Source organism: Nipponia nippon, unplaced genomic scaffold (genome assembly GCF_047370975.1).
Source record: "Nipponia nippon isolate SJK-2023a ecotype South Korea unplaced genomic scaffold, ASM4737097v1 scaffold_11, whole genome shotgun sequence".
NCBI classification, from domain to species: Eukaryota; Metazoa; Chordata; class Aves; order Pelecaniformes; family Threskiornithidae; genus Nipponia; species Nipponia nippon.
In genome coordinates this window covers 30,750,709-31,323,276 of record NW_028262302.1, presented here as the reverse complement: position 1 = coordinate 31,323,276, position 572,568 = coordinate 30,750,709, and the positions used below count along the sequence as shown (strand labels likewise).

Below are 572,568 nucleotides of genomic sequence, written 5' to 3'. Positions count from 1 at the left end.
AGCTGTGATATCAGCAAGCTCAAAACGTTCATTGAACAAAATCAATGTAAAAAAAGAAATGTTTTATTTCTCTTTTGCTAGAACCTTCTGATCTATAGAATTGCCCAGGGATTTTCAATGTTTGGACATCCCAGCTTTCCACTGGCACATGTAAAGCACCAGTGCAACAAGTTAGGAGAAACTAAATGTATTTGCAACCAAATGCCCACCAGGGACATGGCCGAGGAGAGCAGCCGCAAGAGACCCTGGTGGAAGCCACACTGCAAGGTGCACAGAGGGGCTCCAAGCACTGCCATCCGCATGGGGTGGTAGCCATGGAAAGAAGATGCAGGAGAGCTTTGGGAGCCTCCTGCCCTGCTGATACCAGGCTGGTCCCCACACCCAGACCCTCTGAGCTCGGGGAGCTGGCTGCCCCAGTTTGCACAGGTATTTCTACCCACAGTAAGAACAACTGCTGCAGTAACAATTATCCCAACGTTACCCAAGAGAAGGCTGCGTTGCAGCATGCCCCCCACCTGGAGCGGTCCTTTCTCCAGAGGCCAGCAGCAGCATTGTCACGGGCAGAAGGCACAGCCCCTCCAGGGCGAGCACACAGCCTGTCTTCAGGGTTTGCATATTGCATTGCAATGAAGAAACGTCTTGGGGGAAAGCAAAAGCCTTCTTTACAGCCTTTGGGAAAAAAGATCAGGAAGAAACAGCTGTTCAGCAATTGCTTTTGCCCTTCTGCAGAGCCCAGGGCTTCTCATGGGACTAAACTTTGGTGGTAAGAGGCTCCCAGACCTCATGCAGAGCGCCCACTCCTCCTGCCTTGCTCACTGCTGGGGTGTGCTCCCTGCAGAGCACTCTGCCCAAGCACATGCCTCTGGTGACACCTCCATGTGCATGAAAATGAACATATTTAGGGACATTTGTGAGCCACCAAAGGTCTGTGGCTCCCACCCAGGGGAGCAAAACCCATGCAGATACCATCGCCTGCTCACAGGGCTGCCAAAGTGTCGGGGGCAGGAAGACCTGCTCTCCAGGGACATGGTGGGAGGACAAGGCGAGAAGAGCCACACGGACATCCCCACTGTCCGAGCGAAGCCACACCGAGGAGAGCCTCAGTGGGGAGCCAGGACCTGTCCCTGCCCATCCCGCATGGGCAAACCACAGCCACCCAGCCTGCCCCTTCCACCATGCCACCGTGGCCGATGCTGCCACACCTTTGCTTTGCTAATTGCTGTTTTTCCTCAAACAGTCCATTTTGAACCCTCTCTGCATAGCTCTAAATATCTCAGACTATCTCTCCTCTTGTGTTTTCTCTGGAATTTGCTTTAATTACATTTTGTGTGGATCCCTGACAATAACTTTTCCCTAATGATTTTCTTATTTTATTCTTGAGATTAAAAATCCAAACATCCTTCATCATTACCACTTGTCTCCTTTTTCTCTTTCAAAGCAAGCAAAATTAAGCTCAAGAAGCAATTATTTCTGAGGCATCCACGTTTCTGCTTTAAAGCCCAGGTACACTCTGCCAGGATATGCACTCCCAAGGGCCTTTTCTGTTTCTGTTTGCATTCATACAGAGCAGCGATGGGCCTATTCAGCACCTCCCACTTCTTTAGGGAGGGGAAAGAAAAAACTTAAGGCTTGTAATATTAATTTTAAAACCTTCTTCAACAGTCAGTGACCTAAATAAAGCTGAGTTTCCTGGATTTATCCTGCTGCTATTGCTCCCAAGAGATGCACGAGCAGAGATTCAGGTCTCACTTGTCCTTGCAATAACAGAAGTATTCTGCCCGGCAGTTCAAAAGCAATGACTAAAAAGATGCACAAACAAAATTGTATTTTAGGACTCTCTAAAAAATTAATTACCGCTCTTCCATTAGCCAACATATTTGAAAAGTATTTCTGAAACACTGATGAGCCATTTCTTGCTGCTACTCCAAGTACAGCTTAAAAACAGGTCTGTTGAGACACTGCAACTTCGTACCATCACTTATGCTGCACTGCTCTATCCCCTGGGAGCGGGGCTGGGACCACTCCTTTGAAGCAAATGGAGCCCAGATTCACCTCCAGCTGATTTCTTTTGGAAGGGAAAAGTCAGGGAAAATAAAGACTGCAGCTGGTGCCAGCTCTCCGAGGTGCAGCTGATGAAATGAACTCTGACTGCTGCCACCCGAGCAGAGTGCTGCCGCCCCGGTGAGGCTCCCCACGGCCCAAACGTGGCTGAGACCCCCAGGAAGGGAGCAGGCAGCAGCCCCTGCTCATCCCTCCCTTCGCCTTCCCGTGATAACAGAGCCCTGTCCCTACCACCCTCAGAGCTCAGCTGGCTTTAACAGCACCGTTTCCCTTGATTTTGGGAAACTATTTTGGTTGTAAAACTGAGAAAGTTTGGAAATACCTAAAGCATTGCATGCTGACATTTTTGCTGGACAGAAAAAAGGTGATTTTTTTTTTTTTTGGAAATGGCATAAAATTCCAGAAAACCCTTTTTTAAAAAAATAAATAGATCCAAAAAAATAAAAGATATGAAAGTTGGAAACAAAACTCAGTACTTTATCTGACCCACAATTACCTCTCACCTTCCAACAATGTTTCACTATTTTACATTTTTAGAACTGGTTATAGAAAAATAAAATATTTATACTGTGAATTCAGTATTGATTGTGTAAATTATGATCATAAACGGAATATTTTTCTAAAATTAGTTTTCTTGTGCACATAGAGAAAATATTTCTGCTGTCATTACTCACGCAAATAATCTTATTGGCTTTAGTAGAGCTACTTAGCAGAGCCAGGTAACCGGGTTTTGGATCTGAATATACTGTCAGAAAAACACTTATGGTGGTTTAATTAAGAATCACTCATCAGCACCTTTCATAAACCATTTCCTTAAGACGTTTTAAGAACTTGTTTTAATGTAGCATTTAGTGGTGTACTTGAAATAAAGCTGGTTCTTGTTGTCTGCCAACACTCATTTTCAGCTCAGCAGCAAGGAAACAGTTCATGTGTGCTATAACAGCAGGTCCAGTATAAAGCTACACTAATTCATGGAAATCCTGCCATCAGCTCATTTTGTGAAAATGAATTTAATTCATTACCGATACATCAGTTACTTCCTCATCTACTCAGAACTGCGTTTGTATTGACTTTTGACAAGGTCAGCCTTCCTGTTAAGTCCAAAGATTACATGAAGATAGCAATTAACTGATGTGCAAAATCACTTTCTTTCATTTAATTGTTGGTATGGCAGATAACAGTAACTAGATCAGGAAATATTCCTAAATCACCAGCCACTCCCCCATCCACCCCAAAAAGGATAAAAGTAACCAAACCGCTTCTCACCTTTATCCCCCTTCTCACATGGAGAAATATGCAGTAGTTAATTGCATGACAACAACTGCAAGATAACATGGGCTATTTCGTCTGAGTGCCACGTCCAGCATGCTGCAGTTTATTAGGAGGAAAGTCATGCAATAATCCCATCACTGGGAAAGCAGCAGGAGATCAACAACTCCCAAGGGAGAGTTGGACACATTTCACCTGGAGAATAGATTCTTGGGAGCTTTTCTTTTCAAAATAGACAGATTCACTAAAGTTATTAAAAATATTAATTTCTTGGATTAAAGCATGTCTGGTCTAGCCTGAATCCTCCCTCGGAGGTGCAAAGGGGCAAGGGGAGAATTACTTAAAAAGAATAAATAGAGATAATACACTGAAACTCACGTAGACTCCTCTGTTGGGCAGATGCCATGTTTGAATGCCATCCCCCTGGTCCCAGCACCTCAATTCAGTCAGGCAGGATCATCACTAATGATGCCACAGGCACAAATCCTGGCAGTGACTCTGCTTGGGAGGTCAGAGCCGCAGGTCTGATCCTGCCGTGGTGCTGGGGCAGAGGGTGCAGCAGGGCCACAACTCGTGTACAGAAGAGCTCAGGGCACTGGGAAAAAACTGCTTCCAGCAGCTCTGATGAAAAGTGTGTGTAGTCTCCTAAATCTTAATAGAAAAGACCAAATTGCCAGGTCTTTGAGAACCAGTCAAAAGGGTCGATTTAGTGCCCTGAAGGAATAAAAATCTTCTCATTGCTGCATCTATCCCAAGAAGAAAAATAAATGGGAATCCACACAAAAACATCCCCAAAGTGTTCATACATCCCAGCTCCTCTGGGTGAACAGAAACACAAGTGATGGTTACAGCAGCACACTGCCTCACCGTGCACACTGCTGGAGGAGGCACCTACGTGACCACCACACTGGGAGTGGTCCCTGCAATGGGTTCCCTCCTCTCGCCATCATCCCAAACAAACCAGTTTTGGCTGCAGTTCAGAACCTGCTAGTGTACACCATCGTGTTTGTTCCTAACAAAGCTTAACCCAGGAAAGCATGTTTGATATTCCTCCATAGTCCAGTTTGAAGCATAGAAAAATCTTACCTCTTTAACAACCACCCAGTGAATCCCTCCTCTGAGGACTTACCTGCTCTGCCCCTGAGCATACATGCAATTCTGGGTGCTGGCTGCCCCTTCTCTTTTCTGCAGAGGTCAGGGAGCTGAATTGAGACCCTGGCTTGTGCCTGGGAGAAGCAAGCTGTGGTCAGGGGATGCCCAGGGCTGCCAGTGCGACCGCCCGGGTGCGCAGGAGACAGAGGGGCACGCGTGAAGGCCATTTCTCATTTTATATCTCACTGCAAAACAAGGCTGTGCCAAGCCCTACCGTCAGGCTTTGGTAGCTGTGCTTCTCTTGAATGGTGCTGTTTGCAGCCCTTACCCTTCTAAACCAGCCAAGTGAAAAAGAAGCCAAAGGAAAAAACCTCCTTCGACAGTTTCCCAGCCATGATCACAGAAGAGCCAGACCTTTAGAAGAAGCAGTTAAAGACCCAACGTTCTTGTTCAATCTATACTCGGGAGAAAACTATGGGCAAATCTGCAGTAGAAGACAGTGGTCACATCAAAGTGAGACAAGGCTATGTGCTTCACAGGTAGAAGGGAAATAAGGACAAGTGCAACATCTTATCCCTTCCCTCTTATAATTTTCCAGTAGGGAAACTTTACTGTAGGAATCATCTCAGCCAAAAAAAAGAAATTGTTTTGTACAATCCTACTGCAATTACCAAGATAATTACCATCAACACTGCTTACCAAGAGGCCCAGCTGACTGACTGCTACTTAAAACCTTTGAACAGAAACCAGATTTAAGTCTTAAGACATGCTTTCACTTCATCCTCCAGTGAGCTGAAAGCATGTACATCTCTTCCCTGCTCTGTCATGAAAGGGCTCAAAGAACAGGATCAGAGTCAATACACCCTGCCTTAAAATCAGCAGGTCAGAGTCTGTAGTCCCTCAGCTGACCAAACCTCTGGCTGCTATCGCTCTCATCTCTGGTGTTCCCTGACCCTTGGCTTTGGCTTTCCCTCTTGGAGGATCTCATGCAAACCAAGGGTTAATGTATATTCATACCTGCTTATGCTATTTTGTGTGTCACAAAAACCTGAGATTTAGAAGATATTTTAAAAGTTGAGTATAATAGTGCCTTGTTACAGCATTATTGAATGTCCTATTATGTGTAAGACAGCAATGTGACATGTAGCAGCATCTAAAGCTCTGGGAGGAAAGAAAAAGAAGAGTTCCCATGTTGATGGCAATTCCAGATATAATTGATACCTTTACACAGATTTTGACTGTTCATAATGGAGGCAGATGATGTTAGAACAAGGCTGTGGAACAGTAATTTAAAGATAAAGCTTCTGCAAGTTGTGTTTCCTTTAAAAAAGAATAATAGTCCAGTCCACTATATTTGGTATAGAAAATCTCATCCTGGCTTGAAATTTTCTATGTTTAACTGCCATGAGTGAGTTGTTTTAGGAAAAAAATTGGGTTTTCCTACTCTCACCTCTGTAAGTTTTCAATGTAGTCCCTTGAAATCTATTAATTCGCTGCTAGGGGGCTAAATTTAAAAAAAAAAAAATATAAAGAGGTCTTGAAAGTCCAAATGGAAACTGTTACCATAACTCACTCAGGCAGTTTGAGCACCCTTAGTCACTAGGAGAAAAGTTTCCCCAAGAACTTAAGTCCTGGAGGGGTCCCATCTTCCTCAAAGCCGCTGGGAGCTGATGCTGCAGTCCCTGAGGGACGCCCCGGGAGCCTGGTGTCACCCGTGCCGCATCACAGAGCTCGGTCCGAGCATCGCTGCCTTGCTGAGCCACAGCTTTCTCCAAATTCCCCTACAGCAGGATACCATAAAATAGGAGCAATCCCAACACCTTTAAAGCCTGCTCAGCCACACATTAAGGCAGCATCTCTCCAAGTGAATGGCTACAAGGTGGGGACCTCCTCCCCAGATGTCACCTGCAGTCCCCCCACATCTGCAGCCCCAGCTGAGGATGTCAGGGACAGCTGCCATGGCAGGACACCTTTGGAAAGGTGTCCTGGCTCAATGTATGCTTGCAATCTGAGATGGCTGCAGCTTTGAAACAACATCCACAGCCTTTCCTGCACTCTTCATGCGGAGATTATCTTTGTACGTGCATGAGGAATGCTGAACTGCACCTCTGTGTACAGAGCGGCCTTCCCTGCCCCTCCAAACTTCCCTTCTGATGCTCCACTCTAGTCTTAGAGCAGTGCACTGCGAGGGCATGGCAGGAATACGTGCTGGGTCATCTCCTAAAACTGTGCATTACCAAAATCAGCTGCTGCTTGGGCAGTACACAGTAGTATCTGAGACAGCTACAGTTTTCCCTGCATTTAAGTTCAGAGGTGGAAAAAGGTGGCAAGTGTTACATTTGCAGTGTCTCCTACACTATAACAGGATGAGAAGCAAAGGATAAGTAAAAATAAAAACAAATTAAAGTCTTCTTGCTAATATAGCTGAAATAAATTGAAAAGAAAATGTTTCCACATCTGGTTACAACCCACCCAAGGGACTAATTTCACAGTCACTGTGTGGAAGAGGAGGTAAGGAGCCGTCTCTTACATCTGCTCCAGCTAATACTCCTAATGCCTTGAAAGTTTTTACCTTCTGCTCATATATAACCCAGAGCAAGGACACAACAGAAGCAGTCCCTTCTGGCTCATATACCATGGACAAATATGTGCTTTTTCCTTTACAACAGCATTTTGATTCAGCACGCGTTTCCACTGCTTTGAGAGAGAAGCAAGCCAGCCATGCACACTTGCTGGCCCTCTCCCCTCTCTGTAGGATATGCTGTTAGACAGCCTGGCTCTGGCCCTGCCTCCACATTAAAACCATAAATGCTTCGTCACTGCCCTTCTATGTATTGCCCACCGATTCACAAAGTCTGAGCTTTGCCCTTAGTTTTCTTTCCAGTGAGAAAATGGTAAATGGAAAAAGTCTTCACCAGGTAGGATGTTCTACTGAGTTCAATAATGGGTATGACAAAAGCTGGAACTGGTATAAATACAAGGAAGCATTTTCCAGCAAGGAGCAGTGCCACTATGCCAGCCCCAGATCTTCTGCCCCAGCTGGGACCACCGCCCTCCGTCACCCACATACATGCCAGAGCAAAGCACCACCCTGGACAACACCGAGGGCTTCCATGTCTCCAACCACAGAGAGCAAAAGGCATCTGGAGAAGTGAGCCAACAGGAATCTGGTGGAGTTCAAAGGGAACTGCAAAGTGCTGTCCTTGGGCAGGAATAACCCCATGCACCAGTACACACTGGGGGCCAACTGACTGGAAAGCAGGTCTGCAGAGACGGACCTGAGGGTCCTGGTGGACACCAAGCTGACCATGACCAGCAGTGCATCCTTGCAGCAAAGATGGTCACCAACCTCCCGGGCTGCATCAGGCAGAGAGTGGCCAGCAGGTTGAGGGGAGGGATTCTGCCCCTAAAATTTAGCTTTTTTGATTATATATGATTTCTAAGATGCATACACGTGTTTCAGTGTAAAAGTCCTGATGGTCCAATAAACAGTGTCCAACATGAATTGTAGTTTACATATCCTTTCTTCTGAAGAAACAATTCTTGTGAAATATAGCAAAAGCGGTATAGGGTACTTGATCTACATCTTCTACAGAGAGAGACATCCATCAGTGGGGTCAGTAGCTAAAATCTATGAAGTAATAATAGAAGTGTCCAGAAAAGGAGAACTGTCATTGCTCTTCTACAAAGAATGAGCTACAAAACAATTAAATAGTCATATGAGCTCTTACAGAAGTTTGCAGCAGAACTGGCAAGTGAATTTTAAGTTTCCAAAACTGTTCCACTATCTAAACTCCTAATTTACTAGTTTATTATGTTTACTACTTAAAATGCTTAATATATTATTAAGAGCTCTATGGGGTTCTAGAAAATATGGAAATATGAGTGCCCAGGGAAGTTCTTAAGTCCATGCTGTGCCCATTTTCAGTGAAACAATGAAATCCTAAATGTAACAATCATTCCCCTGGCACTTACCCAGCAGCTGCAAAACACAAACTAAATGTAAAAACAGCTTCAGTCTCAGCAAAATATATCACAGAACATTTACTGGTATTTTCTAATGCCTTATTGGTATTTCCATGCACGAGTCACTGTTGAGGATGCCCACGCTAGAGCCAGTGTCCCCACTACCACCAGCCTTCCAGGTGGGCCAGCGTGACGCTCACCTGCACCAGTCCCCGGCCTCCATGAGCACGCAGGGCACACCAGCAGTGTGTGGGGTGAGAGCCCATCTCCCTGGGGACATACAATGCATCCAAGACTGGGCTGGCCAAGCCACAGAGCTGACCCTCTGCAAGGTGCCCAGCAAACCGGTACAGCCCCAGGTAACACTTGGTCTCCAGTGCCAGCCTCCAGCATCTGCTAGCTTCATACAGCACCAACCACAGAGCCCAAAATACTCCTCTCCCACCCTGGCTGCCTCTCCTCCCCTGCAGGGCTCTCTGCCAACCCACTCCAGCTCTGGCTGATGTTGCTTGACCCACAGTTGGACAAGTCCATCAGCGGTTACGCACACCTTCGCCTGCTCCAGCCACTTGCCCAGGGCTTTGCAGCCTGCAGGGAAGCCCCCCAAGCCACACACCTGGAAAAGAGCCCAAGTGACACATAGGGCAGCATGGAAACCTCACTGCTCAAAACCATCTCATAAAGCTCAGATTTTTGTAAGTGTTGTGGCCTGCTCGTTCCCCTCCACCTCCACTAAAGCCCCCTGCAGCCCGGTGAGAACCAGAGCAATGATTAATTTGTTAGAGGTCATCAGCGCTTTGATAATGAAGCTACAATCCTTTTAAAAATAGATTTTAAACAATTCACCCTAACCTTGCTGATAAACTCTGAACTGAGAGTTGAAGTTAATTATTCTTTTAAAAGCATATTTTTATTTTTCTGCATGAGTTTAAATTATCTCTGCCATCCCTACACAAATCGTTGATAATATTAATGAACTTCAGAATCAGGCCGCAGAATCGGTTTTCCATGTCAAACTACAAGCAGTGGGAAAAACTATTTGAAAGTGATAAAGGAAGAAACATGGTAGATATCTTACTGTCAATATCAAAGGCATTAAATCGAGTTCAAAGGAGATCATTAAAACTTATGCAGCCTAAAATGCAAATCAGTGTACATGTAGCTACTAAACTATAAACTCTTATAATGGTTGAAGGTAAATTCCATAAAAATCTATGCTTGTATAATGTATGTATCCTTTCTGCTTTTGTTGGATGCTTCCTCATTTAATAATCCTGAGTATTTCCTCTTGTATTAGAGGGACAATAATTTTAACTAATATATCCTTCAAGAGTTCTAGCTTAAAAATAGAGTTTCAGGAAGACCTAAGGTGAAAAAAGCTTTCAACAGAAATTTCATAAAGAAAGTAAACATTTTTTCCTTAGTTAGTTTGCAACTTTCACTTTGCCTTTGGAGAACTGAAACATCAGTGAAGTTTAAGATCTCACCCTTCCCTCCTCCTTTCTTTCTTACTATTGAACACCATCTTCTCTTCAACCTTTGAAAATAAAATTCTGGGTTTCGTTCCATTGCTGCATGGCATATCCCCCCCATTCCCATAATTCAGAAGCTATGCCCTGGCCAAATGCCTGCAACATCTCAGGACTGCCACCTTCTGCAACCACAATCCCGTGCTCTAAAAACCTTTGAAGAAGAAAACTCTGCAAGGTTCCTCAGGTGCATGCCATATATGCCACCACTCCAGAAATTCACCAGGAAAAATTATTCTGACCTTTCCTGGTCTGTAATACTTTCTAAGCCTCCTATTATTACTGCTGTTTTATAATTCTTCCATATCCTTATATATTTTTTTACAGTCTAGTTCCCAAAATTAGATGCAGAATGCTAAGATTAACTACATCAGAGCCACCTAATGATATTCAAATCCTCAGAGAACTCTTCTATTAATAGCTCCCAGAATAGGATTTTTTTTGAGGGGGTGGGGGTGTCATATTTGCTGGGATCTATAATTCTCCAACTGTTTCTATCACCCTGCTAAGGTGAGTTAAAGACAGACTGGACCACCTACGGCAAGGTATGAAACTTCTGCCCTTGCATCAGGTAGGAACTTAGGATGGGAAATGTCCTAAATCATTTAATACAGTGGTATGACCCTTCCCATAAAAACTGGGAAAACTCCACCTTTCTTTTTTTCTTCATAAACCCACACAGAATATCCATAGCTTCCCATGAGATCCCCATAAACACAGGGGAAGAATTCAGATCTTCCCAGGTCAGACTAAGCCTGGTGACACTCCAGGTCAGCCCTTCTTTTTACCATCAATGGTCTCCATCCTCTTTCTGAATACTGAGGTTATGACCACCAACTGGAGAATACTGTTGGGCGCAAACACAATAACTAAGTCCCACATTGAGTGAATAGCCTGGCACACGTGAAGTCCCTTGCCCCAGGATGTAAATATGCCACTTCTTGTGACACGACGCTGACAGCGCTGCCTCTGTAGGGTTGATTACAGCCCATGGGAGCCGGCAGATGTTCCCTTCCCTATAGGAGGGCTCTGCCATTGTGCTTTCAATGCTGAACCATATGTTCCTCTCAGATGCAGGAAGGCATCTATATGACAATTACCAGGAAGGAAGGCATAAGCTCCAAGCACAGATTTAAAAAAGAGAAAGAAAAAAATTAAGGGAAGCAGTCAGGAGAAGCTGAGCGAGATCCCCACGTACTGCCGGGAAGGAGGCAGCGTTCAAAGCCATCTATAAGCAGTCAGCAATACGGCATCCTCCAGCAGCACAGATTAGCATTCAAGAACACCAGCTGGACAATTTTTCTAGCAAACAGTCTCATTTGTTAATTTTTCTTCAACAACTTAATGAGCAAAATATGAGGAAAAAATGCTTTTTGAAATGAAACATATTTCCCCAAAATATCTTCTTGTGAAAGATTGCCATAGTCTAAGCAGAAGTGACCCAGGAACATTGAAGCTTTCCCTCCCACTCGCCATTAAATGGCAACGCTTCATTTGCAGTTTAGCACAATGCCTCAGTAAATCTCTGCGTAATCAAGGAGCAGTTTAAGGTTTTTCTGCTGAGGCCTGGGAGCCTCAGATGGTTGATCTTGTGCACGGGTCCAGGTAGACGACTCACACTGGGCAGCAGCGAGCCCGAGGGACAGGACTGGGACAGCCGAGGGCTGTACAAAGTAGTGACTTATTCTTGGAATAAGTCTCCTTCCACACAGGTCTTTTAGTCTTTTTCTTACAAAAATGAGATCCAGTGGATCTACTACACTCCATTATAGCAGTGGATAAAGCGAGGGGGTTTTTTTCCTTACTTTTTTTTCTTATTTTATCCAATTGCTCATCAAATTTTCCGTGAAGGGAGTACTCTGTAGTTGAGTGAGAGAGAGTACACAGCAGTAGTCCCATCTAATTAAGGCCCATTTATTTCATGTGAAACCAGGGCACAAAGGAGCGCGGTCTGCCATATTTTATTTTCACCTGGAGACAGAGTGGCAAAGACCATACCTGCATGCCAGCACTCACTGCATTTTTTTGTATGGGTGACCAGAGCTATGAAAACCTCAGGAATATCAGGGAAGAGGTCTGAAGGCTTTTAATTCAGTTTTAGAGATTTCCTACGCAATGTAATCTCTTCAGGCAACTATACAGTGGGACATCTTCCCACTTGGCCTGGGGAACTATTATCCCTCTCAGATTAAATTTGACATTACTTAGCTCTCCAAAAACTAGGGAAATACAAGTGTTGTGAAGTTGTGGGAAAGCACTCAGCACTCCTGACATTTAAGAGCAGCAAAACACATCTTGAACATCATAACCCCAGTGACCCAGGTGTAAGTGCTAAAGACACAGTGCCCCTTCCCAAAGGAGCTCCACTACAACCCAGTCACTATTTATTAAACGCTCTTTTTTGTACCCTTGGTTTTTGTTTTCACGAAACAGAACTCAAAAAAAGACCATATAGTAACATACTCATAAATTTGTCTTCTGGAACTAGCAAGCTAGACAAAACATATTTGAATATATGAAATATGTTAAAGCAGCTCAGAAGGCTGAGGTTTCCCTTACTTTTGTGTAGCCAGAGTCCTATCATTGATATTACCATTGCTGCAATATTGAAGTGATCATCAGAAGCCACACGGCTTTCTATCCATAACAGATTAATCACAGCTGCATCAGTATATCACTAGATCAACGTTGAGTATATGATAGAGATTTATAGTAACTTTGAAAGTTTTTATCCGGTAAAGCCTGGAGCAGCCCAATGTTGTGAACTGAATGCACCTGAGTTAAACCTTGTGGCAGGTTCTACAAAGTCTCCTGGTCCAGCTTGTACAGTGGAAAAGTGCAGGTAGACCTTATCACTCCAGCACTTCAGCTCTTGATGTACTCTATAAGAAAAAAGCATCACCCGTCCTCAGCTGGTGGGTTTCACGGAGAGCTGCCAGGTCTGCAGGGGCAGTCACTGCCCCTCGCGCAGGGGCTCAGGCAGGGCAGGCACAAGGACAGGCTCAGAGGTATTTATGTGCTGCGAGGAATGTGATTCCCAGGCAGCGACTGAAGCAGAATTTCTCTTTATTGAAGCATTTCTACTCTGTGCTCTGACTTGCAACCAAAGCAGATGTTAACGCCCTGGAAGGCTCTGCGGGACAGAAAGCCCAATCGATGCTGGGCCATAAGCCCCCCAGGCAATACCAGTGAGCTGCTACTGGTGAGCATGGGTCCCCAAAGGCACCAAGCAAGCACCGTTACTGCACCCATTGGTTCTTCATGAGAGTGGGGACAGCTTGCTAATTCCTGGGTTTTGCAGTGTGGGACAAGCTGACCTGCCTCCAGCTTACACATCAGCCAAGATGAGAGGGCTATAACAAGAGGAGCGTGGCATGCTTTGTGGCTGTTTCTAGGACCAGCAGCATCACGACCATGTCCTGCCTGCACAGAAGAAGCCTGGATCTCTGTCAGTTTGGCTCAGAGTGAGTTTCACACACCCACCACTTCGGGCAGGAGCAGAGAAGTAAAACAGAGCAGATAAAGCTGCCAGAGTCAATCTGAGGAATGCCCTGGGAGCAGATATCTACGGATTGGTGCCAAGGTCTCCATCACAAGGAGGGTATCTCAGCACACCATACTGATGTTCACCAGTCTGCATGAGGACAGTAACAGCATTATACAGGTACATGCGTCCTGCCTGTGTCAGGCTCTGGTATATGAATAACCAAACAGGTATCAGCTCTGCTTAACCAGTTTAAAGCAGAGTCATTTAAAGCCCAAAGTGCAGTAAGTGTTGAGGGTTATGCAGGAGATCAAGCTCCCTTGGTACAGTAGCTCTTGCTGTGCTTCTAATCTGCAAAGCTAATATGGGAATTGAAATCTATGCAGTGTCAACTTCTAAAAAAAAAAAAAAGAAAGAGAGCATTAAATTTAAAAGCAAAATAAAATTCCCTGACTCTCTCTGCTTGGCACGACAGCTAACCTGTCCTCAAAACTCATGCATACATCCAAACTGGCTTAATCTCTGAAAATACTATATACAGAAGTCATTTGATCCTCTGAAGTGTTATGTGACTGTAGTGCTTCAGTTTCAAAAACATTGTGCAAAAGCAGGTTTTACCTTCAAAAAATTTCTCCATATGCACACATCCTTCTCTTTGTGCATCTGTATATACACACCACCCCCATCACAGTAGGTACTTGTATATTTCTATAACCAGACTACAGAAAATAGTTAAGTATCTTTTAATTGAACATGTTAGACAAAACCATGAGCAATGTGCAAACTGTATTCGCTTATAGCCAACAAAAAGAAGCGTCCTGCTTTCTTTCTGAGTGTATAATGGAAAGATTAAGTACATTCAATTCAAATTCTTAACCTGTTTTGTAGCTTTTTTAAAAAAATCCATCTATGCCCATTGGCAGCCTGCAACTAAACCCTTGCAAAAATGCTTTAATAACAGCATTTAAAAGATATTTTTCATGATACCCGTATTCCATTTTTTCATTCCTTTTCTAACCTCATCTGCTGAGATTTAAGCAGTTCCTTAATGAACTTGAAAATTAATGCACAGATCCAGTCACCAGTTTGGCTGGAGCTTTGCAGTAATTATACTGATTTAATGTCTACAATTCTATGTAATAAATGCCAGAGAGACCTGCAAGGGAAACTATTTTCAGACAGCTTCTGCAGTCTCTACTGAGCTGCAGGAGTGGTTCATTCTGCCTGTCCAGGCGAAGCATTTCAAATTGACAGCAAATAACCAAAGTGACCAAGGAAAGAAAGAGGAGCTGAACACATCGATTTCTTCTCTAAACTTCTGTTGTATAGAGACACAAAGAGTCTTTAATCTTTGAGACCAGAAAATAGCCCCATAGATCCTTACATCTAAAAGAGACTACGGTGAGATGCTCCTGCACAGTCACCTGGTGGTAACCCCACTGCCATCCCAACAATTCGCTTGTACATTATATGGGCCACAGTGTGTAACTGGAAGGTTTAACTCTCATAAAAGTAACAGCATTTAATGGATGCTTTGGAGTTTTGTTAATTGATATGAAAAAAACTCCAACGGCAGTTGCGTATCCCAGCCTACATGCAAAAGGAAAACATGGAAATTTACCCTTTTCCTCCCAGGTGGGCCGAGCCCCTGGGCTCCCCGGGAGCCGTGATCCAGGCAAACAAAGAGATGAACCCACAGGCTTCCAAAACACCTCATCCCCCAGTGTGTTTGGGAAAGGCTGAGCGGGCAGTATTTTCCCTGTTATATACCATTCATTTCACCTATTTTTTTGTGTGACATTATGGATATTATTGCTGCCTGGAAATGGGAAAATATTGAGAAGGTGAAATGCTGCTTGAGCTGAAGAACAACAGCAGCATAGTAACAAGTGTAAAACTGAAAAAGAAAATTTGCTCAGCTCTAGTCTAAAAACCATAGATCAGGTAGAAGCTGTCCGAGGGGAAGATTTAAAGGCGTGATGTTTCAAACTATAAAGCAACAGTTCTTGGAAGAGCACAGAGCCGCCACCACCACCAAACAAGAGCTGAGCTCACCTGTATCAGCCAAGTGCTGCCAGGCACCTGAGAGCTGGGGCTGCCCATCACAGGGCACCTCAGCAAATAAACAAAAAAAGCTGTAGGAAAGGGCCCTACTGCAAGTACGATGCTGCTCCCACACACACCAGGTTGCTGCCTCCCTGCGTGAAGCACAAACTGCCTAGCTCCAGGGGCTGCCTATGCTCCCCAGAGGAAAGTAAATAGCCCCGGCAATTGGACACAGCTGTGTGAAGTGCAAGGAGAGCTGCTTTCACCCCAGCCTCTGGGCTGCTTGAGTGCATTGGAGCTTGCAACCAAAGTTTGGGTTGGGTCAGTTTGCTTTACAATGTGCTGCTTCGTACATATTAGGGTCTGCGAGCATGCATGCATGCATGCACACACACACCCCCCCCATGCCCATATTGCCTTTGCAGTGTTGTAACTTCCCCCTGTCTGTCTTTCTCTCACCTCCTTCTTCTCACAGCTGCCAGCCCATCAACTGCCACTGAGTTCATGGCATTTTTTCCTGAAGATAACTGAACTATCCTATTAACTTTATTTGTCCTTTCTCTTCTTCCCTGCCCTAAAAAGGGAGGTTATTTCTCTTGGTATTCTTCCCAAATCAATAAATTTATTCAGCCCATCTGCTCTGACTTCAGCATGCACTCCTTTAATTTGCAACTATTTGTTAAAATACCAGAAATGTAATTATTCCAAAAATGCCACAGGTGTAAGAGATACTTAACATAAAAAAATAAAAATCAATCAAGGCGATGTTTGAATAGTTTAAAATCAAAGTTTACCTTGTTAACCTAGAAAAAGGCATGGAGAAGAGCACTGGCAAGGTTAAGTGAAGGTCTGACAGATGGTGGTGGCACAGAGGGACTCATACACAGATGCTCGGGATTGCAGCGAGGAGGCAGAAGGCAGGTGAGATCTTCAAGGCGAACTTGGGGAAGCAAGCTCAGCCAAGAAGAATAAATTTCGATTAAAGTTGCAAGGATACAGTGGCAATACCTGTGTGTGGAGTCGCCACCATTTAGGGAACAAACACCCAAAGGACTGGAGGTGTGCAGGGCGGCTGTGCAGCTCCCTGCAGGGAAAGCACAGATCCTGGAGGGCTGGCAAGGGACGAGGTCTCCAGGGACAGCCACGCTGGTGTGGGCAGGACACAGCCCCTCCGCGGGCCAGCGGTGCCACTCAGGGGAGCAGGAGAGTCCCCTTTTGGGTAGGCAGGACAGCCTGGCAGTGCTTTGACAGCCCCAAGCTGGTTCTAAGCTTTCACCTGGTCCATGCTTGGTGCCGGAGATGAGGTGGGGGAGATCATGTCTGCACAGACCGTCCCAAAGTCAGCTCACCAATGGGCCAGAAAGAGCTTCTCCAAATCCCTCTCGGGATACTGAACTGAACATTTTTCTCACTGAAATGCTAAAGCACCATGAAATACAAAAAAGTTTCTTAAAATTGTGCATTACCTTTCAAAGAACTTTAATTTTCCATGGCCAGAGGACTGCTGTTTTATTACTATCTCCTTTGATGTTTCTGATCATACAGGCACTGTAAATAAGCATTTACATCTCTTTGCATATGAAAAGGAGCATGCACTAACATGTTGATAAGAGCTTTGGGGCTCATCTTCTTTCCCACACCCATTCCATGAACATTCATCTTTTCCAGTGCTGATGACTGATTTCGTGTCTCTGGAAACCACGCAGTCGTGGCTGCTGCTCCGTGTTTCAGCTCTCAAGCCTGTGGTGGCAGGCCATCTGAAAACTGGTGCCCGTGAAGTTTGCACCAGCCCAGAAAGCTGAAGAGGAGTTACACATGGGCACTGGCACAGAGGGAAATTCCTTATCGCGGTATTTTGTAGTTTTGCACTTTCTCAGCTGTTAGCCCAGAGCAGTATAACCAATTTGTTGCCCTTCTTCCTTTAGTCCTGAGCTCTGCCTGTTTCTCAAAGGACTCTTGATTCACATTGATGCAGACGTTATTTTTACAGACACACTTCTGGCATTACAAGCAAACATTGTATGGAGTGCAGATTGATTTTAATGTTGATTTTTCTGTTTCATTCAGTTTGCTTTCCTTTTTCTCTGAGCTAAGTTGCTATCTCTTCTCCTGTCTAAAACAACTGGATTAATTCAGACTTAGTTTCTCTTTCAACATACATATTTTTATGAACAGAGGTTTCATTCCCCAGGCACTTCTGCTGAGAAGACTTCAAATTCCCTAGGAAATACACTTTTAAAATCAATACTTAAAGATTCCTACCCAAATATGTAGGAGGAAGGCATAAAAGGTACCCCTAGTCATCTGCCAGAAACTTAATATGGATTAGAAAGAGAAAAACCTGAAGCAGAAAGAGAAGTTCAGCTCCCTGCTCCCACCATGACAGAAAGCCACGGGGCAGGGATGTTCAGCATGAGCTGCCCCCGGGAGCAGAGGACGCAGGGGAGCATCCCGGGATGCTCCTGCAGCCAGAGCCAGGCCCGGTCATCGCATCCCCCCCTTGCTGCTGCCTTGTGCCGTGGGCTGGGGGAGAGCCAGAGCAGGCGTCCAGGCAGCCCCCGTCAGGGTTCATCAGATCCCGTTCGTACGTCAGTGTGCTGGGTTACCGGCATAACTGCACACAGTTATATATGCAACATAAAAAAAAAATAAGTTTGATTCATTCCAATTCTTTTCATGGCTTAAAAAGATTGTGTATCGTATTTCAGAGATAGAAAACAACAGTTCTCTAATTAAAATATTTTTATTTATGAGAAGGAGTTTCACTTTGCTTTCATCTCCATGCTGAAGAAACCTGCACAACGACTTAGTCTGCTCCTGAGGAATTATCTGAACAGGGTAGAAATGGTAAAGTATGCACACAGCAGCTCTGGGCAGGGGCCGAGAGAGACCAAGTCTGCCAAAGGTTTGAACCCCCTGTGAGGAGAAATGGGGAGCAGACACCAGGGTTTTCACGCGGACGTGCTGCGGTGCAGAGCCCCGGGGCACAGCGGTCGAACAGGTGATGCTCATCACAGCAGACCGGTCTCACCAGTACCCCAGGTGTGCGGGGTGACGTCCACACTGCGGCTGGTCCCACCACCGAAAGCTGGGCTGGGAAGCGCTCAGGCGCGGGAGCGCAGGGGGATGCGGGCGGCGAGGGGCTGCGATGGTTCCCTGCTGGGAAAGCACTGCTGGGGGGCGGCCGCGGAGCCAGGGGTCCCCGTGTGGGACTATGCCACGGAAAGCGGGGATGGTAGGCACCTGACAGGTGCCTCGGCATCACATTCCTGCAGTATTAACACCTCATGGCAGGAGCAAAATTAGTAGGTGTTTGCCCACCCCAAGGAATAGGAAATCTCGGAGTTTATATCGGAGAGCGTTCGAATTGTGCCCTTCACTGCAGCTCTCATTGGGATCGATTTCCCAGATTTGCTTCCTAGTTTTCTTGACAACCTTCCATGTTTATTCGTGAGTACAGTATCTGCATGTTTATTTTAAAGGGATTGCTGCAGCTAACCACAAACAGGCATTTAGCAGCATTTAGCCCTTTTATACAAGAGGCTAAATTACACATTAAGTATAGAAGTATAAATGAAAACTGCAAACTAATTTCAGCATAGCACTGGGGCTGGGGCTCATGTATAATTAAATTCCCGAATTCCAATGTTAAAATGATCCTAATGCAAAATTAAAGGTCCCATTTTAATAATGCCATCAATATTTTGAAGCTTTGGGGCTTGGCATTTCAATGCCATTCAGCGAGAGAAATAGCTGTTTGTCTCAAAGAGAGTTTCAATTCACTGGCTTTTTCCCTTTGATAGATTCACATCAATATTTATGTTCTACTGTTGTGTGTTAATGTAAATGGCCCGGCTCTCTCGTATACAGGCATAAACAAGGGGCTTGCTAGCCTGCCTCTGTGCTTTAATCCCCGGTATCAAAGTGGTGCCTCTCCGTTTGAACTCCTGCTCGGGAGGGAGGGATGAGCCTGCCGAGACAGCAGCGTCCCGGCACGGGGAGGTAATTCCCGCGCCAGCCCGGCGGGATGCGGGGGCTCAGCATCCCGCGGGCGCAGCACCCGGCCCGGCAGGACAGGAGGGAGCGGTAGCCTGACCCAGCACCATACACCACCGACGGCCACACTGTACTGATCAATCCCTGTCTGCATGGCGGTCATTTTAATCCCAATTTCATCCCGTTTCTAACAACATTTACCAAAATTTGTTATTTTTTAAATAAATATCAACAACCGCATATTGCTGCCCTCCCCTTTTCTTTGCTGAAAATGTTTAAAACTGGTTATCTCCTCTAGTGTTGTTTCCATGGTTTTGCAACATTATGCAGCTTTTACATTAAAAAAGATAATGGTTTGATATGCTGCTCATTACACTCTTGATATCTATTTTTTGCAGAAGATCTGAAAGCCTTTTCTTTGCCTCCTTCTGCTCTTTGCTATTATCATTCTTTATTTCAGTGCTCAGTTAATTTTACTCACGCGGTTTAACACCACCCCAGCTTCTGGGGAAACGATAAAAAGGGACAAGAGGGAAGCTAAACACACCCTGGATTTTCTTTTAGCCCTGTTTCCAGTTTTTGCTGCTGGAGCCCGGCACTCCGTCATGAAATGCCAGTCAGACTTACCGTTATGTATTAACTCTTATTCACCATTAAAGCTCCCAAATCTTCTCACGTTATGGAAGTTGCAGTGGAAGATGAACTTCAGAAACCTATTTCAAAACTTGTGAGGGATTTGAAAGGCTTAGCGGAGCGGCTGTCCCCGGGCTGAAGGCCTGGGGAGAGTGGTGTTATCTCCCGCAAGGGCTGGCTGGGGCAGGTCCCAGCGCCGTCCCGTCCCGCACCCACCCTGGGCCCCCTGCAAATGGGGGCAACGGCGGGGCTGGGGCCAGGGCCTCTCCCGAGAGAACCAGTGCGTGGCACTGATCCGGTTTTTAAACGATGAATAAGAATAGAAAGTTATCTATAAACTACATATAAATGTTATAAAATAAATAGTGTAAATAATATAGAATGAGATTATATAAGGTACATATAAATGAGGTGTACAAATTATAAACATACAGAGTAGCTATCAATATTATATACATTATATTACTTTATCCATAATACATACATATATACACTTTTTTTCTTGAAAATGTATAACCTAACATGTTTCTTTTTCTTCATATATATATAACTTTTTACCAAGAAATAGAAATCTATTTCTATTTCTTTATATTTAAATATAAGTATATAATATATAAATATATTAAAGATACAATGCATAATATGCACAATAATGAAAAGCCATTATTAATATATTACTATATTTATATATAACTTGTGGTTTCTATTTTATATATATTATATAAAACTGATAGATACAATATATATATAATTATATATATATATATATAAAAATGATGCAGACTTAGTTTTGGGTTATCTATATTAAATATATATATTTATATTGCTGAAAGTATTTTGTTTGCTCCTGAAAAAATGACTTGTACTCATTCCATTCAGAAAACTCCATTTTTAAAAAATTGACATATATAAAATATTTTCACTTTGAAACATTAAACAGCATTTCACTATCAATGTGGTGATTCAATGCACCATTACTTCCGCACTCAGATGAACCTTGAACAGACATTTTATTGGATTTATTCAATAGCTTGAAACACTTTGAAGACTTTGCTGTTAAAAAAATAAAAACATTTTATTGTGATCAAAGGGAAACTTTCTGATATTGCCAATGTGGGGTTTTTTTCAGTTTTTGCATTCCATGCAAATTTGAGAAATTTCAACTTTACTGCCAGTTCAACAGGGGAAAACAGTGTCTTACCTATATCTGGAGATATAGGTATGTATCTTATCAATATATCTATAATCTATGTAGATATAAATTAGAGAGATAGAGATGGAGATAGAAATAGAGCTAGAAATAGACATAGATATAGATTAGATATAGATAAAATACATACATTATTTAAATATAGACATAGATACATACATATAGATATGCACGTACATATATACACCTTGGAACATCTCCTGGGGTGCACATTCTTGACCAGGAACAAAATCCGAGGATTCTTAGGAACACCCCAGAACAGAGCCCCCCCGCCCCGGCGGCCTCCCCCTCCCCAGCGGGGTGGCCGGGGCTCGGGGCCGTGGCCACCGCAGCCTGCCCGTCTGCCAGCTTCTGCATTGCCCAGCGACACCAAAACACATGGGCTTTACATGAACCAAACAGAAACCATCTTATCCGTGTTCCTCCAGTCAGGCACGGATCCAGCTTGAACCGGCGGCAGCGTGGACCAGTATTTTTGAGCTAACTGCCAACGAACACAACTTCAACTCCAGCCAATTTGTTTTCGATGTATTTTGCCCCAGGTCCACAGGCGTTGTGCTGGCTGTTGCATTTGGCACCGGCTGTGCTCAGGTTTGCCGATGAGCCTGCTCCATGGTGTTCCTGCTGCGAGTTCTCTTTTTTTAAGAAAGAACCACAGAAAACAATTGGAGAAGTTATTTTTATCGCTGTGCTGAGAACGTGAATTACTTCCAAGCTGAGTTAAAACTCACACCACCTAAAGTTTTATATTATATAAATAGATATCTAAGTATCTGCTAACATGAATAGATGATTACACAGCAGAATACATGTATTACTCCTTGCAATTCACACCAAAAAAAAATAGCCTTTATTTTTCATGACGACGACTGCAGTGTGATGCCAGCTCTCCTCTCAGCTCACCGAGGTGCTTTCGACTTCTCCCAATTTAAATAATCCATTAGCCAAGTTGTACTGCTTGTGCCCTTTGCTGGCAGCTGGATTTTTACGGGCTTCTTAAAGCAGCCTGTGTTTGTTGTCTAATTGGACTTGGTCCCCAAGGACACTCGACATACACTGCGGTAGGAACAACACGCGTTGAGACTGCTCACGGGGACACAGGAGTGGGCAAGCGGCAAGATGGTACTGCAATTTGTCAATTTAATCATTGAAAGGTCCGTGTGAGCATAAGCTATTCCTGCTACAGCTTAATGGGTTTGACTGCATTTCTGCAAGACCGTACGCTTCCAAACAGTATTTTACCGTCATTAGACCTTTCCCTGTTAAAACACCCCGCTGTTGCGGTGGGAACAGGCAGCGGGGCGGCAGAGGAGGATGGGTGGTGTAAAGGAGGATGGATGGGGCAGAGGAGGATGGATGGGGACAGAGGAGGACCAGGGCACTGGGGTTTGGGCAGCTCCAGAGGGGTGAATGCACAAAGATCTCATTCATATGGGAAAATGAAAGTAATCAGCATCTCTTTCCCGGTTTTTGGGGGGTCTAAAGAACAAAAACAATGGAAATGCCTGGATTCGTGATGAAGATGTTAGGTGACTATTGCAACTGCGGATGAAGTAAAACTAGAGAGACACGGCGCTGTTGCTGGATTTGCATCTTTGCAACGCAAATCAAAGGGCAGAAAGGAAAAAGGAGATATTCATATCACTTTGGCAGCATTGCAGACACCATAATTAGGACAAATCATTCCTGGGACATGGGAGTCGTGACCCATAGAGCACATCAAGTCAGTATTATAGAAAATTTGCCGATCACTCGTAAAAAGCTCTAGCAAAGCACTAGTGAAGATGGGCTGCTGGAGGCTGAGGAGTGTTACAAACTGCGGGTGTTTGTGGATTCAAGGAAGACACTCTGCTCTGCAAAGGCCAAGCAGAAGGAAAGGTGCCGGGACACAATCAGGAATGAACAAGGCTGATGTCTATGGGGCAATTATAAAAAGTAGCCTGGATAAAGCAGAATCAACTTGGGTAAGGGTCTTGATGTGGAATAGCTATAAAAGCATTTTAATGAGGAGCTTGTTGCTGCTGGAGACTGCTCCCAGCTCCCAGGGTCAGGGCGGGATACCTGGAGGAATCTGTACAGTGTTGTTAGAGCAACAAACACCTCAAAAAATCACATAATGATGGAAAATCTGCAATTTCAAAAGGCAAACTGGCAAACTAAGGGAATCAGTGGGAATCAGGAGTTTAGGGACTAGAAAAAGGACAAGAAATAGAACTGCAAAACTGCCCACACTGCCATCTCTCACCTGGAGAAAGGACTGGCAAGCAAGGCTCTGGATTTCCCTGCTGACACAGGGGTAGATGGAGCTGGGGTCCACTGCAGTGCTACCCCAAAGGGAGAGCTTCCCTTGGCAAATGCTTTGGTTGTGCAGGCAAGGAAAATGAGGTAGATCCCACTGATCCAGGCATCAATAAAACACACGATACAGTACCAGACTCAAAATTATTATGTATAGAAGATGGGATTAATAAAAAATTTGTTTGGGGATAACAGGTGTTTGCATGAAACATAATAGCAGGTGATGTTGGGAGAGGGCGAGCGTGCTGAAGAATTGCCTTAAAATCAGCAGCGTTACCAGCTTTATTCCATGTTTTGAATAACAGATCTGACAGAAAGAGCAGGAAAGCACTGATGGTATTTGATGTCAGGGTTGGAAAGTGTTGTGGTGGGGAAGACAGTCTGACCCTCCTCTAAAATTAATGTGGAGACTGGACCATCTGTACTAACTTTCCTCTAAATCAGACCATTTTATCTATCTATCTATCTATCTGTCTACTTTACTAGGAATTGGTTTACTGTGCCATAGGGCAGATTGTTTGGTTTGGGTTTTTTTTTTTGTTGTTGATCATAGATTGCATTCAAAGGCTCACATTTTACAATGATGCAGAGAAACACCATGAAACAAAGCGCCCGTCTGCTTCCACGATGACCAGCCACGTCCTTCCATGACAGCTCGTCGGACCCACGCCCAGGCTTTGCCCAGCTGGGCAACCGCATCTACCAGCAAAATACACAAGCGTTGGTACCACTGGTCTTCGCCTCTTGCTTGCTTCTACTTTATATTTGAGCAGACAATGAAAAGGATATTAGAATATGCACTTTGATTGCCATAACTATATTATAAAACTGCAGACATGCATTTTGATTAATACAAACCTCTGGTCTTTGGCTAAAGACACTGTATCTCTAATTCATGCTGGTGGAAAGGGGAGAATCTCTACACAAACAAATGTTTATACATATTTGCCCCTTGAACCTGAGTCGCTGAACCTCATGAGTAACCTGAACAGGAGTCGGCCCCCTGAACACACACTTAATTTTCCCCGAGTTCACCGTGTTTGTTCAACACTGTTTCCAGGAGCTAACCACCTGTGCTTGCACAGACGCTGCTCTGAGACGGGTCCCATCTCTACAAGCAGAATGAGCTTTTCCTGCCTTCTTGTCAGGGGCTCAGCTGTTCAGCTACCAAAAAGGAAGAAAAAAAAATGGAGGGGAATTATGAAAGGAATTGCCTATAAATGGTATTTTCCTCCCAGCTGCTCATCAAATTATGGACAACTTATACTTTGAAGCAAAAGCACCTGCATCATTTTTTATTCTATCTAATATTACTGAGGATGGCCTCTTCACCCACAGAGACTTCAATCCCAATATCTTAAATCCTAACAAACTCTCAGCTTCAACAGTATCTCGTTGCAATGAGGCCCATCAATAAAACCACAGATGGTAATGATGCACTGTGCAATGCATTCTTTCATCTATTTTACACATTTCATTGCACAGCTGCTTTTTGTCTCTTTGCATTTCATTGCAGACAGTGCCTTCATCACAGGTTTCTGAGCTGGGGAAACCCAGAGATCTCTGTTCAGACACAGCTGGGATTAATGATACACGAAGCAGCATGGTGAGAAAACAAAAAATGCATTGACAAAAGAAAGACTATTTTAAAATATGCAACAAAATAACTATGCAGGTACAATCTTTAACAAGCCTTTAAGTCTGGCAAACACTCCTCCTGCTCCCCTCATGGCTCCTTCCTTGCTTTCTCCAAATAAGCAGAATTTTGCCTTGCTTATTTTATCCTCTCTTTTCCAGAGAGAAAAATATGTGTGAAAAATCTTTGAATTAGGCTGTAGGAGAATAAACTGTGCGTCTCAGATAGGGTATACAGTAAAAGGCCACAGCCTATTTCACCCGTACCCCAGCATTACTGACACACAAAGCAGCCTAGGAAGATTTTCCCCATTGTCTCTGCACAGATGTCAAAGCTGCGTCCCCTGGTGATACGTCACCTGCACAGGCTGACCAGGGGCTGTCTTCTGCTGTCTAATAGGAGCTGGAAGTGTTGATCTGAGCCATTGGCTTTTCTTTTCTCTTTTTTTTTTTCTTTTCTTCAATATTCATGAATTTTGCAGTGAGACTCCAGATAAATTTCTGAGTGTCAGCTCAGCAGCAGGCAGGACAGTGACCGGTCCTATTAAAAGGCCAGAGACTGACAGACAAGCACCCAAAGTCCTGAGCAAGATGCATTTAACCAATAATGATAGAAACGCATGAGAAAGAAATCATGAGGGTGCAACTTTTTCCTCCATGCAGTCAGTTGGCTGGTGTATACGTGAAAATGAATTCAGTGTGCTTGCTGTCACCTCGCTTGTCACCTCATCTGCTGCAAGACGACGTTGGCTTGCCCTCTGTGCACGCACACTCCTGCAGTCCCACGGCCCTTTGCCTCCCGAGGACCCGGGCCGCTACAGCTGTTCCCCTGCGCTGCCCTTTCCCTGGCAGCTTGCTGCGTGCGTGAGAAAAAAGCACAGAACAGCAACATGCGAGCTTCCTTCTCTGAAGCTGTCAAAAATATTTATTTATTTATTTAATTGATAAGAACAGCTGTCTGTTTGTGGAAATAACAATATATGCTTCAAAATAAGCACATTTTATTTATCCAATGTTGTATATTATTTTCAGACAAATAATACCATTCAAAAGGCTGTCTAAATATGTACTTGGAAGAGTCGTTGTTCCAGGCACCTGGATGAAGCAATCCACATTTTTAAAGAAACTTTCACAAAGGATATTTTTTTAGACAAATACTAATAAAAAGAAGTACCGCCAAAGTGTGTTCAGCTTAATAAGAATTTAGCAACAAACCCGAACAGCACCAGCCAGAGGTAGAGGGGAATATCATTATCGTGTCACATCTATCTTCACGTTTTTTTTTTAAAAATTACTGATTTTAGCATCCTGAGATAACGTTTTGTGGACCTGAGACCGGTGCTTTCATGTCAAGACGTGGCTAGCATCCCCCCACACCCCAAGGGCTCCCCGGGGGGGCCATGGGACAGGGGAGCGCCCTGGGGGCATCATGGGCACATCTTCCCCTTGCTGCCAATGTGATTTTGGGTGCTTTTGGGTGAAGAGCTGTACCAGACCGATCTCCTCACTCACCTGCACCGAAAGGTGCTCAGGGAGTTCAGGGTTGTGTCTGGCACAGCTCTGCCACAGCCACTTTGATTTTGTCCTGCACTCTGCTCGGCAGTGAGCTGGGGACAGCCCTGCTCAGCCCCAGCCCTGCTGGGACGCGTTTAGCCAGGCAGCTCTCATTGCAATTTTAATTTTAAACGTGACAAGGAGTGGAATACCATTCCCCTTTCAACAGTCTCCAAATTATTCCCAAGGCTGAATCTCAAAACTATTAATGTAGCAGCCTGCCATTATCTAACAGGTTTTCCAGCATAATTACTGTTTCTTTAGCAACACATTCCCCAGCAGAGATGCATGATCAGAAAACAAGATAACGCATTCATCAGTAAGAAAATAATTTCTGGGGGAGTTCAAAGAAGGTGTTTCTGGTGAGGATGAAAATATACACTAACCCCCAAAAATGTAGGCTTTAGCACCCTCTTACAAAAGCCCCTGGTAATTAGCCCACACTTCTGCATTTCTAGTTGATAAAGCTACCGTTTGGAATGGAATGGAATGGAAGAGAGAAGAGAGAAGAGAGGAAAGAGGAAAGAGGAAAGAGGAAAGAGGAAAGAGGAAGAGGAAGAGGAAGAGGAAGAGGAAGAGGAAGAGGAAGAGGAAGAGGAAGAGGAAGAGGAAGAGGAAGAGGAAGAGGAAGAGGAAGAGGAAGAGGAAGAGGAAGAGGAAGAGGAAGAGGAAGAGGAAGAGGAAGAGGAAGAGGAGACGAGAGAAGAGGAGACGAGACAAGAGGAGATGAGGGATGAGAGACGATGAGAAGAGAAGAGAAGAGAAGAGAAGAGAAGAGAAGAGAAGAGAAGAGAAGAGAAGAGAAGAGAAGAGAAGAGAAGAGAAGAGAAGAGAAGAGAAGAGAAGAGGAGAAGAGAAGGAGAAGAGAAGGAGAAGAGAAGGAGAAGAGAAGAGAAGAGAAGAGAAGAGAAGAGAAGAGAAGAGAAGAGAAGAGAAGAGAAGAGAAGAGAAGAGAAGAGAAGAGAAGAGAAGAGAAGAGAAGAGAAGAGAAGAGAAGAGAAGATTTTGCTATGGCACAAGGAGGAAGAGCTGGGTCCCCAGGCAGGCACCACCGCACGTCCCAGAGCTGCCCACAAAGTGGGATTACCGACCCTGAAGCCCAACTCCTTCCCCTTCCAAGCTGGCTGTGGTTAGCCTGTCCACCCTTGCAAGCAGCCAGAGCAGCTTTCATCAAAAATCCTGCATCCCCCCAGTGTTCTTACGACTCAAAAGCTCTTCATACAGAAAAAGCTGTAAAGTATATACCATTGAATAAATTTTTCAGTGGCTGCTATTCATCGAATGACAGGGCTCGTAAAACACTCACTATGTCTCCGGCTGCTCAGCTTTACCATTATTTCTATTAAGGGGAAGGAAAAGTGAAGATGGATTAAAGACACATGGGGGACATAGAGAAAAACCATCCCTGTGCTCTGCCTGTTAGAGCAGGTCACATTCCCAGCGTGCTTACAGCCACTCATAGCCTTCAGCGGTTTGAAAACCCCATAAATCCACAGTAATCGATCACTCTCATTGGGATGTTTAACAACCTTAAAGAAAGAGCAAAAAAGAGAGACTAGATTTGATCCTCCAACCAACAGGGTACTTGCATGTGTCAAGTCAATCTTAAATGACTGAAAAGAAATCAAAGCCCTGGTCTATAGCTGATGATGTTTTTCCACTCCGAGGTTGAGTGATGCTCTGAAAGAGAGCTCCCAAAGGAACAGGCCTGAGTACTGAAGGACAGGACAGCTTGTGTGCAGTCACATACCCTTCTCTGGGCACAAGCGTGAGCAAATTTCTGGCACTTAAAAGTGCCTATTTGGAGAGAAAACTGCTGTGACTCCAGCTGCCATTCCACCTGCGTGCAAGTTTCTCCCTGCTCAATCCCATCCCATCCCATCCCTGCAGCTACCTGTGCCCTCCCGCAACCCCAGCAGCAGGCAGGCAGGTTTCAGGTGAGGAAGGTTCAGTGCCTCCATGATGCCTGGTCTCCAAGTGTCCAACGTGTTGTTCCCAAGCTCCACCAGCGCTGCAGGAAGGTGATACTGAGAGCTGCCGCAGGAAAGCCTCGCTCAAGCCCGCTTTCTTGCAAGAATAGGTCCCCACCTCTCTGGACGGCTGGCTTATCTGGTGTGTAGCTTGCTAGAAAGCACTTAGGGGGCAAAATCTCCTGTGCCTGTTGTGGTGCTTGACTGTGCTTTGCTTTGCTCCAGCTTCTTTTTCTCCCTAATTATCTATTTGACTTGAAGCTGGTGTATCTGCAAGGAAACTTCTGGAAGCGTGCTCTTCCTCCAGGGGGTGTCATGAGAAACAAGGCGACGCGCAGCTCACCGAGCCTGCCTGGGGGTCTGGGGTCCCCAGCCAGCCCTGTCCGGCAGGAGGAGGGACCACGGCAGGGGACAGCAGTAGCTTTGCTCCACAGGACAAAAGCAAAGACGTTCCTGCCTCCCATTGCCCCTCCTCTGCCACTCAGCCCCAGCAGTGCAACCGCTGCTCTGAGACGAGGCAGGGAAGGTCGGGGCATGAACTTCAGAGGGACCCCGAGGGGCCATGAGGTTTCTTATTTTGCTGATTGAATTGAATATTCACTTCAAGAAAAAAATTACTATCACCAACAAGTCCTAAAGCACCTGAAGATGAGCGTTGGTCGTTAACCAACGTGCAGCTCGCAGACGCAATCAGCACGAAGATCGGTGTGTTCCTCATCTGTACCCACCCTCACCGCTTACGTCTGCCACCATAGATTTTATGATGGCATAAAAATCCTGAATTTCCAACTGGAGTGTTTCCCCCTGGGATTAAACTATCCAACTGGTGCAATGTAAATTTGAGACCATAAAAATCTGCTGCAAGTTTACAACAGTTAAGAAATAAGAGGCCATAAAACCACATTATGTTTGAATAAATGGATAGGTGAAACATACCTCTGTGGTAGGAAGAGTCCCAAAACCAGGGAGAAGCTGTGCCGTTCTCAGCGGAGAGGAGCGGAGCTGCATGCCAGGCGAGATGAAGGTGGCTTTGCCATTTTGCTGTGCCTGCTGCAGCGCTGGCATGGGGTGATGTGCAAGTCACGGTGAATCTGCTCCTGGCCCTGCAGATAATTTCTAAACCTAAATACCTCTTGGTGATTAAGTACACTGGAATTTTCTTAAGAGATCAGTGTTTATGGCAAGCCAATAAGTCTTGACTTCATTGCTACACATATCTGCAAGTAACAGGAGTAGTTAATAAGGAAGAAACAAAGTGCTGCAGCCATCACTGCGATAAAGCCTGTTTGCAGTTGTACTTTGTGCCTGTGACTTTTTCCAACACTCGTTCTTTATAGAATCATAGAATCATTAAGGTTGGAAAAGACCTCTGAGATCATTGAGTCCAGCCGTTAACCTAACTGCCAGGTCCACCTCTAAACCATGTCCCTTATGTACCTGTTTTCTAAACAGACCTGTTTAAAAGGTACAAAGCTTTAAATGTCCAGATAACAAACTATTCACTAGCACCTGCAGAAAGCTGCTGTTTTCCTTTATGACAGGGTGCAGGAACAAGGACAGATGAGCCAGAGCCAGCTCACCATAACCACCCGAGCAAGGCACAGGCATGTAACTGAGTGCCCCACGTTGCGCAGCTCAGCCAAACCTTTATCAGGCTTCTCCCGTGCTTTTTAATTAATGAATTTCCTTATCTGTTTGTTAAGCACACAAGCACCAACCCGAGTCTTGCGCTACGTGAGTTCATGAGCCGCCCGTGGCTATTCCCTCGTGGCAGCACGCCGTCTCGCCCTGCCCATACTGGCGGCCCTCGGAGCCCCCTAACCAGCACCACAGCCCCCAGCCCGTGGCTGCACGGCCCATCCCGCCCTCCAGGACAGGGTAGCACCAGCAGAGCAGCAGGTCAAAGCAACCTCCTGGTCCCTGTTCGATCAAACCTGCCACCTCTGCCAACAGATTTCCATGGAGAGGAGTGACAACCACCTCAAATTCAACTTCTGAGGCTTCCTTGTGTCTGAGTAAAACAAAACACAAGCAAAAAGAACACCTCCAGAAACACCCCCACAACCGCAAACGTTTAACAAAACTGTGTGACAGGGATCAATAGCAGGTAATTAATGCCCAGCATAAGAACGGAGGTTTGGGAGGTCCTGGAAAGTGGGATGACATCTCTAGCCCCAGAAGGCAGAGGTCTGTGGAGATTTCGGGAGCCAGAGGCTGTACCCAGACCTCCAGGTCTGATGCTCACCGATCCACCTGCTGCCCAGGAATTCATCCCTTCCCTCACTTCCTTTAAAGCATTGGTCTTCACAACATCTCATGCAGCTGTGCATAGTTCAGCACAGTGTGAGAAATACCCCATGAGGGAATAATAGTTTACTGTTGTTTCCTTTCAGTCGGCTCCTCGGTCGCCGTCCTAGGCACTGCCACAGCCTCCAGCAACAAGCAGGGATGAGCTTTTCCCTGCTGAGCTGCTCTGGAGGGATTTCAGACCAGCCCTGTCTTCCCTCTCCCTATTCTCCTTTCCAACAGGAGCAGCGCTGGACTGCTCTGCCCCTGTTCAAAGCTCAGCCCACAGCCAAGGTTGGCTTTTCTGTCCTTCACTGCCCAGGTTTTACTTCTCCTGGAGATGTGGTGACCAGAATCGTTCCCAGTGTTACAGAAGTGCCAGCACTGCTGGCTCACAGGGAAATGGTTTATTTCTCTATGCAGGAAAGATCACTTTTCTGTGTAATATTAGCCAGAGCCCATCATTGTAGATGTACAATGAAGGTTATTTTTCTCTCCTGGGCAACACTGTTCATTGTTAAATGAAATTTCATCAGCCATTTTATTTCACAGTTATTCAGTATCATAAGAGCCTTCTGCAACACTTAACACTCAGCTGTAATTTTGATTAACCTGAATAATTTTGCATTTGATCTGTGCAACATCACAAAAAGCAGTTATGTTTTCATTGCAATAAAAAAATAATCAGTAGATTATTGACCATTAGGATGAAGATTTTATAAGTATGTATGGCCTGTATATATATATATATATATATATATATGTAAGTATGCACACACACATATATATATAAAATTATTAACTAAATATGTGTGGTTTATATTAACTGAACATGCATGATTTATTTGTGTATTACACAAACATCTCGAAAAGATGCAATCATTTGAGTTTCCACATTTAATGGGTTGCACAGTTAAGGCGTTTGCCCCACATGCTCCTACCACTGCTCGTGCTCTCGGGGGGCTGCAGCCGCTGAGAAGTGCAGTAGCTGGTTTCCCTTGTCACCTCGTGGCAATGCTGTCGTCTCCTGCTGAGCCGGGCTCTCCCTTCCTTCCCTCTCCTAGGGCAGAACAGGAGTTATTTTAGGCAGGAGGAGCCAGGAGAAGAGGACAGGCGCCATCTCACACTGCTCCTGTGTGCCACAGCAATGTCCCGCTCCCCCAGCGATGCTCTGGTTTGCTGCAGATAGTGGTGCACAGAGGAATAAAGGAGGCAGCACAAAGCATGATTAATGCACCTACTCTCCAATAATTAAGAATAATTAGTCATGGGAAAAACCTACCTCAATTGGCTGGATCTCCTGTTTGTAATCTTCAGGCTGGACCCCTACCTGCAGGGTTACACTCTGGCTGAGCGAGAGGTTGGGTGCCTGGCGTGGGGCGTGGGCTGAGCTGCTGCTGGCTGTGCCGAGCGCGGTGCTGCCCTGGCACAAAGCCCTCCCAGCCCCAGGCATGTGCTGGGTGCCTGGCACCGCACTGTGAGCTGGACATCTCAGTGCCATTGACCTCGCCATGGACTAACACCCCACTGGGCTGTTTGGTATGCCAGAAAGGCTGAGGAGGGTTTGCTGGGAGAAGCGGAGCAGCTTCCACAGCTGCAGAGAGGAGAACAGATGAATTAACAATGCAGGAGAAAAGGTAGATGTAAGAAAAATCACTGAGCAGTCTCATAAATTAGATATGCCATAGCCATGGGGGGGAGTCCAAAGAGAAACGTGCCGGGAGAAAACATTGGCAGAAGAGGTTAAAAAAGAGGTCATTTCTGATCAACCCTAGCCAGGGAGAAGGAATGAGAAAGATGAAACTTCATGGCCACCAAGGAGGCTCACATGGCCAGTGCTGTGCCCCACAGCAGCACTATCTGGCCACACCACGTACATGAACTAACACCTTTCCTAGCATACCCAAAGGCTGAGCGTCTACAGCAGCAATATTAACACAACTCCTTGGGAGCATATCCCAAACATTGCATTTCAGCAGAGGATGCTATTTCTCCGTGAAGCTTGCTCAGACTTTTAGGGCACTTTGCTACAAAGCAGCTGCATGAAAGCAAGCTGGTGTGTGGGCTCAGGGTATGGGACTCGATGTCAGACCACAAAGCACTTCGGGAAGCGAACTGTTCATTAGAAAGAGGGTAGCTGAGAGCCAGTGGTCCAGGCATTGCTCCGGGGCATGAGCGTCTTCGCCTCTGCCCTCCTACCCCATCCTTCCTGCTGCCGCACATGAACCAAGGCACAGGCAGGCTGAATTACTTCATCCTTATGCCCACCCCAGGTAAGCAGAGAAACATGAAATAAAGCTTGCTGTGAGCACACAGGACATACATGCCTGGTTTTTCTTCCTATTAGAAATACACTGAATTGTAACTGTGATACCTTACACTTTTACGGGGAATTGAGTAGAGACCACAGAGAGTATTCCAGCCTTACAGAAGACAGCATGCCCAGGGGTTCGCTTCAGATGCTCGAGAGACTCCGGTATTATTACTTATGCTCATTATAGTTCATGCTCAGTGAGTAACATGGAAGACAGATGAAATTGGCCTTCCTCAGCCAGTGATGAAAGGCTTTTTGTTTTAGCCAGTCTGACTCATGGCCTTGTAGCAGCTCTTGCCCATGGTGATTTTATGATGCAGGATGAGGGAATTTCACAAAAACCAGAAGCAGAGCTGGGAAGAGGTAGAATAGGCTAATAAATTTATTTCAAATTAGTTTTCATTTTCCTGGTTTTCAGATTAACATCATCATTTATTCTTCCTTTTCCACAAAATAAAATAGCAGACTTAAATAACAAGATACAATTTCAACTTCCACTTTCTCCCCTTCTTCCATTTGAGTACTAAGAGATGTCTGAGATAGAGAAGGGGAACAAAAGATAGGAAAGTGATGACTGCAGTGATAAAAAATGGAGCACAAGAAACCATTTTAATATGGTTTCATATTAAAAGTTCCAATAAAAGGATAATGTCTTTCTTTAGGTAAGGAAGAACCTGAGAGAGCATGGGATTAGTTTAAGGCCTATACTAGTCTTTAAATTTGCACTAGCCCAACCTTTTAACCTGGAAGGTAGGTTATAGAGGGTCTCAAAATAATAAATAGGTATACAGGTGGGTCATATAGGGTCTCTTTCTGTAATTTTAGTAATTTTTTTTTTAAAATGTACCGAATCCAGCATGAAAGACAAGCAATAGTAGCTATCCTATGCAAGACAGAAGAGCCATGGTTATGAAGTAAACTACATTTTAAGTGACTTCTCTTTAAAAAGAGTTTATAATACTATAAACTTGAAGCCCAGGTTCAATCATATATTGCAGCTAAACAAGGGCAATGGTTTCCAAACCTGGTTACAACAAATGAAGTGGCAGTGAACCAGAAGACCTCTTGCCCTGATGTTGAAAGATGTGTGTGTGCAAGTCCACCGAAATAGTTACCTGCATTAATTTGTTCAGTTAAAGCCAAAGGGATGCTGTATCCCCAGCATGGAGAATAAACCTGGGCTGTGATAATTGCATTCATTGGTTCACTCCAATTTATAATAATGTCTCATATTTGGAAATTACCCAAAATTTCTCCTTCCCCTTTATTGATAGCAGTGACTGCAGAACCAGAGGAGTCCCAAGAGGCCATTGTACACTACCTCATTCAAAAATGATAGATAGTTTCACCGTGTCTTTTTCTCTGTTGAAATTAAAATTAATACACTGAAAAATGATGTAACAAACTGCTTGGCATAATTGATTTCCCCAGCAGAGTTATCGTTTCATTGCAAATTCACAAGAGGCTGCCATAAACAATACTAGAGAGATTTAAAATGCCATTAATAGCTCCTTGGATCTCTAGAATATATTCTGAAGGGTATTTAAAAAGCCATTACAATAACGTTACCGTGATATAGAGAAAAGGAAACGGACTCTGCCACCATTTGGACGGCTGTGAGTGGGGGTCAGATCTGCCACAGTGCCTGGTGTGGGGGACACACAGCTCAGCCTCCCTCCTCGATGCAGAGAGGGAAACACGAGCCAACATCCAAGTGGGATGCCCTCGCTCCGCAGGGGACCGTGTCGCCCTCCAATTAAGTGGCAAAATTGTGTGGCATGGCTCCAGGACACGTTGCACCTGAGCAGCATTTTGCATGGCACCCCCGTTCCTCGTGAGCCAAAGCTGCCAGTTAGCACCGAGCTCCTTGTGCCAGCCCATCCGATGAGTTTGCAAAGATTGTCACGAGCAAGAAGTTTCTATTGCTTTACCTTTTGGGAAGGATGCCAATGTTTCATCATTAAGGTGCCTCACATCATTACACCGTGAAAAACAACATATGGCACAATGTGCCTAAAAGTCGAAAAACAGGCGTTCTACTGAAAGGAAAAAAAAGAGGAAGACAGACTCCTTTAAACAATGTGTACAATCCTCATCTGTGGCTGCAAAAGCCTCCAGGAGCTGCTGCCTGTGCTGAGTTTTCACATTCCTGTGCCATGTACCACAGGCTCAGGACACGCTGCGCCCGGACCCCACAGACGGGTGATGTCCATGGGCTTCCCAGGGAGCAGGGCAGGATCTGGCCGTCCTCAGGCAGAAAGCACCAAACCCTTCTCCTTCCATCAAGCCACAGGGAAGTGCATCCCCCGCTTCATGTGCCAGAGCTGAGAGTGCACTTTAATGCTTTTATATCCCACCTCGTCTGTATTCTGGTATCACACTTGGGTCTTTTTACCTCTTTCCAAAGGCAACGTTACCTGAAACGCAGTGAGCTCGCAGTGGAGGTGCTGCCGGTGCATCGCAGGAAAACTGCATACGCCTCCCTCCAGGGACAATTTCCTATTTTGCCTGGAAAATGTGGCCGGATGAGCGATAGATCACAGCCCTTGAGCATACTGATTTTTCAGTTGCACCTGGAGATGCACTCTTGGGAATCTTTTTGTGCTTTTGGTATATTTCAATCTAGTTTGTTCACCACTCCCAGCAACACAAGGGAATGGTCTTTTCATGGCTTGCACATGCCAGTCTAGCAAAATGCTTTCTTTTACAGAGAAATTACAGTCTTGCTTGGAAGATATTATGTGTTGTAAGAGAGCTCTGTAAAAATACCAACACAAAAGCTAAAGTAGTATTTAAAAAAGCTAGGAAAGGAATGGAAAAAAAAAAAGCCAGAAAACATTATTAGTCCACTGCACAAAGCTGTGGTGCCTGTATGCACTGAATATGGCATTAGAGCCTTGTCACTGTCCCTCAACTGCAAAAGGGTGCAGTAGAGCTGAGAAGCCAGGGGATGGCCAGACGTACGGGACACCTTTTACACCCGGCAGTAAACAGACTGTGCCTAAGCCCTGAGCTCTGGTTCCAGACATGCTCCTGCAGGCTGGATGCCCTGTGCCCAGCCCTAGGAGAGCAGGGGAGGCTCTGGGGTCACTGGAACCCATCAGTGTCCTCTCCCTGTCTTCACTCAGGGTCTGGAAATGTCAGTTGACATCCATGACCTGATGTCCTTGATTCAGTCAAATCTCGTGAGTTTTGCTGTTGACTTTAGCGGTACCATGACAATAAGGAAAGTTTGATCTATTTTCTGGAGGCTGAATCTAAGCCTTTTCCTTAAAGAAGAAATATCAAGCCAAAGGGATGATTTATAATACTAAATGCACTGATATTATCCTGCCCAAAGCAATATCCTACGGAGAAAGAGGACAACTGATGGCAATCGTTTGTTCATGTGTCACTGGGCATTAGAACAAGTCAGCATTAAAAATAAATCCAATTCATTTGCTCTGGGCTTATCTTTGAAAAATATGGTCATTCATCCATGGTTTAAGTGCATTTGAGATCAGCCAGAGGAAGTCAGCGACTTTGTAGTCTGTAATATAATGTATAGTAAAACTTCAAATTACTAGTTGCCAAGAAAGCAGTAGCTGAAGTTGTATATTGCATATGCTTATCCGTGACACGCAGCAGTAAAATTAACCAAGGAAATCAATTCTGCACGTAAAAGACAAGACATTGCTAACAGCAAGCACCTACAAGGCACGTGGGAAGTGCCTGGAAAGCAGGCAGGAGGCAGGCAGGAGTGGGAGCCATGCTGGGCTGCAGAACGGTGAACCCAGCCAAGAGGCACAGACCCCGTCGCACCACGAGGGACTGCAGGCCTGGGCCACTGCTCCAAGGGATGCAAAAAAATTTAAAAAAAAACAACCACCAAAAAAACCCCTAAAGATGGGGACAAGCAGTCCAACTGCGGAGAAACTATGGCTTGAGTGCTCTGGCTGCATTGCCTCATCTCTCCAAGGCTTGGTTAGCTATAGTACGAATGTAAACAGGTTAATAGAAATCTTACAGAACTTACAAAAGTCGCAGCCTGCAAAAAGAGGTCAGCAGAGCTGAAGGAACCAGACACCATTTCCAATGACAGCCTCTGCAAGGAAGAGCCCACGAGCCAGCTATGACCAGCTGGGTGTGCAAGGAAAGATGTGCACAGCAAACTGGAGACCACTTTGTTGACCCCAAAGACCTGGATAACTCCTCCCTGTGGGCAGTGCACTGAGGGGATTGCTGGCAAAAAGCAGATATTTTTGTGCTGTGTACAACTATTTCCAGAAGGATTTAATTGTAGTGAAACAGATTTTGTATAATGTTAGATCCCCAGTCCTTGGCGGAGAGCAAACTGCTGACAAGTAACGGGAAACCAGAGATGATAATATAGTGCATACGTCAGTGTTGGAAGGAGTGTCCCTATAAATCACCTCTTCATTTCACGTGGTTAATTTATTATTTAGTTTTGCACTGCAAAGAAGTAGTACACCTTACTACACGAAGCATTTGCACTGGAAAGAAGCATTGCATGTTACCAACCTGACTGTGCCATGCCATCACCAGCACTGCTTCAAAGACATGGGGTGGGGGAGGAGTGGGAAAAAATAAAAAAATAATACTTTTCTGTGGATTTGAGGTTTTCTTTTGAAAAGGAATCAGCAAAAATGCCTCTGTCTCCAGTTCTGTCCGTTTTATTCATACCTACACCTTCTACAGAGCCCCAGGTGTGCCCAGGTGGGAACATGGCCAAGCCCGACACCACAGACTACCAGCCCACTGAGGCAGGTCACCCAGCGGCTCTCAGAGAGCACGTTTTGCTGTAAAAGAGGTCTGCAAACAGGCAAAAGTTCAGGGTTTCCTCCTGCAGCTCTCCATGATCCTTGCTGACATTACCCAGCCTTGTCCTGCTCTGCAACTGGGAATGTTGAAGGGATACACTGGAGCACTCAGCAGACAGCTCTCATGGCCAGGGCTCATTACAGCAACCAATCTAGGACTTTCTAAAGAAAAAATGAAGCACCCTTGATTACAGTCTAATCACACACCAGTTCCTCTCCAGCCAGCTCTTGAAAATGCTTTCCCCTGGAGCTGATCAATGAGCAACAGATTTTGTAGTCCAGCTGTAGCAACTCAGATATAAGAGAGGAGATGCTGAAGATAAATAAATCAAGTTCTCCAAAGCACATTATAAAAGAACGGGGAAGCCATGGCACCAGATCTCAGTCCGAGAAGCATGCTGACTAATGAAGTTATATTGATTAATCTGATTAAATATTTCATTAGGGTAGTAATGGTAAATTACCAGCTTCTTATAGCAATTCCACCTTGAGTATAACGTGGCCAGAAGGCCAGTTCCCGGCACAGCCAGATTGTGATGAGATTTTAACCCCCATTTATTTGTGGGATGCTGAGTGGGATGCCTACCAGGAGAGCTGGAATAAATGGAAGCAGGAAAACAATAAATTCTTTTCTGATCCATTCTTTTTTCAAATAAATACCATTTATGTTACCAAAAAAACATTATGAATTAAAAGAAAACAGAATTCGGGGCCAGTTCAGGCAGGGCTATAGAGTCCTTATGTCATGAGAGGCTACCGAGTGAAAGACAAAGCAAAAGAGATAGGTAAGAGGCATAGCTTTTACACCATCTTTGTGAAGGATGAAGAAGGTTTACGTGTCAAACTGCCGACGCGGCAGATCGAAGCCCTTTTTGAACCATCAATACATCATCCTCTCTGCAGATTTCTTGATAGCAGCCATGAAGACAGCAGAGCGCCGTCGCTTCTCCTGTCCATCAGCTCCACTCTTAGAGCTGGGAATTTGAACGGACATCGCTCCCGGGGAGATGCCTCCATCTCCTGCTGCGCATGGCCCTTCCCTCCCAGCAAGCCACAGTGAGGGATGCAGAAACACTGCTCTGATGCCCTCTCACATCAAGCACTGGGGGATGCGAGACACTTTTTTCAAGGCATTGAAGCCAATCTTCACCTTCTTCTGAAGGGGCACAGGCACAGCCGTTAAGGTGTGTTAGTATTGACTCTCCAGATGCTTGGAGGCATCATTCTGTAACTGCATTTATCCCAGTTGCATTCATCTTAATTTGGATAATCGGTTTATTGGTCTCAGAGCACCACAGCTCTTTTCCTTTCTTGCAAGCATTCAAACAAGAAGCAGAACACATACAAGACAGAGCTCAGTCTATAAATGCCAAAAATACCAAAATAACCTGGCAAGTTACATACATTTTTCGGACATTTTGCTGCACAGATGTGCAAATGCAGCTGCCTAGGAGGAAGAGTTGGATGCCTGGGCACCCAAAGCAGTTGATTCCTGTCATGTCTGGTCTTACTCAAGAGGCAACTATAAGTTGTATATAGTGGGACTGATGGGAGGTTTGCATCATGCCTCTTATGCATGGGCTGGCAGAAAACATGAGGTCCAGAGGAAGATGCATTCTTTCTGGAGAACACCTCCTGACGACCTAAATGAGGGGAGATGGTTGTAAATCTCATGGACAGGAAATAATTCTTTGCTTCAACTCAATGTTTTAAATGATTCCTTGTATACCAGAAACGTATAAATGTCTCCACATACAATGGTGGAGGGTAGCCAAGGTGTCTCCTACACACGGACAGAATAGGACTTTCAAGGTGAAAGAATAAATTAGACTAGAGACCCCCAGAAGACAAGAGGGGATGGCTAGACACCTCAGTCAGGCACAGAAAGAGGGTCTCCCCTACATGTATCTCCAGCTGTTTTGAGGGAGTTTGGCCCTTTTTGGACCATTGGGTAAGGCACATCAGAACCAGCTGACTCCAGCAGCCCCCAGATTTTCTCCTTTGCTTCTCCAGGTGTCTTCCCAGAGGCTTTCCCACCACAGCCCAATGCCTCTGCCTCTCTCTGTCCTCTCTGTTCATCAATATTTTACAGTGATTTTTCCCCAGAATGACACATAAGTGAAACTTTCCCAAAAAGCGTGCAGCATGAAAGCTCATTAGAACAAGTCTCATTCAAAGAAGACAGAAAACGAATGGAAATTAAAAGAAGAAACACTTAAACCTAGAGTAAGAGAGGGACCAAAGTGCTCATGTGCCCACTACAGGTCTCCTTGCACTCATCTCTCAGACTATCCTGATAGCAAGCCTGTCCCACAGAGCACTTCTGCCATGCACTGCTCTGCAGAGGTGCCAAGATTTGCTCATTAAGCCCTGGCCTGGGAATCAGGTCAACCTGGTCACATCAGCCAGGGGCTCCCCCCAGTCCTGCATACTGGTTTTACTTCCAGGACTTGGTCTCACATTCTGTTTGCAACAAATTTAGCTTGCTTTAACTGAAAGACCAACAACTGAACAAGAAGGGGCAGCACACCAGGCACGGCAGAAGAGGAAACAGAAGCAAGATTACCCTATGGCTTTTGGTTGTCCTGCTTTCAGTTCAATACTGGAAATATCCATATAGCTCCTCTTTCTCTGTGTAGTACCATGTGCTATAGATAGCACTGCATCATGCAAACACACACCCCTCATTGAATCTAGACCCCCTCTTCCCAAAACCTTCTTTCACTGATATATCTATCAGGGTGGGAGCAGTCCTAGACCGGCTGCCCGCATTCCACCAATATTCTTTTCATTTTTACTTTGACCAATAGTATAATTGAAAATTTTTTCTAACACATTTTAATGGAATTAATCCTGTTGCAGATTCCTTGTTTCAAGTGTGCATTAAATGCTAATCAAAATGGGAACCAACATGAACATAAACAGGAGTAAAATTATTTAAAGTTGAGTTACTCATTATTCAATAACAATTATTCCCTTAAAGTTTGGTGTGATAAGAAGGCTGGAGAGAAAGGAAATTTTAGTGACTTTTGTTTCCATCTAGAAAGGTCAGAGTGAGCTGGCCTTTGGGAAAGGTCAGCGTGGGCCCAGGAGCTACCCGAAGCATTTGGATGCAAGCAGGCAGGCAGCTTTTGAATGCTGTGACTAGTAGCAGCGTGATTTATGGCCCCTTGCTTCCCGCAGCATCACACATCAAGAGAGTTGGCCCTGATGGAAAATAACCTGACCTAAAGGACTTTTCCCCACAGCGAGCTCCATCCCCAGCAGTCCCCAGCACAGCAGGGGAGCGGCAGGCTGGGCAAAAAGGAGAGAATGCCCCTGCAGTGGGACATTGCCCTGCCCTAGACCAACTTGCAGCCCTTGTCCCGCTGCTTTTAAACACCAGAGACTGACATGTCCCTACCAAAGAAACTGTGAGCTGAGATGATGCTATAGTGCCAGGAGAGTCACAAAACCCAACATACCAGGAGTGGTGCACAGGAGAAGACAGCGATGCTGTGCAGAGAAGGAGTGCTGTCAGCATCACCCCGCGTCACGACAGATTGGGTCTGCTCAGGAGACAGCGGCCACTCAGTCAATACAGCCAAGGAAATAAAACACTTCCCTTCAAGCTTCCCAGCATTTTGCCAAGGTCCGATGCCATACGTTGGGTCTTTTGCTCTTCTGGTGTCTCTGCGGTCTGACACCATCAATCAGCTACAGCCCGTCCAGCACGGTTTTACCTTGGTTTCATTCCTGCCCTCCAAAGCGGACCATAATGGCCTGTGTGATGAGGTAATAGGCACTTCTGGGACATCCTAATAGATGCTACAGGCACATTGCCAAGTTAGCATAAAATGCAAGTCCTCATTTCTTTTGACTGGGTGTTAAACTGACCGGGAAAGGTCAATTGGAGATAAGAGATGGCTAATAACGCGTAGCTCTAATCTGGTACTTATTATTTCATATGTAGAGCTCAAATGGCTTTGCAAAGGTGACCAAGCATTATTTCTTAACCTTTCCATGGGCTAGAGAGCCCATTTTCCTTCTGTAGGTTACTGAAGATGATCTGAGCACAGTGATTAAGGTAGCCGTATCGTGAAAAAGCATTTCAATATTACTGATGCTTGGAGAATCAGACAGGAGTTAGTATTAGAAAAGGTAAAGAAATGAAAACCATTATTGTTCCATTATAGACATCAGAAAATGGAGCTTCAGACACACATGAAAGTCCAAATTTTCAAAGCTATCCATAGTGCAGGAGTTAAGAGCTCAGAGTCTGACCCTGCTGCACTCATGCATGCAGATACCTGTGTATTGCTGTAAGCACTGAGGGCAAGCAATGCCACAAGAAAAGTGATGAAGGTGGAGCCAAGATAGCTCTTCTGGACTTTTCCAAGTACAAAGACACAAATCCAGTAGGCTTTTGGAAACGTGGGTCCCCGTAACTTGCTCTGAGCATACATCAGTATCAGAGAATTATTGCTTCAGGGCCCTATCACAAACCAGGCAACCAGCCTGGTGACACCGGCTCTGCCAGCTGCAATTGTGAGCCATGAAATGCCTGTGCTTGCAGATCTGTTTCTTGGGCATAGGTGAGAGGAGGTTAAATGGCAGTGGGAGTAGGGGGGACCACAAACAAGAAATATTCACAGCATCACTCTGCTGGGAGAGGGGATGATGGGAGGAGCAAGAATTGGTTTCAGGGGCTGGAGAAGATGCACCTCAAGCTCCTGAGGGCACAGAAGGAAGAAGATGAACAGAGGTCACTGAAGGCCTAGATCATGGCTTAAATTTACATACCCATCCCTCAAGCAAGTAACATCCATATGCATTACAATTCCTGGAGATATTCAGACACAGAGCTGTTCTGCTGTCACTTCTCACCATCACAGACTTCATTCAGGGAATGCGCAGCTTGACCTTGTCCTACCCTCAGCACCCTCCTCCTGCCAGTGGGTGGAGTGGCATTACTATATGCACCTGCCATATAAATTACCTGGCATTTAACAGCAGCTGAATCATATCAGCCAAAGTAGGAAAGACATCATCATGTATGTGATGCAATTCAAACCATCTCTGGCACTATTTGCCAGCCCGTGTGTCAATGCTGCCTCCGCAGCAGACAAACCTGCCACGGCTCTGGCGGTGCTGGTCCCCATGGCAAGTGTGGCTCGGGGTTCTTGCAGAGCCAGGGATGTCCTGCATTTTGGTGCAAACTTTGGTAAATGAGAAGTTTCCTGAGACAGAAAGCAGGCTGCGCTGCTTAAAGATTCATGAGCGACCCAGCTGCAGCACCTGACCTCCCCACAGCCTGTGAAAAACATCCCCTTTACCCGTCTCACTCGGGAGGGTCCCTCAGGGACCAATAAGACAAAGAAGCCAGAGAGATGCGGAGTTACCTCCCAGCCCTGACAGCCACTCCTGCACTCGCCGGCTTGCCTGCACTCACTGCTTTAATTGCACTGCCCAGCACTGCCTGCAAACCGCTCTGTCATGGCTGAAGCCAAATTAGTCACATTTTCAAAAGGAAGCATACTTTTGCTGGTTTTTTCCCCCTGCCTTCCTCAAACCCACTCTCCTTTCATTTTGGTTGTTTTCCCTGCTTTGTTTCTTCCCACTTGACTCCCTATATGACTCTCCCTCTGCCCTGCTCTAGCTCTAATCACAACATGAGCCATTTCAACTCACCAACCCAGCAGCCAAACGTTGGGGTTTTGCCAGGTGAGTTTTCTGCAGCTGTTGAAACCCAGAGAGCTTCAAAGCAACCGTCCAAGAAGCGGCAGCCTGCGCCCAGCAGCACGCTCATGTCTGTGCCCTTCACTACACATCATTTACACAGTTTGGGTTTTCCTAGGGGGGTTCACCTCTTTTATTTGTACTTTGAAGACAAAGCCTGATTCTGTTTTCTTAAAAGTATGAATTTTTCCACCCCCCACTATCAACTCAGACCACAATCTTTTGTGTAAAGCTACAGCAGCCAAAGGGAAGGGGAACAGAGAAAGCCCATGAAGCATGAGTACGTGGTGTGAGAGGCACAAAGGAGACAGGCACCAGCCCTGAGAGGTACAACCTTGTGTACCCCATTCGCACGTTTCTGGCCGTGTGGAGCACAGTGATACCCACCAGAGGCGAGGATGTGCCAAGCCTCTCCCCAGCTGCACCCTGCTTTGGGGACATGGTCCCTTGGACCTGCTACCAGCCCTCTTGCTGGAGTGACAGCTGGTATCACTGGCACCTGGGGCAGGGGCTGCCATCTGCCTTTGTCCCTGGGGAGACTGTCCCTCCATTTGCTGGCCACAGAAGAGGCCACCGCATGGACCATGCAAAGGTCTGCAAAGGTACTGCACTCATACCAGAGTATGGAAAACACGGGTACCACCAAAGCTCCATGAGACTCAGCCTGGAGAACAGCAGTGGAAATAGGCTCCCCCTAACACCAGCATAGCCAGCTGCAAGGGGGATCCTCTTTTAGGTGCTACAACGTCCAAAGCCCTGGGCTCCAGCAGAAGAGAGCCAGGTCACTGCAGAAAACCAGCACTGCTAACCTCTTCCTAGTAAATCAGAGGTGCCTTCAGAGCAGGTACAGACACCGGTAAAAGAAGAGCTGCAAAACACATGAAGCTCAGCAAAAAGAGCCGTCATCTGCAAAAGGAAATAATTTTGAGGCAGCACTGGAAAACCAGTCTGTATGTGCAGGACTCAGGTGCTAGTAGCAATTGCAGCATCTTTGTAAGCAGTTTTGTTAACACGGAGACAGTTTAGCTTTAGAAATGTGGAGTCTTTTCACCTAACGCACTGAATAGGAAAATAATTTGTCACAGAAATTAGATTTTCACATGCAGCAGTACAGCCAGCTATTAGAATATACTTAAATGCAAAACAATCACTTCAAAGATTTAAATAAAGATGACAGTCATGAGCAAAATACATTTTATATAGGCCCTTATTATGCTCTGAGTAGCCTGCAATTGCTTTGTTTTCAAGTCTGTTACACAAACAAGGGGCTGTTTTTTCCCTTGGAAAATGTTCCTAAGGTGTAGTTGCTGGAGCTACCCTTCATCAGATGAATCAAAGCACCAGGTTAAACTAGAAAGTACAAAAATTCAAGTTCTTAGAGTATCAAACCCATGCAAAATGTGAAGCAAATAATTCTCTCAGACCTACTTTTTCCTGCTCCAAAGTTTTATGCTGAAGGGTTATTCAGCTATGTGAATCTGCAGCTTTCCCTTAAAATTAATCTCATGCTGAGGTATGAGCACTATAAGCTTCTTTACAGGGTGTTAAGCTTTCAAACAGAAGCACTCAACATGAGGCAATGCCAATATCAGTCTGCAAAAATTGCCGTGGGTTCCCCATGGTGATTGCTCAGGACAGGGCAGAGCTGGGTGGTCCCCAAGGGCTGTGGGACCCCCTGCCCCGCGGGAGGGCAGGGGACACTCCCGGGCTCCCCATGTGGGCAGGACCAGCAATGACAGGTGAAAACCAAACACAAGTTATGGATCCTCCAAAAATTCAAATTTCGTGGCATCAAGCCATAAAATTTGGAACAGGGTTTTTAATTGCCAGAGGAATGAGTTTCTGGAACAGCCTTCCCAGCAGGCAGAGCAAGCAAAGCCCCGGGTGAAGCTGCGTGGGGTGAGGGACAGGCACATTCAGCATCACCAGCTGCAACGGGTGGACACTGGGACCATTTTCCAGTCCAAGGGTCCCAGGAGATGCAATTTTAACTTGTGAACAACCAGTCCCGTGCTAATTATTTCGAAGTGCATATGAACATGCCAGACCCCTATTAGGAGTGGGTTGTGCGGGCTCACACAAGCAACCTGCTCCAGGAGGCGAGTCCCTGGGATACTCCTGTGCCGTACGCGAGGCCACGCTCTCCTCCAGCAGGAAGGCTGCAGCTAATTTGCCATCAGGATCAGTTTTGTACTGCAGAAGCACTACTTTTTACTGCCATGAAAACTGAGCTGGCAGCATGAGGAAAAAAAAAAACCCAAACAAACACCACACTAGCTGCTGGAAAGGCTTTTGCATTCCTTATTTTCTGTCAATCTTTTTTATTATGAATAATCCGTAGAGGGCCACAGAGCCAGTCATATAACAGAAATATATTCATAAATCATCAATTCATCAGCTGACAGGGAGAAAAAAAATGTCCATCTATTTGTGAACATTATTCAAACCAGCTTAAGCACGGACACGGGATGTCTCAGCTGCCAGAGCGGCTGTCAGCAGCCGTGCCAGCAGATGAGTCGTGCCGCACTCCCCAGCCCCGGCCCCGTGGCCCCCTTTTCCTTCCTGCAGCGGAGCCTCACCACTGGTACCAGGGGGTTTGCACTGCTGCAAACAAGCAAAGCAAAATGAGCACTTTGGCTTTTGCTAATTAAAGTTTAGCATGGTCATACCCAGCCCATCCAGCCTATTTTTCTGCTAATTCCCAGTTCTGCCCCTGCCTTCCTTGCCATGTACCGGGAACAGGATCCTGCAAGTCAGGACTCCTAGATGTCTCAACAGAGTGTGTTATCCCATGGAGAAGCTCCAAACCAAGTGCAATCCCTGCGATTGAACATTCCTGATCAAAGAGGCAGCACTGCAGACAAAGGCTGGCCCCTGACCTGGAAGACAGGGATGGGGAGCAGAATGAAGCCCCCATAATCCAAGGGGAAATGGTCAGTGACCTGCTACACCACGTAGACATGCACAAGTCTATGGGGACAGATGGGATCCAGCCAAGGGCACTGAAGGAGCTGGCGGAGGTGCTCACCAAGCCACTCTCCATCATCTATCAGCAGTCCTGGCCAACCAGGGAGGTCCCAGTTGACTGGAAGTTAGCAAATGTCTGGCCCATCTACAAGAAGGGCCAGAAGGAGGATCCTGGGAACTATAGGCCTGTCAGCCTGACCTTGGGGCTGGGGAAGGTCATGGAGCAGATCATCCTGAGTGCCATCACACGGCACATATGGGACAATCAGCAGATCAAGCTCAGTCTGCATGGGTTTATGAAAGGCAGGTCCTGCTTGACTGACCTGATTTCCTTCTATGACAAGGTGACCCACTTAGTGGATGAGGGGAAGGCTGTGCATGTTGTCTACCTGGGCTTTAGTAAAGCCTTTGACACCGTTTCCCACAGCATTCTCCTGGAGAAACCCGCTGCTCATGGCTTGGACGGGTGTATGCTTCGCTGGGTAAAAAACTGGCTGGATGGCCGGGCCCAAAGAGTTGTGGTGGATGGAGTTCAATCCAGTTGGCAGCCGGTCACAAGTGGTGTTCCCCAGGGCTCATTGCTGGGGCCAGTCCTGCTTAATATCTTCATCAATGATCTGGATGAGGGGATCGAGGGCACCCTCAGTAAGTTTGCAGATGACACCAAGCTGGGTGGGAGTGTTGATCTGCTGGAGGGTAGGAAGGCCCTGCAGAGGGACCTGGACAGGCTGGGGCGATGGGCCGGGGCCAACTGTATGAGGTTCAACAAGGCCCAGTGCCAGGTCCTGCACTTGGGTCACAACAACCCCAGGCAATGCTACAGGCGTGGGGAGGAGTGGCTGGAGAGCTGCCTGGTGGAAAAGGACCCGGGGGTGTTGGTCAACAGCTGCCTGAACATGAGCCAGCAGTGTGCCTAGGTGGCCAAGAAGGCCAATGGCATCCTGGCTTGTATCAGGAATAGTGTGGCCAGCAGGACCAGGGAGGTGATGGTGCCCCTGTGCTGGGCACTGGTGAGGCCGCCCCTCGAATGCTGTGCTCAGCGCTGGGCCCCTCACCCCAAGGCGGCCATGGAGGGGCTGGAGCGTGGCCAGAGCAGGGCAGCGAGGCTGGGGCAGGGGCTGGAGCCCAAGGCTGGGGAGGAGCGGCTGGGGGAGCTGGGGGGGCTCAGCCTGGAGAAGAGGAGGCTGAGGGGAGCCCTCATCGCTCTCTGCAACTGCCTGAAAGGAGGATGGAGCCGGGGGGGGTCGGTCTCTTCTCCCCAGTAACAAGCGATGGGATGAGAGGTAACGGCCTCAAGCTGCGCCAGGGCAGGTTTAGGTTGGATATTAGGAAAAATTTCTTCCCCCAAAGGGCTGTCAGGCCCTGGCCCAGGCTGCCCAGGGCAGTGGTTGAGTCCTCATCCCTGGAGGGATTTAAAAGCAGTGTAGATGTGGTGCTTGAAGACATGGTTTAGTGGTGGCCTTGGCAGTGATAGGTTAACGGTTGGACTTGATGATCTTAAAGGTCTTTTCCAACCTTAATGATTCTATGATTCTATCAGTCAATGATCATGCGCCAAAATAGCTGATAGCAGCTGCTATGGGAAAGAGGATCAGGGGCCCATCAGCAGGCTGTACAGCACACAGACACCTGAAGGGCGCCTCGCTTCTCCCAGCAAAGCACAGACTCCTCCTAAACATTACATATGTTTAGTTGTTAAAAAAGGCCAAATGCAAAGAAACAGAGAACCAGGCTCACTGTTTTTGAAACGGGGAAATCGCAGGTTTGAATAGTGTTTTAAATGAATAATACACACAGTGATTGCATTTCCATGAATGCTGCATGTTTAAATTGGAAGACAGCCACAGCTTTTATGGGGGTCTGGGACTGTTTCTAGCTCTCAGTCACTATTGCTGTGATCTTATAATTCACTGTGCCTCTTTGCAATGCCACTGCTAGTTCTGGCCTTGCTGCTTCAGAAGACGTGTGCCATCTGCCTCTTGCTTTATTTTCACCATAAAATTCCAGGAGTTTAGGCAACTGCTACGAACCCCCCCCCCCCCCAACTCCAGCATTGCCACATCCAAAGCAGTTGGAGCAGATGCCTTGTCAAGGTTGAATTCTCCAAAAGCAGCTGCTTACAGTCTGAGACATCACTTTGGAAGAAAAGCTGTCATTAGCAAGACACTCGCAAAGCCCTCCCTTCTTTCATTTTGTGCATGTAGGCGTTGAGGAAGGTGGGGGCAAAGGGTTTGGAGGAGACCTTCCTTTTCCAGAGTCACATATTTGTTTTGCTTTCTCAAAAGAAGAATAAAAAGAACTGCACTTCCAAAAAAGCCTGCCAAAAGCTCATTACAGTAATTACACTACTCTTGACAGAGACTGAAGCTGGCTGCTTCCAAGAAAGCCAAGTATCATACATTTTGCAACAGTAATCTGTTAAGAGGTTTATTTTGCATCCTAGATAATGATTTCTAATACACAGCATTAAAACAGGTAGCCCTTGTAATTATAAAGCCATCATAAAGTCTGCAGTATCCAACTTACCCTGGCTACACGCTGATATGCACCGATACGAGGCTGCCGTAGTTTTTGGCTTTCTTACACGATGTCTCCCTGGTGACCTCTGTAAGCTGATGGCACCGAGCACAGACATGGCAGCTTTTCTCCAGTATGAATATCCCCCTTCCCTTGCAACACAGAGCAGCACGAGGAGACGTGGCCTTTTCTCCCCCCTGCCACAGCCTTTGGGAGGCTGCGCCAGACCCCATTACTCATCCACAGCACCTGAAGGGGAAAAAAAGCCCTGTCTTAGAAGCCAATTAGAAAATCTGCTATGGCTAGAGTGATGGAGAGCATCCATGGGGCAGGCCTCCATCGCTGTGACCTCAGGGTGACATTCAGCATCTGCCAGGTGACGGGCGGGAGGGCAGCCCTAAAAGGTGTGGGGGAAGAGACATGGACAATTTTAGCCCCACCTCATACCTCTGTCCCCTAGAGCCTTCCAAATATTTCCAGCCAGCTCTCAAAGGCATTAAAGAGTTATTATCATCATAATCTTTGGCTTCACCACTCATTTTAAAGCAGAATGATGATTTTCCTGAAGGAGAGCGCCCTTCTCAGGACAGGGGAGAAGCAGGACACCCAGCACCCACGCCAGGGCTGGTCCTTACGGGCTGCAGCAGTCCAGGACAGTGGACATGGCTGCAGGAGCAGCCAAAGAAAGTGAGTGTCAATCTGCCTGCACATGTCTAAGCAGAACCATTTCAGAGAGAAGAACCTGCCAGCAGTGCCCGGCAGCCGCACCCCTCTGCAGAAAGCTGTCAGTGCCTGGTTTGACCAGGATGCGTGCTAAGTTCTCCACTGTTTTCCTTTCCCATTCCATCTCTGGGTAAAACACAGACGTAAGAGTCAGAGAAGGTGTTTTCGAAGCGTGGCACAACCCACAACAAATGCTGTCACCACAATCCAGGTTGCCAATGTACTTGAGTTATTAGGAGATGAAAAAGTTTCCTTTCCTTTTCCATTTCACAATTCAGCCAGCCCCTATGGCAATCAATTCTTTAGAAAAGAATAAGAGTTTTTAACTTGCAAACCAATTTACTATGTTTTAATAACCATGAGTTCCCAGTGATTGGAAGCCTGCTGCTGTTAGGAGAGAGAACAGCAGTAAATGCCATTCAGATAAGCTATTTATAAATGGCACACTTAAATTAAAAAAAAAAAAAAATTAATATTACAATAATTTCATTTACAGCAGGTGGTGCTGCAATTTTTCTCTGCAGAAAATGAGATGTACCTGTGCAGCACAGAAACAGAAGCAAATGCCTCGCCACAACAGACCTCACCACGTTTAATTGGAGTTTTGCTCAGATCACAAAAGGTTAATGACAGCCAAAAGTAGTAAGAGCAAAATAAGTACAGCCCATTATCAAGGTGGAGCATTTATGTAGATTTTTAATAGCTAGAATAAAAAATAAAGCCAACAGTGACATCATCTCTTGCTGTCTTGATCTGAACAAGCTACACCATCCGCAGAGAACCTTGCCTGTGCACAGCACTGCCTCGGCTGGTCACAGGTTTCCTCCTGCAGCATCGCCTTCGCTTCTCTCCGTGGGAAAAATCCTCTCCCTATTCTGCTCGTCTGTGTGGAAATCAATCCCCAAGCAGCAGCGTTTGTCTCTTTGGTGACAAGGCAGACCCCAGCACAGCCCTCCTCCAGCAGCAGGTACTGATGCCACCAGAGCCATGCCCAAGACGGGGCTGGGAGGGCACCGCTGCAGGCACGAGGCTTTCCAAGCACCCGTGGTGCTCCTGCAAGAGTTACCTTGCACTGGACTGTGGATGCTTCTCTCTCCCGCCTCATAGGCGAATTGCTCACCAAAAATGTTATGGCATTGCTCTTAGCTCCAAGTCCTTCACCCTAACACCTTTTGGCAGGAGAGAAGGAATAGGAAAGAAATTGCTGAGGCAGGACATGGGGATGCTTTCACCTGCTGAGACTGCACCTGCCTGGAGAGGACCACCAGGAAGCCTTGACACCGTGTTCCCCTTAACCTGGATCAGATCTTAGACTAGTTTCAGGACAAACAGAGTGCTGGCCCTCCACTGTCGCCTCCCTCCAGAGTCAGGTCTATGCAGGGCATCAAGCCCACCTGAGGACAAGGCAAAGCTGGTCATGGGGTAGCATTTTCAAGTTTTTAAGGTTTTTTCTTCTTCTTTCCACATTAGAATCAAGTGTTTTGAATGCCAGAAAACCCAGTCCAGGAAGGATCTGAACGTCAAACTTCACTGCATCGCAGAGGAAAAGTACATGCTCAATGCAACTTCAATCATATATTTAGTAGGGAACTGCCTCCTTGCTCGCATCCACAGCTACTCAAAACACTGGAATAGAGGAGGGAAGACAGAGAAAATGCTACCACCAAGTGGAGGTAAGCATGCAGGTGAAGCTATGACAGCAGGGGAAGGCAGAGCAACACAGACAGTTCTTGTAAATCCCTGTAGCTGCTTCCCGTGATTTATTCAGGAAGAAGAGCACCACATTATATTTTCTGGTTATCCTCAATATGGAAGAAAAAGGTTCTTTTCAGGGGATTTTCCCCTCTGACTTGCTGATATTCATACATTCTGTAGCACTATACTGAAGCTCAGGATTACACACACAGAGGCACTATGCATGCATGTACACACACAGAGGATGGATGGATTTATGAAACAGTTGGTATGGAGAAGCATTTGTCTGCCGCAAGGTATTTTCCTTAGTTAGTGTGCCAGATGTCAACTTGCTGCTTCAGTGTTCTGGCTCCTCTGCCCGGACATTTCCAATGCAAGAAGTAATACATATTATTTTGCAAGGAGATAGCAAGCTTTCCCATTGCAGACTGGGCGAGTGAGCAGAAACGTCCTGCGGCAGTGGAAACACAGCACAGAGGAGCACAGCCCTGGGGTCCTGCTGGAGCCCCCAAGCCCACAGTGGAGGTTCCTAACTCGTACTCAGAAGATTAATTTGTTTTCCAAAGCTCACCTATAATTTGAGCACTCACATGATTAATAACAGATTCTTTCAAATATTTTTTATTTCCTAGATTGCCAAGTACAGTTGGAGTCAATAGGATGTGATTGAAAAATGGCATTATTCTTCTTCAAATAAAAGGTTACAGGAACCTGGACTATTTGGATGATCGAACTAACAATGCTCAGAGTTTTTTTTTCCTTGTGACTTTTCTTCCACCCCTAGCATTTCATGCAGTCCTAAGAACTAAGAGTAATATTGGCTGTCGCAGCAATATTTGAGAGTCCACCTCACCCAGGGTGGTGGATCCTGATAGCCCAACAGCTGAACTAGAGGAGCAGAGAAGCAGAGTGCCCCAAAAGGTTCGATAAATTGATTGGAGAGTGCATTGCTGAACTGCCACTGTGAAGCAGCACCGATTCTGAACAAAAAATAGGTTGCATGCTAGATATTGCAAGCCAGAGTTTTCAAAGACCTCACCTACCACTTAGGCAATTAAATGAGCTGCTGAGATTTTTCAAAACACACCTATTCTGCATCACTAACGATTGTACCAGACAAACACTTTTTTCCAGCCTGTTTTATTAGACATTGTTCTAAAAACTAGGAAGGCTGACGTGTGACCAAAGACCCAGATGTAAAAGGAGAAACCATTAGAGAATGCAGAGAAGAAAGGCATCGAAGGCTGCCGGACTAGAAGAGTTGCAAAGCCAAGCCAGATGACAGGCGGCCATTAGCAGTGGACAGGTGATGTGCTCGAGTTTGGAGATGGAGAGGATGGGGATGGGGCAGTAGCTGAGGGGGCTGTTGGGCTGTTTGCATTCAAGCCAACTGACACTCGCTGGGACCTGGGGGACCCATTTGCAGTGGGGCAGGAGGAGATGGGAGGAGAGGAGTGGCTGGGAGGGAGGCTGGGCTCCCTGCGGGGCTCCTTCTGCAACTCCTTCTCTGCAAAGGTCTCAGGATTTCTCTCTACCTAAATAATTCTGACAAAATGTCTGTCACTATGGCAACAAGGGAAAACAAATTGATTTGAGGGGTGTCCGATATTAGTAATGCATAGAAATTATTGTTGCTATAGCAATGTGATTTACAAATGAATTAGAATATTTAGGAAACAATTAGTGGAAGCGAGGTGAGTCTCAGCTGGCCCCGAGCATTGCCAGCCCTGCAGAGGCCTCTCACTTGCCCAGCTTCAAAGTACCTGGGCACTGAGCTCCAAGAGTTTTAAACTCAGTGGACTTCTCAGAATGGGTGACTCAGGAATTTGTCATGGACTTTAGAGGAAAACACCAAACAATGCAGACCACAGTGACACACCGCCTGTGGGAACTCTGCCGCTCAGGCATGATCCCCTGGGGAGTTACCCCCCACTGAGATGTTTCCAGCCCTACTGGTTTGAGGCTTGAGCAAAACCTACTTTCTTCTTCAGCTTGATCAGCAAAACATCATGGCTGGTAGGGACCAAAGAAATGATGTGAAACGCATACCCCAGCCATCCCTCCCCTGGGGACATGGGCAAGCGGTGCAGAAGAACCTGTTGGGGCAGCGATGCAGCACCTCCATCTCTTGCAAGAACAGGGTGAACTGCTGTCCAAAAGCTTTCACAGAGGGAGCAAACAGCACCATCCAGGACCTGGCATGTTGTGCACCCTGGAGCAAGCTGTGCCAGCGTGCACCCAGCCCTGGGTGAGGACCTCTGGCCAGTGTGCCCCAAGCAAAGTGCTCAGAATCACAGAATCGTTAAGGTTGGAAAAGACTCCTAAGATCATCGAGTCCAACCATTAACCTATCACTGCCAAGCCCACCACTAAACCATGTCCTTAAGCACCACGTCTACCTGTCTTTGAAATACCTCCAGAGATGGAGACTCAACCACTTCCCTGGGCAGCCTGTTCCAGTGCCTAACTACCCTTTCGGTGAAGAAATTTTTCCTAATATCCAACCTAAACCTCCCCTGTTTGTAACCTTGCATTCTGAAGGTCAGCACTTGGTCTGTCCCTACCCATGCTCAGATAAATGCAATGACCTTTTTGCTCATCCTCTCCTTTGGGAGCCACTTCTGCTCATCCAGAAGTTAGCATCCCCTCAGCTCAGCACAAGTGTCATCTCCTAAAGGATGGCTTGTTCAAAAGCATATGTGACTTACATAGAGGGGACAGCGCCAATTTCAACTGATCTGGTTTGCCTCGATGTTGGAGAATCCTGTAGATGCGAAGAAACACATCTCACTGGGGAGATTAATCTTTCGTATCTGTGTTTGTCTGTATCCATATAGGAGGTGCATGTCAGAGCAGAATGTAGTCGGAGAGGAGTTGGAAGATGAACACTTACTTTTGTTAAAAAGTCAATTAGGTTCAAAACAAAATTAGGTAAATTCACTGAAGAGTAACCCATCAAGAAGTTTTAAAGACAAGAATATCACCTCACTCTGGAAGCCCTTGAGCTATAGATACATGGATGCTGGGACTGTCTACCAGCAAAGCATCACTGTTCTCCATCTCTGTCCTCCATCTCTGTCCTCATACTCTTCCTTCAGCATCTGCTGTGGGCTGCTGCCAAAGCAGGGTTTAGCCCAGGTGGGTCTTTGGTCTGATCTGGTGTGAACCCTGCTCTCCTGATGCTGATGAAGACCTACAGCAAACTCCGCCATATTAGAATTGCAGATCTGCAGTACAGCAACAGCTATGCAACAAAATCTCTCCCCAGACCCTGGCTGTTGTTGAGCAGCTGGTGTGTGGAAGATGCAGCTACAAGGATTTGCACTGCAGTTTGTTTCCTTTCATTTCACCTTTACCTCCTATCTCCTCTCAACAAGGCAGGTCAGCTGGCAAATAACATCTTTTTCACACTATTCCTGCAACAGCCTAATGAAAAGCTTCAGCTGCTAAAAGTAGGGGCCTTTACCAACAAGCAAAACACAGCAAAATGACCAGTGTTGTTCTTGCTTTTATAGAAGGCAGCCAGAAGAGCACTTAGCAGAATTGACGACGGTAAATGCCTTTAAATGCATTTCTAAACACTGCCTCGGAAAGCACTTTGGGGATTTAGGAATCTAATAATTGGAGGGAATCCACATAGCAATTAGTCAGTGCTGCTGACACTGAGTGACAGGACATTGCCCTCACCCAAGGAGTAGGTAACAATTTTGTAAAAAAAATCCAGTTTCTGACTGTCCGGGTTTTCAATCAACCCAATTCATTCAGTACTTCGTAGGTGTAATTACAAGGAGCGGAGGCTCTCCTGGTTCCCCCGGAGGGGCTCCTCCTACGTGGAGGACACTGCAGAAGCCCTCTCCACCAGTGCCTTTCCCGGGGAGACCTGGAGGTCCTGCCCCCGTGCTGGGGACATGCCAGGGTGGCTCAGAAAGCTCTGCTTCACCAAAGTCATTTTGGTCAATATGACATGGTTGGAAAAAAGGATTAACCAACTATTAGCTAAATCTGCAAGAGAGATGTTGATATAAGCCAGAAATTACCATTACTCCCAATTTGTGATACTGGTGTGGGAAAGACCTGACCCGCAGAAGATTTCCGTGGATATACAGATCAGCAGTGTTACACCATTATATCAGGTTAAATTACAAGTAGAGAATCTTTTTAAGATTATTAATTTGGTTTTATAGACAGTGATATCTGAAAACAGGGGACCCAATGCCACACAGAAAAACTGAAAGCAATTTTTGTAGAAGAACATGATATAAAATAAAACTAAACTGGCATGACTAAGATATAAGTCCCCAATATGAACTTCTTATGCATCAGTAAGCAAACAGGACTCTCCTTCACATAATTAAGATTTCTGCATTTATAATCTTCTACACTATCTTTTGCTTAACAGTATGAAATTTAAAAGAAAGCTTCAGGCTTATAAAGCACAAACATACAGGTTTTTATTCACAGGAACAGCAGAAGAGCTGATAATCCCACTTTAATTTCCAATACATCATATCCCTAAAACTCCCTTCCAAGTTCAGTTTCTCTTCCCAGACCTTGAGAAGACCTTCCACAGCCACACAATTTTTCATCTGAAAGTTAAATTTCTTCCTTTTCAAGAAAAATAAAGCTTCATTTTAACATTCAAAACTTACAGCTATCAATGACCCGAAGAAATCCTCTGGCAATATTTAAACAGAAAATTGCCATTCAATCACAGCACAAACATTTCAGTCCTATTATCAAATTGTGCATATATACATACATAATCACACCTATTAGAGCAACCAGTTTATATCAAGCAACTCAGTGACTCTGTCTTCTTGCTGAATATCTGTGATCATGGCAAAATGTATTTTTAACAACAACTTACCAATTGTTATGCTGTAGATGAGTGTTTGAAATGTATGCTTTGCTATCTAGCTGAAGATAAGTTATGTGGTACTTGCTGGAATGATTGGACAGACTGATAAACTCTTTTGACATAAGTAGTTGTGCATACGCATTTAGAAACCTATTTTAACAATTTTTTCACATAGTTGTATCATTTGTTTTCTGACTGAAATTTATCATTGCATGCAAAACCTATCGCTGAAGCAGTTAGAGATGGCTTGGGGTGAATTTAAATATCAGAGTGAGTAGATAAGAAACTTTCGCATTTACAAAAATTGGTAAGCCCAGAGTAATCACAGATTGTATTATCCAGGAAGATGGATTAAAATATTCTAATGCAGTTACAGCTTGGCATTCATTTAATAGAAATTAATAACAGTTTCTGCTCATCAACAGACATAAGGACAATGCTTCTTTATCAAACTGGTTAAGTGAAACAGCAGATGACTTCACGTGCAATGAGGTTCACCCAAAATAGCACAGATCCAGGAATTTCCATAGCTGTTGCATCAGAGAGATGAATGTGTGTATATGTAGAAGAAATGTAACAGAAATTCAGAGAAGTGGGAGGTACCATTACACACGGTAATGCAGTCCCAAGGAAAGCCCAGACACCTAGAGACCCCGACGGCTCGGGCCAGGAGGACCCTGCACTATGAGCAGACGTCCATGCCTGGAGGGCAGGCGAGCTCACCCCACGCAGCCTCACTGTGCTCCGCAGAGACAGCCGCAGCCCAGAGCTACCTGAGCAGATAGCAGCATCGGGAGTACATGACTGCAGGTGGAAGGCACTATTCGACTCCCATCCATAAACGACTGGGCTGCAAGAAAAAATCCCCAATTCAATGTGAATATATAAGCTCCAGGCTATATAATTAAATATTAATGTCTCCTTTGTATTTGGTGCACTGCAGCAGGATAGCATTCCCCTTCAAAACATCCACCCTTGGGATGTTTTGCATTGGGGCATCTCCTCCAACAGAAGAATGCTGCAGATGAGTTAAGAGATTAAAAAGTGAAAAAGAGTATCTCTTGGTGGTGAAGAGTAGTCCACTTAACCCTGAGGACAACACAAGCATCATAATATGAGGAATGTTGAGCAGAAATATAGTACTAAAATCAAAACATGGGATGTCTGATCTAAGACGAGGTGCCAATCCTGAAACCACCCTGCCCTTGATCCTTGCAGGCAATTAAACCTCTGATAAATTTCCTTGGGTAAATTCTGACTTACCTTCTGCAACACTCTTGCAATGAAAGGGGCAAGGCAAAAAGATCTGTGGATCTTCCCAGACACATCTGAAGGGGTGACTAGGTCCTCCATCCTGAAGCCAGTGTGACCTCCTTGGTTCTCTGGGCTGTAAAGAAATCAATATTAAATTAACACAAATTGCAAGAGTCAGCTCAGTGCAACTTATCTACCTAAAATAGTTCAACTTGTCTGCTAAGGCATTTAATACTTTTGAAATGCAACCAGGCAGCAAATGGATCTGCTGTAGGTTACACCATTTGTCGGCTTTTTTTATGTAGAGGACCATATTGGCAGTGTCAGTCACCACCTGAATATAAAGCTGCTGACACAAAGCTCACTTCCCAGCCGGCTTGCATTTCCAAGACGTTTGCATGTTAACAAGCCTTCTTAGCAGATGAAGCGCCTGGAGGCACGGAAGATCTGAGCGTGTGCCCATCTCACTGTGCCGGCACCTGCCATTGCTGCTGTCCTGACAGGAGGCACGACTTGGAAGGGAATTTTGCTGCAGATGTTTGCTGGATCTGAAACACCGCTGGGGGTAAATAAGACTGTGGTCTGTCCCAAAACCAGCATAAGTTGCCTGCATTTCTCAGAAAACGGTGAGGGCTTCAGGTGCAGTGTTTTCTTACCTATCCACAATGAAGTCTTGAGAGCTTTCTGCTACTAAAAGACAAATTCCCTGTATGCAGAGCAGTGAGAGCTGTAGCAGATTCTCCTGAGATGGTTTCTAGGAAAGGGTTGCAAAGACAGCAGACAGAGAGGCTGGGGCAGTTGCAGTGCCAGGACTGTAAAGCACATGTTATAGCTTGGCATGGCTGCGCAATGAAAAAATCTGCTGAAATGGCTGCTGAGAGGGGAATTAAAGCATTGGAGGGTGGACTGACATCTCCCAGTGCTGTTTGGAGCTCATCAAAATGACAGACTGAATTATAAGAAGCAATAGACACCATTGCAGGCAATGAGCCACACATCTGGAGACTGTGCATCGACAGGCCACGTCATCAGGGTTTCCTACTGCCAAATTATCTAAGGGTGCTTTTGCAGTTTTCCTGGCCAAATCAGAGATGCACACATCAAACTAAAAAGCTATAAATATATGCTGAAAGAGTACAATTGTTTCTTCCTCTGAGCATCCTCCTTGTGTATTCCTTGCTAATCCTATTACAACATGAATAAGCTATCTGAAGGTGCTTTAAGTATTAACTAATCCATGCGTGAGAGGAGAAAACCTGTCCCTGACACCAGGATCTGGCAGAGTCACTTGCTGAGCAGCAGCCCAGCAGGGCTGCACCAGGGAAACCCACCTGGTTACAGGTGGCTGGGTTTGAAGAGAGGCAAGTCAAGATGGAGATGCAGAGTCTGTCACCAAGAGGAGGACTTGGCACAGACTGTAGTGGAGCTCACTTGCCACTTCCTTGCAGAGGCTGGTGGAGGCCCGAAAATTGTCTGAGAATGAGACTTCCCAGAGAGTCTTCATCCTTGGACAAAGAAGAAAGTAGTCTCTGACAGCTCCTTAAGGCAGAAAGATGTGAAGGTGAAAAAAAGGACTCTTGAGTCAGGTTTCAGGAGCACCTGTTGGGCTTGGATCTCTGCCTGGAGCGAGTCTCAGGACACTGAAGGAGACGACATCTTCCTGTCAGAGAGTGCACTGATCCCATTGCCAAAAGGGCAAGATCAAAGTGGGAGAAAAGGGGACACCCTTTGGCCGTGCCGCTGCACTGGAGAGTAGCTGTGACTTGTACCAGTGCATGTTATACTTCGTGGTGCAGGCAGGCTAAGAGGTGTGAGAAGACCAATCTCAAGTTGAGGCAAACCTTGAGGAAGAAGTCCAACTCCCTTCAGTCAAGACGACATGGAGGAAGGTGATACATGAATTTTGCTTTCATGACTGGATCCTCTCATAACAGGATGCTCCAGACTACTTTGGGCTGGGGGATCACACAGCAGGAGGAAACAGATGCAGAAGCTACTTTCTTCTGCTGCCCCAAAGAAAACTCCTCTGATATTGCAGTCATGACCAAAAGACTCTTACCTCCTTCCAGAAAGAGTTTGGGTTGAACACATAGACGGATCCCTGAAATTCAAGATTTCCCAGATCTAAGGCAGAAAAATGGGACGGCCTCGCAAACAATAGCAAATATAGTCTCTCCTTCTTGCTGCAGGCTTGAGGATGAAAGCCTCTGCAAAGTGTGCATTTTCTCGGTATATATGTTCCTCCCCAAGGCAATAAAGTCTTCTTGTACACTCTTCAAATGAGAGAAATATGTCTCTTTTAGATGAGAGAATACGTCTCTTGAAAGAGACATAGTTTGAAGACCATCTGCTTTGAGGAATTCATTAAAGGAGAAAAGGAGCAGGAAGACCAAAATACAAACAGAAAGAGGAACTGAAACATCTAAAAGGGTTTCAGAGCAACTCAGGGCTAGAAGCAAGGCTTGAGAAGGGATTCGAGCTGCAGGTGAAAGCACCCATTGAGCTAGATGCAGAAAAACTGAAAAAGGGAGACTTGACCTGTGGACTACACCCAGAAAGGTGGGAGATAGGTGCTTCTTAAGGGGTATTAGTGGGGCTAAGGGTGCCTGGGCTTAGCAGTAGACTGCAGCCCACATGAACATGCAGGACAGTCACTTACAGAGGATGCCATCTCAAATGATCCTCATCCTTATAGGTGAGCTTCACAGGGTCATCACTGTGCTTTGGACATCCTAATTCAGGACTTCAGTGCACCCCAGCGCCCTTGTTTTGTTACAGCAGGGTCTGCTCTGAGCAGAAAGTTGTTGCATCAATGGCACCGTTCTGGGAACATCCACCAGCCCTTTGCAGATGCCCAGTTATGGTTTAGCTGATGATGTGCAAACAACGGAACTTCCAACCTGAATAAGTGATCCTCTGTGCTTTGCAGAGGTTACATACCCTTTTATCAAACTGAATTTCTTGTAAATCACTAAAGCTTAAGTAAAGCTTATTCTGTCGGCATAAGTTTCAGTCATGATCTAATGTTTTCCTTTGGTCTTTCTGATTATATTCAGAATTACCTTCCCAGCCTGCTTGTTGAAATGCTTCAACTTTTCTATCAGTTCCTGTCAATTCCATGACAAAACACCACATAAAGGTCCCTGGTGACCAGGGGTCTTTTCAGGTGCTGCGCTGAGCACCCAGTAGATATCTCACAGGCAGGGATGAGGCTGTTTTCTGAGAGATCTTGAGGTTTGTTTTCATCCTTAATTAGAATGAAACATGAAAAGATATAAATTCCTTAAAGAATAATATTCAGAAAAAGTGTTAATTTGGGGCTAGGGAGAGACAAATCGGAACTTGTTGTTTCAGTAAAATGTGTATATTATAAAAACCACAAGAAATGTTTATAAAAAACATGTTCCAAAGATGTCAAAAGAGAAAACCAATCTTGATTCAATTTGTCTATTAGTTTTCTTTCAAAATGAAATCTACTTAGTTTTACATGTTTCTGGTTTCTTAGAAATGTATATTCAAATTTAATATCATTCTGTTGTTTTTTCCAGAAGAATTGTTGACCATCAGATTATCCTACAATCAGATGGACACCCAATGATTCCTCTTTCCTTTTGTTAGGTTCACAGCTGACCAATCACACTGAAATTATTTCCAAAAAGTCACAAAGTTATTGTGACCAAAACCAAGAAGCAAGGTTTACTTTTGATACTGAAATCAAAGAAGTATTTTGTTTAAAAACCTACTTTTTGTGTAAAAACCTCCTACCAGTTTGTTACATTGATGATCCTTTGATCTTGCAAAACACTAGGATGAACCCTTGGTACAAGTGTTGCTTCAGAGGAAGCTCTGAATTGTTCTTCTGTATCTCAAATCATTTTCTTTCTGCGTTCATTTAAATCCTTATGTGGTCACATATCCATGTAGGATACTTAATTCCATTTATCCACTTTTCATCTCTCTCCTATTAAGAAGAAGTCATTATGAGCAGGCTCTCAGGGATTTTACAAGTATCTGAGAAAAATGATGGGTGTTATTACAACTGTAATTCCCCTGACTAATGTCAAAAAATCTGCAACATTCAGTCCATATGCATCCAAGTCCAACGATGAACACATACCTTTACTGCCTTATCATATCACATACTTTTACTGCCTTTACCCAATTAACAAAAACAAAAGCTCCTTCCTTGTGAAAGATACCTCGTTCTGGTTAGTTCAGCTACACAAAGTCAGTTAAGTCCCCAACTCCAGCCCCAACCTTTCCTCCTCACATCATTATAAAATACCTGTTCAGCGAGCTGCAATACTAATGTGTTTTCCACAGCACTGCTTCTTCTATCCGAATAGCTCCATGAATCTATCAGACATTCATTTCATTAAGAAAAGGACCACAAGGTTATATTAATCCTTGTTTTTTCTCCTGTAAATAATAACAATATATTGTATTCTAACAGCACAATGATGTAACATTAGAAACAGTTATGAAATGCAGTTGAAAAACAGCTTAAGAAGAACCTTTAATTCACTGATTCCCTTCTTTACTCACTCTATAAAAACTGGGTTGTTTGGGTTTTTTTTAAAAAGAAGGGTACGTAGATGCATAAAGGCTTTGACAATTTTACAAGGTGTATTACTGACTGCATCACAACTTCCTTGGGGCCACCAGGAAACATCCAAATTTGATTTACAAGACCTACACAGCACTGAGGACTGAGATTGGCTTTGTGGATGCCGGGATGCGGCTTCTTTGCTCTTGACAGGAGGATCCTACACGTGGACCAACAGCCCTTCTTATAGTCCGTAGCCGACCTTGCCAAAGGTTTATTTACAAAAATTTAACTGATTAATTTTATGATTCATCAAACACAAATGACTCCAGAGGCACAGTTGTCTTCCCCACATGAAGCAACAGATATGCATCCACGCAAAACACATGTTTAAAACCTGTGGACATCATGTTTGTCCCAGCGAAGGATCCCCGGTGCTGACACACACCGTGACACCCAGGGCCAGCCCCAGACTAAGACCTAGAGCAGCTGGGAGCAAAACATAATAATTTAACTGCACTATTTTGGTTTTTTTCTGTAACAATTAGATGTAAATTAATAATTATTATAGTCCTAAGATTTTAATTATACTAACATTACATTCTTAGTTTTAATTATATAGGTGTGCATCCTCTTTGCCCAAAACCAAGACTTTCTTATGCATCTGCATGGAAATAAAAATACAGACTTGTCTTCCAAAGGACCTATCTGTTTCTCATTGAGACTAGAGGACAGAATTGAATCCCTTCACTGACTTCAGAGAGATGCCTGAAATCTGGAAATCATATTCTGGGAAACACTTTCCTGCCTTTACGTTTCTGATAGACCTTGTTACCAGATACATGTATTTGCTGCTGCCATTTCACAGCAAACCGTTTAAAAGACAGGCTGGAAAAGAAAGCAAGAGAAGCAGGTAATGGAATACACCCTGGATGTTTTTCTACCCTCTTAAAGGTTCAAAATCAATCAGATTCAGAGGAGATTTTTCCACTTAATATTACCTGAACTGGCTCATTTTCCCCTGCTTTACTTTAGGGGTTTCCATTTTATCCTCACTAAACAGTTGATCTCAAAAGTAACTGTATTTGTGCCACAAGGACAAGTCAAAATACCCATGGAAGAACAAGTCCCACTTTTTTCTAATGCTGGGCACCTGCCCATATCCAGAAGTGGATTACTAGATCTAGCATGGAGGTTTTCATAGCAATCATGCATTTAATCTTAATGATATTATATAATCCTGTTCATAAATTAATTTATACTGAAGATATTTATAGTAAATAATTATGAAATATTACATTTTTTAATTTCTATTCCCCAACTATGACTTTCATAAGGTTTTTGAATACAACTCAGGGACCACTTTGCAAATAGCTGCACATAAGTCTACCTGACAGTGTCTAAATGTTTAATATAGAGAAGAAGAGAAGTTAGTATCGTCAATACAGGCTACAGGAAAGCAGGTTAAAGCTCCTCCCTGCTTTAGTCGCCCCTTCCCATGCCAGACTCAAGCACAGCCATTTGTTTACGGACTCCATCCGTTCCCCATCAGGGTCCGTGTGCTGAGCAGAGGGACGGGAGCCACCAGTCTCTCTGTTGTCTGGGGAATCTTCTGCAATGCAAAAAGCCTTCAAGCTCCTGGTTCATGGAAAAGGTTAGATTTCCACCTCTCTAAGTTTCGAGCCCAAAAGCATAGGCAAGAAAATCCTTAGATTAGAAAAAACCCTCAACAATTCAAATATTTCTACGTGCAACAGAACTCCAACTTTTAAATGTTGGTCACATCCCTGGAGGTTGTTTTTGTACTGAAGTGTTTGAATAGATACTGAACACTAATAGCTCATAACTGTTCAAGCCAGTAATGTAACCATTTTTCTGATCCCAATTAGGCAACCTTTAGTGCAAGGGAAAAAGGAACAAATTATAAAAAGATAAAAGAAACCCTCAAGATTTTTCAAGACTAGTTATCTGTAGCTCAATAGGTTTTAGCAAATATACAGTGAAATTCTTTGTGATTGTGATACGCCCCAGCAGCCAGCACAAGCAGAGAGCGTCCTTACAAGCTGCAGAAAGTTAAGCTCTGCGCCTATCGCTCATGCAGTCACTGCAGTCCCACGGAGCTGTGAACTCTCATCCCTAATCCTATGGGATGGAAACCCAGAACTGCTCCTGGTGTCCATCCCAGCAGCTCAGGGACTGGCATTGCTCCCACCAGGGTCAGATGAGCCATGGCCTGGGTGGCTCTGCTGGCTGCTTTTCAAAGGGAAAGGACAGCTCCCATTTCTGAGGTTTAATTGTGGGAAACCAGCCCTGAGGTCCCATCACCCGCAGTAAAGCTGTAAGAGAGGCCGCCCCTTCTTCTATCCAGAGCTGTCTTTCTGCCACAACATGCCACTGAATCACCCCGTGAGGATATGGATGCCAGACGTGCTCTTACCTTGCCAGAGTTTCTACATTTTAAGTTAAAGGAAACGATTTGTGTTTTAGACATACGGTATTTTTGAATATTTTGGACTGAGCATAGAGTATGGCATCAGGGAGCCAGCATAATGTTTTATCTGTGAAACAATTAGGGTATGAAAGCACACACTGCACAAAGGAGATGTGCTCTTGTCTCATCCATTTTTATTTTTTTTAAATTTTCAGTTCAGAAAAGGCTTTGAAAAAGAATTCCTAGTGAAGCAAAACACCCAAGGGGCATGCAAATCTGAACTGAGATACAGCTGCCACTGGATTTCACTCCACAGCTATCCCAATTCTGATTTATTACAAAACTGGATGTATAAAGATTATGACAGAGAAGGCACTGCAGATGAAGATTTAAAATTCACTTGCTAAATACATGTTTAGCTATAGTGAAAATTGATTTAGTCTTGCTAGGATAGTTACAGTCCTGAACTAACATTGACTACTAATTAGAAAAGCACTGCAGGACATTATTATAATGAGTAGTTTTCCAAATCTGAAGTGTTCTGGATTGTTTCTATTATGAGAAAAATTGAAGGCATCAAATGTATCTTTGAAAATGTCCTTAAACAAACCAGATTCCACCAAAGAGTAAAAATTAAATGAAAAAAACCTATTTGCCTTCAATTCCAAGTCACACTCAACTAGTCAGCTTCTAGATTTCCCTTCAGTTTTTTCCCCTTGCTCACGATGTCCCTGATGCTTACCCACAGCTCATCCTGCATCGTTGCCCGAGGAGCCGAGGGGTGGGTGTCCCAGTATCTCCAAGCCAAACGCCCTCCCTCCCCTGCCAGGATGAGGGGCTGCCTGAGCTCTGGGTGCCGAGGGGGGGACACGGCAGGGACCCCCACATCACACCCCACGCTCCAGCAAAGCTCCAACTCCAGAGGTTTCATTTCTGCACAGCCCCAGTGTCATTTTCATCTCTCCCATCCTTTTGCTGTGATAAAACTTCTCCTCCCACAGTTTCCACCCAGACCTGCTGCTGCTGTTACTGTTGGACAAGGGAACCAGGAGTGGAAAACTAGTTTTATGGAGTACTCAAACAGGTAAGCCTATCCTCCCTATTGAGCTACAAAAATATCCAGAGCTATCACCTGCTCACGTACATCCAAATCTTTGTGAAACACAACTCATTGCATAAGGTTTTTTGACAGCCAGAGGTAATTCCTCTGCTGTTTGAGCAGCTGACCCAATATTCATAACTAACACCAACTTTCCCTGGGCTGTAGGCACCAATTTCTCTAAACATTACTGTCTGATGGTATTAAAACAGGTGATTATTATTGGATAGCTATAGAGAGAGTGCTGGGTCACTGTGCACACCACGCTCTGCAGGCACCACCAGTTCCCCATGCCCAGGGGAGCCCATCTGGCTCCTCCAGCCCCAACCTGCCCCCCCAGACCTGGACCCCCACCTCCTGCTGTGATGCTCCTCCTTGGGCAACACCACTGGTTTCCAGACCATTTGGAGACCGCGGTTCCCATCTGTCTCCCTTTGTGGTGCGTACATGGGACACCAGGTGCTGAGACAGGTCCTTGGCTCCTGGGGGTGATGGGCAGCAGAAAAGCACATGGGCATCACAGGTGTCCCCCAAGGATGGTACTGACAGCAGTGCTCTGCAGCCTGGCTTACCATTCTGGGGGCACTTACAGAGGTAGGAGGCTATCAGCTGCTTCCCCTTGCTTCTGTTGATCAACAAGTTAGAAACTACAGAGCAAAGAGACAGGAAAGGGGACAGATAGATAATGCAAGTGTATGGCAAAATGTTTACAAAAAATATAATAAAAAAAAAAAAAAACCAACCAACCCCAGACATGTGCCTAGAAGCATGAACCTCATGAATACTGTCCTCTTCAGAATTTGGAAATGCCCTAATCAATCTGTATTGGCAGAAGACCTTTTTTTTAAATGCGTTAGGGTTTGGAGAGCCTATGGGCACCTGCAAATCGTGCATCAGTGTCAGGATTTTCATTCGATGGTCAGGAGACCATGCAATGAGCAGCACAGCTCCTGCCTCTGCCTCCTGCCCAGGGCATCTCTGAGCGCCTCGGGAAAGCCCAGGGGAGTGGGGGCCGGGGGTCCCCCCCAGCGCCTGGCTGGGCATCATGTCACCATCCCTCGTACCTGCAAGATAAACGAGCAGAGCCCAGAGGGCATTGTCCTACCTCCTTTTATTATCTCTGCAGCTCCAATTTGCAAACATTTCCCACAAATTACATTTAAGAAGTATGAAACGTCACCGCTCATGCATTTAACTGTCTCAGAGTGACTCGGTGACAGATGGGATGCGTAAGACTGAATTAGATGTGTTGACCAAAAGCATTAATCTCTTTTTTCTGCTAATAAATAGGGCCTGTATTCACACGTGGAAGTTATTTAAAGTTCATAGATTTCCAGCAACATTTGCTAAGCTTGGTCTGACAATTTTCTGTGAGTAAAATATTTATGCACCAGACTCTGTTTTGATTAGAAGCAGCGCTCACTGTTATATACCAGACAATTACGCCATTAAGACAACCCATGCAGATAACGAGTATTACTCCAAAATGGCAGCAACAGGCTGCCGGTGGGAGCGGTGGCCGGGGACAGTCCTTGGCTGGAGCGTGCTCTACCACCGTGCCCAGCAGCCGGTGCAGTTTAAGAGGGGAAACCACATCGTCCTCTGCAAGCCCAACAGCCATTTTCCTCTTGCTTCATTACTCCAGAACAAATATTCTCAGTGCTACAAAGCTACATCTTTTATGGTGGAAATCATCCCATGCATCCAAGACCTGGTTTTCCTGGGCAAAGAAAATAGAAATACTTGGCGGACCTTCCCACGTGCGACAGAAAGCTGTCACAAGCGTAAGAGAAAATACGGCCCCACCTCAGCTGTGTCTGAGCCAGAAAAGCATGAGAAACACATTGCAGCCCACTGCAAGAATAGCGCTTTTTCCTGTCCAAGATGTTTATCTCCATTTCCACACCACAATCTGAGTTCCTCATGACCGGTGTGTTTATGGGAGGCTGAGAGGGGCCAGTTTTATGGATGAAGAAAGGAGGCAGTAAGCGAGACCATCTCACTCAGTGGTGCACAGGAGTGCTGTAAGAAATGGCCTCAGGTTTCCCATGTCCCAAAATAGGGTCCTGGCTCCCACACTGTTCTTTTTGTTTGAATAAGGGTGCAAGCACATGAAGGCACACAGTTAGCTTGGCACTTGTCCTCTGAGCTCTTCATGGCCATTTGAGCTAATGGCTCTCCTGTGCTTGGCGTTGAGGCAGGATCCCGCTCTGGGAACGGGCAGTAACTCACCCATCACTTCAACGAGGCGGCTGGCAACTGCACGAACGACCCATTGCTAATGTGGTCAGATTGCCCCTCAGTCCTGATCATTTTTAAGTACTTAATTCACTCGCTTTCCACAAGAAGTTATTAGCAGCATGTAGAGTCAATTTATCCTCCATGGTTGTGTTTGATGAGTATTTAATCGCACGCAATTTTGGCATGGCAGCGTTTAGCATCATGCTGCACTGCACAGCTCTGCACAACCCATTGCCCATAGTCATCCATTTTCAAGCTACAAAAAAATCATCTCATCTTGACTTATTTCCACCCATTTCACTAACAATGAGAAGTTATTACTGAAATAAAACATTAACATTAACATTAAACTATTTTGCCTACAGTATCTCTCCCCATTGAGTCTATTTTCCAGTTTTTAATTGAATGAAAACTATTAAAGTTGCTGTTCTTCAGTTTGAAACTGAAATTACTTTAATAAAACCAGTAAGTTGGTGACCTAAGGCTGATAATTCAAGTGATGAGCAGTCACTTGAAGGGGAGGGAGGCACGTCATTAGATGCAGGTAAGTTCAACATTCTCCACTTCCACCCCAAACCATGGCCCTGCCAGGTGGAAGGCACGTATTCACTGGAAGGGCTTGTCACTACTGCTTGAACAAAGCAGCAGAAGCAGCTCACCATTCTGCTTAACAAACTTGGGTACGACGGTCAAAAACTGTTTTTTCTTGCAGGAGCAGCCCATCCCACCCGCAGCACTGTGGCTCGCCAGCACCGGAGCCTCATGGACACCAGCAGCTGTGGGGACTTCCTTGCAACAGAAGCATGGTGTCTTTGCAGGCCCCTGCTTCTTTGCCTGAGAGCACATATTTCCCCATGCTGAGAAACGGGGAAGACAGAGTTGTCTACAAGGCCTTAGAGACTGCTTCATGGGTTTGTGCTTAACACCTTCAGGGAGCAGAAAACTTTGTTTTTCTAAAAGAGGTTATTTTCTATGAGCACAGAAGACATTGTGACCAGGCAGCTGGACAGAGCAGCTGCTCGCACTGAGCTCGGCAGCACACGCCTGCAGCCGGGAGGTTTTGAGGACTAAGGACTGACTGCGATTCAAACGCGAAACATGGGAGCAGCCTGCAGTCTTCCCGCTGTCTCTCCCCAGATGCAGTGAGAGTTCACAAAATCAGTATTTTGAAACCACCCTTCTTGCAAATCAGGCTTTTTCTTTTGGATTTAAAACTGCGAATATTTACTTTGCAAGTCACAGTCCCCTGGCTGCTCTGGCAGTTTTTATTCTCCCTTAGGAATTTCCTCTGTGATCAAGTGAGACAAATCAAATCTGCGTGTATCACGCAGGGAGCAAAAGACTCGGAGAGGCATAGCCATGCAATTTGCATTACCTTTTCACTTACGTAAGAGATTGACAGCCTGAACTAGGCCAGCGTTTCATCCGCAAGCGCAGGGGGTGCTCCCGGGAGGAAGGTGCCCCGAGGAGGAGCGGGGTACATCTCGCCGCGCCGCCCACGCGATGCTGCGGGGAGGCATCGCCCTTGCGCCGCCCCATGCTCCTTACAGCATCACAGCGCATGAGGAGCGATGAGCAGCACCAAGCCAGGAAGAGAGTGTGTTGCACGCAAAAATATGAAGCCTGGCATAACACAGCTTCCATTAAATAAAACCTCTGCATCATATGGGTGCTTTAACTGGCTGCTTGCTATAACAATGGCCTTGCACTGCAGCCAGCTCCCTCTTGCTCACCTGTATCCATCAGAGCCTTGAGACGGAGCTGAGAACAGAAATTTCTCGATGACAGCAGCACCGCCAGCCCCTCTTCAGGAACAGCTTCCTAGCAGATGTCCTCAAAATAACAACATTGTCAGGAGGTATCACCACACAGAGGAGAAAAGTGCTTTGGAAATGGAGAGAGAGCAGCTCAGCAAGATTAACTGAGGCGCTCGCTGCCATCCCCAACCCCAAGTCTTGGAGGAAGCCCCAGCATCCTACATACAAAACCAGCTCTGCAGATCAGACACGACAAATCGGACATGCTGCTTTTACCCACGTGCAGCTGGGCAGACAGGTCATTGCACACCACTGTCCTGTCCCCACAGCCCTCGGTGCCACCTCCGCACCCCTTGAACCCATGCCAGCCTGGAGTGGGTGTGACAGCAGGATTTAACACCCTGGTTTGGCTTTCTGAGAGGGCTTGTCCCCAAGGAAACCATCGTGGAGGTGCTAAGGACATCCTGGGACACTTGCCAGTCTGCACAAAGGGGGAATCACTGAAAGAACTGTCAGGGTCCCTCATCCGTGTGTAGCACACCCATAGACATCGGCTGGCCCAGCAGGACCTGCTGAAGAGTCCCTGAAGAGAAAACCTTCAGTGCAACCTTGCTGACATTGCTTTGTTTTTTTGGTTTTGAGGTTTTTTTATTAATCAAAATTCTTGCAATCGTTTTGAAAACTGATCTCCACAAATGAGGCTGCTGTTGGTACAGGTGTTGTCCAAAGATTTAAACCTCAAAGGTGTATGCTTTGAGTGAAAAAGTTCACATACATAAATTTCTCTTCCTCTACACACAGTTAATGGGAATGATTATAGAAAGGCATTTTTTTCCCAGTAATGATCTGCACAAAAACTTTTTAGCAACAACTTGAAATGTTTTAGCAACACCTCATTCACACCTAGATGCTGATGCAGTTACTGTACAGATTCACATGCAGACTCACATTCCCGATCGGGCTCTTTGCTGGTTCCCTGCTGAAGACCAAATTGTCTTTTCCAGAATGAACTGGGATTCTGAACTTCCAGTGATACCAGGCATTGTTTACACTTACACAGTAATCAAAAAATACTTCAAAATATTTCAAACTGCTTAACAGACAAATAACCCACATGCTACTTGTGGCTACAAATTACCTCTCCATTATTTTTGTATTTCTAATACAGCTTTCTGAAATCTATGTCCATTCTTAAAATCTCTTTTTGACATTTATTATTTTCCATTATTTTTTTTCTGCTAAAAAATCTTTCATACTTCATTTTACATGACCCCTTGTATGACAGTATTTGCTGGATAATTTTTGCAGATGTGACTGTAAGAGTTTTCACTGGATGATGATAGAACAAAGCAACATGTTTAAACCAAAGGTATAGGCTAGTCTAGGTGGGCAAGGACATTTGGAGAACATCTAGGCCAACCCTGCTCAAAGTAGAGCTAACTTTCCACTACGCTTCAGGCATCTTTACAGCTCCTAAGGCACCTTCTGACTTGCAGAGCCAATGCTGTTGATTGCACTGCAGAAAAGCCACCTCCTCTGCAAGTAACAGAGCAAGGATGGGACCACCTTGGTCCGTAGTTCCTGTATGTCAGCCACTGGTATACCCCAGCATCTCCAGTGGTGTCATCTGCCTTCCAGTTGATGGCTTTAACTCCATTAGAAAATATGACTCTCTTTTTGCCTTGTTTCTTGAAAGTAGGACATTGTCTTAAAAAGGCACTTTCAGTAAACAAATCTATTATTACTCAAAGAACGAAGTGTCTTTAATAAGAACTCAATTCATACAGCATATATATGCCCTGATTGCCAGGTGTGGCAAAATTACACTGCACAGATGTCTGAAGAAATGTATAACCTGTTGCTGACTCGGCCACTCAAGCAGAATCATTTCAGCAGGAGGTTTTGTACAAATGCAAACAAGAACGACTCAGGTCCAGGCTGCCACCAGCAACCTGCAGCTCAGCCTTCTCCTGGCCAGGGGCAGAGCAAGCCAGGAGAGGAGCTCGCTGCGCACCCCCAGCAGCAGCCAGGGACCTGCTTTGCAGGATTAGGCACTTACCACACCCGCCAGTTCACTTTCCAAACTCTTCTCTGAGGACCAGAGCTCATCAGCCCCAGCCAGGCTGGCAGGGGAGCAGGATGCTGTAACTGCAGCTTCTCCTGAGGGACTCCCTGTACAGCAGCCACCTTGGGCGATGTCTCAGAGATGTACTGCCCAAACCTACGTGGACTGCACGAATTACTTGGAGGCAGACAGAATAATATCTCCCTTTCCAGTTGTCTGATGAATATGCTAACCCTGCACTACAGATGAGGAAACCTGCCAGCCTGAGTTGGTAACTCCATCCTATTACCTGCCCAGAGCCATCCAAGCAACCTCTCACGACTCATACATGCAGAGCTGTAGGGTCAAAACAAGCCCAGCCTTTAAGAGGAGGTGCACAAACATGCAAAAAGTCTCTGCCTTGCTCTGTTACATGTAACAGGGACTGCCAGAACCTCAGTGTGGTTAATGCAGAAGTCAGCCTGAGGCTGTGCTTCCCGCACACGTGGGTACCCATTACAGAGGCAATGCAACTCAGAGACAGCTCCAGAGAGGCTTTGCAGTTTCAAGTAAAAATTGTTTACAAAACACTATAGTCAATAATTAAAGGGTTTGCACAATTCTGAGGTGCTCAGAACTGTTTCTTCAGTACTCCACATGCTCTGATGTAAGGTGAGGACATATGACCTGCTGCCTATGTGTCCCTGCCCCAGCCAAGCTGCTCCCTTCTCAACCTCCATCTCCCTTGGATCTGCAGATACATGGGATGGTTTGAAGTAAACTGAAAGTACCAAAAAAGTTCCACACACTATCAAATTACTAGAAGAATGTGCTTCACCAGATAGACTAAGGGCAGCAAATCAGAAATACTGCACCTTTGGGAAGCAGCAGAAACGTGTTCAAATGGACTCATTGTTATCAACAATACACGGGGAATTGTCTCTCTTAACGTAGAAGCACATGCATATCTGTCCATAATTATAAAGGCTGAAATATAGCAGTAATCTATAGCCATAAGGTGAGATTTCCATCTTTATATGACATGAAAAATGTGCCAGACACAGGTTTTCCCATAAACAAAATTGCTTTTTTCAGCTTTCCCTTTAATGTGAAATATCAATCTTTTTGTGGCTTTTATTACACAGAATTTAGCTTTTGTTTTTGACAGATGGCTCACATTCAGTCTGAAGTACAACTGTATATCATCCCCATTATATACACATCTGAATTTCAGAACATATATTTTAAAAAGTCAGTAATAAATGGCAAAAAACACCTGGTGAAGTGAGGTCAGTCAGAGAGAGCCCACTTGACTGTGGATTTAAAAGTGAAAAGGTTTGTCAACCCACAGCCTTTTACTGTGCTTTGTGTCCGTATTACAACGTCCACTCCTTTGGCAACCAGATGCTACCCCATTACTGCACAATGAAACTGAAGAGAAACATTATTTAAAGCCAGGTTGCAAGTACTGGGGTTGGGTGGGGGGAAATTTCTTCAATCTTTGCCACTTTGGCTGAAGTTTTCCAAATGCCACCTACATTTCTGATGAGGAAGCACTCTGCAGGGGGCAGGCGGGGGCAGAGAGCATGGTGGTCCTGCCTCTGTTTCACAGATTTCTGGGGACCTGGAGGAAAGGGGCCAGTACAGCCTGACCGCCCCATCACATCAGCCTCCAACCAGTAACTCCTACAGCACGCCTCTGTGCCCCGGGTCGGCACTCCATCATCCTGTGAGCCCAACCTGCCTTCCCTTTCCTGTATTAATCCCCACCCTCCCCATAATTTTATATTTAGTGCATTTGAAATTACTTAATGAAATTACTTACTGAAACACAGCTCTAATCTATTGTGCTTTCAAAACCAGTAACAAATTATTTCATTAAAAGATACATGTTTATCTGATTTTCCATCCCATTTAATTTATCTGCCTCTTTAGTTACTCTTCCCTTCGTACACCACCCACTACAGAGGTCAAATATTCTACTCAGCAGCTGCCTGGATCTTGCTTTCCTGCCAGGACCTGCAGGTGATGCGTGTCCTGCACCTGGTCATACTCCTTTGGACCATTTATCCCATTTCAGATCTTCAACATCTGTCAAAGGCAGTAGTGGATGATGTGCTTTGCCATCTGCAGATGTGCTCAGGTCAGTCCACATGAGAGACACGGGCAGACATGCAGATCTGCCTTAATTCTATGGCAGTAGAGGTGTCACGTCATTTCCATGCATGACAAAATTAGTAACTAACCTCCATTTGAAAGATTTTACTAATGCCCTACCCTCCAACAGCAAAGAAATGCTGTCATTTAAGAAATACCATTTAAGAAACGCTGTGCAAGAGCACTTTGTCAACACCAAAGCGGCTACGCCACGCGAGAGGAGCCAGCAGGCTGTGCGGAAAGGCGGCTGCGCAGGGGCACCCGCGGTCCTTAGCGCTGTGCACCGGGGCCAACATAAATCATTGTCCTGACATTTATTGTTCTGAGGACAGACAAAATAAGGAATGTAAATTTGCCAAGCTCAGTCAATAAAATTATCGATTCAAGAGGATAGACAGAAATCAGAGATGCAACTGCCAGATCTACTCTTGTCATGTTTGTTTAGTAATGCGCAGTGAAAACCCTTCCTCATGCATTGCAACACTACAGAAATCCCTTTTCTGACACTATTCTCTGCTGCTGCAATAAGACATAATCAACTTCTATTACCAAATCAGGGCAACCTCTATAATCAGTCACAGAATTTATGAATTCCCAGGTAACTGCACAAAAATAGTAAGTACATCTAAGGCTGTATTTAAAATAACAAAACAAATAGCTCTAAAAAAATTAATGTTTAAAACCTTTACATTCCTCATGCAACCTGAGGCAGCTATGGTGGAGAAAGAAAGTATTTAGAACATAAATGGCTATGATGAATCCATCAAGAATGATTCATCCCTTTTTCTATTCAGAACTAAGTTTCAGTTCTCTAAATTAAAATAAAATAACACCCATTTCATATGTTACAAGTTGCTTGACTTTTTGCACTAGCACAGTCGTATGTGCATGTCACTTTTACATTTTTAACTTGCCTGCTTTGTGTTAATTATCTGGCCAGAATACTTGACGTCATGTGCAACCAGCAAGGTCTTCTACCTTTCAGTAAGCATTTCCCACAGCAAATAGCCAGCTAGTGTCTCTCAGAACACACAGAAGGTGTCCAGAGCACAAAACAAGATGGTTATTCTGGATGCCAACTTGTGCACTGACAGACGAGGCACTGCTGGCCCACGTGAGAGCCCCCATGAAGGGCGATGTGAGGCAGGGTACCACGTCCCTGCCTGCCAGAGTTACATAGCCAAGATGAGACAGGACTCTCCATAATTTACAATTTGCGAAGAAAAATTAAGAACTTGAAGCCCAGGTGAAGGAAAAAAAAAAAATTATTTATGCTGGCACAATGAGCAGAACTTGAGAAATTCACTCTCCAAACAAGTTGCCCAAATGCCCATATAGGAGCCAGCACCCAAATCCTACCCCGTGAAGAGCCCTGTGCCTCACCCCATCAAGGTAACATCTGTAATAACAAAAACCACTCCTTTAGCTGTTTCTTTGGCCACTACTTTTAAGCATTTTCGTGATCCTTGAGGACAAAGGAATATTCTTTGGCAAAAGAGGTATGTAAAGAAAAGTACGTACCCAATGCACATAGGGGAAACCTGCAGGGCAGCAGGTAGCACCGACCACCGAGCTGACCCGCTGGGGAGAAGGCTACGTGCCGGCACAATCAGAAGTAGCGCAGGTGCCAGCACAGAGCCCTTCCCAGCAGTGCGGACATGCCTCCAGGCTGGGATGGGGCCTTCAACCAGTCTCCTCGAAACTGCTCTAAAGTGAGTAAAACACAGGTGAGCCTCAGCCCCAGCAGTGACTCTTCCCAGGTACCTGCACAAAGGATGGGGCATGGATAAATGCATTAAAGACCATTACATAAAAAATCCGAGGTTTCCTAGGACAAGGAAAGTTGTGTTTTCTGGAAGAGCTCTGGTGTGGTTAGGTGTGAGCAGCAGCATCAGCCCGGGGCTCTTCCTCACCTCTGCACATCTGATATCCGCAGGTGCTGCTGGATACCACGGGCTGATGCCCCATGCAGCACCCACGGGCAGGGACCACCGCCCCTCCTGCAGGGTCATCTTCCCTCTTGCCATCGTCCCAGCCCACCAGCACTGACCTCAGCCAGCGGGAACCTCAGCAGCCCGTTCTTTGGGGTGGGACAGGCTGGCCGTGTTACAGATCTCTGACACATCCCCCAGCCTGCAGCGCTTGCAGGATCCGTTCTCCAGATACATCAAAATAACACCAATGACTTCAACAGCTTTTCTCTAACTCATGTCGTTAGAAGGAAGTCCCTACAAATCCACTTAGTACTGCTGCAGCTTTTGTAGCACAGGCTTAGTGTGCATGCAGGGATATTTATCTTCCCATATATAATTTACATTCTTCTCTAACCTGTTTAATTTTTTAAGCAGTTGTCTGAAATTTAATGCAGATAGCAATTTCCACACTATCCCATTCTTCATTTTCTGAATGCACACACCATGGTTGCTCTGTCTTTGCCCTTTGGCACACATGGAGGTTTTAATAAAAAAGTGGAAATTATAACAATACTCTAAAAGTAATCCTCCTTAATATCCTGAGACTCTGCTATCACTTCCTTTCCCATGCCCTTAGCACTTAGCCTAAAATTAAGGACCTCAGATTTTAGCACGTGCGTCACAGCTATTTGGTTAAGCCATGGAAAAGTTATTTGGTTAATCCCTGGAAATCAGCCAATGATGTACTTTTTGTGAATGCCTTGGTGATGTGGGTATAGAAACGCAGGGGCTCAGGGACCAGCACAGGCAGCTCCGGGTGTGCAGCAGGCATGGGGAGACCTGCAAAGCCCTCGGGGCAACAGCGCCAGTTTAAGGCAAACCCTGGCAGAGCGGGAAGCGCTGCAAAACCAGTCACAGACCAAGACTCCTCCTGAATGAAGTCCTATACCTGGCAGCGAGCACATTTCTTCGGTCTGATTTCAGGTTAAATGGGATATACCCAGTGAGCCCTGCAAAGGGAACTGCAGATCCGCATTTCTGCCTATAAGCCTCAATTTTGAGAAACATCCCTGCCTATAGAAGAACTGGAATTTGTGCTCCACTTGTGATCTTACAGCATTTGGTATATCTTGTCTTCATTTTACCTGAAGGTTATGTCATTATTATAGGCAGCTTCTTAAGCATCTTCCTGCTGGCAGACAGCTTCCAGCGCTGCCATCTTCTGCATCTGCCTCAGAGAGAAACAGGACCAGAAACCTAGTCCTGCAACTGGCTTTTGGCACAGATTTCATCCATGGGCTTCAAGACTCCTCTCCCACCCCACGTCCCAAGGTGTGCAGCCTTCCCAGGTACCTGGCTTTCTCCCCTCTGCTCCCACAGTGCTGGCTGGTAAACAGCTATCACGCTCTTTCAAACCCTGAACCTTCAGGGCTTCATTTGCAATACCTAGCAGTTATTTAAATTAATGCCACTTGTAAGATGTGCCTATCCTGAGCTCCACACTTTTTAAGTTTCATACAATGATAATTTAACAAAGCAGAAACCCGGCTGTGACAGGAAGGTGTCTCTTCCTTCAGCAGAAGAGGCGGCAGGATACTGCCCCATGGGGCAGAGGTGGCCCCGAGGACACCGTGGTCAGCTTGGCGGGGGGAATCCCCTGGCCCCATGCTTGATTCATTCATTAGAAATTATTCACTTCGTTAGTCAGATTTGTGTGCACCATTTCACATGTAAAAAATAATAAATACATTCCCAGGAAATCTGTTTGATATACTAAAGTGTTTCACTAATTCAAGTTATCAGAAAAGTTAGTCTGGATTAAAACCTCCCATCCTCCGCAAGGTCTTACATTCAGGCTGTGTTCAGTGGAATAGCCGTCCCACCTCCTTGTTAGGACACTGAAGGATGCAAATCAGTCTCTTCCTAGACAGCTGACTAGTCAGGTTTCAAAATACTTAAAGTTTTACAGGGAACAACAAGAAGGAAGAATGTGCATTTGTCTGCATTAATAAGCAGCTTTCCTCCTGGTGGATTTGAAGCACGGTGGGTTTATTATTATATAGCACAGGATTATTACAGAGAAACAGATGTCAGTGTGCCACTGCTTGACTGAATCTGTCTTTGTTTTTCTGTAAGCGTAGGGAGGATACAGGAGCAGTCCTCTTCCAGACTGAAACAATTCCTCTGGTCCCAAACCCCTCAGTTGTGTTTGCCCTGGTGCTTTGAGGGCTGGCTCAGGGGACCACGGTGTCCCAGAAGGTAGGAGGAACCCACAGGGGACACGAGAAAGGCCTGCCATTGTCCATACCACTGCCTTGGTTCCAGGGGAAAAGATGTCCAGAAAATGGTTCATTCCTGGTCTTTTCTTTGGACGCTGCCATTGCAAGAATTTGTGGGCAGGGTGGTTCCCTCACACCTTCACATGGAAAGGGCTTGAACCTCAGTGCTGGCAATGGGAGGATGGGAGAACTGCAGATGTCCCCCAGCACCAGCCACCGAGCGCCAGCAGAGACCCTGGTGAGCCGGCACGCTCCAGGCCAAGAGCAGCCAGCCATTTCCTAACTTCCCCAGATTGAGTGGATCTCCCTCCATCACTCACACATGCAGCCTTCCATTCCGAATTCAGCCTCTGAGCGCAAACGCAGAGACCAGAAACAGGAGAACGGATCTGCCTCTTTTGAACACTTGAGATTTCAGCCAGGAAGGAAAATCTGAACCTACAGAATGATAGAGCCGAAAACCACAAATTGAGAGCTCCAAGAAGGCAGGGCTTCACCAAGAACACCTCAGTGCTTTCCATTTACTGACCTACGATTTATTGATATCTTGGCTGAAAGCAGCCTACATCAACTAAGATATAAGTCTTTTCATACAGAGATTGATTTAGTTCCATAATAAATTTGAACAAAATGCTTCCTCTGGCTCTTTGCAGCCCTCATCTCCCCAGCTGCTAGGGAGAGGTAATTGAATTTCAGATCTACATAGTGGACATTCAGCAAAGGCTTTAGCAGAGAGAGGAAATCATTTCTGGATAAAAATTTAAATTATGTGGTGTGATCTTGGGTTTAATGAGTGGAAAGGCCAACATGCATTATGCAGAAAAAAGCAGCTCTAGATTATTGTTAACTTCAAGGGAACAATATAGAATTGAAAAATCTATATTCAGAAATTATTTGAACAGAGTTAATTAAGCGGGCTGGTGCCCTAAATCTCTCTGCAGCACCCAGCCCTGATCACTCACCCAGATTTGCACTTTCAGGCAGGAAATAACACTTTGCCATGTATAATTTTACCCAAAGCTTTCCCGTCAGTTTAGCAGTTGCTTCCTCTCAATTGTTATTTAAATTCATTACCCACCTTTGAATCATTTCTTTCCTTAAGGAGATGCATCTGCTTCCTTCTCAAATGTTCAAACTCAATTTTTCTGTTGCACTTACCAAATCTGTAATTTCAGCAGCTGTGGCAGCTCTCCAACCTACAAACAAAATCAAACAGAAATTAAGAGGCATCTCCAAGAGCAGGAGGGTTACTGCGAGACAGTGAGGCTGGACTCAGTGAGGGCTTTGTCTAAGGACTTCAGGACTGATCGGTGTAAATCAGATTATCTGCTGCCCCAGCCTAATGAAAGAAAACATTAGGTGCTTTTCCCTCTCAGTGAGACATCAAGAGCTGAGGCTCCTCTTTGAGCAGTTCAAGCTTTTGAAGCTACCAAACCAATCCTGTCTCGTCTCAGTACCGCTGGCTGCAGCACCTCTGCTCGGCTCAGCAGCATCGAGCCTTGGGGCGAGTGTTGGGGGACCGTCCCCCTCCAGCACCCCTCTCCCCACGCAGGAACGCGGTGCCTGACCCCACTGCACGAGGGCAGAGCTGCTGAGAGCCATCTGCCTCTGAAGAATGCGACAGCTGAGCACACGTGGCATTAGCAGCTGGAGCCAGCAGTGTCATCCTGGTGCATCACCTACTCTCTTAAAAATAAGCCAAATTTAATGTCATATAGAAAGTTTGATCAAAAAAAGCAATGCGTGAGCTGTGCTGCAGTGACATGTGGTAAACAAAGAGAAAGTGAGACCGAAAACCTCTGCAGAGAGCTGAGATGTCAAAAATTTTAATTTAATTGGTAGAGGACAAAAGCAACAGGATGCACTGCTCTATCCAAGCTCTCACGGTTATTAGCAGGTAGTAACACCAGGAGAAAGATGGCTGGAGAGGATTTATTTTAGCATCATAGTTTCTTGTCCTATTACAGTTTGAAATCTCAAAACCTAATATGACATTAGTTGGGTCTTCATCAAACCAAGGAGGAGAGGCTCCAATGACATTGCCCGTCCTGTGGTGTCACTACCTTCAGTGCTGCAGGTAAGATGTGCCTCACTCTCTGTTTTCATATTCCCCTTTATGTTTCTTTTCCCAACTCAAATTTTTTTTCTCTATTTTTTTCCCATTTACAAAGTTTTGTCTATAAGGCAATGAAATGCAAATTCATTCCCACAAATCTGTGGTGCTAAAAGCAGACAAGTGTCTCACTATTTGTAGAGCAAACCTGGAATATATCTTCTAATTCTGAATGGTCAGCATGATTACTTATTGCAATCATCCTTCTGCTTCAGGAGGAAGCCAAATATCAGCTGGCTGTTATTTGAGAAATAAAGATACAGATATTTTAGTGGAAAACGCAGCCGCTGATCTTGCCAGCGCTCACCTTCGCCATAGCAGTCTGAGTTCAGCTTTGAGAAACAGGAGTGGACTTCAACACCAGCACAGAGGTCAGGCTGCCAACCTGTCTCAATTACATTGTTTTCATCTTCAAAAGGCAGAGATACCCATTTTTGAAACTTCCTCCATCGACAGAGAAAGAGAATGTGGGATTTTTAGAATGAAAGTTTTATTTAACCCTTTGCATTTCCAATGCTTTAACTGTTCATCTGTATTTAATAAAAGGGGTTTTTTTTGGTCTTTTCCACAGAATTAATGACTCTGAGGGTCTGAATCCTTACATACCTGTCTGTCCTTGTACGTGAGGATGCTGGCCTCTACTGTGAACACCTTTCATTTTGTGGGTCAAGCTCTTTCCCAGAATTAAGACAACATAGCTCAACAGGGCTGTCAAAACAAAGACACAACAAGAAGGGAGAAGCAACAAACGTGAAAAAGGCAATTTTATTCTCCATAGGGCACTACACACAACATTTATCTCCCCAGTGCCCTCATTTCAAAGGCATGAGGGCAACCTGCAGAAGGCGCAGAAAATAGCTGGAGAAGAGTTTACTGGAGAAAGTGCTGTAAATGCAAGAAAGTAGAGTGTGTGTAAGAGAAAACCCTGGGGATTAACTGTTCTTCACTCCAAGAGCGAAGGCAGAACAGGGAAATGGGAAATTTCAAGAGGGAACTTGGGTATAGTTTTTACCAGTGAGGACTATTAACCCCTAGAACAACGTGTTGCTGCTGTTCCCATGTGCCAGGCTGGACTCCCACGAGTTGGCAAGGCATGGAGAGGACACCACGCATGAGCTGTCACCAACTCTCCTCCCCGAGAGCCAGGCACTGCCCTGCTCTGATGCTTTTCACCCAGGTTCAGGTCCCTGCATCGTCCCCATCCCTTGGCATTCTCCAGTCAAGCCTGGGAATCTCACTGGGGTACACGTCAGCCAAATACAGATGCCCAAACTCCACATAGGAATAAACCAAATGAAATATGGCAGATGCCTCCAAAAATTTCTGCCTGAATGCCATTGTCATCATATGAACATCCTGTAAACCCTTATGTATACACATGAATACATACAGACAGGATTTGGCGCTTAAGACTTATTAGAAAGATAATATGTTTGGTTTGGTATGCAAAAAGTTTGGTAATTCTGATTATAATAATGTTATTTGCACTGCTTAGTTGTTATAGATCTTTTCCCAGTTCTATATTAGCCTGAAGCCACAGTTTGTCAGTTTATGCTAATTTATCTTGAAATTACCTTGACACAATATGCGTGTGTGTATATCTATCTATCCAAAGATCAGATGGGGACATAACAGTGTACAAACCCAGTCAAGAGTGAGGGCTAACATGATAAAAACTTGAGGTATAAACTTCATATTTTACCTGCCTACTTGTACTGCAACTTGTTTAGGTTTAACTCTGCTGATCTCTCAGTCTTTTATACTGCATGTAAAATTTCTCCCATGGGTGTCTCACATAAGGATACATAAAGTTATGTGATATACACACACATTGGCTATTCCTGGCTCTGACAACTTCTGATTCAATAAAACATCTACATTGCAAAAGGGAAAATGGAGTCTTTATCCTTAAAAGGAGGAGGAGAAGGAAGGAAAACACCGAGTCTGGGTTTCAGCAAGGCTGTCTCTGACCAGACACATGGATCTGAACACAGATCCTTGACCAAGGAGAACAGACGACTCAGAAGAAAACTTCAACAAAAATATACAGGACAAATAAATAAGGAACTCGGAGAAGGATTAATCTCTCTTCTGCATCTGAACATCTACAACCCATCTTGCGTTTCATCCATGCCTTTGTCTCAGTCATGTTACCTTCAAGACTGACGTAATTAAAACAAAACTGAAAACACACCAAGAGCAAAGGTGTGGGACTGCATTGGAGGAGCCATACAGTGCAGCATCCCCCTGCCCACTGCTGACCATGGTCTCTCCTAAGGGCTGGAGGAAATTGGGCATTTCCCATCCATTTTGTACCCCCAGACACTGCATTCCCACATCCTCTTGAGGCAGAGCAGAGCGGGCACTCCCCATGAGTTTTCTCATGCTGCATTGCAATGCTCTTGGCACCTGCCTCCACGCCAACACAGACACTTTCTCCCCGTACCTCAGCAGGCAGATTTTCACGCCCTGCATATCCATGGGTCAGCCTATCCGTGGGTGACCACTGGTGCCTCTGCCCAATCTGGGCAGAACCACCCAAAGTCACATTAGCCACCATCATCCACCACCGCCGCTGCCACAGCTCTTCTCAGCTGCTGTCCTGACTGTGCCAACTGGAGATGATGGGTTTTTCTACAGCAGGTGGATGGAAAGGATGAGATTACGGGAAGAAATAGGAGCAGGAAAATAAAACCTTTGTGCCTAGAAATCACCTGGGTGACTTCAACAGTGAAAGAAAATGACTTGTAGACCCAAATAACAGCTGCTCCGTGTCTCCTCGTGCACAGCAGCCAGTCTACATGGCAATTAACTCAGCTGGAGATGCCCCAAAGTGGCCATTAGCCTGGAGAGAAGTGCTGTGGGGGACAGCACAGCGACAACACCAGCTGCCACCAGGAAAAACACACCATGGCTACTTGGTGGAAAACACAGGTATTTCCATGTCACCAGGAGCATTATACACGCTTTTTGACAAACCGCTTCTCTTTGGCACCAGTGACCCGAATTTCTGCCTTTCAGCATGCAGCACAGTGCATGAGCACTGCAGCAGGACTTCAAACCAGACACCTTACATCAAATGTTCTTAGTCAATTTCTTGCTATACTTAAAAATTCAGTGCTATGAAGTTCCCATGATTGGTGGTGTGGGAAGCAGGAGCCCATAGCGGCTAGCCTGCTGGGAACCTCCATGCATGGACACCCAGGAAGAGGTTTCTCCCATGGCCTTCAGGGATGCTGAGGTCCCTCCACCCAGGAAGACACCAACAGGTCTGTAGGAGACCACGTGCCACGGCTCGGTGCACAGCATCCTCTCCATAGCAGCCCAGGTGCCCTCATGCACCACGGATTGCAGGTCTGCACACCACTGACAGGAGGTACATTTTCTTCTTTTTCTCTGGCTTTGGGGTCACTGAGCCTGCACGTATTTTGGACTGGTATGAGAATTTACTGATGTATTTTTACTTTGTCTTTCATCTTAAGCCCTTTCCTTTTTTCAGTTTGGCCAAAAAATACCATTTGACAATTCCTTAAATCAAGTACCTGATCATTCCCCCCATGCATTTCTTCTACCTCATATTCCTACTTCTACCTAAACAAGACTCTGGCTTCGCTGACCAGACCAGCACAAGCCCAGCATCCAGTAGCCTAAATTCCCAAACATCTTTTATTTTTGAGGCATTCCCTGCAGGTCAGACCACACACTCGTGTCTTCACTAATTGCCTTATCGCTAAGGCAAGCGCCCAGGGAAGCTCCCCAGCAGCATGCCATTCTCAGGTATTGCTTTTTGCCCTTAAGGCTGTGTTTCAGCTCTCCCTGGTTTATGTACCTCCTGTGCTCAGTGTCAGCCCTTCAGTAGGCTACGGACCCTGTTTGCAAGACCATTTGGCTCCCATCAGTCTCACTCTTGAGTCTCTCACTACTTTATTTGCAGCTTTTCTGTTTTCTAATCTGCACAGCATTTCTTTCACTTATGAAAACAACCCTTGCATAGGAGCATGCATTGCGCTGGCTGAGGCTAGCAGGAAAAAAGTAATGGCATTTTCATCTCCCCATAAGCAAACAGCCCAGCGGGAGCAGGAGACCCTGGCTGGGGCAGATCTCCAGCAGGAGTTCATCCTTTTGGTGTTTATGAAAAGACTGGTAAGACTCCACATTTGGGGCATAGCCTTGCCCTTATGTTGGTTCTTTTAAGGCACCCATCAGCCAGGGCAGTGGCAATAGCAGAATAACCTCCTGCCATAAATGCAGACTGAGGACTGAGCGATGGGCCGTGTACCCTCCCACCGCAGCAACACCAGCGCCTGCTGCTGCTTTTAACTGATGTGGCTGAGAATGCAGGAGGGCATGGTTCTCAGTGCATTTTCACAGCACATTATTAAATCTGCCAAAAAAAAGAGAGGTATGTAAACAGCTAAATCAAAAATATATGTACTTAAAAATGATTAAGCTGGAGTGATGAGAACTGGGATGTTTTTAATTTTTTCAAAGTTATGTAAATATATTTATATACACCATTGCCCTTTCTCCTTCCCCCACCAGACTTTGCAGTTTCAAGTGATTTTTTTTAATAATATGACTTAATACTTTAGCTCAGTAGTTTGGGTTTTTTTAAAGTCATGTAATCCTCTCAGCTTAGCTTTTTAATTAAAAAAAAAATTAAAGCAAATATCTGAACTCAAATAGGTTAGCGACTACAGTGACTCTCTGTAGAAATGGTGTTACCTTTGAAGAAGGCAGGGAATTCTTCATACTACTCAGGTTCTGATTTGAAACATTTCACCTCCTGCCATGTGCCCCCTTTCCACCCCTCTCTAATGGAAAAGGATTTTAGGTAAAATTTTCAGAACAGCTGAAAAATTAATGCACCTAAAATGTCTCAAACGCCAGCTGCAAAAGACAGCTGGGTGCTTCAGGGTCTCCGAGTGGGGCCAAACCAGAGATTTACGGCCTCGCACGCCCCGGCTGATGGCACCGCAGCTGCGGGGGGAGCAGGGGCCCTGGGCACGTGTCCAGCTGCCGAACCCCGCAGCACCACGGCTGCTGCATCCAGAGTAATACTCCCTCGGGCTAGTTTAAAGCTTGCTCATGTATAATTGAGGTGCCATTGCACCTCTAAACTGCAGATTGTCTTAACCTATTTTTGACTAAAAAACCAAGAGCATTTTAGTGAAAATATGTCAAATACAAGCTAATATGAGGAAACGTGATATAACTTGGCTCAGGGATGGCAAACCTGCTGCTGGAAACCATGGCTCCTCAGGCACGTGGGGGTCCTTGCTGTCTTCAAAGCCCTATATATTGTATACTGAAAATAAAATTAAAATGAACAGCTTCTAAAATATGGGTTTGCTTTGCTTGAGCACCTTCATAACTCCAACCAACTCACAATTAAATGATCTCAGGTCAGGACTGCCTGTTTGTTGTTCCTACCCCAGATGCCAAGGGGAACAGCCAGGCCAGCTTAAGCTATTTAGTGCTATTAGGGCACTGACCAAACTCAACCAGGGATGGACACCTGTGAGGCCAGGACCAGTGACCTTGCGTAAACCCCCAGCATTCAGCACACTGACCATTAGCTCCCAGTAGCTCCCAGTTTTACATAGCACCGGCTAGCGTTTCAGGGGGAAAGAGAAAGGTGGGGAGGACAAGGAAAGACATACAATCTCCTTCCTTCTCCCCCCATAAACCAGAAATCCAATGGGCAGGATGTCAGGTCACTCACTGGGTACAAGAAATACAGATTTATGCCCTTGTTCAACAAGACCATGCAATACCAACAGCGAGGACCTTTAATGTTAAGGACCTTTTCTTCAGCCCACCTGAAAACCTTGTGCCTGTTTTGTTCTCTCTTTCATGGCATATTATTACAGCTCTTGGTTTCAAATGCTATGAAACAAAAAGTGTTGAAGTCTAGAAAACGGTTCAGAGACAACACATCAAGCTCAAATCAGAGATTTAATTATAAACATTTTGTATTGCTGTACTTTGGATGCACTTTAACTGTTTTTAAAGCTCCAATACCAGGCAGCATGTTCCTGTGCCATCTGCTGCAGGGTCACTCCTATCCTCACTGTCTAAAATAAAACCTTGGTTCCCTGGAATGCGTCTTTTCTAAAGAGAAAGAATACCCTAGAGGTCTTCTGGGGAAATTCATCCACTAGCACTCTCTCACATGTGCAGCTTCATCCAGGACCTGAGTTATAAAATACTTGCCATTAAGGAAAGTAATACTTAAAACCAAACACTCTTAATACAGTGAAATTTGAAATGTTGCTGTTAGATGAATATAATATTAAGGCTGTAAAGTGCATTTAGACTTTTATAACAGCTATTATCTATATAGACTTGAGGTCAGCAGTGACCACACAGCATATAGGTAATGTCATGATACAAGTTATTCCATCTAGTCTTTAGCAGTTATAAAACCCAAAATGCATAAAACCAGCAATTTATTTTCTCATTTCCATTACAACTAAAATCTCTTTGAACAAGACTGCTGGAATTGTATTACCTAGCAAGCTGCAAGGATAAGTTTTCTATGCCTAAAAACAAGGCTGAAGAAAGTATTTCCAAATACAAGTTCTCAGCTTGCAAAGCAAAGCTGCTCTAGCAGCCTTGGGGGGTTCTCCATGGGAGTCTTCAAGCTCTGTCAAACCAAGACCCTACTTTTTTTTCCCCCCCTTAAATCCTTCCCATACTTTTGGGGATCACATTTGGGTTAGAAACTCTAAGAACGGAAATCCTGGCATGAGAAATTAAGCCAGGAGTGCTTGGTCTGACACTGCTCGAGAAGAGGAAGGTCCTGAGGCTCAGCTGGCCCAGAGGCCCAAAAGTTTGCATCAAAGAAAATAGGACTGGCGTACCTACAAGGGAGAAGGTGGTCAGTTAATACAGATACATACTTTTCCAGTATCAGTCTTCCAGTTACCTGTGTTTTATCTTCATAAGGTATATGATGTTCCATTTGCAATTGTCTGATTAAAGGCAGAGTATTTCAGTTTTCTGCTCCCTAATTTTGGGTAAGACCTAGCACCTTCAGACAGCACTGCCTTCCTGGGGCATGTCAGCAAGTCCCAGGCTTCCCACTCCAGAACGGTATAAAATACACATGGTATCACTTCTCCTATTTTTCTCTTCCCACCATAGGCTGAGAATTCTAAACCTGATCCTCAGGCAGCTCTGCTTAAATAATGAAGAATTTATCCTCGAGTTCAGCTGCACAGCTGAAACTCTCATCTCTGCTTCAGAGATGACAGAAGCCTCATATGAACGATCCGGAGCTGCTGCTGCACGGGTCTGGGTCCCTGCCTCCCGCCTGCACAGCACAGCCGCATTCCCAAGCCTTCCCACGGATGCTGCTCGGCCGTGGCCACACTCTCACTCTCGCTACCCCACAGACACCCCACGGCAGAGCTGAGCTGCAGCGCCCAGAGCAGAGGACACACAACTCTATTACAGCAAGACAAAAGGCTGTCATGCCTAGGAGACAAGTAGAGCCAAGTAAATTACAAGCTATGGGCCATGTGCAGCGTCATTATATGAGCTATGTCAGCAATTACTTTTATCAGTAGGTGTGAGCTGGTCTGTCCTTCCTCCAGCAGCTCAGTGGCAAATGTGCTGCAGGCTGGTGGTCACAACACTGCCCCGTGTGCCCTGGAGATTTTGCATGATTTTCGCCTGTTACTCCCCACCTTTGGCAGGAGAGGAAGGAGCTCTGCACCAGGGAGGGGGCCGACCGGCCAGAGGAAGGGTCAACACCAGACAAGCTCTCCAGTTACAAGTTCCAAAGCCTCTTCCTCCTTACAAAATCTTACTCCACAATTATCTCAGCAGTCACAGGACTGGAAAAGGCTTTCATCTTGAACAGCTCAGCATCCTAATGAACAGCTGGATCCAGTGCTCCCATGGCAGAGAAAAGTAACCATAATTCCTACCTGAAAAGCACTTTAAAAGGCATTGAACACATCATTTCTGGTCCCTGAATTCTAGGAAAAGCTGTTGGATCCAGGTGAAACATGAGCATGGGTGATGGGCTCCATTATTTCTCTTCTGAGCCTATAGGAAGAGCAGCAGCACCCACCTCTCAGCAAACCTCAGCCCAGGTTGGCCATGAGCTGTTGGCTGCTTGTGTCTTCCAGAGGTGCTGCCGAGTGGCTGGGGCTTCCACATCAAGAGCCTCACATCACGACTCCGTAGGAACATTTCTGAATAAATACTCATTTGAGTATTTGGTCTCCTGGGAAGAGCCAGTCATTGTAGCAATAGTCAGAAAGCACCGAGATAACTAGCTACACCATCTAACTCCTCTGCACTTTTAAAATATCACTGGCTCCAATGCAATCACCCATCCCCGTGCACAGCTCCATCACACTGGAGTCAGCAAAAGGAACACACCCCCAAGAGCAGCTCGAGCATCAGAATTAGCTGTGTGGCACTGAAACCTGGCAGCAATTTTCACAAATGATCTTACAGCTCAAAGAGGTCAAGTGCCACCAAGAGCCAGCCAGATCTACACTGTACCAAACCAGGGCATTACCAGAGGGGCACGCACATCCCATGTGGCTGAGCTGCTCCTGAGCCACGGGGCCCAGCGGGCAGGCACAAGGTCTGGATCCCTGCAACAGGAACCTGCACGCTTTGTGCAAGGTCACAGGGCTAAAAAGCTCTGGGCTAAAGCAAACGTGCCCATGCTACCTCCAGCACACCTTTCTAGTTATAACAAAAGCACTTTTTCTTCCAGCCAAGTATTTCTGAAGCATGGTAAGCAGAAAAATGCTGAAACTTAAGAAAAAGAATTTAATATAGCATAGTTAATTATTAATAACTCTGTATGAGCTTTGTCTGTAGTCCCAAAAGTCAGCTAATTTCCCTGAGTACAGATGACGGACTGCCAAGGTCTAACATTTTTGGATTTGTGGTGTTCTGCAATGCCTGTTTGCCCATCCTCATTTCTGGGAAGAAGCACTTGACCTTGCAGGACCACTAACATTCAATACAGATTTTTAACCCAGGGTCGTGTTCTGACTTTTCAGCAGAAGAACCACGTTGGCCAAGCACCCTTCTCTGCTTGTAAGTGCTAGCTCCAAGGAGAGCACTGTGCCAAGGAAATCACATAAAGAAAGCTTCAGTTAAAATGCCAGTGATGCTGTACACTCAGGAGAGAATAACTACACACAGGCATGTTTTGGTTTTTTTTTTTTCAGGCAATTTCTAAGTCTTGAAGTTTAAAAAACCCACCCTGTGGCTCTCAATGTTACTTTCTGTTTGTGTTCATGTCATACTCTTTCCAGTCTTCTTCCCTCCTGAGGACCCAAAGACAAGTGAAAGCTTGGATGAACTAGTTACCAGCCCAGCTCCTGATATCAAAAGTCTTTTTTAAAGGCTGCTCCTTCACAGGGGATCCCTCATCCCTCCTGGGCCAGCAGCTCTAATTTGCATTGAAACACAAGTAGTAAAAAAGTACCTTAGCTGTCAGCCTGCTGGAAACGCCCACAGGCAGGGTCAGAAAAAGCTGCGTTCTGTCCTACTTCTGGACTTAAAAAGCAGCAGGTAAAAACAACAGCAAGGAAAACATGAACGCCTGTCCCACGACCTGAAGTGATGCTCCAGCAGAGCACACCATGGGAAAGTCAGCTCGTAGATGCACGGTGACCTTCCATGGAGCAGCATGGCATTGCCTCAGCCATAAGGGAATTGCTCGGTTCCCAAAGCCCTGGGGACCGCCAGTGCAGCACTCAGTTAAGAGACTGAGCACTGGCACACCAACATCAAATCTCCAACCAGAGCAGGCACCCATGCTGGAGCTTAAATAGAGCTCGGCTCATGGCCAGGGCAGGTGGGGCTGCAGGGTGGGGAGGCTCCAGCTGGAGCTGGTGAGGCCCCAGGTGGGGACGGCCAGGACAATTAGGACCTACAAGGGCCACACACTTTGCAGTGCCCCTTGCCAGGAGGCTTGGAGTTGGCATCCCTATCACCAGCTCCACACGTTGTGCACCAAGGCAGCAGAAAACTGGTGCAGGGCACTGGGGAGCAAATGCTGCTTCTTCCCAGCTCACCTTTTTGGGGTCTTCGTGGGAGCAAACCCTCAACTCTGTCAGATGCCACTTCCTTCCCCTGCAGGGAGCAGTGCTGGGGTGCACCCAACCCTGAAGCCCCCAGGGACGAGGTTGTTCTACCTGAGGTTTAACACCCCAAACCCATGTATGTCCCAGTGCTCCAGGCAGCCCCGAGCAGCAACAGCAATGTGCCAGGGGCGGGGGTCCTGGCCGGGCTGTCCCCCGCGCCCCAAGGATGCTGCCTCCCAGCCTGGGGGAGGCAGAGGCGTTTGTGGCAGCAAAGTATGGTATTGGGGATACCATAATTTCTTTGTTGTAAAGAGCATCCCCAGCTCTGACACAGGTGTAGCGTGGGGACCTGAACAACTCCCTCAGATATGAGAACAAGCCATCACCTGCTTCCCTTTTGTATGAGAACGAAAAAAGAAATCAGCAGCTGTTTTATTCTCCTGAGTTAGTTTACCAAAAGAGCATTTCTCTTGACTTTGGTACTGAGCTGCTATCACAACCTGCGCCAGAACGCTTTATTTCCAGCAGTGAATAATAAACGTGCAAGATCCAGTCACCTTGTAGTAAAAGTCAGAAATGAAGAAATTCTCAATGGTACTGGGAAGGAACAGTTCAGAGCCAGTACCACAGACTCTTGTTGCTGCATTGACACTGAGCATTTACCGCCTCTGGCTTGTTGCTTTTTTGAGCCTTTTGAGATGGCCGGTGGGGCTTGCCAGAGCAGGGCAGAGCCTGGCGAGGAGATGGGAATTGCACTGCTGAGCGCAGAGGTCCATGCAGGGGGTGGACATGATGATACAGGTGATCAATTTTTGGTCATAAGGAGGCAGCGTGAAAACAGATGGCTCAAGGGACAGCTGTGACTCAATGGAAGCCGCATCCCAAAACTGTATGCTGTCTCTGCGGGGGCTGTGTCCACCTCCACAGATTTATGGCTGCTGCCACACCGTCCCTGAAGAGGGGATGCCTGTGGTTCCCTAGTGCCTCATAACCCCGGCGTCAGGTTGACTGTGGCCAGTGCAGCGTGACCTACTGCTTGGCATTTCTGGTCTGGCTGGGAAAACTCGTTCACTCACCGCTATTTGGGTTGGTGGCAAACATAATTATTCTTACTGATTCGTTAGGAACCGCACGCGCAGCTACTGTACCTCAGACTGGTGCAGTTAATATTGCCATCCATCTCCCCCGAGCCACGTGCCTCGTGGGCTATAGCCTCCGAGAGGCAAAACCTGCATGTCTAGAAATACATAACAAAGTCCTCGGGCAGCGTTGTAATAGCGCTGCTATTTACTAACCACGATGGCAAGTGTGTTGTATTATTTATAAAAGAGGAAGAAAACGCAGAAGAACTAGAGCGCTCATCCTCCTGCCAAGAGCGAGGATCCGTCGCAGCATCACCCAGGCTCACAGGCAGGATCTGAAACCTGCCCAGGGCATCTGAACAAGCCTCCCAGCGCCCAGAAGTGCTGAGCATCGCTCTCCTAAGGACCGGAGAAAAATGCTCCCCCACGCTTAGCCAGCCCCACTCCTCTGCAGTTTACCCCATAAAGTCTGCAGGAGCTCAGAGCAGACTTTTTATGGGTTATGGACATTTTGGGTGTTCACCATGGGAATGGGAGCCAGCCTCCAGCTGCCTGTAGTTACTCAAATGCATTTCATATCACATATTCATATGACAGAATTCATATCTGGAAATGCCCGGATGTATTTTGAAGCATATACAGCGTAACCACTTTCTCTGATCCTTTTGTCATGAATTATCTGCCTTGTTCAGACAAAAAAGTGCATGCATGCAAATGCTTAAATTTCTTAAACTATAACCTCATTGTATCATCAGCTTGGTATTTTTGAATCTATATATCCACCTAAAGGCTAACCCATCTTCAGGATTAAAGAGGAAAACAAAAATAACTCAGTAGCTTCCAGCTAGAAGAAAAATATATTATTCACTTCATTAAACAAAATCTGGGTCACTTGCCAAATACACATATTATTAAAGAAGACAAATTAAAGTTTTCTCTTAATAAAAGCTACTATTTCAGAAACTTGGTTTTATGCTAGAAAGCTGATCTGCAAAAATTTCAGTACCATCGGCCAACTCTGATGCATTGCTAAGAATTAAGCCTCTTGCTGTCCTTTTAACGTGGATGCAATGACAGGAAAAGCCTTTTCACTGAACATGCCCAGTACTGTGATGCCTTCCTAGAGACGTAACAGGGGTAAAGCCCTGCGGAGCCCCCAGTGCAGCCTGTGCCGGGTTGATGAAGCTGTTAATGAAACGGCTCTGCATGGAGGAGCACTTTCATCATTACCTTGGATGAAAGCGCTCCCCTCATCCTGCACAAGGGGCTGTGGCAGAGCCTGGGAGAGGGGACAGATGGGAGCGCAGCATCCCCTCGGTGGCTGGGGATGTCCCTGGTGTGCACGGGCATGGGCCAAAGCTGAGGACGGTGGTGTTTTCCAGGGAATAGGCTGCTGAGATGCAGCTCACTGCTATGCCAAGCCTTGGCATAACACAAACTCACTGTGTCTGCCCCAGAAAACCCCCAGCATCTGAGTTACATACCAACAGAGGCACCACGTGGCCTTGATGCTAAGTCTTCTGGTGCTTATTTTTTCAATATAATCCCTGAATGGTATACACGTTCAGGTCTATGAAATGGTCTAGGGCTGCAGGGTCCAGGAGGAGTGACCATCAGATGGAGGGGGAGCAAAGCAGAAGAAATTCTCTCCCTGCTCACGGAAAACATCTTTTCCCATGAAGGGCAAAACTGTGCCTGCCTGGTGCGTCTGAGCATCTCTCTGCCTGGGCCAAACAGCATCCTGGCCAAGCCAGCTCAGCGTGCATAAAGAAACAGTTCAACATGCATAAAGTACAAAAGGTGAAGCAAAACCCAAATCAGGTTCTCTGCTGCCATCCAAGAATCCTTCTCCCTGACTTTCTTTAATGAATTTGAAACATTGTGCTACAAATCTTAATTAAATTCGCTTTTTTCAATATTCAAGTATGTTGCCAGAAAATGTTTAGCTAGGTCCTTCCATGGGAGCACAGAGAAGCTTTTTAAGTTTTTAGGACTTGTCTTCCTATTTTCATTCTTCAAAGGTACTTTATGTTCTTAATTCTTTCAGATCTAGACTCCAGACACTCAGGTTTTGCAACTTCTACAAGTTTTTTCTATCATAACTGATGCAGTCTTAAAAAAAACCAGCCATAATTCAAAAGTTTCTGGTTTTCACTCAACCCTTGTTTTTCTCAGCTGTCTCCTGGGTTGGCTATACTTTTATGCAAATTTTCTGTGATTATGCAAAAAGATCTAATTAGATTGATTGATATTGTCATATCAACAAAACCCAGACCTACTTTCAAATCCCCATGAAATATGTGTACCAGGCATTATTATCGTTTCAAGCTTTTTCTTTGGGGACTCTGTTTTGCATTTGTTATTGTTTCAGAAACAGTGGTTGCTCCTCACACCACCTTGTTTGGAGATCATATTTCTTTAATCAGAGCTTTCATTTGTGGTTACTAATAACCTCAAATTTTTCCAGCTGGCTTTGATGCTGCCAAGGTAAAGACAGTCGCGTTGGGCTGTTGCGCCTGCACAGAGAGCAGCAATAACTGCACTTCTACCAGAGCCAGGGCCAGAGATGAGCATATGCCAAATTTCCCTTGAAAATATGAATTCCGGGGGTTACGTGCTGAGATCAGTTCTGGTTCCCGGAGAAATAGAAGCTGGCTGGTCCCCAGGTCAGATCAACGTAGCTCATAGCTTGAAAATGAAGTTTTCTTTGGTGGAAGAAGCAGGAAGAACCAGTCTTTAAATACAAGCTCATGTGTGTCTGGTATATCCCACACACGAAGAGCCATCAAGACAAAAGGGGAACTTTTCCTTCACAGCATCGCTGGGTCTGGGAGACCCCAGGTCCCCAGTTTGGGCATCAGTGGTATCCAACCCTTTCCCACACCCCACTGGAGACCCCACCAGCACCTTCCCGGGAAGACCTTAGCGTCGTCTGCAGCCCTGTGGCCAGCCTGCGCTCAACCACTCTTGGTCTCTCAGTACTGAGCCAGAGAGGCCGTACGGGCAGGAAAGTGCACAAAGCCAGGCAGGGAGCACAGTGCCCGTTAACTAACCCACCTGCTGCCCCTGTCCAAGTGCCATACGGGCACAGCCAAGGTGTCCAACATCGCTTCTCTTGCACACTGAAACTCTCACCCCCCAAAAGAAAACCTGTCGCTACTGTAAGTCTATTATAGGTGCACACAAACCCAGAGAAATGAAAGAGCAGCCTGAAAAGAGGAAGGAGACCTACGAAGGCAAATCCCAAGTCTCAAACAACTGTGCTCTTAACCAAAGAAGAGCATCATGGAGGGTGTGGTGGTCAGTCCCGGCCAATGTCCACAGTGCCATGGCCGTTCAGTGGCTCTGCCTCCCCCTCCCAAGCCCTGAGCGAGGGTCTGTGCCCCCCAGCATCCAGCACAGCCTTTGCTGCAAATTTACTTGACATAGGATTTGCTGAGGGTCGAGGTTTAGACTGCAGCTCGGTAAGAGCAGTGCGAGGGAGCGGCATCCCAGCGAGAGCAGCAATGCTCTCCCGTGTCTGACACATTCAGCTACACAAAGTGGAGGAGGACAACAGCCTTATCTCCCCTTTGTCCTCTCCCTCCCCAGCTCTCAAAAGAGGTGGACAGCAAGCTCAGCTGTATGATAACTTGGGAGCCACTGAGGGGGTAACATCTCCCCGCAAAACCCCCCCTGGTTAATTTTTTGGGGAAGATAAGAGAAGCACAGCAAGCTCTGCGGATTTTCAAAGCAATACAAAACCCCTGTGAAACAGAGGCTGACAGTGCATGTGAGCCTCAGCCCCCTGTGCCACGGGACTCCCAGGGTGCACGGGGACGGGAGCATGGGCGCCGGGCGATGCTGTGCCTGGAGCTGCCCGTGCCTTGCGGCTGCGCCAGGATTTCCTCTGCCGCAGGACAGCTGCAGGAACAGGTCCTCCAAGGAATTCACGCGGCTAATTAATGGCTGCACAGGTATTAAGCAGCTAAGAATATGAACTGTTTTTAACTCTGTTTGCTCCACACCACTGAGCTTTAAGAGGGAAAGCAACCAGTGTAATTTTTACAGCAGGAGACCTGTACCTCTTGCAAGTGGGAACCAGCTGTTTCAGAGGAGACTGGTTAAGCCCAGCCTATCGTCTGGAGATACAAGATATGGTAATGGGTTTTTTAAGGGGTAGGAGAGTGCAACTGGACAGTGGCAGAGGTGGGAAAAGGATCTCCTGCATCTTCTCACTTGTTGCACTGAGCTCAGGGCTGCACAGTGGTACAGTCTGCAATGGGACGGGCTCCATGGGCTGACACTCCAAAATCCCCACCATCCATGGGGGACAAGCACTGGACAGAATAAGAAATAACCTCATCCCATCCACCTGCAAATAACCCCCTCACTTTGCCTGTGAGATCTCCGAGGACCCTCCCAGGACACAGGAGTTTTCTCCACCCTTCATTGCCAACGCATTTTCTTTTTCCACAGAGTTTCTCAATGGCCATGTTTCAGCCTCTAGCTTAATTCAGCAGTGATGATACCAGCTTCCCCCTCTCCAAAATGCAAAACACAGCCCATGCTTGAGACCCGATGTTGCGGTCATTGGCGCTGCACTGCAAAGAGGTGCAGGGACAGCAGACGACTTATTTTACCGGAGGCTCCGTGCTGACAAGAGCAGCAAACCTGGCTGCTATTCCCAGCCCTGTCACCGACACCGCAGGAGAGCCCAGATGCGTTACTGACATCTCTGTAATGTCTCTTCCCCTTCTGCAAAAGAAGGGAGAGAGATGCTAATATTGACATAACTTTTCAGAGAGGCTTGGAAACCCATGGATAGAAAGTGATTAAGTTAGCATTGCTATTAATAGATTTCCCTGCTAATTCACATAAGTGGAAATATTACCAAGAAACTGAGCGAGCTTAAAGCTTTGCAATTACTCTGCAAGTAGAGGCACATGATAGCTGGGAAAAATTTGCTTAAACAAACACCAAGCATGAGCCAGTTCACAGGAGGGTACCTACAGCTGCAGCTTGACAGTTTTCTGTTCACCTAATTCTTGTATTTTAACGTCAGCAATATGTATGGAGGTAAATATTTGTGTCTGACAATAAAAAGAAGTCCCCAGATTAGAGAGTGGAAAATCAGTTCTTTCAGCTCTGCTTTGCTCAGAGGTGTGAGACCCTGGGCAGGCGTGGGGAGCTGCGTGATGCCCCTGGGGTCTTCAGGACAGATGAGGGAAAAGGACTGGCTAGTACTGACAAATGACCACTGGAGGTTAACAGAAAGCTCTAATTTCCAGTGAGAATAAGAAAGACAGAGGCCTAAAGAAATAAGAGTAATAAAATATTACCTATTTTGGAAAGCTGCTAGTCACCTACCTGAGGAAATAAGGAGAATAAAGATAAAAAAACTACATGAGGAAAACATCAAGCGTATAGGAGAGCTGACATTTTCCCAGCACAAAGCACGAGGAAAAGCTCAGGAAAAAGGAGCAGGCAACTGTCTAGTTAAAAGCGTCTCTAGTTTTAAGTCATGTGTTAGAAGTGTCTAGTTTAAAGCCATGGTTTTTAGTACTTCTTATTATTACTTCTTAAGATGCTAGTATTTTACCCCATTTCTGCTATCCCAGTGCTGAAGATCATCCAACTCTTCCTCTGTTAGAAGGATGCTTCCAAGCTCGTTGTTACCAACACATTCCCTTGGCATATTTCTGATTGTTGTACCAGCATTGCCAATGAAAATATTAAATAAAATCGGTCCTCACTCTTGTCTTTCAGAAAATCCACCAGTAACTCCCTCCAGCCTACAACTTCTACTAACACTATTGTTCTTCATCTCTCCTCTAGGCAATTATTCATCTCCTTGGTCATATTATGGCATTTCATTATTATCCATCCTCTCCAATTTAAGCTGTAATATCCCATCTGGTATAGTAGCAACTGTTTTATTCCCTTAATCCCTAAGTTTAACATAAACCATCCTTATTGACAATAAAGATACGTACTTTGCTTTTGCCAGTGTGCAAATTACCTTTAAATTTTGTGTATCCTCTCCACTTCTTCCTTTATTCTTTTTTACTGTTATGAACTTTTTACTTATATGAACATTTAGTGCTTAATATCCCTTATGAGACACAGCTGAGCCTGTCTTGAGGCACTCATCATTTCTCTACATTTCCTGACCTTGGAGCTGCTGGATTTCATGGTTGGTTCTTTCCTTCATTCATTAAAGAGTTTCTGCTTATCCCTAATCCCATTCTGAAGGTGGATTTGCATTTGTTACCAGGGGACCCAATTTTGCATACTTTTGGCACGGTGAACTCAAATTGGGGGTTTAGCCACATTCAACTACCTGAGTTCTTCAAACCATGTAACTTTACTAAAAAACTTTCTGAGTTTCTCAGTTTGTCCCTTTGAAATTCAAAGCTCAATTGAGAGTTTGGTCTCTTTATCAACAGCATAGCTCCAGCCTGCCTTTTTAATTCTTTCAAACACTGTAATTTAAACTGAACTGACTTACAAGTGTTCAGGGCTTTTTTTTTTTTTTTTTCCAAAAATACACCAGTTCTTCATAATGTTCTTCTCCCTGCTTACCCAAACACTCAAAATACTGTTATCTCCTATTGATCAACTGACTACCATCTAAATAAATCATTGGACTACTATGCTCTGAAGTATTATTGACTTGCCATTATTGCTGCAACTTTTCTGTCTTATTTATCTCTGGGAAGATAAAGCCTCTTCTACTGATTTGAGTCTCGTTTACCCATATGAAGGTGATAAATGGGCATACTTCCACTTGCCTCCACACCCTCCCTGAGGGCCAAGAGCCAGTTCCTCTGTTACTCCACAGAATCATTTTATCCACTTTTACTTCTTTTTTAAACTTGTGTTTTGGTTTAACCCCAGCTGGCAACTGAGCACCACCCAGCCACTCACTCACTCCCCCCCAGTGGGACGGGGGAGAGAATCAGAAAAGTAAAAGTGAAGAAACCTCATGGCTTGAGATAAAGACAGTTTAATAGGTAAAGCAAAAACCACATGCACAAGCAAAGCCAAACAAGGAATTCATTCCCTACTTCCCATCGGCAGGCAGGTGCTCAGCCATCCCCAGGAAAGCAGGGCTCTGTCATGTGTGTTACTTGGGAAGACAAATGCCATCGCTCCGAACGTCCCCCCTTTCCTTCTTCTTCACCCAACTTTATATGCTGAGCGTGACGTCATATGGTGTGGGATATCCCTTTGGTCAGTTGGGGTCAGCTGTCCCAGCCGTGTCCCCTCCCAGCTTCTTGTGCCCCCCAGCCTCCTCGCTGGTGGGGTGGGGGGAGAGGCAGAAAAGGCCTTGACTCTGCGTAAGCACTGCTCAGCAATAGCTAAAATATCCCTGTGTTATCAACACTGTTTTCAGCACAAATCCAAAACACAGCCCCATACCAGCTCCTACGAAGAAAATTAACTCTACCTCAGCCAAAATCAGCACACCCTGTCATCCAGCCACTCACTGTCTTTTCTTTAGCCATTGCCATTTGTTATTGTTTGATTATCCTATGGCTCTGGACCATGGAATCAGAGTAATACAATACCAATGAGAAATATTACAAGAGGGAATGTAAAAAAAAAATGCCTAATGCTCCTTAAATATTTTGAAAAAAATATCCTAAATGGAGGGAGCAGACGCTGTTGGCAATGCTCCTTTGAATTAATGCTGCTTAAATATGCCAAATTTTGCTTTGATCTTATTAATTTCAATCACAAACGAAGCACAGCTCTCACTCTGTTGGATTTTTTTTCTGGAAAAAGATCAAAATATAACTTGTGTCCAGCAATTAAACAGTTTGTTTCTGAACTCCACAAAGTTTAATATTCCACTTGAAATGCAAGGGTAGGAAGCCTATTAATAGGAAGTATATTAACCATGATTTATGCTGAGCTTAAACATTGTGCGGTGATACATTTATGTGATTTTGACTTATTTAACCGTTTCTGAAAATTGAAAAGGCAGAACAATTTTGCCCCTAGAAAAGAGGTGACACGTAGTTCAGAGCTTCCATCAAAACAGTCTGTAGGACATGTTTCTGAAACTTAAAAAAAACCAACAGAATAGAAAATAGAGCATTGCAACGCTGCTCTCCTTGCATGCTATTTACCTCTGCTTTCATTGCGTACCAAGTGCTTTGTGCCGCTATAGTTATTGCATTATAGAAATACTTTCATTAAAAATCCCGCATGGAACCAGCCTTTTGCCTATGTAGGCTTTCCCAGGCGGCACCCGTGCACTAGCTCAGCCTCAGACCTCAGAGCTATTGCTTTCGTTGGACTTTCTCTTTAGAAAATAACAAGTTGAGCCCTTTGTCAGTAGTTGGAACATAAAATCGAAGAATATTAGTTTACCTTACAGACTCAAAGCCAGAAAGGAACATCGGGTAATTTATTCCTACTCCCTTTACAGCAGTGTTCAGGGGCTGTAATTTTTCTTTTTTCCAAAGCCCTTTGATAAGCTGAGCTAAAGCACGCTTGCTAAACGTGTAACCATGCTTGATGTGAATACCGCAGGAGATGGAGCATCTACCTGGTTTATCAGTGGTTCGCCCCAATAGCTCGTTCAGCAAAAGCAGGGTACTTTCAACAAGGAAAACACCACATTTACCCAGAGATGCTTTATCTGCCACCGTCACTCCTGGGGACGGGGAAGGTGCTCTGTGCTTTGCACGGCTCGTCCTCAAAACAGGATGGCGATGGCACAGCAGCAGCGCCTATGAGGAGCTGAGATGCTTTGTCAGAGGAGCTTGCATGATTGTGCAGGAAAGCAAATAATTGGGCATGTCTCCTGCTGTTCTCCTGATGTACCAGGCCGGAGCGTTCCCCTGGCATACCAGGCCTGCCCGGTTCCTGTTGCTCATCCTTACACTCCCGCACCGAACGGCAGCTCGGCCACCCCGCATTGCTGCTGGAGCGGCTCTGCATCTATCATCTGCCACGCTCAACAACACATATTTATTCTCTAATAAAGTTCAGCAAAAACCAGTATTTGCTTTTTGTTTCAGTGTTTCATCTCGCTGCTGACTTTTATGGCATTCTCATAAAGCTTAAAAGCTCATCTTGTAGTGTAATCAAGCTAAAAAGTCATGTTATTACAACAATGTGATCGCTTATGCAATATGTTAGAGGCGTTTTAAAAAAAACATATGTTCAGTCTGCTATAGAAAAGCAACAGGATGCTGTAAAGTTGATGCCTGTTGTTAAATCTGTCATAAACTATAATATTTTATTTAACTCCGAGTAAAACTCAGCTGACAAAAATACTTTATGGTTGCCTATTAATGTGAATAGGAGCCATGCATCATCACTAATGCAGGAAACAAATCATGTGGGCCAGCTGTTTAATAAGAAATATCTTTTGCACTGTATTTATCTTTGCCATCTCCCCAACAGCTTTATTGTGTGTAAAGGTTCTTCCCTTGTCTTGTTTGTAGTGAATATTTGATGTCACTGCTAAACGTATTAATTTCTGCTGAAGAGACAAGAAATATTTCCCTATGTTTATCCTGGTGTCAGAATGCAAACAAAATGGCTGAAACTTATGCACGGGGACCACTGAGCAAAATTCAGCATAACCTGCCAACAAGCGCCAGCCCTCCCTTCCCTGGGCAGCCCAGGAAGAGCAGCTCGACAGCTCAAACCGAGAGGCATCACGCGTCCCATCCGCTGCTCTCCTCCTGGCCACGCGGGTCCTCCCAAGACTGCTCCATCTGCTGCCGATGAGCCACGACAGAAAGCAGATTGATTTTAACATCAGACTCTCCTCTTTGCCTAATTATGACATGAGTTGTTTTGCACAGGTGAAAACCTCGCAAAAAAAGTCCACTCTTTCGTCCCACCCAGCTCCACCTACCAAAGGAGATGACCCATGCAGCAGTCACACGAGTGTTGTCTGTTCAGGCTTTCCGGGTATGCTAAGGGGAATATAAGATTGCATAGGTTGTCAAGCCCCTGTAACACTACAGTAATTTCAAAACTGGTTTATGGCATAGGACAAAGAAGAAGCAATAACAAGTTTGGCCAATGAAATATTTACAGATCAATAATCTCTCCATCCAAACAAGAACACAGCATCGAAGTCAAAGAATAAGCTATTTGTAAGGCAACTGTAACACGAGCAATAACACACATTAGTGACACCAGCTACCTGATCGATTGCTTGGCTCTTCAACCCACTCATGGGCTGCATCCACACTAATTAACTAAGCAGTGCCAGAGAGCAGTCTGAGCCCTGTCCCGCAGTGCCCAGGTTAGCTCACTGTTGGCACTCTCCCTGGTGTGGGCTAGGGCACGGTTTGTGGATGAGGCCACCCTGTCCCGCAAGGAAAGATTCTGGTGTACAGACATGAGCTGTGCCACGATGCTTCCCTCTGAAGCCAAAACGCTGGTCTTGGTCCATTTTATTTACTAGCACAGACAGAGCGAATGGTTACTACGTCCTTGCTAAGCCTGGTGAGAAATAGCAGAAGATCGAGTCAGTGGGACCTGTGTCAGCAGAGCTGCCATGCTGCAGGGCTGCCGGGCACCAAACAGCATCTCCAGGCACTCACTGCCTGCCTCCTTACCTGCCGGTTTCACAGCTCATAACAAAATATCAAGTGTTAGCTGGAGATATGAAACCCAGAGCCAACCACAACACAAACAAGTTTTCCCTCGTGCCCAGGATGCGTGGGTTTGGTCCAGTCCAGAAAAATTTTTTTGGGAAGCAGTGGTAAGTCTTTCATTTGGAGTTTAGGTTTCAGGGTGTCATTTCTTTTGCTTTGAAGAATGTTTTCCTATGATACGAGACCTCCTTATCTGTGTAGGTTATTTATACTGTTATAACAAATTATTCAAAAGATAAATAACTGTCAAAGATACAAAAAAAATTGTCAGGAGACAATCTCTTAATGATTAGATGTTTGAAGGCACAATGTTCACAGTAGGAAAAGTGGTGATTTGCATAGCCGGTTACATCAGCCACCATCAGAAATAGCTGTACCTGGCCAATCCCCAGGGCCGGGGAGAGAGGGGAAGAAGGGAGATCAGCACAGCCCTGAGCAGGCAGGGAGAGGAGCAGACGCCCAGCGGATCCCGAGCGGCTCCTCCAAGCTTTCCCCAAACCAGAATGCAAAGGAGGATACAACCACTGCCTGACCTTCGGTCATTTGTCTTGGTTGAAAGATATTTCAAATTAACAGAGGTACTCAATATAAAGTTTGAAGAAGGTAAAAACCATACGTAATGTGTGAAACCATTAATTATATCAGATGTATCAGAGAGCGGGCTGCAAGAAATAAGGAAATTCTTACTTAGGGACCATTAGACTCAGTACTTAAATACATGCACGCTCACATGTATATGTATAGCAATAGAGAAATCCACTTACAGCAACGGAAGGGCTACAATTTCAAACTACAATGTTTTAAGAGAATGTAAACATAAATTCTTACATCAGCGATAGTAGAGAAGTGTTTGCAATGCAAAGAGGAAACGAATGTGCACCCTGTTCTTCTGGGGCATGTATTAACCCTGTCTTCCCACCAAAATGCCCGTTTGAAGCATTTGTGTTGTCACTGCCCCAGGTCAGCAAAGAACAAGCACTCCCAGAGTACTGCTGATGAAAATAGGAGGGGATTCAGCAGGACCCTGCACACTGAAACCCCCACCAGAAGAAGGTAATGGTGACACTTCAGCCAGCCTCCACTGAAACCCCTGATGACTGCGGCTCTTCGAGAAGCTTGTGCAGGACTGTCCCTAGGAAAGGAGATGAGAAGAATGTGGACCCTCTGTGCCACCTTTTCCTGGGAGTAAACAACTAGGAAATGGAAATGGAAAACATTTTATTAAGTCACTAATTTTGCCACAAAACTCGTCTTGATACATGATGCAATCGGTGACTCACAAGTACGATGTAATGTGAAAAGAGGACTCGCGTGAAGCTGTGCTGGAGGCATGCGTGCATAGAGGGGCAGCATCGGCAAAGCCCATTTCAGAGCAGGAGGAGGTGGGAGGAGGGCGGGCTGTGCAGGAACAGCTGCTGGGGATGGGGGGGATGCTCCACCAGCCACCTTTACAGATTCCCTTTGTCTGCAGTAAGCAGAAGTACTTCTCTTCACAAATCTACTTGCGGCATGGAGTAGCATGAGGATTTTTTCTTCCCTTCCTGCACGCTCCTTCCTCACCCATTGGCATCCTTGGTCAGAGCTGTGCAGGTTCCTGGAGGGCCCCAAGAACCCACTAAATCCTCTGCCTGAGGCTCTGCACACCCAACCGCGATGCAGCAGCGCAGCCTACGCAGCAGGAAAGAGGAGCATGAGGATCAGGCTGGAGGGACTTGTGCTCACATAGCCTGCTTCTATACCTGACTTTCAGGCCCTCCCTTGCTACAGTTCCCCAGAAAGTTTTAGCAGAGGTTGCAGCAAAGCTGACCTCTGCGGAGGGACTGAGCGTGGCAGTGCACCTCTGAGGGCTGCTTTTGCCAGAGGCACTGCAGGGAGAACAAAGCTGGGAGATGGCCGTGGAGCCGTGGGTGAGGAGGATGCCAGCGAAGGATGAGCAGAGGATGCCAGAAATGGGGAAGCGGTGCCCTGCAGCGTGCATGGGCTGCTTGCCACTGATGGGAGAAGAAAGGGGAGCTGATACCTACACTCACCTGTCAGAAACCGCTAGGCTCAAAGCAGTCAAGCTGGCAACTTCCATCTCTCCTCAGAGGCTGTGAAAAGGTCGCTGCGCATTAGTTGCTCTGTCCTCTTCTGTGCTGCTGCAGCAGGGGAGCACCAGATTTTGTGATGTAAATGCAGCCCATGGATGTTTCTAGCAAAAACTGATGGCATTCATGCACATCTGGAGTGGAGGTAGTCTAGACGACCACTCAGAGGACAACTGAACATCTCTCCTCTCGGTGCTTGGTTGGCTCAATCCCCACAGCACATGCAATTTCTCTGACCAGCATAACAGAAATAACCAGAGTTTAACCCAGAAATAAACCAGGAGCTAAAAGGAGTGTCTGCCTCTCGACCTCAAGACCTGATCTTTCAGCTCAAGCTGTGTAATCCGAACACAATGATGTTCATTTATTATTTCTCATGATATGATGCATAATGTCGTACCAAAGTGTCTTCAACAGGCTGTAACAGAGAAAAGCAGATGGAAGCCAGAGATGTGCTAATTAAGCTCGATAATAGAAATGTTAATTAAAAAACCCTGAAGAGGAAAGGACATTCTGTAATCTCCTGGTGCTCTCAAGTGATGCAAAAATGTCCAGCTGGAAGAAGTAAAGACTTGTAAGAAACAGCTGGGCAGGACTGGCAGGGATGGGCTTTGCTCTGAGCTCTGACCCCAGAGCCCTCCCCGAGAAGGGAGCGGGGCAGAAGGCAGGACCCATCCCAGGGAGCCAAAGCACCTGTGCATTAGGGACACTCCAGGAAGGAAAGCCATCGCCATGGCTCAAATTCATCCCTGCATCTCCCTGCTCCCCCCGTGCCACCAGCGCCATCCCATGACCATGCCACAGCCTGGGAACTGCTCCCAGCGCTGTGCTTGGGGGTGGCGGCGGCTCTGGGGGACACACAGAACAGCAGCATGCCCAGTGATGCTCTTAACTCCACTGAATGATTCCTGCCACTAAGACAACCTGGGTTCTGACTCCCACTTCCAGGAAAAAATTAAAAATAAGGTTAATGCTGAATAAACTAACAGATCATTATTGTTTTATAAATTAGATGGAAACTATAAATGAACAGTTCTGAGCCTCTGCTGATCGCAGGAATCTGTCACTTATCAGGTGAGTAAGCACAGCTCCTGCTGTGTATGGGACTTAAACAAAGTTGTCTGACCTAAACAGAAGTCAAAGCCCTGTTGTTTGCAAACTCCCTTATTGCTTTTCTGCTCAGACAGTGCAGCCACAGTCCCGTGAGTCGTTCCCGCCCCAGCTATGTGACCTCTCCTCGGATGGCAGTTTCTGCGGCCACCCCCTGCCCAGGTAGTGGCCCCAGGGCAGGTCACTCTGCTCACTCTTCACAGTGATGCTCAGACGGGTTCACACTGAGCTCACCGCTCCAGTATTGCTAACCTGTGGGTAAGGCAGTGACATAATTTTAGTCCTGACATTTCATCCAAGATTCTAGCTTTCTTGTAAGTAATTGCAGAAGCATTTCAGAAAAAAAAAATAAATCCAAGAAACTTTTGAGCCCAAACACCTTTGTTCACTGGGTGTAGTCTGCCCGGTGCTGCCCCAACACGCTGCAGTCCCCAGCCAGGAGGAGCCCTCGGCTGCAAAAACACCCTGTGCAGCCTTCGCCCACATTCCTCTCTCCAAATCTAGGCAAGTTGCCTTTCAGGAGGAGACTTCAGTCAAACACAAACCAGTGAGTGCAACTGGAAGACATGGCAGTGCTGGGGTGACACCAGTGTGCAATATTTCAACAGGTCCCACAGAGGCTGGGATCATTACAGGACCTGTCTGAATGTGCAAAAAAAAACCACAGCCAGGCTCTTTTGTTTCCGTACTCTGGTGTTACAGATGTAGAAAGGAGGCAATATTTGTTCTGGCCCAAATCCACTGAGAGCACAGCTGCAGCCAGGCATCCCTGGGCAGGTTCGGAGGCAAGAGAAGACTGATGGCATTCGCTGGACAAATTACTCAGCTCTGTGCAAGGCAACTTGGTTATCATGCTTATTAGCTAAAGTCGAGCACAGAGCATCTGAGAGGCATATCAATTAGCAGGGACGAGAGATATTTCAAAGACGCTCTATAATTTATCTGTGAGCTGGATTAAACCAGGGAGCAGAAATTAGCTGAGTCAGCAAGTCCCTGCGTGATCTCAATGCCTCTCCAAGATGAATATCAAAACCTTTCCTAGGCTGCTTCAAAATGAGTTCAGCTGAAACACAACTTAATGAAACCAAATTGTCAACAGGAACATACTTATCAGGATAACCCTTTGATTCTGTAAAAAGCTGCTGCGATAATTGCAGGTAATTAAAGTGCAATGCCTTGGTCGGCTGAGAGGTCCCACTCGCACAGCTCGGCACAGGATGCTCCGGTAACACTGCTCAGACGCGGGTTCCTCTGGGTGCGGAGCGGTCAGCTCCTGAGCGCTGCCTCCACCCCGGCAGTCACCGCAGAGTTGGTGCAGGAGCAAGGTGGACTCCTTCCACCTGAACGTCCAGCCCCACCTCATTTCATGATTTAATGCTGCATTGACAATGAGAAAAAGCATTTTTTTCAATAGGAAAGTGATAGGGTAGATGCTGCAGAGGCCACAGCTCCAGCTAGATGCCCAGGTGTGGTGAGATTTCAAGCCTTCTAGCCTGCCTTCTCCGTGTTTTCTTTTTCCTTTCTGCCGCATCTTTCTTTGAGCTACATCAGTGCACAAGAATCTCCCTTGCTTGACTGAGGACACAGCAGCATAGACGGAGGCCGTGTTCACCCTTCCTCGCTGCCCATCCTCGGCCTCACCTCTGCGGCACCACCACTCAGCATCACCATCCTGGTCACCCTCCATCTCCCATCCCATTTTGCTCATGCAGATCGGAGACTGAGGAGTCACTGATGTGTTCAGAAGACCATGTCCAGCCCTCCCCTCCTCAGCCCACTGCCTACACCCCTCTCTCACCCTGACTTAGCACAGGGGGTTCTTCATGAGTCTCTCAAGAACATGCAGTGTATTATGTAGTGTGGGAAAAACACTTAAATTACAGTGCCCGAAAGAACACGGATAACACAAACCATACAACTTCCTCCAATTAATTCTCATGTAGCTTTTAAGAAAGCATCCAATCTTGATTTTATTAATTTCCAGTGATGGACAATCCATTACAGCTCTTCTGAAGATGCTGAAGTACCTCATTACCTGCAGTGATTTCCTGCTTCTGATCTGAACTTGTCTTTTTTCAGCTTCAGTCACCAGATCTCATTAGGCGTTTAGGTGGAAATGTTCGGTATTGTTAGCAATCTTACACTAATGTAGGTACCTGGGGCAAGGATCAGGTTATTTCTTAACTCTCTGTTGAACTAACCATCCTTTCCTAAGAGGCATACTCACACCCTCTTTTCCTTCTGCTGGCTCTCCTCTGAGCCAGTGTCTTTTCTGACTTTGCTGATATCAAAGCTGGACATCACATGCCAATAACATCTCTGCTTAGCCCAAGGTAGTATAACCTCCATCCACTTGTTTGTCAGATGCTTGATTATTTTCTAGAAGAATATACTTGTTATTAATTTCTGGTTCTAGTCACCAGAAGACTTCTCCTTAGTTAGAAATTATTCGCCAATATGGCTTTAAATTATATTTAGGAACTATTTAATGTTTCTTTCTCTGTTATTGTCATCATAACACTGTCAGCGCCATGAGCAGATATAGCCATTTCATCTAGGAGTCCTTGCATGACTAATCTGACACTTCATGTTGACACTAATGCTCCAGTTTCTGCTTTTCTCCTTTAAAAGTCTTCAGCAAGCCCACATAACTGCCACCCTCCCTCCAGCTCAGCACCAACAGCCAGTGCAAAGCCAACTGGCCAGACAGCCTTCTAGACCAGTTCAGTGTTGAAGGAAGCTACCTAACAAAACCCGAAGTCCCTTGAGAGACATTGTCTATACGGCACTCACATTTGGTGGTTCTTCATTTGCAGCAATTTTTAACTTCCTACCCTCCAAGGAACGGTGCTTGTGTGCCTGGGTCCCTCCGTTGCAGGACAGGAATTTAGAGACACATACCTCTGCCACTGCAGTGCCCCTCAACCCCAGGTGACTTCAAGGGGCTCAGAGGGGAAGGGAGATGGGCAGTGACCATAGGTCTCCTGCTCCTCTCTAAGGTGCTGGTGGTGGGTGGGTAGCCCCTCCACCCTCAAGTGCTGTGCCATGCACATGTTCAGTGAGGAGGACCCAGCAGTAAGCATTCACCATCACTTGCTGCTGTCTATGAAGTGACCACAGGAGACCTCTTCCAAGCACCACATAGAGAGATGAAGGTTGAGCAGAGGTCAAGGAGGAAAATCCTCCCCAGGGAAGCTGTTCACAAAACTTGAACATCCCTGTTACTAGTGAATGCCATCTATCCTGTCCCACAGCAGGTCGTATAGGCTGCTAGCCATGGTGGCTGTCACCATGTCCACATGGGCATCAGCTGTCCTTCAAAAGCCATATTGTTTCATTTAAAACAGTGGCCTTCAGGATTGCCTCAAGGTTCTGGCTGTGGATATTAATACAAAAAGTGAGATTGTGTGAATGGCAGCCAGTTCTAGAATTATAAAGTTTTAGGGGACAAGAGGCAAATAAGTCAGATGGAACTCATAAAAAAATCTGAGCAGAAATTTAGGATAGGTCCTGAAAACAATGGTAAAAAAAGTGCTTTAAAAACCACTATAAGGCCTTACATGTCTCTCCTGGCTGAAGTATTTGTCATGGGACACTTTCATAAATGCATAAGAGCAGGAAGCTTAAAGAGAAGCAGGTCCCACATTCCAGCCCCACCATGGGAAGGGGTCCTTCCCAGCAGAGGAGCCAATCCTTTAAGGAACATAAGGACAAGCTGAGTTCCCACCCACTGAACCGTAACAGACTGAGACTCCTGCTGCAGGCCCTCAACCACACCTAGGGTCTGGGTAAAGCTGCTTTTCCCAGGGAAGGGCATTTTGCAGTCAGTGGAGAAGGTCCTGATACCAGAACTGTCCCAAGCTGACCAACATAATCAGAGCTATCAGTGGTCCTTGTTTTATCTTGACCAAAACATGCAGAGCCAGAGGAACAGATGGACAGATGTATAGCAGTCTTCCTACCCATTAAAATGAGGAAAATTGTCAACAGAGACTTGTGGGACATTTCCTGGGTCAAAATCCAACATTTCTTGTTGGTTTTCAAAGCAAGCAGCTTAGCTCATCTATATCTAGAAAAATTTCTATGGGGATGCTAGATGAAAGCTTCTACTGTCATCTAGCATGCACTTCAACTTGATGAAAATTTGGTCAGTGTTATGGTACACACAAGTGTACCTGCACCAGTTCCACCTACTTCAGACTGCACAGTCTCCTTCACATGCAAAATAAAGTTATCTCGTTTTCATGAGCTTTAGGAGAAGCTTTTGGACTGCACCCCCAGGTGAGAGTATCCTCTGAAGTCCTGCCAGGGCTCTAGCAGCTTGCCCTCCATGCTGCAGGTTTACTGTTTTCCTCATTTTTTTTTCCTTCTTTTTGTTGCAAACAATATTCTAGATGTTTCTGCCAGCTGAGCGTGCTCTGCTGCTCTGAGGCACGCCCTCATCCAGAAGGTACCATTTCTGTGGTGTGACTTAACTTTCAGTAAGACGACAGATAAATTTACCTGTGATTCTGTGGGTGGAAAGCATACAAAACATAGCTTTAGGGGAGACCGCTGGGAGGAGATTCACTAAATGGAGAAAATCTGGAGTCATCAGGAGCGAAAACCCCAGATGATCTGCTGAAGGACTAGCAATTCAAAGCAAGGCAGCTGTGCTGCTGTCAGATTTCTGCCATGGAGTGCAGTGCCTCCGCCAGGCAGCGTGACGGAGCCAGGATGGTGCTGAGGATGCTCTGCCTCACAGATTCACACCCGGACACCAGGCAGGACACTCGTGATGTGTCCTCTGGCATATCAGAGGGTAAGAATGACCCAACCTCTATCAGTAGAGCACATGTACACCATGTAGACATGGGCTGGCAGCAGAAGATAGAAAAAAATCCTGCACGCCCCATGCTCTCTCCTCTCTCCATCGGTGTCTCAGTGAGCATCGATGCTGCTGCCTGCTTAGCCAGATCTCCATGGCAACCGTCCAGGCTCAAATTAGCTAATGGCAGAGATAAGCTGGAGAATACTTAGGAAATTCTTATCAAATCATTACTGCTATTCCAGTTTGCTTCATTTCACAGTGTAAAAACATCTCCCTGTTTGTGCAGAAATTACATGGGAATGCGTTGCAAAGTGTTTGGTTTGTGGCTTGGCTGATTTCCCCATAACAGACCTGAATGAATTATAAAAAATACAGAGTGCTTACAGGCATGAGAAATCAAAGTTTTATTTAGGTCATTACAAAAAGCCTCTATTAACTCACCTTGAGAAGAGTGCATATTAAAATGAAAATATGTCTCTTCCTTAACTGCCTTTATCTACTCACTACACAGGCTATTTTTCATGCCACATGCTATTATAAGTGCAATAAGTTGTTTAAAATGTTCCTTATTGTTTATTGTTTGTCCCAGAGTTCCTAGAAAAGCAGACTCCAGCACGCATCATAACATGCAGTGTGGCTTTCGGGCTTGCAGCCTACATGGAGACAGAGGCTCACGCTTGCTGACAGATGCTTAGCTCTTGACCCTGCAACCGTCTCCTTGCTGGGCAGACTCTTTTTGGCCACCGGGATCAGAGGACCTGTGCTTTGCCACATCAGTCTGCAAGTACAAAGCTGTTGGAACTGTTCTGGTGCTATTTTCCATTTTCCAAGTATTACTACTTGAAGCACCCAAGCCACAGGATTTTCCTTCATCTCTCCTTCACCTGCTGGGTAATTGCACCCTCCCAGTGTCTGGTGACTTTTCCTGGAAGCAGATGAGATCATGCCTTGCATTGATGTCCTGTATCATCAATCCATCTAAGGCTCCTTCTCCTACCTGTGCGAAGTGAAATCCAGCAACCCCAAAGCAGACAAATCTGAAATCAATTTTCTATTTACTGGTGCCTTGCTTAGTTTGATTTGTACTTTGCTGAGGCAATTGAGAATCAGCGATTTTCTCCACCTTTGGAAAAGTTAGTGGGAAGCTACAGTGCGGGACAAGAGCGGGCGGCACATGCCAGCACCAGTGCCACAGCTGTGGAGAAAGGTGCCTTCAGCCAGCGAGGTGGCCACATGCCCGTCTTCCAAACCAACCCTCTCCAAACTCAAAAAACCCTCAAGTTCTCTGAAGACAGAAGAAATTAGATATCTGTTAAAAGTCTGCAGTTTTGGGAGGGGCCATGAACTGACACTCTGAATTCACTTCTGTGGAAGGAGGACGAGGTTTGTCTCAAGCTTCCACACTGGCCAACTTGGTGCTTCATACATGGAAGCAACATCAGAAGAGGAAAAACCATGTAAATGTCAAGTACCGTAAGAATAATGGCCATGGGTTGTCACCGGAGCTTTGCTTAAGGTGACACCTGCGACGGGGCTGCCCCTGCCCTGGAGCAGTGATGCATGGGGATGCTCCCCAGGGTCCAGCTGCAGCCTGAAAGCGGTCTTTTCTACGCTCATTTTTTTTCACAGACAGTCTTTTTAATTCTGCAACATGCAGACTAGAAGTAAGAGGGCCCCTGGGGTGGTACGCAGCCTCCTCACAACACAGCAACCTAGACAACAATGAATTGCTTTGAGCACATTTCTTATGAATTTTAGAGGGGGTAAAAGGGAGAACTTTTCTCTTTTTAAGCTTCCTTTCAGTGCTTTCATATTTGGACTCACCTTTTCGCTCAGAAGCTTCCCCGCATCCAGTGGGATAAGCAGCGCGTGCTGAGGAACAGAAAGCGTGGCCAGGCTTAGCTGCCTATGGAAAAGAAATGTTATTAAATTGTTCCCTTTCTTTTCCCTTTGTAGTCCACTGATCCTGAAAACGAAGGTGACTGCTGGCTTATTGAGGCTTGTACATCCCGGGCTGTTGTAAAGGAAATTGCCTTCTTGATCCAGGACGTGTAAGCCTGAGCAGATAAAAGGAGTTGGTGAGCGGTGGGATAGAAAAGCCAATCCACCGCTGTTTACTGGGCTTCTGCAGCCTTTTAAAACTTGGCTCTGACTTAAAAGGAGATCCTTATTTAACGTTTGCAGTTAACTGCAGTGGATCTTCATTCCCTTCCTCTAAGCTGGAGAAAGAGTCGCAAATATTTTACCACCAAAAAACTGCGTGCAGATGGGAATACAGAACTGGCCTGATTTCTACAACCCAGATATTCCTCTTGCCTGTAGGTGCTGCTGCACTGAGGGACTCTCAGAGAGGGGTTCCTTGGGTTTGTCCCTTACTGTATAATTTTATTTGCCTTAGAAGAAGGAATTTATTACCTATAACTAAAAGGAAAATAGCAAGCAGGAGAGGTATGCATCATTTGTCCATCACATCTCTTTAAAGCTCATTCTTTTCTCATCCACAGTAAAGAACCTGCAAAATTATGTGAAAATAAAATCCCATCACAATAAAAATGGCTTTTTAGAGAGTAGGTAGAGACAATTTCAAAGTAAGAAAAATAGAACGCTGGGAAATAACTCAATATTCAAGATATCAGACCATCTTCATCAACCTGTATTACTAAATCAACTTGTCAATGGAAAATCTTGATTTAGTGTTTTTTGCAGAAGTGCTATGGCTTAGGTATTGAAATGTTCCAGCAAATAAAGTAGTACACATGGGCAAATCAGCACCTTCTTTCAAAACATTTGCTCAGGGATTTAATTTGAAAGTTGAATAACTTATGACATTTATTATCAGATCACTGAATGACATGTTTGAACTTCAGTTAAATATTCAGTCTTCTTTTAATATGGCACTTTCACTGTTTATGTATAGCAAAGTATATTTGTTATTCAAAGAATAAAGTTCATGTATGGGAAAATAAGCACAGGAAGAAGAAAGTGTAATATTGAAGAGCACTGGGTATATTTTAGCTGTACTGCAAGCTACTTTTGAGAATAATTACTCACTAAAATATTGCCTTTAGGAAAATTTTGTTAACTTGGAGCATATAGGGTAATTATGATGTATTATAATTTCCCTAAGCCCTCATGACCATTCATGGTAAATGCCCCGTCAATCTCCTGTGCAAAGGCATAGGACTCATCTGGAACATTTAATATATTCCCAGGGGATCACATCATAAACTGCTAAACTTCATCTTAAAATAAAACACATCCTTTTTTTCCTCTTTTCCTGTTGGGAACTATTCTATAATTTATTCTTCTGAATGTCAGAAGCTTTCTTCTACTTTCCACCCTAAACTTATCCATGGAAATTTTAAATCCGCTTGTCCTTGTGCCAGCACTGTCCTTCAGGATCAATATTTCCCTTCCCTCCCTAGTGTCCAGCCCTCAATGTATTTCTCCAAGGAAATCATGTCCCCTTTCAGTTCCTGCTTTGCCCATCTAATTAAGCCAACCTTTTAGCCTCATATCAGGGGAGAAGCACTCCATTTGAACTTGTTTTAGATGATAGAATTAATTTTTACTGGACACAAGTAGGACACTTAGGCTGCTGCTCTGGCTCAGAGCCCAACCTCCTCCCAGCTCAGGACCTGGGACCGCGTGTAATTCCACTCCTACGTGACTTCACAACTCGCCGGCTCTGGTTTAGCAGTGCTTGATGGCTTCTGCACCTACCCTGCGAAACAGAGCCCAGCACGCTCCGATATCCATCTGCTGTCATGCAACCAGGCAAATAAATAAATAACTGAGGAGGGAACAAGCTGTCCTCACTTACACTGAGTTCATTACTTCTGAATGCCTCTCCGAAGCTCCTTCCTTTCACTTTTAATGAAACAAGCTGAATTCCTCTGTGTTATCTGTGGAATACATGTGTATATAAAACAAAATATGTACAAGGAGCCAGGCTGAGAGTATTTAAAACAGTAATCTGTAAGCATTTTACTGAAGCAAGCCTATGAATAAAGCCCCTACCATCTCACAGGAAAAAAGTATTATCATCGAAAATAAACTTCACCAGCTGACAAGCTCCTAGAGGCTCTCACTGAGAAAACCAGCCTCAGCACTAAGCATTAACACAAACGTGGAGACCCCAGCAAAGGATGCACTGGGAATTAGAGGTGTTGTTTCACCTGTCAGCTTTCACAAGGGAGTCCAGAGCAGTGAAGTAATCCAAGTTTGAATTTCAAGTTTGTTCCGATTCTCTTTGCTGTTGAAAAAGGCTTCAAGTAGTTTATTTGTCTGTCACATGCAGCCGTTATCTTACAATACATCATCAGTGAGCACAGTGATAATGTGACGTGTGCCACCCGCTCTCCCACACAGCCAGAGAGCCTGGTGTCTCCTGAGGGTGCAGGCTGGCAGCTCTGGCAACCATCAGCAGGACGTGGCAACCCTGGTCCTGCCAACGGGATGGGCCATCCCCTGTCCTGCCAGTGGGACATGGCTGCGAAGGAGCGACATGGACAGACAAGGTGATTTCACCTAAGTACACTAAGTCTCTTTGCAGTGTTAATGTCATGGCAAGAACATTCAGGGGTTCTCAAAGAAAAAAGTGGTGAAATAAGTAACTGACTCTCCTTTCTTCCACTGTCTTTCATCTGAAGAGCTTAAAAAATGTTTGGAGATGTTAATTATCCTCCTCATCCCTGCGAGGCTGATTGATAGGGATCAGCTCGTCAGTCCCCGTGCACCAGACATCCATGGCTGCAGCTCACCCAGAGCCCTGCGGGATGGCCAGGAGTCGAGGCAGGAGCCCTGCTGCCAAGTTCATCCTTTAATCATCAGACAACTCATTAAAACATGCAAATACTTCTGTAAAATGAATAAAAATGAAGTCTAAGGCTGATGCACCAGTTCATGGTTTGTGTGATGACTACCCCAGGAGTGAGGACCTATGCAACCTGTCCTCAGACACCAACCCATCTTCCTCGGTTTCTGACCCTGTGGCTTCGCTGGCCCTGGGGGCAGTTAGAGCAGCAGAAAGCTGCCCAAACTACAGCACCTCGGTATGGTCATTTATATATGAGATGGTCTTTTATCACCAGATCCTGGTAGGCCACTTCCTTCAGGATATGTTGCACGAGTAGGAAGACAATAACATAGATTTTCTTTATATACCACATGGATTCAAAGCAGTTGGAACAAGGCCAAAGAAAAATAAATCAGTATCCTCTGTACAGAGAAAGGAGGGCAAGTCTCAGCCCCTTTGTAGCAATGACGGATTAATGGGGTTTTTAGCTTGTAGGAATCAACCCTATCACAAAATGCATCTGTAACACAACTTGCAATACCTGCCACATATTATAATGCAGTGAGTTAGTTTAGAGCAATGTGTACTTTAAAATGGAGCAATGTGAAGTAACAGGAAAAAATCTTTTTCATAAACACCTGCATAGCCTGAGTGCCACCAAACACAGGAGCCACTGCATCCCCTACATTGATAAGACTCCTTCATGCCATAACCTTGCCCAGCACTCACCTATTTTCTTGCCCAGCAAATTCATTTTTCTCAGGTCTCTGTGCCTGGAGCTCATCTGACCCATCCCCGGTGTGCCTGCGGCCCCTCACCTCCATCGTCCCCGCGGCAGGAGGGCAGGGAGACGCTTGGACATGGCCCAGCCGCATCTGCTCAGGACCTCTGCACCACTGCTCACCACGGGCTTGCAGCCATGAGGTCTCCAGTCGCCTTTCACCACCTGAAACGCTCCCAAGGATGGACAGCACTTCTTCACTGCTGCTGGAAGCCCAGCTGCTAACATCCTCACCAAGAAAATAAAATATGGATTCACACACATCTCACCTCCAGACTGGGAAAACACGTCTCCATCCTGGTCTCCGTACAGCCAGCACCCATCAGTGTTTGTGGAGTGAGCGCAAGACAGGCTTTGCTTGGGGTGTGCGCGCGTGTGTGCGTGCACGTGTTTGTATGACACCGCAGCACGTTTTTGGCCCCGTTGAAATAAGCCGCATCAGATAGATGGGGTATGCCTGCCCTTCTGCCTGAAGTGGGCCTCGGGACCACATGCCCCAAGACTGCCCCATGCCCTCTGTGCCACATATTTGGCCATGTCGTAGAGAAAAAACCAGCCCTTCTGTAGAGGCCAAGCACCACTGACCCTTTGGACCTTGCAGTTTGGGGTGAACCATTGCCCCTGACATTGCTGCTTTGTCTGCAATTGCTTTGGCAACCTCCACTGACATTGCTACAACAAAGCAACCAGAAACTCACCCTAAAACTGGGTTTGCCACTCTCCCATGCCCCTGGATGGTCATTTAGAGACCAGGACCAGTTTCTTAATGGTGTGCAGCCACCACCACCTTGCCCAGCACCCTGGGAGCACCCCAGGCACCGCTTACATGTCCCATAATCCCTGAAGCCATATCAGCAACTGCTTCAGGCAGTAGAAGCGGTAACAGGTTTCAAGGACATGGATCGCTTCGCAGCCGGCTGAGACATCCCTGGAAGTCTGCGGAGCAGCCGGCTGGGCTGGCACGGGTCCTCCTCAGCCTCGGCAAGGTGTTTAAGAATTGCTTCTTCAATTTCCTCACAATAAAGCTTTTCTCCTCATAAGGATGACACGAGAATAAATTTGTTCTTGTCCATAAAGGGCTTTGAAGATGGAAATTGCTAAGTATCATAATTTGTATTACTTAATTACACCACGACTGAAATTTAAATTAGAACCAGGTTTACCTTTCAGTGTAGCATTTAATAAACTTGATGTGTTTTCTTCTAAGCTCTCTTCAGCTTAGCCCCTACTTGCCCACCTGAGAGCAGGAGTGGGCATCCCTCCACACCCACCCTGTCCCTGCTGTCTCACACCGCTGCTGATTCTGCTCCGCCACTCAAGTTTAATGAGGTGTAACAAGTAAAGATGGATCAAAACAATCAGCAGATTTTCGGCATCTTTAAAGCTAATGGCTGTTTGAAAACTCATCAGCAAAACAGATGTTGCGGTTGATCTGCAAACTAGCGTATGGCACTGTCTTAACAAACCCAGCACCCCGTGACAGCAAGGCCAGCGCCCATGGCAAGAGTGCCACCGAGGGAGGCAGACCTGCTGCAGGATTGCTGAGCACATCTGTGTTTGCTGTTTGATACCCGCGAGGGAAGAAAAATATGGTATAGGCACCGGCAGAAAGGTCCCTTTACCAGGGCGTGTGTTGCTGTACTGCAGCCACATCCATCGGGGACCGGTGGTATGGCACCCGCTGTGAAGGCAGCGAGAGTGTATGTCATTAATATATTTCATATATTCATGTTATTGTGATACAGCAGCCAGAAGAGGGACTGGGCAGGGGTGGCTTTGCAGAGGCTGTCCACACACCTCCCCTGCCTGCAGCCCTTCCGCTGGCCGCTCCTGCTCCCCGCTCGCCCCGTGGCACCCTGGCACCAACCACAGAAGATACCAGTGTGCAACCAGCTGCACCCCATCATGCAGAGCTTCGCTGGCAGCACCAGCCACTCGTGTGTCAGCACCTCTCCTGCAAAACTGATCCTGACTAGCACAGAGGCACAAGTGGAGATAGCACCTACCAAAGCCCCCTCTCCCTCCGACATGGAAGAGAGAACACTGCTGTCAAAGTGGTATGTCATGTCCTAGGATGAGGTCTTGTTTTTTTGGGGAACACTACCTACAAATGGCAAAAATGTGCGTTACTGGGCTTAAACACATGCAGTTTATGACCGTACACAAACTCAGGGATGGGTTTCCAGCGTGCTGCACATCTTCTTCTCATCGGGTATTTAGGGCTAACCACGTGGTGCCTGTTGACCTCAACTGTCTACGCCTGTGTGACTCGGACTGGAGAAGGCATTCACGCATTGCTCGTAGTGTGCACCCAAAACCCTGCAGAGACTGGTGCCTGTAATAGAAACCTTCACAGGAACAAGCACAAGTACTTGAGCTTTACAACCGAGTGCAGCTCAGCTTCAACTCAGTGGTGAAGATCAACAAAATAATGCCAATTAGAAAAAAAATTATGTCCTCAAAGCAGGTTTTTAGCAGTACATAATAGAGCCAGAAATGATGTAATTAAAAAAAAAAAAATTAAAAGAAACTTGATTGCTGTGCATTACGGTAAGTCCCCACTGAAGCTGCACTCCATTTGAAGTTAAAATCCTATGGAAAGCAGAGTACATAATCATTTTTATTGCACAAAGCAGGCAGGCTGCAGAAGGAAGTCTTCTCTTTCACTGATGCCATTTCACTATTTCTTCTACCTATACCAACTGATCTAATAAAATAAAACAAAATAAAATAAAAAAGAGAAATCTAAAAAGAAATGCTCTGAATTGCATTCTGCAGAATGATGAATGGACAGCAGCTCCATTCCTGCCACTCCAAACACTGATGCTTAAGTAGTGCCCCAAAACCACACAATTAGTGCCAGCTGAAACCACTGCCATAGGGAGACCACCTCTAGCATGTGGGGAATGCTCTTAGGAGGCTTCAGTGGTAAACACAACTCTTAGTGTGTCATGCGGGGGATTTCAAGCGCCTCTTACCTGCAAATGAAAACCCATTAGAGGAAGGATCAACAGCAACAGCAAAGCTTTCCTTTCATAAAAAATGCCCAGCTCCATTGCTAACTTCATAGCTGGAGCCTGTCATTGGCAAGCAGCCAGCCAGCCAAGGAACATGGGAAAGGGGCAAAGGGAAAAGAAACCAAAACTGCAAGACCTGATCCAGACCACTGTGACGAGAGGAGCTCCTGTGGCTGACCCAAGCTATGTTGGGACCTTTGGAAGGAGACCTCCAGCAGCTCTTCCCCATCTTACGGAGCAGTGTGCCTGTTGGCGCAGCTCTGGGGGAGCTGGGGCGGATGGATGTCCACCCTGGTTGTGCCGCTGTTGCATTTGTTGGCAGGCCTGCAAGGAATTTGGTGCCTCCAGGAGGCCAGCTAGGTACAGCACAAGCTTTTTGTTTATTAAGAACAGCCTTTCTTAAAGGGCGTATTTGTCATTAGTGAGTAATTGTCCTTTCGCTATAAGCAGGAGTCCTCCATATTTTCAGAAAAAAAAATGGAAAAGCAGAAGAAAAGAGGAGACTTCAAATGGCTCAGATACAGAGATATATATCTAAATTCCACCCAAACACAACCAAACTGCAGCTTTCTCGCTCCTCAGTTCGTCATTTTACTCTGCTCATATCCAAAAGAGCAACCCAAAGCCTGTCTTCCAAAGGAAACAGGATTCAGCTCAGGAATTTCTTGGCGTCTGAGCCAATGCTGCTTTAAGTCAATGTCCACGCCCCAGCGTGGGGACAAGCAGAAGAAATGGGGGGGAGGGGGTGCCCCCAGCCCAGCCCGTGGCAGAGCCTCAGCAGTGCCAGCAGCAGCTCCCCGATGGGCAGAGAGGGGCTTGTTACACCACTCACGCACACTTACTCTAATTGCAATTCTACATCGCTTGTATTTTCTAAACAAAAAAATCGGGGTGACTATTAAAGCTGAAATGAGGGATTATGAGAGCTTTTAGATTTATACAGTCAATGCCTCAAAAGAAATAGATGGCTCCATTATAATGAGAAAGAAAGAAAAGCCTTTTCCAGAGCCCATTACAAAAAAAAAATCATCAATGTCGTCTGCTCTACAAAAAAATCTAATTTAAGGTTTATGACAAACATGACAAAACAAGCACACGCTTCTTAGTATCATTCACGAAACACAGCAATAGATTGAAGAAACAGCCATAAGTAATGCAGTAAAATTTTGTTAATTAAACATTTAATGTAACAGAGCTCGTGAGCTGGCATGGGGTTTCTCTGCAGCTCTATTTTTAGTGCTCGCTGAGCTGAGCAGCAGTTCATCTACCCACACTTGGAAATTATGGACTTGGAGTTAATTACGAATTTAGAAGTGCTACCTGAGAAATTCGTTTTTATGCAGAGCAAATGGTTAGCTAGGTAGACAAGGGAGAAGCGCTGCTCCTGCAAACAAGCAGCTTCTCTGGAGCCCCCTAAAGCCCCCGGTACCTTTGCCCCCTCTCCTCCTCGGGCTCCCTCTGAAATGCACCACCCGCTATTGGCAATTGGTCTTATTTCAAGTGGCAACCCCAGGGAAGAACAAAATAAAGTATCCTTCTTCTTATGACAGCCTTATTAGTATGTATGTTCAAATGCATCAACCTAATGAGGCCATGCCATTACAGCAAACTGCTGGTTTGAGTATTGTTGAAGCCTCAGAATATCAGAAGAATTTGGGGGGAAAAGAAAGGCTATTAGTTAAACACAAATAGTCACAAAGTAATAGCGAAGACTGCCAAAAAATACATTGGTTTCACTAATAACTGCTGTGCAAAATGTAAAGGGGAGAATTTAAACATACTCATATTTTATTTCAAGGCATGAATAGCTACAAGCTACTCTCAGAGCAGCACAGACCATATAGCATTTACATAGCTCAGGCAAGATCTATCACAGCTCTCAGACAGTAACATCTGAACCACACATTAAATTAGGCAAGATGAAAAAAGGCACATTATTCTGAAATGCCACAGACACTCAGCTTCCTTTTCCCTTCAGCATTCAGCCAGTTATTGCAGACGAGGCTACAGCTACAATTGGGTACGATGAGAATAAATGGGCATTCACAGCGTGTCGGGGAGGAAGCAGGGACATCTCCACATGCCCTAGCCCTAGGAATTTGGGGTCAGAAATATCTGATAGAGATATTTAAAAATATCTATCCCTAGTAAGATTTCAGCATTTTTGTCATTTTTGCTATCTGAAAATAAAGCTTAGGGGAAGGGTAATTCATCACTGATGCACTGGACTGGGACTCAGGAAGCAGAGAGCCAGGTTCTGTCTCCAGCAGATCCACCATGAGACTTCAGGGAAATCATTGCTTCTCAGCCTCTCTCTGCCTGCAAGCCATATTTGCATCTTCCTAAGAAGGAGGTAAATGGGTATTTATTATCTAATAATTGGACATGCTCATAATTACAGTGAGTTATAACCCAGACAAGCAAAAAAGTCCTCAAAAACTGTGTGTGGAAGAGTAAAACAATATATCTGTCCACTCACCTACAAAAGAATTCTCCATCTTCCCACTACCTGCACAAGCCACTTGCTCTGTGGAGCGGAGTCCAGCCACCAGGAGCTTATGTCAGTAACGAATTTTATCACAAAAGAAAACAGCAACAGTGAGGGTGACTACCATGAACCGGTGAGCACACACCCTGTCCCGTTTCCAACAAGACCTTTCCTAAAACCATCACTTGCCTGCAAATACTTTAATAAAGCAACCCCCCGAATGCACTTGAATTTTATTTTGTCTCTTATGAGCCGTGTCCTCTCCAGCTAGCCAGATGCCGTGCTGATGCCCCCAACCTTCTGAATCAGCTCCGTCCAGCAGAAGCGGAGGGGTGAACGTCCACCCTGGGCAGGGGTGCAGCGGGCACGCAGGCAACAGGCGCCCCAACATCGAGGGAAAAGGCTAACAAAAAATAAAACTCTGAAGACAGTTGAAGCTATCTTTGAACTTTTATCACAGTAACTACATCGTGGAAACACAGTGGCATGTAATTTATTACTTGCCAAACACTCTGATGTGCTGCTAATACAATATGTTATATAACAGCTTTTTATTTTTAAGGGGCTCAGAGCCTTTTGCACCAGAAACCACAACTAGTCATTTATTCAAGACCAAAATATATTCAAAAGCATTCACGCTGTGTACTGAGCAGTCTGTTTGTGCCTCATACTCCAGCAAAACTGCTGAAGAACACTTTATCCCAGTGTAAAGATCTCCTTTATAATGCTGACGGTGGCAGCGAGGGCTCGGGTTATCTGCCGCCTGCTTGACAGCCAGGACAAAAGAGTTTCGAGGAAGCAGTTTTAACTTTCCCACTCTTTCTGAATCCACAATGTGATTTCTCAGTCAAGTTTTTTTTCCTTTGGAAAATCTTCCGCAGCCTTTCAGGGAGGTGGCCCCGCTCCCTGCTCGTGCCCCCAGGCCAGCATCCCTGGGGGGGCACGCTCCTCAGCGGTGGGAGCCGGCTGCTTCCCCACCACACTGCAGCAAATGGCCACCTCAGCAAAGCAGGCTCACTGTGCCTGAACAAACCAGCCAGATCACTCTAGCTTTCCTCTAGCTCCATAAGTGGGTGATTCTTTCACTGCTGGCTCACCCCCGTGGGGCTCAGGGATTCCTTGCTGCCTTCCCGCTGCAGCACGCTGCTCCTTGGCTTGTGCCGAGCAGTCAGTAGAGCCAGACCTCTTGGTTTCAGGAGACTTTGCAATACCTCCCTTTCATTTCGGGGGTTCTGGATGAGGCCCATAGCTGGTTCATGCCTTTACAAGCAGCAGATGCAGACTTCGCTTGCAAGGACTGCATTCTGAAAAGAGTCACTTGCCTCCAGGGACCAGCAGGTAGGAACTTCTCTATAGTTTAATTACTCATTCTAATGCTACAGATAAATACCCTTTAAAACTATTTAACAAATACGTGTAGAAGCTTTCCAACTGCAAAATGACACTTGGCTGAATTCATGAGCTGCATAAAGAGTGGGATTTATGTCTGCTGAGTTAAAGGGGGCAGGGTGCCAGGTACAGTTTTAAACCTTGCCCACATAAACACAGCAAAGGAGCTGATGCCAGGAAGTCAGCACAGAGGAGGGGCCCCTCAGACCACTGCTCTACGCAATGTGCTAATGCCAAGACGAGTGATGACTGCATACGAAGCACATAGTGGCTGTCACACGGCAAGAGGTAGGGCACCGAAGGATGCAAATAATGTTTTGGTAAACAGAAATAAAAAGGTTAGTGCCTTTGGTGAGGGTCAGCACCAGGACACCTACCTTGCAGCCCACAGGCAGCATTTTGCCTGTAAACCCCTGCCCAGGGCTGCCCACCAGCATGGGAAACAGAGCCGAGACCGATGTGCGAGGCTGTTTGCTGTGCGTTGCCTGCCCAGCAGTGCTGCTGGTGAGACTGGGGACTCCTGAGAAAGTTAGAAAACCAAATTTTAAATAAAAGATTTTTACTGACACTAGTAAAAAGGCTGTACAAATTGCTTTGTTGAAGTACTACAACCAGTTTCTGGGTTTAGGAGCATCTTTTCTTCCCAGTCTCTGCAGCAAGTCCTTGTGCTCTGTCCCTGGCTCAGCTGCTTTAGCGGCTGTTCCTCTCATCTGCCAGCCACTTCCACCCACTGACAGCAAATTGTCCCTCGGAGTCCACCGAGTCCCAAGGAAAGCAGAAAGAGCAACACCAGAGGAGCTGTGCACCCCTGCAGAAGGCAGGGGGGCTGGGGCAGGAGGGTGGCAGCGGTCTCTGCAATGCCAGCACATGCAGGAACATGCTCGTGGGTCAGACGCTACATCCCTCTGGTCTGGGCCACCGGGCTCATGCTGTGCCAAAGCACCCACTCCACCAGGAGAAGCCCTGGGTTGAGCTTCCCCAGCCACCGAGGTGGACCAGCAATGCTATGGACATCACAAAACCCTTCCCTGGCTGCAGCAGAGCCCTCTTCCCTATGCTCCCCAGCAGTTTATTGTGTGGGGAACACTGCTCATTATACAGCAGCACTAAGCATACGGTTCGCAGTTGTGAGCATAAGGAAACACGGAGCTAATTGCTGCGCTAGGAGTGGGAGTGCTCTCGGCAGCCTGCAACCGCCAGCATGGAGCTCCAGACTGGAGAGAAATGAACCCTTCTCCTTTTCTCCGCACGCTCCTTGCGGAAGACCCATGTGGCCCTGAGAACAACAGTTGCTTTCACGAGCGCTCGCTGCACCCATGCTGATCCCCACACCCGGCTGCCACTGCCCCAACACTCAGCGTGGGGGGACGAGGACAGGGGGAGAAACGGGACAGGAGGGCACCAAGGGCACCCTGAAGCGAGGCAGTAATCTGCAACTGGTGGGGGACTGTTTCTTTGGCAACACAGAAAATTAATGTGTGAAAAACCACAGTTTGGAAGAGCCACTGTAAAGCAAGGGCTGGGTGCTCTCCTTGGTTTTGGGCTGTGCTTTTTATTAATCCTGATGTCTTCCACAGGCGGGGGATCAATAGCAGAGCTGGGGAGAGCCCAGCAGTAGCCGTTGCTGCAGAAGAGCCCCAGACTCAGCAGCCTGGGGGCTTTCCCTAAACCCCCCAGGCTCCACAATTAATTGTCTGGTTCTCAGTCAGAAGCTGACGCAGGAAGATGAGAAATCATGGAAAGATAACAAGCCACAAAAGTAAAATAAATCTGCCTTAATTCTTCAACAACCTTGATGAGCGTAACACTTCAGCGCACTGCAGAGATGCTGGACCATCCTCCCTTAGTGCCTAACATCAGTTGGTTGTTTCTCCCCCACGAGAGAGATTTCACTTCACCCAGCACCCATCTACCCTTTTACCTATTCCTATTACCAAATTTTGTCTTGAGTCAACTTCTCAAACTTCTCCAATAGCACTCCCACCCATGCCAGTGGAGCTTCTGCCTGCTTAAGGGTTCCCTTGTCCAGCTGCCATTTACGCTGCAAGACCTCCCGTTTCCAAAGCAGAGTGCTCCTTGGCAAGGTAACTCCACCACCTCAGCTGAAGGGCTCACTGGCTCTCCCCTCGGGCAACTCACAGGCATTGCCTCGTTAGGGCGGCAGGTCTACAAGACACTGAGTTTGGAGAGTACAATGAACTAGGAAGAAAAATCAGTCTGAAGGTGCAGATCTCATTTAGGCAGAATGCAAAACCTGGAGCAGCACTGGTAAATTTGAGGAGAATCCAGTGACGATTCATCAAGCCTTACACACGGATAGTGTCGGTCTGGCCCTTCTCAGACCTTCCAAGATGCACGTTCCCATTTTCCTTCTGCTGCACACCATTGCACAGCCATCGCAGATGAACAGAGGTCTTGCCCTACGCATTGTTGCGGTGGCAATGGGACATGGCAATTTAGGATTTGCAGGTGTGTTCAGGATCTTGCATTTGGTCTGTGTTCAGAAATAGGAGGGGAAAAAAGTAATTCCCACCCTCACTTCTGTGCTACTGTCCGAAATATTATGAAAAGAAAACAATACTCCTTCCTTCCCCTACTCCCAGCACACACGATGATTGCTTTCTCACTTCCATCGGAGAAAGTTCAAAGGTAGCTAATGAAGGTACCACTGCACTTCACTGGCAATCAGCTCACTGAAGAAAATTGCAGGAGCCAGATAAATTGGCAAAAGCTGGGTACCTTTCTGTTACATCTTCATGTGCCAATTACAACAAACAACTATAAAGCCTTGCTCTGCAAAACTAATTGTTTGTTATTTTGCTACAAAACTGGGAAGATTTGACTTGCAGTTGAATGAGCCATGTTTTCCAAGGAAACATGGAGACATCATTCCCATTCCTTTGAATATCCTGTGAAGAGAAAAATGCAAACAGTTGACCCACCAAAATAGAGTTAAATTCCTATTTTTTTAATTTAAATAAATGCAGCAGACCAGTAAGTTATCTATTTTACCTTCCTGGCCCCCTAGGAATTAGAGCCGCAAAATGATTTACACCTATAAACACAAGGCCCACAGGCTCAAACAACCCTCCCTTTGGCACTCAAATTTCACCTCATCCCCGAGCCACAGCACTCTGCCTACCTGCAGGCACCCCACCATCTCCCACAGCCTGGTCCTGCTCTGTCCCCTCTCCAAAATACAGGGCAGCTCCATAGCCAGAGGTCTGAAGGAAGGGAGATTTCACTCCTTCGCTCTTTCTCGTCCCAGTTTCTCCTGCTGCTTCCTCCATGCTGCATCCTCTGCCGCATGTTCTGCCCATGCCTGCAGGGTTAAACTCGTCTCCTAAAATAGAAGTGTTCTCCACATTGATTTACTTACAGGCCATAACCAAGACATATCTTAAGTCCCTCTTCAATAGGGCAGAGCTCTGAGATGTCTTCTGGTAAAGCACGCTTCCCAAACACCCCACGATGCCTCCTGTCACACCGTGCTCAGTCTCGTCAAGGAACATTTTCCTGAGCTCAAGTAAGCAAAAGAAGGAACACAGCGTTTCTACTCTAATTACTAACAAGTAGTTTGCATTTTTTGCTTTGCTTGTTTAGTACAGGACCATCAACTATTATGGCAGACATTTACTAAAATGAGCAACCCCCCAGAAACGTGTACCCATTGCAATTTCAGAAAAAAATAATTTTCTAAAAAGCTCTCCCAAAGGGGTAATATCACACCATTCCAACCATATAAAAATCATTTAAACTCCACCCTCCTCACTAACCTGAGAGCTCACAAACAGAATTGCTAATGCAAAATTCTGAACTCTGAATATGTATTTCTTTTCATCCATGCCGGCGTTAGGACTCAGCTCCTGGCCAGCATCAAACAAACAGCTCATGCTCTCACCAGCAGAAGCAGTTCGTCCTGCATCAGAAATAGGCTGATGCTCATGAGCCGGAGCGTGCTACAGCGAGCACCTCTTCTCACCTGTTTCAGAAGCACGGCACAGGTGTGCAGAGGGATTGGGAGAGATGCTCAGAAAAGGCAGGGTGTTTTCAGAGGGAATTTGTAGGAATTGGCAGGAAGAGAGTTCACCATCCTGTATGTTTTGTCCCTGTGATGGCCAGCTGACATGATGTATCCTCTTTTCTTTTGTAGAAATCTCAGTAAATAAGTCTGCTACTTTCACTCCCATTTTAACTTCAGCTGGAGAACCTGCATTTCTTTTCAGCTGTGAGAGGGTCCTCCAAATCAAAATCATTGCCAATTAATGTGTTTCAGCTGCCAGCTGCAAAGGAATACTCCCATGGATACTTTCATCCATCCCTCCTTATTTGGCTGAGCCTGTATTCCTTAATTTGAATGTCAGTCGCCAGGAAACATCCCAGCCTCCTCCAGGAGAAGGGGTCCCTGCACCGTACCTGGCAGCGGGCTGGCTCTCCTCTGCAGCAGAGCCTTGTTCTCCTCGTCCCGTACAAAATGCAGGAGATTTTTCCAAAGGCAGAGATATCTCGTGCTTCCCTTTGCTGGTTAGGAGCTATCTTCATGTAATTTGAGTCTGTGGCCAGTTGACCAGGATTTTCTATGAAGAGATGAGGCTTCTTTGCTCAAACAGTGGCTTGCAACAGGGTGAGGGGAAAGCGTGAGCAGGTTGTGTCACGTTGGCTGTCACCTCGCAGCGGCAGGTGAAGGCAACCGGTTTCCTTATCTCACAGCAGTCTGTCTGCTGATGTCTGTGAAACTCTGGGAGCTTACATGAAAATGTTTTCAAAGAGGAAGTTTAGCTTTAAAATTTCCCAGTTATTTATAAAATAAGAGATCCATTAGTACCCAGATAGCAGTTAATGATGTTTTTACCTAAAACTGCAGCCTTTCTGGTAAGTTCTGTGGCTCTCTCTCCTTTCCATATCTGGGGGAGTGCAGTCAGACGGCTGGATCTGCTGTGCTGATGTGCTCGCATACGGTGAAATGTCCCCATCCGAAGGTGACAAAGTAGGGGCAAGGGGCAAAGGGAAGGCAGAAACACCGAGATAACGCTGCCGTTGTGAAGAGCTGGGCTAGCAGAGGCAGATGCTGTCTCATCCCTGTGCCTCTGAAAACCTTCCCCAGTCCATTTTGTGAGCCACACAGAAAAAAAAAAACAGAAATAGGTAATCAAGGCATCTGGGATAAATTCCAGTGAATACAGATCTCGACTTTTCTACTACTTTGACTCACCAGTTAAAGAGGAGCACAAGCTTTTCCCCAGCATCACCCATGTGAGCATTTTAAAGCAGGTTTTAATGAAGTTCACACAAGCAGCTTCATGATCTCAAAAAAAAAAACCAAAAGAAGTGAAGCCCACTTCTTGCTGGTGTGCTAGGTGAAAGCAGATCTCACCTAAAGAAAAACAAACATCTTGCCCTTCCTGGCTCCCTTCTGCAAATAAGAAGTCAAGAGAGTTAATAATTGGGCTCATGTTCAAGGTCAGTGTTCAGTGGGGTCAGGCCCGACCCTGAGCGCAGGGTCCCCTCGGTACGGGGGAGCCGGGGTGGCTGCGCGCCAGCCCAGTGACACCAGCGAGCATGACAACGGCTACGCTGTCATCCCACCGACCCTCCGTCCCCATTTTTCCCTGTGGCTCATCCCACCTGTGACAGCTGATACAGAAGGTCCTCCTGGGTCAGTCATTTCAGCTGCCCACGTCAGCAGCAAGCTATTCCCCAAAATCCCTTTTTCACAATGCAAAACACATCAGAAGTCCCAAGAATATTGGTACACAGTAGCCTTTACAAACACTGAATTGATAAAATCCTTGGACTGCTTTGACATGAAATTATTGTTAGCATGCGTTTTCGTAACTCTACCTGAAACAGTGTAGGACATTAACTTACATTTCTGAAGTCTTAACCAGACCAGTGTCTTTTTAAAGACTTATCAAAGTCATTTTACACGCAAGGTAAGGCACAGAACAGTAAGATGATAACAATTAAGTAGTCTTTTTAAAACATGCTTTCCAGAGGCCACAATGCAATCTAGCAGCTGATGTTTTCTTCCTAAAGAAATCTGTCTGCGAGGAACTGTCTGGAGATCCTAATTCTGGAAATAATGAACTTTGAGAGCCTCAGCCGATGAACAGCCTGGACTCGAGCTCATTTACCCTTCCATTATGGTCACATCAGCTTTAATAGTGCAAAACAGGTGTGACAAGACAGTGCCAAATTTCTTCCCTGATCACATTTGGCCATCAGCACTGGCCACTACACCCACCAGTTCAGAGCAGCCTCAACGAGCGGCCGTCAGCTGAAAGAAGCACTGGCGTTTGGGGACTTCACCGTTTTGCATCTTTGCAGCTGGGCTAGAAGAGCTTTGTCCAACGCGATGCAGATTTCTTGAAGTGCCTGCCCCTTCAGCATCTGCGTGGGTGGGTTGGTGGCTTGCACCCCAGATGAAGGGTCGGGAGCACAGGAAAGGCTGGAAAACAGTGGAAGTTCAAGCAGCAAATGTCTGCTCAGCTGAGGGACCTGACGGCTGAGCTCCTCCTGCTGTGATGAGTGGCCAACTGCTTGTGATGCTTCCCAGCTCCCAAAAGAAACATTAACCCACTGCACTTTCAGGTTTTTTTGCAAACCCCACAAGAATATTATTCTATACCAATATTTTGGAGAACGAACGTGCAGCATGCTGCTTAGGCACCGTCACTGTTTGAAGATAAGATGACTTTATGGGAGATGGATCGAGGCACCGGCTCCCAGACAAATGGTTCCCACGAGGCCTCAATAATTAGTCAAGAGCTGGTGAAAACTGCCTTATAAACAGAGCTCTCAGCTTGAAGCTGGAGGATAAGGGTGCAGCAGTGGCAGCTTGTGGCATATCTGGAAGACTGGCAGTAACCCAGGGAGCCTGGGAGCCCTCATGAAGAAATACTTTTGTCTTTTATACTTATAACTTCTATTTTACATTTGTATATGTTTCTAGTAACTTTCATGTCATGCTACAGGTTTCTAACATTTTGTCTTTTATAGAACTTCAAAACATCAAATGGACTTGCATTTTAAAATAGGATGCAGATTTCCAACACAAACTATACTTTTATGCTCACTTCTCTCTGAATCCCCCGCTTCAAAAAGCAATAGCTTAGTGCTGCTGTAAATTTCCTTTAAAATCCACAAAAACATAAAAACAGAGGTTCAAGGAAGGAAACCAAAAGCACTATGTAGCCCTTCGGATAAAAAGTCAGAAATAAAGCCACATCTAAGTGTATGGAATTAAGTCAAAAGGCTGCCAATGTTCATGAAATTGGCTTGAAGTCATGGGATCTAAAAAAACAATAGTAACTCTTGGGACTGTTTTCTTTCTGGAATCTAAGTGTTTAGGGTTTGTGTTTTAAAGCTTGACACTACAAGCAGAGGGCTTGCTTTGGATTCAGAACAACCTATGAAAAGAGGTGTTGCAGCATCTTAAGAATTGTGGAGCTGGTGCTTTAGGAAAGAACTAAAACCTGCAAGACTGCAGATAGAGCTGTGCAGGGGAAACCAGAGCAGGCGGTAGGGAGCCCTGTGTCGCTCCAGTGTGGTGCAGAGAGGCCAGCGTAACCAGGATGGACAGTGCAGGGGTGATGGACGGGGGGGAAGGGACCTTTTTTATGGAATGGAATGGAATGGAATGGAATGGAATGGAATGGAATAGAATAGAATAGAATAGAATAGAATAGAATAGAATAGAATAGAATAGAATATTTTATATTGTCTGCTCATGTTGTTCATACCTAGTGTAAGTCTAGCTCTATATTGCTTTTCTGTTCTGGTTTTGATGGGAGATGTGGCAATCCAGGCTTTGCTTTGGGTCTGCATCATCAATTTCTAGCTGTGCTGAGCTTCTCCCCATCCCCTTCCCTCTGTGCCACGCACTGCAAACTTATCCCAGCTGGCAGCAGAGGAGGGGATGCTGGAGTCTGGTCTGGAGAGAAAAATATTTCCCTGCGGAATAAGAGTTCAAGACATCTTTCGATTCAGCTGAAGGTCTCTGCTGGGTTTAGAAGACCTTTTCTTTCAGCGTTGTACATGCACAGAGGGAGAGAGAGCTGCTGTCCTGAAGTTTTCATCATGTGAGCAAAAAAGAAGAGAAAGGAAAGCATTCTTGTCCCCATTTATGGGTGGAAAAATGAAAAAGGAGAGGTTGAAGGACAAGTGGGGCCATTTCAGAAGACAAGGAGCCAGCAGCTCCAGAATGTGGGTATTGGTGGAGCCTCTTCTCCAGCTGCAATCCATGATGGGGGGCTGCTGAAGTGTAAACCTAACTACCACCACAGAGCAAACGCCCATGCCCAGATGTGTCCTGGGGGAAAACAGGGTGTGACAGAGGACTTTGATTTGCAGAAAAATTAGTGATAACTTCAGTGACTACATAGGGCTGTTTTTCATTTTTTTTTTAGTTATTTTTTCTGTTTTATGTGGGTTTATTCCTTTTGACACTTTGCAGCTCAATTTTTCCTTTGCTGTTATTTTCGGTCTTTACTTTTCTTCCTTTTGTTTTCGTGTCCCAGATGACGGTCTCAGACTCCCCTAGCCCCACGCCATCTCTGCCAGCTCCTCTTCCCCATCATTTGCAAGTGTCTCTTCCCCGCTGCCATTCCTCACGGAGGGGTTTTGCTCTTCTCGCCCAGGAATCAGCTCCTGGCCCCATACCTGGCTGCTGACCTTGGCAGAAACCAAAACAAACCTGGGAAACACTTGGGCTCAGCCAAGCAACCGTGCTGTCTTGTCCACAGACCACGCGAGGCTGAGGAGGAGCTGACCCAGCACCCTGGAGCATTTAATGCCAATGCCCATACAAGCAGTGTCCATGTCCGTGCATCGTGTTACTGGCAGGGATGCAGCTGAGGTGAGGGTACTGGAGACCACGACCCCTGTGAGCAGTGTGCACAGACCTGTACAGCAACAGGCATCCTTCAAACCCTCCGATGAGTGTTTTACAGCCAGAAGCTACACGTCTCCTCTCTTCCTAAAGTATACCAAGAGGAAGCTGTTAAACAGGATAACTATGCTGACGTACTGGCGATCTTCATGCAGCATCACGGCCCAAACTAAGCTGTTATATTGCTATAAATGTAACAGAGGGTACACAACCAGGGGCAGGGGCGTGCATGGGGTTGCCCCAGCAAGGCTGTGAGGAGAGCAGAGCAGCCGGAGTGACAGGTGAGAGCAGATGCTGCCCTGTTCGCCCCTGCCCTTGCCCCTGCCAGCCTGCACACAGTCCTCCCCTCCTGCCTGGGCTGGTAAGAGAAAAAGCTTTCCAGGTACCAGAGAGAATTATTCGTGTTACTCTTCAGGCTACAGATTTTTATTGCCTGGTTCCTCTTCAAGCCTCTGAAATCCCAAGCCTGGACACCCGTCGCAGCTGGGATCTCCTCGGCCATTCCCTGTCAGTCGTGGTGAGGCAGCTGGCTGCTGCACTGGGACATTTGCCTGTGAAGTTCTGGCACATCCACGTCTGATGGGTGAGTCTGGGGTTCACCCCCCTCTTGCTCGCCCGACGTGCAGCCACCAGCTGCCTCCTCGCTGCCGCAGCATCCCCCTTCCCTCCGCTCCTGCGCCGTGCTGCTCCTTTTCTGCAGAGCAGCGACGCTTGTCTGTTGGCTTTTATTCTTCAGCAATTTGCCTGTTCTTCTCCTCATCCAGAGCCCTTCCTCTAGAGAAATAACACTGTGTGTCTGCTGAGCCTTGTGGACCACTTCTATGGATACGGCCATGTTCAGCAAACCTCTGGGGCTGTGGGAGGCAGCCGGGAGCCCAGAGGCAGTTTCTCCACTTCTGTCTGCCCCACCACTGTGCCAGGACTCGTGTCCCACCACTTGTGTCATTTCTGCATATGCTCCACCACACACCTCGGGGATGCCAGTCAACCCTCCCCTTCGGGACAGCTGCCTGGCAGGGCGCTGAGCTGTTTCATGGATTCTCTGAATTACAGTGTCACCGGTTTCTTCGTCACAGCTGATCAGGATTTTCCCTGTTCTGCCCATCCAGGTCCCTCCGTCCAGAGACAGGAGGTCGTATGTCTGCTCCGCTTCCCCCAGCCCAGCTGTGGGGCCCTGGGACAGCTGCACCATGTGTTCTTCTGATCTTGCCTGAACGTTTTTCCTCCAAGGTTCAGCTGTTTGTTCCTCCACCACAAGCTCTATTCCCTGGAGATTGCCACACTCCAGCTGGAGCACCAGCATCAGGCTGCCGTCAGAGGGCAATGCACAGCCCTTGCTTTGCTTGTCAGGTTGCTCTGATTCCTCTTCTCCAGGCTGGTGGGGCCGTGACTGCTGCCCTGGTACCTTCTCACTGAAACGCCGTGGCTGCTGCCCCGATGCCCGCTGGCTGCCCCACCGTGACTGCTGCCCTGGTACCTTCTCGCTGCCACGCCGTAACGCCTGCCCCGATGCCTGCTGGCTGCTGCACCGTGACTCCTGCCCCAATACCTTCTCGCTGCCATGCCATGAGTCTTGCGCCGATGCCTGCTGGCTGCTGCACCGTGACTCCTGCCCCAATCCCAGCTTGCTGCCATGCCATGAGTCTTGCGCCGATGCCTGCTGGCTGCTGCACCATGACTCCTGCCCCAATCCCAGCTTGCTGCCATGCCATGAGTCCTGCCCCAACGCCTGCTGGCTGCTGCACCATGACTCCTTCCCCAATACCGGCTTGCTGCTGTGCCATGAGTCCTGCCCCAACGCCTGCTGGCTGCTGCACCGTGACTCCTGCCCCAATACCTTCTTGCTGCCGTGCCGTGATGCCTGCCTTGTTGGCTGCCTCATTGTTTCAGGACATATATCTGAAATTTCCTTTTCTGCCCCGTTTACCGATCTATTCTCTGTATTGATGCTGGTCTCAGATTTTTGAACAGGGGGCTTCAGGGTTTCTGCCAGAGCCTTCTTGCTCCAAACTTGACTCGTCTGCTGGCTCCTGTTGGTTACTTCTCTGGTCGTTCTTTGGCTGATCCAGGTCACCCCCTCCTCAGGGCTGTAGGCTACCCTCTGCGCTTGCTCCTCTCTTTCCCTGAAGTCTGTGCTGAGCGGTGACTCCTGCCGCAGGATCTGCCAGCCGCTCTGCCATGGCTCATCCCCCAGGCAGGAGTCTGGCCCTAGGGACTGCCAGCTGCCTCCCCTGGAGACCTGCCGGAGGCTGCGCCAGGAGTCCTGCCCGAGGGACCGCTGCGATGCTTTCTGTGGAGACTCCTGCTCCAGGACAGGTCTGCAGGTTTGCTCTGGCTCAGAAACCTGGCCCCTAAGTTCCTGCTTTTGAGAAACACTCACAGCACTGGCAGCGTGCTGAACCATGTCATCCATCTTACTGCGTGAACTTTCACTCTCCTGGGTTTCTTGTGCTTCCAGTTCTCGGGCATCAGCTGCTGCTTCTGGTCCCGTTAGGTGTTGGCTGCTGTGCTGATGTTTTTGTCCCCATGACTGCTGGCTGCTGTGCTGTGATGCCTGCCCCTCTGCTGCAGCCATTTCAGGATGCATGTCTGAAATTTCCTCTTCCACCCTATTTATCAGTTTATTCTCTGCATCAATGCTGCCCTCAATTTTTTTGACCAGGGGACTTCAGGGTTTCTTCCTGCTTCTTCCCTTGTTGCTCCAAACGTGACTCAACTGGTGGCTCCTGATGGCCACCGCCTTGCTGGCCTAAGGGCTGATGCAGGCGAGACCCTTTTCACCCACGGATGGTGCCAGGACGGGCTCCCTCGTGTCTGCTGAGGGTCTCCGGGTCAGGGAGCGCCGGCTGCTCACCCCCTCGCTCCCCAGCAGATCCGCCTGGGGCATGATGGCCAGCATCTCCCCATGGCAGGGGCTCGCAGGGCAGCCAGTGATGGCGTGGGGCAGGCGGGTGGTGGTGGGGCAGGAGGGTTCCTCTGCCCACCCCTGCCCTCCAGAAGCCCCCACCACTGTGAGGTCACCAAGCTGTGCCCCCCCAGCCCCGCTGCTGCCTGGCTGTGCCCCCCCAGCCCCACTGCTGCCCCCAGACTGTGCCCCCATAACCCCACACCTGCCGCAGCTGATCTCCTCGACGCTGCCCTGCATCTGCCCCAGCCTGTCCCCACCACAGCCACACAATTGCCTCTAGCCTGCTGCCCCACAGCTGCCCCCGGTCTATCCCCCACACCACCCCACTGCTGCCCCCAGCCTGCCCCACAGCCTGCCATCCCCACCCCGCAGCCTGCCCCCAGCTGGGTGCCCACACTGCTCTCCATGTCCTGTAACCCCCTGCCCATGCACACCCCAATCGTCCCCCCGTTGCCCCCAACCTTCCCAGCGCTCCTTCCCGCAAGGTGGTCCCTGCTCCCAGCCACACTGCATTCCCAAAACCTGCACTAATAACCTGTCAGTTTTTCCTCATTTGTGTTTAATTGCAAAATTAATTCAGGTTTGAAAAACCTTTAGCTCATGTCCCGGCTTGTTTGTTTTGCTCAGCTTATTCTGGAGAAACGTCTGCTTTAGACTATTTCGGCAGAGATGGCTTCTCACAATCTGCAGCTAACACGGCAACTGTAATTCATGAGCCAATACTGCTCCTTAACAATCTTGCACTCTTACGTGAATAATTTAAAAAAAAAAATATTAAGAACCCTGTGGCTGCCTACAAAGATGTGGATGAACTCTGTGCCTCATTTGTGCTGTATGTACAGTTGAAAATCCCTTTTTAATTTGCTCTGTCACAGTTAAATATTACTGCTCATACAGCATATAACATTTTTTACAGCAGTAAGAGAAAAAAATAATTTGGATAAAGAAGTACAGAAACAAATTTCCACCCAAATCTCAGTGCAAACAAAACCCCACTCCTAGTTCATAGTACATAATCAAGGTTTTATTAATTCTAAATCAGCACATATATGTAGAGGTATAGTGCGACCACTGCTTAAAAAAGATTTTTTTAGTGAAAAATTTCTCTACTGAAAAGAAAAATGTCCAGGAAAGCAAATGAAAAGATGTAGAGGTAAAAACTCCAGGCTATAGTCGTTGTGATATGTACCCAACATAAACTTGAAAATATCCATAGGCCCTGCCAGGAGTGACAGGACCTGGCCTGGTTAAAATAGACCGGAATCGATAGCGCTTTCTAAGCAGCGGCAGACACAGCACGCCTGTGCACGATAAGCTATGCCAGACCCTCGCTCTTTCCAATGGATCTGTAAAAAGCCCGGAGCACCACACAGAATGCAAAGGCAGAAACAAGTGGTTTAGTCCCAGCTGATGAAAGCAATGCTGCTTTCCTCACCAGCTGGAGGACCAGCGCCCGCCACCGTGAGAGCCGCACGCCGAGGGAGCGGGTCGCCGGCCCCAGCAAGCTGATAATGCCCTGGTGCTGCATGCTGCATTGCCGTGCATTTGCACAACGGGGTTTTGGAGGGAGAATTTCCTCCGCTGCCACCTTCACCTTGCAGCCAGAGACACAACGTCCTCCAGATGCATTAACCACAGAGGCGTGCAGAGCCGGAGACAGGGCCAGGCTGCTGTGCCCGTCCTCCCCGCGGGTGCCATCACCCCGCCGGCACTGCCCGGGGCAGACAGCCAAGGGTGCTACCCTGACCCTGGGACTGGGACCGGACAGTCCTTTCTTCTTCCTCTCTCTCTATTTTGACTTAGATACAATTATCTTGCTTCAGAGTGGTCAAATGACATATGAAATTCAGACTAATAGCAACCTAATTATCTATTCTCAAAATACTAATAGATAACAGCCACCTTTTCTCTAGTTTCCTTGTTTCCCAAATGACAGCTCACCGTATGCAACCCTGTGGAGCAGCTTTACTCAGGAAGAAATTCATGTTAGTACATCGGTGGGGTTTGTAATCAGTATTTTTCTTCCAAATCTCACAAGACTCTTCAGCTTTTTGAATTTTCTTGCAACAAATCCTATCACTTTTCAATGTTTTAGAGCAAAGATGCAGTTATGTTTGGTTGTGAAGGGGATGGTCTGAGCTATACCCCAGCAGTATTTCACCCCGATGGTAAATCCACTCAGTGCAACAGCGTCAACCTGCTTGAAGATCCAAGGCCATTGCTGTACCAGTACTGTGGGTTTATACAGCCTGAATGGGAGCATATAGAAGATAAAATGTTTCCAAAAATGCTGCTGGAGAAAAATGTGCAGTTTTCTCCTTCCTTTGCAAGACTCTAGTACTCCCTGGGGGACTCAAACTTTTGTGGAGGATTGACCATGGAGTAAAGTGCATGGTCAATATCTTTACTGCTCTCAGAAAAGCCTTAGTGACAGTCTGCACATATTCCCTATGGACTTGTCAAGCCTTCCCAAGTACAACTCCCAAAAGCTGTGTCCATGCCAAGCGTGCTCCAGCCCGGGATGGAAGATCAGCCACTTACCCTGTCATTGCAGCAGCCCTCCCCAGTGCCCCAGCACACTCACCCCTGGTGTCCGCAGCCACGAAGAAGGAATTGCTCCTCCGAAAGCAAAAGAGCAGCAGGGTGGAGGAGCTGCAGGTGCTCCTGCATTGAGCAGCAGAACAATATTCCTCCATCTCACAACGTGCTCTGAAGGCGGCTCCACCACTGCCTGCGCAGCCCTCGGGTGCCGCAGCCACAGCCATAGCAAAGCCCAAAATTCCTGTTTTGGAAGAGACTGCAGCAAGCTACTTCTGGTGAGGAAGGATGGGAGAAAGGGAATTCTAAGCAGTTTTTCAAACTACTCATTTGTCCTGGTTTCAGCTGGGATAGAGTTAATTTTCTTCCTAGTAGCTGGTAGAGTGCTGTGTTTTGGATTTAGGATGAGAATAATGCTGATAACACACTGGTGTTTTGGTTCTTGCTCAGTAGCGCTTACATCAGTCAAGGACTTTTCAGCTCCCCATGCTCGGCCGGGTGCACAAGGAGCTGGGAGGGGGCACAGCCAGGACAGCTGGCCCAGACTGGCCCAAGGGCTAGTCCATACCGTGTGACGTCATGCTCAGTATATAAGCTGAGGGAAGAAGAAGGAAGGGGGGGCGTTCGGAGTGATGGCGTTTGTCTTCCCACGTCACCGTTATGCGTGATGGAGCCCTGCTTTCCTGGGGATGGCTGAGCACCTGCCTGCTGATGGGAAGTAGGGAATGAATTCCTTGCTTTGCTTTGCTTGTGCGTGCGGCTTTTGCTTTACCTATTAAACTGTCTTTATCTCAACCCGTGAGTTTTCTCACTTTTACTCTTCCGATTCTCTCCCCCATCCCACCAGGGGGGAGTGAGCGAGTGGCTGGGTGGTGCTTAGTGGCTGGCTGGGGTTAAACCATGACACCATTGAAACAATCAGGGTGAGACAAAAAGGTTGCATGATGATCTAAGACTGAACACGTATGCAGATGGTGAAGTTAAGCACAGGTAAGACTGCCCAGCAGCTTGCCGATGTGCCCAGGCCACAGCTTGCCATGCTGAACTGCACCTTTTGCACTGTCTACTTATATATTTATCGTCTGTCTCTTGTTTTATATTTCAGAAGTAGTCCTTTGGGGAGAGAGATCATCTCCTTGTTTGACATTTTGTGGAAATTACTTTGCATTTGCTGAGTACTAAATCTCCATTCCTTGGCTAGGGAATTCATAAAAGTGCTTTTGCTGGGGACTACAGTCATGAGGTTGTATTTTCTCCCACTGGAAAAAGTATAACAGCAGGACAACTCTTCCATCTTCTCTCTTTCTCCTCTCCTTTGAGTTATCACTATTGGCTGTTTCAGGTTAAAGCTAGATATCTGTGTGTATACAGATATATCTAGAAATATATAAAATATACCTATAAAATAGGTATGTGTATATATATATAAAATAGCTATCAATCAGTTTGAAATGTTGTTCTTTGAAAGTAGGCCAACAACAATATCAATTTTTCTCATCTACTTATGAAATAACTCCAAGGTAAAAGTTCTCTAAGTTACAATAATTTCTTGCTTTCAAGTTATGGCAAGAAAATAAAATTTAACATTTGAAGTAGCCACTTGGGTTCTCACTTTGATAAGCACAGGAGAAATGCACACCTACAAGGATTAGACAGGGCCTTTTTGAAGTTGTTTGGATAGTTAGGTTTGGTTAGTTTTGGTTAGGTTTGGGATTTTTACCCTACATATTTTATAAAAGCATCTGAAAATAGTCTTAGCTTTGCACAGGGAATATAGTCATTGTATCTTATAAAGTACCAGGGGTTTTATCATTACTTTGAATTTCAATTTCAACATGAAAACCTATAAGAAAAATTGTAAATCAATCACTCAAGGCTTCACAAGAAGCTGTACCAACCATTTGAGCAAAAGAGAAAAGATTCCTCAGTACGGCACAAACTTGGTTTTCCTGGTGCGACGTGGCAGGGCAACGATGCACGAAGAGGGGCTGAGGCTCAACAGAAACGTCCAAGCAACGCCAGGCCGCAGGAGCAGCCCGCATGATGTTCTGCGGGAGGTGAAGGAAGACACCAATATTTATATTGAAATAAGAATACAGCTAAACATCTGTTTACTACTTTAGGCCCATATCACAGGGGATTTAGGCACCCAGATTTGATCTGTTCCAACCCACCCATTGCTCAGAAGGCAAAAAACCCTCTGAATGTTCACTAGGAAATCTCACCTTTGCATCATCCACAGGCATGCCATTTCCAGCAGTTCTGTCTCTAACAAAAACACTGAAGCATTTCAACTTTACTGTGATGAAATGGGCTCATTCCAACCTGGACGATATCCAAGGGCGGCTGCACCCATTCCTCTCAGGGCGGCCTCTCCAATTCCTACATAGTTCTGGAAGTTTGGCCACCAAGACCATTTCCAGCAGAGCCGACGTGGCTCTCCAAGGCCATCACCTTGGAGTTGGCAAAATTTGTAGGCACTGTTTCTGTGGGCAGCCCAGGATGCAAGTTACCCCAGAGGATGGGTATCAGTCTGCTCATGGGCACCAGTCCCCGTTGGCTTTGTGCTGCGATGCATTCGCAGCAGCGGTCCCAGGCTGTTGCATACACGTATGACTCCTCGGACGTCTGCTTACAGGGTGGATGTGTGCTCTTAAACTGTCGTCTGGTCCCCACACATAATCTGCCTTCACAGGAAAAAGCTTGATAAATGCTTTGCACCATACTTCCAGCTTGCTTCAGTTGCAAGGTCTGGGTTGCATGAGGAAGCCTACGTGTAGAAATCACCACGTTCCTCCAAGAGTTAACATCTCAGCTCAGCAGGTTGTCATCTGCCCACTCTGTCTACTTGTGTCCCTCATCCAGCAGTCTCAGAATCTGGGATGTGGAGGATGGGAAGTGGAAAAATGATGAAAAAGAGAAATCTGTGCTCAAGTTGTGCTCCTCATAAACTGCCGTAATTGAATTTGTGAATCCAATTACTACTGTAGTGTAGAAGGCCACAGTTGAGCTCTGTATTGCATTTGTGAAACTGCGGAACTTGTGTACAAAAAAAAGTGGGCAGAAATGAGCTAACTGCTTCTACCTTGAAACAGCTTGAGAAAACACCTCCTGACCTAATTCTAACCTCTCTGAAGTCAACAAAATCAGAGCCTGAGGTGCTTCAATTAGAAATCCCCAAAATATAACAAGCTAGGCTTTAAATAAGAGCAAGTCCTCTATTAGAGCAATTGCAGATCTCGCATTGTAAAGGAACCAGCCCAGTGCTCAAAAGACATATATAATTAAAAATAATTCAGCTGAGTTACAAAATTTTGCTACTGCAATAGGTGACATAAGCCAAACAACATCGGGGGACAGTGGGTAAACTGCTGGCAAATAAGGAAGGTGGGAAAAATGAACCAAGCAAAATGTAATAAATTGTTAAAAAAATAATAAAATAAGTAGGTTCATGTTGCTATGGTAGAGAAAAGTTGTGCCTCAAAAGTCTCCTGCAGCCCCTTGATGAAGCTAACATCTCTGTGCGTAAAGGTGGGTCAATCAGTGTAGCATATTGGGCATTAAAAACATTTTTCATCAAGAGCTTTGACAAGAGGAAAGTCTCTCTCCTGGGTCACTTCATAGGGAGAAGAAGACAAGCAGTAGGAAAACAAGGGGGCCATCACACAGGGAGCTCGTGTGCAGGGAGGCAGGCTCGTCAGGACCGTCATTAATGCTCCAGGCAAGGGGATGTGCAAGGGGGCAAAATTTGCTAACGCGACAAAATTATTTACTGTCAAAACTGAAGTTCATGAACAAAACATTTCACAGTACAGAACCACTTGGCAAGAGGAAGGCTGAGGGCCCTCAGTGTTGATTGACCTAAGCAAGGCACATGGGAAAAGCACGGCCCCCTAACCACGGGTGCGGGTCTGGTGCCCCGGAGAGGAGGCAGGGGAGGCAAAGGCGTACGGGGATGTGCGTTGGAGATGCTCAGCCGCAGTGCATGGTTTCTTGCCAGGTGCCTGAACAGACCAGCTTTGTTCAGCCTGCAAAAGAAGGGCTCTGGGGATAGGATGTGACAGAGCAGGGAGACAAGCTCTGGGGCTTGGGAGACACAAAGAGCGAGACTAATTTTTCATTACACAGGTTATAGGTTATCTTCTGAAATTATTAGGCATTAAGTCAAAAATAAAGCTTATGGGGGAGTTAATCACGTAGTACGTAATTAATTGTGAGATTTACTCCCCCACAGACTATTGCAGAAACCAAATTATGAGTAGTTTCAAAAGGCCTAGACAAACTCAGGAAAAATAGATCCACTGATGGATATTAAGCATGATACGACTGCCTTTAAATTCCAAGCAACTGTGAAGAAATGCTGGAGGAAAAATCTCCTAATCTTTTTTTGTCCTCATAGCCTTTTCCTAACCTTTTTTACTTCTCTCTGTCTGAGAATGTATTCTTTGAAGGATATTTGCTAGAAACATCCCGCAAAGGATATTTTGTCATGCAGAGTTGTTCCCATGCTCAGCCTCCACTGATCCCAGCTGTGCATCGTTCCAGTCGTGTGTATTGGTACTGACTGCAGCGGCGCTTCTCCCGAGGGCTGCTGCAGGATCGCCACACAAATCAGAGCAATGGCGTAGTGTTTCCTACAGAAAATATTGCTACTGCTCATACAGACTTATCCTTCTACCTTTAAAATTCAGGCTGCGTAAACTACAGTTACCCATCTCAAAAATGAAAATAAAGTCTTTTCCTGCACATTGATGACTTACTGTATTCAGTACCTTTGCTTTCTAGTCTATAGTGAATGTTACTTTTTCCAACATTAGCAATTGCCAGGTTTTTGAGTGAAAAATGTCACATGCAAACAATATAAGGTTCAATTAATTGTTCCAGCATGTAAACATGATTCTGATGGAGCCCTGCTTGGACTTCTAGCCTTCTTCCCAGAAACCAAGTGTTTCCACATCTGACAATACCATCGCCAACACACAAAGAAAACTTCTCTTAATTAAAACAACCTGAGAACCAGGAGACAAGCAAAAGGGCTACAACTGGATGGGGTTCCCATGTTGTCTTCCAAGTCTGCATCTTTTACAGTACGTCACTACTTGAGGAGAACTACTGGAGAAATGCAACAGCAGGAGGGTCTGCAGGAAACCCCACCACTTTTGCTGACACGGCTGTAATGGGTGCCTACAGTCAGACTGCTCCCAAAATCAGAGCCGCACAGGGGGACTCTCCATATCCTCAAAGACATTCAGGGGGAAGGGAGTTATCCTTTCAAATGCCTGGTAGGAACAGAGTACTTCAGAGAGAAAACTAAAAGGCAGAGGTTTTTATGTTACTTGATATAGTGCATGTGGTTTATGTATTCCACAATGTATTAGAAAGAAACACTTGGCTGTATAACTTAAAGAAAATGCCTTTTTTCAGGAATATTCATATTGAATATGAATATGAATTCAATATGAATATGGAATTATGTGGGACCAAAGGAAAATTGCAATGAGTTCTTAGAGATATACGAGTAGATGATGGACACTTCACTTCTTCCCCTTGAAGGAACACCTTTCTGTGGAGGTAGCTGAGGTAGCTGGACCAGCTGCAAATCTCCAGGTGATGGGGAAAAGGGCTTTGTTGTGGTCATGCTGGGGATGTATGTTTGGTCCCACCAAGCCAAAGAAATCAAGTGGAGAATCTGTTCTGGAGCCATCTGACAGAAGTGTCTAGCAGAGAAGAACTGGTGGTCAAGGCGGGGATTTTAATTATCTGAACACTCATTAGCAAAGGTGTGCAGACATGCCACTAACCTTACCTTGAACCGAGTGTGAGCACAGAGCCCTTCTGCTGCCCGTGGGGTCTGCAGGTGTGCTGGATGCACTGAGAGGTTTGGGTTATTTGTTCTGGTTTCCATTTCTTTTGTTAACAAATGGCTCTTGCCTGATGCATGTTTCAAGTGATAGAAGATAATCCTTAAAATACCGAAGCATAAAGAAGGCAGAGGCAGCACATGGTGCTTGCAAACCTGCATAGCAAGCTGGCTGGCAGCAGAACAGCGTATCTTTTAGGTATACATCTCTAGCGCAGAAGAGAAATTTGTAACAGCGAGGAATCCAGCCACGCTTGTGAGCCTCCTGATATTTATTTCTGAAAATCAGAAGCAGCAGAAACAAACAATGCTCCGTCCCGAGCACAGAACCACCGAGACATTCCCACCGCCTCAGCCGCTCGGCTGCCGCGGGGATGCACAGGGGAGCGAGGGGGGAGTCATGCTTCACACCCAGCTGGGACCTCAGACATGCTCCGAGAGGGACATATATTCAGATCTCCTTCTTTATGTATTTCTCTGAAAATATATCTCTGATATATTTTCTTTAAAATACATTCAGTGCTCTCTATTTCAGACAGTGAAAAATAAGGGCCAGGAGCAATTCGCAGCTGCAATTCAAATTTAGGCACAAAAGGGAGAAGCTTATGGCTTTTCCCTGCGGTGTTGAACTACATAATCCTCCTGTGTCCAACCCTGGGGACACCAATGTCTTTTTAGACAGTCCAGGTCTATCTCCATCTGACCATCCTCTCTATCTGGATTTTACGTCTTCCTATACCAGTACAGTACCTGCATTTTTAGGAGCAGATGGAACACAAATAACATTAAGAATAGGGAATTTTTCTAACCCAAAATGACTGTTCAGTACAAAGGGAAATTCTTTGACAAGACAGTCACAGCTCAAAGGAGTGGAAATCAAGTAGAGATGCAAAACTTTGATTTGCACCTATATATTTGAATCCTGCTAATTGTGTCCTCTGGGAGCCGAGCCTTTTGAAAACAGTACTTCTTTATACATACATGAAAAAATTCTTGAATATTTCAAGCATAGTCTTTATGTATAAAGTAAACATATGTTGATCAGTTATTTCTAGAATAATATGCCATCTGCTATTTGACAACACATTCCTCTGAGTGTAGTGATTAGTGATGGGTGAAAGTGGAAAACCATTTTCTATGAAATTTTGCTCACTTGCAGACATTTTGTGCAATTTAGAATCTAGAAATATAAATCTGGAAAAATGATCAGGAGGTTATTTAATCTGACCCATGGCATGAGGAAAGAACACCATGCCAGATGTTTTCTAACCTGTTCTTGCAAACAACCACCGGTGGACACACCATAGCCCCCCTCACCAGCCTCTTGGCTCCAAAATTTAAAAACCTTTACCCATTCTGAACCATTTTTGTTGAAAATGAAGTTTGCATTTTTTTTTTCTAGATTATTTTATTAAAATATTATTGCAGTGAAAACCAGCTGGGAGCTGACAGCTCATTTCATCACATCTCCTCAAGCCCTACCCTAAGGACCCACTTGGCCTTGAGCATGCCGTAAACAAAGTCCCATAGACCATCATGGTATATGGGATATGCTGTGCTTCACACTTTTGAAGCAAGATACCTTTTAAGGGGGCTTTTTAGCTTGACATAATTTCATCATCCATCAATGTTAACCATGCTCACGTGAAGCCCGCGATGGCTGGAGAAGCCCTCCCTGCAGGGAGCTCAGAAGCCTCCCCAAACTGCCTTTCCAGATCTCTGCCAGTTGTGTGATGGAAAAGCCTGCTCTCTCCTCTAGGAGGAAAATGAGACCTGTCAGTGTTTTACAAGTCAAACCATTTGAACTTTATTTCAGATGAATCTGATGCCTGATTTAGGTAAAATCTAATCATTTTGTGATAGGAAAGAATGATTAAAATATAACTACAAGAAATGCTGAAATAAAAATTCAATTCAAGCTGAAAAGAATTGGTGTTTTAATTTCATAAATACTAACTATGACCAGGACCCCAGGATCGCCAGCACCTATCTGAAAAGCAAATTATGATTTTGAAAGGTTTAGGTAAATAATCACCTCGGTTTTCACTGGGCTGAGTCATGGACAAGCTAATGTCCTCCAAAGCAAGAAGTGCACCTGCTTTCAGAGCAGACTGAGCATGACAGATATATAACACCCTAAGTGTCAAAAAAGATGTAGCCCAGCACGTTGGTAGATCATGAAAACTGGGGTGAAAACTTTCATCAGACCATACTGTGAAACACTCTCCTCATTTTTTCAACTATAAAAAAACTTGAGAAGCACCTGAAAAGCTCTTCTCATCTTGTCATCCTAATGCCTGACGCAGAAACAAAGTAGGAAGGGTGAAAAACCCGGATCATACCACATAAAGCCCAGAATAAACATGCTTTTCTCATGTTAGACGCTTGGGGCTTTCAGCATGGAAGAGATGAAGCAAAAATGTTAGGAGCACCTCATAGTCCTCGCTGCTAGAGGATGCTGGCATACCTAATGATATCAGCGTAGGCATCTGTTCTTCATTCATGGCCAGAGCAGATGGAAATCAAGACAGCAGATCCAATTCTCCTGTATCACCTGCTAACATATCTCCATTTAAGTCAAGCTTGGTGATGGTAGACATCAACTGCAAATCTCATTTGACACAAATGCTTTTTCTGTCACACATGGGTTGCATTAAAGCCTATATGAGATGAACATGGGTGACAAAAAAGAAGAGACCATAAGAAGATCATGTGTCTCAGCTCATCATTTCACGCTCAAAATCAGGAGACTGGGCTTCCTCGCAGCTCTTCGCAGTTTCAGGCATGCAGGGCCAGGAGACCGGTGCCTGCAGCACTTTCTGGCCTCGTGGCTGTGCCAGTGAAACATGGACTATAACACTGATGATGGACGTTTTTTTACAGTTTTTTTATCTGAACTGATGTTCATCTGTTGATTGCCTCATCCTTAGAACATTTTTCTACCTTATGTGTACCAGGAACATCAACGTACCTCATACTAACTCCCTCTCCTCTAATTAAGCACCAGTAAGTAGCTGGGCAAATGCTAGGCTGCCTTACCCTGATAATTATTAGTCTCTACAGAAATGCATATTTCTTTCCATGGCTTTCATTTTGTCACTCAGATTTGCCCTAACACCTGTAGTTAGCAGGTGCATAAATCACTGACCCTGTGCATGCAAGTCCTCCTTTCCCTCACCTTTCTTCTTGTCATTAGTGAGAACATATATATTTTATTTAAAGCACTGCACACTTTCCCTTGCTCATTTTTCTCTGTATTAGCTGAAGTGCCTTGTTTTGGAAAACAGGCTCACAAACATCTCTGATCCACATTCATTAGTCCTCAGCCAAGTTCATTAAACAGAATTATAAAATAAGCAAAACATTTTGTAGGTGGGGTTAAGAATGTTGTGATTTCTTTCACCAAGTGACAGGAAGAAAAGTTTCCAGGGCTGGCAGCATCACGCAAAATAACCAGCAGCCAAGCAGGGAGGGAGACCCCCGGGATGGCCCCGGCTGCCTCTGGTGGGCATCGCACCCCCTGCCTGCTCACCTGCCTGCAAAGCAGACGGTCAAAATCACCAAAATACAAACCTACAAATACAAAAGCCCAAAACACAGGTTTGGAAATGAAAAAAGAAAAAAAAAAAATAATGGGCCCAGGCTGGATTTACTTCACAGTTAGGAAACTGCAGAAAAGCACATTTTAGCTGCCAACAGCAATACTGCCAGCGGATGATCAGGTGGCGTGTCCTTTGCAGAGACAACACCGTATAGGCTTCGTATAAACGTATATTCACAAACATGTACGTGTATTTGAATATGAGTTTATTTAAGTCAGCCACGTACATTCTGTATGTTACTATGTAAATGTGTATAGACTGTAACAGGTTCTCAAGCAAAACCATCAGTATTTCTGTATATTTTTGTACACTAAGCACCCATGCCTTCAAATGTCTGGGCTATCACAATGCAAAAGGTCACGAATGATCTGTAACATGAGAGGAGCTAATCCAGCCCTTCACGCCTGATGTGCCAGATGCAGCTCTAGGGGCTGAGCTTTGCGGTTTCTCATGCACAGATGTAACGGGAGTCTCCTTGTCACCCCGTCTCCTGGGAAGCAAACTGCGATAGACTGGGATCTCCACTCTTCTCAGCTGATTTGCTTTATTTCTGTTCCTGGCAGCAAGAACTTTGCCTTAGTCCATCAGCAGACAATCTTTTTCTCAGCTACCTATTGCGCAGGTACAGCCATCCCGACGTACCAATGGGACCATGTTGCTCCCAGAGTTAGTGCTTGGCTCCGCTCACCCCGGCCCCATCCTGCCCCGAATGGGGAACTTGATCCGAGATCATCTGAAAAATCCTTCCCTCCGAAATGCAGGTCCTCGTGTCGGCATCACCACCAGGTCACCTCTTGTGGAAGTGGAAGCGATCACCAAAGTGTTGGCTTGTTGCCATTGATCTGTGGGTTTTATCACTTACAGAAGGGAAGTTTTCAGACAAACACACACAAGTTTTCTTTTTCCCGCCTTTGACTGAGGTGTGTCAGAGGCAAAGAGTCCTCCTCTCCTGCTATTTCATGAGGGGCACAGCGTTAGTTGAATTTCCAGGTGAGCACCAACACATCTTCCTACTTTTCCATGTGCTAAGGCTTACAGATGCATTACAGAAAGATTTTGATAGCTGTGTGCCTTCGGGAAGGAAAGCTTATAATTCTTTAAATGTTGAGACGTCCAACTCACAGTAGGTTTGTCTGTAAATAGCCTGCCCTAAGCAGAGCTCGGATGAAGTTTTTTATCCACAGATACATGGCCATTTAGCACATCTCCATTCAGGAGACATGACTAGTTTGCCCTGAGCTTGTCAATGCTTCTCAGAATCACACTATGATGTTTATCCAAAGTCAGAATATTTGTTGAATTTGCTTAGGAAATGCAGGGCTATTTTAAATGTGAGCAGTCCCAGATAAAGGATGAGTCTTGCAAAAGCAGCTCTGCTCTGTCAGCTATCTGCGGACCCCGCACAAAGTCAGACATGCCCAGGAGAGGTCAAAGTCTCTTTATCCAGGAGACACAGGCAACACTCCTCCCACGTCTTGTTCTCTCTTTTGTGCTGTTCTAGAAGAAAGCAAGCAAACAGGGAGGCTTACAGCAGCAAATCTGACCGGCTAGGTGATCACAAAAAGATCTCAAGGCAGGAAGAGGCAGCGGTGGGTGATGTCCAGGCTCGGAGGACGGGCGCCAGCCTCGACCGCTCTGGGCAATGGCCACCGGAGCTGCAAATCCTGCCTGCCCCGGGCGAGAGGTGCAGCCGGCTCCCTGGAGGCAAGCAGTGCTGGCAGGGAGAGAAAGTACTCTGCTCAGGAGAGGGAAATCCACCCTCAGCTGTGGGCTGGCTGAATTTCAGGCACTATTAAAGCCCCAGCAGGTATATACTACACAGCGTGACACGTGGCTGCACAGGATTGCTAGGCGGGCTTCACGGGGACTTGGGATCATCGCGCTCCTTGTAAAGTCTTTCTTCAGCGTGGGTATCTCTGCCTGATGCCGTCTGCCTCCCATGTCCTCCCCCAGAGGAGATGGGGAAGGGAAAGGTAGGAAGGCAAGGGTAGGAAGATCAGCAGCTCATTTTCAGAGTCTGTTAAAAAAAATTAATTTTTTTTAAAAGGCCAAGAGGGAAACTACCCTAGTCTCACCATCCTTGCCTCGGTGGGCACAAAAGCAATGCAGCACTGCAAATGAAGGGTGCTGGCATGGGGAGCTCCCCAGTGCTTCAGCAGAGGAGCTGGGCCATCGCAGCCAGCCTCTGCCCCTTCCTCCTGGGACAAGGCTTACAGCCGAGGAGCAAACAGCTGTTCCTGGAAACCTGCAGGTATCCAGGCTGCCCAGAAATCCTGCCTCTCCTTCTGGCTCTTGCAGCAGCTCACGGGAAGACGTACAAAGCAAACTGCTGAGCTGAAGCAGTCTACAGAACAGAAGAGGAAACAGAAATAAGATATATGCTTGCATGTGGGAGCTAGGACATAGTAATTCCCCTTTATTTCCCCAGAGCAATCTGACGGTCTCCAAGCCTGCCCCATCTGCATTAACCTCAGCATCCTGCCATGGACTTTTGGTGTGAAGGACCAAGGGCTGGTCCTGGCTCTGATGCTAACACCCTTAGATATTGTCCTGTTAGGTTCTGTTATAGAATCATGCGGGAAGTAGATGCATCCACCCCAGCACACATCCCACCTTATTCCTAAAGACCACATGGGGCAGAGGCTCCTCCAAAATGTGCTGCTAGCGAAGGACCGTCTTTGATACAAGCTCATCTGGGTGTGAAGCTGAGGGTGATGTTTTTGCATCAACAGTAAAAAATGCAAGCTTTTTTGTGACCCTTCTCTCATCAAACGTATTGAAAAGCCACACATACTTGAGACAACTTTCGACATATGACCAAGGCCACACAAACCTGTGTCAGCAGGCAATGGGGACATTAGCAGCTCCCAGGTGGATGCAAGGGAGGCAGGATTATCCGTGTTGATTCCTCATGTACATGCCCTCAAGGGAAGCCGGTAACACAGGGAGAACATGGACACAACAGCATGCATGGGTAACACCGCTGATAAAACATTGATTACATCATTTTAATAGCTCTGCGGAGATTGAGGCTGTAAATTCAGCTGCCTGGCCTGAGCAGAGGAATTGCACCAGGAGACCAATTAGGCACCAGCCACGGGCAGTTGCCAGCCCCAGCACGCCTGCAGATGCCTGCACCTGCCTGGGGAGATGCCAGAGGACAACTCTAGGTTAAGCAAGGGGCACCCACAGCTGAGCTCTGGGCACCGGACCCACGGCTCATGCAGCTCCGCGCTGCTTCGGGGCTGGGGAGCGAGCGGCGTGGGCTCCTCCGTGATGCCCCTTGGTGCACCCCCGGCATCGGAGGCTGGGCACCCACCCTGTCCAGCGGTGCCTTACCCTCCCCATTCACAGGAACGAGACGAGAGCTTTCCTCTCTGCAAAAACAGAGCGTGCTGGGGATTGCAAAAATCAGCAAAGCAGAAAAAAAATATTTTCTGGTTGTTTTTCTAGATGGTTACACACAGACCTGCAGAGAGGATTGATTCAAAAGGGTTCAGCCAAGAGACCGAAGATAAAACATGAACACTTCCAACAGTCAAAGCGAATCACGGCCCTTTCCCTCTCAGGTAGCTGTGAAGATTTCGTACATCTGCCTAATTCATTCGGCAGTGAGGGCAGTGTGCTCCCCTCAACCCCACAACTTCTCTTTAAATTAAAATGAGCAATACTGAATATGGTTTCTCATTGCATAAGTTGTACACAGGCCTATTTTGTGTAGGTAAGATAAGCATATGCCTGTGTTATTGGATGCATACTTTTACATACACTAGGTTGAAAAGAACAGAAAACTATCCCAAATATTTTTTTTTAATAGAATATTTCAATTGGAAGGGATGTACAGCCGTCATCTAGTCCAACTGCCTGACCACTTGAGGTCTGTCCACGTTAAAGCGTGTTGTTAAGGACGTTGTCCAGATGCGTCTTCAACACTGACAGGCTTGGGCCATCGACCACCTCCCTAGGAAGCCTGTTCCAGTGTTTGACCACCTTCTCTGAGCCCCAAAACTGAGCTACCATGGAGAAAAATAGCAGCCGTCACTAGTGTTAAGCTGTAGGCTTTTTGGGTGGTCTCACAGTAAATCTATTAAAGTGAACAGAAGTGATTCAACAGGTACACATCTACCGTCCCAGTATTTAGAGTTTGCAACGTGAGTCATGTGGCCATAAATCATACAGGAAAACAACAAAACTTGAAGAGTGTGTCATGGCAAAATCAGGACAAAAGTGTATTAAGACTTTCAAGAGTGGGCAGAACAGACATTAATTATAGGCCCAAAAGATTGCTGCGAGTTACTAAGATGACAGTATAATGCATTAGTAATTCCTTAGATATAATTTTGCTCAGTTTACTTGTTTCCACAGCATGTAAATGTTCTGATTTAACACTTAATGATCAGCTCACAGAAATACATGTGCAGCACTTTCCTCGCAATAACGATACTTTTCACATTTCCTATGGCCATAAGCATGCAGCTGAAGAAAGGCTGGAATAATCACATTATATATTACAGCCATTTAGTTGTAGAAATGAAGCATGAAATAAACACTTTAGTTCATTAGCCCTAGTAAAGTAGCACAGTGTGAGTCTGCTATCCGTAATCACCAGTAATCCATGCTTAACCTGGTGACACGCTTTATTACCAAACCTGTGAAGCGGCTCAGGATCTCATCCTGAAAATGCAACGGGTGCCCCTAGGAAAGGGCGTTTTGGAGGAAAGAGGCTGTATTTCACAACGCTGCATGTGCACTGCCTTGTTTCCCTCTGCTGCCTGCCCATCCTGCCCACCGGGTCCCCGCGGGGGTCCCACGGCCGCACCGCAGGCAGGCAATGCCAGCACTGCTGCCGCTAGTCACCCTGGGCAGGCAAAATTTGTACCTCGAGGTCTGGCTGATTCACTGCTTCAACCAGTTGGCTCGACAGCGCAGGGGAAGGCATGGCTCTCCTTTGTTCGGGGTCTGCTCGATCTGTTAATTAATAGATGCAGCACCCCTGCTATTTAATGCAAATGCAGCTACACGTGGGTGCCTGTGAGCGCACCGGGAGGCATGCAGCACTGGGACATCAACCGGGAGCGGCTGGATGTCCCCGACAGGGATGGGGGGAAAGGAAAGTCCTTCTGGCTTTGTGCTCCAGGCAGCTTGTACCCTTGATGTGATGTGGTTTCCCGGGCTGGGTCCTGCTTGAAGACCACAATACAGAAACTGCCGCTTACACAACAGAGAATGTAATGCTTTTCTGGGATTCAGGAAATGTCCTTGGGTTATTTGGAAAAAAACATGATTTTTCCATGACAAGGGCCAAGCTATATCCCTGTTTTGGTATTTTCCATTTGGAAAACTGAGCTATGCTCCATCTTTACAGAGTCTGATCCACAAGGCTTCCAGTGGTGCAAAAGCCTGTTCAGCTGCCCTGAGACACCCAAGGAAGAAGGACCACAAACACCGCTGATCTTCAGAAGAAATCGACCCAGTCAGAGCTTCGTATTGGAGCCCTGAGTTTCTGGAGTCTAAAAATGGAGGCTCAGGTATAAACCCAGTTAATCAAGAGCCACAGTGGCTGCTGATCCCTGTGGGCACACGCATCCCTCCAGCATCAGCAGGAGGTACATGGGACACGTGCTGTGGGGCTTCTCCTCCCACCATGGCCCAATGCCAAACAGCTGGGGCTGTTCATGGCTGATGCGTGCCTGGGGCAGCAGCGCTCGCAGCACCCTCCTCTCCCCCAGCACCCCCGGGCAGGGCTGCAGAGGAGGGACGGTGCACAGAGCCAGAGCCATTTGCAACCCACTCGGTCGGCTCCGGGCAGCAGTGGCTGCAGAATCTTGCTTCGCAGCCTCCAGCTGTTGAGTTTTCCTGCAAGGAATTTCAACCAGGGAAGGGCAGAGTCAAATCACTATCGGCCGGGGGCTCAGGACGGAGTACAGCACCACCAAGTCCCCAGAGCAGAGCCCTCCTTTCCCTGTCTCACCTCTGGGAGAAGGTGATGCCAGCACTTTCAGGGAAGTTGAACTTAATGACAAAATGGGCATGCAACAGTCTCACTTCATTAAAAGCAAATGGACTAAAATCGACCTGTAACAAAGCAACTAATTTGCCACAGCCGTCTGACTTACCCTCCTCCAGAAGCTGTTCCTCCCCAGCCTCCTCCTCCCTGCTCACAAGGGTGGTTTTAAATTCTGGGAGGTGGAGGCTGAAGTATCGGTGTTAGCACAGGACCTTGGCCGTGCATGGCCCTTGTGGCTCCCTTCAGCACGGTTGGTGCCCGTGGCAGGAGCAGTCCCACCCGCCCGTCGGTGCCACGGCCGCAGGAGGGACGGCACCCGCCGCTCGGCGCTCACATCGCCCAGCTCGGCAGCGTCGGCTCTGCACCAGCACCGGCACCAGCTGCAGGGGTGGGCCCAGCATGCCAGCAGCACCGCTTTATTTTCTTTCCACAGACCAAAGCCTTTTGTTTCATATCTATCTTTATTTCTTTTTCTGCCATCTCTACCCACATCACTGCAAGGCCATGGGGCTGGCAGAGGGCCCTGCACTTCCCACAGCCGCCATGGGAGAGAAGGTGGCAAAATACCCACAGCAGACTTCACCAAAGAGCTAGTCTAACCTGAAAGCCTGGGGGCTTTTTTTATCATCTCTTTTTAACAATAATCTGGCAATAATGAAAAAATTATATTTTCCAAAGAGGAACAGAAGGCCGTTGTAGGTACTCCAGGACAAGAGACTATTTCAAAACATATTCAGTAAAATATATGTATATTAGCTACAGCTTTACTCTGTGACTCAAATTGCTCTGTCTTCTTGGGCGAAAAAAATGAGACAGTTTCCATTGGAGGGCAGGAACTACATCTCCTTTAATAATTTAATGCCAAACCATGTAAAATGTAACTCCTGTTCCTGTGTTCTTTCAAAACCTGCACCCGGTAGAGTAGCAAATGACCAAAAAAAAGTGTTTAGAAGAACTCATTTTCATGCTCTGCAGGCTCTAACCTTGTCTCCAAAAGCCAAGGTTGATGCGTCCCATGCCAAATTAAATCGAAGATGTATGCAGTAATGAAAAGGGTAGCATTCCATGAAAATCCCCACTTTTCAGTTAAAGAGGCCATGGTTTATTAGGTATGCAAAAATTACAATGTCAGGGTAACTTTGCAAGTTAGGCTTTTTTCCTAAATGCTCAAGTATCTCACTGGAAGGAAGAAGCCAGCTTGAGTTTTTCATAATTTGTTACCTGGATACTCTACTTCAAAAAAAATTACTTTAGCAAAAATACACCATTTGTCTCTTAAAACGTGAGGGAAGCATCCCCCGACGGGGAGGACTGAACATCCCCCAACGGGGGGGACCACGCAGAGCAGGATCCCCACAGCAGCAACCCCAGAGCAAAGAGGCTCACCATTCCATGGTGAGGCATCAGCAAAAATTTCTGTAACCTTAAAAGGTTTCACTTCCCAACACAGAATAAAGGCCCCGACTTCCAGATCTGCATGTGATAGTTGACCTATTTACATGAATTCCCTCGCTGTTGGCAAGCTACAAATGAGAACAAGAGCTCGTTACCAATCTGCATAGCCAGATGAGTACCCAAGGGAAGGCAGAGGAAAGCAGATCCCTGGGTCAGGGGGAAGCAGGGATTAAATGCAGCCACTGAGTTATCAGGGGTGAACCCACCGGGCTCGGAGCGGTGCCGTGCCCTGGCCCATCCCTGAGCAGCCCCGGTCCCTCCCGCTTTGGAGCAGAGGGCAGAAGAAAGGAAAAGGCAAATGAGATTTTACTGCATTTGTAAAGTGAAACTACACAAGAAGAAATAGAAAAAAGGAGCAGATTTGAACTCATTGCAATCTGCAATAAGCTGCAGAGGACATTTAATCATGATTTGCCTTCCGAAGGGAAAACAATATTAGAAATCTGCAAGGCCTGAGATTTGCATCTGAGTCCAATATGCTTTCCCTTTCTCATCTCCATTCTCCTTAAATCTTTTATAGGACTCATTAAAAAATGTTGCGCACTACCACAGTCATAACAAATAAACTTATGCCCATTAACAACTGCCTGGAGCACAGCAGGAAATCAGACAGATATATCAATACCCCCATGCAAAACAAATCTGCTTCCAGTAATAGCAGGGCTTCTTCCACAGCCTGTACCAGGGAAGGCATGCAACCCTGCCTCTCCAAAAGAAACAACCTTCTTCATGTGCTCCACACTACCCCACGGCCCCAGCTCCCACAGCTCAGCCCCATCAGCTCTTCCACTCCCCAATTATCACATTAAAAAAGCGAATTAGAGCAAACTGCCCAGTGCAAGGCAAGCACAGTGAGAGGAAGGCATGCAAGAAGCCGTTCCTCATGCTGTGGATGTCGTACAAGCCTGCAGACTGCTCCTGGGAGAAGCCTGCTCGCTACTGATGCTCCTCCTGCACAGGGCTCTCCAGGCCGCAGGCTGCACTTGGAGCATGGGATACTTTCAGGAGGAGTTTCAGGCACGGTTTGTGAGCCACGACAGGTTGGTATACACCGTTTGCTCCGTGCGAAGCCTGCCAAAATTAACCAGGGGCTTTGTGTCTTGTGCTGGTTTGATGTGTGCTACCCTGACGGAGTCGGGGAAGTGCTGCTGTGGTTTATTCTTATCCTAGCAAGCAAGTCTTCATTAACTACTAAAACTTGCATGTGGAAAAAGCACATACTGTCAAGTGCTGGGTGCCGCTTAATGAAGAAAAATGAGGCGGCCACCAAATACATGGCAGTCAGAGCTGGATCTCTTACTGACTTTCTTCCCTGGACAGTTGTTCCCTCCTCCCGCATTACTGATCAGCGTTTTAAGACTTCTGCGGCGTCTCCCTCCTGTGAGTCGTGGCTGGTCTTCTCTCAGGACACTGCCCAAAGCTGGTACAGGCGATGCCCCATCAGCCCTAGGGACTTTATGCTATTCCCATATATGCGTGGCCACATCCTTCCCGCTCCCGGGCTGCCCACTGGCACAGCGCTTGGGGCTTTCCAGACCTCTGGCTCGCTCCTGAGGACAGTTAAACCACGGTGTTTTAGCTAGCTTAGCATCCATCATCCAAAATAAAGAAAAAATCCTGGCATTATCTTTTCCTTATTTTCGGTGCAGTCAACAAGAGCTATTTCTCTGCTTCGGGCCAAGCAAATTATAGACAATACAGTATTGCATATAAAATATTGGGCTGCATTCAAAATTCACTTTCAATTTTAATGTGTTTGAGGTTTAGCTGGCTATTCATGGGGAAAGAAATAATACAGACCAGCAGCACAGTTAGATGTGCTCTGTGCAAAACAGCAGCATGAAGGGCAAACAGCTGTGGTCGGAGGTTTCCCCTGCTCCCTCATGGTTTCCCATGTAGGAACCCATATGGGCCACTGAGGTACGAGCACCCCACTCTTGGATGGAGATGTAGTAAAAAGTAAATTTTTAGGTTTAAAACCAGGTTATAGGAGTCCAGACCTGTTTGGGCTGTTTCTTCACGGATGAGATGAACTGTGCCCTCCCTGCATGGTGGGACCCCCTTGGGCACCGCTGCAGCCAATGGAACCCACCAGGGCTGGTCCCCACCGGCAGCACGGCTGCCTGCACCGAACCGGGGTTTCTGAGCGGCCGCGCTCGGCGAGGCAGCCTCCCCTGCCTACAAACAGCCAGCCCCTGCGCACACCCATTTGATTAAGCTTTCCATTTTTTTTTAATTGAAATATTTCTCATGCCTGCTCAAACACCTCTTCAAGAGTACTGATATTTATCTAACATATTGAAAAATTATTTTAATTTTCAGGAATTTTTTTTTCCTCCCTGGCAACCTGGCATAGATAACAAAACAATGAAAAATTCTCATTCATTTCATGCATTTCTGAACATCGTGGCAACCACTGTCAGAAAATTTAATCATGTTGCTTTCATAACATTTATTTTGCATATTTCCGCGGTCACTCTGCGGAGCATGGCCGTGGCAAACATAACTTGCCTAAAGTCATATGCAAAAGATAGTCTGATACTTCATCAAAATTTGATACTGAAAAAACCTGCAAAAATAAAATCTTAGAATATAAAAGGGAAACGTTCATTGCACCCCTCTTGTGCTCTTCCCTGCACTTAATTTAAAGCTTGCTTGTGATAAATAGGTCAGAGTCTGCTTTTCTTGGTTGCATAGGGAAAAGGTAAGTGAATTTCAAAAACTGCACTTCATGTGAAACACTTACTTATCTTTAAACTGATTCCACTAATATCAAATGTGAAACCGCCTCTGGGTTCATATATCTCATCTTCACTTACCTGGATTTAGCAGATAGAATCATAGAATCATAGAATCGCTAAGGTTGGAAAAGACCCTCAAGATCATCGAGTCCAACCGTTAACCCAGCACTGCCAAGCCCACCACTAACCCATGTCCCCAAGCACCACATCTCCCCGGCTTTTAAATCCCTCCAGGGATGGGGACTCAGCCCCTGCCCTGGGCAGCCTGGGCCAGGGCCTGACAGCCCTTTGGGGGAAGGAGTTTTTCCCAATATCCAACCCAAACCTGCCCTGGCGCAGCTTGAGGCTGTTCCCTCTCGTCCCATCGCTTGTTCCTGGGGAGAAGAGACCGACCCCCCCCCGGCTCCAGCCTCCTTTCAGGCAGTTGCAGAGAGCGATGAGGGCTCCCCTCAGCCTCCTCTTCTCCAGGCTGAGCCCCCCCAGCTCCCCCAGCCGCTCCTCCCCAGCCTTGGGCTCCAGCCCCTGCCCCAGCCTCGCTGCCCTGCTCTGGCCACGCTCCAGCCCCTCCATGGCCGCCTTGGGGTGAGGGGCCCAGTGCTGAGCACAGCATTCGAGGGGCGGCCTCACCAGTGCCCAGCACAGGGGCACCATCACCTCCATGGTCCTGCTGGCCGCACTGTTCCTGATACAAGCCAGGATGCCATTGGCCCTCTTGGCCACCTGGGCACACTGCTGGCTCATGTTCAGGCAGCTGTTGACCAACACCCCCAGGTCCTTTTCCGCCAGGCAGCTCTCCAGCCACTCCTCCCCACGCCTGTAGTGTTGCCTGGGGTTGTTGTGACCCAAGTGCAGGACCCGGCCCTGAGCCTTGTTGAATCTCATGCAGTTGGCCCCGGCCCATCGCCCCAGCCTGTCCAGGTCCCTCTGCAGGGCCTTCCTACCCTCCAGCAGATCAACACTCCCGCCCAGCTTGGTGTCATCTGCAAACTTAATATAATAATATAAGAGGATAATAATAAAGGAAATATTATATGCCTATAGCACCATCTGTGCACTTATACTGTTCAGCACCACTAATTGGAATGGCCTTCTTGACCAGCCACAGGGACGTGCAGGTACCGGACATAAGTCCCAGACCACCTTTCCTTCCAGGCAATTCATTTCCGTTTGACATTTCAGAGTTCTCCAGCTTCATAAAATTTATTTCTGACTTGTTTCATGTAAACCAAATTGCATGAGACTTCTGCCTTCAGATTATAAATGATCACATTAAACCAGAAGATGCTCTTGGCCACAGCGAGTCTAAAAAATGTGATTTTCTACAGTTGCTGTTCTTTTTCCTTTTTCCTTTTTTTTTTATTTTGGTGAACAGGCAATTTTGTATATTCCCATATCAAGTCATTTGCAAATTTGTCTAAATACAGATTGCTAGCTGGCCACACGCTGTATTCTTGTGAGACCCCCCTGGAGCCCTGCATCCAGCTCGAGGGTCCTCAGCACGGGAAGGACATGGAGCTGTTGGAGCGGGGCCAGGGGAGGTCACTGAAATGGTCAGAGCGTGGCACAGCTCTGCTGTGGGGACAGGCTGAGAGCTGGGGGGGTTCAGCCTGGAGAAGAGGAGGCTGCGGGGAGACCTGATTGCAGCCTTTCAGTACCCAAAGGGGGCTTATAAGAAAGACAGGGACAGACTTTTTAGTAGGGCCTGTAGCGACAGGACAAGGAGTAATCGTTTTAAACAAAATGAGGGGAGATTCAGACTAGATAGAAGGAAGAAATTTTTTTACAATGAGGGTGGTGAGACATTGGCACAGGTTGCCCAGAGCGGTGGTCGATGCCCCATCCCTGGAAACATTCAAGGCCAGGCTGGATGGGGCTCTGAGCAACCTGATCTGGTTGAAGATGTCCCTGCCCATGGTAGGGGGTGGGACTGGGTAGGACCTTTAAAGGTCCCTTCCAACCCAAACCATTCCATGATTCAATGATTCTATTTTGGCGTGCGGTCACCGCTCCCTGCCTTGTGCCTTGCACAGGCAGGAGGCTGCTGCGGCTCCACCGTGGGCATCCCTTCTCCGGAGGGTCCCACCTTCCCGCCCCCGCAGCACCACGCGGGTGGTCACACCGCAGGCGTGCAAAGTGTTTTGTTTTCTGCTCAGCCTGAAACAGCCCGTGAACAGGCTCCATTCCTGCTAGCAACCACTGTATCACTTCATTTCCAGTAGAAACACAGTTCTTTTAGAGTAAAAATAAATCATAGCAGCTCGATGAACATTGACAATAAGGTTTTGCTTCCTCTTTCTATTTTCCTCCCCCCCCCGGCCCAAGCTGGCTGTTGCAGCACTGCAAAGCAGAGAGGAAACCAAACGTGTGACTTGTCACAAATGGCCAGGGGACTCAGCCGGGGCATCCACGTAGAAGCCAATCTACTCAGTAATGCTAGAAGATCATTTTTCTAATTATATTACCATGCAATACGGGAAGACATCAGTGGGATTCAAAGGGCCGGCTAGTAATGTCCTCCCAGATACCCACAGTTGGGATAGAAAATGCTAAAAGAAAATCCCAGCATTTGGGAAGGGTTTTGGGAGCTTCAGCTGTGAGTACAAGCCAGTCTTTAGGTCACACTCAAGGGGGGGAAACTCCTTTGATCAGGCATCTGAGCAGAATCTGCATCCCTTCCCATGAGCATCCTCCAGGTGGGATCACCTTGGGAGCGGGTCCCCAGACCCCGGTGGCCACTGCTCCAGCCCCTGCAGCCCCCAGGCAGGCAGGGAAAGGCAGCGAGCCCGGACTGCCCCAGCCCCGCTCACGCTGCTCCGGTCCAGGCTGCCTCAGGCTGCTTTGTTGTTGTTGCTTCCCTTAATTAAGTGGGAGAGTATCTCCCTGAGCTGAAGGTAATTGGCAAAGCAGCCTGGGCACTCAGGAACTTCATAAAAATAAATGCAGGAGGCTAGATTAGTTTCAGCATTTTTAAGTTGCAGAAGTACAAAGGCAAAAAAACCAACAGCAGCAACAACAAATTTTCCCGCTCAGCCCTGTTTGCTTGAGGCTGTGGGGAGGGAGGAGGGAACCTGGAACAGGACCTCGGCCCTGGTGGTCCCGAACCCGCAGCTTCCAGCCAGGTCAGCCGGAGCCAACACAGCGCCAGATCTCAAACACCAGGAGCACCCGTGCCCGTGGCACCTACAGCCACTGCTCCAGTCCCGCCTGCCCTTTGGCCACCCCCGTTTGAGGACTGACCCACATTTGGGCATAAAACTAGTTGTTTGGATGGATCTTGGTGCCTCTTCTCTGAATGCTCCCAGGGAGCACGCCAAGCAGACGATGCTCCCACTGCATCATCACGGATAACCAGGACTTCCAGGGAAATACTTGGGCATCTCCACCAGGGTGGCAGGACCAGTGGGACAGCACCAGGGAATTTCATCCTGGGGCCATCAGATTCATCCTTGGGGGAAAAGAGAGAGCTGTGACCAGCCTCAGCTCAATGTCTAGCAAATCGCACGCTGTGCCATGAGCCCATGAGCAGGAGCAGCTTGAGAGGCCCCACTACAGACTGCCTGTAAACCTGTAATGAGCTCTGCCAGTTACACTTGGAACGTGTTTCATCTCCCTGGTGACAGCCTGCAGGGAGCCTCCGCTCATAGGGCTGCTTGGCAGGGCACCAAGATGCACAAGGGAAAACGGTGCCCTAAAACATGGTGCTTTAAACCAACAAGACTGAAGCTCCGTGCACAGGGAAGTACAAAGCCAAAGTCTTTGGTATATGAAACGTATAAATAAGGAAAACACTCCCTCAGCTGAGCACATGTGTCCTGGAGGCCTCCTCCAGCTCCACGTTGATTTAAGCACTCGAAAGCCAAAGCGCTCTCCCAGCCCTGACTCGCTGCTCGGCCACGGCCCGAAGCGCTGCAGAGCCTCAGGGAGAGGAAAAGCCTCCACCCCCTCTTCCCTGGTGGTCCTCTCCAGTCATAACATAACTATATAACTAGCCGTGTATATAAATATGTATGTATTGATTATATAATATTATAATCATATACAAATAATATTTTTATTTTCTCTTACCAATATTTTGTGAAAAAAAAATACACCAAACACTTCCTCAAATTGCTGACTGATTATTAAATCTCAGTCCTGGAGGGCTGAGACCTGTCCAGGGCAGAGCATCCCCTGGGGCCCCGGCACTGGTGGGGGCACGGCCGGGCAGAGCCCCCCTCCCCTGCACACCTGCAGCGGGGTGCCCACGAACAGCGTCCGCTTGCCGGGGGGCACAGGCCAAGCCAGGGACGAGCTGCTGGGTTTTCATTTTAACCATTTAATTCTGATTTCAACAAGTTTGAAACTAAAGAGTCTGTATCGAGCCTTTTTGTCAAAGACCGCAACGGTTTCTCTCTCTTAATCAGTCTCTCCTAGTAATGCTATTTAATTATTTTCTGTGGCTGGTTTCCCCAGCAGGCAAATAGCCAACATGTCGCCCATCACCCATTTCCCAGCTCAGCCCCATGGGACTCGTCCACTGCTGTTTTCAGCTTCCCTTCCTACAAAAACCAAACAATTGACGTAAAAACCCTCAGCACCATGTAATTGGCTTCAAAACTTGTGCTGTTCAAGACAGTTATCTGGGGAGCCCCCGGAGAGACAGAGGCTAGCATTGCAAACAAACATTACATAAATATTTTCGAAAGAGGAATAGAATAGAAAATAGGTGGGAATTTGCTGTTATTTTGCTGTTTTGCTACCCTGCTGTCCTTTACGTTATTTTGCTGCAGCCCACCCAAGCCATCCTGCGGAGCCGGCGCGGTTGCCAGAGCCCTTTGCGGCAGCAGAGCAGTGAGCCCCACGGAGGGCTGGGGGCTGCAGGGGTGCTCGGCGTCACCGTCAGCAGTAAATACTAGGAAAAGTATACCTGCCCTTGTGTTTCAGGGCTGGTCAGTCCCTGTGTAGGGGACCCCCGAGGCAGCAAAACACAGAACCTCAGCCTAAACTCTTATTATTTCTAGCTAAAACTCTTACTATTTCTTTCTTGAGGGCAACACTTAGGTACCTGCTTGGAGGGGGCGAAAATGTCAACCAAGGTCCCACGGCGGGGAGGAGTCCCCATCGGCAAGCTTGGGACACGCTCAGGTCAAAGCCCAATGTCCCAGGTCCTGCACAGTCTCCTGCTTGCCCGAAGAGCCTGCTTATTTTAAAGCATTTATTTAAAATTAAGTTTCATGTGCAAGTTTATTAAAAAAGTGTGGTTTATGGATTTAATTAAAGTACTGCATATGAGACCTTGCTAATCCTGTTTGCGCTGCAACTGTACTAAAGTGCTAAAAATCAATACATTTGAGTTTAAATATTTTATTATGGCAAGCTGCTAAATATTAATGATGTGACAAGTAATCAGTGTCACCACTTCTGTCTGTTCTGTAGGAAATCTGCAGGAAATTAGAGAAAAAAAAAAATCTCTGCTCAGTTTGATGGCCAGGCAACTATTTGTTTCTCAGTTCAGGACACTCAGAAATAAAGAGCCAGGAGGTGGCTGCAGCCTTGCTGCCTTATTGACACACAAATATAATCGTGAACCTTATCAGGGCAGATAAAAGGCTATTTTTAGCACTCTAAATTTGGCAGTGGCAGCAATCTGTGGCCCAATGGAAAAGCGGTGCTCCGCTACTCCTAAGGTCACAGCCAGCTGCCAAAGGACTTTGGAAGTTTTTTCACCCAAACCTTGTCCCTGAAATACACGATTCTTAATGACACTTCTGCTCAGAGAATGTCAAATTATACTGCACAAAATGAATCGCAAACACGGGTTTTATAATCACATTTTAGAGAGATCTGAGTTTATTAATATACATGATCTTGTAAACCTGGCTCCCGTGAAAAGGCAATAAAGGAGCCAATTTGTTTGCGATCAAATCCTAATTCTAGAGCAAGTCAATCTTCTTTTCTGTCCTGCCACCTCGTACACAGCACACGATGGGATGATTTCTGCCCAGGACGGCCTCTCAGCCGTGCCTTGCTCTCGGAGGAGGGCAGAAGGCGCAGATGTTCCCAGGGAAGGATGCAAAGCGTCAGGAGAAGGAACGCCCCAGCTCACCGGCTGTGTGGGCCGCCCGCTTTTGGAGCGCCTTCCGTGGCTGATCATTGTTAACCCCATTTTTAAGAAGTCCATCCCAAGCATAAGTAGGGTGGGAACTATCTGACCATCTGTGGACGTTGGCCATGCAGATATCCATATCCGAGACAGCCTGGTCACGCTTCCCTCACCCCTGCACCCCCCGGCGTGCGGGTCTGCGGGTGGCTGATGCGCACCCCCTGAGGGTCACAGCATGGGATGCAGCCAGACACCGGGAGCATCTCTGGGTGCCCACCCAAAAGCGGGGCACGGAGAGGACACAGGAACCATGAAACTGTGCATGACATGGGGCTGCTGGGAGCAATGTGAGCCTTAGTGGCTTTATCCAAAAATATGGGCTCTCTCCCATTTTAAAGGCCAGATCCTGAAACGTGCGACTACGTTAGACTCCCATTCCGTCTGTGGTACGAAGACACACATCTCCGGTGCCGTGCCTGGGACCCGGGGACCCACAGGTGCCCCTTTTGCCCCCTCACCAGTCCTTGCGGTCGGCATCTGTTTGCCCGGTTCCTCCATGCAATGTTGTTTACACCCTTCCAGGGAAATTTATGCACTGAGTCTCTGACACCGACTTGTTCAGCAGCACCGTGCATCTAATTTTTAATCTGACTAATAGGGTTGAAATGTCACACTAATAGTGACTCCTGTGTCTCATGGTTTTCTCCTATCAATCCTTCATTATCAGGTAATTGGAAATATTATCTCATCCCATACTGTGCGTTTTTTGCCCCCGAACAAAATCTAAGTTGATATTTCCAAGGGGCCAAAAAGGCACCGGGGATGGGGCAGGGGAATGGCCCAGCATGGGGATGGAGTCTGGAGCCTCCCCCGGGCTGGGCACTGCCCAAGGCCAGGCCAGAGAGGTCTGCTCCTGGGCTTCAGATCCCCATCTCTCCTCCAGATGCCCCTCATGCAGCCACTCATGGTCTCAAGGGGGGATCAAATCTCGGTTACCTTACCAGAGGGCAGCGCAGCTGCGGCCAACTCCAGCCCGGTCCAGAGACAGTGGGGAACCCCGTCCCCCAGCCCCACCTCCCCCAGATGGACACGGCAGCGGCTCCCCAAGCAGAGCTGCAGTCTCTCCTGCTGCCGTGCATCCCGCAGGAAGCCAAGGAAGCCCCAGAAACACCCCTCTCTGCTGGGGTGGGAATGGTAAACCCTGACTGTGGGTCCGGAACAGGAGTGACCAATTGTCACCAAACCCCAAACCCCCGGCAGCTGCAGCAACATCAGCAGCTCCCACGGGTGGCACCGGGGGCTCCCTGCCCCAGCCCCCCGGCTCTTTGCTCCGGGAAAATGCACACGCCCCATCCTGGGCACATGCAGCTGGGTCCCCGCAATGGGATGGGGATATGGGCTCAGCTGGCGCTGGCCCCCGCCCAGGTGGCAGGGGGAGGCAGTGCAACCCTCAAACCACAGAATGCTGCTCTCACTTCTCACTAGTGCCTTTCCAGAAATGTTATTTCTACATTTCAGTTTGTTTTTTCCAGGTTTTTCTCTAAGAAAACAAATGACTGTGGAAAAAGACCTTTTCAGGTTTCAGATGTTCTGGAAAGAAAAAAAAAAAAAAAAAACAAACTGATTCTGCTTTAAAAGTCATTAAAATGTTCAAATGGAGAAAAATCAAGTATCTGTAATTATTACCACTGGAAGTGGTTATTTTTCCTACTCTTGTTACAACCTTCTTTGAAACTAATAGCATCTTTCCCACCAAATGAGATCCTCTTCCATTACCTTAATTTTTTTGCTGTAAGGAAAATCACGTCTCTGCAATTCAAACCCAAACCAGAATCCTCGTTCCCGACGCGTGCGCACGCCCCCGCAGCGCTGAGCTGACCCCCCAGCTCTGGGCCAGCCCAGCTCCCGTGGGTGCCCCAGCAAGGATGGAGGGACAGAGCTGGTGGGACCCCTGCCCCATCTCCCACCACCGCCCCGGCGGGAGGCTTCACGGACGTGCCTGAGCTCCCAGCTTGGCTCTTGGTTTTTCCCCTGGGACAGCAGGTTTCTGCTTGGACGCCTGCATGGCCCGGCAGCCCTGCTCCACATAGGAGCTTTGCCAATAAAAATAGGACCAGCTGAGTTCGCCAGTGATTTTTGTCCATACATATTGTTACAAATCCTAATCCCCGCTGCAGGTAGCCCTGTTCTTTGTAGCTTTCTGCAAGTACCATCATATCAAATCACAAATAACCTCTTACCTAATGCTATTGAAAAAAGACAGGGAGAGTCACGTGCTGCTGAAAATGCCCTTTCGTTTCACAGCGCTGCTTGCTGTGGAAAATACTTGCCAATGCTCAGCTGTTCAGTTGTAAAACTGCTTTAGCTAGCTTTAAAGGAGATCAGGAGTTGCCATTTAAACCCCCTGAGTGACCCCTCCAGGTGAATCCCGGCTGCCCATCAGCGGCCGGTGATATCAATCCGGGATCCACACCAGGGGCCTCCTTCCCTGCCCCCTCGGGCTTGCAGCAGCACTGGGAACATGCTTCTGGGTGAGATTGAGCAAAGGCACCTTTTCCCTTTCTAGAAAGATGCGCAAGAAGTGCATTTGAGAGCGGTTTAACTCAAGGCGCAGAGCGCTGCTCTGCAGGCTGCTGCCCACCCAGCCGGGGCGGCTGCGCAGCGATGGGCTGCAGTAGAGCTTTGCTACCATCTGCCGGGCACCCCCCAGCCTGCTCAGCATCTTTACGGCCTGGAAGCCTAAGGGCAGATGAAGGGAAGCTTTACCTGTCCCTTGGCTTAATTCCCAAATGCAAACTCAAGCCTCATGTCAGTCGCTATCCCAGTGGAGGGTCACACACACAGCCTGCCACCATCAGGGGTAGTTTCACGTACCCTCTTTGACCTGTGTTTAGAAAGATACAAACACCAGGGTTCAAAGGAACTGGTTTATTGATGCCCCACAAAGCAAACACCAATGCCAATACACAATGTGCAATAAATACTTGTCTGGCTCTGCCCCTTGCGAACGGCACCTTCCAGCTCCAGGACCGCTGCACCCCGTGGTCCTGGCACGGCTGTCCAGCCCCTGGCACAGGGCGAGGGACCATCTCCAAGGAGATGAAGGATGCCATGTCTGTGTTTCTGTATTTCGTTTAGAAAAGACAGAGAGCACTGGGTGCAGGGCTGGTATAAAGCCCGGGAGATGATGCTCAAGTGAGGCCGGGGGTCCCAGCAAGCCCACCCAGCATGCCGCCCTGCACACCCCGGCTCCGTCTCTCCCTGGCAGAGCCAGGCGAGCACCTTGCTCCCGCCGCTGTGAGGACCAGACGCATCTGATGGCAGGTGGGTTTCTGCCAGCGAGGCGGGAATGCATCCCCCCATCCCTGCCCCGTTTTCCTGCTCCTTGAGCACTCAGTGCTGCGTTGGGACCTGCACTTTCTGCATAATGTGATTTCCTGCAAAAGCATCAGCATGTCTCAGGCGGGGTGTCACTGTCACAGCCCCACCGACACCCCTCTACGGGACAGACTGTCCTGGCCACGTGCATTTTCCTTCACGTCTCCGAGTGACTGACACCCGGCAAGAGTGAGTGCAAAGGAACAGCCCGCCTGCAGCAGTCGTCCCCTGGTCGGGAGGTTTCTGGGAGCCATGGGCAGCCTTTAAGAGGAGATTGCCTGCCAGTAGCTGATCCCCTCCTTCCCATTGCTGTTACTCCACAGCACAGGACAGACTTCATCCTTCTATTTACGTGGAGTCACCCAACCCCACACCAGCGCTGTGATGGACCGGGCAGCAGGGTGGTGCCATGCCAGCATGGATGGCATGCCCCTATGGCTCCATCCATCTCCAGATCGATCAGGGGATTTGGGGTACGTGGTGATGCCAAGGGTGGATGGCAAACACTCCAGGCCAGTGCTTGAAGGAGGGAGTTTTCCCGGTCCCAGCGCAGCGGTGGCTGTGCAGCACCCCTCACGTGCCCGCTGCCTGCCGCCTGCCTGCACATGGCGATTCCCATGGCAACGCGCTGCCGCGGCGCAAACGCCGAATAAACTGAAATGAAAATGACTAAAAGCAAATTCCGTCGTCTGCTCCGGTGACAGAGCCAATATTAGCGCCCATCTGCCTGCATTATTCCCCTGGAATTAGAGAAACAGAGGGAGAGAAAAAGCAACAAAGCGAGCTTACGCTCACTGAACGCGACTGTGCTCTGCTTCGACTGAACATCGCTCCTCCCTGCTGCCCACCCCCGTCCCGCCGCTGGCATCCCGCACCAGGTCGCTGCCGAGGCCAGCGCGGCTGGGCGAGAGCTGGACCCCAGCCACGGGCAGCGGGGCTCAGCCTGCCCTCGGCATCCCTGCCACGTGCTGCGAATGCACCAGCACTAGGGTGCTCCCTGGAGCGAGCACCCCGACCCAGCCACCCTCCCCGGGGCAGGTTCGGGTGCCCCTCGGGAGCCTGTTGCTCCCCGCACATCGCAGCACCACAGGCGGGGAGCTGGCCCTGCACACCGGCTTCCCGAGCTGCTCCAAAATGTCTGAAACACCGGAGAGTGGAAGAGCTGCAGCTCCCCACTAGTTCCTGCCCTGTCCTCCTCTGGTGAAACGTAATTCGCTGCTTGATCATTCAGAGAAATCCTGTGGCTTGCATTATTATTCAGTACAATCTCATCAGCTTTTATCCTTTAGCAATGACCTTATGATGGTAAGTTAAGCCTACAGAAATAGCATTTGTAATTAATCTATTTCCATAAGATTAGCATGTCAAATGTCAGGGGGATACATGTAAGATCCCTTTGGAGCTTACAGTCCTTTTGTCCGAATTGCTTTAAAACCGTGACAGTCTCATCAGTAAGCAAACAGCCTGGCTGGGGGCAGGGAGGGCTCTGCATGGATCCCTCCTGACTGGCCCCCAGCCCGCTGCAAAGATCACCGGCTCTGCTTGGTGCTGCCAAAACCCGCTTTCTGCCCTGCCCACCCAGCATGGCCGATGCCAAAGCTCGCCCCGAGCAAGGGGACAGCCCCCTGCACTGCTGCTGCCATCGCTGCTGTCACCCTCACCCCCTCCTCTCATCCCATCATCCCAACCCCAGCTCTGGCACCGCTGCTGTGGGATGAGTTGGTGCTGTCACTGACCTCTTCCACTTCGACGCTGATGCATCGTTTATAAAACAGCAGAAATATAATGCCAGAAGATATCAAGGGATTTATTTTATCTGTCTCTCACATGAAAACATTGTGTACAAAGTCATCCTTACCTGTAAGGAAAACCCCCATTTGATTCCAGCGCAAGACATTTTTTGAGTTTAATGCCGTGCATTCTCCTGGGGGTTGTTAGAAAACACCCCAAATCCCTTCAGGTCTCTGCTGTCGCTCCTCGCACAGCTTGGGTAACCTCTGCTCTCTCCAGCATTTACCTTTCAGCTTAGCCACGCTGCTGGCTCACAGCCCGTCAGCCGAGCTCGGCCGGCTTGGGGGTTAGCAGCAGCCTGCAGAGGCGGGTGAGCCCCACGTGGCCGGAGCAGGCTGGCACCCACGGTGTGCCCGGCACCCTGCTACGGGGGTTTGCACCCCGCGGTGTGCCCGGCACCCTGCCATAGGGGTTTGCACCCTGCGGTGTGCCCAGCACCCTGCCATGGTGTTTTGCACCCCGCAGTGTGCCCGGCACCCTGCCATAGGGGTTTGTACCCTGCGGTGTGCCCGGCACCCTGCCATGGGGCTTTGCTCGCCCCGCCAGGGAGCCTCCCTCCCACCCCAGCCCCTGCCCTTGCTGCCACTGGTACGGGGTCAATGCACCCAAACCCTTCAGTTATGCCCAGGTGACTTTGCAGTTTTGGAGGTCTCATGTCCCAAGGGGCCCATGATCACTGCTAAGCAGAAGCCACAGAGCACGCAAAGGTGCTTTCAGGATTTCTACAGCCCCCACAAAGCTGCGATCCAACATGTCGGTACCAAAGCAAAGCAAACACTCACCGAGGGTGAGGAGGGGCCTTCAGCAACTTCTTTGCATAGACTCAGATATCGCAGCCCCCCACCACACAACTGGCCCCATCCCCCTGCTCCCCTGCACCCCCAGGCCCCCGCCTGCCCTGCCGATGGGCAGGGGGCTGACTGCAAGGAGTCCTGAGATACAGGGGTGGGAATTAGCGCAGGAGCAGGCAGGAGCAGGCAGGAGCAGGCAGGAGCAGGCAGCGTTGTGACTTCCTTTCCTCCTGGGGATGGAGGAGCTTGCCCATGCTGAAAGTTTTCTCTATTTTTTTTTCAGTTTAGCTGAAAGCTTTTATACTTTTGTAGCAAGAGGAAAAAATCTCCTGTTTTCTAAGCACAGTCTTCTCTCTCAAAAATTTTCACCTTTGATCAAGTTCTCTGCTGAGTGAAGCTCTTTCTTTTTTAGCAATTAAAATAGGATATTCCCCAAATAAGATTTTTTTTTCTTTTTTTTTCTGCAGAATAGAATAAGTTTTCTATCATCGAAGGTGAGCGCAGGTGCAATTCACTGGAGAAAACTCCCCAGCATAATGCCAGAACGGGGCTTATCAATAACACTGTTTTCTGTCCCCTCGGTTCTTTACAGTTGATGTCGCTCGGCACCCACCCCAGGAACAGGCAGGGCTGCCGAAGGACACCGCAACACGGTGTGTGCATCCTCTGTGCGCAGAGCAACACTCAAATCCCAAACTTTTTCACTGAGGTGACTTTGCAAAAGTCATTGAACGCTCTTATCTCTGCAAAAGCACTTTAAAAATACATGTACGTGCGGACAGACACAGACACGGACAGGCAGACACACACCCCCAGGTCTCTGCACCTCCTCTCTTGCTGCTCCGGCTGGGTCTTTGCTTGCACCCATGCCCACGCTCCCCCATGGCCCCGCTCCAGGTGCTGCCCCAGGGACCCCCACGTGCCCACGGGCACCGGGAGCCCCTCGCCCAGGGGACAGGCCGTGCCTAAGCAGCCAGGACAGCCACAGCCAAACAAGCACACCCACCAGCCACCATTTGTACAGGACCAGCCCTTTCTGTCCCCTTGCCGCACTATTTCCCCATGCTTGTTGCCCCCCAGTGATCTGTATCCATCCCTTTCCCCACCTTTGGTTCCTCCCTGAACATCCCAGAATAAATCTTGTGCAATCCCAAAATACTCTCCCCTGCATCCCACAATATGCCCAGGCCATGGGGCAGTGACCCTGTTCCCAAAGCTGCCCCGGCATCGTGCAGAGCCCCCGGCTGCTCCCTCCCAGATGGGCAGCACACTCCCCAAAGCATGGGGGACACCAGCCGCGTCCCCTCCATCTGCTCCTGACGTTTTTTTTTCCCAGTAACCCCATACACCCCATAACTCCTGGCACTGCCACCGGTCCCGGTGCTGCCCTGGGACCAGCACAGCCATAGGAAGTCTCACTCCCCCCCACTCCAGTCCTACCAAATCCCTCCTGGGCTTTTCAAGCTTCAAAGCAGTGCCACCCTGGCCCCGAAACGGGCTGCTCAGAGGCGTGCTGACGCCGAGCCGAGCCCGCTGCTGGCTCCACATCTCCCAAATTACCCCATGTCACAGGTCATCTTACAGCATCTCCAGCGAGTATTAAAATGACTTTTTTTTCCCATTTTCTCACTCTATTTCTCTTTTTCCTCTTGGAAATACAGGATGACACTGTGTGATAAGGTCTGTCACTTTAAATTAAACCAGCTAGACTGTTTTTTATCCTGCAATAATGTGAATGCAGATAAAATGTGATATCCCTGGGAAGAAAGAAGCCATCAGAAGGAAGGAAGGGACCAAAAGCCAGATACCCAGACACCTCCTGGGATTAACCGTGGGCTCTTCGACTCTATAGCCTCCTGACAGCTTTTTAGTAACATAACACAAATCAGACTTCGTTGTCTTCAAATACGTATAGCGCGGAGGTCCTGCCAGCCCGAATCCCACCTACCAGAGCCGGAGTGGGCAACAAACACTTTTCCACCACCATCAGCATGTTTTGCTCTTTAGAGAGGCATTACCAGTCTTCACAGGGACTTGGGACAGGAGGATGGCCACATTAATAGGAACGGAGCATCTAAACCTTTCCCACTCACCTAATTAGCTGCTCATCCAAAAGTTTTGGATGCTTTTGGAAAACCCAGCTTTGAGTCATAAATGAAATCGGTAGCAGCAATTCAGAACAAAAACCTAAACCGACGCTGTGCTGATGTTACCCTCTTTGGCGTTACGCCTGACTAAAGAGGGGCTTAAGAAAAAGCCGTAATGTGTCAACACCATCGGTGAAGATAAACATATCTCAGGAACCACAGGCACTGGAGATCACGTAAGGCAGAGTTAGAGATCCCTCATCTGTCTGCTGTGCAAATCACATTACTGGACCCGAGGATCCTTCGGCAGGGAAAAGCGCAGCAGGCAGATGTAATCTCCCACAGATGCTGCCAGGGAGGCCAGAGGCTCAAAGGGATGAAATGTCACCAGCCTGTTTCAGCTTGTCCATGAAATTATGTCCCATTAATCCCAGTCTCTTCCTCCAGATTTACCACCTCTGTGACCGCTCCAGCCTCTCTGAGCCAGGCTTGCCCCCCTGTCCCCGGGAGCGGCTGTGGCTCCCTGGGCTGCAGCACCATGGCTGACACACAACCAGGTGGGACAGGGCTGAAAACAACAGCAAACAACCAAAATGTGTCTAAAACCTGACAGGCTGCGTTTCCAGGAGCGGTGCCTGCTGCTCCTTGCACATCCCACGCTCCATCTCCTCCCTGTCGGGACAGTCCTGCTTCTGCCGCCGGGTAACTTCACAGCCCTCGCAGCAGTCCCACATCCACGCTCAAATCAGGGATTCAGGATACAACTCGTCATTTGGCTTCTGGGCACCACAGCACGGTCTAAGCACGCCTCGTACAAACCTGCTTCTTCTCTGAGATCTCACTGGTGCAGGGCATTATTTTTTCCAAACTCCCCCCTATGCCCACAGAAAATGAGGTACTTGCAACTTGCATCTTTGCCCCCCACAACTGCCTTTTCAGTCCCTTCTCTTACATGTTTCACTGGAAAAAAAAAAGGCCTAGCCAAGTGGTTTGTGGGCCCCGAGAGGCAGGTCTCTGCTGGCACCTGCCTGGGACCCCGGGAGAGTGGGGGGATCCTGCGGGTCCCCCTGGCACTGAGCACCCGTGCAGCCGTGTTGGCCAAGCCTCTCTGCGAGCCTGGCCGTGCCCGCATGCTTCCCTGGGTAGAAAGGGGGGAGGACGCCTGTCCAGATGAGGGGCATATGTGGATAAATATATTTTCAACTGGGATGCTTGAATATTGGGTATATGGAACATGCTTGCAGATGTATAGCACCTAAAATGCACCAAATAGCAGGTTAAAGGGTTCTTCGGCTCTGGTCCGTGTGCCGGGGTGCACACTATGGGCACGAGGAATTATTTGGTTGCAGCTGGCGGGGCTGTCAGTTCGGTAACAGGCTGCCTTCCCATGCACAGCTAGCCCATGCAGCAGTCCCGCAGTGCCTAGAAAATACCCTGCTTTCCTGCATCACATGTATTTAACCCTGCATGGAAAAATTTTTGATTAGCCCATCATTTCTGGCTTTATTCTTTTTCCTCTGCTGCCAGAGACTTCCTCTCACCAGGAGGAATACGCGAGCTCCGTGCTGGGGCCATATGCATGATGCTTCTGGGTGCAAAGCAACAATTACCAGCCCTGGCAATGGCTGCGGCTCTCAAAGTCGTGACCTGGGGAGAGACCTGGCTTTACCGACCCTGCAGATGTCATACCCAGGAGCAAAGACAAGCGACAGCGGTGATGAAGACTTCGGGCCTTACATCGTCTCATAACAATTAGTCCCCTAGCTGGAACAGGGAAGAGAACACAGAATAATGGAGAAATTGTTTAAAAAGAGGCAAACTCAGATTATGTCCAGAAAGCTCAACCAGGGATGCTGATCTCAGCCCGAGGTGGGTGAGGGATGGGTTAGGGAGGAGGGTGAGTGCCGGCTGTGCCGTGCCGGGGCTCCCCGGCCACCGCAGCCCCAGCCCCGGCAGAGGGGTGGGAGGGAGGACAAGGATGGGGAGGGGTTATTCCCACCACAGGCACTGCCGTTGGGAACAGCGTACTTCTCCAAGCAGCACTGGACTGAAGGACTCAGCCACTACATTTTGTGGGAATGGCTGGAGCTCCACGTGCCAGCCGATGTTGGTAGGAAGGCACCGGCTTCGCCAGGAGCATGCTGTGCTACCAGGACTGCTCACATTTTTAATTCTCCAAACTAAAAAAAAAAAAAAAAAATGCTGTTGGAGATTTTGGGTGAGGATCTGACTGCCCTGACACCCTGCCCTGCTGGGGTACAGCCCTCCCCACTCCAGACACTGCTGTACCTGGAGGTGGTGGCCACACCATCCTGCCGATGGCTCGGACCCGGCCGGCCGCTCCCTGGGGCGTGCTACAGCGGGTCTGCAGGACGAAGGTGCCATTTGCCATCCCGTGGTGCTTCCCAGGCTGGCTGGCCACGTTCTGGGGGCAGGAGGGACACCTTGGTGCCGCTGGTGTCCTCCTGGGGGGCTCTCCCTGCTCTCCCCACTGCTGCCCGGGCCGGTTTCTGGTGCCTGTGTAAAGATGAAGGCGGTGAAGCTTTGCTGTGAATGCAAAGGAGGGGAGACGGCGCTGGGGAGGACACAACTGGGAATTGCCATTCTCTCGGCCTCTCCAACTGCCACCATTAATATTTGCTGCGTTCCTCACAGCTGTCAGCACATGCTGTCTGCTGCTTTATTCCCACTGCCGAAGCCCTTCCATCCCGCTATCCGGCTCGAATGCTAATATCTGTCCATGGCATATTACTCATCCTATCAAAGGCAGGACAAGTATTTTAAATGCTGCAGTGATTCATGGTAATTAAAGAAACTCTTGCAAATATTCTTTCCCTTCTCCTCTTTCTCCATCCTCCTCGCACTGATGTGGAAATACAAAGCATTCGCTGTTTAAGATGATGGGAACAGGACCGCCAGCAAGCTGGCACCCCCACTCATGTGCCTTAGAATGCTTTGTGAGCAGGACGCTCACCCTAAAAGCACAGCTTGCTTCCCGGCGCAGGGTGAGATGGTGCCGGGCACCGTGTGTTGGGCCCCTCCTGGTCCCCGAGCCGGTGCAGACGGTGCTGCCCCCGGAGAGACCGGGCAGCTGCCAAGGTTTGCTCCGGTGCATATGTGACCTCAATACAAATTAGGCAAAACCTGAATCTCCACATCTGCCACGTGCTCAGCCATACAGCCGAGCCAGGCACGGGGCTGGGCACCGCTGGGGGTCCTGCCCGGGGGCTGGCGGTGTCGGGGAGGCTGCAGGGAGGCACTGGGGAGGACGGGAGGATTATGGCAGGGGGGCAGTGGAGGCCTCCAAGGTCTCGTGCTACAGCATCCTGCAGAGCCTTCATGCTCCCTCCCCGGCACATGGAGGGACTTTGGGTCAGCCCTGCACTGGCACAAGCCAACGGGTGCCCTCCCAGTCCCCACACTGGGGACAGCGGTTTCTGCCCAGAGCTGGCATTTGCTCCTTGCCTGCATTGCGCTGGGACTGTCGGTGCACCATCCCAGCACCCCGTCCCTGTGATGCCGGCACCAGCTTCGCTCCACCCCTCACTGTCACAAGCTGGCACTGCCCAGAGATCACCAGTGACAGGGACACGGTGAAGGGTGGCTCATCCCTGGCGGAGCAGCGTCCTCTGTGCCGCTGCAGAGACCCCTGGCCGGTCACCACTGCCCTCATGCCTCTGCCCGCCGAGGCACCGAGGACGGCTGCAGCTTCGTGCCAGGAATTAGGTCCAACCAAAGCAAGCTCTCCTCAACGCTGAGCTGCTAACATGGCTTGGTGATGCCCCCCTCCAAGGCACGCTGCCGGGCACCCTGTCCAGCGTTCTTTAAACTGATGGGCTACCTGTGTCCTCATTGCAGCCTACCTGCAGGCAAGGCACGTGCTGGCTGCGCTGCTCCCAGCACAGCTTGCTGGTGGCAGGGAAAGCCCTGGCATGGCAGGGCCATGCCATGAACATGCCTTTCCCGTCCCAGCCGAGCCACACTGTGGTCCAGAGCAAGGCTGGATGGTGTGCCAGGCTGGGGAAGGGGGTGCTCGCTCCCTCATGAAGCTGTACCTCCAAATGTCCCCTTTCCCGAGGTGCCTTCAGCCTCTCCTGTCCCTGCTGTGTTTGTCTTTTCCTGCAGCCTCAGGCATGGGGACAGTCATGGGAAGGTCTTTGGGGTAAGAAGATTCCTTCTCCCCTCTGCCCAGCGGCTGAGATGAGGCACCGCAGGGACCAAGCCACCGCAGGGAGCAGCCTGCTCCCCTGCCACCCCCCCCCGGCACCGAGGAGGACCCAAACTTGGTCCCCCAGGTCTGGGTGCATTCAGCCTGCAGAGCCTCCCCTCTCCCAGGACTTCATCGCCCCTTCACTTCATTTCTTGTTTTCACAGCTTTCTCGCTGAGCTTGGTGAGGACTTTGAAGAAAAAAAACATTACTCTGTTTGTTTCCTCATTGGGTACCAGCCTGCACTGAATTAGTTTAATCTGAATAACCACAAACCCCTTGGGAAATTCATGCTAAATTTATAAAATATTATTATCTCTAGCTCTCCAAATTAATCTACACAAGTAAGTAAAGTGCTTTTCCATTTAGGACAATTCAGGATTTAAAATAAACAATAAGGCAGATAAAACTCAACACTTACTTGGTGTATGCACCAACATGCCTCCAAATCTTAATGTTGATTTCCAGTACCACATGGGAATGAAGTCGAAGCTAGAATGCCGTATTCAGGAGACATTAAGAATCACAGAACTGTTTAGGTTGGAAAAGACCCTCAAGATCATCGAGTCCAACCGTTAACCCAGCACTGCCAAGGCCACCACTAAACCATGGCCCTAAGCACCACATCTCCCCGGCTTTTAAATCCCTCCAGGGATGGGGACTCAGCCCCTGCCCTGGGCAGCCTGGGCCAGGGCCTGACAGCCCTTTGGGGAAGAAGTTTTCCCAATATCCAACCTAAACCTGCCCTGGCGCAGCTTGAGGCCGTTCCCTCTCGTCCCATCGCTTGTTCCTGGGGAGAAGAGACCGACCCCCCCGGCTCCAGCCTCCTTTCAGGCAGTTGCAGAGAGCGATGAGGGCTCCCCTCAGCCTCCTCTTCTCCAGGCTGAGCACCCCCAGCTCCCCCAGCCGCTCCTCATAAGACTTGTGCTCCAGACCCTTACTACTTATTCTTAGCCTCTGGTTTTTGGCCCTGCGGGAGATGAAAGGAGGCTGGGTGCTGCACTGCTGGCACTGCTGGCTGCGAGAGCATGGCTGGAGCCAAAGAGCGGCTTTGGCCAGGCGGGCAGCATCTGCCGCCTTCACACGCTGGGGTGTTTCCCCGTCTGATGTGTAGGTAGGTCTAGAGAGGGGCCGGGGGGCTGCACAGCAGGACGGGGGTCCCACCGTGGGATCTTGGGCGAGTGGGATCTTGTGCAGCAGTGGTGGGGGCTCTGCCGAGGCGGAGATGCTCGCTGGGGCAGGCAGAGCTGGATGGATCTGGCAGAGGAAAGGGGACCCAAAGCAGTTCAGCAGGGAGAGCTGCAGATGAGCACCAGGTAGGAGTTAGGAGCTGTCGTTCCCTACGGAGGTGTCCGGTGCTGACCCCGGAGGAGGGCAGCATGGAAAGCCTCTGCCTGCCTGAGGAAAGAGTCTTTTGGGCACCAGCACCCCCTTCATCGACACGATCCCTCTGTCATCCATAAAGGCAGCCGTAACGTGGTGGGGAGGAGGAGGAGGACATGAGCGAGCAAGGTGGCCAACTGCTGTGAGAGTCAACGGGGCCTGTTATCAGACCGTGGACCTGCGGGCAGGGAGTCCCTGGTGCCCGCTGGTGCGGCCCAGGAGCTTGCCGGGGCCATGGGGAGGGAGCTGCGACTCCGGCTGGGAAAAGCCCAGTTCATTAAAGCAGGTTCTGCAGGTGACTAAGAGAAAGGGGAGAAAAACTTCCTTGTAATCCCTCCGCCACAGCAGAAGGCTTTGCAGCAAGAGAAGGGTGGTGCATTAATACCTTTAATTCCAGCTAAAACCCATTATTGCAACAGCCCAGCTGCGAAGCTTGACATTCCCCAGCCAGCAGACAGCAGCTCCCATCGCAGCAATCCAACGCAAGCCCTTATGGGGCATTTCTGCACCCGCCGGGGCCCCGGTCCGGGGCTGGGCTCTGCGGGAGAGAGGGGCAGCCTGCGGCAGGATGAACCCCTGGGACGGGAGCACCCCGCCGCTCTCAGCACTTCTCCCAGCAGTCATACTGGGATGCTCGGAGGTGTCGGCACCTCCTGCAGCCGGGAGGAGCAGGGGCCCTGGCCCTCCTTGCAGCTCTCCAGTGCCCTGCTCTCACAGCGGGGCCCGACTCTTCCTCCTCCTCCTTCAACCACAGGCCAAGACCAGGCGCTTTCCACATCTCCATCCCCACGGTGGGATCTGGGGCTGGAGGCTCACACTGATGGGGTCCTGCTCTGACCCGGCTGTGCTATTTCAGGCTCTTTTTCAGCCTCACGGGGCAGCCTCAGCAGCGGAGATCTGCAGAGAGAGACTCGTTGCCAGCCCAGCACTGCCTGAGCGCTGCTCTTTGCTTTGCAGGAGCAGCCCCTGCAGTGTCCCAGGGTGAGGGGTCCCAGCAGCGGCCAGCTCCCGCATGCACATTTCCACAGGTCATATCACTTCCCTGGGACCCGGGACCACTCCCTGTTTGGGGCTGCTGGGCAGCGGGCGCAGATCGTGTCCCGCAGCCCTCTCCCCAGATCGCTGCCGGTGGTCCTGCCATGGAGGACCAGCTGCTGAGGACCCGCTTGACCACCTTCCCTGGGCACGTGTGGCCTTGCAGCAGCAGGGATGGCTCCATGGGGAAGGAGAGGGAGACAAGCAGCCCTGGCTGGGGGGTCCCAGGGTGCCCAGCATCCTCGCAACGAGGCCAGAGCTGCCGGGGAAGCGCTGGCCCAGGGTGGAGGTGGCCGGGGGAGCCCGGCAGCTGGGGCAGGCTGCTAACAGGGGGTGCAATGCATGCAGGGGTCACCCCAGAACCCCAGGGGAGCCGCCGGCAAGCCCTGGCAGCATCATGTCTGAGACAGCGGCGACAGGGGCACCCCGACATCGGTGCCCGTGGCCACAAGAAGAACGGCGTGGCGAGTGCGGCGTTGCCGGGTTTGATGGGACTCGGGCGGCCGCCCCCGGGCTGGGGGTCTCGGCTGGTGCAGGGGGAGCCGGGGGGGCCGAGACCCCCACCCGTGCCTGACCCTGCGTGGATCAACACTGACATCCAGTGATCGCCCAGCTCCACTGCAGGCTCCTGTTCCCCGCCATCGCTCAGCGAAAGAGCTCGCAATTAAAGAAAAAAAAAAAAGATGCATTTCATTTTCCTGAAAACAGCCTTTGCAAGCTGTTCCTCGGGGAGACACTCGCGTCTCCTCCGGTCTTTCTAAACAAAATGAATTAAAGCTGACGGGGAAGGGACTTGCATCACTGGAGGAGCTGCACCCAGACGCTGCCAAGCAGCCTCCGACACCCTGTCTCAGCACCAAGCTGGCCTTGACACCACGTAAATCCCCCCACACTCAACAGAGTCTCCCCTTCCCGGGTTCAGGTGCCAGCCCTGGGCAGGGGCAAGGGACCTCTCCCGTCCCTAAAGCCCAGGTGGTCCTTGAGCAGCACAAGCCCGTTGCTGAGGCAGAGGGGCAGCATGAGGCTCTGCCCAATTTCCTTCTCCTGGGGACAGAGGAGCTGAACTCCCCTCCTTGCCCCAAAAATGCGTCCCTGAGCCTGCTGGGCTGCCACCCTCAACCCCGATGTCACTTGGGCCATTCCCTTCTGCAGCGCCGCTAATGCAGCCACAGCCCTGGGACCCTCGCAGCATCCTTCGAGCAGCAGAGCAGCATCCTTCGCAGCATCCTTCGTGCAGCAGAGCAGAGCCTGAAGCCTGGGGGTAGTTTGGGTGCCTGTCTGAGAATATAAGAGTGTAAAAAGTGTAAATGCGAGTATAAAATAGCCTCCCTCTGCCTCTCCTCTCACCGCACTGTGGGCTGGCAGCCCTGCACGCCAGAGCCACCCTCCCTGGGCTGAAACACGGGGTGTCTGCAAGCCCCCCGTGCCTGCTTTCATACGATGGGCAGTTTGGAGGTGATGGGTCAGAGCTTCCAGCATCCTGGTGACTCAAACACTTATCTGTGCTGGGAGCAGAGGAAAGCAAACACTTCATCTCATTATATTTTTCCTGGCAATATACATATTAGTAATTTGAAGACATTAACTTTTTATTTAGGGTATTTAGGGAAATACACCCATCTGTTCATCCCTGAGACAGACAGGGAGGGATGCCTGAAGCTTCAGGTGCATTTTTTAACCATACAACTGGGCTCAGCGCCCCCCAGACTCACCAGTTAACCCAGCCTGACCCTGCTCAGCACAGCCTGAGCATCCCAAACCAGCGGCCCCCCGAGGCCACCCCGTGCTGGGAGCACCCGGTGCCGGCGCGCGCCCGGGAGCAGCCACTGGCTCCCTGCTGTGCCGAATCTCACAATGCAGTGCTCAGTGTTGATTTTCATCAGAGCAAAATTTGGAAGGGAATTAGTCTCAAAATAAATCATAGAATGCTTTGGGATGGAAGAGACCTTTAAAGGTCATCTAGTCCATCCCCCCTGCAACTGGCAGGGACAGTCCAGTCCATCCAGGTCCTGGAAAGTAAGAATCGTTCAGAAATCCCCCTGGCTTCTGAGGAAGGAGTGTTTCCAGGGCTGGTAACCCCTATTAGAAAATGTAATTCAGTGAACGAGCTACTGCTGCTTCACGGCGAGGTCCAGCGGGGAACCACCACTGTCCTGAATCTGAATTATCCAGGGACTGATGGTCAGACTTTAAACTCACACTACTTGCTCTTGGCATTTTCAAGTTTACCCCTTTTAAAGTCAGAAAACTTCCAAAATAGCAGGCTATGTCTGTTCTTGACAGGTACATATTGTTTCTGTTGTGCTGAAATCATTTCAAGAAGGAAATTGCACGGCAGTCTGTTAGCGAAGGCAGGGGAGGCAGCTGGTTAAACAAGGAGGAGGAATGGAGGTGATGGGAGATGTGACCAGCGAGCGAGCGTCAGTCGCTGGTGGGGAACCACTGGCACAGGTTTCTGCGGCTCCTCTCCCCGCTCCTGCTGGCACCGCTGGGCATCGCTTTGCAGCAGGGCGGGCGGGTGGGCACACTCACCCACGCGTGTCCCGCCTGGGCTGGCACGCAAAGGCATTTTGATTTACAAAAAAGACTTAAACTGACCCAAAGGCCAGCATTCAGCGCTCACTACTGGCTGTTCCCGTGTTTCACGTTGTAATTGTAACAAGTAGTATTGTCTTTTTAAGTTTGTTGTGGATGAGTGTAAAATAATGCGGTCCCTGTAGCTGCTGCAGTTGTGCCACGAAGCGGGAGCAGGTTTGCAGCCCCCTGGGAAGCTGAAGCCGGGTGAACGGGGCCTCTGCAAAGAGCCTGGCTCTGCCCGGGCACCCTCTGCCACGAGCATCTCTCCCGGGGGCCCGCGGTCCCACACGGCTTGGGCAGCACACGTGTCCCCCGCGGACGGGCAGGCCGAGCTGCCTGCAACCAGCCCTTATTTCTGGTTTGTTTTACCTCCTCATTTTGACCTTTCTCTGCTTTAAAAAACACGCTAGCTTGTCTTCTGGGAAACACCGACCTTTGCTGTTTGAAGCGTGAAATCCTTTCTCTGCGCAAACGCTGTCAGACCCGGGAGGAGGACCTGGTAGCCTGGCAGCAGCACTAGCCACCAGGCAGCGGCACTAGCCACCGGGCAGTGGCACCGTCTGCGGCACGGGGTGCCATCCCGGCAGGCGTGGGGCAGCCGGTGCCAGGGGCAGCCCGGCAGCAGGGCGGATAATCTCATCGGCGATACGGCGGCTTTCTGCAGGGAGGCACAGACCGACTGCAGGAAGCCTGATTTTAAAATTCAGCAGATGATAACACTCTGCAAGGCGTAAAACATGAATTGCATAACATCAAATGTATTTTCCACTGCTCGTGCTACTTTTAGGCAGCATCAACACGAAAAAGCCTGCAGGAGGAAAGGCTGAGAGCAGCCGGGCGGGAGAGGAGCACTGAGGCTGGGGAGCAGGGATGAGCGGGATGGAGAAACCCGGGCTCCCAGCTGTGCCTGGCTGGGTCATACCCACACACCGGCTGGCTCCGCGGCGCCGGTGGGTAAGGCTCCCTGGAGAAAAAGCAACCTGACAGAGGAGGTGCAGCCTTCTCCAACCTTTAGACAAATTGGGGAAAAAAACAAGCTGCAGCTCAGCTGCTTCCATGCTCTAAGGCCCCTCTGTGCAGCCCGTGGGTGGCATGCGTGGCGCGCGAGGCGGTGGGCGTTTGCAGCCCCGGCCACGCACCCCTTCCCTCTGGGGACGCCTGCGGGGTCCCTGCAGCCCTGCAGGGAGCCATCCCCTGGCTCAGACCAGGGATCTGCTCTCTCGCTTCACGAACGCTGCGCAGAGCGGGAGGCACTCGGCTCCAGCGGGGACAGCCACAGGGATTTCTCTCCTCCCAGGCTCCTGCTGTAAGACGAGCAACCCGCCAGCCGGGAGGGCAGGGACCTGCTGCCCATGGGCTCCACGGGCCCTGCCCGCAGGAGGGCACCAGCCAAGGCAGCGGTGTAGGCACCAACCAAGGCATAACAAGACATAACGCTCCCTGCCGCCAGAAGCAGCGATGGGTACATCTTGCTTTGGTCTTTTAATGTACTGAGACGTCTCCACACCGCTCCCAGGGCATGCAGCACGCGTGTGCACGCGTTATTCCCACGGGCAGGGCAGGCAGCGAGGGGCAGCCAAGTCCTTCGCAGCCAAGACCCAGCTGGAAGCAGCTGCTGCTGGGAGCCTTTTATTACCTTTCCCTCGAGACGCAGCATCTGTTTTGTGGGCAGAACCACACACGAATGGTTACAGGCAATTTGCGTATCATTACCTGCTGTGAGGCTTCGCTCCCACCCGCAGCCTGGCTCTTACGTTCAAATGATTTCTGTGGCCCCAGCTCGTCGCTGCGGCTGGAAAACAGGCAGCGGCTGCCTGGACAAGGCGGCAGATCCGCGCCTGTGCCCAGGAGGCTGCGTTCGCCTCCACTTGGCCTCCTCTGCTCGCAGGAGGGCTCATGCCTGATGCTGCGTTATTTCCACGCTATTTCCTTCAGTGCCAACTTGCCAGCAGCGTTTGCCTGCGTGATTTGTGCATTAGCCGGGCGATTCCCCTGCTTTGGCTCAGGCCTGGCGTCTGCAACTGAGAAGAGATGGCGACAAGCTTCGTTTCAAAAATTACTTGGAGAGCTGGTGCATCACAAATTGATCTACTGCCTGCATGGGTGTGCAAGGAGACCGTGCTGCGTACAGCTTCCCTGCTTTAAAATGCCATTCAGGTTAAGGCTTTGGGGGAGACTTTGTGTTTTATAACCTGTGCCGAAGAGGTGACCCTTAGAGCAGGAGGTCAGACGCACGCAGCGCGTCACCCCGTCAGTACAACAGAAGCCGTCCCTGCAGTGGGTTATTCACTGGTGCAGGCAGAGGCTGGGGCATTTGGAGAAAGGTTTCCGACCCCTTTTATTCGCATCCTCAAATACTTTCCCCAAAGGAGGCAAAACACGCTGTGCCTTTAGGGTGCTGGTGCCAGCAGAGGTGACGGGATGGGTCCGTGGGGTCCACAAGCGCCCCCGAAGGTTGGACCCTCGAGGCCCCGAGCACCTTCCACGGCACTGACGGCGATTTGAGGCGGCAGCACCCAGCACGAGGGGAGCAGGCACAGCCGAGCTCTTGCTCTTGGAAGCACATGCAGAGACCACGCTTCCCCGTGCACAGGTGGGCTCGGGGGGCTGCGCTACGCCTCCTCGTTCCTTTCTCTACAACAAAACCCCACAGGCATATCCAAAACAAACAGAGCATCCAAACGTGGCTCCATGTCACTGAAAGATTTTTTGTTGGAAGCTGAAAAAATGTGGTTTATCATGGTCATACAAAGGCAATCGGCTGGGCCGGCTCGCTGCTCAGTGCCCGGAGGGAGGGCAGTCCCGCGGCTCCTCCCTGCCCCGTGTTTCCCATCTGCAGGGAACTCAATAGCCCAGTTGTGTTTCGCTTGAGGCCAAACCCCCCGACAGTGCTGGTGCTCACCCCGATCAGGCAGGAGGGGCCCCACAGCCCCTTACCCACCTCCCTGGGGATGCTCTGGGCACCAGTGGGCTTATTCGGTCCAACAGCAGCGATCCGGGCAGAGAGTTTTCTTTTCCACTTTTTTTCCTGTTTTCCCTTTTCCCAGGCACTACTGGCGGGGGCCGCCCAGCGACACTGGTGGCCCCCGCACGCTCGGCTCACCCACACTAAAGAAAGAGCCGCAATTGCTCCCGCAGGCGGAGGAGCAGATCAGGCTGTTACCCAGGCTTTTTCCTGAACTGTAAATTGGTTTTGGCTTCAGCGGGGGTTTTCTTCTGCGTTTGACTGTTATGCTTCCCCGCAGAGAGCAGCCCCTCTATTTCCAGGCTGTAAGGCTGCATTTTCTTCTCCTTGGCTGGTGGAAGTTTCTTCCCTCGGCTCACGCATTGGCAGCGGTTGTAGGGTCATTGAATCATGGAATGGTTTGTGTTGGAAGGGACCTTTAAAGGCCACCCAGTCCATCCCCCTGCCATCGGCAGGGACATCTTTGACCAGATCAGGTTGCTCAGAGCCCCGTCCAGCCTGGCCTTGAATGTTTCCAGGGATGGGGCATCGACCACCGCGCTGGGCAACCTGCGCCAATGCTTCACCACCCTCATCACAAAACATTTCTTCCTTCTATCCAGTTGGAATTTCCCCTCTTTTTGTTTAAAACCATTCCCCCTTGTCCTATTGCCACAGGCCTTGCTAAAAAGTCTGTCCCCCTCTTTCTTATAAGCCCCCTTTAAGTACTGAAAGGCTGCAATGAGGTCTGCCCACAGCCTTCTCTTCTCCAGGCTGAACAGCCCCAGCTCTCTCAGCCTTAGATGAGATGTTTCTGCTCATCCCTGCTCTGCTCACACCCTCGATAGCCCTGGGAATCAGCCTGTTCCATGGAGTCCCACCGGGATACCCGCTCACGGGCAGCTTCTTCCCAGCGCTGGCATGTTCCTTGGCAATCTTCTGCTGATGGCCGGGAGAGCGCGGTGCAGCCCTTTGGAGGTGGGGAGAGGGATTTCACAGGACTTCCATTTCTTTCATCACGGTCCCCTTGCCGCCTGCAGCAGTAGCGCAGTTGATAGGTACAGACTATTGCATTTAGTTCAGGAACCTTAAAGTATACCTATTAATAATGCAGAATGTGATCTCTTCGCTCTGCATTGTTCAACAAGCGTGGAGGCATTCTGCAAGGCAAATCCAGGTCCACATCAGAATGAAATACCTGCTGCATCCAAACATTCATAATGGGCCAAACAACTGTTCAGCAGCCTGGAGGTTTTAGGACTGAAATATGTACCCAAATTTGCAGCTCAAAGCTATTGGTATTTGAATTTTGTCTCCAATTAAATAAAGCACTGAAGCGTGCACTCAACTCTAACTCTGAAGTAACATCACCGAAAGCAATATCATTTTTCTACTTCAAAATGCACAGGACTTGAATTTCTAATAGCACCGCCTAAGAACACAACCTGCTGCACGCCTCTGTGAGAGGGGGAAAAGAAAAGTGGTTTTGCTCTCCTCTGGAGAACCGGAGGGCAAGGCTATTCCCCTTCTAGTTAAACGCCATTCTACCTATTCTGAAAAGCTACGTTTTGAAGCTGAAGCACTCTCCTTTTCCCCTCCACCTCCCCCAGCCCCTGCTGTCCCTTCGGTCGCCGGCCGTAACGCAGCTTCACCCGGAGTGTATCCACTCCGGAGAGGAGGCAGCGAGGGAGCCTGCCTGTTCCCGCAGGGCTGTCGCGAGAGCCGGCAGGATCACATCACACCAGACCAAGGAGTTACATCGCCAGGGTTTCACTGCCTGCTAGCACAGTGTGCCTTATGAAGGGTTATCTGTATTTGTACAGGTCATCAGCGTGAGCTAGGGAATTACAGTGTAAACACGGCGAGTTAGGCGAAACAGTAGTTTACGATAAAATAAGAAAACACCAAGAACACTACGGTGTGAGAGCACCTTATCAGCACAAGCCATGCAAGTAAAAATGGCATCTAAAAATGGTACCTTGCCCACAGGTGCTGAAAGAGCCCTGGTGAGGGGCGGGCGGTGCAAGGGATGCGGTGCCCCACGCCTGCCAGGCGAGCGGGGACCGCACCGGGCTCCTGCCCGGCCGTCATCAGCCTTCCCGAGGACACCGCCACGAGAACAGGTATTTATGAGACTCCTCAAGCTAACAAAAAGGGGTTTTCTTTGGGAGGAAGAATAACAGAAGTTATGCTACGTGGTTAACTCCGTCTGGCAAATCCATGCATTAGATTAGCCCCGTTCCTCCTCCCCTGGGACGGCACCGTCACTGCGGAGCTGCCCAGAGCGGCAGAGGGGACAGACCTGGCAAGAAGCTGGGGCTGAAAAGGGCCCAAATCTGAGGGTCTGGGCAGGTGGGAGCTGACGGAGCCTGCGTGCCCAGCGAAGGCAGGCTGTCCGCGCCGGCTGCGGAGTGGCGGTGGGTGGGCAGAGGTGGGGGGCAGCCCTGAGGCAGGGCTGCCATTGCCCCTCAGCATCTCCTGGGCAGTGCGTGGGGAGATGGATCGTGGGGAGCAGGGGCTCCAGGGCTTCAGGAAGGCATGAGCTGCTCGGAGGGTGAGCCCAGGCTGGTTACAGCACCGGGGGAGGCTCCAGAGGGCCCCAAGGTCCTTTTGACAGCCCATGGGTTATGGCAAGCATTTCTGCTCCTTGGCTTGGCCGTGCCATAGGAAACCCCACGGCGCTGCCCTTCCCCTGACGCTGGTGTAACTAACTCAGGCACGGCTCTCGGGGGTGAGTTTGGGACGTTTGCCATCTGCTGAAGGGCCGTGCTTTTCTCGGTGGCTGCACAGTGGAAACATCAGAACAGTTTGGATAGATGGTCATTACAGCACAGCTGAAAGGAGAGTAACTCATTGCCGCGCTGGTTATTTTTGAGACGACAATGAAATTGTCAGGGGAATATTTGTGTTTTCAAGTATATTATGTAATGAAAGGATTTCAGTTTTGCCAATATCTTATTTTTTTGCAGCTGATATGTTAATGTTTGGAAGCACTTTAATCTGTCCGTGGAAGATGAAGGTGTGCCTCCAGCTCACACACGATCTGTTGGCCAGTGTAATACAGCTTCCAAATCTTGTTCTCACTTGCCAAAGGCATTTCAGAATTACAGAAATGCTGGGAAATATTCAGGCGTGGGGTCTGTAGTGTGGGCAGCTGGCAAGTTCTCTAGCTATTAAAAATTACTTTGCAGAGTCATTAAGCTATTATCGTTGCGATTTTTAATTCTGACAAAGTTCAAGACGATGGAAAGACACGTGAAATGACTGGATACATCTCATTTTACAGTGCAATAATCATTTTTATGGCAAGTCTTAAAATTGGGGTACTCTGATCCTGTATGTGCTGGAGCTTGTGAAAGTGCATTAACAGTATATTAAAGCAATTTCTGGGTAAAAAAAAAGAGATTTGATCATAAACTGCCTTCAAACCGTTGGGGGAGAAGGGGCCAGCAGGCCCAGGAGCATGGCGGGCGGAGGTGGGAGCAGCCCCGGGGAGGGCTGCAGCGCGCGGGGCTCCGGCCCCGGCCGTCGGACGGCTCCGACGCGCACCACCTCCGGCCCCGGCGGGGAGGAAAGGTGTGGAAACGCAGCCAGTGGTACTCGCCGAGAAAAGCCTTGCGCACCGCCGCGCTGGAAGGCTCGGGCTTTAAAAGGGGGCAGGAGGCAACCGCGGGTCGTGTCCGTGTGACGGGGGCTCGAAGAGACGGCTCCGGGGCGGTTGTGCTCGGGGAACCGGCAAGAAACGGGTGTGAAACGGCAAGAAACAAGTGTGAGAGGAGGCTGGGCCTTCAATTTACAGCAATATTTTGAGATGTACGTTCTTACCTGTTAGTTGAATAACGCATGAAAATATTAAATTTAATCAGTCAAGAAAATTTGACTTGTAACTTACAAGGTTAACAATTTTTTTTCCTGAATCTCAAAGCAGGTAGGTTATGGGCAAGAAATAAATACTTTTAAATTATATCTTCTTTATTCTATTTTTAAAAATCTGAACTTTCACAAAATGAGTGATTTTTTTCTTATGTGTGTGACTTTTAGAAACAATTATTGTTCCACACTTGCACATTATTACAGCTTAATAACCAGATGAAGTGATTACAATTATTTCCATATGCCCCAAGAAATTCCCCGTGGAGTCTGGACCCGGCTGGCAGTCGCGCCCAGACAGAGCGGGGCAAGCGCCCAGCGGGTGTTGCTCAGCACAGGCCGAAATGCGCTGGCCTTCTGTTTTACCTACAACCCTTCGTCTGGCTTGGGAAAATCACAACAGGTGGAATTTGCTGTGCTGTGCCCTATCCCAAACCCACCAGCAAAGCGCTGGAGCCGGGCGCCTGCCCGTCTCTCACAGCAGCTTTTGGAGACCTGACTCGCCCGGGCGGGCGGCCGGTACCCACGGCTGCCCTCGGTGCAGAGGGAAAGCGGGACGGGGTCTGGGAACGGAGCACAGAAACACGAGGATTTTTTGGTGTGTTGGTTTCTCTTGGTCTGTAACTACGGGAATGACCTTGCCCAAGGAGGAGACCACGCGCTGGTACTAAGCAGCAGAAGATAAGCGCACGGTGAATTCAGTACAGTCACTGGGACTCTCTCAGCTCATCTGAAACCTTTAAAGTGTGAGCGCACTGTGGCTGGCAATAAACAGTTTCAATTTTTTTCTAGACTGGAGCTTTAGTAGCAAAGAAAATTACCGTTTGAGAAGTTTCACGTAATGCTAGTCCGGTTTACTTTGCCATCCCTCCCAGCTACCACTTCTCGGCCGTTAACGCTGGCTGCTCAGCAGAATCCGGGTACCCGGTGCCGAGGAGCCCGAACCGCTGGGCTGCCTGATCCAGCGCCAGCAGCGCGCAGCGTGCAGCTGACCCGACGGCCAAAGAGGGGACGCAGCTGATCAAAGTGGTGTTTTCCATGGAATATAGTCGCTGGATTAAACCTTTATAGCCTGAGAAATCAGAAACTAGTTCTGCTGGCTCTGAGTACCAGACACCTGCCTTTCTCCTTGCAGCAGAGCAGCTGTGCAGCAGCGCTGGAGTGGCTGGCGGAGCCCAAGGCCGTCCTTCGGCTGGCACAGCAACGGCTTGGCTTGCGCTGGCCTCGCGAGCTGGCCACCGCAGGGAAGGGGGGCCTGCGCGGAGCCGGGCGCGGGGCAGACCCGTCTGTGCGAGGGCAGCTGCCTGCCAGCCACTCTTCCATCAGCAGACGCCTGCGCTGGATGTTTGTGCTATCCACGTGACTTTTTATTTTCAGATATTTATTGGAAGGTTATTATTTTTGGAAGGTTATTTTTTATTGGAAGGTTCTTATTTTCTTCCAGAAAGAAAAGCACTATACTGCAGCTTCCCAGATCGATGGTTACTGGATGCACCTATGGTGGCCTTCAAAAAGTCTTTTTTTTTTTTTTTTTTTTTTAAATAAAGCATCAGCTTTTTATATTTTTTGCCATCTCTAGCTAATATTAGACAGCTAACCCCCCCTACGCAATGTTCCTGGCCATTCCTAAAATTAAGGTCTGCGCATTAAGTGTACTTGAGACCCAAGGAAAGAGGAGGACTACAGTAGTTGCGTACTGTACTGCCTAGTGCTGGTCTAGGTCAAATGCTGTGCAAGGTGTTCGTATTTTTCTGACACAATTTTATTTTTTTAAAAATGGGTAACTTTATGCTAAAATAAACTGGAAAAAAATCCTCTCCTGCCCTGTCTTATCTGTAAAACGAGTTTTGAAGTACCTGCTACATCAACGTGTAATAGCAACCTTTAAACTTAAGGAAAGCTAAAACTAAGTCCTTGATGGTATTACCTGAAAGTCTTTTATTAGCGTGGCAAATGTTCCCCTCCCGCCCCACGGAAATCACTTGAGTATTATCCTTTTGTGCCAGCTTCAGCATGACTAAGGCTACAAACGGCAGCGTTTTCCAGCTGGCGTTGGCAGGTGACACGACTGCGCACGTCTTACGGACCGCATTGCTGAGCACCCGCGCGTGCCAGCGGCGAGTGGCACCTCCTGCAGCAGCGCCCAGAGCTGAACTCAGGCCTTGGGCAAGGAAGCGAGCTCGGCACGCTAATCCCTGCTCTCAACTTTGTGAAAAAAATAACCATTTCTGCCTGGATTTAGACGAAACCAGCAAAAAAAATAATTTCACCGCACAACTGCCAAGTCTTAAATTTCCATTTCACTAATGCAAAGAGAGGGGCACCAGTTGTTACTTCATGTAAACCACCACCCGAAGTGAAACCACCACCTAAACCGCGGCTGTGAAGAGCTGTCTAACAGTAAGCTGAAATGATTTAGCTGCGACGCCTTTGGCCCTGAGCCGACCCTCTTTCTGCAGTCGCTCAGCGACGCTGGGTCCGCACCAGGAGAGAACGGTTTGCACAGGAGCTTTTGCAAGCTGCTCTTCTGCCAAGGGAAGCAGGAACAGGCGGGTCGGGGCTCCTGCGACGGTTACGGATTCATCGGGCAGGCGGCTACGGGGACAGATGGAAAATAGGAAGCCACGCACTAAAATCCTCTTCCACAGGGGCTTCTAACACCAGTGGGGCAGAGACCCTGCACCGTGGCTGCGGGGGCCAGGGTCTCCCAGCACCCCCGGCAGCTCCCGCTGCCGCCGCGCGGGGTGGAGGTACCGCCGCCTCCGAGCAACAGCCACAAAGACGCTGCTGCCTTCGAAGGCTCCAGCTACAGTGTATTTATATCCGCCATCCAACCCAAGCGTAACACTGAGTTTTTCCCCAGGTTTATTTACTAAACTGTTTCACATTGAATGAAATAGTTACAACAATACTTACAGAGCATTATCACAAGAGCAAACACGTTGGGAACGCTAGTAAAGACCGAGAGTGCAGGTTACAGTTATGTTCCTGTTGAACTCAAATGCCGCTTTTGTAAACAATAACAAAACCAGAACAGTGCTGCTAAAAAAGATGTACACATAAAAACGCGCTACGTACACAAAACTACATATATCATTTTATACTCCCAACCAAAGCACTCTGGTCAAGTCCGAGTACAATTTGGTATTCTCTGTACAATTATTAAATCCTGCTAAAAATTATAGTTATCCTTGGGTTTAAAATACAGCACAGCGCATAAGGCAAAAAAATAGGAATTATCATCCAGTTCTTTGCGTTTCAGTTAAATATCAAGAATTTAAGGCAAGTTTGGACATTTTGCATTGTTTCAGGTAGCGAATGGGGACTTACAGATGGCAAATTCACAAAAGGAACACACTATCTCCCAGACACAGTTAACTCTGTGTAATGCGTACTGGACACATCTGCCCCTCTAGAAATTCCACCCAGACTTTCTGAAAGAAAAGCATTCCTAGGAGGAGAGACTCAAGCAGCTTACAGATGAGTATCTTAAAAAAAAAAAAAAAAAGGCAGAAATTCAGGAACTGTATGTACACGTATAAACTCATACACATTTTAAAGTGCTTTACAGATAATTTTGAGTGATTAAGAAATAGAACTGGATGATAATTTATAGTTGTATGACATCTTATTTGAAGGTCCTTCATTTTTAAACTGCAAGACAGACATCACAATGAGAGTATTGTTCTTTAAATGCGGATTTAAACCGATTGTTGTGTCTGATCTTCCTATAACCAAGCACTTCAGTGAACAGGACAACAAGCACCTGAACAGAAAATGAAGTTGGCATGATTTTAAGTGACAGGATCCCTAGGTTGATACACTGTTCGATCCATTCCTAGCTAAACAGTTCACCTAATAACAGCAGCGTGTTAGGCATTTTTCCCATCCTTCATACCAAGCCTGCATACTAAAAAATTGTTTATGTTGCTATCTTAAATTTAGCAGTACCGCATTACACAATATGGGTCAACCTCTACGGCCTAATTTAACATTGCCACTGCCTAGGTAAAGAGAGTAAAACATTTTGCAATTTTAAGCACTTTGACTTCCATAAATGAAAGATGTTTATATAAACATTGAATAACCACCGACACCACCCCGACCTACGGATTTTTTGTTCTGATGAAGTCAAAATGATTTCTATACCTTGCACCACTTTCTACTAACCGAGAGCAGTGTTTATGAACACTTCCAATCAGAACACGTATATGAGCATCTTCATTCACGGAATCCTACCGTAGAACCTAAAAGGTACGGCATACACCGAACTGCGTGGAAAGCCTCCTATCAATAAAAGGCATAAAATTGTCTTAAGTCAGGAATTTTTCTCATTTTAATATTAGTCTGTTAAGCATCTTTATCTCCAGTGTATATTGGAAAATCTAATAATCAATGGCATCTCTGTGAAACAGCCTGAGAAGTAAAACAGCCCGTGGAAGCATTCAGCTTGTGCCCGTACCCAAACAGGAGGAGAAGGCAACCTGCGCCGCGGGCTGAAACGTCTCCCGCGGTCCCCAGACCTGCTGCCCTTCCTCCTCCTCCCCACACGCGAACCGGCAGCCGCCAACCACGCCACTACTCCTGTCCTAGCAACAGATTCACCGGAATAATCAAATTACGCTATTATTGCTATATAACTAGAATCCTTAGTGGGTCAAATAAATGGCACTGAAAATGCTAAAATTGTTAATTTTATTTGCTTTTAAAGTCCTGCTGAATTCTAGCAAATTTGAAGAATACGTGCAGGATTTTACAATCTGTGCAAACACCCGGTATCTATGAACAATGTTTTATGGTGAAAACACCGTCGTCTCCTCGGCTGTTTGAACTCTGAATGCTAGCGTATGGAAGAACAAGGAACACCCCTGTTTGCCTGGCTGCAACCAGCTTTGCGGGAACGTAGAATAACTCAAGTCTACTCAAAACCCTCCACTTAGCATACTCAGAAAGAAATGGCTTTTAAAGCGACTATTTCAAATATTATTGCACCTTCAAAAATAATACTATATGGGCTTGAAAAACAAGGGGAAACAAACATTAATTTAACATGTTAAAACAAGGGGAAGATAACTCTGGTGGCAGAAAAACTCTTCAGTACCAGGCCTGGCAATACATAGACATCAAAACAGGATTTCAAGATAACCATGATTCCTAGTTAAAAATCAGAAGACAAACCAAAACATTCTACATTAGCTAAACTTCATATTTATTCAGTCATCTATTTTAAATAATGGTTATAACCCACAGCATCGCTTTCTATTTATCTGCCCAAATTTTCACTAAGCTTAGGGCTATCGCAAAGTCGTATCCATCTCTCGAGACTGGTGAGTCCCAGGAGCCGACCTCCCGTACTCCGTTACGCGGGACACGCACCTGGGATGAGCCACCGCGCCCCGCGCTTTTCATGCGCTGCGACTGGTGTGAAAGGCGAGACCCTCTGGAGAACCCGAGATGGGGTCTCACCATTCGCTCCCTATGTTTGTATTTTGAGAATAGGAACAACAAACACAGATCTTCTGGGGAAAAAAAAAAAAGTAACAAACATAGAGCTCATTCAGTACATTGTGTTATTCTTGACAGCTTCCATAGGCACGAATGTGTCAAGCAAATAAGAAACAAAAATACTAGAACAATCAAAACAATCATGCTTTATGCATACTGCACTAAAATCAGTAACAGCCTTACCGTTAAGTCCCACATTTAGCACCATTTTTGTATCTGAACACTCTGAGAAGGCAATCATACATTCTTTTAAAAAAAGGAAGTTCTACGGAATATGGACACAGGTGCGCTTGGGAGAAGGACGGGACGGATCCGTTTTTGAGTATTTATTTTATATGAATGCTGCTGTGGCATCTTCCGATGCATGACTGTTGTAATTTTCCCTTGCATTACAGTTGAAAACACACAGCAGACTAGCAAGATTTAATCTAGCACTCATTTACCCACAAAAAAAAAAATAAGGGAAAGTTAAAAACATGATTTCTCTTCAGCAGATCCAAAAATGTCATTAAGAGGCAATAAATTTGCCTTGTAGTTTCTTGAAGTAGTTACTAATTACCATCCTGGCCCTCCTACCAGTAAGCGGGTGACAAAGGAGCGTGTACAGGCAACATACTATGGCATTTATTATTTACAAACCTTGAGATACAGAAACAAGGCAGCCCTTTAGTTACTGTTCATAAAAAAAATTATGAAGCACTGGTGTTTTCTTAATATGAAGACACAACCAGACAACTATCAGCAAACGGTCCAGTCACACAGCACATTCACACATCTCTCGCCCCAAGCACAGTAAACTTCATATTTCATAGTAGGCAGGAGGAAGAGAGGAAAGCTCTAGAAAGTGAACGGGTTAGATATACAGCAAGTTTTCTAATCATATCCCAGGCATGTACAGTACTCTCTAAAATTCTCTGCCATTAACAGGATGCTATCTAAACCCAGCTGGTAAGAAGCTTTCCATCCCTTCTGCCTGTGTCACGAAAGTAACGAAGGCCAGTTACCGGAAGAAAACAAATCCTTCCTCACTTCAATCCCAGCTTCGCCACATTCCTCCAACTTTCCAGCTTCAGAAAACGCAGCTTATGGTCTCCACCAGCAGGGTTTATTTTCAAGCAGATTAAGCTCCACCTTTGCGTCTGGTCCGTAAAGTCCTGCTGTTCATCAAAGTGCAGTCAAACCAAAATTGCATCGACAGTACATCATCCCAGCAGAGTCCAGCCAGGTATCCGAGATGGGATCGTATTTCTGTACAGTGTTCAGATAGGATGACCCTGAATGACCTCCAACTACATAAAGGTAGTTATCGATTACAGCTGCACCAACTCCTATTGGAAAGAAAAAAAAAAAAGATTGCATGATCGCCAAGTGTGGAAATAAGCAGTATTTTTGTTCCCAATTGGAACCACTACCCCCCCCCCCCACCTGAAGGCTGAACAGGCAAGTTCTCACAGCCTCTGCTCCTTTGGGCTGTCTTTAAAGAAAATGGGTGTAAATGAAGAGTCCCCCTCTGTTCAGGTCTTACACTCCTTTTTTACTGTTCTCGCACCCTTTCCTATGACAAAGCAACGCTCTTCTACCCCAATACTCCTTGTCAGGGAGACAGAAGAGAGGATGCACTACTGAGTCTCAACATAAAATAAAATACAATAGAACAGTAACCACAGAATTGCTGGAATTCACTCAAAATCAACAAAAGAAAGAAGGTAGAGTAGAAATATTACTTCATATTATTTTTGTTACAGCTCAGTATTAATAAACTAGACTGTAATTAAAAATAGAGAAATAAATATTCTTTCACAGAGCTGATTAAGTGATCTTCATTCATAGATGAAGTGCAATGCTCTGTAGACAGGTCCCTGCAGCCTCTATCAGGTCAGACGGCAGTTTATTTCTGAAAGGACATCGGAGTTAACTGCTGAGAGTTTTGTGCGTCCCTACCTGTTCTGGGTTCCTTCATGGGTCGACACACAGTCCACTGATTTTGATGAGGATCGTATCTCTCGATGCTCGATAAGTGAGACACACCATTGTGCCCACCTACTACAAAAATGAAGCCCAGCATGACACCGACACCAAAGTTTATTCGTTTATCAGCCATTGAAGCCACTGTCTCCCACGAGTTTTTACTCGGATCGTAACGCTCCATGCTGTGGATACAAACAAACAACTTGCGAGGCTTGGATTTTAGTGACATTTGAATTTCACTCCACAAGAAATCTGCATTTGTCAGAGGTACATCTAGTTCTGCCAACCGATGGTACCACACACAGGAATAACGCAACACAGAGAGCTGGAGCTGATGGAAAATTCTGCGGCACGGTTGCTTCGTGCTACCAATGGTGGCACGCAAGAAACTGAAGCCAGTGTTATCACCTCAGAAGCACCAGTCACATCCTAGGGTCCTTCAACACCACAAAGCAGCTGGAGGGTCTCAACAGAGCGCTGCCAAAAAGCAGGTTTAACACATTTCACCCTGACACAGCGGCTGCAGTTCAGCCGCTTCTCCGATGTCCTCACGCCACTACCCTGGATCTTCAGGTCACGTATTGAAACAAAGCAAGATTTTTCAAAGCTGGCCTCAGAAGTGAAAGCTCTTTCAAGGATGACTGCTGCTATTTATAAAAAAGGCAACTCATGAAAAACTGAACACAACGCAGATCTGAAGTGTATCTATTTGGGTAACACATCAAATCAAAAACTTCCTTGAGGCTTGCCTGAAAATAACAGACAGAGGAAAAAAAAATGTGGAGAGCACATCCTTCAGGAAAAGCAGTAAAGGCGTTGCTAAGCATAGAAGAGGCCTTCAGAATAAAATGGAAATGAATTATCATCATTATTATTTTTTTTAATCGCTGGAGCTGTACAGATGGTCAGAGTCATTAACACACTCATGGCACGCAGCCATTCCCTGTCCAAAGCGTAGCTTCAGTAGCACGAGGGGGCAGAAACGAGGGGAAGAGAAAATCAGAAGCACTACAGAGTTGGAGAAAAGGTGCTTAATTCCACAGCAGCCAGCTTTCTTGTAGCGCTAGAGCTTGTATGAGGCTAGTGACTGTACGGCATGGCATATTACTCGCACCCTTGAATAATCAACAAAGCCAAAATTATTCAATAAAAAGTAAATTAAATTTAGAAAGGCAAATAATGAAATATCAGACTCTAATAACTCTACAGGAGCTGCTGGCAATTCCCTTCTGACTGAGGAAGACAGATGTGGCACAAGGAGCCAGGCTACTGCAGAATTTTACTGTTGTTAAGAGCTTTCCCTTTAAAGGTACCAGCTTGATACAGACATTTCCTATTACTCCAGTGATAAGCCTTACGTTTCCCAACAGGAGGTTACCAAGTTTACCTTTCAAAGGCCTACGTGCACACTGAGCATTCACCTTTTGGGAATCACTTCTGGCAAGAGCAAGGTCTCGATTATCTTCCCTTTTTTTACGGTCTGTGCCCCAAGGCTGCAGCGGCGGGAGCACCCAGAGGTCCCACAGTAACTCCTGGTACGCCCGCTCTGCTCTGCTACTGCCTTCGCTTTGCTGCATCGACTACTAAAGCTGACAGTTCTGCGTGGTACAGAGACGGCATGGAGCTAAGAGCGACCACACAGGGCAACAGCGCAGCTTAATCATTCCGGGTCAGATTCCCATGGGAAGAAATCCTAGCGTCAACAGAAAACTTTTAGAGATGGCTTGCTTGTCTATTAAGTATTTCAACTGCTATTACAGTTCATAATGTAAAATACAAGAAATTAGAATAACGTCACATTAAGTTTCATAAAATCCCATCACAACCATACCAAACAGTTTAACTTATTGCTGTTTTGTATTTCAGTAATTTAAAAAATTGTTTGCATTTTCCAAATGAAAACTACTTAGCTATACTTTCCTATTTGGAAACCAATCCTTTGCTTCACAAACTGTTTTATATAAAAACATATCAAGTATAAAAAGTAAGCACAATTAGTGACTAGTGCGATGTTGTTATACTACACTGTTAAACCATCAATGCATCCCTTCCTGTAAGCAAGATTTTCACTTTCATTCTTCATTCAGCTATTTAGAGGTGTAGTTTATTAATTTGCTTCCTGGAGGGACAAACAGCTGATCTGTTCCCATTTTAATGAAGAAAAGAGTACAAATGATTTCTTTGCATAACTAAATGCCCCTGTCCATCCTTAGAGAGCGATGTGGAACAGAACAACTAAAGAGCACGCTGGTACCGGAAAACCTCCTTGTGAACGTAAGGCCTGAAGGAAGCCTGCTTCTACCCAGGAGCCAGACCAGTAACCACCATCCTGAACTTTATTATTATCATTAAGACTACTTTGAGATTCTATCTGAGGTATATATTTATTTTGTGTATATTAAGCATGTGAAAAATCCTATTCATTTCAAATCAGTGTTTTAAACGTTAAGGTTAACCACACATCCTAATATTTTGCAGGCTTGAGGTACGAGGCTTTACACAGCACTGGCGCAGCGCTCAGCAAGCCTCTCCCGAGAGCTCAGGACCCGAGATGCAGCACCGTGACACAGGTACCAGCACACTGCCTTGGGGCCTCAGCAAATGAGCTCACACAATACTGACCTGCCGAGTTAACCAGCTTGGGTGTCTACAAGGTCAGGGGTCTTGCACCACCTTGCTTAGTAACATGCATATAGGTCTCTGCCTTTACCGTTTTCCCTTCTTAAGGATTTTAAAAAAAAAAAACAAACAAAAAACCCAAACCAAAACCAAAAACAAACCAGCTCTGATAAGATAAGTTAAAATAAAGATTTCCCAGTTGAATTATCAGGCTGATACTGCAGAACAAGGATTAATGAGGCCCACTGCGGATTACCGATCTATCTTAGAATAATTTTTAACTGGCTGCCGAACACAAGCTTAACAGTGAGTTTTGCTGATTTCCAGCTTATGACATCGAGCTACACACATCAACAGCACATACCTGTTCATGTGGGCAGGACCATAACCGCCAATGGCATATATCATTCCGTCCAAGACAGCAGCAGCAAAACAACTTCTTGTTTTGTTCATTGGGGCCACTAGCTGCCATTCCTTCACTTTAGGAATGTATTTCTCTACAGTTCGTAAATAAGACTGCCCATCGTAGCCACCTAAGGCGTAGAGCTCTCCCGCCAGCACTACCACTCCCAGAGTACTCCGGCTCTCAAACATCCTCTCAAGAGATGTCCAAGTGTTTGTATCGGGGTCCCAGCACTCCACTGAATTCTCATGCTTTCGGTAACTGATGCCTTGACACACGTGGGTTGCGATCCCTCCTACCACATATATTTTCTGGTCTAGGACACATATTCCAAATTCGTAGCGGGGAATGCTAAGAGGTGCCAGGCCTATCCAGGAGTCATTCTGGGGAAAATACATTTCAACACTGAAACAGAAAAACAAAGATTATGTGAGCAAACCTAGCTTTGTGAAGCTCTGTGAAGTGCAAACGAGCATCAAGGAACACAGTCTTAAGATTACTTCCTATGTCCCATCCGATGTTTGCGGTTTCTTCCAAAAGCCCAAACAAGCTAAAATCAAGTGCTGTTTACTGTTCTAAGGAGTGAAAAACCCAGGGCCTCACAGCGTACAGTGCGATGCAGCAACAGAGCGAGCAGCCACGGCACCAAGTCCGAGACCTGAAATGATGAATGTTGAAAGTACAAACCAGGCAGCCCACGGAGGAGGCAGGAGAGCATCACGGATAACGCGAGGGAAGACGATACAGTGCTGAGGCCACAGCAGCTTTTGGAGGTAGGCTGTGGTCGGGGTAAGCTAAAAATACAAGCCACAGGGATAAGAAGGGTAAACTGAAAAAAAAGTCAGAACAGCCACAGAGATGGGAGAGAGAAAAGGAGAATTAGAGAGGGGGAAGCACATGTCTATATATACACATACAAACATACATTTAGAAAGTGCAATTTGTAGTTTTATAAATACATATTTTACATGCACTGTATAATTTAAACAAAGTGTCAAAGTAGAACAAACTGATTTGAAAAATCTGTTTTCAAAATACTGCTTATTTGCATTTTCTTTTAATTATACTCAGTGTTAAAAAATGGTGGGTCTGGACTATCACGTATAAAGTCTAGTCAATCTACCTAGATAGTTCAGTTAATAAATTACTTAAATGATTTAAAAGAATATCTAGTAGACAAGAAATACGATCTCTTCAAAAAACATACAAGAAAATGAAGCCACTGGAGAGCTGAGAGCCACTGACTGAGAACCCAGAAGCGGGGACTGCTGGAACACCAGGCTGGCACTGACAGCAGCGGCCCAGGTAGAAAAGAGCAGTACCAAGTATTTTCTAAGTAATTTTGTTATTACGAAGCAGCGGCTAACTGTAAGTGAAAAAACCAGCCTTCCTGTAAGTACAAAAAGTAGGACGAGAATAGTGGAATTAAGGCATCCTACTTCACAATTTTAATCGTATTAGGAATTATTTGTTTAATCGATCTGTGACTTCTTTTTTTGTCTGTCGAGCAATTGTTTAAACTTAAGTATTAAATGAAACAGCAGTTTAGGAAAAATGAATATGAATACTAGATTAAGGAAGAGCAAATTTTTGAAAGCATTAAAACATGGTTAATAGTAGTAAAGAGTATTTTTGTTTAAAAAAATCAAAATAATCCAAACTACATTGGTATGTAACATTGTTACAATTATTAAAGAAGCTGTGAAAGAAACAGAGCCAAAGGATATCAGAGGACAACTTTATTCACTCAAACAGATTTCTTACGAAGCACAAAACCCCCTCTATTTTTTAAAACCTATAAACACAACAATTCCCAGTCCCAACATCTAGTTTACTATTGATCCCTATTATCGGGAAAGTTAACTTTAAATAGCTTTGACAACATCTCTAAACACAGGGAAAAAGAACATACAGCTCTTCCCAGGTTTCTAAGTGCATGTATATATACGCAAGCATGGAAGCGTCACAGAAAAGAGTATCTCAGAGTAAAATATTATCCCAGAATTCAGCTGTAGAACCAGTTGGGGTAGTCTGCCTTAACACAGGAAACATTTTTACTGCGTTGATAAGGGTACGCTCAACTCAAAGCACTATATGCGTATGTGTAAGTATGCATATATATGCAGACCCACACATAGTTTAATTACCATTTCTGGAAATGTTAATACAACGTTAATCCAACCATACCAGTGTGGGGAAGAAAGCTATTTTTCTCTCCATTACATTCCTTTTTCTCACATGATTAGCCTCAGGGATCAACAAACTACTCGGGCAACTGAAGAGAAGGCTCATTTTGAAAACCAGGTAAACAAAGATGGGCACTTACCTGTTTCTGCCAGCACGGATATGGATACCTACTCGGCAGCAGAGGTTAAAGTCATGATTACATTACAATCAAGAACGTGACATTGCTAAGAATTACCTCTTCGCTTTTCTCTGATTAAGTCTATTTTAATTCCAAGGACTTTTGAGTTATCGGGAAGCATATTGGTCATATATTAGGTTACATTTCATGATTTGATTGTCTGGAATAATAATAGATCAGGGAAAAATGATGTAAAATGAAAAGACCTGAAAGGATAAAGAAGTACCATACGAACTTTTATTAACCAAATTCTCAATCAACAGAATTAAAATGGTAAGATTTTATAGCTATTTGTGTTGGCACAAACAAAACCTCATAACGTCGAAGATTACTCATGAAATAAAAAGGCATTTTGAATTCAGTGCTCCTCCTTGTACAAGCAAAATCTACTTAAGAGATCTTACGAAGGAAAGCAGTAACCACAGTCCTGCAAACCACAGCTCCTCAATGATTGCCTTAATCCTGACCCAGGGCGATAAACATGCATGAACATCACACCACGCAAGCGCTACAACAACTTCACTATTACATACCTTTCCAAACACGCAAACAGTCCAGCTTTTCCTCCTACAGCACAAAGAACTTTAGGAGCACAGCGAGGCCGTGTCATCAACATGGTCTGGTGGGAAAGTCTGTGTTCAGGCATAAAGTGGTATTTTAGGGCCTCATTTAGCAGATGTTTACAAGTATGGTCATCACGAATGAGATGGTTTGCTTCATACAACCTCGTAAGAAACTTAACGCTCAGCAGCGGCAACCGAACGCAATGTAGCAGCTGTGCTAAGTACTTCTGTCGCTCCTGCACATCGTACTTGATCCAGGACTCAAGCGCATAAAAAACGGTTTCTTCTGTCACAACATTCAAGCAGTCATTGGAAACAATTTCATCCAATTCAGAATGCGTAAGCTCAAAAAATTCTTCCGTCTGACAAACATCTTCAAAGTTCTGACAAATGTACTTGTTAGCAGCCAAGTAGAGGTCATGGCAGCCGTAGGTCTCTGCAAAACGAGAAATCCCGATGCAATTGCCAGGATCGAGCTGGCTTTCAAGAAACGCACAACACTCCTTCACTACCAGTTTGATCTGGAGAAGATTCGCAGCTGGAAGAAGCGACTCTACAGTGTCCTGTGAGATGAACACGGTTCCCGTGTAGGCATACTCCACGATGGCCTGCAGGGCTGCCTCATCAATGCACTGGAACTCCACCTCTGAGTTCTCCTTCTCAGAAAGGTTCCCAGTGAACATGGCTTTGAAGTATGGACTGATGCTGGCAAGCACCACTTTGTGGGCATGGATCTTGACATCGCCAACTCTAAGGATAATGTCACAGAGCTCGTGATGTTGGCGAAGGAGGTTCAAGCCTTGCAGAAGCTGTTCAGAATGCAAGTGGGTTAAGTTGGCAAGCACGTAGGTTGGAGACGACTGGTCCATCTGTGACAAACAGAATTTTTAACGCATTACTCAGGGCTTCATTTCAGCAGCTTCATTACTCATGTTACTTAGACATGCCATACATAACATTTAAAAAATATTTTTTCCATTTTTGCTTTTATCTTAATTAGGTTTATTACTTTCCAATTTGCTTTTTCATGCAAGTTAAATTGAGGACAATCAGATGTTTATTAATAGCATATGCTATATTAATCTTTGACTTAACACCCCCCCCCCTTTTTTTTTTTGTTCTGGAGTAAAATGCATATTATCTGAAGCGTTGAATACATGATAGGATTCTACACCAGATACCTGAGAGAATGGAACAGTGACTGAAATAAAAATAAATAGAGTAAATAAAGAATAGAACTGGCTTATTTAAGATGAAGTTTTAAAAGTTCTTCAACTACTTTCTGCTACTCGCCTTGCGGCCTAGTTCACGCTACTGTGGTGCAGGCAAGCCCTGCAGTGCTTCCCCTCCGACCAGCGCTGCGGGCAGGGCCCTGCCAGTCACGGGGACCAGCTCTCCGTTCCCCCTTCCTCGCCCGGAACAGAAGAGTTCCTCCCTCTGCACAAAGAGGCAAAAAAGACCCACAGGGCCAGCGGGGCCCTGGGCTGCAGGAGAAGGGGTGCTGGAGCAGAGGTTACTGTACTCACAGGCAGAGGAGCACAGGAGAAGGGGGAGATCCTTGTCTCACCTCACTGAGCGGCTTCCACCGCAAGAGAAAATCCCAGTGGACATGCCCTTGCCCTCCGGAGGGATCAGACCCGGGAAGGCTAGGCCTGCCTCCAGCATCACGAGGCGAGGGGCGGGGGGGGCTGGCGAGGTGCTTCCCGGGGCGAGCAAGGGAGCGGGTCCCAGGCGGACAGGCTGAGCATCCCGGTATCCATCACATCTTCCACGTCCTCATGGCACCGGCAGCTACCCACGCTCCCCAACATCACCAGCGAGGGCAGAGAAGGATCCTCCTTCCTACGTACGCCTCCACAAAACCCCCAAACGCTTCTTCCAAAAAGTTCTGCATCGTGACACTTGAAGGCACTGTGATACCTGCTCTAATTTCAGTATCATTAAAATTCAAATGGTGCTGCCCACCACTACCTGTTGGAGAAGGAGTTCTGCAGTTCTTTATTCAGACTGAATTATTATACTGGTGAGAGGGTGGAGGGTATGAACGTGTCAGGATCCTGGACCACGAGGACATAAAACCATTGTTCTGTGGAGAACACTGCAACCATCCACCTTCTGAACTGAAAAGCTGATTTAATTCTGATTTGCTAAATGACTACATAAACTTCAAGATCTCACTTCTTTTATCTTATTATTAAGAAGTTCGTAATTTTTACAGCTCCTTAACTGACATCTAATTTGCAGTGAGCCTACTTACAAAGTGCTAAATCTGAAAGAATAAAATTAGTTGCCAACATTTAAATACAGAACATAATAGCACTGACAGAGAAGTGAAGGCTTACAGCTGGGGATAGAAAACCTCTTACCCGTTAAAAGATAAGTATGCTCATCCCTCTCCTATTAAAACCCTGTACTGGAAAAAAAAAAAAGGTATCCAAAAGGAAGTATTTTAAGGGTATCTGCAAAAGGCAAGATTCCATAAAACAACATTTTCCATATAACAACATTTTTGCACCACAGATTATATGGGTGGGGGGAAGAGCTATAACACTTTCTTTTCTAAAACACTTCAGCAGCTAAAACACTTTCTTTTTGTGTTTGCGCTGAGTTTGTGACTCGATTGCACATATATATATAGAAATCGTAAAACACAAGGTAAGACCACATGGAAGAAAAAAGGAATGGTTACAGTTCAAATGCAAAACCTCTAAAACCAGTTATAAATAACTACATTTAAGTTATTCCGCAGAAATAAAACTTTTTGTACCGAGTTGGTAGAGATGCCTGCTGTTGTAACTCGCATACCTCCTGCATGGCAATGCTCGCCCACACCGCATATTCGCATGTATTTATCTTATCGGTGAGCAAGAAAGCAGAAGCTGGAACATTAACCAGGCCTGAAGAACGTACGCTAGTCCAACAATTTGTGCTCCCAGCACAAATCAAATGGTTGGCCCTGGGCTCTGGGCTATCAGATCCTTTTCACAGTCTGTAGGTAAAACTTATCTCGAATAGCAGGGAAGGAGCTATTGGACATAAAAAGGTTAACCAGAAATGTAAACACCTAAGCTCGCTGACTGAAGAACTACCCTTCCAAAACCCACGGCGTGCCACGATGCCCAGTAAGTGACGCGGAGCACAGCGCCGTCGTTTTACGTGAAAGCAGCAGGAAGAGCTCTGGGCACTTCGCTGTTTCAAGGCAGTGTTTAAGTGCTCGCCAGTTCCTTATTTAGACTACGGAACGGTCGGAGCCGGTAAGCGACTCGTCCGGTTCTGTCACTCGCTAAGAGCACACAACCCCACCGGCCAGCCGAGCTGACCCCGGCTCTGCGCACCGGACACCCGCAAACCCCCGCCTGCAGAGGCCGCGCCGGCGATAACCTGCAACCGCCGACTCCTTCGCTTGTGAAAGTGCTCGCCCCGCTCGCCGCCGCCCCGAAGCCCTGTGCCCAAGCTCCCGCCCCAGCCCGTCTCACGGGGCAGCGCGGCGCCGGGCGGGGGCCAGGCACCCCCTCCGCTGCCGGGCCCCGGGCAGCCCGTGGGACGGGGACCCGCCGCCACCGGGCACCGCTCACCCCGACGGTGGCGCCGGGGCCGCCGGCACGGAGCCGCCACCGCGCCGCTCACACCCGCGTCGTCCCGGGGCGGGCGGCCCCCCCACCCCACAGCTCGGCGCCGCTCGCTCGCTCCCTCCCTCCCTCCCGCCCGCACTCCCGCGGCAACGCTAGGGGCACCGGGCAGAGCCGCGGCGCGGCGGGGCGGGGCGGGGCTCACCTGCGGGCGGGGGTGGCGCAGGCCGCGGCAGGCCCGGCCCGCGGTAGCCGCCGCCTCGCTCCGCTCCGCTCCGCTCCGCTCCTACGGCAGCGCCCGGCAGCCGCGCGCGTCACTTCCGGGCGCCGCCGCCCCGCGCCCGCTCCCAATCAGCGGCGGGGAAGCGCCGCTCACCCACAACCCCGCGGGCGCGGGCGGTGCCACTCCCCGCGCCCCGCGGCGGGGGAGGCCGTTCCGCTTCACCGGCGCCCGGCGGCGCGGCCCCGGCCCCGGCCCCGGCCCCGGCCCCGCCCGCTCCCGCCCCCGCCCCGCGCCTCTCGCCTTCTGCCGCTGCGCACCCGCTATCCGCGGCCTGCGGGGCGGGCGGCGAGGCGTGCGCCGGCCCGGCCAGGGGTCTGCCGGGTGCCGGCCCCCCCCGCCCGCCGCGCCGTGGGCGGCGCCGCGCAGACGCGGTGCGGGCCGGCCCCTGGCGACGGCGGTGTTGTGCCGCGCGGCCTTGCCCATGGCCGCCGCCCTGGCGCTGCCGCCGTCCCCCCGCGCCATGGCGCAGCCGGCGGGCGAGGCAGAGGCCGCCGCCGCCGAGCTGCCGTGGGGGCCGCGGCCGGCGCTGCGCGGAGAGGCCCTGCCCGGGCGGCGCCGCGGGCCCGGCCGCCCCCCGCGCCCGCCCGCCGCCGCCTCCCTGCGCGCCCTCACGCCGCCGCCCGCCGCCCGCCGCGGCCTGGGTGAGCTCTGCCGCAGCCTGGCCTGGCAGCGGGAGGAGGAGGAGCCCGGCGCCGAGCCGTTCCCAGCCGCCGGCCGGCAGCGGCTGCTGGAGGGCCGGCTGGTCGGCGAGGGAACGGGGCCGCCGCCCCCCGCCCAGCCCGGCGGCGCCGGCCTGAAGTTCGGGCTGCTGCCGCCCGAGCTGCACGCTCGGCTGCTGGACCAGGAGGACTACAGGAACCGCACGCAAGCCGTGGAGGAGCTGAAGAGGGTGGTCGGAGGTGCCAGCTGGGCCGCGGTGGCCTCTGCGCCTGCCCCCAGCCTCCTGGGGCTCATCAGCTTCCTCTACACCCTCCTCGACGACTCCAACTTCAAGGTGGTGCTGGGGGCCTTGGAGGTGACACATCTGCTGGCCCTGCGCCTGGGCGACCAGGTCCGGGCCTTCCTGGCACCGCTGGTCTCTGCTGCTGCTAAAGTGCTGGGGGACAACAAGCTGGCCATCCGGCAGGAGTACAACCGCCTATTCCTGCGGCTGATGAAGGCAGCGGGTCCGCAGCCGGTGTTGGGTCTGCTGCTGCAGCAGGAGCATCTGCAGCACAAGAACTCCAAAGTCCGCGAGGAGGTGGTCAACATCTGCATCGCGGCTCTCCTCACCTACCCTAGTGAGGAGCTGGACTTGGCCAAGCTGGCTTTCGGGCTGGCTCCAGCGCTGGTGGACAGCAAGCGCAGGGTCCGGCATGCTGCCATGGAAGCGTTTGCTGTGCTGGCGTCTTCCATGGGCCCAGGCAACACCGCCCTTCTCTTCAAGGCGGTGGATGCCGTGGAACTTGAGGACAACGGGGATGGGGTGATGCACGCCGTGCAGGCCAGGCTGGCTAGGAAGACCTTGCCGAAGCTAGCAGACCAAGGATTTGTAGAGTACGCTGTGCCCTTGCCTTCATCTGGTCATAACAGGGGGTCCTGTTTACCCCCTGGAGCAGATACAGACTGGTTGCTGATGGGCAACAGGACTCAGAGCGCGCACAGTTACTGCGGGTATCACGCAAGGGATGATGCTCTGCAAAACGCCAGCTCACACGGTGCGTATGCCGACCAAGGAGTGAGTCCAAGAAGAGTCTTGAGTGCGGGTAAAGGAAAAAACAAGCTGCCTTGGGAAAGCGAGCATACTGGAGACAGGGAAGGTGGTTCAGGAGTCAGGATGCCTTTCGCAAAGGGTGTGGAGCAGGTATGTACTCGTAGCTCACTGGGCTTGTTTCTTCTAAGGCATGTCTGAAAGGGAGATGTGAAAGTCATCAAAGGTTTATTAAGTGACAGGTCTTTCCGAGGTATGGCTAATACTGCTGATATTTTATGTGCGGGGATCTCTATGCATACATTGATCTGGGAAGGTATGCTTGAGAACTCCTTATGTCAGATTTAGCGCTAGTAGGAACCAGACAATGTATCACTTACAGAAAAAAAAAAAACAACCAACTTTTTTTGAAGTTAGCTAGACTCTGTGGGGCACTTCTCACGTCTGACCCTAGTGACCTGTCTCCGACAGCAGCTAGCTAAAACTCAGGGAATGAGTACAAGAGTGGGGAAACTATTTCAGAGCTCCTGCTTGTATATTTGTGTACTTGATGGCCTGTAAAGGGTTAAGCAGAAATGTTGGCTTTTCTAAATACAGAAGGTGTTTGGAGGAAAAGTGACAAATTGCTTCAATTCAGGCAGAGCTCTGGAGTGTGGCTGAACCAGTGCTTTTTTGCGATGTACTGACCTGTAATAAAACCTGGGGCTTGCCAAATGTCTGTGTGGCTCTTGTTCCTTGGTCTGATTCGACTAGGAAAAATGTAGGTCAGGCTGAAATAGCGGTTCTGCTTGACCCAAGTTTGGATTTTACCACTTACTGATCATGTTGGCAGCTGCAAAGGGAAGGAACCTTTGAAATATTGTTCAGGGTCCCTTTTACTTTGGCGGTGTTTCTGTTCCGTGACAGCCGTTTTGGATACCATCCATGCGTTTAAGACCTCGGGGGTGTATCTGTGTGTGGTGGGTCTCCTGTTGTGTGGGTTTTTTTTAACTGAACAGGTTTAATTTATCATAACTTGATCTCCAGCGAGTGAGTTTAAGCGAGTAGGTCTCTTTAGAAAATGGAAAGCTGTGTAGAATGACTTCCTCGCTACCACGTTTATGTATTGAGAATTTAATTCTTAGTTGCTTAGTAACTTGTTCCTGTATTGGATGAGGTCATGAGCAGCGCCACTTTGTGGAGGCTAGCTTTTAATGAGGTCTCTTAATAAAAAGAAACATGAGTTAACATTATTGTAGTGTAAAAACCTTGAAGTTCACGTATATACTTGTATGCACGCAGGCTCGTGGCCTTCGTTGGTGTATGTATTACCTTTAGTCAGACTCCTAAAGAGATCTGTCTCTTTTTGAGTTGATGAATGAGGCAACTAAGTTCTCCTGGGTTATCTACAAAGCAAATAGGGTCTGGGCAACAAGTTATGTAGAAAACGCCTCTAGAGGAAGAAGGTTTTTCTTTTTGAAAGAGCTTTTCAGTATTAACTAATACAACTTGTAGAAATAATAGTTAATTGCCAGCATTCTCTAGGCAACAGGGGCTGAGTTCTGCACTGCTGTTGTCTGCTGCTGGCTGGGTTTGTGTTTTTCTGTAGACTGTGAACAAAAAGCAAGCCAACACACGCACCAAAACCTGGCTGCTGCTTGCAATGGTGGAAGGTCCTCCGCCTGAGCCAGCCCTCTCTCCAGGTCACAGGTGCTGTGGAAGTGGTTGTTCTTTTTTTAACCTTTTTGTACGTGGTGGTGTTTTTATCCCTGTAAATTGGGAGGGTTGCCCAAAGTTTCCAACCCTGGAGAGAAGAAGAGAAAGCAATTAATTTATGGTTTCTGTTTTGTTGCATATGTAAAGTGCATTTAGAAATGGTGTGAACTTAGTTACATTTGACCTGGGGAAGTAGCTACATATGCATGGCTTCAAGTCAATCATGGTGAGGTACTCGGTTTACTAGGGAACATCCTTGATACTAATATGATAAAAACTTTTTGGACTATATGTATTTTTATATATGTAGTATGAACTTCATGGGCGTAAATCCCCTCTCGTAATATTGGGATGAAAACCAACCTGACTGCCAGGCATCTGGAGTGCTAAGGGCACGTGTGTGGGATTTCGGTTCTGTTTGTAGCATTACTCTCAAAGGTGGGCAAGTCGTAAGCAGACTGTGGGAAGCTCTCATGTAAGAGCTAGTTACCTCCCGCGTGTAAAGCCTAACAGGAAGAAATAGAAAGACCTTCACATTGGCTTCCTACGTCTGGCAACCACTTGGCTTGTCTCTTCGTCATCCCGACGTTTGTCTGTGTGACTGAATCGTCGTGGGATGACAGGTTTTCTTCTTTTCTCCGTGGAAGACTTTTCCAGTTATATAACATCATGCAAATACTGGATGTTTAAATTAACATTTTCTTTTTGTGATCATCTTTATTCTTACATCCTTGTGCGTTATGCTAAATATTTCACTTTGTTCCTACTTGGGAACAGATGTAGAATGTTTACTTCTTCCCTACGAGGGTGGTGAGGCCCCGGACCAGGCTGCCCAGAGAAGCTGTGGATGCCCCCTCCCTGGCAGCGCTCAAGGCCGGGCTGGACGGGGCTGTGAGCACCCTGGTCCAGTGGAAGGCGTCCCTGCCATGGCAGGGGGTTGGATTGGGTGATCTTTAAGGTCCCTTCCAACCCAAACCATTCTGTGGTTCTATGATTCTGTGATATTTGTGCCATCTGTTTTTGCAGAATTAGAACAGCATCAGTTTCAGCCTTTATTCGGTAAAAGCATTGTTGTGAACAGAACTACTTGTGACTGTCGGTGCAGGTTACTTCCCTGAATCTCTTTTCCTTTGCTGCTGTGCTGGGACTCAAGCCGTGAAGTTAACCAGTCTTGCTTTGCTTTTGCTGCTGCCACATAGTATACAGTAGGTGGTAATGAAAATACTTCTACAGGGAGAAAACCCTGTTTGTCATGTACTGTGTTTATTCCTTTTTAATAATAACTAATTTTTTTGCATCTAATGACTGTTTTTCTAAGACATCCTGTGCCTCCTAGAGATTCTGTTTGTTCCCGTCTCTTCCCTCTGCTTTCTGACTTGCTCTGTTTGCCTCTCACTTCCATTTTATCTTGTATTCTTGCATATTTAAGTTGGTAGAAAGCAGATCGATAACTTTGAGGTGTCAGAATTTGAAGACTTCATCAGTTGCACTCTACCAAAGGAAACATGTTAGTGCTCCTTGTGCACTTTTACTTGAAAGACGTCTCAGTAACCAGAAACCTCCGCTTAACCAGAATTCGTTTTCCATTGCTGTATAACTCCTCTCCACATAGCTTTTTGCTTACATGCAGGTAAGTACTGAAAAGAATAACATTTGATGTCACGTGTGATAGAATTTGAAAGTTGCCAATTTTGACTTGGACGTAGGTGAACACGGTACCAAAATCACGCCTGCATTACCAGCTTGCTTTAGTGGTAACGGCTCACCTGATGAGAACCATGTCAAAAGTGTCGTTCCCGTAGTTATGAATAGACACCTGAAGGCTGATATAACACAGCAGCTAATATTTTGCATTCAGCGGGTTTAAAAATTTGTTTCAGTCCATGCGAAGATGCATGCTGTTTCTTTGCCAGCGGGTAGTTAAGGAGAGCGTACTACTGGCAGACATAAGGTTTTACAACTACCCTTCAACTTTCTTTTGGGAGCTGTGGTTTTAAAAATGGCTGCGGATTAACAGCTGCTCACCTGCCAACCTCTTTCAAGACATATTAAGTCAAACGTAAGTTGAACCTGGCTCAGGGAGTAGCTTTGTTTCTCTGTACGGTCTTGTACCAATTTGGTCTGCGTAGGCTGCTGTAATCATTGCGTGTCTGTCTCCAACAGTGGTGGTTTCACTGGTGCCAGTGAATGGCACATGTTTGTCACTCAGAAATAGTGGTGGCACTCAATTTTTCAAATTCCAACGATTCCTTTTTACTTCGATGTCTGTAAAGATGAGGTCTGGCCGTAACGGTGCGCCTGTGAGAGACAAAAGCATGATTTGATGTAGCTACTGCATCTTTGCCCTCTGTCAGGGAAAGGAGCAGCCTTGTTAAAAAGCCTCCCTGGCATGCTTCTTTTTTAAATAGAAGGTAAGGCAAATGCTGCTCATCGTCGTGCACAGGGGAGAAAAAAAGTAGGGATTCATTTTAGTTGCCTGCACGGTGATTGCTTAAGCAGCCCCATCGCTGATGGAGAACTAGTCTGTGCAGTCAGCAGAGTCTAGAGAGCTCTTTTTGTGACCAAGGGCCTAATTGAGGATGACATTAATTCTTTTCAAGACTCAATAGAGTCCTATTGGCTAGACCCACATTTACTGTAATGGAAGTTTAAACAACACGGTGGTTTAAGTATTGAAATATTTATGTGATCACTGTAGGTTGACAGCTTTGTTACCCTGTCTTCACCTCCTGATCACTTGTCTCATCCTGCCCTTACATCTGTCTGAATAAACTGTAAAGCTCTCCGGGGCAAGGGACAGCTTTTTATCTGGCTTTGTGATTTTTTGTATGGTATTTGCTGGCTTCTTGATGGTGCTTGTTTTGTCACATCCGTGCCATGAACTGCTTTTATCCCGTGGCATGTATGTATCTTCGATGCAAGTAGGTGAACTGTGTTTTCACTTAACGAGTAAACTTGGACAGTATTTCCTTTCCTTGAAGACATTCCTTCTTAACTGAAAGAGTTTGCCATAAGCTGTATAAATAAAGCTCTTTTCTGTGGGGCATTTAGCAATTAAAGTGGGGGGGGAGAAAGAAAGTTAGGCCTGTATCTGTTCTTAACTGTTTTCTCTAAGGTATATCATGCATAAAATTCGGGTAGTCGACTTGTTCATGTAAATGTAAAAAATTAATTATTAATTCAGACATTCTTTTGAAATGAATTTGCTTAAAAATTAACTTTTGGAGTTATTCTGTGGCTGAAAGGATGCATGAAAGTAGCTTAATGTTTAAAGTTGTTTTTCTACTATTATTTTTAGGGTCGTGTTACACAGTGATTGTCCAAGGCCATGTCTAGACTTTCCTGATCAGATAAGATGTGAAGTAAAACACGTGTCAGTTAATGTGTACTAAAAATGTAATGTGGGTAGAGCACATTGCCTTCAAGGGTTTGTCTAAGCACAGCTTCTGTCAGTGATGTTCAATGGGGTTATTGATGAAACGTTCCTCTGTAACCTCTGAAGTCCTTTGAAACTGATTTTGTTTTGTACCCATCTGTAAACTCGGAGCTGCCAGCGACGCGGCAGGATCAAACGGGTGATCTGACCGCACTGGCAGCACAACCGAGCGCGCCCGTCCCGCGCAGCGTCTGTGACTGCGGTCGCAGGCACGGCTGCCAGCTCGAGCAGCGAGGTGTCACCACCTAAGGATGGTTAGCTTGGCACGAGAGAGGCAAGCGCAGAGTTGCTCTTGATGTGGTAGGTTTGCGTGAGACCGTAGTTATCTTCAACCTTACAAACCCCTTAGTGAGAGGCTCTAAGGCGAGAGGTGCTTGAACCGCCACCGCCTCGACTGCCAGGGGATGCTCTCGTTCTGCGCTCGGAAAGGAGTCTTCTCCCTAGTCCTAACGGCAGAAGAAGACGTGACCGATAGGTAAACGCTGCGGGGCCTTCTCAGGAAAGCGGTGCCTCCGGCTGTCTCTTTCGGAGCCCGAGAGTGCCACCAAAGGCCCGGAGAGAAGCGGTGAGAGCAGCAGGACCGTTCGGTCGCCCAAGGAGCCGCCTCGCCCCGATGCTGCGGCTGGCTTGGAATAAATCACGCAGGCACTGAGTTTTGCTGGAAAGGGAGCCAGCACCAGCAACACAGCTCAGCAGTGTTCTGCCTTGAGGTGTGCTTACAAAATGCGGCAGTCATGGAGGATACAGCACATACCCCTTAAAAAGGTCATTAAATAAAACATTTATACCAGTCGTTATTTAATCTGTGGGTCTTATTTCTGACAACTAGTATCCTTTGGTTAAAGCGCACGATTTTATACTTCAGTGCTTTATATACTGAAACTGAAGGCTTAGGGCTTAGTAATTGTTCATAGCACCTCAGCTTGCCATTTTTCTTTATTTCTGAAAGCCAAACCTGAGTTCATCAAATAAAGCATAATTATCTGTGCTTCTGCGCGTCTCGTTCCTGGCAACTGCACACGTCTGTCCGAGCTACCGGACAGACTGCCGCCTTCTAAGGCCAGATCTGAGCAGCCTGACCTCCGCCTCCCCCTCGCACGGGACAGAGGCCCTTGCTGTCACCACTCAGCTTGCGTGAGTAGGCTGAAGTGTCTCTGGTTCCCATCTAAATTAATAAAATGATAACTGTTTTGTTGTGGTGTGGGTTTTTTTTTTTAAGTACCACCAGTTTTGCAGTCTGAAGCATGTACTTACAGGAGCCTTAGAGCAGCATCAGAGGAACACTTTGTTTGCTAGAGATAGGAAACACTTGGCGACATAGGATGGTAATAAAGTGTATAACCCCATGAATATTTTCCTTTGTGCTTCAGTAAGGTCCTGTTCATTTCCAGTCCCGCGCTGGCAGAGCCAGGCTTGTGGTGGTCAATCTGTTACCTGTAAATCCCGTGGATGAAGTTGCCTGGTCTCTGAAGCGAGTGTTCTCTTTCCGGAGGCACTGATGTGCTCTGGCTGCTCCCTTCCTTGGGTTTAAGCCTTGGAAAGTGTCAACGGTTCCAACCTGAACCAGACCAGATCCTGTTCTGAAATAAACGTTTATGTTGTTTTCTTTAGGACTTGACATGATCTCCTGATCTTGTGGGTGCTGACATTAAGTAATTGAAGTTAGCCTGCTGTGACCAAACGCGTTGCATTCTCCCGTGGTTTCCCAGCTTGTGCCATTCTTGAGAGGTCGCACAAAGGAGTTCGAGAACACTGCTCTAGCAATGCCCCCTTCCCTTTTTAACTCTCATCTTCTGTAATTCCAATTTAAGCAAGGTGTCGGAACAAAAACACTATCTGCAGTCTGGGATATAAAAGCGCTTTTTAAAAAACTAAATGCTACGTCTTCTGTAGACCTTACTAGCTCCACTGCCCTGCTGAAAACGCAAAGAACAAACTGGTTGCCACAAAATCAGCTAACAGTGCTCAGGGATCAGTTCCTCACTGATGTTTTCGTAGCTAAGCCTTCCTGTGTGTACCTTGAAATTTAGTGTGCTGTATGTAAAACATAACATGCTTGGTAGTTATTGCAGGGTAAGAGTTACCTCTGGTTTTCCCCTGTGAAACATAGACGTTGTGGGTCCCTGTACCCGCTGTTGAAAGCAGCGCTCTTTGGGAGGGAAGCAAGAGCATCTGAACATTTTACTGAAGTTTTTTCTTACGGTTGGACTCAATGATCTTAAAGGCCTTTTCCAACCTAAATGATTCTATGATTTTAAGCCACGTTATAAAGTATACATGACCTACACACAATTTCACGTAACTTCACTGCTTGGCAATACGTGGGGAATTCTGATCTGATAACCAGAGAAGTTAATAGTTGGACTTCATGAAGACCTTAGTGAATGTTCAAATGATCTGTGAAATTAGTTTTATGAACAAGTGCTCTTTGTTTTCCACATGCGATAATGAGGATAAAAGGGACACGGAGGTTGACCTGTTTGTGTAATCAAAGCTATCCTTTCATTGTGAGGTGAGGTGTCAGTCTCTGGGACGGGAGCCGTGGTTTTTCTGGAGGCTGGGAGAGTGTTTTGGGGAGATACCGTTACACATTTGTGCTGTCGTGGATCTCTTCCCTGGGAGCGTGTTGTCGATGGCTGCTGGGTGTTTGATGCGGAGGAGCTTTCGCCTCTCCCGGTGCGGCTGCTCCGCTGGGAAGGCAGTGTGAGAACGGAGCATCTGTCCGTGATGGGTTGTGCAGAGCACAAGGGCTGTGCTTTGCTAATCAGTTAGTATTTCTTTTGGTGGGTGGATTCAAGTATTTTCTGACATTGGTGGTACGAGTGGAATTTAAATGAAGCTGAAACCTTTTGAGAAATCCCTTTGCCGAGACCTGTCATCTACTTCAGTGAAAAATCTGGCAGCTTTAGATTTGCATTTATTTGCCACCACCCTGCGTGCCTGTGTTTAGCAAATTTATAATTGCTGTAATTATAATTTGCATACAAGAAAGCAGACAGATTTGATGCCGGTAGCTGGGATTGGAACAACTGAGGAAAGTTGTACAATCACGTCAGCGTTGTGTAATTTGCTCCTTCTGCATATATTGTTTTGTCTGTATGGAAAAGTAGGGTGTAAGTACTTTGTACAAGTAGTACATTTGTTTATGGACTGAAAGATAAGTAGTTTGAAAATGACGTTTTCTAGCAGGCGGATCGCAGAAGCAGGAGTGCCGCGGTCTCATCCCCGCTCTTACCCCGACATGTAATAACCTGGAACAAACCTCTGCACCCGTTTGGCTGCTGTTCTTCTCCTCGTTTGTAAAGGAAAACTAGTGTCGCTCAGGGTACCCGGCTGTAAAAAGCCAGCGTGGCACTGCGTGTTACCGGTGCTGCTGCTGGCTTCCATTAAAAGTGGGATTCAGGCGATCCATTTTGTATCGAGGCTCCTTAAGTTTTCTCTCGCTGTCGTACGCGTTGAACTAAGCAGTTGCCCACAAATATTTTAAGTGAGTCTAATCCCTGGAGGCCGATTAAGAAGTACGATCCTGCATTAGCACTGGCTTTCAGGGAGGAAGATTTTACGTAAAGTTTTAAGCTTTTGAGCATTTCAGTGGATTTGCTTAAAATGCTGCAGCCTCGAGACTTTGACTTGTTATGTGGATGGCTTTAACCATGTCTGCTGAACTTGGAGCACATGCAATGCAGTGCAGAACAGTAAATTGGAATGCGCATTTTTGTAAGTAAAAACGAAATTTTTGCCATTTTTGTTAACCACGAAAACCTTCCCAGGAACGGTGAAGCTGTTTCCTTCAAGAGCCTGTGTCCACGTAGCTGTGTACCTTGGGAACTCGTTGGTTTTCTGAGGCACTGAATGGAAATACAGGCAAATTGCCACTTCACTTAATTATTTACTGCTAACAGGTACCATGTATGAGTTATTTTTTTCGATTTTAAGGGGGGGGGCAGTCTTAGAGGGAGCAGAATTAGAAATATGTAATTTAAAAGTTTGAATTGTGAAGTTTATTTTATCAAGAGGATTCTCATGGGTAGGGTATGGAGATCTAATTTCTCTTGGCTGGTATGTATATCTTGCTAACACGTGTTGTGAATCCTCTTTACTTGGAAGGGACCTGAAGGTTTTGTTGAAACTCTTAAAGTTTTTTGTCCATATTCCATAACCATAAAAAATTATATTTTTAAGATATTATGTGACAAAGTAAATATTATAATGATTTAAAAACAATTAGAGTATGCTTATAGCCATGCTACTCATCTCATGACTGTGCCGCTTCAAGTTTTAAGTTCCGGCCGTGCTTTATTTTCTGATGCTTTTGTGAAACCCCATTACAATGTTAAATTAAATATTAAATTGAACCCTGTCAAGATATTAAATCAGAGCATTTAGCTGCTGTTTATTTGACCCAGTCATTTAACTACGAAGACATTGTAATCCGTTCAGTTACCGTGAGACCTGCCGTGGTGCGTGGAACACGGAGCAGACCTCGGAGCTGGCCGTCGCCTCCGGGCTTCGCGGCCGTGCCGCCGGCGTGCGCAGCTCGCCGCTCGCCGCTCCTCGCTCAGACACGGCCTGCGCGGTGCAGGCCGGGGTCTGGCCGGAGCAGAAATCGAGTTACCGACCAACGGAGAGCTGCCCTTCCATAGCGCAAGAGTGTTTGTGGCATTCCCAGTGTCAGAGTCTGTCTTTACAGTGAACTGAGATCTTCAGTCCAATTAAAAAATATCTATTTTTATAAATGAATATACTATGTACGTGTTAGACTACATATTCTTCATTCACGCAACCAGTATATTGAGTAAAGGAGGTTTTTAGGCTTAACGTGATGCTGTTCTTTCCAATACTGAATAAATATTTCCATTTCTGTTCAGGCTTCCCTTCTGACCTCTGTGTGGAGCCTTGTCTATGAAAGGGGGCAGCAGAGTTAGTGTAGCCTGGAAAGAATTTAAATTACTGATTTTACTAATTAAATCAGAAAGCAAGAAACCTTTAGTTCAAGCATGATCTTTTCTTTGCTAAGTATTTATATTATCCAGATTTTTCCTTTAACTATAACTGATTCTCATTACAAGGTGCTGATATTACCAAATACAGCTTTTGGGCTGACTCAGAAGCATGCTTTTTTCACACCTCAATGTCTGTTTACATAAGTTACTTACATAGCTTAATGTACGTGATTCAAAATGTTAATGTTTCATTTTTAAAATTGATAACCAGTACAACTCTCTACCAGTTTGTTTTGTTGGGTTTTTTTCCCTTCAGCGTGCATAGTGTCAGCCTGTATTAGAGTGAGAACTGGAAACCAACTAAAATGCTTTCTAATGCTTATAATACTTAAAGTATTGGATAGCTGGGAAGAGAAAGCGTTCATCAAAATGATTTGCATTTAAAAATCAACTGCTTGTTATTAACAAAGAAAGTCTTGGCAGTTTGTGTTGATGAGCTCTGTGCTGCATTTTAAGGTTTTAAAAAATTCTCGCAGTTTTTTATGTGAAGGATCTGAGTTTTTGAACTGCTGACCTGGCCGTGCTGCCACAAACTTAACGCTTGGTTTCACGACGGGGAAAGGTTTCTTACGTTACCCGTCTGTTAACAAAGGGTTGGGTGAGGCTGTTTAATGTTGGAAAACAGAATTTTTTCTTTAAAGCTCAGGTGGCACCGTAGCCCGCGTGGGTGCCCAGCGCTGGGCAGCTCTCCCTGCTCGCCTGTGACGGCACCCCTGCGGCAGGGCACCCCTGCACCCCTGCGGCAGGGCACCCCTGCACCCCTGCGGCAGAGCACCCCTGCGGCAGGGCACCCCTGCACCCCTGCGGCAGGGCACCCCTGCACCCCTGCCCGTGTCCCTGCCCGCGGGCGCTGGTTTCGGGGCCTTTCGTGGCCGCGGCCCCACCGCCGCAGCGCAGCGCGGCGAATACATGGGCGCTCCCGCCCGGCGCCCTGCTCCCCGAGGCAGGCTGCTGCCCGGGCACCGATTCTGCTCGGGCCCACTGACACCACCCTTGCTTTTTTTTTTTTTTTGTAGAAACCTCTGCTGCTTTTTGCAGAGACCTCTTCTGCTTTTTGCTCTCTTCATTCAGTAAGCTTTATCTGCGGATATACGCATGATGAATCCCGTTTGTTTCTGGGGGTGAAAGATACGGCTCGTACACACTCTCTTGCTTTTCATTGTCTAAGTGACAGGGAAGAAAAACCTTTATTTTCCAGCAATTCTGTCTTCTTAACGTATTGACAGGGGTTTGTGTAGCTTTACTGTAAAGAGACAAAGTTAGGCGGGCGATTCCGCTGTTTGTACAGAGAAGGCTTGTGCATGCATTTCACCCACATGTATGTTTCTTTATTTTCCTTTTTCCTGCAGTTCTCTACATCCAATGATTTTCTTCATTCTCCAAAGTTGTGGCCCTCTCAAGGAGTACCAGTCAGCGATGAGTTATTTTTTAGTAGAAAAAGACCTTCGAGGAGTTTATTTCAGAGTAGTATAGATTGTAACTCTGAGCATCCTTCTGTTTGTGCCGGTAAGTATCAACACAGAAAAGTGTTTGCTCGCGTTTACAAAATAGATTTAGAAGAACCTGAGCATAAATTTGTGGCTTCGTGAGTATGGTTTATCATTTGGTGATCATTTGTTTTGCTATTTATTTTCATTTACTGCAAAGAGTTGAGCGCTAGGCACGGGGCCATGCCCGCAGCCGAAGCGCGCGGCAGCAGTCCCACCCGCGCCGCTGGAGGAGCGTGCGCCATCGCAGAGCTTAGGCTGCTCCTCTCCAGTCCTGCTCTGCACACACGGGTTTTCGCTAGTTTAGGGAGACCCAAGAGAGGTTATAGATCAGCTTTTTTGCAGACAGCAAGACCAAAAAGAAATAGCGTCGTTGTGTGAACAGACGCATTGAGCAAAAGGACTCGGGATGTCCCTGAAACGTAGAGCTTTCTGCTGCGTTTGCAGAATTAGGAAAAAGAAGTGCCACGTAGGTCAGCAACAGAGTAGTTCAGCCGGCATTCTTTCGCACTGTAAAATACAATATGAATGCAGATAAAGCAGTAAATTAAAAGGATACACAGAATGTTAGTGACGTTTGAGCAGGAATATGTTGTTGGCTAGAATAGCAGCTTGTTATCGTAAAAGGTATGCTGCCAAGAGGCAGCTGATCGTGGCGGCAGGGTGTGAAATACCATAAACTGGACAGCATGTTGGGAAGGTCGTGTTTATGTATGGCAGGCTGTTCAGGAGAGCAGACAGTGCGTATCTATTCTAGATTTGCACATTTTCTCCTTTTACTTTGTGGAGAAAGCTGTCTGAAGAGTGAGCTCTAAAGATTGTTTTAAAAAATGAAAAACCTGTTTTTGAAAACCAGGTCTGTAGGAGATTTGCAGGTATAGCGCTCCACTTAATTTCTGCAAGCAATAGACTGAGTGATTTGTGTTGCAATAGCTGAAAGGCGTGTGAAAGGACTGGGCAAGACCAGGCCTGGTCGTTTCTCCTCCCTTGGCAGGAGGTTACCCTCCGGGCCTTGAGGAGCGCCGACGCGCGCGGCATGCCGAGGGTACGTGCTGCTGTGCCGGGGGGGACGCCGCTCTAAGGAAACTCGCTGCGTTCTGGGGTTCTGAGATGTTGTCTTCCGTTCATGGTCACGTATTCAGAGAGGTGATTGGTTTGGGGTTTTTCTTTTGATCCCCCTGCAATTCTCGGAGTTGGAAAAGTGCCCTGGAAGAACGGCCAGCCGTTTTTCCTGTTTGTGCCTGTGTACAGTACTGTGAGGTTGCTTAGAAACCCTTGAATGAAATACTTTCCAAGTGGTTATGTTTTGCACTGAAAGATAGACAGAGTCTTAAATCGCTATTGAATAGTGTTGTATATTTTTCATTGAATGCCATGTGTCACATATTTATCTAGTTATTTGTGTTTTTCTTTTGAAAGGTGCTGTGGGCTCTCATCAGCCGCAAATTTCAGGGAAATGTGGAACGCTTGGGTACACACAGACACGCGGGAAGAGTGGTAGCGTGGACTCTGATTTACAATTTTTAGGATTAAATAACTGTCAGCAAGACAAAGGTATGTGGATTCTAACTGTACCGTAAGTCAGTGCGTGTTACTTTGAAAATGCCTCTTTATTTCAGTGCTGCTTTAAGAAGTAAAAGCTGTTACGAAAACGTTGTTCAGTCCCTATTCAGCCGTATTTGTGCCTCGCTCCTGTGTAGTGCCTTTCGTTCGTGGTTATGAGTTTGCAGCCCACAGCTTTGGTATCTGACTATATCAGTGCGCTATATAAAAAGTAGTGCTCTACCAGAATCTGAACTTTTTTTGAAAAATTGATATTTAGAGTTCTGTTAATGGTATAGATCAGCTCGGTCCAGCCTGTTTAACAGCAAGGGCCAGGCGGGAGCCTTGTCCCTCCGAGACAGCAGGACAGCAGGAGCGAGGGCAGGGGAGGCACGGACGCTGGCTGGGTGCATGAAAAGCTCTTAACTCTCACATCATTGCTTTAATTTGTGGTGGTCTCTGTGCAGCTTTTACTGGACAGGTATCCAGGGCGCTGCTATGTCAGGCGGCGTTTGCTGCTAGTTTCAAAAGTGAGGCTAGGGATTTGATTGAGTGCACCTTAACCCTAGAGGTGGAGGCTGAGATAAATCAAGACCTGTAACACATAGAAACTTGTCTGTTCATTGGTAGTAATAATAATAAAAATGCCAGCTGTACAGCTAGTGAAGGAATAAACTCACTGGCCAGAGGAATAGATGGTAACGATAACAAATTTGTGGACAGAGCTGCTTTGAGCGGCCCAGATGTGTTGGACAAGGGATAGAGCTGACGGCCTTCTTGGAAGATAGGTAGGAACTTCACTTACTCAGTTTACTTCTAGCCACTTGCGGGCTCTAGATGCTGTGTTTTTCTCATGCTTGTGGAAAGAAAGGAGAAATTTCCTCTTTGTTTTTTTGCCTCTGTAACTACAAAGTCAGTGTTCTCTTTTCCTGGCCTTGGTCTTCAGAAGGCTGCCAGGTACTTTGCCCTCACTTGCTGACTTATTTCTCTGCAAACAGTTTTTGTGCCAGGCATTATTGATACTTGAGCCTTTCTCGGGTAGTGCAACCCACACCTGACTTGGTTGTCTCACTTTTGCTGCCCCGGGATGCCCGGGGAGCACCGGGGTGCTGCAGCCCTGGAAAGCAGCAGGAGCAGAAGGCAGAGACCTTGGAGCCATCTGGTTTGTAAAGGGATTTTTTTATCCTATAGCTAAAGGCATAATTCAATGGTTTTCTTTGGATTGACACAGACAATTAATAGGTTCCCCAAGCCCGACTCACACTGTCACTTGTTCTCCCTCCTGCGCTGTGCTTTCCCATTCTCCCAGTTGTGCCGGTGGAACTGGTTGTGGGGCCGTGCTCTCGGTGAGGTGGCTGAGGTAGCCCACCTTACCTTACCACCTTACAATGATCCTTCCAGAGGCTGTCCGGAACTTTGTTAAAACTTGTCCTCCTTTTCACTGGCATGGTTAAAAGCTTGAGGGCGTGCGGGGAACATGCATCTGCTTTTCACAGGAAACAACTAAAACAGTCTAGTTCCAAATCTACACTTATCTTTCCATTTTTGACCTCCTGGTTTCTGGGAAAAAATAATTTTTCGATTTTTTCTTTTTTTTTTAAGGAAGTAGAATTTATAACATTTGTGCTTTATTTGTACTCTTGTATCACTGAGTTTTGAGAGTGGTGTTTTCAAATTTTATGCTGTGCAGACTTGGAATACAAAGCAGCAAGCAATAGAACCATGTTCAATCTACTTGCATCATTCATTTTTTTAAATTTAATTCTTCAAAACATGACTGCAAAATAGCTTAGGCTCAAACTCATTTGGTCAAACGCAGAAAAAGGAAATTGGTATTTTGAGGGACAATGCAATTTGCAAAATGAAGTTAGCTAATTTTCGTGTTTGCTTGGGTAAAATGCTGACCTTCGGTTTTGACTATCTAGCGGGTGTATTATTTCATTATAAATTGTTATTATAAGAGCTGTCAAAGAGCCTAATTACCACGAATAACATTCTCTCTTTCTTTGCTCAGTTTGTGCCAGCCTAAATTTTCCCAGCAAGACCCAGAGAAGTTTTTGCAATCAAGCGGAGCATACGGCGCCCTTCCCAGGTCCTAATGCAAGCCAGGGGGCCTTCATTCTGCCGTCTTACCCTCTGTCCTCTCCCAGGAGCAGCCCCAAGCACGCCTCCTCTCCAGCTGGCTCTCCAAAGAAGTCACAAGATAATACCATGAGCTTCTCAAACTCCTGGCCTCTAAAGAGCTTTGAAGGATTGCCTAAGCCTAGTTCACAGAAGCAGCTTCTCAGTCAAAAGTCAGGAGACAATACAGGTAGGAATGTTGTCAGTATAATGAAAACGGATTTCAGGTTTGCATTTTGAGTCACTTCAAGCAGTGGTCAGAAAACCTACAGTGGCAGATTAAGGGGGAATTCTGCAATGCCCCAGTTGCAATTAGAAACGGGAGGGTTTTATAGCTGCACTAGGCTAGTCACATCGCTGGCGGCGTCTTTTAAAAAGTGAAGTCTTTCTATTGTGGTAGTTTTAAATACTGGAATGTTGCCGCAAACCCTGATTTAGGATTCTGCCGACTACGCCAGTTTGTTGCGAATGGGTGATTTAGAGCGCTTAAGGAATCACCAACAAAGGTATCAGCAAAAGTGGTTTTAATAAAAGGTGCGACTTAACCAAGTTTGATGGCAAGTTTCACTCTGTTAATTACTGCATGGAGGAATCATACAAAGGAAAACTGAGTTACGTGGAGTTAGAATGATTCACAGAGAGACCAAAGATGCAAAGAATAAGGGAGACCTCCCATTGAGTCACGAGGTTCAGAGTAGACCCCCTTGCTTTCTAAACTCCTAACAGGAGCTTAGGTGTGGCTAAGTCCACTCTTAGTCTCAGACTTGGTCAGCGGGGTATGTCTAATAGGGTGAGGAGGGCCCTCCCGCTGAGTCACGAGGTTCAGAAGGGAGCCCCTCGCTTTCTGAACTCCTTCTCAGAGAGGAGCCTCGGTGCGGCTGGATCCAGTCCTACTCTCAGGCTTGGTCAACGGTTCATGGCTAAGGGATTGTACGTGCCAAATTCATATAGTGTTTCACTAGCATCAATGCAGCATGCAATGAAAGTTACCAAGACAAAGTCAAAGTTACCTACTACAAGGTTATGTGCGATATCGGTCGCTTACCAAAGCTCTGCCATTGGTAAAAGGTCTCTCTGCCTCGAGGAGCGACCTTGAGAGGCGTCCCAGCTCAAGGGGAGATCACCGCCGCGCAGCCACGCTGCCGAGCAGCGAGAGCTCCAAGAAGGCTCACCTAGGCTGTCGTATTTATGGGATAAAGCCGTTGGCTTGTAGTCAAATGACATGCGATGGAAAAGGTATGCAGGAGACGGCTCGTACCCACAACTTTCTTTGTTCCTCGATAAATGAGTCTTGGAAAAGCCACCCGCTATTCATGTGTCAGTCGCGTGATCGGTGTTCCAAGCTCATATGCATCCACGCTCGCTGCGTGGCTCTGCTCCGCTGTGGGTTTTCAGAGAACAGATTGGAGCTGGAGGGGTTCACGGCCCGGCTGCCGCTCCAGCCTTTGCCTCTTCCCGAGCCTGCGCCGAAGCACCGCCAGCCCGGTCAGGGGGTCGAGCGCGCCCGTCACGTCTCTTGTTCCTCTTGTCTTTTAAATATGCGAGATAAAGCATAAGATGCACCAGCTCTGCTCTTCTTATCAGTAATGTATCAGTGAAACGGTTGCCTTCAAACTAAAATAAAACCAGCCCCCAAAATCTAGCACTTTTACAGAAAGCCGATACAGAAATAACTGTTACTTTTAATACGCTAATTAGTACGTGTGCAAGAAAATGTTACTCATTGCATTTCGACTTTCTGCCTCTTTGTTTGCCTTTGGAAACTTATGTATCGAATTTCCCAGGCTCGGAATAGCTCTTTAAAACCCGGTCACAAACAGCTACATCTCTAACGAGTGGAATGGGTGCTGATTTCATCCCGATTTACACCGACAGCTAATGGCAGAGACTGCTGTTTATGGCCTGATTTCCCCTGTCTTTGAAGACCTCATGCACGCATTGGTTAACCTGAAATAGTTTTAGATTTATTTAATTACAATTGCTTAAACAATTTAGCTGATTTCTTTCAAATACTTACTAAGGGCAATCTTGTTTTAGGTTAAAAACAGCTGTAGTGTCTGTTTAGCTTAAACTGATTCCTAATCCCTCATGGGGCATGCCTTCTGTAAGCAAAGTAACAGTTCCCACGTACAATTTTGGACTGATTTGAAGAAATCTGTTTTAAAATTCATCTTCATTGAGACATATTTTTGCACATATGTAGAAAATTTCTAACTTAATTCTTTGGAAGTGTCCTGTCCCTGGAACGCATGTCATTTTATCTTGCAGATGCGTGTTCATCACTTGCTGATTTTCTTTATATTATCCATATGCATTTCGGGGTTTTTTTTTGTTTCTTTAGAATAACTTCATTGTTGTTATAGCAGCTTACAGGAGAGTTTGGCAGGGCACCAGTCTTCTTTTTTCCTTAATTAAGAAAGTTAAGTACTTTTTAAAATTACTAAGTATATGTTGGTATGCATGTGCATGAAACACTGATCTATATTTTTTTAAAAGAAGGAGGCACTAAAAGTAGAAGAGATTGGTAACTGAGCTGGAAATGCAGGGAGATGAAAAAGGTAGAGTCAGGAGGTAACAGAAAATACCATGCAAGGACGCAAGTCTGGTATTTGTAGTAGTAAATAAAATTGCATGCGTAAGTATGGTTTTTAACACTCACCTCATGATAAAGGAGTTTTCCGGTGTGACACAGAAATGAGGCATGAAGTTTATTCTGGTGAGTGCTGTGTTCTGCCACCCCTCCAAAGACCCACATCTGCTTGTGTCTTCTCCAGGGGAGCATTTGCAGGAGAAACACTCTCCTCTGCAGCTGAAACCCACCCTGGTGAGGCACCCGGCCTCCCGCAGGAACCTGAACGGGAGCAGGCCCGTGCCCCCCATACCCCGCCTCGCAAGCCCGCTGCCCGACAAGATTGAGTTAAACGTGGCGAAGTGGAGGAACGAAGAGTGCGAGGACACGTGGCTGAGTGAAGCGGATGGGAAGCTTGCAGCTGATCTTTCAGAGCTAAACGTTGATGGCGAGGAAGTGGACCAAGAAGAGGTTGGTTTAAATATGACATAACGTGCTTTTAATAGTTGATACATGATAAGCTTTTTTATTTTTTTAGACAAGAGCCAGAAAATAATAAATATTTCTGACTGAAATTTTGTGACACTGTCATCAAGGCAGCAGGTCTTCAACGAGATACCTTTGGGTGTCTGATAGAAGGTAAGTACAGCAGTAAACACTGATGCTGAAGCACACTTCTCGTGTTTGTTCCAGACATCTTGATTTCCCTTGTTTTTCTCAGAGCCAAAGTCATAATATTTTCAGTTATCGGAGTACCAAGGCAGAACTGCAGGCCTTTATACAGCTTCTGTTCTCATTATCGTGACTTCCTTTTAAATTTCATGCCGGATCTAAGTAATAATCCTTTCTTTAGTTATAACAAAGGGCCCAAAATAACAAATAACTTCCTTGATGAAGGTTCATTTGACTCAGCCCGGGAGTTTCGTCAGCCTCCCGGCTTTGCTGAAGCGGGCTCTCCCTGATACCCATGCAGCGTGTCCCAGCTCTCTCAGGATTCAGTCTTTTCTCCATGGAGTAAATGAGAAGAACTGATTTCAGGAGGTGGTGGGGAGGTGGAACCGTATCCACGCTGCCCTCATCAGCAGAAATCAAAACCACGGCAATGTTGCGTGAAAGGCACAGGTATCACGTACGACTGGGTTTCCTATGATCTCCCCCGCATGACCCCGTGCAACACGTCCTTATTTCTGTCACAGCTCATAGACATTGTCTGAATCTCAAATCCTGTCTTTAGTCCCTGTGGATCTGAGAACAGTTGCAGTAGGACTTAATGGCTTTGCCTTGCTATCTTTGTATTCCATCCTGTAGTCACTACTGAAGGTAATTTAGGTGCTAAACAGATGGGGAATAATTTTTTTTACATCAAATATATTCAGTAAAAAGAGGAGAGAATATCAGCAGGGCCCTAGTCATTATAGATTTCCCTGCTTATTTGAGTAGCTCTGTTCGCTAGGCACAGTTTTCAGGATTCACTTCTGCATATTTTGCGTCTTTGTGCAGTTCAGATGTGAAAAGCCTGAGGTCCCAATTGTGTGTATGAGCAGCCGTCAAGTACTTTCTTTAGTCTATTAAAAAAGGTAAGAGCAGCTGATGTATTCTTGTGGGAATCTGTTGTTGTGTTTTGCAAAATGAAGCTAGGATACAGTGCCTGCCAGAATTTGCATTTAATAGCACGATGATTCTTGTGAAGCAAAGCAGTGAAGGGGATCGTTATGATACTGGATAACCTATGTAACTATTCAGTCACATTGCCCAACAGAGGCACGTGCACTGAACTCCCGTGAACTGAGCACTCAGAAACATACCTTCTTTTGTGTAAAAAAGCTTTTTTCCTCTGCAGTGAATAAAAACTGTCATTTTGTTTTCACTCCTGCTTAGATGCAGAATTCACTTAGATCTCTACGGAACAGTGCGGCCAAGAAGAGGGCAAAGCTAAGCAGCAACATCTCAGATCTTGAAAGTCCTGATTCTGCTCTTAAACTGGATCTGTCCGCGGATTCCCCCTCCCACGCTGCCTCCCCGAGCGCGGGCTCTTGCAGCGAAAGCGGGCTTTACAGCCAGGAGTCTCTGACCTCGTCGGTGGCCGCGGTCCCCCGGAGAAGGAGAATAACGTGAGTGCAACTCCTGTGCTGACTCCGCTTTGAAAGTCTCACACGCAGTCTCTGCTGGTGTTAGTTAAATATTAAAGGGAGTGAAATCTCTAATATATATTTTATATAAGGTTGCTTTGCTTAATAGCTTGATTCTTATATGTGAATTATTTTCCTATCTAAAACCACATTGCTCTACACAATAGCTGCTGAATTATATTATTCTTGCTTGTGCTGGCTTTTAACTTGAAGGAGCTCCCTGGTGCAGCCACAGTAGCAGCGCCGTTGGTGAAGTATTGCCAGTGGTGGTAAATATTTTATTAAGACGTTAGCCTGCCACAGAAGGTATGTGAACCAGAGCCTAAACAAATGAGTAAGAAGGAGAATGAGTTAAGTGGAAGGATAAAGTTTGCTTATTATAGCCTGGAAATTGAAGAAGGAATGGGTTGGTTTTTTGCAATAAGAGGAAGACAATGTAGATGTTTCTTATTATTGCAAATCATGAACTGTTTCCATTTTATTTCTGACAGGCTATTGATAATTTAAAATGCCTTCACAGAGCTTTTCTAAAAAGAAATTGTGTGATGACACATGCTACTCTGATTGTGAAGAGCAATGACCCAGTTGGTGATGAGCAGTATAAACTATTTTATTCTTTAATGAAATTAAAAAGTATTTGGGAATTTTTGCAAATTTTGCAGTACAGAATCTCCTTTTCTGCTCTTGGAGCCCATGATAAAGCTGCTTGTAGCTCTGATCCGAAGATATCTTTTATTTTTGTGTATACTAAATGCATCTTTATGTAACTGGAGTACAACTGTATTAACAAACTAGGAAGGAAGAGAGGGAATATACAAAAGAAAGGTTTTTGAGACGGGGGAGACTGGAATGATTCAGAAACAGAGGATTTTCACAGCTGTGAAGTCTCAGGACTAATTTATATGTATGTATCCTCCCTATATGCATTACTGCTGAATCACAGTTTTAAAAATAATCTTTAAAATGAAAAATGCTAGAATACCTAAAAAGTTAGGACTATAAAATTCTGTGTGTGATGTTCTTCCAGGCAAGGTTTCGACTAGGACAGATTCTATGCAACATGCCATTTCCATGAGTCAGTGGCACACAAGCTTAATTTTTTACAGGGTTCAAAGACACAGGAATTCTGAACTAGCAAGGAAGAGAGGGGACATCTGGCAGGAAGACTGAATTTGTAGAAGTGACAAAATATATCCCAGAAGACCTTAAAAGCCTTGGAACGTTCGTAAAAATTTCAGAGAGTTTAGTTCAGATGCTGGTTTGCGAGCACTGGAAATTGGCATTTTCTGTTCACCAAATCTGGGTAGTTGGGCAACAAGAACATAGGCTTCTTCGGTCTTGGTGCCTTTTAGAAGGGTCAGTTTATCCACTGATAAAATACTGTGAGCAATGGGAGCTTGGTACTAGCGTCGTCAGTCCCCTAGGCCAAACGATACCTTAGCTTTTCAAATGTATGCTAAATTTAGTCCTAGTGTGAAGCTTACTCTTACGGGTCGTCTTTATGGTGTTCTTCATAATGGACCTGCTCATCAAGTCACTTCTATTGAATTCATTTTCTTTTTCTACTCAGTGTGAACATTTGTGGAAGCGTACTGGAAATATTTGTACACCAGGTACACTGGGGAGGAGAAACTGATGATGTCTTTGCTACAAAGTGTTATTTAACTGGGCTCTGACTGATGTGCAGAATTGTATTTATAAAAATTTGTTTTATATTTTAACAGGTCAGACACCTTTCCACTACTTGGCAGCAAATCACAGCCTGCAAGAGTATCTTCAGCAAGAAGCAGAGAGCCGAATGTGGCAGGACATAACTCCAGCACAGGTATTTTGCTGTGCATATCAGCATATACCCTGCTTCATTGAGGTAACGGAATGGGTGCTTGATGTGCCTGTTCTTAGGTGATCAGTGAGCTCATGTCCCTTCAGCACTTAAAAAAAAGTAATTGCTAGATGCTCTTTGGTCAAATGGAGGTTATACTGTGGTACTGCAGGTGAGAAGGAACTCAAGGGTTTCTGCCTTTCTATGTCAGGATAAAAGGTGTTAATGCAAATGCCACCTGTGAGTATGTGCACTTCAAAATTCAGTGCAGTATTGTGTGAAAATTCGTTGGGCACCAGCTGGATAAGAGTAGGAAGGGTCAAAATGTTGCAAGCAGTTAATTGCCTGGTAGGAAACGGAGGTCAAGTGATGCTGTTCTCTGTTAGGCTTACAGTGAAGTACAGGTAACTGCAGGTTTCTGTAATGTGCAGAAACCGATTGTTTATGATCATTTATGTTTAATCAATTTTGATTCAACTGGATGGAGGAAGGGAGCTGAGGGAGCCGTGTCCACAGAAGTCTTTTCTGACCTCTCTTCCCAAGGACTGCTCTGTTGCATCCTTTTGCAGCCTCAGCAGCTATGTATTTTTTCCAAAAAGTTTACAAAACTTAGTTCAGTTAAGATTGGAGGGCATCTTACAGGCCTGAATTTGCAAAGCCATCACATTAAAAAAACAGTAGTTGCTACTGAGACTCATGATCTTTTTTCAGAAATTGGAGCTGTTGCTCCTCATTTTAGCTAACGCCACTTTTCTCAGGATAAATTAGCAAATAGGTTTGTCAAGTAACAGCCTAAGTCAGAAAGCAAGTTCTGCACGTACATAGTAATACACGTTGTGGTTAATGATTTTGCATTCATTATATGAAAAGACCTTCTGTGAGAAGTTGACCTTCGGTGTACAATAAGGAGCAGCACATGTATTCAACAGAATGCACAGCCCCGGACCTCCTGCGAGGAGCTGACAGCCTGCTACTGATAAGGCCAATGGAATACAGGTGGAGCTAACTGGTGAAGAGAAGTCCTTTGCTCCCACTATTGACCGGGCTGACGTGGCCCATCACACAAGTCGAATCTCAAAAAGCTCTGAATTTTTACACTGGAACTTGGAGAGCTTGTAAAAATCGGTTTGGTATTTAACTGGTCTCATCAGATGAAAGGTTTTTTCTAACACTGAATGTAAATCCCCCTTGCTGTAACTTATCTCGTTACATTTTTATTTTATTTCGAAGGCTGGAGTATTTTCTTCTTCCAAGCAGCTACCTTTTTTTGTATTTTTCTTTCCCTCTTTCGTTTTGTGTCCTTTAGACTAACTCCTGTTTTTTCTAGCTTTCCTTCATAGGTCAAGCTTTATGGACTTCTTAACCGCTGTCATCTGGGCTGTTTTCAACAGATCTGCCCCTTTCTTGAAATGCAGTACCTGTACAAAACCCCTTGTGCACTTAGAGTGGAAAGGATAGTTATGGTTGTGGTGTTGTAAATCAGGCAAGATCAGTCCTGTCCTACCTGGTCTTGTTCTTCTTGGATCATTCTTCTACTTTATCGTGACCTGCTTGAATCCAGACCCTGTCCTCAAGCATGCGTGCACGCTTCCCATTTGCTCACCTTTATTTGAATTCAGCGTGCTGCCTCGTTATCCGGCTGTTTGGGCAAAATAATGGATCGTACCGGCTCCTGAACAGACTGCGGCAGAACCCTGCCCGATACAGCCCTCCGTTTGGAGAACGAAGCTTTTGGTAACTGCTGGGCGTACATATGCCTGGGATGATACGTGGCATCTCTCGCTTCTCTCCTGCCCACGAGTCTGTTGCTGTGTCGTACAAGGAGACCAGATTGCTCTGATCGTGCTGTTTTCTGGCGGGTGCTTCCAAATGCGCTGTTTGCCCTGGTGCAGTCCTGGGAGCTGAACTGCCCAGCACACGGGCCAGTTGTTCTCTGGCTCCTTCTTCAGCCTTTTTCTTTTCTTTAAAGAGTTTAACACTTTCTCTTTTCTGTTTTGGAAATTTATCTGTCCCTTACCTATCATTAACTTGCTAATTCAGCTCAGATTGCTTCAGCTGTTTCTCTAAGATGAATTTTATCAGCTTCTCTTAGCTTTGTTATAATAGAATGGCAGCTCTCAGGTATTCCTTACTTCCCAAGTTCTTTCTGTAACATGTAAGTTTGTGCAGCTTGTCATAGTTGACACCTTGAAAACCTGTCTGCCTGCTGGCACGCCTGTAGCTGATCTTTCCCCTGGGTCCAGACAGTTCCAGAGGCCAGAGGGTGCTGTTGTACCCAGTACAGCAATTAATCGATCAGTCCTGACGTGTGAGGTCGTAACGTTGATATATGAAACGCTGTAACAGCTAGACTTCATTGGGACAGTGCAGAAATTCATGGTCAAGGAGTTCTTGGACCTTCAGGGGATCTGGCCGTGTAGTAGCGTTCCAGAGCAGCTCACGCCAGCCCCGATCAGGGCACCGTCCGTAGCGTTCCTCGCTGGAAGAGCTTCACCATCTCCAGAATCCCGCAGCAAAACGTTCCTTTGGTTTCCATTCCCTAGCAGACCAAAGCAGCCTGCTCTGATCCGAGTTCTCAGCTGAAGAAGAGAACCCAAGGAACCTTTGTAGGGATTTCAGTACGGCTCTTGATCTCCCGCAGGCAGGGTTGGGTTGACAGTGACGGCCACCAGTGCAGACTTCAGGCCGATGGGCGCCGGCGGGCGGTAGGAGATGCGCCCGTGCCGTCCCGGCGGCGGCAGCGGGAAGCAGAGCCGCTGCCTGGTACCCCCGTAGCGCACGGGGGGACGCCGGGGTCGCTGCGGCTGCTGGGATGACTGGAGTTAGGTAGGCTGGCACCTGGGCCGTGCCTGTCGGTCCCTACAGCTAAACGTGGGGTTAGTTCCACGGGGTTTCTGCAATATGTAGTAAAAGCACGTATGTGAAAACACCTCTGTCTTTCTAGGTTTTTTAATTTTAGGGGTATTTGGAAAAGCAGAAATGATCCTTTAAAGGCTTCCTGAAGTAATTAGTGTTGTTTTTTGGGGTTTTGGTTTTTGCCTTTTTTTTTTTTTAAAACAAAACTAAAATGTATTGAGAACATTTTGCGGGCATAAAAATGCTCAGTTGTTGTTGTCTATAATTGTAACATAAAAATATGTTGTATGACTTCTAGGGTACGTAGTTGGAAAGATTTCTTGTGTTCTAACTAGTATTTTACTATTTTCGCTTAGTTGACTTATGACTTAATTTGGCTTTTAATGCTGAATCACTTAGTATTCAGTTGTTCATATTTGAAAGACTTTAAACTAAAAAATAATATTTCAAGCTTTGAGTTAGATTTTCAGCCTAGGTTTATCTGTAGAAGAAAGGCTTTGCGTGTGAAAAATGAATAGAGCCTGAGCATCTTTGTTGAAATGCTCAGATTTCTGTAGGCAAAAATGCTCATACTGTGTGCGTAAAACCAGTCTGAGGGTCTCTGAAAATGTAACTCTGTGAGAATCCTGTAGTACATAGGAAAAACTACTTCTAATTTGTTTTTAATATTTGATTTTTTTTTCCTCTTGCATGGCTAGCATTTGATGATAAGGGGACTTCTGACGTTAGCGTAGTTGGCCAGCATTTGAACTGTGGCAACGGATGTGGAGCTTATGAGGACAAGATGCAAGGCGAAGTGCCACGTACTGTTTTTAAAAGTCAAAATATGGAACACCAAAGAAATTTTAAGCATTCAAAAGGTTTGTGAGTTTGCTACGTTGCTGTTCAACTGACCTCTCACTTATAGCAAAAACCGAGGCACGTAGAGCCTTTTGTAAAACAGGTTCTACAGAAAACACATTTCAAGGTGTTTAGCGTGGTTCCCTCTTTTCTAGTCTTTATACTTACACTAACAAGTCGGGGTTTTTTCTGACATGAACTGAAATTAGACTGCCAATTAAATTAAAATTAAAAGTCAAGCGATAGTACATGGCATGAAAAAAGGACCAAATTGTTATATATCTCGGTCTGAATAAATGACCAGCTTTAAAAGTTTGGTTTTAAATTACTCTGTTGTTCATTGGTAAAATTAAGGAACTTAAACCATTACACTTTACATTTCAGTTTTAACCGTGTCATTTTAATGCATCCTAGGAGCTCCTGTTCCCTACATCAGAATCATTGTGTGTACCACATAGATGTGTTTTCCAACTCTAAGCTTGTTAGAACAGAGCAGCAACTTTTTTGTTTTTTTAACATCAAACGTAAAATGCAGAAGTCAGTTTAAGGAGCATACGGTTTCACCGTCTCTTGTTCAGATCTCCCTCATTGTGGCTGAAATAGGTATCAAGTAACCATGTTTCAGTGACAAATACAAAATTAAATAGCAATATTCCACATGGTAATAGACATTGAATAGTGAAGATCTTTGTCCCAATAAGATTTTTTGTTTTCTCCATCTGTTGTTGCAAGATCAAACATGGACAGTTTTGTCTGTTCTCAAGGTTTTATAGAAATGGTGGAGTGCTATTTTTTGTGAAACATTTAAAGCTGAGCAATGGAAGTAAAGTTTATAATCAGAACTGTAAATCCTTCCTTTTTTTGCTTATCCTGTGATGCCTGTGAAATGGAAGCTTGTAAGTTTTCCGGGCTAGGAGCTGAGCTTAGGAGAGAAGGTCCTGATCTGGGGGTGGGTGCCAAAGAGGATCTGGTATTTAATGCACGTTCAGCTGCGGTCTAGGAGAGAATTGCTGATGAAGCCTGAAGACGATGTTCAAGAAAATCCCCAAAGACCAATTTTGGCAGTTCTTGCATGTTAGAACTGGGAACATTCAGAAGCCAACGATTGGCTTTGTGGGAGGACAAAGTAACACTTGCAAGAGAAACCTTTTCACTTGATCTTTTTTTCTTGTAAAGCATAAAAAGGAGAGTTCCAAAATTAAAACCATGCAATCAGGTAATTTGTAAAGTAAAGAGGAATCTGTCATACTCTCGCCTGTAATTATTTTTGGCAAACCGAAGGTGGAGGTGAGGGCAGAAGGCGTATCGGAGCTGTCAGGGTGCCAGCCCGGCTGGTGGAGGGCTGCGGCAGGGCTGGGCGCTGCTGCTGCTCGCCGCTGCCGGAGGCTTTCCGCAGCTGCGGGTGTGCCAGCGCTGCCACGACCAGCGCGTTGCTCGGCTGAGATGGCTCACCACTCCGCTGACTTCATTTATGCGCTTTCTCGTAGGTGATCAGGCTTTCCCAAATCATCTTTTCTGTTTAGAAATTTCAGATTATTCAGATTAAAATAGCAAAAGCAAACGGTGCCCTTCTTTTGTCACAAACTACCATTTTTATTTGCGACTAGTGTAGCCAATATAGAAGTACATAATATATGTCATCCACTTCAGTGAAGAATTTGAGGAACTGATCGTTTATATGGGAAACAGCATTAAGAAAAAAATATTTTAGCAAATTCTATTTAGATTCAGTTGTGCTGAATTATGTAAGAAACAGCACTGTGCTTCCACTAAGTGAGTTAGAAACTTCTGGTTTTTTTCCGTGGATTCAGCTGATTTAAAAATCCTCTTACAAACATTGGTTTTCTTTATGATCTTTTGGCCGAAATTTTGTTTGCTATATGCTTTCCGTAATTTTGAGGATATCAGTATTTGGTAAATCCTGTTAACTTCAGTAACTTGAAAATAGACTGATTCATGAAAGCGATAAATTCAGGTGTCAGTGTATGATACATTTCAGAAGAATAAAACATGTGCCAAAGCGTAAACTGCGTGATTTACGTTGTGTGATTTTTTTTTTTAAGGTCTTGCAGAGTCAACGTCCAGTTTTCCACAGACAAACAATCTAGATTTCATTTCACCAAGTGTCCTGTCTGAAGATGCAGTTGTAATTGTTGATAAAGGTATTGCAAACCCAAAATTATCTCCTATATCTCGTCATGTTATTAAAATGAGGGGGAAAGTACCTTTATGGAGTGGGAAAAGAAAAAATGGACTCTGTGCAACATTTTAGATTGTGAACAATCTCCAGTTTAAACGGGAATAAAAAGAATTATGCTTGAAAGCTCTCCAGTTACTGGGTATGCTGTTCCGTTCCAACACCAAAGAACGGCAGCAAAGTGTGAAGGTTAGGCCTTGGTTCTAGCCCAGTGTGCGCACACGTACGTGCATCCGTCCAACTTGGTGGAGCAAGGTAAGAGCACCTTTGGGTGGAAATTGGCGCTAATAGGACAGTAGCAATGTTTTTATCTTCTTGAATTACGTTTGGTTTTCCTTAGTTCTAGTTCCAGCTAGGTGCTGCTGAATGAAATGGTTATTTTGGTGAGGGCACAACACCGTATGCCTTTCAGGTGTTTTCGGAAGTCCTCCTTCTGCCCGAACATACAGCCAGTCCGGACCGCGTGTAGCGAATGGAGATGGCCAAGCTGTCAAAGCGGAGACTGAGCCATCGTCAGGGATCTGTGGGAGAAGCATCCAGCAGAACAGTGCTTCTCATTTCCATGTTGAAAATGAAAAAGAGGTAGAATTTGAGAACTTTTTTATTGTCTTGCTTCCTGTTTTTATGTGTTTGAATACAGCTCGATACAGTTTTGCAGTCTCTATGTTATGGTAAACAGGAGTTTGATTAAAATAGCCTATAGCCATCAAGCTGCTTCTCCCTGCTCGCTCTTTTTGGTTCCACCTGGATATTTTATAATGGCCCATTGCTGTGTCAGGAGCTTCCCACCGAACTCAGAGTCTCTGGGAGAAGGGCTGCAGGAGGGAGCGGAGCTGGAAAATGTCCTCGTCTCCGACTCCCACAGCTCACAGAAATGTGGAAGGAGGAACTGGCTGGGTTTGATCATGTCTTGTTTTCTGGATGGATGTGTTAATCTAGCTCCATTCATAAGTGCTTTTAAAAACCACTGTCTGAATGTCTGTCCCATAATATGGTTTCATGAGGAGCGGTGCTGCTTTGTTAAATGCTACTTACATCTGTTGTAACGTGGAGCAACATTTATCAGAATGAAGTAGTGATACAGATTTTTAAAAATTGGAAATTAAAATCACAAGTCTTTCTGAAAGCATTTAAAATAACATTTTAAGACGACTAAAACTTGAAGTTAATGATAAACAGTGTCTTAATTTTCTGATTTCTACTGGAGATATGAATACTTGGAGGGATCAAATTCAAGGGACTAAATGGAGGAATGTGTTAAACATTACTAAGTTTTCATGAGGAACTGTAAGCATCTTAAACATATAGGAGAGTAGGGTCAGATCACACTTTTAAAGACCACTGTTTAAAATAAACCCCTGTGTGCTTAAACGTGAGTGAGTTAGCCCAGCCTGTGTATTTGTTAGTTAAAATTCTAGGAAACTACACAATGCTGCCAGGGAATAGAAGACCTTTTCTTGTAGACCTTGGTTCTCTAACTATTCAGGCATTTTAGAGTAAGTGGTTATTTCCCTTAAATGTTTAAACCCGGAATGTTGCTTCTTTTTGCCAGTAGGACTGTTTATCATGCAGAAAGCACACATTCAGCTCTTTTCAGGATTGTATTTAACGTTTCTGTGAATAATTTCCTTTTGCTCTGTAGAATAATGGTGAAAATAGTACTTTGCCATGTTTACCTTAGACAATATCAAGAACCGGGTAATAAGTTATTGGGTAACTTGTGCGTTATATTACAGGGTATATCATAATGGGTGCATTAATTTTTTGCAAATAAAAGTTGCTTTGTCAAAATCTGCCCAGGACAAGATGAGGCGGAAGAGAAAAGATGAAAAAGAAGACAGTCAGGAAGAACATCAGGAAGTCAAAGACCTCGAAGAAAAGGAAGAAGATCGTCGGGAAAGACTTAAACTGAATGAACCAGAGAACATGACAACAGAAAGTGAGGATTAGTGTTTGTCTTAAATGAATAATATACTGCTAAGTGCTGCTGGAATGGAAATTAAAATTCTGTGATAATTACCACAAATCACGACTGTTTAGTGTGACATAAGGTATTACTAGAATTAATTGTACACTGCAGTTTACTCTTCAGTCATTTGTTGTCAGTCTTATAATGCAAATGGTGGAGAGCAAAGTGTTTATGGGAAATATTTGAAAGACTGTAGTTAAGAAAAAATTCAAAAGACAAATTAGGGCTGAAAATACTAGTTTCTTCCTTTTTTCTGATTTGTTGTTGTTGTAGTTTGGACATTTCCTTCTATCTTCTAGAGTTAAATCTCTGTGGAGATATATTAACGTCGTCAAGAAATGTATCTTTGTCATTAGAAAACGTTGCCTTGAATCCATCACTAAGAAGAACGTGCAGTTTGAAGAAGACAAAATGTTCGGCCTTGCTAGATTGTGGTAAGTTGTTACAGTAAGCTAAAGACTGTTAAAATATTTGGATATGTGGAGTGGGACAGTTCCAAAACACAGCCAGGTTTAATGTGATTACTCTGTACAACAGACAGTCCTGAGGTGCTCTGGAAGATTAGCGCTTTGGGGGTGGCGGCGAAGGGGATTAGAATTCCTCGTTGCTGCCTTGAAACATTTTTCATCTGTAATTTGTTAGGAAGATGTTTGAAACATGAGAGTTTTCTATTTGCTCAGCAGCTTAAATGATGTAATGTATTAATGGCAAATTGACTCCCTTCTGTCTCCAAGAAAAACATTTCTGGGTACATTTTTTCACTGAGATGCCTTTAAAATACGCAGTAGAAATCTTTTCAGAATAGAAGCTCATGCTGATGATGGTCAAAGGTCTTCAGAATTTCCTACGTGGCTCTTCAAGCTTTACTATATTGTGTCTTACCTCAATGTTCTTTAGCACATTATGCATCCCTTTTTGCATTTAAAAAACCCACTACATTTGTGTTTGTGACTTTTTAAAGTGGTAGCTGTTTGCAAAAAAAAAAATCATTCACATAAATGAAATGCTGAATGATGGAGGATGTAACTGGGAAGGTGGTCTTTTTGAAAGCCTGGTCCCTTCGTAGCAGCAGTCTGTACATACCTCACACCCTTGGTATTTCCCTCCTTTGACTGACTTGCTTTCTTCAGATTATGCTAATTATTTGTTATGCTTCGTGACTTTGTAGATGAAATGTCTCTTGGGGCACGAGGACGCTGTAAGGACCGGACCCCATCAGTCACTCACAGCCCAGAAATAATGGACCCCTCAGAACTGCAGCCCTTTGCAAAACCAGAAACGGCACTGACAGAAGCCTTGACACTTTTAGCTGATGATGACTGGTAGGTGTAAACATCTGTCTGCAACCTGAATCTAATGTAGAAGGCGTTTATTTTGATAACTTACTTTAAAAAAACAGCAAAATGGACATAACATCAAAAATAGCGAGAAGGATTGCAAGTGATACATGAGAAAAAAGAAAAGAGTTTTTGCAGTCCAAATCTAGATTAAACTGTAACTTGTAAATCGAGGCTTACTAGCTAGGCTTTCAGAGACACGGAGATGTCTAAGTGTAAGCACTGTGCTGGCGAGGGCCCCCACCAATACCTTCTTGTCACTCTCGGTGGGATACAAGGCTTCGCTGTGCCCTGACTGGCGAGACGGGGTACGACGCTGCTGCCTTTGCAACCTGGGGAAGGGAAGTAATCCTTTACTTGCCACTAGTGCAAGCTGTGGGCAGAACTGTAGGACGGAATTGAGAGACTGGTATGCTGAAACAGTCCTACCACCGCATTAAAAGAAAGACTCGCTTTGAAAGAATTTCTTACGTTATATGTCATTGCTTTATTTTACAATCTAATTTGTTTGCTATTTGGTTTCTTACAATTCTGTGTTTTAATATTTTTATGAAAATTTGCAAATGTTTTGAATTAATTTTTTTTTTTCACATAGGGAGAAGAAAATTGAAGGTCTGAACTTTGTTAGATGTTTGTCTGCCTACCACGCGGCTATCCTGACTGCAAAGCTACATGAAACAAGTTTGGCTGTGGCTCAAGAGGTTAAATTTTACTATCAGAATATTTCACTGACTGTATATGTGTTTCTGTGTTTTATAGCTCTCCGATACACTGAAGTGAAATGGTATGTTCGTCCGGGGTTAGTTTTCCTCTGTTGGACAGTCTCAAAAGGATGAGTTTGTCATTCAGCAAAGCAGCTCATGCTTCAGATACACCACTTGAACTGATTTGCTAAGAGACTGAAAACATTTCGATTGTAACTTTATAACATTTATGTGTATGTACTTTAATTCTCACACATTGTGAATCAAGTTAGAAATGTATTTCTCAGTTGCTTTTAATGTTACTTGAAAGTTACAAAGGGAAACGTTAAGCTTTACTTATTTTAAAGTATATTTTATAAACATTATTCATTGTTTGTTTGGGTTTTTCCTGTGTGCAGGTCAAGAATTTACGCTCAGGTGTTTCTCGAGCTGCTGTGGTCTGTTTAGGGGATTTGTTCACCTACCTGAAAAAGAGCATGGATCAAGAACTAGATAATACAGTAAAAGTCCTTTTGCACAAAGCTGGTGAATCCAACACATTTATAAGGGAAGAGGTAGACAAAGCACTGAAGGCTATGGTTAATAATGTGACTCCAGCACGTGCACTTTGTTCTCTTATAAATGGAGGGCAAAGGTAATTCTTATAAAGACTTTATAAAGAAATAACTTGTGAATAGATTAAAGTTATCAAATACAGTCTTTTTAAAAAAAAATCGAAGTGCTATAGGCAGAAATTTGACAATATAGTAAGTCAGCTCTGCAAAACTTCTCCCCAGGGCAACTTTTGTTGGCGTAAAAGTAAAAGGTAGCCCCCCGGTTTCTTTCTGTACTTTATGTAAAAAGCTGGCTGTTGATTTTGGAGCTTGGTATATTTTCTGGTCATTTTGCAACACCTCAGTACTTTCACTCGCTGGTAGTATAGTATTCTTAAGAAACGGCTATTTTGCTTTGCCTAGTAAAGCTCGCATAGCATTCTCATTTTTCACTTGCTCTGCAATCAAGTGCCTGTCTTTCAGTTTTCAGCACTACTTTTTCTTTAGAAAGATGATTTATAACTTACAATTCTGTAGCTGCAACTATCTTGGTTGATATCCTCTTCTTCTCTAGACTTAGCTGGTTAACAGTCCTTTTTGTCTGCATTTTAATTTCCTTTACAGTGGTGGTGGCCATTTTTTCTTGAGTACCTTGAACAAGCCTCCATTTCTGGTTGCATGGTTTGGTTCTGACCTCTAGCTCACCTCAGTTACATTCCTTTCTTTCACTTTCCCTGCTAAGTATGCTGTTCTTTTTCTTTTATATCCTCATTCACTCTAACAGCAATACTTAATCAAGCCGTTCGGCTCTCCAGTATGTTAGATATGTACCTACGTGTACTTAATCTCTTGCCTATCTGTCATCACTTAGATGACATTTAATAGGCTACATTTCGTGTAGCCTATCCCTTCCATTAAATATGTCAGATGCTACATTATAAAACAATCCTTAGACTTCCTGCACAGCTACAGATCATACAAGTTAGTCTTGATTCAAAATGTTCTGTTTGCTATTTTGTTTCCTGGGAAGCTGGTTGTTGTGGACTGTATTGATTCTGTCTCCTGAAAGCCCGTGAGAACCACACTGCAATTACCTGAACTTCAAACAGAAAGGCGAATATCAGCCTCGGGTCCTAAATTATTTATGAATCGTGCCCGCACGTAGTTGTTTTTGTGAATTTAAGAGCAGCAGACAGTAACTGCACATTGCTTTAATTCAGAGGCCATGTAAAGTGGTCTGTTTGTGTACTCCCATCTTTTCTTCAGAAATCCTTGGCCCAGCAATACTCATGATCATAACTGGCTCCATCTGACCTCCCATTTTCAGTGGCAGATTCAAACACACTGACCTATCCTTAGGAGTTTTCTAGACCTATAAAGATTTGACCCCTCCAGTTTGTGAACTCTGGTATGTTTTCAGATATCTAAGGCATCGAAATTACCTGAGCTGTGAGTCTGAACACAGCATTTGAAGCAGGGATTAATTTCTTCACCGCTAAGAAGACTTCAGTCAAAGCAGTGCCTAAATCATGGAGCGCAGTGTGTTTTAATGCATGACACATCAGTGGCTGGCCTAAATAGCACTGTGAGCTACAGCTTTTCTAGTATTGGCTTCAGGAGGCTCTGGCCATGTTAGCAGCAAAGCCCACACAGCACGTACGGAGCTGTCCTCTCCAGAGGCTGCACCAAGGAATACGAGAATTATCTTTCAGAGTGGAAATCTGGGAGAAAAATGACATGTGTCTGCAGTATGAAGTGGAAAGGTTCTGTTTGACACAGCTGTGTAGTTACACGGAGGATATCTTTTCTAAATTTGGCTTATACATTGAGTTGCTTATATTCACCACAACTTACGTGTTCAAGTTAACAGTTACTGTTTTGCCTACAATTCATAAGACCTTTTAAAATTTACCTATTTCCTGCTCAACACATTTCAAGCCTACTGCGATCATAAGTATTAATTCTTGCAACCCCGAGTAGATATATATACCGATTCTTCGTCAGCTACAAAGTTGTTTTTGACTTTACCAACAAGAATAATTAAAAACGTTTTTGTTTGCTTTCGTGAGATGCCGCTCTAAAGATACTGGACTATTGCTGTAAACTCACCTCTGTGAATAGATGCGTGATCCAGGCGCACGATGCCAGGACTAGATCTGAATGACTGTATTTCAGAAATTTTAAAATCACGTTTCTTACCTGTATGAGTTGTGTTTAATTCTAAGATCTTATGTGCATACAAAAAGATTTCCCACTATTTTGCATGAGCAGCGGGCTTTCGTGGGGAGCGGGGGCTGATTTGCTTCCGTGGAGTGAGGTCTTTAAGCCTCACGGTTTCTGCTCTCCCGTCGGTAGCTGCAGCGGGCGTTCGTCTGTTAGCGTTTCCCTTCTCCCAAGCTCCCGAGGCGCGCGGCTGCTGCACAGATGTAGCGGTGGGTGCTGAGCACGAGCCAAAGCTGGTCTTAAACCAGGCAGCTCAGCAGCAGCTGGGAGGATGGCTGCATCAGCAGGGAGTTTGCAGCCCGGACTATGTTCTGGGCTGCCACGTTTTGCAGCTCGAGTAGACCCGGTTAGGTGTCTTTGTGCAAGCCCAAGCTGCTTGGTGCAGTGTAATCTAGTGGTAGCTTTACGTCCGGCGAGGCCATGGTGATCTGTGGGACCAGAGAAAACAAAAATCTCGGTGAAATGGGAAAAGAGCGCTGGATGTTCATGTCAAACCACAAAGCTGGGCAGCCACTGCTGTGGTTTACCAAGTCAGTTCTTTTCCTTGGCTCTCTCCTTTAAACCTGTTTTTCCCTGTGAATGCTGAGCCATACAAATGTCTCATTTACTGTGCAGTGAAACTGTCCTCAAAGCAGGATTTTTAATCCAAAGATAAAAAGGTTGAATTTGCAGCATTGTGTACTCTGAAAACGTGGGATCAGCAGGTACAGCAGACTTCATATGAAAGCTTAGTTTGCTGCACGAGTTTGAAAGTTGATTCCAGCTTTTCTCTCATTTTCATCAGCATAGGTGTTTAATGGCCCCCGTTTTGTAGAAAATAGACTTCTGCAAGATTTTTAGAAGTCAGTAGAATACTGCTTTATTTAATTTTAAATTGATACAAAATACACAAGATGTGTTTCTGAGCATAGGGACTAGTTTTTCGTGAAGTTGATGGAAAGAACATGTAGTGTGCTTTCTAACATATTTTACAATTATTTTAAGGAAAACAAGAAATTAAATTCTAAAAAGAGGAAAATTACTAGTTTTATTAATCCAAAAAGCCGCAGTTAAAGGTTGAAACTGGCTTTAAACAAAAAGGATGTAATTTTTCATTTTTCATTCTGCGTTGTTGTAGTTTGGGATTTTAAGTGAATGAAGTGAGCTTTAATCCAATGCATTGTCCTTTTAAATGAAGTTATTTGTCTTTGCTCCACAATGTCTGTTCTCTACAGCCAGAATAAGTGTCTGCATATCAGCAGTACACTAGCTGTAGATTATGCTAAAGAGGAAAAAAGAAAACTTGCGTGCCATATTTGGTAGAGCACATAAATGCTGCTGTTCAGCTCTGTGATGAGTTTTTACTAAGCAGCTGTGTTTTCTTCAGCCACCTGCATTCAGCGGTGCGAAGATGCACAGCCCAGCACCTGTCGGACATCGTAGAACGTATGGGACCGGAGCGGATTCTGTCTGGAACCAAAGCTGTCGCTGATCGGATTTTCCCTGCCATCGCCAGGTTTGCACAGGACAGTTCACAGCAAACAAGGTTAGTGAGGTTAATAGTTAAGATAAGCACATTCCGGGTGGCTGAAACCTCTGCATCGCTCAGTGTGTGTTGCTCTGCAGTGACAGAGGATAGAATCATGGAATCGTTTAGGTTGGAAAAGACCCTTAAGATCATTGAGTCCAACCGTTAACCCAGCACTGCCAAGACTGCTCAGATAGCGTATGTGAGAGGAATTACCTGGATGCCTGCTGCAGCTGCGCCCACCCTGGCTGCAGGAAGAAGAGGGGCTCAAAGGACAGAGGACCGCTGGGCCCAGACGAGGGGTAGGCCACGGAGGGAATGCTGGCACTGGGATCCACGCCGTCTGACTGACAAGGCTGGGCCATCCTATTTAAAAATGGCTGAAATGGAAGATTGTTCTCATTAGTGTGCTCAGTTGTGCATTAAATAGCAGTTCTTGAGCATAGTTTCTTTGTGGGAGGATGAAGAGCGTGTCTGGTTACGCACATAGATAGCAATCTTCCCACACTTTTATATTTTGGAATGACGCACCTGTAATTATCAGTACAGTTACAAAGCAAATCCATGTTTACGGATGTATATGTCATGGTCTGTTGCCCTGCAGGTATTATGGTCGAAAGATGCTCTTCAGTATGATGACTCACCCTGATTTTGATAAAATGCTTGAAAAGTATGTGCCGACCAAGGATTTGTCTTACCTTAAGGAATGTGTTAGCAGTCTACGTGAAAAGGTATGTGGAAAGGCTGTTGTTTAGCAGCTGAGAAGTGTAAATGTGTACTAGTGGCCGTCAGGTGCAGACAATGAGCCTACAGGGAACGGGGGGAGTGCATTCAGAGCCAGACAAGTAAGGAAGGGGCTACAGCACGGCAAGGTGCTGCTTGTTAGCTGCCCTGTGCTTGCCTTTGCTCCTTGCCGATACACTGGATGGAATGGACTTCGCTCCTACACTTTGCATGGCTGTCAGACTTGCTTTTGCAGGGTCTCCAGCGCTGCAGAACTGTGCCAGCCATGTTAATTAACGGTTGCACCTTTGTGCAGGGCTTGGGGGAGATGCCATTAGATACACCCTCAGCAAAAGGAAGACGTTCCCATACTGGTAGTGTTGGACATTCGAGGTCGTCGTCTACTTCCAGAGATGCTCTCAACATCACTGACAGGTAACGATCTTCAGTGTTTCACCCTGTTAGTAACTTGCCCTCTAGGGTAGTAGCCTCACCACAAGAAGAGGGTACAGAAACATTCGCAACAGGGCTGTGAAAATTAAACATCCCTGAAGGAAAAGGAAAAACTTGACTTGTCCCAGATAAACTCTTCTAAATAGGATAATTGGCAATATTAAAATGGCTTTGTGCATTTTGAAGTTCACTTGTCTATTGACTACCTGTGAAAATACACACAGTACACAAAACACTTGGAATTCACAGGAGATCCACGTTGCCATCAGTTCAAGGTACTGCCATTCAGACTCTATAGACAAAGCGTGCCTACTGGTAGGCATGACCTATTTGTGCGCTTACCCGGACACTAAGTATTTAGTTAGATCCTGGCTGGAGGTGCTGAAGGTTTTAGATGATACTCTGTCCGTTTTTAGTTTTCTGTTTTTTCTTCTAATAAGTCTTTCATTGAACTGAAGAACACCCCCCCCCCCCCAATTTAAACCAAGCCAAAAAACTGCATCCAAGAATATAGAGTTCATAGGGGCTGTGACTGCCTCCAGGCTGAAGAAAGTCTGTCTGTTCAGGAGCAGATTTCTTTAACACACTCTCTACTATTCAAAATAATAACTAATTCCACATTTGATGGTAAATTTTGCTTTGGCATGTGAAACTACATGTCCGCTTCCTTCGAAGAGGCGCTACTTACTGCATTATGCCAAACTCTCTTATCTTTGATTCAGGTACTTTTCGTGGCCTGCGATATACTAGCAGGACAGGAGATTTTGATGCCACCTTTTGTTCTCGCAGAGCTGATAGGTTTGAATTTGAAAATGCAAGGAAGATGCTTATTCCATTCTCCGTCAAAGACTTATGTTCACAAATTAGGAAAGAGCTAGCGACTCTCTCTGGACTGGTCTGTAAAAGCAGGATACTTATCTGGACAGAGAAGTGATTCCACAGATTTTATAATTCTTTCCATGACTGTCTAACAAGATTAGATGCTACAGAGAATTTGTTTCAAAATATTCTGTGAGAGTTGTTGAATTTCCCCCTCAGCATGGCATGTTGCTTAGGGGCCACCTAGACTGGGATCAGTGTTTAAAGTACTTCGAGAATAAAGAATTAAACTACGGTAACTTTTTTTTTTTTTTGACCTGTTGATGAGAGAAAAGTTCACAACTGTTACTGGTCACAAACCCAGCTGCTCTCGTACGGAAACTTGTAACAGCGCAGGGCTCCTGCCTAGTTGAGGCTTATCTCTTGTGTGATAGGTACATATGCATTTAGAGTGGAATGTATATTGAGACTTTAGGAACAGCAATTACTATTAGGTGATTTTTTTTTTTGAATCGCCACATTTAAAGTGAAAATCCTTCATCAGAAGATTTTCTGTTTACTTCTGATATTGGCACTTACATGGAAAGAGAGCGTCTGAGATTGAAGGCTCCTGTTTCAGCTTGCTTACGTGTTCGCTGAATAACTTTTTCCTTTCCAACAGAGAGACTACAGAAGCCCGTGAAGTCACAAGAAAAACAGCTCCTCGTAATTCACTAGAAAGTGAAGAATATGTTAAAGACATTATAGGTTTATTGAATGCAAAAGACTTCCGTGATCGAATAAATGGCATTAAGCAGCTGTTATCCGATACAGAGAACAATCAAGGCTTTGTTGTTGCAAACATTGTCAAGGTAACTGTATGAAAACATTTTATTTAGAAGGTCTTTAAAGTTGTGTCACAAAGTTTTCTCATAAAAATCTTGGCTTCCCCTTTCAATAAGAATGTCTGATTAACAGGAAAACGTTGAGGAATAGGCGAGGTGTGCTGAAGGGGGAGATACGTGAGCTACAAAGGTAGCAAAGGGAGTAAGGAGGAGGAAGAAGCTGAAAGTTTTCACTTAGAGGGAGCACTCTTGGAACTGTTTCTGGAATACTGCATGCGGTTTTTCATGGCACTGCTGAGTAAATATCAAAGTATTGGAACAGGTTACAAAAAGAGCAGCAAGGATTAATCAGAATCTGAAAAACTGTCTCTGAAACACAGCTGCAAGTTCTGCCTGCTTTGTTTGTCCAGCAGAAGGTGAGGAAAGGTCTCTATTATGATAAACTTAAGATAAATATCCTTTCTAATAGGAAAGGAGGCTCTTTGGGAGAAAAATACTATGATGAGGTCCAACAGTTGTAAACTAAAGATAGATACAATGAAAGGAAAACCAGGATTGTCTTCTAACAGTGCGGTGTCTTTGCTGCGGAACTAAGAAATACTTCTGTGGAACTTCGCAATATCTTAACTGTGAACGTTTTTGAAATCTTTAAACATTCTTTTTGCTAAATAGAGCTATGTCTTGCTAAAAATACTTGCTTGCAGAAAATATTAGTTATACTGAAAGTTACAGATGGCTAGTTTACCTCCATTACATTGTACAGGAATGATTAAAGTTCAGATGAGGCGAGATACAGTTGAATAATACACAGTATAAAAATATCAAATGTTGCTTTACTTCCTAGAAAAAGCATCTCTGGTATTTGCGTGTCTTTTGCTAAGATGGACAACTAAAGTGTAACAATAAAGCAGGAAACGTAATATCCACCTCAGACATTAATTGTTAATTCCGACGAATGCTGTTTGGATACTTTTTCAGATCTTCGACGCTTTCAGGTCTCGCTTACATGACTCAAACAGTAAAGTAAATCAGGTTGCTTTGGAGACAATGCACAAGATGATCCCATTGCTGAAAGACAATTTATCACCTGTGATCAACATGTTAATTCCTGCCATGGTAGACAACAACCTGAACTCCAAAAATCCAGGGATTTATGCAGCTGCCACAAACGTTATTCAGGCTATGTGTCAACACTTAGGTAAGTAATTTACTGTTTCTTAATTTTAAAGAGCTTTAATTGTATTAAATTCTAAATTTAAAGAGTTACTCTTTCCAATAGTTTCCATCCGGTCATTGCATTGTGTAATGAATCATTGGTTTTATTCTCATACTTTTTAAACCATACAAGTCGTCTTAATATTTTGCCAGTCCAATAAAGAAATACAGCTAGCTGGACTTGTCCTAAGTGCGGAGGTGGCTTTGTTATTTTTCCGTAGCAGGTGTTTTTTGCTGTGAGGGTGACTGAGTGCTGGCACAGGTTGCCCAGGACAGCTGTGGAGTCTCTGTTCTTGGAGATACTCAGAAGGCATCTGGAGATGGTCCTGGGCAACCGGCTCTGGGTGGCCCTGCTGGAGCAGGGGGCTTGGGCCAGATGACCTCCAGAGGTCCCTTCCTCCTCAGCCATTCTGTGTGATTCTGTCTTTCATTATCCAGAAGCTTGTCACACTGCTGAATCTCTGACACAGGGCAAAGAACTAGATTCTTGCTGATCTGTGTATGCCACAACTATTTTCCTTCCTCAACTGTTTTACCTTTGGAGCAGAAACTTAGCATTTTCGGTAAATGAATACGCTATGTTCTACCAGATTCTAGGTAGGGCTTGTTAAGATATGTTTTTATGCTTTTATGCCCTTAAATACATCACTGTGTTTTTTGAAGTTACTATATCATAAGTAAGGTTCTTATTTACATTTTTCCATATTGCGTTTATTTCCAGACTGTTTAATTTTCTGTTTAAGAATTTTAACGTGTTTGTTCTTTGCATTTAGACAACTATTTGCTCCTCCAGCCATTCTGCACAAAAGCCCAATTTCTGAATGGAAAAGCAAAACAAGACATGACGGAAAAGCTTGCTGGTAAAGTGATGTTTTACTTTGCATGTTTGTTTGTTTGTGTACCATCCTAATGAGGTGAATTCATTGTAGGATGGTGGTGGCTATATATCTTCCCTTCTGTCACCATAGATTGTGGGCATTAACGATGCAGCAGTTGTCAAATTTCACCCCCTTCTAATGCAAATTGAAGCTATTGCTGACCAAAAAAAAGATTATTATTATTATCGTGTAGTCAGATACGCCCCTGGATAATGTATAAATACCTTCAGCTTATAATAATTTTAATGTGGAATCAGAGAGAATGAGTTTTGGTTTGTAATGAGTTTTGTTCTGTCAGTAACCGAGCGGGATGTACTGTACCGAGAGCCGGGTCCCCGCGCGCCTGCTCCTGCGTGGGGCAGGGGCGCGGCTGCCTGCGGAGCGGAGGCTTGCCTGCTTCCCTTGCTTCCAGTCACCTTCCCTCTCACGGTACTCGCTCCCGCATACCCTTGCCAGGAAGAAACGAAAGGAATGAGTGACTTTCTGAGGTTTCCCAGCACAGAAAATAAACTGTCCTCTAGGGCTGACTCCTACTAACTCCTGAATTTTACTTCTCTTACCTTTTTACTTTCTGCGGTTGGTCTTGTTCTCATTTTAAGGCTCTCACTAATACAGGTTGGTGTTCAGTCGTAAAGGAGACAAGCTGGCAAGCTGAGCTGCAGTCACCACAAAGATGGCAGACCTCGTAATGCTCTTCCTAAACTGGTGTCAGAAGTTCAAAGACAAATTTGGTTAAAAATTGAAGACAAATTTTAATTACAATGTACCTACATATTTTGGTATCGAGGGTTATTACTCACAGAAGCGCAGAATTTTCCTTTGATGTGTTCAGTGAACAAGGGATGTCTTTATGGGAAATACGCTTGAACCAAACAGGCGTTATTTGGCTTACTTTCAGAGTGGTTCTGTGTGTAGCAGCTATGAAATTGAACTAAATAACATAATGGACAGTCTGTTCTTGAAATATTCCTAAATTTACGCTTTCTGAATGTGTTAGTCACCAACCTTTAAACAGTTCATCTCTTGCTGGGATTTTCTTGAGTAGTTTGTATTATATATCAGAAGAGGCCATTCTAGCAAAAAGGCAAACATTTGCAAATTAAATACTTAATTCATGATGTAATTGTCTAAGTAGGGAAAATGCTTCATCTTATATGTATTTATAGTATAAGGCTACTTTGTTCCTTAAATACCTACTGTGTATTTCTGAGATAGAAGGAAAATCATAAAATATCAAATGTTACACAGTGCGCTGTGAGAAATAAAGGCCCTTATGATAATCCTAACTAAAAAAAAAAAAAAATCAAAAACCCCTTTGTTACTTTTACTTGTTTTAATTTAATGGAAAATTGTAATTATCAGCGGTACCAGTGCTGCTGTGTAAACTCCTGAGAGAGGATAAAGGGGGTCTTTGTAGGGAAAGCTGGTATCTTTTACTGGAGTGCTGATGCTGTTGCAACAACAGACAAGCTCTTGTGCATAGCAAGCATTCCTGCGTTAGTTGCTTTGAGAAGATGATTCGACATTAAGTGCTTTTAAACACCTCTCAAAGCAGGGGATCACTTCTGAATTGTATTTAAAAACAGTCTTCAAGCGCTGCTGATGACCAGTTGTCTTCTTGCAGATCTCGTTACGGAGTTATACCCACGGAAGCCTTACGTTGTGGAGCAAAAAGTTCTAGCTGTCCTTTGGCACCTCCTGGGAAATATGACGAACAGCGGCTCTTTGCCTGGAGCCGGAGGAAACATCCGGACAGCCACAGCGAAATTATCGAAAGCACTTTTTGCACAGATGGGTCAAAGCCTGTTAACTCACGCCGCCTCTCAGCCACCGCACATCAAGAAGAGCTTAGAAGAATTTCTGGAGATAGCAACTTAAAATAACCGTCTCTGCGCGTGCGTGGAACTGAATCAGCCGACTGACTGGGACAGCGGGACAGCCGTTTACACGGGGGCGCGCGGGGCCCTGCCGCTGGTGCCGGTTGCTGCGGCGGGAGAGCCGGCACGGCGCTGGGGACGGCCCGGAGACGGAGGGGAAGCTCCTGCTCCTCCGTGCTTTCCTTCAGCAGACACAGCACAGCGCCCTGTCGGTAGCAGCAGATGCCAGATTGCTAATGAATAAATACACTGATCGCATAGGCATGTTTTGACTCGTTTTAACACTAAGCTTCACATTGATAAGTGGAAGAAAATCCTGGAGAGAATTTTACAGTACGGCAGGGTTTTGTGTGGTATTTGTGAAAAATACGTATTTTTTTTAACCCGCGTACAGAGCTGCGCAGCGTTAGCTTGCTGCGGCTGCTGTGTCGGTGCTGTGAGGGCCGCTCATCTGCGCGGGAACGCACAGCCCCTGCGGCGAGGCGCGCCCGCCCGCGCTGAGGGAAACGAACCCGGGCGCTTCCCCGGGCGGCGCCCGTAAAGCGGCGGCGGCGGCCGTTGTCCGCCCCGCCCCGCCGCGTCCCCCCCGCTGCCGGTGCTGTAGGCGCCTCGCACGGAGCCTGAGGCGAACGAACCGAGCGCTGCCCCCGGGCTGCGGCCGCCGCCTCCTCCCCTGAGGGGGGACGGCGGGAGCCGCCGGCGCCCGGGCGGGCGGGGGAGCGGCGCGGGCGCGGGAGCGGCGCGGGCGCATGCGCGGCGGGGGCGGGGCGCAGGCGCGGGGCTCTGCGCGCAGGCGCGCTCCGCTCTCTCTCAGGGCCGGCGGCGGCAGCGGTGGCGGGAGCGCGGCGGGCGGGCGGTCACCGGCCCGCGGCAGGTACCGGGGCGGGCGGGCCGCGGGGTGTGGGCCTTCGGCGGGGAGGGGACGGCTGGGGACCCGCGATCGGTCCCGGGGGTGCGCGCCTCGATCGGGAGAGGACCAGGCCCGGCGCGGCCTGGCCCGGCCTGGTGTGGCCTGGCGTGGCCCGGCCCGGCGGGAGGCTGAGGCGGTCGCGGGAGTCGGCCGGGGCTGGCTGCACCGCCCGCAGCCACCGGTGGGGCCTGGGAAGGCGCCGGGGTCGGGCCGGCGGCCACGCGGGCGGAGCGGCAGCGGCTGCGGCGGCGGCTGAGGGAAGGACGCGCCGTGGCGGGGCTCCCCGCTGCCCCCTGCAGCCTCCCCTGCCGGCACCCGGGAAACCGGCCTGCCCGCGGCTTGCACTCGCGGGAGCACGTTTTATCTTTATTTCACGTGCTGTGAAGCCGCTCGGTCTGCGGACAAGTAGCAGGCGGGCGCAGAGGAGGGGCGGCCAGCACCGCCCGCGCAGCCCGGCCCCGGGAAGTTTCAAGCAGCTGCTTATCGGGGCCGTGAGGCGCGGGTAGAGCAGGGCAGGGCTCGGATGGGGCTTGAAATGCCTCGGTGCCGCCCCTTCCCGTGTTTTCCTACATGTTTTCCACTAGTTCATTCATATTTATAAACGCCAGTATTATGTGCAACAAACGTTTAATTGAAACAGGCTAAATAATACATGTTGACATAAATTATTTAAAACTAGTGCACGTAGTTATCTGATACATTTATTTAGTTATTCAGCCTGAGTGATGTAAAAAGTCCTGGAACTAAGTTTCCCTGTTACGTGGTTGTCTGCGCTGGGTGTGCGTCAGCTCCGTGCCTGCTGCCTTCGTCGCTCCGTGGATGGAGGGGTGTTCCTGCGGTCCCGGGCAGGGCTGGTGGTGTCGGCCGTACGGCAAGGGTTCGGGGTGTACCCTGCTTCCCTGGGGGCGTTCTGGAACGCCTTCCGTGGGAAGCGAACTCAAACAGACTGTTTGAAACTGGGCGTGCAGAGGTGATGCAGTGCCGCTTCTCCCTCTTTCTTTTTTTCCCTCCCTGTAATCTGAAGACGGCTAGATTTGGAGGAGTTGGGTTTTAAGCTGGAATACATCTTCTGAATCAGTTAGAGATGGGAAAATAGCTGTCAAATATCAAAATAAGTTTAAGTCATAAATTATTGCATGTTTAAAAACAATTGCATTAACTTTCTAAAATTTTAGAGCTGTAAACATCCTTTAAACTATTTCTTTCAAATGTTGGGGCTGCAGTTTGCATAACACACTCCTCTTATGCCTTGATTTTATAATCTTTACGGAGGTAAGCTCTGAGTGGTAGCAGCTGTTTTTAATGATGCAGATCTCTTCTGTATGTTGTATTGGTAAAGGCACAGTGATACTGCTTTGATATTTAATTTCTTAGGTTAGAAATTATGTTTATTCTCAAAATCAAAATTGAAGCACATCTCCAACACTCACTCAAGAAGCCAGCTTTCGATGCAGGCTTTCTAGCGTGGCCCAGGATGTGGAGAAGAGCTGGTCGTTAATGAAATAAACTGCTCATCTTACACAAGCGTCCTCTCTTCCTGTAGAGCAGAAGCAGTGGAGTGCTCTGTGTAGTCACATTGAGTTTGTATGACTTTTAAATGGAATCAATTGTTCATTTTTATGAACAGATACCACATAACGTTACAAAATCATGAACTGTTTACCTTAAAGGAAAGAAATTGCATTTCTATGATTGCCAGATGATGTATATAATGGAGAACAGAAATAATTACTTTTAAAAAACAGTGACTTGGCTTGGTGAACTCCTAGGATAACAGGAACTGTTATCTCATGTGTTGAAGCTGCTGAAGATAAGGTATAGATGTTTTTCCTTTCTGTCAAGAATTTTTTTCCTGCTATACTATTGATGGCTTATTGATGTATTTGTTGAAGTGAAAGCGAGCGGTTTGTTTGTTGCCTTTTCAGGCTTTCAGTGGGAAAGAATTCTGGAGATACAGAGAGGGGTGGGGATTTTTTTTTTTTTTAAATGCAAAACTTATTTGCTGCCACCTCCTCTGAGGAGAACCGAAGGGAAATAGGAGTGGCAGTTGCTACAGTGCATTTGAGGATGATGTTCTTATGCTGTTCTTCATCCAAAATACATTCACAGCCAAGAGCTATTGCGTTCTACATGGGTATTGTATTACCTAGGATCCGCTAGTCATTAGGACCTAGCGTGAAGGTGGAGAAGGTTCAGCTGTGCCTTACGCCCAGGCTCGGGGCCATGGAGGCCGAGCTGAGCTGTGGCCGAGAGCTGTTCGGCAGAGCAGCACCCAGCCAAGGGAGGCTGGACCGGTGTAGGCGGAGGAGGGTAGGGCTGGGCAGCAGTGTCTGGCGGGAAGATCAGGATGAGGAGTGGGAGGAAGATGGAGTCTGTCCTGAGGGGCAGGAGGAACCCCTGACACAGGAGTTGTGTGTGGGAGAGAGTGACTGCATCTAAGGGGCTGGCCTAAACATTTTTTGTGGTCGTCTGATGCTGGTTAGTTTGTGCAGACATCGTTAATGTGGACTGAGTCTAGTGCTGATAGTAATTCTTTTCTTTGCAAAGGTATTGCTTAAGCCAGTTCAGCTAAGCGTTGAGGGTACATTTTAATGTATATTTATTTTGCAAAGAAGTTACTGATTTGTACTAAGTAGGAGAATTGAATAAATTTCAATGTAATTTTTTATTCGGAATAAAATTCTGCCAGACTCAATGCAGGAAAACTGTATTGTGTGGAAAAATCACAATGATTTGTATGTGCAGATGTTAAAATGTGTGACTGCTATTAACATGTTCTTTTTAATTGTGAATTGGGCTCAAGACTGAAGCAGATCTAATTGATGAAGGTTTGTGGTGAAATACTTGCATGCCTGAAGCAATGCTTGCATGCCTGAAGCACTTGGGAGGCTCTTGGCTGATAATTCACAATCAAGTTCTACTTGAATCTTCACTGCATGAATACCGAATCTTTTTGTTTCCACAGGATCTAGTACTAGGAAGCAACAGTAACCTCAGCTATGGAGAACGCAGATAATACAGAGGAGGAGAAGCCAACTGTGAGCAATGACAGCACAGACAATGGCGCTGAAACAGCAACAGAAGAACAGCATATGGACTTCAGTACAGAAATTATGAGCGTAACTGAGATGGAACAATCACCTGACAGTTCCCCTGACTTGAATGAAGAGAACACGCAGGAGAGTGAAATTCCAAATATTGAAAGTTTACAGACAACAGATATTGATGCTTCCTTCCCTCCAGATTTTGACAAGTTCTGGAAAGTAGTAGAGGACAATCCCCAGGATTTCACAGGATGGGTATATCTACTACAGTATGTAGAGCAGGAGGTTAGTACGTGCCCCCTTTTTCCTTAGCTTTCCAGAAATAAACAAAGAAAGCCAAAACAAGGCGTGGCTATTCCAGTGACAAATCTAGAACTGTACATCAGGCTTTCGTAGATACTGTTTTAAGACAGTTGCCCTTGCCAGTGTCATCAGCAGAGATCACAAAGCAAAACCAGTCATTTTTAAGGCAATGTTAAAACAATGGTCATTTTAAAAATAACATGAAGGCTTTTTTAAGGAAAGGATTCATTGCTTTTATTGTGTATTTCTTGCAGAACCACTTGCCAGCTGCCAGGAAAGCATTTGACAGGTTTTTCACGCATTATCCATATTGCTATGGATATTGGAAAAAGTATGCAGACCTTGAAAAGCGACATGACAACGTCAAACAGTCTGATGAGGTATGTAGGTAGCTGGGCGCAGCTATTGCTATCGGTCCTGTTAGCCAAATAATGACTAACCTACTGCAAGTCATTTGGCTGCCAGTACCTGCCATGTATGGTCAGGTTTGTAGGGATTTTGTTTGCACTTGTCACGTCTGTGGCATTTGTAGCTAATGTTTTTTCTCTTTGTTGGCAGGTGCGTTAAACCTCTACAGTTTGTCAAGCTTTGCAGTGCAAGCCTCTGTATTACACTGCAGCTTAACAAGTAGGGCAGGGCTTTTCTGTCACTTACATTTATTACTCATTTTCAAAACAATATAGTTGGTTTGCTGGTCACAATTGCTACATCTTATTGCATTTTTGGTCAGACGCTGTCAATGATGCTCTAATGGGTCTGTGCCCTATGGTCTGTACCCCAAAGCCTGCCCACACAACCTGGTCAGAATGCAGGGACCGCTGCGCTTTGAAGATCAAGACTCTGCACGTGGAGATCAGAACATTGCCATGTTCTATCCAACCTCCACCCAAATGGTAATGGTAGATTATTTAAACAAAATTCCAGTAATTAGTATTTCTAAGGTTCACCGGATAACACAGTGTTGCCTCTCTATTAGGACGCCATTACGTATTTGAAGTACAGTTCACGTTCTCTTCATAGGTTTATCGCAGAGGGCTTCAGGCAATTCCTCTTAGTGTTGATCTTTGGATACATTATATAAACTTCTTAAAGGAGACCTTGGACCCCGCTGATCCTGAAACTAACAGTACTATTCGAGGGTAAGTTGAAGGCAGACTAAGCGATACGAGAAGCCTATACGCACGGTTCCATAGCAGTGTAATCGGGTTAACACGTTTCAGCTAAGGGGCAAGCTAATAACGCCCTGCAGTTACTTTAAGGACTTTTAAGAGATGATGGAGCCAAATTCCATAAGAAGGGGTAGACAATACAATGTGGTACAAGGGTCAAAAGCTGTGACTTGAGAGCTTCAGACTAGCTGTTAGGAAGTACTTGGTGCAGCCCTGGAACAGGCTCCCCATAGAGTTTTTGCAGTTTAATTCCTTGGAGGTTTTCAGGGTATGGCTAGAATGTGTCTGACCTCATCTGTTGCTGGCAGTGGTTCTGGTTTGAATAAGAGGTTGGACTAAAGTTTGACCCAAAACCTTAACTGAGCTTTAACTGAAGCAGCTTCTAGCTGCATGATTGATGTATAGCTTTTGTGTGTTAAACTGCTGAAGTAATGGTTTTAGAATTTTTACGAGATACAAGTGGTAAAGGTTTTCTATTTTCTTAATATCTTGCGTTCCTGCAAGTGGCTTTTTCTGTTGCCTTTATGTGTTCTGTTGTGGTAGTGCTCGAGGAAAAAAGCGTTTGAACTTTCTGAAATTCTAGAGATCTTGCCACAGATACCTAGAAAATACTTTGAAGAATTTAAATATTAAGTGTGGTTGCCAGTAAATGAGGACACTCACAATCTTTAAATAAATAAGAGCCAGAACTTTTCTTCCTTGTTCTGTCACCATATCCAGAAACAACTGTAAAATCATTTCATTTTTCAGAGCCTATGAACATGCAGTCCTAGCTGCTGGGACAGATTTCCGTTCGGACAGGCTATGGGAAATGTACATAAACTGGGAAAACGAACAGGGGAACCTGAGGGAAGTTACGTCCATATATGACCGCATCCTTGGAATTCCAACACAACTCTACAGTCACCATTTCCAGAGGTAAAGAGAAAACAAAGATTTAGTTAATGCTATGAGTTTCTTAAGCACCGCTAACCTACTTGTGTAAATGTGAAAATGTTCACTCAGAACAAGAGCTTGAGATAGTTACTGAGTTCTATATGCTTATTTATGTACTCGTGCAGTTTGACTGATTGTACTGATACGCATTTTAGGAATTTGGTTTTAGGTAAATTCACAATTTCTGCTCTGGAATAAAGGAAGGCCTTGGAATTGTGAGGAAGAAGAGAGGATGTCTTTGAAAAATCAGAATGAGCAGTTTTGAACTTTTAATTCCTCACGCAGTGCTCGCGTGTGGTGAAACACTGATTTAATTGACTGAAGAGAAATATTTGGTTAAGTTTTAGATAGTAGAATTCTGCATTAATACGGAGAGGTTAAGAGGGAACCAGAAGCCTTAGTTAAATTATGCACCAGTCTTCCCCGTAAGATCTACCGATCTTTTGGTTTTGGAAATAAAGTATTTTCCTCTAAAACTGATCTTGTCCTGCGCCATCAATTTTATGTGGCGAGTGGTCTGTCTTCGCCACTGAAGTTCATCACCCTTTCATTTCTCTTCAGAATGCGAAGCTTTTGAAGTCTGATCGATAGTAGAAGTTGTGTTTTGTCTGTATGTTGTCAGAAGTTGCATTCTCAGTGTTGCTCTAGATTGATAAAGTAATGCAGAACCCCACTAGGATTTATTATTGTGCTCTGGTTATGCAGAGTATTGCAACATAACACATCAAATTTGTGTTGACTTGTTTCTATTCTTAGGTTTAAAGAACATATACAGAACAACTTGCCTCGAGACCTTCTGACTACTGAGCAGTTTGTTCAGCTGCGCAGAGAACTGGCGTCTGTGAACGGCCATAGCGGGGAGGACGCGCAACCCGGAGACGACCTGCCCTCTGGTACCGAAGATATAACCGACCCTGCCAAGGTACGGACGCAGAGGGTGTTCGTTGGCATTTCTTGCCTTGCTCTGTGGCTGAGAGACGAGTTTATTTGCAGGCAGTTTAGTGTGTCTGTAGCTGAGGTGTTCCCATAGTTCTCTTGCATATCATTGCTCTGTGGCTCATGCGATAACTGCCTTTGTCTACTGGACATACCTTTCCAGTGTTTTCATAGGTATTAAAGAAATGGAGTTAAAAAATTAAAGAAGTGATGTACAAAACTTGAGGAATTCATTATTCCAGTTAACAGGTTAGGAGCTGTGGTCTAAGCAAGCTCTTCATCAGCAATAGCCTGTGCAGGTTCCTAGCCTTCAGAGGCATACGAAAACTTGGAGCCATCCAGAGGAATTGCTGACTGTGAAAATGTGCACATGCTGAAACCAAGTTTGGCTTGGATCCAAATTCGGCTTTAATCTCAATCGTCTTTAACATAAGAGCAAAACTTCAGACAGAAAACCAATTCCGTTGGGTTGCACTAAGGGCCAGGGCAGCATCCCATCCCTTCCCCTGGCCGCTCAGGGTGACGTTTAATGCACCTGTGATACTTCTAATTTGCGCATGTTACTGTCATCATAACATGCATTTACAAAGGTGATGTGGTGTCTACCTGTGTTACATTTTTAAAAATTATGTTTTAGCTGGTCACAGAGATAGAAAACATGAGGCACAGAATCATTGAGATTCATCAAGAAATGTTTAACCACAATGAACATGAAGTCAGTAAGAGGTGGACGTTTGAAGAAGCGGTAAGTTTGGCTTTTCTATGTAAGGCAGCATGCGAAGAGTTTGGAGCATAAGACTGGGAGCTAGGATTTTTAAGTAACAGTTAGGCCTTACAATTCAAACTGTTGTGGGGCTTTGAACAAAGATCAAGTTTCACTTCTCTGCCATTTTTCGTGTGAAAAGGTGACTGGTCAGGTCAATTCTGTCATCTGACGATTTCAAAATCTTTAAGCAGTATTTGGAGAGGGGCAAGATGGTGTATTGTTTATGAAGCAGTCTTTAAATACGCATGAAATGCTATGTAAGTTAGTACTGCCTTATGCATGTGGGGCATTGCAAAATAATAAGGGAATGAAGGTAATTCTAATTGAAAAGGAAAGCCTATCCTAAAAGGAGAATGAAATTTGTATGTTTTTGTATTTTAACATTACAGTCTTAAACCTGAAATCAGTTAACTTTTGTTTTCCAAAAGCAGCCATCATAACATGCAGCTCCTATGTACAATGTATTTAAAGTAATTAAACTAATCATTTGATCACTGCAAATATAGAACTCATTCTGTGTGCAATTGTTTGGTTACTTTTGAAAAAACAACCTGAATTTTTAATTTTCAGTCTTTCATTTTTTTTTTTTCTTCCTGGCAAATACCTTACTGCATAACATGGTTCTTGTTTTAAATTTACTTTCATTTTTAAAAAGTACATTGTATTAAACAGTTGGGACAGGTTTTCAGAGACTCCTTACTGGGTTACGTGATGTCAGAACTGTTATGGTATCGCGCTTTGTTGGACTAGGCCAGGTACCTTGTAAGCCAAAGGAACTCGAAAGTAGTACAGAGCCAGTCCCAGCGCCGTGGAGTAGAACGGAGCCCAGCTCCGGGGTTACCTGTCCTGTCGTACAGCAGCCTGGAGTGCTGATACCAGGCCTGCAGGGCGCAGGGTCCCTTTTGCACCAGGTGCCTGTCGTAGAAGGAAGGGGAGCGTACAAAGCGCGTCCCTCGAGTAGGGGAGCCTCAAATATGCTGATGTATTGTGGAAAACGGTTATGTGAGTACAGGTATTCTTGGCTCAGGAGACCTTAAGCTACGAATTATTGAAACTTGGGAGAATGCTAAAACTGTGAACATGGTGCAGAAAATGTGTAAGAAACAAGGTGTCCTCTCTTGCTCCTAGCCAGAATCAATGCTTTTTCTGCCAAGAGAGTATATCTGCTCTGTAGACACCAACGTGTTGGATGTATGAGGAGTTTGAAAGTTAAACATGTCTTTATGACGGGCAGAAATGAGGTAGATAGGCAACATGTCATGGAAGTGAAGGAGACCGCTTAGACCTGTTTTACTGCTACTTCAGCAGGAACAACGTACCTGTGAATTTGTCAAAATGGAAAAAGAGTATTGGGTTCAGTGAGGAGCATGAAGGGGGTGATTGGCTTTAGATTTCAGGTGGCCTTGAAGAATTGAATGCTACTCCTTAATTATTGTAAGTTCTTTATCCATTTGTATGTATTTGTATCCGAGATGGAATTGCAGTAAGGAGAGAAATAATCGGGTGAAATTAAAGATGAAGGAGAGAAAAAGCACAGGATCTCTGGAAGGATGCTTTACTACGTTTAGTTCAAACCAATGTTTAAATTTTCTGTGCTGCACTCTGTCCTACCCAGCTCCTTGTAGTCATCAATAAAAATGCAATCTTGCTAGCTCTTGGAATGATCGGCCTAATGTAAATGTTTAATACTAAGTTCAGTTCAATGCTCTGTCTTTCCTTGTCATGCTTCTCAACCAAACTTTGAATTTAATTTGTAGGATATGCGCTAGTACAGCAGTAAGTACTTTACTTGTATGTCTGTGGACAATATTAATTCTTGTTTATAATGTCATTGTTACGTGGCGACCGCGGGTTTGCAAGGGAGTACCTGCATTGAGTTCTTTCTCAGCTTCTGTAAACACTTGCACTGAAAAAGCTTTCTAGAAAAACAAGTTACTGGCCTAGAATGTAATTGTCAGCAAAATCTCTTGATCAGTACTTGGGTAACCCCAGCAGACTTATTTGAATAGATAATGACGCATCATTCTGAAGCCCTGTTTATTTAAATGGCATTACTTGAATGGTGTGAGGCTGTTTGTTTGGGTTTTTTAAGCAACTTGGTGCTATGCTTATTAGTCGTAAGTTGCCGTACTGTGACTCTTGCAGATAAAGAGGCCTTACTTTCATGTAAAACCTCTGGAGAAAATTCAGCTGAAAAACTGGAAAGAGTACTTAGAATTTGAGATAGAAAATGGCACTCATGAACGAGTTGTGGTCCTCTTTGAAAGATGTGTTATTTCATGTGCCCTCTATGAGGACTTCTGGATTAAGGTAAGGGAAGTGGTTTACCACCTAGCTGCTCCCGATTGCATACATTGATCTAGTGACTAACCTTTTGTACTCTTGTGGAATGTTGTTCATATATAACTATATCTGTTGCATTAGGAGATGGTCTGCTTGCAACCAGATTTGACTGCTGCATATGCCAACTTCGTTGCCTCTCTACGTCCTTCCTTACAGAAACTAGTCTAGTGGTTCAATAAAGGTGCTGAATGGGTTTAAACAAAAGAATTTTATCGTTCTGTCATGTTTTTAAAGACAAATACAAGCTTTAAATTTTTGAATCTCTGCTCTGTTTTCAACTATAGTATGCCAAATACATGGAGAATCATAGTATTGAAGGAGTGAGGCATGTCTACAGCAGGGCTTGCACAATACATCTTCCTAAGAAACCAATGGTTCACATGCTGTGGGCTGCCTTTGAGGAGCAGCAGGGTAAGAGCAACGTTGGTTTTTGCTGGGAGGGATTCTGGTGTTGAGAGGCTGTTGGATGTCTCATATCTTAAAGCATCTTCACCGGTGTTTTAGGCAACATCGACGAAGCAAGAAGAATCTTGAAGACATTTGAAGAGTGCATTCTAGGGCTAGCAATGATTCGCTTACGAAGAGTAAGCTTAGAACGCAGACATGGAAACATGGAAGAAGCTGAACACCTGCTTGAAGATGCTGTTAGGAACGCCAAATCAATTAGCGAATCGTCGTTCTATGCCATCAAATTAGCTCGACACCTCTTCAAAGTACAGAAAAATCTTCCAAAGGCAAGAAAAGTGCTGTCAGAAGCCATAGAAATTGACAAAGTATGTGTTCCCTCTTTGCTCTATTTAAAAAACAAACAAACAAACAAATGACCCTGGTATTTTTCCTCTCTTTCTGAACCTTTTTTTTTTTTTTTAAAACACGGCAACAATGATGACAGGAATTGTAACTGCACGTAGTGTTTCATTACTAAATGGAGACACCAGTCCCTCTAAACTGATGTTGCCGTATTTGCAGCTTGCAGAGCTGGAAGTTTGCAAATTTTTTTCTTCAGAAGCACAGTGTGTTTCATGCCTTCATTTTTCCTTTTTAGAATCTTAAATATTATAGGTGTGTTCACATCTCAACGTGAACAAGATTGATCGTGTGTAGATCGTTTTGTATAACCACAGAAATCTTTAGCACTCCAAATACTATTAGCTTCCTATTAGCAAAGCGTGACATCTGGTTTTGTAGTGTTAGATCACTTCTAGTTGTGAAACAAACCGGGTCAAAGATGACCACTGTAAAAAGAAAATCTTTTTATTGACTATTCTAGCATGTATTTATGATGTAAATGTTCTGGTATGCATCCCGTAGACGCACGTTCAACGTTAAAAAAACCTCACATGACCTCAGATGTACAACTTTTACTACATCTTTTGAACAGGAGAATACGAAACTGTATCTCAACTTACTTGAAATGGAGTACAGTGGCGATCTCAAGCAAAACGAAGAAAACATCTTGAGCTGTTTTGATAAAGCTGTCAATGGCGCATTGGCTATAAAAATGAGGATTACGTTTTCTCAGCGAAAAGTGGAGTTTCTTGAAGATTTCGGTTCTGATGTAAACAAGTAAGATGTAACCTGTGCAGTGGCCAAATCGGGGTCACCCAAAAAGCGCTTGTAAGAGCAGTGGGGAAGGGGTAGGGTTAGTGGCATCCATTAAATTGTTTCTTTTGTGCCATCTGCTCTTTGTTGGGGGATAGCTGCTTTTCTAAACCAAATACCTCTTTTTAAATAGGAATATCTTTTCAGAAAATGATCCCTTTTTTTATGAAGTACCTTTATTTACATTTTGCAGTGAAATAACTTGGAAGGACTAACCGTGAGTTAGTTTTTCTGCTTTCTGTGTTTTTTAACAATAGCTGTCCTTAATTTCTGCTGACTCTGACCATTATAACTGGCGTGGCAGCCATGCATTGCAAGTTTGGGATCCTAGATAGACCAAGCAAAATGAAGTTTTCAGTTCCCAGATAATACCAGCGCACAGAATAAGCACAAGAAAAGGTTTTCACAAAGAGCAACATTGACAGAGGAAGCGGTTTTCATGTGATACCTTGTAAAGTGTGGTATGCAGCAGGTGAAATGATATTTAGCTATTTGTGGGAATTTCAGCTAGGAAATGGACGTATTACTCTTTCACTCAGCAGTATATGGTTATACGTGATATATAAATCATATGACTCTCTTGTGCTGCATTAAATATACCTATGCTTCCCGCGTTGTTTGGGAGAAGGCTGTAAGGTGCTACTTTGGAATTGTTATAATTTTGTATAATGCCCATTTCCAGTATGTAAAGAAATGTTGATTCCTAAACATCAGTGCCGCTATGGACGGCATCAGCACGCAGCTGAGGGAGTGCAGTCGCTGGAAGAAGCAGCTGTATCACAAATAAGCTTTAGAAAACTTCTTTATAAAGAAACTTTATAGAAGAACTGCATGAAATGTGATCGAAGTTGAGCTCACAGAAAATTTTTCACTATGCATTGTGGAACCCCCCTTCAAATTAAATTTTTTGGCTTTCCCATCTTCATGGTGGGTCACTGATAAAAACTTGATTATGATTGAGTTTGTTGTGGAATGTTTTTGTGTTTTTACAGTTTAAAGTAGACATTTTAAAGTGGTTGCTCCCATATTTAAAACGTTTAATGGTGAGCAAAGCTTTATTTCTTTTTGTCTCCCTCAGGCTTTTGGATGCCTATGACGAACATCAAGCACTTCTGAAGGAGCAGGACTCTTTAAAAAGGAGAGCAGAGAACGGGTAGGAAGTCTGTTCGCCGGGGGTATGAACTAGCCTGATAGGTGATGCACCGTGGGGTAGCTGGAGCACGTACTGCGCTGAACTACAGCTGATGCAAAGCACTCTGGAAACGCTTTAAAAATAGTTCACAGAACAGTCTTGGAGACTTTTTTTTTTTCCTTTGATCTATGAATATATACACCTCTGTGTTTTCAGCTTTAAACCTACTGCTTGCAAGAACAAAATCACTGTTTTTTTTAATCACTTAAAGTATATACTAAATAGGGCTATACGGTTGGCTAAAATATTTGGAAACAGATTTACTGGAAAATAACTTTTTGAATTACGTATCGCAGAAAAATTAAACAGTACTGGTAAAAATAACTCAGTCTCTAAGCAGAAACATGCTTTTGCTGTCTCAGTTTGAGCACCAGAACAATTTAAAAACCAGACGATTGTTCTGAAGCACAATATACTACTGTCTTTCTCTAAACCAAATTCTGTTAGCCTGTTTGGACAGGGCACCAAGTTTGAAAATACTACTTACCCTTGTCCGTTATAACATTTCTCACATGAAGACACGCTCAGAATTTGATCTGAGATACCATTTACCAGCAAATATTCACTTCACAGATCAGAGGAGCCGGATGAAAAGAAAATGCTCACAGATGACCCCACTTTGGCATCAGCACAGATGATGGATGGAGACATGCAAGTCAATCAGGCAGCGTATAACTACAACGCCTGGTACCAGGTAGGCGTGTGCTTCGGTTCCCTCCTTTGACGTGCGCATTCTGAATCCGTGCATGATGCGGATTTCCCAGTGACGTTTCTCTGTGGCCCAGTGTCAGCTGGTGAGGAAAGTTTGGAATAAAAATTTAGCTTTTGTTTTTGTTGATCCCTTTTTGGGCTGCTGTGCAAGTGTAGAATATTTCTCTCTAGTGTGGAGCAAGGCGAGCAGTTCGGTGGCTAGCTCTTCACGTGAAGGGAAGCGTGACGGCAGTTGAGGACGCTGCTGGCTAAGGGGGATAGCTCCGTGCCGTGCTGAAGCGTTTTGCCCAGGAGTCGCCTCGGGATGCCAACGCGCTGTGGGGTTTGATAGTTACCTTCTCTGACCAGGAGTTCCTGTGATGTCTCGGTCTGGGTTCTACTGCGCTGGTGCCTAGCGCGTGCCAAATCGGCCTGTTCCGTAGCTTGTCTTTTGGGGCTGCTCTTGCCGGGCATTTTGGCTTGTCCCCCATAGGGCTTAAAGAGTGAATCAGTAATACCGGACCTTGGTTTCCTCTTCTTGCCTGTGGCAGCAGCAGCCTCCAGCGTTTCCTCAGCTGCTTTCTAGACTGAGAGTCCGTTTTGTGTTCTGACTTGTCCCAGGGGCAGGCTGTACCGTCACAGCTTCAGCACCTGCCTTCCTGCGGGAGATGAACACTGGTAAGGGTGGGTGCTGCTGGTGCCCCTCAGCGGGGATGAGAGCTGGGTAACGCAGGCTTGGAATGCTCATTCTTCCGAGCCGTGAGTCGCAGGGGGTCCAACTGAAACTTCTGCGGAGGCAGTTTGATGGGAGCTGTTGTTCAGACTGCAGGGAGGCTGCCAAGCCAGCGAGAACAGCGCTCGCAGATGGGGGACAGGCGGGCCGCTCTGTAACTGTGGTTCAGGGTTGCCCGCATCAAGGTCAAGTGTCCTTTCCAAGGTCAGGTGGTGAAAGGTGTCTCTCCAGCGTGGGGAGACTCTGCTCAGCGCTAGGCCAGGAAAAACGCCCCAGGTTTTCAGACAGAGCCGTGGGAATAGCGGACTTGGAGTGCTGGTGGAGATCTCGGTCTGCGCTTGACTCGGTAACTCCAGCGCTGCCTGCCTTCTGTGCGTTTCACAGTCCACTTGGGAACGGCAGACAGAAACACTGAGGAGTGGAGGCGTTGTTCGTGCTCGCCCGAGGACGTTGCGCCGCCGAGTGCCTGCCCAGGCTCAGCTGGGGGAGCTGGGGTACGGCTGGCTGCAGCGAGGCCGCGGGAGCCGTCTCGGTGACGGCCTCTGATGGCTTCAGAGGCACCCGCGTTGGGGCACTTGAGGCGCCCGCCCTGGCGCTCCCGTCCTGTGGGTGTGCTGCAGCAGCGGGCAGGGAGCTAGAACGGACGACTTGTGCTTCCGTTACCTTCTGCTCCCTCCCTTTTTCCTCCCGCTTAGGAGAGTCTGTCAAAAGGGAGGTGGCAGGAGCCACAGAGCAGGGACCAAAGCGGGGATCTGAGGAGCCAGAGTGAACCTCTGCCCTGCCCTGTGTTGGAAGACTGACCGTGTGCGTGTTTATTACGTGACTGAAACCATTATGGGCGACAGTACAGCCTCTGCGCTGACCCTCCGTACAAATCTGACCCGGGGCTTCCCACTGAACCGCACTTCAGGCTTACCTCCCTGACAAGGCTGACTTCCAGCTGGAAGTTTCACCTCCAGGACAAAGCCGAGCTTTAAGGTGGTTCTGAGTTCAGGGCCTTGCGCTGCGGAGGAGCGCCCTGCCTCGCTCCACCCCGCGTGGCAGGCGGCGGCACGGGCTGCAGGCGAAGCCTGGCTGAGAGCTACCGCGACCCCAGCCTCCTGTGCGACGCGGGCACGTCGGCGCCGGCACAGCCACGCTGGCCGCTCCGTGCAAAACTGGTAAAAGTACAGAAGGGCAAACTTGCCTGCGCCGTTCCGGAGCCATCGGTAGCTTGTAGCCGGGCACCTTCCTGGAGCACGGGCCGGCTGACTTACGTTATCGTGTTCTTTTTTTCCCCTAGTACAATTACCAGAACGCATGGAATTACGGACAGTATTATCATCCGACTTGATCCGAAGAGTGAGTGAAGTTCACTGTGCTGCAGTTTCAACAAAGATGGAATAAAAAAAAAATATATTTTTCTAAGTTAGGGATGTGAAAGAACTGTTGTAATACCTGCTTTTTGGTCTTTTGCATGTGAAATGAGCTGATGTTCACAGGGTATGTGTGAAGATTCGTGTGCCGGTAACTGATAAATGGCATCTCTGTACAATTCTAGTTTACCATAAATGCATTTTTTTTTTTTTTTAATTCCCTGCACTAATTTATGGAGATATCTGAAGATTTTTTTTTCAGTCTCATAATGATTCCATAGACTTACCCAGTACAGCTGTAGGGGTTGGTTTGGTGGTTGTTTTCCCAGCTGGGCAGCAGGGCCGCTGCGGGGAGCAGCCGGAGCCGGGCTGCCCTGCCCTGCCCCGCCCCGCTCTCCAGCCGCAGCCTTGCGACCTGCTCTGGCGCGAGATCTCTCCCGTGCCCCGGCCTGCAAACCCAGACCGCTCTGTCCACGGCGCTGCGACTGAAGCTCCGCAGATTACGACGGCAGGCTTTGCACGCTGCGACGTCTGTTTTCTATTCTATGTGGGGGTCAAAAATTAAAATGCAGTGCAAAATGATGTTGCATTCTTTTCTGAAAAGCACAAACTGTGTTTGGGATGATTTTTGTATTTAGAGTTTTTCATGTACACAGTGTGAGCAAACTTTTTTCATTTTGATCAAAGTGATCATTCCCATTTTTGTAATAAAAGCAAGGAATTCAGTAGTCCTCTGAGCTTTCTTGGATTGCCTCGTTCAAGCCAGGAGCGAGAACGCCAGTCTCAGCTCAACCCCTCTTTGTTCAAACTACTCCTGTGGCTACGGGAACGCCTCGGGAATGCTTGTGGCACGTACGGCTCTTGGCTAGAAGGGGGGGACATGTCTAGAAAACACCTTTAAAGGAAAATTTAGTGTGTAGAACATAAATTTTTTTCCTCTTCCCCTCTTCTAACGTTTTAGGTTAACTGAGGTTGCGGGGTGAGCACTGCTGTGAAACTCAGCAGCTAGGCAGAAGATACAGCTGAAGACCAGAGCTAGGTATCAAAGTACACGCTTGGCAGCAACAGCTGGCTCAGCACAGCAAGGGGTAAGGAGGACAGCCTGCTGCGCCTGTCACGGGCGCTGGAGATCTCTGCGATTCTCCCCCAGAGCAAGAGAAAGAAGTTTTAAGGTGATGATATACACAAAAAAGTGAAGTCACTTGCATGTATAAACTAGGTTTCTTTAGTGGTATGTTACTGTACAGCAGTTGTGGGGCAGGGAAAACAAACTTGATTTCAATACAAGGCCACAGTTGTAACTATATCCTGAAGTTACAAGAGCAAAACTGCAGTTGTCAGAAGCTTTCTTGATCAGAAACGATTCCCAGCAGCGAAGGAAACTCTTCCGGTCATTCGATATCCACCAGTTCCACTTCAAAGAAAAGTTTTGCGTTTGGTGGAATCCTGTTAGCACAAGTTAAGGAAGCTTTAACATGGAACAACCCCCCCCCAGTTACCGGTCAGTGGTGGTGAGCGGTCACCACCTGTTGCCCTCTTTCTCCTGCGGCAGTTTCACATTTCACTGACCCGCTCTCCCATCTCGGATTCCCCACGGCACCGCAGCTGCTGCCCAACACGAGTCCTCAGGAGACGTTCAGTACCGGCTCGGCGGATGCGCCCGTATTAAGACAAACTTCTCCTAATTCCCCTTCCTCTGAAGATCAGCAGCTGAGTCCTACCTGAACGGCTGCAGCGGCGTCTCCGTTTTTGGGACGGAGGCACTGGTCTGCCTCCGGGGGGAGGTCAGACTGCCCTCCGGTACTGCAGGGGGAAGGATTTCTAGACAGCCCTTCAAAATTACCGTGACATAGGATTCGAGCAAGAGAACAACCACTGCCCTTCCTCTGGAAGGTAAAAAAAGAAACGTGCCTGCACAGACCGCTGCACGATCGCCCGCTCCATCCCTCGTTTCAGCTGTATCCCAGAGGCAGCTCTCCCAGCCAAGATGCACCCGCTCTCTGCAGCGGCAGCAGGTACCTCTCCTCCCCACCGGCCTCCTTAGTGTCCCTATCCGTGCTGCCGGAACAAGCATGTGGAAGCAGCCAGAGTAAAAAAGCAGGCAGCAAACAGCAGCAAGTTCTCCTCTGCAGTACTCCCTACGGGAGATTTCCTTCTAAACAAACGGGCAATTGCACCCGCCCATTAAGTTCACTGGGGTTTTTTATATTTCTTAACATTCTCAGCCTGCTACGAGTAACAAGCGAATGCTCCCCCCCATTATATCCCTGCCCATAAAGCGCTCTCTTCCACCACGCATTTCCAAGGTACTTAATGAGGAACCGATTGTGGAAGGATACTTGGCGTCGGGCTGCCCTTTCTTGCCGTATGCCCACTCGGGTTCAATTTCCAGTTGAGCCTTCTCTCCTTTACTCATTGTTAAGAGAGCTTCATCCCACTGGAGGGGGGCGGGGGGAATAAAATCAACAAACCAAAAGTAAATAAACAAAGCAAACTCAAACAAACACCACAAGAACACCGCAGTCCTACAGAGCTTCAGAAAAAGTGCATTTAGGATGCTTTCCCAGTTTGCTCCTATGAGTACCTGCGCACTACCACGTCACCCTCCCGCACGCTCGCCCCAGGGCCTGCGCCGCGCGGCAGCTTCACGTTCTTGTTACGGGTGGCAGCGCCCCCCCGGCTGACGCTCCCTGCTCCCACAGCCGCCCGTGCCGTGCTTCGCAGTTCAGATCCGCGCTTTTACGCTGTGACGACATTGGTGAGCCAACGAAGCGACATCCTCGTTCCAGTGTAAGCATCCACAGCCTCGGCATGCGTTTCACAGCAGGCCACCGCGTGTGGCACCAGGGGGCTCGTCTCTCTCCGCCTCCCGTTCCCCTCCCGTTCTGCAGCGTCAGTGGATCAGCGCCTGTTCAGGGCTGATGCTTCAAGACTAATTTTATTTTGGTGCTTGCCCCGCTTCAAGACTCGCTTGTGCTGCCCTAAGCTGGCGTTCAGCGCAGCACCATATCAGCATTTCACAATGAACAGCTGCAGCTCCTGCCCGGTAACTGCTTCAGGAAGGCATCTGGCACCCACGCAAACACAGGAGCGCTGCACCAAGAGACTGAAGAAAAGCCCCAGCTGCTTCTGCAGTGCTGGCCGCAAGCCCAGGGGCATTTTCCCCTTCCCAGTTCCAATCCAGTCACCCATAAAGGCCGCCTTCCTGCACGGCAGCAGCATGGAAGATTATGCTGGGTTGGGTTGGGTTCGTTTTTCAGTCAGGTAAGCATAAGGTCCTTCGTGCACTCCTACCTTGTGCAGACAGCCACCAGTTTCACCATTGGCTCAGCAGCAGCGAGACAGAGTTAAGCACCTCATAGCTACGCTACGGTTTGCTCTGCAGAGAAGCTGGGATCCCCCAGACACACCCGGTTCTTGCACCGTCTGTGGCTGCAAGACGTGAGCACGCAGACGGGCGTGCGGAACACTCGATTCTTCTACCCAGGGCTTTCAGTCCGCCTGGCTGCTGCCCCCCCCAGCTGCCACCCCCGCAGCACTCGCTGCCGGACAGGGCAGAGGCGTCACCGCCTCGAAACCGCAGCTCGTTTCAGTGCAGGGTGGCAACTGGAGTGTGGAGTTTCAGCACCCCGCTCAGAGTTAACGGGTGAACTGAACTACGCGTGAAGAGGCGCCGAGGCAAATGCCAAGAAGATGCTGAGGCAAAACAACCTTCTGGCAGGCTAAAGCACACCGAATGCGCGCAGGGAGCGATGGAGCCCTGGGAACCTTGTCTGTCGTGCAGAGCACCAGACGCGCAGGAGGCTGTGCCTCTCCCGGGGAACACGCAGTCGTTGTACTGTTTCCACACACTGCTTAACAAGAGGAATGACACTGCAGGTGGATGAACACATCCGTAAAGAATAACTATTGCATCCTGCCAATGTAAACACTTTCAACTTGCCTCTTGTTCACCTCCACAACAAGAACAGCAGCTCAAAATTTGTACCCCAGTCATAAATCTTGCAGAATTAAAACTGGTTTTGGATTCTGAGGGAGTTGTTAATGGTTTACTTACACCTCTGATTACTTTTCCTACGCCAACTTTGAAACTTAAAGGTTTGGCTGCTTTTTTCTTCTTTGAACCTGAAAAACAGTTTTATGTTCATTTGCTTTAACATCACACCAGCACACACCATACTTCTGTCTAAAATTACTATTACAATCATGCTTTACATGAATATCTGTTCTTATAATATTTAGTCCACTGCCAGATTTTAATGGGAAAATTTAGTGCTGTGCACTAAAAACATTATTAAATGTTCACATTGCACCAAGAGCTAAAGTTGACGAGCATCTTTCAGATGCTGATCCAGTGAACCTCAAAGACTCATTTCTGAATTACTGAAGTTGACGGTACAAGTCATAAACACGTTAGTGAAGGAAAATGAGTCAATAGGGAACGTACAACATCATAAGTACGATAAATCACAGACAGTATTCCAGTGGCAGCCCTGCTGCTCCTCTCAGTGCTGGGCATCACTGCTGGAAAAACATTTCTAGTGTTTCAGAATTCCATACACCTAAATCCTCTGATTAAGAAACTGCCACAAAAATAAACACCAGTGTACTCTCTGCAGTGGATATGGTACACCAGACTACTTGAAACCACTCGCGTTCCAGTGCCTCCACGTGTGAGGGTTTATTACAGAAGCGCACCAAGGCAGTCTATTTAGAGAAGCCAGCTCCCCTGTTGGTGCTCGAGTTCCACAGATAAGGGAAGCTCCCCGAGCAGGAGCTGTCTTTCCTCCGAAGTAGTTTCAGTGCTGATTAAATCCCCGCATTTCACATTATTTATGGCCTGGAGAATGCCAAACGTGAGGTCTGGCAAGATGCAGCAGTGTCACTTGACACCAGCCAGTCCTAAAATACTGCCCTGCATTCCCTCATGGAAAATCGGGCTCCAGGAGCAGACTGCAGGGACACCCCCGGTCAGCTCAACAACGCGATGGCAAGAGCGGTTTGTCAGGACTCCCGCCACGCACACCTTCCAGAAGCAAACGCTTGCCCAAGGCTCCGTAACGATTCCAGCTGATTTCCTCTACCTGCATTTGCAACGACAGCCGAACAGTACGTGTGTGACCTTACTTGTTTGAATGTTGGTATCGAAGACTGTTCCATCCTGCAGTTTTCCTGTATACCAGCAATGAACAGTGTCTCCTTTCTTCGGAAAGTTGGTTTTATCACCCTTCTTTAAAATTGATTTTGTATACTTTGGTGGCCCCTAAGTTTATAAAAACAGAGTTATGACTGCTGCATTAACTAGTCTCAGACCAACTACATTCGAGACTGAACAAGTACTTAGTTCAAGGCACCGAATGAACACATGCAGTGTTAGTGAATGGCACATTTTACAGCGTTCATGCGTTACTGCAGTGCTGTAATATTGGGGGAAAATGTAGCAGCACAGGCGCAGTTTCCAGCAAAGACAGGCTTTGGGAGAGACGCACAGGGCCCATCACTAATTCAAGTTACAGAAGCTGCGTAAGGTTAAGACACAAACACCACACTCCCTGCTGCAACCAGCTTTTGAAGCCCTGGTTAACTCGGCTGCCCGCACGATCGCCCGAACCACGCGAGGTGCCGCACTGACCTCCTCCGCAGCCTCCTCGGGCTTGGCCGCTTTCCCCTTGGCCTCCTCTGCCTTAGCGGGCTTCGCCTTCTCCACCGCCTTCTCCGCGCCCTCCGTGCCCTTAAACCGCTGAGGGGAGAAGGGGGCGGCAGCCGTCAGCCACCGCCCGGCCCGGCCCCCCGAGCCCCCGGCCCCGCCGCCCCGGCCCCGCACCTGCGTGTGGAAGAGCTGCGTGTAGGCCGCGATGAGCTGCTCCTTATTCGCCGTCTTGGCCACGTTCTTCACCTGCCCCAGCAGCTTGTGCTCGGCCAGGAACTGCAAGACACGCCGGTGAGCGGCGGAGAGACCCGCACCCCCCCCCCCCCCATCATCCCGGCCTTACCGCCTGGGCTGCGTGCTCCTGAAGGAACTTGATGATATCCTTCTTGGGCAGCGCCTCGCTCCGCAGCTCCTCAGCGCTCCAGGGCTGCGCCGGACCCGCCGTCGCCGCCATTTTCCCTCCCTCCCGCCCGCCTCCGCCGCCGCCGCCGCCTCCTCCTCCTCCCGCACCGCCCAGCCTTCCCGTCGTCCCCGCGGGAGCCGCCGCAGCGGACGAGGGGGTGGGACGGGGCGGGGGTTGGCTCTTCCCCGTCCCACCCCCTCGTCCGCTGCGGCGGCTCCCGCGGGGTTTTCAAGCGACGGCGCTGAGAGAAAATGGAGGGCGCCGCGCCGTGGCGCGCGTTACCTCAGGGCTGCCGGGAGCCGCGCCGCGCGGCGGCTGCCTGAGGGAGGATGAGCGGCGGGCGGCAGCGCACTTTACCTCAGGCCTGGCGGACGGCGGGCGGGAAGGCACCGGAGGAGGAGAAGGAGGAGGAGGAGGAGGAGGCAGACGATGACCTGCTGTTGGTGGCGGCCGCGGCGGCGGCGGACCCGAGCCCCGTGGCGGGTTTCAGCGCGGCAGCGGGGTCGGTTTGGATCTACCCCACTAACTACCCGGTGCGCGGTTACCAGGTGCGCATGGCCCGCGCCGCCTTGCTGGCTAACACGCTGGTCTGCCTGCCCACCGGGCTGGGTAAAACCTTCGTGGCCGCCGTCGTCATGTACAACTTCTATCGCTGGTTCCCCTCCGGCAAGGTGCTCTTCCTCGCCCCCACCAAGCCGTTGGTGGCTCAGCAGATGGAGGCCTGCGCCCGCGTTATGGGGATCCCGGCCCGGCACATGGCCGAGATGACAGGTAGGGCGGCGGCGGGGCCGCGGCCGGGCCGGCTCGGGGGCCGCCTCGGAGGGGCCGCAGCCGTCGAGGCTGCTTAGCTTAAGGGCAAGCAACGCGAAAAGCCACGGCGGAGGGAAAAGAAAAAAGTCTTTGTTTAGAGCTAGAAGATTTTTAAGGGGTTAATTTCAGGTTTTGCGATAGTTAAAAGCCCGGGTCACCAATAAAAGGATGGTGAAGCGCTGGAGCGGGTTTTCTGGAGCTCTGGGGTGCACCCCTGTGGTTCACAGAGCCTTGGGCTTTCTCCACAGAGGTGTAAATGCCTGCACAGAAAATGTGCTCTCTATGAAACTTAAGCCAAAGAATAATGGCACTTTTCTTCTTTCTTTTTTTTTTGTTTTTTTAAAGTTTTTGCAAACCCCTATGAACCCCATGGTTTATGGCTTACTGAAGCAATAACTGCCCTAATGACTGAATCCGTAACCTGTTTTTAAGCGCAAACCTTTGTTATGGATGGTGTAGATTAGGTGTAGGGCTGCGGGAGGCTAGGGAGCACCTTGAGCTTTCTAGCCTTGCTTTCCGCTGTTCTGGATTTAGTGTTTTAATTAAAAAAATCGTCCTAGTTATTGTGTTCACCTTTTTTTTTTTTCCTGAAAATGGGACTAGGATCAGGTGCGTGCTATTTTAAAAGGCACTCATTTTCCAAAGCCGACATGTGTTTGCCAGCCCCATCGGCCTTCTGCTGTTGCTCTCTGGCCATGGGTCGCGGTGTGTTCTCAGCAGAACAGTTTGCTAATGTTATTTCTTTAATTTTCAGGGGGAACCCAAGCCCTCAGTCGGAAGGAACTATGGACTACCAAGAGAGTCTTTTTCCTTACGCCTCAAATAATGGTGAACGATCTTTCTCGTGGGACGTGCCCTGCTGTAGAGATTAAATGTTTGGTTATTGATGAAGCCCACAAAGCCCTTGGAAATCACGCCTACTGTCAGGTAATGCTGGAGTCACCCCGCTCTTGTTGCGCGATTACAAAAAACCTCCCCCAAAATCACTTACAGGATCTCCATAAAGTGTCACTGGCATCATTGCTGTAGGGAGATTGTCCTTTAGGTCCTTAGCTTTGCTCGAAAGAGATCAGTCAGTCCTCTACATCATCAGTGCCTTATTTTTAAGTAAAACCGGTATCAAACCTTGGTAAGGTGAGGTGGGAATTTTTTTAATGTCTGAATAAAATTTTAAGTTTTGTTTCAAAATATTTTTTTTGACTGGGGCAATTTAAAAAAAAAGTCACTGCTGTTTCTTTCAGATGTGTTTGTATTTGCAGGTGTACTCTGGTGTGTTTGTGCTATGTTGGAATAGCTCTTAAATGGGGGAGGTATTTTTTTCAGAAAAAAATGTTGGCTTTTTTTGTAAAGTTCTTTATCTTAGTAAAACGAATTCAAGATTTCTTTTTAAAATTGGGTTTTGTCTTGATTAGCAAAGAGTTTGTTGCGTTATCTTGGCTTAATCTCCTCATAGCAATGTGTGACCTAAAAGAAAGTTACAGTTTTATATACTGGAGAAATTGACTGAATGTATATGGAGTTGTGTCTAGTTGCTTACTAGGCCTCTTTAGAGGAAAGTAGGTGTTTTTTAGTACTTTTCTAACTTGGCATGCTGGAAAAGAGGTGGTAGCTTGCCAGGTTAAAACAGTTCCTGTTGGTTTGCCAGTGTTGCAGTTTTCTTCTATCATTTTTCAGAACTATAGCAACTTTGTTTTCAAAGAGTTTAAGCTTATAGGTTATTGTATTTTACTATACTGTATAAAAAAATATTTAACTGTTACGTGAGTCGCTCTGTAACACAGAGCCAAGACTTGTATTCGTTAGCTTTTGAGTCGTCGTAGCTACAGCTCAGAAAAATCTCTTCCATCACCCCTTGTCACTCCTCGTGGCTGTGAAATTGGCAGGCTTTGTTCTCTGTTTTAGCTGCACCTTTGGATGATTTTCAGTAGAACTATCGGCACAAATGGAATCCCTCTTTAGTCGCCATACACTTATTCTCCGTAGCTTTTATGTTATGTTATATTATTTGTAATTTTTGTTGGTTTTTCCCCTCCCTGTGCAGCACAGTGTGGTTGGTGGGAAGGCACGATGTTCACTGATAGCACTGGCAAACTTCAGCTCTGTGGGAAAATGAAGCAGGGAGGCAATTTGGTCTTAGGGAGGGTTGTAGAATGAGAACCGGGGAGGTCTAAGGAATATTCAGCCATTTTCCCAACTGCTAGTGCAACATTTTTAAGTGAGACTCAACTGAGTGCTGGTTGGCATGGCTGGTTGTCATCTAATTTCTGTTCAGATTTCATGGGACTAATCATCCGTGATTTACTTTTTTTAAGAGTGGTTCTTCAAACTTATATTTTGGCAGCTTGCTTGAGTTAGTGTGCTGTTAATATTTTTGTTAAATCAAGTGAAAAATCACTTCATAATTTACCAAGGTTGTTCTGCTGAATGGGCCTGGGGTAATATACTTCATCAAGATTAAGTGTTCTTGGATAAAATGGTTATAAACTGAACGTTTCCTCGTTCCCATTTGACTCTTTTTAGAATATTTTGTTAAGTTCTTTCTACTTAGGTGATCTTTTCATCAATATAGTTTGTGTAAGCAAATAATCTCCTTTAAGGATATTAAAGGAAACTTTCCTGTTCTAGGTTGTAAGGGAACTAAGCAAATATACGAATCAGTTTCGGATCTTGGCCCTAAGTGCCACACCAGGCAGTGATACAAAGGTGAGTCAAATCTACTTGCGTGGTTGGAATAATAAAGTTTCGGTAGAAGCTATGTTTAATGCCGTTTGATACAGCTTGAACACCGTGCAGGGTACTGAAGTCTATTAGAACTCCACATAAAAACTGAGTCTCTTTACAGCCCATTAGTTGTTGAGGGTTTGTCTTTTTCATGCTATAGACTGTGTATTATTTCCTGACCTTTCTAACAGGAAATAATACCTTTTGGTTTTTGAGAATAGAAACCTACAGGAACCAAAAAGAATATACTCTCAATGCAAAATGGCTTTCATATTCTGTTCAGTGTAGTGTATTGGGTAAATGTAAGTAAGGCTTAGGTTTTCAGTCTGTGGCAGATGGACAACTAAATTCAGTTTAAGCTCCTAGTTCCAGGTTACTTCTCATCAGGTGTTTCACCCAAAGCCAAAGGGTGAGTTCTGTCACTCCAGCCCTCGTGAAATTGCGTGCTTTTTGCATTCATGAATTTACCATATTGGCTTTTTGTATACTAGAGTTCTTTAAGTGCAGAATCTTTCATTTTTCAGCTATAGGTAGTAAGTACCTTTACCTTACAATTACAGTCAAGGCCTGTTAAAATATGGAAATAGTCCCTTTCATGTGATACTGACTTGCATTGTTGGAGTGTTAACAAGCAAATGTGTTGGTTTTGGGATTTTTTTGTGGCTTCTCAAACAGGCTGTGCAGCAAGTTATTTCCAACTTACTCATCGCCCAGATCGAACTATGTGCTGAAGATTCTCCGGAAATTCAGCCTTATTCTCATGAGCGACAAGTGGAAAAAATTGTTGTTCCGCTTGGTGAAGAATTGGTAGAAATTCAGAATACTTACATCCGGGTGAGTTGTTGCATTTCTTTGTTGTTAAATGGACAGTGTCACTAAATATATAATCTCACTTCCTATTTTAACATCTCTGTCTAGACTAGCGGTAACTTACGAAGGTAATACTTTGCTATGCAGTTAACTTTGCCTTTGAGTGTAAGGCAAAGAAAAAAGCATGGTTTCAACTACAGTAGCTGCTGTTTCGCTTTGCACCAATGATACCTGTTGCCTTGCAATAACTTAAAAAGCTCTGGTGGAAAACTTCCAGTTGAGTTAGTTTTCTCCTCCTCTTTCGGGAGTCCTTGCAAAATTGCCATGAGATCTAAACTGAAGGCTTCTGAATTTAGTGGTGTTGAGGTGTTGAGAATGGCCGTGCCTGTGTTGTCCGCGTTGTTGCCAGCCTTGTGAAGACTGTATATCGACTGAAACATTTTCTCTGACTAAGAATGTTCTTTAGAGCTTTAAGTCATCTGTAAGGGTACCTAGTTCTCCTTCGCTTTTTGTTTGTTTGTTTTTTTTCTTTTTTTTTGTTTATTTTTCTCTTTAGAGCTTTTTTATTTTCTTTTTTTACCAGTAGGTAATGCCCAAATATAGGACAGATTAGCAGGGACCAGAACTGCTAGCCAGTCAATGATGACTTAATGGTCCGTGTCTTCTCAGTCAGGTACTAGTAAACAAATGGTGTTACATAAGATATCAGTTTGAAAAGTTCAAAATTTACGTTCTTTCTTTGGTAAGAGACATAAAAAAGAATTAGGATTAAGTTAGTATCAGGCTGTTGGCCTTCGAGGATGTTTTTTGATTAAAGTTGAACGATTTTGGTGTAGTGTATGTGAAGACCATTGGAAGGGAAACTTGTTTATCCATTTTCTAGATTGAATTAGATCAGCTGTTTTCAAACCAGTAACCTGAGAGTGTATTTAAATGAGAAAGTTCCACTGATAAGCTAGCAAGAACTTTAAAGATTGTTTTGCATCACTACAGGTGCCTCTGAATGCTCGTATTGAGTGCAGGGATTTAATTTGAGGTGTTTTATTTGAGATTTAAGCTGAAATAAGCCTGTAGGTTTGGTTAATCTGGTGTAATCGAGGAGTATAGACAAACCTTCACTAAACTGTGGCTTCAGTGGTTTCTAGTTCCTTTCTTTGATCTGGTATTTGCATTTGTATTGCTGCTGCTTTCCTTAGCAAATAACAACACAGGGGGCGGAAAGGATGGTGCCCCAGCCTTTTCCAGCGTTTGTGGGCAAGCCAAGGCTTAGTCTTGGAGTCCTTAGCATTTTCAAAAGTGGCTCCTGTACCTCAGTTTCTGCAGCGGTGTTTCTGTAGTTGTGCGGTTTTCCACAGCACAGCGATGGACCTCGGCCATGCCCTGAAGTTAACTTACGCTGTTACCCTGCTCCTGTGTTGTGGCTTCCGAACGGTTTGAGATCACAACAGATACGTGAGTGCAGCCGCAGAAGCAACAAGCACATGTTGCATTATCCTTGTCCCCTGCCAAAAGAATCAGTCGTGAAGTATGTTCTGAATGGCATCGGGATTTAGGAGAAAACTCCAATAGATACATCCCTCTTTGTTCAGAACTGCTTCTCTGCAGTTTGGTTCTGAAACCAGTCCTACCCGATGGCTTCTGCAGTGAGGAGGAGCGAGGTTGCTAGCAGACCTGCGGGCTGCAGTATGGAGACGTGTACCTCCGAATGTACGTGTTTATTCCAAAGAGCGTATGTTTTTTGGGTCTTAGAGCGACCATTCCAAATTTGAGGCTTAAATTGCTTTTGTAAAATCAGAACAGTAACTTGTGACTTCTGCTCTTTCCATTCAAAGGGAAGATAGCAAAAGGACTTGTATGTCTGTTACAAAAACGAAAGCCAGGTGTACTCTGCACGATAAGATCATTATCTTTAATTTTGACGAACAGTAGCAGTAAACAAGATGACGTTTCAGTGAAAATGAAGGACAGTGTAAAACAGCACAATGCCAACAATGCTGGAAAAATTATGTTTATATTTGTACACATACAATAAGCAAGGCCCTGAGTATCACAATAGCTGGAATAAACTTTTTAGGCACTAACGCTTGTTCGAAAAATACACCTTATGCAGGACAACATTTATCTGTTAAGGCTGCATCATTTACTCTTCCAAAAACATGGGTGAATTCTGTTTTATTATCTCCTTTGAATAGTGGAAATCTAATAACTTCAAATTAAAAATGAAAATCCATTCATTAATGGCTTACAAAGTAGAGCCACAGATGGATAATAAAATACCTATTCTGATAACAGGAATTAGATAATCACGCTTGACATGATGTTTTCAAACTTTGTAAAATGATATATTTGAGTAATAGTAACATTTCCTTGGCATTCAATGGTCTAACTATTAAGTAACCTTTATTGTGTGTCAGTGAAAAAACGCAATTCTTCGTGCCCGTGCTTGTGAGAGCCATTTACAGAAGTTGGTACAATGTTCCGTAGCCATAAAGTGTATCTTCAAACTCGAGATTAATTGGTTCTTTCTCAGCAGCAGAAGCCGTCTAACAAAAGTCAAAATAAATACTATCTTGGAATTCACAGTTTTACGTAAAACAACACTGAACACTTTGCTGCAGTTAGGGGATCAGCACATTCAGATAAATAGCGTATTTTTATGTTTCAGTAACAAGAATGTTTCTATAACATACCCACAAGTAGCTGAGTCACAGAAGTATTTAGGTGAAGATTGCCTATGGAAAGAGACATAAGATATAGCAAATGCTTTTTGCAATAGGCATTTAAAATGTGAAGTATGTACAAACTGGTCCTTTATGGTGAAAGGATTTAACTACTTCCAATAGCTATTTGACATTTGTTGTGCCAAAGCGTTAAAGTAATTTCTATAACTGGCAAAAGCAATCAAATTGCAGAAACTTCTTTAATTTGCCATAAAATCTTGTCAAAGGTGAAAATTGTTTTTATTTGCTCTTATAAAAATCTTGGAAGGGGGTGAGGGCAAAACAAAACCTGTTATTTAATGCCTTCGTTGGCCCTCAGCTCATTTTTTAAAAACTTCCATTGTTTTCCATTAATTTGTTGGCTTTCACTTTAATACTGGCTGGCATTTCCAACAATCTGAGGAAATGTTAAAAAGAAATAAAAAGCGAAAGAAATAAATCAAGCAGGAAACAGTTCAACATAATGAAAACAAATTCTGATCCTCCCCCCCAGTATCTTGAACAAATTGAGAGGAATAAAACACATGACAGGTATCTTCATCATCTTGTTCTGTCAAGTAAGAAATACTTTGACGTGCATTTAAGTTGGCATATCAGAGAGTGGTTCCTAGTTGTGGCCACAACTGCACAAGCATTTGTGCTGTCACCTGGCAAACCAGATGCGATAGCTTTCTGGCTGGAAGAAGAAAGACCCCAAACCGATAGTATTTTTTGAGACTCTCTCCCCCCAGTCAGTTAAACATCCAATTAATTTGTGGGAATACAAATGTCTGTGCTGGACTAGTGCAGGATATCTGGACAGCTAGGGATCTCGGACATTCAGAAGAAGAAAGTGAGGATTGCTTTTTTGTTTTGGTGTTTTTGTTGTTTTTTTTTTCTTTCTCTCCCCACAAAGACTATCAGTTTCTTTGCGTTAAAACTAAGGCTTTTCTCTTTCTCCCCCTGCCCTGCCGCTGACTCCCCCAGTGATCTCCATGGGCAGCAACCACCAGAGAGCACCTTGGTCACGCGCAAGCGCGGCCAGCCAGGGCCAGCCAGCACTCCGCTCCTGCTGCTCAGCAAGAGGCTTTAGGTGAAGTGTAGAGTCAGTTTTGTGCAGCAGGGAGCCTTGTGAACCAGGAGGCTTCAAGTTCTTGAGACCTGTACGTTTATTCCGTCAGAAGTACTACATAAATCCATTTTGTTTGCCAATTAACACTACTGTAAGCTAGCAGACCCTGACTCTGGTTGCCATTTTGTATGTTGTAACTGAAGAACACAAAAGCTCTATTTAAAGCCTAAATCCTATGATCAATAAATAACGCTGGTGATATACTTAATCAAATTTTATGTAAGACGACAGTTACTTCTATTAAGATTAAACTCTACCATTATATCTGTAAGGGGAGACACTAAGAAGCGATTTTTTTGAGAGCAAAACTGTTTGCTACCCCGATTCTGAAGTGCAGTAGGGGCTCTTTAACTGTAGTCTGTAGCAAAGCGTGGGTGCTGCTGCCAGACTTTCTGATGCACGTAGAGCTGTGTGAGCTTGTCTTTCAGTCACAGTGTGCTAGACTAGCAGTTGTCTACTTGAAGAATTATCATAGGGATGAAGGGTGGAAAAAAAACCAAGCCGCAACACGGAAAATTAGGTATTAGGAAGAAAAATTCTCACAGTGAGGGTGGTCAAATACTGAAATAGCCCAGAGGGGGTATGGGCTCCTCATCGCTGGAGATGCTCAAAATCCAGCTGTGCGAGGCCCTGAGCAGGCTGCTCCGCCAGCAGCGCTGGCCCTTCTGTCAGCAGAGGGCTGGACCAGGTGACTGCCAGAGGTCACGTCGAGTTTAATTTTTTTCTGTGATTCTGTGAAATATTTGTGTCATTTCTAACATTAATAGTGTGGTACTGCCCGAAGAGTGTAAAAAGTACTTAACAAATTACTTCAGCTGCAGTGTTTTAACATTCAGCAAAGTTATGAGATGACAGCGTTCAGAAAACTGAAGAGTTAAGAATGACCGCTTTCTATTTGGGAATGCCGCATATAGTCATGGGATTACTATGAGTGTGTGATTAAGGTAACCTGTAACTTCTGCTGTCGAGGCTTTACTGAGCATTAGGACTGTTATGCCTTCTTGGTCTCTTCTCAAGGTTAAAAGTACTTTGGTTGAACGCTTTTTGAGGTAAGCATTAAGAATGTCTGCTCCACAGATGATGACGTTAAAAGCAGTCAGCATCGGCCTAGTTTTGCTCCTTGGTTTAATCCCAGTGGTCTAAATCTGGTAGTTCTCTTCAGAAATTAAGACCTGAACATTATTTTTCTGAAGCATAGCCTGCATGTGTGAGGTGGTTTTAATGTGTGTCCCACTGAAAGCCCCAACAGGGGCTTTGTGTAGCTGCTGCAGCACTAGGTGTCCAGGGCCGGGGCTCCAGGATCTCCCCTAGGACCGTTCCAAGCCACAAGCAGTCTAGAGATGCTAGTGATGAGGAGAGAGGTCTCTGTCTCTCTTATCTTGTAAAAAAAGGTGAACTAACCTTTAAAGTGCTAAAAATCTCCATAAAAATTGTGTAAAAACTGTAAAAGTTGACATAGGAAACGGCGTATGTTTCAGGTGTTACCTCTGATTGTTAAGTTGGAATGATTGCCTTGCTAAACTGGCTAAAAGGCATGTTTCTAAAATCTGTGAGGGTTTGACATCTAGTCTCATGTAGTTCACCTGTCAGATTCTGCCAGTAAATCAGAACTGAGTCTTGTGACTGCCAAGCATCAGAAATGGGAGGCTATGGCCTTTCAAGGAACCATATCTCGTTGTGTCGATTGGCAGCAGCTGGATTTGTGTATCCTGCAATGATGAATGTGTCCTGCAAACATAACTCGGGACTCTCCAGAATTTCCGCCAAGATGTTTATTTCTCTCATTATAGAGTCTTCATTGGTGATTCCTCTGAAGCTCCTGTAACAATCAACTTCATATCAAGTTCTTTTTAAAATCCACAGTTTTTCCAGAGCCTAGAAATGCCTCCTTCTAAATTATTTAGTCATGTTTTGCAAATGATACTACCTGACTGTGACTGATCTCAAACACATAACAGTTTTTTCTTAACATTTTCAGTGATACATCAGCCGCTTTGTTCCCAGCTACACAGAATAGTCTGTGTTTTGAGATGCTATTGTATCTCACGCTTACAGATGCATCATTTTCCCAAGTAAGCTGGTAACCATTATTTCCTGAATATCCCAGTCTCATAAAGCAGGCAGCTTTTGACAATCAAGTTTTACTGTTTGTTAGCTTTTAGAACTTGATTTAAAAGATGTAACATGCCCAGATTGCAAACTGTATCTTTTTATGGTTTTTACTAGAACAAAATTAAAATGTTTCTTACCTACTATAAACAATAGTAGAAGGCCATTCTTCAATGATTATGTCAGAGTCGAAAGGCTGCGGCGGCTCGTCCTGCAGCACTTCAGGCAGGTAGTACGCTACTGTCACTGACCGCGTCATCTCCGATTGAGATTCGTTTGTATGGACTATGGTCACAATGGGTATTGTTATCCCCAAGTACAGTCCTGAGGAGACATAGGTGAGCTTTTAGAAAATACAAAAGAAGGTCTACATACTGTGCTTGACTTCTGAACTCATACTGAATAATATAAAGTGAGTATCACAGAGCAGAGTTGCGTTACTAAGAGGAATTCAGCAGGATGTTTTAGGAAAGGGGTTGTGTATTCCAAGTTGGAAGTAGCATTTTACTATGCCTTGTAGTTTGTGTGTGTGTACGTATATCTCTCAAACCTACCTGTGCAAATATGTGTGCATGTGTGTCTAAAATGTAGTATTTGGTGAGCACTCTTGTCTTCAGGTAGGGCAAGGAGTTTGACTTAACTTCTTTTCCCCTCTTAAGAGGGCTGCGTTTATCTTGTAAACTGACCTTGTATCATGTTTTAAATATTTGGGAACAAAGAATGTAGGCAAGATAAGGGGGCTGCATTGTGAATTCGTTTAGGATTTGCTGTTATCAAAAATGTTGCTATATTTTTGCAGTGCTATAAGAAATGGTTGTTTTGACTGTGCAGGTAGCAGTGACGACTAGGAGTGGGAACTTTGCTTCTGTACACAGTTTGAAAACAAAACTGCACCGTTCTGAGGCCAAAATCACTTTTAAACCATGTGAAAGTGTTAAAAGAATGGGGAGAGTGGGGAAAATACCCGATTAAGGAAAAGCTTTTGTGATCAGTGTTTGTAGGTTCTTGGAAAGAGAATGAAGGGTTGACTTGATTACAACACGTGCACTATTACAAAACAAAACACCAGGCACTGCAAAGTTTTTTAAACAACCAGAGAATGAAAAAAAAGAGAACTGATGGCTGGAAGGTGAAACCAGATTAAATTAGAGTGGAAACTAGGTGCACACTTTTCATGCAGGTACAAGCTATCAAGGACATGGTGGACTTGCCGTTATTTTAAAGTACTTGAGTTAAAACTGGATTATCTTCCTGGAAAATAGGTTTCAACCACAGAGATTTTTGGTGTCCGTTCAGACATGCACAATTTAAGTGTCATAAACAAAAACAAAGGAAGCAAAACATCATGGTCTCTCTTGGCATTACACTGAATAGGTTCTTAGAATAGGCGATTTCAGTACTGCTGTGACAACTAAACCTCTCAAATTCCATAGCAAAAGCCTAACTTATAGCTGACAGCCTACAGAAATAGCCAGTGTCATCTCCCGGGCAGCTGTAGTGGTCACAGTGCCCCTGGCAGCAGCGGCGGCAGCACGTATGCGGGGGGAGCCGTGCTTCGGTTTAGACTGCTGGAAAGGCTGCGTTACAGGAAAATGTCCCTATAGACAGGGGGTGTATTTGGAAAAAGCTGATACAAGTATCTCCCCAGTTAGGAGGAGCTAGTGCATAAATATAATGTTTTAACTTTAATGTGGAATTGTGGTACCAATTACCTGAGGAATTCTGCTCACAAATGTACCTCATAAGCTTCATGAATCCAAGGCATATGCTCTGTTCATACTGTTTTTCTTTCATTTTTATACAAGCCCATTTGGCTTTTCCGTACTGACGTTTTTCATAAAGCAGATCTCCAAGCTGCAAACACAGTAAGATGATAATTCTGTATTTTAAGTTAATAATCTAAAAAACCCAAGCAAACAAATGAAAGTCAAGCAATATTTCAGTGCTTTACTTATAGCACCAAGAAATCAGCTTCTCTAGGTGTGTGACCAGGAGAACGGCAGGCCTGAGGAATGATTTTAAGCCTCAGGGTCAGCTATACCTTAAGTGCATTCTGTTTAGTACTTAGTTCACATGCACTTCATTTCAAGGTGCAAGCTGGTATATAATCAGCAGATATCCAGAACCAACGCAGTGTATGCGTCTTACTTGAGTACAAGAATAATTGCATCTTTTTTCAACCGTCAGTGAAACGATCTTGAAAGGAACATGTGAATTTCAGTCCCTCCTCGTACAGATCAAGAAGGGATATGCTGCTGATCTTGGACCAAAATTTATTTCAGCAGACTTCTGGGTAGTTCTTTAAAATAAGGGATCTTGTGGACTTGCAGTATTAAACATTTAGTTGCAATTAACACTGAATAACCTTATTTTTTATCTGCAGTTATTACAGTAGAACTGAGAAATTTCAAGCATTTAATTACAACATAAGTAGTCAGGAGTCCCAGACTGTTTAGATGAAATACACTCAATCAAATTGCGACGTTTATACATTTGAATTATATAGATCTGTTTAAAAAGAAATGTGACAAGAATTCTTCATACATGGTTAGTAAAGATTTTCTTGATTTGTCATGTATGTAAGGTTAGACACTTGTTTGCACATTTCCTGAGCTGTAAACAATTTGCTGGACATTAATTTCCATTTTTTATTAGAGGATAGGATGGTTTTGATGAGATGGATTTGCAAATTGCTTCTTTGATTGATAGTGACCCACGATACAAAAGCACGTATTTGGTTTTAAATTAGATATTAATCTCTTTCAAGTATTCTTTGCTAAGGTTTATTAACATGATTGTGTAGAGAAGCAAATGCATTGATTTAAATGAAGAAAATAGGCATTTTTATTTCAAATGTCAAAATATGAGGGTGTTTTGTTAAATTAATTATAAAATGTCACAAAATGCCATCTCCTGACATTTCTGCTAGTTCCTACCTTACAAAAAAGAAAACTTCACACATGTAAAAGTGGCGAGATGTTAAAAATGAAATGTAGTTATCCAGTTATAATGCTTTGCACTTATGATGTTAAAAATCCTAAACGGTTAAAGTAATTTTATAAAGAAACATGTTTTTGGAAGCTAGGTATGAATACTGAAAACACTGTTAAAACCTCAACTGGGAAGGGAAACTGTACGTTTTCTTTGCGCTGGATCAGGGTAAATGGGACGGTCCGTCTGTCCTGGGGATTGTTACTTCTGGTCAGCTGCTGGATCGGCTCTGCCATGTCTGCAACGAAACAACACAAGTCCAATTTTAGAGACAAAGCTGTAGAAACGAGTCTGGGCACCTTGCTTTTGTAACAAGTTTAGGTTGCTCTTCAATACTAATAGGAAAGGGTAGCTGACTTCTGGCTCTGTACGGCTAGGAACAGACCTCGCTCCTATTATAGAAGCACCTATGGAAAGCTTTTGGTGGTGCCCAGTTTTCTGGCTCTGTGCAGATGTTGCCAATTCTAGCAGCTCTTTCAGAGTTGCACCCATGTGTGTACCCACATGAAGAAGTAAATGGAATTGGCTGCTCTTGTTCACAGGTTCAAGGAAATACTACTGTGGAAACTTTGTCATTTCCTGAAGATATTTTATGTCTGATATTTTATGTCTAATATTTTACTTTAGTGTTTGATATTATGCACGTTTCGGCGCTGCTCATCAGTCAGGACACGTGTCGGGTGTGAGGCCCGGGTTGTCACTCAGAAGCCACGGTGCCTGGGTGGCTGGGGCAGCGCAGGCAGGCGGGGATGTTAGCCGGGTGGCCTGGCTAGCTCTGCAGTTACGGCCAGCCAGCTACCACGCCACTTCTCGCTCTGATTCGCTGCTAGTTGCAGTCTCGGGAGTGTTATAACCGAACCTGACGGACTGACTAACTGGTGGCGTTCCAGCTGTGGTGATCCAGCTTCTGTATAGGTAAAGTGGAATTCTGGGTCTTAAGTGAATTCCGTGATTTTTTTTTTTTTTTAATGCAAGCACTTCTAGTAAGACCTCGCAAGAGGGGAGGATTTAAAAATAAAAGGCAAACCAATTTTTTCATTTAGAAGTTGGAGGACAACATGAACTTTTGTTTGTAGCTTCAGAGGGAGACTTCACAGAAGAGGACACACGCTGGGCTGTATCAGCAAGACTGCAGCCAGCCCGTCAAGGGAGGCGACTGCTCTGTTCAGTGCTCGTGAATCTGCGTTTCACATGCTGTGCCTGGTTTGGGGCTTCGTGGTACAGCAGTGGCACTGATGAACTCGAGATGCTTTGGTGGAGGGCCACCCGGCTGGTTCGGGCAGATGAAGTGCAGAAGGGGCTGGGAGAACCTGATGTGCTCAGGCTGGAGGGGAGAAAGTGAAGGTGGGATCGAAGTGCAGTCTCTGCTACAAGGTGGAAGATTGTGGAGAAGACTGAGACTCTTTAGATGTACACAGTGATAGGATAGAGGCAGCAGACATAAGCTGCCACATAAAAAATTCTGATTAGGTATTTAAAAGAAAAAAAAAAAAAAACAAACAACTTAAAAAAATTCACAGAGTGACTGAAAATGGAGGCAAATCCAGTTGGCGGCTGGTCACGAGTGGTGTTCCCCAGGGCTCAGTATTGGGGCTGGTCCTGTTCAATATCTTCATTGATGATCTGGATGAGGGGATCGAGTGCACCCTCAGTAAGTTTGCAGATGACACCACGTTGGGTGGAAGTGTCGATTGTTGGAGGGTAGGAAGGCCCTGCAGAGGGACCTGGCCAGGCTGGAGCGATGGTCCCAGGCCACTGTGTGAGGGTCAACAAGGCTCAGGGCCTGGTCCTGCACTTGGGTCACAACAACCCCATGCAACGCTACAGGCGTGGGGAGGAGTGGCTGGAGAGCTGCCTGGCGGAAAAGGACCTGGGGGTGTTGGTCAACAGCTGCCTGAACATGAGCCAGCAGTGTGCCCAGGTGGCCAAGAGGGCCAATGGCATCCTGGCTTGTATCAGGAACAGTGTGGCCAGCAGGACCAGGGAGGTGATGGTGCCCCTGTGCTGGGCACTGGTGAGGCCGCCCCTCGAATGCTGTGCTCAGCGCTGGGCCCCTCACCCCAAGGCGGCCATGGAGGGGCTGGAGCGTGGCCAGAGCAGGGCAGCGAGGCTGGGGCAGGGTCTGGAGCACAAGGCTGGGGAGGAGCGGCTGGGGGAGCTGGGGGGGGCTCAGCCTGGAGAAGAGGAGGCTGAGGGGAGCCCTCATCGCTCTCTACAACGGCCTGAAAGGAGGCTGGAGCTGGGGGGGAGTCGGTCTCTTCTCCCCAGGAACAAGCGATGGGACGAGAGGGAACGGCCTCAAGCTGCGCCAGGGCAGGTTTGGGTTGGATATTGGGAAAAACTCCTTCCCCGAAAGGGCTGTCAGGCCCTGGCCCAGGCTGCCCAGGGCAGTGGTTGAGTCCTCATCCCTGGAGGGATTTAAAAGCAGTGTAGATGTGGTGCTTGAGGACATGGGTTAGTGGTGGGCTTGGCAGTGATAGGTTAACGGTTGGACTTGATGATCTTGAGGGTCTTTTCCAGTCATGACAATTCTATGATTCTGGGATCAACCCCTGGGACAGGGGCCCAGAGATGTAATGGAGCCCCTGAGCAACCTGAAACCTGAAAGTTAGCAACCTAACTTTGAAACTAGCCCTGCTTTTAACAAGGGGTTAGACTACAGTTCTCCAGGGGCTCTTCATACCCTAAATTATTGCATAGTTGTGTATTAATTAATTCTACATATTATACCTATTTAGTGTAAATAGATGCTTATGCTTTCTTTAAAAGAAAAGTGCTGAAATTGTAGATGAGGGAGGAGAAAAGTGTCCTGTTAAGTTAAAGAAGTATAAGATGAGGAAACTTAAAATTCCTCAGTGTGGACTTCACTGAAGACCTGTATCTTAAGATGACGTGGTTGTTTAACAAAGAAATTGGAACATGGATTTGTGTCAATTTAACACAATTTCTTTTTGTTGCGTAGTAGTTTTATCGGTATGTGCTGTCTGATTAGGTACCAAGTACATTAGGCAAAAGGTTTTATTTCGGTTCAGAAGGGGCAGAAGACTGTTGACTGAGAATGAATATTGACATTCTAGCAAAATTGAAACACAACTTACACAAAGGTGGGAGCAGAGCAAAGCAAGCTTGGTAATTTGTGTTCTGTTTGTCAGGTTCCATTACACGTGGCAGAAAGAAATACAGTGGTTCAATGCTCTCAAATAGTCGTAGTTACCATAAAGCATTAGTAAAGGTTAAATGGAACATATCAACTTTATTTGACCAATAGGGACATTGCGTGTTTTGCACGCTCCTTTTGTTTGCCGTTGTCTGTCATCTTGCCCTTTGGAACAAGAAGGGCTCAGAGTACAGTCTAAGGTGTCATCTCTTTGGTCTGAGCGCTCACATTTTGGTGGCGGACCACTACGCGAAGGAGAGCGTCAATACCTGACTGCTGTGGAAGAACTCTAAGCACCTGCATGCTCGCTTACCGATACCGAGGTGGAACTGAAAGGCGCGGTGACTTTTTGAATGATTCCCACATTTTGCAAGATATTAAATAATGAACCTATCCCCTGTTTCTAGATGTAGCGACACTAGCAATCACCCAGTCTGTATTCATCGTTACGCTTCCCAGCCAAGCTCAAATGGATAGAAGGAGCAAATATATTATACTTGCATATATAATACTAGCATATTCTAGGACTTCTGTTCTCCTTCGGTTTCGTAGTTTAAATATGGTTGGATTAGGTGTATTTGCAACTATGGTTGCCTTGACATCAATTCTAGCGGCAGTTCGTAAACCAATTCTGCTTAGAAGTTGATCCCTAACAGACAGGCTTGGAAACTCTGGATGTAAGGGTAGTCTTAGGAATGGAAAGCCTCTCTCCCAAAAGAGTTAGTCCCTTGCCTTTCGAAGTTGACATAATATAGGCATTTGTGTACTTTGATAGAGGATTAGAAACTTAATTTTTATGTACGGTGTTTGAAGTTTGGATGTGAATTTCTGCCATACTACCTCATAGTGTGTATCGGACATGCATGAAAAGGGTGAAAGTTTCAACTGAAATAAGAGCCCTTCTCTTGGGTGTTTTAAGTGCCTCAGTATTTTAAGTGGAAAAGGCAGGACGAGGAGGAAGAGAGTATTATCCGTCTTTCAGAGAACAGGAGAATTAACTTGGCCTAGGTCACTTAGTAAATATGTAGCTGAGCGGGGAATCAAACCTACATCTCCTGGCATCCTGCAGGGGTTTTAGCTTTAAGACTCTTTGGCATAGTAAAGATCCTTTTAGTAAAGGGGAGAAAGCTACACTTCAGTTAGTTTTAAACATTTTTTAAAAAAATGTCATTGGGAAACATTTAAAATGTAAGTAATAACTGACATGTAAAATTGATCTCTTTGGAGGCTGAGAGAAAAATAAAAGTAGATTAGACTTCAGCACTGAATTTTCCACAGGGTACTCAAGAATTAGGAAACATTTTAGGACTCTAGAAATGTTAAGTCTATTTTTCAGTTCCTTTATTGATAACTGTGTGGGGTTTTTTTTTTCCTACCCTATTAATGCATAGGGTAGGGATTACAACTAATTGAAGTTCTTTCAGGAGTTTTATTCTTCAGTTCATGAATCCATGCCGGTCAGGCATGACAACAGAACATTTGCATTATAAATACCTTAACCTGGACAACACTTAAATTATCCTGCCCAAAAGCAAGCGAGTTGCTTGACATGCCGTCTGTCAGTCCAAGCTTGCAAACTTGAATACTGGTGTGACAAAACAAGGCAAGAAGAGTGTAGCAGTGTAGCTAGGTAAAGGCTTGGTTTAGTTAAATTTCAAAATTGTGAGTACAGTTGCTACTATAGGTAGGTATTGTGAAAGAGGCAAATCTTTACAAAAGGAGTTATATAGGTAAGGCACATTTGACAAGACTTGTGCACAGCAGCAAGACTGAACAGTATTTACATTGTTGCATGTCTTAATTTGTGTCTGATCAGACCTGCTGGGAGTGTCACTGAAGTGGGATGTACTTGTCAGCTGCGCCCTTAAACAGTGTACACGCGCACATAACTTTGTCCTTCTAGAGTAGAGGAGACGGCCTTGGTAATGCTGGGAACAGGAGGTACGTTGGAACGAGTGGAAAACCACCTGCAGTTCCAGACCTAAAGTTCGATCTGCAGCCTGGGTACCCGACCTCAGAGCACGCCGCTTCGTACGCGGAGCGTCTTCATACCACTTCAGGCATTAGCAAGTAGATGGCTTTGATGGGTAGCAACTTTCCTGAGCTTGCTTGTTCATGAATGTTCTTGTATTGAAATTAGAATTGAGAAATTTAGAGTAACCGCTGTAGTATGTTTTCTGCTGCTTTTGGGAGTAGATAAAATGGAGTTTTCAAACCAAGACAGTTAGATTATACCTTCCTGCACCTTTTAATTTTCTTTTACCTTTTTGTTGTAAGGCTTGGCATAGGCCAGTCAGTCAGTCTATAGGATTAAGAACTTAACAGCAATAAATTGATACGCCAGCCATATAAATATCTGTTGTTCACATCTCAAAATCTTAGATTTTTTTTTTTTTTTTAGGAGGCTTACAGAGTTCCTGTTGCCCTTAAAAGGTGCTAACAAAAGTACAAAGCAAGTCATCTTTTTGAAAGGTATATTGTCACCATGGAGCAAAACAGGTGTCGGAGCTTGTGGCAGTCCAGAACTATTGATGAGAGGGATGGTGATCTTATTTTGCAGACTTTGCCACTAGACTATAGGAAATAGCGTTCTGTTGTTAAGGTCTGGAACGCGCTGTCTGCACAGTTACCAGGCTGGCAGTCAGTAGTTGGTCGCGTAAAGTTCGTGTAGGTTCTTAGGTCATGGCTTCAGTGCCAGCAGCTGCTTGGATGGGGTGCGCTAGTCACTGCTCCCTGTCGACAGGGAGGATTGCTCCCAGGAACCCATCCCGTGTTTCCCCTGGGTATTCCCTGAGGCCCAAGTACGCTTTAGCAGACTGGGTGCTGAGCATGGATATTAATAGTTAGCTTGAACTCTGAATGGACCATGTAAACTTATCTGGCAAACTCTTTTAGGCTGCTCTGGCTGGGTGGCAGTCTGCTCTTGATGTATGGCTTTGGACAATATCTGAAGGAAATAGCTTCTGTTTAGATTTTTGTAACATTTGCTTAGTGTTACAAAGTAAACCTTTTACAATACAGTAACTAAAACGTGCTAAATTACTACTTCAGCCGTATTTCCTAGACTGGATATCCTGCCTATCTTAGCAATCGTAGGTATTTCAATGCCTTGTTTCACTATGTATCAGAGTACCAGATAATTTTGTGGGAAGGAATCTTGTTTTCTGCTCCTCTCCAGGAGCAGCTCAGCATCCACGCATTCACCCCTCACGCGTGCCTTAAACAGGGAGCCCCTCTCCCCCCGCCCCGTGCCCCTGCAGAATCGGAAGCCGTCAGACGTGACGCGCTGGTCGCGGGCGCAGGCGTGGGCTGGCGCTGCTGGCCCGGGGCACCCAAAGACCCCCCTAAGGGGGCGGCGAGAGTCAGACTGGCCTTGCCCTTCTTTTAGTACCTGGCAGGGCGCTAATTTCCAGTGTTAAAACATTAGAAAGATAAGATGAGGTTTCTAGGAATGACTTGAAAAGGAGGTTGTACTTTCTTTACTGTGTTGGAATATAGAAAAAGTTTTTAAATAACAGTTGTTTCATTTTGGTAGTGTCTAGAGCAGCCTGTTGTTCAAGGTTATGCTGCTTCCCACGCTCTAGGTGGTGATTTATCTGAGCAGTAGGGATGCTAAAGATCTCTCTCTACTTCTCTACACAGGACGGTGCAGGTGAGTTAAAGTTTCTGAACAAGCTAAGCTTGCAGTTAGTCTCTGCTGCCTGTTGTGAGTTATCTGACTTGTTACAGTCTTTCAGATTCTTTGGTCTTCCTTAAAATGGAAAATAAACAATTTCTTAACAAGATAAGCCTGGGAGGCTTACTGTCAAAAAGCAAAGTCGGTCCTTTTACGTGTTTACTTTGTGCCACCTTTTAATTCAACCGTCTTTCTTTAAAGAACGAACCTCTTGGTTGCAGTGAGGGGAGATTCTTAAGCGAAAGGCTTTTGCAGGTAGTCAAGTTTAGTTTTTAATTAAGACTGAAAACTCCCGTCAGTCCTTTTCAGTATAAATAGGTCAATCCACTACTTCTACAGCCGCTTCTCTAAGTCAGAAACATCTTTTGAGCCGCCCTCGCAAAGCCGTAGCTCAGGCGTTGTGCGTGCGGCAGGACGCGGGGGTTCGCTGCCGTTCCCGGCGCTGCACCGCCTTCAGCCTTGCCGCGGCCGGTGGCACCGGGCGTACCTCGCCCAGCCTCGCCGTGGCTGTCCGGCGTGGCCGAGGGCGGCTGGGGAGGCGAAGGGCGCCGGTGGGGCCCGGGCTGCCCCAGGGAGGCAGCTGGGTCCCAGTCCCGAGGACCGATCCCCCGGGGCTCTCGGGGAAAGGCAGGGCTCTGCTCCGGCCCCCGCGGACCTCGCCCCCGGCATCGGCCAGGCAGACGGAGCTGCCGAGAGGGACCCCCTGCAGCCGAAGGTCGGGAATGACTGGGAAGGTCGCGGTACCGGCCGGTAAGCCCAGAAATGCCGCCTCCCTAATCCCCCTGGAGCCCAGCGCGCTGCCGGGGGCGTAAGCGGCTTAGCGCGGCCCGAGCGCTGCCCGTCGCGGCCGGCTCTTACCGCGGGGCACGTCCACCTGGTGCCCCCTGCCCACGCTCTGCCAGTAGCTCAGCAGCCGCTCCTGCTCCTCGTCCTCCATGCGCTCGGCCTCCTCCTCCTCCTCCGGGCTGCTGCCGTTGCCGTGGTACGCCGAGTCGGGGCTCTCCTCCGCCAGCCCGTCCAGGTCCTCCAGCGTGATCATCGCCGGGGCGCCCGGCTCCGCGCCGCCCATGCGGCAGCCGCCCGTCTCCATCGCGGCGGGCCGGGCCCGGAGCGGCTGGGCGCGCCGCCGCCGCGCCGCCTTATGAAGGGCTGGCCCGGCCCCGGGCGCTGCGGGCGGGGGGGCGAGCGCAGGCAGGGGCGGCCCCCGCGCTGCCCGCCCGCCGCCGGGGCAGCGCCGCAGGGCGGGGGGAGCCGGCTTTGCTGGCAGTCCCCGTGCTGTAGGATCCCAGCAGTATGGATCTCCAAGAAGTTTGTGTTTCGGATGTTTTGTCGCTATTAACTCATGCTCTTTCCTAGCTGCTCTCTTCATCATGTTTTTTCCCCACTGCTCTTCGTGTCCTGTTAGTCCTTCTTTATGGTGACTTTCTTTTAATATTTTCAAACCACGCTTGAAAGACAGATCTTTCATTTTATTCCAGAGTGTCTGCGAGGTCGTTCCAAACCGGCTTCTGTCAGGAGTGCAAAAGCCATGGGTCATTTTGGTATTGAAAGTCGAGCTTTGGAAGTTGACAGCTGCCTACTTTTGCCATTGCTGAGGCAAGCCTTCCTGAGAAAGAGGTAGATGAGCAGACCTGTTATGGGAATGGCTATGACAATTAAAGCAGGATCTGAATTTGAATCAAGGGTCTGTGTGGAGCATGTGGTTCTATTTGTAGTCTTTCATTCTAACTTTAACTTAATGTGAAATAAGTGTTGTGGTCCTTTTTGTGCAGGCAGGAAAGGGGAACCTCTGGGCTTTTAGAATTTTAGAATAACGTGAAAGTAGTCCTCTCTTGTACACTGTTGAGATGCTTGTCGGAGGAGACCAAAGGTTAGGGATGTAACTGTTGACTCTCGGAGGTGATGCTTAATCTCCCCCCTGCCCTTTTTTTTGTTGTTTTGTTGTTTTTTTTTTTTTCCCTCTCTTTCCTGATCAGTATCTTTCTCCCAGGCTCAGCTTTGGATGCCTAACCCCAGGGGCTGATCTTGGTGTGACAACAAAGTATTAGTTGCCTTAGAGGCCAGAGTGGTCCAAGTCCCGACTGTGTACTTCTGACACTACGGACTGAAATCCTGCCGTTTCTACAGAGCGTTTCTTCTGTCGGCCGAAGCTGACCAAAGCTGTTGTTTCTTGGAGAATTTGCAAATGGAGGAGCAACTGCCAGTGGGAATGTCCTGAGGGAACGGTTCTTTCCTAGTGAATTGAGCATGTGGGTTTTGTTGCAGAAAAGTGGAAAGCACTGGTTGCAGTGAGGCAGGCAGTTCCACTGTGAGGATGTTTGACCTCGTAGTTGTGGGCAGTGTGTCAGCATCACAGACTCTGATCTGGCATTCACTGAGGAGGCAAATCCTTGACAAGTGTCGGAGATGATGCTTGCTTAAGTGTTTGGTTGTCTGATGATTTGGTTTCATGGTCAGCTCCCTAGGACACAGAATCGCAAGATTCATTGAAAATGCACTGAAGCGGACTGTGTTTTTTGGCAGTTATCAGATTTTCCTCGCAAAGGTGCTGTTGACCTTTCTTTGTGGGCAGCTACATCGCTGCGGGTAGGTATCTTGAAGTAAGGCACAACGTGAATTGATCCACATCACAGGTAGTGTCTTAAATTACATTTTAGTGCGGTGCAAACGCTGACTGCAGTTTTGTGGGTGAGGAATCTTCCACGTAATTTGGGAAGTTGAATTGTTACTACTAAGTGAGGGCTTCCTGGCACTTGAAGATTTCTTCCAGGTGAGGGCATCCTGGCTCTTGAAGATTTCCTCCAGGAAGCCATTATTCTTGAGAAGAGCTGACTTTCTGAGGCAATGTGTAGGGGCTCCTTCTCTGCCTGTCCTGCATAAATAATTCTGACACTTTCTCACAGAAAAAATTCCCAACTCTTTTGTTCAGGCCTTAATTATGAGAATAAATAGTTGATTAACTGAAATTATTTCTGTTTAGAGGATTGCTAAGCATTGTTGCTGGAGATGGGAACAAACAAACAAACCAACAACTAGTAAAACTGTCTAAAATCACAACCAAATTTCTCTATTTGTGAGAAATGCCACAGAGTATTGACGGGCTACCTGGGAGAAAGAGGCTGGTTGGAGTTTAAGATCCTGTTTTAAAGATCCCCCTGCACAGATTACTGCGTGTGTTCTGGTTTGTGATGTGCTTGGTAATTATGTACAAAGGCCTACATCCGATCGAGTGCTGAAGATGTATCGTGGTCTGTGTCTAGACAGTGCTATCAGCTCAGACTGACAGAGTACCTGATTGTTACTGGAGTTGAACAAAGCTGATCTTTGTGGTATTTGGCCTTTTTTCCCCCCAACTTGTTAATTTTGCCTGTGACTGCTGGCTAATAAATATGGTTTTGTTAGTGCTGTATTCTTGGTGCTTTCCTGGCAGGTTGTATCTCTGAATATAAAAGAAAAACAAATATTCAGTCTTGCAGATTGAGGATATGAAACATCCTCAGTAGGATGCTTCTTTCTGTCCTGTGACAAAGTGATAACGTTTACTGAATGGCAAATTGGTATAGAAAAGCCACTTCTTTCTTGTAACTCCCCAAGTAAAAGAGTAAAAATGTTCCTAATGAAATTAATTGAAAAGTAAAAACTGTAGGTTTTCTTTTTTTGTAACTTTTAAGAAGTGAAAAATGCTGTAATAGGAGGAAACCCAAGATGTTAAAGGAGGACAAACTATTAGATCTTTCTGGTGAATACCAGCTTCCAGGGAAGAACGGTCTGTGTTCAATGTGTGACAAATCCCTGGAGGGTGGGAAGGCTGTGAAGTGTCTGAATGAGTTAATATAAACCTGACAACAAAACTTTCAGAGGTGCCAAGACCATTACTAGGTTGATCAGTATTGGTTTTGGAGAATTATAAGGTCAGCTTAAAAACACTGTACCCTGCTCTGTCCCTGTTGCTTTTTCATTATTGGAAAGGTAAGAAAATGTCAGTAGAAAGCTTACACAAAACAGCACTTTTCTCCATCGTGTTTAGAGTTTGTCTTTGGCATGACTCCGAAGTTTTACAGGGAGAATAACTAAAACTGAGCACTAGTCATAGCTCCAAACGCCTTTCTCAGTTGCCTTCTCTGTCATAAACCCACATTTTTTTCTGTTAATAATTGCCCTCCTTCCCTTCTTTGATGTACTATACTACCATTTGAGAGGCTTCATCAAATGTTACAATAAACCATTCTCACTCTGTACGTAAACTTCATGTACTCTGTGCGCCTGAGAAGTTTCTTCACCGTCAGTGAGCGGGTACCTGCGAGCTGCCCCAGCTCACCCGTGAGATGCGCTCCTGCGGCTGCGGGGCCGCCCGGTTCCCTGGCCGCTGCTGGGATCGCCAGGTTCTTTCTTTTTGATGGAGTCTCAAGACTCTCTCACTCAAGCTGGAGTTACAGTCGGCAGAGACTAAACCCGGTTTGCTCCTGGGGCTTCCCCCTGGAAGTTACTTTCAGGAATACGAGGTTATCGCACTTAGACTTCTCAAGGTAGCGCGCTTTGTGAAACCCACACCTTTCTAGTTTCAGTCCTAGAACAAAGCAATGAATGCTCTAGATCTTCATCTAACCTTCACTGGGGCTGCTCTTCCCTGGAGCTGTGGAAGGCCTTGGTTGCTTTCATGCCTTCCTGCAAAATGTGATTGCTCTCCCCTAGGACAGTACGATCACAGCCCTGTTGTGAAGACTTGTGATAAATACACCTCTGAGCTGCCTTTCCAGGTACAGGTGGTGAGGCCAGAGCCTGGAAGAAGTCTCCTCTTCCCCTTTCTTGTCTTCCTCTACTCCCTTTGTTGAAAATTTGAAAATCTGGAGCAGAGAGCGGGAGCAGGGGGATGTCCATGTGGTGCACAGCCACAACAAAAATCTGGATTTCTGTTCTGGAGCTGCTTATGTTACTTCTCTCCTCCTGCTTTTAGCGGTCCCTTGTTAAGGCAGAGCAGCGTGTCAGTGGGGCACGCTACCATTCCCGCACAGCTCTAGGTGTGACGTTACCTCGCTGACGCACAGCGTAGTCTCATTTTCTTGCACACTCGTTCTGCATCTGCCCCAGCATGTTCGGAAGGGGTCTGTGGCATATTGTGCATTGAAAATGCTGGAGCCGGGTGAGTTGGGAGAGCAGGGGAAGGCGACGAAGGAAATGGCAGCTCTTTAAGGGCAGTGTGACTGTATAAACCGGGTCAGGCCTGTCGGTCGAGGCTGGGAGCGCTGTGGGGAGCCTCCTGGCACTTCGCCTTTCCTGGGGGTGGAAGTGGACCTTCTCAGTCTTTGTTCGGTGAAGATACCGTCTCCTTCGTGGCTGGTTTCTCTCAAACCCCTCCCGCTCTACTCTGAAAGAAATGCAATACAGTTATTTATGCGTGGGAGATTTCTTGGTTTTCTTTGGTAAAGAATGCTTGCAAATCTGCAGTAAAATAATTAGGCCAGGTCATTTGTTTAGAGCCTTTGTTTTTTATTGTGCCAAGAGAAAACAGATTAATAGCAGTTTTTAGTGAGGTGTAGCTGAAAGAGTAACAGTTCTTTGCCTTGCCAGTTGTGCTTGTAAGACACATGGTAGTCCTCAGCTAGTGTCGTAGCTCCAAACAGCAGGTCCTAGGCTAATCTCAGGTACAAGCTTCAAAAAATCAGCATGACTTGCTGGGGAAGATACTTTGTTCAGCAGAACCCTTTATGTTCTTGGCAAGTTTAGTGCAGTATGGGATAACTTTACTAGTTGTCTTTTATATGTTGGTAGTAACTCAATTTAGTGAGCTAGAAAAAGCCATGATTCCTAGTAAGCAATTAGTTTAAATTAATTCTACAGTTTTGTTTTTTAAATGGGTAACATAACACTTCAATGTTTTGGAAAGATTGGGGAGATTTTCCAGAAGTATTATCTTTTTAATTAAAAATAAAGGTACGGAGGCAAGATAAATGTAATCGCTCTGAGTAGTGCTTGTTTCTGTATCTCTTCTAAGTAGGTTATGTTTACTGTTCCTTATTAGTTTCGAAGCTCCAGGTGACTGGATCCTGCTGTCTTTCATAATAGTCTTCCTTGGTTTGTTTTGCAGAAGGTGATTAAATCAGACAGGGGTGTACATTGAGCAAACAGTGACAATATAATTTTCTTACATGTTATAAACTAGGTCAAAGGATGAAACAAAAAAGTACATGTAATGGAAATTTCTTCTTAAAAAAGCTATGCAACAAGCATAGGGAATAATAAACCAGTGCTGAAATACTATACGTATGTGGGCATTACTTTTTAATGAAAATATTAATTGCTTTTCTGGAGAAACGTATTTGTGTTCAGAGACTGACTCCACTTCCCCTACTTGAGACACAGTTTAAGCTTGATCTTCAGCATTTCAAGTGTCCTCATGTCCAGCTGTTTAGGGTTTGATGGGAGGGTAAAGTGCTATTTCAGCTGTATCCCATTCAAATAAAAAGCACTGAGTTATCCCTTGCATGGTCAACTTTTTTTTTTTTTTTTTTTATAATACCTTTTTTTATAAGCTGGCACCAGCATTTCTGTCTCTGTCCTTTTAAAGTGACTTGTCAGATACAGGCCAGATTTAATAACAACATAACAATAACAAACTGTTTGGTACAAAGACAAAGTTTTGAATTTTAAACTCTTTAAACCAAATATGAGAAATTAATTTCTTGTGCATTTAGACTTCCAAGTGGCTTGGTGAACATTTTTGACTGTATTTTAAGAACAGATCATTTGATTTCCTTTTTTTTTTTTTTTCTTCCTCCCTTTCCTCCAGAAATTCCCAGCAATATTGTAGTCTCCAGTTGGTGTTTACATGTTGTTACTGGTGTGAGTGGTTAGTGGTCTAATTAGTCCGTTAGTCTTAATTAGCAGGAATGCTTCGGGGTGGGGTCTGTTGGCTGTGCTTTGCTTTGCCTGGGCAGCCGTGCGAGGCCGTAACCCAGGCTCCCTGCAGGTAAAGGTAAGCCTGCAGACGGAGCTCAGGGGTGCGTTCAGTGCCCACCTGCTCTGACACCAGCTCCCCCGAGAGACACGGGGCGGGCAGCGCTCCTCGGCACCATCCTGCCTTCCGAGCTGTGCCCAGTGGCCTGCCAGCTGCTCCCGTGGCCATCGCCCGCTTCCCCTCCAGCCCGGAGCAGACGAGCTGAGCTGGGTTCATCTGAGCCAAAGCAGCAAGCTGCCTGAGGCACGGTATCCCAGTCTGAAGGCCCAAAGTAGGGAAGAAGAGCAACCTAAGATGCACCAGAGCATTCAGAATTTAGGCTTTGTTCCTGTTATTTCTCAGCAGCCTTTATCTGTTATAATCTGCTTAGCCTGCTGACTCCAGCTAGCTGGTTTTGAACGACCTGCAGGCACGGAGCGGGCAGCGTGGAAATTCCCCAGCGTGTTGTTTCCTCAGTTGGGCTGGTGCTTTCACAAGTGTTCATTCACCCTTCCAAAGTTCTCTTTGCATTTTTGATTCTTTGGGGGATTAATGCTGCTGTAGTTGACGATGGCAATTATTGCCACCCCTTTTCTCAGGATTTGCCACTCAGTGCCACGTAGGCACTGTACACAGAGTAAGAAGCTAAAAGAGTACCAAACTGTAAAAATAATCAAAGCAACCAGAGAGAAGTTGTTAAACTAAGCTGCCACTGCATTGACGGGGTGAGTAGAGTGTGGTTGTTAATAACATTTGTGCATCCTAACAGGCCCTAAAAGCCCAGCATACACTAAATGTGTGAAGAAGACAAATGGAGTGTGGCTACTTCGTGTATAAACATGCATTGCACTTTCACAGTTGACTTTCTTTTCCTGTTAGGGCATTTTGTCTTTGCCAGCTGAAGACATGCTTACATCAGTATTGTTTGAGGCCTGAGAGTTAGACCTGGTTTTGTTGGTTCAGTTGGACTTGATTTTCAGTGGGCTGAAAGACCGGCAATGAAGGGATTAGGCATTTGTTATGCTATAGCCTTCTCCACGCAGGTCAGCTGAGCCGGTGTTAAAATGCCCAGAAAACTTGGGGAACACTGTATGCATGTAAGCAGCTATCAGGAGCTATCTGCTGTCAAACTAAGTCAAGACTGCCTTTGGTAAAGCTCGTTATTGTGCAGTAAGATGCTTTTGGTGCTACTAGCCAAGTGGGCCAACAGATCGTAAGTAATTTTGTAGAACAAATCTGATTACTCCAATTATTACAGAGTTAGCGCTCATGCAAAACTAAGGCTATGAAAAAAATCCTGACCACCTAAGGCTGAGAAACAAAGAGGAAAAACAGGATTAAGATGAATTAGTGCAGGTCAGTTCCCTTGTTCCACTGATGTGGAAAGCAGGTACATGTGATGTATAAAAACAAATTGTCTTTTGGCATGGCTTCCGAAGGAAACGGGGCACGCTGCTGTGCGGGGCCCATCTGTCAGGCGCTCGTTCCTCTCTGCTCACGTCTCCCGGCTCCCATCCCTTCCACACAACGCGGTAACCTGTCGGCTAGTCCTCCGCCTGTGGTAACTTAGACTTCTCAAAGATGAATACAGGTTTTCCCGAGACTGAAGCACCACTGAAGTTAGGGTTACCAGTAAGAGAGGGAGCTGCGGCTGCGGCTACCCATCCTGTGTCGTTTTCTCTCTGCTCCGTCAGCGCTCGTGCGATTACAGAAGCACAGCGTGTCTTTCCACTTCTCAGTTATTTGATGGATAAGGGTTTATCTTGGGGGCAGGAGGGTGTTTGTCTATACAATGGAGGGCACAAATCCCTAGGGAACTGAGTTGTAATAGTTCTACTGGTCTTAGAAAAAGAATTGTAAATTAGCCTAGAAACATCCTTATAATGGAGAACCTTAGAGGGAGGCAGAGCACCAGGTTGTCATCTGGTACAGTAACAAATTATTCAGAAATCAATACAGTTTGTTTTGAAAAATTCCATGTTTCAAATAAAATAAATGAGCTGCTTGTGTTCTTTTGTGTAAGATCTGTAACAATAAAGCTACTTCAAAGGGTTAAATGCACATACCTTCACATCTCTGGTAAATTTGTGTGTTCTGTTTGCAGGTGCTAGAAACATTTGCTGGACGCCTGATTAAAATAGGAGTTTTGGCAAGGCGGGACATTCCCAGCCTTACAAAGTACCAGATAATTCTAGCAAGAGATCAACATAGAAAAAACCCGTCTTCACAAAATGGGGTAAATGTCTTTGTTTATTTCACAGTATTAAAGTAATGACTAAATAGTAATACTCCATAGTGTACCGAGTTTCCCGATACGTATTAAGTTAGATTTCCTTTGTAACATTCTATATTTAGCCCTGGAATAAAATATGCCCACTTGCTCCACATTTCTTGATTCTCGTGTAGTAAATTTAAGGAAAAGATGAAGAACTTCATTTCCAAACTGAAATTGTTTTAAGAACTTAGATTGCAATTACTGACTGCCAAGTTTACACTTTCCCCTCAAAACTACATCACTGCCCCTATCTTTCTGTAAATTGTCATGGAATGTTCAGATTTTGCAAACTTAAAAAACAACATTACCAAAAAAAAAAAAAAAAAAAAGACTGTGTACCTTAAAAAGAACATTGGGAAATACACTTCATGGTAGGCAAGACAACTTTCCTGACTTAAATTTTGTAGCCTGGGTAGACGTGCCAGAAATCTCTTGTTTTGCCAAATACTGATGGATGGTTCAGCTGTCAGATTTTAAGTGTTGCTGCATTGGAAGGTAATGAGCTAATCGTGGAAGATAATGCAGGTATTTTGGAGATCGTTTTTTAGGTGGAAAAAGATTGCCTTCATTGATCATTGTGTCACCTGGTTCCTGAAGGTTTTGATAGTCAGACTACTCGCTGTGCATCAGTTTGTGCTTTGGCTCCATTTCTCAGATGTCAATCTTACTTTTGTCATAAGAATTGCAGTATGGTTCCAGCTGCCTATTGACTTCCTAATTTAATGATGCATCTGTTTTGTTTTCACAGGGAATACATCAAGGCGTAATTGAAGGAGATTTTGCACTTTGTATCAGTTTATATCATGGTTATGAGCTGCTGCTGCAAATGGGAATGCGGTCATTATTTATCTACCTTTGTGGAATTATGGATGGATCAAAAGGTGAAATGCCTCCAGAAACATCCTTCCTTTTGTCTCCGCTCCTTCTCATTTAATTTACCTCATCTCTATGGCTAGTTTTGCACAAAACAGCTTATGCAATGAAAGCGTTGAAAATGTAATTGGCATTTTGTTCCCCTTCATCGCTGTTGGAAATACGTTAGTACGATGTTAAAGATAGAGTCTATTTGGGAAAGCAAATGTGTTTATATGGCAGCAGTTCTGAAAAAAATAAGACACAAACAGAACTCAATAAGTGGCAGTAATATCTTTGGAGAGACAGAGAATAACCATTAGACAATTTAAACTGAGAAATCGTTTGGTCTTGTAAAGCAATTCCTCCCCGCTATAGTAAAACTCATGTATGCATGAGTTTTAAGCGTCTGTGCCAGAAGATTACAGATTTGGACACGTCACACTAGAATTTCTAATCCCAGCTGTGCAACACCTTCCATGCTCACTAAGCAAAATAGAAAGTTGTTTTCTTTTCTGGACTCAGTTTATTTTCCCAATTCTGCCACTGACTATTGTGAGTCTTCTGCAACGCAACTCTCCACAGTCATTTTTAGACCTGCTGGGTCATTGCTGTCTGGAAGACCTGGTTTGGTACTGACATCTTTTTTGAGGGAGAAAATTTCCACTTGGCAATGTCGGTCCAACAGCAAGTGTCTTCTGACCACTGGATGTGGGAGGGGAAGGCTCCCGCTGTTCAGATCACCCTGTAGTGTGGCTCTCAGGTTTCTTACTTCATTTTAGTTTACTCTTGGCTGGGTAACTGCATGGTAACGTACAAAAGCTACTTCGCCTACAGCACTGCTTAATTAAAATGACACTGCTTTGTCCTGTGTCTGGATCAAAAGCGTACAGTGCTTGCTTCATAATATAGAAAATCTATAGAATATATTTTTATAGTATGCATGTTCTAATAATTTCCCATTAATTTTATGCTTTTGACATTTTTACAATTTTTTACTTTCGCGTGTGCAGATTTTTAGATGTCTGATGGTATAGTGCTGTTGTTAGACCTAGGCACCACAGAGCATTTAGTGTATTTCCGAGTTTCTCAGATTCCTTAAATCCCTGTCTGCTATTGACTAGAATAGAGTACTTGAATAGAATAGAGTATTTCAGTTGGAAGGGTCCTACAACGATCATCTAGTCCAACTGCCTGAAAGATGACTGATGGAAAACAGTTCTAATAAACAGGTCTTCTGTACTGCTTCTGGTAAGTTTGATTTCTGGTTTGAGTAAAGGCAAATTCTTTTCAACATTGACATAAAATCATTCAAGAAACTTGTTAATTCTAGCTTTTCGTCTAGGTTCCCTTCTCTTTGGGTATCTGGCAGCACTTCATAGAACCATAGAATCACAGAATGGTTTGGGTTGGAAGGGACCTTTCAAGATCCAACGCCCCTGCCGTGGGCAGGGACATCTTTCACTGTATTGCGTTGCTCACAGGCCCGTCCAGCCCGGCCTTGAACACTTCCAGGGAGGGGGCATCCACAGCTTCTCTGGGCAGCCTGTGCCAGTGCCTCACCACCCTCATCACTTCTGGATTGGATGGCTTTTCTACTGCTAAATGGTTGATGTAAAACTTTACCCACAGGACGAGGCTTTTGTTTATACATACGTTTTTCAAGTTTAGATTCTATAATGGCATTTTCCCTGAAAAAATATTGATGCCAAACAATGTTTATTAAATTTTCTAAAGCTAAAATGAACCTCTTGGCTCTTGAAAGGAGCTTGCTACTTCTGAGAAAGCTTGTCTTCTGGATAGCAAAAATTATGTTCACTCCGGAGATTAAATACTAAGGTATTTCAACTTTTTACAAAGGGTTAACCCGTACGAAAAATGAACTTGGTCGTAATGAGGACTTCATGAAGCTATATCAGCAGCTTAGAGACATGTTTTCAGACACATCTCTGGCTTCAGCGAATGGAAATGTTTACAAGAGTAAAACAGGTCAGTATTTCCCTTTCAGGGACAGAATATTTACTTTCTGTTTAAATGAAACAGTAGATACCTCTACATAGTTTGTAGATGCAGGCAGCTATTTGTTGTGATACACTCAGCTAGTACTCTTTATTCCAGATTGTTTTCCCCAGACTCTTATTTATCTGTCTGTCTACCTACCTACCTACCTATCTATCTTCTCTCGGTGGTTTTAGCTACCTTCAAACAAGTTTTCTGTGTTTGAAGTTTTAAATTTGATTTAAAATGAAAGGTTAAAATATTACTGTTTGACTATATATATCTTTTACAGTGTGACTGTAACAAAAGTAACAACACTTTCTCAAAAACTGGGTTTAACAAATGTGGTTCCATAAGTAGTTTACTGATTTATTTGTTTAGGTGAATGCAATTAGAACTAGCGTCAGGAATTTGTATGTCTGACTCGGGGAATTATAATGGGAGGAAATGAAGTTCACTAAACCTTCATACTTGTTGCATGTTTACTCGCATTTTTAATTGCTTTATTTCCTTTCAGTGTTTGAAAATAAAAAGGAATTTATCTACAGCCATCCAAAATTAAGGAAATTGGAGGAAATTGTAATAGAACACTTTAAATCCTGGAAAAAGGGATGTTCTGGTAAGTACCAACAACTCAAAGAAAATGTATCTGAACAGTTGAACCTGTGGATGAAAACAAGTAATATCGTGCTGATTCATTTCGTAATTTATTCAAGTGCTTCTTTGTTGTCTTGTACGTTTGTATATCTTCTGCGTGGAAAAGTCCCCTTCAGAAGAACTTTACTATAAAATTTCTTTAAGAAAAAACATTCTATAAGCTGTCATTATTAATTTGATATAAACTGTTCTACCAGCTTAGTAAAACAGTGATAGTAAACTCATTCCTAGTGCTACTATGTCTCATGATTTTCATAGTCACATCATCTCTCAGCGCAGTGCTGCCATCACCTCCTGCAGAGTTTGGTGCAACGTACTTATGGAGCTTAAGGATAGAAGTTCTGATACCCAGCCTGTTGCTAAGAATGGCACACTGAGGCATGGATTTGAAGTTTAAAACCCTCAATTACCTTCATCTTTCTCTCATTCTTTACTATCTTGACTGAAAGGGAGAACAAAAATACTTCATACAGTAGCAGGAGATTATGAAGCAAAATATTTTGAACCATTCAGACATCTCTGGTTTTAGGAAGTTTCAGTCTCTTGATCCAGTCGTTGCTTTTGGAATGATGGCATCAGTAACAATAATTTTTTTGTTTGTTTGTTTTTTGCAATTTCTTCACTTTTTTCCTTGTCTGTTTGGATCTTTGTGCTCTGTGAAGTTCTGATAATTTCTGACCTGCCCTTGTGTTTTGGTGGTGGGTGTTTTTGTGTGTTTGTTTGTTTTTCTTAGACACTTGATTCTTAGAATACACTTTCAATGACTGCTACTTTCTAGTAGCAGTCTAGGCAACTTTAAGTTTTCTCATTTCTGTTTTTGTTAGTTTATAATATGACCAAATGCATTTAATCAAATTACTTCCTTTTTCTTTTTTTTTTTTTTTTTTTCCCCTTTCCATCCATACTTCTCTCTGTCCTCCCTGCCTCCCTCCATGCTTCTGTCTTGTTTCCTGTAACAGCAGCTTTCTAAGCTATTGCCTTTTGTTTTCATATTCTGTATTCTGTACTGGAGTTACTTTAACTATGTTTCATATTTAATGCTCTTCCATCTTCTTTTGATAGCATGGATTTTGCTGTCATATGAATCCCGTCAGATATGTTTTTCCTTGCAATGTCGGTCAGACATGTCTCTTAATATTACTAACAGGTAATTAATATACAAGTGTTTTGGTTTTGTGTCTGTGTGCATGAACCTCAGAAGTGAGTAGGCATGAGCCGTAAGTCTTTACTGTTATAAATACAAAATTACAGTAACTGTGCAAGAAGAAATACATAATCTTTTATAGCATAATGGGCAAGGTATGGTAGCATATCTAGTTGTATCTTGAGCTTGGTGTGTTAGGTTTTCTTGCTGTCCTTCCTTGCTCCTGATCCCTGTAACCTCCTTTATCCTCATAACTAACATGCAAGGCAAAGCCATGGGGAATATGAAGCAGTGTCCTGAACACAGTTCTCTAGATGCATGTAGTTTTAAAGCCAGTACAAACAACTGGTCCTGAAATCTTTGTGTATAATGCAAGGCTAGAAAGCACTTTACAGTTCGCAGCCTGATCACAAAGTTGGAGGCGTTCTAGTAACTTAGGGAATGTAGTAAGCTCCAGCTTGTGTCTCCTAAGCTCGTGCATCTCCAACCCAAATGCACTGGGCAGTTGACAGAAATAGCGAGACACTGAATTTATTTATTTACCTTATTATTCACTGTGTCACAGCATCTCTGATGATACCTTTTGAGCAATAACTCAAAACCTGTATTTGTACCCTTACTCCCTGTTTCTTGCAAGTAAACTCTAAATTCACACGTACACAAGTAGCTACACCCTAAATTCTGGTTTTGGACTCTGACTGAATAGAGTACACACCCGTGTCCTGATTTCTCCCTTCTTCAGACAAGAATTTGTCATAAGTCTGTCAATAAAAACTTGAGTACTTATTAAGATTCCAAACATAATCGCATGTATCTCTGCTCCATTAGAAGGCTCTGAAATAAAAGCCTAGATCATTATGGGAGCAGTGGAAAATACACTCAGCATTTGTTTCAGGAACTCGTGCAAGTGTGTAGTATCTCTAGGGGAAAAAAAAAGAAGCAAACAAAACCCCTGAACTTAACTCTGCTTTGTTCGAATTACGCATTACTGAACTACTCTGAATCATAATTTACTGTGTTCATGCGTGTGTAATTTTTAAAATGAATAACTACTTCTGCAAAGTATTTTCCTTGAAAAGCACTGCATTTGAGACAGAAGAGGCAAGTATTAATAACCTAAGTCATTAGCCACATCAGGAACAACACTAGCTCTTTTTCCTCCATCTGAAATGAAACCTCTCGTATGAGAACTCGTGGGAGCAGTGCCAAGTTGCCTGTGCAAACTCTGCACCATTTCGAACTAGTGATCATCCAGGTTAAGTTTGAGCTCCCTGACCGCGTAGCTATTGCCCCTGCTTTGCAAGATGCGCTTGCCAGCAATTCAGGTAAGTGCAAGATACATTCTGGCCAGCCCTTAAGAAATGTTGGCTCAGCATAATGAGCTTCTCCCAGCTAATCTTCCATACCTGGATTACTTGTCAGATTGATTATGGGCTGCTAATGTCTTGAATTTTCTAAGTCTGGTTTTTGATAAGGTCAAGGAGGTAATGGCAGCAGTATAACGTTTTTTACAGTACAGGGACAGCTGCCACAAGAGACCATTATTGCTATTCAAGTTATGAGAATATGCTAAAAAAAGATACAGAATTTATTGAGAATAAAGTTAGTGGAGGAGAATAATATGGACTCATGTAAGTAGGATATATCCAACCTGCACTTATTCTGAAATATATAGCTTGTCTGTCTGCTCAGGATGGCAAATTACGCAGAACACATTATATCAGTGTTGCAATTGTCAGGTTTCTAGCTAAAAATATTGAATCATATTCACCATTTCATTTCTAGGCCTGTGCAGGACCCTGCACTTGGCCTTGTTGAACCTCGTGAGGCTCACCCAGGCCCACCTCTCCAGCCTGCCCAGATCCCTCTGGATGGCATCCCATCCCTCAGGCGTGTCTGCTGCACCCCTCAGCTTGGTGTCATCTGCACACTTGCTGAGGGTGCACTCGATCCGCTCTCTATGTCACTGATGAAGATATTGAACAGCACTGGCCCCAGTACGGACCCCTGAGGGACACCACTCGTCACTGGTCTCCATCTGGACATTGAGCCATTGACCACTACCCTCTGGATGCGACCAATGGATCCAGCCAATTCCTTATCCACCAAACAGTCCGCCCATCAAATCCATATCCTTCCGATGCAGAGAGGAGGATGCTGGGGGGGACCGTGTCAGAAGTCCAGAGAGATGACATCCGTAGCTCTTCCCTCCTCCACTGATGCAGTCACTCCATCGTAGAAGGCCTCGAGGCTGGTCAGGCAGGACTTGCCCTTGGTGAAGCCATGCTGGCTGTCAGTAGCGGGCACGTTGTTTTAGTACTTGGATGGGATAAACAGAAGCTGACTGTTCAAGACTTGCATGTTGCTTAGATAGCTTTTACTTGTGCCCATGAAGGCAGATACCCTTATATGTTTAAAAAAAAAAAAAAGGGAAAAAAATGGAGTACCCAGGAGACAAAATCTGTGATGGTATAACATAAGAAAACGGGCTTTTGGTTGAAGACGCCTTGCTAAGAAACAGTGTAGCAATGCAATTATTTTTCCCTTTTCTTTGAAAAGGGACAAGTTATCTCTGCCATTGAAATGAGAGCTATAACCAGTTGTGATGACAGATCACTCAGAAGCATCAGATTATGGTATTAAGGGAAGTTTTTGCACATTTCTGCTGTCATGAAGATCCTAAGGTGTGGAACTAGAGACAACTCTGTAGTAAATCGTAGAAAGCTGATATGTATCTCTTTTACTCCACTATGCTGTATCCTAGCCTAATGGTAACAGTGGTTTTTATTGCTGTATGTCGCTAACCTCGCCTAGCTCTGGGCATTTAAGTAGCAGATTTAAAAGTCACATTGTAGGCTCTTTGCGAGAAGGCATCTTAACTTTATTTCAAGACACTTACCATCAAACCTGAGCTTTTCAAAGTAACATTAGTAATGGTACCTCAAATATAAGATATTCTCGCCATAGTTGGTGTAAATTCTCCAAAATTAGAATATTGCTTTGATTCCAAAGAGGAGTTGTTTGAGCAGGTGTATCTCAGAGCATTTTCTGGGAGGTTGGCCTAAACAGGCTGAGGGGCTTCTAATTGTCAGTTTTATCTACTGTTTTTTTGTAATTTATTTACTTAGGTTTTTTTAAAATGAAATTTATTCTGAAGACAATTTCTTTGAAAAAATCAAAATGCAGTATACTTGGACAGAATTTTCCTGTTAAGTGAGATGAGAGCTGTGGATGTGCAGCTTATGGGATGACCTGTCCTTACTTACTTTTTTTTTTATTATTATTTTTAAATTATACATAAAAATGCTTTTCTGGCTTTTTAAAATTAAACAGATCGAGTCATGACTGAAAGCACATCTGTGGACGGTGTGGATACCAGAGTGATGATCTTCTCATCATTTCGAGATAGCGTGCAAGAAATTGCAGAAATGCTTTCCCGGCTCAGTCCAGTTGTTAGAGTAATGACGTTTGTTGGCCACTCCACAGGAAAGAGCACAAAAGGCTTCACACAAAAGGAACAACTTGAGGTAAAGAAAAGATGAGACTTGTATGAGGAAATAGTGATAAGGAGTATTAATTGTGTAACTAACTACGTGAGTACCGCTACAGATTGTATGGCAGTGACTGAACTTTAAAGTGTCACTAGTAAATTCCTATGTAGTTCAATTGCTTTCAGAGTATCCAAAATTACACTTACTGAACAGAATGTATAAGTAGAAATATTTTATATATTTACATTATAGTAACAGCTGCTAACTTTTATATATTTGAAGATCTGGGCAAATATTCAAATACTTGCTTAGGGGATTTTTTTTTTTTTTTTCTTGTAGGTAGAAAAAATAAGATATAGCCTTAAGTTTTGATCTAGCAAAGTTTAAAAAACAAAAACAAAACCAAAATAATTAATTGCAAAATTGGGAAGATCAATTTTAGAAGAATGCCATGGTTGGATTCAGAATAAGGTGTGCTTTCTTTCCTTTATTTTAGAATTGAAGAGTTGATATGTCGATAACATTAGTGCATGGTATTTGATCATGAGGTAGTAGCTGACAAATTCAGAATGACTAAGTTTTGTAGTCTTAAAATGCAAATTAATTTTTTCAACTTCTCTCTGAACCTAGAAAAACTGCAAAGGGTGTATAAGGGTCTTTCTGGCTAACCTGTTAAATCTAATTTTAATCATTTATTCAGGTGGTAAAACGCTTTCGTGAAGGTGGGTATAACACTCTGGTCTCTACCTGTGTTGGGGAAGAAGGCTTGGACATTGGAGAAGTTGATCTCATCATCTGCTTTGACGCTCAGAAAAGTCCAATTCGCCTTGTGCAGAGGATGGGCCGAACGGGGCGCAGGCGGCAAGGCAGGATCGTTGTCATCCTCGCCCAAGGGCGGGAGGAACGGGTGAGTGTGTAGCTTTCTTCTTCCTGGGAAAACAAAATGACTTGTTTCGTCTGTTCCAGGAAACAATGTACTATGCATTAAAAATCACAGCAACCCTGAGCACTCCTAGCAACATTTTAGCGTCACTACAGGAAAGTTTAATAGCCCACAATATTCTAAAAATATGTGCGCTTTCTCAATGTGAAGGGCTTCAAGCCTTTGTTCTTAATAACACTTATTTTGTAAATACAGAAAATACAGGGTTTTTGTCGAGGGTACAGAACAACATGTGGAAGAGGTAGGGATGGAGCTGTGAGAGCAGGAGGGCTGGCAGCGTCTCGCTCTGAACTGCTGACGACACTACACTCTCAGACAAGTACTTAGTGGTAGTAGCAGACTTGCGTGTGAGGCTGAAGAGATCAGCTTAAGTGGAAATCTACTTTTGCTAAATTCCTGAACCTCAGCACTCAACTCAGAGTATAATTAATCGTCTCTGAGTGCAGGCTGCCCCTTGGGAAACTAATGTACCAGCAGGAATGTAAGCCGGGAGCCGGGAGAACCGATCTTCAGCTGTACCAGCCCACTGCCCAGCTTCATCCCGCAGCCGCGCGATTGCCAGGTCTGACCCAAGGACGCTGGCAGGGCAGGGGTTAGGCAGGAGGAGGCAGGGCAGTCCCCGTTGACATCACTCGTGGGTGAAATGGCCTGCAGAGTAATATGAACTTGTATCGGTACAGGTTCATCGTGCAGCCCCTGTTGGAACGCAAGCCATTTTTAGGGCGCACCTCGCTGTTCTGGCTGAAAATTGATTTTGTTCTTTGCTGGTCTTGTTTACTTGCGAGGTTGGTTCTGAGTTGGATCGGGTTTCACGACAGAGAAGTCTGAATCTGTGTAAGCTAGTTGTAAACCCAAAATTTCAGAGTCTTGCTATTACTTCATTTATTGCACTCAATGTTGTGCATCTGGTTTAAATTTGTACGTAGCAGGGACTTAATTCTAAATGAGGGTCCACAGAATCCTGCCTGAGGGGAAAAAAAGCTGCTTTGAAGGGATGAGAGTTAAAAATGATAAAAGTGAATGGTGTCTGTAAATAGATCTTTTCTCATGCTGCCTATGAAGACTGATTACTGCTGAAAGCTCTGCTTTGTAATGGGATATTAAAATGGTCCCTTAAATTCCGTGGAGTTTCACTTAAGCAGTTGGATTACTGGGTTCTTCAGATTTTCTCAGAAATCTTTGAAGCAGAACCTTCCCCCAGGTAGGACAGTAATTTTATATAATTTTTTTTTTTGTTTTGAGATCATGAAATAATTTTAATTGCCAAACAATATTAGCTTTATTTTTTTGATTTTGCTTGGGGTTTTTTTTGTGTGTGTTTGGGTTTTTTTTGTGGTTTTTGTTTGTTTTGTTTTGTTTTTTTATTGAGTCTCCTTCCAGATCTGATAATGTGGAGATTCTTCCCCATCACATAACTTGCAGCTAAGTAATTAGTGGTCTCATATTAATTTGTGGGAATTTGTTCTTCTTTTTTAACAAAATCAAGCCACTTCATGTCAATTGTAAAGCTTTTGAATAAGTTTTATTGGGAAAAATTGGCAAATCTAGGTCTAGAAGTTTGGCGTTTGACAGGAATTTCTGTTGCAGCAGCGTTTATTGCTCTGTTCCGGCCCTCTGCTCCCCACGTGTGTCCCCGCGGGTTCAGCTGTCCCACGTGGAAGCACGCTGCGTCTCCCCGGTGCAGCGCACGTCACACGGTTGCACCCTGCTAATGCCCTGGGTTCTCTGAGCATTCGGCCTATGAATCTTCTGCCTTTATAGTTCGGCCGTGTTCCGAGGTGTGCTGTGTTTAGATCTGGGTTTTTTAACATCTTGTGACAGCTCGGCTGCATGTGCACCCGCCTGGAAGGGGGCCGGTAGCTGCAGGTTTAAAGCGATACAAAGAGAAGGGCGCAGGGGGGCTCAGAGGCTCTCAGGCTTCTGTCAGGCCAAGCTGATGCACCCTGTGAAACAAAGGAAAAGGACACATACTGTCTCAGTAACAGTAAAGTAACAATTCTGTTAAGCAATGAATTTGGTAATGCAATTTTTTTTCCATAAAAAGACTTTATTGCCTATTCTAGCATTAAAAGATATTTATTGGACTGCCGGAGGGACGGTATAATAGAGCTAGCCGTTAACCTCTTCCAATTTTATTCGGAGAGCATCTTTTTGTGTCTGTCTCCTCTGATCCTGGCTTCCAAGGATCATCCCTCTCGGAAGAACATAGCTGCCATACTGTCGCACTCAGAGCACTTAGTCTGCCTAACGGGGCACGCTGTCTCCATCAGAGACCTGGAGAAGAGTATTAGGACAAGAAATGTTCAGAGGAGGGACCAGTTTCTTTCCTTAGTTTCTCCATTTTTGTCTTGGTTTGCTGTTGCACAATAAAAATGGAGTGTAATTAAAAGGGCTTGGAGCGTGTATGGCATTAACAAATAATCTTACCCCTTTTTTTTCTTGACCTCCTTTCTTTTGTTTCTGATGTAATCTAATTTACATCATCCCTGTATGTATTGCAGACTGTAAATTCCCCCAGGTAAGGGCTGTGTCTCTCTTTCTCTCAAGCGCTGTGCTTACTTCTGATCTATTTACAGAGCGTAAAAAGCTGTACATTGTTTTATATTTTGTATTGTTTGCAACTCAAAGAACGATCACTGTTCTTTGGTACTTCCTTGCTTTTTGTTACGTTTGCTTTGAATGTTTTACCTAGGCACAAACCGGTGATAATTCAAACTTAATTTGCCTTAGATATTTTAGTATGGAAGTTTTTCAATACAGCCTTTTTGCTTTGTTGTTTTCATCTATGTCCTTCTGTTCCTTTGCTCTCTGCTTTGGTTACCATAACGTGGAGGCATACTGGAAGTCTTGAACTTGCAGTTCAAGAACGTGCACAAGCAGTTATGCTGATCTAACAGACAATATTCACAGAACAGGGAATTTGGTTGGCTGTCAGGGCCATATTTTTGGTTTAGTTGTGTTTGGGGAAGAAAAGAAAAAACCCAAAAAGCATTTTGATGATGGAGCACAAAATAATGAGAAAGCCCACAGACTCAGGTGTTCTTTTACTTTTGATCAAGTCATGTGAAAAAACAATCCAACAACCTATGATTTACCCTCTCTTTTACAGACTTACAATCAGAGCCAGTCTAACAAAAGGAGCATCCACAAAGCTATTTCAGGAAACAAAATGCTTCATTTTTACCAGCATAGCCCACGTATGATTCCAGAAGGCATAAATCCAAAGTTGCATAAAATGTTTATTACTGCTGAAAAATATGAACCAAGCAATTCCAGAATGCCTTCCAAAGAGAGAAGAAGATCTACTTCCCTCCAGCGTAAATCTGCTCTCTTTTCCTGTGTCACCGGTAAGAGGATTATGGTGTTTTTCTAAGCACTGCGTAAGCTGCTATCTCATGTTGTTATATTACAGCATATCAAAACTGCCTGCTCACGTGAGTTTTGGGTCTAGCAAACATGTAATTTCTGTCAGCTGTAGCATTTCAACTGTGACACTGTGCTGACTGCTGCTTTGGTTCCTCATCCTTTTCCTTTAACGTCCTCAAATCACAGTTCTGTCCTTAAATATCTGTACTTCAAATCAGACATTTGTTTCATCTTTCTCCATAGAGCTTCTCGTGGAGTCAATGACTGAAGGTCAGAAACTCCAGCTACAAACAGAAGAGGCAAATGTTAATGATGTCTTCTGAAGGCTCCGATATACCTATGTCAGGTGGCATGATTGTCACTTAAATGTTTAGTGATAATTCTATACCAAATCTGGTTTTGAGCTTTAACAGTTAGGCTTAGTGTTTTCATTAATACAAGAAAAGTATATCTTATACCTTTGTAAGTGACAATAAAACAGAAATGCTTGAAAGCGAAAGGGTTTTGAGGGGGGGGAAAGGAGAAGTCAAGGGTAGGATATTTATGAATTGCACACACCCTTGGGGGAAAATTAACCTAAAAAGAGAAATGGCTCTTTAGCAGATGCAGTTACATGGCACTGAAATGCTCAGTAAACTGAACAAAATTATAAGATAGGAAGAAAGAGCTGAGTTTTGTAAATACTTGAAAATTGTCATGCTCGATCTCTTTGGTTAAGTGGTTTCTGTAAAGACCAATAGCAACTTCTTGAAAGAAGAAACTTCTGAAAGCTTTGAGAAACTTCAGATTTCAGTATCTGAATAGTTAGACTTTAGAGTTCGTGGTTTTTAAATGCTTCTGATCACAAAAGTTCTTAATATCAAAATCTATATCTGATCTCTTTCCAAACAAAATCCAGGGCAAACAAAAGGCTGAACATAGAAAGGGGAAGCGAGCTACAAAATCATGCAGAAAAAAATGAGCTTCCCCTTTGGCCTCCAAACCAGTTCATGCTGTCTCCCATTTTGCAGGGTAGAAATGTAACGGAGAAGAATTAGTATCAATAAATCGGTCTGTAGATGCCATCCTCAGCCCCAGCTCTGTGTGAGTGTGAGTGTGCGTGTGCTGCAGACACGGCTGAGGCGCGGCTGCGATGATGCTCCCGATCACGACGTTTCCCGTTATGCCTCTGGAGCCTGCTGTAAGGCATGCTTCTCTGGGTTTTGTGCGCAGCCCAGCTGGCAGACAGTGAGGAAAACCAAGGATGGAACAAACAGACACAACTTGCAAGAAAATAAGCAGAGCAAAACATGGAATTCAAATAATCATTTTAGAATGTTTGTAAGTCTGTCCTAGAAAATAGAAATGAGAGGCAGTAAGTGCATAAAGAAGATAATATGCTGAACATATTTCCTGCTGAGGGAATAGCACTTCAAAGGCTGTAATTACCAGGTTCCTTTTGTGTGAAATAGGTTAGCAGCTGCCACAATTGAAGTACACAGTGTGCGTGGAGGTCTGTCCCTTGCCGAAGATGAACAGGATTGACTGCCCGTCTTGCAAACAAGTGTTACATGAGTGCACGTTATTGAGCACCAGCTTTGTGTTGAAGTCCCCTTCATTACTGTATGCAGCAAGTGGCTGTTTGTGATTTTAATGATATTCAAGATAAATCTCAAAAAGAAGAGAAAGAAAGGTCTTTATTTTTTGCATTTTCTCCTCTCCTTATTTCAGTGCCCCCTTCCACTTCAGAAAATTGAAAAAGCTACCAGTAATAAATAAGCTGTGTATGTTCTTATTTATGCCCTTTTACTTTTCATTTATTCTTGAGTTTCAGTTGATCTTCAGGTTTGTCCACGGAAGAATACATGTGCACAGAAATGGAAGTATCATGGGCAGAAGTATCGTAGTGATTTCAAGCATTCTCCTCCTTTTCTAGTCAAAATTAAGTATTTCCTGTTCTTCTTAATTCGATTCAATTTCTATTAATTTTACACTATCCTTCCACTTCAAAAACGCTTTCACAAATTTTAACTGTTTGTCAGTACCAGAAGGATACATTATTCTTGTCTTGCCCCATCACTAACGCAGTGTGTTCTTCAGTTGTACGAGCTTTTCTTCAAAAAGTACAGCAACAAGAGCAAAAATCCCATTACTCGGCAGTCCTCTTATATTGTTTCTTCCAATTTGAGATTATTTTCTCTCTCTTGTTTTTGATTTTTTTTTTTTGGTGTTTTTTAAAAGAGTTTACTAAAACTGAGTAGCATATTAGTAAGGGCAGTAAAATCAAAAAGCATTTCATAAAGAAAAGTTTTGCACTTAAAGTGGCTTGGACTCAGTGGAGGAAAAATCTCTGAACAGATATCTTTGGAGACAGCTCGTGTTTTTTATGCTCATCTTTTTTTACTTTATAAAATGAGAATAGCTATCCAATAAGATAATTGAAATGGGGAAATTGCTGAAAGATCTGGATAATCATCTCTACCACGTCTATCTTTGCAAGTTCTCTGCCAGTCTCCCCACTCTGTGAGAGGTGTGGAACCACAACAGGCATGGCAAAAAATAGCGAACGTGCATTAAAATGTGCTCTTCCCGTACCCGGTTGTTCCTGGTAGCTGAATGTCATTTCAAGCTATCAATAATTTCTTTCGTTTTTCTTTTTGCATTGCATTTGTCTAGATGAAATCTCATTTTGTTAATTCTTCTTCTCCTGGTTCTTCACAATTACTCTACTCCCCCCTTTTCAGACTGTATCAGTTTGGAGTTGTCTGTAGCTGTGGTTTTGTTTGATTTTACAATTTCACATTATTTCTTTAATTGCTGTTTTTATCCTAACGATGCAACTTTCTTTTACTCTCTTTTTCTAAAATACTCTGTAGTCTTTAGACCTTTGTGGGTTTTTTATACCTTTCCAGTTGCCCCTGCCGTATAGTTGTGGCAAGGCCTTTGGATGGCTGATAAGTCTTCTGAGCTCATCTCCTATTTGAATTAAACATGCATGATAATGCACATTGCCTTCTTGAGTGGTTCTCAGCAAACTATGGAAATACTGCAGAAGACTGCTGTTTTCAATGTTTATTTTCTTTGAAAAAAGCCAGTTAATCAAGGATGTGTTTATGCATATGTACTTCAGTTCCTTAAATTCAGATTTCTTGTCCTGACAATACCCGTGTAGTTGTAAGGCACAGTGCTTTGTGTGCTGCGCTGAGAATAACACACTTTACATCTGCCTTGTACCAGCTTCGTCTTGTCCTGCTTTTCTCAGTAGAGAACCGTCTTCATCTGATTCAGACAACGTCTGGCCTTTTGCTTCTGAAAATTCAGTCGCCTGCCTGCTTCCTTGTGTATATTTATTTTTTATTTTTTTTTTAAAGGGTGTTTTACCTTTGCCTTTCTTGGGTTACACCTTTCATTGTTTTCAGGATGATAGCTACACAAAACTTTCCTAATAAGGTGGTGGGTTTTTTTAACTTATTTCAGCTACACTTATTTTGAATTATTTTTTTCAGCCGATGACATGGCTTCTCCAAAACACCAATTACATTTTCTTCTGTAGCGATGCCTTCCCCAAACAAGCCGCTTGTGCTGTGTATGGGAGCATGAATATCCATTTCAGTCCGGCCAAAAGTGGCCTCAGCAGCAATATTGCTCGTTGCTTTACCCGTCGTTCTTCCCTGCCCACATTCACACACCTCCAGTAAAGGTAGTGTTAGTCTGCGTCGGTAGCACATAACTTCGTAGGTAAACCAGCAGAGCCTTTGGACGGTTGAAAATTTCTTTTGCACCAGCAGCTTGCTTCATGGTGAGAAGAGGGACAGTTATGACAGTGGTGGCTGGCTGTACTGTCCTGGTCAATACGGTGCTTCCAGTTCCTTCTTTCTTGCCCTTAAACAGGGGTTATTCCTCTGAGAACTGACAAATTCCCTGCTAGCTACAGGCTAAATCCACCCTCTGCTCCCCCTCCGCGCTACTTCTTGCTCTCCTCCCAGTTCAAGGGAAAGGAAAATATTTTGGTTCTGGAGGAAAACATGGAAAATAGCATTAATGATTTTAGTGGTATGTTTGTCTTTGGTAGTACATCGCATTTGTAACTCATAAAATGTTCTTAAAGATAATTACCCTTAAAATGAGCGTGTTCTACTTCACGTGAATGGGAGACGCTGTTGCCAATTACTAAATTCAACAGGACATGGTAATCATTGAATCATGGAGTGGTTTGGGTGGGAAGGGACCTTCAAAGATCACCCATTCCCACCCCCTGCCATGGACAGGGACATCTTCGACCAGATCAGGTTGCTCAGAGCCCCATCCAGCCTGGCCTTGAATGTTTCCAGGGATGGGGCATCGACCACCGCTCTGGGCAACCTGGGCCAGTGTTTCACCACCCTCGTCGTAAAATACTTCTTCCTTATATCTAGTCTAAATCTCCCCTCTTTAGGTTTAAAACTGTTACCCCTTGTCCTATTGCTACAAGCCCTACTAAATTCTCAACTATGTATCCAAGCAGCCTAATCATTCTCAAGGAGGATGGGAATTTTCTTCTGTAAGAGCTAAAGAAGAGCTGCTGGTACTTTGCAATTACTCAGTAGTATACAGGTTAGCTTTCTACGAAACACCGTAAAAAGCTAGAGCTTACCTGTAGGATATTAATGAGATGTGTGTGGCTGGTGGTGCTTTACATTCCCTAAGTGAGTCTGTCCACCAGAATGTAAACTTCCTACCTTTGCTCTAATATTATCTATAACAGTCTAAGCTATAAATTGAACATATACTAGTGTATATGTTATTGTTCATTATATATTTCTGTTAATCTAGTCAATGTATTTTTGAAATTTCTTTGGATCTTTTTCTTAAGTTTGCTTTTAGCTTTGAGAACTCTTCTTCATCCCCACAGTGAGTTTTAGTAATCTCTGAATTGTGCCTTTGTGTAAAAATGAAGCACTTCATAATTTGCAGAACTGATAGTATTCTATTCAGCCTTAATGATTCCCGATCAGTACAAATACATGGCTATTTCCCTGGGCAGCTTGCCTGTATTTTAGCAAACTATTATTTCAGAGTGCTCTGCAGAACTCTCTTTTTCCTTCTGTTAAGAATGGGGTCTTGAATTTGTAGTTTGTGAACACTGAAAATATAAGGTGGGTTTTTTGTTTGTTTGTTTTTTGTTTTGTCTTTGCTAGCCCTTAAGTCTGAAACTGTATTTTACTTCTACGCTGGCAGCAGTCATATTTGTCTGTGTCCCTGTTTCTTTCCATCTTAGTTAGGTTTCGCTTGAGGTGAAACGTCAGTCCTGTCAGCGCTTAGGGTGTGTTTCCTCGGCTAAGATGAGCACAACAGCAATGGAGAGGGTTAAAATATTAAACAGTAGAAGTGAGAACTTGCAGAATTGTTTGCTTTAAGGTAATTTTCCTTCAGTGTGAGATCTGCTTTGGTTTCCCTCCCTGTGTAACAGCAACTAGGTTGTATCACTGAAAAAGAGTTTGAAAGCAGACTTCAGCTCCTGCTCTCCTCCCTTAGCCAGAGATAACCGTGCATTTGGGTGAGATGGTCAGACCTTTCCCCGCACTGCGGAAATTATTGTTTCTGGTGAAGGGAGCCGCTGAGCAGCCTGTAATTTGGGCATTCACCTGCTGCCTGCTGGACCATATTGCTCTTCTGCTTTACCAGCCAAGGGGATTCCCTTCCATTGGCCTCTCGCAGGGAGATGTGTTGTGCTTCCTCATGTACGGAGTCCATGGTCTTGACAGCCCAAAGTATTTATTCTGCTCAGAAACAGAAGCTTAGGACCTCTGTTATTGACCCCAGAGCTTCGGGATGTATCTGTTACCTTTTGCCAGCTGCTGGAGGCCTTCGTGCCTGTGTGATGTTGAACCATGTATTACTTAGGCAGATGGTATCGTAGGATCCTCTTGTCTTTGTCAAAGGAGTTGTCCTCTGGAGCTGTAACACAGAGAACTCAAGTCATCCGTTGTTCTCGCTGTTTCCCTGGATGTGTCTGGATGACAGTAGTTCATCACCTGAGGTGTTCGGGAAGGTTACGCTGTCTGGACAACCGTCTTGAAGAGCACGAGGGAACCCAAATTAGATCTGTTTGTCTACAAAGTTTTTTGCTGGTGCCTGCTTTTTGCGAACAACTTGCTGTTTGAAGATGCATTCTTGGTTCCTTGGTAGGCCATCTTTTTGCTTCTTGCTTATGAAGATAAGTCTTAAGTGAGGCAGTAGAGGTCATTTTGGACGGACCAAGGGCACTAGGTTTTGCTTACAACTGAGGACTCTTTCTGGCCTTTCCTTTCTGCCTCGTCCAGGCAACACTGTCCAGAACTCCCTGCTAATCCAAGATGGGCATGTTCTGTCTTGATGTGTGGCTGCTGGGTATTAACCGCTAGAGCAGACCTAATACTGAGCTGTTCTTATAAACAACAGGAAAGGCTGTGCGGTATGCTTTTCTGATAAGTGTTCTTAATTTTCTTTTCCTTCAGGTTTCTCTTTTTTTTCTACTGGGTCCTTGGACTGTGTTAGCTATAAAGGAGCGTAACATCTCTTAGAGTTGAGTCAAAAATATTTTAGTAGCAATATTGATCTTCTGGATTTTTTTTTAACAATGGCCTTAAAATTCAGTGTTGGTTAGTTTTCTCCAGCTGTGAAAGACTTTTTCCGAACGGGACTTGAACCTAGTACTCTGGACTCTCAGGGATCTGTTTTTGAGTCTCTGGCAAACATTGTCGCACCATCCTGCGGAGACAGAGTCTCTGGCGATTGTAATTTGAGAGGATTGAGAGGTGCAGGCTGATTCCTCTTACGTGGCATTAATTCAGAATAGGGTGTTGGCTGCAGATTCATCCCAAATCCAGTCTGCAGAGTGATTGTCAAATTAACTTAATTATTTTTCTCCAAGCTTCGTACATCTGGGCTGAAAGCAATCACATTCTTAACACGCTCTTAACACTGATTCTTTGGATGCTCCTTTGCTGTTCACACTGATGGCTGTTTTGAGGGATTTGGCATTGTTTTGGGTAGCGGTGGTATCAAGGCTTGCTGTCAGACTGCCAAAAATGACTCCATTTCCTCTTGGTCACTGGAGCGTACTCGCTCAGAGCCAAGCAGCACCAGGGCGTTGTCTTCAGTAAGCTGCCATATGAGCACGTGTTTTGTTTTTATCTCGCATTGGTGCTCACAGGTGCCCTATGCTTCCCACTTGCACTTAGGAGTCTAAATAAAACTCATGAGCCTCGTTTTTCTTTCCCCGCTCCTGGGGAGTTTTCATAGTACTTTTGTTCCTGTCCTCTTACTTATCTGCATGTCCTTAATAGAGGAGATCGATTCAAAAAATGACTAACAAATATTTTTGTCATAAGAAATTAATGTTGCTTGCCAGTATTTAAAGAGTAACTTGGAAAAAAAAATGAAAGGGGAAAAAAAAAAAAAAAAGCTTTTACTTATTTGCAGTTTCTTCCTCTGAGACATACGTTTAGAAATTTAAGCCATATGCTTTCCCTATTTGCTATACTGTCTTCAGGGCCTCTATTTATATCTGTCTGTCTAGCTATATCTTTGTTTATATGATGTCTGCCCCCAAAACAATCGTTTAATGGATAGATTTATCCATAATTATAACACAGACAACACCGTTTTGATACTTGTTTCTGACATCAGATTCTCTGTATCTGGTTTTGCTTGTGGCACAGAGAAGGTATTTTTTCTTTTGACTGGTATCGTACAAAGTTCTTTTTATTCTGTGTATCCTTTTTCTTCAAGTAGGTAACATTTTCCTGTTATTGTTTTTCCCCCCATAGGCCAAAAGCAAATACACTGTCATGAGAATTGGTCTCTGTCGCCTGAGGAATTTGAAATATGGGACAGACTTTACAGGATTAAGGAAAGTGATGGAGTAAAGGAACCAATATTGCCTCAAATTCAGTTTGAAACCTTAGAAAACCTGGAAGAAGTATCAGTGAGTTTAACCTAAATGTAATGCTTCCTTTGACATGAGGCCTAAAGGATACCCTAAGTAACAAAGTCAACTATGAATTTGAAGGAGGTCTATATTAAAAATGCAATTTTGAGAATTATATGTAGGTTTTTGAGGATAAGAATTTAGGAATTAGATGCTTGAAATGGGTCTTTGAGGTTAGGTCTGTAAATTAAAAATACATTTAGAAGTCTTTCAGTATCCAATAAGTTCTGTTCCTTTTTCTAAGAATTCCATGCAGGATGCTGTATTCATGTAGGTATTGTATCCTGCTTTTTCCTTCCCCTGTTTATATAACTAAAGAAGTGTTACTGAAAGAAAACCTCAAGTTTTACAAGATCTTTTTTGATTCGGAGAAAAAAATAGGAGCTTTTATGTCATTTCACCACTTAAAACAACCTGTCTTCCATGAAAAGTTGTGACAACAGAAAGCATGGATTTGTTTTTATTTTAGACCAGGCTTAAACTTTTGTCATAATGTTCAGATACTTTTCTATGTTCAGAGTATTTATTGTCCCTGACAGAAAAGTAGACGTTAGTTTTGGTAAACAATTTCTTGATTAAAATCTCCTTGCCAATCTTAATTTCAAACTGCAGAAGCATGAAGAGAAGGCAACTCGTGAACTTTCCTTGTCCGAATGGAGAATTTGGCAGAATCGTGCTTTTCCGACATCCATGGTTGATCACTCAGATCGTTGCTACCATTTTATCAGTGTTATGGAAATGATAGAACTGATGAGACATGAACAGGTAAGGTGTTTATGTTTGGCTGGCTGTAAGCGTGCACAAGTATTTAATGCCCAGTTGAATATTTAAGAAATAATGAGTGCTGTAGTTCTGTCTGGTCAGCTGAAACAAAAAGTGGGGGAGTGTTTGCCTGGGGCTAAGTTAGCCATTGGGAAATGGATAATGTGTATTTAATTTTGTTTCAGAATGTCTCCCACTGGTACGCTGTAATTCTTAATCTTTTCCACAGCAGTTGTTTAAAAACAGTTAGTGTTTCCCTAACCAGGAGAAAAGCCCACCCATAAATCATTTTTGGTTTAATGGATTCAAGCATCAATTTTTTACAAAAAGACATTAAATACAAGAACTATATATGTCAGGGAGCAAAGTCAGCGAGAGTGATATTAGAACTATTCCAGAGTGTAATAGGAATTGGAAATAATTTTGTATCATGTATGGCCATTAAATGCGTCCCATAAAACTGATGTGGGAATGTATTGCATGTTTTAAGGTGGTTGTGTTTTGAGGCTTTTTGGTTTGTTTTCCATAAAAGCTTTAATTAAAAACTTCCTAAGAATTAAAGGATAAGAGGAGGGCAGTCAAACAAACATGGGTGAAAATGATTTGGGAGATGAGAATTTTGTTTGCTAACAGGTATGGATAGCAGATAGGCCTTTGTAATGAAAGGCCCACACAAGAAAACGTGTGTAGGGGTAGATCTGTTGACAGTACCTGAAGACTTCAGTTGTTCACCACACTATTTTTTCCTCAGTGTAGCTCTTCTGTGCTCCACACATATTGCTTTATAGTGTGTTGAAGTTTTCTAGGTCATCAGAATCTGTTGCTAAGCTGCCAGAGTTTCCTGAATAACTAGACTAATCAAGGAAGAGAATAGGGACATTGTAGTGGTACTCCTTGCTAGGAAAGTGTATTAATGGAAAATTGTAAATAGACTTTCAGAGCTACGATAAGCTTCTCCACTTCATCACAGAACAATGGCATTCTTGACTTCTTTGAGAGTCCGTGTTCCCAAGGTAGGGTCAAGTACTGCAGAGAGAGAGAACTTTGGGGAGAGTTCAGGTAGAGAGAGCTGAAGGAAGTCAAGAGGCAAAGAAATGGTTAAAAAATTTAGAATTGCTCTCCTGATTGAGGACTCCCCTCCCCACCACCAAATCAGGCACTTGAAGTATTTGTGACTTAAGTTCCTTTTGTGAAGTTGTGTATGATACCAGAAGTCTGTTTAGGTTCCCAAGAGCCTTCAAAGTTGTAGATGCTAAATCAACATCTAGCACCCTTAGAATAATTTACAGAGCAAATTTGTGAGTCACCAAGCGAGTCTTCAGTCTTCTCCCTCAAACTCTGCCGAAGTAGGTGCCGAAAATAATAAGCAAAGCAGAGTATGAAATGCTTGCTTTCACAAGCAAGTTTTTACAGAACTTTTACGGAAATATGTCTGCCTACTGTCCCTCAGGGGAATGAGACAGCCCAGCCCCCCTACCTCTGCTCTCCACTGTGTAGCGAACAGAGAGGGTGTCCCTTCAAGGGGCAGGCCCCAAAACTGTGGCTTCTTACGTCACAGTCATCGTGGCATGTTGTGCTTAGCTCTGGCGATGGCCACCCAGCATAGGCGGGGTGTGTGGTGCTGCGTGCTCGGTGGCGCGCTCTGCTCGGCAGTCGTGCTGCCATCTGCCATCGTGGCATACCAGCTCCCTCCCCAAGCGCTTCCGAGCAGTCCTGTGTACAGCACATTGCAGCGCTGCAGAGAGTCTGCAAACAGTCTTGGAAAACGCTGGAAGATCTGCATCGGAAAGGCCAGGATACAGCTATTAATTGATAATACGCGATAAACGGTTGGCTTTCGCTGTTTCTAATTTAACAGCTAAATGTCAGCTCAGTCGTGATGCATTGTAGGGAATGCTCTCGCACTCAGAGGACTGGGACTGCCTGTTACCTCATTCAGCTGCCTCCCAGCTCAAAGTTTCAGGCGTTATCTGGATTGATTTCCAGCCAGCTTTCTCTCATCTGTCTTAACTAGTCATAGGTGGTGACGCTGAACTTTCTAATCAGTTAGAGGAGAAATTATAATTGGATGTCACTGGCATGCTGAAAACACCTTCTAATGACTCCACTGAGTATGAGAGGTCACAACATGACACATCACTCCACCTGTTGAATTCTTCTAGGGAGAAACAAAGCACTAGCAGTAACTCTGACCACGTCTGACACGGCAGAAGCTGCAGTCGGCACTGATGCTCAGTTTTTAAACTTCAGTGATTGTTGGCCTCGTTCTTATAGCTAAACCAAATAGTCAAGGTTCAACGACATCAAAGCTTCACCGTAATTGTTTCACAAAAAGCAAAGATGCGATGTGTCCTGATCTGTTTTGTCAGCACTGACAGTGATTTCTTGTACGTGACTTTTATTAATATTTTCTGAAGTCATCCTTGACTTCTCTGAAAGGCACTGATAGTCTCCCCAAGAGAGCATATGTTCCCACTGGCATTCACCGAAGGGAAGGGAGGTGAATGGTGTGTGTTGTCTTTACAGTGGAATCGCCTTGGAGCAGTCGCTGTCCTGCGGCAGTCCTTACTCATCAGGTAGATCGCACCAGCAAAGACTTGCTGCCCTGCAACGCGGAAGAGAACAATCTTCCATATTGCTAACCTGAGAGCATGTGTGAGTGGGGGGGTGCGTTTGGTTTCCCATTGCTACCAATCTTGTCCTTACTCAGTCTTCCTACAGCTTCAATTCTGGTGAATCAGAAAACACGTACAGAGAAAAAGGGGTGTAATTCTTCAGTAAATCAGACCAAAGAGCCTTTCAGTATAAAATATTTTTTTAAAAATACGTCTGTTCTAGACCATTTGTTGGCAAATGTTGCCTGCTTTGAGGGCCATCACTAGTACCATAGATCAGTTCAGTTTGGACCTGTGAAGCTCTCTGGTCCAACCCAGGGCCTGTGTAGACCAGGTGGCTCAGAGCCTTGACAAGTCAAGCCTTCGGGATCTCCAGGGTTGGAATCCCACAGCTTTTCTGGGCCCGTGGTTCAGCATTTGATCACCCTCATGGTGAAAAAAATTCTTCTAATATCTAATAAAAATTTCCCTTGTTACATGTTGTGCCTATTGACTCTGGCGTCCGTGTACCTCCAGGAAGCCTGGCTCTGTCTTCCCTTTGCTCTTACGTTAGATAAAGCTGGTAACGAGGTCCCCCTCTTCTTAAGACTGAGCAGAGTTCCCTTGGCCTTCCCTTGTACATCCTTGTGCTCCAGCCCTGTGACACTTTTGGCCGTCTCTGCTGGACTTGATCCAATCTGAGATATTTCTTGTACTGGGCCCCCAAAACTAGACTAAGCACTCCAGGTGTGGTCTCACAGAGGATGAAGAGAGGAGAATAATCGCTTCCCTTGCCCTGCTGGCTACTGTCTTGCTAATGGCGCCCAGGTGCCATCGTCTTTGTTGCCACAAGGGCACACTGCTGTCTCATTTTTCTGTCGTGAGTGTCTGTCATCCCGTTGAGGACCCTGTGGACAGCAGCCCTGCCCTCAAGCATGTCACCTGCTCCCCCTCACCTGCTGTCACCTGCAGAATTACTGAACACACGCTCTGTACCGTAGTCAAGGTCAGTAATAAAAATGTTAAACACTAAAAAGCTCTGAGAAACACTCCTAGCAGCTGGCCACTGGCAGGACCTCATACCAGGCCTCAAAACACTTTAATCATGGTGGTCCGGCCAGTTTTCCACCCACCCTTTTTGTCCACTTATTCAAACCATATCTCACGAGTTTAGTGATGAGGTTGTGTCAGAAGCCTTGCTAAAGTCAAGGTAATCAACATCCACTGCGCTTCTCTTGCCCACAAAGCTGGTTACATCTTCATAAAAGGCAGTCTTGAATTCTTCATCCCTATGTGTTTTGTATGCTTGTTGGGATATTCTCTTGAAAGCTTGAATGTTTTCTTACTACTTTGATTTCAAGTTTGTACTTTAAACTTAAAATTGGAATAACCATAACATTCATGTAGCATTCTAATTTCACACGTTTGGATTTTTCTTATGATCTAGTATTCCCAACGCTATTGCACATAAAATTGTTCACATCAGGATCTTTCAAAAATTATGCATGCTGTGCCAAAAACTGATTATGCCACATTGCCCATAGCCAGGCCTATGGGGAGGCGTGGGTGGTTTACTTCGACACTAACTGCTACGCTGATTTTTTTTGGTATGGCAAGAGTGCTTGTTCTTAGAAGAAAATATTAATTAAAAAAAGCAAAAGTACAGCAAAATTAAAGGAACTTAGAGATTTGTAGGCAATGTTTGGAATTTCTGCACACCTGCTAAGGCCTGTTTCTACAGGTGGGTATGTCTTGGCTGTGTTCCTGACGCTGATGCTGTGCAGGTTTGAGTAGCTCTGCAGGCAAAATTCCACCGACTGAAAGAACTGCCTGCGTTGTGTTTGCAAGTGTGGGGCTGTACCACACTGGCCCCATGTCTTTTTCTGCCACTGTATTTTCATGAGCACTTCAGCATAAGATTGGGAAAACCATGAGGTTTAAAATCATGCTTTTCTGCCAAATTTGAATTTAACCCTGTTCAGTGTCCTGCTCTGTTTCACAGTGAGACTCCACAGATGCATTCATAGAATCATAGAATCGTCATGGTTAGAAAAGACCTTTAAGATCGTCGAGTCCAACCGTTAACCCAGCACTGCCAAGCCCACCACTAAACCATGTCCTCAAGCACCACATCTACACTGCTTTTAAATCCCTCCAGGGATGGGGACTCAGCCCCTGCCCTGGGCAGCCTGGGCCAGGGCCTGACAGCCCTTTCGGGGAAGAAGTTTTTCCCAATATCCAACCCAAACCTGCCCTGGTGCAGCTTGAGGCCGTTCCCTCTCGTCCCATCGCTTGTTCCTGGGGAGAAGAGACCGACCCCCCCGGCTCCAGCCTCCTTTCAGGCAGCTGCAGAGAGCGATGAGGGCTCCCCTCAGCCTCCTCTTCTCCAGGCTGAGCCCCCCCAGCTCCCCCAGCCGCTCCTCCCCAGCCTTGGGCTCCAGCCCCTGCCCCAGCCTCGCTGCCCTGCTCTGGCCACGCTCCAGCCCCTCCATGGCCGCCTTGGGGTGAGGGGCCCAGCGCTGAGCACAGCATTCGAGGGGCGGCCTCACCAGTGCCCAGCACAGGGACACCATCACCTCCCTGGTCCTGCTGGCCACACTATTCCTGATACAAGCCAGGATGCCATTGGCCCTCTTGGCCACCTGAGCACACTGCTGGCTCATTGCGCTCGCTCAAGGCGGCACAGGCAGTTCAGGGACCAGGCTGCTGCCGCCTCCTGCATTTGCTCAGGAGCTTGTGCTACGGCTGGATGAACATGTCCCCAGGCGCAGGACGTGTTCCCAGCCTACAGCGCGTCGATCGGGATGGTCTTGATTCAGGCTTGGTGCTTTACAGACTACTTTGACCTGGGCGTTCTTGGTGAAGATTGTTTCTATAGCAAGACATAATATAACTTTCAGAAGTTTTGCTTTGCTGTAGTGTTCAGATGTGTTTTGAAATTGTAGGAAGGGCTATTATTAATTGAAATTGTAGGAAGGGCTATTATTAAAGAGTAGGATAGGATAAAGGGATATTACTCCAGCCTCTGGGAAATTCCCCTTTAGCAGAAATAAAGCCTGTAAAAATTTACCTAAAATGTTAGTCTTATTTGAAAATGAGTAGATGGAAACAATAATTGTTTTAGCAGTGATTCAAAGGTTTTGCACGTATGTACTGTGCATCCAAGTTCCTACTATAAATATTCTATAGCCAAATATACCGCTGCTCATCTGTCTGAGGTCAATTTACAGTTCTTAATAGCAGAGAGATTTAAGAGAAATACGAGTCGAAGCTATTTCCTTAAATAACTAAGATACTGAACTTCAAACCCCAGTTCTATTGATTATTTTCTTACTGAGGGATAAAATATAAAACCAGGCAAATCATTATTTTACTATGAATAACCAAATAATCTGGAAGTTTCTGATGAACGTAACTATTTCTTGGGAAGAATCTCATCCAGCGATTAGTAATAACTTAGTACGAGCCAGCTCAGGAGGCATTTGTGTGTTCTTTGTGGGTGTTTTCTTTTCCCTTACGGAAGAAAGCTTGGGAACTCCCTGATGTGTAGCTTTCCTTTCCTTGTGCTCACCCAGTGATTCCAAGAAACCTCCTGTGCAGTTGTGTTTTGCATAACAGGTTAAAAAAGTCAATTAAAAGGCTTGCATATTTTTAAATAGATGAAGTGAAAATGTTTGGGAAGAAATTCTTTATATTGTATTTCTATACTCTTAAAAACTTAAAGAAATTGGCACAATCAGAAGAAAATAAAAAAGAAATCCCAAATATGAACCCTGCGACAGGCACATCCACTGCAGAAAAGCCTTTAATGCCTGCGTGGCTTTATTACTACAGCAACGAGACCTGGGCAGATGGGACTGGATTTTCTACTAGCTACGAGCAGGGATTTTGTGTGACATGGTAACAAATCAAGTTGTGCTTATGCAAAATAATTCAATAGCTTTTAAGCATTTTTGAAAATTAAACTGTACTGTTTGGAAACAAGGTCAGGGCAAAGTAATCATTTTTATTGAAATGATATTTGTCCAAGTTTCTGAGGATAAGTAACAGGAAATATTGACGTGCAAGTGCATATTTTTTTTTTTTTTTTGCTGGGAGGTAGGCAATTCTTGATGACTTCTAAAAAGTTGTAACATTGTCAAATGTGGAAGTGTCTATTTCCCACTTCAAAGCTGGCAATGTGAAGTTACGGTCAGAGCAATCAGGCTCTCTAGAAAGATGAAACAAAACCCAAAAACTCCAATTAGAAGGATTTCTTTTTCACTTAAGTCATCTCTGATACCAAACACCTGGGGAGACAGGGTTTAGAAGATGAACCCAGAACAACTGCCACTAAAATCATCTGTTGTTTGTCATCTGTCTTAGGTTGCCTTGAAGGATTCCTGGGATGAAATGCCTCACAGTAGGGAAAATGCTCCCAGGATACCCTGAAATTCCATAGAAACTGAAAAGGCTTTCCATGATTTTGAAATTTTAAATCAGACATGTTTTGGGGGAAAACAGTGTTTCCAGTCAGCTGTGACTTTTCTCCAGGAGACACTGAATGCAAAGTTGAAAAACTGTTCAAATAAGGACAATGAACTTTTTTATTTTGTTATTAGGCCTTCATTGCCAATAGTATGTCTGGAGTTAAAATCCTGATCTGAGATGTGCAAGACTTCTTCCCCAGCCACCGACAAATAATTTAAGACAGCAAATGACGTTTGGTTACAGTGTTTAGGACAGGCGAACTAATGCCTCTGTGGAACTGCTGGTTTGAACTGTGGGACACTATTTATTGTCTGGGCATTGAAAGTGGCGTAAACAGCAGAGAACAGATAATCAAAGCAAGTACTCTGTCCTGGGATTCCCAAAAGAAAGCTGGGCAGAGGTGGCCCAGCTTGCTCTTTATTCCAGAAGAACCCAAGGGGACCACGCTTCCCAGCGCGGAGGTGGGAGGGTGTTTGTTTTGTTCTGAGGTGGAACGGCTGCCAGGGAGAGCCTGCAAGACCAAAAATCTCAGCTCTCCAATTAAATTGTTTTTTTTTTGTGCCATATGGATTCTTCTGATCTTGTTGCCAAATGATTTGAGTCCGAACACAAATTGAGACCTGGTTTAGATTGTTCAGGCCTTTAATTGCAGGTGCTTTCTGTTTTAATGATCCTGTGGGGTTTTGTGCTCACAGTGAGAACGAAGAAGTAGGAGTGATTAGGCAAAGGATTTTGGGGTGTCAGCCATGTGAAAGGGACAAGGGGACTGAGCAGATTGTGTGGCACCTGGAAGGGCTTAGCTGTGTTAATTTGAGATAGCATATCTGCTGTGTTCAGGGGTGACTCGGTGTTCCTGCACGGCGCCGCATGAAGCCTCCCGTAGCCCTTGTGCCTCAGGTTCAGGCATACCAGCCAAAAATGTTCTTTCCAGCAAAGTGAGATGATCTCAGTTTTCTGGAAAACGTGCCATAATATTATCACATCTTATGGAAACCAAATAAAATATCAAGTATGTGATACAGGGTTGCCAACTTAAATCTACAGACAAGAGAAAGTTCGTGTGCGTTCTGTGGTATGGTACATATAACACCGTCGCATACAGCTGCCTGCCTTTTGTGGGTTCTTACGGCTGGTGTAGGCACTCCGGATCTCCCTCCTGCTGTCAGCACAGTAGGAGAGCACGCGTCGATTCTGGCTGCTGTTGGCTTTGGTTGGTTTTGCTCCGTTGTTATTGTATTTGTTTAGGGGTGTGCGCGTGTGTGCAGTAATTTTGCATTTATGTTTCTGGATTTAAAATATTTGTATGCTGTTTTTTACAAGCTGTCAAAATATTTATGTACATGAATAACTGGTTGGTTGTTCCTTAAGCTCTTACAGAAGACAGATTTGGCAAAACTTTTACAGTAAGTAAAGTGCCAAGCATAAACTGGCAATCCATTCGTATAGTCTTGGAACTCCTGCAGCAGCTATGATACGCCAAGTGTCTTTGAAGACACCGTTCATGTTTTGAGAGGGGATAATATTTTAACATTGGTTTTAATATTATAATAACGCACTGACGACAAAGTTTAGTGCAATATAATCACATTTATTCAGAACCCTGACCTGCTGCTGTAGTTGAGAAACTGCTTTTAGAGGCAACAGGCCTGCTGTCTGCTTGGATATACCTGTTGCTGCTTGTATTTTTAATATTGGCATGGAAATGCAGTAAGCTTAGGAAATTATCCTGGCCACTGGGATTCAGGAATGTTTTGCTCTCTGTATTTTCATGGAAATGACATGTCGGTATCCAGGTCATTGCTGTATATCCCCTGTATATTTCTACGACACTTAGCACAGGGACATCCCAGCCTGAGGAAGTCAAATAGTAAATAGTATATAGTAAATAGTAAAATGTCAGCTTTAACCTGTCTATGATGTCAGATAACAGGACAAGCTGCAGTTACCAGGTCAGGCACCTCCAATACTAACTAGCTATCACTTCTGTCCAGAAAGTTTTATAAAATAAGCAGTTAATTTATTTTCTGACACTTCGGATGTTCTTGAACTTCACTCTTGCTTCTGTAGCCTCTTTAATGATACCTGTTCCCATAATTGCTAGGGCGCATACCCTGTATTTTGCTAATAAATCTTCCTTTTTAGGGATCTTTTGAGTGTTTTTATTGTGTAGCTGTGTTTGCTGTATAGCCAGGTACTCTCTCAAATTAGAGTATCAGCAAAATAAGTACAAGCAGATGAATGAAGAGTAGAAAATTGCTCCTAAGCAGGAGCAGGTGGTAACCTGCAAGAATTCCCAGCCGCTTCGAGCAGCCCGGGTGTCGCAGGAGCAGGCGGTGTCGGACGCTGACTTGGGTTCGAAGAAGGGTGTCGGGTGGCTGGACGAGAGCGTTTGTGATGCATCCAGGCAGGCTGCCCGAGAGCAACGACGCAATAGAATTAGTAGATACATCAATAACGCGATATCGTTAGGAGGAGAAGCATCACAGCTTTGTAGAGGGAAATTGTGGTTTCTGTGGCCTTTAGGCTTCTTTCATGAATCAACTGAATATGTTTTTAAGGGTCATCTGATATAATATACTTGAACTTCCAAAAAGTTTTCGACAGTGTTCCTTCCCCTAGAATCTCTTCTGGAAACTAAGCAATCATGGAGTAGGAGGGATCGGCGATTCTGTTCATTAACCAGCTCCTGGCCTGTGCTCGGGTGGCAGGGAGGGTAGCAGTGAAATCACATAAGCATCAAAATTGTTGAACCTATTTGTAAATGGTTTGGAAAAGCGATAATTTTTGCAGCAGTAAAAAATTATTTTTGTGATAAAGGTGGTCATAAAGAATTACAAAATTTCCTAAAGAGTTAGCCTGTAAACAAGATCTAAAAAGTTGGTGAATTAAATTCTGGACCGGTAAGTTCAAAGTTGAATGAAGGAGAAAGCTGCCTTAGCCAGGAAAGAGTTGGTTTGGATACTTCTGTGTAAACATTAATTTAATAATCACTGTTACTCAAAAAGGGGATTAGAATTTCAGAAAACAGTAGGAAAGGAATATAAAATAAAGCAGGAAAAATTATATGATAGTCAAAATATGTCATATGCCTATATCTTTTATGGAGCAAAAGTTCATCCACTGCCATTAAGGTCACTGGTGTAGATGCAGTTTTTAGCCAGTGTAAGCTCACGTTAAGTAGCCTAGGCGGGCAGATGGAAATGTTTTGGGGAAGGAGCATTCTATGATTTCTTTATTTCTATACTTTTCTCAATTCTTGGTCAGACACAACGCGCTGGGTTAAAGCAGCCTTTGTCTGACAGCTGTGGGTGTTTGTCCTCTTGCAGTCTTGTGCTTCAGTCTCGTCACTGGGCACTAATAAATACTGTATAGTACCTACATTTATGTTAAACCATTTCAGAGAGGCACATAGTATTTTACTGCCTACATCCCAGTTTGTCAAGCAGGTGAGCAGGATTCCTGAAAGGCAGAAGCTCCCTTTGTAGGAATGAGAGGAGCTGGAGGAGGACGGCTGCACGCTGTGATTCCTCTGTCCTCTCGAAGTCTTCCATTGCAATCGAAGTGCAGTTTAGCTCCCTCAGCGAGTGCGTGTTGACATATTCGATGTATTAAAAGCAATAATCATAGCCTAGGAGATATCTGTAAACCTTAAAAAGTGTTTGTGGGGAGCGGGGGAGAACGGCCACGGCTGAGAGCATTTGAGGCACAGCATTTCGGTGTCCCGAATACACGAAAGGGTGTCTTCCGTGTGTTGAGGACCGTGTGTGAGGGCAGACACAAGGGTTTTCCCTCGAGCGTTAAGGGATCGACTGATCACCTACAAGGAAAAAATTGTAACCACTTGTCATTTGCATAGACTGGTATATGCCGCTTTGATATCCGCTCTACCTACTCGTGCAAAACACTGTGTAAAACCCACCAGCCTTACTGTTTAATTTTTGTTAATATTCATGCTAAAACATAACTTAACGAGAAAATATGCCCATGTGACTAACTATATTGGCAGTGTTGACTCCACGGGATTTAATACTCGGTATGAAAGCTGAAAATCCAAAAGCCTTTCTTCCCTAGATCTAACAAAAACCAGTTCTGAAAGTAGGTTCTGGTTTGTGTCAGAAAAGACTTAAATGCCAGCTGTTCATGCTGCTTTTACCTCCGTTCCAATCAAGCTTTCGATTAAAGAAGTTGTAATTGTTAAAATCTATATTGTATCTGTTTACAGACTTATCTTTTCATTTTTAAATATCAAAATCACCAGGGTTTTGGCAGGCATCTGAATCTGGTTAGAAAATGTACATCCAAAGCACCTTATGAGGAGAGAGAGGTCAATTTTAATTTTTATATTAGGTGCCTTAAATTTAAATGCTAGAAAACAGAGTGTGTGTGTGTGTGTGTATACATATATTTATATATTAGAAATGAAAATTTTAATATCTTAAGTGTATTTTTCCTTTTTATTTTCTATATTAAAAAACCCTATTGCTTTTTAAACTGCACCAGTAATTCTAAGCAAGGTCATCGATTCAGTGCAATAATATAAGGGAGATGCCTGGTTTTCTACTCCTGCATGACCTATTTACTGAGTAGCTGGTACACGCTGGAGCTTCCTAGGTTATTGAAGAGCTGATCAGGTAATACAGATTCTACAAGTTGTACACATTCAGGCTAAAATGCGATGATTATAATTCTGTCCTTTCACTCCATCAGTATTAACTAGACTCACTGCACGAAAGTATTTCGAATGACTGAGTTGAACTAGAGCAGTTATATAACTCCGTGTAAGCCCGAAATTAGGTTACTGAAGTTTGTCCTAGATGCTAAATTTGTCTTCTGGACTGTTGTCCTGACACACAGCAGTTCTGCTAGCCTTTTCTTTTTTCCCCTCAAGTTAGAACATAACCGTGGGTATATGCAGTGGCCTAAGGAAGTTCTTCAGTGTAACAGCTCCTCACTCCTCCTGCCTTCTGTGTGGTACCCAATTACTTATCCATGCAAGAAATTTCCCTGTTTTGCTCCCTCTGTTTAAGTTTCTTTAAAGACTTTGGCAGGGACTTTTTGAAAGCCTTTCAGAAAGCTGGGAAGATGGTATGCATGAGAGCATCTCAGTGTTTTTGCTTGTTCGTCTCTTCAAAGAAATCTCAGGTTTGTAAGGTCTGATTTTTTTGTTTTCAAAAGCAATATTGACACTTCTGAAGAAGACTCACCCAGTAGTTATATTATCTGTTGTGGCTTCTACTAATTTATTCAGTATGGATATAAGGTTAGCAACCTATTAGCTTCCTCCCTGACCATTAAAAAATGGCATCACGTTTGCCACCTCCTAGTTCCTGAGGTATGTAAGCAAGAGATTACGTACCACCATTACCAATTCGGGAACTTTGTTCTTGAGTTTCTCTAGGTCCTTTGGGTGGCATGATTCGGTTCTGTTACCTCTTCACGTCCTAAGCATACAACTTTCGTGTTTGGCCATATGAAAACATAAATGATTTGCTCTTATCTGCTCTAACCCTTGGTCCAGTTGTGATTTGAATTATCCTTTTACCTACTCACAACCCTCATCTTTTCCTGCAGGTTTGATTAGTTTTGCGTTGCTTTACTTTGGGTTACTTAAAAAATACAGAACAATGTAGGGCCAAGAATGATTTGCACTGGTGCCTCTTAGAAGTGTATTGGGAGGTCCAGAGCATCACCTACTTGTGTTTCAGTAAGGTTTAGTGGTTTGGCAGCTGATCAGTCTTTAATCCATTTAATATACGTTGTGTTCTTATAATGCTTGGATACTTTAATTGAAATATTATGCAACATTCAGTTGTTACATAAATCTAAACATATCATTATCAACAGCATTACCTTGTCAACCAAACATGTAATCTCCTCAGATGATGTTTGGGAGGTTAATTGGACCAGATCAGGTTGGTTGGTATCTGTTGCTGCTCTTCGATTTCATAGGAAGACTTCCATATCTTGATTCTGTGTTTTGACTCAGCTTGAGGGAAACTAATTATTTAGAACCTACATATATCAAAATCATCCTTTAACCCTTTCATAGTAATTGTTTTCTTCGCTATTTCTGTATTAAGACTTCGTATAAGTCAGCCTGTATAGTCTGGGGATTTCCTTGGAGATCTCTCTTAAAAAACCTTAACTTTTAGTGTTGTTGGATATGTTTATAAATGGATAGCCTAAGCCTAGGCAGTAAGCCTGTAGCAGCTGAGTAGCATCTTCTGTAGTGACACATGGAGTAGGTGTTCACGGCCCGTTAGGGAGTTGAACTTCCTCCGCCTGCTCTACCGCTCTGCTGTGCTGACCGTACCGGCGTTGCATACGTTCTTGCTGAGACACAAACAGGATTTGTAACCAGCTCTGCCCCAACCCCAAAACAGCCTGTACACAGATTCTTCCTTACTATTCTGCGTATCATCCTTTCTGTGGCATGTGTATGAAGTTAGTGATAAAGTCTAAATATATATATTTTTTATAATTATTATTATTATTACTACTACAGAGAGTGAAAAAATACTGTTGATACTGGATAATATGCTTTATCTACTGCAACCAGAGAGGATCCCAAACTGTGTTAGGGTGTAGTCAGTCTTCAAATGCATGGAAGACGGCTTCGAATCCTGTTTTCAGGAATACATTTAGACAAGCCAGGCAGCAGTAATTTTAGGTGTGGTTATTTCTGCCTTGTGTGATGGGGTAGAATGACTTTCCAGAGTATTTTTCAAACCTTGATTTCCATGATTGACTCCTCTGCCTCCTGTAAGGAGTCTCGCAGTAAAAGGTGGTTGAACAGCAGCTCCAGGTGTACCGTTTTTGGAAACTCTGACTGTTTAATTTCTTCACAGCCTCTTTGGAAGAGACACCTCAGTGGTCCCAGGGCGTCCCAGTTTTATCAAGATGTTGGTCTCACAGCGCCACTGATTAGAGCAGCTCTGGAAATTTTCTTAGCAACTGAGTTACACAGAGAATAGGTGTTGAAGAAATGAGAAGTCATGTTCTCTGAGAATGAAGACCAGGGGTTGCGCCCATGGGAGAAGAGTCTGTGCATTGCTTGGGTACCTACGCTAGGGAGTGAAGAGCTAGAGAAGGATGGGATGCTACTGGAAGATAGAGATGTTGGAGTTTGAATAGTGAATATCAGCATGGCTAGTACAAGCTGAAGTAGAACTGCTCTAATAATATTCTCATGCGACAATGGGGAGAGTTCAGGAGGTTATGAGGACCTTATTTTTTCCTACTTATATATGGTAAGACTTTTGGAGAATGTTACTTGTACAGGAAGCAGGTAACCTTGTATTGTAAAAGTCCGTTTTATCACCCACTATTCTATAAAGGTACCTTGTTTAATTTCAGGAATTAATGAGTCTAGGGATTCATCTGACTGAACTGCCAAAAAATAATTGTACCTTCTGTTTAGATCTTACATCCTCATTTTTATTTTTTATTAGCAAAACAGGTCTGAACTTTGAAGGAGTGTTTCAAACCCTTGCTTTCAGAGCCTCATTTGACCCTTACTGTTCCTTTTGGAGACAGCATGCCTTAATTTTGAAATCTTAATTTAAAAGAGAGAGTGAGAAGGACAATAAATAAAGGGGGTTTAAATCCAGGCAGTCCTTGTATGGATACCTAACTGGGAGTGATGTCAAAGTCTATTGTGCTTTTTTCAAGTGTATTTTTAAAAGAGATGGTTGCCTAGGTCAGTGCCTTTTTGAACAGAAGATTAATAAGCATCCGTGAAAAAAGAAATAAGTTCGGAGTATGTGAGTGAGAAGTTCTTAATGTGTCATCAGTGGCAATAGCCCAATTACAAACGACAGTACAAAGAGAACAGGGAACTGCAGGCTCACTTGTGCTTCAGTAAGGGTTTCTTCTGCTCACAGCACCTTTCTCAACTTGCTAGTCCTCCCAGAAGTACAGCCGGTAAGCATTAGCCTGTCTGAGGACATAACACCTCGCACGTTTTATTAGCAAGGTGAAGTTGCTTGCTGTCAGTGTTCTAAGAACTGCATCTTAACTGCACTACACGGATGCTCACTGTGGAACACTGTGCATTGGTGCTCTGTTAAATGCCGTCTTTATTTATGCGTGGTATCTTTTGATCTAAGACATTCAGGTTTGACTACCCAAGCATGGATTTGCAGTTAAGCTGCCAGCAAACTTTTTGTTTGAAAGTTCCGACCTTAAATGCAAAGCACATTCCTTTTGTTGTTTTTTTTTGTTTGTTTGGTTGATTTTTTTTCCTTTCTAGTAACCTTTAGGAGTATGAAAACCTTTGTCACTTGTTTTAAATATCCTTATGATAGGTCCTTGTAAGCCTGTATGTATTTATAGTAAATATTACACTGTCTTTGTCACCAGGGAGATTGCAGCTATGAACTGGAGATTAAGCCTCACTTACGTATTGAAGACGTTAATGTTCAAAGGAATAAAAGTCATCTTTCCATGACCAACTCCACATTTGATCAGAAAGCACGCTCATCTGGAAAAGACATGGCACACAGATCAAAAGTAAAACCATTTTCACCTGATACAAATGATAATGGGAGTCAATTATTTTCCATGTGTAAAATAACAAAAACAAAGTCTCCCAAAAGAACTTCTGGATTACATTTGGAAGCGCCTGCATTGCCTACAGATATTGATACTTCAGCTTCTTACTCAGCAAGAAGGCTTGCTCTGGTTGAAAATACTGACCAGGGCAGTCAAAAGGATGAGGAACTAGAGGTGACATTTGACTTGAATTCATTTATTGACCTATGTGACAACAGTGAAAGTGCTGTAATTCATGAAAGTGCAGCAATAAAGGAATACAAAACTGTAGATAAAGATTGTAGGTCACTGGGAAGGAACCATGCAGATTCAGGTTATAGTAGCTTCACAGCTGAGAAATCACCTGTGTCCTCTGACTTATTTTATCTTCCTGAATCATACGTGGATTCATTTGCACTTGTGAGACCATCTGAGGCGCCTTCTTGGTTAGAACAAATGTTTTCCCGTGTGAAAAGGCTTTTATCACAATCTCCTCCGTCTTCAAATAACATTTATGATTTTGAAAACATGATGAGAAATGAAGAAACAAGATGTCCTTTTCAAAAAGCTACTTCTGATAGTTATGCAGAGAGACTGTGGGACAAAGTCTTTCCTGTGTCCTCAGAAGTCGATCGTTCACTCCTGCTCTTTGAAAATCCTGAACTGAAAGTCACCAGTGACTTGTGTGCTTCCGTAAGTACCCGTTTTTCAAAAACTCTATCCTCCTCTGAGACGGCTGCTGTTAAAGCCCGAGAGGAACTTGACTGGAATGACAGCTTTGATGGTCTGTTTGACAATGAAGAATTCACTGAAATTCAAAAGAAAACTCCAGCAATAAATCACACTCTGACAAATAAGCCTTCAAATAAGTATTTTGTTCAAGAAGATAAAGATGATCTTGAAATGAACAAGAGAAATGTGACTATTAACGAAGAGAAGAGTATACGTTTATTTGAAGATGACCACGTTTCTGACACAAATAATGGAAGTTTTTCAGCGCGCAGCAAGCGTTCAGTCAAGCCAGGTTCAGGCGAGAGTGGCGTTAGGCCAGCTGCAGAGCGAGGCTCCGAGCGGCCTCCCTCGGAGGTGTGCTGCGTGAGCGCTGGCAAAGCCTGCAGGGAGCAGCCAATAAGCGGTAAAACCGCAGCCGTGGGAATGTCGGGTGAGCTTAGTGTGACTGAGGCGTTTCTGGATACTGATGATCTTTATGACTGTTCTCAAGAGCTGCTTTCTGTTAACTTTGATCTGGGATTTTCCATTGAAGAGTGTGAGAACGAGATCTTTGAAGAAGCTATAAATACTAATAATACCAGAAAAGTAAATGGTGCCTCAGGGAGTCATGCAGATGTTAAATCCACTGAAGATAAAAATAAATTACTGAATAGCTCCAGACTTGAAACGTCGCCAAAATGGGATTGCAAAAGTCTTGAGAGAAGAGGCGTTTCCACACCACTGGCATTCCGGAGCAGGAGCATGAATGATGGAGAAGGGACTGAGGATGCTACCACTGCAGTGCCTTTCTTGGGGTCAGGAGACAGAAGAAGGGGATGGGGATCACCTGAAGCTTTGGCTTCTGCACTTTCTACCCCAACAGGTAGAAAGGTTATGAATATTGAAGCTATCAAAAGAATTCCTATCAATTTCTTCTCTAGTGCCAGGGAGGAAATTCCAGAGGCGCCTCTTAAAGATAAAGTAAATACAAGCCCACGTAGGCAGAACTTTGGGAGTTCAGCCATGGATGCGCTTGATTCCCCTTTAGGAGGAACTGAAAACCTCGAAGACACCAACCTTCATGGTTCACGGGTGTTTCCTGCTGAAGGTAGGGATTTCAGCAGTACAGTTAGTTAATACCTTCACATTTAAAAAAAAATAATGTAGAATCCAGTATCTTTTGGATCCTCCGTTTGGTTTTATGACTTAGGTGGGCAGGATGAAAGGAAAAGGGAATAATGGTTATAATGCTAGAAGTTGGCTCAGTGAGGAGACTTTCCAGGATCTTAACGCTGCATACGAGCTCAGCCATTTGAGGCTGAAATGCACGCATGCATGTTGGAGGAAGCACTCGGAGTTAAACCTCCCATTCTCTCTTCACAAGTGCTAACAGTGCAACCATGTGAGACACAATTGCGTGAGCTATAGCTGCCTTTAAAGCCCTTTCTTAATCCTCTCAGTATCTGATTCGTAATCATCTGGATCTGTTGCACTTCAATCTCTGAATCCATGCCTTCTTATTTTCCTATCATTGTTCCCGAGGAATGGCAACTCTACTGATGGATTTCTTTTAGATGAGTTGCATCACAACTGACTTGTATTTAACATTTTCTGATTATAACTTCAGCACAAAGCTGAATTGTCTTAACAATATCGACTGTAGGCTCTATTCTTTTTTTTATTATTATTTTTTTTATTTCCTCCCTTCTCTCTCCCCTTCTGCCTTTTTCCGTTTTAGGACCAATATACCATAAAAAAACATTTGGCATTCAAGTATTGCCAATATATAACTGACCATCATTTTTCACTCGTAGGTCACGTACAGGTCATAGTCACGCCCTTTGTCCTGTTTGTCTCTGAGTAACCTTGAATTACTTTCAAAATAATTCAGGCTTAATAGTTCTCGGTCTGATTCATCGGGCACATTGGGTTATTCTGGATGGTTTTGGTACCGTCCTTAAACACTGAAACAAAGCATAAACGGTCCCTTTGGTGGTTAAAGCATCTTTTTTTTCCTTCTCTTTGAATTTGTTTGATAGTCATCATATTTTCTAAAGGTGATTGATTGTTGAATGCCACCTTTCTTCCTCAATCATCACCCCTTCAAACTGATACGTTCGTTTGCCGAATTAAAAAATTGTAGTCTATTTAATAAAAAACCAAAACCAAACGCAAACAAAAAAACCCCACCCCAAAAACAAAACCACAAAAGGAAACAAACTGCTGTTTTAGAATTGCAGGGTCAATACTTAACCTGGATCAGATCGTTAAGGGCTTTGTCCAGTCAGGTCTTTACAGCCTCTCCAGACAGTGTGTGTTGTTGAAATGATAGTTATTGGTATTTAAATATGTTATTTTAGAAGTGGAATGTTTGGGAATTTTGTGCTTTTTCTTAAAGAAATTCAAACCTTTGAGTGATTTAGTCAGAACCAACTCTCCGTCCCACCCTTTCCTGCCATACTCCCAAAGAACCAGAGGGGAAAAAAAAGCCAGAGTGCCGTGGCTGCAGTTAATGTCGAGCCTGCTGCGGGGTAGGAGGGATGTCGCGATAGGCAGCATACCTATTGCACCGCGTCCAGGGCCTCTCTGTCAGAACTGGAGCTTTGTCATGCAGAATGTGAAGGAATATCTCGTATTTCATAAAGGCAGTCCTTTGTAAAACAAAAAAGGCTGCGGTTGTTTGAAAAGGAGTTGGAAAGGGGAGTTTGTAGTGAGTTCTGGTTTTGTTTCAGGGCGCGCAAAGGGACATGTATTACAAAATGCTTCCAGAAGTGCAGCTCTTCCTCAGCTTTTAAGGGCTGCTTCTCTTGGTTTAATTTTTCACCTCCCTTTTTCTGTATCTGTACTGCCTGGGGTAATCACTTCCACACAGAGACTCTCCGGGGAAGCAGGATTTATCGTACATCTCAGCCGGAGATTATTTATTTTGATTAACAAGGCTAAAGAGAACAATGTTTGCCACATAGATCAATAAGTAATCTCCTTTGTAGGTACTTTTATAAGAGAGACAGATTTTGATTGCTCAGTTATAGCAATATTGTATTGCGAACAATGCATTTTCTTGTGAATGTTGTTTACTATTTTTTCTGTAGGAACCAGCAGTGAGAGTGAAGAAGAGATCGTTTTCCAGAGAAAAAATAGGAAAAAGAAGAATGTTTTGAAGTCTCCTGATGTGAGTCTTAGAAAAAGGAAAAAAAAAAAAAAAGATACAAGAAAAGCAAAACAACAAGGAAGTCAAACACCAAAACAAAAATCCTCTTTGCAATTATTCTTATTTCTGTTTCCATAGGTTATGAATGATAGTGATTTGGAATCGCCAATTCGAGCCATCCGAAAACGTCGACACCCACTTAATATGGTTAGTAAGTGCTTTGGTGAGACTGAAGCAAAATAATGCAAACTCATTTATGGAGTATATATTTAAACATTTCCTCTTTTTCCAGTCAGTAGGCAAGTGTTCTTATTAAAAATATTTTATGCCGTCTGACCTAAGGCATATTAGGATGTAATTGCTTTCCTTCCTTCAGTTCTTTCCCGAGGTCTCCAAAGATGACTTTGTAGTTGTTGTTTGGCAGTGAATTATTGTCATAGGCAGGAGAGCTGGGCCTCTCCCTTTGTGAAAGGCAGTAAAGGAACCTTTCTTCCACAAAGCCGACAATCAAAACCAAAAATGTTCATGTCACATTTGACCTGATTTTTCTTCCAAATAACATGTTTTTCTGTTCCTTTTGTATTTAATAAGATGATTAGCATCACTGCATTATTCTGCCATAGCAAATCAATCACAAAAAATCAGGTGTTGCTTAAAAAAACCCAGATGTTGAAGGATGACTGTGTAATTAATGTATTGCTTGCTTTAGTCTTATTTATTGAAGTGTTTGTGAAATGTTCCTCTAGTCAGACACGTCCAGCGATGACAGCATGGATTTTCACAAGAACTCACGCAGGACCACAAATAGCAGCTCAGCAGCCTATAACAAAAAACAGCTGAGAAGTCCGAAACGGCAAAAGGTCAAGAGCAGTTTTGCATACAGGGTATGTGACGTTACCTGGCTCTCTTAATATGGTGAAGGTCATATTTGGAGCAGTTTGCATCGAAGTTGCAATGTAGATAACGGCTGTGCTTTATCTTACGTGTGTGTATGGATGTAAGTGCACGTTTGCCATGTTGCAAAACCTAGTTCAGAAGAACGCTTCCGTGAACATAAGCAACACGTGTTACCAAACAAAAACAAAAAAAGAGACAGAAAGAGACTTAGTGAGATTCTGCTTTCTGTTCAATCTGCAAGAATGAACTAAAAATATTTTCTAATTTGTCTATATTTAAATTTAAAAAAACACGTGAAAATGCCAGAAATGTTGAGCACTGGTTTCACATACTTAAGACGAAAATTTACTGTGTAAATTTACTGAGTAACTCATTGTGGAGCTTGTGTGTATTTGGTGGCCTAAAAAATGGAGCTTCTGTCTATTTGATGGCCTTTGTAGGATCTCCTGATACAACTGTATTATAGTAGGCATGCAGTTGGGCAGTTGTTTGATTTTTAAGACATTGTTTAGGAGGGTTGAGGCTCATAGCAATTTCACACAAGTTGGTTGCAAACATTTGAGACGAAATCTTGAAACTCTGGATAATGATCTTAACCCTCACGTCCGTTGCCTGACTTGCGGAGGAATCTGCAGGGCCCTGCATAATAATGTTCTGAAGCAAAATAACGATTTACATTACGAGTAGAAGATACTCAAAGATTAGTCAGACTCGGGAAGCTCAGGTACTTGTCCAGAGCTTATGCTGCTAGGGTATTTGATCATCTGAATTTACCACCTACTCTAATGGTTTAAACTTTGAACATTTTAAGACAGCAATGGTGCCTTGACCCCAAAGCTTAAATATTAACTTAGTATTTTACACTTTAATCTGTCACTGCATCAGGAATGGATGCAGGAGAGGATGCAGGGCCAGACTCATATATTCATAGTAAGTTGAAAAGCTCTTAAATATGCATGGATGTGGTTCCACTAAGCAGAAATTACTGTAATCAGGACTCCAGGGCACATTATGTTGGATATTTTTAATGTTTTAAAGATAATCTTCATTATGGAGACTTCCCTGTAGTATCAGTATTTTATGTTCTGGAATACAAAGAATTAGGTAGATGAAAAATCCATTTTTCAATTGTATTTAAACATTTTTTTATGTGAGACCAAAAGGCTCATGGAAAGAGAGTGTGTTACCCTTATACTTAGGAAATTCTACTCTGCCTTCACATATCATCCTACCTAAACATTCACAGTGATGAACATGTCAGAGTTCCACATCCACAGAAGATCCAAGACATCAAAACCATTCTGATCAGTCCGGCACTGGTTACGGTGTTCTGTCAGGAGTACGGGTAATGGGGTTGTAAGGGCAGCAGAGATCTGCAGTTAGATTGACGGAGATTGTGAGAAGTCCAAGGTGACCAAGATAGCCACAGGCACCGAATTCAAAGATGCAATACATAATTTCAGAACCTGGTAACTTATTGTTTCCCAAGCATGACCAGACTCTTGACTGTTAGTTTCTGGTGTCACAGTGCTTTTTACGCTGCAGGGTTTGTCCTTTCCGTAGTCCGTCACAAGTAAGAAGGATTAAGACTAATTGGCAATAGCATTGAGAGTTCTTTCCTGTAAACAGGTGACCTCCAGTGTGTTTCAGGATAATCAAAACTGTTCTAGAAAAGGAACTACTAATAATGCCTGTCATTCAGCCTTACTAATTGGTGTAAGCAAATGATTAAAGGACTTTGGAAAACTGGAAAATCAGAGATGTCACTTATTGTAGCACAAGATGCCTTAGTCTTCCATGTACTAAATGGAAATTTACAGCTTTGTGCTTTTTATTTGAAGTATTTTGAAGGCAAACAAATAATTCTTTTGGAGTAATTTGGATACTTCATGTTTTTTGAGGTTTTTTTTCACTTTTACTTTAGTACTTCATAGCTGAAATTATAAGAGAAAAAGTTGGCTTAATATAAAGTATCTCTGACAAAACATCTTTCTGAATTCGTGTGATTTGTTTCCATGTACATTCTTGTGAATCTTCTGTTGTCTGTTCTGGATGGAACTTAGTACCGAGGTTTCTATCATGCCTCCTGCATGACTGCCGTTCATGTGTGAAGTGCCTCGTCTTTCTCCATAATGAGTTGCATTGTGGGATGAAGTCATGACACAATTAATCCTAAGGCCTAAACAGGAAAGGGCAAACCAGTGTGAAGTCTGTGTCTGAAGTTTCTGGTGGACTTGGGTTCAGAGTAATCCAGCACTTCAAAATCAAAACAGATTTTTTTAAAGCAAATAAAATGAGTAAAATTAGATTTATAAGCTACAAAATAACCTAATGTTTTTGGGTTGCTTAGCTACAATGTGTTAGTAAACTCTGCCTGTACTATTAACTAGTCTAGGTGCAAACAGTGCTACACACTGGGTTACCTTTGGCCAGTGCTTTGAAATGGACTCCGGCTCCCCCCGTCTGCGCTGGCGGGACAGTCGCGTGTGCGCTGGCAGGACAGTCGCGTGTGCGCTGGCGGGTATTTCACCGAGCTCTGTTCTTCACGTCGCTGTTCCCTGTGATGGATTCTCTTTCCGAGGCCAGATGCCTAATATCTGTGATGATCTAAGCAGCTGATGTTCTGAACTCACGGACTGACTTAATCGGAGGTCTCATATGTTACATTAGTTAATTGGGAGCCACCTTCTCACTAAAATTTTGTTTGGATTTTTTTCATTTTTAGAATGCAGCAAGACAGTTTTTAGATGAAGAAGCTGAGCTGTCCCAGCAAGATGCAGATGATGTTTCATCTGATGAGAAGGACGATGCAGAGAATGAGCTGAACTCTTCACTTGCTCAGTTCCTGAACGATGATGTAGAGGTCACACAAGTGTTAAATGGTGAATGAGGAGAGTTGTTTATGGTTTTGAGATAAGGGGTGCTGCTTACTAAACGGTGTACGATAGGCATGGCCATTCGGTCAGCTAATATGTCAGCATGTGTCAGCTAATAAGCAGTAACCTCCTTAGCTGTGGTAAATCAGCTGCTTTCCATTACCTGTTTGTACCTTTCCTGTTTGTATTTGCATGGGTTTCTTACGTAGCGAGTTCCTCACTGGAGCCTCCCCCGTGCAGTGGCTTTGGGCAGGCTGGAGGCGGGGGCAATCTCGCGAAGAGCCAGCCGCCCCTCATACACCATTATGACTGAACAGAAACACAATTTTCCGTTTCACTTAGAAATTTCTGAATCTTTCAGGTCTTCTGAAACAGAGACCTAAAATATGATATAACAATATGAATGTTAAAATTACAGTGTTGACACTGACGGAGCCGAGAAGGTGATGCTGGCTTTTGGCCAGCTTTGCTTACCCCTGTGCTTAGGAGCCTTGTCTTTCCCTGGGATATTTGCATGATGGAATCATCTTATTAGCATTTAAGATTCCCAGGTGTTGCTGAGGATTTTCTGTCTCCACTGAAATTGTGAGTCTGCGTGGGCTTCAGTAAACCCATTCCTTTCTCATACGGTCTCTGAAAGCAGTTACTGTGTCTGTTTTGGGAGAGACTTGCAACATGGGAAACTGAGTGATTTGGGTTTCCCGTGGTTAACGTTGCCCTTCCCCCTTCTATGGGCGTCCAGAGCTCTGCTGCTGAGCAACCCTTCTGCATGGCAGCTTTCACGACGGCGAGCTGGGTGGACCTAAGCCTTGGCTTTGGGATTTTCAGAGGCGTCTGGAGAATTTCTAATTTTTGTTTTGTGAAATACAGGTTTTTGGGAGACTATAAAGGAATTACTCAATATGGAAAACACGATGTAACAATAATGAATTAAAACTTATATCCTTAATAATACTGTATTCTCTTTTATCTTCTTGTTTTAATTCAGACTGTGAAATGAAAGGAGTTTACCTGAAATCTGTGCGTAGTCCAGCTCTTGGCAATAGATACAAAATGGTTCATCGTGAATTCAACAACATGACAATTTTCTCACAGGTATGAAACGAAATGACTACTGTCCTTGTGAAATTCCGATGGCGTGTGACCGTGTTTAGGTTCTAATCTTACCTTGAAGTGTAGTTTGCAGCCTATTGTTGATAAATAGTAAGTTCTAACAAAGACTTTTGACTTCATTTTGATTTTCAAGTTAAAGTGTGCAGACACGTATGCTTTGATAGAAGCATACACACCCTGTTCTTCAGCTGGAGAGAGGCTGTGAACCACTCTCGAGCGAAAGCACCCCAGTCCCTGGTCTTTTCAGTGACGAGTGGTGATCGTTGTTGGTCAATGTAGGACTGCACGGTGCTTCCAGGGTCGGAAGCTTATCTCCCCCTCTCTGCTGAGAGGATACTGACTGACATCTTCTGAGGAAGAGTCCTCTCACCCTGCACGTGATGTTTCCAGTCTCTTAACCAGTTTGGTGAAACAGGCAACCCCCAAACAGAGGTGTGACAGTTTGAGCGCATTCGTGGTACCCAGCTGTACGTCAGATTGCCCTGCGCGCTTGTTGCCAGACAAACAGCAGTGCCAAGAGATCAAATTTTCTCTAGCAATTACAAGGTTAGCTCCTGAAATGTAAGTTTGGAAACATTTACGAGAACAAAAAGTCGCGTATTTAACAGCGCTGGTTGCTGCTCCTCGGCGCTCTCGGGCAGGGTGCCTCTTGCTGTCCAGTGCCCCAGTGCTACTGGGGACTGCCCCGTTACGTGGTCCCCAGATGCTGGCTGTGCCCCTGCCGCCTGGGGTGGCTGCTGAGCACGCATGCCTCTCCAAAGCAGCTCCTCAGCCAAGCTCTTGCCCTGTTGCGTATGGTATCGTTATGCACTAATTCTGTGTGCTCATAAAGTGCAGTGAAACATTGCTGGATTATCGTGATGGGGCTTTCGAGATGTGGACTTCCCATCCCGCCTGCTCCCAGCTTAGTTCGGTTTCTGTCGCACCTGGCTGTGTTCCCCCTCCACGTGAACGCTGCACGCTGCTCAGCCGAGGTGTTTCCTGCGTGATCTCTGTTCTGGGTTCTGTGTTACTCTGATCTCTTCAAACAGCACGTGACATAAATCACTTGTACAGTACTTTTTAGCTAAAGAGAATTGGAAAAACGGATGCTCAGGATGGTTCCTTATCTCCCCTCCCATTTTTTTTTTCTGTATCCTGTATTCCTGGCTTTTTATCACCTTCAGCACAAGAAAATGGAGATCTGTATTTGATGAAAAGGATAAATAACTTTTTTTTTTTTCCTTAACACAAAAATTCAGGTTGTGCTCACTGGTTGTTTGCAAGCAGGTAAGAAGAATGCATGGGACTCGATTTCCAAGCAGCCTCGGCTTACAATGTCAGTTTTGTCATTTCAGCTGAGGCAGAGTTTTGCTGAAAACGCAAAGCTTGACCTTCCATTTCATTTTACACATTGAAAGGCATCATAAAGTGCTTCTGCCAGCAAGCCTTGTGCGTATGCTGGGGAGCTCGTTACGCAGGCGGTACAAAGTGTGGAATCTGCCTTTCTTCATGCAAAAGCCCAGCGTGTCCCGAGCGCGCAAGCGTGGCGGTTCAGAGCGCTTCCCCCTGCGCAGGGACAGGCAAAGGAGGTGCTCCTGTCTGTAATCCCAGCCTGTTTGGTAGCGATACTAGCGAGCGACTCTCGCTTCTATTGCGATACTGCAGTTAATGTTCCCATTAAAAGCTTTCTGGTGAGGAATCATGGGCCTGACTGCAGTCGGAGTGTACGCTCGTTCCAGACCCAGCTGCGAGCGTGTAGGGCCCCGCAGGGAGGAGGCTCAGGAGCTGCAGAGCGTACTCGGCAGCGGAGGTTTCGGGAGGCGCGAGGAGCCCCCAGGCCCCGCAGTACTTGTGCGTAGGATGGACTGGATGAGCAAAATGCATTTATGGAGAGGGGCAAAATCATTACAGTGTTTCGAAACTTACTGCGTTTCCTTTTTTTGCCCCCAGATTCCTGAGCAAGACCAGACTTACGCAGAAGACAGTTTCTGTGTTGGAGAGGAGGAAGAGGAAACTTGCCAAAAAAGTGAATCTAGTGAGGAGGAAGTGTGCGTTAATTTTGATCTCCTAAATAATGAGAGTTTTACTAGTGGAAGAAAACAATACCTCACTCGCCGCAGAAAAAAGTTAAACCAGGCCGGGATGGGAGAGAACTGCTCTGTGCCAATGCAAAAGAAGAAACCGTCCCGAATTATTGTTCTCAGTGATTCCAGCGGGGAAGAAGCAAGTGTCAGCAATGAGAAGCCCATGAAAACAGACTGTTTCTGGGCAGAACAGGAAGACGCTAAGTTACCCAAGTCATTGCCTTCAGCCCCTTCTGTGCAGCCCAAGAAAATTCCTGGAGAAACCAGTGTTTATCAGTCTGTGGAGAGTAAAAGTGCGATGCTTCTCGGCTTGAAAGCTTCAGTATCGGAAATGCTGGATTTTCACCCAGACCATCGAGTCGGGAGCACACGCTTTCCACCAGCTGTTGCTAGTTCCCATTCCGGGAAGGAGGCTCTCCAGGCTCCCACTGAGGTCGGTGTTAATTCAAAAGCAGGACCTTCCTCTCACTTCACGCTTTGCTAAAGGATCCCACGCGGTGGGAACCTGTCCTGTCGCGCTGTTGTTTGAGGGCTGTCAGCAATACAGCAGCAAGAGCGAGCGTGCTTCTGGCGATGAAGGCGCAGGTCCCTTCCGCGTGTACGGCTTTGCATCGTCTCCCTTTGCTTTGGCATAGGAAGCCTTCGTACTCGCAGGGTGACTTGGAGAGTGTCTTAGTAGTCAATAAATAAAAATCGGGGATTAGATACTATCTGGAGTCTGACAATCATGGAGGAATATGGATCTATTTTGAATAGCAGAGAGCGTCCACTAATTCCTTGGGTTTTGTAGTTATAAAATACTTGTTCCCGGTCCTAAATTAAGACTCTTCATGGCCTGAGCGTGGATTCCTGATCTCTTACGCTTCTCTGCCTGACTTGCATCGTTTACAGTATTCAGTTCTTGTTGAAGTCATTAGTGAAGGCTGCATGCTTTTGTCATTCAAGCTCCTAAATAATGAGATCAATTAATTTGGGAGATTGTTTATAGGGGATTAAAGTGTTAATCTGAAAGTGTCAATGTTTTGCAATATCGAAAAATACCTTTTTTTTTTTAAGATTTTATTAATTGGATTTAAAAAAAAAAACATGGAACAAAGCGTGTCTGTTAAGCATCAGTATTTGAAAACCATGGGTTTTTTTATTGGCGTGTTGTTCTGTGGCCTTCTGCTTCTGTGGCCTCTTGGAAACACTGTGATTTTCAACATTTACAGGTGGAAAGTTCTTTGAAGAACCCCTGTCGGAGCACTTCAGTTCCACCGTGTCCTGCTTCCACAAACCCCTCTTCAGCTACAGCTCTGTCTTCACGTGACCCTCTGGAGACAAAACCTTCGCTCTGTATTCTGGTGGACAGTCGTGAGATCTCCTCCGGAGCAGAGGTGATTTCTTCCTTGAAGGCCGTTCACGGAGTCAAGGTGCAGGTTTGCTCGCTGAGCAGCAGCGATTACGTCGTGAGCAACCGCATGGCAGTGGAAAGGAAGTTCCTGTCGGAATTACTGAACTCTGTGAACAGGAATAAAGTCACCCAGCGGATCCAGCGCCTGCAGAGCATGTTTGAGAGAATATGCGTGATTGTGGAAAAGGACAGGATTAAAACAGGTCAGTGTTCCCAGGCGGGGCAGCACGGGGACGCGCTGGTCTCTGCTGAAGGCTTGCGCTGGCCACGCTGGCTTTGCGTGTGACACGGGACGGAAAGCAGATTGCAAACCTGTACTTTAGTCTCTCTAGGGGTATTACATTAATAAGGTCACCAGCTGAACAGCTGCATTTGTTTTGCTTTTTGAGGGCCATCTAATATAGGCAGAGATACACAACTGGATCCAGAGGGATACATTGCTTACTGATTACTGAGGCAGGGAAAAGCAAGTTAACTCCAACATTATTAACTGACCATATTAATATACGTGCAAAAAAACCCCAACTTCAAGGCAGATTTCAACAAAGGAGGTGAGAACAGTAGAATAAAGGAACAAGCACAATCTTACCTATGCTCAGCACTAAAATAATAGCAGACTCAAGAAAAATATTTTTTGTAGCAGTAACCTAACGAGTGGCATCGTCAAACCGCATAGGGAGATTCCGACGGCTCGGACCCCGTGGGGATGGTAGCCAGCCTGAGCGCACCATCCCATGCATTGCCCACCTCCAAACTGTAGAGACCAAACCACATAATGGCTGCTGCTTGAGCAAGCAAAAGAACATCAGCTGAAGGACATCACTTCTTAGGAAAAGAGAAAAAAGAGCACTCCTACCAAGAGTTACGCTGGGAAGGCTGTGCTTGAGCTATTGCCTCCTGCCACAAAGCAGAGCATAGAGGCGTCTCAGAGACGCCTCCTGACTTGATTAAACATTTGTGGAAAATTCAAGACTCTTTCTTTAATTTATAGAGTTTGGCCAAGCCATTTGTTGTAATCCTAAGATCCAAATGATGCAATCAAACGATTTCACTAACGCTGTCTATTCCCAGTGCCATCTAGAAAATAACCAAGAGGTCTTGCTCGCACCTGCTTCACAGAAGATGGAACTAGAGCTCGCAGCTCCGATTAAATTACAGATGTTCTGGGACATAAAACTCCACTATTGAAATCAAATTGTTGTGAATGCAGCTTTGTTTTTGTGACATAAATCTAATTTATTGATGGTTCAGATATGGAAACAGTGATAGAATTGGTCACTGAAGATGTCGCCTCTCAGCAGGGGCTGTAGATAAGTGGATTGCGGTTGAGCTGCCTTTTTACCCCGCTGCTGAAGGTGTCATTCGTTTTCCTTGGTTTTGTCCAGTTTCTGTCGTTACGCTGTTTCCGGAGCGCTGCTGCTTGCTTGTTTGGCAGTGTTCAAGTGCGTTCTTACTTTTTGTAGCTTTACCAACCTCTTCTGATTCGGTCTGTCCTGTCGTTCATCACTTCTCCTGTGCTCCTCCCAATCCTCTCTCCTAATGACATTTAATTTCCAATTTCAGCATTAATTCCTAAACTCTACCTCTCAAATAACTGAGTAAATCCTGCTCCCGTGACCCCTCCTGCCTCCTTTCCTTGAGATGTGTTCCCTCATCTTGTTTTTGGTTGTGAGCTCTCAGAGCAGGGGATCTTTGAGCCGTTTTGCTTTGCGAGTGATTCGTATTGGCTTTTTCACAGTAACTTAGCACTTCAATTTCACCGAGTTCTCTGTATTTTAACTCTGCAGGAGAAACGTCACGATTTTTCCAGAGGACGCAGTACTACGACGGCGTGCTCTCAGCCTTGGTCCAGGCTGGGGTCCGAATCCTTTTTAGCACTTGCCAAGAGGAAACTGCCGGTTTGCTGAAAGACCTGGCTTTGGTGGAGCAGAGGAAAAACGCCGCCATTCGTGTGCCAACGGAGGTGGAGGGTCACAAACGGGACGTGCTCAGCTTCTACTTGAGTATTCCTCACCTCAGCTACCCGGCCGCTCTCAATATGTGCCATTGCTTTGGCTCGGTGAAGAAGATGGCCAACAGGTAACAGCAACAATGTGCGGCAGGTGCTTCCCTTGCACTCCCGTCTCATCTGGGACCTCCTGCTGGGGGAGCTGCTCAGGGAGATCCTTTCTGCGCCTTTCTCATACTGCCGGAGCTCCCCAGGAGCTCTCCTGTCTCCAGTCCATCCTGTTCGCTATGTTCAGTCTCTCCGAGCTGAGCAGGCCGGGGCTCTGCCTCCACCCCTCCTCCTGCCCCCCTCCTGCTGTTCTGTCCCCTCTGCAGCTCCCTTAGGCTTGCTTGGTCTGGGGTGCTCACAGCCCTCAGGAACCCGGCGAGAGGCGCTGCGCCCCTTGCTCTCCTCGCACCGGGCACCTCTTCCCCGCTGGCAGTGTTCCCTTTCTCTCTCGCAGCTCCCCGCTGGACATCGCCACCGGCGCCCAGGTCAGCCGGCAGAAGGCGGAGGAGATCTACCGCTACCTCCACCACGGTTTCGATGTGCAGATGCTGCCCGAGAGCCTCTGCGCTAAGGGGAGGAGGAGCGCAGCTGCCGAGAGCTGAGGGGAGCGATGATGCTTGGGTTTCTGGACCCCCAGGCTGTTTTCTTTGAACTGCACTTTATTGAGTTTTGATTCACTGTAAAATATGTAAATAAATCCTTGCAGAAACATCAGGGGCTTTTGGCATGCTCCAGCCACTCCGTTTGTCACCTAACGCCAGGCCCCGGCCCCTGCCTGCCTCCCGCGGGGTGACACGCTTGCCTGCTGCACTGCGGGCCCTGGCAGCTGGCTGTCGCACGGGGTGGGTGTGTAGAGCGAGGCAAGCGGTGCTGCGGGCCGGGCTGGGTGCGATCATTCCAAAACTCCTTTAAAAATGAGAATAATTGCTGAAGTGCTTTGGGCAAGGGAAAGCTTTCTGGCTGAGGCAGAAAGTGGTGAGAAAGGAGGAAAAGGTTTACTAGGTCTGCAGCGGAGATGGACGGGCGCAGGGCAGGGAGTTCCCTTGTCCGCAGGTGGCCTGGCAGCCGCCATCTCCTTGTCTCCCTTCCCTCCCACCTGGATGGCGGGGAGGCCCCGGGCACGGCCTGGGAGCAGCAGTGGCTTGTTGCTGCCACGCTGTGGCTACCTGGCACAGGAACCCGTTCTATTCCTTCCTCTCCCTTCCATCGAGGCCCAAGGAAAGGAACAGAGAAAATGACCGTCGCATCTGACAGAGCGGCGCGAGGCTGGTGCCAGCCCTTCGCACCTATTTGGAAACCAAAGAGAGGCCCAGAGGCCAAGGCAAACGAGACCGATGGACAGCTTGCGACTGCTGCTGCCCCAGCGCGTCCGACCCGTTCGTGAGTAAGCTCCTCCTTTTTTATTACATTAAGGAAATGTAAAAATTCAAACTCTCAGTAGAAGATTTTAAAAAGCAATTCCAATTAGTTACAGGCCATACCATTATACATTTATTGTACAGCCATGCTTCAAAAAGATATTTTATCTTAAAATGATAAATTGTAATTGGTCTCCCAAGACATTCCCCCCCCGCCCCCGGAGAAACAGGGCAATGGAAAGGAGGAGCCTGGGCAGGAAAGTGCCACTTTGGCCGCATGGAAAATGGCAAAGGCAGCAGGAGGAGAACGGTGCTAAAACACATAAAAACCCTGCAGGTCAAGGTTTCCAAACCGAACTCTTAACACGACAGGAATGCCGTCTCGGAGGGGCGGCCAAACCCCTTGGCTTCATGCGAGAGGCGCATAAGTAAGTGTTGAATTAATAAAATCCACAAAGTTCATTAAACAGAAAAATAGGAATCGTCCTGTTCTTCATCCGATGAATCTGCTGCCTCAGCCACGAAGAGCTTCCCTACAACAGAGGTCTGTTTCACTTCTGCAATAAAAGAACAGGGGGGAGTGTCAGTGCGCGCCCGAGCTTGAAAAGCAGGTACGGAACGTCCAAAAGCCAGAGGTGCTTACGAGAAACAGAAATCATTAAACGCAAAGATTGTGGACACCCAACAAGCCGGTGGCGGGGGGAAAGGGAAGGAGTCTGGAGTGAAGAAGGCGAAACAGCGAGTACTTACTTTTTTCGAAACTGAATGCGGTTCTGCGCGACGCTGGCGTACCCAGCACCCCTCCAGCCTGGCAAAGGACAAAAAGGCTCCGCTCAGCCCCGCGGCACCAGCACCCGCACAGCGCCGGCGGGACGACCGGCACGGACTCGGTGCTACACCGGAAGGAGGTTGCCCTGGCGCTGGGCTGCGCTGTCCCTAAGCGTTTAAGCTGTTCAAGTACCACAAACGCTTTCACTAAACTGGAGGCGCAAACCGTTTTTCTGCTGCTGGGATCTCAGCCTTTCATGGAAAGGCCAGAAGAACTACAAAACCTAGGGCACCGAAGGAATAAATACATAAATTCAGGGAGTTTCCGATACAAGGTGGGAATTGCTGTTTCCTTTCCCACTGTACAGAAGAATGTAACAGGAACTTAATGTACCTGGAGATCACAGAATCCAAAAGCAGTTACAAACCCTGATAAAAAGCAATGTGTTTAATCCTGACAAGCAAGAGCTCTTTTCTAACAACTTCTCCCCAAGAGCAGTAGATACAAAACCCAGAAGCCTGGGGGGGCAGCAGGGGAGGGCTCCTGTTTTCCTTCCTGAACACACACAGCTGGTCTGTGATCCCGGGAATCTTGTGCCTGCTGCTTTAGCCAAGCTTTGCATCATTCAGGTGGGGCAACATTCAAGGAAACCAGCATTACCGACTTCTTCTTGACGTTGTCCCAGGTGCCTCTGCTGCCCTGCGTGTTCTTCTGCATCCTGAACACGTGCCTGTCGTAATCGTTCCTGCAGATGTAATCAAGCACGTTAGCGTCCCTGGTGCGCCGCCCTGGGCTCCGCGGGATGCCGTTACGGGCAGCGTCCATACGGCTCTAATTCAGAATGAAAATTGGCATGGCCGTTAAAAACAGTGGTTGGTCAATTAAATATAACAGCAGCGCTGGGAGCGTGACACCACAGAAGTGTTTAATTAATTAGATCACGTGCTAGAACTCGTAGGGCAAGTACCAAAGCTTCATCATCTTCCCAGATGATGTTCATTTCTCATCCGTTAGATAAAACGCCAGTTACTCCACAAGTTTCAGGATGGTTTCAGTAAAGCCTGAAGCCGTTGGGTTAACAGGTTTAAGGCTCAAAATGAGCAGAGGAACCTCTGCTGAGGCCGAAGCCCAAATCGCCACCTTCTCCCAGATTAAAAGGACACGCGATGGGCGTCGTTCCGTTGCCCAGACTTAGCTGAGAGCTCAAACCGCACGCGCTGCCAAAGGAGAGAGCTTTCTCTAAACAAGTCCCCCAAGGACTGCAGCATTTGCTACGCGTGCTCTAAGCCTGGACGGGAACTGCTGCCCCGGTTCCAAGAGCGATCTTTCTCAGAGGACAAAAAACAACCTTGGGGAAAATGAGAAAGGAGGAGGTTAGCAGAGGGACGGTGGTACCAGTTCCTACCTGTTGATGGGTACCAGCATACCAGGGCTGATGTGGTCGCACTGAGGGGTTTTCACCATAGGGAAGACAGCTGAGGAAGGTGTGATCGGGTTGTCCGTAAGTGCAAAGTCGTCATCATCGTCATCGTGGCTTCGCCGGAACGTTGGCAACTGCAAAGCCACATCAGAGCAATCAGCGACCTGCCCTTTGAACAAGAGTCTGCTGAAAAGGCTTCTCGCGGGTCCGTCAGAGCAGCGACAGGACACGGCCTCTTCACCACCCTGTGAGCCTCGGCTGTCTCCCCCTTCCCCAAAGGGAGGAGGCCCCGACTCTCTCTTCTCTCCAGCAGGCAGCCGCGCCATTCCCTCGCTCGCTCCCCTTGCGTTTTTGACTCCGCTGTGTCCCTCGAGAGGCAGGCACCAGCAACGCGCGCCGCACGCAGAGCGCAGGTAGGCAAGGACGCGACACAGCAGCCAAAGGATGCCTCGGTCTTGCTCTTAATACTCCTGTTGATGCCCAGCATTTTGCTGGCCTTTTTTGGCTGCTGCTACACATTCAAACAATAATTTCTGATTAAAATTACAAGCTCAAAGCTGACCATTAGTACTCAGGAGGAGGATTTCAGGATTACTCAGTGAACTTCTGCTCCTTCCATTTTGAAGAGAGAGGAGAACTGGAAAGGCTCAGAGAGGGGCCACAGCACAGCAGGTCCTGGGTGGGGGAGAGCTATAACGCATCAGGGGAACAGGGGCCAGGACAGGCGTTCGCTGTTTCTTCCCCGTGAGAAGAGGAAGAGAAAGTCAGCAGATGCAAGTTCAGAACAAGTAAAAGATCGTGCTTCTTCACGCAGCAAATAATTCAGCTCTGGAACTTGGCACAAGAAGTTGCAGCTGTGAGGAGTCTGGTTCATGGAAGGGGAGCCCACTCGTGATTCCTAAATACTCAGCAGCTCTCTCCGGAGGTGTACCTCTCGTCAGACACAGCCGAGGGGGGCTGGCTTCTTTTGCACAGCACAAGCCAGGCAAAATGAATTTGGGAAAAAAAGAAGACAAAAAAAAGAAGAAGGGGCACCCTTTTGAATCACTGGCTGAAACTGTGTCCTACCGCAAGAGGCGGCTCCTGGAGAACCCCTCTGCAGAAACAGGGTGTCTTGGGCATGGAGCCATCGCTTCCTTCACAGCCAGCTCGCTCACACCGGTCACGGGGATTTCTCCATAGCACGCTGCGGTTCATAGAAAGCAATGAAGTTACCACTGCTTAAATTTTGGCTTTCCAACGAGCCGCAGCGTTACTCCACTCCTGGCAGAGCAAGAAGGGCACTGTTGCTACAAAGAAAACCCACAAAAGGACAAATCAAGAGACCTGCAGGTGGGGTTTGGAGTCCCTGCTGGAACTGAGGCGCTGGTTTTAACTGGCAGAGCTAGTCTGGTCAGGTAACGGCAAAACCAAAGATGCATCATGAAATGTACTGCAAAAATTCTCTACAGGGGAAAAAAAAATAAATTGCACGACCAGCGGTTCACAGCGTCAGAAGTTCCTCCCGCACAGGCAGAAAGGACGCCCCTACTACAGACCGGTTTTACGCACCCGTTCAGCGGTAACCCTCGTCGGCAGGGGCCACGCTCCACACGCCGTCACTGCCGGCAATCGAAGTATTGCAATAACAAACCCGGGAAATAAGCCTCTTCCCCCGAATCCACGAGGTTTTATTGATGGAACCGAACCAGCAGACTTGCAGCACACCCTTGAAACGCCAACCAGAAAAGCATACGCATACATACACTATTTCCCCAGATTTACCTTTACTCTTCTGTTCTGAAAGGGCGTCGCAGTGAAAATATCGTCGTGGTTGTCCTTTGGCAAATGGTCCAGGAAATCTCTCATCTGCTGCTTTCTTTTGAAGGTTCCCACTTTGGCAGTTATCGTAACCGGCTCCTTCTTACCTACATGAATCAAAATATTAATTGTTCTAAGACATTGGTTATGCAGCATGGTTTTAAAATCTGCTAACTACAATCAATGCTGGTGATGCAGTTCAGTCTCTCCTTTGGGGAAATGTCTTGTAGCTTCTTTGTGATCCTCCAAGTTCTTGTACAATTTATGCTTTCAAAAAGAATTTCTCCGCTACCTCTTAATCAGAAGCTCACTCTAGAGCCTTACACAGCCGTGGCAAGCGTCATACGTACATCAGCTATTTTATTGCTATTGTAACAGAATTATCCGTGCATCTGCATTTCAGAGACAAAGGACACTAAGATTTATCGCCCATGTCAAGAGCCATAAAGTGCTCAAACAAAGGCTCTGCGGCACAGAGACCAATTCAGCATCCTCGACACCAGGTTTACGGGATGCTCGTCTGAGGCATTAGCACGTACAGCCGCATCCTTCGCGAACCTTAATCCGATTACCGCACCTACGTGATGAGCTGTTAAGCCCACTGGAAGGAAAGAAAGGGACTGTGTCGCCTCCCCTGCTCTATGTCTTCCTGTCCTCTGCTTTCTGTTACGAGTGACTGTCGGGGCAAATTTAGAAGAACATCTCCCCGATATCCTCATCTTCAGACACAAACTAGACTAGCTGCTTACACAGACAGTCAAGTAAAGAAGAAAATTAATCCACAGTTTGCAGATTTTCAGAAGAAGAAAGTATTTTTGTATCTACGCCAAGATGCATCGTTAACAGGATGCACTCGCCTTCTGCGAGAAAGCCACGGAACAGCTCCTCGCTGCCCAGAAGGATCCGTCCTAAGTGTCACGCAGGACTGAATTTAGTCCTTTGCTTTGCTACAGGCATTTTAGAGTGTCTTAGAATTCAAAAGGCCCAAGTGAGTCCGAGAGGTCCCAAACATCGCTTTCCTCAAGGCAAAAAGCCTTACAACCACTGTGGCAGGCTGGCCCTTTACGAACGCTCACTGACCAGAACAACTGTGTCTTCTGAACAGCAGAGGCTGCGGGCTGATAATGTCAAATGCCAGGGTGAAACAGGAGAAAATTCTCTGTAGGAGATCAGCAGTGGAGAAGTGAACAGCAACATTAGAAAAAGCTTTCGCAATCACCGGAGCGCAGGGAATTTTCATACCACGGTAACACTCTAAATAAGATGGTTTCTATCTATGCTCCAAAGTGCTCGAGAATAATACCAGCACTATCAAAGCGGAACAAAACTCGTCGCAAAGCTGGTGCCCAGCAGAGTCTCACACAAATACTGTAGCTGCAGCAAACGTTTCAAAGGAACGTTCAAGTGAAAATGCAGTGCGTTGTCCCGCACTTGAGCCCTCCATCTGCCGCCTTTCCAAGCCTGCACAAAATCACAGCGCAGTGACTGTAAGGGCAGGGAAACTGAGACCACCCGGGCTGCTCTGCGCTACGGCGGCTGCAGACCTGGAGCCAAGCGTTCCCGCGTGTAACCTGGGTCGCCTCATTTGGACAGAAAAAATTATTTTAATGCTTGCAATAAATGGAGACCGCTGCACAGCTTTAACCGCCGGAAACATCACCAGAGTCGGCTTTGCCCCCTGCTGTGTAACACTGCAGCCTCCAGCGGCTGGGCGCGGGGTGTCTCCGTCAGTAGGAGCTGCTGCCCGAGAGCCGTCCTCACCTGAGCGCTCGCTCGGTCCCTGTAACCTTCTCTGTGGTAAATGACTGGATTGGGCACCCCGTGCCTCCCACGCCAGGGCGCGCTGGCTATCCTGAACACGCGTTACTGACTTCAGAACCGGGCAGAAAACGGCAACAGGCACCGAGAACGTAACTTGGCTGTTCTTACTCCGCGCTGCCCTTGGTGCGTACAAGCACCCCGTTTTCCTTTCTGGATCGACAGCTCTACAAGTAGCTCATTATCTACTCGGCTCCAAGAGCCTCTTAAGATATAAATAGCTATTTTCCCTTAGGCGGCAAAGCCGGTTTAATTCTTCCCATCGTGCCGAAAACTAGAAAACTCTAAAAATATCCTTTCTCTTCTTGTTACTTCAGTCATTTATGACATCCTCTGAGCTCTGCAGCAAACCTCTATACTATGGAAGATAACCTTCTTCACTGTCGGGCTCCAGTGTGTGTTTACGCCTGTATCTCCCATTACATAATAAATACTGAATTTAAAATTATTTAAACACAGCAATGTGCCCAGAACCAAGATGTCGGTACCTTTGTGTTCTGGTTTTCCTGAAGCAGGGGTCGTCTTGGCATGCGTTTTGGAACCTTTTGCCTGCTGTTCTTCTACATACTTCTGCTGGCATTCTTCAGCAGAGCGAGACCCCACCGCCATGGCCACCTCCACCCAGAAGCCGTTCCTGTGCTTTGGAAACGAAGCAACAGCCCTGCCAAGAGAACAAGGCCACAACTTCCGTCACGCAGACGAACCCGCGCGACACCGCAAGCCAAGCACCCGGAGAAGCTGCCCTTCCCGCACAGGGCACTGCGCGCTGGATGGAGAGCGCCTTGTCCCTGGTGTCTTGTCCAGGCGCTTTAAAACGTGCACGGATTTGTTTGAACAATTGAAGCCAACAGCTCCCTTACAAGATAAATGTCTTCCTTATTTGCAGCAGCCCCCCCCGCCCCCCCGAGACACGAGCTCATGCCTTGTCAGGGTTCTAATCTAAAAGAAACAAAACCAAACATGGTCATTTTATTACGTAATGTATATATTAAATACTGCCCAGTAGCTTGTTTAAGTAATTGGACAATGCATTAATTAAACATTCTTGCAGTTAATCTCCCCTTTAAAAGACTCAAATACATAAACATGTCATGTTTAACATTTTATTCCATTAGGGGAGACAATATGCTACCTCTGATTTACTGTCCAAATCATAAATATGACTACTTTTACCCTACTATTTACCTATTCATGTTTTTCAATTTTACTCATAGGAATTGTCTATCATTTTAACAAGATTAAGCACGTGTTTCTGAAAAACAGGGAGGGGAGCAGGTTCACAAAATTTTGCCTAGTATCTGTGTTCCTCTCCCTTCACACTGATGACAGCGGTAGGGGCTGCTGCAGGCTCACGCACCTACAGTTATTTTAGAAAATGCTCAGTTGTCTCCTTTATTTCACTATTTTTTAATTCGTTAACAACATCTATTTTGTAAGAGGGAATTAAAACGGAAAGGAAACCTTTAAAATAACGTGAAAGAGACTGAATCTGAAAGATCCAAACCCAGACCATCCAAACCCTTCAGTACATTACGCCTCCCGATGGCCGAGGGGATCTTTGCCCTGTGAAGACAGGGCAACCACTTGCCTGTAGAGCTTCTGTAATTCCTTGTCAGACCAACCATCAGTCGCCCTTGGAAAAAGCTCCAGAGATTTCTGCGGCTTTTCCCTCTCAGGTTCTCTTGCTTTTGCTGCTGCAGACTTGGCAGTATTAGAAACTTTACAATTTGTTTTCTTATCAGATACTTTTGAATTCTTTTCTTTTACTTGAAATTCCTCTTCGCTGGATTCTGGCTCAGTGTCAGATTCAAGGAAATACGTTGGAGGGTTAATTCTGCCTCTTGTCCTCGTTGCCCTGTCAGGCAGGTGGGAAGTATTAGACTCCCTAGAAGGGGTTTTTCCTTCAAGTCGATCAGAACCACCACTGGATCCGGGCACGCTTTGCCTCAACGGCACGTTATGGGAGGCAGGGGAGTGTTTTACTGTCCTTTGTTCACACAGCACCTTGTTTGCGTCATCCTGTGAACTCTTCCAGTTAGAGGAAGATTTAAAGTTCTGAGTCTCTTTTTTAAATAAAGGTTTATTTTTCCTTTTGACAGACAGTGGGATATCTTCACTGGACTCCTCTTCCTCATCGTTGCTTGACGATTCTTCTGTTAAATGCTTGTCTTGAAGAAGCCGTTTGGCTGACCTTAAAGAGTACCTGTAAGCCTGATACACAGTCAGTTCTCCATGTTCTGTTCCTCTCTTTTCCTTTGTCATCCCTGGGATTCTGCTATTACAGTTATGTTTGTTTAGTACTCCAGTATTCAAGGGAGTCAGCTGAACAGAAGGCTGTGGTTTCGTTTTTGTACTATCAATTGCATGATCACTTCCATCATCATCTGAAATGAAGCGCCTGGCCTCCTTGCTGCCAGCGGACTTGGTTTCTCTTTTGGAACTTACTTCTTTTTCGTTGTTTTTCCCTGAAAGAGAGGATGTCAGTATAATATCACACACTGTCACGTGAATCATTGCTGCGTTCTCAGCCCAGCAAAGACGAGCCTGCTGCGGGGTGCAACGCATCCCACGCTTGCTAAGATCTGTGAGCTCCTTTCTGTTACAGAGCCTGCAGGAAGAGCCATGCAGCACACCTCCAGCGTGCTGCAGAAGCCTCTCCCCACCTGAGCAGAACACTGGAGTTCTTCAGGACGAGGAGATGTTCCGTTGAATGGTTGCGTTGGGATACAAAACTAAATTAAACACTGCTTCCCTCCGGAGCACAGCAAAACATCACTTAAGAGAGAAATTAGCGATGCTAGGAAACATTTCATCACGCTCTGTGCTGCCCGCCCCTTCCCCATGGAAGAGACCCACAGCACAGGTTATCTGCAACCCATCTCCAAAGATGCACTGCAAACTCACTTCTGCTGGTAAGGGATGCCCGTAACTTTACTAAACGTGACTGCGTAAAACCAGCGCCTCGTGAAGCTTCCCGAGATCGCTGCACCTCCTTTTCCATACGTGTATCTCGGAAGGATTAAGTAAAGGCCTTCTGCCCTCACACTTCTATGCATTTGGGATTAAATTCTTCAGGAACGAGAGGCCACACGATACATGACAGCACGTCCCACAGGCAGGCCGTTCCTCCGCATGGCGGTCAAGAAGCAGAGAACATCCCTTTCCAGCTGACTCACAAAGAGGACATAGCGTGAAACCAGCTGTGAGCACCGAATTCATTCTGAGCAAGTGTCCCCCTGCTCAGCGGGCGCACAGCCAGCGGCGGGGAGGGCTCCTCGGGCAGAGGGGACGTCCTGTCCTGCCCGGCTCGCTCCCATGACAGACTGCCTCCAGTCGGTCGAAAGAATTAGGATTAGCAAGGCTACAAAAGGGAAGGTGAAAGTACTGAGCAGACAGAGAACAGAATGGTAAACAAAGCGTTGCTAACAGGCTGTGACTGAGACGGGGCAAACACTAGCATCCCAAAAGCCTGACTCGTGCTACACGTAGCTTTTCTGCAGGAAGCATTACAGGTGCTTTAAAAGAGAAACTTCTGCTTTATATTTTATGTTTTCAGGGTTCTATTGTGTCCCAAATTTTATCAAAAATAAAGGTTTTAAAACTCTGTTAATACATTTTCTTTGCCTACATAGGCATTTCATTTATTTAATTCATCCAGCTTAAAAAATAAAGCCAGATCACCAGTTCACTGGGCTGGTAAACTCTGCTTCTCTCCAGGCTCTCTCAAGTCCCATGCAATAGCTATGCTGAGATCCAAAGTACAGGAGCAGAAACTGCAAAAAAAGTCATAATCCTTTCATTTCAGTTTCCCCAGAAAGAAATCTGCATGCTCCCATTATGTAAATAAAGAAGCGATTTAGCAACGTAGTTTATATCCGGAGCTGTAGAACTAGGAAACTAGGCATTAATGCCACTCTGATAATTCTTCATAGAAGAAGCAATCGACCATTAAAAGATTTAAATAATTTCTTTGCATTAACAGGACATGACCACACTGCTCCAGCACCCAACTCATAATCCCCTGATTCTAGTCAATAGCTTCAAAAAAAGAAAAAGTTTTTTTTACCTTTACTTTGGCTTTTTGGTGTTTCTTCTGTTGTCTTCATGACTTCCTTTCTTTTAGTCTTCTTAGAGACAGAACTGGTCTTTCTTTGGGATTTTTCACTACTAAACATCTTCAAAATAAAACAATTTAATCTAAACTTCTGCAAGAGATTACATATCAAGCCTACCGATGCCAGCTCTGAAAAAGCCAAATGTTTACAGGATGGGTAGATTTAGAAGTCACCTACGTTGACCAGTATCTACTAAATACTATTTGATGAACACAGGTGTTTATACAAACGCACGCAACCAAAGCAGACTCCCTTTACATCTAAATATTCTAAAACACAAGTTAAAATCTTAAGCCCTAGAACTGCTTGAGTTGGCGGTAGGTCGGACACACATCTTCACTGCTGCAGGTGATGACAAGCGTTAGTACGGCCCCCATGCCATAAAGTTAACTGATCTTGGAGAGAGTAAAAAAAAAAAAAAGCTCACAACTGTCCCAAAGAATGGGGTTTTCCTTCGCTCGTTACCAGAGTACGATCAGTTGTTAAAGCGTCATAATAAATAAAACCAGCACGCCTCAATCAAAACAGGGGTGACCTGGACAGAGCAGGGTACAAGAAATGAGGAAACACCTCGTCCTAACGAACATGAAACCCTGCAGAGGAAGGGGAGAACCGAGAAGAGCACAGGCTAACGCAAAAGCTTTCCGGCAGCGCTGGCACCCCACGCGGGATTAACCACTGCAGCAGGGCCTCAGCGTTACAGAACGTGTTTTACTTCGGAACCTCCGTGACCCACACCAGTGCCGGTGTGCGACTTCCCGTTCGACAGACTGATCTTCCAAAAACCCACCTATTTTTCCATAAGCAGTTCCCCATTATCCCCATTTTACAGACGCGACAATTCTGATAATAGAGATTAAGACTATTTTGTTTGTTTGTTTTAAAATGTTTTTATAATGTTTTCAAGATTTCCTGCCTCTTCAGGTACTTACAAGAGCTGGACTCTTTCTGTTAGATACCTAGCCGAGTTTATTCATTGTATTTAAGATACATTTAAATAACAACATGCAAAAGAATCTTACCATGCTCAAATAATCGATTCCACCTTCTTCTATAGTAACATTTAGTTTCTGATCAACAAACTCACGTTGCCCACACCAGAAACTTAACGGTGGTTTAACAAGACGGCCACTACGAGTGTAAACTCTGCTTGAGTCATTCAATACGGAATTGCGCTTTGGCGTGGTATCTACAAGAAAAAACAAGAAATACAGTTTTGTCCCAAATACTATATTGAAAATTCAGCTTTGCAGACTTCACAGGCGTGGGAGCAATGCTGCGTGAAAACCAGCTCATTTGTGCTGACTACATGGACAACATAAAACTTACCACAATGTTATGTTGTTCTTTTAAAAGTGTTCGGGTTAGAAATACGCACACCTGAACATGATTGAAGTCATAATCTTCACAAGTTATAAAATTTACTGCTGTGAAATTTTTATTTTTACTTTGTTTAGAAGGTTATGAATACTGTAAAAGTCATATAGGGAAGCAGAATGATAAAGAAAAGTTGTCACACTGAACAAATCCTAACTGTAACGAGAGAAAAAAGTACAACAGCTTTTATAGCGTTAGCAAGAAAATCTGATTACAGCATTAACAAATACTAGCACAATGAAGTTTGGCCAAAGCCCTGTTGGAACCTATGACTGGATATTAAAAAGAAGTCAAAGTTAAACCCAAAGCTATCGGTGTCCACAACAAAGCTAGGGTTGCATTACAAGGCAAAGAAAAAACAGGTGGATCCATAGGTTGTGGCTTCGCAACCATTTCCTCTAGAAACAAACCAACGCAGTGAATTTTTCCACAATCCATTTCATCCGTCCCCAACCGTTACCGCTCTCTGTGCCTCAGCTGTAGCAAACCCATTAAGATGCCACAAAAAAACCTGCGCAAGGACTTGCCGTGAGTTAAAACTAACCCAGGTAAAAAGGGGGTGGGCACTGCAGGGGAGGAGTCCCAAGGATGGAGCCTTGGCAGAGGTATGAAATCCCACAGGTGGCCCAGAAGGCCTAAGAAGAGAGCACGTTATGCAAAATAGCAACTGGCAAAAAAATAAGTCAAGTTTGTTAGAATAAACAGCCCTGGAGTCACTGCCTTCAGCCGCTACCGACCAAACCAGACTCCTGCTTCCCTCCCAGGGCCAGCCCTCAGGACAGCCCCCAGCACTCGGCATAGCTGCTGCACGGCTGCGAACCAGAAACAGAGAAACAAATCAATGCTCCCATCACTGCAGCCTAAGTGAACACAAACAAACAACTTCACCCAACCGGTCTGTTACCTCTTCCCTACAGCCTGATTAACAAGATACCAGACAGACAGACAGACAGACATCAGACCTCTTTTGCTGGGGAAAGCAGCTCTCAAAAAAACAGCAACTTTTTTCCAAAGAAAAGGATTATTAAATACTCACAAGCGTTTTCATCATTCTTCGGTAACACTTCATAGGTGGTGTTTCTGGTGTCAGGTTTCTCTGCCTCTCTTGCTGAGTCTTCTGCATTTTGCAGCACGTCTGCACCCACCACTGAGTCACTCTCTTCGTTTTCATCCTCACCAGTATTTTGTTTTCGTTCTTTCCTAATGATGTGGAGTTTAAGAAAAGAAATAATAAACATCTGAAAAAGCTGTCCTTTAACAACACGTTAACGTAGGCAAACTCGAAGTCTTCTCATCTCGGCAAAAGCCCCGCAGCATGGCGCGGCTGCGCTCACAGGGCCGCTGGGCGAGCCCCCGCGCCGGCGAAGCCCTTCGCTCCTGTTTGCCCTGAGGCTGCGCAACCACGCGGAGCAAAGCCAAACCGGTCTAACGAAGGAAGGTGAGAGGGTATCCTTCCAAAGCAGTGACCGGTATTTGCCTGCAACGTAGTCTTCATGCACACATCTACAATCTTTTATGCTCCTCTAGTACAGTATTCTTAGAAAGCAAAATCTCAGTAAATACTTAAAAGAACGTTGCAATGAAACAGAATCTCCAAAGAAATTACCTCCTTCTTTCCTCAAGAAACTCCTCAACATACTCCTTCCACTTTTTGGAAAACCCATATGTAAATCTTTTGATGAAACGGTAGGGAAATCCTGTTTGAAACAAAAGTAGCATTAACAACAGCTGAGCAATACTTTTAATCAGAAAGGGGAGAAATAATATCCAGTAGAATCACGGTTTTGTAAGTACCTCAGAAGCTCACCAGATCTTTAAACACCAGAGAGAGACAGGTTTCCCCAGCGCAAGAGAGCAGCATACTCCATAGAAGAGTCAACCGGGGGTCATTAATTACAGCCGTCAGTCCCTGAGGAGGACCCCGGTCCCCTGGGAACCAGCAGCATAAGCCTTCCCCGTGCACCCAGCTGGACCGGCACCCGGCCCCTGCAGAGCGCCCGAACTCCCTCGGGCAGCCGGAGGTTTTCGGGCTCCGGTTAGGCCTAAGCTGCCTGGGACTTGCTGTATCAAGGAAAGTCCACTTAGAAGAAAACCTTATTTTGCTTTGACACAGAAGCTGTTCAGCCAAGAGCACGCAGACTGTCCACGAGGCTTAGACAAAGAACAACTGCATCAGGATCAGGTGCAGTCAGAGCATCTAGCAACAATATTATAAACCTGGGAAGTTCTTCAGGTAGTACAGAAACAACAAAATGACTAGTTTTGTCTCTGAAACTGGAAAACAACCCTAAAAACAAACATTCATGCGAAGGTATAATGTAATCCTTTGTTTCAACAGGGAAGGAAAAAAGCATCACTTGAGCTCCAGGCTCTCTGAGCAAAGCACGCGACATTTAACGCTCTGGGGGACACCAGGCTGCGCGTCGCCTTCCCGCTGACGGGATATACCTGTCCAGATGCAGGGGCACAACACCCAGCCGCCTGCCTGCTCGCAAGCTCTGAAAAACCAGCAGCGTTCAGCCTCTGACACCGGGACCGCCAGAGTCACGGACCACTACGAGAAGGCTCTGCACCGCATGGTTAGAAGGCAAGCTTAAGTAGCAGCCTACCTATCTGAAATTCTGGGAAGCAGTATCTTTACTGGAAAGCATTCAAGAGGCACACGAGTCAAAAAAAAAAAAAAAAAAAAAAAAAAAAATCGCATCCACAAGCTGTCAATCTTGGGAGCTGAAAGGCCATTAATGTCAGCCCGCACCAACAGAGAGCGCCAGTAACTGCGCTCCTCCAGGAGAACGGGAAGCGAGAAAGGCACTCTGTCATTCGTTTACTTAGCCTACAGCCCAGGGTCCATCGAGCCCCAACCAGGGAAAGGGTACTAACAGCAGAGGCCAAAGAGGAGCATAGAAGCAAGGCAAGTACACAGGAATATTCCCTCCAAGCAATCTCCCAACCTCCAACTGAGAAATCAACACTGACTTCTATGGATTTAAAAACCCTAAAGGAATTTGTCTTCCAGGAAACTGCTCAGTCTCCAATGGAACCCATGTAAAACTTCAGCATCTACCAGATCCTGTGCAAGGATTTCCACAAACGAGATGCACGTAGCGTGAAAAACCTTTTATTTCCCCTCTACTAGGTTTTTTCATTTCCTTTATTCTGTTATTGCAAGAGACTGCACACAACTGATCTTTATTTACCATCTCCATTCCCTTCGTTACTTCATTAAGCTCTCCCACACCTCCTCCCCAGTTTCCCATTTCGCAGGCCAAAATGCCTTAGCTTAGTTTGCCCTTGGCCCTGTGAAAGCCTTTTCTTAACTTCAAACACGTCATTCTTCCCCGCACGTTTCCTGCTTCTTCTGCATTCCTCCTGAGAGCAGGTTGTGGGGGTTCCTGCAGGGAGGGGGGGGAGGATGCGGAGCTGTACTCAGTCTTCAAGACGTTCATGTGCCATTCAGGTTTTACAGCCGACAGCAGTCTTGTTGTTCCGTTAATGTTCAAGTTGTTAACTGCTAGCGAGCATTAAGCTAACCTTGGAATGGAACCACCCAGCAAAACCCCAAACCTTGCTCCTCGTCCTTCACAGTGAACAGAGTCCTACAATCGTATCCGATCACATGCTGCCACACGGGGGCTGGACTAGACGACCTTTAACGGTCCCTGCCAAACCGAACTACGAAACCACTCTGTGCTATATGTAACAATATGCTTTCCCCTACCACCACACGCATCATTTTACATTTATCAAGGCTGAATTTCATTGGTTTAATGCCACTTTCATCATTTCATCATTTTAATTCAATCAGAACGGAGCTCTTACGACATGCTTTGTGGCCAGCACTCACCCTTACCATCCTGATGCAACTCAGCAACATCAGACTACAGCTGCTGCTTCCCAGCTAGGGTGCTTTTCTACAAAGTTTATGAATCTGCTCAACAGCCCACATCATTATGGGATTCTTTTTATTCCTCTCATTTTCTGTTGTTATTTAAACCCACAGAACCTCCTCCTCCTCCTCACATAACTACTTTGTGTCCTTATAAATCTTCCCAAGAGCCCTTCTAGAAGCCCGGCGTCTAGGGGCCCCATCAAAGCAGCCTTACACCATTGTGAGGCACTAGTTCGTCTATAGTAGCACTGTAGACACCTTCCTCCATACCTCGCTATCGGTACATCCACCAGTCCCACTCACTATTACAGTTTCTATTGGTTTGCCTCATATGAATGCCAAATTCCACATTCCTTAATTTCAAAGGAGCTGGGAAACAACTTTCTTAAAAAGCTTTGCATCAGCCACCTTTGAAGCCCATAGGTATCCAAGCAATTTTTTTGCGAGATGCTACGTGCTAGTTATTCCATCCGTCGGCTCCTTTAAAATGCTTTAGGAGTAGCATTTCATTATAGCGCATAGGTTCATTCTTTATACGGACTGGATAAAACATTTCCTGATGATCAGGAAGGGCTGTAGCCAAAGCAGAGCAAGCACCATTGCACAGATGCAGAGCGTTGTGTGCAGCACTCTTGCTGCGGGGCCGCTGGGACATCAGCCACAGAAAACACCTTTCCCGGGACAGAGCCTGTGCAATTAAATAGCCCGTGCTGTCCTTTGCACAGTTTCATCAACAGCGACCAGTGGATAGGTTTGGCAGCACACCTGGAGTCCCAGATGGCTAATAACCACTTTTGATAACGAGGCAGAAGTAGGTAAGTGCCTAGCCAGTGCTCTTACTGCAACACATTTCGTTAGCAATTTCAGTGCTTTGAAGAGTCACTTGGAGTGCTGGCACACCTCAGCCAAATATCTTCCATAGGCAAGCAGTTCTGCGCCCTTGCAGCGTTGTTCACGAACTGACGGTGCCGCTGCTGACAGTCCCAGCCGTTCCTGGTTGCCAGTACCGCTGGTTTAGGGAAATCCTCAGGTTAGACTTGAGATGTGGCATTTCTCCTCCTCTCTACCTACACTAGCTTGTCTTTAACTTCTCTTTCGATTCATACATCAATATTGAATCTGTTCAGGGTACTTCCAGGGTACTTTCCACACCGGCCCTACGATAGCTTCGTTTGTGTGCTGGGGGATGCTGGGAGGCGAGGGGGGAGCGGAGAAGGAAGGCCGTTTTGCCCTAAGTGCCAAGTCTGAAGATCAGAGGAATTGACCCAGCACAGGCCATTAACTCTTTGGCTTAGGAAACCTCTGTAGTACTTGAGCCACTCTGCTCAGAAGTCTCTGCTGTCACCTTTCCTTCTCAGAATATTAAAATAAAAACAAATATAAGTATTTAGCAGAGCAAGTAATAAAAAAATTCAAGTCAGAGAGCAGCCAAGTCAGGTATTTATCAGAACGCATCCCAGTACTGCAAATCTGAAGGAGAAACTAAAGCCACAGGCACATCTTGGGATGCCTTGTGCTGGGCCTGAGAGAGCAAAGAGTGCACTTATGCTCCTTAAAAAAGAGTGCGATCACACGCACAGTGCAGGTCTGTGTTAAGGCAGGCATTTATTCCATCTATGACACAGATGATCTTTACATTCCTAGAGCTGCCTGTAAGCACTAACGTGGCAGCTCATTTACTAATGAGTATAACAGAGGATGCACGTGAAGCAAGAAAAACAGAATAAAGCCTAGCCTAACTTTAACTTGGTGTGTCAATTAAATCTCCTTTAAAATTCCACATGCTTCAAAACTATCTGAAGCTGGAAGGTTCGCTGGAGTTGGTATAACATACCACTTAGACCCTAAAGATGGGTCAGTTTACTGAATTATAAAGCACTGCCACCGTAACTAGTCTGTCTCCAGAAACGCCATGTCGTGTTGCAGAGCTAGTGGTTAATCACTGAATAGCGAGTGACAGATAGAATGCAAACACCAGAGTAATTTCGGTAGCGTATAAACCATCCCCATTTGAATGTCTTAGCACTACTTAAATGCCAAAACATTGACCAAAATTGCATAAAGGCAATCTTAGCAAAAACCAGTTTCTTTAAAAGAACGTACCCATTAGCCAACTTCATGATGCGAAAGCCCTCGCTGTAACTGCGGCACCCTAAAAATGCCAGCTACAATTAAGATGAGACAGTATTTAGCAACCTGATGCTGGAGTCACTTTCCAGCATGTGCTGAATACCCACCGAGCCCAATTAGCAGGATAAGACAAAACGTTTGCTTCAGCAGTATGTTCAATCATAAATCTGAAGCCCTTCTCAGTTTGTAATGTCACATTAAGAATCACCTGCTTACCTTCTTTTCTCATCGAAGCTGAATCTATATTTCCCTGCAGCAAGTAGATACTGCCAGATGATGTTTTAACTTGGTTGTGTGCTACGCGTTCCATAATTGCATTGCTATGCCAAAACAGGTCTTTCATATCTCTGAGAAAAGACAGATAACACGAAGAACAGAAATAAAACATTGTTTTCACAGAAGACAGAATTTAAAACTAGAATATTGATATTCCATATGCGACTGGCAGTGTCACATGTTTTATGAGCGATATAGACACTGGCGGGATGTGCTAGGTTTTCTTTTCTTTTCTTAGCTTGGAAGAGAAACAGGTCTGGTGGTGTCTAATACTTGGAGGGGAGACAAGATGCACATGTCAACTACTGCAAACATCAGTCACAGAACATTAGCTTGACATTAGGCTGCAGAAGCGAAATGGACTACAGACCTCCAGCCAGCTCATTACTGCAGTGATACCATTATGCAAGTTACAGAAGTACCATTATACAGGTCAAAGGTGTATTTTCCCTGGGGATTATCATATTCATTTCTGACCTTCCTATTTAAAGACAAGAACAACTGAAGAAGGAGGCCTAATATGTGCAAAAATTAGAGTTGTTAAAAAATTAAGGGACTTCTCCATGAGGAATAAAAAGCATTAAAGTAGAAAATCTACATTTTGGGTTTTTGGTTGGGTTTTTTTTGTTTGTTTGTTTGTTTTTGGGGGTGGGTTTTTTTTATATATACGTTTACAACAGTAACCAAGAGATCAAACTACAGAACAATATTAAGGACTGAAACCCAAGTAAAAACATTCGACTGTATACTTGTCACAAAATATTAACAGAAGTCAATCCAGAGGGTCTAAAAGCAAATGAAGTATATCATCTGTAAGCAACACGTATCAGATACACACCACACAAGTTAAGAGAACCTGTTGCTATAGTGCAGGGCGAGAAGTGAGGGGATCCGTTGTTCTCATACAGCCATGAAACAAACGTCAGTTCCTACTACAGATCCTACCGCAGAGCGCGGAGCCTCCTGCCGTCCCTCAGTAAGCACACTGACCTGCTTCCTTCCACAGTGCCACCGCTGTCGAGCGAGGTTCCGAGTTTTCAGTAGGTAAGTAACTATGCGTTAGGTAGTTCCTAACTACAGACAGAGGAGAATACTCTTCTGCAAGGGTATATTCTCACAATGTCTTCAAACAACTTTATTGCAAGCCAACTCTCTCTTTTGTTCTGATGCTTGTTTTCCTGATCTTACAGCTATTTGAATACAGTCTGACCAAAACCATAACCAAAACAAATGCAGAGTCAGTTTTCGGGTGGATCAGCTGCTGCCATGATTCGCCATACAGCTGCGGGAGTAACGGTGCCATCACACGTGATACGGCAGGAACATATGGCTGATGGCAGTCTGCGCCAATTTAACTTAAAGCAGGCACAAAACAGAATTTTTGTGCCATGAAGCAGAAGTTCATAAGAGCCCTAGTCAGCACCAGTTTGGGGGATCTACTAGACAAACACATTTGTCTCATTCCTCTTAAGCTCTTTCATTGAATCAGGACTGGACTTTGAAATAATTATTTAACCAGTATCTTCCTATATGTAGGCACTCTACCTCTTGCACACATGAAGGAATTCACCTCTTCCTTAATAAAGAAGTTTAAACCATGACATCACTTTGTATTTCCCAAAGGCTAAGAGTAAGTTCCATGAAGGCGCAGCTCCCGTGGCCACCTAAGCCAACCGAAGCCCGGACAACCACGGCTCTTCTCCCCCAGCTCCCCTCGGCCTCCAGCCACGCAGCCCCTCATCCCCCTGTGCACCAGCTCGGCCGTTCCGCAGGCTCTGGAGCAAATGGGCTCAAGCGTGCTTACTCAGAAGGCAGACGACTATGTTTAAAGAAACGGTAAGAGTTGCAAGCACTGTCACAAGGGGCAGGATGCAAGCAAAGGGCCATGTTCCCTGTGTGGCTGGGGAGGAAAGCGGCAGAAGTGTGTGGAACTGCTTCCAACAGTTACCAAGCTATTCCAAGGCTACAAGTCTCAAAGCTACAGCTATTCAGCCTGGCGGAGATGGCATAGCCTTTCTAGCTCAGACGCTGAAAGCCCACCAACGTGTTTTACATTGCATTTAAATCAGAAAACTTTCTTACTTCCGTTTTCCTTCAACACATATTGCAGTGTTACCATCCATCACTTTAATTCTCCAACTGGTTAGGCAGACATTTTTCTGTTACAAAAGAAAAAAAAGTCCTTTTTAAATTAGACTAAGCTATGGAACATCACCAAGGCATTAGCAAAATAGAAATTAACTCCTGTATAACTTGAGAAGATATTTAGGCACCATCCTCCAGACCAGAGAAACTGAAAACAACCATTATACACATAAACGTTGAAGCATAATCAAGCTGGAGTCTAATGCACAAGACAGGAATTTAAATTATAGAAACTTTTGACTAATTTAATGTTGACCCTCAGAAGACAAAGTCACTGGACAAGACCTCTAGCAAATCCAAAAAGGTCATCACAAAAAAAATACCACCACTACGCCACACCTCTTACACTTTGTCATCCGTCCTCCGTTACCATTCAGAAAAAAGTTATCCATGAGAAAATAAAGTTGTATTTATTAGCTACGTTATTGCTAGAATTTAGACAGTATTAAAAAGGCTATATCTGATATCGCAAACTACTGACACACATGCAGCTGCGGTACCTTCATTTTGCATTAAACAGCCAGCAAGTCAGTTGCACCTGAGCTGCAGTTTGGAAAACTGCGTGTGAAACATACTACTTTGTTTTAAAAACAGCTTCTTGGAAAATGATTTCTTGACATCTGAAACTATCACTATTTCTCCTCAGAATGTCAGTTGTTAAACTCCAGATCTTTTCTTTAATGATGTTTGCCTTTCGACCATCAGCCTTGACTTCGCTGAAGATCTTACCAATGACTTAACCCTGACCAAGGAAAGGTACCCGACACGTACAGCCAGCACCTACGTGATGCTCAGGTCTCTAGTGTCCGATAACAACATCTCTTTCAGCATCTGCTACTCAGCTACAAATTTTTAATATTTAATATTAACAGATCTCTGTTCCTTACCTAAATCAAAGCTCATCATAAAGGTAATTTTTTTTTTTTTTTAGTACAGGAAAACATATAAAAAACACTCGACAACGGTGAGGGAGAATGAAACAATTAACTTGAAGAGGACTGCAATCCCACAGATTTCTCCAGGGAGGAAAGGAAACTCAGCCCTTGGGAAGGCACGCTTCCACCAGTTCCCTAGGCTAATCACCGAGGAACGTGCTACGCTTCAAAATATACTGCTTTCCTCAAGATTTATTCAGAAAGTTGTAAATACTGCCAAGCACGTATTGAATTGAAAATAAGATCTGCAGACTAGTCTCCTAGGAGAAGATTCTTTTCCCACTTAACAGGAGTTTGGATGTTCTGTAGGAAAGCCAAGACTTTTACCTCACTATCAGCTGTACAGATTCAGTTAATTTTAGAACCGTCCCTAGCCTCCAGCTAGGAAAGACCTCTCCTTGGCTTTGCGTAGACAGCCAAGAGCTGGATTGGCCAGTGATTTGTTTCAGGTCCATCATATCAACACATGGCAATTAACGTATTAAAGAGATGACACAGGAGGATCCTTCAGGTAGAGAACTCTTTCAGCCCATACTGTGGCTTGTGAACACTAAACCAAAAGGCCTTCTTTTATTAAAAAAAAAAAAAAAAAAAAGAAAAAAAAAACCAAAAAAACCCCTGAACATTGTCATCTTGGAGTACAAGAAAAGAGATCCTTTTGATGGGAAAGCATTTACCAGTACAATCTAATAAAGTAATAGTTCATTCTCTTCTGAGCGCTCATTATTTTTGACAAGAAAAAACCAAATAAATCGCAACTGTGAGCTACAGGCAGCCCACAGGAATACATCAGTTGCCCTAAAGTATTAAGTTCTCCCACCTCTTTGTCTGCTTTGCCAGTCACTTGATCCGTATGAGGTTTATCCAAAGGGACCTTACAGCCTTCTTTCGGCTTTTGCTTCCTTGGAATGTGGACTTTGGGAGAAGAGAGCATAATACTGCAGAAGCACTGTGAGGGCTTTTGAGAATTAGTCTCCAGCATCTTTTCTACTCCATGAGCAGCTTGCTTATCACTTGGCTGCAACTCTCTTCCGTCTTGATGAAGTTCAGTACGCTTTGCTTCTCCATTTCCCCTCCTTTCTTCTACCTGATCCCCTTTTTTAAAAGGGGCAGAGTTTAAAATCACAGGACTAGTCACTGTATCTTGAGACATTTCATCATCAGCATCCATTGATTCCACAAGGAAATTATCCTGATCATCCTCATCAGCGGCCACATACTCTGCAGGATCATTCCTGGGCTGCTCGGCAAAAGCAGATTTGACTAATGGCTTTTCTGTAGTTGTGGAAGGAGGAATGTTCTGCTTGATTGGGTTTGAAGGAGTTGGATCTGCTCATTAAAAAAAAAGGAATAACGAAGAAATTAGTGATATCTGAGAACTAATAAAGGTACGTTCATAAAGTTAGCTCCATTTTTATAAGAGGAGGTTGTATTGATTAGCATTACAACAATTGTGAAAGCACTGCCTATTTCAGTCGTTAACAGCAAGCCACTCTTTGAATTTGTTTGGACTAGCTTTTCCTCACCACCAGATCAATACCCCTGCTGTTAAAGACTTACAGATATCCCACTTCCCCCCGAAAACAAGCTAATGCACACCAAATCTATTAATAGTATATCTTTACCATTCTTCCTATCTTTTCTTTAATGAATCCTCCTTGCAGAGCGAAAAAAATCTGTTTTCATAAAAACCAGTATCTCAAATATCCCCATCTTTCCAGACTTCAAGATCTGGACTTCTAGCCATGCTGCTGCTATGCTGGGAGCTGCAAGCATTGGGGTTTGAGTTTCCAGAGAAATTCAGTTTTGAAGTTGAACACTACTAAGACTTTGTCATGCATCACTTTCTTCTTCCGCATTTTCAAAACTGAATTACAGGACAGAAGCGTATACCTGGTTACTACCAAGTAACAATACGGAAAAAAACAAATACAAGATAATTTCTCACAGAACCAAACCTTTGCTCTTTACATACTAAAAGCTAAGGGGGCGGGAGGGGGAAGAGCCAGCAAAAAAGAGGTTTAGGATTTTTCCACCAAGTTTCACATTCAAATGGCAAAGTGTTACACCTAGTCTCTAAAGAACTCTTAACCACAATAGGAGCCTGAAGGTAGATGGCTTTCGTTGCCAGAAGAGATAGTGCACTCACAAAAGGACTAATGATGTCGAGCTTCAAGGTGAGAAGCCCACAGCCCTAAACCATAGTTAAACCAAGTCTGGTGCCATCGCCAGGTTTGAAAAGGCAGATTTGCAGGTTTCTTCCTCCATTTTCCACTGCGCGCAGACTACAAATAAAGAGGAATGATACTCTGCCAAAGCACACAAGAGATTATAAGCAAGAACAGAAACCCTGAAGTCAAGGAAGTTTTTGAAGCGTTTTTAAGGGCGATACCAAGTACCTTTTTGCTGCTGCTGCAATTTCCGCTTTACACGCAAGAAGAACTTCTGAGGGGATTCCAATACAAGAGGGTCTGTGGCTAGTGCCTTCGTGGTTCGGTTCTCAGGAATCCGAGTGCAAGATAATTCTGGAAAATAATACAAACAAATCTTTGATTTGGGGGAAGAAAAAGATTTACATGTGGGGGGCAGGGGAAGCAAAGTACCTACTTGGTAAGATACTAAACTCCACTATACAACAATATGTTTTGTTTTCCTTCCCAAGACGGATGGGCAATACGCCCTTCCCCTTTTCCTTGGGGGTTAGCTGTTATGTTGCCTCAGCTGCTTGCGAGAACACCCTCAGGTGTGTGCATGCATGTCTGGATGGAACCCAACCCACAGGAACCAACAGGAGTATGGCAGTGCCTACAAATAGGGCGTGTTTCATAGTATTAAGGCCTAACAAGCAGCACCAATACTAAACTCTTTTGATATTCGATCAAAAGTCATTATCAATTTGTGATGTGATGATGCAAAGGCAAAAATATACCTTTTGGAAATCTGTTGTTAAAAAAAGAAATAAAACTTTAGGACCTTTCACTTTTTCTAAAAATCATTGAATCATGGAATGGTTTGGGTGGGAAGGGACCTTCAAAGATCACCCAGTCCCACCCCCTGCCATGGGCAGGGACATCTCCAACCAGATCAGGTTGCTCAGAGCCCCGTCCAGCCTGGCCTTGAATGTTTCCAGGGATGGGGCATCGACCACCGCTCTGGGCAACCTGGGCCAGTGTTTCACCACCCTTGTCATAAAAAATTTCTTCCTTAAATCTAGTCTGAATCTCCCCTCTTTCAGTTTAAAACCATTACTCCTTGCCTTGTCACTATGTGCCCTTGTAAAAAGTCCCTCTCCAGCTTTCTTATAAGCCCCCTTTGGGTACTGAAAGGCTGCAATCAGGTCTCCCCGCAGCCTCCTCTTCTCCAGGCTGAACCCCCCCAGCTCTCAGCCTGTCCCCACAGCAGAGCTGTGCCACCCTCGGAGCATTTCGGTGGCCTCCCCTGGCCCCGCTCCAACAGCTCCATGTCCTTCCCGTGCTGAGGACCCCCGAGCTGGAGGCAGGGCTCCAGGGGGGTCTCCCCAGAGTGGAGCAGAGGGGCAGAATCCCCTCCCTCGCCCCGCTGCCCACGCTGCGGGGGATGCAGCCCAGGAGACGCTTGGCTTTCTGGGCTGCCAGCGCACATTGCTGGCTCACGGCCAGCTTTTCGTCTACCAGTACCCCCAAGTCCTTCTCGGCAGGGCTGCTCTCCATCCCTCCATCCCCCAGCCTGTGCTGATACTGGGGATTGCCCCCACCCAGGTGCAGGACCCTGCACTTGGCCTTGTTGAACCTCATGAGGTTCACACAGGCCCACCTGCCCAGATCCCTCTGGATGGCATCCTGTCCCTGAGGTGTGTTGACTGCACCCCTCAGCTTGGTGTCATCTGCACACTTGCTGAGGGTGCACTCGATCCGCTCTCTATGTCACTGATGAAGATATTGAACAGCACTGGCCCCAGTACGGACCCCTGAGGGACACCACTCATCACTGGTCTCCATCTGGACATTGAGCCATTGACCACTACCCTCTGGATGCGACCAATGGATCCAGCCAATTCCTTATCCACCAAACAGTCCGCCCATCAAATCCATATCCTTCCGATGCAGAGAGGAGGATGCTGGGGGGGACCGTGTCAAAGGCCTCACAGAAGTCCAGAGAGATGACATCCGTAGCTCTTCCCTCCTCCACTGATGCAGTCACTCCATCGTAGAAGGCCACGAGGTTGGTCAGGCAGGACTTGCCCTTGGTGAAGCCGTGATGACTGTCCCAAATCACCTCCCTGTCCTCCATGTGTCTTAGCTTAGCTTCCAGGAAGATCTGTTCCATGATCTTCCCAGGCACAGAGGTGAGGCTGACAGGTCAGTAGTTCCCAGGGTCCTCCTTTTTACCCTTTTTAAAAACTGGTGCAACGTCTCCCTTTTTCCAGTCACCGTAATAGTGGTTTAATCTCATTATTGTTGTACCCAACAGAAATAATAAAAGTAACAAGTGGTTTTACGTTGCAGAAAGGAGATTTAGGAAGACTTTTTCATATCTAACCATAAAACGAGGGCACTACCACCTCTGTAACTGCAAGCTCTTTTGAGAAGAACTCGATAACCCCCCAGTGAAAACAGCATACAGATGCCCATGCTAGTGGCCGGATAAGAAAGGCTGAGCAGTCAACCTCATTTTCTGCAACTATGTCTTAAAACAAACACAGACAAACCAGGGAGGTCTTACCCCCACCCAAAACCAGACAGAAGTTTAGTACAGAAGATTCGTAAGTACCGTAGTTCAAACAGGAATACACGTAGCAATGAAGCATAACCCTTCTGACAACCAGCCAATATTTCAGTGGGTCTCCCACGCCAGGTGAGCACAGCATGAGAACAACAGGGCACCACCGCAGGACACCTTCCTCTTTAAAACGTCTGTTACCTTTACAGATAGAGAGCTCTGGGACACGAACCAGAAGGAAAGCCATTCCTACTTGCCTGTAGCGGCTACAGCAGCTTTACAGGAGGGGGCACAGTGCCTGCAAGTTCAAGTTAAACCAACCAGTCAGAAACAGAAGATGCACTGGAAGAGCCATCAGGCCAGGCTGCCCAGGGAAACGCCCCGGGATTTCAAACCACAAACAATTCTTCCACCAACCTTTCTCCTTTCTGTATTGACGGTAGGGAGCAGTTAACGTAATTGGTTGGTTTGATTTTTTTTTTTTAAACTTATAAAGTGTAATTCTGTTTTTCAAGGTGTTGCAAAGGGTCAATCCCATTCACAAACAGAACAGAGGGAGTAGCTAAAGCCAGACTGAGCAAGAAGGGAAGAAAATACCATGGGAGGGATTCCTCTCAGGTAAAGAAAGGGTACGAGGAACCACCTATGGTACAGGCACATTTTAGCATGAAAAAAACCTCCATCCAAACTTTTTTTTTTTTTAAATCCCAAACATTTGGGGGGAAACCAGTACAGATACCAAAATTTCTTACACCTACGAACAGACATTGGCTGCTTTTTGCAGACCCTGGAAGAGTCGTAAGCGAAACGCAGGGGAAGTCCTACCGAGGTAAACATTACGAGAGGCAGCTTTCTCGGAGAAGCAAGGGAACAAACCTTTTCCTGGCTGGATGCACCGGGCAGGCACCTCGGCGGGTCTCTGCCGACCTTCGGCTGCGCCAGGCTTCCCGTGCCGGCGGCCCTGCTCCAGGGGGGTTAGGGTGGGAGTCAGGATCAGGTCGCTGCCGCAGCTCCTCTGCGGCGCCTTGCCCGCGGGCAGCCCGCAGTCCTGCTTCTGCCGCAAGGCCCTGCTCTTCATCCGCTGGAAGATTTTGGCCGGGGACTCGTGGGCGGGAGGCTCGCACGCCCGCCGCTTCAGCCGCCGCTCGGGGCCGGGGCCGGCCCGGATCTCGCTGACATCCAGCAGCTCCGCGCCGCCCGCCACCAGCGCCGACTGGAAGACGCCGCCGGCCGCCGGCCTCCCGGCACGGCTCTCCCCGCGGCCCGCCGGCTCCGCGACGGCGGGAGCGGCCTTCAGGGCGCCCTGACGCCTCAGGAGCTCCTTCAGGGGCGTCAGCGTGCCCGCGGGGACGCTGTTGAGGGGCACCGACCGGCACGGCAGCTCTCCCCGGCGGCGGGCGGGGGTGCCGGCGGGGCCCCGGGTGGGCGTCACGATCATCTCGCCGCGGCCTGGCGGCGCCGGGGCGCCCCCGGCCCCTCACGGCGGTCGCGCCCCTCAGGCGGCGGCGGCGGCAGCAGCGCCAGGCCCCGCGCACGCCGCGGCCCAGCCCGCCGCAGGATTTGAGCGGAGCCGCTGCGCCCGGATTGGCGGCGAGGGCGCGTGGCGTCACTGCCCGCCTGGGCGGCGGGAATCGGGGGGGGGAGGAACACGCTGCCGACCGGAAGTTGCGGAACGGCATTTAAGGCGGCGGCAGCGCGGCCCCTGCTGTAGCCCCCCCAGCGGTGGTGCAGTCCGCCTATCCCCCGCCCCTGGGCGTGGCCTGGCGTGCTGAGGCGCGGGGCGGCCGTTGGCGGCGGAGGCGCTCGGCGGGAGGGGCCGGCGCTCAGGGGAGGTTTCCCGGCGTTGGGCAGCCGGCAGCCGGGCTGAGCAGCGGGCGAGACGGGCGGCAGGCGCTCTGCCGCACGACAGGGGCTCTGCCGCACGGCGCCTCTCGCGAAGGCCCCTAAAGCCGGCGACCGGTCAGCCCGGGAGCCGCCTGTGCGCGTTAAGGGAGCGCGGCGCCCTCGCTGTGAGGAGGACGGGCCCGGCGGGGAAGCTGGCGGCGGGCCCGCGGGTCAGCCCGGGCGCTGGGGTGGCGGTGCAGCGCCGCAGCCCGGCGGAGCGGGGCCGGCAGGGCTGAAGGGCGGGCGGGCGGGCGGCCCGTGTGCGCCCTGCTCCTGTGCTCGGGGAGGCAGAAGCGGAGGCAACGAGCGCGAAGAGTTCACCAGCACGTTGTAGCAGTGCCGAGGCTTACTCGTAGGAGCTGGCCTGCACAGTGACCCCCAGCTGTAACTGCATGTAGGTTTTTTTAGAAGACAACAATAAATCCAGTCTATAACCGCTAGCTTACATGGGGGCTGTAATTACAGCTCTGAAAACATAGGCAAGCTGTTCTCTGTCTTGGCCGAAAGATGAAGTGGTAGAGTTTCGTATTTCAAGTGGGGAAGGAGGGAAGTCACTTGCACAGCAGGCAGAGGAGAAGTGGGCAGCCTTACCCCGCAGCCTTACCCCGCGGCCTGGCGCTGCCGGCTACCCAGCAGGCCCAGTGACCAGCTTGTGGGGGCAGGTGTGCCTGGCGTTTGGATTAGTCCAAGTAGGTAGGCTTCGAAAGTCACCTTTGAGTAAGAAAGGACCTCAGTGTTTACTGCAATTGACCAAATGCCCATTAACAAAGAATAGCTACACACAAAAAAAAAAAAAGGTAGTTATGCGTTCAAGGACAGGTGGGATGGGGCTCTGAGCAATCTGATCCATTTGTGCGTGTCCCTGCCCATTGCAGGGGGATGGACTAGATGGCCTTTAAAGGTCCCTTCCGTACCAAAGCATTCTATGATATTTTGGGGTTCTATTTGGTATTTTGCAACTTAATTTCTTTTTAGTAATTAAAGTCTTTGGGCTTCTTACAGGAAATGCATGCTAATTAGTGGCCCAGATTATATAGCAGACAACGATCCTGTGCTTGCTGCTACCCAAAATTTCTAAGAATTCATATGTGGAAGAGAAAAGCCCAGGCACGCGGTTGTCAGTGTTAAGACTCCAAGGTAGGTGTGTCTCTGGGGAGTGGGGTCTTGAGCTATAAAGAAAATAGTTCCGTGAGAAGCATGTTTTGTGAGAACAGGCTTTGAGGCCTCTTGGTGAGGGTTTCATGTGCTGCTGAGCTGCTCCCCCAGCTAAAGAAGAGAAAGTATCTGCTACAGAGATTAAAATCTGAGTGAATAAGCTGGGCAAGTGCTGCCTGTTACACAGTGGTGTGCGGGCACTCGGAGGCCAAGAGCAAGCGTTTCAGAGGGCGTTCAGTCACAGGAGGGATCTCTGCAAGCTGGACGAGCTCTTCTGGTGTCTGCCGCTGCCCTTGGCTCCCTGCGCTGTTCCTCCTGCCGCGGTCTGTGGGGCTGGGGTCCCTGAGGGGAGTAATGGGGCTGGGCGCCCCGTTGGTGGGGAGGGCAACTGGAGAAGGCAATGGGGAAATGCATGAAAAAGTCAAAATGGGAATGGCAAAAAAAGGCTACTTTTACATTTTACATTAGTTGTTACATGTCTGTGGTTTGTATATAACCGACTGTCCGTACAGCTGGCGTGGTCTCAGCCTGGCTAGCAGAGCACTGGTAAGCTGAAAGTGGTAGAGCAATCTGTTTAATACACTGTAATATTATCAGTTTCTAACAGTGTATATTGCACTGTAATGGTTCACCTCCTCTTAAAAAGCAAAAAAAAAGTTCAACCCACAATTTATTCCTTATCTCTAATGATACTTTAGTGCTACCATAGTTTCTTAAACACTTATCAGATCAGCTTTTGCCTAAGTAATCAACAGCAAAGAAGATTTGTTTTGCTCCAGTTACTTGCAGAAGCCATCATACTTTTTCTTCCTTTCAGAAAAAGAAAAAAAAAAGTAGGATCCACGGAAAGTTGAGTGTGTGGTAGTTCCTTCCTTCCGGTAAAAGATAGGTTTGTGAGATTTGGGGGTGTAGTTTAGATAGTTGTAGGTGCCCATACTTATTATACGCTTTGTTAACAGGGCAAAGCAAGTCCCCTTTTGTACATACTACCAGAGACTAGTGGAGCTTCCTAAGTAGCATTTCTTGAATAATTTTTAAGCTCCTTTGCGGATACTTTGTTCCATAATGGAGAGAACATGTTGATCGTATAAAGAAGAAAGAGTAATCCAGACTAAGTACAGAAAGCTGTGAGGTAAAAAGAATGAGTGGAATAGTTTGATTTTTCGCTGGGTAGTGCGAGTTCAGGTACTGTGTGTAGTTGGAACAGCAGCTGTGTACACAGGAGAGCTTACTCTGTGGGAGAGCAGATACACCTGGAGGCAAAAAGTTCTTTAGCTCAAGGCCACACCTCCAAGCGACGGCTACTTGATGGCTTTATCAGGTCCTTGTGCTGTGGGCTTAAGAGCAGACATATATATTTTACTAATTAGAATGCATCTATTTCAATCTCAGCAATTCCAAGAAAGGACCTGCCAGCTGGCACCCGGACTCAATAGTGAGTTCTCTTTGGGCAGACTGCTGGTGCCAATAAAAAGGATTCATCACAGGACAGATCATGGTTGCATTATAAAGGGACTCCCAAGATGGTTTTTTCAGACTTTCTGCCCCTGTTCAGTTTCCAGTGGAGATGCAATCCACGCTGCTGAACTTGAGGCGCTGCTTAGAGCCACGTGAGCTTAGGTAGAGTGTGCAACCAGTAGACCTGCTTCTGTCAGTTGCTTGCTGTGGACCCCTTAGAGCTGATTCACCACCACCACGATCATAGATACTCGTATGGAAAGAAATGCCATGCGTGCAAATCCAAAATGTCGTTCTCCTGACTGGTCTCGTAGAAGCTATTTTGGCAGGAGCTGCAAAAATACAAGCCAAAAATCTGCGTTGTAGATTGCATGTAAAGTCCAGTAACCTCAGAGCCAGATCTGTAGCGTATGGTTAAACTGAAAAAAACCCTAACATCTTGCATGCTGTTTGGCTGAGGGGTGCATGCTTTTTCACGTTTTTTTTCACAGAAATATTTAAGGTTTTCTCTTTTGGGGGGGTCCTTTTAGCAGGTGCTGTCAATGAAGCAATCCTGCAAATTATATATACATATAATAAGTATAGAGGCATAAGAATAAACGTCTGGAGTCCTCTGAGTGGTTTTACCGTATTGCAGTCTGGCAGTCACTCTTCTGTGTAATGTTTTTGTCCTGGAGAGATGCCTGACGGATGAAAGACCGAGGGGACAAACAGATTCTGTTAGTCCTTTGTCACCTGCGGCACCCATGAGAGAATGCCCAGTGTTCTCTGTTCCCAAAACAAGGTTCCAAATGGGGGAAATAGAGCAAAGGGAGGGAGCTTGTTTACGATTAAATATCTTTCACTTTATCCCATTTAGCCAAGATAGATTACTGTTGACAATTAAAGAAATGTCTTCTTGCCCTCAGGGTTTCCATTCTGTATTCCTGTAGTTATTGTGAAGCTCTGTGAAGCAGCTTAGTCTTTTTATTGCTCCTTTCCTTTCTGGAGCTATTTTTCTGGTAGCTTAGTGTCCTGGTTTCTGGGATAGAGTTAATTTTCTTCCTAGTAGCTGGCACAGTGCTGTGTTTTGGATTTAGGATGAGAATGATGTTGATAACACACTGGTGTTTTGGTTCTTGCTCAGTAGCGCTTACACCAGTCAAGGACTTTTCAGTTCCCCGTGCTCTGCCCGGTGCACAAGGAGCTGGGGGGGGGCACAGCCAGGACAACTGGCCCAGACTGGCCCAAGGGCTAGTCCATACCGTATGGCGTCATGCCCAGTATATATACTGGGGAGAACTGGACAGGGGGCAGTGATGGCTACTTGGGGACAGACTGGGCATCGGTCAGCGGGTGGTGAGCAATTGCATTGTACATCACTTGTTTTGTATATGCTTTTGTCATTATTGTTATTGTTATTTTCCCTTCCTTTTCTGTCCTATTAAACTGTCTTTATCTCAACCCACAAATTCTACTTTTTTCGTTCCCCAATTCTCTCCCCTGTCCCACTGCGGGGGGAGGAGGGAGCGAGCGGCTGTGTGGTGCTTAGCTGCCTGCCGGGTTAAACCACGACACTTGGTAATGGCGTTGGTCATATCTACGCAGGGGCCTAGCTAAGTGTTGTGTAACTTACTGGCAATACCCTTACTGCGCTTTACCCATATTTTTTTATGAAGGGCGTACTCCCGTTTATGGGAGAAAACAAATTGTTTTCTTAACTTTCCATACTTTTTTTATCATTCGGTTTATCCTTCATTCAGATTTTTGAGATCTTAAATTAATTAATTGTATGGCTGAAAAAAAACCCTATTGCTTCCTTTGTTTGGCTGGTGGAAGGCAGAAGCAAATACTCATATATTTCATATATGTATAAATATAGGTATATACAGGATGGTTTATTACTGGCTTTAAAATCCAGAAATACAGAATAATCTTTATTAAACCTAATTAAATTTCCTGCTGCATATTACTGGCGGACTTCATTGCATCTCAGATCTCCAGCCTATGTTTTACTTTCCCGTTTCCTTTGTAGGATGATCTTGGGGCAGTGGAATGTATCAGGTACAGTAAAGCTTTTAGCTGTGGAACCTTTACCTAAGCTTGCTTCAGTTTCCAGAGAGTCGGAGGGTATTCAGTGAATCAGCAGCAGAGTCCTCAAGACAAAAATGATCTGTGGTTAGGCAGGCAGGTATTCCCTGTGAGAACTTTGTGCTGTCTCCCGTCGGCTTCTGACAGAGCTCAGCAGGTCTCCTAAAGCGACATTGTCATGGGCAGACTCTTACAGACAATATTCAGTGTTCCGTGCGCCTGATGATTAAAAGTCCCAGATGCCTGGGAGGGCTGCTGGAGTCGGCAGAGATGGCTGAGCGGCAGGGACCGCGGGGTCTGGGGAGCCTGGCTAGGTCGTCATTCAGGTCGGCTGCTCGTTCTGCCTCTGCTCCTGCACTGCTCTCGTCTTGGCCACAGCAGTTTGGTTTTCTCTCCTCAAAGTGGGGATGGGGAGGTTTCTTACAGCTTTTTTGATGACCTTAAAGGAAATTTTTGAGACATGTATGTTTTTAATTGCATTAGAGAGCAATAGCCTATGCCTATCACTTTCTGCAGTTACCAGAAGAAATTTTGATAGTGGTAATTGGATTCCATCCTCCTGTAGAAAAAAACTTGCGCCTTGCCAGCCTCTGTCTTGGAAAATACAGGGCTGATCCGCTTCTGTGTCGGAAGAGCCCTGAGCCCCGCAGTGGCCAGGCACGGGCAGTGCCAAGCCCAGGAAGGACATCAGTTCTGTAAGCATGGGGTCTGCCTTCGTCAGCGCAGGCAGACGGTGATGGTTTTCCCAGCCTGCTGACTGTGACTGAGGGTTCCCTCCAGCCTGAGGGTTTGCCTGACGCATTTCAAATGGTTAAAGATCCACAGGAGCAAGGCTTGAAAACACACACGGTCCGTCTGGAAGAAGCATAGCGGAGGGAGTTCTGCATTTCCCCTTGCTTGCTGTTGTGGTTCTTGAATGCCTTTGGATCGATCAGACTTGCTCACGTCTGTGTGCGCTCTCTGCTGGGAGAAATCGCTGTGGAAATTTGTACTCCATTTTCCAAAGATAGGGAACTTTCTCTTCCTTCTCTCCCAGATAAAAAGAACTTTGTGTTCTAAGCTGACTTTCCACAAAACTCATTTACCAGCTGCTCTTCTCAACACCAGCCAGAATTAATAAATGAATGGGACTAGTCAGGATAGTTAAGCATAAGTTTAAGCACTAACATTAGAATGAAGGGTGGAAATCTGTGGAGTACTCTAAACACAACTTTTATGCAACTTTTCACACATTGACTGTGACTCGCAGGCTGAGGCCTCGCTCAGTCGAACGTCACTGGCACCAAAACAGAGCCGCGTGAAGCTCTGCTGCAGAACATATTTTAGACAAGCAGAATAATTGTTGTCCAACGCTTGCAAAAGCATCAGATGATTTTTAGTTGTTCCTGTCCTTGGATGTGGGAGCCATTACAGGTTTCAGTTGTCAGAAAGATGTGAGCCTCTCCTGTTGAGAGTGGGACACCAGTAAAGTGTCACACATTGGATCCAGCCCAAAGCCTGCAACTGGAGAGTGCTCTCTGAGGATGTTCTTTTAGCATTTATCTTTTGTTTCAGATGTAAAGGTCTCACTTAACAAATAAGTTTAAGAACATTCCTGGTTCCTGAACCCCTAGCTATGCTTGCATCCTCTCTCTGTCATGTGCTAACAGTCAGTTTGAATACTGGTCACACTTCCTAGGTAAAGGCCTTGCTATAAATTGACTAAATTAGATGAGATTTGAAGCTTCACTTAAATGATGTTGATTGATTAATTGAAGTGCGCTCGCCTATGGGCTGCTTTACTTGCCCTTGCTCTAAATGTAATATACTGATGTAAACATGATCACCCCACGAACCCTGGTGGAACTTGTGCTGTTGGACAGGAGGGGCCTTTTAGTAAATACCTTTGTCGCCTTTTTTTTTTTTTTCCTCCCCATCCTTCAGCGCAAGCACTGTCTGAGCGCTTCTACTTCGTATACTAGTCTCGGAGTAGTGAGGTCATAGCTGTCTGACAGAGCGTTGCCTCTACTGTTTCTTCATCAGCGTGTCATTGCTGCCCACCCGTCAGACTCGGAGGATGTCTGTGGACAAATTCTGAAGAACCTTCCAAAACTGAGAGAATTAAATCTCACAGGTGAGTAGGCTCCACGCTGTTGAGGGGGCTCTGTCATACAAATCTGTGGTCTCTTCAACACAGTGAGTGTATTTGTATGGATGTGTGTAACACTACTGTTCCCTTGAAGGAAAATAAGAAAGGAAAACAGCAGCTCCTAGTAGCACGCTGCTGCATCGTACAGCTCGTAACGCTGTGGTTTCCGATGGCGTTCCTTTGACGGGATCATATTCAGCTTGGCTAAAGTGGGGCTTCTGCAAGGGCTTGCTTGTCATTGCTGGAAACACGAACTGGATTTAAGAAGCCATTCCAGAGTTTGATATCGGAACAATCTGATTTGTCTTCCAAGTGCACCTGCTTGCAAAATGTCTAATAAGTTGCTGGTTTTTTTTTTAAGTTTAATCTAGCACAGTTTGGAATTATCCAGTTTTCAAATATGCATAGTGATTTTTCTGAAAAGTTCTGCTGATATTCCATCAGGGCGAAGGTGGTGTAGAAACGAATGATAACTGAATAGCTATTCACAGCAGCAGGTGGTTTATAAACAAAAAAAGCTGAAGTCTCTTTTGTGAGTCTTTGTCTGCCAGCTTGAGCAGTAAACAAATACTGATTTTTCTATACAAACACTTCTGAGTGAAAGCACTCCTTGTCACTGACAGCACACCACCACCGTCTTCTCCAGGTGACAATGGGTTGCTGCCATCGGATTTTATTTTATTTTATTTTATTCTTTTGCCTCTTCTGAATGGTGTAATATTACTGATGTTCTCAGCCAGCAGCTCAGGGGGAGGGAAGAGGGAGTGCAAAAGGAGGCTGTAGTTTAGGGATATCAGAAAAATAATTAAATGAAATCAATGAATAAATGAAATGAAACGGCACTTTTCAAGCATCTGACATCATGAAAACTGACTAATGTGTTTTGAATCTGGACCTACCTTTTAATACAAGACTGATTACTACCTTCGATCACTGTGGTTTCTTAATTGCTTTTTGTAAAGAGTTTTTCAGAAGCCTCTAGGGATTTGGGATAAAACTTTTGAACCAGTTTTGTCTCTGGTCTCTTATTCATTCTGGTATGTGACTGAGGGATGATGTTCACAAAGGTCATAATGCATATTTCTTATCAAAATAAGCTGGGTGATTTTCACAAATCAGAAATAGTTTATGCATAAATGAGGTTTGTTGATCTGTGATTTCCAGTGTACCTTTGAGATTTTCCTCAGCCAGGAATACAACACTTGTTACGTTTGAGAGATCTGGATATTGTTTGTTTGGAAAAGCACTGGATTTATGAGCAGATGCTATCATTTTTTTTAAAATCTGGCACATCAAATCACTGTGAACAATTTGCTTCCCAAAACCATGTTCATATCCAGTGGAAAAATTATAGTTCCTTTTGTGTCGAGGGAGCGGGGCGGGGATACGCAGAGGCAGTTCTGCGGCCCAGCTAACGCGTGTAAATTCATCTGTGCCCACCCTGGAGTAACTTGTGCGTGCACCTGCGTACCCAGTGTAGTCAGCCTCTGTGAAGCTGCGCATGCAATAAAGTTCTTGGCTTAAGCCTCGTGTTTTATGCAGGAACCTTTTCTTATTTGGAAGTTTTCCAATCCCTCTCTGTTTGTCCTCTCCCCACCACCAAAATTCAGCTATACCATTTCTTAATATTTGCTCTAAGTCCTCCCTGTGGTTTTCTCCTAAACAAAACTTGATCCATCTTCCTTTGTGGTCCTGGTCTTCAGCACTCTGCTGCTTTTCTAGTTCTTTTCTCACTCTTAAATATTCTGTCATTAAAATTCAGAGTTTCCAGTAACCCCGTAATTCTTACTCTTTCTTTTTCATCGTTACATTTTCACAATGGTTCATTTTCCCAATGGACTTTATGGATAGTAAATGAGATTTGCACGTGTAGCAGTTCCGCTCCGTGCCATGCCGACTCCTGAAAACAGCTTCTAAGCAAAGGGATCTAGAACTGTGGTCTCACATTGATAATGTCACAGCCTCCCTAATGAATGCTAAGCCAGGGCTGTATGACAGTGTTCCTCCTAAATGTAATCACTCATATTTTCAGTTAAACATGGTGTGTATGGCTGTGTCGAATTGTACCTAACTCTAAAATTAAAACAGTGAGAAGAGGAGCCAATGTGAAGTGAATAATTTGAAAGAACTTTCTTTGGCCTATATATTTCTTTGGAAAATGTCATTCTAATTGACAGGTTGACTTTGAAATAAGACTTGGATGTCGTTCTCTAGAGTCAGATCTGGGATAGACAAGCGCCATGAAAGGTGATGGCTGTGTGTCAGGATGGGTGGCACCGTGAGGGTCTGACACCGCCAAGTTTGCCATTGGACTCTGAACACCCTCTGCCAGTGCGCTTCACCTTGCTCCTTCGGGCCTCCCCTCCGCGGCTGGAACCCCGCCAGGCCTTCTGTCAAACACAGCCCTTGGGCCGGTAGAGACCACGCGGGAAGCCGGCCTTGCTCTGCTTGTTACCGGTGTGTTGTCTTGCTGCAGCAGGTCCCTGCATGTCTGGTTTAGCCTTTCTTCTGTTTCATATAAAACAGCAAGCGAGGTTACTGTATGAACACCGTTTTCGTAGGGCAGTTGCAGTCATTTAAGAGCTGCGTGTCACCTTATGATCAGTGAAACTTGATGAAGCTGTGAACCACTAGGCAGACACCGTTAAGAGGACTTTGCAGGCAGTACTCCTCAGCAGTGGATGTATGGAGTTTATTACCTGGTGCATAAATTTTGCTCTCATTTTATTAACAGTGAATTCATTTGCATTCATTTTGTTCATGCTTATTTAGTAATTTTGTTTGGAATGCAAATGTGTTAGCAAAACTAATTTGTTTTGCTGTGAAAGATTTGCCTTTTATTCAAGCTTCATTTATGACTGCAGAGATATTCAGGCAAATAATGGACTGAAAGCTTGAATGACATGGACTGCGTTAACCAATGTGCTAACGTGTTGTTCTTTAGAATGTTCTGCAGTAGGTGCGCATGATGAAATGGAAAAAAGAAGAAAGAAGTGGGTCTGGTTTTATATTGCCTTCTCAGAAGACTTTCTAGATGGAATGCTGGCAATGTTTGTGATCCTTTGACCGTACCATCAGACCATTTGGATTTCCATTTAAAAAAAAAATAAGACTTTCAGAAATGTGCTTCCGTTCTAAACCCTTCAGGAAAGATGGATGGAGCTGTTGAACTAGCTGACTGAAGTGGCGCTTTGCTCTTTTTTCAAAATCAACAATGAGATTTAAAGCTACTGGTCCAGTTCTGGAGCTGCTGGAAGCAATGTCAGCACGAGCGGAGAAGATGATATTCATTAGTGCCCATTGGGAATCTGTCTCACGGTGCTATTAGCAAAGATCTGTTGCTCAGTCTTGTGGAGAGATTTGTTGTTTTGACGGTTGTACCACTCTTGTAAGAGGGGATCTGGCCTAGGAGGTGTGGGTGTCGTTTGGCATCCCTGTCTTTGACTACTAGAATTGGCTTCTGGAGGAAAGGTGTGTGGCAGCAACACAACTGGTTCGCAAAGCCGTACATGAAATAAATCTAGGTCTTCTGGCACATGTGAGAGAAGCCCGTGGGAGAGTGAGGATGGCAGCAGATTATCTACCATGGGGAGCTTGAAGAGAGGCCGGGACTGATGAAGGATCTGGGACAGGTCAGGCTCCTTCAGACAAGGGGAGATTGTCAGGAGCTCTGAGGAATGCTCTTGGACTGCACAGGAATTAGTTTGCTGCTAAAGTTACCCCAAGACCTTTGTTGAAGTCTGTGCAATTGTAATGGGTTAGACTGTGGGCTGGTGTGATATGTGCCTTGTACAGCTCACTCCTGTGCCCCGGTGCCCCTGCTGCTGCTGATTCCTTGTTTTAAGCATTTCAGGGCATTTTTTCCTCTTGAGGAGTAGCCAACCGTTTCTGTCCTTGCCATGCATGCTTTCCTTTTGCTAGCCTGTATTCCACATTGCGGTTGGACGTGTTTATTACATTCCATCTTCACGCTGGCTTTTTCATGTGCTGATTGACATTCTGGCCTGCTCTTCCCACTTCCAGCCTTGCTAATTGGATTTCTGTGAACTCTTCTCCTGCTGATTTAGCATCGGTGCTCAGAGCCATGTGCCTTGTGCTTTTCTCTAGGGCTTTTATTTTTGTTCCTGTTTATTCTTCTGCTTGGCATATCAATATCACCTATTGCAGTGCCAGGTCCATCTCCCTTAGTAACCATTCGCTTTAACAACTTTTCGCTGTTATTTCACTGAGCAATCTGCTCTTTAATGAGACTCTCTTAATAGCCCCTGTTCATTTTTCTAAAGTTCCTCTACTGTTTCCCTGTCATTTGGCAGTGTATTTGTTATACTTTTCAGGAAGCTCAAAAGAAAACTAGAAACAGAACAGAGCCAGGCTTTCCTGAAGACATCGCGGAAGACAGGCTGGGGCTGGCTTGCTGGTTCCATAACGCCAGTGAGATACCCTGCGTCCGTGGGGAGGAATTGTGAGGCCTGACAGGGAATCCCAGCTGAGCTGTGGGCAGTTGGGATCCCAGAGTAGGGGCTGAGCAGGAGGAGGTTTGAAACCAGAGGCCAAAGATAGCCAAGGGCAAAATTAGGGCCTGAGGTCTGAGTGAGAAGAAGCCGGAGGAGCCAAAGGCATGCTGAATCAAAGGTGGAAGCATGATCAGGGCCCTGGGTTGAATGCCAGGAGACTGAAGAACCTCTAACTTAAGGTCAGTGCCAAGACAAGAAGCCAGAAGGACTGGTACAAGGTCAGTGGGCTGAGCGGGAACAAAACCCACAGTGCTGAGCAGAAAGGAAAGAGGCAAAGCACAGGCACTGAGGAGTGGCCAGGTGGCACACGGAGCACTGTGTCCCATACATCCACAGGTTACGCACAGACTCACAGGCTGAGGGAGATGAGATGCTGTCCTCCTTTGTCACTACAGCGAAGACCTGAAAAAGTGGAGAAGAGCTGGGATGCAACTGAGATAGGGAAAAGAGAAAGGACTGGGCCAGATAGAGTGCCTTGCAAACAGATTGGAACAGGAATGCAGTCGGCCTTCAGATATACCAAATTATTCCTCGTTCCTCTGAACAGGGTTATTTGTAGAAACCATTTCATCTATTAAGCTAACTCTTAAAAGGGAAGATGGGATTGGCTCTGTTTAATTCTAAGTTTCCAGTGATAATCACCTTTCAGGGCTGTAATGAAACAAGCACTACAAAGGAATAAAAAGAGAGGATAAAAATTACAGCTTTCTGATGATACTGTCAGGAAGCAGGGCAACAGCTGAATGCTCTGGGCCTGCAGACCAGCCACGGCAGGCGGTGCTTGAGACTGTCTCGTTTCCCTGACTGGGGACATGCCTAGCTCCATGGTTAGCTGCTTCTCCAGGACAAGAAATCCCAGGCGGACCAGAGCTGCTTGTGCTCTCTCGCTGGGCTCTGTTAATGCTGCATAATGCAGCTGGCCTCAGGATAAAGAGAAGAGCTGAAAGAGCAGGAGGAAGGTGATGGGGGGCTGTGGGAGGGGGCATGCCGAAGGGAGGGTGGAAGAGGAGCTCCGTGTCCCTGGGTGGCCCCTCCGTGGTGCATAGCAAAGGTCAGAGAGCTGTATCTATCTGTTCCCTAATGATACAGACCTTGCCCCTCTTCTCGGTACCTTTCAGCTACGTTCTCTACCCTTTCCCTTCCTAATTCCTGCTTTTCTTTTTTTGAGGTCAGAGGGAACTCACGGTGCTTGGAATGGCCTGTACTTCCCTGGTTTGCCCACCAGTGGGATCTAACTGCTAACAGCAGTTTTCACTGTGGTATCAGGATTATATTTGTGTTTGATAGAATGGCCGAAGCATGTTCCTTCGTTGATTGATATGAAAATTTCTGTTTGGATTGCTTCGGTGTTTCAGCCTTTCCCACCTTTCCCATCAACGCTTCCTTTTACAAACCTTTCCCACTGCAAGTGCAAGCATGCACAGCTCCCGTTAAAGGGGGGTCCTTCCTTTTCCCTTCTCCCTCTTTTGTTCACCCGGAATTTTTGTCTCCTGAGGGCCTGAGTTTTCTAAGTCTGTGGCTGTCCGTGCGGGTGGAAGCTGTCAGCGAGACGCCCCCGAGCCTGTTTCCCTAGGTTTCCTCTGCAGTCGAAGGAGAGGCAATCGAAGTCGCCTGTGAAGCCATGTGAAAGTAGATGTCCGAATGCCTGTTTTTTTTCCACTGGCTATGCAGAGATGATCAACGCAGGTGCAAAAGACTGTGCTGCAGATGGCTGAAGTTAGGCGAAGTGAATTCCTCCCTGCGTGTGCCCAGCAGGGAGCCTGCCTCGGCTGGAGCGCTCCCAGCCACGTTACCGGCCTTGGCGGGCTCCAACAGCAATACCATTCCATGAATCGCGGAGCCAAGCGATAGCACAGACTGATTTGACGGCAGAGTCACACTGAGATAAGAAACATGTTTCTGCCTTAGCCTTGAAATTGCTTTTACCAGGTTGTTGTACTTCTTGGTGTTACTTGCGGGGTGTATATCACTTTACTAGTTTTCTCGGGAATCGTCACAGGAATACTGATAGAGGAACAAATGTGACCTCTAGAGGAGTACTCGGGCTAGCTGTGATCACCTGCCAGATAAGCGAAAGAGCTAGAAAAACTGTAAATACTCTTGTTTCAGGACATCTGCTCAGCAAACCAGGGTTAGGAGAGAATGCCTCCTCAGAAATGCTAGAGCATACTTGTTTTATTTGTATAATCCTGTTTATACATCAGCTATAAGATACAGTCAGGTCAGGACTGCTTATGCCGGGCACTATACAAAAGTGTTCTAGAGGCGTATACGCCATGCGTAAGGCGGAAGACAGGAGGTGGATGGGAGGGAGCTGAGGAAAGCAATGAAGCAGCGTTGGTCAGGATGGTGAGCAGTGCTTTCAGCTTCCCCACGGTCCAGACAGAAAGGTTTTGGGCTGGCTTCATAAAGAAACAAGATGTGCTGGTGTGCCGTGTCTCTGCAGCTGTGTTGCTGTTCCTTCCCTCACGCCGCACGCCTGGCCAGAGACTTTGGGTTTCATCGGCTCGTGTCAGTCACGGTTGGTGCAGAATAGGAAACTCAAGTTTGGAGGGAAAAGAATAGTGACCAGCCAGGGGGAAAAGGCCCACCTCTGGTCCATTTGGCCATACTAGGTAGATGCCCATCCACTGTCTGATCTGCAAGCCAGCAGGACAGAAATGGTACCTGAATTTCGGTTTCTGAATGAGGCCGGTGTTGCCAGAGGTAAATGAGGACCAAAGGCACAACCGATGGCTGCCACAGACAGGTGACATCGAGAACCAGACAGCGAAGACCAAGAGGAGAAGAAAGCAGGAACGGGGAATGTTTGCTTCCCTGTGAAGACGTGCGTGCTGTGATCCAGCACCTGCCGAACTCTGCGAGCTCTAGGTTCCAGTGGCTTAGGAGCGGACTCGGGAGGGGATACTTGGCAGTATGGCAATTTGTAACTTCTTACAGAAGAAGCAAAAACACTTAAAGCCTAAAATTGCTTTTGTTAAGTATGCTAATTACCATTTCCAAGGCCTGTTCATTGCCATGATAGAAAAGTATCCAGCATGGACTGTGGTCCAGTTTTGTTTGGTGTGTTGAGATCCTGTTAATGATCTAAATGCCTTCAGCTACAGTACTAAGCTGCTATCACGCTAATTTGGCTAAGCGTATTTTTAAAAAGTTTAAAACCAAATGAGTGTTGTTATTCAAACATTATCAATATATTTGTTTTAAACTCTAAAAGGAGCTACTTCATAATTTCTTTTACAAAGATACATTTGGATAATGTATTAAAAAAATGACAGTTTCTTTGATCTTTGTAACATTTTGCATAAGTAAGGTATAAGAAAAGTCTTTAAAATATTTTGTTGCTTAGAAATTATCCGCTTCATAAAACCTTTCAACATTGGATTTTGTCCTAAACAGTCCCACTATCTTAGGTGTAGAGGCAAAAATAGCTAAGCTCTAGGGACCAGCCACTAAATGCCAAGTATTCCCCGTCCAGCCTCGCTGCGCTGTGCCAAGTCTCGCAAAGCCCGCCAAGAGATCCTGCGTTTCTCCCCGATGCCGTACGCGGTACCTGCACTGGCGGGGGGTCCTCAGGCGAGCCAGTATTTTCTTCTGCATCCAGGTGGAAGCTCGACTGACAGGCACTTCCAGAGGAGGTGCACGTTGTCGAGGCTGGTTTGGTGTGTGATGGCGGAGGGCCGCGTCCACGAGATGGCAGGAGCTGCCTTCGGTGCTTCAGCCGGCTCTGGAGCAGGGGTCTCCCGCCAGCACACAGCTCTGCCCAAACCTGCTTCTGCTACAAACGCAGTCATTCGTAGTGCTTACAATGTTTAGCATTTAAATATGCCCCCATCTGTGGTTCTTAGAAACACAAACACGAGCAAGGGTTCAGGAAGATGCGTTGTGCAGTGCCCAGCTAAGCTAAGCTTGTCTTGAATTTTGAAAGCTGTGCCTCGTCGCCGCGGTCTGCTCTGCTGCTGGTTACGCCTGCTCTCACAGATCCCGAGACAAGAGAGAAGCGTTTTGGCTATGCAGCCTGAATTTTGCTGTCGTGCAGGCCATAGAAATTACTGTTCTGCTTAGGTTCTCTTGGACCCAGTGGCTTGTGGGAGAGCTCAGCACCTTCTGTGGAGTGATTTCTGATCTGATTAACAAACCAACTGCAATCCTTACTGAGTTGTTCCGACAACTGTCACCTCAGTGTTTTAAAACTGTGTACTTCCTACCTGAAATTGTTTCGCTTTGCTTTCCAGACGCTTCCTTTCTCAGCTGGAATGAAGAGCAGCCTAATGCCAGAAACTTTCAGCCCCTGCAGGTGGTGAAGAGGTTGCATTCCTTCACGCTGTTAAATGAAATATGAGAAGCTTTGCTCGTCTCCCTATGCAAGGCAGGTTTTCCAGATCTCAGGTCTTCCTGCTGCTTTTACAGAGGCTGGAGATTGAATCCTGGGCCTCCAGCCCCTTCATAAAAGATGGTCTCCAGTGGTGTATACACTGGCAGTGCCAGTCCCTCCCCGTAGCCTCAGTTCTCCTGCCTGTGCATCCGAGGTTCAGCTCCTAGACACTTGAGCTAACCCTTCAGCATCTTCCCTTGGGATCAGCCATAACCTTCCCTTCGGAGCATGTACCACAAGGTACTCCTGAACTGTTGCTTTCAGTCCTGTCCCGCTATTGTCATAAGCTGAGCTCATTTTTTAACTAGTTGCTTATTTTTCCTGTTGCCGTACTGTTGCTACTGGAGTGTATTCCTCAATATTTCTCTCTGGTGATTAGATGCTGCCGCCTTGTTTCCAGTGTAAATGTATTCATAGCTAATTTATAACTCTTGGTTCTTGTGCTGGCCCTGCCCTTTGGCTTACCGAATTCTCTCCTTTCACTGTCATTTTCCCCCTGGGGCAACTCCAGGGAGCAGTCACAGTTTGCCTCAGCCTTTGTCTCAGCTGGAAGCACTAACCCATGTCACTTTGCTGCTGCTTCTAGACCCGTTTGTGTCTGAGTTTGTGGTTTTGAGGCAGATGATCAGAGCTGTACTCAGTTCTTCTGTAACGAGATCAGTGCTTAGCTTGTACAGGAGCAGTAAGAATTTCACGTCTGTACTGGGAGCGTCTTCCTCCGCGTGTCCTCAGGTGCTTGATAGGAGAATTTCCAGTTGGGTTAATAATTGCAATTCTGGCATGAAATGTTTCTGTAAGGCGTTTGGCTTATTCAGGTCTAGTTTTTATAAAATCCAATTAATTTTGCAACATCCTGGTAATTAATGCTACCATCTGAACTCCGTCACTGCCAGCCTGCCTCATTTTGCCTGTCTGGTCTGCCACATTAACCGTTCCGGAGCTTTCAGGGGCACCCAGCTCGCCCCTTTCAGTCCCATGGTCACAGCCAGGCCTCCACTCCTCTGTCCTTTCCCGAAGGTGCCAAGGTTTGGGAAATGTTTGGGCAATGAGCCAAGGAACTGCTTTGAAAAACTGCTCACAAAAATGGCTTTAAAGTTTCTTGAACGTTGTCTGTGATTAGCTTTGGTTGTGGTTGGTTTTTAATCTGCTTAGTTAAACCGTCGTCGTTGAACAGAAGATATTTTTGTTATTGCTGTAAAAAGTGAATACCCCACTCAGTATTTTTACAAGCGCAAAAGAGAAATATTTGTTGAATGCTTTCTCTAACACTAACAGTTACTGTATTCATTCCCAATAATGGATGTAAGCTATTGCAATAATTTCCTCTGTTATTGTTCTTTTCAAACATCCTTATTGTCCTTTACCTTATTGGTAAGTGTTTATTTTACTTGTGTCTGTAACTTTCCTTATCTTTCGTGTGTATTTCATAAGTGATCATTTCAAGTAATCTCCATTCACTGCAAGGAAACGTGTCTGATTTTTATTTAGGAGAGACAGATTTATGATGCCTGTTATTAGGAAACAGCACATTGTCATTATAGAGTTTGACATTATTTCCCTGAGAGGTGAGGTGGCTTCCCAGTGTCATAACCTGTCCCAAGATTTTGCAAGAAGTTACGCAAAAGTAACATAGGAGTTTAAAAATTCCCGTGGCTCATAATTAGGGCTGTCTTACAGAAACTAAATTTTGCCGTGATAGTAATTTTCTAGCAGTGTTATTTGTATTGCAGTATTTCCATGCACAGAAGAGAAATCACCTCAGAAGAAACAAATATATCAAGACTTATGCATCTGAAGAAGTCCCTGACCTAAAAGGGTGCAAACTAGGACAGTGCTTTGGGCAGTCCTCTGTGTTTTTCCTGGTTTTGTCTTTTTTCCAAGATATCTACTTAGGCCAGCATCAGAGCCAGGGTGCTGAGCTCCGCAAACCTTTGATTCTTGTGTTCTTTTCTAGTAGAGGTGATTTGTCCTAAATGCTGATCAAAGATCAGTAAGTGAATTCCTGGTCCAAAGGGTTTCCAGCCTTGTTGAATGAAAGAAGAGAAGAAACCTACTGACCCCATCTTACAGGTCAGTGCGAGTGACTGATCTGCGACTGTGACAGAGCTGGAGGTCTGCGGCCGGTGTTTTAAGAGGGGCAGAACGGCCTGACTGTGGGTCCGCGCGGAGGTCCATGCGGGGCAGTGCCCTTGCTCCGGCCATAGCTGGGAGCGGGTGCTCGGGTGAAGATGTGCGCCAGGGGAGCAGGCAGTGGTGCTTCCTCGGTACGCCCTCAGGGCACAAACCAATTTGCCTGGCCAGAGCCAGGCCTGAAGTGCATTTGTGTTTTCCCTAGTGGTGTAGGCCAGGGCACTAGTTAGAGTACAGAAATCTCAGAGAGAAAACTATGGTTGTGGCATGGTTTTATGTGGTTTTTAAAGCTGTTCTTTTCACTTGAGAAATACCTACCCAGAAAAGGTTTTAGGTGTGAGGTGCTTTCAGAGAAAGATCTTGTGTGTGAGCTGTATGGCCGTATTGCCATGTTCCCTTCTGCCCGGGAGCTGCTGGAATGGCTTTGCAGCGTCACCGAGGAGCCCTCACCGCAAGGCCGTGTGTTTCGCTGCTGCTGAGGGCAGAGAGGGGTGGCTGATCGCCCGCTCCAGCCTCTTGTGTAATGAAGTCCGTTCCTCCGTTACACTTTATCTATTTCGAAATGCATCCAGTCAACTTAAGATGACCCCTGACAGAGACCAGTCCAAAGAGGAGTCATCAGGGCCAACCTGCTGACGTCCCTGGTGCAGTGGTGGTGGGTGCTGGGGTGTGGGAGGGTGGGCAACAGAGTGGCCCAGTTCGCTGCCCCCTCAGAGAGCATCTCCCCTTGCTGCTGTCAGAGCAGAGCCTGGGGACAAGGGTGGCCAAGGTCCAACCTGCAGGACAGCGCTCATGTTCTTGGCTCCGTCACATCCATGGTTCTGCTGCTCCGGCAACTCCTTGCCCCCGCCCCCAGTAAAATTTTCATGTTACTTGTGTCCCGAAGTTGTCTAATTTCAGCCTTCGGGCTTTGAATCTTAAGGAGCATAAAAAAATGGGCTGTATTTTTACATGGCTGCGAGGGCAAAAAGGGGCAGTTCCTGTCAGGCGGTCTGATTGTCCGTCCAACGCAGGTGATGGTCCTTCCCTACCCTGTTCTGTGGGAGAGTTTGCTCTGCAGGTTTTGTTCGCATGCTGATTTGTATAGACTGTGAGCAGGTCTTTCTGTGATCTTCTTTGATACGCTAAATAGAGCAACTCCTGAAGTCTCTTTCTCTAAGGCAAACTTCAAAATTCTTTAATGGTTCTCTTGGCTCTTTGATGAACCCTCTCCGATTGACCAGCCTTTTCCTCCAACCGTGAAAGCCCGATGGGACTTGGCATTGCATCTGCTGCTGCTGCAGAGCCGCATCAGGCGCCTCACCTCTCTGTCCCTGCGTCTCCCTGTGGGCAGTGGTATGTCCAGGGGAGGCAGCGAGGGCTGGGAAAAGGGCTGAGAGCAGCCACAGGGGGAAGCAGGCGAGACCAAGGTGGGAGCAGGGGAAGGGTCCCGGTTTGGGAGGCGTGGAGCGGCACAGCCCCCTGGAGCCAGAGGCCAAGGTCGCCCTGACAGGCACTGCTGAGCAAAGAGAAATCCAAAAGTATGTTTGCATGATTGTGGGTAAACTAGTGAGGCCCAGGGAATTAAGAGCATGTAATGCTGATTGCTTATTGGAATAAATGGGCTTGGTGTTGCTGCTGGTGGGGCAGTGAGCCGGTGGGCATGGGCTGTGGAAGGGCTGGGCACAGAAAAAGCTTCGTTATGTCGGCATAGAAAGAAGATGCAGAACAGACCTGCGCTCCGTAAGGCAGGTTTCACCTCGGCACTGGACAAGTTGGAGTGTGTGTCCCCTTCCCCTATAAACAGCAGCTGAATCCCTCTTAGCGGAGGAGTGGTAACAGCTTCACATCGGTGATGCTGGTATGGCCTGCAGCGGGTAAGTTCTGCCTGTTCACCTCCTGTGCTGTCCTTTGCCGTGCCTGCTGCTCCCAGGAGCTCCCAGAGCCATGGGTCTTGGTGATCTTGCCGTACAGGAGTTCCCCTCCCTCAGATGCTGTTCCAGGCTGACCCCCAGGGACATCTGCCAAAGGCATGTGCTAAACAATTTAAAACAATTTGACCAATTCAAATAAATTTAAAAATAAAGGCAAAGTGCTTGGGCAGTCTAGTGCCTGTAAAGTATATGAACTGCTTTTAAATAATATCAAATTGCAATGGTGTTGATATTTATGGATGTTAACTGTAAATGTTAAAATAGGTATGCATTGTGTATTGGAAAAGGGAAAGCCATGTCTGTTTTGTCTGAAGGATAAATTCATCAGTGCTGCTTTCTATTTTTGTCACTTAGGAGACATTTTGATCTAGCAAAATGCAGGAATCTTTAGCTGTGCTAATGCTTGTTCTTAACACAACACAAATTATAAAGCCGTTAGCAAAGTAGATGTTGTCTACTTGCAGATTATTCATTGGTGAGCACTTAAAACAATTTAAAATTGGTGTTGCCATTTTTTTAGTACATCATTTTACAAGTCCCTTGGAGGTTTGCCAGATGCACTACCTTGCTCAGGCAGCCGCCTGGGAAAAAATGTCTTTCAGGTCTGAGAGCTCATACAATGCAGTTTGGGTCCAAATCACACTCAAGGTTTCCAGATTTCCCGTTTTTACAGTTCCCTGCAAAAAGCCGTGCAGCATCTCCGTGCGGGAAGGTGAAATTTTCCAAGCAACTACAATGTGTTTCTGGGCTGCCTCGCTCGAGCAATCCAGCCTGGTGCAGTTTCTGGTGTTCCTAGATAAATCACAGAGGGGTTGAGGCTGGAGCGATGTCTGCAGATACTCGCTGCTCCAAGCAGGGTCAGTTAGAGCAGGTTGCTCTGGGTTGTGTCCGGGTGGGTTTTTGCTGTCTCTGCGGGTGGACATTCCAAAATGTGTCTGCACAACCTGTTCCCGTGTTCAATCACCCCTGCACTAAAAAAGTTTTTTCTTATGTTTAGATGACATTTTGTGTATTTCAATTTGTGCCCGTTGTCTCTTGTCCTTTCCCTGGGTGCCACTGAGAAGAGCCCAGCTCCGTCTCCTTTACACCCTCCCTTCAGGTATTCGTGTACATTGATGCGATCCCCCTGAGCCTTCTCCAGGCTGAGCAGTCCCAGCTCTCACAGCCTCTCCCTGTGTGAGATGCTCCAGTCCCTTCATCGTCGTTTGCAGGCCTTCGCTGGACTCTCTCCATGTAAGCCCCCTCCCTCGACCAGCTGGCAGCCTCTGCCTGATGCCGCCCAGGAGGCTGATGGCCATCTTTGCCACGCTGCTGGGTGATGTTAAAGTTGTTGTACGCCAGGACCCCCAGGTCCTTCTCTGCCAAGTGCTCTCCAGCCAGTCGGCCCCCAGCGTATATTGGTGCATATAGTCCGGTTGCAGGACTTTGCTTTTCCCTTTGTTGAATTCCATGAGGTTCTTCTCAGCCCATTTCTCCAGCCTGTCCAGGTCCTTCTGAATGGCAGCAGACCCATCTGGTCTATCAACTGCCCTTCCCAATTTTGTATCGTCTGCAGGTTTGCTGAGGCTGTGCTCTGTGCCATGTCCAGGTCATTAATGACGATGGTAAGCAGTATTGGCCCAAGCACTGACCGCTGGGGCACGGCCCCCTCCCCGAGGAGTCAGCCTGAGCAGGCAGAGCAGGCAGGGAGCAGCAGCAGAAGCAGACGCCCGGAGTCAGCTGGCAGGCCAACAGCAGGGCCAGGGGTACAGGGTGTCTTTCCTGACTCCCTTTGCCATGTAACTGCTTTTCTACTGAATTTTAGTTCTTTCATGCCTTTTCCAGAATAAAATTGGTGATAAATGTTTGGGGTTGCTTGGCGTGAGAGTGGGAGGCAGTGGAGAAACCTTTCCAATCCATAACTCCATTCGGACCATAAAACTGAAGTAGAAGTGCAGAGAGCTGTTCGGTGATCCAAAAAGCAGCCAACCTCCTGGCCTCAAATTCCTGACAGTAAGCTTGAATTACCAGTTGAGTTATGCTTGGTGGCATAAATCTGGCCTCAGCGGGTGCTTGACTTCAACTGTGTGAGCAATTTTGCTACACTGGGACTGCCTGTAAACATACCGGTAGCCACATATTGATCACATGTCCAGACGGGGACCTCTCTGATACTAGCACCGATGTAAGACAGCTCTGGTTTGCATGTCCTGAGCACCGTTTCAATAGCCCCTCTCATGTAATTATCCTCGTGGGCTGAGCAAACTGCGTCTTAAAGCAAGGCAGAGGGGTTTTTGCCTCTACCACTGCTGCTGAGAGGCTGTCTCAGAATTTCACTGCCATCAGGATTATAAATCTTCAGATTTCCAGCCTGGATTTATGACTATTTTATACCATTTACTATTGTGCAAGCATTTTTTCCTTTTAGTTTTAACAACTCTTCTCCCTGATGTTTGTATCCCTGAATACACTGAGGAAAAACGCCCTCTTACAGCCTTTTTTTCCTGACTGAAATAAGCCAAGCTCTTTGAAGGTCTGCTCGGGTCGTGCTGTGAGCGTGGCGCAGACATCTCTCATCCAGCGGGGCCCTTGCTGGCCTGCTGACAGATGCAGAGTGGCACTGCTCCCAAAGCTAATAAATCCTGCTGCAGCATTCGGTTTAACAGATCGAGCCTGGCATCAATATGTTAGTATGGCCAGGGCTGGCCGTGAGAATTTCCCCATCTTCAGCTGATGTGTTTGCTGCTGCTTTTCTGTCATTTGCAAGGTCTTAACCAACTGCGTTTTTGACGGTTCTGACATTCCCGTATATTTCCCTATATGCCCTCTAGGATGTCAGGTGGTCCACATATTTCCACCAGTTTTCAAAGCAGCACTTGTAGCTGCTGTGTTCCCAACACCCTTGTTTAAGAGGCTGGATCACATAAATAGCCCTACTTGTTTTTCCAGCTTGCTGGATTAGGAGTTCTGGCATCTTAAGACTTTCTGCTCACCGATGGGTATGAACTCCTCAGTCCTCCTCAGTTTGCTCCTTTAATGAGAAGCTCGTGAAATCGAGAACCATATTTGCAGACCTTTTCATCAGAGTGAAGCCAATGATTCTTCACTTGTCTCAAGCCTTTCTTTGACATGCTCTTATTTTTATCAAGACCAAGGTTGAAATATTATTGCCTATTTTTATTTCGGTGATTCTTTGGTGAAGATACATATTGAGTGTGCTATCTGGGCCCTGCTCCTATTAGCAAGATCTGTTTTGTGTTCTAAAAAAGGTAATGTAAAGTCATCTGTAATATCTTTCACTTCCAATTGAATTTCACTCCCTTGCAATTTAGGAGAAATTCTGTGCAGTCCAGTTGTATGGGTGTAGAGTCAGTTTTGCCATCAGTCAAAAAGAGAACTAAATACTGTACAGATGGATCAATAAAGTTAGATGAAGGAATCACCTGTCGGTCTTTTGGAGGACAGAGCACTGCTGTGGTCAGAAAGGGAAGGCCGTTGCACGCCTTATCAGGTATCTGCTGTCAGGGGTTTAGTGTAGCTTTATTTAAAGTCCCTCAGGCATGATGTGTGTGTGTTATTTTGCTCCTTTGATCTTCCGACCTTCCATTCAGTAGTATGTCTTGTACAGGGACTGCCTGGAGTCGAAGTTCTTTGGGAAAGGCATTTAATAGTACCTAAACAAGAATACATTAATATTTCCAGGCCCATTATCCAGGAGAATCTTCTTTCCCAAATGAAGGAAGGGAGTTGGGCTCTGAAGCTGCTTTCACAGTCAGAAGGACCTCTGTGATTTTGTCACGTGTGGGTTTTGTTCTTTGCTGTTTTCACACATGTGTCAAATACGATGTCAATGCAGAGTCCAGACAAGACCATGGGCTTTGCTACAACGCTTGGGCCCAATCCTAGAAAGTGGTGGGACCTTCCCCTGAGGCAGTGAGCATCCTTGCAAGAACCTTACACAGCCCCAGCAGAAACTGGGACTCTCCAGAACCAGCAAAATACAACTTTGGATGGGTTCGGGGATAACGTTAGATTTCCACATGTAACCTGTATCTTAGCTAACACAAATCCCTTTGATGATTCCGGTCTTTGAAAGTGAGTCCTTGGGTAGCCCCTCTCCTCCTGTCACCCAGCCGACCTCCAAGGCAGAAGCAGGGGCTTTTGTGGGAGAAGCATCGTGCCATGGGAGAATGGGTCAGGGCTGGGGGGAGGAGGTGGATAGGCTTCCCTTTGTGTTATCCATGCAGGGGAATTACCCGCACTAGGTAGGGCTGCATCGCTTGATTTTTGGAAAACAACTCTTTGTACTATACAAAGTGTGGTATCCCGATGGCCGTCCCCCTCTGGAGTTACCGGTCTCTGGTGCACTCCCGCTCTGAGGTGTGCAGTCCTTGGCATCTCATAGCTCTTCACTGTGGCCTAAGCCAGTAATGGAAAGGCTCGGCTGTGTAATTCTCTGCCATCTAAGCTCTGCTAATTGGAAATGGAAAAAAAAAAAGTTTCTCCCAGTTTTTTAAACCAAGAGCTAGTAATTTCATTCTCTTGGAGTGTTACTCTAGTGGTTATGAAATTTAGCTTAATCTGCATTAATACTGCCTTTTAGCATTGGTTTAGGAAAGAGACCAAAAACCCACAGTGAGCTCCAAAGAGCTATTACAGAACAGTTGCCGGCAGAGTGCTGGAGATCCTTCCTTTATAGAGAATAATAAATGTTAATGCAGTCCTTAGCATTTCAATGTCATGATTAAATATTCCAGAGTCTTATTAATTGAATATTTTATATTCGTGCAAATGGCCTTGATCCACACAATGGCATACTAATTCCAAAGTGCCGTTTAAAGGGAAGGGAGAGAGAGCATTTTCACATTCCTTCAAGGAGGCAGTGCAAACAAGCCTTTTTGAAATGGATGCATTAATATGCTCTTTGGCAATTGACTTTGCATGAAGCAGCTATGTGGAGGAAATGTAAATATGTTTGCATTGTGGTTTTGTGGGAGTCCCAGAGTCATATAGATGGCTTGCCGTTGGTACTGGACAGAAAAACTACCAGTAATAAAGTATCTGAGGGAATTAAAATTCTGCGGACAGCAGTCACGCACCCTTTCAGTGACACCAGCTTTGTGATTCTGTAGGGGTAGGTATCAGCCTTTTCCCTCGTGTGACTCCGTGTTAGAATTTAAGCAAGTTTCAGACTTCTACTCCCCTGAAGTCGTAAAGAGTTAGAAGGGAGTTGCAAGCTCCCGAAGCTAATTCACAACGCCTCTCAGGAGAGGATGTTAGCTAACTTTCTCCTGTAGAAAACGTTACCCAGTGCTGTTCTAGGCAGCGTGTGATAAAATGGTCTTCTCCTCATATATCTTGCTTTGAGGTTTTGCTTGACAAAGGTCTTGGAGCACTTTGTCTCTCCGACATGCCCCAGCCACGGCCTCACGCCGTGATGTTTGTTTCGGACGTGTTCTCACAGGTCTCACGGGATCATCACTCCTGCATGTCCTGCTCATTAACCGGCCCTGCTTGTTTTCCTCCAGTGAAATTTTCCTTCCTGTAGTAGAGAGGTGGTAATTTCTTTGCCAAAACCTGAATAGCCTAAGTCTACTCTGAAGCAGGAAGGTCTCCTTTCTAGTTAAAATTTGTTATCTAGAAAAAGCTGGGTTGCTTTCATCTTTCTGATGATAACATGAAGCAAGCTCCTCTGCGGTGAGGTGGGGTTCAGGGGCGCCAGCTTCTGCTACTGCAGTGTCGGACATGGGCTCACTGCAACGCCGGTGCACGGCTGGCGGCAGGCTGTTTGCTGGGGTAAGCGTTCCTGCTCCTTAGGTATAAGTATAGAAAACCGACTCATTGGTTTCCTTGTATTTAGTTAACTCTTGTAGAACATCCCAATTTAGTGCTTGCCTGGCAGAACTTTAATGCAGCATGGCAGGGAGTACACATTATTATAAATTTTAAATACATTTCTTGCTTTTCTTCACTCTGTCCCATCTTCCTCACATACTAACAAGAACAGTAAGTAAATAATGAATAAATAAGTTGTTAAGATTCTGCAGGAGGCAGCCAGTTCTGACAGAATGACCTGCCTCTTCCTTTGTGGGGGTGAGGTTCCTCAGTCCATTTATGATGCAATTTAGTGTCAGTTTTATGGTTTTCCTCTTGTCCTAATTTCGCCCTAAATTAATCTGTTTGGACCGCAGATCAGGGCTGACCTTTATCCGATAAGCCCTTCGTACTGCAGAAGTGAAGCAGGAGCAGAGAGCCGGCGAGTCCAGCGGGTGAAGCTTAGAAAGAGCTGCCTGCCTCCGTGGCTGCGCTGGGCTGGAGGCTGAGCCCCGCAGTCCCTCCTTGGCTTGCCCGGAGGAGCTCCTCTGCCCTCCCGTGCCTCGACCAGGTGCAGTCTTTCTGCCGTCGTTTCTGCTGTCTCTAAGAGGGCCGCTAGCTGGTCACGGGGCAGAGGAGCCCGAGGCTGCCTGTGGGCAGGGGGCTCAGCACAAATGCCAAACCGGGAGTTGCCTGCCGGCAACTAGTCCTGGTCACAGGAATCCTGGCAAAACGAAGCTGCCAGTCATTTTCACAGAAGACTAGTCAATGCGAGCAACATACATAAATGGTTGTACCAGCTTGCTGTCCGGTGAGACTAAGCACTGGTGGCACCTTTGTCCTTTTTCTCTCCTTTTTAGATAAAATCCAGGTTCACTGCAGCACTTTTAAGATGATGAGAAGAAAAACTGTTAATAAAATTATTTTCAAAGAATGTTAGCATCTCAGCTGGCTGGAGATCAGTTGTGCCTGAGGTTTATACGGTATGATAGAAAATCAGTAGCATAAGAGAAAAGCACTAATACAGTAAGAAGGAAAATAGATAGCCACTGTGGGTTGCTATGGCTACTCGGTACCTCTGCGCTCCGGTGTCCCTTTGGTTGTCTTCACTCCAGTGTTGGGTTGTATTGCTTCAGAGCTGTGGTCACTGGCAGCAGCGTTGTGACTGTGAGATGACCAGTTTCAGGTACAGCCTGATGCCCCCAGTAACACCCGTAGCAGGCTGCAAGGATCTAGCAGGGCAGCTGGAGCCGGTGGTGTCGTCCAGAAGGGCCATGCACTGGTCTGCATGTGAGTGTCTCGTGGAGACGAAGAGAGCAGCTCGCCGGCGGGCAGTGGAGGGTTTCTCATTCAGGGCTTCTGCTGATCAGTGGCACAGTTCTTTAGGGCAGGAGGGGTGAAACTGGTCAGGTCTTTATTACCCTGATAATTCAGGGAACAAAGTTCCATTTAGCCATGACTGTCAATGAGTGCTGTTGTAGCCAGCTGCTGGTGTTTGCTCCTGATGATGGAAAACATCTCAGTTCCGTTGGAGGTAAACATTGTGCACAGCGTGAGTGCCATGCTTATGGCCAAACTGGGACCTCCCCAGTGAGGTTTCTCCCACGTGAGGCCTTATTCTCATTCCTGCGGCACTACGTAAGCCTGTGCTCTTGTCTGCTCTGCTGTCCTGTCCTATGATCTCAGTTCATAGCCTTCATTTAGCAAAGCACCTTCAGGCGGCTCTTAGCTCTGATCACCTCAGTGCCCCGCGCTGATGTCACTGGCCACGTAACGCCATGCAGCGTCAGAGGTTTGAGGAACCGTTCAGCTAGGGTGTCTTTGTTGGAGTGGGGAGCCCACTACTGAGACATTTCCTTAGGCTGTGCCTTCGGAGCCCTGGACGAGTCCCTGTGTACCTTCAACCTGTTCTTCACGGGCACTGTCAGCCGCTGTGCCAGGGCGCCCTGCTTAACTAACGGGCTTAGCAAAGCAAAAGGGTTCTTTGACGCCAGCTTTGGCATCCCACGCTGTCCTGCGTGAGTGTGGGAGAAGCCTCCTGTCATTTGGGAGGTCCAATACTTCTGAATTGCTTTTTAGTACCTCCTCTTCCGTGAATTTATGTACAATATTTTACAGTCATTCTGTCTTCTATTCCAAGTCCATGTCTTTTAGAAGAGCAAGGGGTAAGTTTAGCTTTCTGTACTGGTTTTATATCTGATGCTTCTGGATATCATTTCACTTTTATCATGAACGTTTTCCTATTCCCATATTTTGTGACAGCCTGCTGCTCCCTGTCAGAGGAGAGAGCTCCGCACTACTGCAGCTACCGCAGTTTATGCGGAGAATGACGAGTGCAGAGCCTGCAGTTTCAGCGGTGCCCATTCCTGATCCTTCTTCACTGTTACTGCAGGGCAGTGGCTGTACTAGAGGAGGTCACCCAAGCCTACAGTAGGGTCTGTTGCTGTTCCTAAAGAAAAAACAGTCGGTCCACATCCCATCGTTCATTTGGCAGTATTTCATTTCTCTGCTGATTACCCGTCGCCGTGCTCCCCAAAGCACCAGAACCAGCGTTCCCTTTCACCTGCTAGCCTGGCGTCAGCAGTCGCCCTTCCTTCGCTGTCACCGCGGTGAAGCCTGCACCCCGGCGCTGCGGACGCTGCCCCTGGGTCAGAAGACGCGCGTGCTGCCGGCGCTGTGCTTGGCGTGAAGAAGAGATGCTCCCAGGAGCTGGAGCGATGACTTCGTGGGCTGTGTTTACACTACTAAAATACGGAGCTAATGATCTGTGCTTTCTGTAGTGGTGATACCAATGTGATACTGTCTTTATTAAAATCAAGAAAGAGTATCCACCTGTCCTGGGGGGATGCTAAGCTGTGAACTAATTGTGAGGAAATGTCAGATTTCTGGACTTTCTTTCTTTGCTCAGCATCCTCTAATTAATTCTTGTTATTCCCTTCTCTTCCATAACTCATTTTTATTAAAGCCAACATCTGTTGTCTGTTTGAAGTTGATTAAAACACTCTTTAATCTTTTTCTAAAATTGTTATTAAATTTCCAAAAGAAGTCATAGCACTGCAAAAATATCCCTCCTCTTTGTTCCTGCTCCCAGCCAGGAGGAGCTCGGATGAAATACATTTTCAGGGCAGGTAGGAAGGAGAAAGCGTTAGTATAGGAATGCAGTTCCGCGTCAGGCTGATACCTGCTGGCTGGGCCATTACAAGATATCTGTGTTAGCACTCGGGCCTTTTGGGGCTAATTTGCTCCGCTGAGAAGTTTGTTCAGAACTAGTCTGGATTTTTCTAAATACCTTAACAGTATTTTTACACCCTCTCGACAAGTCCCACATCCCCCAAATGCTAAGAAGGGCTTTGGTAATACAGTGCTGTATTAAAACTGGACTGGGGAAAATGCACACTGTCAAGAAAACGTCATTAACATAGACCTCTAGTGACAGAGCCCAACTTCCGTAAGTTTTTGGGACAGTATCATACCACCAATCTTGTATGTTCTGTTTAGGGCTGGATTGTACAGTGAGCTACTGCGGAACGGTTTATTACAGTACAAATATTAATTGTGTTTAATGACATTGTGTCCCTTTCCATGTCACTGGGAGGAGGAGGCCCTTGTGCAAGATCGAGCCATGTCAAAAGGATGGTGCATAAGGCCTGCATCTCTCCTGCCGGTCCTTGTGAAGACATCTTGGTTCAGAGAGGTCACGCAGAAACCGCTTCCTCGCGGGTCTCAGTTCTGTGCAAAAAGGCTCCCTGAGGTGAGGCAGGCCGGAGAGCACGGGCACTCAGCTCTGCGCTGGCGGTGCCCGAGGACAGCCACGGGGCAGAGGAAGGCTTTAAGCCCGATTCTGGGGCCGCTGATCAGTACGAGGTCTGACTGTGGTCACTCTGGCTAGTCCAGTAACAACCCCCCGTTGGTGTCGCCGGCGCCAGGGTTTCTGGCTGGAAGTCTACCGCAATCTTCTCTCCTGTTCCCGGTCTCTTGTGTTCTCTGTTTCTTGTCTCACTTGTTCCAAACTCTTCTCTATTTTTGATGATGGTTTCGTCTATCTGTGCTCCTGAAATACCCGGTTAGAAGACATTGAGCAGGACCGCCTGTTCTGCCTCAGCTTGCTTGGGCACCATGTACCTGTGAAGCTCAATGGGAGCTTATTTTCAAATTTCAGAGTGTGGATCTAAATAGCACAGTGCTCCTAGAGCAGGCACCAGGAATACAAAGCATCCACGAGACAATGATTGCTTTCAGAGAAACGAGCTGGCTGGGCAGATAAGGCTCACATCTTAACAACAGAGATGATGCATCTTTGTCATCCTCCTGCATTATTTTGGTTGGTCTCAAGAGAACTGGAAAAAACCCTGGAGAGGATTCGTGAATTATTCATGGAGCACGCAGTTTACTGGTCATTGGTTTTGGTGCTCCAAGTTAGCTAAGGGTGCCAACATTCTACCTTAATAATGACAGAAATAATGACTTGGCAGTGTATCTGTGTGCTCTAGTCTTGTTTTATTGTTTACTGAACTGAAGCCCAAGATATTTGCAAAACAGGCACAGCTGAAAGACATTTGGGACGTCAAACAAAGAAAACCTTTGTTTGTGTGGTGGTTTTAATTCTATAATGAGTGGGACTAATACCAAATAAGATTTTTGTTGTTGCGGTGTATACTATGGAGCTACTCTGCAGAACTTAGGTAACATTTGGGTCTTCCTGTGTAAATGCAGAAAAGATACATTCTGAAGAACTGTTTAATTATGAAAAGCTTGCTAGAGCCAGGTACCTTCTGGATCTTTGGGCTTTCTTGTACTTTTCAGAACAACAGAAGAACATAGGAATGGCTATTAGTTTAATTTGGGGTTTATTCTGTGAGATAGACGGAGCAAAGCAGCAATTATCTGAACTGCACGTTAGGCTGAGGTTGCGCCCTCTGAAGCAGGCAAAACGGGACGTGTAAGGCGAGTGGCCGTGGCAGCGTGCTCTTCTGAAGTGCAGGTAAGGCCGAGCGTGCAAAGGCTACGCTTTGGGTCCTGGGGAGGGCCTTTGCTGAGCAGCCTGGAACGGCATTCCAGACCTTTCCCTCCCACAAACTGACCCGTGGTGGGCTTGCGTTGGTCGTTTTGGAGTATTCCTGATTTTCACCCTCTTACTAGACGAAATCAGCTCTGACTATGAGTAGATAATCAAAAAAAGGAAAGGAGCAGAATTCAAATATTAGGCTAACTATAGAAAGTTATTGAATTATTCTCTGGCTTCTTTTTAAAGAATCTGCAAAAGATTTAAAAAGAGATTCTGAAATTTTAGTCTTTTAGATGCTGCAGAACTGAAGATTTCTATTTTAGGAAGTGATGAGTGATCATTTTTTGGAAGTAGTTTTGTTCTTTAGAGACGTCTTTTGCAATAAAGAGAAGGCCTTCATTTTCACAAGTGCTTAAAACTTGCCGGATGGTGCCCCTTCAGTTCCTCAGAGTGATCCCTTCTGGCGAAATTCAGGCATGAACTATCGTTTGATTGATACAGATGCTGACAGATCAGATTTATGTTTTCCTACCAAGAGGAGAGCATCACTTATAAGATCTCTTTCCTCAGGGTTTATAAGGTAAATTGGGCAAACCGCTGCCTTCCTTCGCAGCTTTGAAGGATTTCAGAACATTGCAACTTCATGGTACATGCTTTTCTGTGAAATTATTGCTTTGTAGACCCCTGAAATCTCAATTTACCTCAGCTTTCACTCGCAGTGTTTCTTTTAAACGCGAAGAGCAGTAGAAACAGAGCTGAGGAAGCAGAAATGTGCCATCTTGTTCTCTTGCGAGCCCCACAAAGTAGGATGCAGGCAGGATTGCTTCACACAGGCAGCGCTGGCTACCACCAGATTCACTCTATTTTTATCTTATTTCACAGTGCACTGACAGCAGGATTGAACACTGTGGCGAATGTTGCTGATCCTCCTAAGGATAGGATTCTGTGAGTCATGGCTGCCTCACATTAATTATGCTATAAGCTAAAGTTTGCGTTGCTAAATGACATTGCTATTTTAGACCCACCGTAGAACGGGAGCTGCCGGGGACTGTTCTCTGACAACAACATACTCGCGAGCGCTGGCGGCTGGAAGATGAGGTGCCAAAGCCTGTTCTGTACCGGTGGCTGGTGGCTGCTTGGGACCGATGTCCTCAGCCGCAGCGCCGCGGGGGAGGCTGCAGCTGCCTGGCCTTCCCCGCGCTTGCAGGGCAGGTCCCCGTTCATCCGCCTGCAGCAGCTCTTCTCTCCTGGCTGTCATCACACAACGACTGACCGGCTTTTTGAGGGACGCTTCTCTGCCCCACCAGAATTTCTGGGCCTATAGGGAATGTTTTCTGACTTGGTTTTTTTTTTGCAAGGGATTAGATAGCAAATTCAAAACAGCCCCATCACATTTTTTTAGAAGTGGCTCTGTGTCCTGCAATCCTGTAAGGCAGAGGCAGTAACCTAATGCATAAAAACAAGTGTCTTTTGGATGATCCCTTGCTTTCTGCATTAGTCCTCTGTAAAATGAATGCAAGAATCACTTTCCTTACTCCTGTTCACTGAGATTGTCTTTGTTTGCGTGTTTACAGCCTTCAGTGCCGCAGAACGCGGAGCTGAATCATCGCCCTGGTGACAGTAAACATGCTTTAGAGTGAAGTAATGATGATGGGACAAGTTCCTTCCTTTTTGTTTATCCACTTAGGCTGCCAGTTATGCCTCATTTGAACCATACCAGGCTGTGCACCACTCCTGAGGACACCAAGCCATTTTTAAATAAAGTGGGAAGGGACTGATTTGAATTTCCACAAGCTCTCTCGTCAACTCTTCCTATTCTGTCCTCGGCAGAGAAAACCAGCCTTCATTGTAGTGTATTCCCCTGATGCTGGCACACCTGCAAAAGCAACATCACCTAAGCTGCATTAATGATTGTTTTTCTTCCAAGGTCTTTATTCACAGTGACATCTGGCATGATAAGGAGATTGTTTCCTCCCAAAGTTCTCCTCATCTCAGTGTATTCTCTCTCCCCAAATCATTTGGGATTCCTGTAGGAAATCGGCAGAGTATCACAAATATGTTTGTCACTTAAGGCTGGGAAACAGCTGTAAAAACAATTACTGTGAAAGAAGAGACAGGGATCTACTTCAGGTGTGGAGAGAGAAGAGCGAAGGGAGAGCCGTGGGGAAACTGCTCCGTCTGGAAGCAGCGTTGGTGCTCCTGCAGGCAGAGAGGCTCTGTGTCCCAGCCATGCATTCTGGGGCCTGTCCACAGTCTTGGTCGTAACCGAGATTAAAGGAAGAGTCCAGCGCTCCGTGTTAGCGATCAGTAATGTTACTGAGGGTTTTTTCACCAGCTCATGCTGTGGGTCATGAAGTTGCAATAAGATAAGCAAAATTTTATTTGCTCACTACATGGGAGACAAATTTCACTTGATATTCAATTTCTATACCCACCCTCTCACCCCCACCCCCATGTATAAGGAATTATAAATGTCATTAACAGACAGCAGTGTGACAAAATGACAGCTTGGAAATGCTAAACTGCTGAATAGTTTTGTGTGCAATCAGTAGGTAAAAAAATACATTCTTGGGCAAGCTGAGGTGCTGCCCCTGCTGACTGTTCTCCCTGAGAAAAGAAAGGCAAAGAACCCACGTTGTTGCCATAAAGAAAATACAGTATTGTTGTTCAAAGTGTCCGGTAGGCTTCCAAATTGTTCTATTAAGAAGCAGGAAAATAAATATATATTGTAAAATGAATTTCATTTGGACCGGCACTAAAGCTCATAATAGTGCGAGTATCAGAAAGAAGCGCAATGATCATAAAAGCCTGTGATAACTCTGAACTGTGAACGGGCAGTCGTTTCTGTCTCAGTAAGATCCATGTTGCCTGGGAGAAGAATGATTTTGGCAATGGCACAATGTAATGACCAGTTTGTTGCTGGAAGAGCCCTGTAAAACGGATACCTGAATCTGTACAGCACTTGCCATCCGCAGTTCACGCAGCACGCCACAAGTGAGCCCGGTGTCACTCAGCCTTTTTTTCAGTGTCCTTTAGCAGAGGAGCCTAGCTGGGGGTACCGGAGTGGCCATCCCACAGTCATCTGCTCAGCCAGTGGCAGCCTGTATTACTGCCTGTCCCACCACGCCACACGGACCGTCTTCATGTTGGCTTTCAGTATTTGGGGATGCCTTTGTTTTCCACCTGTTTGGGAAACTTCAGTTTACATCTGAAAGCATTAAAATGCTTATTTTCCTGGCTACTGCAAAGTATTGCGCGCATTCCAGTTTCACTCTAAATTAAAGGGATAAGACTCAGCAAAAGGTTAACATTTGTCTTGCAAAGGGTTGACGTGTGTTAACCAAGGGTTAACATTTGTCTTGCTGGTTTTAAGAGACAGTTGTTGGATTGGAACTGATGTTCCAAAATTAAACAGTGCCCTGAGAGAGCAGGAGATTACCAGATCTCCTTGCAGGAGCCGGAGTTTTTGCTGTGACTAATTCAGAGAGCCTGCAGGCAGTGCTGCAGTCAGCAGTAGGCTTCGGGGGGAAAGCAGCTTTATCTTTCTGGATGTCCACAGAGTGCCGTTTCCCTGCTGATCTGTAACATTCCCATTGTAGGAACAGCAGAAAGAGGTCATGGTTACTGTTTTCTAAGACACGGTTGGGCAGAAGGCAGATGGAAATAACATTTCTGGAGCATACAATGGCGAATAGGTGTTGTGTCAGCTTCCTCTGGTGTCTCCAAGGGCTACTGAGAATCTGCTTGTGAAACAGAGCAGTTTGACTTGCAGTCATGGTTCCCTGCAGATACGTGAGTCAACAAGAACCCAACTTGACTTGCAAACCACAGGCGTAGTTTGGAGAGCCAGCAGAGAGGACGTGCACTTTTTAACTTTATCTCTGGAAACCAGCAAGGCAGTGGCATTTTAGAGTCCACACTCTTTCAGCTCTGGTTTGTGTTCCTGTAATTTTCTGGTTTGCATTTTAGTAAAACCGAATCCTTAGATCTTGAAATGGGCACAACTTAACCATATTCATTCCTAGTTGTTTTACCACTGCAGGGTCTTGACCTTGTGGAAAAAAAAAAGTGATAATGTCGTTAAAGACTACTTCTTTGTGAACATGAAAGCCACTGATGAATGCAGTCCCAGTCTGCTCAGCCTTGCAGAGTATGATCAGGGTCTGACAGAGCTCAGCTGCTGCTAGTGGGGATGGGGTAATGGGTGGCAGCCTTGTCTGAACCGACCAGGAAATATTCAAGATTGTGAAGGAAGTGATGGAAGAGTATCACAGTACAGAGCCTGGCCTTCAGGAGAGGAGATTTTGGGTTACTTGGGAAATTGGTAGGTGAGATCCCACGGGAGGCAGCTCTGAAGGACAGAGGTGTTCAAGGAGGCTGGCAGGTCTGTAAGGAGAGCGCCCTTCAAGCACAAGAACTGTCTATCCCCATACTCAGGAAGAGAAGGAAGTCATCAGGAGACAAGACCAGCTTGGCTGAGCAGGGAGGTCAGGATGGGGGTCCTGTGCAGACAGGCAGCACACAGGAGGTGGAAGCAGGGACAGGGTACAAAGGAGGAATTTAGAAATATTGTCTGGGGCTGTAGGGATGGTATCAGGAAAGCCAAATGCCACCTGGAGATGAGACTTGACAGGGACATCAAGGACAACAAGAAGAGCTTCTACCACTAGATTAGCAACAACAAGCTGAAGAAGGAACATGTGAGCCAGTTGCTGGGTGGGCGGGTGATTTAGGGACAGCAGACACAGATGAGGCTGAGGCATTCCATGCCGCCTTTGCTTCTGTTTTTACCAGCAAGGTCTCCTGGGCCTCTGTGCATAGTGAAGGGGTTCAAGGAGGAGAAAAACTGCCAACAATGTTATACACTATCCACTCAGGGATTGCTTGTGAAAACTTGATCCATACAAGGCCATGGGACCAGATGGGATGCATCCGAAAGTGCTGAGAGAATTGGGTGATGTCATTGCAAGGCTGTGCTCTGTCATCTTTCAGGAGTTGTGGTGATCAGGGCGCTTCTCTTGCAACTAGAGAAAGACAGATGTTGTACCCATCTTCAAAAAAGGCCGAAAGAACAATCCAGGGAGCTGTCCCTGGGAAAATCATGGACCGAGTTAGCTTGGACCATACTTGTGGCACATGAAGGAGAAGAAGGTGGCATTACACCTGACCAACCTGATTGTCTTCTGTGATAAAATGACTGGCTGTGCAGACAAGAGCAGTGCAGCGGGTGGCAGTTACCTTGACTTTAGCAATGTTTTTAACACAGTATTCTTCTGTCTGACGATATTCGTGTTTCCAAGTTTGGACATTACAGTCTGAGTGGGTGGACAAATAGTTGAGCAGAAGCCTGGCTGGATGCTTGGGCTCAGAGGGTGGTGGTGGTTAACAGGCTGTGCTCCCATGGGGGCAGTCCAGGAGAGGAACAGGTTGCCCAGAGACATTGTGCAGTCTCCATCCTTGAAGATTTTCAAGACCTGACTGAATAAAACCCTGAGGCATCTGGTCTGACCTCACAGCTGACCCTGCTTCAGCAGGAGGTTGGACTAGAGACCTTCCAACCTGAGTTATTCTATGCTCCTATGATACTAATCCACCAATCAAATACATCACACATGCAACAGGGGTCTAGGTAAGTTATACAAGACCAGTATCTATCCTCAAATTTTAACACTTGATTTATGACCTTACTGAAGTTTCTTCATTAGTTGTTGTGTCTGTGGAAAACTAAATTCAGTTGTCCCATGGACACTCCCAGCCTTGTGACCTTTTCAGACCTCTGCACAGATCCCTGCCACTCCTTCAAACAGCTTTAATTAGATCTGCATATCCGTGCATGACACAGTCACGGAAAGGCTTCCCTCTGAGCAAGCCAGGGGTGAGATATGCATTGAGATACAGCCTTTATTTAAATCACGCAGCACAGCTGAGCCATTTAGACCCATGTACAGATCTGTGTCGCTAGCAGAGCTAAGGGAGCAGAGGGGTGATTTGCACAGCAGCACTTGAGGGGAGCAGGACGTGCGTGTTACTGTGGGATGGGGGCAAACGGTGAGGCGCAGGGACCTTGGGGGTCTTTTTCAGGCTGGAGGCTATGGTCCAGGAAGCACTGCCCTTTTCCCCCAGAGCTTTTGACTTCTCTTTACTTGTCTTCATCCTTCATCATTCCCATCCCTGCACTTTTCTATAAATAAGGCTGGTCTGTCCAGGTTTCTCAACCCTGTTCCCTCCTTTCTCCTCCAGCTCCCATCCCCATCCTCCCAGCTCCTCAGCCAGACCCTGGGCCTTCACCCTCCCTCATATTTTCATCTGCTATCATGCTTAGAAATAGCCTACTTATTGCAGTGGAAATGTTCCAGAAAGATCAGCTTTGGGATTGACCTAGCACAGAAAATGTAAACTAAGATGCCGAAAGCTTGTCCAAGGTCTAAGCAATGGAAACAAGGTACTACAATGGGAAACACCAAGTAAATTCCTTAGGTATAATGGGATCCTCCTTTTATCAAATGCTTTCCCTGCCAGGGAGCGTGGTCGGGCACGGGCACTGTGGGGCTATGGCAGGGAGCGCCCAGGCAGGGATCGCAAATTCAACTGCAAACTCTTCTCCCAAGCACGTTAGGATTTCTGCCTGCCTCTGGGTGCATGGGCAGGGGGAAAGCCTAGCGGGTGCCCGGAGCAGTGACGCACTACAGAAGTGAGCTGCTGCCTGTGTGTTAACAGAAACTGTCTGCCCCTTGCCTTAGTCAGCAGGGGTTCATTTAATGGCAAACGCTCTCAGGCATTTAATGGAAAGTGGTACGAATAAATGTGAGAGTGGGTGCCCAGTGAAGTTCAATAGTTGTTTCCACAGAGCCAGGTTTTGTGTTTCGTTCTGAGAATACAAACTCTATTGATCCATGCAGCACTTTTGTTTTCTGTATCAATATAAATAAATAAAAATAATCCAATCCATGTGTAATTCAGTTCAGTTCATGTGAGCTACATTCTGACTTCCCATAATACAAATCAGAAAATTGCAGCGCTGCTGTATATTTGCTGCGATGGCCTCGCTCAGAAGCCCACCTCAGGAGAGCACAATCAACCCGTATGTATTCTCTTCACATCAACTTCTCAAGGTCACGGGCTGCCTGAGCAACTCTTTTATGCAATTTCCTACCATTAAGTGCAGTAGAAGCAAGTCAGCCTTGCTAGTTTATTTATAGATCCTGTAGATGCACAGTTCTCGCATTCTATTAACAAGGGCAGAAACGGGATGAATTTTTTATCCATTATGGACCTTGTGCTGCATAAAATACTCTGCATTTTTACTGGAGGCTCTACTGTTTTAACCTTTGACAAGTGATTAATGATTCAGCTACCAGTGTTTTACTGATGTCTTGTATAAGACCTGTGCGGTGCATGTGTACTTAACCACTTCATACTCATTCAATATATTAATTTGATTTTGTTTATAGTAAGAAATCCAAATGGTCAACATGACCATATTTACTGTGAACTGTGAAACAAGCATTATTCGTTTGGAGAACACATGCTGATGTGGCAAGTAATAGGAGGGGACGAGGCCAATGCTTCCTTCTTTCTTTTCATATTCTTCTCTTTCCATTTGCATTTCGGACACCGCTGTAGGTTGCAAGACTGAAACGTCCTGCGGGGCTTCCCCTCACTGCTGGCCCCTTGGGAGCACCCGCTAGCGATCACTGAAGAGAATGGAATTGGGTTTGATGATTGTTGCACACATGGACAGCAGCCGTAATTAGCAGGGTTTTGCTAACTTTTCAGTAGAGTTTTGATAATTTTCTAAAGGTTTCTTTCCACCATTTGTTCTGCTCTGTGTCACAGATCTCTTGTATAGGTGTCACGGTGACATCCAAGGCGTCATTTGTAGTTCTAAAGAGCAATGTCAGCAGGATTAGAGTGCCAGCACAGCAGTCCCCTGCCAGGGCTGCTGAAGGACCTGGTGCTTCCCAGAGGGACACGGAGATACAGACATGCTCTGAAGACCTTTCTTACGCTCTAGAGTCATTTCTGTTGGAGAGCAGAAGAGAAGGCATCCCTAAAAGAGTAGAGACCTGGTCCCTGAGATACAGAGGGATGCTGTGGCTTGTGGTTATCCACCAAAGTCCAGCGAACTCCTCTCTTGGTGAGAGAGATGCTGAGGTAGGCATTTCTACTGGCTGACTTGATCCTGGCAAAAGGAAGCGTTCCTCTTGTCCAGGTTTGGAGGGTGCCCACCAAAGGGATGAGGCTTCTGTGACTGGTGAAGGGGGGTTAGAAGTCGTCTTCCACTGACAGAACCTGGTCTCCTTGGTTAAGCACCAAGCCTGGATAGCCAACTTCTGCTCAGATGAAGTGCCACACACACAGAAGTCCCTTTCCTGGATAGCGCCTCAGGGAACAAAGGGGTGGCAACCATCTTCAGCCTCTGATGCAAAGCTGCTCTTCAGCAGCTGTGGGGCAATGGAGTGTCCTTTCCAAGGAGCAATCTTTCCAGCAGGTTCTCTAGTCTGGCCCATCCCTCTCTCTGTTCATCTACAGACCAGGAGCTTCACTGGTCAGCTCCTACCCCTGCCAGGCCTTGGGTGTCTACAGCAGTCCTGGCCCTCCATGAGAGTCCCGTCAGTTCGTATGAGGGGAGATGTCAGGGCTAACCCCACCTGCTTTTCCCATTCCTTGCTGTGGTCCTGCTGTGCTCGTACCTCTCTGACACAGTGTGTGGATCAGCGAGCAAGCTCATAAATGCTCTCAGAGGAAGGTGTTGGGTATCTCAAAGCCAGGACCCATCGAGGGGTTGTCACTAGTCATGTTTCCAGCAGACACATTTCCCTCTGGGATTTCAGTGGGTGAGACAGCCGCCGTCCAGCTGTTGTAGGCAAACAGCTTTTCCCGGTTGATGTGAAGCGTGGTCTCTCTCTGCATCCCCTCTGTGAAGTGGGTGGGAAGGAGGAGGAAGGGCACAGGGTCTGTCGGGGACACCGGTGGCTGCAGCTCTCGAGCAGCTCGTAGGGGTCTTTAGAAAAAGGCTTTCTTAAAGACACTCCAGTCATAGAGACTTGGGTCTCCTGAGATTTCAAAGCCATTAATCATGTGGAATTAAGGCAGTTAATCAAGTCTCAGAAACTGACAAAAGATTGTCCCTGAGGCTTTTTACCTTGAATATCTTGGGAAAATGATAGTTTCAGCTTTCCAGTTGACTACCTCTGTAAGCTAATTCATTTTCTTCAGAAGCAGCCCAAGGTCTGCCATTACGCGACTGTGTCAGCTCCAGATGACGCCTCACTGACGTTAAGCCAGAGCTCTGCTGTGACTGGCGTGGTGTCACGGAGGTGCCGTCGGGCACTCCGGCAGGAGCTCAACTAGGGGGAAAGAGCAAATGCTGCAGACCTCGATTTGTCTCTGTCTGAAACTTGACATATTTCAGTCGCCAAATGCACCAAATGAGATATTGTGTGCGGTAATGGAGAGTGTTAATGCAGAGCAGGAGTGCGCTCAAGGCATAGGCTGTGGCCATGCCATCTGCATTCTGAGTTCATGCAGAAACACTAATTTAGCTAATCTTTTCTCATTACATAATTTATGTAATTGATTTCAAATTTAATTGCTCCAGATGCTGATTCTGCCCTCTTGGTTGTCTGCTGCTTTCTTTCCCGTCAAATCCAGTAGTGTTAATAGCAGGGAGCCAAAGTCCACTCTCAGGTCTGCTCCCCGCGCTGGTTTTTGGCTGGCCTGCCTGCTGGGGAACGCTGTGGCTGCAGAGTCCCCAGCGGGGGAGAGGGTGGGTAGATGGGGTGCAACCCTGAGGCCACACTTGTCTGCAGCGTTCACACCCCACGGGCCTCCTGCGAGCGCTCTGCGCTGCGTGCCGTGGTTAGTAGCCCTGGGACCACTTCCCAGCTCTGTAGTCAGGGCACAGAGCACACAGTCACTGGAATGGAGAAATTAAAAACACTGAAAACACTGAAAGTCAGAGAATCTGTGAAATCCTCAGGATGTCACTGTCACCCCAAACTCACACAGGGGTGATGCTGAGAGGTCCCCATGTGAAGCTTCCCATGCAGGTCGCACTCTGGGGTTTGTTCTCCGCAGTTTGAAGGAACCATTTCTACAGCGAGTGCGTGAATGTGCCGGGGTGGAGAGGAGACGCTAGGACGCTGGGTGGAAGGGCCGTTAGAGCAGCACGGTGCCTTGCCACGAGGCAGCAGCGCCTCGCTCCTTTATCCTGTACCCAGGCAGGAGGAGAGTGGCTACTTAAATATAAATACGAGAGGAAACGGCCTCAAGTTTTCCAGGGCAGGTTTAGGTTGGATATTAGGAAAAATTTCTTCCCCCAAAGGGCTGTCAGGCCCTGGCCCAGGGCAGGGGCTGAGTCCCCATCCCTGGAGGGATTTAAAAGACGTGTAGATGCGGTGCTTAGGGACATGGTTTAGTGGTGGGCTTGGCAGCGCTGGGTTAACAGTTGGACTTGATGATCTTAAAGGTCTTTTCCAACCTAAACAATTCTATGATTCTATGATTCTGTGATAAATAATCCTGTCTCCATATGCTAGAGTTTCTCCCGCTTCGGTGGTAAACTGAGCAACAGTCCAGGGCTTAGCAGTAGTGCTATATACCTAACTCCTGCCCTGAGCCTGTGTCATGCTGGAACACTGGAACGTTGTTTTTGTGTGGCACAGGGAGACAGGAGTTTTAGGTGCGGGTTGGCCTGTGGTCCCAGAGCGATTCAGAATCAAAGTAGCGGAGCCTTGATGCAGAGCCAGTTCATATTAGTGGGAGGCTTTCTACTAGCTTCAAGGGGCTTTGAGGTTATTTCTTCTCGAGAAGCTGGATGAAGTAGCACACGGTGGGCACAGAGACACAAAGTGCCAGCAAAAGCACTCTGCCACAGCAGGAAGGTGTTTAGCACATCTGAATCCAGAAGATGGTCCATTCCTGCAGACGCAAAGGTCCCATCACACGAGCAGATTTGCCTAGGAAAACAATTCAGACACCCAGCCTGGGGAACGCCTCTGCACCGAAGCACACATCCCAGGCCATCCGCTTTGCAATGCTGATGCAAATGGAAGAAACAGCAACTGTTTTCCGTCCTCTCGAAAGACTGCACTATGACAGTGTTGTTATCGGCGTTGTTCCTGTGTGGCACTGAACGGGGCTCCAAGACCGTTTTCTCCATCTGGTTCTGCTGATGGCAATTACAATAGCCCGGTCCCATGTGCAACTGCCCTGAGAAGGCAGCTGAAGCGTAAGACTAGGGCATCCCATAACTGCTCTCCTGTAATTACCATCAGCAGCACCAGGTGGCGAGAACAGTCTTTAGTTCATGTCCTGCTCGGTGCCAGGCACCAGTTGGCAGCAATAAGGCAGCCTAGAGAGGACAGAAAATAGTTGTTTCTTCCACTTGCATTAGCATCACAAGGCAGGCGGGACGAGATGTGTCAGCTCCTGGTGTGGATCCTGATGCAAATGCTTTCCCCGGGCCGGGTATGCCATGGAGTTGTCCCGCAGAATGGGCCTCCCAGCCTTTCCCACCCGGGGAAGAAATGTCACAGTGTTCATCCTGCGAAGGACCAGGCTTTGCAATCAACGCGAGCAGTAAGCCTTCTCCTAAGCTGCAGTGTCCGAAGTGTGGTAGGTTGGGATGGATTCTCTGCTCTACTTGTTTCACCTCCTGCACTTAAAGTCTATGGCAGGGTCTGAAATTGCCTGGAAGTACTTGGAGGACTCCTGGGGAGGTGAGCTCTTAGCCGGTGAAAGCTATTTCAGCATCAGCTGCTCCCACCTCTGCGTGCAGAGCAGGTGGTGCTGGACCAGGGCGTTAGACCAGGGGACATCCAGAGGTGCCTTCCCACCTCCACCGTCCCGGGAGCCTGGGATTCGGTGGGCACAGTGGGCTGCAGGGCCTCAGCACGGCACCTCACCTCAGCAGGACCCGCGCCGGTGGCACGGAGACACACACGCGATTTAGAAACCTTTCAGGGCTGCCCAGAAGAACATCTGCAATATTGACCTCTGTCTTTTGTACTGTCTTACCTCTGCAAATGCCTTCCTGTCAGGGAGTCAAAATTGCATGCAAAGAGACTAGGACAGAAACAAGCAATTAATGGGAGCGTGTGAAGCAGTTTTCAGCTGCATGAAACCTCTCCAGCAATTTGACTTACTCTTTTTCATATTTTTTTAATCGCTCTGTGGAGAATAAATTAGATCAGGTCAGAGATGTTGCTAGAGTGAAGATAAAGAGGTCAAAGAGTATCCCTTCAAGTCTGTGTTCCCCTGCTCGCCAGCCCTGTTTTGACTTATGGAAAGAAATAAGTTGGTAAGAGTCAGAGCTATTAGTGCAGCTTAACTGGAGAATGGCACCGGATGAAATAACCTCTCTTCCCTGACACATTCACCTGAATTAAATTTCAGAAAGAACTTTCTAAAAATTAATTTTTCTGTGATTATTTCAGGAGAGGAAATTGAAAACATTTCTTGCAAGATGTGTCTAGGGATGACCTCGACTTCCTGGCAAAACCTGAAAACGGGAAACTTTTGGCTAAGGCTAGAAATGCTGTTGGGGCGTTGTGTCATGCTGACTCCTAAGAGCGGGGTTTGGGTTGGATTACTCTCCCGTGATGCCTTGTGCATCCTTCTCGTTAGGATTTCATGGCATTATAGTGCATGGTATTGGGGACTGGTGCATAGATGGGGCGGCATCAGCACGTATCGGAGGGCTGTGCCAAGATACGAGAGCAACATTTGTGATGGGAAGGATTTTGTTGGACATGCTCAGCTGGAGTGCTGTGGCTTTTGAATAAGCACTTTCCGCATAAAACAGTCGTTTTTCTGAATGCTGTTTTGAAAATAGTCTTTCATTGAAAGAAGCAGTCAGGAGAGAGGTTTGAGTTAGTCTTGATTCCCGTGCTGACGTCTCGGAGCCGTCCCGGTTGGCGGCCCGCAGGCGCCCGCTGGCAGCGTGGCAGCGGCAGCCCTGGGCAGAGCCCGCTGAGCTGCAGGCGCGCCTCTGGCTCTTCCCGCGCTGCTCTGCGCTGCCGCTGCGCTCAGCACTAACTGCCATGGATTTCTGTGTGCTGTCGTTAAACAAGAGCTGTTATCTCCTGTAAAGTTACTCGAAATTAGTATTTTCTTTAGCGAAAGTTAAGTTTTCAATACAGATAATCCAGCTGATGCTCTTAGCGTTAGTCAGTCCTTTTCCTCCTGACCCAGGGACAGCAGCAGAGGGAGTAGTTTTTCCTTTGCATTTCCAGCTGCACAGCTGAACGATACCAAACGGTCCATGGTTTGGATCTGGGCCTGTGGGGACACTTTGCCAAGGAGTGGTTGTCTTTCCCAGGTCTCATGTCACCTTCCTATGTCCCTGACCTGTCCAGCCCAGCACTGGGAATGGTTCCTCTGCTCCCAGCAGAAGTTTGTGGCTGTCAAATGCCTGATGTCTTCTGGGAGACCTTTTATACCTTCTGACCGAAGGCAGTGACCTGAAATTTGTCCACAGAATCACCCTCCTTATCATTAGTCCATCCTGTGGAGCCCTGATTTCCTGGTGGTACCCCACAACCCTGAGCCCCTACGTGTGGTCCGAGCCCATCTGCAAATCCAGACCTGTTCGTCACCCCTGGTGCTTACCTCTGGGCACGCACCCTGCCAAACACAGCCCAAGGCACCACAGGTTTCGGGAGGGGAATCCCCTCTGTGCTGGGGGCCACAGGGCGGTCCCGGTCCGTTGTTCGTGCAGGGTGGGCAGAGGAGGCAGAAGTGCAGGTGGGCACGCCACGGCCCAGCTTGGCAGGGGCTGCTCGGGAGGCGGTGCGGATGCTTTGTGCAAGGGCTGACCGCAGGCTGGCAGCCAGCAGAGCAGGTGAGAGCACGTACGTCGCGAGTCCGTGTGGCTAGAGTTCACGTCTCTGGCTAGTTGGCACCTCTCAGGGCAGCCTAAAGCCTAAGTGAGTCCAGGATCAGTTCTGGAGGTCAAAACCACATTGCTTTTCCAACATACAATGTTTTAATTCTCTATGTGTTGCTCTTTGAAGAAGGGAGATGCAGCAGAGAGGAGATAAAGACTGCACTGCTTCTCAACGAGCTGCGAGTATTATGCGGCTGCCTTCCTCCTACTGTTCTCAGCCTTGATAACGGAGTGGCACGGCATCAGAAATAATGGACTAATAAACCATTTGGAAGGATTTTAAACCCTTGTTGCACATCAGTCTGCAATGTCCTCACTCCATTAACATTCTGGAGAGAGTAATGTAACACAGCCATCTCATGATTACTCTGTTGATTACGGGGCATCATTATATGTCCCTTTTGGAGCTTTCAACCGGCTGTATGCTTTGAAGCTGAAGACAAATAATCAAGGTGCAGAGCAGAGGGAACCTTCTCTCTCCATATCTTCAGGTAAAATACCTTCTTTGATTTATTACCTACCCCTAAAAAAAGCAGAACATAAATTACTAAACGTTGCCAAATCTTTCAGCTCTCATAGGCAAAGCTATTTGCTAAATAGTCTATTTGAAGGTCTTTTTGATGCTGCTAAACATCCTAGCAGCAGTTTGCTTGGGAACAGGAGTTCTTGATGAGTTTCACTATTAAAATGTACAGGAGTTTCTTTTCTTACTGAGAACATGTGTCTGAAATGGAAAACACAGTTCAGGGTTTTCATCTGTAACCATGATATCATCTTCTGTGGATAGAGTCTGAAATAGTTTTATTAAAAACATTCTCAGTTCTTCTCAGTTGCCTTCATTTATGGAGAGATCTGACTATGGGTTCGGAGTGTCAGTCTACAGAACAGAAAGGCAAACAAAAAAAGTGAGATAGCCAAGAATAAACTTGGTGTACATGTTGTCAGGCAGCAGGTATGTCCGTATCCTTTTTGTACAAGGGAGCCCAAAACTGGACACAGCACTCCAGTTGTGGTGCCCCAGGAGCTGAAGAGGATCGCTTCTCTGGGCCTGCTGGCCACACTCTTGCTACTGCAGCCCAAGAGAGTCCCATGGGCTTGTGTACATCCAAGTGGGCTACATGATGGGTGACTTCTCTTCCTCTGCTTTGGGTACTGCTTCTCTCCCACAGACTACCAGAAGGCTGAGGAACCTGGGAGGCCTGAGAACAAGCCTTACCTGTGAAAAGTGAGGCACAGAAGGCATTGAGTCCTCAGCCTTTTCCTGTCACTTGTCACTAGCTCCCCTGCCCCGCTGGGCACTGCGCCCACATTCTCCTTCGCCTTCCCTTTGCTGTGGTACACTTACAGAAACCTGTCTTGCTGCCTGTCTCCCGCCCTGCTAGCTTCAACCCCAGCTGAGCTTTGGCTTTCCTGACGCCATTCCCGTAAGTACAGGCAGTGGCTTTGGTTTTCCTTCCAAGCAGCCTGTCCCTGCTGCCACCTTCTGCGTGTTTCTTTGTTGTGTTTGAGCTCAGTCAGGAGCTTCACATTTATCCACGCTGGCCTTTTGCCACTCTTGCTTGACTTTTTGTTCATTGGAATGAACCGTTCTCGTGCGTTGAGGAGGCTGTCCTTGACAATTAGCCAGCTCTCCTGGGCCCCTTTACCCCTCCCGGGGCAGAGTCTCATCAGATCCTACCGAGCAGGTCCATGAAGAGGCCAAAATGACTTTCTTCTGAAGCTCACAGCTGTATTTCCATTGTTTATCTTGCTCATTCCTCTCAGGATCTTGAACTCCACATTTTCTCATGGTCACTGTATCCAAGGCTGCATCATCCAACAGTTCTCTTCTTTGTTTGAGTAGCAGGTCCAACACAGCATCGACCCTGGTCATTTCATCAATCATTTGCATCAGGAAATTACCTTTAATACACTCTAGAAATCACCTGGATTGCTTGCACCCAGCCATAGTGCCCATCTGGCAGATACCGAGGCGTTTAAAGTCACCCATGAGTACCAGGGCCTCTCTGTAGGGTGTTCTCCAGCTGCCTAAAGAGGACACGCAGGCAGGGCTGGATCCACTGGGTACGTGGGTGCTAGACTGGGGTTCAGCTGGCTCTGATGAGCGCCCTTGTTCATCCTCCCCAGACTGCTGCCCAAATGGCACCTCCACAGTGAGCAGGAGCCGTGTCCGGACCCAGCAGCTCCAGGCAAGGCTCCCCCAGCCCGGTCCCATCACGTCCCATCCGTCCCATCTCCCCGGAGCCCACCAGCGTGGCTGCGGGTCACTGCACTTGTGAGCACCACCACCCTCACAGCAAACGGAGGCTGCACCCAGGTGGCTAAAGGTGGGCAGAGCTGGCTTTTCTAGGCCAGAACTGAAAATAAATTAAGGCACGGATGATAGCAGAGGATTGGAAACTGAAAGCGAATGCGATGCCGTCGGGTGGGGGAATGACTTGTCAGCTTGGGTTCAAGGGTCAGTGGAGTGATTTATTTTTAATTTGGATGGTTGACAGCTGTGATTTCATTTGTTAGCCTCCCCAAGTGAGGGTATGACATACCAAATAAAATGTGTCAGCTAATATGTCACATCACATAAGACCATACTAGCGTGTCCCTGCTGCAGCCAGGGACACCTTTTCCTGACTCCCTTGCAAACTAGCGGCCGTAAGGCAACGCCTGGAGTCCCCTGCAAATGTAGCCTGACACAGCTCGTCCCAGGCCTGGAAATGCAGGTCTCGGCTATTGCACTGAGTTGTCCCGTTGGACTCTGTGTGCAGCACCCTGCTGCAACAGAAGCAGATGCTGTGTGTCCCCGCCGGACCCTTACCCTCCAACACCTTGCAGCCAGCAGAGCAGCACTTGCAGTTGCTGAATGAGAGTGCTTTTCCATGCCTCATGCGTCGCTGTTCAGGGGAGACGGCCTGAAATAGGCAACAAACCAAACTTAGTTGCAATGAAGGGTAGAGACAAGTAGTGGAAACAAGCTACCCTCTCCTCGTGTTCCAGAGGAATCATTAAATCCAGCGACACCTGCTTTAACCTGGCCGTTGTGCTGCCAGATGTGGGTGAATCACTCTGGTTGCTTATGGGGGTCATCGAATGGTCTTGAATAGCAAGAAGAGACTCAGTTCTTCTTCCTGTGTCTTTTCTTGGTGGTCTTGTGTGATGCTTTTAGAGCTATTTGCATCAGTTTCTGCCCCAGCCTGTTGCAAGTTCAAACCCAGAGGTGACAGGCAGTGGCGTCATTCCCAGGGCTGCGGCTGCAAAAGAAGAAAAGTTTAGTGTTCAAGAAATTTATATTAGCCACTGGCATTCAGCAAACGTGGTCTCTGTGCACATTACCTACAGCCCGATCAAGTCGTGATTCATGGAAATGGTCTGATACAATATATATGTAGGTTTAAAGCCTAAAGTGAAACTAGCCTTTTATATGGAATGACGATTTTGAGTGACTGAATATGAATCCAGATATTTTCTGCATACTTCTCAGTAATATCTGAAGGAACCATATTATAAGTAATCTATCTGGCAACAAAAACACTGTAAGTAGAAAAATACAGAGAGCATTTCACATCTATCATATTAAAATGATGTTTTACCACTGCAAGGAGAGATAAGGATTTCATTTGTAAGTGACAAAACGAAAATTCTTTTGGATTAAAGTGCTGTAATACATTAATACTAAAAAATAATGCATTTATTATCAGTGCTGCTTTTGATGATTGTTAACTGATTTGTAAAACAGCTTTTGTGTGGATCATGGGCAGATTATGTCCATCAGACCATAGCATGAAATGCAATGTCATTAGATGTTGCAAGTGGTTATTAATCTTCCAGCAATGTACGCCAATTACTGCTCTATCTTTGTAGCCCAGATAGCAGACACGCAGGAGAGACGGCGTGACGTTTCCATTCCCTGGATCCGTACCGCCAGCGCGTCAGTGCTGCTGTCGCAGCGTGAGCAGCACCGTGCTTGCTTTTACCTCCAAATCGCCCAGGAGCAGCTGCACTGCCCGGGCCAAGGGCCCGTGCAGCCCAGCGCCCTGCCTCTGCCAGCGGGGAATAGTAGGGGGTGCTTGGGGAAGAGTATAATAATAATGGGGGGTGTCTATAATGATAATTTTGCAGTGCATTCCCTTAGCCTTCAGCAGGTTATGGCTCAGGGACCTTCTGAATCAGCCGTGGTATCTGTGTGCTTCACAATTCTTCATGGATTTCTCTTCTGTGGGTTTATCTAATTGGCTTTTTGCAGCCTCTGAAACTTTCATTCCCGACCGTGGCCATGACACCTGCGTTCAGCTTGGGTCCTCTTTCTGCTCCTGTTTTCACTGTCGGAGCGAGAAGCCACTGCTTGCGCGCAGGCTGGCGTCCGGCGGGTTGAGCTGTGTTTGTGCTGGGATACCTTCCAGCTACACCGGGCATGTCCCTCGCCGTACCCCTGCCACTGCAGTGCCATTGCCTCATGCAACAGCAAAACAAGCCTGTCTTGTGTGGATCCTGCCCTAGACTGCAGTCACTGTGAGAGGGAGGTTGCTAGGAATTAGCAGGTGACTTAATACCAGTTTTAGTCCCCTGCTCTTGTGGCACGATGCTCAAATGCCTTCTAGATCTGCCTCACCCCTGAGATGTCCGGCTGCTGCCCGTGGGGGCACCCAGCGTGGGGACTGGCTCACTCAGAAACTTCATCCTCCTTGACCCTGGGGAAATTGTTATCAGTGAACTTTTGCTGTTCTACTTCCATGTAGTCAGAAGTTCTCATTCATATTACGCTGTCTTTGAAACACATTTGCAAATGGCTTCCTGATCAATTATTTTCTTCTCTGATGAGAAATTACTGTCAAAATTGAAAATGCGCTTGATTTGCTAAAGGCGAGAAGACGAAACCTAAGAACTCGAGATCTGAATCTGAAAGAGAAAAGGAGCAACCCTTTAATTTCTCAGACAGCATTTTGCTGTAAGGAAATCTGTGCAAAGCCCGTAAAATGCAAGAACAACCCAAATTACTACAGAGGCAATCAGAGTCCATGATTAACATATGTTAGAAATGTAGAGACTCAACTGTTCTGTGCTCCTGAGTGTCTTGTCTCCCTGAAAACAGAGACAAGGACAGAAGTCACCTGCATGCAGCAGTTACGACAACTGGATCACGTCTGTTGGATGGAAGCTGTTTGGACAAGTCAATCAAACTTGCTAGTGGAAAATCAGGTGTTCACAGGCACAGGTTGCAAGGCAGTGCCAAAGGAAGGACAACTACCCCGCTGTTGTTATGCTACCAAACACGGAGAGGATTAGGTGACTGAAGGCAGGAGGTATTAGGCAGAGGGAATGACACGTTTGGGATCTTCGCAGTCTGGTCCCTGAGGCAATGACTCCAGACCCTCTGATGTCTGTGCTGCTAAAGGCAGGGGCCTGCCTGCGCCAGCACTGCACAGCAGCTGGGGTGGCATCAGGCTAAGCCTGTCCCAGCCCTGTGTGCCAGCTTAGCCCGGACACATCATGCTCCAAAACTGCTTCCCGGTGGCTCTGCCGACCTCCGTGGGGCTCAGGCCAGACTGCGACCGGCTGTGGAAGTGGGTCCCCTGCGGGGCCATACCGTGCGGGAGAGGGAAGATGCTGAAGTGCTCCCCAGCCCCCTCTGAGCACACTGCTGTTCGTGCATCGCAGATTGACATTTGCCTTTTTCCCTAATGACTGGGAATTGCTAGCTAATATTGCAGTTTGCTTGCAATCCACTGTAGACCCAGCCCCTTTCTGAGGAGCTTCTGGCTAGCCCGTTTTCTCCCCAGCCTGTACTTCTGCAGCTTGCACTGCTTCGTGTAGTACTGGGCACTTCTCATTCTTCAATTTAAACATTTTTTTCAAATCCATTTTCCAGCTGTCATGATTCTTTTGAATTCTCAGTCTGGTTGACCAAGCCACTTACAGACTGCCCCAGATCGGTCTCAGCTGTGCCTATCATACAGGCGCTGTTTTTCCTCATCCAGGCCGTTGTGGGAAAGGTCAAATAGCATCAGACCCAGCGAGATGCAGAAGCACGCTCAGCATGCCCCCCTGGGTCACGGATAACTGCTCTCTCGGTAGGGTGTTCTGGCTTCCTACCCCTTTGTTTCATCTCGACCATGTTTCTGTCGTGGTTTAACCCGGCAGGCAGCTAAACCCCACCCAGCCGCTCGCTCGCTGTCCCCAGTGGGATGGGGGAGAGGATCGGAAAAAGGTAAAACTCGTGGTTCGAGAGAAAGACAATTTAATAGGACAGAAAAGGAAGGGAAAATAATCATGACAAAAGCATATACAAAACAAGTGATGCACAATGCAATTGCTCACTGCCAACTGACCGATGCCCAGCCAGTTCCTGAGCAGCGGCCGCGCGCCCCCCGGTCAGCTCCCCCAGTTTTTTGTTCGGCATGATGCCATACGGTACGGAGTAGCCCTGTGGCCAGTCTGGGCCAGCTGTCCTGGCTGTGCCCCCTCCAGCTCCTTGTGCACCCAGCCGAGCATGGGGAGCTGGAAGGTCCTTGACTGCTGTAAGCACTGCTCAGCAACAACGAAAACATCCGTGTGCTATCAACATTGTTCTCATCCTAAACCCAAAACACAGCACTGTGCCAGCTACTAGGAAGAAAATTAACTCTGTCCCAGACAAAACCAGGACTTGCTAGCTTGCTTGGAAATGTCATGCTAAAGAGCCTCAGAAGCATTATTAAAGTAAAAATAAATGACGTTTGCTGTCTTCTGCTTTCCAAAAGCCTGTTAGCCAGTCACAGAAGAAAATGTTTTTTGTAAAACCTGTCTCCCTGTTACTTTCCCTTTTTCTACCATCCTTTCTTCCAAGAATAAATTCCCTTTGAGTTTTGCTGGAATAAATAATTACTAAGCTCATGTAATAGTTACCTGCAATGCTGGGCATGCTGCCCTGTGGGCATGTAGTGCTATACTCACAAGAGTGAGTTCTGCTATCTGATATGAAACCTTGTCACCGAGGGGTGACAAAGAGGCCGTGTGTGACTGGTGAGAGCGGGGAGCCTCACACCACGCTCCCGTGCCTGTGTCCCGGAGGGGACCCGCTCCGGGCTCCCACGGCCCAGAGCGCAGAGCGCTCGGCAGGCAGAGCCTCCTCTTCATGGCCAATATCGGGTCAAAAAAGCCTGTAGGCTGCCTTCTCCCTGCTTGCTGGTGATCGAAGATGTATAGACGATAAAACAAGCCAGAACTTTAGCCAGCAACTGACAGATCGGGGTTTATTCAGGGTATGCGTTTTATATGATGGGGAATTCACCTGGGCAGCACAGCTAGCATAATTACGGGGCTCTCCCCTTTCAGGACCACTTTTCACCCGAGCGAATGCTTGTCTTCTGAGGAATAAATAGTTATGGGTTTTGTTTGGGTTTGTTTTAAACTCTGTGGCAATTTGTGAATATTGCTGCCAATACAGGATTTTGCAGAACTTCGATCCCCTTCATGATTTAATTTTGCCGTGCCGCACAGTGCCATAGCAGACGACAAATTGTCCTTTATCCGTGGCTAACGACAGAGACCCAGCTTCTTCACAGCATTCACTGCAGTTGCTAAGAGCAGCCCAAGGATTACTGTAGTTATGGCAAGCGTTTCCTTGAATATAATTTCCCAAATGCTTTTAGCTTTACTGTGGCAGTTTGTCTCTAATTGCAGAAATAACAAAATACCTTGAGCGTATTTATTCACTTGAGTTTTATTTTAGTTACTCATTATAAAAGTGTTAATAACAGCCTGAAGGGAAGGAACAGAATTGCATTTGAGCAACAGAGAGCCGAAGACAAGTTGGTTTAAAATTTTGCTTAATGGGCCATTATGTCCTCGGAAGAGTTTTTCTTTTCTGCCATTTTCGTTTCCCCTTCTGCCACTTGATAGTTCAAAACCAGAAATAAAAGGCAACTGAGTTATCTAATACCATGAGTCCCAGATTTAATAACTTGGTAAAAACCAGTCTTTCAGGTAAATTGACTGCATTGCCACTGAAAAATGGCTTTTATGTGCTCTTGAAGGTGAGTCTGGATTTTTTAGCACGCTGTGGACTTCTTCCTCACTGAACCTAAAGGTTGATTTCAGCTGTTCAGAGGGTGTTCAGAGATGGAAGCCAGAGAAAGGACTGGTGTGAGACCAAAGACAGGGAAAGCTGGTGCTGAAAACTGCTGATTTCTGCCAGAAACAATTATTAGGACTCCTCCAGCCCTTTTAAGCCTTTCTGTCGCTTGCATGTTACTGAGTGTCTGCAGTTCTACAGTTATTGGTCTTAACTTGGGAAGCAGCGATTTCTTACAGCAGCGGGCAGTAGCTCATGTCTTACAGCTCTGGAGATCCCAGGTTTACTTTCTGGTGGGGCAGCTGGGAGATGTTCAGCAGACTTGCAAGGACCTGCTCCTTCCTGAAGAAAGAGTAGCGGGCCATACCTCGGGAAGTCAGGTAGGACGACTCTTTAGTTTGCAGCCCGAGGGCAGCTCGCCCTGCCTGAATTGCTCTGCTGCAGCTGGGTGGTCACCCCGCAAGCAGGGAGCAGGACAGGGCCTTTCTCCGCCAGACAAACCCTTTGTGGTGTGCAGCAAGGCCCGGCGCTCCGTGGGAGTAGAGGCTGTAGGTGCAAGGAAAAGAGGAGCAGCCTGCAGCCCTGATCTCTGTGCTGAGCAGCAGTACCTCTTGAAAGCCTTGTGCTTCTGCCCACACCTCGGCCTCAGTGCCTTTGAGAGATGAATTACCTGTATTTGCAATGGTCAGGTCTATTTTGATCTTACCTTCAAGTGTAAAACTAGGAAAGAGGTATTGTGAGGGAGCTGGGGAAGGAAGGAAGGAAGGAAGAACTCTGTAGATTGCTGAGCAGCACGCTCCCCTCTTCAGCTAACACATGGTACTCGGTCACCTAGGAGAGCCATCGCTGATGCAGGCTTGGGTTCTGGTTTTTGGTTTTTGAGGGACTCTGTCTCTTGCTCATAAGGATGGTCTTGTTTTGGGACCCTTGGTCCTGCTTCAGCCAGCATAGGGTGAAAACGTAGGATTTTTCCAGTAGGTGTGCTACTTTGCATCTTCTTATGCAAGAAAATACAATCCTTTTGAGTAACTTGTCCTTAACTCCCTTTCCACACACACAGGAGGGCTGGAGGCCAAGAAGGGAGTTGCTGTCTCTGCTTTTATGTTTCTCTGTCATAGTAGAGGCTGTGGCACCATCAATGAGACAAAGACAGAGTGGTCACTTCTGAAGGTTGTGCATTTCCCAAGAGAGATGCCTTATGAGTCAGTCCTTCACGTCGTGGTGGTGAGATGTCAGGTTTTGGCAAGCTGGCTCTGGTATAAGGTTGGGCAGGACATCCGTGGTGCTCTGCCCCTTGAGCTGAAATGCAAAGGCTTTGGCATGAGGGGGAGCTGCCTAGAAATCTTCCTCTGGGACTTGTAAATTGTATCCAGACATCTCAGGGTACATGCTGCCCGCACTGGCGCCCATCTGAACCTGACTTGCTTAGGAGACAATCAACACCGTGCTTCTCATACTCCTTCTTCCCCTCTTTGGGCAGAACGATGCTGTGTTTCGATATAAACCCAGGCGTTGTTTGCTTTGTGAATTATGATTATTAAAGCATGACTGTTTATCTTCCTGCAAGACTTCTGAGATTATTTATACCTTTAGAATTTGTCAGAGGGAAATTTCAAAGTCATTAAAACAAACGTGTAATTTATTTGTGATAAGGCAGATAGTCTGAAGACTTTAATTCCCGTGCAGATTAGAAGTAGGAGACCCATTTATCAGGTGAGACAGGCAATGTGATGCCATACTGAATTAAATATCTCTGGTGCACCATCCTAAGATGACACTGTTTTAAGGCATGTGGTTCATTCTCTTGATGGAGGTACCATTTCACTTTCTTCCAGACAATATATTAATTATCCCTTAACTTGTAATCCCAAATTCATATCTGAATGAACACAAGATCATTCAGGAACCCGTATCTGTAGATGTTATCCTCAAAACAGCCTCACTTGATAAAATGGAGAGTAATTTCAACATAGATCAATTTATCTGCTTGCTGCAGGTAGGGGAGGAGACTGTGGCGTGCTCTCAGCCAGGCTTTCGAACACTGCGGCATGCAGCACGAGGGCAGCAGAGCTCACCGGCCTGTTGTTCATGGTGTCCTAAAGCATTGGAAATCAAATGGTTTTTCCACAGAGTGAAGTTGCTTTGCAAAATGGACAGATGAATGAAGATTGTAATTTGAAACTGTCTAAAGCTGGAAGTGCCTTTCTGAAGTGTATTTGTTTTCCAACTGTGAGGATAATAAACCTTTTTCTGCAGTTTAATACTTGTTTTCATTCTTATTCAATAATAATTCCCCCCCGGGACATATAGGGAGAGGTGATGGGAATAAATGAGGCTGTTGCTCAAGCCACCCTGTGTTTACAGCTAGTGGCAAATCATTAGCACTTGTGCTGTCTCTTGCCATGGCACTGTCATTCAGAACCGTTCTCTTTCCTTTTCAGCTAACCAACTCTCCCTCCACCCCAAAAATACAATGCAGCAGTGGCTCTGTTTTTATTTGACTGCCCGTTTTGGAGTTTTATGGGGGCTTTTTGCAGAACTGCAGCTTTGCTTTGTGATCAGCCCCCACGACGGTGCAGTGCTGGAGCAATTCCTTTCTGCTCGGAGAGCCATACCCACGCTCCCTGCACGCTGCGTTACTGCGGGGTGATGCGCTGGCCGTGCCACCAGGCCCGCAGCACACATCAGAAGAGACGTCTCTGTTGAGTTCTGTCAGTAATCGTGTACCGTTCGTGTGGAGACCCGCCACTCGCTTGGTGATGGCCCTCGAAGCATGCTTTCGGGGCCCTCGTTAGCCCAGCGCCGGCAGGACAACGGGCTCTGAACCTTCCTCTGCTCTGAGCAACAAGTCCGCACTAGGTGCCTGCGGAGGTCTGATGTTAAATGGAGCATCTAGGTGTTACAGTCCTACAAAGGATGAAATTAAGCATAGTCGAGCAAAGCTTCACCTTCCCACAGACTTGAATTGCCCTTGTGTCCACCATGGAATCTGTCTGGTTCGGAAGCCTCGGCTGTAAGAGCAGCCAGACTAACAGTCTGCTGCCTAAGCTCTTCCCTTTGAGAAACGTCCTGCAGTACCTGCTCCAGCAAGACAAGTAGCTGTTTGAGCATCAGTCACAAGAGTTGAAATCAATACATGAGTGTCCAGCTTTTTATTTTAGCTGTGGTCTTCTTTGAGATTTGAACCTGCAAATTCTGTGTGTCAAACTCAATTGTCTATTATTTTGGCTTGGGTAGGAAACCACATCAGTGTGTTCCTCCACGAGGGAGAGACAACAAGGTGAAGGGTGGCCATTCGTATGCCTGGCCTCAAGGAAGATACGGCAAATATGAAGTTGCAAATTAACTCTCAAGTCCTGGAAACATTTCTTCTTGTACAATGCCCCAGCTGCTTCTTCAGGGAACAATGTGCCCAGCAGAAGAACGCAGAATCTAGAGATATTAGTGCACTATCATTCCTTTCATTTCCTATCAGCGTTCATGGAAAATGCTGTACTGCGTGATTTGCAGAAGTCTGAAGGTGGATTTGTTGCTGCTGCGTCAGAGCCCACAAGCAATAACGAGCAGTGTCATCCCGACGAGGTTCTCTGGTGTAACTCTGTTAATCTTACCATGCAGTTGCACATACCAGAAGTGAACATGGATACGCGCCCTCCCAGGCTGCAGGAGAGCTTTCTTCTTTGCTGACCGGTTAATGAACTGGCCTTTACTGCTGAGAAGGGTTGGAAGGAGCTCTGCTTGATCCCATCAATGCTGCTCTATGCATTTTCCTAAGGAGCCACTGGAGATGGGGATGAGATCTTACTTTACTCAAACAAACCTTCCATGTCCCCTCCACATCTTGATGCTTTAGCTGTAAGATTAAAAAAAAAAAAAAGCTTTTATGTGTCCTTTAAAAGTGGTCTTGAAGTTATTCTGGAAGCGGGTCAGTCTTGGCAAAGTTCTGCGGGCCAGCTAGGATCTGACATTGCTGCTATTAATTTCATAAGAAGGAGACTCTGTGGCATCCTCCTCCTCTTATAGGGTCAGACTGGGATAACATCCTATCACCACTGATAAATCACCATGCATTACGATGGCTAATACTCCTCGAACATAATTACTTGGTTACATGGAGAAGTAGGGTCTTTTTAAAGCAGGGGGAAAGACAGCAGCGCAGAATAAAGATTAAGTGCCTGCCAATTTTTTGTCTTTGAAGTGGTCTTTTTTTACTTCAGGTGAAGCAAAATTGGGGCTGAGTGACAGTTCTCTAATGCGATTAATTATTTATGTTTTTCTGCAAGCAGCAATCAAGAGTATTAGAACTGAAATGAAATTTATATCTCGATTGATTTTTGGAAAAAAACCCACTTGTGAGTGCAGAGGTTGTGCTGACCCCGGGCTGTGCCTCCCCGCGCGTCGAGCACCCCGTCTGAGCAGGGCAGCAGCCTCTCCTCCGGCCGGCGCGGGGAGAAGCCAGGTGGGACCCGCCTGCACGGGACGTGCCGGTTTCTTGCCACTGGCAATTCCGGAAGCCCAAACAGCAAAAATCAGGTGAGAGGAGCTCACCCAGCAGCTGAGGGAGGGTATTCACCCTGGAGCCAGGGTGACCTTGGCACAGGCAGTGCAGAAGCGTCTGCAGGGGGAATATTGAGTAATGATTTCCAAGCGCAACATCTTCAACTTCACCTTGGATCATCCCGCTGTCGTCCTACCTGTTAGCTGCCTGGGACCAAGCTTCCAAATAGTGCTTGGCCAAATACTGGTGTGGGGAATACTCTCAGTTAACTTCACTGTAGATGGACCCAGTTCCTCAGGACTCCCACTGCCCTGTTTGTGTCCTCCATCACTGACATGATCTTTGGGAGAGGCCCGTTTCCCTGTGCAGGACCCCAGGAGTTCTTTCCAAGCCGGTTGGCAAACTGCAGTGGTTTATCTAGTGAGGCTGAGGTCTAATATCTGGCCCTTGTGAGCAACGGGATGATGCCACTTAATGGCCTCGTGGTCTTCTATAGGTCCATGCTGGTGGCAGCACTGGCTGGAGGGCTGCCATTCCAGCCTTGCTGCCGAGTCCTCTTCTCGCACCCAGGGTCTCTGCTGGTTGTGCAGTCGGTGTGAACGGGATCACCGATGTCTCGGCGGGGTAGTGACCCGTGGCAGGAGTGCGGAGGCGTGGGGAGGGTGGGCTGGCAGGGGGTAACCTCAGCTCGTGCCGCTGGGCTGGGCAGCTGTGGATGGAGCTGCCTCTGGGCCCTCCTTTGGGTCTCTTCCCCCCATCGCCTCTTTAAGAACAAATCCCACGTATGAGGCTCACCGTGCTGAGAGGAGAAAGGGAAGCCGGTACAGCGACAAGGAAACAGTGCACTGAATCGCCCTGCTCTTGCAAACCTTGTGTCCTATTTTAATGTGAACGCCAGGTTGTCTAGAGTCAAGCTAACTGCCAGCTTAAACTCCTGCTTTATGGTCTTGGCAGCTGCCTCCGTTCTCCTAGATGGCACATTTCTGTGGGGACTTTGTCGTTCCCTGTCTTCGTACGGGACACAACGATGAATACATACGGCCTGCTTTAGTGTCACTTACCCTTCTGCTCACTGTTTGTTTGAGCCGGGCTGCCTGCTCCATTACCGAGCCCTCCGATAACTGCCTTTCCCATTATTTCAGTTGTCCTGCTTTTGTTCACAGCCCCAACAGCTGTACCGCTGGCACGGGAGGGAGGGAGGAGAGCTCTGCCGGCGTGGTGTCGAGGGTGTACAGCAGGGACCGCTGTGCCTCCCGCCCCCCGCTCTTCTGCTGGAATACTCGGGGGTGCAGCGCCCCGGGGCACGTTCCCACTCCGCTGGGTGGGTATGAGACTCCGCCGGGCTGAAAATTTATGAAATACGTGTTTTACAAAAATTAATATTAGAATAGGCCTTTGATCCAAATCTGTCTCAGCTTGTTTTTTGTATCGCTTTGATTGAACAAACAGAGCAAGGACAGAAGAGACCGTAAGTTCATTATAAAATAATCAAGGCCTCTGCCAGGGTGAATTTTCATTTCGAGAGCAAAGTTTTGATGGGCCGCTTGCTATCTTGCATATCTGGAGTTTAAAAAATAAAATTCCTCCTTATGTAAAACATTTTTCTGCTCCCTTGCTGGTGGACTTAACTGCTTTTTCAGCAAGAACTTATCTTGCTGAGGAAATGTTGCCCGGATTGCAAAGCTAACAAAATGGAGCAAAACAATAATTTTTGCCAGCCTTTTATTCTTAATGTTCTTAGTTTCCATTTGTAATTACAGTGGTGCACAGTTTTCAGACACATATGGGATTTTTCATTTGATAGTATTCAATTATAATGATTATGTTGTGTCTCATATAATAAAATGTTTTCCATATGTTAGATATAATAAAAGCATAATATCCCCTAGTGCTTTCCCCAATGATCTCCATATTAATACCACTTTCAGATGGCATAAAATGTTTGTGTGCTTGGGCTCCACAGGCATAAACACAAACATTTAATTTTATATCCACAAGAACTGCCATTGATTCAGCGGGACTGTCGTTAAACACATGCATGTTTGTGGAAGGAGAGGCCTCTTTATTGAGCAATTCTCTCCGCGGCAGGTTTAGCAAGAGGAGCCGTCCTCGCTCTCTGTGCAGCGTGTCTCTGTCCTGCTCTGTAGGTGACGGCAGTCACGCATTCGCTGAAGCGCTCCCCTGGTATAGGTGGCGGAGGTGCTCTCATGCACAAGATCAAGAGCCTGGAGGACACCACGTTGCTCCGAGCCTGGGTGAGGAAGCCCCCTCCAGCTTGACTGGGATGAAACCAGCTGGCATTAGGAAGTTGCCAGCAGACTTTGAGATTGATTCCTCTTCCCATGCTTTTAAGTCAACACACAGACGTTATTGGCCAAGGATTATAAGGCAGCTTTGCAGTTTTACTGGTGGAGAGGGAAAGCGTTGTGGAGGGAGGTTGTAGTTCCTGATGATGGTCTCCGCAACTTTGCAATTGAATGCCAGACAGTACTGCATTGGATTGTGTTTCACTCGGAGGCAGCAGAAAAGGAAAACTTAAAATACCTGAAAACTTAAAAAAACAACAACAAAGTTAAATTTCTTTTGACACAAAACCAACACAGCAGATTAAGTACTTGTAAAATTCCTTTATTTCTGGTGCTTTCCAATGCTTTGCACTATATACTACTTCTTGTGCTTTATTCTAATCTACCAGCAAGTTTAGCTATCATACCATTACATTCTCTGCTGGTCCCCAGGATTTGAGATTTGGGGAATACCCTCCTTCTACTCCCCATCCTTTTTTTGTGAGAAGAAGCTCAGACGTGGTGCCATTCTGAGTTTCATTAGCTGCATTGCTCTAAATCAGGGTGACGACCCCCCTGTTGAATTGTTCCCTGGAACAGGCACAGCTCCTTTCTGTTCTGCTCTGTACACGGTTAATAGCCTGGTACTGTAACATAGAGCACAACTGAAGAAATTTGGAGGGGATAATTTCCTTTATTTCTCTGAAAACCCCACGAGTCACAATCAAAGCATGCATCCCCTGCTAGCATAGTGCTCTGGGTTTTGGTTTGTTTTTTTTTTTCCCCCTACATGCTAGCATAATAACTACATCCATTCCAATAGAAACGGCTGGGTTTTATGGTTTTTATCTGAAATTGTAGTTGGCAGGATTAGGAGCAGGAAGAATTGCTTCCCTAAATATCTCAGCGGCTCTTTACTTACAGCTTGATGCTATCTGCATAGACCTCTCTATTAGAGAGGGAAACCTCTATCGTTTAACCAGAGGAGCAGAGAAGGTGTCGGGGACCCAAATGACCTCTCCCATTTAGGAACCCGGCACTTGTTTTTCAGATACTCTTCTGCATGTGAATGCTGAATTTTTACATGTAGAAACCAAGGAAAAGTGAGCATGTGCATGCCGATGTCGGACCATGTATGAGTGTGAGCGTGCCTCAGCAGGCTGGTGGGAAGCCCTTCAAAATAACCCAGATTAGTATTGCAGAAGGTTCACATGAATACCAAGCAGAACGTGACATACTGAATGTATGCATTATTCCCCTGTAATCCGTACTGAGATCACTCAGTTCTTCGCCCTCAGCGTCAGTGGGGTGAGAGCAGTGCAGAACGGGCGTTGTACATGGTGACGTGAGGTCAGCCGAGGCATTTCATGTCGTTTTGAAGCGCTCTGTCCATAAATATTATGTGTTCAGCTATAGAGCAAAAGAATTGTATTTGTGTTCCTTGCCACCAAAAATCCCATGTCCAGTGATAGGACTACTTAACCCCATTATTTCTCTGCTAGTGTCATGGTAATATTAGTAAGAAAGGAGGGTATGCACCAAAGACATAAGAGGCTGTATACACTGTTGATTTTTAAGTAGTCATGCTCAGTCTTGGCACTCTTAATTCTACTTTTTTGGACATTATTTATCAATGATGGTGCTACAGATTGATTGCACATAGCAAGGAAATAAATAATTGAGCCGCTTATGGTGTATATCTTCTAGAGAGCAACCTGGAGCAGAGGGACAGGAGGCAGAGCTGGTCGATCTTAGGCTCTTATCTTGCAAAGTTATAAAGGGCTCTAGTTCATTCTCTCGTGTAACACCCTGATAAAATGGAGTTTGGATGTTCAACTTCATCTCCTTGCGAAAGCCCTGCGTATTCCCAGATCCTCTGAGCTTGCTGCAGCCCAGTTTCACAGTCACTGCAACTGCAGCCGGCTCTGGCTCCTCTGCCTGTGGCTGCAGTACTCCTGTCAAGGAGGCCTCCAAATGATAACAGCCGCTGCCATCTGGTAGCAAGGCTTTGGTGGAAGGTGAGATCAAGAAACCGGTGATCTCGTACCTGGTCTACCTATTGTCTGGGACTGTGGTCCCTGTACTTCTGCCAGACTACTTTCTCCTCCTCCCGTCTTACAATTTGCATTAGCTTTTATTTCACCAGCCGTAACACACGTCTCATTACGCCTTTAAAAGTTTCTAAATAGTCATTTTAAGATGTTAAATTGGCAAAGGAGTGCTAATCTCTCCTTGGATTTTGATTTTTAATGTGCCACATTGTGGATCAATCTGGAACGCTGCATATGGCAATCCCCATGTTAGATAATCATGGTTATTATTGTAAGTGTCCCCCAGAGAATCTTAACAACTGAAGTGGGCAATTACCTTATTTTAAACTTAATTAAAAAATGATCCACATAGGGAGAAAAGTTTTAATGTGATCAAAGGATTCATTTCAATAAAAGCTACTGGCACTTTGCTATAAGTAGTGATTGATGTTTGCAGCCTCCAACGTCTACCAGAGCTGAGTGTGCATCTGGTATTGACAGCACGTGATATTACGAAATGCTTCAGGTTGTAACAACAACCATCACATTTTTCCTAGAATTTTGCAGGATCTCTGTAGAATTGGAGCTATGGTTTTACTGAAATCGTTTCCCGTGAATAGTGATCGGGGCATTGCTTATGCCAAGGATAATTTCAAAGGTCTACTTTTCAGAGGTAGCAGAAGCATGAGCAGAGGGCTTTTTCTTCACACTGGATGACAAGAGGGAGAAAAAGGATGTGTCTGCCTGCAGCAAGGCGGCATCCAGCCACCCGCAGCCGCCCCGACGCCAGGCTGCAGAGAAAGTGCCTCAAGTCTACTTTTTCCTGCGATCAAGGTTGGAGACAGCCAGCTCTTCTTGCAAGCTTTCTTGGTGCTCGAGGCCTGGAAGATGTAACATATAAAACAAAATTCTGGTCTTGTCTGAAAGAAATGCTTTGGCATGAAGGCAAGTGGGGAAAGAGGCTGAGGGGAGCCCTCATTGCTCTCTGGAACTGCCTGAAAGGAGGCTGGAGCCGGGGGGGGTCGGTCTCTTCTCCCCAGGAACAAGCGGTGGGACGAGAGGGAACGGCCTCAAGCTGCGCCAGGGCAGGTTTGGGTTGGGTATTAGGAAAAAATGCTTCACGGAAAGGGCTGTCAGGCCCTGGCCCAGGCTGCCCAGGGCAGGGGCTGAGTCCCCATCCCTGGAGGGATTTAAAAGACGGGTAGACGTGGTGCTCGAGGACATGGTTTAATGGTGGGCTTGGCAGCGAAAGGTTAACGGTTGGACTTGATGATCTTAAAGGTCTTTTCCAACCTTAATGATTCTATGATTCTGTGACTTGTTCCTCCCCTGGAGAGAGACCAAGGTCTGCAATAATTCTGTTTTTGGTTGGTGATTTTCTCACCTGAGGAGTTTGCATCCTGCTGAAGTGCCCTGATGTAAATAATTCAGCTCCACCTTTAAGGCATCTTCTTTGACCCGAAGGGCTCTCCAGAAGTAGCCCGCCACATTCACTGATGTACGGAGGAGTTGTTGACCAGGGGTTGTGACTGTTGGGGTGCTCTGGAGAAGAACAGCAGCACCAGCACAGCTCCCAGCGCCCACGGCGGGGTGGTGCAAGCCCTGAGGACCCTTGAGCAAATTTCAGGGAAGTCAGTGGGTGATTCCCTGGCCGGGCTTTAAGGACTGGGAAGCAGGCGAGCGTTCCTGCTGCCCGAGGGGTCAGTGCAAAGGCATGGCTGTTCTCCTGCTAAAGCCCGCTTCAAGCTTTTACGATTATTTTGTCAAAGAGAAATACGATTTTCAGAATTTATTTTGCATCACATAGAGCATGTTAATGCTAGGAGATGGAGTTTAATTATCACTCTGGTAAATCACAGCAAAGTTAAGGGGTGCCTGCTCTAATATCCTTTTAGCACCGGTTCTGCAATGTGTTTATGTGATAACATGAAGGAAAGCCTGGGAATTGCTTCTTTTATGTACATGTAGCTTAAATGAAGCAAAATTAAAATGATGGGCATATCATGGCTTCAAATTAATGGCCTTAGCAGCTTAAATGACAAATTTGTAAGTGAGTTAAATATAATCTGGGTTCCTTTTGCCTCTGTCCTTAGCAGCCTGGTATTTTCGATTTTCTAAAAGACAGTGATTTCACCAGCATTTAATGGAGCTGGAAGCAAAAGCACAATAAAACTCTATATACGAGAGAACATGATAAGTGAGGAAATGGATAATGGGGTGGTTAATGCTGTTAAATACCTTGTGCTTAATGTTGGCAGGTCGATTGGTTTCGCCAATAAAAAGTTTTAAGTGGTTGCAGGTCTTGACTGTTGGAAGCTTTCTCCGAAAATAATCCACCCAACACGCTGAAGTGCAAATCAGACTTTTAACAAACCGTTGTCATGATTTACTGCCCCTTTTGTGTTGCTTTTTTGGAAGCCTATATTTTCAAATGTTATGTGCATTCTCAGGACTAACCTGTTCTGCTGTAGTGAGGGCTGTAAGTACAGAAGCAGAAAGAAGAGCGGAGTGCACCGAGCCAGCATGGAGTCGTCACCGTTACAGACTGCTGAGAGCGGGTTAGGAAAAGAGAGACTCACATCTGCCTGCTCTGCCTCCGCAGGGAGGATGGACGAGGTGACCTCTTGCAGTCTGTCCCCAGCGTTGTTTTCCATTATGACTGTGCATTTACAGGTACAAACATTTCTCCGACTCACCCAATGCTAGCTTGCACGTTCAGAGGTACTGGAAGGCGTTTGCCCCAGCCTGCTGGTCGTTTGCTCAGCTGGTTACCCAAGGCGCTTTCATCAAACCTGTATGCCCGTTGCAGCCCAAAGGGAACGTGGCGATTGTCTGCAGATCTGGGAGATTAGCTGCATGAAAATGCATCCATCAAAGAGTAACCAAAGGCTCTAGTGTTCTTCATGTGCGACTTCCTTCGGGAATATAACACTATTCACTGTTTTTCTGAAATCCTTACATTCTAGTCATGTGACAATTGAAGATCCCTTTCCAATTCAATGTTTGAAGTCATACAGGTGGCAGTTCAGAGCTTTACTCTGCTCATGGGTTGTACAGGTAAAAGGCTCAGAAACTAAAATTCAAGTAGAAAAAAATTCTTAATTATTAAAATGGTTTATAGATTTTTTTCAGTCATCATGAGTTTAGGTTGGCAGTACTGTAATGTCTGCCATGATTCCCAGTGTATCATACTGATTTGATTGTTGGTTTCACCGGACTCTTTGCTTTCCCTAGCCATTAACTAAGCAACTTGTATTACTACCCTCCTGCCATGTGTTGCTGGCAGCAAAACAAGAAAAGAGGGACTGGATTTGGATTTATAAAGACTGTTACCATAACTGAGCCCTGCCCGAGTCCTAAGAAATACCTTGCTGACACATTTGTAGGCATGTTCCTACCCACCGGCGTCAATGAACAGAGTTGTCACATTTATCTCAAGACACTTACAGACTAACTAAAGACCCTGGTCACCTTGCATTCCTCTGCAAGCCGTGATGAACTGGGGGCCAGCCAAGGACAACTCAGGCCACCCAAGACCTGAATCATGCTCTAGCAGTCCCTGCCACTCTCTCACGGGTTGGTTCTCGAGGGACCCTGGGATGACTGGGCTCCAACTTTGTCTCTAGTGTTTGTACGGAAAGTTGGGAGAGAGCCTTCGCAGAAAAGGTGATACCTCATACTCTTCTTGTGCTGCTGGGAACATTAAGTGGGCAAATGTTCATCTTGATACCTTGCTTCCCCACCATTCCCTGTCTCTGTGCTTTGGGCGTTGACTCCTCCAGACCCTTGAGCAGAAGGAAGTGCTTTGTCTCTCAGTTGTTGCACTGGGGCTTTTTTGCTTTTGACCGTGGTGCAGATGGCTTTGTCAGCCCACCTCTTTGGCCCCATCCGCACTCCTCCTCTCAGCTTTTCCCTCCCCCTTGGCTCTTCATTTTGCCGGTCCCCAGGGGCTTGCTCATTTGCTGAACTGCAGATGCACCTTTCCACTCCTTCCCTTTCCCCCGCGGAGGGAGGAGCTCTCTGTAGGTGCCCGGGCAGCTTTGTCTTTGTCCCTTTCCAGTCCTTCACAGGGGCTGTGATCCTTACAAAAATACTTGGCGGCAGATTGATCATGGGTGCCCTAAGACTGCGATCAATAAACCTCCCATGCTTTCTGTGCTTCTGTCCGTACTCAGGCATTATCTCCCAGGCCATGTGTTATTGTTATGAACTCTCTGAGGATGGAGGCTGCTTTTCTGTAGTCTATTTGTGCAGCGCCTAGCACTGAGGTTCCCCTCTCTAGTGAGGCCACCCATTACTTTCTAATACTTTCTATCTGCTTTGCAGGGAGACGACTGGTTGTCAGGAGCAGGATCTACTCTCCGGGCTGTAGCTCCGCTGATGCTCCAGTCTGGGTTCCAGCAGATGGGATGTGCTGCCGGTGGGGAGCCCGCGATCTCGCGCTGGGCTGAGCTGTGTAGGCTTTGGGAAACAGCTGCTGTTGCTGCAGCATGCGAGGCATCTGCTTTCCAATAGCCCCCAGTAATCCTCGAGTCTGGATGTCCGTGTCACTCATGCAGATATTTATGGCTTGTTGGATCCAGAGTAGTTCCCTTTGTAGGCTAGGTCGGTGCCCGTCACATCTCTGCTCCGAGTGTTGCAGGCTATCTCTGCCCTAGATGAGGTTTTCCCCTCTGCAGCTCCCTAGGGATTTCACCTGAGGACAGGTTTCACTGGCTTTTGTGGTGTTTATTCCCTGAGCAAAGTCTGCAATGAGTCTCAAAGTCTTTCTGGGCACTGTACGTCCAAGCTGTAGGTGTGAAGTTTCTGGAGCTTTTAATGGAGATAAGGCAGGCTTTCTGAAGTTTTTTTCTCTTCAGCCATCGGTGCGTCTCTAGGAAATACTTTACAGCTGCAGAAAACATGCAGTTTTCCTATGTTGGGGGCAGGGTATTTAGAAAGACATTGTGGTAGCAAATCAGGATTGTAAAACACGTTTTACAGCATCTTCATATTCCTGGGAGGGAGCCTGGAAGAGCTGCACCTCGGCGGGAGACGGGGCGCTGCCGGGGCTGGCGGGACGCGGCTCCTCGGGTCTCCCGGGGCAGCTTACAAAATCCCTGCCTCCCACCCGAGTACTTCCTAGGCCTTGCTGTTGCATCTGCTACTCTGCTCGATTAATAAATTATTCACTTAATTTTTATGTTGCCATATTGAGACAGCTACAGAAGTGGAGGAAAAAGGCTTAAACCAAAGATATAAATTCCCTTGCTTTTTGTATGTGATTTTGGACATTAATAGCAAAGGAAATTTAAACAAAGTCTTACTGATGGCTGCAAAACACTCAAAACATACCTTGCGCCGTCTGCAGCGTGCTTTCCCAGATACACGGATGCTGTTGCTGTTGATTCGCTATCAGGGGGTTTGCAGCGGTCTGCCTGCAGTGCTGAGCAGCCACTTCTGGCCCTTCAGGAGAACTCTTTGGTAAAAGCAGGAGGGACGAGGATTAGGGGAGGTCAGCTGTGGTCAGCGGAGGTGACAAAGGGTCTGTGGGAGAATAGCGGTCTCTGGGAAGAAGTCACGAACACATGCTCTCGGGACAGTCTCGTGCTGCTCTGCGCTCTGTGCGACGCACAGCGCGCCTCCCTGAAGTCTGGGACAAGTAGGGGATTCCTCTGAAAGACCTTCGCAAGTCCCAGACGCAAACGGGGTGCCTCCCCGCAGGGCCCGGGCTTCAGCTTCGCTACTCCAAGGCAGAGATCTCCCCTGTCGGCGGCTGCTTTCTGAGCACTGCAGGTGAGCATGCACTCAGGCTCCGGCTGCAGCAGCTTCCACGTGCAGGAAGCCTGGGGAAAGCTGCAAGCACGTTTCAAGGTTAGGTGCGTTTTAATGATTAATCACACTGTCTTTAAGCCCTTTGCCTCCACTGGCTCGGTGAAGTGGTAATTAACCTGAGCCTCCAGCACTGTGAAAGGTTCTTGACCCAGATAACGGCTCTCCTCAGTGCAGCGGCAGGGTCTGGGCAAAGTCTTTCTCCTCCTGTCCTGCTCCCTAGGCTGGGGCAGGACACAGCACCTCTGGTGAGGGCAGGGATGTGGATGCAGAGGCAGATACCAGTGCAGGTTTCTGCAGGAAAACACGTCCCTGGTGCAAGTCCGCTGAATCAGAAAGGCTGGGCTGGTGGAGGGGCTGATGCCTCGGCTGGGCGATGGGTCTGCGGGCTGCCTAGGCAGCTGTGGGGAGTCTCCCTGTCTCTGGTGACGGTGTGGCCTTTGAGCTCATCTGGGGACCTACCCTGAGGTGGTTTTTAGACTGGAAGACTACTTGTAATCTTAAGATGTTTCATCTTGGTGATACTGCACGGGGCTGGGTGCCATCCTGTTTGTCTTCTCCATCCGTATACGTTCATGTTATTTATCACAGTATATATAGTGACGACTTCTGGCTTGAACCTGGAGAGAAAGAAGACAAAGAAATGGAAGAAATGCTGTTCTAAAGTGTAAGGGCTAGGAACAGAACCCATTACCTTTACTTTTGTAAAAGTGTAGGAAGTTGCAGCTAAGGCAAATGACACGGCTTCGTATTAAAGTTGTCAGCATTTTCCTTGTGAGATTTGGTTTTCCTTGCAAAGTTTTAACTGCATGAATTGAAATTTTTCTATGCCAGTTGTTTCCCTCAATTATTTCTCTTTATTTTAAATTCAGCTAAAACATTCAACAATTTCTATAGAAGCACTTAGGGCAAGAAATATTCCCAGTGTAATCTCAAAGATTTTTTACATATTATCCCATATCCAAAACCCATTACGCCACTCGCTCTCACCACACTCATCTTGCTGTGTTTGCTGGAAGGGAGTTGCAGGAAAAGGCGTTTTATACCAACTAAGTTTAGATACCAAGTACCTAATGAGGAGAGCGGGTTCCTTGTGCAGGGAGTGTAGGAAGACAGGTAGAAGAAAAAGAAGTACCCTATTTCTTTCATTTAGCAATTTTTACATTTTGTCCAGATACCTTTCGTCTTCCAATGATCCATTCCCAGCACACGTACAACTTGCAATTGATGGTATTGATTAACCCTTTTTCATACAGAACACAACCAGTAATCAACGCTAGCATACTTTTTGGCGAAGAGCGTCCTGTTCATTACTCTTTGGGTTTGGTCTGGGTTCATAAAAAAGCAGAATATTCCTGAAATGATGGAGAAGGGCAGACTGCTCTTTCTGGTGGATCCAGAGGGATGGCGTGGCTGTTAAAATTGCTGGGTTGGAGCAGGCAAAGGACTGTTCTTGCCAGGGCAGCAGGAGCAGAAGGGGAACGTACTCTCTGCTCGTATTTAACGCGTCCGACGGCAGCTCTCAGCCTCCCCGCTGACGGCGTTGCCTGGCCCGCGGCCGGGGAGGGGGGAGGCTGGTGGGACCCGCGCCGTGTACGGGTGGGAGGGTGGTCCCCTCGGCACCCCGTGCTCGTGGTGCCCGGGGCACGTGCGGGTGAGCTTCTCACAAAAAGGCGCTAATGCAGTTCATGAACGCCTGTTTGCACTCTACCCTCAGCGGGCATCACTGCGAATCAACTTCATAGGCTTTGACTCAAGCTCATAAAATTATTAAATAGATGTACTAGTTGGCTTCGATTCTCTTTCCCCATGGCATGGTTCATGTCTTGAGCACTCGCAGGCTTTGGTCAGGTGTTACCAGACTCATTTTAATTACTGTTGCTGTCATTAACACATGCTGTTGTATATAAATCTACTTATCATTTGCAGTGTAAAAGGAGCTGAGGATACTTCTCACTGGGAGAGAAAAGCTGTTTTCCTCTCTCCAGCTGGGAGTGGAAACTACCTGCACACTTAACTTCCCATTATTTTTTTCTTTTGCTAATATTACCAATTTGAGAAAGGACACTCAGGCATCAGGAAAAGGTGATCTGCAGTGCTGACTTACGTAGCAAGGTGTAACAGTTCCCTCCACTGAAGCTGATGATAATTTCAGATGGCAGGAGCAACTGGTGGGATTTTAAGAATGTTAATGCGAAATTGCAATTGTGTGGAAAGCAACTCACTCCCCACTGAAACGCAGATATAAAAAAAACAGATTGACCAGACATAGCATAACCCATGAGCAGAGGTACGAGTCAGCTGTAGTCACCAAGTGAGACCTTGTTTGCTCTTGGTGCTGTGCAGACTCCAGGTGAACGTCTCCGCTGGGCTGAGAGAGTTCACAGCGATGCAGCCACTTGAAAATGGCACGTGCTGGAGGAGGAGAGCGTAGAGGGCTGCTTCTCACGTCCTCGCTGCTTGCTAACGCAGCAGGCAGGACTGTCTGCCAGGATACTCATCCCCTGGGGCATGTCTCTGAGCACCTCCCGTGTCTAACCTGGTGGTAGCAGCAGGGTTTGCACTGCGCTCCTGAAAGCCCGGGAGGACCACGGGCAGCGCCTGTTGGTGGCTGCTGTTCCTGTGCAGGGATTTGCCATTCCCAAATGGCTAGAGTTCCCGTGTCAGTTTATTGCCAGGATTATTTTACGAGTAAATAAAAAACCTCCTATATGCTATCAGAAACAGGCAAGGCAGCCCTGCCCTGCCCACCCTCCCAAGCAGAGTCCCGCCGCTTTGTGCACTGGACCCTGTCCGCCCTGGGTGGGTGAGGTGCCGCGCACGACCTCCCCTTGAGCTCCGCGGACAGGACTTGCAGCGCTCCCAAAGAGGGAGGCCTGCGGAAGGGACTCGGCACCCTGACAGGGCTCTGCCCTACCCCACCAGTCCTGGGTACGTTCACTTTATATCTTTCAACACCTAATCTTACATCATTTGAAGCTGCTTCTATAGGCCCAGAGTCCTGGGCCCTTCCTCTACAGTTGACTGTATTTCCCTGCAAGTAGGGGCAGTTATCATGCTCTTTATCGGTCTTCTCACTTTCTTTTGCTTGCTGATTGCAGCACGGCTTGGTGCACACTCACTCCCGGACCGCCCATCCCTACCCAAATGCCCGTAGGTGAGTGAAGGGCTCCCGGCTGCCTCTGTCCTCTGCTCCGCTCAGCGGCCTCGCGTCAGCGGCCGGCTCTGGGCGCCGGGCAGGCGCGCCGGTACCTGCCCTTCCCACTGCCTGCAGCTCGGCTGCTAGGCTTCTCCTCCTCCCCCAGCCCACCCTACGGGTGGCACTTACTGAGTTTTATTGAGAACAGGCATCAACAAATCAATAAAAAATCCAGGAACAACTATAGACCCTTTTCCCACTTCACTTTCTGATGTGGGTTTTGTCGGCCTGTACATGGCGACAATGTAAATGTGAAGCAATGATTTTGCAGGGAGGAAATGTGGTGTGATTTTAGCATTGTAGAGCTGACAAAAGATTTTTTTTTTTTTTTTTCAAAATGAGTTCCATGGTTAATATAGAACATTTTGCAGTCTGCTCTGAAAGAAAAAGAAAAGTTTATTGAAATATGGCCAACAACTCCCAAAAAGCAGTAAAAAGGTGGCTAGTGACAGCCTTTGTCTGGGGCACTGGTGAATTCACCATCCCAAATGAAAAAGTTTGATGCTGGAGGGGGAGTAAGGGCCAGCTTTGGTGAGGGGAGAGGCTGTGTGCAGATGATATCCTTATTTAGGTGCTACATTGTCCTAAAAAATCATATTCAGCTTTGCTCACATTGCTACGAAGCTCTGAGGATTCTTGCGTGCAAGATTTTGCAATGACCAAGAGTGAGCATCTCTGCAAAACCCTTCTTGAAAGAGAATAAGGAGCAAGGGCAGCATGAGAAAATAAGAAGATAAAAGGTTCAAATACAGATTGAGGGAATTAAGCTACACATGAACTAAGAGCACTAAAATACTTCTGTATGAGAAGATCCACACAATTACCGAGAGTGCTCTAATTTATTCACTTCAGACTCGCACCTTTGGATCACTTCGCTTTTGTGCGTGTTCGACGCAGCGGAGCAGCAGGTACACGGGTTTCACCGGGACGTCTGTAACGCACACACCTGTGTGCCCTCTGCAGAGGTGAGAGGGGAGCAGCCAGCTGCTCTGTGTTGAATTAATGAACCCCAGGCTATGTTAAAAATTGCTCCCACGCAGGTGTTCTTGCTAGGCATCAGCATGGTGCCTGCCCAGCATCTTCCCAGCGATGCCACCAGTGCCCTGGGGACCTGGGGGGAGAGCTGTGCGTTGGCCTGGCAATGCCAGGCTTTGCGGGAACTGCCCACGACTCTCGGTGCGTAAGTGAAGCTTGCTCGTACTTTCTTCCTGAATTCCTCCTTCTGAAGCAGTTATTTCGATATCCTTGAAAGACACGATATTAATTGCGCTACAAGCACATTGTTTGCACAATGAATTTTTGTACAGGATAAAAAAATCAATATGTGTCTAGTTTCAAAAGCTATTTTAGAGCTGTGCTTGACTATTTTTTTTTTTAATTTAATTAAAATGTATATTTTCCTGGCATGCAGTTCTCAGTGTGACCAAATGCTGCTTGGTCTTTAGAAAGAAATATCTCTAAAGTGTCCAAGATGTTTATGTTTGAAAAACTGCTGCTGTGTGCACCAACTTTAGTACATTCCATAAAATTTTTATACCTAATGTGAGCAATGTCTATAAGATGTTATGGTGGAAGTGAATTTATAATAGTCTCTCTGAAAAGATAACAACTTTGAGGCTGACACACCAGTTACGCTATGGATGAATGTCAAAAATAAAAGAGGAGGGGTAGTAATTAATAATAAACATGTTAAAAATAACAACAAACCTCTGACAAAGCAGTTAGCAGAGAGGAGCCTCAGACTGGAGCCAGTTCCCCTGCTTCCATCTCAGCCGGCCGCAGGTGGGGCTCTGGGCAGTCATCAGCTCTCTGTCAACTGCCGCCTGCCCCATCGGCCTGGGAGAGAAAGCTTTTGGTGGGGACGCTGGCTGAGCAAACCTGGGGATGTTCTCCCAAGCGTGTGGGCAAGGAGATGGCTCCTTACTGACTCTGGTGTCAGCGTGGGGCCTGGGAAAGCCCTTTAGAAAGGGCTTTGGTGGAAGATGAAGTCAGAGATGCAGGGGAAGGCTGCGTGCTGGTTTTGTTGGGCTGGGTACTGGGGAAACTGCTGGATGGGAAGGAGCATGCCACGCTGTGAAGCTGCCGCGCTGGTGCGAGGTGGGAAGAGGTATGGAGGGCGCCGAGAAGGAGGAGTGCTGAGCTCTGTTAAATGCCGTACACCACTGTACCCAAACTGTGGAGTGTGAAGTAGCATCAAGGTGAAGACTGGAGAGTGGGTGGCCTGCGGGTCACTGCGGACCTCGCGCTGCTGCTGTGGAGGATTGCCTTTTGTCTGCACTGGGGCAGTAGCAAACCCCAGCCTTTAGGGCATCAGCTGAGCCCCCTCCGGAGGCGGAGGTGCTGTCTGCACGCTCCCCCAGAGGGATGCGTGTTTCTGCTCCACGCTTTAACTTTTGCCCAACCTTCCTGTGGAGCAACCGTGGCCGGCTGAGGGGAGAGCGCGGATGATGGCACGGAGGTAATGCAGACTTTCTAGCTGCTGGGTTGGCGGGTCTTGCTTGCGTGTCCTGGGGAAACTTCGAAAAGGGCTGAGGAAGTTTCATTCTGGTCAGACTGGCGAGGAGCTTTGTTTGCTGGTCTGCTGCTTTCTTCTTCAGCATTGCACGCTGATCTCCTGCTGGGGCGCGCTCCCCTGGTAACTGCGCTGCCCGTGCCGAGCTGGGGGGCACCGCTGGTCCTTCAGGCTGCTCTGCTGCCTGCCGGAGAAAAATATTGGGGGGGAAATATAATGGCAAAACTCGAAATGAATGATTGCATGGTCTGTGTTGCTGTTGAGATGGGTGGCTTTTAAAGGTAAATTTCTAGTCGTGTAATCCGGGGGTGTCTGATGGGAACACGCCTGCCCGCTGTGGGCTGAAAAGGCAAACTGCTCTGGCCGTCTTGGGGTGCAAAGGCAGGGGCCGGCAGGGATGCCCCAAATACAACACACACACAGCTTTCCTGCTCAAGAAAAAATGGATGAAAACAGGGGAAGGAGAATATTGTATGGTAAAGTTTTAAAAGGTGAATAAAATACAGCAGAGTTAGACAAGGTGTGGGTGTGGAGAACAGAAGGCAAAGTCCTGAAAAGGCTTAAGGCAATAAACCCGCCGCAATCCTTGAGGATGCGAATGGGGAGAGCTGTGGTTCGGCAGAGCTCTTGCTTACATACTGATAGCTTAAGCAGGGGCTGAGCAGTCGCTTAAGTGCTTTGCTGAGCTGAGTCTAAGTGTACGAGGTCCACGCTCGTGGAGACTTCGGCTGTAGTAGAGCTGATTGATAAGCACTTAAAAGTATTTTATAATCTTTCAGCTGTTGTAATCAGCACTATGTTGTGAAAAATGTAAAGTTACCTGATAAGCACTTAGTTATTTTGTTAATGTGCTTTGAGAATAAAGTTAAATGAAAAGTGAAACTAAGCAGTCTCCATTTACAGCTATTTATGCAAGGAGCAAAATCTAATTAAGCAGTTTTAACGGGTATGATACTAAGGTGTGAAGTTTATTGAACACTTGGTTAACTATTCAATTAGTCTGTGGATTTTGTGAGCTGGTATAATTCTAATTCATGTGAGGATCAATTACTTGATTTAGAAGAAAATATAACATAAAACTTTAATTCCAAGAATGGTAGAAGTTAAGTAATTGTCACAAATTGATTTTATTAGCATAATCATTACCAATATTCTTCCAAACAGATAAATATTGCTTGAGAGATTTGAAAAGATTTTAGGATTTGCCATTAAAATAAGCTTTGCTTTCTCTGGGCTGCTTTTTTTTGAAAATGGTAATTTACAGGTTTAAATAAAATTGGCTTAAGTATCAAAGGATGGTCCCTTAGGAAAACCCAACCTTTTCTTGTGTTTTACTGCATAGTTCTAATCGTTGAAGGCTTTTATTGATAAGAAATGTAAGTTGTGACTCCTGCCTTTTCTGTAAGCGGTGGGCCAGCTGTGGGCATGCATCTTCCCCCGCTGACCCTCGCACCGAGCCGTCATTTATGTTTAACCAAGTGAAGGGCAGATACTGATGCAGAACTGGGTTTGTTTAAGGAAGCTTGGCAAGAACCTCTCTGCAGTACCCGCGCTCGGGAAACCCAGTCATCGCCAGGGAAGAACTGGCAGTTTTTTGACGGTGTCTATACCATAATTTGAGTTTTGAATTCTTAGTAAGAGTCATAAAAATCTATTTTCAGCCTGGGTGGTTTGTCAGCAAATGAACCCTTTGGGTGTCGAGACCTGGGTGATATCTGAGAGTTAAAGATCTCATCTGCTGGGGAGCGTTAGCCCTGCTGAACCGTACTGATGTGGAAGAAGCCTTTGCATGCGCGATGGCTCACAACGTAGGACGCTGCTGTCTTGGGTATGGGAGGCAGTGTCTGTCTTGGGGTTACCCAAGCTTAGGAAAATACTTCTATCGGTTGGAAATAGCATGTTATTCCTGCTGGCAAATTCATGTGGTCTCTAGCATGGGGCGTAACTGCCAGGTTGCAAGGACTTGGGTTTGGTCGTCACCAAAACAGCTTTTCCCCCAGAGCTGCTGGCTGGGGCTGTGCTCGAGGGACGGCAGAAGTGTCCGTCCCAAGCTGCTCAAGATGAAGGGGACAGGCAGGCTTGGGGGTGTCTGAGGCTCATGAAGTAGGGACAGCAGGCACAGGGCACCCAGAAGCCTTAAGGCTGGAGGCTCTCATCTCCTGTCCCCACCTGCACCGCCTTCCTAAGGCTGTGCTGCTCTTCAGGGGCCTCACTGACTGGATGGGTTTCCTTGCTTTTCTCCCTGGATATCTGTGTTAAGAGTAATTATCCAAGTGCAAATTACAGTCTAATCACAGAAGCTGGGCCCTCAGTGCTGCAGCTCTGGATTCCTCCAGTGGAAAGGGAGGCAGCTTTCTGTGCTGCTGGGCAGGGACAGCCCGAGCAGGAGCGGGTCTGGGTATCTTCTTCACCAGCCCTGGGATTCAGCTGATCTGCCAGCAGGGCCCTCAAGGGACCAAGTAAAGCCTTTCTTTAAGTCCTCCTCCCAGCCCTTCCTGGGGAAGTCAGGCGCAGGAGCCCATCTCGCTTGCTGCTTCCTTAAAGACAGAGCTTAATAACTGCTGCTGGTTCAATGTGCAGATCCCCCCAGGCCTGGGCACAGCCCTCTGGCTCGGCCCAGCGCGGGGGTCAGGGAGCGGCGGGTGGGCAGCTGGCCTGGGAAAGGGTGCGCAGTGTCTGGCCACAGGAACGTCACCAGCACGGAGCACCGCTCCCCTGGGCAGCCTCACCCGGGACCAGCATCTGCTGCACCACGTGGGGCTTGAGTCGGCCTTCTGGAGAACATCAGGAACGTGTCACTTTCCTGGAGACTGTCGAGCTATATAATGCTCAAACTGGCATTTTATTTCCTTTGCTATGGAGAAGAATGCACCGTTTGGTTACAGAAGGAAACTCCTCCCTGTGTGGCAGGGTTCATCCGCAGAGCCCAGCGTGCTCTTTGAAAGGAGACAGGCTCATCAAGTGTGCTGACCGATGGGGAAACTGAGGCACAAGGGACAGAAGGGCCAAGGTCTTGCAGCAGGGCTCTGGCAAGGCTGGGCTAAGGTGCCCACTCCCATCCTCTCTCCAGCCTACTCCTCTCTGGCCTCGCGAAGTCACCGCACAGCCTGCCCAAGCGGTGCGCTGGCAGGGCCTGCAGCGGTTAATTCCTTTTCTTCTCCCCCTGCCCAGCCAGGCAGTAAGTGATGAGTCAATAATTTCACCTTAGAAAAGGATCTGAGAAAGAAACTGTTTCAAAGCTGTGTGGCTTGAAATCTTTCCTTCTTTAAGAAAAAGGTTAAATGATTTCGTTGGGTTTTTTTTCCTCTCCAGGAAGATTTAACTGAAGGGCGGGAGGGATTTGGGGAAATAATCCACTTCTCCACGGAAGCTATTCTGATGCTTCCTGTTTTGCAACAAATCAATGGGGATTAAAAAACCCCTGTCACTTCTGTAAAACTTCTTGCATAGATTGCATTCAGCCCACCAGCTTAGTTTGGACAGGAGGGATGAGCGTGACAAGTACGCTCAGGGAGCTTTGCTTGGCCCTCCATCAGACAGTGATGCTCTTAGGAATCCATCCAGCTCTCGCCCTGGCAGACAGACTGAGTTTAAGCCTTCAGCAGATATAACTAATTAGGTTTCCAATGGCTAAGTGTTATGAAGTGGTTTATTGAAAGCACATGGACCAACTTTACTGAGGCAGAAATGGGATGCGTAAGGAGTGCATCAGATCTCCTTGCTCAGGAAATCCAAGTGGCTTTGCAGAGCATCCATTACTCCTGATTTCTGGGGTTATACTAATGGTAACGTTAACTCTAAATGGGTCCTCGGGACCTACTAGATGCCCTAGATCTGCTAATGCTGAGTTTATACTTATGTCTCTGAAGAGGAAAGCAAGAAAAGGAGGATGGGAAGAAGGACATGCCCATTCCCTCACCCCATGTCTGGTCAAGAGACACCAATTTCATCTTCCGTTTGCTGCCCTCTGAGCAGGGTGATTCCCGATTTCTTTCTGGGGATGAAGAGAGCCTTCTGGAAGTGCTGTACTCCTACCGCAGGCACCCACCCGCAGCAGCGGCGGGTGGGACAGGGTAGGCGGGTGCGTGGCGGTTCAAGGATTCCTGACGTGCCCAGCCCTCCGTGGCAGCAGGGCTGCTCTGCTGCTGCTGGGGTTCCCCCCGCTGTGCCGGCCCTGCGGCACACCACCCCGGCAAGGCATTTCATTTTAAATGTTAGAAAGCTCAAACCGTGTGGGATAACACGGGTCAGTTACTGCGTTGACACGAATTGGGATGAAGCCTGAAAGAGGAACAATCTGCAGATGAATTGAAGAGCTAGATACCCCAGGAAATAATGAAATAGTTCACAAACTCTTTAGTAAACGCTTCTGTATTGTTCTTGTTGTGGTTAATGGATCATTAAAAAGCAGTAAAATGCAGTAGTAATAAAGCTGGAATCCTTTATTTGAAATCGGCCTCCCCGTGAGGAGTGGCTGGGGTCTGCGTAGCTACGCGCCAGGAGGTCTGCACTCCGCTGGGTTTGGAGGTGTCGCACCCGTTGGGCTGGGCTTGCACCCCCTCTTCAGAATCGGCTGCAGAGGGACGAAGCGCGATGCCAGACTTGGTTTCCCAGGTTTCTGCTGTTCGGGAGCTCATTCGGTCCTGCAGGAGGGGGCATGTGATGGTGCTGCGAAATTAGCGGAGGACTTGGCAGCACAAACTCCACCTGCAAGTGCTGATGGCGGGAGCTGCAGTCTGCAGACAGTGGTTTGGATTTTTGTGGGTTTTTTCTTGTTTTCCTGTTACCTAGAAGTACTTGGAGGTAACAAATACATTATTCAGACTGGGAGAGTTCAAAGTCAGGGGAAAATAAGATTATTTAATGTGACTTAGCTGCAATCACAGGCAATTGAACTTTACTGCCTGCGTGAACCCTGGTAACTTGTGCGTTTGTGAAGCACCTTTCCTGAAAGCTATCCGAACGTGGCCTGCAGAGACTGAGAAAGAGAAATCGCCATTCCATTCAGCGTTTATTGCAATCATTCTGGTGGTTAAAAATGTGCCTCGTGTGATTTGAACATTTCTGGCTTTATCTTCAAGCAGTCAGTGCTTCACGTACTTTTCTTTGTTAGGCAGAAGAGGGTTTAATTGCCTGGCATTTCCATTCTGCAGCAGCAGTTATGTCTTCTACCCAAGGCACCTTACAGGCTTCCCTCTGGGAGCCCCCAGTGACGGTGGGTTTAAATCGAACTGGTTGGAAACCATTTCACAAACTGCTTTATTCACTGGCAGATGTTGGTTCATCAAAATGGTACTTTTTGGAGAAGGTCTATTATTTGAAAGTTACTTCTGTCCTTGCTAAAGGGAGGAAGGAATATCTAGCTCGACAGGCTGCAGTGGAATTGCTCGGCACAGCACGAGGTCGGACAGGCACTGCAGAGCTCCGGCGTGTGTCCCACCGGCATCCCCGGGGCCTGGGGGGGGACGGGACGCCCAGGTGATGCTGGCTGGAGAGGGGGGAAGAAACAGAGCGACTTTGCCACCCCGAGCACACTTAGCACACTTAGCTCTTTTGAGTTAAAAAAAATAAAAAATAATCAGTTAACTCTTGGGTGCAAAGGCAGCCGACAGCTGTTGTCTGCAGTGTGCAGCAATAGGGCTGCTGAACTGTCCTGAGTAAGTGCTGAGCAAAATAATCACTCTTGCCACAACCATGTCTCGTATCACTGGGTGGACAACCGATGGTGTTTTAACATCTTTTCAGTAGTTTGTTCCCCGTTGTTGTTTTTGGGTTGTGCTCCTGGGAGGGAGAGGAAGGCCGGGTTTGGCCCGGGTGACGAGGGGGTCGTGCTGGCATGCAGGAGCTGGGGCACAGGGGGAGAGGCAAGAGCTGGGCTGGCTGTGAGGAGTTTTATTTGTGTATATATGTTATTACTTCACTGCCAGTGTGATTTCTCCCCGCCAGGGTGCTTTGCCTTGTTTTATATACCGACCGAGTGTTCCTGAGCGGGGCTGTTTTGTTCCCTGGAGGTACCCTGGGGAGCAGCCAGCGCTGCCCAGGTCTCGGGGGGGCTGGAGCTGGTGATGCTGGTGCGGGGTCCTGCGTGCCGCTGGCCGTGCCTGGCCGCAGGGATGCGTCGCAGGTGCCCTCTGCGTCCGCCTCCAGTGGCGCTGCCTCGGGGTTTGGATGGAAAGTGGGAAAGCCTCAGTTTCCTTCCAATGCTGTTGAAGATGTCTATGTTAAATATTATTGCCTATTTAAAATACAGCTGCTCATGTGTAGAGTACCTGTTATGTTCCCTCTCCCACAGAGAAGTTGAAAGTGATCTGGCTGTCACTTTCAGAGATTAATATTAGAAATACCCAGGATTTTTATTTAAATATCGTGATGATACATATGTATTCTGAAATCCTGCTAAAAATATTTGACCCAAACAGCTGCAGTGAGGTGCAACTCCTATGCATAGCTAAATTGGCTCCTGTGTGGTGGTTTTATCTTTTTTTTTAATCTGTGGAAAACTAGATATTTTAATGAAAATGTACATGGACCCACATGTCTGAATTGATGTAGATTGGCTGCCATTGATTTTAAAAAGTCCTTTACTAGTGTCGTGGTTTAACCCCAGCCAGCAACTATGAACCACACAGCCGCTCACTCACTCCCCCCCAATGGGGTGGGGGAGAGAATTGGAAGGGTGAAAGTCAGACAACTCCTGGGTTGAGATAAGAACAGTTTAATAATTGAAGTAAAATAAAATAGAATGATAGTAGTAGTGGTAGTAATAATAATAATAATAATAATATAATACAATAATAATGTACCAAGCAAGTGATATACGACACAATTGCTCACCACCCCCTGACTGATGCCCAGCCTGTTCCTGAGCAGCAATCCCTTCCCCCCCCGGCCAACTCGCCCCAGTTATATACTGAGCATGACGTCATATGGTGTGGAATAGCCCTGTGGCCAATGTGGGTCAGGCCCCCTGGCTGTGCCCCCTCCCAGCTTCTTGTACGCCATGCAGAGCATGGGAAGCTGAAAAGTCCTTGACTGGTGTAACCACTACTTAGCAACAACTAAAACATCAGTGTGTTATCAACATTATTCTCATACTAAATCCAAAACACAGCACTATACCAGCTACTAAGAAGAAAATTAACTCTATCCCAGCTGAAACCAGGACAACTAGCTTGCCCCCTTTTTGTTTGCAGAACATCAAGGCAGAACTGTGTACAGGGAACTCCTTGCGCTGCCTTCGCTTGCTCTCTGTGCTAAAATAAACTCGTGTTGCTCGGAGCAGCACGCAGCCGGCTCCCGCACACCTTGTCTCCTGGCTCCGCTGCCTGACTCTGCTAGTGGCCGCTCCCGCAGAACGGGTTTTGCTATTAAAAAGCAGAGGAGCAAACCATTTACCAGCGTTCTGCGCTGGATGGGGACGGGGGTGTCCGTCGCGGCGTGCCCGTGGTGCCCACGGAGCCGAGGGGCTGGGGTCTGGCCGGGGAGGTGGGCGACGGCTGTGCTCCAGCAGCGGGCAGAGGGGAGAAGGGCTGGGGATGGGTGAGCACCGCGTGGCAGAGGTGGCTGGAGGGCGAGGGCACACCACAGACGTACCACTCCTCACTGCCCTTCCTGGGTGAAGTTGATAAACACGAGTAAGTGCAGCTGGCCTGACTGTACCTCTGCACTGTATTGCACACGACTGTTCTGGCAGCGCAGAAACTATTCGCATCTTGAAGCAGAGCTTTCTGTATTTGTGTGCTGAAATGAGCACCTGGGCATTTGAAATGCAGGTGGAAGGGAACACCGCCATTTTAGCGATGGTTTTATGTATTCGGGGAGCAATAGGGTGTCTGTATTCCCCAAGCAGTTAGCTGCAGCACAGTGTGGAGGGTTCAGAGAGGGATATGTGCATGTCTGTTACATACGGTCTATACAGCCGTCACTTGGTGTCCTGGCTGCTCCCGTGCTTCTCCTGTCTGCTTGAGTGGAAGCTGCTAAATGGACTTTTCACTCCTTCCCCCCTGCATGTGCAACCACCTCATCTCTCCGTCCCCCTGCCCGGTGCTTGCAGGTGTGCTATGGCATGGAGAGCTGATGGGCATTAATGTTGGGTGAGCCTTGCCAGTCCTCTCTGGTATGGCAGCGTGAGCTCCCTGAGAAATGGTCGGCATGAGGAGACAGTCCAGTGTAGCTGGTTTTATTTATTTATTAATTCTTTAAATATCTTAATGCCTCCAAAACTGGCTCCTTCTGCTTCACTTTGTCTGGGTGACCTTTCTCTGATGCAGAGATGCTGGAGTTTCCAAGCCATTTTGTATCCTTTTGTATGAAGAGATGGATGCAAATCCATCATGCAGGTGTGCAGAAGACAGCAGTGATGGCTTTTGGCAGTCCTTTTTCCTTAACAACAGCAGATGTTTTACAGCTGGAACTAATTTTACCTTAGTTCTTACAGCTGCTCCCACCAGTTGAATTGTGGGTGTATGTGAAAAATGGGATTTGAAAGAAATGCAAAGCACTGCCCCTTCACCTCACCAGAGTGCACCGGGCTGCAGCCATTGCACTTTTTGTCTGTGGGTGGCTGTGGCTCGTGTCAGCTTCAAATGATCAAGGACTGCAAAGATGCAGCTCAGCCAGATGAACATCACACCCCTTCCCTTGTTGGTATATTTGCATAACAAGGCTCTTCTGCAATAATTCCTGGATTATTGGCCTGGAACCAATGCCAGCATCACCTGTAATGCTAACAGACACCGAGATGTTTCCAAGCCATAACACTGGCATGGGGTGATCTTTTAAACTTTGAGACATTAATCCCTGAAGACAATAATCCTGAAAAGAATTAGTGTGCTGGAGTAGCTGGCGTGATGTTTCAGAGAAGGTTTCTCTGTTCAGCTCACTTGGATTGAGAAGATGCGCTTGCAGGGTCTCTGTGGGCCCCGGTGGCCCTCCTGGCTGGGGCACGGCCATCCTGGGGAAGGAGGACCACAGCCTGCCTTAGGCAGGGGGCTCTTGTGAGGATTGCGAGGGCACAAGAGAAGAAACTGTGGAAGATGTCTTGGCGGTGGAGTCTTTGAAAGCGCCTGTTTCTTCCTGCACCGGTCCTGCCTTGCGCCGGGGATGGCTGAGCCGGGACGCTGGTGGGGCTGGAAATGAGTGGCAGCTTGTGCAGGGGCTGGGGCATCCCCTGGCAGTGCCTCTAGGAAGCGGTTTCAGTGCTCTGTGTTGCCTGATGGCAGGAGGGGTAGAAGAAGGGTCTGCGTGGCACCACCCTGTTCTGATTTGTACCGTCACCTTGGCTGGACGGTGGCTACGGGGCTGTTGGGTTAAGCCAGCCTTGAATGCCGTGTCTGCGATGCTTATGCCACAAGTGACAGAGCTGGTACAATTTGCTCCCGAAATTGTCATTTCTCATGAAGTCAGTTTTGTGCTAGGGGTTAAAAGGCTGGATGGAAATTTTCAGTGGGTTTGGCTTCCTCTGGCATCTTGGAGCAATGGTGTCCCTCGGAAATGAGATGCTCAGTGGGGATGAAATGTCCATCCAACTTGCCGAGAACAGTAACAGCGTAGTCTCTTCAGGTGAGACAGAGGACAGCATCAATCCTTTGTCTCCTGACTTGAGGCTGACCTGAAATGCTCAGCTCTGGTCATAACTGCGTTAAAGCTTCATGAGCAGCTTTGAGGAGAGGAGGCTCCGCAGGAGGATGCGTGCGTGCAGCAGCAGTGCTGCAGCTGCCTGGAGAAGTCGAAGCGAGGGAGTATTGGGGGACTCATACTTGTGGCAGTCTCGGTTCCAGTGACTCTGCTCTCTAGTATCTAAATCAGCCGGGTGTCACCTTCAGACCCGGCAGGGGCTGGGCTGACTCGCCACAGCCTTCCCGTGTTGAATTGCCATGGCATGGGCGCACGTGTCCAGCTGCAGAGAGGAGCTTCCCAGCAATCCCAAAGAAAACAAGAACTTGGAAAACACCTGGGACAGTACAGTTCTTCTGCCCTCTTCTACTTCTCTGTTTTACCTCTGGTCCTGATGTGGAAGTGCCTCTCTGCAAAAAATAAAGTGGAAGAAAATGATGTGATCTGGACTCCCTGCTTTGCTGTTCCCTGTTAGGGAGTTCAGGTTTGACTCTCGGCCAGCCCTGAGCACGTCCTGCTGGGGTTCACTGCAGCACAGAAACCCGCTGCAAGCCCGGGGAGCTGAGCAGCAGCGGCCCAGTTTCTGGGCAGGGTTGGTGCCGAGGATGGGTGTGCTGAGGGCTGCGCTGCAGGTGGCACTCGTGGTCCTCCGATAGCAGCCACGCTCCAGCGCTGGCACCGCTGTCTGCGCCAACCTGCAAAGGAGCTTGGGCACCGAGTGACCCTGGTGCATGTGTGCGTGTGTGCCTGAGTGCGGGGCCCGCAGAGCCCTGCGCTCGCCTGGCCGGAGGCTGCTGCCAGGGGTGAGCGTGCAGCCGCCCGGCACGGCCATCCTCTGCGCGTGCTGCGATGGGATGCTCTGCCTGCCGGCACTGCCTCTGTTTTGAAGACATTTCTTTGTGGTTTTACTCTTTTGAATTTTTCCAGCGCTAATGGCATTGTTGCAAAAAAAAAAAAAGCAAGCGTTTAAAATTAATGCAGTGTTCCTTAATAGGGTGTGTGGGGAGCAGCGCTCGGCGCCCCGAGAAGCGGGCTGAGGAGGTGAGGGATTGCCATAGAAACTGCAGAGGCCTGGCCTGCCCCGGCGCCCGCGATGGCGGGCTGCTGCAGCGCACCTGCGTCTGCATGGACACCCCCTGGCCGGGAGCCCTTCCTCCAAGTCTGTCTCCATGCGGTGCTGTGAGTGGGTTTAACTCTTTAATTGGTGTTTGTATTTTGCACATCCCTCAGCAATCCATTGGGCTGATGCTGGGTCGTCCTTCCCACCCACTGTCCTTCCTTAAATGTGCTGTTAAAGGGCACTGAGTGTTTTGCATCTGTTTGCAGCTCGTTATTCCCCACCATGGCTTCAGCGTGGGCATGGAGAGCTGCTTTCTGCTGTTTCTGGCCTGTCCCCGTGTGCTCCTGGGTGCTTTCTGCAACAGATTGCAGAACCGGGGAGGATCTGCTCAGAGAAGAGACGGCTGCTCCAGCGCGGAGGCTCTGCCTTTGTTCTGCCTCGCTTTCTCTTCTGCTGAAAGAGCTGGATGTAGAAGTGCTGGGCTTTTCATTCTCTCCTGGCAAACAGGTCCTCCTTTGCCTTTTGTTCCTCACTTCTTTCTGCGCCTCTGTGCATAGCCTGCTCTGTGCCTTTTGTGAAAGAGCCTGTCCTTCTGAGAAGAAACAAAAATACTACTTTCTCTTTTTATTTATCCCCAGCCCTTCCTGCTGTTCCCACACCTGAAGCCTTGCAGAGCAGAACAGAGATAAGGAGACTCCTCAGCTGGGGACCGTGCGTGGGAGAAGTGGGTAAAAAGGGTATAGGTGGGATGAGCACGGGTCTGTTTGAGGCTGCTGCAGTTGTATGGCTGTGTGCCTGCTTCTGCTGGGAGACGGATCCTGGCGTTGCTTCTGTTGTCTTAACACCAGTGAAACTCTCCCTACGCCCCAAGCTCTTGTCCTCGGGCTCCTGTCCTGGAAGCAGGAGCTGAGAGTGCTCCTAAGCTTGGCACGTCTCTCATCAGCTTTCATGGCTGTAGAGAGAGCACGAGCAGAAGACCCAGAAGTGATGCAGTTGGTAGCTCAGCCACGGGCAATGCAAGGAACCTCTTATGAACTCAGCTCTACCAGACTTGCTACTGTATGGCTGAAAATCAATCAGTCCTGACCTGGTTTTGGAAGTAGGCATTTAAAGCTCGAGTCAGGAGCTTCAACTCTTGCAATGATACAGTACACTGGTGAAAGTCATGCGTGAAGCTGGGGTGCTTTTACTTCTAGAGGGTATTTACCCAAGCAGGAGCTCTCCTGGTGACCTCTGGCCATGAGCACGACAGCAGGCTCCTGAAGCTTTCCTGGTATGGAGCGCACGGTGCCTGTCGTGTTCCATCCCATCTCAAGTGCTGGCCACCTTCCAAGATGGAAAGAAAGGAAAGAATTTATTCCTAAAAGGAAAGTTGTCCTATGCCCCTTCTATTAGCAAACAGAAACCCTGAAGCGTGAGATTAATACAGCATTGTGCAGAGACGTACCGATTAAGGCACCTTACAACCCTTACGAGGTTCCTGGAGGTACTGGACACCTTAAGACTTAAGATGTAAGCTTTCATTTCTTGCTCCGGTGTCTCCGCTGTCCCGTTGCAGAGCTGCGGATGGGAGCTTGTCAGCCTCCGTCTCCCAGCAGTCTGATGCCTATACTGCGTTTGGAAACACAGAGCTCCCCTTCCTGCGAGGCCTGGGGGCTTTCTTGTCTTTTCCAGTCTGAATTAATTCATGACTAATTCATATCCCCATGAGGTTTGTCCCAGTATTATACTACTTTCTGGTATGTGCTCCCTCACTCTCGCTTTATTCACAGAAACTCATCCAATTTCTTCCCAACCATTTCACTAGACAACACAAATCAAACTGGGATAATCTTTACGCAAATAACTTTTCCACTCTTTCTTACCCAATGCACAGTGAACAGGGAGCTCTCGATACCATGCAGGTGGTCGCTCCCTGCAGATGGGTGTCTCTGGGCCAGTTCAAAGGGCCGGCGTCCACCTCCCTTGGAAGGAGCCTCTGGTGCTGGTGTGCTGCCGGCCCCGCACAGGGTGCCGGGGTGTGCTGGCGGAGCAGGACGGATGAGTCCTCTGCGTGCAGCCCGCATTGCTTGCTCTGCAGCCTGATCCTACAAATGCTTCCCCCATGATGGGGTTAATTAAATGCATTGTGTCTTGAGAAGCTAAATTGCTAACAACAGCCACACTTAAATGTTCAAAAGGCAGCAAACAAGCAAATAGGTAGCTTGGCACTACTGCTTCAGCCTCAGAAGATTTATAGCAACTGGAAATTGTTTTTCTCTATTATCTGAATATAGAACTAATCATAGTTTTATTGTGCTCTAATGGAAGAAACTGTCTTAACGCAGGCCCTTCTTGTTACTACCACTGTTAGATCTTGAGCTATAAACCGCTGAACCGTCCCTTCATTAATTGTGTTAACAACCGGCGTGGTGATGGCGAACGCACCTGTAACCATACCCCAGTTTGTTCGGAGCGGCAGCCCAGGAGGGCAGCGGTGGCAGCGTCTCTGGACACTTCTGCTGGGACAAGGGGAGGAAAATCCATTTTTCTTCCTGGCAGCCCTCATCACTGCCATAATCTCCAGCCATCAGCATTCAGGATGTTCTCCTGGCGTATGATTTATAATGTGGTTTTAGAGAGTGGGAACGGACTTGGCAGGCACTATTCTTGGGGAAATCTAGTGCCACGTTAATAAATCTCAGGAGCCAAGGCAGCAAAGAAAACAAAATCTCTTTAAGTTTGTGTAAATTTACAGGGCTGCATGATGGTCTCCGTGGCTGCTGGCAGCTGTACACCCCAAGGGCAGGGGAGACTGCTTCAGGCTGCAGGGAGCCGAAACCCCGCTCTGGGTGCTGCAGCAGCCCTCCTTGGGATAGCACAGTGCTTTTCTTCCAGGTGGATAATGTCCATCCCCACCTCAAAATGCTCATAGTCCCATGCAAAAGCACCAGCAAGAGCTTAATGGGGCTGCGTTTTCTTTGTGAAACAAGACTTGCCTCTTCGAGAAAACAACTGCTGAAGTTTAACCCCCCAGGAGACAAGTAGCTGTGAGGAATGGGCATCTTAAATAGCTTACTCTAGGTTGAAGCCTGTTCTGGGAGAAGGTCACCACCTCATGGTCTGCGAGAGGCTCATCTGCACGTTGCGCTTTCTTGACTTTTGTCTTCGTTTCTTTAGCGAAGGCTGTGCGATACCACACAGCGTTTGCATAGTGGCTCTCCTCCGGTGCAGGGGACCGGAGTGAGGTGGGACCGCAGGCTTTAAACCCTCTCTGAGCCCTGGAAGCAGATTTCTCAGCAGCCTGGCTGTGATCCCATGAGCAGGGCTCTCACCTCTCCGGTGGTCGGATGAGAATGGGACCCCTCCATCCTTTCCCCAAGGTGTACGTGTGCTGGAGGGGGCCGGGGCTGCTGGGCTTGAGAAGGACCGAGTGGGGCCAGCCAGGTGACGAGGGGACTGTCACTCCAGAGGGTTAGGAGCTGAGCGGACCCTGCGGTTGGGTGGTCACGAGTAGTTGGCCCCGGGTCTGAACCCAGCCCTGTTGCCTTGCCTGGTGAGCTCTGCTCTCCTCCTGGTCTGGGCGAAGGTGCTGCATGGCCACCTGGAGCGAGAGGCCCAGGGCCCCCCTCGGGTGATTTGTCGGGGGGCTCCGTGCAGCCCGCGGTGGGCAGGAGGGTAACGGGGAGAGGAGAGCTGTAACCTCCGAGGTAGCAGAGCAGTCTCTGGAGCGAGGACGTAGGTGTTCGAAAGGCAGCAGCAAGCGCTGGGAAGAGCGGCACGGCCTCAAAGTCAGGGAGCCGAGAGCTGCCACAGCATCATAAATCTCCGTGGGCTGCAGCGTTACAGCTGGTGTTACCCCGTGCAGAGGGACAGCCTGTGCTCTCCTTTATCCCCCCAAGCCCACTGATCGTGTGCACAGTGCCCGTAGCGGTGTTTGTGCTCAGCGTGCCTATAAAAGGCAAGTAAACACAGTTTTTATGATGCGAGAATTAATATTTTACCAGTGATAGTGTTGTACTTTGCAACAATTATAAAATTTAGCATCTTCCTCAGTCTTACCAGGGTTGATTTATGCTCACATCTGAGGAAAGCAGGCTTGTCAGGAAGGCAAAGAAGAAAACCCATGGTTTGGCCTTGAAGAGTTAGCCAAGGGCAAAAGCAAGCGTTGGTACAGTACTCCTGGATGTGGAGAATGGATGTCGGCTTTTGTAAGATGCTCTGTGTGACGGGGAGGGTGGTCTTTCATGGGCCCTGTAAGCACGTTCCTTAACGACGCTCAGTGCTACGCTGGGAAAAAAGTAACGTGACAGGAGGTAGTAGGAACCCAAATGGCACCTAACACCTTCTGGCCCACCAGACCTTGATCCTGCACTGTAGTATGGAAATGCCATTGCACAAAGATATTAAAAATAGTTCACCTCATCGCTGTGTGATGGGCTAAATATCGAGGGATGAGCAGTGCCTCTGCCAGGGCTGTGATTTCTAGCAGCGTGCCATGTGCATGGGAAAATGCTTGCATGAGCAGCTGGATTCTGTGCCTGTCTGCAAAACTGTCCATGCACGAATCTCCTTGAAAACACAGGATTTGCTATATGTGGAATAAAATCACATATGCACAAAGTGAAATATGAATAAGTGTAATTTTAAGAAGGCACTGTGGTTTTTCTGTGTGGCCCTTTCTCTCCGGAAAAGGATTCTTCTTGATCTCAACACTTGCAAATTTTGAATGCAGATGTCGAAGAGCCACAGCCTCCCCTGCAGAGCTCCCCGATGCTGGTCTGACTCGCCGGCAGCTCGGCTGCGTGAAGGTGCTCGCACTGTGCTCTGTGCGGGACAGTGGGGAATCTGCTGGCGAAGCAGCGTAGGGGTGGCACTTGTAGCACGGCGCGGACGCTGCTGCTCCTAGCAGGGGGCCGCCTGCATGGAGGGGGTTTCGTGGGAGGCTAAAGGCTGCTGAGCCAAGCCTCAGGGAGAAATCACCACTGATTCTCGTGGCCCAAATGTGCGTGCACGTATTTTGAGTGATTGCATTTTGCAAAGGAATAAGAGATTGACAATATCCACATCAAAAAGGCCCTTGCTTTGTTGTGGCTTTGGTTGGGTGAGTGTCTGGTAAGCATTTTGCTTTCTCCTGTATATACTTCTACTCTTTTGTTCTAATATGCATAAAAAGGCTTAAAAAAGTATATTGGTAGAAGGGCCTGATCATCGTCTTGCCAGACTGGGAGCCAGATGCAAGTCATGCCTCGCTAGGAAGTGTTTTGCAACGGCAGCTCCGCGCAGTCCGGTTTCATTCCCGCGCCCCTCTCGCTGCGTGGGGCGCAGCGGTGCAGGCGGCCACCGCGTACCCCGACAGCGGGTACCATGGCGCAGTGGGTCATTCGGCAAGTCTCACACGGCCCCCGTTTGTAACGAAATCAGCACGCAGATGAATTTCAAATGCCGCTGTCTTTACAGACATGCTGAACAGCTCTTCTAATAATGAATCTGGTTTCTGTTCTCCCTTTGCTCTTCCCAGACAAAATTATCTTACAGCTAATCAAAGTCACAGGGGTGATGCTGAAACCAGGACCCATCAGATATTGCAGTTTTAGGTAGATACCTGGCTTAAATCTGATCAAATTTTCTACGAGTCATTTTTGCAATGGACCCCACGTTTCTGAATTCATCCTGTAGGCTGGAAGCCAGGGTGCGTACTGAAAAAAGTTGCATTATCTTACTCTTCTCTTGAAGGTCAGTAACACGTTAGTAAGTGTGCTCTTCTGAAAATAGGCTTTAATTTTCCCCTTTTAACCTTTTGATTGGTTTGACATTTAAAAGGGTAGAAGGTAATTGGGAGGTTTATTATATATTTCTGTTAAGTACAAGATGAGGACATTTAAATACCTTGGGTAGAAAGTGCACACAAGAAAACAGACAGCTTGCTAGGGAAGAAGGAGACAGCAACCTTTTTCCATACCTCAAATAAAGAAAAGCTGTAAATGATTGACAGCAAACTGTAGTCAACAAAGGAAAAACTGAATCATAATGTATGAAGATTTTTCTCTCTGTTGACTATAGTTTGCTGTCAATCACTTCTTGCTTCTTCTTATTTTAGGCTGGGAAGAGATGATGGGCTTTCTTACTACATAATCTGTCCATCTTGCACAGTGTTTTTGTAACCTAAGGATTTTTTTTTGTTTTGTTTTGATCCCACACTTAAGAGAAATCTATGACAGACGCCTTCCTCTGATATCCTAAACTTCTGAATATCCATGAATTGGTGAGAGTTTGAAAGAGAAATAGGAGAACCTAGATTTCATAATTCCTGTTTTCATGTTTCCATAGTTTCATTTAATTGTATGAGTTAAAATTCAAGTTATAATTACAGCTGGATGAGAAAAAACTCTAAAGATCTTTCCTTGAGCTTCAATGAATAAAGGCTTAGGAGTCTGAAACTGCCCCACCTGATCTGTATGGTGGGAAGGTCCTGGGTTACCAGAGGAGTGAGCAAGTCACTTGACTTTGGCATGGAGATTTTAATTCTGTGGGTGCTTCTGGGTATAAGCCAAGTTGACAGTCTGTCTGCAGTGCCATGGTATGAGAGTGAATGGAGGTAATGGACCAGGTCAGAAAAGTAGATTTTTAACCAAGCTGATGATACATGTTCCATTTTCTTGAACCTCTTGAACCATCTCTGTCCCTTGGCAATATTGGTGGGCTGCATAAATGCCACCTGCAGCTACACACAGGTTGGAGCAGCAGTCCCTAGCCTTTACTGGGCCAGCAGCAGCGTAGATGAAATGCTCCTGACAACATCAGATTTTGTCTTCTCAGTTTGAAGAAGCCAAACAATGAAGAGCAGCTGACAGCTCGTTGCCCATGGATTGGGACGTGGGGCTACCGAGAGGGAAGATGCTTGTGACTGGAGAGGTCTGTCTTCATCCTCAGAAGGCTGCTAAATCGCCCCTGCTGGGAAGTACCCCAGGGTCTCTGCATCTTTTCTTTAAATTGAGTGTTCCTGGATCTACAAACGTGTGAACGACAACTCTCTTGTCTCTGTCATCGTGTTGAACATCCACTGTGATAAGCGGCCCCAAATTAAAAGCGCAAGTGGTATCGCCTCTGAGCTCTGGTGGTAACAAAATCTGGATCTCCCTTTAATGGCAGCTCAGTGCTCGGATGCCTGCCTGCCTTTGCTGTCGGGACACCTTCTGCCAAGCCTATAAAAACCAGCTAGAGCTGTCTTGGTTGTTACTAAGCGTCAATAGGGGCTGCAGCAGTGGTTACGGTTCAGGGACCCTCAGATGGCTGTGAATTACAAGAAGATTTGTCCCACCATCCCATGAGCTGTGTTCCCAGCCGTTCCTGCCTGCGGTGCCTGTTCTCCATCCCTGTGGAAAGCAGGGGCCTGGCCAGCTGCGGGGGCTCGGCGAGGAGCAGGCTGGGTCCTTGTGCCAGCGACTGACTGCGGTCCCACGCGCGCAGGGAGCCGCAGGGGTGGGGGAAGGCCTGCCTGGGGGCTGGGGGGGTGGCTCAGGGAGCTGGGGCAGGGGTTCAGAGCCCCCTGCCAGCAGATTGTCGCTGCAGAGGTTTTGCAGGCCTGGGAGAAGATTTCTTGATGCTTGATGAGAAAGCAGCTGTTTCTAAAACACTTTTTGATGTAAACTCTGTTTAGTTTTGGATCCTTATTTTTCTTACCACGTTCCCATCTCCTTTTCTACCTGCAGTGCTGTCCTGCAAAACACCCTCGGTGGCACTCTTAGAATCCCTTGGGTGACTTAGAAGCAGTGATGCCGTTTACAGGTCAGAGTTTATGCTTTTAACGCTCTTTGGCAAGCCCTTTGCAACGACCGTGCCTTCCACAGAGCTGTTGCTGTTCTTTGCTCTTTTTGATATCGTTGCTTGAAGGTGATGCTCTTTCAAGCGCTTACCTTCAGCAAGTGCTGGAGCTGTACCTCTGAACAGACCAGGCCTTTCCTTGAGGATGCCACGAGCTGTACCGAGGGTCTCCGGAACGCACAGATGCTGTGTCTTCTGTGCTGTGCCTCATTGCTTACACGCCGCCGAGCAGAGCGTGGTGATCTCGGACAGCCACACAGCTGAAAGTTGCAGCTCTATCACTCGGACCTGTTCTTGGCCATGAGAAAATCCTCATTAACTTCATCTTGATTATCCTAAAGTCTGGCTTCTCCTCGATGGCTTCTTGATGCTAGACACAGAAGCTACCTTCCCTCGTATAGTCGTCGGAGTGCTCCAGATCTCGCAGACCCATCTTTCATCGTCCTCCATCCGCTGTGCCTGCCACCTCCTGGGCCGTACACAGGGCAATGAAAGTAAGTGATGGCATGAGTCGCAAACTGGCAATATTAAATCGCAATGAATTGTGAAATGCTCTCTACAGTTTTATAAACACAAGGCACGCGTTTCTGGTTTGCTGTGTGACGACTGCTGCCTTCGTTCAGCCGGTTGTACCTGCTCTCTGGTGCTAGTCTCATTTCGGAGGTAACCAGTGGGAAGAGGAGGGTCAGATGCTGCTTCTGGTTCCCTTCCTGCAAGGAAAATACTCAGAAGATGCCAAAGAAACGTAGAAAGTAGAGAGCTCTGGAGCTTATCCTTAACACGGGCGGCTAAGCTGGTCCCCGCCGGATTGCATGCGCGGGGTGTGCACTCCCAGGTTGCAGCTGAGCAGCAGGCGGGTGGCACGGGTAGCTGCACCCCTTTCCTCTTTTCTGAGCTCAAAACATTTTGTCAGTGCTGCGGACTGGTCTGCTGGCTTCCCAGCCAGAGACTGGGGGCACCGTCCTGGCTGTCGCTGGCATCTGGAGCCCCTGGCGATGTGGTCTGCCTGGCGTGATGGTTTTCATCTCCGTGTGAGAGCAGAGCCCGTCAATTAAGAGAGGCAAACAGGCAGCATGTGCCTTCCAACCGTCTCTACTTTGTCGGTGAAAGGCGCTAAATTAGAGCTTGAGGCATTCACTATAAACTCCAGGTGTCGAGGGCTCTATTTTAGAAAATACTTTGCAAGTCACAGCAAATCGACCCCGGGCTAACACTCCCCGCAAGCGAGGTGCTCGCCCTGTGCCCGGCAGCACGGCTAACGTGCCCTGGCTGCCTCCTGGGCAAGGACCGGAGGTGACTGCCGAGGAAGAAAAGCAATGCTCTCTCTTGGTGAAGTTAGAGAGCAGGTGGAAAAAACGTATAGGGAAGGTGAGAAATAGGAAAAAGCAAGAATGCGTACATGTATAAAACACTGTGGTTAAAGCAGGCTGTGAAACAAGGTTTCCCTGTAGAAACAAAAAATACTGTCACTGTGCTGGGAACTGTGAAACCTCGCACCTCAGTGCTGCAGCCCTGCCGCGCGGTGCCGCGTCTCTGGGCTGTGCCGGGCACGGGGGAGCGGCCGACCGCCCGCGTCCCACCGGCAGCGGCAAGAGGAGCTGCAGCACAAACCTCCCTCTTTTCCAGGGGAGGAACCTTGAATCCTGGCCTCGGTGAAAACAGAGTATAATTTACATGTTTCTTTAGGATATCGGGAACTTCTTAAGAAAAATAACTGCATTGCTGGAGGAGATACTTTCTGGTGTTGTCTGAGATGGCTTTACTTAAATACAGTCCAAAGTCATTAATAGAGAATCACGCTTGGTAAACCCTTCTCCCTTCCCTCTTTTGGTACTCGTCTGCCAGGCAAATACTTTCAGATAAAAAGAAAAACAGAGGCCTGGATCAAGTCCCAAGCAAACATTGCTCATTACTGACTGTAAAGTTATAGCTCATGCTTCAGCAGCTTTGTTTTTTTTTCTTCTTTGAATCAGTTATTATGACAGATCATTTCCTAGATCAAAAAGTATTTATCAAATGCAGAGTCTGTCAGAAAGCTACAAATCCCACTGAACGCACTCCGTGCTCCCAGACCACTCAGACACCTTAATGGTTTAACTTATTTCTTTTTTTTTTTTTTGCTTCAATGGCTTAAATTTTGGCTTAAATTTTTGGCTTAAATTTTTGTGCCTTAAATGGTTTAATTTATTTCCGAAGAAGAATTTCCCCAAAACGAGTGGAAGTTGTGCAAGTATGAACGTAGCTTGCATGTCTTTACTCTCTTAAGCATCAGGAAAAAAACCTGTGGGTTTCTCCAAAGTGCTGCATTTTTCAATTTCTGATGGGTTGGTTTGCAGAGAGGCGTGAGCCGGTCCTGCCTGGCACACGAGCACTGCGCAGGGGTAATTAGGGGTAATTAACCATTGAGGCTTCCTGGGAAGTTTTAAAGTTAACCCTTGCTCCCAGGGGAGTTGGAAGGTGCAAACAGAGTATCCTTTCTACGGGGCTCAGCCTGTGTCTTGAATAGATGATTTTGTTGTATAACAATGGGATTTTAGAGGTCAAGTACTGCAAAATGAGGTGTGACTGCTCTGATTCCAAATTGACCTGTCACTTGACCTTGTCTGTAGCATCTTTTACTCGTCGCTAATATATTTTGGAGTGACAAGTGGAGGGTACTGCAGAAAAGGTCTTGGGCAGAGCTTGGTTACTAGCAGAGCTAAGCAGTGAAACTGGGATTTGAAAGACAGCTTCAATTCCCAGCTGTTCAGGTACAAGCTCTGTGTGCCAGGATAGCCTCTATCTTTCTGTATGATACTTAGCTCTGTGACATTTGATGTTGCTTGGTGGCCAATTTTTGAAAAAAGATTGATTTTGCTATGTCTGCAGTGTGGCATATTAATGCTAGCTTACCAGTGAGCCTTGCTCGTAAAGGTATCTGCATTAAGAGAGCATTTGCGCTAACCTGTAATGCTAGGAATTTGATTGTCATAGAGAGAAAATGGCTCTTTTAAAGTGAAGAGAGAAGATTATAGGAGACGGCATCAGCAGCTTCAAATAATTGTTATTTTGCTAATCTTTGCCCTTAGAAGGTGATGTAAGAGTTTCTGTCTTAACAAATAAGCATCTTCTATGGCAAGAATTGTCTAGGAAAGTTATTATTCTCATTAAACATTTATGTTGTGGCTTCTGACCAGAAAAGAGAGAGGAAAAAAATACTGGATGATGGTTTTGCAGTAACTAATTCAGCAAGCCCTGGTTAGATTGCAGAGGGATTTTTAAAAATGCCTTTTGCAACGTGCCTTCCTCTTCTTGTTGACTTTGCATCGATGATGAGATGTGCTTTGCATTTCCCGAGCAGGGGCTTTGCGGTGGTGTGTGCAGACACCCCCACTCTCTGTACCAGGGCTTTGTACCCCGAGCCCAGCCCACGGGCGATGTGCCGCTTGAGCAGGGCCCAGCAGTTGCTATCTAGGACTGGTATTGATAGATAAATTGGAGGGCAGAAGAACCAAGAGTGTCCACAGTAAAGTCGGTGGCCAGACTTCTGTAGACTTCAGTGGAGCCAGGATCTGCCTGCTGATGGTTGGTGGCTTTAGTTTCATCCCTACTAAACTCCACTCAGGCTGCAGAAGGGCAAATGCAGTGTCTGGTGGGACTGGAGATGTGAGAGTGGTGGGGACTTTCTCTTCCTTCTGGAGGGGAATGCAAGCTCTGGTCTTGCCAAACCTGACCTGCTGAGGTGACCATGGTCCACCCCTCTTCCCACACTCCCCACATACTTGGCTTTATTTTGGACCTCTCTCCTTTTCCCTCCTATTTGCTGTGTTCATGATGTTTTAATGTTCATGGTGAGAAATATCTCTCATCTCACTTGGTCTTTCTAGGGGTTGCTTCTATGATGATACCTGTGGCAGGCTGTCCGGTGCATCCCTGGAAGGAGGACTAACCAGTCTGGAAAAAATAAAAGTACGAGGTTAGGAAGCCCGTCTCCCCGTGGTCTAGACAGCCCAGTAGAAATAGGCATCTCAGTGGGATAATTTAAAGCATTTTTGTTAGGAATTGCTGTGAAATGGGAGCCTGGCTCTTCACAGGAGCCATCTGGTGAGCGAAGGCAACAAACCCTTCTGGTGCAAACAGCGGCAGCATGCGTCTGAAGTTAGATGGTGTGAATCCTTTCCTTCCTCCTCTCCATGAAAGCATGCAGGAGCATGGGAAAACCTCACTGATAGATATTGAAATTTTCTTCTTCATTTTAACAAAATAATCTGCAGGAATGTTCAACTTCATTATTCCTATTGCTAGGTCCAGCCTAAGTAGAGACTCCCCTCTGAATTCCTGTATTGCTCACCAGCGTAGGCTTCCTAACCGCTCTGCGGCGGTAGAGCTGGTGGAAATCCCTCACGCTGCCTCCGCGCAACATTCCTGTGAAAGCTCCAGCCTCGAATTGCGGGTGTTTGACGGAGGATGATTTCTCTGGGTCAGTGACTGGGTATGGCCTCAGCTGGGCCACGTGGGAAGGCTGTACGGCAGGACAGATTGCAGGATCGCGCTGCCAAGTAATTAGCGTCACCTTTTCACATTACCTGGAATTTTGCACCGCGTGTTGGTGGACTGATAGAAACAGACAAAATGAATCAAACCATGACTGGTTTCATATCCATTCCCAATAGAAACAAAGTTAATAAATTAAACATTGCAGGCTGTTTGATTTCTTTCTTACAGTACATTACTTATTGAAATCACTTACACATGCAGACTAGGTCTTGGATTTTTGTACGTTTGCCAGCTTTTCACCTGGAAATATTGAAAGTGTCAGCCGCACGCAGCAAGACTAGCACACCTCGGTGCGATGGAGGCTGTGAGCAACAGCCCCCCGCTGCGAACGTGGAAGGGGCCGTCCTGGAGGCGCTGCTGGGTCAGCCGTCCTCCACGTGCTTTGCCTCCTGCGCTGGGTCTCGGTAAGAGTCCTGCCAACACAATACTGCCTTCTCTCTCTGATCCTGTTGTCCCATTTCTGGGAGGCTCAGCAGCAAATGGGGAGATGCTTGCCCGGTTTCGTTGGGTTGAGAAGAGCAATCAGTTAATCCCACTAATCCCCTCAGTCTTTGCATTTGGCATGCGTGCCATTCAAACTCGTATGACAAAAGAAGTCTTCTCTTCTTTAATGTGCCTTCAGCATCCTCCTGAGGACCCCTCTGTCCCCCATGGTAGTCGTCAGTGCTCTCTCAATTTAAAAGGACTGAAAGGGCACAAGGTCTATTTTTAGGTCTTGGGTCCAAAGCTGGGTGAACTGACTGGACTCTACGTTGGCTAGATTTTTTGTTTGTTTGCCTTTAATTCACCCCATGTCTGACATGGCCATTCTTGGGGAGCTGCCGCTGTGCTGCATCTGCCCAAAAACTCCCTCAGAAGCCGGGACGAGTCTTGAGTTCTCCCCACAATGATTAGAATAAAATGGAAGCTTATCTACTCCCATTTTAGGAGTAGATAAAGAAATTCAATCTTGTGCAATTAAAAACTTCCCAAATAAATCCGCTTAATCATTGCAGTGCTTCCCTCACAGGACAGCGTTAGTTCTCATGGTGGATTTGCTGTTGGAGGAGTGTTTCCAAGCCCTGCAGAGGGACGCAGCTGATGCCGGTGCCTGGGGTGACTCTGCTTGCGTTAATGCAGTCGCTCCGGGGACAAATCTGACTAGCGGTGGCTCTCATGGGAAGCTTAGTTCCTTACTGAGTCATGTGTTATCTCAGAGTAAGAAACTATAACTGGTCTTTTATACTTCTTTGCACTAACACCTGCAGATATCTGCTCCAGAACGAGGCCTTGTAGGAGAAATGTATTTATGTCATTTGCCCAGGGTGACAGGTTTGAGCTGGCCTGTGGTGCGAGCTCTGTGGGTGTCACCCTCGCAGCTGTACAGGACCCTACTACATCATCTCAAGAGAAGTAAGCAAGGCCAGCTCGGAGGATTTCCCATGGGTTTATCCATTACCAGGCAGCCCTGGGCCAGTAATGCTGGCATGAGTCCCTGCTGCCCCTCCGCCTCAAGAATAGCTTGTCCTCGCCTGGAACTGGGAGGAAGGGGGCAAAACACCTGACTCCACTCCCCAGGACAGTAATTTACACCGAGGAGCTCTTGTTTCGCATGAAGACAGCAAGGTGCCTGCCCTGCAGGTTGGAAATCATGTCCTTTGTATTGGTCTGAACACGTAGGGTAAATGCCATACCAGGTTTAGAGTGGAATGGCGAGTACTACGATGGTTTCTACACAGATAACAGATGGGTTTATAGTCCAGCCTGTACTCAGAGCGCGGCTGTGAACCGAGGCTGTGTTCGGGTAAAACTAGCCCAGAGCTTTGGGGGCTGTTGGGAAGCAGGATTAGGTCAGTGCCTCCGTGCAGCTCTGCTCCAGGTAGCAGCCATACCTTCTGGATATTTAAGAATAACAGCTCCTGATTTGTGTTTCTGCTGAGTCCAAACGAGGTCTGTCTGGCTAAAGCTGGGGGACAAACAGCCTCATTCATCAGCAAACGCGTCTGTTGTGCTGAGCCTGTGGAGGTGCTGCCTTAAGGAAGGCATCTAGAAAGCTTTCTGCCTGCTCCCTCTTCCTGTGGCTTTTGTAGATAATGGATCTTAACACCAAAATTGCTGTTATTACTGTCCCAGACATACTGACAACATTAATAATTTAGCTATTTTAGCAGACATTCATGATTATTATTTTATTTTTTTCTCATCTGAAGAACATGGTCTTACTTTTAATCAGTGCTGGTGAGCACGGTGAAGATTCTGACATCAGGCGTTTTTTTAATAAGTAACCATATGCAGATTGTGGAACGCTTACCACTTGGTAATTTTTGTGGTTGGCTTTTTTCCTTTGTTTGTTTTAACAGAGAACAATAAAACTGATCTTATCTGTCCTTGCATAAGCCTGTAAAATGCAGGGGTTATTGCGATTTCTCTAGTGCAAACAGGGGAAGTTTGTGGACTTGGAGTTAGACACAGGTTCTCCGTGCTGTCTGCAGCTACGTGGGTTTTGTATTAACAGGTGAGACAGATTATTGTGTAGCTAGTCAAGGTATTTTGAAGGCTTCTTGGCCCTAAATAAGATTTTTTTTTTTCCTTAGTGTAATAGGAGACCAATCCAAGAAACAATCTGATTTTGATTTGGCTTAACCTTTGTAGGCATGCAAAACAAGATGATATCAAAAGCACCTTTTGTGGTTTGGGGTTCCAGCGAAAATGAAGGAAAACAGATGCCATCGCACATCTGTTTTTGCTGGCACAGTAATCGTTGTTTGTACTTGGGTGCATCAAAAGAGCCGAGCTGGCCTGCATGAACGAGTCCAGTGAAGTGGTGTCCTCCATCCCGAGGCGGCCCCAGGAGTCCAACGTGCTCCTTGCACAACCGAGGCTTTTTGAACCCTGGGGAGGGAAGGAGCCACTGCCACGGAAGCTGGGAGGAAGGCTCAATGTAGCCCCTGCCTCCTGTACAATCCCTTGAGCAAGATGAATTTGGCTCAGTAAGAAAGAGGAGGGAGTCATTTGTCTCTGTTTCACCACCTGAATCCTCGAATACTCAAACCTCTGTACGAAATCTCCTCTCAGAGCATAGGTTCACCTGTGACTGAGAAGTGGATTTGAAATCGTGCTTTTCACGACAGCCGCACACCCCCGCTTTGTGCCTTTTGTGGCAAGCTCCCCGGGCCACGCAGGCTGCCCGATGGGCATGGCCGCCCGGGGCAGGTCCTGCTGGGGCTGCGTGCAGCTCCAGGTGCTGCAAAGGAAACGCATGCATCAGTGAAAGCTCTGCACTTTGCTCGTGTTTGCTAACGTGCAGATGGAAACAAGGTCAGCCGCCTCTGTTCGTTCTTGGGAAAAACTCCCAAACAGAGCTGGGAACAGAGGTCTGAGTAATCTTTCGGTAACACCATGTGGTGGTGAGAATGGGTGCCGGCTGGTTTACTGCTGCCCAGCTGAAGTTGCAAGGGCTTGTGCCTAGCTGAGAGTCCTGTGTCTGGCTTACCCCTCGCTGGCTGCGTCCTCTCCAGTCGCTCGCCGCTCAGCACGAGGGCGCGGGGCAGGCTGCCATGACCACCCTGGTCATCCTGGTCCTGCCCTGCGGGGCCACCCTTTCTTCCAGCCACTTATAAGTGTGAGGGGAGAAGTGACTGGCTACTGCTGCCGTGGAGATGAGTGACTCAGATCGCTTTGTAGGCCTTATACTGAGCTGCAGTGAAACACAGAGAACTGCAAGAGCTGTATTGTGAATCTGTGAATTCTCCGCAGGTGCTGCTCCAGTAGTCACCCACCAACAGGAGAGTCACTTCGCTGCTGGTGGCCTGAAGTCAGTTTGCAAAGGAATAGCATGGAGTCAGCTTCCTGATTTTTCACAGCTAAACAGGCAAGTGGTATATCTCTCTAATCAGAAGTCAAATCCTTATTCCAACTTTCCAGCTTTGATTGAATTCAAATCTCAAAAGATTGAAGGTACCAAAAGTCCTCGTATGTCATCCTTGAAACTGCGAAGGTCCCCCTGACACCCGGCAGCTGCCTTGCCCTGCTTTGTTTGCGGTGCGAAACTCTCAAAGGGGTTGTAACGGTGCTGGTGGAATATCCTAAATACTGCGCTACAAAGCCCCCTTCCTCTTGTGGCTCCCCCTTTGCCCATGACTTGCTGCACGGCGCACAGTAGTTGTGCTCGGTACGTTACGTTATCTAGTTCTTGGTGTCTGAATATGTTTCCAAATCCTATGTTACTTCTGGCCCTTTGTTTTAGTGATAGGTTCCTCAAATGTACTTTGGCGGTCTCGCATCATTTGAGACTATCACCCAAAGGCATTCGATAGCCCAGACTGGCGACGCTGACGAATTAAAGCAAGTAACGGTGTGTGCTTCGAGTGTCTCAATGTCACAGCTGCTCTTGCAGCAAGGGTCCTGATGTTCACACAATTCCAAACGCAGGCACAGCCAGATTTATGTATGTAACCTAGATGACACAGTGAAATGTCCCTCTTCACAACCAGTTTGTCTTGGAGTTTATTTTATTACTTGGTTTTCCATGGTGCATGAGCAGCTCATTTTTAACCTGTTTCTGTTGCATTCTTCCTTGCTGCAGCATCTCAGCTGTGCTGATTTCTTCGTGTTATTTTTGGCTGTACTTGACTTGTGCAGGCAGCAAATTCTGCTGTCACGGGCTCGGTTTGTTCCACCAACAGTGGCTGTTTTACACTTCTGATAGCTGTAGAAATGCTCATGAAATCCCTTACAGAAGTTGTCATCTGTAAATGCCCACTGGAGGCCAAAACTTAAACTCTGGAGCTGGGTGCTGGGGCTGGAAGTCACTGGGCAGAGCTGCCTCCACGAGTCTGGGCTTTGCTTTCTTGCCTTTCTTGTGTGGGGCTTCAAATGCCTTGTAAATAAATAATCGGCCGTGGTTTTGGGGAATGGGAAAAATTAAAGAGGACTGTGGCTGGGTAGAAGAGAGGGTGCCCTTCTTACTGCCTCGTGCTGGGAAGGCTGCGGTGCTGGTTGTGAGATATATTGCTTTCTTCCCTATTGAAAAGGCTGCTTGGTGGCATGGTTACTGCTCACTCTTTGTAAGTCCTTATTGCTCAGGAAGCTCCGTGATGGATGAGGACCCCATCGCTCCAGTTCTGTACAAATAAGGAAAAATGGCAATCCATTTTGCACAAGATCTTCAATCTCGGTGTGAAATCACAAACAGGCTGGAGGAGGAAAAGGATGAGATGAAACTGTGGTGCTCCGCATTGCGGTAGGACTTGTTTCTTGAGGGCTGCGAATTGCGCAGAGGCAGTTTTTCCACAAATGAGAGCTAACTGGAGCAGCTGACCTGCAGTTTGATTGCTGGCGTATAGCTCCAGGGCTCGACTTGCTCTCCAATGTCCTAGCCCCCATGAAACCAGACTTGCGAGCCTCAGAGGCGCTGCCCTCACCCCACTGCAAGTGCAGGGTCACTGGGCAGGACGATCTCCAAGAACGTGACTTTACTGCTCTGATTTTTTCTCACCTGGCAAGGGACAGCCTTGATGCACATGGCTTTCTAAAACTGGCTCTGTGCTGCATAGGGTGGGGTTCCTAGGTAGCAGCAGTCAGCGGGAGGTGCCGGGATTGTGGAGGATTTATGGTCTATGGGAAGGGATTTCCGAAGGCACTGTGTTTCAAACAGCAGCGTGGGGGTCACGTTAATGTGGATCTCCTCACCCTGCACTTGTGGATAACAGCTTTAACCCTCTCAGGTTGTTAGAGATGTCTGGACATGAGGTTCATTTGGCTGATGAGATGAAGAGCAGGAGTACACCAAAGAGTTAATCCATGAATCTGCTACTGGTAGGAGTTCCTACAGAAACAGCTTTACAGTTAGTACTCTTTTTTGATCTGTCATGTGAATTAATACTAATACACGTGGATTTGGCATTTTGCTTTTAAAATCACTGTATATCCAAATGGTTGGTTGTTGCTTCTGCCTGTGATTTCAATGACTGATTTAAAAAATTCATTGCAAAGAATTGCCTGGAAAGATGCATGCCTGACTGACTATGCATCTTTAGAGACATCAAAGAAGAAACATTGCTCTCTTTAATGGAGGAACACTAGCTTTATTCTGACCCTTGTGGCTTTGTCACTGTTTTAGGGTTTTATTATTGAAAAATAAATACATTCTGTCTCTTCACTAAAAAGGTTTCACTTGCTTTCCTGGGAAGTTTTTCTTCTTAACACATCTTTCTGAGGAATTTGACAGCTGAAGAGTTTTTGGAAGCAGATTCAAAACCTAGTGCTCCCTTGCTGGGAATAACCTCCTGAAGTGCTGGAAGCAGTAGGAGGTGGAATTAATAATTCCCTTCCATCCTGCCCTTTTGAGGTGAGGCAAGGCGAGGAGCTGGAGCCACGTTGTCTTAGTCCATGGATTCAGTGGTTTGGCATCAAAGCCAAACTCAAGATAACTTTCACCACTTTGTTTGGCATTAGTTGGTTTCTGGCCTACCATGGGAAGCGGAGGGAACCAATTAAATCCTAGAAAACGGCTGGCAACAAATTCTCCTCCTTAGGAGCACGCAGAACAACGGCGTAATCTGCTTAGCTCTCACCCTGAGCTCTGCGGTTCAGCGTTGGCTTCCCTCCCTGTGGGCGGGAGGGTATGATCGTCAGACGTCTTGGTTTTGCCAGGAGAAGTCCTTCATGCACTTCTGGGTGGCTAACATGCTTGGGTTTTGAGAGTTTGAATTCATCTAAATCAAGACAATGCTTCTGAAGTTGCGATTTCACTGTTTTCCATGCTGTTCAGCAGCAGCTCTGATGAGGTGAAGAGTGTTAAATTGCTCAGAGCAGCCTTTGCAGCCTCTCGTCGGAGGTGGGCTCCTGCTCCCCGCTCAGCTGAAGGTCCAACTCCCCATTTCTTCCTGGAGAGCGAGTCCCAGGAGCAATCCGTCTGACCAGGTAAAATCTCTGCAGCTCTGACGGAGCGGCACAGCCCTGGAGCAGCACTGCTGGGGAAGGGGCTCCCACCTCTCCCAGCCGCTGGAAACTCCCGTCCTGCTTCCCTGGACCTTCCTCTTGGAGAGCCGGGAAGCGGCAGACACAGCTGCTCTCTGGGCATTGCCATAAATAAGAAAAACCAGGGTGTGACCCAGTTCAGTGTAAGAGCAGGTGGCTTAGGGAAGTGATCGGATGGACAGACAAACTAGCTGTGAAAGGCGCTGGGGCTGAGGGACAAAGAGCTCCTCTTGGCTTCGGAGTCACTGGTGGGAGCTGCCTCCGATTTCTGGTTCCTGCACGGCAGCCTGTTGCCCAGCCTCTCCGCGGGGGTTATCATCTCTCTTTACTCCGGCCGGCTGCCTTTAACCAGGGGAGGTTTCTGCATCTGCTTATGGGCAGTAGAGATGTAAGGAGAAGGTGTCTGTGTTCCTCCTAAATAAAAAAATAGTAAAAACAATCCAGGTGCAAAGCTACAGCCCCTGCAAAGTTGCCCGAGTGCAAGGTGCTGTGGTACTTTCACATGGCTCACCCTTTTCTAGGCTGATAAGCACACTGAATGTGCCCATTCCCAGGTTCCCCGCAATGACATGGGAAGAATTTATGGAAACACGCCTGTCTGCTGGCAACATCTGCAGTGCACAAAACGGGAAGGGTCCTGGTTTTGTTTGAGGTTTTGTTTTTAAGATGGGAAGAGCTTCTTCGTGCAGGGCACAGGGAAGACAAGGGACTGTAAGTTTTGCTCTGGGTGAGCAGATGCCCTTGGAGTTTGCTCTGACGATCTCTATCAGCCCTCAAAGCAGCGGCTCTACTTAGAGCATCTTCCTGGAGCCCTTCATCACCGCGGGACTTGTGCAGAGTTAGATCAGCACAAACCCCACAGTTTCCTTTTTTCCAGTGACAACACAACTTTACTTCACCTCTGCGTTGCATCATTTCGGTCCCAGACTGGCGTCCCGGACTCTGTTATCACAACTCACCATGCACGGTTTTGACCGGGGCTGAACTAACCAGATTAACAGTTGTGTTTTCATTCGTTCAGCTGTGACCCCTGGCACGGACTGTATGAGCTGGCAATAAGCCTTTCCCAGCCATAATGAACTATTTAAAATGCTAAACTTCTGTGGCTTTAGCACTGATTAGCAAAAATCAGATATACCTTCCTTTATTATCTGGTCAGTGCATGTGCATGTTGATTAGCTGGGGGGCAGCCTCCGCAAGGGAATTTCTCAGGCTTCGGTACTGTTGGTTGCTCTGTCTCTTGTTCTTCCACTGGAAATTATGCATCTTTTCTTCTGAATATTGCTGGGATATTATATTTTTATAATGAAAATCAGGACTGAAATTAGTTTTCATCTTTTTAATATGAAGTCTTCTACCTGACAGAGCTTCGCATTTGATTATTACAGGCAAAATGAATGGAGTTTTAAGCCCTACCCTGTACCAGCACTAACTCCCTCTGTATGCTGGCGAGGTCCTCAGAGGGTTTGCAGAGATAGCTTGGTTTTTTTGTTGTGTGGTTTTTTGGTTTTGTTTTTTTTTTTTCTCTTGATGAATTACTGAAATATCCTGAAGGCTGTCCTGGAGCACTTACTGAGGATAGGTATATCCAGGCACGTTACCTTTCCTGATAGCTATCTACACTTGTGGAAGCCAACTAAAGCTTCCACTGAAGTGGATGGGGAAAAAAGAAAGGAGAGGCTTATAGTGCAGTCTCAGGTTTCCAGATTGGGCAGACGGATGAATGTTAATGAGTAAATTAGTTAAGGAGATGACCTCACCGTCATTCAGGCACTTAGAATGAACTCTGATGTCTAATTTCAGTTTCTCCAGTATCAAGTGCTGGTTGCTAAGGGCTCTGTTCAACCGTGTTGTTTCCCAGGGTTTTACTTGCTTCAAGAATTCAGTCAGTCATTTTGACTTTTTGTAGTGTTTAATTGATGCCTGAAAACCCCAGGGATTTCTACTTTGTGAAACTAGATTTATTCATTAATTTAATTGCTTACATTAAAGAAAGAAGCTCAAGTGTCTGCCTGACAATCATTTTGTTCTACCATTTTTTTCCAACGGTATTGTATGGATTTAACTGGCCAACAAGAGCATTACCTCTCTCTCTTGTTTTCTTCTTCCTTTTTTTTTTTTTCATTGCCAAAAGGTTTCTCAAAGGAATTGAAAATACTTAGGAAGATGTGTTTGAAGGAGATAATTGTGTGGTAGGGAGTAATTACCTCCACCTCCCCTTCTTTGCCGGGACCCCACCACCCTTGTCTCCTCGGCAGTAGGTGTCTCTCTTAATTGCATATTTGTTCATGGGATTGCGTAAGTGTTGAACTGCTAGCTCTGAAGAGGTTGGCTTCTGTCTTCTCGGGGTGGGATCTCCACCTCTTCGGCTCCTTAGTCATTCCCCTTCTCCAATGCTGTAGTTTAGCCCCACAGATGAAATGTTTGCTGTGATTATTTGTTTTCTGTAGCTCCTTCCTATTGATCACGCAGGCTGCCTCTGCCCTGAAATCAGATGTGAGGCGGTCTAACGGATGCCGCAGGGCCGTTCCCATCCGTTGTTACTAATTTATTATGTGATCTCGAACCCCCTGGATTCTGGAAACGAGAGGCTTGTGGCACCGAGGGAGCTCAGATGGCGCAGCGCAGGGTCGCTGTGCGTGTCGCTGCCCGGTGCCGCTGGCACCTTAGCTCGCGGTGGCTGCAAGGCAGAGGGAACCTCAGCTACCCCGCCTGTTGATAATTTGGAAAGAAAAACTGCCAGGAATCAGCGGTCTGTGAGATTTGCTACAGAACTTACTGTGCTTTCTGGAGCGGGTCCAGGCGAGTGGCTCATTACCTGCAGCCCGACATCAGGAGCAGATTCAGGAGGTGATGCGATGGCCTCGGTGTGGAGGAAAGCCTGTCTAGTGAGAGAGATTGGTAGTGTTTGAAACTGGTGCACCAGCTTCACTGTTGTGAAATTTGGGCTTGTTAGTCCATTCTGGGGTTATTTTGAACAATCTGAATCAAAGAAATTTCTGTGGTCCCTCTGACAAGTAAATGAAAGACCTGGACATAATACAAATGGTTATTTTAACAGTCACCCAATAAATACATCATTGCCTCAACCTTTACATCAGCTTTACCTCTCTGTTTATATTTTTGTAGGTGCCTCAAGAATATTGAAATGCGTTTGTAAAAACTCACGTAGATAATGGTACCGGACAGTTTTATATCCCTTTGCGGTACTGTAATAGTTCTGTTGCAGGTACATTCACCAGTAGTTTGTTAAAGACACAACCAAGGGATGTGGAAGTAACCAACTTGCCAATCCATAGCCTAGCACACGAGTTTCGGTGTGAGGGACAGCTTAGTGCCAGGCCCCTAAGAAAACAAGCATAAGGTCTTCCTTAGATGGCACCAGTAAGAGAGCCAGGGGCGCGCCAGCCTCAGCCCGCGGCCTGTTCCATGGGAGCGCGTTGCCCTTGGGGTGGAGAACGGGCCGTCTCGGTCTGACCCAGCGCCATTGCAGCATCCTGGCTCTTCGCAGTCTGTGCAGGCACGGGGATGTTTCTGTCTCTGCTTGGGACCTCTTGAGTGGAAAGATGTATGTCACGGACAATCCCCTAGCAGCAGGCGTGCTCGGATGCTGGTATGTGCGGCCGCGCGGAGAGCTGTTGGGGAGCGATGGGGAGGAAGGGGTCAGAAGGACCCTGGCTTGGCACAGGGCGAGCTGTTGGGCTGCATCTGAAATCAGCCCCGGCGGGATGACTTCCTCGGGAGAGGTCAGGGGGCCGACCGGTTTGTGACCCTACAAGCACTTCACGGATCACTAATTACAGTTGGTTTTGATAGACTCTCTCTTGTGCCCTGACCTGAAAGCACAATGAGGGAAATCAGCAGCAGCATGACAGGAGCATGAAAACTCCTTGGAGCTGATGGGTGGCTTGGTGACGAGTCTGTAACACACTGTGGTGCCTCAATGAACCTTTCTGGAGAGTTTTGTTTTTTAACATGCACAGAAAAGGTCTACACCATGTTGCCAGGGTACCGGTACTGAGACCGTGGGTCTCCAGTGGGTCAGAGGGTTGGACTTCACGGGAGTAGGGTACACGTGTCTTCTTGTTTCCAGCAGTTTTCTGGCTGCAGGATGCCCAGGCTGGGTGGGCATGCCCTCCCCGCAATGGCAGGAGACTGTGCATGCCATCTCCCTGTGCTGGCAGCCTCGATGTCCCTGTGTATCGCTCACCTTCCAGCTTTCCATCGCAGACAACGACGACAAATGGTGTCTCCCTAACGAGCCAGCCGGCCCTTATTTGAGGGAAGATGTTAATGAGCGTGTCTACTTTTACATTAATTCTGACAAGATTTACTGGAGCTTGCTGCTCTACAAATTCCCCACATGTCAGCAGCCGCAAAGGTCAGCGCGGCAGCAGCGCTAAGGGTTGCTGAGACGGCTGTCAGGCTCGGAGCAGCACGGCCCCCGCCGGGCAGCCGCCCGTGGCACGCCTCGCAGGGAACGGGGGCACCCGAGGCTTGCGTGGCCACCACGGGGTGTGCAACACCTCAAGAAAGCAAGCTGGTACATCGGAGCCTGGAAGTGGTACTGCTATTGATTTAATGCCAAAGCAGTGATCTGACGGGGTGTCTTCCTTTATTGGGTGTTTGAAAATGGTATTGTGCAAAAACAAACGGCAAGTAGGAAGCCTGCGGATGAAAGACCCAGGGCTCCTCTCTGGGATGCTCCTGATGGGAGTACCCCATGTTTGGCTTGGTTTTATTTTGATTTGCTGTATGAATTTCATTCCCATGTCTTCCTTTCCCTTCTCCAGGCTGGAGGTGGCTGGAAACAACATCGGATTGCTTTTGATCCGCTGTCAGTATGCCAGATGCATGAGGCAGTGCTGAATTTCATGAAGCTGAAACATCAGCTTCCTTTTTTAAAGAAAACAGCCACCTCCAGCAAGAATTGTACACACTCTGCTTTCTCAGAAAAAATATATAAAGCAGAGATCTTTGGGATCATTATGAAGTCCGTACGTGTTGCATGAAGTTAAAAGCCAGGTGTCACTCCTGTCGTGGTTAACAGGACTGTTGTGAAATTCAAGGGCAGGGGAGGTATCACTGACCAGCTCCTGGTATTTGCTTTGGGAATACAGTGCTAGGCCTGCAGTCTTCTGCGAGCCACCTAGAAACGTGACAGCCTTGGATAAGATACCCTCTGCAAAGGATTGTTGGGTTTGGATGCTAGGTCTCTTTTAAATGGGAGTGACCTTATTATCCGAAGCCATGTTTTAACCAGAAGGATTTTGGTGATATTAATAGTCCATCACAGAGATGGGAAATGAAAACTGCAGACTGGATATACACTGAGTACAATTACTACCAAAGCTGTCCTGTGAATCCAATGTAGGTAGTTTTTTAAGAGGTGGGCCAAAAATTGGGTGAAGCTTCATTCAAGGTTGGCTTACGGCAGAAGTTGTGAGTAGAGGTGCTGAGATCTCCTATGCAAAGTGACTCCAGGAGATCCGTGGTATGGCTCTTTGGTTTTTGTGTTTCCCAGCTTAACATAAGCTACTGAAGTTGCATCTTATGTTAATTTTCTGCAAATCTACATCACCATGAAATAAATGAGGCAGATTTTGGAATAATTTGTTCAGCTGCTGTGATTTTTAGGTTTCCAGTTTTGTTCACTGAACAAATTCTTAATTATCTCAGGGCAATTGAAATGCTCTACAAATCTTTGTGCCGTCAGGGTTATTTCTGTGAATAATGTACAGCCCTGTCTCCTGGGAAGCTATCTGTATTTGAAAGGTTTACTAATGGGTCATCTTTTCCACTGCACACATGCAGATTTATAATTTATGGCAGCCTTTCAGGACATGTGCCTGACTCCGGAGCACCCCAGCAAGCGCTGCTTGCAATGCGCGGCGGCGGCGGCGGCTCCCCTGGCCTCCTTCGCAGTGCTGCTCTCCGCGGGTCTGTTAGGGGAGCGTCGGCCAGGTTTGTTCTGCAAACCCTTGGGACCCTTGGCTCCAAAATTAAACAGTGAAATGTGGGGCTGTTCCACCGGTGAGTCCAGTCTCTGGAGGGAATATTAGGAGACGACTTGTTAAGGGAACAGAACAACGGGGTGTATCTGTAGGACGGCTCTGTGTGTTACCGGTCTCCCTTCACTAGGAGCTGCCAAAACTGTTTTTGCCAATGTGTTTCAACACACCCAAAAGTGGGAACCAATCTCATTTCCTTTAATTAATGTAACTCAAAACTGCTATTATCCACCTAAACCCCTCTGCCAAAGCCCTGTGTGTCACTCAAAGAGAAATGTTCCTGTCCATATGTCTGTTTTGCACCGGTGACTCTGCCGCTTGCAGAGAGACGAGAAGCGGTTGCCAGCCATGGCCATGCGGCCGTGTCTGAGGGACAACGGTAAATAACCGAAACAGCGAATCTAACACCCGATAGATGGTGTTGCAAGTGTCTGGGCTTTCAGAGCACAAGCACACACAAAGCGTACTGGGAAAGAAGGGACAAAAATACCCTTCTATACCAAAATTAGAGGCCGTGTTCTTCCCTGCAGCTCTGAGCGAAGAGGCCCGGTGCCATGGCAGGACGCCCAGGTGTTCCCTCACCGGCAGCATTTAGCAGCGAGACCTTTGCACTTTCTTTCTCAGCCTGATTCGCACACCTGAAGGAAAGTTAATATTCTTCTTCTAAAATTCCCTGCCCCAAGCAAAAGGCGGCTGGTGCCTGCCCCCACGTCCTTCCGCCACCCAGGGCACGGCGGGGCCATCGCTGCTGCAGCCGTGCCGTGCCACATGCAGCAGCAAGGCACTTCCCCAGACCGCCCCGATGAAGAGGAAAACTCATAACGATAGCGCTGCCCTCCCAGTCGGCCTGCAGCCCGCGGATTGCGGGGCAGGCAGCCCCGCGAGCGCTGGCCCTGCGCGCCCTTGGCCCGCTGCTGGCGGCTGCTGCAGCTCGAGGGAAGAGCTCGGGCGCTCCCAAGGCGCCGGGCAGCAGCTCCTGCCGCTGTCCTGCCTCTGCCTTTGGGAGTGAACCCCTGCGGAGCGCAGCAGACTCGGAGACAGGGGATCACTCCTGTGAACAGCACTGTGGGTTTAGTGCTCTGCCAAAACCGGGGAAGACGGGTTTCTCCCGTCGCTTCCCACGCCTGTGCAGCACCTGCGCTGTACTGATGTGCAAACAGCACAGGGAGGGACTGTGTTATTAAAATAACAACTAAAAAAGACCCCAAATCATCGAATCATGGAATCATTTAGGTTGGAAAAGACCTTTAGGATCATCAAGTCCAACTGTTAACCTAGCACTGCCAAGTCCACCCCTAAACCATGTCCCTAACATGACAAACACCAGCAAACCAACAGCAAAATGCTTTCTGTTGCAACAGAAGCATTATTCCCAAGCTGTGCAAAGTAACAAATTGTTTTCTGAGGGCTGCTGAGCTGTGACATCCCCCATCCCTGCCGTGGTGAGCGTGGTCGGAGCTGTGACGTCCCCATGCCTGCCACACTGCCAGCAGTGGTTATCTGGGACCTTTTCAGTGCAGCTCCTGATGAGACGGGGAGCGTGTGCTATGCCTGTTGTCGCTGACGGGAGGCGGGTGTTTGTAGCAGTGTTTTCTCTGCTGCTCCCCTGTACTTGACAGGGCCGCTGGCGGCTGACACACTGGCCATGCTTTTTGGTTTCACAGCTTGCCCTTGGACACCGCTTTTGGCTGTGGTTACTCCTCTCCACGGTGCGTGAGTGCCTGATGGCCTGACGGCAGAAATGCTCAATACCGAGAGCCATAAGTTAAGATGAAATCATAGTATTAGCTAATTGGCCTTACTAAAAAAAAGATTGTAACTAAAAATGCTAATGCTGTGGTGCAGATCTACTCTCATTAGAAGGCTGTGTTTCAGGTGGAGCGTGTTCCAGCTGTGTATTTAACCTCTTAGACCTGGGGTTTGGGGCTGTTCAGAACTGGAGGGTCACTGGATCTCTGTGGCAGCTTTTAACAGACATGGCACATCCCAGTATTTCTGTGCTCTGCTCTGCAGCTTTCCCTGAGCGCAGGGAGCATCAGGGCAAGAGGTGCTAGGGCAGGCTCGGGGTCACCATCACCCGCTGAGCCCGGCGTGCCTCCTCCCAGCGCCTCCCCAGGCGGCCCGGAAAGCTGGGTGGTAGCCACGGCCGTCTGAACACACAGCTTGGGGACAGCATCAGGTGGCTTCCAGAAGTGGTGTCACCTCTTCAGGATACAGCTGGATGGAATTTTTAATAACTTTCTCGACTGCGTATGTGTAAATCACTCTCTTGTTTTACCCAGCTATCGCAGGACACATTGTTCTTAGAAGAAACTTAACGTCACTAAAACTCTGTGAACTGCTATAGTGCTTACCTGCGACCGATGGCTTCTCAGGCAGTGCTGTTACACAAGACCCTACCTAAAAAAAAACAAAACCCAAAGAACCGCAAAGAAATTTCTGACATTGGCATGTTTAGTGCACCAAAGCGCCAGCCTCTGGTTATAGGCTGGGGTAGATTTACTGTACTTTTCTGATTACTTTGTGATTCATTGGCTTTCTTGGTGCATTTTGTCATTTACAGCATGTCTTACTGCCATCAGGGCTGGGCATTAAAAGTACCTGTTTGCAAGACGTGATTTCAGAAGCGCCACGGGCCGTGCAAGGCAGCCCGCTCGCTGGGAACCGCTGCTGCGGGGACCCCAGGCCGTGGGAACTCCCGTTTCTCCTTTTTCCTTGCTTTCTGTCATTTTGGTGGGGGGTGAATGAGGCCTTATAGTTATTCTCCATCTGTAGTGAACTACCTCAGTCTTCTGATAGGATTGAATGCTATTAATGGCCAAGGGGCAGCAAGCAGAGACCTACACTGCCCGTGCCCCGGGGCGTGTAGTGATGGGGCTCCAGCCCAAAGCAGCAGGGGGGCATGTCCTGCGGCAGGGAGCAGCCCTGCGTGTAGGGGATGATGCTGTCTAAGACAGGGGGATTTTAGACCCAGTTGGAAAAAGCTGTTTTTCTATGGGCCCCTGAGCGGGAAAAAATCTGTCATCATAACCCTGTAAACTGTTTCTGTTATTGATGCTAAAAATATCTCCTTTTAACTGATGTTAACGGGAAACGCGTTCAGTAATGGGGCTGAGAAGCCAGAGCAGAAATACCCGTTTTCCTTTCTCTCCCTGCAGAGGCTTTGGTGGACGGGCCCGTGCAGCGTGCAGTGGGTACGGCTGGGCTAGGGGAGAGTCTGCAGGCAGAGAGTTACGTTTGCTTGCTTTTGCCTTCAAAGTTTTGCCACTCTCACCTTTTTTCACCTCACACGTGCGCCCAGGTGAGCAATGCCCCCCTGCGTGGCCTGCACATCGGTGCTGGCGGGGAGCATCGAGGGGTCCGTCCCGTCAAGGAGAGCGTGCCAGAACATGATCTCCACTGTAAGGAGCCCCTTACATCGCCATGCAGCCTGGAGCCCCGGCGGTCGCTGAGGAAGTAAATAGTACAGCTCTCACAATGTTTCTTCATCAAAGCAGCTGGTATAATTTAAGTAAAGAGGAGGGTTAGCCTGTATTGAGCTTCCCCCCACAGTGACCGCGGCGATCAGCGGGGCTCTGGTGTCACGCCGGCTGAAGGCTGTACGCCGGGGGAAAAATACTTTTACGCTACCTTCACCTTGCTGTGTCTCTGTAGATTTGAGTAGCCGTTAATGAGTGCACGTACAGAACGAATCACCAGATGTATGGCGTGTATTGCCTTCTCAATGGGCATGCCGCTCAGTCAGTGAGCAAAAAAACCCTATTGTTTTCTTAGCAAAATAAAAATAAAGCTTAACTGATGCCCTGGCTGGGTCTGGGATTCATGGATGTGCTGCAGGGGCTGGATGCTCCAGCACTTGTGATCCACGAGGCGATACAGAAGAGCTTTGCTTCGCTTCCCGTCTCCGACTTGTTTCATAAACTCTGCATGGGGAAGGCCCTGGCAGGAGGCAGTGGCCGCGGTCTGGTGGAAGGGCTAAACGCAGAGCGGCTAGCGCGTTGGCTGAGCAGGGGCTGTGGCCAGGGTCAGCACCAGAAGAGGCTCAGGTTGTGCGAGGCAGCACTTGCAAAGCCAGGTGTAAAGCCTCCCTCGGCTGTAGCTAGTCTACGGTAGTTCCTTCAATAAGGATGGAGCCAGCACCTTCGATGAAGCTGAGGTTTCTCCTAGGGTTATCTGCAACTTAGGAAAAAGTCTAAAAGGAGGTTAGAAACCAGCTGGTACTTTCTCATCTGTTTACTGATAGTTCTGTTAAAGGGTGAAAGCCAGTGCAGAGAGGACAGGGGGTTGCTGCACAGTGTCTCAAACTGCTCTTCGGGCTCTGGGACGCGTTGGGTGGTGGTGGGCTCGGACCCGGCTTGCTGACAGCTCGAACCCGGGAGGCGGTTGTATGCAGGGCTCTGAATGCTCAAGATGAGCTCAGTGAGGGCAGAAAGATTTTGGTTTTTTCTTATTGGAAATACAAAAACTTTTAATCTTGCAAGGCTTTCCCACTTGCCGTGTACGAAGAGATAGGGTGAGTCTCAGATGTCCGTACTTGACCAGCACTGCTGAAGGGGAGCCCCCTTTTCATCGCTTTGGGAGGAGGAATTGGCCGGGGGCTGCTCTTTGTCAGCCTCAGGAAATCTCCTATTTGTATGGATCACTCCGCCTTTTACAAACGGCCATGAATCTGTTTTTATTGTAAAAGTGTCTTAATGCTGTAGCTATTCTCTTCTTTAATTAATTCAGGAGGAAGAAGAAAATATAATTGCCTGATTAAGAGTCAAAGCACTCTTGAATTCATCCCCATCTCTTCCGGTGTCAGGTGTGAAGCTCATTATTTTCTGAGAGAGGACTCCTGTTTAGGCTAAGCCAATGCAATTAAGCATGGATCTAAGTGTAATTTAGATAATGTAGGACTGACACTATTCTTTAATGAAGCTCTCCATCAGCATGCTGGCCTCCATTTCGGTATAGATTCTGTTAATAAATAAGGTGTACCTTGGTCTGTCAGTCAGACGTTATGGATTGCTCCCTCCTAACTCCATTAATTTCCTGAGCTCAGCATCCTGTTTCCTGTAGCCAACAACGTGCCAGGCAGTGTGAAATACACACCATTTTAATTAACCGGTTACCTAGACTGTGTTTTTCACAAGTTCGTTAGAGTTTTGGCTGTTTATAGTGGATACGGAAGAATTTGTATACTTCTATGAATGTTATTAATTAGAATTAGAGATGGCATTATATTGGACCTGCACAGAACTACATTAGAAGTGCATTAATAGTATTGCAAAATTCAAGCTCGGAGGAGCTAGAATGAAATCAAATTAATTCTAGGAAGAATAAACAGAAATAAATGGCCAGAATTAAATCAAGTCATGCAAAACCCTGATTTAATCGGTACATTTTTCTGGGAGGTTGTATAATTCTTGTGACCATTTATTATCATAAAGATACAGAGGATTTTTGCAGGGCTGTGCTGGGCTTTTCCCCCTCCCCGCGTGCCCAGGCTGGCCGGCGCTCGCTGGGCGAGCAGCTCTGAGCTGCTTTGCGTCGCCTGCCCTCGGTGCCGCTCCGCAGCGTCCTCCCACGAGCCTTTGCTTGTCGTATAAATCCATACGACCCCCGCGAGTCCCTCGCTGGCGGTGCAGCCTGCGGCCCAGCGGCGTGCGGCACGGGCTGGAGGGACGCAGGGAGAGCGTGCAGGGTGGAGACCCGTCGCGTCTCCGTGATGAAGTGTCAGGCGGATGAACTGAAGTGAAATGGTATTTATTTTTTTTCCCCGGAAACCTACCATTTGGCAAATCTGAGATTTTCCTGAAGTGCTATGCATATAGAAGGTCCTTGCCATAAAGCAGGTTATGCTGGGTAATGACAATTTTTAAAAAATATAAAATAACAACCAGTCTCCTCAGAAACTGCTAATAGCGATTCTGTTATGGGTGAAAGGAATGCAAACACAAAAACTCTGAGAGGAGAAGCTCAGCCTGTGCGGACGCTGTTTGGCAAAGCTCACAAGTGACTGAAGACAGCCTCTCCGGCAAGGTACCATAAATTCAGCCGTAGGTGCTGCTGCCATCACAAGGCTTTCTAAAATCACAGTGCCAACATTAAATCACTAAACAGCACAAGAGATTAAAAATGAACCCAGAGGGAATATGTACGAGTTAAATTTGTGCTAAAATTTCATTCTAATTCTCCATGTGATTGTGGGACGCATGAACCCAAACAGCACTTTTGAAGCTCTTTGATAAAATGTTGATCTAACATAATAAGACCATTTAACCCCCAAATTATATCCAGAATAGTAAGCGGTTAATTACGGAAATGTCACTAGCTTTTAATTAGCCTTTCTGGGCAAAGACGATCTATCAGAAAACCTTGGTCACCACCTATTCCCGCGGTGACCTCCGGCACTATGTGCCCCCGGGGAGAGCGGCAGTGGGGATGCTGGGGTGCGGTGCCCTGCCCTCGGGAGGCTGCCAGCCTGACCCAAAAACGTCCCGGGAATTCAGCACATAGCTTCTTAGTAAAATAACACTAATAACTGGCCAAAAAATAACCGGCCAAAGTTCAGAGCCGTAAGAGGAAGAGGGGATATATTGGAGGAGTACCATTTAAGCAGTGAAAGGAGTTATAGCCAGGTATATGTAACAAAATAAGCCATATTCAACAATAGCATTTTAAAATTACTGTTTAATCTATTTTAGAAGAGCTTATAGCTTGGTAGGAAGTAATACATAAACGCCATGTGCATTGGCAAGTGAAGCCTTAGCAGTGCCCTGCCTTTCCAGGTGGTTTGAGGATATAACCCAATTGTGATGGGGACCTGGGCTCTGCCCTTGGAGGCAGTGCTCCCCAGCAAGCTGCTCTTGCCAAACCCCTGAAGGACCCTTACGCCAGCCTGAAAGGCAGCATCTGTCTGGAGCCTGCAGCAGCCGCGCCAGCTCTGTGACGGACAGAGTTAGGTGGGAGCCGATGTGTTTCTTCGGAGCAGGCAGGGGCATTTCTTGTAGGTGATGGAGGAGGCTCTGGTGGCATGCAGTCCTCCCTGGCTCTGCTCGCCGTGGCACCATTTTGTAGGTGCCATGAAGTTGTCTTTTGCACAGTAAATATCTCCAGCCTCTGCTGTGCAGTGCCCGGTCCCAGCATCACTGTGTATGTGAAATACCTCTGTTAGTCTTCAGTATTTCAGCTGTTGAAGCAGCAGATACACTGCTTGCAGCCAGAGAACTACCTGCCTTTAAACTGTTATTTAGAGCACATTCCTGTGCTGGCCATAGTTACAACCATCAATCTTCCAGGAGACTTCTGCAGGCGAAATGTTTCTCATGCACATTTTCTGAAGACTCCAAACGAAATAACCGACAGAGTAAGGCTCAGTATATTTTAAAGTGGTGCCAGGCGGGTGTAATTCCCCTGCCCTGCCAGCCCCCCGATCCCCGCAGAGGTGACAGGGCTGAAAGCTGTGTGACCTGCGCGACGCCCTTCCGCGCTCAAATGTGGTTTGTGGTGTGTGGATTTGGTGGTCGCCGGCTGGAGGAGATGAAGACCGAGGCTCTGGCTTCTGTGAGACCTGGGTTCAAGATGCACTGATAAGTCAGGCTTGCAGATTAATCTTTCTTCTGCGAGAGCACAGCTCTGCGTTGGGAAGCCCTTACGGTAAGGATGTGTGCTTTGAAGATGCTCCCTGGAGCTGGATAACAGGCAGCGGTGTGTGGAGGAGGAGGCTTGCTGGACCTTGTGGCTTCAGATCCTTGTACACTGGTTATTAGTGCCCATTGAAGAGGAATTTCTGAGCATTTCACTTTAGATAACCACAGGGATAATCATCACCACAAGTAAAAAGAAGCATTTAAAGTGTCACTGAAGCCCACCTCTGTATGGAGTTGGCAGCTCTACGGTTCCTGGTGTTGCCATTTCAAGCCCATTTCTGTGCTGATACAGGACCTGGCTCTCAGCATCCCAGTCCAATGTTGATCATTATTTTTCTCCTCTCCTGTTCTTCTGCATGCTTGTGAGTGGCTTGACAGTGGTCTGTACGCTCTGGGCTGGCTGCCTTCCCACTCACTAGGCAAAAGCCCAGAAAGTTTGTCTTATTGGAGACCTTGATAGTTACACAGTAGAACATTTTTAGAAGGTGCATTTCAAAAAAACATTCACAGTATGTCAGGGTGCCAGGGACAGACATGGGAGGACCGAGAGCTCCCATCTCCTGCCCCAAGACAGCAGGTTGCCTGGGGATTTGCTGGTGCGCGCTGCAGCGTCGGCACGCGGCACCTTCCCGTGCCGTCCCGGCGGGACGCTGGGCAGGAGCTGCTGCGCTGGCAGACGGCCACAGGGGCTGCGAGTGCGAAGGCAACGTGCAGTTCTTGGCAATAAACCTTTGTATTTATTTATGTGTTTATTTTTAAGTGGCCTGCTGCATTTGTTGAAGGGGCTAACACGGCAGGGGCTGGAGGAACCAGACGCGCCCTGTGCTGCAGCGTCCGTGTGTCTTTCCTTTGCTCGAATGCAGGCTTTAGAGTTGAGCTGCTGTTCGCTGTGGCCTTCCCCTATAAATCTCATTTGTAAATTTAATTTTGCCTGTGCTCTCAATGCCTAATATCTTCCAATATTTTATTATAACTGAAATGGCACTTAGCTGCCTGTCACGCTGGCTTGCCATCAACAAAGCAATGAACTAAACGCAAAAGTACACAAAACACTCCTGTTAAAAATAGGATTCATGGTATTAGTCTAACTTACGTACCACCTCCGCTTCTCACTTGTGCTGGGCCTTGCTTCAAGGTATGAGATTATAACAGTATTCTCGTTCGCTGTCTGTGTTTTAATAATCGTAATTGTTTGCCATGTGCATACAGGGTCCTTCTCAGCGGCAGTTGTCGCGGGGCTGCGGCAGCGGCACCGCTTGTCTCGAGAGGGAGCAGGGAAGGAGAGGGTTGAGAGGGGTTCACTGCCGGCAGAGCAGTAGCTGTGCTGCGGCTTATCAAAATTCCCTCTGGATACACTTTCTCAAGCGCCGTGCAAACCTGGCAGGCAGTGAACCAGGAGACGCAGGCGTGGAGCAGCTCGTGACCGAGGAGTTGCTTTCGGGTGGGCTCCTCTGTGGGGCATCTGATGGGCACTGGTGGGGCTGAGCCTGTCCTCGCAGCTTGTACCCCTGCTGCCGGAGGGGCTGGCAGCAAGCGGAGCTGGGTTGCTCAGAGCTGGAGCGAGGGGGATGCCTGGGCTTCACCTCTGGTTTCTTAGTGCTCCTGGTCATGGGGACAGGTTGTAAACCTGACAGGGAGCAGGGTCCTCCTCGTTGACCATGGAGAGGAAGGTGACTTCAGTTCCCATTGATGACTGCGCGTATGCCTTCTCATAGGTCTTTGGGCATGAGTTAGCGGGATGCTGTCAGAGCATTTCTGCCAGTCATTTAGGGGTTTTTTACTTCCCTTTTGCTAAGTTCTGCCTTTTTATTGTCTGTGACCTTGCATCTCGCATTCTCTCTACTTGCCACATCTTCCCTGTCTAGGAGCTTCTAACTCCATCTTCTTCTACTGTGGCCTTCCCCATCCCTTGCTGGCGAGCCGAGGTAATCCCTCGCCCCGATGCTGGTGTCGTACAAGTCTGCTTCAAGATTTTGTGGTTGGTATCTCGTCATATCTGAACTAGCCCACGCCTCTGATTCACTGGCTCTGGCCTCCCACAGGCTGTGGAAAACCTCACTGTCTATACCGGTGTATTTCAGAAAACTGGATAGTTTGAACATCGTACTTACGGTTTTCTTCACAAATCCATGGGCTGGTGGTGCTCCTTAAGACACAGAAATGCTCTGTGGGAATGGGCCCGCCCAGAGCTCAGTGTTTGGAGACCTTCATCTAAGACTCCTGGTTTGCTCAGGATCAGTTTCTCGCAGAGCGGGGGTACATGCGGACTCGGGTCCTCGGCTGAGGACTTGACCGCTTTCATCGCGCTCGTTAAGCCCAGGGTGAATGTGTACGGCTGAATCTCAGAGCAGCACTTTGAAAATGTGTGAGTGGACTAAAAGGTGGTGGGGAAAATAATTTTCCATGCCTCTCTCGCTCCAGTGTACCCAATAAATGCAGATTTAATAGGAAGGAAATGTAAAGTCTAGTGTTTCATTAGTGTGGTTAAAGATCTGCCACAACAACTACTTTATCTGAACATGAGTGGCAGGCATTGCTGTATCCATGCTCAGCTTATGTCTGCAAAGAGATTTAAGAGTGGATTAAAAGCTTTTAAAAAATAACATTTAATAATATTACAGACTTCAAATCAATACTAGAATAGATTCCCAGGGAAAATATATTGAGTGATGTCCACATCTGGAAGTCCCTGAGCTGTTAAAAGTTCCCCAGCAGTGCAGGGCTGAAGGTAAGTCCCAACACTTCAATTTTTCCCGACAGCACAGAAAAATCCGTGCTGCCTTCTTTCTGTGCCACCGGTGTGGCCTCTTCTGCTTTGTTTGACCTGTGCTTCTGGTCTGTAAAGCTAGCCTTAACAGCTTCCAGTTCTTCCGGGGCCCGTATAAAATGGCTTTGATCCCTTGCTTAGGCCTTTTCAATCCTTAATTTATCTTCATTTGTCCTTTTAAACCTTTTTGTGATGTTCTTGTTATAATTCTGTAACCCCACGGAGATCAGCACCCTGGTGCTTTTAAACAAAGCAAAGAGCTCAATCTTAATTTAATAGCAGGGGCTTGGAGCAGACTGCACTGACCGCTCCGTGCTCGTCATCTTAATTGCTGTCTGCCGGGTTTCATCGCTGAGTGCTACCTCTGCCAGCCACAGCCCACGCTTTGTGGCAGGTTTTTTCGGTTAGGGGTTTGGTTTGGTTTGGTTTTTTTAGTGTTACAAAATGTTTCTCGGTCACCAAGACCCAGCTGGTTTTATGCAGTTTGTGAATTCTGTGTCTGAGAGCGCAGTGGTAATTCCTGTAGGCTCCAGTGGCCGGGGCAATGGGAGGGCAGAACCGCCAGGCTGCTTTTGACAGCACCGGTGTCCCACCGATACCTGGTGTGCGGTGCAGAGGTTGAGACGTGACAGGTTTTACAAGGAGTTCATGCGTTGGGTGGGTTTTGTCCGGCGGCTCTGCCTCCGGCCGGGGCAGACTGGAGCCTCCAGCTCTGCCCTTCTTGGGCTTCTTTTTGACTTGAGACAGCATGGCATTTACCCAGCCTCCGCCTGTGTCGCCAGTGCTTGGTATCTTCCAGCGAAATGTCTTCAATACATGACACAAACCCCAAGGACTCTGCAAATGATGGGAACTGGCCTTGAAAAATTTACACTTCTGTGTGTACCAGTCAGTGAAGGTACATAGACACACGACCAGTAAGTGTGTTAACTTGCTCTGTGATTCCAGGGAAGTGAACTTACAGGGCACTTCTAATGAATGTTTCTCCTTGCTAAAAGCAAGTATAGGACATGTTTATGATGACTACAAGAGGCTTTATCTTTTCCAGGTTTCTTTCTTATACATTTTGTTTACTACTCTATTACGAAGTGGTTTCCTATGTCCAGATTAAGTTTATCAGTGGTGTGATGTTCAACATTGGTATATCTGAGGTGGATTCAGTGTTCACGTCTGCGTCTCGCCAGCTCTGGCCACGTTGCAAACACTTTCTGGGGGCTTGCAGACTCTGGCGGGGCTGTGTAATCCACTGCAAGTTTTCTTGTCCCAGAGACAAACAGCTACTGTTTGATATTCGTTGTTTGATGCTTCAGGTACTTTTGGGGACTTCCCTTTCAATCTCTTAGTGCTCTGCTGAGGGGTTTTCTTTTTCTTTGCCAGTGTTCAGGCACTGTCAGGCACCTCTCCTACAGATCATCATGAGCAGGATGACTTTTTTCTTGGTATCTTCCAGTTACCACAATACTTGTCAGGTTAATGCTATGTCTTGTCTTAGGTTTGCTTGAGTTGTTACATGGTCATGGACTCCTGCAACCTAAGAATGGCAAGGTTGACTCTTCAGCCTGAGATATTTTACAAATTTGCCTGAATTTCCACCTTCTTTTTATACAGATCTAAACCTTACCTGTTGTAATTCACGTCTTTCTACAGAGTGCAGCACTGTAGCTCGTGTAGCACAACTTCTGCGTTCAGCCTGTCTGCTGCAAAACCCACCCAGTGTTTCTGAGGCTTCTGTTGCCCGGGAGCAAAACCACTGCAGGCAGGAGGGAAGGACTCTTGCATGTTGTCTAGCATCTCCCACGTTTCCAGAGAGCATGCTCACCGGTGGGCTTTCCCTCTCTTGTGCTCTGCAGGCAGGCTGGCTTTGTAGCTCAGTTCGCTGCTGATATCAGGAGTGATTGGGAAGCCACCGCAGCCAAAGAGCATACCAGAATCTGCATAGTTAATGCCACCTGCTCAGTGTCTGAGGCACCTTTTCATTTGCAAAATGTATTTTTTGCTTTGTATCTACGCAGTAGTGGGTTAACAAGACAACCACAAACAGACTCACAGGCCTTTTAGGAAATTCATATCTGAGGCAGTCTCAGACCAGCTCGCCTGAGTGCCTGGGCTGGCTCGCTCTGCGGCTCCCGCTGCATTGGCACTGCAGTGGCGGGTTGTGTTCTTGCTGTGTTTTTATAACCTCTTCCACTTGCGTCCTCGTCCCTCTGGAACGCTTTCTCACCTGCTAAGGTATTCATAGGTTTAGGCTGTTTAGATCCAACCTGTCACCTCCGTGTGTTTACAAATGGTGGCTTTGGTGCTTTGTGCAGCTCGGGAGGTTCACAGCTGCTGTAGCCACTGACTTGAGTGACTGAGATTATTCAAGGAAGGCTGTCACGTAACTAATGGCCCAGCACAGCGCAGTTCAGTACCTCCAGTGCGAGTTGGTAGTAACTTCCATTTTCTCTGCGGCCAGATACGTTATGGGAGCAGCCTCAGGCGAGGAGGTGTTCAGGTCTTCAGCATGCGAGGCTGTGCAGCACTGCTCAGCACTCCGCTCCTCCCGAGGAGGCTTTCTCACCCCCTGGTCCATGTTCTCTGTTTCTGCTGTCTTCCCTGCTGATGCTCAGAGGCAGGATGGCTCAGCAGGGACATCCCGGGGTCCGGCCAGGGTGTGCACAGCGCAGCCTTGGTGCCCCACCTCCACATCTCCACATGCAGTGACATTTGGAGCACTATTGCTGGCTGGCCCAGCCGATGTCCTGGAGCTGTGCTCTCTGTGGCATGGACTTAGAAGTAGCACTAAGCCATACCCCTTTGGGCACATCTCCTTCTCTTGCCTACAAAAATATAGTCCTCAGAAATTATGTTCTGTTCGCTTGTTTTTCACCAAAAAAGTCATATGTTCCTAAAGGGACTCCTACTCAAAGCATTCTCTTTGGCTCAGTTGTTATCAGATTATCTAGGAACCAGAATGCCTTATTTCAGTCTATTTTGATTCTGTTTTTCTTAGCTGTTTCTTTTGTTGGGGGGGATAAAAGGGCCTGATAGTTTCCATATTTCATCCTGGGCTTGAGGCTGCTTTATTGGGTTGGCTATGTTAAAACATCAATTCCTTCAGTAATAGACTGTCAGGTGGAAAGCAGCCCCTTTGCAGCATGCGCCCAGCATGGGTTGCACTTGGTAAGGAGCAGGGCAAAGGTGAGGAATAATTTAAAATGTCCTTCTCTTTTTGAAAGTCATACTTGGATCTGAGATGTCACATTATATAGTTGTGTTGTCTCATCTTAGGGTGCTTCAGCAGTACCGGTACCACTGGAACAGAGGTACTGGTAACACTGAAACAGAGGTACGGGCTTTTTGTATTTGCAGCAGTAACACCATGACCTTCAACATTGCTCTGAAAAGCCGCTCTAGCATCAGCTTCCCATGAAACTCTGGGATATCTTGTTATTGATGCCCAGGGCAATTTGATGGACAAGCACATCTCGTGGGGCCTCCCTGTGCTCGCCCTCACACTTACAGGCGGTTGTGTTACCACCGCTTCTGTTTTACCACCGTAGCGCACAAGGCGTGGATCACATTCCCCAGTCAGTCCTGTATGGCTTGGAAATTGAATCTTTAGTACCAGTAAGTGAAAGTGGGATTCAAACACTCTCTTGGCGAATCACCCGCAGGAGGCTAGTGTGCACATGGATGTTTTGGATGCTTTTCTCTGAATATTTTTGTAGCTGATCCTGTCGCTGTGCCAGAGAGAAAAGCGCCATCAAAGAACGCAGTCCAGCTGTGCCCATCCCTTTGCTTGCACGTTGCAGCTGAACAATATAAGCCTGCATGAAAGCCAGTATGGAAATGTCATCTACCAGTGTGTGAAACGTGCTCAGCTGTTTCTTTGTGCCTTCTGCCTTACGTTCACCGGACAGGGGCTGACCTGGATCACTGTGGAATGGCATCGTATTGGCGTGTTCATGTCCAAGGACAAAGCAGTTGTGTCTGGGTGTCCTGTGATGATGGGCTCTGCTGATAGACCGCGGGGTGTTAGTTAGTTACAGCAGTCTGGCTGGTGCGTGTTCAGTAGAGTCGGGTTAGTCACATAGTGCTTTATTTATTAATAATGTTTCAATCCTTAGATGTCACAAACTCTTGACTCTTGATGACTGGAGGTTGGCAAATGTGACGCCCCTCTACAAGAAGGGTCGGAAGGAGGATCCGGGGAACTCCAGGCCTGTCAGCCTGACCTTGGTGCCGGGGAAGGTCATGGAGCAGATCATCTTGAGTGCCATTATGCAGCAAGTGCAGGACAACCGGGGGATCAGGCTCAGCCAGCATGGGTTTATGAAAGGGAGGTCCTGCTTCACTAACCTGGTCTCCTTCTGTGACAAGGTGACCCGCTTGGTGGATGAGGGGAAGGCTGTGGATGTTGTCTACTTGGACTTTAGTAAGGCCTTTGACACAGTCTCCCACAGCATTCTCCTGGAGAAGCTGGCTGCTCACGGCTTGGGTAAGTGCACTCTGCGCTGGGTTAAAAACTGGCTGGATGGCCGAGCCCAGGGAGTGGTGGTGAATGGAGTCAAATCCAGTTGGTGGCCGGTCACGAGTGGTGCTCCCCAGGGCTCAGTGTTGGCGCCAGTCCTGTTCAATATCTTCATTGATGATCTGGATGCGGGGATCAAGGGCACCCTCAGTAAGTTTACAGACGACACCAAGTTGGGTGGAAGTGTCAATCTGCTGGAGGGTAGGAAGGCCCTGCAGAGGGACCTGGACAGGCTGGACCGATGGGCCCACGCCAACTGTATGAGATTCAACAAGGCTCAGTGCCGGGTCCTGCACTTCGGTCACAACAACCCCATGCAACGCTACAGGCGTGGGGAGGAGTGGCTGGAGAGCTGCCTGGCGGAAAAGGACCTGGGGGTGTTGGTTGACAGCCGCCTGAACATGAGCCAGCAGTGTGCCCAGGTGGCCAAGAGGGCCAATGGCATCCTGGCTTGTATCAGGAATAGTGTGGCCAAGCAGGAGCAGGGAGGTGATGGTGCCCCTGTGCTGGGCACTGGTGAGGCCGCCCCTCGAATGCTGTGCTCAGCGCTGGGCCCCTCACCCCAAGGCGGCCATGGAGGGGCTGGAGCGTGGCCAGAGCAGGGCAGCGAGGCTGGGGCAGGGGCTGGAGCCCAAGGCTGGGGAGGAGCGGCTGGGGGAGCTGGGGGGGCTCAGCCTGGAGAAGAGGAGGCTGAGGGGAGCCCTCATCGCTCTCTGCAACTGCCTGAAAGGAGGCTGGAGCCGGGGGGAGTCGGTCTCTTCTCCCCAGGAACAAGCGATGGGATGAGAGGGAACGGCCTCAAGCTGCACCAGGGCAGGTTTGGGTTGGATATTGGGAAAAACTTCTTCACCGAAAGGGCTGTCAGGCCTTGGCACAGGCTGCCCAGGGCAGTGGTTGAGTCCCCATCCCTGGAGGTATTTAAAAGCTGGGTAGCCGTGGTGCTTGAGGACATGGTTTAGTGGTGGCCTTGGCAGTGATAGGCTAACGGTTGGACTTGATGATCTTAAAGGTCTTTTCCAACCTTAACGATTCTGTGATTCTATGATTCTATGAATCCTGGTGCCTTGCCCATCAGCTGGGAGCCAAGCTACACCTCGTTTTGAGACTGGCTTTGTTGCCTCGGCTCCTTCACTGGCGTGACAGCTTGAACAGGAGCAAAGCGCTAACCCAGAAACAAGGAGGTGACAGGAGATTTCATAGAATCATAGAATACCAGGTTGGAAGGGACCTCGAGGATCATCTGGTCCAACCTTTCTAGCACAATCTAGACGAGATTAGCAGAGACTCACTAGCAGGGTGAAGTCACCGGCACAAAGCCGGCAGCTGAAGGTGGCTGTGTTCGAGGCAGAGCTGCGATGGGGACAGGCTGAGCAGACTCCTCTGCTCTCCCTTCGTCGGCAGGTCGCCGGTCACAGCAAAGGTTTTTAAAGGCTTACTCCGCTGTTTGCTGGGTGGGCTGGGTTCCCAAAGGGGCACGTCTCAGCGCTGGCACGGGTTCGGTGCAGCTTGACCGTCCTGTCTGAACCAGGCAGTAGAAAGGAAAGCGTAGTCCCAAACAGCAAGACGTGAACCTCTGAGACAACATTGGGAGCACTGCCCATTTGGATAACATCTCCAGTGGTAAAGCTGGGACAGAAAAAACTCAGCCAGGATTGTCATCAGGCCAGAAGATGTTAGAGATTGGGCCGGGGTCAGATGAAATGCCAGGCTGCCCTCTGGGCAGTGATTTGAGCTGCAGGGCTTGGGGATGTGGGTGTCTCCTGTGGCTGCCGCGCCTGTGCTCTGTTAGGAGGAGTTTTTGAATGTAGTATTGTGCAGAAGAGAAGTAAAAAATATCACCTGACAGCTGCAGTGTTGCTGAGAAAACAGGTTAGGAAAGGCTGCGGTACCACTCCTGGAGTGACAAGTGGCACTTGTCACCGCTGCAGTCGGTGCCGTCCCGGCGTGCTGCCGGGGGGCGCTGGCTGCTGAACCCAGGCAGTACCTGGGAAACCACAGGAGCCCGAGGAAGGCAACCCGAAGATATGAAGCTTTTGCTTTAGTGGATGGAAATAGTTTTACCTACCAATTCCATTAGAGAGTATGATAAGTATAATGCAGAGTAGATATGATTCATGTGGTATGCTGATATGAAACGTGTGGAAATAATGATTATGTGAGTACAGAAGGAAAATGAAAACAAGTGTGAAAGAAGAAAAATATTTGCATGAGATCAGCATTGGAGATTCTTCCAAAAACAGAGCTAGGGGAGCTGCCTGCGGGGGGAGAAGCGTGCTTCAGGTCGGCAGGGGCTGCGAGAGGAGGCTGCGCGTCTGCAGGTGGAAGCTCTGCGTGAGCGTCGCTTCAAAGAGAGGAATGCAGCCTGCATCCTGACCCTCTCTTCATGTTAAAAATGATTTTTAAAAAGGCCATAGTCTATTGGATATGATCATCTTACCTTAGTGTAAACAAGATGAGGATTTCTCCTGTCCTGTTACATGTGGAAAACCCAAATTGATCTGCTGTTTTCTGACCAGGTAGCTTCCACTTAGTCAATGTAAAGCTAAGGTGACCTAAGATATCTGTGCTGAGCTGTTACTGTGTTCTTGATTTTTAGTTCTATTTTTAATCATTCGGATGCACTGTTTTCTGTCCCTTGTGTTGTAAACCCTGTCCTGGCAGAGCTGGGATGAAGTGCTGGGTCTCCACTGGGTAGCAGTTTAGCAGAATTACAGGTTAGGAGCAGGAGAGCTTCTCAGGCATTTTCAGTCTTTAATTGTCATTCAAAATGCAAGCAAACCCGCAGTACAGCTTTTCCCCAGATTTCAAGGGCAGGGATAGAAGTAACCCGGTGGAGGTGGGGCAGAGGAGCTCTTGCACCCCGAGAGGAGCCATCCCAACTGTCCTAGTTTTGTCCCCGAAACTCTTCTTCTTTTCTCTGCTCCATACAGCAGTCTGGTTTGCTGGTTGTGGGTTTGTGCAATCGACTTTGTGATTTCAGGGATTTTCTAAGCAAACAACTGCATGAACTATCAATATTGCTCTAACAGAACATCAGTGTTTATCTACGCCTCTTAGGAGCACAGATTAGATTACTGAGTTTAAATAAAATAGTGTAATCTCCTAGAATGCCACTGGAAAGTGTGGTTTGTGGTCTGGGGGTCAGTGCTGGCTAGGACACGTTGCTGTTACGTGCCTTCTGTAGGATGAATCAGCCACTGCTTGTCTTTGGCTCAGCGTTGTGCCGAGCTCTCCTACCCACGCGGACGAACGCACAGCACATCATGCAACAGACTATAACCTGTAAAAGAAAACAACAAATGGAGAAAAACAAAAGAAAAAGAAAAGCAGGGCTATATTGCAATCTTCACTGATAAGCTAGAGACGTGTACCACTGGAAATCAATGTCCTCGTAGAGTAGCAGCCGGGCGGAATAAAGCTTCAATGAGCTATTCAGTACAGAAATCCCTCTTTCACCCTTATTTCTTCTGGGGAAGGAGTGTCTTTATTTGCTGAGCCAGCCGGGAAGAAGTACCAGTTAAAATTGGGGCCAGGAGGACGGCTGTGTCTGCCATCATTCCCTGGGAGCCTGAAATGAACCCCGACGCTGCTGGGTCTCTGTCACTTGGGCCTGGAGAGAGGTCTTGACACTGGAGCTGCAGAGAGAGACCTAAAGGCAGCCAGCCCCTGCACTGAGACGGCCTGCATCCTGACCACAGGAATGTCTTTAATATCATGCAGGAGTCTGACAGAGATTTTTTTTCCTCTAAAACATAGTAAGTTTTTTTCCTCTAAAAGTAGCAGGGATTCAGCTGAAATGAAAGCTTGACCTAAAAGTTTACATTTCATATGCCTGCAGTGTTTTTATCTATGGTTTTGGCATCTCTGATAGAAAATCAAAATGTTTTTTTTAAATGGGTCTTTTTTGCCATGGGATTAAGCAATCCACAGTCGTCTTAAAAATCACATGCAACCCTAATTCTGTAACATTGCAAGGTGATGTTAATGAAACTTTTGGCTTTCTGGGACTATTTATTCCACTGATGTTTAGAAAATCAGCAGAATGACTTCTTCTCATATTGCATAGGATCCTGTGAGGTGTTTTGACGGGACATCGTGGGTGGTAGCGGAGGTGGTTATCCCATAGCAAGGGTAGCACCATCATTGTGGGTGTGCAGTTTTCTTCCTATCCTTCCAGGTCAAAATGTCAGGCAAAGACAAAGTCATTTGTAATCGTTTACTGGAGAGGTATATGGCTTTTCTAATTGTAGTCTCTATTCCTAACTAGAGGAAGAATGAGTTAAATTTCTACCTGTCTTTTTTAGTGTCACTTCCCACTTGGTTTTAACAGTTGTAGTCATAATAATTCTTTGTATTTCATAAAGCAGAAGAGAGGAATGTCGTTGAAAACAGGTGCTGTATTACTCAATATTGTAAAACTAATGTAGCTGGGAGCCTGGCTCACCTGGCTCGTGGGGTGTGTTGGGGAGGAATGTGCGCTGGAGAATTTCCCACAGCTGGCTGGAAATCACGGAGGAATTTGCTGAATCGTCGTCAATATTGGCCCCATAGTTCAAAGCAAAACGGCTCCAACAGTGTCTTTCCTGAAGATCAGGACAAGTGCTCTCTGCCAGATATTTTCTAGTTTTTATCAATCATCTCATACAGTATCTGTGGCCACGTTCCAGTTTTATTTGTGCTGGGCAGCTGTACCAAACTTCACCTTCCAATGCCAGCTCCTTATATTTGAGAAAGACGATCAGCTCCATTTCTGTAGAGGGAGACCGGTTTCACCCATGGGCTCTGATTCTAAGTGCGTGGAAAATCTGTGCGTTTGTTACATAAATATATTTACACGTGTAACTTTGCAAATGTTGATTATTTCACACTGAGGGAACTGCCTGGTTCAGCAAGTGAAAGGCACGTTGTCCCTTATGGTAGATATTTGACGGGGTTAAACCTCACCAGGCAACCGGTGAGCGCCGAAGTCATCGGATCTTTTGAAGTCTCCGTACACAGAGCACAAGATTTTTGGCAGACCTGCTCCCAGCACCTCCCAGCAGGTTCAAGGACTGGTGATGTGCCCGTTGCAGTACAGGCCCTGCTCTTTGTGCCAAAATCTAAAAAACCCCTCTTCTTAAGGGAATATTGTTTCATTGCGGTATGTCTGTGAGAACTCTTGCAGCTTGTTGTGGGAGCACGTGTATTCTGGGCAGCTTCCCGCTTTTTCTCTTTTTCCCCTTTTTTTTTAAACGAGCAATATCTTTACCTCGCTGAATTAATTATATCAACAAGTCAGTCGGGCTGTGCTAGGTGATATTGGGTGGTGTCGCACGAGGTAAACCAGAAGTAGCTGGCTGGCGTGCCTAGCATTGCTTAATTGGGAACCCCGTTCGTTTCCCAGTGCAGGTGCCCCGTGGCTTTGGGCTCTGTGCTGTTTCTGTCAGCCACGACGCATCTCTGATCCGATCTAAGATTTTCTGTGGGAGCTGACATGTTGCCATTGGATTTGAAATGACTCTTCCAGGTCTTGCCTATTCTTTCTGACAGTTTATTACAAGCAGGAGGTAATTACTAACAACAGGTTTTGTTGTACATCATCCCAAGAAACAAAATATTAAAAGGCTGGGAGAAGGGACGACGCTAAAATTTACTATGAGTGATGTTAATACAGCAGATGAGCTTCATACTGGGAAATATTCTAATCTTCTGAATTGTGGCCACGTTTTAGCCAGCCATGAGGCTGCCTGAGCAGCAGTTGTGGTCGGGTGAGGAAAACAGCGTAATGATTTAAAGTGAGCCTGGATTACGAGTGATGTTTTTTGTTTGGTTTTTTTTTATATAGGGATGATGGCGTTATGGTAGGCACAGAGGGACAGGTACAACACACTGACCAGTGTTACCCGTCACTTTTTAATATTCATGTCCGCTCCAGATAAATTGTTTAACCGTTAAGAGAAGAGCTGTAAGGCGGTATCTCCAGTATCCTTTGTACTCCCTTACTAGGGGCACGCTGTATGGCTTTCCATGAATTGCTAAAAAGTTTTGCCTTTGTTCTCTATCTGTACAATAAAAAAGATTTTTAAATTTTTTTCTAATTCCTAAGTGCTAAGAAAAAGTATGAGCTAAAGGCCGAATGAGAAATAGCAGTGATGCGCATAATAAAATTTCTAAGATCAAGTTGCAAGCAAGTGAAGCACAGCGCAATGGTGTTTGAACCAAGTCCATCCCTGTCTCTTCCACGGAGTAAGCACTCGCTCAGTGTGTGAAGGCAGTTCCTGAGATCAGAAAAGTGTTTCCACCTTAGGAAAAATGTTGAGCAGTTGACAATATTTAAATAAACTGAAATACTTTCCTATTCCCAGTTGAAAGGTCAGTATCTTAAATATCTCTACTATCAGCAAATTAATGATAAAGTCATGGTGAAGATCAATTAATTTGTTTCCCTCTTTTTGACCGTTTCAAATTTACTTTGTGGTTTTCATTACCTTGAGCTTTGAACAAAAAATCTGTTTTGAACTGAGAAAAATCTTTTTGAACTGGGGATTTTCTCAAAAAGGGAGAAAAAAATAAGGACTACAAGTGTTTTGGGCCTTACCATTTTCTGAGAAGTGTAATCATGGACCTGAAGGACTTAACCAGCCTGGTCAATGTGCAGAGGAGGGTCGTGTAACCTGCCACTGCCCGTGCAAGGACCTCTCTCACTAGCGATGGGCTCTGCAGGGTTGCGTTTGGAGGGGCTGCTGCCTCGGCCTCTTGCCGCACACTTTGTCTCTGTCTGTGGTGTTCCCTTTGCTTTCAGGTGGGCAACTTCTTCGCAAGGTCAAGGCTGTGAAGACGGTCTTGGGGTTGGTCTGTGCAGAATGGTGCAAGGGAATTGAGGGGGAAAAAAGCCATATTGTATTGTTTCCTCTGAGTATGACCATGGCCACTGCATGCAAACTGATCCCGCCGGCGCCCCTAACGCGTTAGCCTGGATTCCACTTGCAGTTTGGGCGGTTACTCTGCCTTGTACAAGCATAACAGGGGGTTTCACTCATAAAATATGAAGAACATGCATGTTATTATAATACAAAAATGTGCAATTATGTCTTGATCACAGCTCAGGGATTACATGTTTTTAATGAAGTGAACGTTGTCAGTGTGGGAAGCAATAAAAATGAAAAAGTTACAGAACTGAAAATTTAATATATATGATAATACACATAAATCTATTAGAAAAAGTAAAGCAGAATTAATTATATTTCAGTACCCAGAGGGTGAATAAAAATGGTAAAAAATTAAGAAATAAAAAATTCATACTGTAATTAGAATTTTGCATACTAAAATTAGAGAAGGTGTTTTCTGATAACATCCAGAATCTTTTCTAACAGAAGACCATGATGAGAGCAGGCCATGTTAATTATGCACCAGAGCCTTAAGGTATGAAACCTATACACAAGCTTGCAAAGAGGATTAAATATCCAGTTAGGTTTATGTGTAAAACTTTTTAATTTTTCAACTTTTCATATCCGAATTACAAAAAAAAAAACAAACAAAAAGAATACAGAGAAGCACAGTAGTGCATTATTTATTTAGACATTTAATGAATAACAAAATAGTAGTTCTATACAAGCTGTAGGTAAGCCAAGAAATTCTTTCATCATAGCCTCATATATCCACATTAGATAGCAAACAGATATTTGAGAAGGGAAAATTTGCTCAGTTCCGAAAGCACCAGCCCTTGGCGTGGTGTTTGCCCAGTGCTGCCTTCCCAGCTTCTCGCACAGGGTCGGGCCATGGGGAAAAACACGCGGGTGACTGTGTCGTGGGCTCCTTGGTTCAATTAACACCAGCTGGTGGTGACTCTGTTGGGGTATGTCCTGGCATACCAAGGTCAGCAGTAGAGGGGTCTTCCCAGCTGCCCCTTTGTGCCACCCGAGGTTGGGCAAAGCTGCTGTGGTTCTGCCTGCTGCAGCTCACTGCAGCCGCCTGCGCTGCTGTTCTGCACTGTTGGGTCATCTGTTCCCCTGCTCAGCTCACCTTTGTTTCTGTGCAAGACCCGTCTCTCCTCGCTGTCAGAGCTATCCAGATATTGGACTTTGGGCTGGATCTTCAACACTATCACTTTTGCCCAGGCTGTATCAATACCTGAGAAGAGTTTATCGATAAGTGTCTTCTGCCTTGTAGGGAGGTCATCTATGACTTCCACCATGAGACTGGTGGCCTGAGGAGGGTCTGAAGCTGAAGAACCCAGGCAGGAACTGTAACCACTCTCCTCCCAGCCCCTCTCTCACGTGTTCATATCCAAAGATGAACACGTGCGCTGGAGATACGACAGTTGATGTTGGTGGCAATGGAGCAACCTTGCCAGTAGCCTGGCCTGGCCTCCAGCAGAGGCTGAGCGCTCTGACCCTGCAGATACGAGCTGTGTTCCCACCAAGGCTGGGCAACTTGCATCCATGGCTGGCTCTTGGCTCGCTCTGTAGGGGTTGGGTGCTGTTCTTTCTTTGAGTCATGCATGAATGAACAGCAAGAAGTTGTTATTTATTGTGTTTCAGAAATGTGGGCCACCCTGAAACTCTTCAGGGCCATTTTGGGGGGAATTCCTGTAAAGTCTCGTCCTTGTGGAGATCAGTAGGGAAAGCAGGGTTAGGGGAAGAAGAGGAGGACTACACTGGCTGTTGTGGGTTGGCAAGAGAGAAGGCAAAAGAAGCTGCTTTGAAATATTTTGGCTTTTGATATAGCGTAGCTCTAATTATTGCGTATTTGCATGCCTGAGCAAGATATTGGTGACATGAAGAGTTGAAGGCAAAGAACATCTATATTGTTGCTGTGTCTTCCAGCTCTTGGCTGAGTAGGACATAAGAGTAAATGACGGGAGATGTGATGCAGTGAAGTGGAAAAAATCCCTGCCCTCGATTAAATTGGTGCTGTATAGACAATCTGCATGCGATACGAAACTCGAGTGCCACCGTGAACATATCCTGGTGATGGGGTTTGGGTGTGGTTGATGTGGTTGCCCTAGGTAGAGGGATAGGTTGGGTTATCTCACAATCTTTTTGAGTGCTAGCATCTGTGATTTCATGGCATCAGAACACTACACCAAGAAATTAAGTCCTGGGCTAACCTGGTCTGATTCAGCTGGTGATAATTGTTTGCAATTGATGTCATGTAAGCTGAGCACACGTTGCTGTTATGAGCTGTGGCCATAGGAACCTAAAATGTAACGTATCCTGTGTATGGGGATGAATTTGTTTTAGTGTTTGCATAAATCTGCATAAATATGTTTAATTGTCATCTTTTGAGCTAATTGGCATCCAGAATGAAGATGGTATTTGCTATATAGTAAGCTTGATGCATGATTAAGAAATCATACAGTAATGATAGTACTATTAGCACAGATATTAATAACTAATGTTATAATTAAAACTGCCTATATATGAGAGGGACAAAAGTCTTCAGTGTTATTTGAAAATGATTTGCAAACATTAATGATAATAAGTGGTGGATGTGGTATGAAGAACACGATTAATGTTGGAATTGTTGCCAAAATGTTTTGCTTTGATAGGCAGTGCCCATCCTTACATTAATAATCGGTATTTTGGAAAGGGGAGAGGGAGGGTGGGTGACGGTGGCAGAGCAGAGCTGGGCAGGCGGCAGCACGGACCTGGGACGCGGAGGTGTTTGCTTGCCCCAAGCTGCCGCGGCTTTGGTTTGGGGTGCGCGGTGGGACGCGTGGCCCTGCGCCGCTCCTGTCCGCAAGCGCACGCCCTGCTCAGACCACGCCGCGTTGGATGGTGCAAGGGAGAGCGTCGGCCGCGTGCTCGTGCGATGCTGCCTGCAGAGCGCGGGAGCGACCCTGTCTTCTCCTGCCTGCGATCGGCGGGACCTGTTCTCCCATCTGCTGAAACCCTCCCAAGCACTTCCAGCCTTTGCTGAGGGTTTCAACCCACTCCAAATTTATGATGGAAATAAAATGCTTTCAAGTAGGCATTTTCAATGGAAACATTAATTGTTCAATTACAGTAACTATAATTGCGTGCTACCGAAGTACTTCGGAAGAGGAGACTACTATGTTTGCTAAAATAGGCAGTATCTAACCATTAGAAAAAGAAATGAATCTGAACCAAAAAGCATCCTCAATTTAGGCCCATCTCTATTTAAAAGACTCTTTAGGACTCTCATGTAGCTCCCAGAAAAGATTACCAACACAAATGATTTTTGCATTAATAATCTTTCCAATATGAGTAATCTGTTAATGGAAGCAGGAGAGCACCAGAGGTTCAGTCTAACCTGGCTCTTCACCTCCCACCCCCCTTAACTGTGCCAGCTGGGTCCAGTGCCTGGATCCGGCAGGACACCGGTGGGCCGATGTCGTTTTCTCCGTGTGCCCTTGGAGCACAGCTGTGCTCCAGTTCTTCTTTCGGGTTCCCCCGGAATTTTGCTGTGCGTGTTACTGGGCTGGATGCTGGCACTGCGGCCCAGCAGTGAGCGTGGGAGGAGAAGTGGAAGGCGAGTGTCCAGGTAAATTTGGTTTGGTTTCTGGTGTGTAAGACCAGCTTCGTCCCTGCCTTTATTTCCGTTTGAGCTGGTTACTGCAGGAGGAGGTGTCCCAGCCAAGCATGTTTCCCCAACGTGTTCTTCTGAAAGGAAACAAATTATCTGAAATTAACTCTAAGCTGATAAGCAGCTGTGTAACTCGTACAGCACACCTGGGAGAATGGTGTAGGAGATTCTGCACCAGCAAATACTTCCAAAAAAATTTTTGAAGAGACATCTAGAAGTTTTCAGAGCAGTAAAGGTATTCACTCTTTTTTTTTTCCCCTACTTTCCACATAGATGTGGACATTTTGCTCAGCAAATAGTTTTTAAATAAAACCAGAATGCATCTGGAGAACATTAAAAAAGCAAAAGAAAAGAGTGCATATTCTTGCAGCAACTGTTGTGTTGTCTTGCTAGGAATCATCTAAAGAGGATAACACTTAACTGATGGTAATTGAAACTTTGCACTGCAGAACTGGCCTTTAAAGCCACCCCTGCGCCGGAGCCGCTTTGCAGCAGCTGCTTCCCATTAATCTGTTCAGTAAGAGCACAGCTCCTGCCTTCCCCCTTGCTGTCCTGCGGCTGTGTGTCGGTGTGTGCGCTGTGGGGGGTTGAAGCTCCTTTCCGTAGTGCTGAGCAGTGGTTTACACTGAAAATACCTCCATTTAAGCACTGCCCACCAGAAAACGCTGCACCATGAGCAGGCTTTGCAGGAGTGTGATGGTGCTGATGGGCTTTGCACCACAAACGGGAGTGATTGCGAACAGAAATGGACTGCTTCTATTCTGAGTTTTTCATTTGTTTTGCCTTTCCGGTTTTGACTGCGCTTTAGATCGTTGAAGCATGTAAACAAGGCAGCTTGAGCGAAATGGGAGAGTAGTTTGTCCTTGGCCTCTCAATCCTGATGGAATACTACATTACAGCTTCCAGGAGAGGACTGGAAAACAGCTCTTAACTCTGCTGGAGATGAAAAATTGAGATCAGTGCCAATACTGCTGCCTGATACAGATGTATAGACCATATATTACAGTCCTCCATTGACCTTCCCTACTGCTAACCCATTATAGGGATGCTACTGTTCAGGAAAATTTATCCTTGCTAAGATGCACCTTTGAAATTGTTTAATTACATTACCATAATTAACTGGTTTTGCAAGTTGCCCCCTCTGTTTCTTACCTTGAAGGACTGGAGTGCCTCTACCGGTTGCCTAGTGAAAAGCTGTTTTCTGTCTGTACAGGGCAGCCCTCTCTCCTCCGGGCTGTCCTGCCGTCGGGATGTCGGGGAACTGGGATGCGGCAGTGCTGGGCAGGGAGCGATGCCATGGCAGGTCACTGCCCTGCCGAAGGTGAAGATGACGTCCTTCAGCACCACTCCTAATTTCTGGTTAAAATATAATCTCTATTACACTTATGTCACCTGAAAAAAAAAAGTCATCTTTGTATTGAACTTTAGAAGTTTTAAAGTCCTCAAGAAGACTGCATTCGATGTGTCACTTCAGGGTACCATCCTCTTAAAATCAGTGTTTTATCACCCCATCACCTGTCACTCCTGGCATCTACAAACACACATCTGGTTTATGAAACGCTTGTTTGAGAGTCAGCTCAGCAGAAGGTACTGACTGACTGTGGGGAAACGGAGATGACGCAATTGTTATGTTCTTCTCGAGTTTCCCTGTTCGATCGGGATATTCTTGATTATTTCTGCTGTCTCTCACCCCCCTCCCCGTTACCAGTAAAATAACAAGAAGAAAAAGTCCCAGTAAAGATCTGACTGCACTCAGATCTAATACCTGTGAAATTCCCATGCTTCCCAAAGTTATTGTTCCTTGCTGGCTGTGCCCTTATCATAAGCCGTTGTCTTCATCTCTCTGTATCCGTGTTCTGCCTTGTTTCAAAGGAATCTTTCTCTTAAAGTATATTTTTTCCTTCTTAGCTTTAGCTGGGACGAGGAAGTGGGAGCCTGTGATGGGGAGAGGGAAGGGCTTGTGCATTTTCCCCTTCCCTATTTCAAACGGGGCTCTCTTTCACTTCTGCCACAGTTGTTCTTTGCGAGCCTCGGTCTCCCCAATGACAGACTCTGCCATGCCTTCCCGGGGGCTGGCTGCGCCTGAAGGCTTTGAAGCACACCATGAAAGAAGGAGGGTATGTCTAAGAAAGCAGTTTCATATTTTTTCTGTAGTCCGTAGCCAGGATTTACCATGGATGATCAGTGAACAGACTCACCATGCAAATCGGGGACCCTTCTTTGTGGTCTCTGTTTCTGGTTGCTCTCTCCAGAAGCTGTTGACTTATTTATTTGCTAAACACCCAACGGCGTATCCAGTGTGGTGGGGGACATAACCAGAGGCGAAAGCCCCGATGTTGCTCCAGGAATGCAGAGATCCTTCCAGCGGTTTCCCGTTAATAAACGAAGTGCTGTTTCAGGTTGCTGCCAGCCTTCCAGAGAAATAAATGCTCGTGTGGTACGATGCAAATGTGCGATGCGTAGTCCTCTAATTGTTGTCTGAATGCAAATTTGAACAAAGGGCAATACAAAGACAGCAACTGTATGAAGCAGGCAAGAGCTGAACCAGTACAATAAGGAGCAAAGGAAGAATCGAGAGATTATAGCAATTCTTGTAATACTCTGAATAAAAGTCTGTGATATCTGCATGTAATTCTGATATCAACAAATACTGGCTTGCTGGAAGTGGAATTAATGTGAGAGCGGCAGAGATCCCCGCAGCTTAGCTTTCCTGCGGCAGCAAGTGCTGGGAGCTGAAGGCGATGAGGCTGAGGCAGGGCTGGTGTCCCCGTGTCCTGCGGTGGGTGGGATGGGCGGAGGGAGAAGGCAGCGCATGTGTTTTTTCTTGTAAAGGGCATGCGATGACGTGGGGCCAGCAGTTGTCTGAAGTGAGCCAAAGCAAGTGTCCTCTTCCCCATTTATCCATCGTTGGCATACACTGGTAACTGACTGGGCTGGTGGGACTGCCCTGGCCTGGCAAGCACTCTGCCCTAAACCCAGCTTTGCATTCAGCTCTCCCAGGCGGGCGAAGGCAGCGCGGCCCTGGCTGTGGTCTCCTCCTTGTTCTGCGACTGTCGACGTGAGCTGGGCTCCCCTGCCGGTCGTGGATGCTGTCCCCGAGTGCTGCAGGGGCTGGCATGGTGCCTCCTCTCTCTTCCGTGCTGCGTTAGCAGGACAAGGCACCGTTTACCTGATGGGATGGAAGAACAAACCATTATGGCTCTGAAGTCCTCACACTGCTCATGAACTGCATGGAGGAAGACGGAGAGAAAAAAAGGCAAATTTTTCAGAAAATAGGAAGAAACAAAGGAGATGCTGAAGGTGGGGCTGTGGCATAGGTCAGAGGGATGAGCCTGAAGTTGAGTCCCTAGAGGAAAGGGGTATATGGAGATGAAGACCACCGGTAGGTAACAACAATGAATGGTTGTGAACTGCCATTTCCCAAGCAGCCTCTTGAGTCACAGGGCAAGAGGATTTCTGGAGCTAGGCAAGCTCTTAATGCCTTGTGGTAATATACCTCCATTTATAAATAAACATTAACCGAGAAGGGCTAGAATCCCCGTGTCCTCTCTCTGAAGTTCAGTGTCATAATTTCCATTTCAGAGGGTGTTTTTCCTCCTCTAGGTTACATCTCAGTGAATGCTCAACCCTTCCCGCAGAGCAGAGCGGTTCCGCCAGAGGACGGTGGGAGTCTTGCGCAGACCAATAGCTTCTGTTAAGCCCTTTCTGTCCAAATGAAGACACTGTTTGTATCTTAGCTACCTTTTGTCCCTGGGAGTGTCCGTGTGCCAGGGCCAAGGCTGGTTGTCTCTCTGGTCATGCCTGATACCCGTAACTGAACTATCCTCCTCCAAGAAGCCAGTGAGAAGCCTTTGCCTGTAACCTTCAGGAGGGATCTCCCGTCTCCTGAGCCATCTGTTCCTCTGCGGATGCTGCTCTGAAGAAAGATAGGCTGTAGAGAGGAGAGCGTGGGAGAAGATAAAAGAGAAAAATTAAACCATTTGTGAAACTTTCATCAAAGCACTGTTTATAATGCTGAAGGGAATGCTGTCTTACCTTGACACAAACTTCATTCATAAACTAGACTTCATTATTTTTCAGCGTTATTTCTGAAAGACTTTGTCAGCAACTTGGCAACTTATATAGGCAAGCTCATGATTTACTTTCTTCTGTGACTAATCAAAATACTAAATATGGGCGTTTATGTGCTTCATATCATCCTGAAGTTTTGTGCATGTAATTTAAGTTTGACTGAGTAGGAAAAAAGTAATAAATAGTAATATTAGTCCTGTGATTCCTTCCCTATTCAGAACATGAAGCTTCTCAGACATTATAGACTCTCTAAAGTACTGCTGAAAAGTGAACAAAAAGCCTGAGATCAAATAACTTCAGTAGCAGCCCTTTGAATGATTATGAAAGCTAAGGACGACTGTTAACATCGTTAAATTGAGTCTGGATTTGATTAATGTCTTAGGAACAGGGATCCAGTTTCCATCCTTTCACACAATTTGAAAAGAGTGTGATTACCTTTTGATTTTTAAGAATAAGTAATTTTGTTTACTCACAGGGAGTAAAATTGCATAATCTTATTCACATGTGGGTACATTTCTCTTTGCCCTTCAGCAGTGTCAGTGGGCGGCATGAACTCTGCTCCTCACTGCGGAGCTATTGCAGCAGTCGCCGTTACGTTTCTTCATGCTACAGTACCAAGTGAAATGCATTGCATGGCTTAAAAAGAGAATATGGGGGACCATATGGTCCAAACAGAAAATACAAACAAAAGATGAAAGAAAGAATCGAGCCCTACCTGGTGGGCAGAGCGTGGGGACTCCCTGGTGGGTATTGCCCCTTGCAGACGCCAGGCTGAGCCTCCCCGTGGGCCACAGTCATTGACGGCTGTGATGCACCAGTGTACACGTCTCTTATCAGCCGTAGCTGGCCAGTAATCACAGAATCATAGAATGGTTTGGGTGGGAAGGGACCTTAAAGCTCATCTGGTTCCAACCCCCTGCCATGCGCAGGGACACCTTCCACCAGACCAGGCTGCTCAAAGCCCCATCCAGCCTGGCCTTGTCATACAACATGCCTGATCCTCTGTTCACAGGGTGCTTGAGGTCCTGTGTCACGGGTTGAACAAAGACTGAAGGCACAAACGCTGCACAGGACTGTTTCTAAGAGCAGGAAAGGCAGACCTCCTCACCCGTGTCGAGCGCAGCCCTGAGCAAGGAGGGCATAACCTATATCAAATGGGTTTTGCTTTGGAGGGATTGTGCTTCAGAGACACCCTCAGGGGCACAGTTCTCGTCTTGATTTTTCCTGGAGGCACTACGTGTCCTGCCATGGTTTGTCTCAGCAGGAAAGTGAAGTTCTTCACAGGCAGGTTTTATTTTGGGAAGTGGGTACAAAAGAAGTTAGGTGCCCAAATAGCTTGTCTGAACCTGGCATCCAGGTAGCGTAGGTAGAGGGATAAGGATGATTGACTCCCTCTTGTGATCTTACGTAGATATAAATAACAGTCCACTCAGTATATATGCTGATAGGCACACGCATGTGCAATGTATACCAACAAAAGTGCACATTTCTATTAGCTAGCAAAGCACATGGCTGTTTTCTAATTTCAGTCCCTCATTATCCTTTAAGACAGAATCACTGAGGTTGGCCAGGACCTCCTGAGATGATCTAGTCCAGCCCCCTGCCCGAGCAGGGTCAGCTGGAGCAAGTTGCCCAGGACCGTGTCAGGTCTTGCCTGGATTTGCTGACTTTAATTCCTGTAGGCATACTGAGGCTGTCTCTGGTAGTGGTTCCCAAACTATGTCCTGTGGAACATTTATTCTTCCCCAAACTTTTTTTTTTTCTTTCTGGAAAGAAAGTAGGTAGCAGTTGTCAGGTCAGACTTGTTTCGGTTTCCAAAAGCTGAAGCAAGAAGAACTTTCTCATTCTGTTTGATGAAAAGTAATAAATGCGTATGTGTTCTGCCCTAAATATTTTATGGGAAAAAAGTTATATTCTCTTAATGCTCACATTAGTAGCTAATACTGACACAGCAATTCTATAGCCCCCCTGCCATTTCCCTCTTCAAATGGGGTTTGCGCTGCTGGAAGTGCTAAAAGCAGCCTTTGCTGAAAGCCTGCGCGCCGTCCTGCGGGACACGGTCAGCGGTGCAGCTGAGCGCGCTGCCGGATGCAGACCGCTTCCGCAGGGAAACGTCACTGGGCCAAACTGGAACGTGAATGTGAGAATGGAGCTGGTATAATCCAAGTTAGGTCCCTGCTTTCTTCCTTCCTGTCTTGACCCAGCAAAGGCTGTCCTTTTTCCCAAATAACGAGTGACTTTGCAGTGTTTCCAGTGAATAGCAGGGTATGAAACCTCTGGCTGCTGTGTCCGTTCTGCTGTGCAGGACCCTGGATCACCTGAGCTTGTGCCCCCGAACAGAGACTGTCGTTGGATGCCAGAAGAGCAATCAGCAAGATCAAGCATCCCAAGCAAGGTCTGTGTATTACTGCTGAGTGAAGAAAAAGTAAAATCACGGATTTGGAAGGACGTTGAAAATGGAAGATGCTGAGGAAAGACCCCAAGACCTGGGTTGATCCCTCTTCTGCCAATGGGGAGCAACAGGCCACCTCGGAGGATGCTATGATTGCTGGTGGGTCAGTGCCGCTGGCAGGTATCTGCATTTTCCCATGGGTTGTAGCAGGATGCTGAGAACGCCGTGTTTCTCACTCAACCTCCTTGGCCAGCTGAGAAGAATCCAGGCCTGGGGGTGCCCATCTTAATGCGCTGCCTTCTTGTCTTACACCTAGACTATGGCTCTGCTCTGGTTTGTGTGCCTGGAAAAGGTCTTGTGAATCCGAAGGGCTCGATACCCATTGTCCCTGCGTAGCAGAGCTCTCTTCCCCTGACACCTCAAGGCCTGGCTTGTTCTGTGTGGGTTGCTGGTGCACCTGGGTTGGCTCACAGGAGGACAACCAGCCTGGGAAAGCAGCCATCTCCTCTGGCTGGCGCTCTAGCAGGCTGTACGGATACCCGGGCTCTGTGGTATCTTCTCACTACAAAGTGGTAGCACAGTGGCTTTTGTGAAAACTTTGTATTTCTACTGTAGAGAATGCGGATTCATCAAATTTCCCTTTTGGATAGAGTTGGGTCGGGTTTTCAATTTCCAGCAGCTGCTCAAAAGTATCTTCAGTAGCTATACAGGTGGTATTTACAGCTACCGATGCTTTGCATCGAGAGCACTCAGCCCTCCCCAGGGCTGGGCCCAGAGAGGCTGAATGCAAACCCAAGATGTCATTCTAAGACTACGTTTCAGAATGCATCGACAATCCGGGGAGACTTGAAAGGCAGTAACGTGGTTTCACTGTTTCTGAAAAACTGTGGACATTTCTATTAGATGGATGCTCACAGTTCTGCAAGGCTGGACACTTTTATTCTTTGTATTTTCAGACTTCTTCTACATAAAGGCTAGTTCCAGCACAAGAAATAACAAGAAATTGCTCCTTAAAGAAGAAAGGATAAAGCAAGATAAAGAACTTCAAAGCAGATACCATTACGATATATCTAGAAAGAAACAAGAAACTATGAGGCGGAATCTGCTATTAAAATCTGCTAAGATTTTCCAGGGAGAACACATTTGTCTTATCGACAATGGGGCTGAGCAATTTCCTAGTTAATGTGAGTGAAATATCCAACAAAAGACAGGGGCTTTAATAGGCAGACTTGTTGCTTGATAGTTTCAGATCTCTACATGGGTTCAGCAGAAAAATACGATTTATTGTAAAATGTATAAAACCGAAAGTTTTATGTCACCTTAGGAAACTTTTTAAAATACTTTGCTTCTTCAAAGGGGATCTGGAAGTTTAATAGAAGTTTAGAGATGACACAAGCTCTCATTAGGAATTGGCCTCAAAGTCTTTTTTTTTGTCAGTGGTTTTTAAGACTCTTTGATTAATACAAAACCTGTAATAAATTAATCTCCATACATTGTAGTTACAGTGCAATGAGGAAATTAATCTAATAACTAATGAAAAGCCCTTTGGATGTAGGGAAGGACACTGCAAATACAACTGTAAAGCTTTTTTTCTCTCTCTTCTCAGCCCGTAGTTTTGAATTGCTCAGTCACAATACTGCTTGAGCAGGAGGTCCCACCAGTGCAAAACTAGGGACTGATCTCTCCAAGTGCATCACCAGCCTCATCTAGGTGTTACAGGAATGAAGTAACTCTGGGTTATCTTTTTCTTCTTGTCAGCATCAATGTGTGTACATAAATGAAGGCTTCTTGGGTAGGGTCATGTCCAACAGCTTCGGCAAGCACAACTAACAGATCACACCGCCACAAGGAAAGAGGCATCTTCTAATTTCGTAGTGTATGCTAGAGGCAGGCTGTACTGTGAGCTTCATTTCTTTGCTGGGCCATTCCAGTGATTATCCATCTCCTCTGACAGTGCTGGAGCCGGGTGGCAGCAAGCTGGGTGGAAGACCAGTTTGGCTGCAGTGTGTGTTAATTGGGGAGGCCTGGGGTAATTCGGATTCTCAGTATGATACTTCAAAGACCAGCCATGAAATATCACGCCGTTTTAACAATGTGTGATTCCATGATGTGTAACAGCAAAGGCTTCCTTCAACTTGGGTTATGTAGCAAGGGAAGAACAAGCCACCTAAATTTATAGGTTGTTGTCTAAGCTCTATCCAGGTTTTCCCATATCTCTGCCGGGGGAAACCCTGCAAGAGCAGCCAGAGGTCAGAGCCCAGGAAAAGCACGTGGTTGCATGAAGAGCAGTCTGGCTCCATCACCCGCAGTGCAGCCGTTGGGAGCCCCGTCTCCATCTCACCGCCCACCGTGTCATGGGTGAAGAGCGTTGGGATGATGCACCTTTTTGTTGGGTGCTTCTACAGGCATCGCTTGGGTGAGGTGATGCACAGGAGGCCACTCTCCCTGCAAATCTCAGCCTATACCTTGACGTGCACTGGTTGATAGTAACTAGTGGCACTTCACAGGGTCCAAATGTGCTTGGAACCAGAAAGCTAGAAAAAGTCAGAAAATTATTTCAGCAATACCAAGCAGGAGTCCAGCCTGCCTGTCTAGTTGTGAAACTTTGGGGAACTGCAATGCAGCTTTGCACCTGAGAGATGGAGGGGGGGGAAAGAAACCTTTCCCTTCCCGGGGAAAAAAAGAAAAGAAAAGAAAAGCTCATTGACAGTTTTGGAAACAAACCAACCAACCTTTTTACAACCTCTAAGAGCTTTGGGTCAAAATGGTCGCAGCATGACTCTTTGCAGTTAATTGGCAGATGGAGTTGCTTGAGGAAATTGCAGAGGTAAAGGCAGATGGAAATGCAGCTCACTTCACGGCAGCAATTTGCATCTTGCAACCATTAGTGTCCTAATGCTGCATCCTCCTCTAGGCTACAGGTCATACAGCGTTTGCGTTCTGACAGCTATTGGCACATAATCCTGAGTAATTCAAGTAGCTCGATTTTGTTAATGGTTTTCCTTTAAATTAAAAAAAAAAGAAAAAAGAACAGAAGCTGGAAGGGATGTTAGAGGTAGTGGGTTTTAGTCTGTAGCGTTCCTTCGTCATTCGCACTCTGCTGCAGCAGGTTCAGCGCTGTGAAAGGCGCCTGAGTGCGTCCTTTCGGGTGCACCGCCAGCGTGCTGCGAGGTGCTGGCAGAAAGGCGCCTGCTGCTGCGGGGCACCGCTCCCACAATTTACTAACGTCGTCCCACCAGACCTGAGCACCGATGCCTTAGTCTGCCTTTTCCTAGTGCGTGACCAGGATCACATAACCTTTGCGTGGTAAGTTGACTTTGTGTACAGAAATTGTTATAAACATACATTTTTGACAATCAAACGTTACAAATATAATTTGTAGCCAAAGGATCAGTTGTCAACTGCTAAAAGTTTGATTTTAATTATATACTGGTTTCTGCCCCTTGAGTACGTGAACGGTAATATTACCTAAGCGTGGGCTTTATAGCGAGTTTGAAACGATGTTGTATGAGACAGAAACAGCAGTTTCAATGCCAGGCTGTGCGGGAGATGTGATACTTGGCTGACGTGAGTCTGATGTGGGCAGCAACCTTCTTCCCACTCTCCCCTGCTAGAATTGCCTCTGCCTTTTAAGTACACCATCGCCATGCTCGTGACTTGAAAGCAGTTTTTCTGCTCCCTGGTGTGGCCAGGACGGGGAAACAAGTAGTTTTAGAAAGAAGGCAGGCATGAGAAAATACAGGGAAAATGTTATTAATATTGGATTCATGAAGCAGACAAGTTTAGGAGGATTTGCAGCCTCTGAGAAGCACTCGTGCATCCCGTCACGCCTGACTTCCATCACCGAGCGTGCCGCAGTCCCTCTGCGTGCCTGCCAGCTCGCCGGGGACCCGCGCTGCTCCCACGCTGCCGGGGGGAATGGACGGAGCTCCGCTGATCGCTTAATAGGGGAATCGACTCCAGGCAGATGAACATTACATTTCCCATCCCAAACACTTGGTCTTAAATGTGGGCTTAAATTAAGACAGTAAAAAGAGCTTATCGTCTCTGAGACTTTGTGAAGCAGAGGCGTCTCGCGAGGATGTGAGGAACTGAGAACAATAAAGCAGCGTGTGGCTCTTTTCTGCTTCCTGCATCCTACTGACGGGCGAAGGAAACACAAAATGAAAAATTTCCCTTTGTGCCGCCTGTTCACCACAGCCGTGCTGATGGCCTGGCGCGGCGCAGTGGGCAACCAGGATCTCTCTCGCCCATTGCAATTCATTTTTTAGCTGCCAGTGCTAGTCCAAAGTCTCTAGTTCTTCTACAGAAAAAAATAAAGGGTAAATTGTTTGCCAAATTCAGACCTTGATTTTCTGCTTTTCCATCCAACTGGAAAATTCTGGCATGTGTTTTCTGAAGGGAACCAATTGCATTTTTCCAGCCAGCAAAGCACAGGGCCGTATTCTCCTTCCTCTGCACCGGGAGGGATGTGCTGCGACTGCTCAGCTGCTCCTCTGGAGATGCATGGGACCACTTGCAACCTAAAGTCCCTCCCAGCACCCAGGGAGTGCGCCAAAACCTGACTTGTGGGTGGGTTTTCTTTTGCTTCATGGTTTTCTGTGCCTGATTTCATGACCCTAACAAGGCAGGTACTCTTGAAAAGCAGTTTCTGTTGGCTGTGGTCATACTTGAGTGTTTATCCTTATGGAATCACCGGCTGTCTCCTGCTGACATCTCCAGCCCTTGCTAGCTGAGCTCCACTGGTGGTGGTAGCTCACGGCCAGGCTGTTGGAGCTGCTGTGAGGTTACAGGGGAGAAGCCTGGCGGGCCCCTGCGGGTGCCCCTCTCCTGTCCCCCGTTTACAAACAAGGTACAGCAACAAATCAAATCTTCTGAATCACGGGCACAATATTGCATCTCACTTGGTAGATTTAGCATGCGGCGTTGCTTTGTGGGAACAGCTCTGTGATGGTTCAGAAGAAATTAGAAGTTAACTATTTTAAAGTTTTAATTCCATTTTGGCTTTTTTTTCCCCCTTGTCTTTTCTCCCTGCATAGCTGCGCGGTGCAGCTGTGTGCGGAGATCCGTAATGACAGTAATAACTTGTCTTCATACTTCTCCAGTGCCTGCACTGTGACAGTTTTCTCACCTTACAAGCATTAATTTATTGGTGTTATTACAGTGCCCCAAAGCATGCTCGGCACATTCACAACACATAATTAGATGCACCTACCTCTGGGGAGTTTGCAGTTGAAAGATGCGATTGTGGTGTGGACGTGTGTGCTCTTGCACGGTGAGACGCGGTACAGACCTCCCCGTCACGGGCTCCTAAGGACGCTGCGAGGGCGGCGGAGGGCTCGGATGCTGCGCTCACCTGGACGGATGGGAGCGGGTGATGAACAGACAGGGCTCTACCCCCATTGCCTGTCAGCCTGATGTGTGGAGTAGATGATCTGACGTGAAGTTATAACTTGTTGATGTTACAAGCCAGAAGAGATTTCCCTCCCTCTCCCTTTCTCCCAAGCCATAGCAGATGAGAGGTTTTGAGTCCTGTGCCCCAGATTCAGCTCTGGGGCAACGCTCCATATTTTTTGGACGTCCGTGACTTTTCTGGTAGCTCTCAGTGCCTAGCTGTCATCATAATGTTATATTCCGCATTATTTGGCAGTGCTGGATCACTGCCTCTTTCACACAGCCGGCCTGTATATTTTTCAGTTTTTATATCTGTCCCGAAGCATGAAAAGCAGCACTTTTTACAGTGGAGGTTCCGCGTTGCCCTGCCTGCTCTGTCAACACCAATTATTTTTTCATCTAACCAGACCCCTCTAAAATCCTGTTTCTGTGCAAAGCTTTTGCGTCTGCTGTTACAGAGAATGTGTTTGCCAGCTGGAGTTCAGCGAACTGAATTTCAGGTTTTTGGCCTTGCAGTTTCTGTTGTCACCTGCAGTCCTTCTGCAGTCCGTTCAGGATAGGGACCTTTTCCTATCTGCTTTGCAGGATTATTGATGGCATTACGGATGTGTCAGGGACCTCCTTTATTAAATATTTTCTTTCTTTTACTTGAGGCAATGAATTCCTAATACAGCTTCTTTAAGATTATTATGATGATGAACAAAATAGTGGTAAAAAGTAGGTAGGAGAGTGAATCTGCAAAATTTAAGGGGGCTGTGGATCACAAACTCTTTTTTTCTTCACAAATTGAGTTACGTTTCACTTCCATCTCTCCAGGCAGCAATCAGCTTCATCCAACAGCTGTCTTGAAGGTTCGTGGTGCAGTGCTTTCGTTCTCTATATTTTTGGGTTTGTATATTTGTATTTCCGTGTAGCTGATGGGGATGGCTTGAACGCTGTTCAGCTTTCCGTGCCTGCTCGGCTTGATTCATCTCATTGACACCAGCACAAATCTGCTGTCACTCATGTTAAGGCGAAACTGGGGACGCAGAGGAAAATAAAATTTCCCAAATTTTGCCACTGTTTTGATTGAATAAATTGGTATCCCTTTGAATTATTCAGCCAACCTTTCATAACTAGCTTGTCTGGCCAGCGGTTGCCACCATCCAGTGGACAAGTGGCATCGAGTGGCATGACTCAACCCGCAGCTGGTGTTGTCCCTGTGGATACTCGAGGGGAAGCTGGTCTAATTTCTTTGAGTGATATATAACCACTTCTACCTCTTCTGTAAATGTGAGCCTGCTTCTTCTTGCTTGCAGATTTATGGTTCTCTAGAATTGTAATAAAATGTACAATCTTATTGTAAAATACAACCTTTGTAGTACGCTGAACGGATGTCAGGTGCTTGCTGCGTAAATAAATTTACAAAACATTTAATAAACCAACTGTATTTAGAACTTGAACTAGAGAAAAATACTGGTTTTGATCATAATCAGTCATGCACATTTCTAGCAGTGTACATACCACCTTGCTTGCAGAGGAGCCTCTTTGTAAAATACAATTAATTTTGCAATCTGTAGGTGTATCTCATAATTTTGATATAATGGGTTTAAATATTAATTTGATTAGCGGCATTAGAATTTCTCAGAAATGTGCCTCCTGTATTTTACAGCATTTATAGAGTTTGCAGAGATAACAGGTGTGAAGTATTTCAAGTATTCAGAATAAGCCCTGAATGACCTCCAGTTTAAATTTAAGCTGTGACTGAACGAGGTTTTTAAATGTCAGGATGGCTGTTATGCTAAAATAAAGAAAAAAATGCAGCGTTTGGAACAATTGAGGCCATCACCATATTTCTGCCTTGGGCAAGTCAGAGTGAACTTTCCATCCAGCGGAGCTAAATCGGCCTGGCTCCTGCTGGGGAGATGCGCTGTGCGCAGGAGGAGCCGGTACCGAGGGAGGGGGTACAGGCACCGTCGCCCGTCCCGGCGACCAGGACCGCCTCGGCCCCCCGACGTTACAGCATCGCGGCCATCGGCTGACGAGCAGACAGCAGGGGCCCTGCCAGGGAAACTCCGGTCGTCGCTGAAAATGCATCTGCCACCGTTTCTGTCTCCTTTTGTTGGAGCAGAGGAAGAGGCACCGTGCAAGCCCTGCTGCTTTCATGGCGTTGCTTCCTCTGGCTTTCAGGGCACCTGGACAGTGCGTTTAGTGCCTGACCGTGCTAACTTTTGGAGTTTTCACTGCTCTATGAGTTTCTGCTGGTAGAATGTTGCTGCTAGTCCGGAGCAAACATCAAAATCCTGTGCTGTAACCCCAAAGTTAGAGAAGAGGTCTTTTCTTGAGGGCAGGGAGGGAGGAGGGTGACCACAACCGGGGTGGGGGACGAGAGATTACCGGGGTGGATGGTACCTCGCTCTTGAACACCACGTGTTGTTCAGAGCCGGTTGACTCGAACCAGGCTGCGTCCCCACAAGCGTATTTGTGAACTGTAACAACTGCCCTGTCCCCATCAGGCGGAGCCGTGGGCTTCCCTCCCGCACTGCAAGGGATGGACCGAAGTCCTGAGCCACCCCCTCGGTGCCTGGCAGCCGTTTGTGGTGTGAGCAGAAGAGCAAAGGGCTGAACATGGCTGGAGGAACGGAAAGCAAGCAGAGAAACCTGTTTTGAAGGAGAGGTTGGTGAGGATGTCAAAGAAAGGGCAGGATTTAATAAAGACCTGGGAGTAAAATGTCGCTGTTAAATCTAAAACGGGGCATCATATCCCATTTATTATATTTACAAATTGAGGAAGTAAAAATAGCAGTGTGAATAGTGGTCTGGATGGACATGCTGGGATGTACACGATTAGCACGTAAAGTTGATCAAACACCATGCAGGGGGGTGTTTTTCGTCAGAAAATGCTGCTTTTAAAAAATATATATATAGTTAAGAATTTGTTTTGGCATTTTGTGAGTCAAATGTTTCATATCTGAAATGAATTTTGAAAAATTAAAAGTAATGGATATCTGAACATGATGCCTGAAGTCAGGGAATAGAACCTGCAGACCCAGTGAAGTGTGTTTGGAAATTCAAATCAAGAAGTAGGTGGGAGAAGGAAACCCCGATGCGATGCGTGGTCCGGCGAAGGACAGCCTTTGGGTCAGAGAAAGCTGAGGGCTCCCCTGGGAAGGGCCTCCGCCGGTGACTAGGGAGCGCGATGCTTCCACTCTTGGTTATACCAAGAAGCCATAATTATTTTACTGCAAACCGCATCCACTAAAGCATTTTACATGTTGAGATATTAACTAGATTTGAAAGGAAAAATTCTGCAGGCAAGTCAAAAAGAAGAAACCCGAGATGAAGCAAAACCACCCAGTTTGTAGTGGAACTGATTGCCATCAAGGGGAACTGGTGCTTTATATTTCAAGGTAGTTTGCTATGGATGGGAAAAGCCCTGACAAATCCAGATTTTTTAATTATGTGTGGCCATGAAAACCCCAACAGACAGACTTTGTGTTCAGACAGATCTATAAACACTGCTGGGTTTGCATGTAGTTTTTCTATGAGACTCTAGGGAAAACCAAATGTATAGAATTAATGTTTGCCTTATTGAAATGGCATTTACATGGATAAACATGGCATTTTCCAATGGGGAAGTGATTAACGACAAGGAAATACAGCCTCTCTCTGCTTATCCGTTTTGGATATTATTGATCTCTGCCAGTGGGTTACCCGTGACCGTGCTCACTTTGATGCAAACCTTCTCAGTGCTCATTTTAACAGCCTATTTATCAATGATAGGACCATCAATAACTACATGAACTGTTTGTCTTATCATCATTTTCTCCGTAATAATGAACCTTTAATTTTCTCTCCTCCTACAGTAGAATCGTTGTGAAGGTTCAAAGCTTACATTTCAACTGCGCTGTTGCAGTTAAGCAGTCTATTATTCTTCATAAATTGCTCTAAAAAGCTATTAACGTGTGCATCTACTACTCAGAAGTAATGAGATAAAAGAAGCTGATGGGCCCGGGTAGGGAAGGTGGCGGCGTGTTACGATGTGCGCTCTGATTTCATTATGGGAACCTCTTGTTTGTCATTTTCACGAGGAGACTTGTTATAGGAAAGGTGAAAACCAGGAGTAATTAACATGGTCTTTTATAATGGCTAGGCTGTTGAATTTTTTAATGACACTAACAAGATTTCTTTAATCCAGTGTTTCACAAGACACAAAGGACAGGATAATGTTTTCTCCTGGGAATTCAGGCTGGGTAAGATGGTATCGAAAGAAAATAGCAAGGAGATGGGTTCCCTGACATCCCAATCTTTCCAGCCTTGCCTACGAGGGGGGAGACACCCCCGGACAGCTGGCGGCAGCAGCACTCACCCCCTGTTGCGACTTCTACTGTAGGTAGCTTGCCTGGTCTGAAGCATCACGAAGTGCGAGGGTGTTATCTGCTGAGCCTTTCCTTTCCTCTGTTTGGTGCGTGGCCTGCAAGCTCGCCAGAAGGTGAGCATTTTGTTTCTACTTTCTGTTTAAAAGAAGTTTAATTAATCATTTATCTCATTCCATAATTAGAGATGCTATTGCCATTGTCTGGACTACTTCTAGCTATGTCTGCGAAATTATCTGTATATACGCTCGCTGCCTTTAAACCATTATTAATGACAAGATTTATATAGCTTTATAAATAACCCGTCCCTTTTCAATCATTACACTTTTTGGACTTTGAAGGTTTGGCTCTGATGAGCAGTCTAATAAAAGGGCATGGGGAAATGTAATTCACTTATTAATAATTTGTGATGTGCTCTGCTAAGCATCTAAAGATCAAGATCTACAGAAAAGTTTTGAAAAAGAATTCAAGCTGTCATTTGATTTTAATCAGGAGCTGAGACACGCTCCAGGGCATCTTGTGAAGAGAACAAAAGCCACGTGCTTCCCGTCTGCAGCATTGCTTTGCAAAATGCCATGGTGAAACCCAGACTGAGCTCTGGCTCGCTCCGAGGAACCTGTCCTCAGCCTCACAGTTCACCGTCCGGGCCTGGATCTGCCGAGCCAAAGGGGGTCCTCATGGGCAGTGCAGCTCCACAGCCCTCGGGGGAAGTTCACTGCAGGCAAATTTTAACATAGCTTCAGTTCTGACATGGTTAATCTGTATAAGGTACCGGGGCACACGCACCTCTCTGCCCGGACAGCAGCGCCGGGCCCCCGCGGGGAGAGCAGTCGGGCCCGCAGCAGCGCGAGAGGCTGTGCCCACAAGGCCCTGGAGCCTTCTCGGCCGGCTTTTCATCTCCTGTTGCATCTTGGGTTGTGACTCTGCAGGTTTCATGTTAGTTTATTGTTATTAGTATTAATTTTGATTCATCTATATATATTGGCAGAAGATGATTTTTCGGTACTGATTCGCTGGGGGAAGGGAGGGTGTGGAGAATTAGTGAAGTCTTGAAAGTTCAGCGCTGCTCCACTGATGCTTGTGATAGAGAAGAGAGCACTGCCAGGGAGATGTGATGGATGTGAGTCTGGAAAAATGGACTTTGCTGCAGTTTTTTAATAGGTTGAGTTTGCATTTGTCAGGGTCCCAAAAGGGATGTTGCTATAATCAAGATGAGAACCCTGCTGATAGTCCTACCTGTGTGGGTGGATGTGAAGAGCTGTAACTTAGAGAGATTATTGAAGAGAAAAAAAAAGTGAGCAAGAATTAGATGCTGTCTGGATATGAGCGCAGCTGAAGATAACAGCCTGGTTTATGGACTCGGGGGAGAAGCTCTATGCAGTGACTGTGAACAGAGTGTTTAGCAGGCCTGGAGGGGGATGGCGGGTCTGGAGCTGAAGCAGGAGCTGGGGCAGATGCCACCAGATGGACAGAGCAAAGCAAAAGCAGAGGACGGATCAGATCCAGGATCTGGGCATGCGCTTATGGGAGGAGTGGGAAAACCAGCACGGAGAGGGGAAAATGCAGGTACGCCCGTTGGCACAAGCTGGGGGCAGGAGGGGAGGAGGATGGGGCTGTGTCACAGAGATGCACGGTAAGGGCAACCAAATATCCCATGCACACCACATCAGGGAATGCAGAGCCTGGGAAGAGTTGGGAGAGCCTCTGCCTGTGCCCCCTGTGCCAGGAGGAGATGGAGAGGCACAACTGCTCCTGGCCAGGGAGGAGGGAGAGCTCTGCAGGGCCCAGCCTGGGGCAGGGGGCTTCTCACAGGCCCCCAGGGCGAGGAGCAAGGGAAGACCTGCTGAAGGTGTCCTTCCTGAGAGGGAGAGAGAGCTCTGCAGCTAGGCTGTGCACTGGGAGACCTAAAGATCCAGTTCAAAGGACGGCCGTGTGCATTAGTAACGTACTGCCAGGAGGGATGAAGCCTGGTGACGTGCAAGAAGAATTATCTTCATCCTTAATCCTTTTCTCCAGGACAGCCTCAAAAATTGCTTCAGAGGGGCTTTTGCCGTGTTGAACGGTAGGGGTAGGGTCAAAACGGTTCTCCATCACTCCTGTGCTGTGTGGCACTGAGGTTTGGTGCGTCAGGGCTGGGCAGTTATTAACATCAGTGTTGATAGGCTTTGCCTTCCCGAGAGAGTACAGTATATCAGCTTGCAGTGCCAAACTGCCCTGGAGTGATCAGAATCTGCTGTCACAGCTGAGATGTGTGGTGGGACCGTGTATTTCGATCATAATTCTTGGGCTACCAAGGAATAATGCTCAGGAAACGCAAGTTAGCACTTACAAATTAAAGTGGAAGTTAAAAGCCTCCTTTTGAGTGAAATCATCTGAAGTTCAGTATTAGAGAGCACCTTCTAACCCAAGCTATCGTTTTATTTAAAGTGCTTAAGCAGCTGCATTTCCATATAAAATTTCACTGTCAACTCGATTGCTTGTACTATTATTTGTTGTCCTTAAAATGGCTGCAGTGCTTCCTCCAGCTAGTTAGCATAACCCAGCAGCGTCCTGCCACAGCACTGAGCTATAAAAGCCGAGATGGTGGCTTCTCTGACCATCTTGTAGATGTTATGTAGCACCTGAGCAACAGCAAGCAGAAATATTAAACCCAGCAAATTGCAAAACCAAATTACGTTTCTCTTTGTGCAGGTGCATGTGAATGTATGCAGAATATTTCAGGGAAGCAGTTGTACGGCCGGCCTCCTCGTGGGAAGGGAGAGGGATACGGTCGATTTAGAGGGCTGTTTGCAAACTGATTTACGATACACACATTGGACTTAATGAGGGTGGGTTCATAGAATATTTATTTGTTTCTTGCTAGTGAATTTCTAATGTGTAATTTGCAGGTCTTTACTTTTTGCCTCCCAGCTACAGCTGCCTGAAGTCCAAGACCCCCCCAGTCCCTTTCTGGAGGGGGACTTGCACCCCCAGTCCAAGGGGAGCTGGAGCGGGGAGGTGGTGGGAGGTTTCTGACTCGAGAGACAGCGCACCGTTATGCCCTGGCGTGCCTCCCCAGCCCGAATTACAAGGGCTAAGTGACCTTGTGTCCCACCTTCTGCTCTGATGTCCTGGCAGCAGGTTACAAGCTGACACCGTGACTCCCTGCACATCATGCCCCGGGTTCCTGCTGGACCTTGCTGCGGAGTTACGTGGCCGTGGGGACCAGCACTGGGGGTGGCCGTTGTGCCGAGCGCTCCGGTGGGCAGGGGCACGGCGTCTGCCCCAGTGCTGCATGGCTGGCGTAGAGCAGCAAGCACTCGGCAGCAGCCCGCTGCGGGGACGGAGCAGGGTGGCTGCGGGCTGCTTGCCCTGTGCACAGCCTGTGGTGCCTGCTAGGCAACGAGGGGCTGGCGGTCCCGCATCCCCTGGGTACCATGCAGAACCAAGTGTGACGTTTGCTAGGGCCCCTGAGCAGCTGCATGCCCCATACATGGAATCATAGAATCATTTGTGTTGGAAAAGACCTTTAAGATCATCGAGTCCAACCGTAAAGTACAGTCAATGCTAATGCACAGGGTTTTTTCTCCCCTGACAACTGTGGAAATCCCTGTTCATAACGAATGTCTTCAAATACGCAAAGCAAGCAGTTTGGTTGGACTCCAGTTATTTGGCAAAGAGACTGCCCTGACCCTGCTGCCTGCCTGCCTGCTTCCCAGCGCCAGTGCCTGCCTGTGCTGTAGCCCAGTCTCTCTCAAGAGCTCAGAGGAGCTGCCTGCGTGTGAGGGCAGTGTCGGCAGGGGCTTGGCATGGGGATCCCTGAGCTGCCCGAGATGCAGGAGAACTGGGGCGGACGATGTGCAGCAGCCTGGCACCAGGGGCTGCATGGGATGCAGCTCCCCAGCTCGGCAGCGGCCGGGCAGCATCCAGCCAGCTCAGACCCTTGGGACACAAAGATTTTGATCAGGGTCTATTCCCACCGTTATTCATAATGAAGTACAGTTAAAACTGAACATTTAATGAAGTACCTGGTGAGCTTGCATAAAAACAAAGACTTCATTTAATGGTGGACAGTTTTACTGCGGTATCATAAAACTTCTGTGAAAATGATGTGCGAACTGCTGTAACTAGGAAGGGCTCGACAGAACACGTTTGGGTCAGCCGCGGTTTGAGCTGAGCGCTGAGATCTGCATTGAATGTTGCTGCTGTAGAGTCGTAACTCCCGGGTTTAACATAAGGGAGGTTGTTATACTTAGGCAACTGCCAAAACTGAATTACGCTAGTCGTTATGTTTCTGATAAGAGAAATGCTTTTAGCAAATTTAATTAGGGAGCTGCAAACTTTTTTAAAATTTAAATTAGCTCATTGACAGCAAAACTAGAAATTATATGTGAATAGATTACAGCTTGTTTTCAAGTATTAATAATTGTTTTACTGATCCGAAAATACTATGGTCTGCATTTTGCAGTCTGGCTAAAAAACCCTGCGCCACGTACCAGGGTTTCGGATCCAGCAAAGCAGTGGTGAAGCGGCAGCGCCTTGCAGAGCTGCTCCAGCTTCTGTGGGCAGCACAGCTCGGGGGAGAGGGGCGCTGGGAAGGGACGTGGGGTTTCAGGTGTACTTGGAAGACTTTGAGAGGCCATGGGATTTCTCCTTTGCTCTCCCCGAGCACGTTTCCTTCTCCCAGCATCTGCTGCTGGCTCTGCCTTCCCCTGCAGTGCAGGTCATTAACCAGCAATCTGGTCGAACCTCAAGAGTTTCCTTCCTCTGGGCACTTTCCATCTCTGCCACTTTCCCATCCAGTAGCCCCCATCCAAGTCTTGTACTTCTGGCCTGCTGGGGAGGGAGAGGCAGGCGGGGGGACTCGCTGGGAGACCAGTGACTTTCCTGAAACTGGACAGACTTTCTCTGTGTGTCTGACCATCTCACTGTCCCAGCATCCTAATTCCCACTGAGTGTCGTCGCTATCCAAATGTGAATGAACAGGATCTTAAAATTTTCACTGAGTTCCTCTGTTGAGGTATTTATGAATTTTTCATATTGAAGAATGCTTAATTAAGCATGCTATAACATGTGCCAAGGTTGATGAACCCATTACTTTAAAATGTTGTGTGAGAAAATGGTAATCAGATCCCTCCGTAGCTGTCTTTTCTCAAGGGTGAACAAGTCTCAGTTGCCCGTACCTCTGCTCATCACCATCACGGTGTCCTTCTGCTGGGCTCAGTTTCTGGCCATGCCAGTGTCCTTCTCCCGGGCTTTCTCCACAATGCTGGTATCTCTCTGGAGTGCCGGTGGCCCCTACATGCCGTCTCACAGGTGCCGAACGGAGCAGAGCCCGTCCCGGGACCCGCTGCCTGCGCTCCTGCCTCTGCCGCATAGTGTGTGGGTGGCCTTCGTTGCTGCGAGGGCACCCCACGGGCTCCTGCCCAACCTGCCCACCGCAGATCTGAGCTGCCAGAGCAGCTGGGCTCTGCAGGACCTTCATAGGAAGCCACCCAGCTTACCTGCTCACAGATAATTTTTATATCCACGAAAAAGAGAGAGACGTGACAGACGTAGAAAATGAGACAAAGTCTAATGCTGCTTTCTGCTTTCTTCTGCCCCCATTTTTTTTTCCTAAAAGTAGATCATAGGCAAGCACCTCTGAATATAGCTAGGACATAAGGTATTATTAAGTGATATTAGTTCTTTGGTCTCTGCTGTTGAGGAAAAGCAGGTTTTCCTTGATGACTTCTCCGTGTAATAATCAAAAGTTTTGCATTATTGTAATTAGTGGCTTAAACTTGTGTTTATAAGTTGATCATTTAAGAGCTTACTTTACAAAGCATTTGCATTCAGAACTTTATATCAACTGCAAGCTCTGGCTAGCTCCTATATTCACTAGCAGATAATGACCTAAAAATTAACAAAATTATATGCTTATGGAGTCCATTCACTCGCTCTCTGAGTCAATTATTCTCCGCTGTGGATGCAGGAGGATAAGAATACTAAATTGAATCTGTGACCTGAAGGGCAGAGGGAAAGGAATATGTTTGTTTAATATTAAAAGAAAAAAGCACCCAGTGCTTCTACCAGCCACTGCCTGGAGAGCATATGCATATTTCAACATGGCCATTTCATGAGGTTCTTGTATCTCTTTCCTCCAGTCTTGCTCTATCTTTTCTTTGTGAATTTTACGCTAGCTGGAGCTGGCCCTGTGTCTGGAGTGCACACGAACCAAATTTTAGACTCCAGCAGTAGATGAAATACATAAAAAACGTAAGGTTTGGTTATATTAATGAGCATTAAGATATAATTGGCATAGAATTTAAATGCCCAGTCTAAACCCACCATGGATTGGAGGGATATTTGGTCTGAGCCCGCCTGCAGGACCCTCGTGCAGCCGGGAGAGCCGGGCTCCCGGTGGTGTGTTGTTACGGCCTTTGCTGTTTCACAGCAAGAGATTTTTGGGAAGTGCTTATGGCCTGTGGCATATGGAGAGATGTAGTCCCCGTATATTGGGTTAGTTTGCTTCTCTGCTAACAGTTCATTCTTAGAAGACTAAATCAAGCTCTCAGCTCTGCTTTAAGAGCTTGTTGCTCTTTTCAGGCTTTTTTTTCCGCTTTGCACTGAACTTGACACGGTTACCCACTGATGAAGCATGTAAGTAGATGATGTTGGCCATGTCTAGGAACTGGGGATGAGGTAGAAGGCAGCTTCCCCAGCACAGCCTGAGGAGCTGGCTGCTATGGAGCAGTTTGGCTGGTGCGAAACGCAGACACGAGCAGTGTTTTCTGTGCTGCCTCCCACGCCCAGCCCATCTCTGCGCTCCTCCATCGTGGGCTTTCCCCGTGGCACTGGTGCTTTGGTTTTGCATTGCACGAAAGCGTCATCCTCTTTCTCAGTTAGCCCTGTTCAGCGAGGGGTGCCGGTGGTCCAAGGACGGAGGGGATGTCTGCCTCAGTTTTGCATTTCTCCCAGATGTGAGCCATGCCAGCTGGAAGCTGCCTGTGCTCAGCAGAGATGAGAGAAAGATATGTGTGCACAGTGGGGGCCAGTTTAATATTTCCAGGTCGATTAGCATAATGCCTTGGGATTACTTTTAGCTTTGTGTAGAAAGGCACAGAAATTGCAAGAGGGCCAGGAGGCTGGTTTTTCTCTGTATCATGTGGGGCATGGAAGGGCTTGGATGGGGAAAGTGGACATGGAAAGCCATGGAAGGGATTTTCTTTGTGGAAGGGAAGGGAAGGGATGTTCCTTAGTTGTTTTGGAAGCTCCGATCATTGACATCGCTTCTCATTTTTACTGTGGACTAACCATTGCAGTATGGGGCTTTCCAGCTCCCACTGAAAGGTGTGGTGTGCACGGTGCCAAAGAGCAAGAGAAAAACCAGTCTTGGGATCTACCCGTGCTCAGCAAAGCTTTGGGTGCGTGCTGTCTGGCACAAGAGGAACCCAGTGAAGCCCATGGGCTGCGTACAGCCTGCCAGGCCGATTCCCCCAGTGCTGCTGGGCTGGGGAGGTGCGCAGCAGCCTGGCAGTCCTGCCCGGCAGCATCTGCCTGCAGCGTGCACACCGCCGCCAGGGCTGCTGACTGTCTTCTCTAGCTGTCTAGTGAAACGTTTGAAGTGCCTCATAATCTTTCTTGCTTGAAATGTGATTTTGTGCTTCTGTTTATTTTTCAGCAAATTGGGTGTGGGGCAAGAGTCACAGACTGGTTGAGGTCGGAAGGGACCTCTGGAGGTCATCTGGTCCAGGGCCCTGCTCCAGCAGGGCCACCCAGAGCAGGTTGCTCAGGACCGTGTCTGGTCGGATTTTGAGTATCTCCAAGGATGGAGACTCTACAACTTCTCTGGATAACTTGCACCAGTGTTTGACCAGCCTCACAGGAAAAAAGTATTCACTTATGTTCAGACAGAATTTTATATTTTTTAATTTGTGCCTCTTGTCCTGTCAGTGGGCACCACTGAGAGGAGCCTGGCTCCATCATCTTCATTCCTTCCCATCAGATAATTATCCGTGTGGATAAGTTCCCCCTGTGTTAAAATAAAAGCGTGGCCTGCAAATTACAATGGCACTGGGGCAGTAACGAACTCCAGAGCCACAGTAACGCAGAGCGGTCCCTCTAGATCAAAACCCTACAGTGCACAAAGTTTCTTCGGGGATTTGCTCTTTCTGCCAGAAATGTCTTTGATGGTGAGAGTGAAGTCCTGAAAGGTTCATCCGCTGGGGGCAACGGGTTAGCGTGCTTCTGTGGGAGAAATAGATGAATAGTGACTGATTGTGAATGATCCCGAGACAGAGCCATGTTAATTGACAAAGTCAAGGTAAGTCATTTTTCTTGTATGCAGTAAAAGAAAGATGAGTGCTTAAATTCTGCAGCGTCGTGCTCCAGGCACATTATGGGCAATTTTGCTGGTCACGTGTATTATATGCTGAAGGTCATGAGTACAACTCTGCTTGATCTTCCTGGTGATGGAAAAGGCCAGGAAGGTGTCAAAGCCGTGATAAACTGTGTTGGTTAGAGCGATCTCCAGCAGAAGTAAGGAAAATTTTAGTTGTGCTAGAAAAGCTCCAAGAATAAGAATTGTCTGGTGAACAACCAGGGAGGGTAAAACTTTGACGGGCGGACCCAGAAAAAAATAGGAATTTTGTCCTTGTGGAAAGGACTAATTTATTGATATGTGTCAGGAGAAGAAATGTCTTTCAAGATTACCTGCAGGTGATAAAATGAACAGAACACGAATCCTCTGAAGCTGTGTCGCAGATATGCCGTTCTTTGTGATTGCTAGAAAAGTTCAAGAAGTGAAATATGGACATCTGCATCACCTGAGCATGGAGAGAGAGAGAGATGAAAAGGTGATGTACTTTACCGAAAAGACCAGAGTGACTGCAAAACACTGAACATGTCAAGATACTCTGCAAGCACCCAGTGTTACTAAATGAAGAGCAGCAGATTCTGCCAAAGAGGTGTATTTGTATAAACTCAGCGAATATGCTATTAAGGATCAATTTGTGCCAACGTTACTCAGTACCGAGTAGCGTTTTATTACGGGCTGAGCTGGGCTCTGCTTCGTGACCGCAGCTGCGAGCGCTCCCCGGTCCGCTTCAGCGCACGCTCAGCCAGGTAGGCGCCTGTTGATTTCGACCACGATTTAAGCTAGCAAGTTAATTTAGTCTGAAAGCGGATGGGCTTGGGGACAATGAGGTGGCCTTTTTCAGCTGAAGAGGAGAAAACAGCACCCAGGGAAGGGGAAGAAATAGTATTTCCCCCTTACTACTAGAAACTAGTATGAAAAATAGGAACAGTAAAGAGCTGATTAATCTTGAGCAGAACTGGGGCTGAAGATGCATCAATACAAAACTGCTGATGAAAGCCCTCTGTTCAGATGTGGCCTGACCCTGAGGTGCCCAGACACCACCGGCTGCTCCTGCCCCGGCTGCACAGGGGCTCGGGCATCTTGATTTTCATTCTCGCTGGCTCGGGGCCGTCCCAGGCTATTCCCGTCGTGCCTGTGCGCCCGCAGGCGTTCGTGCAGGAGTGTGGCTGGGTGTACCTGCCTGGGTGGGGAGGAGCGATGACATTTTCATCTTTGGTAAGACAGCTCTAGGAGTAACACTGTTCAGCAGCGACGCTGAGGTGTTAATGCCATTCAAAATTGTATAAGGTTCTTGGTATTTTGTTTTAAAATTCCAGAAGATGGCAAATGCTGTTCTTGCCTCCTTGCTGATGGGTATTCAAGAATCAAAGGACCAAAAAGAAATATGTGGTGCTAGAAGCTATTGCATGGCACCCTGCTGCGTCCGTGGGGAAGTGAAGTCAAAGATCTTTGTTTGTGGGCATTATCAGCTGAGCAAAGCCCGAGGACTGGATTTCATACCCTGCTGGGTTTAAAGCACTGATTGAGATGATGAGAAGAGCAAATAAAGTGAAGTACAGGAAGGATATTATGGTTATCTTTAGTTAGGGGTTATTGAACGTATGTCTGCTAGATTTGTTTGCAGGAATCTAAGTATACTATTTAATAAATGAATGAGTTTCTGGTTAAGAACTCAGAAGAGTTTCCTGAGATTGGTGAGAAGTGTGCCTGCAGGAAATTTGTCCCATAACTTCAGGCGAGCTTTGAGTTTTTGACCCTGTGAGTCTATTACTAATTAGGGAAGGAGAAGGACCTGATCCTGCTCCAGCTCCAAGCACTGAAATAGCTGGTGCCGCTGGAACAGCTAAATCGAGTCTTACTGTGGTGCTGTGAGGAGCCTGTCTGACTTGAAAATGCAATCCCCTTTGAAAACAGTGATTTGTGCTGTTCTGTTTACCATAACTGCTTCATCGCAGGTCTCTTCTCCATAGTCTGGAGTGAACTTAAACACAGGCTGTGCAAAGATTCATTACACAGCACGCTGGAAGGCTTTCAGGGGTAAAATGCAGCGGTTGCTGTGCCTTTAACTTTGGCGTGAGCTGAAGGGTTGTGAAGCAGATACACCTGTGATCACAGAAACACTTCTGTGCTGTAATGATCAGTACTATTTTCCTCTTGAACATGAGCAATTTTGAGGGAGAGCTAGAGCCTTTAATGTGGCAGCAGCAAACACTTGAAAGTGATTAAGTCACGCAGGGCTGGAAGGAAAACAAGCACCACTGACTGACACCGGCTCCTCCAGAGGGGAGCGTCTGCAGAGTCCTCTCCCCACTCCCTTCCCAGTTTAGCCCAGTGCCACTCTGGATCCAGGGCATTGCTGGCAGCGGGGAGCCCCGCTGGGTGCTGCCCGCCCCACGGGAGCATCAGCCCCGCTCCTCGGGGCGCTCCTCCCTGCAGTAGTCCAAAGGAATGGGGCTGGCGTGGCTAAACCTCTCCAGGGCAGGATGATTCAGTGCAGAAGCCCTCCAATTAGACATTGTGGTCACAAATTAGCTTGAATCAGTGACAAAGGAATTACAAATCTGCAGAAATGCACTTGTTTATGCCAACAGTCAGAGTCTCAAATGCCACAGAGACGGGTTTTGCAACCAGAAATGGCTGGGAACCGCTGGTGTAGAGGAGAGAGGAGTGTGACGGCACCAAGGCTCAGCTCAGTTCCTGCCCTAGCTGTCATCTTCTGGATGGCATACCTCGCCTTCCGATCTCTGAGACACAGGCCTCAGTGTTGCAGGACCCAGCTTTGGGTCCCTCCTCCCTCCAGTGGAAATAACACGTTTTGCTCTGGCTTCGTGGTATTTATTTACGCAAAGTGGAGCAACTCAAGGGAAAGGAGAAGTGTCTCTCCTCCAACATAGCCTGGCATCGGTGTGCTGCATTGCATGTTTGTCGCCCATGGGGATGGGTAGTGTGATTTTTCACCCATGAAATAATGGCCAGGTCCCTCGTTTTAATATGAACATGTGTGTTCATAAGAAGATGATGCCCTGACAGCTCTGAGGACACAGGACAGTCTGTCCAGTTTGGACACTGCCTGTGAAGAGAGATGTGGGCCAGCTGGGGAGGATCCAACAGGGAACAGCAGAGACAATCAGAGATCTAGTCAAGCTATCACATGAAGAAAGATTAAATGAACCAGAGATGCTTAGTCTGGAGAAAAGTGGTTCTAGGACACAGGGCAGCAGTCTTTTGTACATCTACAGTAGCTCCACCAAGGAAGGAATAAACTGGTTTCCACGGCTCTTGCAGACAGGACCAGGAGTGATGAGCCAAAATTACAACAAAGAGGAGCTGAGTTAGATACAGGGAAAAAATGTTATTTTCCTACTCTGTGTTGAGAGACTGGGAAATCATCAATCTTAGAGATTTTACAGTAATGAATGGACAAACATAGAGTGAGGACAGCCTAAGTCTACTTGATCCTGCGTTGGGCTAGGGGGAGAAGTTAGCTGGCCACTTGAGGTCCCTTTCAACCCTACATGTTATGATTGTTAGATAGTATTAAATGTCTTCTAATGTGCTATATAATAACTTTTAAGATCAAGACCTAAGGGGCAAATGTTAGAATAGAAGTAGAGGTGGAAGAGTCATTTTCTTGGAAAACAACCACAGAGAGAAGGAGCAAAATATCATCAGATTTCAGCAGCTGACTACAAGCCTAGATCATCCAAAAGGGCAACCAATGCATCAAACATCTGTAATTAGCAATTAATTAAAATGGTTATTTTGTCCTATCAAAACTGTCTCAGAGATATTATTTTTCGTTTTCATGTTGAAACTTTCCGGCACAATCCTGGCCGTTGTGCTGCCGGCAGGAGCTAAGCACTGCAGAACGAAGAGGAGCAGTAGGTGAGGGGTAGGGCAGCGTGCCTGGGAGCGCTTGCCGCAGGGAAAATTGTGTTGTTTTGTAGGAGTGGGTTTTTTTTCCTCTCATCAAGCTTTTAAACAGATGACCCTAGAAATGCTATTGCAATTCATCATATCATATTCTTCATTGTTTTAAGCCCTTGATTTGCAGTTAGCTTTTAATGGATCATCTCAAAAATGGCTTAAGGTTTCTTCATGACTTTTCGTTACCCAAAGAGCAAACAGATGTGTTTGGCTAGAATTGCACTTATTATAGATTAAGGGCAACATTGCCTGAAATAATAAATCTCTGCAAGACAGAACACAAGAATAAAATGTGTTTGTGTGCTTTGGTCTGTGTTTCAGTGACTGGAGAAATGTTGGGGTTCTTTGCCACCTCTCTCAGGTCAGAAGAGTCTTGAGTCTTCACTGTTGTCCTCCCAGCCAGAGTATAAAATGTTTTCTTCTACCAGCCACGACATTACACAAAAGAAGAGGGTTATGGGTGCCTTAAACAGGTCTGTGTTCAATCTGGTTAACATCAGCTGGAGAACCGATGCTGTCAACGGCATACATTACAGGCAAAGGAAAGTGCAGGTAAAGAGCTGAAACACAAGGCTGATGATTCATGTTGTGTTGCTGTATCCTAAGTAAATGGGATTGTGAAGCTTTGTGAGGGGTCCTGGGAGTGCGTATGGTTTGTGCACAAATCACCAGAACTACAGTATCTTAGCCACCCGAGATTATAGATAAACATCTTTGATTAATGGGCATGACCCAGGCTGAACAGCTCAGGGCTGTGGGATATGGGCTCATAAATTATAAAATAAGATCCTTTTAGGACTCTGAATTGATTTAGACCAATTCTTAGATTCAAAAGTCAAGAGCTCTGAAGAAGTACCTAGGCTATTGCTTTCGAATGCTTCCTGCTTTACAAATGAAACTCTCACTGAATTTCCATTTCGTTGACACAATACTTTAATGCACTTGTGCGCAAATGTGGGACAAAATGGCAATTTTAAAACGAGTCTTTCTTATGTATGAATTTTTAATGACATATACAATAAATATATGTAAATCTTTTAAAAGTCAAATTATAAAGTAACAGGTCAGGTAGAATCTAGAAATAAACTCTAGCCTGGATTTTGCTGGGGCTCAATTTAAGACAACCTGTGCCTGGTTTTCAGATGTGGTATGCATTTTCCATTAGCTGCCCATCGATTCTAGCAGGGTTTACAGAGGCTTCTGAGTCTGGAGCAAAACAATTTAAATGAAGCGCTCCTGCTCCCTTATCTGAAACGGTGGATGTGCAAAGTGAGGGTTCAAAGTGTGTTTACTAGAATTGCAGTAATCCAGCCCAAAGTACCTATCTCCTGCCACCTTTGGGAGTCCTCAGAGAGTGGCAGAGGGAGGTGGATGGGCAGGATGGGCTGGAGTCTGCCGTGAGTGATGAGCCCGCCCGTGCAGAGCCACCGCCTTGCCGTGCAACAGCCTTTAGCCGTGGTCCAGATGGGTCAACTTTGCCTCTGGGATCTTACAGCTTCTCTAGAGTTATTTGAGGTGGTCTAAGTCTGTGAGGCAGCCTGGCCTGTTGGAACTGGATAAAGAAGTGCCGAAGGCTGTGAATCTTCCTTAGGAAGCCTTACGCCGTGTTTTGGAACTGCTTCCTCACCTCCTGGGGAGGCTTTTTGCATATGGCGATTAATATTCATCGGCCTGCTCGGGGCAGGGCAGCACCTTCGTTAAGGGCAAGTTCTCCATTGCATACACACATACACCTGGGCAGGCAAAATTCATTCCATTAGTCATGTGTTTGCTTGCTCCTCAATTGAGGAATATTTGTTGGTAAGGGAGCTGCTGTACAAGTTTGTGTTAATCATTTCCCTGGCAACAGACAGGCAACATTAAGGCTATAGATACTTCCAGGAGGCCTGCGGCTCTAGAGGTCTGACTCTTCATGGTCATGGACTCCAAATGCTCTCTCCACTGACTCCTTTGCAGTTTAAAGCTGGTGAAGATGCAAAGTCTCATTTGTTCTCTGGGAGCTGGATTCTGGTTTACATGTAGTCAGTCCCACTGTGTTTCTTTAACTGCAGCCTCTTGTGCGGGATCCCAGGTAGAGGCTGGTGTTTTAATTTCTGGAAGTTGATTTGCAAAGAGCTCGGCTGTAATGAAGTGTCTGTTCCAGGCAGGATGCTGCAGGGCATGGGCACCTCGCAGTGCAGCCTTCCCTAGACTGTCAAACCCAAGACTCCTGTGTTGGTTTTATCATGGGTCTGTCATACAGTACTGAGCCTAACTTCATCTCTGGGGAGCATTTTGCAAGAGAGATTGACATTTGCTGACATTGGTGTATCGGCTGCGGTCTGTGGGCAGTATGAAGTGGGCACCGTTCAGCTCTGTCCCAGCCCCACCGCCTTCCGTCGTCGGGGATCCTTCTCCTCGGTGCTGCAACAGAAATTCACTCCTGGGGAGCAGAGTGGGCTCACTGACGGTGCCCGCCGTACCGGGGGCAGGAGCTGGGGTGGATTGCAGATCCGCTGGTGGAGCCCAGGCGCCAGGCTGGTGCTGTGGGCACAGCGACATCGGCGGCGGGGCTCCGGGGGAATGCAAATGTCCATTTAGCAATGTGTCCTCTGGAAGAGAAGTACTGTGCTTGAAATTCTCTTGTTTATCTCATTTCCAGTTAAATTGGACTAACATCATTGATTTATATTGGCAGTACAATCTAAACCACATGTTGTTGCTGCAGAGCTGAATTGTGCAACCGCATTTGCGAAAACACGGGTGACATTTAGGGATTTCTCATACATAATCATTCTTAGTAGAAAATAGATCATGAAGCAGAAATTGAAATAGGCTCTTAAAGGACGAAGCTGGTACAAATTACTGAGTTCCCGTGAGTTTCATTGGCACATTCCTAGAAGTGTCAGAACAAAACAAAATGCACAAGCGCTGCTCCAGTTGCTCCTTCTGGCCGATCGGGTGGAAAATTTAAATTGGAGAAGCCAGAGGATTTTACCTGCCCATCCTTACCTCCATGGAAACCCATGGAGTTTGTTCCTGGGCTCTGTAGAGGGATGGCTGGAAGAATCGATCGCTCCGCAGGCGCTAACCCACGAGGGCCAGTGTTCAACAGAGCAGGCGAGGAGGTGGTGGAAGGCAGCACCGAGGAACCTGCTTGGAGGCCCATCCAGCGTACGGTCAGGTGGAGCCTGCCATCTGCCCATCCTTATTCCGGCCTTCCCATCAGCTGTACCGCAGTGTTTGTTCCATAATCTTCAGGCAATTACACTTGTTGGACACAGAGGAAAAACATCTGCCATTTCTATGCAGATTAGCTGCTTATCATGCTGTGCTTTAAATACCTTCAAATGCTATTTTCTCTCTCCATCTTTCCACTCTAGCTAAATTATTGAAAAATATCTGTCAAATAGTTTCGCACATGCGTTTGGCCTTAATTAAGGAAAGAGGAGTTTTTTAATTGATTTTAATATTATATTACAAGTACAAAGCATTTCCAACAGCCTGTCACGGGAAGTCTGGCACAAGAGTAGCTGAGGCTCTGTGCTTCATTTTCTGTTGCTTTCAGCCCAGATCTCTAAGGAAATGGGATGTCTGTGAAAACGCAGTTTGTCCCCAGTTAATAAATGTTGAATCTTCTGGATATTTCAGCCACAGTTGACGAGGAGGAGAAGGATCAAATGTTGACTTACGGGAAAGTGTGTGTTGGGAGCTTACCCTTAGATATTGTGTTCATCTGCTCACAGCATGACTTGATCTTAATTCTTTTCTTTTTCCTTTCTGAGATCCTGTACTGTACAACCCACTGCCAAAATAATGTTTTATAGTTTAGTGCTGAAGGCAAAAACTAACCTTTACTAAAAAAAAAAAAAAAAAACCAACAAAATTCAGTGCAAGTCTCTATAAGACTCAATTTAATGCCCCCAGTTGTGCCCTTTCCCAGCAGCAGACCTACCTGCAGGTTGGTGGATTTTCCAGAAAATATTTTTCAGTAGCCAACTCTTACTTGGAAGTGTTTGGGAACCTTTTCCTCTTTTAACAACCTGATAGCATTGTCAATAAGAAAATACTGAGAGAAGATGCTTGATATAATGTAATGTCTTCCAGCTGTCATATATAAAAATATTTTTTTATATCTTTCTTCCTAGAACAGTGCAGTGATTTGTAACACATTCAGATTTTTTTATTATCCCTCTTTTTTTCCAGAACGAATTTCAGCTACAGATTAAACCCCTGAGAATAAAATGTAATAGAATAATGGAATCATAGAATGGTTTGGGTTGGAAGGGACCTTTAGAAATCATCTAGTCCAGCCCCCCTGTAATGAGCAGGGACATCTTCAACTAGACCAGGTTGCTCAAAGACACATCCAACCTTGATGGATGTTTCCATCAATGTTGTTTCCTTGAATGTTTCCAGGGATGGGGAATAAGCCCAGTGTGAGGAAAACTGCAACAGTAGGTCTAGAAAAGAACAGATTTTACTCAGTTGCTTGTGTTCACGATTTCAGCAGAGCCCAGATAAGTCTGTATCATGGCCAACGTAAGTCTAGAACAAAACACAGCTGCAGGTTTTGGCTTCCGCTTAGAGCAGGGCTCAATAAAAGAAGAAATAGGGGACTGAGAAGTATTAAAAGCAGTAATGGGCCAAAACCAGTCTCAGTGAGATCCTCCTGCAGTGAGCAAAGTTATATTAGGGATGAATTTGACCTCGTTAGCTTACATAGACACTTCTTGTCTAGAGCAAAGTTGTGAAGTGGTGCGAACCGAGGTTTGCTGCTGGACGATGCTCCCCACCGCGTGCAGATTGGATGCAAATACAAGCAGCAGGCGCTCATCCCATTTCTTCTTGGATGTCGAAGTATTATCTTTGCTTGAGTGAGAAGCACTTTCTTCTTGTCACCGCACAGCATATTTACGGCATAGACAGTGGGTGTACAGTCAGAAAGGTTTCCTAATGTGTTGCTGTTAGCGAGTCACTAATGTTACCAGCAGCATCCCCTCAATCAGTGCGGGATGGTGTTTCAAAGGAACCTAAAAATTAATGTGCCCGAGTCCTCCCGATGTTGTAGGGAGGCAGGTGCTAATTCCCTGGCCTCCTCACACTGCTCCAGCCTCACCGAATGCCTGTTCAGACTCATAACAGCTTTCCCATGTACAGAGTTTGCTTTCAGTCTCTGTTTATACCTTTGTGAAAAGTGGTGTAAATAAACTGTTAGACTAATAAATACTTGGTGTTCATTTTATTAGAAGAAACCAAATAAATGGATACCCAGAATCAAGGCAAATCGATTTGCTACTGTAATTCTTATGGACCAAGAGATATTGTTTTGAAAATCTAAAATTCATTGAAATCCCCACAGTACTGACAAGTCATTCGTTTTTCTTATTAGTGAATATTGTTTACGCTGCTAGTATCAGAGCTCTAAATGAACAAAACCACTTACAAAGAACAGCGTGAAATGCGCATGATTTAAATGCTGATGTTATGAGGTAATGGAAACCCTGTCCCGAGCTCATAGAAAACAAAAGCATCACCTCCCTTGGTTCCTGTAAGCTTTAAATCAGGACCCAGTTGCGTAGCTTTTATTTTTGTGGAATTTCATTCCTGATTAACAGGTGCACATTTATGGGCTCCCACTGTTTTGTGGAATATATTGCAGTGCTGTATAGAAGCTGTAATCATGTTATATTGTAATCAACAAATGTTAATCAGGCAATTCTTAGTTTTACAGGTCCAAAATGAATTCTATGTCTCATAGCATCTTTACAAAAATTGTTGCAATAACCTTTAAATCTTTAACAGCAACCCAAAGAAGGTCTGTGGCATTTAAAGCTGTTCTCCAGTGTCTGACCCATCAACAAAAAAATTCAGAATAAAGCAGAGCTCCCATCCCTCTCCTCATGTGATGACACCATTGCACGGTAAGTCATCTCACAGGGGTCTGAGTGCCCCGGTCCTGTGAGACAGCCACGTACTGAGCTGTACCTGAGGACCAGTCTGAAGCACTCGGCGAAGAACTGATGGGTGCTCCATGCTGCACCACTGCAGCTTCGGTGCCTTGGTCATGGGGAAGGGGCGTTGGAGCTGAGCGGGATGGCGTAAAGGGGACACCAGGTATTGGGTTCCTTCATCAATGGTTTCTAGAGAATCGTACGGTTCTCTTTACCGTATTTTGTGTCTGTCAAAGAATGGCTTTTCTCCTACAAGGACCAGAGGTGAGGGTTCTCATCTCCTACTGTTAATCCTATAGCCGATACTTCTTTATCCTGCTTCTTTGTGGTATAGGGCTCCTTCTGTTGTGGTTGTGTCGCGATAATGATTTGGTCTCTGACAGTTAAGCAGGCTGTGTTTGTTCTGCAGAATTTGGTATTGGTAATCTCGGCATTTTGGTGCTCTAATTCGATGGCCTTAATACTGTTCCTTTCAGTCCAAAACAAAGCGGTTGTGGTTCCCCCCCCCCCCCCCCCCCAATGCTGTATGTTCGTTATTCATAGCAACCCAGGCTGCATCCTGTACCAAAAGTGAAGCGTGGCAGTATAGCTCAGTTTTCATTCACACACTTGCTGTAATTGTGCTTTACTTTCACCCTTGTCAGAAACTTTAGTGTAAAGGCACAAAGGCAATAATCCAGCAGAGGGATCTGGGCAGATCTAGGCAATATTAATATGTGAACTAATTTGTGCTAAGGTTTAAAGGGTGTCTTTCATCTTGTATGAAGAAGTCATGAGGTCCATGAAAAGGAGAAGAGGAACGCAATGTTACCACATTGGACTGCCGTAATTGGGTTGGGTAACTGGTGCCATGGCCAGCCGGACTCCAGCTCATACGGATCACACACAAAGGAGCCAAACTGAGCCAAGACAAAAGATCAGTCTTCCACAGTGAATGAGTAAGGAGATATAAAAAGTTTCATTTCCTAAGTGCGTCCATTTAAAAAGTTCAAATGAGAGCTGCACAGTTGGATGGAAGTGTAAAAGTATAGTAGGGCTTTTGTGTAGACCATGAAGAGGGATAGCACTAAGAGCTACAGCTCTTTGGAAAAAAGTTTGGAAGAGTATCCTATCAGAAAGTGCATTACCTATAAATGGAAACAGTTTTTGAGAATTCTCTAAGACTGTCAAAGGGTGCCGCTTCCCTCCAAAAATTGCAAAATGTTTAGAAATGACTTTTCGTTCATAGTGAGACAGTAAGAAAGATAGCACTGTTTCAGTATTGTCCGAATGAAATGTTTCCCTCAATCCCAAACATGTGTTAAATCATTAGGTCTTGAAAACACTGGAAAGGTCTCGGTTTGTGGCAGGTTGTCGCAAATGGCAAATCTCCCTCAAGAAGCAGAATTTTTGTCCTCTATAACACTGATTACCACATTCACGTCCATGCCACCATCTCTGCTCATACCATCCCTTTCCCACATCAACAGTTTTGTCAACGGGGAGTTTAGACAAAGAGAGCAAGGGACTTGCCCCGGATCACCCTGCTCACATTTTCAAGGCTTCCTTTGCAATCGTAACAGCTAGAGCCGAGTTTTTATTTGTCAGCTTGATGTTCAAGGTTGCTTTCTGTTGTTCAAGGTTGCCTTGACGTTCCATTAGCACAGTTTACGTGGCACCGTCAGCGTCAAGTCACATCTGCCTGATGTCAGAGAGATACCATTAAACTAAACAGCCTTAGCAGGAAAGTTTGCATGTGTTTAGGAAAGCGAGCAGGTGTGTATAGGGAGCACTAGTTACTTAGTACAGCTAATTTACCGCCTGATTCAAGTCAAGGAACAAAAAGGTCACATAAATGAGAAAGTGCTCCATCTGTTTTTATTATTCTCCAAGTCCAGTGCTGTGCTTTGTCGTGTTAAATTATATGCAGCAAGCCCCTGACAAAGGAGATAAAACAATTCATTTGCCATTTGAGGTAGACTGTTTTTGTTGTGAACAGTTTGATGGGCTGACATTGACGGTTTTCCCAAATTTAAATCTTACAGGCACCCTGAGGTTTTCTCAACATGACTCAATTACTTAACCTGAATTTTAAGTAGAATCCCTTTATGTGACAGTTGCCATTGAATGGTGTCATGGGGAGGGACGGAAGCTCCGAAATGTCAAGTTGTCCCTAGGAAAGGCTCTAAAAGACAGATAAAGCAGGACCACATATGCTTCCCGAGTCAGCACCCGTCAGAGACCCACCGCAGCCAGGAGCTGCCTGCAGAAGCAGATGCCGACTGTGCTGGCTTGTCTCTTCCTCCTCCCCAGATTGTCTCTTTCGGAAAATGTTTAAAGTTCACATAAATTATTCTTTTGGCAAAGTATGACTAACTCCCAATTCGGGGAGATATGATTGAATCAATATGGTGAAAATATTTTAAGAGAGAGAATAATCCAGATGCAATGGTGGTGTGCATCCTGCAGACACCCGGTTAGGGAGTGGCAGAGGTATGAAGGAAATGATGGCAACAAGTTCTGCAGAACATGGTGCCTGGCCACCTACTGACACTTTGGGCCCCAACGTCCCCTTGCTGGTGGGACCCCGGGCCCTCACCCACGTCCCTTAGCAGGCTCTGGGCAAGAGGCAGCACAAGCCCCAGCTGGTTGACGAGCCCCAGGTACTGATTAGCTGGCCTGTGTCATGCTAATTGGCCTTTTGGCAGCTGCCAATATAACGAGTGAGTTTTTCCTGTGTATGCCTCCATCTGGGCACCACTTTTGAGCTCTTTCTTCTTCAGTCACTGATTTTCACCAAAAGTGTATGGACTTTGTACCTTTGATCCTCCTATTGCCCCTTTGTGTTTTGTACGCATGACTCAAAAGCAGGGGGCTGACAGATGGCAGCGGGGCAGGCTAGACAAGCACGTTAGCCTCATCCCCTCAAAAAGTCTATAAACAGGAGCAGAACATACACAGCGGGAGATAAAACCTGCTTGGGTGGTGCTGGGACTGTCCCCTGCGGGGCAGAGGGACCACTCAAAGCAGGGGAGCAGAAAAGCACCTCCTGAGCATGTTTGGGTGCAGCTGCCCCGTGCAGGCACATCCCCGCAGCGGGGAAGCACCCAGGGGTGCTGTGCATGCTCCCGTCTCCCCCAGCCTCAGCCCAGGCTCCCCCAGCTGTGCGCTTCCCTGCCAGATGTGGTGCGCGGCTGTGCCGGGCAGCCCCGCGCCTGCCGAGGCACTGAACAGGCTCTGCCGCCATGGCATCTTTTTTCCTGTCTTTTCTCTGATTTCCTCTGTCATTTTTCACTTGTCCAGTGAGCCAAGGGAGTAAAGCACAACATGAAAAAATGGGATGACATCCTTATCCAAACTTTTCCAGACTTTGCTACTTGAATAAATGACCAAATGTTAACAATTTTCTGTCCCAAAATCTCATTTTTTTGGTATGAACAACTTTTATTGAAAATATGGGAAACCAGAAAATGTGATCAGATCTGCTAACCGACATCCCTCATCAACAATCTTCATCGGTTTATTTCTTCTTAGCATCCCCTTTGCTTTCTGTCTCTCTCACTCACCTCCATCTACACCCGTCTCATATTTTCACCAAATGACCAATCTGCCTGTTGCTGCCCGCCGGCTCCCGCACCGTGCCATGCACGGGGACTGGGGGCACATTCGCATCTGCTGCACAAAACGCTTGTGCTGGAGCACTGCTGTCAGTGGAGGTCACCTCTGGAGCTTGGGGTGCCACGTCCTGGGTTACGAGCCTACGACTATGCCCTGTGTGCCTCGATGAGCATGAAGTCCATGGGCTGAGCAGGACGACAGTGTCCTAGTGTGTCCCTGAGAGCCGTGGGACAGACCAGCAGATGGATTTGTGAGCTCTTGGCCGTCTCCACCGATACTTTGCAGGAGGTGACTCTGCAAGTATTGCAGCTCCAGGAGGAGCTCCACCAGCGACAACATGGCCACGTCTGACTGCCCTTTCCACTCGGTGCACGCGGAGTTAACCGTTTACACCTGAACAGTTAATAATAATATTCTTCTCCCAGAGATGCCTTTTTCTGGTTTCTCTCCTTGCTCTCCCCAGCCTTGCTGATGGTCTGTCATCCCCTTCTGTGATGGAAGTTGCTACCATGACTGTTGGCAATTTTCGACCCGTAAGACGCTGTCCCGCGCTGTCCATCTGTGTTATCTCTGGCTGTGACATGTGAGCCTGCTGCCTCAGAGCTCAGTGGTGCATTTTAACCAATCTTTATAACCAGTCATTCAGCTCTACTTACTTTTGAAATCCAGATATGTTTCGGTTAAATCCATCGTGTCGCAGGCATTCTTGACTGAGAACTCAATCCTTTCTTCAGCTCCATACCCATTTCCTTACTGATCCTTTTGGCCTTTAAAATGTGTTTTCCCATGTAGCTTACTATGAAAATTTTCCTCTCTGATTAAGGTTTCTGTTCTCTCCTACTGAGGGCTGTTTTATTTTATTGACTCCCATGGAAATCATTCTGAGTGCTCAGTGGCCACCATGACCACTGCGTTACATATACTGTTATGTACAACGTGTATCTAAGGCAGTGGAGTCAGTCTAATGTGAAGGTATAAACTTTATTTAGGCTGCAAACGTCAGCTGATTAAACACACCAAAATTCTGCAGTTTTGGCTTGGTGAAAGCAGAGATTTGAGTTCTGTACCTTCGTTGACTTACCAGTCTTGCTGAGCTGTAGGAAGGGCCCTTAGCTTTGCTTCACAGAAAGCACGTTTCACTCCCCTCTGTGGATTTCCCGCCATCAGCAGCCAATTCCTCTCTGCTCCCACTTCTCTGAACCTTTACCTGCCCTTCTTTCCCAGCTTTTAGCTGCAGTTCCTTCTCCTGTATCAATGCAGCCATTTCTTTCCTGAGTTTAGCAAACTTGCTACTGATTTGGATGCTTTTTGAATTGAGTTCTCAGATAAGAAGTGATCATCCTACTGGATACTGATTGGAGAGGAGTCCCAGTATCTGCTTTACCAAGGGTAAAGCTTCATAAAGTCTGTAACCTTTTGTTTTTGACCCAGCTACTGTATTTACGGTACCTAGCAGTCCTGTAAGACTCTATTTTTGTTTTGATCCAAAGAGATAAGAAATGTCCTCAAATCATATTTCAAAATAATAGAATATTACAATTGATTAAAAAACCCTTGAAGCTGGTATATGGTCTGTGAATATGCATGTACCTCTTTGTCACTGAGTATGTTTTGAAGTTTAAATAAATGTTATAGCTTCTTATTAGACAGCTTTTGCTTCCTCAGATTAATACCATAGATAATGTAGAGATATATATATATATAAAATTGACAGGACATTTATTTCTCTTTCCAGCAGCAGAAATCCATTAGAAGTAAACAAATTCTTTACTCTTATCAGGGTGCTTTGTGTTGTCTGCATTTAGAGATAAAGCTCCACTATTTTATCATGGCGCGCGTGCGTTGCTAGCTGTGTTAAAGGGAGATCGTGCTGCGTAATGAAGTTACAGTTGGCCACAGTGACTGGAAATTCATCTGAAACACATGTTGCATGATAGGTTATGGTTCGTGTTTTCCTTTATACTTTTCCTTCACGCGTTTGTAAAGTAGCCGCAGTTTTCTGAGAGTTTGAGCTTTTATGGCTTTGTCACAAATCCGGTGGGGGTCAGCGGGGCTGCGTTCAGCAGCGAGTCACGCAGTGACTGTGCTGTTAATTAGGGAACGCTCTGCCGCTGAAGTCACTGCTGCCGCAGCCCCTTGGAACTGCTCTACTTATATTTGGGGATAAACCCATTAGACTTCCAACGCTCAGAGATTTCCCCCGTAGTCCTGCAGTCAATTTGCTTTCCTTATTTCACCAAGTGAATGTGATCTTCTTTTCAAATCCACTGAGAGATGCTACCCTCTGTTAAATTGCTTCCCTCAGTCTATCTGTTGTTCAGATGCCTTACCATGCGATACAAGGGACAATAAAATGACTTTCAAGATAAAGTATTTATGCACAGACAGGGCACAGTGGTCATCGGAGAGCAGAAGAAAGAAATGACATTTGTAGAGGGGAAGAGAACCAGCGCACAGCGAGGACTTTCTTTCTGGTATCCACAAGACCTGCAAATTTATCCAGAGGTCTCATAAGTGGGAATGATTTGCACAGCAGTTGTATGTTTATTTCTGCTTACCTTCTGACATCATCTAGTGTCATCGTTCACCAGGGAGTTTGTCAGTATCAGTCAATCTTGTCATTTTGCATTAGGAAAAGAGCTGAACTCTAAAACAGTTCCTCATGAGACCTTCTCTACAACTGCCTGAAAGGAGGCTGTAGCAAGGTGGGGGTCGGTCTCTTCTCCCAAGGAACAAGTGATAGGACAAGAGAAAATGGCCTCAGGTTGCACCAGGGGAGGTTTAGGTTGGATATTAGGAAAAATTTCTTCAGTGATAGGGTAGTCACGCCCTGGCACAGGCTGCCCAGGGAAGGGGTTGAGTCCCCATCCCTGGAGGTATTTAAGAGACATGTGGATGTGGTGCTTAGGGACATGGTTTAGTGGTGGACTTCGCAGTGCTGGTTTGACGATCTTAAAGGTTTTTTCCAACCTAAATGATTCTATGATTCTATGCAATGCTCAAAAAAAGAAAAGCCCAAACCAAAACTAACTGGCCAGTAAGCTCTGAGTGTACAGGAGTAATCCTGGTGTACAGGAGTATCAAGAAGTTGTGGTGCATGCTCTAAGGTGGGCATGTTGAGTGGGTGGGAAATGGTGAAGCATGGAGTGGTCTGTTTTCTTTAGGGAACAGGGCTGAGAGGTATCAGCTGGAATAAATGAGGAGTTAGGAGGAAGGGTTTGAGACCTCAGAAACAGGAGGATATTCCAGCTTGGAGAAGGTGGCACCCAGCTAAGGCAGGAAAGGCAGTTTACAGGGTGTTTGCAACCAAAGAGCTCAACAGCCATTCTGGGTCCATACAGGTTGTGGAGCAGTGAGACCTTGACGTCCTTTGAAATCTCTGGTCCTCACCAGGAACAATTGTCCTCCCCACTGAATGTCTTGGGCTAGAGAAGGAGGTATATATTTTTTCTTTCTTTGCTGTGTTTGAATTTACAGATAACTTGTTGATTACAGTTGACATGGATGAGTTATTTTTATCTCTTAATGAATTAGCTAATTTGGTAGTTATTAACAGTTAACAAATTTCACTCTGTAGTTGGAAAACCCTCAGAAGCCCTTCAGGAAATAAATTCCTCAAAGAATATGAACTGCAGACTTACTGAAAGAAATAATTACACACTAAGCTAATCATTGGCTTTGGCCTGTGTTTGAAAAGTTATGTCCAGACTATTATATGAAGACAGTGGTGGCTTGCAAGGGCGCACAGTAGAAAACCTCCTAGGTGTAGTGTGGTCCCCTCTTGGGTCTGAAGCATGCTTTTGGTGCAGGCTGTAGCAGTATAATGCCATGAGCCTGCTGTTCGGATGATGTACGCTGGCATTGGCTACTTTTACTTAGACAGTTGATTTCTGTGTCTTTCCTTCTCAGGTAACTAAACCTCAGAATTCCCAAACCACTTTGAGATCAATTATTTGGGATGCAAATACAGAAGCAGCTAAAACACTGACAGTTTGAGAGCTGCATCTCCAGGGTAATGACAAAAATGAGACATTTATCTTAGGAGCAGAGCACGTCTTAGCTCCGTTAGGACAACTACATAGCATCCTCAAGGAGCTTCTGCCATGGTTTGTTCCCCATCTGTTGTCCTTCCATCTCTGACAACTTCAGGAACTCCAGGGGACTGTCGTCCTCCCTTCGTGCTGCCCCAAGGTTGCCGTGCACCTCATGTCTACCATCCCTTCCCTGCTAGCCTCTTTACTTCCCTTCTCACTTGCCTCTTGCAGCTCACTGACTCTTGGACCATCTCTCATGGTCCTTGTTTAATCTGCTTTGCTTACTCATGAACTTACCCAGTTTCTTCTTCCCAGGTCTCTGATGCACTTTGTAGAATCATTCCTCAGTTTCTCTCTTCTTTGGGAGTCCCTGGTTTTCTTGATTGTTATCAGTGACCTCTAGTCTCATAGTCCCTGCACCTTTCCCCGTGATTTCTATCCCCATTCTTATTCCTTCGCTTTCATGCATACATTTCCCCCAAACCTCTGTTTCCATTAGGCTCCTGACTGTGCATGACCCCCCAGCCCTTGGATCTGGGAGGGCAGGAGGAAGGTGGAGCCGTGGCTGGCTTGCGGCACCTGGCACTACGGGGTACATGCTTTTCCAGTGAATTGAGCTTTTCCATTTTTCTGCTTTGCATTGAACTCTCTAATCTTGGACCCCTGAAGACGTGGAAGATTACCTGAAGTTTTTGAATGAGTGACAGCAAAACAGACAAATGGGAAATTACAGTGTTCAGTAGGAGACCTTGCTTTATTTGATCTGCAAGAGTTAGGAAAAGTTCACATATAAGAAACTGCCTCTGTGTTCAGAAAATAGCCTCAAAGGGCTTTATGCCAAATAACCAGGATCCATAACTCAGTTTACAATCCACTTATCATAGGTGATGTACGGAATATGAAAGAAACAAGGCATCACAGTATTTGTCTTTTATTTTCAAGTGTATAATAAGATTTATGGCATTTGTGGTCAATAGGAGGAAACGTCAAGGTCACTTAATTTGTCAGAGCACTAAAGACTATCAGCAAAGTCGCGGCATGGGCTCAGGCATAGCAGGGTCCAAGTGCTTACCCTTGTAATGGAGAAGAACAAATGTTAATGTGTTGGTATCTCAATTCCAAATTATAATTGTAGTTGTATGTATTGTAGCCTAACTGGCAGGTGAGAAATAAATGCTTTAGAGCTATGTTACTTCATGCATGAAAATTTAAAAAACTGATCTGGGAGAGTTCTTGTGAGTTGTCAGGAGCCGGAGCACGTGGAAGACAAAGTGTGTGAGCAGGCTGGGGCAGACAGCAGCTCCGTCTGAAGAGACGCACCATAATGGAAAATCACAGTATTCCCTCTTAGCCGGTTCAAACAAATACGATCTTGTTTTACACTCCAGTGCCTTCAATTGCCTAAGAGAACAGCATTTTTTAACATCTAATTTGAATCATCTGACCTACTGTTGTGCGGCTTTATGTAGTTTTACTGAGCAAAAAATTAAGTAATCAGTAATGTTTCAAGCTGGTGGTGTGGTGTTGCATACTTAAGTTTGGTATGAAAGTGTTCCTTTCTCCCAATATGTGGTTTTCAACTGAATACTTGATAAAGCCTGTTGAGATATTAAATTGATGGAAAACTCCAATATCTAAAAGCTCTCATCTCCAAGTATTGAGTGTACATTTCTTCAGTCTCCTGTAGTGTGCTATGGGACAAGTGCCCTTGTGTTATTCGCCTGTAGAAGTCTGAAATATATGTACGTGTTTCTCCAGCAAATACAGCAATCGGATGGTGGTTGCTTAAACTTCAATGCACAGTTTATGATAGACACCAGCATTCTCCTCCTTTAGACTCAAAGCCTCATTCGCACCCGTCAAATTCTGCATGCCAGTGACATGAGTGAATGAATGGGGGACTGAATTCAGCTCCCTGTGAAGAAACCCTGAAAGTCATGAATTGTCTGAATCCTTAATGAGTTATTTAATAACAAAGAAATAATTTGGCTGGCAGGGGATGTTTCTATCACTGATAAACAGGAAACAACTCTCACAGCCCATGAAACAGAAAAAAAAATCAGTAAAAAGTTCATAAGCAAAGTAAAATGTTTTCCATTTTCCACTGCAACTTTTTAAAAGAAGCATTTGTTCATGTGTTTTTCTTCACTGAAAATGTTCCTTAAAAGTGTGAGCAGTTGTTAAAATGACATATCGCAGGAATGAATTGCTTGTGAAGAAATGTGAGCCTAAAGAGGAGCATGGGAGGCAGGGATAGAAAAAGGAGAAATAAATTGCCCTATTAATTACTTTTCTTGACACCTTTTTCCACTTCCCATCCTAATTGTAGCCTGTGAAATGCAGTTATCCTGTGTCAACAGCTCTGCGCAGAAGCTCTTTGAGGAAGTCTGCACCTCTCCAGGAGAATCATTAGGCTCATAGGATGAGTGTTTAACTTTTGGGTCCATATTTACCTATGAATATTTGGAACACCGAGACCAAAAGCTTCATATAGGTCCTGGTGTTACAGCAGAAATGCAGGAAATTGCTTTGCTAGTATCTTCATGTAGCAATTTTACTGAAATTGATTAAAAAGGTTTGCTGATTCTCCATCCTTTATAGTAGGTGTGGCAAAAAGACACAAAATCTCTCACTGGAGTAATGGTACAGAAACTCCAAAATAAGCATACTCCATTTCAAAGTCTAATCCTAGTATATAGGTTGAAAAAAAAAAAATAAGCAGCTCAGTTGCAGGTGAAGCCGTTGGAAAGGTGAGCTACTAAAAAGGCTTTGGGAACCTCAATACATTCATGATTTTTGGCTTTGGTTTCTCATACGTTTAGGTGAAAGTAGCCAGCTGACATGGTCCCAGTGCTAAACCAACAGGTTCAGAGCAAGAAGCGCAGGATGTGCCTTGTCTGATTTGTTCACAAAGAGCTTGTTCGTGCTTGTAAGGAAGTTGCGGTTACGCTGACCCGGCAGTCCTTGAAGTTACCATTGCCAGCTGCTGAAGTTTGCCTTGTTGCTTCATTGGGAAGTGCTGGTAACTCCTCTCCCGGGCTGGCCCATCGCCCCGGCACGGGCTGGGGTCTGCACCCAGCGCCTGTCCCCCAGCGCTCCCCACGAGGTGTCTGGAGACAGCACAGGTAACAACCCAGGCGCACATCGACTGGTTCTTGCACATGTGTTTTGGGGTTCTTCCATTTTCCTCATGTAGACGATGCCTACAGGGACTATAAAAGTGCTCAGGTTTGCAAATGTATTAAAGCACATCCTATTTCAAATGTAAAAGTAGTGGTTGGCAGCGCTGTGCTTCCACTTACGCATGCACCCAGCATGTTCAGTGCAAGAAAATCTCTCTCACCAATGTACAGTATGAGCCATTAAAGAAATCTCCCCAAAACTGGGCAGTGACGTTATATGTTTAATAAGTTTCTAATATTCTGTATAAGATTTTCTTCTGGTCCGTGTCACTGCTGATGAGAAAAACGTCCTGCAGTTTGTTATTATATTCCTGCTGTCAGTCTGATTCTCCAGGGAGAAAGACTGCTTTTGCTGACCTTCTTTTCACAGGGATTTCAGCAGAGAGCATGGTGATTCTGAACTGGAATGATATACCTGAGGTGTGTAGCACACTATAGTGTTGCAGATTTTCTCCCCATGGGGTTGAACCGAGTGCCAACAATACATTTAGGCTTGGTCTTCAAATGAATTTTGGCCCAGGCAGTATCCCCGTGTTTCTGGGAGGAGGACATGAAAGACACTACTTGCAGCCTGGCTGGTCAGATGAGAGTGCTCAAGAGAGCGGGCATTCGTTGTTCATGGCTTTCTGGTTTATGAAGTAGGACAGGTAGGACAGCAGAGCTGGATTTGTCACACGATTGTGGTATTATTTTGGTCCAGGTACTGGGTCTGTGTGAACGGGGGCTGATTGATTCTGGCAAAGATTTGCAGCTGGTCCTTTTAATGTACCAAAAAATGCAAAGCAAAAGCCGCCCTCAACTTCTGAGCCCTCCCTTTGTTCATTCTGACACGCTGTAAAGCAGCAGGCTTTTCTTAGGTCTTTTATGCAAAACTCTAGCTCACACGTATTTAGGCTGCTCTGCGGTCACCTGTTAAGAGTAATATCTGATTAGCCCACGTTGCCTTGAAAGGTTTATTTATATTAACAAAGCTCCTAGCAAATACAGTCTGACATTTACTTTGTGACCATGATAATTTCCAGTGATTTAACATTGCGATTTTAGCTTCCTATTGTTTTGCTCAATACCCACTTCATCAAGAGCCTGTGAGTCCTGCCAGAGACCCCCCTGCAGTCACCGGGACCAGAATTACATGTTACGGGGAAAGTCTTTCTTTATGGCAGCTGATGATCAGTGTTGCCCTGAAATGTGACTGATGACTGATGGTCGGAGAACTGGAAATTATATATGAGTGGGCTGGAAATTACCTATCCCTTAAAAAACCCAAACAAAAGAGCAGCTATGCTGCGATGACCTGGGGTGGCAGCGATTTCATGTAGTGTGTGAAGCAACTTTTCCTGTTACATATCCTGAATTTACTGACATTTCGATTTACCAAAAGGTCCTCTGTTTCATACCAAGGTACAGGATTAAAAGGAGACATGTCTGTGTTCAGGAAAGGGGTAATGAGTTCACTAATTATCTTCATCCTGAGCCTCTGAGAAGAGGTCAGCTCCTTCCCTGTTCATCATTTCTCCTCGCCCTTGCTACAGCATGTTCAGTAATGACACCGAGAGCAAGGGACTTACAAGACTTCGGCCCCATTACTGTGCAGCTGCCCTTGCTCCTGCTTGCCTGTGAATCCCATTCCCTTGAAGAGACATTTCTTCTTGGTGGGACCCATCAAAGGTCCCCACCTGAGTACTTTCAATGGAGTAGTACGCTGCAGGAATGGTTCTGCCTTCGTTTACAATGAAGTAACTCAGTGAAACCACTGACATTGCAAAAAGCTGAGGATGAGGTTGGAAGATACTGATGAAGATGAAGTGCCCTGTAGTCATCAGGCAGCTCATGGTGTGGAGCAGGGATGGATGGTCACGGTGGAGACCACCAGCACCGCGGCCGCAGCCGGGCTGGCTGTGCAGAGGCTGCTCTGCCGAGCTTCGGCTGTGCTCCTGCAGTCACCGCACCCGAGCCGCCGCGCTCAGCTCCCTCTCGCTGGGCAGGAACCAGGTGCCTTTCGAGCACAGTTCATCTGAGCAGGTGGAGACGCCTGCTTGAGGATGAAGTGAATCACACCCTGGGGGTCAGTGTCACCATCAGCTAGCTTTCTCCTGACCATAAAAAGATGTTATCCCATAGGACCCTTGGGGTCCTTCCTAATCACCAGAGAGGACTGGGCATTTTAGGGATGCAGTTCTCCTCCTCCTGCAGTGAAAGTCTCATGTAGGTCACCTGAATTTTGCACCTTTAAGGAGGGGCCTCAGGTAACCAGCTGGATGTGGCTGTCTATGCGCAGGTGTGATAGATGCCACTATTATGTGTACAGTGCTACGTACAGATACAGCAGTTATTTAGGAACATGCAATGTCTGACATATAGCAGCTTCCAACACCTGCAGGAACAGGGCGACCTGGCTGAAGATGCAGTCTTCTTGTACGTCCCAGCAAGAGGGCCATACAGCTATGCCGATTATTCCCGCACCCCGCTCCATCATGCCGTGGGGACACACCCTCTGTTTTAGGTGAGAAAGCAGCAAATCAGACCAGCACTGTGACAGCACAGGGACGCGTGAGAAGTCACCGGGACCAGGTACTTTGGTCTCACCCGAGGCTTCGGAGCAGTTCTGTAAAATAACTACTGCTACGGTGAGGGAGCCGGCATATGGCTGGAACTGAGGAGTGTGTTATGTTTTATGCAGGGCAGTTAGAGTCAAAACAGAACAGCTGCTAAGACAAAGACAAGCCCTAGGGTAAAAGTGAGACAAAATGGGTACTTGGAAAAGTCAGTCTGATGAGCTAAAAAAATTAGAATAGTCCCTTCTGAATTTAGATATCTGGTCATTTTAACTTGGGTAATCTTTTGCTCGAGTATTTAATCATGCTAATGCTACATGAGTTGTTATCTATTATTAAACCTCCTAGAGCTTTTAAGCAGCAGGCGGAGAGAAAGCTCGGCAAAGTCACAAATGAGAAGCATTGCTGGACAAACACCAGGAAAACCAGCTGTGCTATGGTGAAAGCTGCATTGCACCCATGGAATAAATACCTTACCGTATTTACAAACGAGAGAGAACCTCTAAAAAGCATATGTCTCTGCTAAATGTCTCCCGTTAGAAATGCAGGAATTCCCATTAGTCCTGAGAAAACCAATTCCATTTCAGTTGCGAAGTCAATATTGCAAACTACTGAGTTGTAATGGCGTTAATTGTATTGCTCAAGAACTTTTAAACCACATTAGGCTCATTTAATTCAACTTAAAGGAACACAAAGAGAATTGAGTTCTCTAAACGTGGTTGGGTCTATTCTCCAAAATGCCCTTTTGAGTACAATTCATGTTACACAGTAGATGACAACAGCAAGAGGAAATTTCCCTTAAGTAGATGTAGGAAGCAGGCAAACCCAGCCAAGATTTCTGCTGATGTTCATCTAGACTGACGGGGTGACTCCTCTCTTGAGGAGATTAACAAAATACAGTTAAATTTCATTTGTAAGCTTCCTGGGCATTTACTGGGAGGTTTAACTGTCTGAGGTGCACCGGTTCCCCCAACGGCAGGTGAATTTCTGCTGCCGTTTTCCCACTTTATATGGGCTGTTGTGGTTCTGCTGCAAAAGGACAATAAAACCACCAATCAGATACCGAGGGAGTACGTACAACCACATATAACCCCTGCAGGGACCCCTTGGTAGAGATTCAGTCAAGAAGTAGTCAGGTCATGGATGTGCAGGATGCTCAGGACTCAGATGTTGTCTTTCTTTGGAAGATCTTTGCTGAGAGATGGGAGAATGATTTGGAAATGTATGACTTATAAACACCTGCTTTGCCCATAAGTATCCTTTTTTGGACAGTTTTTTTTTTTGTAGGAGAAGCCATAAGTATTATGAAGGGACTGGAGCATCTTGCTTACAGGGAGAGTCTGCGAGAGCTGAGACTGCTCAGCCTGGAGGGGACCCAAGGAGGTCTTATCCATGTGGATAAATACCTGGTGGGAGGGAATGATGAAGATGGAGCCAGGCTTCTCTTAGTGGTGCCCGCTGACAGGACAAGAGGCAATGGGCACATGTTAAAAACCATGACATTCCATCTGAACACAAGAACACACTTTTTTCCTATGTCAAACACTGGCGAAGGTTTCCCAGAGAGGCTGTGGAGTCTCCATCGCTGGAGATACTCAAAACCCAACCAGACACCGTCCTGAGCAACCTGCTCTGGGTGACCCTGCTGGAGCTGGGAGGGTGGCCTAGATCACCTCCAGGGTCCCTGCCAGCCTCAGCCACTCTGTGAAGGGCTGAACTGGTACATCTAGGCAAGCACATCACTCTCTCCAGTTGAACTTGGTAGTGATATTAGCAGCTATTCTTTTGCCGAGACAACGAAGAATTAGTTTTCCATCTTAAAAAAATATATATTTGCTTTTATTTAAAGCTAGAAAAGATTTATAACTTGAAACCTAACAAGAAAATTTCCCAGACATGTGAAACATATCAACAGCTAATTTTATTTTTGTAACTCTTTAATTTTCTTTCCACCATATGGCTTAAATTGCGTGTGAATTAATATTATTCATAAATGCAGTACAAATAGGAATAAGACCAATTACAGCAGAATATTCACCATCTTTTTTATCTCTAAGGTTATGGAAAAGGCTGTTCTCTTGCAAATTTAATATCTTAACAAAAATCACATGGTATGCAATGTTTGACTTTTGCCCCGTCGCACTTGTCAAGTTTGCGATATTTTGCCAACAAATTAACAAGGGGTATATTTCAGTGAATTTTTGTAGGCCAGAGGGAATCTGCCATTTGGCTTCAAAGTGTTTGCAACACGCTACATGAGTAATTTGGATCTGGTAGGATTCAGTTCAGAGTTTCTGGTGCCTCAGCTGGCACAGTCCTCTCTGGCTTCTATTTCAGGAAGCTGGTAATGGCTTTGGGCTGGCTGCAGTGCTGCTCTCTCGAGTCACAGGGGGGTTCTCTTCTAGAGTCAAATGTACAGTTTGGGTATTGCTGTAGAGCAAATTACACCAGATTTTTAAGGCCTATTTAGAAATTAATAACTATGAATGGTCACTTGGCAATGATTCAGTAGCGTACCTATTAAAACTCTGTGCGTGCCAGCCATCAGAGCCTGAGATCACTTGTATTTTCATCAGATCCCAGCTCCATCTCTCCCGGTATCCTCATTCCCACAGTGATTTAAAGAAGAGATGCAGACAAATTTAGAGTCATATTTCCACTGATCTGGCTTGCTGCCAGACATCTGCAGCTGAGGAGTCTGATAAGCAAAAACTCTTATCTGCATTTTTTTATGGAATTTTCCTTAATTGACTCTCTTTCATAAACTTGTGTAGTCCGTAAGAGGATGATGACCCTTGCAATAGGTGGTGTGCTTATTTGCGTTACATACTTAAGCACAGAATAAGAAGAGCCTCTTCACCAATGATGGAAGCCATAGCCCTGCAAGTATCCCCAGAAGCTGGGTCTAGGCGTCAAATCTGGGATCAGCAGAGCTTGTTACCGTGATGAGCTAGGCTGGACTTGCTGCGGCAGTTAGGGTACTTTATGGTACAGACAGTGCTTTTGGTGCTGCTAGGAGAACGTGGGCCTTGCTAAATGTGTATCTGTCCCAGGCTGCTGCTGGTTGGCACCGGCTTCTTGAGAACCTGAATCAACGTTTGGACTGAGTCCTTGACGAGCTGCCGTGAGGAAACCCTCAGCCAGTTCCTGCCCCACCTGGTGGAAAGGTCCCTAGGAGATCCCCGAGGGAGACATTTGCTGGTGAGAAATTGCAGTGTACCCTTTTCTCACCTCAGTTAAAATGCAACCTCTTTTAAATTAGATTTATCTGAGATTAAATATGGTGAAAAAAGACTCAATCGACAGCTTTTTGCTGCCAAAACTTCAGATCATTTTTCTTACAATTTTTCACCTAGATAACTATACATCTCTTCACTGATCTCTCTTGGTATTTGCAGGTTAGTTCAATAAGACCATTCATTTCCTTTCCCTTTGTTGGTCTCCTCGCTGTGTTATCCTGTTACATCTGCAACCCAAAAATGTCTTCTGAAGCTGAAACCTCAGTTGCAAAACTCTCCTGCAATAAGGCATCCCTGTGTTACCAGCGCAGCCCGCTTCAGGGTGCCATCGCCTGGGCTCACTTGCTTGCTCACTGGTTCGTCTCTGGCACTCTTAGCCCATTTGCTCTTTGCATTTGAGTATCACATGTTTGAAGTTTGCTGTTCTTGTTATTTGAAGACGTGCAGACCTTGATCTTCCCATAAATATCGTTTTATGAGGGTGACGGCCCCGCTCAGCTGGTGGAGGCTTTCCCTGGCTCAGTGTTGAACCTGTAAAACAAATCAGAGGATGCTGCCCAGGAAAAGGCAGTGAACAAATGCACTTATTTTGCCTTTGGGTGATGGAAAAGCTCCTTCCGCCAAGGAAAGTAAGTTTTCTGTAGAACCCGAGACAGATCAGCAGCAACCGTAGTCCTGCCTAACGCCGTTCAAGATCGCGTTGCAGATCCAGTCCCATGACTCTGTTTAATTGTTAAAACGAAGTCTCTGAATCTAAGAGTTCCTTGTGGTGGGCCGTTATGTCCAGAGACCAGATTTTAATAGACAGAGCTGATTTAATGAAGTGATCTTGACTGAAGTTGTGAGGGACATCAACAAGTCTTTCTAGAAAAGAAAACAGTTTTGCAATAAATTAATGCCATCTGGTGCTATCTGTGTCGGACGGACTCTCTGCATCTGTTACAGCCACAGGAGAGGAGATGTAAAAGAGAAGAATGAGAAGAAAAACAAATAATACATCGCTTTTGAATTGCACTAAAGCCGAGTCTCTAAGTGGCCCTTTTTTCTGTTTTCCAGCATAGTGAGAAATACATGGGGATGCTTGAAAGCCTATGACCAATTTTCCATAAAGAAGCCTTTCTTTATTTTGTTGTTCTTTTACTTTTTTTTCCACCCTCTTATTCAGAACCTAGAGGTTCACGTATAAGCTTTGAGGTAGTTTGGTTTTAAATGGGCTGCACTGAAGATATCCATGGCTGCTTCGATAAGTTGTAGTGAATTCCTCGTGGAGAGTACGGGGCTGAATAGAAGCTTTCATCTCTCCAGCTCCGGTCCTTTGCAGCTGGAGTTTTCATTTGAAATCCTGTTCCCTCCCAGCCATTTGGATCTTTTTTTCTTTGAGTCTGGTTGAATGTATGGGGTTTAGTTAGTAAATGTTCAGCCACCTCGGTGCTGACCTGCAGCACAGCACAGAACCGTTGTAGGGGTGTGTAAGAAATACCTGCTAAAACCGTGCCTGAACCACGTCCTCTTGTGACAGCTATTAATTGCATTGGTCAGTTATACGAGAGCAAAATGAGACTGTAGACTAAAATTGATACTCATTAGATTCTCACTGCTAATTATTTGATTTCCTTTATACTGTGTTGACATTTGGTACATAAATCCTCTAATTTATATCCCGGTACTCAGAGTGTAAGTCTTCCAGCTGACAGCAACAAGGAGTTATTAATCTCACGTTTACCTCCTTTCTCGTGATGCTTTGGCTGCTGTGTGTAAATCCTGTGCCCGGCTCAGGTGTTTGCTGGCGGGTCTGTTCATGGGCTGTCTGCCGGGCAGGAGCGGGATGAGCGGGGGGTGGTGGTTGTGCTTTGTCCTTCAGGGTCAGACGATGCAAACTGAAACAGAGGCACCTATGTTTTTCAGAGGTGATGTCTGAAAGATTTTTCCTGTATTTCACAGAATCGGCGCTTTCCACCTGCTAGTCACAATTCCAGCGATGCAGTCGCAGCTCTGGTTCTCCGTTACCTCGTGTCCCCCACGCTCGGTGGTGCGGTTTCACCCCATCGTGTTGGCTGATCTCGGCAGCCTGCCCCAGCTTGTCGTCTGCACGGGGAAGGGAGGAAATGCATCAAGAGAAAATGCAACACGGCTCCTCTTTTCTTTCCATCCCTCACATTTCATTTTGGCTGACAGGCGCCTGTCCTCTGTCACGCGGATCGGGCAGCTTGCTGATGAGCCCCCGCTCCCGCTGCTGATGGATTGGAAACTGCGCTGGTTATCTCAGAGTCCTTCAAACATAAGTGGCTCATCCCCATTTTGCCAGATGGAGAAGAGAGAACTACGCTTTTGACAAAGATACCAATTTCTGAGTGTGTTAGTTCTTCAGAAACCCTCCTCTGCCCTGTCTCAAGTCTGCTGTCCAGTTGACAAGGCGTGGTGCTAAATCGCTCCGAGCCCTGGGCCACGGGCTCTCCTCCCGTGTCGGTCCCTGCGCCACCTTGCTCCTGCTGCTAGCGGGCTGCAGCGTTTCATGGGAGAGGACAGGGCAGCTGGTTATCAGCTTGTTCGTGTACCTTTTAAAGGCTTTATTTTAGCTTTAATGGTACTTAATCCTAGGCAAGTCTGCTGCCGTGCAGCATTTCTGGTGTACGTTTAATTGCACCGAAGTAATTAGTATTATTGAAACAAATGACTATAACAGTTACATTCCCCTTCTCTCTTTCATATATATACAACACGTGCTAATTATTTTCATAAATAATTTAATCTGTGTAACTTGTTTAATTTCTATTTTGCACCTAAAATGACTTTCCAGAACACTAGCAGAAGATCTGTGTCTTTCTCTAACCCCAAGTCTTTACATCAAACACGCTCTCTGGCATAGCAATGCAGTGGCAGTCACACGCTAAGAACTTCTCATCTCCTTTGTCCATTTTTATTTTCTCTTATGCACTGACATTTGCACTTAATTATAAATACTGTGTAGAGCACGTCATCTGTCATTATTCAGTGGACTCAAGAGGCTTTTTCTTGTTTGGGGAATTGGAAATACATCCACTTTGGAAACTGTGAACCAAGTGTGGTTTTTAATGATTTTCCCCAAAGTCTTCAGAGTTTCAGAGAAAGTTTACAACAGGGAATATCTAGCAAGTACTTCCAGGACTATCCAGAGGATCGTTTACCAGAGCTGTCTCCATAGCACATTTAATGCTGTGAAAGTTCAGTATAGTCCTTACTTAAAATTACATAAGGAGTGGAGCATGTGGATTTCAAGCATTCATTAGGGAGCAAAGAAGCATTAATGGTTTGATGGATAGCTTCACTATCAGCTCTTGAAATAATTATGTTTTGTAAATGGCATGCCTAGAGAACTCATCAGCGATGCCGGGCTATGGTAATGCGCGAAGCCAAGCGCGCGCCGTCAAGCCGCTGAATGGCAAAGTTATTTTTTTCACTGCGAATCGTAATGGCACAGCTTGTGCTCTGAAGCGAAGCTGCTCATGCCAAGGCTGGACATGGGATGGGCTTTTGGATCTACGCTCACAGGACCTCTGAGATTGCATCAGAGCCACGCTTTTCAGGTGAAAGTGGCAATTTATCGTACAGGAGGATTTCTATTGAGCCCAGCAATTTCATATCAAAGGCCACTTTCTAAAAGCAGGCTTGCAGCGGAGGCAGGCTCTCAAGGCTGCTCCTGAGGAACTGTGGTGTGTGCAAAACATACCCCTGCTTCCACAAATAATCTTACAACATTGCAAAACCTTGTATGCCTTAACTGCCACTGTAAACGTGAGTGGGGGGAACTTGAGAATAGTTTTCCCACTGTTTTTCCTCTCACCCAGAAAATATAAATGAATAACATAAATTCAGCTCAGCCATATCACCTGAAAGAAGGGAGATGAAGAGTTCTGTTATTATAATTCTGATTGCAGGCCAGGAAGATGCTAAATTTGCACAGCACGGTTGTGGAAGCACGTTATCCATCTTCTCACTGAATCACTAGGACAATAGCACAAATTCATTCCTTAATTAGTGTTTAGGCATTGCTTTGTCTGTTTATTTGTTTTTATCTTGCTATTCTAGCAAATAAGCATTTCCTGGAAGAAGAGGCTGTTACCCGTGACACTGCATTTAGAGAAGTCCCGGATCTCTGTTCGTTGGAGGAGCCCAGCCGCAGCTGGAGGAGACGGTGCCAGTCGGTGCCATGCCCTGGTCATGGAGGTCCCAAACCTCTGGAGCTGTGGGACACAGGTGCCACTGGAATAGCTCCTTTGCCACGGAGTGCATGGAGGCAACAGACTTGGATTCGGAGAGAGGGCTGTCCGGGAGTTGGGCATATCCATCCACTTCTACAAAACTTTAGTAAATGGCCCAAATCAGATTTTGTTTCCCAGAAGCGCTGAGTGTGGCGGAGAAGTTGCTCCTGGCTGCCAGGCTGGAGATCTTGCTGGGGATCCCCCAGGAAGCCCCCAGCGTCCACCCCTGCCTCCCCACCTCCTGCCAACCTTGGGCTTTCTTTGGGGTGAGAGGTGTGGTGCTGGGGAGGGCACTGGCTGTGGCCATGGCACCATCACTGGTGTTTTCTGAAGGAAACTACCCAAAGCAGTGTTTTGGGAGCCCTGGTCTCGGTGTGTGTCTAGGCATCCTGAATTTCACACGAGAAGCAGTGTTATTTCATGGCTCAGCCTTTCTGGGGTGCAGTGACTGGGGCATGGCAAGAATAAAGTCATGTTGGAAGCACCTCCGTGATCCCAAAATGCTTTGGGATGCTGGTGTGAATAACTGAAATGGGGGAGGCTGATCTCCTTCATCTTAGACTCATCTGCATGCAACCAGGACTTTCTTCAAACGGTCTCAGTATTTCACCTCCTCTAGGGCATGCGCCTCTTGGAGAGGCTGCGGGTCAGCCAGCAGCAGTGCCACTAGCTCTCTTCTTGCTTCATTTAGTCAGCGGTGTGTTACAATCAGGGAGGATATTAGGAATTTTCCGTGAAGTGCTGTTTTGATGACACTACCTATCTGAAGAGGCAACTTCTGGATTCATATATACATTATCAGCATGGATGTATTCATTATAGCATTAGTGCTGAGGAGCTAATGCATTCTGCTTATAAAACATTACAATTATGAGCCAGTGTGTAACAGATATACATCCAAGTATTGTTATTCATTTGTGCTCTGCAGCCCTGCCTGAAAGTACACACTTTTCCTTTGCAGAGGGAACAGTTATCATGCTCTGTTTCTCCTCTCATTCAGGTTTTAACCCACTATAATTTTGTTAAGTGGCGCCACTCAGTATTTGCAGAATTGCAAGCAGGAAAAGAATCATTATTTTTACAAAAAAAAATACGTCTTTTCAAATGGCCAGGAGAAAAACAACACAGGAAGAATAACTATGGTTTGGGTTGATTCTGGAATTTTAGTGATCTCTTTCAAAATACAAAATCTGTCACAGCCAATACAGACAACCAAACATTTTTCTATGAAAAAGGAAAGCCGAAAATCTCTTTGGTCATGGGAGACAGTGGCTGAGAAGTAAGTAGAGATTTTACTGAAATGGGTCCTTGCAACATGTCCAGTCCCCAGCCTGCTGGAGGCTTGGCCATTTATTTTGTGGTGGCTTCTCTACCACAAAATACCTGGACTTGTGCAAAGCATTTGACACTGTCCCACATGGCATCCTTGTCTCTAAATTGTAGAGACATGGATTTGACAGACGGACCATTCCATCCAAGTGGAGACCAAGTGATGAGTGGCGTTCCTCAGGGGTCGGTATTGGGACCGGCACTGTTTAACATCTTTGTTGGCAACATGGACAGTGGGACTGAGTGCACCCTCAGCACGTTTGCTGACGACACCAAGCTGAGGGGTGCAGTCGCATGCTGGAGGGAAGGGATGCCATCCAGAGGGACCTTGGCAGGCTGGAGAGGTGGGCCCGTGCAAACCCCATGGAGTTCAACAAGGCCAAGCGCAAGGACCTGCACATGGGTCAGGGCAATCCCAAGCACAAATATAGGCTGGGCAGAGAATGGATTGAGAGCAGCCCTGAGGAGAAGGACTTGGGGGTGGTGGGGGTGGTGGTGGATGAGAGGTTCAACATGACCCAGCAATGTACGCTTGCAGCCCAGAAAGCCAACCGTATCCTGGGCTGCATCAAAAGAAGCACGACCAGCAGCTCGAGGGAGGTGATTCTGCCCCTCTACTCTGCTCTCCTGAGACCCCACCTGGAGCACGGCATTCAGCTCTGGGGCCCCCAGCATAAGAAGGACATGGACCTGTTGGAGTGAGTCCAGGGGAGGCCACAAAGATGATCAGAGGGCTGGAGCACCTCTCCTATGAGGACAGGCTGAGAGAGTTGGGGTTGTTCAGCCTGGAGAAGAGAAGGCTTCAGGGAGACCTTAATAGCAGCCTTCCAGTACCTGAAGGGGGGGGGGGGGGGCTACAGGAAAACTGGAGAGGGACTTTTTACAAGGGCGTGTAGTGATAGGACAAGGAGTAACGGCTTTAAACTGAAGGAGGGGAGATTCAGACTAGGTATAAGTAAGAAATTCTTGACTGTGCGGCTGGTGAGGCACTGGAACAGGTTGTGTGAGAAGTTGTGATGAGAAGTTGTGGACGTCCCCTCCATGGAAGTGTTCAAGGCCAGGTTGGATGGGGCTTTGAGCAGCTGGAAGGTGTTGCTGCCCATGGAAGGGGGGTTGGAACTAGATGACCCCTAAGGTCCTTTCCAACCCAAACCATTCTATGATTCCCCAGAGCACCAAGGTTTGCTATATGTAAGAGGCAGCCGGTGCCCATGCCGCCGGCCAGTGCTGCAGCAGTGACCCTGCAGGCAGCCCCATTCCTCCAGCTCTGGGAAGAAAAGGCTTCAGATCCATCTCTGAGCTGTGCCAAGTATGGGGAAAGCAAACAGCAGTTGCTGAGGAGCTCTAACATGTACAGAAGGTCTGCAAAAATGAAGGCACTGCTTGAATGTTCCTACTTTTCTGCACGAAGAGGCTTCATGCACAAGGCCACCTCTGCAGCTTTGCACAGCGTCCACAAGGCTGCAGTGTGGGCGTGCTCTGGTCCTGCATCCAGACAAGTGTAAGAGGGGCCTGTTGGCTCCCAAAGCCATGTGCAAGCTTGGTGTCACCCCCGGGCTGTGCGAGAGCCAAGCTGCGCCAAGGAGCTGCACCCCAGGGAGGCTCTGGGTCAGCGGGTGATCGTAGAATCATGGAATGGTTTGGGTAGGAAGGGATCTTTAAAGGCCATCCAGTCCAACCCCCCTGCAATGAGCAGGGTCATCTTCAACCAGATCAGGTTGCTCAGAGCCCCGTCCAACCTGGCCTTGAATGTTTCCAGGGATGGGGCATCTGCAGCCTCTCTGGGCAACATAATGATGCTCTGCCGCGGCCACAGTGCTTGGGGATGCCAGCTGTGCTGGGGTCGGTTGTGGCGCAGGTCATCTGCTGCTGCCACAGATCAGGGTTTGGCTGGGGCTCTTTGGTGGCCCGTTTGGGTTTTGATTAGTTATTGGGACAGTGTGTGGGCGTGCGCTGCCCCTGTCTGCACAGGGAGGCTGCTTTCCAGGCCTCGAACCCTCTCAGCCCTTTGAAAGTCGGGATAACCATTTCAAAGCAGCCTCTGAAGTCTGCTCAAGGGGCGGTGATCTGACGCTGATCTTGTGCTGGAGTCTCCACCTCTGCAAACCCCATCCTTCTGCAGCGCCGCTCTCTTGGGTCCATTATGCTCTGCGCCTTTCTGCTATTTATTTTCCTTCTCTTTTAAATGTGTGTCCTTTTTGCTCTCTCTTTTCTCATCTGGTCTGGATTAGAAATGCTCTGTTTGCTGTTCAATTAA

At 46.5% G+C, this 572,568-nt stretch overlaps 7 protein-coding genes, 3 long non-coding RNA genes and 1 other non-coding gene across 48 annotated transcripts; 6 read left to right on the top strand and 5 right to left on the bottom strand.

Moving 5' to 3' along the window:
- Positions 1-123,248: 123,248 nt before the first annotated feature.
- On the bottom strand, positions 123,249-126,821 carry LOC148056951 (uncharacterized). 2 transcript variants are annotated; one of them, XR_015702186.1, is made up of 3 exons: positions 126,700-126,821; positions 125,860-126,238; positions 123,249-125,626 (listed from the first exon to the last, which is right to left on the bottom strand). It is a non-coding gene; the product is annotated as an uncharacterized LOC148056951 (long non-coding RNA). The 2 variants fall into 2 exon arrangements; XR_015702187.1 differs by lacking the exon at positions 126,700-126,821 and adding an exon at positions 126,494-126,608.
- A 62,891-nt stretch (positions 126,822-189,712) lies between these two features.
- On the bottom strand, positions 189,713-204,188 carry KLHL28 (kelch like family member 28). Of its 12 annotated transcripts, none has more exons than XR_015702143.1 (6): positions 203,055-203,973; positions 200,258-201,156; positions 197,321-197,764; positions 194,311-194,519; positions 193,374-193,697; positions 189,713-192,383 (listed from the first exon to the last, which is right to left on the bottom strand). XR_015702143.1 is itself a non-coding variant. In XM_087746949.1 (6 exons), exons 2-6 carry the CDS (start codon positions 203,130-203,132, stop codon positions 193,534-193,536), a joined length of 1,794 nt encoding a protein of 597 aa, XP_087603075.1. In that variant the 5' UTR covers positions 203,133-203,313; positions 204,062-204,166; the 3' UTR covers positions 189,713-193,533. The 12 variants fall into 12 exon arrangements, 6 of the variants coding, with proteins under 6 accessions (XP_087603075.1, XP_087603077.1, XP_087603080.1 ...); XR_015702144.1 differs by having other exon boundaries at positions 189,713-191,151; XM_087746949.1 differs by adding an exon at positions 204,062-204,166 and having other exon boundaries at positions 189,713-193,697; positions 203,055-203,313.
- A 106-nt stretch (positions 204,189-204,294) lies between these two features.
- On the top strand, positions 204,295-248,850 carry TOGARAM1 (TOG array regulator of axonemal microtubules 1). 4 transcript variants are annotated; one of them, XM_087746934.1, is made up of 22 exons: positions 204,295-205,982; positions 217,313-217,469; positions 218,870-219,004; positions 221,007-221,303; positions 223,888-224,153; positions 225,561-225,793; positions 227,536-227,636; positions 231,188-231,349; positions 233,393-233,491; positions 233,939-234,108; positions 235,327-235,465; positions 235,852-235,929; positions 236,664-236,817; positions 237,428-237,533; positions 237,935-238,170; positions 241,659-241,817; positions 242,404-242,530; positions 242,839-242,957; positions 244,456-244,645; positions 245,597-245,816; positions 246,607-246,693; positions 248,336-248,850. In XM_087746934.1, the coding sequence occupies exons 1-22, from the start codon at positions 204,561-204,563 to the stop codon at positions 248,587-248,589; spliced, it is 4,911 nt and encodes a 1,636-aa protein (XP_087603060.1). In that variant the 5' UTR covers positions 204,295-204,560; the 3' UTR covers positions 248,590-248,850. The 4 variants fall into 4 exon arrangements, 3 of the variants coding, with proteins under 3 accessions (XP_087603060.1, XP_087603058.1, XP_087603061.1); XM_087746932.1 differs by having other exon boundaries at positions 235,795-235,929; XR_015702140.1 differs by lacking the exons at positions 246,607-246,693; positions 248,336-248,850 and adding an exon at positions 244,752-245,034 and having other exon boundaries at positions 235,795-235,929; positions 245,597-245,734.
- PRPF39 (pre-mRNA processing factor 39) lies at positions 248,733-265,666 on the top strand. Of its 14 annotated transcripts, XR_015702141.1 has the most exons (15): positions 249,339-249,462; positions 252,464-252,827; positions 253,100-253,225; positions 253,866-253,984; positions 254,765-254,932; positions 255,707-255,872; positions 256,524-256,631; positions 258,798-258,962; positions 259,280-259,406; positions 259,500-259,768; positions 260,377-260,561; positions 261,676-261,750; positions 262,363-262,483; positions 263,908-264,372; positions 264,495-265,292. XR_015702141.1 is itself a non-coding variant. In XM_087746938.1 (14 exons), the coding sequence occupies exons 2-14, from the start codon at positions 252,498-252,500 to the stop codon at positions 264,010-264,012; spliced, it is 2,064 nt and encodes a 687-aa protein (XP_087603064.1). In that variant the 5' UTR covers positions 248,733-248,849; positions 252,464-252,497; the 3' UTR covers positions 264,013-265,292. The 14 variants fall into 14 exon arrangements, 12 of the variants coding, with proteins under 12 accessions (XP_087603064.1, XP_087603067.1, XP_087603066.1 ...); XM_087746938.1 differs by lacking the exon at positions 249,339-249,462 and adding an exon at positions 248,733-248,849 and having other exon boundaries at positions 263,908-265,292; XR_015702142.1 differs by having other exon boundaries at positions 262,363-262,583; positions 262,672-265,292.
- On the top strand, positions 259,870-259,955 carry LOC148056950 (small nucleolar RNA SNORD127). The gene has a single exon (XR_015702415.1). It is a non-coding gene; the product is annotated as a small nucleolar RNA SNORD127 (small nucleolar RNA).
- Positions 265,667-265,769: 103 nt separating the features above from the next.
- Positions 265,770-270,707, bottom strand: FKBP3 (FKBP prolyl isomerase 3). The gene is made up of 7 exons (XM_087746957.1): positions 270,561-270,707; positions 270,392-270,493; positions 270,200-270,307; positions 269,695-269,830; positions 268,625-268,692; positions 266,907-267,004; positions 265,770-266,013 (listed from the first exon to the last, which is right to left on the bottom strand). Exons 1-7 carry the CDS (start codon positions 270,669-270,671, stop codon positions 265,959-265,961), a joined length of 678 nt encoding a protein of 225 aa, XP_087603083.1. The 5' UTR covers positions 270,672-270,707; the 3' UTR covers positions 265,770-265,958.
- A 138-nt stretch (positions 270,708-270,845) lies between these two features.
- On the top strand, positions 270,846-351,503 carry FANCM (FA complementation group M). Of its 3 annotated transcripts, none has more exons than XM_087746925.1 (23): positions 270,846-271,391; positions 272,185-272,357; positions 274,056-274,133; positions 274,827-274,985; positions 299,764-299,895; positions 300,683-300,815; positions 302,647-302,775; positions 303,302-303,403; positions 307,919-308,112; positions 308,777-308,983; positions 312,129-312,366; positions 320,155-320,312; positions 320,928-321,080; positions 336,503-338,267; positions 340,477-340,556; positions 340,674-340,742; positions 341,282-341,419; positions 344,158-344,314; positions 345,297-345,403; positions 347,354-347,920; positions 348,699-349,083; positions 350,668-350,959; positions 351,331-351,503. In XM_087746925.1, the coding sequence occupies exons 1-23, from the start codon at positions 270,950-270,952 to the stop codon at positions 351,476-351,478; spliced, it is 6,006 nt and encodes a 2,001-aa protein (XP_087603051.1). In that variant the 5' UTR covers positions 270,846-270,949; the 3' UTR covers positions 351,479-351,503. The 3 variants fall into 3 exon arrangements, with proteins under 3 accessions (XP_087603051.1, XP_087603050.1, XP_087603053.1); XM_087746924.1 differs by having other exon boundaries at positions 336,503-338,492; XM_087746927.1 differs by lacking the exons at positions 270,846-271,391; positions 272,185-272,357; positions 274,056-274,133; positions 274,827-274,985 and adding an exon at positions 290,301-291,475 and having other exon boundaries at positions 336,503-338,492.
- Positions 276,523-291,849, bottom strand: LOC104019458 (heme-binding protein 2). 4 transcript variants are annotated; one of them, XM_087746929.1, is made up of 5 exons: positions 291,584-291,849; positions 284,015-284,130; positions 282,614-282,755; positions 281,042-281,225; positions 276,523-280,611 (listed from the first exon to the last, which is right to left on the bottom strand). In XM_087746929.1, the coding sequence occupies exons 1-5, from the start codon at positions 291,813-291,815 to the stop codon at positions 280,440-280,442; spliced, it is 846 nt and encodes a 281-aa protein (XP_087603055.1). In that variant the 5' UTR covers positions 291,816-291,849; the 3' UTR covers positions 276,523-280,439. The 4 variants fall into 4 exon arrangements, with proteins under 4 accessions (XP_087603055.1, XP_087603057.1, XP_087603056.1 ...); XM_087746931.1 differs by having other exon boundaries at positions 276,523-277,693; XM_087746930.1 differs by having other exon boundaries at positions 284,021-284,130.
- A 1,151-nt stretch (positions 351,504-352,654) lies between the features above and the next one.
- Positions 352,655-379,271, bottom strand: MIS18BP1 (MIS18 binding protein 1). 2 transcript variants are annotated; one of them, XM_009472761.2, is made up of 16 exons: positions 378,483-379,271; positions 375,308-375,433; positions 373,729-374,237; positions 371,911-371,987; positions 369,769-369,899; positions 365,140-365,230; positions 364,570-364,733; positions 363,179-363,345; positions 362,108-362,216; positions 359,630-360,506; positions 358,530-358,702; positions 356,188-356,330; positions 354,409-354,557; positions 353,664-353,748; positions 352,985-353,042; positions 352,655-352,791 (listed from the first exon to the last, which is right to left on the bottom strand). In XM_009472761.2, the coding sequence occupies exons 1-16, from the start codon at positions 379,042-379,044 to the stop codon at positions 352,697-352,699; spliced, it is 3,516 nt and encodes a 1,171-aa protein (XP_009471036.2). In that variant the 5' UTR covers positions 379,045-379,271; the 3' UTR covers positions 352,655-352,696. The 2 variants fall into 2 exon arrangements, with proteins under 2 accessions (XP_009471036.2, XP_087603054.1); XM_087746928.1 differs by lacking the exons at positions 352,655-352,791; positions 352,985-353,042; positions 353,664-353,748 and adding an exon at positions 353,831-354,351 and having other exon boundaries at positions 354,431-354,557.
- A 479-nt stretch (positions 379,272-379,750) lies between these two features.
- Positions 379,751-434,095, top strand: LOC148056949 (uncharacterized). Of its 3 annotated transcripts, none has more exons than XR_015702185.1 (4): positions 379,751-379,884; positions 380,493-380,627; positions 386,097-386,286; positions 433,963-434,095. It is a non-coding gene; the product is annotated as an uncharacterized LOC148056949 (long non-coding RNA). The 3 variants fall into 3 exon arrangements; XR_015702184.1 differs by lacking the exon at positions 433,963-434,095 and adding an exon at positions 386,396-387,202 and having other exon boundaries at positions 386,196-386,286; XR_015702183.1 differs by lacking the exon at positions 433,963-434,095 and adding an exon at positions 386,396-387,202.
- Positions 434,096-450,846: 16,751 nt separating this feature from the next.
- Positions 450,847-465,729, top strand: LOC148056948 (uncharacterized). 2 transcript variants are annotated; one of them, XR_015702182.1, is made up of 5 exons: positions 450,847-450,965; positions 462,911-463,095; positions 463,243-463,483; positions 463,615-463,700; positions 465,304-465,729. It is a non-coding gene; the product is annotated as an uncharacterized LOC148056948 (long non-coding RNA). The 2 variants fall into 2 exon arrangements; XR_015702181.1 differs by having other exon boundaries at positions 463,615-465,729.
- The last annotated feature ends 106,839 nt before the right edge of the window (positions 465,730-572,568 follow it).

Coding starts and splice junctions, on each gene's coding strand:
- FANCM (XM_087746924.1), top strand. CDS start 270,950: ATGAGCGGCGGGCGGCAGCGCACTTTACCTCAGGCCTGGCGGACGGCG. Junction 274,134..274,826: donor CACCAGGCAGTGATACAAAG/GTGAGTCAAATC, acceptor CTTCTCAAACAG/GCTGTGCAGCAAGTTATTTC. Junction 347,921..348,698: donor CTCTCCAGGCTCCCACTGAG/GTCGGTGTTAAT, acceptor CAACATTTACAG/GTGGAAAGTTCTTTGAAGAA.
- TOGARAM1 (XM_087746932.1), top strand. CDS start 204,561: ATGGCCGCCGCCCTGGCGCTGCCGCCGTCCCCCCGCGCCATGGCGCAG. Junction 224,154..225,560: donor AGGAAGTGGACCAAGAAGAG/GTTGGTTTAAAT, acceptor ACTCCTGCTTAG/ATGCAGAATTCACTTAGATC. Junction 242,531..242,838: donor TTAGCAGTCTACGTGAAAAG/GTATGTGGAAAG, acceptor ACCTTTGTGCAG/GGCTTGGGGGAGATGCCATT.
- FKBP3 (XM_087746957.1), bottom strand. CDS start 270,671: ATGGCGGCGACGGCGGGTCCGGCGCAGCCCTGGAGCGCTGAGGAGCTG. Junction 270,308..270,391: donor CGCAGCTCTTCCACACGCAG/GTGCGGGGCCGG, acceptor TTCTCCCCTCAG/CGGTTTAAGGGCACGGAGGG. Junction 268,693..269,694: donor CGATACCAACATTCAAACAA/GTAAGGTCACAC, acceptor ACTGTTTTTCAG/GTTCAAAGAAGAAAAAAGCA.
- MIS18BP1 (XM_009472761.2), bottom strand. CDS start 379,044: ATGATCGTGACGCCCACCCGGGGCCCCGCCGGCACCCCCGCCCGCCGC. Junction 364,734..365,139: donor TTTCTTGAGGAAAGAAGGAG/GTAATTTCTTTG, acceptor CCACATCATTAG/GAAAGAACGAAAACAAAATA. Junction 360,507..362,107: donor ACCAAAAAGCCAAAGTAAAG/GTAAAAAAAACT, acceptor CCTCTCTTTCAG/GGAAAAACAACGAAAAAGAA.
- LOC104019458 (XM_087746929.1), bottom strand. CDS start 291,815: ATGGAGACGGGCGGCTGCCGCATGGGCGGCGCGGAGCCGGGCGCCCCG. Junction 282,756..284,014: donor AGTTTCCCTTCCCAGTTGAG/GTTTTAACAGTG, acceptor CTGTGTTTGCAG/CTTGGAGATCTGCTTTATGA. Junction 280,612..281,041: donor TCTACTATTGTTTATAGTAG/GTAAGAAACATT, acceptor TGATTGTTACAG/GAGCTTCAGAGGAATCACCA.
- PRPF39 (XM_087746938.1), top strand. CDS start 252,498: ATGGAGAACGCAGATAATACAGAGGAGGAGAAGCCAACTGTGAGCAAT. Junction 255,873..256,523: donor ATATAACCGACCCTGCCAAG/GTACGGACGCAG, acceptor ATTATGTTTTAG/CTGGTCACAGAGATAGAAAA. Junction 258,963..259,279: donor ATGAGGACTTCTGGATTAAG/GTAAGGGAAGTG, acceptor TTTCAACTATAG/TATGCCAAATACATGGAGAA.
- KLHL28 (XM_087746949.1), bottom strand. CDS start 203,132: ATGCGAATATGCGGTGTGGGCGAGCATTGCCATGCAGGAGGTATGCGA. Junction 201,157..203,054: donor CAGGCATCTCTACCAACTCG/GTACAAAAAGTT, acceptor TGTTTGTCACAG/ATGGACCAGTCGTCTCCAAC. Junction 193,698..194,310: donor CATGAAGGAACCCAGAACAG/GTAGGGACGCAC, acceptor TCTTTCCAATAG/GAGTTGGTGCAGCTGTAATC.